Source organism: Mus musculus, chromosome 14, assembly GCF_000001635.26.
Source record: "Mus musculus strain C57BL/6J chromosome 14, GRCm38.p6 C57BL/6J".
NCBI classification, from domain to species: domain Eukaryota; kingdom Metazoa; phylum Chordata; class Mammalia; order Rodentia; family Muridae; genus Mus; species Mus musculus.
Genome location: NC_000080.6, coordinates 60,432,736 through 61,009,451, shown reverse-complemented (window position 1 = coordinate 61,009,451; position 576,716 = coordinate 60,432,736). Strand labels below are relative to the sequence as shown.

The 576,716-nt window shown below is 45.3% G+C and overlaps 4 protein-coding genes, 4 long non-coding RNA genes and 1 pseudogene across 25 annotated transcripts in view, besides 2 other annotated features; 5 read left to right on the top strand and 4 right to left on the bottom strand.

Moving 5' to 3' along the window:
- Tnfrsf19 (tumor necrosis factor receptor superfamily, member 19) overlaps nucleotides 1-45,618 on the top strand; it is an 83,022-nt gene extending 37,404 nt beyond the window's left edge. For both annotated transcript variants that reach the window (NM_013869.5, NM_001164155.1), the window contains exons 4-10: nucleotides 4,199-4,377; nucleotides 12,762-12,847; nucleotides 34,698-34,862; nucleotides 35,825-35,950; nucleotides 37,369-37,471; nucleotides 38,221-38,623; nucleotides 42,987-45,618. In NM_013869.5, the coding sequence (NP_038897.4) occupies nucleotides 4,199-4,377; nucleotides 12,762-12,847; nucleotides 34,698-34,862; nucleotides 35,825-35,950; nucleotides 37,369-37,471; nucleotides 38,221-38,623; nucleotides 42,987-42,995 (1,071 nt within the window). In that variant the 3' untranslated portion in view covers nucleotides 42,996-45,618. The remainder of the gene's footprint in view (nucleotides 1-4,198; nucleotides 4,378-12,761; nucleotides 12,848-34,697; nucleotides 34,863-35,824; nucleotides 35,951-37,368; nucleotides 37,472-38,220; nucleotides 38,624-42,986) is intronic.
- Nucleotides 3,711-4,713: an enhancer, noted in NCBI's record as "VISTA enhancer mm7". NCBI's record gives its function as "enhancer in: forebrain[6/6]" and the evidence as "EXISTENCE:transgenic organism evidence [ECO:0001131][PMID:17130149]".
- A 58,352-nt stretch (nucleotides 45,619-103,970) lies between the features above and the next one.
- On the bottom strand, nucleotides 103,971-224,890 carry Mipep (mitochondrial intermediate peptidase). Of its 3 annotated transcripts, NR_040642.1 has the most exons (20): nucleotides 224,582-224,886; nucleotides 221,984-222,157; nucleotides 221,210-221,298; nucleotides 218,479-218,565; nucleotides 213,217-213,280; nucleotides 207,149-207,331; nucleotides 206,483-206,639; nucleotides 200,436-200,484; nucleotides 198,293-198,353; nucleotides 194,447-194,499; nucleotides 182,000-182,153; nucleotides 179,988-180,065; nucleotides 178,135-178,339; nucleotides 175,358-175,467; nucleotides 166,170-166,244; nucleotides 162,949-163,068; nucleotides 137,313-137,434; nucleotides 134,145-134,218; nucleotides 104,974-106,084; nucleotides 103,971-104,281 (listed from the first exon to the last, which is right to left on the bottom strand). NR_040642.1 is itself a non-coding variant. In NM_027436.3 (19 exons), exons 1-19 carry the CDS (start codon nucleotides 224,762-224,764, stop codon nucleotides 105,987-105,989), a joined length of 2,136 nt encoding a protein of 711 aa, NP_081712.2. In that variant the 5' UTR covers nucleotides 224,765-224,886; the 3' UTR covers nucleotides 105,839-105,986. The 3 variants fall into 3 exon arrangements, 2 of the variants coding, with proteins under 2 accessions (NP_081712.2, XP_006519571.1); NM_027436.3 differs by lacking the exon at nucleotides 103,971-104,281 and having other exon boundaries at nucleotides 105,839-106,084; XM_006519508.3 differs by lacking the exons at nucleotides 103,971-104,281; nucleotides 104,974-106,084; nucleotides 134,145-134,218; ... (2 more) ...; nucleotides 166,170-166,244; nucleotides 175,358-175,467 and adding an exon at nucleotides 177,902-178,003 and having other exon boundaries at nucleotides 224,582-224,890.
- Nucleotides 224,891-224,902: 12 nt separating this feature from the next.
- Nucleotides 224,903-233,612, top strand: Mipepos. Its single transcript, XR_001781278.2, has 3 exons — nucleotides 224,903-224,979; nucleotides 225,091-225,438; nucleotides 233,082-233,612. It is a non-coding gene; the product is annotated as a mitochondrial intermediate peptidase, opposite strand (long non-coding RNA).
- C1qtnf9 (C1q and tumor necrosis factor related protein 9) lies at nucleotides 228,583-241,318 on the bottom strand. 3 transcript variants are annotated; one of them, NM_183175.4, is made up of 4 exons: nucleotides 241,284-241,318; nucleotides 236,990-237,176; nucleotides 232,365-232,427; nucleotides 228,583-230,200 (listed from the first exon to the last, which is right to left on the bottom strand). In NM_183175.4, the coding sequence occupies exons 2-4, from the start codon at nucleotides 237,153-237,155 to the stop codon at nucleotides 229,428-229,430; spliced, it is 1,002 nt and encodes a 333-aa protein (NP_898998.2). In that variant the 5' UTR covers nucleotides 237,156-237,176; nucleotides 241,284-241,318; the 3' UTR covers nucleotides 228,583-229,427. The 3 variants fall into 3 exon arrangements, with proteins under 3 accessions (NP_898998.2, XP_006519046.1, XP_006519047.1); XM_006518983.2 differs by lacking the exons at nucleotides 236,990-237,176; nucleotides 241,284-241,318 and adding an exon at nucleotides 232,530-232,658; XM_006518984.2 differs by lacking the exons at nucleotides 236,990-237,176; nucleotides 241,284-241,318 and adding an exon at nucleotides 232,542-232,658.
- A 90-nt stretch (nucleotides 241,319-241,408) lies between these two features.
- On the top strand, nucleotides 241,409-244,867 carry Gm34997. Its single transcript, XR_383477.4, has 3 exons — nucleotides 241,409-241,508; nucleotides 242,763-242,821; nucleotides 243,472-244,867. It is a non-coding gene; the product is annotated as a predicted gene, 34997 (long non-coding RNA).
- A 28-nt stretch (nucleotides 244,868-244,895) lies between these two features.
- On the bottom strand, nucleotides 244,896-524,284 carry Spata13 (spermatogenesis associated 13). Of its 12 annotated transcripts, none has more exons than XM_030247763.1 (14): nucleotides 523,966-524,284; nucleotides 502,702-502,923; nucleotides 316,904-318,598; nucleotides 302,373-302,738; nucleotides 299,883-300,027; nucleotides 263,671-263,807; nucleotides 262,559-262,738; nucleotides 261,826-262,011; nucleotides 259,310-259,489; nucleotides 257,585-257,817; nucleotides 255,542-255,671; nucleotides 252,868-253,240; nucleotides 249,795-249,869; nucleotides 244,896-248,576 (listed from the first exon to the last, which is right to left on the bottom strand). In XM_030247763.1, exons 3-14 carry the CDS (start codon nucleotides 318,455-318,457, stop codon nucleotides 248,401-248,403), a joined length of 3,735 nt encoding a protein of 1,244 aa, XP_030103623.1. In that variant the 5' UTR covers nucleotides 318,458-318,598; nucleotides 502,702-502,923; nucleotides 523,966-524,284; the 3' UTR covers nucleotides 244,896-248,400. The 12 variants fall into 12 exon arrangements, with proteins under 12 accessions (XP_030103623.1, XP_011243328.1, XP_030103622.1 ...); XM_011245026.2 differs by lacking the exons at nucleotides 502,702-502,923; nucleotides 523,966-524,284 and adding exons at nucleotides 372,806-373,084; nucleotides 374,588-374,756; XM_030247762.1 differs by lacking the exons at nucleotides 502,702-502,923; nucleotides 523,966-524,284 and adding exons at nucleotides 372,806-373,084; nucleotides 374,539-374,747.
- On the top strand, nucleotides 325,160-330,796 carry Gm41165. Of its 2 annotated transcripts, none has more exons than XR_003951186.1 (3): nucleotides 325,160-325,359; nucleotides 328,222-328,320; nucleotides 330,301-330,796. It is a non-coding gene; the product is annotated as a predicted gene, 41165 (long non-coding RNA). The 2 variants fall into 2 exon arrangements; XR_874673.2 differs by lacking the exon at nucleotides 325,160-325,359 and adding an exon at nucleotides 326,959-327,193.
- On the top strand, nucleotides 386,236-392,513 carry Gm41166. Its single transcript, XR_874674.2, has 3 exons — nucleotides 386,236-386,321; nucleotides 386,687-386,755; nucleotides 392,300-392,513. It is a non-coding gene; the product is annotated as a predicted gene, 41166 (long non-coding RNA).
- Nucleotides 453,421-456,726: an enhancer, noted in NCBI's record as "VISTA enhancer mm1122". NCBI's record gives its function as "enhancer in: forebrain[7/7]" and the evidence as "EXISTENCE:transgenic organism evidence [ECO:0001131][PMID:17130149]".
- On the bottom strand, nucleotides 566,785-567,517 carry Gm6066 (predicted gene 6066; annotated as a pseudogene).

Genomic DNA, 576,716 nt, shown 5'->3' with positions numbered 1-576,716 from the left:
TCTTAATACCTGTCCATAAGGACCACCAGAAGCAATTTGCTTTCAGTTAGTAAGGCCAGCAGTAAACCTTTACACACTTTTGCCTCAAGGATATATTAACACTCCAGTCCTGTGTCATAACTTAGTTCAAAGGAATCTTGATTGTCTATCTCTTCTGCAAAATATCACCTTGGTGCCTTCTATTGACATTATGGTGATTAGAGCAAGTGAGCAGGAGATAGCAACCACTTTGAACTCATTGGTAACACATATGTGTATCAGGATAAGAAATAAATCCAACCAAAATTCAAGGGCCTTCTAGCACAATGAAATTTTTTGGAGTCCAGTGGTATGGGCCATGAAGAGATATTTCTTCTAAGGATAAGAAACACAATGTTTAGCAGGCCTATTTGGATTCTGGAGACAGTACATTCCTCAGTTAAGTATGTTACTCTGGTCCATATACGTGACTTGGAAAGCTGATAACTTTGAGTGGGGCCTTGCCCAGGAAAAGGCTTTCAACAGGCCCAGGCGGCTATCCAGGCTGTTATACCACTTGAGATCATATTGTCCTTTAGACCCAATGATACCTGTGTCAATGGTAGACAAGGACGCTGGTTGGAGCTTTTACCAGGCCCCTATTGGCAAATTACATCAGAGACCTTTGAGATTTTAGAGCAGGCTCTACCGTATCTGCAGACAACTATTTTTGAGAGACAGATTTCAGGCTGCTATTGGGCCTTAGTGAAAACTAAATATTTGATAATGAGCCACTAAGTTACCATGCAACCTGAGCAGCCCATCATGAGCTGGGTGTTATTGAACACACCAAGCCATTGACTAGAACTTGCACAATAGCAATCTATTATCATATGGAAATGATAGATACCTGCTCAGGCCCAAGTGGGTCCTGAAGGCACAAGTAAGTTATACAAAGAAGTTATCCAAATGCCTATGCTCTCTACTCCCATTATATTGCTGTCTATACCCAGAAATGCCACTGTAACCTCACGGAATATTGCCTATGATTGGTTAGTTGAGGAAGAGACGACTAGGACCTGGTCTACTGATGGTTCTATACATTACTTATGCAGGCATTGCCCAGAAGAGAACAACTGCCCCATTACAACTCCTTTTTGAAACAACCCTGAAAGATACTGACAAAGGGAAATCTTCACAGCGAGCAGAACTTTGGGCAGTGCACGTGGTCATACATTTTGTTTGGAAGGGAAAATGGCCAGATGTGTGTTTGTTTACTCGTTAGTGATTTGTGATTAGGGATGTAGTCAATGGATTGGCTGCTTTGTCAGCGACTTGGAAAAAGCATGATTGGAAAATTGGTGAGAAAGACATCTGGCGAGGATGTGGGTAGATCTCTCCAAATGGGCAAAGGATCTGAAGATACTTTTGTCCCATTGTAAATATTCATTGGAAAGGTGACTTCAATAGGTTGAGCCTTTCTGATGGTCAGCCTCTTTCAGCCATTCCTGCCATTGCTCAATGGGCACATGAACAAAGTGGCTGTGGTGACAGAGATGGAGGTTATACATGGGCTCAACATAGACAGTCCACTAACCAAGGTTGACTTGGCTATAGCTGCTGCTGAGTGGCAGATATACCAACAGCAGTGAGTAACTCTGAGTCTCAGGTCTAACAACCATTCCACAGAGTGACCAGACAGCAGCCTGGTATCAGGTCAACTACACTGGACAACTTCCTCCATGGACAGAGGAATGCTTCGTCCTTACTGGAGTAGATACTCATTTGGATTATGGATTTGCCTTTCCTGCATGTAATGCTTCTGCCACCACCCATGAACTTACAGAATCCCTTATCCACTGTCATGGTATTGCTTGGTATTGTTTCTGACTAAGAAACTCATCTCACAGCAAGAGAAGTCTAGCAGTATGCCCACGATCATAGAAGCTGCAGGTCTTACAATGTTCCCCGCCATCCTAAAGCTGGATAGAAAGCTGGAATGACCTTTTGAAGACACGGTTACAGTACCAATTAGGTGGTAGCAGTTTGAAGAGCTGGGTGAGGGTCTTCCAGAAGGTGGTATATGCTTTGAATCATCATCCAATACATGGTAGTTTCACCCATAGCCAGGATCCTTGGTTCCAGGAATCAGAAGTGGAAAGGGAATAGTTCCACTCACTATCATTCCTAATGACTCACTAGGAACATTTTTGCTTCCTGTTCACACAACCTGCTGGCCTAGAAGTTTTGGTTCCAGAGGAGGGAACCCTCCTGCCAGGAAACACAACAAGCATTCCTTTGAACTGGAAGCTGAGACTGCCCCTGGCCACTTTGAGCTTCTGATGTCCTTAAGCCAAAAGGCCAAGAAAGAAAGAATAGTGTTCAGATGGGTAATTGATCCAAATTACCATGGGGAAATTGGATTGCTTCTCCACAATGGAGGTAGGAAAGGTTATGTCTGGAGTGCAGGAAATCCTTTAGTGTGCCTCTTGGTATTACTGTGTCCTGTGATTAAAGTCACTGTGAAACTACGCAGCCTAATCTAGGCAGGATGACAAAAGGGCGCAGACTCTTTAAGATTAAAGGTATGGGTCACTCCTCCAGGAAAAGAACCAAGACCTGCTGAGGTACTTAAAAAGGGCGGAGGAAATTCAGAATGGGTAGTAGAGGAAGGCAGTTGTAAATACCAGTTAAGCCCATAATACCAGTTGCAGAAGTGACAATTATAATTGACATGAGTGTTTCTGTCATATTTTGTTAAGAATGTATTTATACAGTTATTTGAGTTTCCTTTTCTTGATATCTTTATCATGCAGTATAATACCAATTAAGAGAACATCAGTAGTTTCCATATTTAAGTTTTGAGATACCAAAAGAATGTCCCTCAAGGGACATTGCCACCTATTTTAAAATTTATTATGTGTTTGTGGTTTATGAGGGATAGTTACATCATATTAGGTGTAATTATGACCTGGTTAAACATACAATGCATTTGTGATTGTGTGTGGAACTGTTATATTATGTAGGGTGTAATTATGACCTGGTTATTGTTTTCATTTGGAAATTATGCATGACATAAGGAGATAAGATTGTGTCAAGTTGACAAGGGGTGGACTTGTGCTAGCTATCCTTGGTTGTCGAATTGACTACAACATTTGGAATGAACTAAAAACCAAGAGGCTGGGTCCAGCTGTGAGAGACGTTTTCTTAATTGGATCATTTGGAGTGGGAAGACCCACTTTTCATTCAGATCTTCTGAGGTGGGAAGGTCCACCATTTATGTGGGTCACATCAGCTGCTGGCAGCCTAAATAAAACACACAGGGAAAGGGGGAAGCTTTTGTTCTCCACCTGCTTGCCCCACTCTCACTCTTGCTGGCCAGTCCATTCCTTCATTGGCAGTAGAGCCTACATCCTCAGGATTCTAATGTATACTGACGACCAGCTGAGATGTCCAGTCTTGTGGACTCACGAATACAGAACTAAAACCTGAGTTTTATGCTGTGTCTTAGTCATGTGATTGCTATAGGTCATTTTGCTCTTGAACTGTGGGAGTCTGGGTACCAAAGAGTCCTCGAGTCTTTAATGTCACTCGTCCCTGTAAAAAAATGGTGCAGCGTCCGATGTACATCACAGCCTGGGACTTGAAACCTTTAAGTGCCTTGTTTGGTTTGCAGTACTAAGAGTTGAACCCAGGGCATTCCCATTGGCTAGGCCGGCTCTCTACCTCTGAGCCACATCCCAGGCTCTAGTTTGTGACCCCAGCTCTCTTTGAACAAGTCACAACCTTTCTGATCACAGAAAATACTAATCTGGTCAGAGTTTTAAGGCGTCTGAAACCTCTCACACCTTTATCCTCTGAAGCTGCGCTGCTAATAGCGATGTGCTTATTTTCTCGCCTTGATGTGCGAACCGGTGTCCACTGGCTTCAGCTTCTGAGAGGTCATGTGGCTGGCTTAATTAGGGGAGAAGAAAGTGCCTTAAATCTGCCCCAATGCCCCAGTAGGAGATCTTTTCTTATGCACTTGCTCACCGCCTCTGGAAGAAAGTGGATTGCTAAGGACCCTTGCGCTGGTCGAAAGAGAGATTATTAGCCAGGGAAGACACATTTGAACTTGCTGAAAGGGCTGCCTTTGTGTCCAGGAAGGCAGGCCTTGGTGGGTCTTCTTTATTCCTGCAGCTTCTCCTTTTTCAAGCTTGCAGAGTCTGAATAGCTGTCTTTTACCCGCTAATCCCCACAGGAATGTGGCTTCGGCTATGGGGAGGATGCACAGTGTGTGCCCTGCAGGCCGCACCGGTTCAAGGAAGACTGGGGTTTCCAGAAGTGTAAGCCATGTGCGGACTGTGCGCTGGTGAACCGCTTTCAGAGGGCCAACTGCTCACACACCAGTGATGCTGTCTGCGGGGACTGCCTGCCAGGGTGAGTAGGGCCATGACTTCTCTTTATTTAATTAAATGTTTTCCAAGGCATTTCTCTGTTCCCTCTAAACTTGAAAGCACCGTGGTAAGAACTTGAAGATGTTTGGGCCACAGGTGAAACTTTTGTCTTCTGCCTTCTACAGCCCGTGAGCTTACTCTGTGACAGACACTGGAGGCAAGGCAGAACAGTCACACCAACAAGCGGGCATGTCCTGCAAGCCTAGTTCCTCCTCCAACCTACTAAACACAAACACTTGGACAAGAGGACAAAGGAATTGGCAGCCAGATTATAAAAGATGGTACTTTTCAAAATGACCATAAAAGTTGCCCAGTGGGCATTCCCTCCTGCCCAGGACTAGTCCGGAGGAGAAAGCAGCAGAGATTTCTGACCACAAGGAGTTTGTTTGGTTTTGTTTGTTTTTTAAAAGGCTTATCTGGGCCAAGTGAGGTTCAGCAGGTAAAAACACTTGGCACGTGTGTTCAAATCCCAGGACCCTCCTAGTAGAGGGAGAAAACTAACTCCCTCCAAGTTGTCCTCTGACCTCCACGTGCATGCCATGGCACGCCTCCTCCCCCAAATAAATATTTGAAATAAATGCTTAAAAAGACGCCACCTCGAACTTAACCACATCTAAACGTATTTGCTGCCCATTACCCAGTGTCCCACAGTTCCTCTCCCTTTCCAAAACCCTAGTAAGTAACATCCCTTCAGATTGAATTTTTAGCATGCACATATTAAAAACAATAAACACTATTTTAAAAATAAAAGAAAAATTCCGTCTCACAGCATTTTCAAAAAAGAGAGAGGGCTGAGAGTGCCACTCGGTGATTTTGTGCTTGCTTTGTGTATGCACAGCTCTGGGTTGAACCCAGGACCCCCTACACATACATACCTCTTTCAAGAGGCCCAGGGAGTCACAGAAAAAAATGAGTAGAAGCGGATAGAGCAGAAGAGACAGGCGTGGATGGGGACAGCCTTCCATGAGCTCACTGAAATGCACCCTGGGAGGTCCACATGTTTCTGCTACCTAAACCATCTCTTGTCAGATGCAGGATTCACCGACATTTCAACCTGTTCTGTGACTGGCTTTTCACTTTCTGGATGCTGTCTTTGAGGCACAAAAGTTTTTAGTTTTGAAGAAATACAACATTCCGTTTGGCCCCCTCCCACCGCCATATGTGTGTTTGGTGTTAAATTGCTGTTTTTGGCAGCTCCTTGGGTTCTGGATCTCTGCAGAGGGAGCTATCTAACTCACCATAACCTCAGCAACAGCACATGAAGAGTTCCTGGAACTCAATAATTCAAAGAGACAACCAACTTAAAATAAGCAAAAAGGCTCTGGGTAGGCTTCTCCAGTAATCCAAGCGAAGGGCAAATCTGCGGAAAAGGCGCTTTGGTCTGGGGAGCCGCAGATCCAAACCCCTTGCATCCCACCCGCTGTAGAAGCCCCGGATGGGCAGTTACATGTGTTTGTAGGATGCATCCCACCCGCTGTAGGAGCCCCGGATGGGCAGTTACATGTGTTTGTAGGATGCATCCCACCCGCTGTAGGAGCCCCGGATGGGCAGTTACATGTGTTTGTAGGATGCATCCCACCCGCTGTAGGAGCCCCGGATGGGCAGTTACATGTGTTTGTAGGATGCATCCCACCCGCTGTAGGAGCCCCGGATGGGCAGTTACATGTGTTTGTAGGATGCATCCCACCCGCTGTAGGAGCCCCGGATGGGCAGTTACATGTGTTTGTAGGATGCATCCCACCCGCTGTAGGAGCCCCGGATGGGCAGTTACATGTGTTTGTAGGATGCATCCCACCCGCTGTAGGAGCCCCGGATGGGCAGTTACATGTGTTTGTAGGATGTGGGGGATGGGAACCTTCCCGTATGGTTGGTGGGAATGTAAAGTGGGTGGCCACATTAGGAAACAAGCTGACATTCCCTCAAGTTCATTGCAAAGACAACACAGATGCAACAGTTCTGTGCTTGGACCTATAAGCAAGAGATCTGAAAACTGTCATGCGTGCAAAACTCTGCTACACTGCTGTCTGTGGCAGCATTATACACAATTGTGAGCAAGCTGGGACAACCCTGCTGTAGAGTGAGTTGGTCCTCTCCAGAATGTAGACGCTGTTGTGGGATGGCTTAAATGACCTCAAAGCCTGCTGGCCTGGCTTTCTCCTGGCCTGACTAAGGGCACTGGTGGGGGGGGGGGACCTTTGTCCGTTTCTAGCCCTTCCACCCTCTGCCATGTCAGGACACAGTGTTTCTTCCTTCATGAAGATACAGCAAGAAAGCTGACTCTCATGGCCTCTGTCTCTGCCACTCAGACCCTGGGCCTTCCAGCTTCCAGACCCATGAGAAATAATTTCTGTTTTTAATATGTGACCTACGTACGAAGTCTGTGGTATTTCTACATCACTCTAGAAAGATGTCAGACAAACCCAAATGTCTGTCAACTGTGAATGAACAACACAGGTTGGAGCTAAACAATGAAATAATACTCAGCAATGAAAAGAGAGGAAGTGCTGACATCTCACATATATCTGAGAAATACTGTATTTAATGAAAGGGACCGTCATAAAAGGCTGCATGGCCAATGGTCACCTTGGTGGCATGCCCAGAATGGCAAATCTACAGATATGGAAAACCCACTTGAGCAGCCTGGGCTGAGGACTGGGAAGCACTGAGAAGGATGGTGTGATGGTGGTGGTTAGACCTTTTGTTTCTGGGGATGATAAAATGTTACAACACCCATCATAAATAGCATCATCCAGCTCCATGACTGTGATAATGCCACTGGCGTGCAACCCTTTCAGTGGTTGACTTGTGTCGTATGTGAATTATGTCTTAACAAGTCTGTCATTTTAAAACGGAACTCTAAGCTATGAGTGTAGATGGATGTAGTTATGACTGTAGATGAATATAGTTATGAATGTAGTTATGACTGTAGATGAATGTAGTTATGACTCTTTGAGGGAGATTGTTCTTCTGTGTTGTTCTGAGACAAGATCTTGCGATGTAGCTTGGGATAACCTTGAACTCTCCATTCTCCTGCCTCTCTCTCCAGACTAGATGGCAGGCATGCACCACCATGCCCAGCTATTCATAGAGTTTTAATTTTATGCAAGCCGAAATTGAAGTACATGCCTGGACCCCCTGGCATGCCTCTATTGCCTGTGATCTACGGTTCTGTGGTGGAAGCATGTCTGTGCGTGTCTTGTCTCATCTGGGGAATGGGGCTAAACTGAGGCCCCCGGTCCAAATCTAGGGAGGCAGCAGCACCTGAGAGACTGGCTGGAAGGCATGACCTGGGGACTTGGTTTTTCAAAGCACCTTCCTGGGCCTTTACCAAGAACCCCACTGGGGTGTGCTGTGCACATGCACAAACATGCACACACACTCATGCACTCACACCCCACCCCATACATGCTACCCATGCACATACACACCATACACACACACACACACACACACACACACACACACATACACACACACACACACACACACACACACACACACACACTCAGCCATGGCAAGAGGAGGTTAGATGGCCACTGTAGGTGTGGCCTCCAGGAAGCAGTACACTAGCAACGCTCATGCAACATGTCCTGTGTGTGTGTGTGTGTGTGTGGGTGGGTGTGGGTGTGTGGGTGGGTGCATGTGTAGTGTAAGTGTGTATGTGCATGTGTGGTATCTGTATATGTGAGTACCTATGTGATGTGTGTAAATGTGTGTGTGCATGTGTGCGCACATGTGTGGTGTGTGTCTGTGTGTGCTCACTTGTGTGTGTCAATTGCTGTCTTTGATGCCCACCAGCTAAGTGACTTCCGGGTGTGCTCACTGACTTTCTTCCAGTAACTCACAAGCTGTCATTTGAGAGTCTTAACATCCTGCAGTTAAATGTTCCTAGAAGAGTGCCCAGTGCCAAGTAAACACTGAATAGATAGGAGACAGGATTACCCACTGGTGACCTTGTACCCCGCAAGGCTTCAGATGGCTGTGGCCTGGTTTGGGGGTTTGTTTGTTTTGTGTCAGTGTGACACAAGCTAGAGTGTTATTTGGGAAGAGGAATCTTAGTTGAGAAAATGCCTCTATTAGATTGGCCTGTAGGCAGGTCTGTCGGGCATTTTATTTACTAATGTCTGATGTTTGAGGGCCCAGCCTACTGTGGGGGATATGACCCCTGGGCAGGTGGTGTGTGTGTATGTGTGTTTTCAGGCACTTGTGCAAACCAGTAAGCAACACTCCTCCATTGCCTCTGCCTCCACTGCTGCCTCCAGGTTCCTGCCTTGAGTGTCTCCTGCCTTGGCTTCCCTCAGTGACGGACTGTATATGTAAGCTCAAATAAACTCTATCCTCCCCAAGAGACTTTTGGTCAAGGTGTTAATTACAGCAATAGAAACCAAACTAGAGGAGTCGGTATCAGAGTGCCAGTGGGCCTCACACGGTCCACCGTTTCTCTTCTGTGGGAAACTGGAATCCAGTTCTGCAAAGCGAAACCTGGCCTCTCTAGCTTTTCAATGCTTCTGGTGGCCAAGCCACTTAATGAGTACTTCCTCTAAGAAGGTATTTCTGTGGACTGTACTGTCACCAAAACCAGGCTGCTAAGTCAGAAGGAGCATTGTGCCTTCTTTACAAAGAAGGAAACTGGTCCTTAGAGTGGTGACTGACGCCTATAGTCACCCAGCTTGTGAGTAGAGGAGCAGGGATTCTCCCAGCGCTGAGCCTTCTGCTTGAGTGGGTGCCTGTTGAACCAGGAAGTTTCACAGAAAATAACTCTAGTCACCTGCCCATTCTTTGTCCCAGGCCATTCTACCCTCAAGCTTCCCAGTGGCCTCTAGCCCTGGAGAGAGCTGTCTGAACTAGCTCGCGGACTCCCTGTCCTCTCTCTTGTTACCCAGATCTTTATCTTGTCCATAGGTGACAGTGAGTGACACTGTTGATGAGGTTTGGGCTCTTCTGCTAATGCTTCATCCTGTCACTGGCATTGTGCAGTCATGGCCGTGGACTGTTGAGCCAGGTACACCCTGGGCCGGCTGACTGGCTTGAGCCTGGATTGCTGGCATGAACAAAGCTGTCACCAAGGTATTTTTGTGTCCACCCACCATCTTGTGCATGGCAGAGTTGAGACTTAGCTTGACTGTGGCTCACAGGCCACAAGCCAGCACACTGTAAAACCAGAGCCACTGTGCTGTAGCTCTGCGTAGCAGAAGAGCTCTCGATGGTGGGTTGTAGAGGTCTACCACAGGCTTTCTTAGAACGGCATTTTAAAACAGCGTTCATCAGGCTAGCCAGCCTAGCTTGGACTGAATTCACTAAAAACTGTCTCCTCACAACCACCGTCAGTGACTTTTGCGGCTGTAAGATGTATTTACATGCCAGTGTTCATCACACAGTGAGCAAGCAACGTCCAGTGTGGCTTTCTTTTGTCTTTTTATATTATGTGTGTGAAAGCCTGGGGCAGACTTGCTATGGAGCCCCTGCAGCCAGTTAAACCAGACACTCTGTACAATGATTGTCTGTGTTCCTTTTCATTTTGTTTCATTTGGAAAACCTGTTTCCTACCTCACTTGGACAGGAAATGCAGTTGTAATTGTTTCTATGTCCCAAGCTATGGTACTTTAAACTAGAGAGAGAGAGACAGAGAGAGAGAGAGGCAGAGAGAGTCACGGGGAATGAACAGACAGACAGACAGACATAGGGCTCAGTGATAGAAACTGTGCCTAATTATCTTGGGGTAATGGCTGGGCAGACAAGAATCCATAAAACCCATAGTCAAAAGGCCAACTCTGGGGTGTGTGTGTGTGTGTGTGTGTGCAGTCCTAGCCCAGTATATCCCCATGTGATGGACTCCAGGCTAGTGAGAGAAACTGTCTCAAAAAAAACCAAAAAAACAAAAAAACCACACACAAGGTGATAGGAGCAATACTTGGGGCTCACCTTTGACCTCAAATGGATAATGGGTAATGCAGTAGGAAGCTCTGCCACTTCTAATGGGAACAAATCTAAAACTCGATAAATTAGATCATATCCCAGCTACATTTAGTGCTTGGTCAATCTTCTACTTCAGTTTGACTATAGCTTGTTCATGTAATATCTGATACTGTGGTGCAAAGACAGATGAAGGGGCCAAAAGACTGCAAAGTGGAGCCTGGAGATGAGCCCTTGCATGTATGCTTGGTGATCTGTAATGCTTCCTTCCACTGGAGACAGAATTGCGGAAATGGGATATCTACACAGAAGCAATAGAAGAGCTCCTACCAAAGAGAGGCCCATTGGTACCTAATTTAAAAAAAAAAAAAAAAAAAAGCTCCTACCTTACCCTCTGTACAAACTCAACCTCAAATTGGTGTAAAGATCTAAGAGTAAGACCTAATGTTACAGAAATACAAGAAAAAACTTTGTGACACTGGACTTGGAGAAAGTTTCTGGATGTGACACCAAGGCACAGGCAGGGCTGTGTCTCCCAACTGCACACTTTCACCTCAGACCTTGTGGGACAGAAAGAGGAGGATAGCCTGAGGCCAGTCAGGATACCTACTGGCATCCTGTCCCTAAACTAAGACAAACAATAGTGAAGGGAGACTTCTTATTTAAATGTGTCCTGTTAAACGTTGTAATATGTTAATGTTGTAATAAATATTGGATATATTTATATATGAGTGTCATGGCTCACACCTTTAGTCCTGGGAAGCAGAGACAGGTGGATCTCTGAGTTCGAGGCCAGCCTGGTCTACAGAGCGAGTTCCGAGACAGCCAGGGCTACACAGAGAAAACCTGTCTACAAAAATAAATAAATAGTGTAATATATCGATATTTTTATGCTTCCACCCAGAAAATTACCAAATATAATTTAATTAAATATTGACAAAAATCTATAAGAGTTGTCTTAATACAGAAAAGTTTTTGTGTAAGAGAAAGAGCAAACGAAAAAGTAATATCCAATATTTTTAAAGCAAACACTAAAAGCACAAAAATTCATATTCTAAAACTACTTTAAAAACAGAAATATTAATTTCGAAATTAAATAACATTCTAAAAAATGAGAAATTCCCCTGTGGCAAGACAGTTTTGATGGCTCTGTTTTCCCTGGTAAGTAAACAAAAATCCAGCTACCAAAATAATTTATTAAAATAGATCATGTTTTCCAAGGCCAGTGCGCTTGTGAGGCTGGAGGTAAAGAAGTCCTGCCATGTTTGAATGACCACTAAATACTGAATAGAAACACCAGGTCTAGGGCGGCGTGGGCACAGTTCACAGAGGGACCGGGGGGCTGCCAGTGCTGCCCGCAGTCGGGCAGAAACATCTAGAGCTCGCTCAGTCTGCCACAGTTTTGCTGCTGTAGCTTGGGCAAAGGGTCTAAGCGTTTTGGGGCCTGTTTTGTTTTGAGGTTGTCTCCCCCTTATTGCTCTGGCTGGCCTCAAGCCTCCCCGGTTCACAGACCTGCCGGCACACAGCAAGCTCAGCTAAGACCTTTTCCAAACAGCTAGAAAGCTTCCAGAACTACCAACTTGCTCACAATACACAGTGAACTCAATTATTTAGGAGTTTAAGCACTTAAAGCCCATTTTAATTGCAGGGAAACTCTGGTTTAATTCTGAATAATGCTCTGTGGAGAATAAATGTACTTTTTTTCCTGTTTTTTTTTTTGGTTGGTTGGTTGGTTGGTTTTTCGAGACAGGGTTTCTCTGTATATCCCTGGCTATACTGGAACTTTGTAGACCAGGCTGGCCTCAAACTCAGAACTCCGCCTGCATCTGCCTCCCGAGTGCTGGGATCAAAGGTGTGCACCACCACACCCGGCTTTTTTCCTGGTTGTAACACCACTTTCACAGTAATGATTTTAACTTTGTCCCTGTAATTTAATTTACGTAGCAGTAGTGTGATCATCATAATTTTAAATTTGATGCTGTTCATTACCTATGTAGTTGATGCTTTATGTTTTCCTTTAAATAAATTTAAATATTAACTTTTTTATTTAAACAGAGTCTTGAATGACTTGAGTTCCCACTGTCTAGAAACAACCACAATTACTATTTCGTATGTAACATGAAAATATATATGCTGTGTTTGGGGCTCCTGAATTTCAAATGCTAAAGCTAGTACTGTATTTAAGAGGGTGTTTGTGGTTTAGATTACTACAGAATTACAGAGCCCACTGGCTTCATATTCCCTCTCCAGCATCCCACCTATCACAGAGAGGAACCTGGAAGTTTTATGTAGGGAATTGGATCTGTGTAGGGTTAACCACCTTCAGCCTTTGGCTGCTTCTTACTTCACCCAGAACTGGTTCTAGAGGCTGCCGGTGACCCTTGACCTGACGCTTGGCTGCCACAGTGAACTTAGGTGACGCTGCTAACCAGGACTCTCTCCTTGTTCCTCTAGATTTTACCGGAAGACCAAACTGGTTGGTTTTCAAGACATGGAGTGTGTGCCCTGCGGAGACCCACCTCCTCCCTACGAACCACACTGTGAGTGATGTGCCAAGTGGCAGCAGACCTTTAAAAAAAAAAGAAAAAAAAACAAACAAAAACAAAAAACCCTGTGTCTAGAAAGCCCTTTATTGTGTGCCTCTGTCAACAGTAACCTTTGATTTGCATGCCCAAGGGAAACAAGGGGTTGCATTACTGAGCCCTGTTCATCTTAGATGCTCAGTGCAGGAGACCAGGGTTCACTGGGCTGTTGGGGGACTAATGCTCACACACTCTGGGGAGTCCCTTTTTCTGCCCTTGATAGGACCACACAGGGGTAGACACTTTCCCCAGTTCTTCCGGGGACGTCCTCCTCCTCCATAACGTATCCATTGGATTCCCTGCTCACTAATTCTTCTGATCCTCTCACCTGTCAAGTCCGTGAGGAGAGAAGAGTCTTTGCACTCCTCGGGGCTGGGGCAGCCGCACGGGAGACACATGAGTCTTGGTGTTAACAGCAGTCTTTTTGACCATTACTTTTTCCCCTTGGGAACAAGGACATTGATTGTATTCTCGGCCTGCACGGTGACTGCTCAGTGTCTTAATGCTAAGAAAAGCTGGCTGACAACCACCCAGGCAAGGGATGGGGTCAGTCAGCGAAGGGTGAGGCAGGCTCTGCTGACCAACAGGGCTTGCAGGATAGACTCCGATCCACGGCATCTGCCCTCTTCCGTCTTTCTGTAACCAAAAAACCAAACCAACAAAACCAAAGCTGCACTGTTTAATCTGGCCTTTCTTACTTGTGTCATTGTTTAACAACACTCTACAAATCTATATAGGAGATACCTATGGGGTCTTCTGTATGCATTTACATCAGAAACATCCTCCCGCCAATTAAAACTCAAGGACCTGATCCTGCTTGCCCTTTATTTTTAGGAGGCAAGCTGATCTGTTATTAAATAAATGCCATTAGTACAGACCAGGTTAGAGCTGGAAAGTACTGTGGTCCTCCCCTCCCCCTCTCGCCTGATGTGCTGGGTTTGATTTAATGCAATCAAAAGTCTGAGGCGTTGGAATGTTTTGCAGTTAGGGTTTTAGCTAGCTAAGCTTAGATGGCATGAAAGGGCCTTCGGACCCAGGACTCGTGTGCAGCGCTCATGTCTTATGCAGCCTTTGGTCATACAACCTGGAGAAGACAATTAATTAGTTTAACTTACAGAACTATACATTCCTCCATGTGTCAAGCTTTCTAGGAAGTAAAGAAAGACAGGTGTGAAGTCAGAAGGGCAGTGGGCCAGCTGAGGGCTTTCCTGTCACAGATGGAGAGAGCCTGGGGTCTCCGTGAGCTGCATCTCTGTCAAAGAGGTTTCTGCTGTCTTTGGCACCTTCTTCAGGAAGCAGTCCAGAGTTTAATCCCCTCAAAGGAGATCTGGAAGTCTTTGGGGGAAGTGATCCTGGCGCCTCCTGTTTGTGTTTCTCCTCAGGGCTTTTCAATTTATCCACAAAGAGCCTCTTCTTCAGGCCCCTTGGGGGTTCCTGTGCCCTTGAGCCTCCCAAGGCTGCCTGCGGAAAGTAGGCTCCTTCAGGCTGCCTCAAGCAGTAAGGTTTGTCCCAGGGTGAATGGGGAACAGGCTCAGCTGGGGCTTCCTGGCTCAGAGAAGGAGCTGTGGTCCCAGGACCTGGGTACTAGACTAGAGGAGAGTCCCAGAGGCACTCTTTTCTTCTTCTTCTTCTTCTTCTTCTTCTTCTTCTTCTTCTTCTTCTTCTTCTTCTTCTTCTTCTTCTTCTTCTTCTTCTCCTTCTCCTTCTCCTTCTCCTTCTCCTTCTCCTTCTCCTTCTCCTTCTCCTTCTCCTTCTCCTTCTCCTTCTCCTTCTCCTTCTCCTTCTCCTTCTCCTTCTCCTCCTCCCCCTCCTCCCTCCCCCTTCTCTCCCTCTTCCCCCCTCCCCCTCCCCTCCCCCTCCTCCTTCTTCTTCATCATCTTCTTCAAAACAAAATGGGGACTCACACTGGTATTCCATTTTCAAAGATTGACAGTTCATTTGCTTTTAAATTTGGTTTTGTTTTCTTTCAAAGAATAGATTGCTGAACACTATTGAGAGAGGAAGTCTTAGTATTGCCCCAGGCATGGGGACTCAGCTATAGTTTCAGCTCTCAGGAGGCAGAGTCAGGATGATGGCCTTGACTTTGAGGCAAGCCTGGGTTATAGAGTTATTGTCTTGTCTCAAAACAACGACAACAAAACCCAAAACAAGTCCTGGTATTTTGGGCCACACAGGAACGTAGAAGGGTGTGGTGTATGAATCTCTCCATGACAGCAAGGCTTCCGGCTCACCTATGCATGGTAAGGGCAACATGGCTAGCAGAGACCCTCAGTCCAAGAGTTTCTGTGACAGGCTGCTCAGCAACACTGTGCTCAGCAAAGCTTGTGAATAATAAGTAGGAAAAGCCATATCTGAAGCGGGCAAAGGGACAGACAGGCAAAGGGACAGATAGGCAAAGGGACAGACAGGCACAGCACAATCACCTACCCTATTGGGAGCCCCCACAGCTCTCTTTTAAAAACCCATACAAATAGCAAATCAACTGGGAAGAACCTTGAATTGCTATGGTTAGCTAGATGGATTTTAGAAAGCCCAGGTACTAGAAATGTATCTTTTAGGGGACTACCATTGTTTCCCTCTATTTTTCCCTCTTAAGCAAACATAAATGTGCAATAAGTTCAAATGTCCTTTTAAAGTTAGTTTTGAAATGACTTTAATTCATGATATAAGGAGGCCTTTTAAGTTCTTCCAAGTGATTTGAAAAAAATCCCACTGTTTAACAGTGTGGCTCACAACGCATCAATATGAGCCCCGAGCCACGCACAACTGCCAACACTGCAGGCCAGCACACCTCCTGCTTTCCTTTCTCCCACACGCAGAGATTTATCTCATGGGTATGACTTTAGAGTCACGTGGCCTGTTGTACAGAGCCCTCGAGAACAAAGCAAACATCTAGGTTAAACACAGTCATACTGTGGTGAAAGCCTCTTTGAGTCACTTCTAAACCGCGTATTCCAGCCACAGCAGCGTTCCAAATCGAATAAGCAGTATTCAAGAAAAATCCCACAAAATTCCACATTTTTTCATCAGATCCAAGGCAGGGTTTAGCTCTAAATGTCTCGGGTGTTTTCTTCTCTCTCTCCTTACTGTCCCAAGTGGGTGCACATTTGAGACAGTCAGAACAAAGCCTGCAGTTGGGAATTTTACCTAAAGTGCCTTTCTTTTGTCTACTGTCACTGTCACTGTCAGCAGTATGTTCCAAGATCAGCCAATCACTACCACCCAATAACCGCTATTGGTGACTTGGCAGGGGGCCATGGGTAGATAGAAGCCTCACTTTCACTTTGTTATGGGTGACCTCAGCATGCATCTGGTGGGGACTGGTCATGGGAAAGGCAAAAGACTAGCTGAACTGAAGGCTCCTCAGCTATCAAAGAGTAGACTGCCCTTTTGTACTGTCCTTCGCTGGGCACCTGCGACAGAGATAGGTATATGCAAGCACTGTCCCAGGAGAAGCCAACTCTTGAATTACCGTATCCCTAATTGCATGGTCACGGCAGGAGAGGTAATGGGACAGAAAACAGGTGAAATTTTAGCCTGAGCAAGGCAGACCAGCACAGGGGTGGAGGTCCTGAGTTGTATCTGGGGCTTACAGTGACATATTGGGCACTCATTCGCTTAGTTATATCCCAAACCTATCACCACCTGGATATTATTATTATTATTCCTGTTGGCTGGGGAATAAAACAGAGTCAAAGAGAAGATGGAAGTTATGTCAGTGTTTTATATTTGGGAACCACCACTCATAATTTACTTCCATTGCACTTAATAACTAATTTTGCTATGGAGTCATGTCTCAGTCCTTAAGACCACTGGAAATATGTGTTTCCTGGTGCAACCCATGGGTTGGGAACTGTTGTTCTAGGCACACTTGTGAGCGATTATTTCCCTTAGGTTAGACTCTGGACGTGCCCGTGGGGAATGTTCTTGATGTAGTTAACTGAAGTGGGAATACAGAGTGAGCACCATCGTTCACCCGCCCATGTGCCTAGCGTGACCTCTGCTGTCTCAGGCTCCTGCCACCCTATGTCTGCCACCATCTTTAAGATGCTTTTTAGCAGGGAGGGTGTTTTATCACAGCAACAGAGAAGTAACTATGGCAACAGGGGACCAGAGGTTCTTTCTTGTGTTTAAATCACTTTGCGGCGGCAGGGCCATAAGCTTACCCTGTAAAGAAAGAAGTTTTCTATTTAGACAATGTCTATTTATGAATTTATGTCACAGTGCTGGCTCCAAGCCTCGTGATGCTAGGCAGTGCTGCCCACCAAGCTGTTCTTTCAGGCCACCTCTTATTCTGGCTGCAGTCTCACTATGATGTCCAAGCTAGTGATTCTCTGTCTCAGCCTCCTGAGTAGCTGGGCACATGTAAGCTGTGGAGAGATTTGTTCTCTGATGTCCCGAATCTCCTCCATCTCCCATTGGGCATTTCCTAACGTACAAAGCTATTCCCAGGCCACACTAATTTTACTAGCGTTCTTGGAACCCCTGCCTGCACTGACCACCACACTGGTTGGATCGTGCCTGATTCCCTATAAGGCAGCAGCTCTCCAAAGCACTTGGAAAGGGAGCTGGGGTGGCTCAGCAGGTAGAGCACCAGCTATGCAAGCATGAGGACCCGAGTTCAAATCCACAGCACCTACATAAATTCTGGGCATGGTGCTATAAGTGTAGCCACAACACAGCTCTGTGTTGGGGGCCAGGGTTTGGGGCACACACCACCTAGTATAGCAATCCATGGGCTCCAACTCCAATTTCAGTGAGAGACCTTGTCTCAAAGAATATGATAGAAAGTGACCGAGGAAAGGCACAGACCTCTGATCTTGAACACACACAGATATATGCAGGTGTGACTGAATATACATATCTGATTCAAAAAAGGAGGGGTGGGGCACAGTGCAGATGTAGGAGAGATGCCCACAGTGCAAGGCACTCCACACTATAGCAGTGTGTGGATGCAGGGAGGATGCCTGTCTATACTGCAAGTTCCTCCACACTTGCCCTGTGTACCTGGCATATGTATGGGGCTTTTGGTGTTGATTCTGATGTAGTCTTTTGATGAGTTTGCTAGAGGCCAGAGTTTCCAGGACACTTACTGGAACCCCTGTGTCATGATCCACAAAGCCAGTATGCACTAATGACAGGCTCAGCTTACTGGGAGTTGTGAAGTTGTCTCTGGTCTCCAGACCGAGACTCGCTGGTGTCTAGCCAGGTCCCTGCTAGAAAGGAGGCTGCTTATGAGCCTCGTGTGGAGGACGGTGGAGAATGGCTGTATGTGTAAACAAATACTTTCAGCATCCCACAGAGGAAGCTGCTCCCAGAGATGTCTGAAATTAGCTCTCTCCTGCTAACAAGAACCTGCACGATAGGAGGAGAACATCAAAAGAACAGAGCAGAGGCAGCCTAGCCCCTGAAAGTCAGCCTCCTGCCCTGATCTAAGCAGAGACTCCACTTCTGCCTCTTCACTGGGCAGTTTAAGGTGCCACAGTCTGTGAGCTTCTTCTTGCCTGACTTCCTGTCCCTATTAATGTGATTCCACTATTTTATTGAAAAATAAATCAAAATAGTTCTCATCTCAAAGGCTGCTTAACAAACATAACCTGCCCGGTCCCCACTAGTAGAACCTTTGTGCAGAGGACACTTTTCAAAGGCCTCCCTTGATATCTGCTTTTCTTTTCCATGCTAAAGATGGCACCCAGGACCTTGCCCATGGCAGGTAAGTGCCATACTGCTGAGCTATGTCCCCAACTTTGAGACATGGTCTCCCAATATAGCTCAAATTGGCCTTGAACTTGACAGTCTGCTGACTGAGGCTCTACACCACTGAGATTCCAGCCCCGTGGCTATCACCCCTGGCTGCAAACTTCTCCTCCTCCTTCTCTTTCTTCATTTTTTGGGACAGAGTTTCTCTGTGTAGTCCTGGCTGTCCTGGAACTCACTCTGTAGATCAGGCTGGCCTCGAACTCAAAAATTCAGCTGCCTCTGCCTCCCAAGTGCTGGCATGCGCCACCACTGCCTGGCTGTAAACTTATCTTTTGCTGGAAGAATCGCCAAACTGTGAGAGAGAAAGCTCCGGAGGCAAGAGAGCTGGAGAACCAGATGCAACCAGAAGGCAGGGCAGGCCATCACAGAGCGAGCCCTCATCAAGTGGGGATCTTGGCCCCAGAGCAGCCACAGGGACCCAGCGCTCAGTCTCACTTGGTGACCTTTAGTGCAATGCAAACAGGTCTGGTCATCCTGATGACTGGCTGACCCCACATTTTGTCTAATGTGGTTGAGTATGGTAATTAGAGTTCTTGTTTTTCCGGAAGCTCCAAAGGGTGGGGAGGCTATCAAATGACGTCTGAGGGAGCCTTCTTCTTCCTTCTGTTTTATTTTGTTCTTAGTGAGAATCTCACTCTGGCCTAGACCGTTCAGGACGGCATGCCAGTTCTTCTGCAGCCTCCCCAGGCCGGAACAATAAATGTCAGTCATTATGCCTTCCTTTTTCTGGTGGGTTTTTGGTTTTTTTGTTTTGTTTTGTTTTGTTTTGTTTTGTTTTGTTTTGTTTTTTATCTTGGTCATACTTGGGGACCTAGGTAATTGACACCCCTCACAATATAGCATTTCAAGGGAAGCCAGGGACTGTTGCATTCAGTCCACATGTCCTGGCCTCTCTAGAGAACTCCACGCAGTTTCTCTGTGTGCTTGTCCAGTTGTCTCAGACTCGTGCCCCCAAACGGTTCTTTGGCTGTGGTTTCATCAGCTGTAGGATTCAGAAACTCTTCTAAGGGTATTCTAAACGCATGTGTTCTGTAGCCATTCTTTTCTCCCAATAGAAATTTCTCAATACAAGCCATCAACGTCTTCTGTGGAAAGAAGAGCAGAAATGTAGGCGTTTTGACTAGATCGTACCATCCCCTGAGCCTGGAGCTGCTCTTGTGGGTTTTTGACTGTCTGCTTTTGGTGAAAAGGACCATCCTTCTGAAAAAACAGAGGATCAGTTCCTACCCAGTCCCCAGCACACCCTCCTTCCCACACCCTCCTTCTCAGCTTCATTCCCCGCTCTTTCCTAGACCTTTAAACCTATGAGCTGGCTTAAATATTTACTCATGGAAAAATGAGCTGTATCCGATCAAAGGATAGCACTACATTGAATGGATTTTAGATTAAGTACAGCTTATTTTAAAAATAATAAATGAGACCTATCAGGCCCCATCGATAAGCTGTGGAGTTTTTTTTTTTTTTTTTACAAGTGGATCTGTGATTGGTGAGTGCCCAGGAAACACTGGGAAGAAATGAGTGGCAGGGGAAGCCATTGCTGGAGAATTCAGTGCAGTCACAGATTCACCGGGCCATCTAGTTGGGACTTAAAGTCAGTCAACCTTTCATCCAGAGTGTTTATTCTCAGGGTGTGGTTGTTATATGCTGGAGACCATTCGCATCCTAGTTGGGACCAGGTTAGGTGGCCGTTAAACTTGGTGTCCAACTATTTATAAGTCGGCTCCCTGAGGAGGGGGCTTAGCCTAAGAAATTTTGTTTTCATTCTTGAATGAAGAAAATACCAGGACAGTGTAGCATAGCAAGTCCCTCTTGAATTCAAGGGGCCAGATCCTTACTGGTATTTCTCAGCCTGCTCTTCAGCTCCTACTCATGCGGAAGAAGAAAGGGCTTTCAGTGGGGATCTACCTGACAGCATAGAGCTGCCAAGCTCCAAACTGCGTCTCAAGTGAACTCCCAGATGCCAAGACTAAAATTATAAAGCACGGTGTGACTGCCTAGCGCGCGTGAGGACCAAGTTCTATTCCCAACAGTGTAAAAAATAAATGCACAGTCATGCCTTGGTGTCCTCTGGGGAACTGATTCTAGGGTGAGACTCGCAGCCTTAGAGGCCAGTGACCTTGGATGCCCAAGTCTCTTGTACCAAACAGTTCAGTATTCATATTAAGACATCTGCCATGGAATTTAATTCAACTCCAGGTTTGAATCAACCTGCATGGCTGAACTGTGCTATTTTGGGAATGATGACAAGGGAAGAGGCCTGTACATGTTCAGTACAGATGCAGGAGCACTTTAGATTCTGTAATTAACACAGCAAGAGAACAGTCAACAGTGGAATTGAGTCACTGCCGAAAAAAATAGTAGGCCAAAATACCCCACAGGCCAAAAAGTACCGGTATTAGAGCGCTAGAGCGGCTGGCCCCAGCCTGGCAGCATCTGCCTGAGAGTGCAGCACTCAGGAAACCCTGAGCACAGGCCCAGCCCCTCCCCCTCAAAAGCAGAAGCTGGAAGTTGAATTTCAAGTTGAAATTAATTCAGCTTATGTCTCCCGCTGAGTCTTTAAAAGGTTGTCCCAACGGCTCTGTTTACCTTGATCATCTCAGAGAAAGTAACTTAGGAGTTCCCAAGACAGGCTTTAACCATACTGTGATTCACTTAGCCACTCTCTTAAATAAATATTCAAAAAACATCTCTCCTTGGTACTCAATTGTAATTTTTAAAGGATGTAAATTTGTATCTGTTAGCTGTAGATTTTCAATTTTACTGAAACGTAATTTCTCATGAGAGGATTGCCAATCTAAGTAGCATTACTCAGTGGCTTTGGCAGCTATGCATACCAAGCTACAGCCACTTCCCAAGTCAGGTACAGAGCCCTTTCTGTCACATCATCCCAAAGGGGACTGAGCCTGCGGAGCTCCGTTTGTGAGCAGCCTCCACATCATTAACTTTCTTTGTTTGCTATTTAAAGTTTGCATGTGCATTTATCCCCCATGTCCCAGTCAGGTCTCATTTTCATCCAGACGTCTGAAAGATGTTGGCATGAATTTTTGTTCAGATGACTGTAATCTCCTGAGGTAGAAAGATAGCTCAGTTGCTAAGGCACTTGCCTGGCGGACTGGAGGGCCTAAGTTCAACCCTAGAACCTTCGTGTAAATGGCCCAGTATGGCTGAATGTTCTTGGAATCCTGGTGTTGGGAGGAAGACAGGCAGGCCTTGTCTCAAAATAAACAAAAAACCGGTGGGCAGCATCTGAGGATTGGCAGGTATCTCTAAACACCCCCACAAAATGAATAGTCCGGGATCAGCTTGCCAGTGACGCGAGACAGGACTCTGGCTCTCCTTAAGGTCAACTGCTCTTTAAAATGTGTAGGGGCTGCTGCTTAACCCAGGCTGCATATTAAGAAACCCCTTCAGAATGCCAGGATGGAAGTGGTTTATCAAGACAGTAAAGTGTGGAAGAAGGCCCAAATGAGGAGTCCTGAGAACAGAGACCCAGCTGCGACACATGGAACCCACTCAGGAGAGGCTGGGTCTCAGTTCGAGGGGTGAGAAGATTAGGAGCTTGGTCAGAGCAGTGAGGAGCCTCCTGTGAGCAGGCAATGTTAGCTACTGCAAAGGCGGCTGTTGAGATTTGACATTGGGAACAAGGGAGGAAGCAGGGACCTAGAATCCTAATTAAGCAGAAAATGCCCCAGCTGGTGCAGTAAACGCATTTGAGGAACAGGCTTTCTGCTCATTTCTCAAGAACTGGTGACTAATTTAATTAATGCAATTTAATTAATTTAACTTAAATAAGTGCCGTTTGGCTGATTTAATTACTAGTTTTACTCTAAGAACATAATAATCTTAGTTATATAGCCAGCCCTCCTTATCTGTGGATTTCACATTTGTAGATTCAACCAATCAGGGCGTCAAAAACCCTCTGAAGCTGTGTTTCTGTACAGACATCACCTTCTGCTCATATCACTGTACAGCTCTCCACCGGCCTTCACGCCGTATTGGGCATTACAAGTCATGTAGAAGATGCTTTACGGTCCAGGTGTGGGTCTATGGAATGTTACCTGTTTTGTTAGAAGAGACTTGACCATCATGGATTTTGGAATTCAGAAGACAATACATGTCCTGAAGCAGATCCCCAAGGACACTAAGGGCTAGCTACCCCCCAGCACCCCGCCCCCCCCCCATAATCAATGGGAGTGACAAACAACAACATTTGATTGATATACTTTTTTTCTAAATTAGGTGTTTTGTTTCCTGTGTGTGGGCTTGAATGAGAAATATCTCCCTAGTCTCAGGCATTTCAACAAAACATGGGTTGAATTTTCAAATTCATTTCATGTCCCAAGACTCTCAGGAAGTCAGGTGACAGGTCACTGAAACAGTCATATTACGTCCACAGTCAAGAGCAGAGAGCAATGGGTGACTGCCTGTCTATGCGCAGCACACTGGCTCCGTGTCCATCCAGGGGCCAACCCATGAAATAACACAGCCCACGTTCAAGCAGAGTCTTCCCACCTCTATTAATTAACCCAGTTAAGAAAAACCCTCCCAAGACTGCCACAGGGCAGCCGAACCTAGACAGTCCTCAATCTGACTCCCTTCTCGGGTGATTCTAGATGTCGTCAGGTTGACAATTAAAGTTGACCATCCTACTCAGGAGAAACCACACACTGGAAAGAGGCTACGGGGGTTCACATCATACTGTGTGATGACATCATCATGTTTGCTGTGGTTTAGGCTCTAGGGATAAAGGTATCCGATGCCTAACAATACACCCTGGGAAGTCCTTTGTCATCTCTCCTGCAGGCTGTCTTTCCACATCATTTGTTCATCCTAGGACGGATGCAGAGCAGTCCCTGCTGGATGTCTTTCTCAGATGACCACATTCCATGCTCATTGTGAAGAAGTCTTGATTTTGGGTCCTGGCCATAGCACCTAATAGACAATTATTTTATTTTATTAATTTTTTTTTTGTTCCTCTGTTTTTTCATGTACCAGATGGAGATGTTAGAAAACAGGTGATGACAAAACATGGGTTTAATTTTCAAGTTTCTTTCATGGTCTAAGACTCAAGAAAAGTGCCCTCTTTCCAACCTATAGCAAACCCCTCTGCTTTCACCTATGTCCTGCTGGTTTTAAAATGTAGATGAGTTAGGCGTAGCTCTGACAGAACGGGGAGGCGGTGGGAGACACTGGTTATATAAGTCTGGATTTTTCTTTTTCTTTAGGCCAAGTCAGGAGTTTTAAACTATGCACAAACACTTATTCTCAGGGTGGTAATAAAGAATTTAAGTGTCCAGTCGTGCAGTTTACTTCTTTCTTATTGCCCACCTCACTCATTTGAGAGCCCAGGAAGATTGTGCTGGCTTCCTTGTCTCTACGTCTGTTCCCATATGGCATTTTCCCTGGCTGGGTCCTGCTTTCCAAGGGTGCTGGTGGTGTGTGGCACTCCAGGGGTTAAGGAGAGCTCAAACACTTAGAGTTGGGAGGGCAGGGCCTAGCCCGGGGTTTCCCTTGTTTCAGTCCCCAGATGGCAGTCCAGCTTCTGTCCCTTTGAGGTCCTATTTGAGCTTCCTGTCCCTCGCCACAGATGTTCAAAGCCATCATAATGTGTTTCTCTTTTATGGTGTCTTTTCTGTTTCTTGGTGCAGAGTTTAAAGACCTCATTGTTTCTCCAGGCAAATAAACACGGGGGACTTTTAGGTGGGTGGGGTAATAAAAAGAACAAAACACCCTTGAAAGCAGGAAAAATTCTTTTAGCTTTATTGTGTTTGCAAAGAAATGCTGCAGATGATTAGCTGCTGTTTGGTGCCTTATGCTTTTTTTTCAGTGTTAATTATAGTATTTATGCTAATTAAAGTGCCAACCGGCTTCCAGCAAGTGCTAAAGAGGAATTTAAAAGAAAGAGCTATCCTTAGGAACAGACTTCCCCTGAAGGAACAGGACAGTCTCCTCAGACCTCCTCAGTGGCTGCAGTCTTCACTTAGAGCCTGAAAACCTCCCTGCCCTGCCAGCGACTCTCCTGCAGTAGTTAGCTCTCCCTGACTGCCTTTCATTCTTTCCTTTCTCCTCAAAGACATGTATGATAATATTTGATCTGTTTTAGCTTGATGGGAAATATATCCGGAGGCCAAATGATCTATAAGCAAATAGAAATGAGGAAAGAAAGTGGAGTCTGTAGTTTCCCAAGCTTCAGTCTTCTGGGAGCACCACCCCCTGCCTTGAGTCTCCTGTGGCTATGCGTCTTTGCCTCATGTATACACTTCAGGGTCTCATCTCGATCTCTTGCGACCTGCCAAGCGGTCTGAACACTGCCAGCTGAATACATTTCACATCACCTCAGTCCCTGTCAATAATACTAACCTTTGGCCATATGCCTGCTCTGCCCTTCCCTGGCAACTGGTTTCCTCTAGCTTTCTCTTGTTATCTGTGCATATGGACTGTAAGATGCACACACGCAGAAGAGTAGAGAACATGGCTCTATCTTGTCCATCTAAAACTTTCTTTTGTTCACTCGAGGAAAAGCAAGAGCCCTAAGCTCTTAGCAGTGCCCCTTAGCAGTGCGCTTAGAGTCTGTCTGTTTCCTAGGTAGAAACCTCCAACATTTTCTGCTAATAAATCCATAGTCAAGTTTGAAGGAAACTTGGAACTCTTTACTACTAACTTCTGACAGTAGAGCCAGTGGTGATTTGTAACCTGATAGCCTGGACCCGTGCTTTTGAGTGGCCCGTCACTGTTCTCATGGGGAAGGACACTCATGCCACAGTTCCTTCTCCTCTGCCCCCCTGAAGACCTACCTTGGCCACCATTGTGAGGAGCAGACCATAAGATTATGGACCTCAGAGGCCATAGTTTCTATTTCCCAGGTGGCTTCTGAGCCGGGTAAAGTTCAATATGAACCAAACGGGTTCATGTAGTTGCCTTAGCCTAGAAAGCAGTGGCCTGGACACTGGGTCAAGTCACGCAGGAGTTTGTGACCACGCACTTGAGGGAAGAGAGGGTTAAGCTGGGACCAAGGCAAGGAGCAGGAGAGAATGAAGGAGACTCCTTCAGATTTAGTCATTTGATTTAAGGAGTATGCTTTAAAAACAATCTTTTTTTTCCCCTAGCAATTGAAATGTAAACTACTTACTATTACAGTCGTAATAAACAATAAGACTGTCTTCATTTTTTATTATTTTTGGCTTAGAAAAAAGGATAAAGTGGCCTTGGCCTGCCAGCTGACTTTATGGTGTAGGTGGTGTTTACACTAGCAGAATCCACTCCTGTGCTGGTGAGGAGCCGTCAGGGTGCTGCTGTCTCAGAGAGGAGATTGGCTGCCCGGAGACTGTTAAAGCCTGCCATGAGGGGCCAGGGGAAAGGGTTGCATGGTAAACTATGTTCTTGGTTGGATAGAGAACCACACCCATGCCTGTACTCACCAAGTATAGACTGATCTTTGAAAATCAGGTGGTTTTTTTGTTTGGTTGGTTTTTGTTTGTTTGGTTTTTCAAAACAGGGTTTCTCTGTGTAGCCCTGGCTGTCCTGGAACTCACTCTGTAGATCAGGCTGGCCTCGAACTCAGAAATCCGCCTGCCTCTGCCTCCCAAGTGCTGGGGCTAAAGGCGTGCGCCACCACACCGGGCTTGAAAATCAGTTTTAATAACCCGAAAGATTAATAATATAAGTCAGAAAGCACAGCTGCCCATGCTGGAGATAACTAGAAACATCTGCATTTCTACTTAGCCACACACCCCTAGATTTCTGACAAATACATTGTTGCACACAGTTGGCTGTGGATCTGCTTGCCCTATTTAGGTGGAAACAGTGAGCCAGGATCAGTCCCTCAGTATTAGCAGTCTGGAGCACACCACATCAGAAGCTCATGGGCTGGGCTTGCAGGACCCCCCCAACAACACGAGGCCATGAGAACTGGAGCCTTATAGGTCCCAGCTTTAAAAGCCAGATAACTTAAATTCTGGGTGCTCAGGTGAGAGTGACTCTGGGCTGGAAATCCCAGAGGCTTACAGCTTTGTGCCCTGCGACCACAAGTTTACTGTTCCAAGCTTCCAAAACCAGGTCAGAGGCTTATTGCCCTGGGCTTGTAGTGTCAGTACCAAGTTAATGCTATAGGCCCCCAAGCTTCTCTCCAACTCTTCCTGTGAAGCCGGGGGCTCTCATCATCTGGTCTTCACAGCCGGTTGCCTCCCACAGCCTCAGCTCTCCAGTTTTCTTCTTCAGACTTCTCTCTGGAGCTACTTCAGTGCTGAGGGACACTCATTACCAGTGTTGTCTTTGCTGGGATTGAATCCCAGAGTTGGCTCTTCTTGAAATTAGCTCTTTCACTCAAACAGCTATAAACAAACATAAGCAAATGAAAGACTGCATTTCAATTAGAATTGTATTGAGGTCAAGGTCACAACACCAGGTGTGGTGTTTTAAATAAGAATGCCACCCTCATAGGCTCATATATTTGAATGCTTAGTCACCAGGGAGGGGAACTGTTTGATAGGATTAGAAGGGTTAGGAGGTGTGGCCTTGTTAGAGTGGGTGTGACATGATTGGAGGACAAATGTCACTGAGGGTGGGCTTTGAGGTTTCCCCAGCCAGGTTTGTCTCTCTGTCTCCCTCCCTGCTGCCTGCAGATCAGGATATAAACTTCTCAGCTACTTCTCCAGCACCATACCTGCCTGCTGCCACCCTCCCTCCCCACCAGGATGATCACGGACTAAGCTCCAAATCTGTAAGCAATATCCCCCATTTAAACACTTCCTTTTGTAAGAGTTGCCTTGGTCATGGTGCCTCTTCACAACAAAGAACAGTGACTAAGGCACCAGGGTATAGTTATTCACAGAAGAGAAGCTTCCAGACTGAGAATCAATGTACAGGCTGAAGGCACAACATACTGGTGCATACCTTTCTAATTCCACCAATCTTAGGCCTTGGATGTACCTCAAGTAAACTTTTGGCTGAGCCATTAGGGAAGTTCTCTGTCTTGGACCCAAGATTAGCTAAAAGATGAATGGGGTCTTTGAGTCTCTCTGGAGCCATCATGGCTTCCTGAGCAGCGACATGGCTTCAGTTGCTAGCAGCCACAACTGCAAGGGTTTCTGCAGCTAGTACGGTTTCCTCAAAACATCCAGGAAGTGTTCAAGCTATTGTCTCATCACCAAGGGTCAAACAAGTGGCTGCATGATTGACAACTCCCTAGTCAAGGCCACTGGGCACAAGGGAAGGGTCAGCTGTCTGTCAAATGACTGGGTGACTTGGCCATTAAAAGCTTTGGTCATTTGAAAGACGATGCATCAAAGGGCACTACCATAAAGACCATGTGGTGGACCCTCTCAGCAGGACCTCATAGTGCATAAGCCCTAGCCTAATGCCCTCAAGGAGACTTGAGCCTCTCTGACCTTACTCTCAACAACTTTTTTGATTACTAAAATATACCTAGCCTTGATTGACAGCTTGATTCTCTCCAGCTAAAAATGAAAGGTTAAGTCGAGGAGAAAGGGAAGATGAGGCAGGGAGGGGGTAGGTAAACTGTCCTCACTGTTGGATGTGATTCTCATACTATCTCTGCAGTTACACGTGCTTCTGTGGGCTGGGGAAATGTCCAGAACTTTCTTCTGTGTGTTTTCCCCTCTCCTTCCCAAGTGCAAGAGTTCCTCTCCGGACACTAACCCATCGGATCAGAGCTGCTTGGCTAGCTATCATCAGTCCCTATTTGTGACCTAATTAACTTGCCCACCAGGAGAATTGTCATACACTCCGTTTTACTGCCGCACCTTTGCACATTTGAACACTGAAGTAGACCTGGACAGACACTGGGTTGTGGGATACGGGTTTCTCCATTCGATGCCTTCTTCCAGGCTCACACCCATCAACTCTGAACCCGTCCGTGTCCTCTCATCCCAGTCTGCATGTGATTTAAAGACTCTTGTCTTTGCTTGATGTTTATATTTCTACTTATTTACAGTTAACCAATCTAAACCATTAAAAGACAAACCTCTGACAAATCTATATAAAGACAGCCTGCTGGATGCTAGCTTGTATCTCTTATTTGAGCACTGTTTGACCTGTAATCTGTTGTTTTTGGCTGTGACTCAGCACTTGATGAGAGAGTAGGTTGCAGTCTTTCTACACATCAGGTTAGGTTGTAGTTCACTATGACATAGACATTAGGCCAAGCTGTACGAGTCGCGGCCTCAGTGAAACCAGAGGAGGAAAATCTCTTCTACTTGGTCTGTTTACTAAGGACTGTCTACAGTTTGGGGAAGAGTCAGGAATCTCATACAGAAACTGTACAAGCAGAGTCTGTAGCTTGCCTTCCTTGAATGAAAATGTTCACCATCAGGGTTCCCTCAAAGATTTGGCAGGTGGCCCTCACTGAGCTTGTCTGAACTAGCTCTGTAACTGGCAGATAAGTTCAAATGTTCTTGTTTGCCTGTCAAAGAACTTTCTCTGGAAGCACTTTATTAGTCACGGCTTTATCATTTCCATTCAAATAATTCTTAAAGATTGGTTATTATACTAATTGTTCTAGAGGATTGCTTAATGTCACTGCGTAACTTTGGTAAAGTTCTCTGTAATGGTGCCTGTGTCTTTTATAGAAGAGGAGATTCAACCTTCAGATCAAGTTGCTTTGTTTCTACCATTAGTTTTGCGTCTTAAATGTCCAGGGCTTTGGGGATGTGAGGACCCAAGAGCAAATAATTCCCTGTAGCCCATTCCATCAGTTCCAGGATGTAGTAGGTGTTTCTACTTAATCAACTCATTCCCTGGGTCATCTGTGTTTCCTATGGAGGTGGTTTCAGTTGAGGTTAATAGAACTCCAGACCCCCAACAACGTAGTACTTGTCAGTTTCAAATGACGAGGAGAATGCATGGTGAACGTATGGAGTGATGTCATGTGTCAGGAAACATGCTGATCCTTCAAGAGCAGTGTTCCTCTAGAGCCTAGAGTCTAGGTGCTCACAAACATCCTACTAACCATCCATACCTCTTGATTTCATTGATAAGGACACAAGGTTACCATTGTGTGGTGTTGACACAGGTAGAAAATGGCAGTGTTAGGATTTGAACACAGACTTGGCCACAAAGCCCTCTACCACTCAAGTGTATAGCAAGCACACTCTGGGAAAATGTAGAGGCAGAGAAAGCGGGAAGGCTAAGAGAGTATATAAAGGTCGCCTGATGTCACATGTGGCCCCGTGGAGGGAGGCTTCCAGTAAACCACTTTACTCTTTGTCCAACTCATAATTACTATACGAGCTTGCGAGGTGCCATGAAATGATTTGGCTGTGTCTCTTGGGGCTGTCTAAATAGGATGGAGAATTTCCTCTGTGTTTTCTCAGAGCAAGGGCTCAGCCTTATTCAAAATAACCCTACAAGGGTTAAAAACAAAGATCATCAGGTGAATGGATAAACAATTATGGTGTATCTGTTCAGTGAGATATTATTCAATCATTAAAAGAAGTGAACTCAGGGGGCTGGAGAGATGGTTCAGAGGTTAAGAGCACTGGCTGCTCTTCCAGAGGTCCTGAGTTCGGTTCCCAAAAACCACATGGTGGCTTACAACCATCTGTAATGGGGTCTGATGCCCTCTTCTGGTGTGTGTTTGAAGACAGCTACAGGGTACTCATATAAATAAATCTAAAAAAAAAAATTGAACTCTGATGCATGTACACTGTAAATGAATCTTGAAAATATTGTTAAGTAACAGAAGCCAGCCATGAGGACCACATAATATTGTGCAATTCCATCTCTGCAGAAACACAGGGTGTAGTCAGTGTCATAGCAATAGAAAGCAGCTCAATGCTTGTCAAGGTCTGAGTGCGAGTGACTGCTTAGGACTTGGGATTGGAGGGTACGTTGGTAATGAACATGTTCTGGAATTAGCCACCCTCACCAGACAGCCTAGTGAATCTACTCGGTGTCCCTGCTGAAGAACTTTGTGCGTATATGTGTGGTAACTATGAGAGAACCAGGGCAAATGAGATGGCTCAGAGAGAAAAGGTGTTTGCCTCCAAGCCTGGGAGCAGAGTTCGGAGTTTCCTCTCTAGGACTCATCCAGTGGGAGAGAACTGACCCTAAGTTGTCCTCCGATCTCTGTGTGCACACCATCACACTCATGCTCAGACGCATGCACACAGAGACAAGAAGATAAGTAAAGGGAAAGTTTAAATCAAAGAAAATACATTTTTACCCAGCTTTAACTAAAATAGAGTCGTATCACTTCCCCCTCTTCCCTTTCCTCCTTCCAGAAACATCAACTTCTAAAATATAGACAGGGCTATAGACAGAAAAAGGAAAGCAGAGAGATCTTATTTTGAAATAATATTTCTATCATTTATTAAAAAGTAAAGATCAAAGTCTAAGATGCAGAAAGCGTGAATGACTAAAGCTTATGTTTCTCTGTTGTCGGAATGCTTGGTATGAAGTGGATGAGAAACCAGCTATTTTGCTCCTTGGCAAATCGGGGCACATCTGGATTTCATATTGCTGAATGTTACTGTGGGTTTTTTTTTTAAATCAGTTTAGATGAACAAGATAAAGCCTTTGCTCTGCGACTGCGCTTGTGCCTCCCTGAAACTGCAGGGGCTCGGGGCTAGTGGCTTTTATTGCTGCTAAAGAGTGTGGCTAGAAGCAGTTCATCAGTAATTGTGCTATGCCTTCAGTGGATTTGGATTTTGGTTGTTGGTGATGGTGGAAGGTCACGGAAAGCAACAGGATAAATTGCAGCTTACTCAAAACAAATCTAAAAGTAAAACAGATAAAATATTCCGATGAGAAAGATTGTAAGATGTCTGAATTGCAGGTACATTCCAGAACTATGAATCGAGTTGCCTATGCCAAAACAACACAGCCATCAGCAAGGAGTACTAATGCTCCCTACTGTGTTCAGATTCCAGAGGGAGAGTCTACGGGCAAACCCAATTAGTACCGTCATGTCCTAATGCCCTGGAGTGAGATCCTCAAAATGAGAGCCCAGACCCAAGACATCGTTAGCTCGCCCTTCCCTTTTTCCCCCCAACTGTAGAGGCAACAGTATTCTAATTATACAGTGTGTGCTTTAAGAGGAGTGTTTTAGGACCAATACTAGAAGCTCTGTTGTCTCTCCGTGCAGTAAAATTCAGTTGCCTCTTAAGTAAGTTGAACTTGAGAAGGCCTGTGTGTGTTTGATGTTAGGTCAAACTCTAATGTATGTTAGCTGGTTAACTAGAATGTATCTGCCTGTACAGAACTTGAGTCAATAGTTCCTTACACTATAGTTTACGTATATGCTTTATTCTAAGGAGCTACAAAGAAATTGACGTAATATTAAAAAACAAACAAAAAACAGCATGAGATGGGCCTGGAGAGATGGATCAGCAGTTAAAATGCTGCCTACAAAAGCAGTGAGCTTGCGGCTCAGAGTTCAGACCACCCCAAAACCATGTAAACACTGGGTGTCCATGGTAGCCCACCTGTAGTACTGTACTGGAAAGGGTGTGAGAGAGAATCCCTAGAACAAGCTGGCTAGATAGACTAGCTCTGTGGATGAGCTCTGGGTTCAACTGAAAGACCTTGCCTCAGTGAACAAGGTAGAGAGCAAACTAGGAAGACTCCCTCAAGACACACACACACAAGTGTATGTATGTATGTATGTATGTATGTATGTATATGTATATATACATATATATATATATACACATATATGTGTGTATACATATATATGTATATACATATACATGTGTACACATATACACATATATGTGTATACATACATATATATGTATACATATATGTATACACATAAGTTCATATATACATGTACATATATGTACATCACATACTCATGAGAAAGAAACACAAAAGCTTAAGCTTCAGAATCTGGCAAACCTCAGATTAAATACCTATAGATTCCATAACTATAAAACCCTTACTGTGAAGCGCTATGGTAACACTTGGAATTGAGAGGTTGGGTAATGGCCCCCGGGTGTTGAAGAGGTGCTGCCAGCCGTAATGGTCTTGATGATACTTTAGGTAATGTGTTGCAGAAGATGAATGTGGGTTCTTGCTAGCAGCTGTCTAGCTGACCCAATGTGCTAGGGTAGGGATAAGTAGATGTTACTATGCCTTCTTTGAATAAGATGCTGTGAATGTTTGTTGATTCCCTTAATAACTATCTTGGCACCAGCTTGGCTTTGGTTGGATAGAAGGAATGGCCACTGGGTGTTTGTTGTCTATCAGCTGTCATTGTCTGTGTATTAGTAGTGATGATCAAATTTGACATTCCCCTGGGATGGCTTCATGATTTGTCGTTACAAGGGAAGGTTGATCGATTGTTGGGTGTTCCTTCTGAGAATGAGGTCATGACCTTCAGGGTTTGCATACTGACCAAGCCAGGCAGTCCTTTGCTCTCTCTCTCCTTAGTCAGTTCCAGAAAGATTGCACGCAGCAATGGCTGTCAAGGAAGCTGCTCTTTTCTCAAGCTGTTTCCATCCACACTGCCATCCATGTAGACAAGAGCAGGACAGGAGGTCCTCAGTAAACACTCCCACTTCACTGATGGCAAGATCTTCTAGACTCAGTGCCCTGGAGTACTTAGGGGCTGAGTAGTTGTTGTTGTTTTCCTGCAAACATTCCCTTACTCCACCCTTCAACAAGCAACTGTATACCAGCATTTCTTGGAGGCATTACAAATAAAGAGTAAACAAGTTTATCAAGAGCCATTGCCCTGTGTCAGGGACAGAAATAGCTAGAGAAAAGGTCAACCTGCTGTAATGGAAGGTTCAGAACTCTTTCTGCCCAAGTAAAACAGAAGTTTTGTAACAGTCCAGACAGGTGGGCCTGGGGTGAGTTCAAAGGACAGCTTCCTACCTGGTGCTGGGCCAGCCTTGCTGATATGCCTCAGCCATTGGGCTTTCCCTACTTCCAGTTCATAGGTCACAGTGGAGGCGGGGTCTGGAGAAAGTGATTTGTCCATGAATTGAGATGATTTACACATCCCCAGGATCTCGACTGCAGACATTGCCATGCCTAGCTGCGTAAGAGGCTGGAAGCACAGCCTTGTGCCAAGCCAGCCTAACTGCAGTCAGGAGACTAACAATGATTCAGAATGAAGGGTGCAAAAGGTTAGGCGACATGGAGAAAAAGAGAGCGGGGGAAGGGAGAATAAAATCCTAGGGATTGCTATTGCAACTTTTGTTTGGGGAACAGCATCACCCACCAAGTGATAGCTGAGGGAGTGGTCTACATGGCAGGATGGGAAGAGCAGACAGACACAACACCAGGTGGGAAGACTTAGGAAATATAGTAGTCACTTTGCCCATTCCTATGCGCCAGTGCCTGGCAAAAAACAGCTTAAGGGAAGAAAAGCTTGCTTGGCTTTGTGGCAGGGATACAGCCCACCGAGGTACAGAAGGCCTGGGTACAGAAGGCCTGTCGGAGGAGCAGCTCCCCACAACACGAAGCTACTGTTGACAATCAGTGAGTCAGGAAGAGAAAGGGCTGCTGCTGCTGCTGCTGCTGCTGCTGCTGCTGCTGCTGCTGCTTAACCAGATGTCTCCTTTGAAAGCCCAGAACATGGAATGGTATTGCCCGCAATCAGGATGTATCTTCCTCGGTCCTTTCTGCAAACACTCTCCCAGGCCAACCCACAATTGTACCTCATTACTATCCTATGTGCTTCTTAATCTGGCCAAGTTGACAGTCCAAATTAGCCATCAGATGAGAGAAATGGATTTTCTTTTAAGAGGGGTAGATATGATTGCAATGAGGAGCCTGTCTGACTCTGTTAGGCTTCAATGTACCTCATACGCATGGAGACAGCTAGTGACCATGGGCCGTGTGAGCCTGGTATGTCTAGATTGCAACCCACAGGCTGGGCACAGCCAAGAACAGCTATGAATGTGGTCCGGCAACAACAACAACTCATAAACTTGCTCAGTATCTGAATTACATCGTTGGGGGGGGGGGGGCGGGATAAGGTGACGATAAGGTGTCACAATGCAATAGGGTTGGATGTGCCTGGAAGCATTTCAAGTCCAGGCTTGCAGAGGGTGTACTGACCTGTTGCTGTAACTCTCAGGTACCAGCAAGGTGAACCTTGTGAAGATCTCCTCCACCGTCTCCAGCCCTCGGGACACGGCGCTGGCTGCCGTCATCTGCAGTGCTCTGGCCACGGTGCTGCTCGCCCTGCTCATCCTGTGTGTCATCTACTGCAAGAGGCAGTTCATGGAGAAGAAACCCAGCTGTAAGCTCCCATCCCTCTGTCTCACTGTGAAGTGAGCTTGTTAGCATTGTCACCCAAGAGTTCTCAAGACACCTGGCTGAGACCTAAGACCTTTAGAGCATCAACAGCTACTTAGAATACAAGATGCAGGAAAACGAGCCTCTTCAGGAATCTCAGGGCCTCCTAGGGATGCTGGCAAGGCTGTGATGTCTCAAGGCTACCAGGAAAAAATAAAAGTTGTCTATACCCTACATTCTTAGCAAATTATTTTAAACTGTGTGCACCTCTGCATAAGAAGAAACAGGCAGTCCTCAGCTTGCCATCATTAGGTTCTGCCTTTCAGTATCATTATTATCTGAAATTGTATCTCTTAAGCCACTTTGCTTCTGGCTTCCAGCCCATATGCAGGAAATTACGTAGACACTGATATGAAACAGGCTGGGCTATAGTTGAGTGGTAGAGCAGTTGCCTATCATGTGCAAGGCCTTGGGGTTTAATTCCCAGCACACACAAAAAATGTGGGGGTTGGAAACTGGAGAGATGGCTCAGTGGTTAAGAGTACTGGCTGCTCTTTAGGATGAAGCTTCAATTCCCAGCATCTACACAGCAACTTACAAGTGTCTGTAAGTCCACTCCCAGGAGATCTCATGCCCTCTCTGACCTTCATGGGCATTGGGCATGCATGTGGTGCACAGATATACATGCAAGCAAAATACCCTTACATATAGAATAATAAAAAATGTTTAAGTCTGTGTATTTGTCGGGGAATGTAATGACACAGGCTTTGTATTGCTTGAGTTTGCCCACTGTAGGCTCACAGAAGCACTGATGTTTGGAAGGTTGGCATACGGAGTGTCTTCAGTTTACTGTCTTCAGAGTGTCTTGGGGTACACAGAAGGACTACATGGGATAATGGTGTTGACTCTTTAAAAATACAAATACAAATGGAGAAGTGTTGATTGCAGATCTCTCCCCTCCACTAGGGTCTCTGCGGTCACAGGACATTCAGTACAATGGCTCTGAGCTGTCATGCTTTGACCAGCCTCGGCTCCGCCACTGTGCCCATAGAGCATGCTGTCAGTATCACCGGGACTCAGCCCCAATGTATGGTGAGTTGGGACACGAAGGGCCCAGAGGAACCAGGAGTACAGAATGGGACTGGAAAGCCAGGCATTGCTGAGTCCAGCTCTTATTCTTCAGAGTGGGTGGCAGTGGGTCACAGGCTGATTTTCCAGTCATGGCTGACCTGTCTATGACTTTCCTCTGCCGCCTTTGGTTTGGGTGTTCCAGTCTCTCCATTTGGAGTCCGTATCACTTGCAGTCACTTCTTCCTGCTGTGTAGAGGTGGGGCTGCCATCCGTGTATGTTAGTCAGGGTTACTGTGGCAGCACTGAAACTCCATGGCCAAAAGGAGCTCGGGAGGAAAGGGTTTATTTGGCTTACATCAAGGGAATGTAATTTATTTGCCCATGTACATCAAGGGAAGCCAAGGCAGACACTCAAACAGTGCAAGAATTTGGAGGCAGGAGCTAATGCAGACAGACACCATGGAGGGGTGCTGCTTACTGGCTTGCTCTCCACGGTTTGTTCAGCCTGCTTTCTTATAGAACTCAGAACCACCAGCCCAGGATGGAACCACCTATATGGTCTGAGCTCTCCACCATCAATCATTCATTAAGAAAATGCCCTGTAGACTTGCCTGCAGACCCAACTTATGGAGACATCTTTTCAATTAAGGCTCTCTCCTGTCAGAGGACTCCACCTTGTGTCAAGTTGACATAAAACTCACCAGTATGCCTTGGTTACCTGGTCAAGTCAAACCAAACACTCGTGTGTCTGGTTTCAATGACTTCTGTAAGGAAGAGGGGGCGGAAAGAGGTCCACATCAGGGTCCAGCCTTGTCTGCCTTTGGTCTGTTGCTGGAAAAAACCATTAGGGAAAGTTAACACAGGTGGCAATGTACCTCTGATCTAGGCAGGCAAAGGTGACATGACTCTCAGTCCTTACTGTCCTATTCCAGGCCTCAGCCGATGACCTACAGCGTACAAACTCCACATGGCTAATGGTACTTAGCACTGGTGCCAGTCTGGCCTAGCATCCCTCTCTATTGTCTTGAGTTTCTGGTTCATCTGAGTGTAGTACCTATGACAGTATCAAGTCATCTCTTGGGCACTATTATCTACTTCATCACTCATATTCCAGGGTGGCTGTACTGGCCTCTTGGAATCACCCAGTGTCTCTTAGTGATGTTGCAGAACGGACCATCTTGGTCCATATGATACACATGGAATGAGAATGCTTTACCCTTGTCCCCCGTCCCCCCTTCCTGAATGGTCTCATTGTACAGCCCAGGTTGGGTTAAGTCATCTGTCCGTCCTCTTGCTTCAGTCTGGACACCAGTGTGCGGTTCCTCCTTCTGCACCCAGTCACCCAGACCTTTCCAAAGGGAGCAAGGTTTAGCTGGAATGAACAAGAAAGTTCAGGAAAAAAACAAAGCCCCCTGCCTCACGCTCTTCTGCCTTCTCAGGGCCTGTTCACCTGATTCCGTCCTTGTGCTGTGAAGAGGCCCGCAGCTCTGCCCGAGCTGTGCTTGGCTGTGGGCTGCGTTCTCCCACTACCCTCCAGGAGAGGTAACTGTCCTTTAGTCAACAATGTATATTCCTGTTTGCAAACATGAATCCTGATTTACCAGCTTTGTGTTAACTATTGAATTCTGCCTCCTAACCATTACCAATGACTTCTTTGAACCTAAAAGAGTCCCCTGCAGGGATCGCAGGGGTCACTGATAACCAGTACCACCTTCTGGCACTTTCTCCCCATTCACTCTATCTTTCTAAGATTTTAAAGTATATGTGTGTGTTTCTGTGTGAGGGCATGTGTACACAAGTACAGGTGCCCTCAGAGGCCAATAGGATCAGTTTCCCCTGGAGAGGGTGTTACAGGTGGCTCTAAGTCTCCTGGTGTAGATGCAGGGAACTGAGCTCAGATCCTAGGAGCAGTGTATGTATGGGCTTAACAGCTCAGCTCTCTCCCCAGCTTATATTCCTGAGATTTCTATTATTTCAAAGTAAAGGCTCACTCATCACAATCTGTTGGCATACTGTTCTAAAACAACAACCACGAAAACTCAATTAAGATTAAGAAGATGCAGGTGTTAGACATTGGATATGCTTATATTAATTAGAAATAGGTATAGAAATCAGTTTTAAGGTCAATGGAGAAACTTTAGTAGCCATACTGAGGCAAATTTAAAACAATAGTTAGCACTGGAATTCTTAGTATTACAGCCACAGACTTAAAATTATAGCTGAAATGCTCTTCTGTAGTAATGGTTTTCATCACTGTGTGATACTGACAAACCTTTTGGATGTGTGTTCAGAAACCCGGCTTCTGTGGGGGACACGATGCCAGCCTTCTTCGGGTCTGTTTCCCGTTCCATCTGCGCTGAATTTTCTGATGCCTGGCCTCTGATGCAGAATCCTCTGGGTGGTGACAGCTCTCTCTGTGACTCTTATCCTGAACTCACTGGAGAAGATACCAATTCCCTCAATCCCGAAAACGAAAGCGCAGCATCTCTGGATTCCAGTGGCGGCCAGGATCTGGCTGGGACAGCTGCTCTAGAGTCTTCTGGGAATGTTTCAGAATCTACTGACTCACCTAGACATGGTGACACTGGTACAGTCTGGGAGCAGACGCTAGCTCAGGATGCTCAAAGGACTCCAAGCCAAGGAGGCTGGGAAGACAGGGAAAACCTGAATCTAGCCATGCCCACAGCCTTCCAGGTAAGACAGCAATGGCTTTCAACATGAGCCAGGCAATGGCCTGTGCTAGACAGGAGGGGACCAAACTCCATTCCCATGTTGAAATCTGGGGCGGGAGAAATTTCTGGGGTAGCTATATTTTATTATTTCTTATACATTATTTTGTATACATAATGAGAAGAGGGTTTTTTTTTGTTTTTTTAAAGATTTATTTATATATTATATGTGAGTACCCTGTAGCTGTCTTCAGATGCACCAGAAGAGGGCGTCAGATCTCATTACAGATGGTTATGAGCCACCATGTGGTTGCTGGGATTTGAACTCTGGACCTTTGGAAGAACAGTTAGTGCTCTTAACCACTGAGCCATCTCTTCAGCCCCTGAAGAGGTTTTTTTTAAAGACTTATTTTATTCATTTTATGTATATGAGTACACTGTCACTGTCTTCAGACACATCAGAAGAGGGCATTGGATCCCATTACAGATGGTTGTGAGCCACCATGTGGTTGCTGGCAATTGAACTCAGGACCTCTGGAAGAGCAGCCAGTACTTTTAGCCACTGAGCCATCTCTCCAGCCAGAGAAGAGTCTTAAAATAAGTTTCAAGACTTTTTTTTTTTTTTTAAAGCAAACAGACCCATGTTATGGGAGCACAAAGGGCATGCGCATCCTTCCTTGTCTTCTTAAATCTGACTGCTTGGTGTGAGTGCTTCCTGACAAGGAGCCTACACAAGCTCCTGTCTCAAGAAAACATGTTTGCAAGCATATCTTATATTCTGATATAAATGGTGTCTTAGGGTCCCTATTGCTGTGACAAATGAAAACACCTACAAAACACTCCTGCACCTATAGCTCAGGGAACATTGCAGAAGAGGGGTCAGAGAGACCGTAAGAGCCAGAGAATCAGGGAGTTTTCTATGAAACTGTGTCTCCTAGTAACAGAAGAAGCCACACCCACAGTCTCAGCAATGTGACTGTCCAAGCAGGCAAAGGATGACACCTGCAGACATGCCAAACTGGAGGCCCATGAGGCCTCAATGCTACACAAAGAGCTCCAGGTGGCTGAGGAGACCTGGGAGGGGGAGAGGAGGTGGCCTTTCTTAGGACAGAGCACTCCAGTTGGTTGGCCAGTACCAAACAATCAGCCCTGAAAGCATACATACAAGTAACATTATATAGGCTAAAAAGGTTATATGTAGGAGTAAATATGTATATACAAATACATATGTGCATGTAATAACAATGAAAAAAGATCACAAATTTGAAGGTGATGCGGAGGGGTATATGGGTAGATTTGGAGAGAGGAAAGAGGAGAGAGAAATGTTGTAATTATTTTATGTATATATATGTATACATATATGTATGTGTATATATATATATGTATACATGCATATATGTATGTATATGTATACATATGTGTGTGTGTATACACATACATATGTATATATATGTATACATATATATGTGTATATATATACATACACACACGCATATATGTATATATATAGAGAGAGGGTGGGGGACGAAAGGTAGACCCATCATCATCAAAATCAGCTTGGGGAAGAGAGGGTTGGTTGACTTTGGCTTAACAACTCTCAGCTGACACTTCATTGCTGAAGGAAGTCAGGACAGGAACTCAAACAGGGCAGAAACCTGGTGACAGGGGCTGATGCAGGAACCTTGGAGGGGTGCTGCTTACTGGCTTGTTCCCCATTGCTTGTTCAGCCTACTTTCTTATAGAACCCAGAACTACCATCCCAGGGGAGTCACAGTACACAGAACTACCATCCCAGGGGAGTCACAGTACACAGTTATCCGGGCCTTTCCACATTATTAAGAAAATGTCCTACAGGCTTGCCCACAGGCCAATGGGGTGGGACATTTCCACAGTTTAGGGTCCATCTTCTCAAATGACTCTAGCTTGCGTAAAGTTGACATCAAACTAGCTCTCATAAATGGCAGTAAGGAAAGAAAGCTCAGATAATTATCATCGTCTACATAAAGATAACTTTCAACCCAAATAACTGTAGGAAGGACATAATTTTATATGACATGAATCCAGGAAGAAGATGTGACTTTCAGCTTGCACAGCAAAACTTAATAGTGACAAAGTTAATTTCTGAGATATGCTATCTTACAGTCCACAGGTAATTTAGGAACATCTAACTAGAACATTCTAAATTTAGGAAAAGAATTTCTAGAATGTAAACCATTTCCATATCCCCCTACAATAGAAACAAAACCAACATTTTGAGCCTGTTTAAAAGACTCCCTTCTGGGTTCTGAAAAGTCCTTCCTCGTCAGGTATTATACTTACTTAATCTGTGAGACTGAGGCCTCCACCCACACTGGCCCCCTCGTGGGCTTGTGGCAGCCAAGTGCTGAGCTTAACTAATTTTGCTGTTATCTCACTAGTGCATTCAAAGAAGCAGTCCACAGTTCCTTTTAACAGGCTCATTTTTTTCCAGGTAGACAATACACTTAGTTCTCATAAGTAATTTGATACTACCAAATGAGATAGCACACACTTAGGAAGATCACCATAAGTTCAAGGCCAGCCTAGGGTACATAGTGAGTTACACAATATCATGGGCTACATAGCAAAACTCTGTTTTTATTTGTTTGTTTGTTTTTTGTTTGTTTTTTTTTTAAGCCAACAAGATCAAACAAGAGACATTTTTTCTCCAGCAGCTTCCTATTAGCAAACATGGAGCATCTAGATCAGTGAGTCCATGTTTTAGGTTGACTTTTAGTTGACTTGGCTCCATTGCATAGATTCATTTGGAATTCAGAAAGGAACTTATTCCCACCAGAAGCAGCCCCAGCCCTGGTGTGAGGCTACGATTTCCAAAGCATGATGACTTTGTCTCCCGAGCCAGTATTTTTACACACTCGTGTTATTGTGGGTGCTTTAAGACCACCCAGGATATGATGGTGATGCTCCTGTTTCAGGATAAATATATAGGAGTGAGACCTAGCTGCCTTTAGCATCCATGCGTCCGTTTAAATTTCATTCTCCCTGTGCCCATCCAGTCAGAAGGGAGCAGAGCTGAGGGATATGTGGTATCTGCTGTCGAGATCTTTGAGAGAAGGAAGCTAGCTTGTTTCCTTCCAGGAAAAGTTTGCTTGTTGGTTTTACAACGTTACGTTTTGTTGTTATGGCACTGAGAAGCACATGTGGGTGTCAGGGGACAATTTGCAGGTGTCGGTTCCCTCCTTCTACCATGGGTTCTAGGGATCGAACTCCATGCACGGTAAGTGCTTTACCCATGAGCTATGGCGCAGGTCCTCTTGGTGTTACTTTTTAAACATCATTTAATGTCAATGGTGATATGGCTCAACTGGTAAAGGTGCTTGCAGCCAAGCCTGAGGGCCTGAGTTGCATCCTTGGAATGGACATGGTAGAAGCAGAGAACTGACTCTTGAGAGTTGCTCTCTGACTTCATAAGCACCAATGACGCAAGCATCCCCCCACTCAAAACAGTAAACAAACAAACAAACAAACAATCAAACGAATGAATGGATAACTCAGCAGAAAGCACAGAAGGTAGGAGAAGCTCTGAGAGAACCACCCAGTTTTCCAGTCCACCTATCTGCTTTTTGCATGTGATCAAAGGAGGGTGGCTGGATTCCTGCAATAGAGTCAACAGGTTTGTTACTGTCGCATCACTTGGCCAACGTATTTGGTGAAGACTGTCTCCCGGTGTTCAGAAAGACTTCAGAACCTCAGGTTTCTAGATAACCTCTTTACCTAGCAACATTTTCCTTAGGTTTACCTATGTTACCAATGCAAACTGGTGATAAACACATTGCTGAGGGGCAGCGTGTGAAAGCAAGGCTAGCTCCTTCCAGCAGAATTCAGTCGGCTGATGCCCACTCCCTTTTGGAAGGGAGGCCATACTTTCTGTGATCTGGCACTTTGTTGAGAATAATTGTCTCAAGAAGACTGTCTATTCCAGGGACACCATAAAGAACAGTCCTATTCCCTTACTCTTTGTAGACAACTGCCAGGAGTGGAAGACTGAGGCTCAATGACTGAGGAGAGGCAATGTTCACTGGCCACCTCTGTTTCAGGCGGCCGTGAATGACTTAGCTACGAATGCTTTAGGACGCCCCACACTGAAGCAGTGTCTTCAAATGGTCCTATAAGGCCAATAAACAAAAGAATCATTTTTTAAGTCATTGTGATAATTATGGGTTACATTCTCATTTCTCAAGTACTCAGTAAAATTTGTATTACTTTCCCAGAGGACATAGTATGGGATGCTGGGGTTTGTGACACTATTCTCAGTAGCTATTTATGAACAATCAGTTTGAGAATGACCCAGTGGCGGGTTTAACGTAGAAGACATCATTTTTTAAGCTTTTCCTCTGTTGCTGTTTTAGGATGCCTGAAGGCCATCTTCCTGACGTGGAGGTGTGGGTCTGGACAAGCCTGTGATGAGGCCTACAGACTGAGCAGTCTTGGTGTCTGGAAGCAAAAATAAATCTGAACCAAACTGACAACATTTCCATCCTTTCAGCCACTAGCTTCTGAGCCAGACCAGCTGTAAGCTGAAACCCCAGCAAGAAGCAAGGAGAGACTGACTGTAGGCGGCCTTGGGACATGTGCTTCTTCCCTAAGCGAGAACCTTAGCTGGGGCCAATTTGAAGGACCCATGGGTGGAATGTGCTGCCTGTGAGCTTGTGGGCACAGCAGGACCCAGCCTGGCTCCTTCTTATGTCCACGGTGAATGTGGTTTCACAAGACCCAGAGTATAAACTTTCATAGACATTCTCTTTTAGAAATAATCCATTACCCTGTGAAAAAGCCTTAGCAGATTCCTTTCTTAGATTTTAGGCAGAGCTCTGGCGGTTTCTGTTGAAGAAAGGCACTTTCTAATCAGCAGAATGCTATACTTCAGTGGTTTAAAGGGGCTTCGTAGCCCTGCCTGAGTCGTAGTTTGGTGAAGTCGACTGGCCTATCTGTTATGAGCAGTTCTGGCCTCTTCCCCACGAAGGTACAACAGCACTGGCAGGAGAGGAGGCCTGAGTTATTGAAAGTGGCGGTGAATGTGGTTAAGAATTTAGCAGGTTGGGGGGAGGGAAGATAGAAAAGGAGAGGGCAATGCTTTAAAGTTAAAACCACCTACTATGCATATCCTGAAGCCTGGCTGTGAATGTTAGGACTGGTGACTGTGGATGCGTGTGTTAGTATTGCTCTGTGCTGAACTTCCAAGGCCCAGATTTCTTATATAAAAAGGAGACATTTATGAGTCTAGTAATCTGTGATCGACACCCGAGCTTGTACAAAAGGCTTCAGCACACCAAGCTCACTTCTGGAGAATCCTTCAGTGAGAACACAATGCTCATTAGACCCGGACATGGAAGAGCATGGTTGACCCAGTTTGGGAGAATAGAATGCCTGTGCCAACTAGTCTAACCAAGGCTTTGTAATACGGCATTCTGATATAGGGGTGCTGTGTAAGGTATCCCCTCTTCTTCCGTGACAGCATTTACCTTCCAGAACAATCTCTAAGGCTAAAGAAAACCTGGGGCTCATTTTCTCTTCATCCTTCGCCCTATGGCTTCACTGAGCAGAATGTCTTTGTTTTCCAGTTTGAAGTGACTTGAGCAGATCCGACCTCAGTCTTTCAACCCTCTGCTAGTGCTCTGTTCCACTCGAACTTTAAAAGGAGCCCGATCTGTGAGCATCAGTGTGAGAGGATTCACCAGCATATTTGTTCTGAGGCTGCCCTGGTTAAATCAGGCTCTTACCGAACACTGAAACCAAACATCAAGATGCTACCTTCCTAGACTTTTTAAAATCTTCTGTTTACCCACAGTGTTTTCTCATTATAAGACATGAGTAGATTTAATGAGCCCTCTTCCTGTAGCTTCTCTCCATTCCTAATTATAGCTTTTTGATGTGTGTCTTCTGGCTTGGCCATATCTATTGCTTCTCATGCCGTCTGTTCCTTTACCAGATGTAGGAAGAACACTGCCATACAGCATCCCGTGGTAGCCCACATCTGCTTTTATGTCCCCATGGTGCCCAGTCATAACCTATTGGCATTTTTGTTTGTATGTCCCCAACCGTTATTATGAGAACTGACTTTAGGGAAGTCGTAAAGTATTTAGGATGTAAGCAACAGGCATCCATGAGGATGCAAGCTGAGCTCCCCTGAGTGGCCTCCTCCTCGTGCACATGTGTGTGTCATTGCTTGCAACCCAATCATCTCTGTTATGACAGGGATGATCAAAGCCAGCAGGGTTGTGTTCCTTTGTGTAACCTGAAGATATTTTCCACATGCCGAGCCCTGATGGACTTCAAAGACAGACACAGCTGGGGAAAGTCAATCTGATGGAAGGGAGACTCTAGCCCCCAAATCCTGAAACATCACTTTTAATCAGAAGAGAAATCCTGGGGGTTAAAAATTGATTTCATTTGATACTGCATTTGGACGATCCTGGATTATCATCAAAAAGGAGACATCCTCCCACCAGACACTCTAGAAACATGTAATGGTGTTTTACAGTTCACATTCTTTGGAAACAAGAGGGAAAATCTACAACCTGCACTTCACATTATTGGAACATCTTAAAAGGCTGTTTACATAGGAGCTGGCATTCTGATATCAGACACTGGTATAGAGAGGCATCTAGGCATAGGGGGCACCAGTGCCACCTTTCCTGTGGCAGAAGCCAGGACAAGATGGAGGAGACAAGGACTTTTGAATCAGTCAGGTCAAGTCATGTGTTTTCGATTTTGAATATATGGAATATATTTTGAATCGCAGGATTTTCTACTCTAAAGAGTGCTGCTGTCTGTGTTAGAAGAAAAAGAACAGAAAAGGAAAGAGACACAATCATGGCTCTTAAGAGAGTTTGTTTCAGCTTAGATTTTATCACAACTGTTTTACATACTGAATTTATTATTAATAGTATGTTATCGCTTTCCAATACAAACCTTTTTTTAGTGCTTTTTAAAAATTGTGAATAAAATTGATACTTGTTATTCTTAGTTATGTGTCAAGTCAAAATGATTTTGTAGTTGTGGTTATATTTTCCTTGCTTCAGAAATTCATGTGTGTGTCATGCAGTCATGGAGAGTGACACACGAGCCACAGTGAGGGGCACACAGAGCCATTGTGGAGGATCACACAGTTATCGTGAGGCACATGAATCACTGTGAAGGTCCCAGAAGTCATTGTGAAGGTCAAACTGAGCCATTATTAAGGTTACTCAGTCATTGTGAAGGCAAAAAGTCTTCTTGGAGCTCACACAGAATAATTGCACAGCCAGAGAAGTCTCTGTTAGGGCACACAAAGTCATTGTGACGGTCACAAAAGAGTTACAGAGTCACTTTACATGATGGCATGTAAAGTCATTTTGAAGGTCATGCAGTAACTATGTGGGCACACAGTCATCTGGAGAGGGAACACAAATGATTGTGAAGACACACAAAGTCATTGAGAGGCCACAAAACATCATTCTGAAAGTCACACAAAATCATTGCTAAGGTACACAAAGTCACTATGAAAGACACACAGCCATTATGAGGACACAAAAAGTTATTGTGAGGGTGACATAGAGTAACTGTGAGGGTAAGATAGTCATGCATACTCATAAGAAGACCAAATAGTAACTTTTAGTGTACACCAAGTTATTGCAACATATCATGGGGAGGGGTGGCTCAAGAGTCAGTGAGAGGATATACAATGTCATTGTGAAGGTCACACATCATTGTGAATGAATAAAAAATAATTTTGAGGGTCACATAGAGTCATTGTGATGGCATACAAAGTCATTTGTGAGGACATACAAGTGAATATGAGTTCTCCAAGCCATTGTTTGGGTCATACAGAGTCATTGTGAGGAAACAAAGTCATTGAGAAGATTACACAGTCATTGTAAGATTACACAAACTCATAATGAGGGCACACAAGTCATTGTGAAGGTCACAAAGAGTCATGTGAAGATTATACAGCCTCATTGTGAGGGCACACAGCGTCACTGACTAGATCATACAGAGGCATTGTAAAATTCACAAAGACTCATTGTAGAGGTCATGCAATCATTGTGAAGTCACACTATCATTACGAGAACACAAGAAGTCATTGTGAAGGAACACAAAGTCATTGTAAAAATGCACAAAGTCTCGGGGAGAATTGCACAGTCATTGTCTAGGTCATACAGGGATAATGTAATAGTTACACAGTCATTGTGAAAGTCAGACATAATTATTGTGAGGGCACAGGAACTCATGAGGGCACACAAGATCACTGTGAAGTCACACAGAGTCACTGTGAAGCCATAGTCATTGTTATGAGGGTATACACCATCATGGTGAAGGTCACAGAGAGTCATCGTGAGGGCGCACATCCATTATGAGGGCACACGGCCTCATAAGTCATTTTTTGAGAGCACGTACATTACTATGAGATCACAAAAATTCATTGTGAAGACACACATCGTCATTGTGAAATCACACTGTCATGGTGATGGGGAACAAATCATTGTAAAGATAACAGAATCTTTGTGAAAACGCAATGTCATTTTGCAGATCATACAGTGTCATTGTAAGGATGCAGATAGTCACTGTGAAGTCACATGCAGTCATTGTGAGGGTATATAAAATCTTTGTGAGCATCACAATGAGTCATGCATGTCACGCAAAATCATTGTTAAGGTTACATGGAATGAATGTACACAGTACAATGAGTTATGATCACATAGCTATATGAGGCAATAACAATGTCATTAAGATCAGGCGGTCGCTATGAGACCACACAAGAGTCCTTGTGTGGGTCCAGAGTCATTATGAGAGCACCTAAGTCATTGTGAGGGCACATGATGTTGTAAATGTCACACAGTGTTATTGAGAATATCACATAAGGTCATTCCGAAGGGCATACTAGTCATTGTGAAGGCCATGTGTCTTAGTCAGGGTTTCTATTCCTGCACAAACATCATGACCAAGAAGCAAGTTGGGGAGGAAAGGGTTTATTCGGCTTACATTTCCATACTGCTGTTGATCACCAAAGGATGCAGGACTGGAACTCAAGCAGGTCAGAAAGCAGGAGCTGATGCAGAGGCCATGGAGGGATGTTCTTTACTGGCTTGCTCAGCCTGCTCTCTTATAGAACCCAAGACAACCAGCCCAGAGATGGTCCCACCCACAAGGGGCCTTGCCCCCTTGATCACTAATTGAGAAAATGCCTTACAGTTGGATCTCATGGAGGCATTTCCTCAACTGAAGCTCCTTTCTCTGTGATAACTCCAGCTGTGTCAAGTTGACACAAAACTAGCCAATACAACTGACCCCTTGTCAACTTGACACACAAACACATCACTAGTAAGCCTCAACCCTTACATTCTTATTCATCCCCAAGGTCTAAATAACTTTAAATGTCCCACAGTCTTTACATATTCTTAAAATTTCAATCTCTTTAAAATATCCATCTCTTTTAAAAATCCAAAGTCTTTTTAAATTAAAAGTCTCTTAACTGTGGGCATCACTAAAACAGTTTCTTCCTTCAAGAGGGAAAATATCAGGGCACAGTCACAATCAAAAGCAAAAATCAATCTCCAACCGTCCAATGTCTGGGATCCAACTCACGATCTTCTGGGCTCCTCCAAGGGCTTGGGTCACTTCTCCAGCCATGCCCTTTGTAGCACACGCATCATCCTCTAGGCTCCAGATGCCTCTACTCCACTGCTGCTGCTGCTCTTGGTGGTCATCTCATGGTACTGGCATCTCCAAAACACTGCATGACCCCTTCAGTCCTGGGCCATCAATTGCAACTGAGGCTGCACTTTCACCAATGGCCTTCCATGGCCTCTCACAGTGCCAAGCCTCAACTGTTCTTCATGACCCCTTCATGCCTTCAAAACCAGTACCACCTGGGTGACCCTTACACGTTACCAAGTCCAGCCAGAGCACAAGGTACAACTTTGGCTATATCTGGAACGCAGCCACTGTGCTCTCAGAAAACACTTCCCAGAAGATGTCACCTCAATGATGCTGGTCTCTTCTTAATCACCGCTAATTTCTTAGCTCCAGCTAACCAGCATCAATAGTCCCAGTAATGCAAAGTTTTTGCTTTAGTAGTTCTGGTATCTTGTTAATCACAGCTGATTCTTCAGCCCCAGCTAACCAGAACTACAGAATCTTCACAATCAAAACAGCAATGGCCCTGAAAAGAGTCTTTAATTTTCCCTCTGAAATTTCACAAACCAGACCTCCATCTTCTGCAGTGTTCTCAACATTATCTTCCAAGCTCCTACACAACATCTGACAGAGCTCTTAACAATGGATGGATCTTCAAGCCCAAAGTTCCAAAGTCCTTCCACAGTCCTCCCCAGAACATGGTCAGGTTGTCACAGGAATACCCCACTCTGCTGGTACCAATTTGTCTTAGTCAGGGTTTCTATTCCTGCACAAACATCATGACCAAGAAGCAAGTTGGGGAGGAAAGGGTTTATTCGGCTTACATTTCCATACTGCTGTTGATCACCAAAGGATGCAGGACTGGAACTCAAGCAGGTCAGAAAGCAGGAGCTGATGCAGAGGCCATGGAGGGATGTTCTTTACTGGCTTGCTCAGCCTGCTCTCTTATAGAACCCAAGACAACCAGCCCAGAGATGGTCCCACCCACAAGGGGCCTTGCCCCCTTGATCACTAATTGAGAAAATGCCTTACAGTTGGATCTCATGGAGGCATTTCCTCAACTGAAGCTCCTTTCTCTGTGATAACTCCAGCTGTGTCAAGTTGACACAAAACTAGCCAATACACCATGTAATGTGAGTATCACAAAAAGTCACTGGTAATTTCACACAGTCCTTGGGTGTGCCCAGAGAGTCATTGTGAGAGTACGGAAGTCATTGAGAGGGTGCCTGCTGTCATTATGAAGGTCAAACAAGGTTTGTGATAGCACAGAGTCATTTGAGGGCACACAAATTATGGTGAAGACACATTCATTGTGAAGTTAGTACAAAGTCACAGTGAAGGCACTCTGAGTTGTTGTGTTAGGATTTAGCAGCAGAAGTACCTGGTCACAAAGAGATCATACCACACAACAGATCTCACATAAGAGATTTATTGGGAGGTGAGGGGAAGCCGTCTCAGAATGGGGACATAAGAGAGAATAGAAACCAAGAGACCAAAATGACAGACAGAGACTAAAAGACCAAACAAGACAGAAAGAGGGACCTTTTAAAAGGGTACACATGTCACATAAAAAAATACACAACAAGTGGTGACAATGGAAATGCACTGCACCTGGTGGCAACAGGTGACGATGTATCTGGTGTCTGCCGACTCTGATTCCATGAAGGGCAGACTGAGGGAGCACCTGGTTTCTAACAGTGAGGACATACAAATTTACTGGGATGGCTCACAAGTGATAATTGTGAAAGTCACAGAGTAAGTATGAGGGCACACAATCATTGTGAAGCACACATAGTAATTATAAGAGAACAGAATCATTATGAACACACACAGAATCATTGTGAGGGGACACAGTCATTGTGAAAGCACAATTATGGTTGTGAGTGCATATAAACTCACTGTGAGGTAAATGGAACTAAAGAAGGACACGGTATGAGAATATACAAAAGTTACTGTGATGATCACACACAGTCATAGCTGGGGCACACAAGTTATTGTGAGAATCACAGTCATTGAATGCTACACAGTGCCTTTATGATGACACATATAATCATTGTGAAGACACACAGTCATTATCAGAGCACACAAGTTATTGTGATGACACAAAAAGTCACTGTGAAGGTCCTAAAACATCATTGTGAGGCTCACAAAGAGTCATGGTGAGGAGACCATAAAGTCATTATGAGGGCACATACATCATTAAGGTCACAAGGTGTCATTGAACATCACAGTTATTGTGATGACACATAATCACTGTGAGGGCACATAAGTTAATTGTGTAGGTCACACAGAATCATCATGGGTGTGCACAAATTACTCTGAGTGTAAACAAAACCATTGAGAGGATAAGACTATAGAGAGAGCACATAAGGTCTTTATGAAAGTCATACAAGAGTCATTGGAATGGCACAGAGAGAAAGTCATTATTAGGACACAAAAGTCATTGTGAGGGCACTTGAAGTCATAGCAAAAGTGCACAAGGAAGCAATTATTAAAAGTCATGGAGATGCCGGGCAGTGGTGACGCACACCTTTAATCCCAGCACTTGGGAGGCAGAGGCAGGCAGATTTCTGAGTTCAAGGCCAGCCTGGTCTACAAAATGAGTTCCAGGACAACTGGGGCTACACAGAGAAACCCAGTCTCGAAACAAACAAACAAACAAACAAACAAAAAGTCATGGAGAGTTATTGGAAATGTATGGGGACATTTTGAGGCCTAGCAAAGTCATTTCTAGGGTCATATAGAGTTGTTGTGAAGGTCACACCGAGCCATTGTGACCATAAGACAATTATTGTGAGAACACACAAGCGCATTGTGAGGACACAGAGAGTCATTGTGAGGTTTCACAGTGTCATTGTGAAGGCAAAGTCGCCATCAGAGTCAATGTAAGGGTCCAGTTTTATTGTGAGGTTATACAAACTTATTGTGAAAGTCACACAGAGTCCTGGTGAGGTCACAGAGTCACCATGAGGGTATACAAAGTCACGGCTAAGAGTCATTGTAAGATGAATCACAGAGATTCAATGTGAGGGCACACAGACTCATTATAAGGGCATACAAGTCATTGTGGATGTCACAAAGAATCATTGTTATGAGGGCACACAAAGTCACTGTGAGGATCACAATGAATCATTGTTCATTTCACACATAGGCATTGTTCATTTCACAGCCATTGTGAAGGCATCCAAAGTTTTTATGATAATTACAAGGATCCATTGTGAGCAACAAATTGAGTACTTGAGGATGTCCCAAAGAGTCATTGTGAGAACACAAATAAACATTACAAAGCCTCACAAAGTCATTGTTAAGGCACACAAAAACCATTGTGAACACAATAAGTAAGTCATTATTAACATCACAATGTCATTGTGATCACACACAGACTTATTATGAAGGTCACACAGAGTCATTGTGAAGGCACATGGAGCCATTTGAAGGCATTAGTTTAAGGGCATTGAAAGTCATTGTGAATGGCAAACAGTGGCCTTGCTAGGTCCCCAGAGTCATAGAAGTGGACTCACAAAGTCATTTTGAACACACACAAGGCATTTTGAGGGCCACAGAGAGAATTGTGAGTATCACAGAGTCAGTATTTGTGAGAGTATACAAAGAAAGTTATTGTAAAGATCAGAGAATGTCAATGTGAAGGTCAAAGAAATTTGTTTTAAAGGTTAGTAGTCACTGTGAATGTTACACACAGTCATTGTGAAGGTTTTAAACCATCACTGTGATGGTCACATAGAGTCTTGTGAGGGCACAGAGAGTCATGGTGAGAGGACACAGAAACACTGTGCAGGTTATCCACAGTCATTCTTTAGGTCACGTAAAGTTATTGTGAGCATCCAAGAGACATTGTAAAGGCACATCACACCAATGTAATGGCACAAAAAAATCATTGTGACAGTCACAAATAATCGATGTTAATGTCACACAGTCATCGTGAGAACGTAGATTCACTGTTAGGACACAAAAACTCATTATGGTGGTCATTCATAGTCACTGTAAGGATCCAAGAATCACTATGAGAGCACACAGCACCATTGTGAGGGCACAGAAATCATTGTGAGTACACACAGTCATTATGAAGTGTGGGGCAATGGACAGTGCCAGGAAACTTGGTAAGGTTGAGTGGGTTCAGAATCCCAGCACCTCATTCATGAAGATAGTCAGTAGGCATTTCTTCTACTCCCGACCAGATTCCTGGCCTGGAACACATGACCACAGCTCCCCACAAAAAGAATGTTCTCCATGCTAATGAGGTATCTAGATGGACCCTGAGAGTTTAGCCAATAAGCTTCCCTTCCCAGACATTCCCTCCTGAGAAAGGTATTTAAATGCACTCATTTTCCACAATGAACAGTGATATACGGGTATGCCCAAGCAAGGACTGTCTCTCTCATCAAGAACCTCTGTGGGGAGAAGAATCCCAGCAGTCATTATAAGGGTGGATGAAGTCATTCTAAAGATCATACTTCATTGTGAAGGTAGTCAAAGTCATTGTGAGGGCACAGAAGTCACTGTGGTGACCCATATTATCATTGTGGTAGTCACTCAAAGTCATTGTTAAGGCTACACAGAGTCATTCTGATGGCATACTGGTCACTTCAAGGGATACAAAATCATTGTCAAGGTTGCATAGAGCCCTGGGGAGGGCATATGCAGTCATTGTGGGGGCACACACAGCAATGAGAAGACACAGATCATTGTGATGGCCCAAAATCATTATGAAAGACACTCAAACTCATTGTGAAGACAAGTAATTATGAAGTCATCACAAGTCATTGGTAAGATCACACAGAGACATTTTGGGGGCTCATAAAGTTATTGTTAGTGTCACGGAGAGTCTTTGTTAGGGTCACAGAAAGTCATGTGATAGTTACACAGACTCATTGTGAAGGTTAGACAAAATCATTATGATGGCAACCAAACTCATTATGAGGGTCACACATAGTCATAAAGGCTCATATTTCATTGTGAGGGTATAGAGAATCATTGTAAGAATATAGAGAGTCATTGTGAGGGCTTACAAAGTCATTGTGAGTTCATAGAGATACATTATGAGCACAAAAAAAAAAAAACCTATTGTGGAGGCCACCCAGAATCATTGCAAGTGTCACATAAAGTTATTGAGAGGGTACGCAATGTCTTCTTGAAGGTCACAGCAATTCATTGTGAGGCAACACAATGTCATTTGGAAAGTCATACATAGTCATCATGATGCCCTCATACTTTCTGTAAAGGTCATACAGTGTTATTGTGAGGCTACATCTACTCATGGTGAGGACACATAAGGTCACTGTGAAAATGTAGAAAATCTGGGTTAGAGAGATGGCTCACTGGTTAAGAGCACTGACTGCTCTTCCAGAGGTCCTGAGTTCAATTCCCAGTAACCACATGTTGGCTCACAACCATCTGTAATGGGGTTTGATGCCTTCTTCTGGTGTGTCTAAAAACAGCAACAGTGTACTCACATATATAAAATAAATAATTCTTTTTTTTTTAAAAAAAAAGAGCAAATACAGAAAATCATTCTGAGCATCCCAATGTATCACTGTGAATGTCACAGAGTCATCGTTACGGTCACACAGAATCAATGTAATTGTTACAAAGGCTCAGGAGGGTACACTAGTCATTGTGAGAGTTACAGGAGTCATTCAGAGGGCCACATAGTCTTCATGAAGGAACCCAAAGTCATTGTGGAGACAGACATACAAAGTCATTGTGAGTATCACAAAGAGCCATTGTGAAGGTCACAGAGAACACAAAACTATTGTGTGGACACATAGGATCATTATGATGGCACAGAAGTTATTATGAGGGCAGGAGATGTCATTGTGAAGACCATATTAAATCATTATGACAATCACAAAGAGTCATTGTGAAGGTCATACAGAATCACTGTGAAGAAACCCTAAATCATTATGAAGAGATAATGCCATTGTTGAGATCAAACTAAGCCTTTGTGGAGGCACACAGAGCCATTGTGGGGGCACAGAAGTTATGGTGAGGGTACAAATTCAGTATATTGGTCACAAAAAAAAATCACAGTAAGATCATACTGAGTCACTGTGAGATCCTACAGTAACCATTACACATTATACTGAGAGGACACACTAGTCACTGTGAAAGACAGAGTAATTGTGAAGGTCAAGTTGAGTCCTGGTGAAAGGACATAGTCATTGGGAAGGCTCAGAGAATAATTATAAGGACACACAAGTTATTCTGAGTGCATAACTAGTCAATATGAGGGCACACAGAGTCAGTGATGTAATAGAAAGCTATAGCGAAGGACACATGAGGGTGGTAAGGGCACGAAGAGTAAATGGGAAGCCACACAAGAAATTGTGAAGGTGACAAATTTATTGTGAGGATGTATAATAATCACCATGAAGGTTACACACATTTGCTGTTGTGCACAAGTCATTCTGAGGACCATATAGAGTCATTGTGAAAGTCACCATGCAGTCATTTTGAGGGAACACAGAGTCATTTGTGAGGTCACAAACATTATTGTAATGCCATGCAAGTGACTATGAAGGTCACAGTCATTCATTGTTAAGGCCATTTGGGGGCTCACAAATTAATTGTGATGGTCACACAGAGTCATTGTGAGACAACGCAGTCACTGGAATGGTTATAAAGATTCATTGTGAAAGTTAGGCAAAGTCATTGTGAGGGCACATAAATTCACTGTGAGAGTCATAGTCATTGTGAAGGGTCACATAGTCATTCTAAGGGCAGCAAGACATATTGAGGACATTAAAGTCATTGTGAATGGAAAAAAGTAATTATGAAGATCATAGCCAGTTATTGTTAAGGTCACAAAAGACATGTTGGGGGCTCACTAATTATGAAGGTAAGACAGAGGCATTAGAATGGTTACAAAGAGTCATAGCGATGGTCAGTCAAATTGTGAAGGCATATAAAGTCATAGTAAGCATCAAACTGAGTCTCTGTGAAAGTCACACAGAGTCACTTAAGGGCAACCAATTATACTGAAGGCACTCAAAGTCATGGTGAAAGCAGACAATGTTATCTTGAGTGTACACAATCATTATGAAGGACACAGGGTCATTCTGAAGGCTACACATAGCCAGTATGAGAACACATAGTCTCTGTGAGGGCAAACAAGTTTTCTGTGTAATCTCAGAAATCCTTTGTGAGGGCACAGAGAATCATAATAAGGGTATGGAAAAGCTTTATTAGCGTCTCACAGAGTCATTGTATGGGTTCTTAAAATCAATGCTAAGGTAACACAGTCATTTTGAGTACACACAAACTATTTTGATGGCACACAGTGCCATCTTTGTGAAAGAAATCTAGAGCCATTGTGAAGGTTGTACAAAGTCACCGTGAGAGCACACAACTCATTTTAAGTGTGTAAGAGTCATTGGAAAGGGCACAAAGAATTACTGTAAATGCCACACAGTCATTTTGATGGCACATAATCATTGTAAAGGCACAAAAGTTAGTGTGAAGGCACACAGTCATTATTGGCATACAGAGTCATTGTAAGAGAACACAAAAGCATTGTGAATCTCACACTGTGTGTTGTGAATACACATAGTAGTCATTTTGAGGGCATACAAAATCATTGTAAAGTCACACAAAGTTGTAGTAAAGGCAGACACAAATATTGTGAAGGTTACACACAGTCATTCTGATGACATACAGGTGTCATTGTGAGGGTCAAAAAGAATCATTGAGATGGACAAACAGCAAATTTGAGGGAATACAATGTCATTGTAAGGACATACGAAGTCATTGTAAGGATCACATAGCATGATTTTGAGGGACACATATTCATACTGAAATCACAGAGAATCATTATGAGAACACACAAGTCATCATGAGAATTACATTTCATTGTAAGAACAAAGTCATTATGAAGGTTGCACAAAGTCATTTTGAGGGCAAACACAATTATTATGAGGACAGAAAAGTCATTGTGAAGGGCATATAGGATAATCGTCAAAGTCAGACAAAATCATTTTATGGGTACACAAACACATGGTGAGGGCACAACAGAGCCTTGGTAAGAGTCACACAGAGTCATTGTGAGGACACACAAAGTCCTTGTGCGGGTAAAAAGAAATCACAGAAAATCATTGTGATGGCCACACACAGTCATTGTTGTGAAGGAACACAAAGCACTGTGAGGGCTCACCAAGCCACTGTGACTATCACAAACAGTCACTGTGAATGTCAGTGAGTCATTTTTGAGAGCACACTCATTGTGAAGTTCATACAATGTCACTATGAAGATCTTAGAGAGTCACTGTGAGTGTATACAATCTCATTATGAGGACACACAAAGTCATTCTGAGGACATGAAACATAATTACGAGGGTCACAGAGAATTATTGTGAGAGTCACACAGAGACATTGTAAAGGGCACACAAGTCTTTGTGAGGTAACAAGGAGTCATTGTGAAAGTCATACTGTGTCACTATGAGGACAGAGAAATCATTGTGAGGATACATAAAGTCATTGTGAAGGTCACATAAGTAATTTTGTGGGCGTACAATTTCATAGTAAAGGTTACTCAGGTTCAGTTGTGAAGGTCACAGAGAGTCATTGTGAAGTTCACCATCATTGTGAAAGTCACTTAGTCATTTTAAAGGTATTTATCATCATTGTGAAGTTCACATTAGGTCATTGTGAGGACACACACATCATGAGGACACACACAGTTATAGTGAGCACTAAATGAGTTATTGTGAAAGTCACAGAGTAACGTTGTGAGGCCATATATACTCATTGTTAGGTCACAAAATGTTGGGAGCACAGCTGGAAGGTCCTTGCACCCACAGATCTCCAGAGAACCCAGAGATGTTAAGCATTCATGACTGTCTTTCTCATGGGGAAGATGTAAAATCTGTTCATCCATTCAGAAAGCTGGTAATAGAAAGTGATTAATAGCCTGGTGGTCAGCATTATCTGATGAGCCAGGACACATCAAGCTTCTACAACCAGGACCAGAAGTGGTTAGCAATCAAAAATTACCCTTGCAGGCAGCCTCCTTCCCCTGGCAAGCTCCCACCACCAGGACTGGAGATATCTAATAGTCTAAATTACATTTACATTATCTGTATAGCTAGGAGCTCCCCCCAAACTCCCACAACCAGGAATAGAGGTGGTTAATAGCCTAAATGACGTCCCAGAAGAGAAAGAATTTGGGGATATGGACATGTGGCAAAATGTAGGTTCAAATAATCCAATTATCTAAGTTGTTATCTAGTCATAGAAGAGCCTAGCTATATGGCCAATGTATTTGTAAATATATTTTGGGTCTGAGTTTTATTTCTGAGATCATGGGGCCAGGAGAAAAAAAAGTCATTGTAAGGACACACAAAGTTATTATGAGTACCATAAATAGTCACTATGAAGGGTACAGAAATCCAATGTCAAGATACACATCTGGGAAAGCACACAATCTTGTTTCAAGGACACACAAATCATTTTGTGTGCACACAGAGACATTGTGAAGGCAAACAGTCATTGTGAGGGTCACACAACTCATTGTGAGGGTTATCTAAATCATTGTGCAGATCATAAAGAACAATTATAAAGATATACAGGGTCATTATTAGGGCAAATTGTGATGAAAGCAAAAGTCATTTTGATGTCATAAAGTCATTGTGAAGGTCACATAAAGTCATTTGTGAAAGACAACAGTCATTGCGGAGGCCACAAAGAGTCATAATGGGGGTCAGATTCTTCTTATAAAGTTCATACTGAGTCATTTCGAGGGCAAAAAAAAGGCACAGTGTAAATGTCAAATTTACTATCATTATGGATGTCACACAGAGTCACAAGGAGTCCACACAGAATCATTATGAAGACTCACAATTTATTTTGAGGTCACACAAAATCTTTGTGAAAGTGCATACATCATTGAGCATGTCACAAAAAGTCGTTGTGATGATCACACATAGTAATTGTTCAATAATATAAAATAGCTCCATTCTTTGAGGACTTCACCAACCTTTGGTGTGGACCCAGCCTTGACTCTGCCTGCAGGCTGTCTCATACACCCTTCTAACCCATGCCCAGTCATTTTTGTCAGCCATGAATATCTAGAAACACTTTCTCCCTGGGACTCCCAGTAGCTCCACACCAGGCTGGGATTCAGGTAGTATATTCTTGCTACTAATCCTAGCCTCCATTAAGGACCTTTCCATCCTTACCCTCAACCCTGTAGCAGCTCCTACCTCAACTCCACCTCTTGGTACAGGCTCAGGGTTCCTCTATCCCTTTCATCCTTGCCTTATCTTTATCCTACTGAAAGCTACTTGCAGTACCCCCTCCTACCACCACAACTCAACTCCCTTAAAACCCACCTTGTGGTGTGGAAAGATTCTCTTAGCTCTTTCCTGAAGCCCTCCTCAGCCTTTTCTCCTAGCTCACCTCTAGTCCTCTCTGCTACCCACAGACCTACAGGTGCACCCTCTACCAGGCAACCCACAGCTATCACACTTTCCTTGGATGTAGAGAGGGCAACAGAAATAAAGGAATGGAACACTATCCAACTTAGAAAAGACCAGATATCAACACCTAGAATCACCTCAATCATCATAACTCCAGATGCCTGGACACCAGCCCAAAACCACAAACACGAACAGACAACGCAATGCTTCCATCTGAACCCAGTAACCCTACCACAGTAAGCCTGAGAAACATAACACAGGTGAAGCACAAGACGAAGACTTCAAAATACCCTTTGTGAACATTCTCAAGGACCTTAAAGACGATATGAACAAATCCCTTAATGAAGCCTATGAAAACAAATAGTGGGATGAAATAATAAGAACAGTTAAGACATGAAAATAAAAGTAGAATTGTCAAGGAAAACCTAAAATGACATGAAACTGGAAATGAAAAATTTAAGAAGCTAAACAAAAACATCAAGGTAAGCCTCACTCACTAGCTTATTAAAAGAAGAGAATTTCAGGTCTTGAAGACAAGACAAAAGAAATACTGTAATTCAAAAAATGTTAAATATAAAAAAATAATTCACATCCAAACAACCAAGAAAATCTGAGATGCTGTGTAAAGGCTAAGTCTACAAAGAACAGAAATTGAAAAAAGGAAAAGAAATGAGGTCAAAGACACAGGAAATATTTTCAACAAAATCATAGAAAATTTTCCCAACAAAAGAAGGAGGTGCTTATTGAGGTACAAGAAACATACAGAATACCAAACAGATAGAGCCAGGAAAAAAAAACCCCTCATGTCACATAATAACCAAAACACTAAACATATAGAGCAACAAAGAATAACAAAAGGGAAAAAGACCAAGTAGTACAATAAAAGCAGACTCATTACAATAACACCTGACTTCTCAATGGAGACTAAAAACTCTAAGAGACCACAGCTGTCAGACCAGACTACTATATCTAGCATAACAATCAATCACAATAACCAGAGAAAGAAGAAAATTCAACAATAAGACCAAATTTAAACAGTGTATAGCTACCATTCCAGCTATCTAGACGGTACTAAAAGAAAAACTTCACTCTAAAGAGGTTAACATTCCTAAGAAAACACAAGGAGTAATAATTGCAGACAAGCAAATGAAGCAGCGGGTAGAGAGGTACACCATTAACAATAAAATAACAGGAACCAATAAATACTGCTCATTGATAAATCTCAATATTAATAGTCTCAATTCCACAATAAAATAGTTCATCTTTCTGTTGCATCTAACACACACACTTCTCTATCAGTACTTACTGACATCAGGTGACATCACTGTTAAAGGACAGAAAATATTCCACCAAATGGACTCCAGAAGAAAGTAGGTTTAGCTTTTTTAATATCTGACACAACAGACTCCAAAACAAAACTAATCAGAAAAGATAGAAAAACGGGGCTGGTGAGATGGCTCAGTGGGTAGGAGCACCCGACTGCTCTTCCGAAGGTCAGGAGTTCAAATCCCAGCAACCACATGGTGGCTCACAATCATCCGTAACAAGATCTGACTCCCTCTTCTGGAGTGTCTGAAGACAGCTACAGTGTACTTACATATAATCAATAAATAAATCTTAAAAAAAAAATTCAAAAAAAAAATAAAAAAAAAGAAAAGATAGAAAAGAATAACACTCACTTATGGAAAAAAATCACTAAGAGTATATTGCAATTCTAAACATTTATGCACAAAATACAAGGGTATCCAAATCCCTAAAAGAAACACCAATACAACTAAAATCACATATTGACTGTCACCCAGTGATATGTGCGTTGGTTTGAATACGAATGGCCCCACAGGCTCATATATTTGAGCTCATTCATTAGGGAGTGAAATTGTTTGAAAGGATTATAAGGATTAGGAGGTGTGGCCCTGTTGGAAGAAATGCATCACTGGGAGTAAACTTTGAGGTTTCAAAAGCCCATACTATAAGGTTCAATCTCTCTCTGTCTCTGTCTGTCTCTTCCCTCCCCCCACACCCCCTCCCCATTCAGATCAGGATGTAGTTCTCATCTACTGTGCCACTGCCATGCATACTGCCGTGCTTTCTGCCATGATGGTAATGGACTAAACCTCTAAAACTGTTACCAAGTCCCCAAGTAAATCTTTCTTTTTTAAGAATTGCCTTGCTCATGTTGTCTCTTCACAGCAATTAAATAGTGACTAAGACGGAAGTTGGTACCTGAGACTGCTTGTTGGTGGAGAATGACTGTGTGTTTAATGACTTTAGAAAAGTCGTTAAACACTTTAAGTGGGTTTTAGAGGACCGTTTTAATAGGAACATGGAAGACAGTGGATTAATGGCTTTAGCACACAGAGTCATTTGAGGGTTCATTAGCCATTTTGAGGCCACAAGAAATCATTGTGAAGTTACACAATGTCATTGGGAGGGACCCACAAGGTCATTGTGTAAACACACAGAATCATTGTGGGGCGGGCAAACTTAGGTATCATGATTGCAACATAGCCATGACAAGGCACATAACTCACTGAGAGCATATACAAAGTTATTTTGAAGGTCAAGAGTCACTGTAAGGTAACACAAAGTCATTGTGAGGGTGTACAATGTAGTTGGAAAGATCAGAAGGTCACACAGAGTATTTGGGAAGGAAGACAATCACTGTGAGCATCATAGTCACCATGAAATTCACATAGATTTATTCTGAGGACACATTGTCAACATCACTCAGCCATTTGAAGGTCACACAAGGTCAATAAGAATGTCATAAGAGCCATCATGAAAAATATACAAAGGCATTTTGAGGGCACGCAAACTCATTGAGATGTCATGCAATGTCATGGTGAGGGATACAGAGGGTCATTAGGAAAACACACAGTCATTTGGAGGAAAATATCTCACTGTGAGGGTTACACAGAGTCATTATGAGAGTGCACAATGTCACCGTGAAGGTCATACAATGTCAGAGTGAATGCCGCACATAGTTATTGTGACAGCACATAAAATTATTGTGAGCAATACAATAAGCCATTATGAGCATCACTCTGAATCATTGTGATGATCATGCAGTCACTGTAAGACATACAAAGTCATTGTAGAGGTCACACTGAGTCTTTTTGAGGGTCACAGAATTATTTAATGGCTCACAATCATGGTATTACAAAGTTATTACAAAGGTCAGATGGGGCCGTTGTGACAGCACACAGAATATGAGCATACATTGTGATTGTGTCATTGAGAGGGCACAAAAAGCTATTGTGAAACTCAACATTATGAAGGGCAGAAAGAATCATTGTGAAGCACCTACAAAGTCATTGTGAAAGAACACAAAATATTGTGAGGATTGAACAGTCACTGTGATGGTGACACTGAGTCATTGTGAAGGTCAGGCAAAGTCATTGTGAGGGCACACAGCCTCACTGTGAGAACATACAGTTCATTGTGAGGGCACAAAAAGCCATTGTGAGGAAAAAAAATCATTGTGAATGTCACACTGAGTCAATGTTAGGGCACGTAAGTCATTGCAAATATAAAAATGAGTCATTGTGCGAGCCACACAGTCATTAGGAAGACACACATACTCATATGAGTGGACACATAGTCATTCTGCAGGCAAATAGAAATAATTTGAGCATCACAATATGTCATTGTGAAGATTACACGATATCATAGAGTGAAGGTCACACAGAATCATTCTTAATGTCACAGAGCCACAATGAGGGCATACAAGATATTATGAAGGTATAGAAAGTAATTGTGGTGAAAACGTCACAGAGAATCATTGTGAATGTCAAACAGATTATTATGAAGGCATATGATTGTGATTGTTTCAGTGTAAGTGTAAAGATCACACAGAGTATGAAGGCAGACATGTCATTTTGAGGGCATATGAAGTAATTGTGAAAATCCCAAAGAGTTACCGTGAAGTTGCACAGAGTCACTGAGTGGGCACACAGGAACATGATGAGAGGACAAGTATCATGAGTACATACAGTGTCATGCTTAAGTCACTGAAAGTCATTGTTAGCACCACAAAAATTCACTGGGAATAACATAAAGCCATTGTGACAGCACGCAAAATCCCTGTGAGAGTCACTAAGATTCATTCAAAAGACACTCAAAGTCAGTGGGAAGGAGAATTAAGTCATCTCGGGAGCACACAGTTCCTTAGGAGAGTCATTGTGAAGTTCATTTTGAGGGCACACAACTTTTTAGTGAGTGTCACACAGAGTTGACATTTGACATTGAGGGCACACAATGTCAAAGTGAGAGTCATTATGAGTCACACTAAAGGATCCGAAGAGTATATGAGGGCCACCAGTCCATGTGAAACTCATACAGATTCATTGTATATACAACCATACTTATTGTTACATAAGAGTCATTTTGATTGAACAAAACTCATTGTATTGTCACAGAAATTCATTGTGAGAGGCCATAAAATCATTCTGGGGGTCAGGATAAATTATTGTCAGAATCACACAGCCATTTGAAGGTCATATAAATTCATTATGAATGCCACAGGGGTCACTGTGGAGAATACACAAAGTCATTGTGAGGTCACAGTGTCATTGTGAAGGTATGCAATGAGGATTACAGAGAGTCACTGTGAAAGCTACATAGAGTCTATTTGAGTACATAAGATCACATTCCGAGGGTCAGTCAGAGTCACTGTGATGGTCACACAAAGTCATTGAGAGTGCACAAAGAATCATTGTTTGCCTGACAATAAAGCATCCTGAAATTAAGCATAATCACTGCGAAGGTCACAGTGAATCATTGTACTATAGCACATAGTCACTATGGGGGCAAACAAGTCACTGTGTGGCAATAAAAAACTGATTGGGTAGGCCAGCCAGAGTCTCTGTGAGGTTTTGCAGAGTTGTGTGGGGACAGAGAGTCATAATGAGGGCTCAGATATCATTGTGAGTACACAAGTTGTGATTGTGAAGGTCATGAAGAGTCACTGTGAGTAACAAACACATCATTATGGGGACAAAGAAGTCATTGTTCTTGCATAACTTGTGATCATGAAGGTCACACAGAGTCTATGAGAAGTCACACAGAGTCATTGTGTGAACACAGCCATTATGAGGGCACTAGAAGACATTGTGAGCTGGGTGGTGGTAGCCCACGCCTTTAATCCCAGCACTTGGGAGGCAGAGGCAGGCAGATTTCTGAGTTCAAGGCCAGCCTGATCTACAAAGTGAGTTCCAGGACAGCCAGGGCTCTACAGAGAAACCCTGTCTGAAAACAAAAACAAAAACAAAAACCACAAAACCAAAAAGACATTGTGAGTGCCCCAAGATGTCATTGTGAAGGCACAAATAGTCACATGTGGGTCACTAATAATCATAATAGTCATTTTGTAGGGCATACAGGGACATTGTGAAAGAACAAAATCGTTGTGAAGACACACCAATCAATCTACAAGGCTACAAACTCATTGAAAGGATAACAAAGAACCATTGTGAAGGATGTACAATGTCACGGAGAGGGAACACAAAGGCATAGTAAAGGAACATAGTCAATGTTAGAGGCCCACAAAGTTGTTGCGAGTTCATACAGTGTCATTGTGAGAGTACCCAAGTCATTAGGATCCCAGAGAGTCATGGTGAAGTCCACACAAAGTCAACTTGAAGGTTACAATCTCATTGTGAGGGTCAATCAGAGTCACTGTGAATGTCACACAGTTATTTTACGTACACACATACTTAGAGGAGACCAGACATAGTCATTGTGAGTCTCTGAGAGTCATTGTGACATTTGTCTAGAGTCATTTATTTTTGTGCTTACAAATTATTTGTGCTTACAAATAACTATTGTATGTTTGACAATAAGTCATTATGAAGAGCACACAGAATCATTGTGAAGGTCACACAGTGTCATGGTGAGAGCACATGGTGAGGGTCATTCTGAGTCAGACTTGAGGTCACAGGGAATCATTGTGAAGGTCACCAGTTATAGTGAAGTCCACACAGATTCATCATGAGGGCGCCAATATTTATTGTGAAGGTCAATAATCATCGTGAGGCTGGAAATACTCAGTGCAATGTCACCCAGAGTTACTGTGAGGGGACATAAAATCACTCTGGGGTTCAGAATAAATCATTGTCGATGTCACATAGCCATTTGAAGGTCACAGAGAATCATTGTGTCACAAGAGTGATTGTGAAGAATACATGAAGTCATCGTGAGAGCACACAGACTCATTGACAGATCCTTCCATATCATCGTGAGGGCACACGAGTCATTATGAGGTCCCAGAGAGTCATTGTGAAGATTACACAAAGTCGTTTTGATGTCACACAATATTGATGTTAGGGTTACAGAGAGTCACTGTGAAGGTCCCACAGACACCGTAAGGACATACATACTTATATGAGGTAACACAGTCATTCTGAGGGCACATAAAACCATTCCATGCATTACAACATGTCATTTCAAACAATACACAGAATCATTGTGAAGGTTACACAGAGTCATTTTGAATGTCACACAAGTCATTATAATTGGGAGGGACCTCAAAGCATAATAAAGGTCATAGAGAGCCTTTATGAGGTCCCACAGATTTCATTGTGTGGGAACACAGAATCATTATGAGAACACAGAAGACAGTATAAGTGGACATTCTGATGGCACACAAAGTCATTATGTGGGTCTCAAAGAAGCATAGCTGCCAGGCAGTGGTGGTGCACGCCTTTAATCCCAGCACTTGGGAGGCAGAGGCAGGTGGATTTCTGAGTTCGAGGCCAGCCTGGTCTACAGAGTGAGTTCCAGGACAGCCAGAGCTACACAGAGAAACCTTGTCTCGAAAAACCAAAATAAAATAAAATCAATCAATCAATCAATCAATCCTACAAAATCATTGTAAGGGCACATAGAATTATTGTGAGTATCATAATAAGTTGTGAGCATTACTCCAAATTATTGCAAAGGTCACACAGAGTCATTGTGAGGACACCCCCAAGTCATTGTAAAGGTCACACTCTAGTTTTTCAGGGTTGAAAGAGTCATTGTCATGGTATACAATCATGGTGAGAATATACAAAGACAGTTATGAAGTATACATGGTGAGTGTATACAAAGACACTTGAAATCATTGTGACTACACACTATATCATTCTGTGAGCACACATTGTTATTGTGAGATCATACAACATTATTCAGAGGGCACACTAGTCATTGTGAAGACATAAAAAGACACTGTGAAGAACATACAATGTGATTCTGGGGTCAAAAAGAGCCCTTGTGACAGGCACACAAAGTCATAGTGTGGGTCACAAAGAATCTTTGTAAAGGATGTATGAAGTCATTGTGAAAGAACAAAAAGTTATTGAAATGGCACAGAAGTCACTGCTATGGACCTATAGATCTATTGTGAGGATAACAAAGAATCATTGTGAATAACCATCAGTGTCATGGTGATGGTGGACGAGGTCATTGTGAAAGCACAAAGTGAATGTTCCATAACATCATCATGTTGTCATACAATGTCATTCTCAGGTCTCACAAAGCATGATAAGGATAATAGAGAGTCAGTGTAAAGGTCACAGAGAGGCATTGTGAAGTCAGATACACTCATATGAGGCCACACATAGTCTTTGTGAGAGCTAAGAGCTCTATAGAATGAGGGCCAATAAATCATTGTAAATGCCACAGAGAGTCACTAGGGAAGTCACACAGAGCCATTGTAAGAGTAACACATAGTTAACAAAGAGTAGAGAAGTCATTGTGACAGCATAAAAAACCATTGTAAAGGTCACCAGAGTCTCTATGAGGCCACACACAGTCATGAATACAGAAACATAAATCATGTGTGTCTAAGTTGTGATTGCAAAGCTCATACAAAGTCATTGTATCACAGAGAGTCATCGGGAAGAGCATAGAAAGTCATTGGGAGAGCACACAAATCCTATGTCAAAACAGATCATTGTGAAGGGTGGACTAAGTCATTGTGAGGGCACACAATTTGTTATGAGGTCACTGAGAGTCACTGTGAAAGTCACTTAGAGTCATTTTGAAGGCATAAAACCTTGTAGTGAGTCACATATACAATCTTTATAAAGGTAATGCAGAGTCATTGTGAGGGCACAGGATGTCATGGTGCTGGACATGTGGGGTCAGAAAGAAGGTCCCAGAGTCCTTGGGAAGGTAACCAGTCATTTTAAAACTCAAACGGATTTGTTGTGAGTACATTCATACATATTGTTAAGGTCATGCAAAGTAATTGTGGGGACAGACATACTCATTGTAATGTCACAAAGAAATCACTGTAAGGCACTTAAAATCATTCTTAAAGTCATAATAAGCCATTATAAATGTGACACAACCATTTAAAGGTCTCAAAAACTTATTGTGTCACAATAACATTGTGTAGAAAACACACAGAAATTGTGTTGGCAATGACATAAAAAATTACATAAAAATACAGTATCATTGCGAAGGCACACAAGTCACTATGAGAGTGTCATTGTGAAAGTCACAGGGTCATTTTGAGTGGTCACAATCTCATTTTGAGTATCACTTAGAGTCACTGTGAAGGCAACACAGGCATGGAGGCATGGTAAGGGCACACATATATATGGTCATTTTAGGTCACATAGTGTTATTTTGTGGGTCACAGCAAGTCATTATGAACATCACACAGAATCATTGTGAAGTTCACACAGAGAATCCTCGTGAGTGTCACACACAATTATTATGATGGTCATAGTGTTAATGTTACACACAGTCATTATGAGGGAAACCAGTCATTGTAACAGAACACAAAGTCGTTGTTGAGGTCACAGAGTTACAGAGAGGTATTGTGTAGACACAGAGAGTTATTATGAGTACAGAAAGGGCATTGTAACTATATAAGATGTCATTGTGAGTTCACAGAAAGTCATAGAGAGGGTCTCAAGAGCCATTATGAAGGGCAAAGTCATTGTAAGAAAAAAGTCTTTGGTAGTGCATACAAGTTAATGTTAAAGACCCGCAAATTTATTATTAGAACACACCAATTCATTGTGAGGGCAAACATGTCAATATAATGCTCACAGTGATTCCTCGTGAAAGCATGCCATCAAATAGTGAGGGTCATACAAAGTCATATTGAATATTGCAAATAATTATTTAGAAGGCATATAATGTCATCGTGGGGGTCATACAGAGTCAAAGTGAAGGAAGGGTACATGCATTAATTATGAGGACACATAGGATTAGTATGAGCACCATGATAAGTGTTTGAACACCACACAGAAATATTTGAGATCACAAGGAATCGTGATGACATAAAGTCATTGTTAATGTCAAACTGGGGCTTTTTGAGGGCTCACAGGGACAATATAAGAGAATAAAATCATGGTGTGTACAAAGTACGAAAGTCACAAAATAGCACACAGAGTAATTCTATGAGCACACAGAATTTTTGTTAGGGCACACAGCATCATGATGAGGGTACATTTGTTATTGTGAGGACACAAAAAGCCATTGAGGATCACATAAAAGATCATTGTGAGGATCACAAAGAGTCTCTGTGATTGTTACACAAAGGTCAGACCATGTCTGGACACATGACTGAGGTCCTACAACATCATTAGAGGACACACAAATCATCATAAGGGTCCTAAGAGTCATTTAAAGGCAAGCATATTCATGGCAAATGTTATATTGATTAACTATAAGAGCACAAAAGTCACTGTGAGGGCAATTATACTTATATGAGGTCATACAGTCATTCTGAGAGAAATAGAAACATTCTGTGCTTCCCTGAGATCTCTGTGTGTGTCCCACAAATAATTGTGAAAGTCACACAAGGTTATGATCAAAATGCCATTATGAGGTCATAAAACATTTTTGTGAGAATATACAAAGTCATTGTGTAGGTAACACAGAGTCTTTGAGAGGACACTCAGAATCATTGTAATGGTACAAGACATTGTAAGGGCAACAAAAGCCACTGTGATGGGACACAGTCATTGTGAAGGTCACACAGAGAAATTGGGAAGTCATTGTGAGGGCATACAATAGCATTGTGAAGGTCAGTGATTGTCATTATACAGACTGACACATCACTGTGAAGTTAGTGTGAAAAAAATCAGTCACTGTGAAGTCATACAGAGTCATTATGTGGTCAATAGAGTCATTATGAGGGCCCAGAAATCATTTTGAGTGCATACAATGTCCTTGTACAGGTCACAGAAAGTCATTGTAAGGTCATACAAACTCCCTGGGAGGGTTACAAAGATTCATTGTGAATGGCATGCAAAGTCATTATGAAGGAAGACAAAGCCAAGTACAGAATATTATGTTAGGTGCTCATAAAGTCATTGTGAAGGCACACGGCCTCACTGTGTGTGCACACAAGTCTAAGAGAAACACAAGCAATATGAAAGGCAAACAAAACTATTTTGAGAGCACACAAATTCATTTTGAGAGCCAAACTGAGTTACTGAAAGGACACAAATTCAATGTGTGGGCAAAATTCATCTTGAGGGGACATAAGTTGTAAGTACATAGGATGTCATTGACGAAGTCAATCATTATGAATGTCACCATGTCGTGGTCAAATTTCATGTCACTGTAAAAGCACACAAACTCATTGTGAAGGTCACAATGTATTAATGTGAAAGGTTTATGAAGTCATAGTAAGGGAAGACAAAGTCATGTGAAGGGCACAAATGTCAATGGTAGGGGCCCAAAGAGCCATTGTGTGAACATACAATGTCATTGGACATGTGCAAGTCATACTGAGAGTTACTTAGGTTCATTGTGAAGGTCACACAGGATCATTGGAAGGGCACATCACAGAAGTCTTCATGAGAGCAATGACAAGGCATTGTAAGCATCACAGAGATTCACTGTGAAGGTGAAACAAAGCCACTGCTATTGCACACAGTCTCTATGAAGGCAGACAAGTCACTGTGATTGGAAACAAAGTCACGGTGACATCACACAGAGTCTCTGTAAGGTAGCACTGACTTACAGTGTAGGCACATAGAATCACTATGAGGGCACATAAAACATTGTGAGCACTCAAGTTGTTATTTTGAGGTCACACAAAGTCATAGCATGGGTCTCTAAGAATCACTGTGAGGGCTGTACAGCATCCTTGTGAAAGAAAAGAAACTATGGTAACACACAAGTCAATGTTAAGGGCCCACAAACTCACTCAGAAGATATGACAAGTCACTGTGACAGCATACAGGTGCTACCAGTGTCACAGGGCATCAATGTGAATGTCAACAGAGATCATTTTGTCACAGGGCATCAATGTGAATGTCAAAAGAGATCATTTTGAGGGTACACAATAGATTACTGACGGTCACACAGAGTCATTGTACAGAGACACATTGTGATGGCACACAATGTCATGATGAGAGTGTCAGAGAGTGTCAGAGAGAAGGACAAACATAGTCTATCTGAATACATAAAAATGTAGTGTCACCATCAAAATGAATAATTGTGAACACCACACTGAAACATTGTAAAATCCCACAGAATCATTGTGATAATACAAAAATCTTGTTAAGGTCACACTGGGGTGTTTTAAGGGCTCATGGAGTAAAAATAGGATTACACAATCGTGATGAGGGAATCCGAAGTTATAATAATAGATACATGGAGTCTTTGTGAAGGCACACAGAGCTATTGTGTGGGCACACTTAGTCATTGGACACAATGTGGCATCCTGGGGGCACACTAGTCATTGTGAAGACACAAAAATGTATTGTGAATCACATATAACATTTTTGTGAAGACCATAAAAAGTCATTGTGAGGAACACACAAAGTCATTATGAGGCTCACACACATATCATCAGGAGGGTCCAACACAGTCACTGTGATGGTTACACAAAGTAACTGTGAAGGGCACACAAAGTAAATGTGAGGGCACACAACCTCACTGAGAGAGAAAAACAAACAAACAAACAAAAAACCCAACCAACCAACCAAAAGCATTGTGAGAGCACATGGAGTCATTGTAAGGATAAATATATTAATTATGAATGTCACACAGAGTAATTGTTATGGCATGTGGTCATTGAGGACACCAAAGTGAGTTGTTGTGAGGGTCACAGTGAGACATTGTGAGGGTATACATTCTCATATAAGGCCACATATAGTCATTCTGAGAACAAACAAAAAATATTCTTGAGTGTCAGAATATGTCATTATGACCTTAACATGGAATCTCTGTGAAGATCATACAGAGTCATCATGAATGTCATATAACACTTATGAGAGCAGATGAGCCATTGTGAGGGTCCACAAACTCAATGTGTAGGTCAAACTGAATTTCTGTGAGGTCGCACGGAGTCATTGTAAAGGCATAGAGGTAATTATGAGGGCAAAGAAGACATTGTGAGTGAAGAAGATGTCATTTTTAAGAACACAAAATGTACATCGTGGGTTATAAGAATCCTTGTGAAGGGTTTCTAAAGTCATTAGGAAAAGACAGAAAGATTTGTGATGGCACACAAGTCAGTGATGTGAATGCTCAAAATCATTATAAGGGTAACAAAGAGTCATTGTTAAGGCCATAAAAAGTCAAAGCTATGGAACACAAGATCATTGTGATGGTACAAAAGTCAATGTTAGGAGCTTGGAGTCATTTTGAAGTCACAGAATATCATTGGAAGGATATAGAAGTCTTTATAAAGGTGACAGAGAGTCATAATGAAGGTCACAAAGAGTCATTGGGAAGGCACAAATGCTCATATGAAATCACACATGGTCTGTGAAGGCAAGCAGAATCATAGTGTGTGTGACAATAAGTCATTATGAACTTCACTCAGAATCATTGTGACAGTCACCTAGAATCATTGTGAGTATCACACAGATTCATTATGAGGGCAGCAGACAAGTCATTGTGACAGTATTCACAGTCATTTTGAAGGTAATATGGAGTCTCTGTGAGATCACACAAAATTATTGTGTGGGTAGAGAGAGTCATTAAATGAGTCAACATAAGACATTATGAGCCCACAAGGGGTCATTTTGAGGTCATACAAAGTCATAGTGTATATCTCAAAGAATCATTGTGGAGCCATTCAAGGTCATTATGAAAGAACCAAAAGTCATCGTGATGGACACACGTCAATGGTAAGAGCATACGACCTCATTATAGGACACACTGAGTCATTGTGAGAGCATACAAGTAAATCCAAGAGTCACAGAGTGTCATTTCGAACATCACTTAGAGTCATTTGAAGGGCAAATTATCAAATACTGAGGATCACATAGAATCACTGTGAAGATCACACAGGAATATGGTAAGGGCACACAGTGGAGTGGTAATGAAGGTCATACTTAATCATTATGAGAATACATACATTTATTGTCAGAATCAAGACAAGTTATATTAAACAGTTCATAGAATCGTTGTCAGGTCACAGAGAGTTACTGTGAGGATACACAAAGTCATGATGAAATTCACCCTGGGGCTTTTTGAGGCCTAACAGAATCAATAAGGGTGTACAATCAGAGTGAAGGTATATCAAATCATTGTGGATGTTACATGGAGTAATTGAGATGGCACACAGTCATTGTGTGGGTATCTTACAGACACACAGTGTCATTCTAAGGACATACTATCCAATGTGAAGACAAAGAAAGTCATCATGTAGCACAAAAACAATTATTTTAATGGTTACAAAGAGTCATAATGAAGGGGCCACCAAGCCAGTTAGATGTAATGCAAGGTTAATATGAGGGTTCCATAGAATCATTTTGATGGTTAAGCAAAGTCATGATGAAGGTCGCCCAAAGTCATTATTAGGGCATATATACTCAGAACATCATACATAGTCATTCTGAAGGCAAATAGAAATGTTCTGAGTATCACATTAAGAACATCTCATAGAGTCAATGTGACAGTCACATGGAATCATCATGAATATCACATAGTCGTTCATTATGAGGGCATACAAGTTATGGCAAGGAGTATTCAAAGTCATTGTAAAAGTCACACAGAGTCTTTGGAATGGCATACAGAGACATTATGTTGGCTAAGAAGACAATACGAAGGCACCAAAAGCTATTGTGATGGTTGCTCAATGATTGTGAGAGTCAGAAAGAATTCTTATGAATGCTCAACAAGTCATTGGGAGGGCATATAACATCATTTTAAGGTTCACACAAAGTCAGTGGAATTATCACACAGAGCCATTGTAGTATCAAACACAGTGTTTATGAAAGCAGACAAGGCATTGTGAGGGTATTTAAAGTCAGTGTAAAAAGAGTCACTATGAAGTAACACAGTCATGGTGAGGGAACAAGGATCACTATGAGGATACAGAAGTCACTTTGAGTACACCCAATGTCATCATGAAATTCACAAGTGTATTGACGAACATCATGAAGAGTCATTGCAAAGAACACAAAAATTCATTGGGAGGAACACAAACTCACTGTGAAAGTCACAAAGATTTATTACAAAGGAAGGAAATAAAACCATTGTAAGGACATACAGGTCAATGTAAGATGACAACAAACTTATTTTAAAGACACACAAACGCATTGTGACTGCATCCTAGTCATTCTTAGGAGCACAAGCAGTCAACGTGAAAGTCAAACAAAAGCATTTTGAGGGCATACAAAGTTATTTTGAGCATCACACTGTGTTACTGTGAGGTTGCACATTCAATGTGCTAGCAAAGTCATTTTCATTTACAGAAGTCACTGTAAATCATAAGATGTAGTCGTGAAAGTCATAAAATGCTATTGAGAGTATCACAATGTCATGGTAAAGATAACACAAAGTCATCAGGAGGGCACAAACATCAATGTTAAAACCCTACAAAGTCATTGTGAGGTCATACAGTCATTGTGAGGTCATACATTATGAGGGAATGGCATTATGAGAACCACAGAGAGTCAATGTGAAAACCACAGAGTCCATTTTAAGGCAGTCTGAGGCTCACTCAGAGTCATTGTGAAGGTCACACAGAGTCACTGAGTGAACATATACTCATATGAGGCGACTTACGTCACTGTGAGACACGTAAAATCATTGGCTGCCTCACAATAAGTCATTGTGAACATCACACTGAGTCATTGTGAGTGTCAGACACCGTTATTATGAGGGGAGACAAGTCATTGTGAAGGTCACTTACACTCTCTGTGAGGCCACACAGAGTCATTACAAGGGCACAGAAGATATTGTAAGTGCACAAGATCTCATTATGATGGCACAAAATTTCATAGTATTGGTTATAAAGAATCATTGTGAAGGATACATCATGGTTAGGGAACTCAGTCATTACTGGGGCACAAAAGTCAATGTTATGGGGTCAAAATTCACTGTGAGTCATATAACTTCATTCTGTGAGATGCATTTTATTATGAGGACATTGGGAGTCATTATGAAGGGCATACAGTCATTTTGAATTATTCAGGGCATTATCAGAGTCACTAAGAATCATTGTGAGGTCACTCAGACCTAATTATGTGTGCACACATGCCATGGTGAGTCACCAATCATTCTGATGGTTACACAGTCATTGTGAAGGTCACACAAAGTTATTGTGAACTTCACAAAGAGTCACTGGGAAGAACACATGAAGTCAATGTGTGAGCATACAAAGACATGAAGAAGGTATAAAGAATTATTGTAAAGAGCATATATACAGTGATATCTAAGGGGTACAGTCATTATGAGGACACAAAAGTTGATGTTAGGTGCCCACAAAGTCATTGTGATGTCTTATAATGTCATTGTCATTGTGAGGGCACACAAGTCCTTCTGAGAGTCACAGAGAGTTGTTGTAAAGGTCACAGAGTCATTTTTGAGGACACAGCATGCTTTGTAAGTGTATGCAAAGTCATAATGATGGTAACAGAAAGTCATTGTGAGGGTAGACATAGTCAGGATCTGAGCATTCAACACCGTTTTGTGGGCACACTAGTCACTGTGATGATCGCACAATTATCATGATGGCTATACAGAGTTACTGAGGGACACATAGAGTCATTATGAAGGTTTTACAAAGTCACTAAGAGTACCATACAGAATCACTGTCAAGATCACACCAAGTTATTGTGAAAGTATAAAAGGTCATTGTGAGGTCACTTCAAGAGCAAAAAACCCTCAGTGTAAGGACAAAAGTCATTCTAGAACACACGGGGCCATTGTGAAGGCACACATCATCATTCTGAGGGCACACAAGTCTTTGTGCAGTCTCAGTCATTGCAAAGGCTACACAGAATTGTGAAGGTACAAAGTCATTGTGAAGTCACACAAAATCACTATGAGGGCATAGAAGATATAGTAAAGGTATGAAAAATTCATTGTGATGTTCACATATCATTGTGAGAGCACGCAGTTATTTCAAGGGTACACAAACCATTGTAAGGGCACAAAAGAAATTGTGAGTCGAATACAGTATCCCTGGGGATGTCACAAAGAGTCATTGTGAGGGGCCTACAAAGACATTGTGTGTTGTGTCCGGCCAGCAGACCACAACCTGGGTTCTAGCCTGGAAAGGCATTTTGGAAACCTGGAAGAGAAGAGGGGCTAGGTGGCGAGAGAAAAGAATGTAGCCAAGACAGTTACTCTGATCAAGGCTCAAATTTTATTGTTGGGACACTAGTTATGAAGGAAGGGGGAGGGGACCCGATTCCCGCCGAATAATCTCTGGTCCAGTAGAAAGGTGCACGTGTGTGGCTCCGCAGGTTCCAGCAGTGGGCGTGGCAGAACGAATGAGCAGGAAGCTCCACCCCTGAGCAAGCAGGTTTCAGGCTGGGGGAGGGGAGACTACAATTGTGAAGGCAGACAAGATCATTGTGAACACACACACATCATTATGCTGGTCAGAAACTGTCATTTTGAGGGCACATGAAGTCATTTGTGCAGGTTACAGAGAATTGTTAAAAGGCACACAAATTAGTCTGGGGATATAACAAGTCACTGTCACTGTTAAATTTAATTTTGAATACACAACGTCATTATAAAGTTCATACAGGGTCATTGTGAGGGCACTCAGAGAAATTTTTAGGACACACTAGTCATCGTGAAGAGCACACAGCCATTGTGAAGGTCATAAATGCCACTGTGAATATTAAACACGGTACTGTGAAGTTTAGAAAAAGTCATTGTACAGGAACATAAACTCATTGTGAGGGCACATAGTGTCATTATGTCGGCCATACAGAGTCATTGTGAGAGGTCATAAAGTCACTGTGAATATCACACAGAGTCATTGTAAAGCTAGAGTCATTTTGAAGGTCATACAGAGTTCTATCAGGGTACACAATTTATTGTGAGAGTATATAAACTGATTGCGAAGGTCATTATGGAAGCACACATAGTCATTACGAGGGTACTCATTGTGTGGCACAAAAACACACTGTGAAAGTCACACAGTGTCATTGTGAAGGTCACACTGTCATTGAGTTGTCATTGAAATTACACCGCACAGAGTCACGGTTAGGGCACACAGTCACAGAGTCATTTGAGGGCACACAAATCATTATGAAGATCATAAAGTGACATTGTGAAAGTTATATAAAGTCATTTTTATGGCACACAAAGTCATTGTGAGACTATAAAAAGTGATTTAGACTGTCACATAGAGTCACTGTATAGGCACACAGAGTAATTATGATGGCATGTATGACATTGTGAGTACACAAGTTGTCACTGTGAAAGCTCCAAAAAGTCATAAAGTGTGAGTGACAAAAATGTATTGTGAACTGTGTACAAAGTCCTGTGAAAGGCTTTGTAATTGTGATGGCACACAAGTCAATGTTACAACCACATCGTGAGGGTAAAAAGAAATTATTATGAGGTGCATGCAAGGTCATTGAGAAGGCCCAAGAGCCAATGTTAGGGGCCCCAAAAGTAATTTAATGTCATCCAACATCATTTTGAGGGCATGCAAGTCATTATGAATGTCACATAGAGTCACTTTGTGGGCATATGATCACATTATGAGAGTCACTCAGAGTCATTGTGAAGTTCACACAGTTGCTGTGAGGGTATACAATTATAGTGTTAGAGTAATGGTCATACATAGTTATTATGATAGCACTTAAAATTATGTGAGCCTCACAATGAGTTCTTGTGAATGTCACACTGGGGGCCTGGAGAGATGGTTCAGTGGCTAAGAACACTAACTGCTCTTCCAGAAGTCCTGAGTTCAATTCCCACATGGTGACTCACAACAGTCTGTAATGGAATTCGATGCCCTCTTCTGCTGTGTCTGAAGACAGATACAATGTACTCATATAAATAAATAAATAAATAAACAAACAAACAAATAAATCTTTTTTAAAAGAGAGGTGGGAAATGAGTGTCACACTGAATCATTATGAATGTCATCCAGAATTTATGTGGAGGAAGATAAAACCATTGTGAGGGCATATAAGTCAATGTTAGGTGCCCACACGTTCTTGTGAAGAAACACAAACTCAATGTGAGTGCACATAAGTAATGGCAAAGTCGAACAAATAGATTGTGAAGGCACATAAAGTCATTGTGAGGATCATGTGCTGCTACTGTGATGGCGCATATTGATTTTGTTGATAAAAAGACTCCTTACGAGGGCACAGAGGCCATTGTAAGTGCACAAAATATCATCGTGGAGGTCACACAGTCACTGTGAGCATCAGAGTCATTGTGAAGACCACATCATGAATGACCCTCACACACAAAGAATCATTCTGAAGGATATACAAAATGATGGTAAGGGAGTAGAAAATTATTGTGAAGGCACAAAAGTTCTTGTTAGGGGCCACTAAGTCACTGTGAGGTCATACTGTGTCAATTTGAGGATGCACAGATGATTATGAGGATCACAAAGAGTCATGTTGAAGGTCATACAATTTCAAAACATACAAATTCATTGTGAGGGTCACTCAGAAACATGTGATAATCACACAGTCAGCGTGAATACACACATCCTCATATGAGGATGAGGTCACACGTGGTTCTTGCAAGAGTAGAAAGAATCCTTGTGTGCATGGCAATGAGTCTGTGTGAACATAATACAGACTGACTTTAAAAATCACAGACTTTGGGAGGGCACACAGACTCATTGTGATGGCACAAGAGCCATTGTGAGGCCACCAAAAATCATTGTGATAGTAATTAACACATACATTGCGGAAGACACACAAATCATTGTGAGGATGCACAATAAGTCATTGAGAAGGTCACACAAGTCTCTGTGAGGCTATAGAGAGTCACTTCATGAGTACACAACATCATAATGAGGGCACAGAAGTCATTTCAAGTGTACAATGTGATTGTGAAGGTCACACAAAGTCACTTCAAGTGTCACAAAGACTCATTGGGAAGAATACACAAACTTATTGTGAGATCATATAAGCTCTTTGTAGGTCACAAAAAAAAATCATTGTGAAAGGTGTCCAATCATTGTAAAGGCACAAACTCATTGAGAGGTCATACAGTGTCATTGTGAAATAACACTATTCTTTGTCAGGGTCACAGAAAGTCATTATGACCGTCAAACAGTGTCATTGTGAGGGAACAAAGATAATTGTGAAGGTCATACAGAATCCTTGTGAGGGCATGTGTGAAAAATGTATGCAGACCACCTAGAGTCATTGTGAGGGTACTCAGCCATTATTGTGGCACACAGTTCATTATGAAGGTTGTCACAGAGTCAGTAAAGATCACACAAAGTCATGGTGGAGGTCACACAGTCATTATGATGGCACGCACATAAGTTATTGTGAAGGGCACACATAGATTCATTGTAAAGGTCATGTAGAGTCATTATTTGAGGCCACATGGTCATTGTGAAGGCACACAAAGTCATTGTGGAGACTTGCATTCATTGTACAGTGTTCACAATCATTGTGAAGGCACACATAGTGACTGTAAAAGCATGTCGAGTAATTGTGTTGGCATCTGTGAGAGCACACAGATATACTCTGAAGGCCACACAGTGTCATTATGAAGGTAACTCTGAGGGTGTACAGAGTCGGGTCATTTTGATGGAACATGAAGTCATTGTTAGGGTCACATGGAGTTATTATGGTAGCACATGGTACTGTGAAGTATACAGTGTCATTGTAAAGACCACACGAAATCATTGGGAACATCGCAGTGTCATTATCAGGGCACGTAGTCACTGTGAAGGCACATAGACCCTTTGTGAAAGCCCTAGGTCATTATGAACGTCATACGTAGTCATTGTGAAGACACACTTAGTCATTGTAATGGGACATATAGCCAGTGTGAGAGCACACAGAGTAGTTGTTAGGGCATGCATAGTCATTAGGAGGGCACATAATTCATGTGAGGGCACACACGACATTTTGAAGGTCACAGTGTTATTGTGGAGGCATACAGGGCCATTATGAGAGCATACAAGTTATTATGAGGCTATACCAGCATTGTAAAAGGCACACAGGATCATTTTGAGTATCACACAAGCCATTGTGAGGGCATACTGAGTCGTTGTGAGGGCCAACAAATCATTGTGAGGGTGTCCAACCATTGTGATGGCCACAAAGTCATTTTGAAGGTCACAAAATCATGGGGTATCATGAGCAGCCATTCGAGGATACATGAATTATAAATGCACACAGTCATTTTGAGGACACACAGCCATTATCTCACACAAAATCATTGTAAAAACACAAAACATGTATCTTGAGGGCACATACAAAGTCATTGTGAGGCACACACAGTCATTGTGCCACAGAATGTGATTGTGAGGTTACGAAGTTATTGTGAGGGGACATTATCACTGTGAATGTCACATGAAGTTACTGTGAATGTCATACAAAGCCATACAGGGTGTCACCAAATCCCAGCTCCTTCAGTTAGAACCCTGTTTTCCCTCACCATTTATGACTGTTTGAAATCTTGACTGCTGGTCTGGTTGTGTTTCTCAGGGAGTCAAGCTTCTGGAATGTTCAAATTACCTTGCAACGCTTGACTATCAAGACTTTAATGTGTGCAGGTGTGAGTGCACACATACATTTTATGATACATGAATAAAATTACTTCAAAAAATCCTGTTGTCCTTTTCCTTCCTTCCTTCCTTCCTCCCTCCCTCCCTCCCTCCCTCCCTCCCTCCCTTCCTTCCTCCCTTCCTCCCTCCCTCCCTCCCTCCCTTCCTTCCTCCCTTCTCCCCCTCTTCCTCCTCCTATTATTCTTGTCCTTCTCCTCCTCCTCCTCTTCTTCTTGTTGTTGCTTCTTTATTTGTTTTTGAGACAGGGCTTCTCTGTGTAGCCCTGACTGTCCTGTAACTCACTTCATAGACCAGGATGGCCTCAAACTCACAGAGATCCACCTACCTTTGCCTCCAAGTGCTGGAATTAAAGGTGTGGGTCACCTTTGACTGGATCTTCTTTCTAAATTTCTTCTTTATTATCTTCAGTCAAGTTCTTAGGTCATTACTAGATTTTGTAATAGTAATGACCTGAATGTATTTTTTAATGGCAGCAAGCATTGTTAGGTGTCTCTAGTGAGAAGTGGCACTAAATTTTATGAGGAGAAGACAACAGGGTTCCTCCCTAACACTCAAGCCCGAAGTTCACCTAGGGTTTCTCATGGAGCCTTTCTCAGAATGGAAGAGACCGGCTTGGCTTCTGGGAAAATGAAAAATCCATCAGCTTTCTGAGAAAAAGAATTCAAAGATGGTGTTCTCACAGGAGGGCTGGTATGTTTTTGGTTTTGTTTTTTATTATATATTTTCTTCATTTACATTTCAAATGCTATCCCAAAAGTCCCCCATACCCCCCCTACCCACTCACTCCTACTTCTTGGCCCTGGCTTTCCCCTGTACTGGGGTATATAAAGTTTGCAAGACCAAGGGGCCTCTCTTCCCAATGATGGCCAACTAGGCCATCTTCTGCTACATATGCAGCTAGAGACACGAGCTCTGGGGGTACTGGTTAGTTCATAATGTTGTTCCGCCTATTGGGTTGCAGACCCCTTCAGCTCCTGGGTACTTTCTCTAGCTCCTCCATTTGGAGCCCTGTGTTCTATCCAATAGCTGACTGTGAGCATCCACTTCTGTGTTTTCCAGGCACTGGCAAAGCCTCACAGGAGATAGTTTCATCAGGGTCCTTTCAGCAAAATCTTGCTGGCATATGCAATAGTGTCTGCATTTGGTGGCTGATTATGGGATGGACCCCCGGATGGGGCAGTCTCTGGATGGTCCATTTCATCTTAGCTCCAAACTTTATCTCTGCAACTCCTTCCATGGATATTTTATTCCATATTCTAGGGAGGAATGAAGTATCCATGAGTTGGTCTTCCTTCTTGATTTTCTTGTGTTTTGGAAGTTGTATTTTGGGTATTCTAGGTTTCTGGGCTAATATCCACTTATCAGTGAGTGCATATCGAGTGACTTCTTTTGTGATTGGGTTACCTCACTCAGGATGATATCCTCCAGATACATCCATTTGCCCAAGAATTTCATAAATTCATTGTTTTTAATAGCTGAGTAGTACTCCATTGTGTAAATGTACCACATTTTCTGTATCCATTCCTCTGTTGAGGGACATCTGGGTTCTTTCCAGCTTCTGGCTATTATAAATAGGGCTGCTATGAACATAGTGGAGCATGTGTCCTTATTACCAGTTGGAACATCTTCTGGGTATATGCCCAGGAGATGTATTGCTGGATCTACCGGTAGTAGTATGTCCAGTTTTCTGAGGAACCATCAGACTGATTTCTAGAGTGGTTGTACAAGCTTGCAATCCCACCAACAATGGAAGAGTGTTCCTCTTTCTCCACATCCTTGCCAGCATCTGCTGTCACCTGAATTTTTGATCCTAGTCATTCTGACTGGTGTGAGGTGGAATCTCAGGGTTGTTTTGATTTGCATTTCCCTGATGATTAAGGATGTTGAACATTTTTTCAAGTGCTTCTTAGCCCTTTGGTATTCCTTGGTTGAGAATTCTTTGTTTAGCTTTGTACCCCATTTTTAATGGGGTTATTTGAATTTCTGGAGTTCAGCTTCTTGAGCTCTTTGTATATATTGGATATTAGTCCCCTATCCGATTTAGGATTGGTAAAAATTCTTTCCCAATCTGTTGGTGGCCTTTTTGTCTTATTGACAGTATCTTTTACCCTACAGAAGCTTTGCAATTTTATGAGGTCCCAGTGTCCATTCTTGATCTTATAGCACAGGCCATTGCTGTTCTGTTTAGGAATTTTTCCCCTGTGCCCATATCTTTGAGGGTTTTCCCCACTTTCTTCTCTATAAATTTCAGTGCATGTTGTAAGAGAATAACAACTACCTACTCTCATTGCCACTACCATGAAGGGTTCTGCAGTTCAGTTTGCCTGTCTCATTTTTACTTGGGGAGGTACTGTCTGATTTTTTTTTTTACATTAATTTATAACCAGTGAGCCTTGTGAGTAAAGTTCAAGTTGATCACATCCATCATCTTGAAACTCAACTCAGTTCTAGGAATTTCCAGAGTCTTCTGTTGTACCTGCCAGATTTCTGTATGTTCTGGCATGTGACCTTATAAATACAGCTCGCTTCATTAGGTCACATCTTAGCCACAGGAGAGTTCCAGGGATTCTCTTACAAGGCTTGAGCAGGCTGGGTATTATAACCCCCTGTTGGCATCACCTTCCTTGTGATTGATGGCTGCTTTCAAACTAGCCTTGCTAAAATACTTGAATTTTTAAAAATTTTCCAACAGCAACCCTTCCTCTGTACCTTGGGAGATCTTCTGAAGTCAATTTCAGTGACTAGTCATTGGAGGCAGGCTCTACACTGCCCTTCTCATTACCAGTGCTTGTGGCTTTGTTTTTCTGTTTGGTTGGCTTTTAAATTGGTTATTGTTGTTTGGAAATGGGATGTCTCATCATGGACTGAGGGATGGCCTTCCTCCTGTTGCTGTCCTCCTGCTCGGCCTCCCAGGTACAGTACAGACGTGTGCTGTGTATCCAGCTTGCTTTGCTTAGGGATAGTTTAGTTCATGCAGACCTACCAGAACTTTCCTTACCTGGGCTATTAATAAAGCCAACAGAAGATCTATAGAATACCCAATGGCATTTATTTATTTATTTATTTATTTATATCCTTAGTATTTATTATCATATGCACGTGTGTTCCTGGTGCATGTGTGTTGTGAGCATTTGTATATGTATGGAGGTGTATGTGTGGAAGTCAGAGAGCATCTTTGTGGAGTTGGTTTTCTTCTTCAACCTCCATGTGGGTTCTGGGGATTTAACTGGGGTTTTCAGGCTTGCACAACTAGCCCTATTACCCATCGAATTGCCTAGCATGGCTTCTGTCTTAGTTACTTTTTCTTGGCTGTGATAAAACACCATAACCATGGCAATTTATATTTAGCTTATGATTTCAGATGGTTAAATCTGATGGGGCAAAAGAAGAGCTAAGAGCTCATATCTGAGAGAGAGAGAGAGAGAGAGAGAGAGAGAGAGAGAGAGAGGGAGGGAGAGAGAGAGAATGGGGAATAGCATGACGTCTTTTGAAATATCAAAAATCCACCTTGGTAGTACAGGTCCTAACTCTTTCCAAACAGTTCTATCAACTGAGGACCAAGCATTCAAACAAATGAGCCTACAGGGTTATTCTCATTCAAATCACCACATTCCATCCCCTGGCCCCTGCAGGCTCATGGCCATACAACAATACAAAATGCATTTAATCAAACTTCAAAGTACCCATAGTCTTTTATGGTCTCAACAGCCTTTCAAAGTCCAAAGTCTCTTCTGAGACTAGTGACATCTCTTAACTGTAACCCCCTGGAAAAACAAAAGGCAGATTATATACTTCCAGAATACAAAGCACAGAAGGGGGCATAGTGAAAAATATTGAATGAAAGCAAGACTGAAACCCAGTAGGGAAAACTCAATCCTATAACCATGTCCGATGTCAAATAGCTCAGATGGTTCTGCCATTCCAGTTCTGCTGACTGTAACACATGTCTCTCTCTTGGGCTGGTCCTTGTATGCAGCCCTCCCTCTCATGGCTCTGGCACCTCTAATGTCTTGAGGTCTTAAATGCAATCCAAGCCACACTTTTACCGCAAGGCTTCTCAGGGCCTTCGTGCAGGGACTCCTCTGCCACATGCCCAACCTCACTGTTTTCCTTAACTGCAAAGGAAGATCCCACAACTCCTTTATTTGTGTATCCTATGTGACTCTGAAGTCAGAACCACATGGACGATACTGCCAAGTTTGACTACCAACTTGGTATCGCTGCATCACATTTGTCAAGAGCTAACAACAAGAAGCTATAAACCTTTCATAAGATCTTCCTCAGATGGGTCCACCTTGAAGTAAAATGTATGACAGATTTGCTCCAGTAGGCAAGACCCAGGAGAAATCCACTTTAAGAAAGAACTCCTGCTAGTAATATGCTTTTCCTGTTATTAATTAACATATATAACAATCTCTAGATTAACCCACCCTTTTGAGCAGATCTCTGCAGACCTACAAAGATGTACTATCTTGTAGTGATGCTATATAGACAAATAGATAATAATTCTATAAAATTCCTGATTTGATTTAAATAATTTTATGAAGAATTTAGACATGGTTTTAGTTGCTAGAAAGATGTAATAAAGTTAGACTCAAGAATAGAATGTGCCCACTCCTCAGAATAGTAAGTAAAGGTTGTATGATAAGAAATACAATGAGCTTTCATAATTACACTAAAAAGAGAAATAGACTTGGGACAAGTTTGTATTCTTCAAGCAAAAACATGCAGGACCAAGGAGAAAGTCACAGGTGTGCACTATGATAAGGCAAGGCCATGTAAAAAACTGTAGGTTTGAACTTTTAATGAGTATATTATAATGAAACACTGCTTTGAACTTAATATCAACATCCTTATGTAACTCCCACTTTATGTAACATTTTATTTCTGAGGTTATTTTTCCAAAAAGTTTTTTGCCTAAGAAGGTATAAAAAGGCCAGAGAAAAGAAATAAAGTGATTGGTTTAATGATTTGGCTTGGGGAGTTTTGCCCCATCCACCCATCCATTCAAATGTATATGTCTTTTTGTCTATACATTTGTGTGCGGTATATGTAATGTATGTGAGCCTGCATGAATCCTTGAGGAGTTGATTGTGACTGACAGGTGTGCCCGGCCAGAGTGTGGGTTTATGAATATTTCTATTGAATATGTGTCTGTGACTATTTCCCTGTATACAGCCTCTTAATTATCTTCCTTTCCCTCCTCTCTGGTTCACAAAGAGTTAACCAGCTTAGCCAGAGAGGCTTCTGGCTGATTTACCAGAGAAAGGAGCAGCAGCAGTAAATCTTTTCACTTAATCCTTTGTTGTTTTATGATGAGATACTAAACAATTTCTCACCTCAGAGGAACTCACAGCACATAGGTCAGCTATTGAATAGTGACTTAAGACAGGTAAATAGACTTAAGGCAGATAAATGATTTATTATTATACAGCAGTCCTAAATATTTCATAAGTCCTTACTCCTGCCAACACTCTTCACCCTCTGCTGCCCCAAAAAGAACTAAACAAGAATGAAGAACTGCCAGGGCTGGCCCCCGGCACACGTTCATATTCCGTTTTTGATCAGACCGCTCTTTAACCTTCTCATCTCTTCCAGCACAAGTCTTGCCTCAAATGTTACTCTTTTTCTCTTCAAACTGGGTACTTTATACATCAATTTTGCCCCACTTGGTCGTCTTCACTGTAGACCACGGAGGCTTACGTGGATCACATTTACGAAAAGACTGATTACTGATAACCCTTCAGCCTTCAGAGCTCTCAGCACTGCTGTCTTCCAAGCTCCCGATAGGATGGCTCATGAAGCTAACAGTGTTCAATCACTTTCCTAGTCCAATATCCTAAAGCCTTCTGCATTCCTCTAAAGAAAAAAATCACAAGGTCAGTTCAGTTATAGCAATAGTCTACTCCCTGGTACCAATTTCTGTCAGTTATGTTTCTATTGCCATGAAGAGCTATCATAACCAAGGTAACTTATAAAAGAAATTGTTTAACTTGGCTTACGGCTTCAGAGGGTTGGAGTCCATGGTAGAAAAACAAAGGAACAGCTGAGAACGTATATCTTGATCTAGAACCACAAGGCAGAGAGAGCACTCTGGGAAGGCGTGAGTCTTATAAACCCATAGACCCTACTACCCACGGTAGCAGACCCCACACCTCCTAACCAGTGTTGAGCCTATGAGGGCCATTCTCATTCAAATCATCACAGCCTTGCTAGGAATCCCTTAATAGTGGGTTGGGGAGGCAGGCTGTCCATGGCCAGGCCATGTCAACACCTCCCTATACCAAAACCATGGCCATTTCCATTGGAGCCCTGAATAAATGTAAGTCTATTTCCCTTCAGAACACTCATTTGGTAAAAAGGTAACTGTGACTTTTTTATTTAAACAGTTTTTCCAATGGGGATTTTTTCTCTGATCTCTGATCTCTCTCTCTCTCTCTCTCTCTCTCTCTCTCTCTCTCTCTCTCTCTCTTTCTCTCTCTTTCTCTACTTCAGAAATATTCTCTCCCCACTGATCACACTTTCCTTTCTGTGTATGGGGACTATTACATAGCCTTAAAATGAAGGATGTTCTGACGTGTGCCTTGGTACCTGAAGACACCATGCTAAATAAACTGGATAAAAACAAAAACAAAAACAAAAAAACAAAAACAGACTAAGCTATTCCACTTGCACTGGGCACCTACATAGTCAAATTCACATACACAGAAAGGAAAGTGTTTGTTCCCAGGGGCTGGGAGAAGGAATTGCTTGAATGTATGGAGTTTGTGTCGGGGGTGATAAAAACAATAACAACAACAACAACAACAACAACAACAACAACAGAATGATGTACTAGTCTATTTAATTTCTGTTGCTGTGATAAAATACCCTGACAAAAAGCTACCCAAGGAATAAAGGGTTCACAACCTTAAGCTCCAGCCCATTATTGTGAAAAAGCCTAGGGAGGAACTGAGAGCTTCAAGTCTACAGTCAAGAACAAGGGGAAATAAATGCATGCCTTTGCTTGCTTGCTTGATTGATTGCTTGCTTGCTTTCTCGTATGTTTTCTCTCAACTAACTTTCTCTTCTCTCATACTGTTCAGGGTCCCTTGCCTAGGGAATGGTAGCACTCACAACAGGCTTAGTCCTCCCACATCTATTAATAATCAACACAATCCCCCACAGATAAGACCAGATCAAGATAATTCTAAGACTCTCTTGCTACTGATTCTAGATACCCAAAGTTGACAGTTCAAACTAACCAGCACAGCTGCATCTGGTGACGATGTCACCTTTAGTGTGTGTGTATGAGGGCACCAAGTGGAGATGGCAACTTTAGTGTTAGGTCAATTTTTCCATGGTTTATTTTAAGTTTTAAGTATCATAAACCATGCATATGAATTATAACTAGTATGAATGTTTGAAGTGTACACAGTGAAAGGGCTGAATCCAGCCAGTCACCATGTATATCACCCCAGCTATCCTTTCTACCCTTTGCATCTAATTTCAGCATTTTTTGAAAGTATTCTGCATGAATGACTGTAGCCATCGTGATATACAATAGATTTCTTATTCTTATGTCCTTGGAATGTTGTGTCCTTTGACCGACATCTCCCCACGATCCCCATCACAAGTAAAATCACATGTCTCTCCATGCCCAGCTTATTTCACTTACTGCAGTAGCCTCCTGGATCATGTGTGTTTCATGGTGACATACTCCTTTCTATTTTGTCCATTGATGGACACCCAGGTCATGTCTACATCTTGTGTATCATGAATTGTGTTGCAATGCCCAGGGTAGTGCTGATGTCTCTTTAACATTCCCATTTTATTCCCTTGCCATAGAACAGTTGCTCTCCAAATGCTGAGAAAAAGTTCAGATACAGAATTCTGTATCCAACTGGTGCTCCATTCAAACATGAAGGCAAAGGAGTAAATTCGCGGTGCATACCATTCACAGAGCCACTGTGAGAAGCCTCTGTTTATTCAAGACAAAAAAAAAGAGAGAGAGAGCAACTTGGACAAAAGAGTAAGGTGGAAAATCAAAGGCAGGCAAAAGGATGGAGCACGTGGCACACTCACCTCAATCATGTGAGTGGCTGCTATAACTGTGATTGTTCTGGCTGTTAGGGCTTTGGAAGCAAAGTGGTCTTGATCTTGATTGTGGTGATGGGTGAGCATGCATGCAAATATATCATAACATGTTAGCCTTTAGATAGGTGAGTATCCTTTCCAATTACACAGCATCAGAGCTGCTTCACAAAGGAAGCAGCTGGAAGCTAAGTTTCTCCAAAGTACCTCCATGAAAGATGGAAATGAGACCAGCGTTGACATCTCCAGGCCTTTCCATCATCCAGAAGAAGGTTAAAGATGCCGCCAGTCACTGTGGAGTTGGGGACACTCCACTACAGTCTTACGTGTAAGCCAGTGAAGCAGAAACAGCAGAGCGTACATCTCTCAGGCCACTAGTGAAAGACAGGTGGAATAAAGGAAATCTAAAGGCTCCAAAATAGGAAAGGAGAAGAAAAAGTGGGGTGAATCAGAAGCGTAAAATCACGTTAGTCATCACAGTTATGGATCGGTGCTGACGCATAATATCAGGTTCACTTCAGGACAATACTAAACATGCCTGGAACAGAACAATGAAGGTTCAAAGTAAATCCGTACAAAAAAAATTTCAAGCAAAAACTGACCTAAAAGAAGCTGAGATTGTTGAATTAACATTAGACCAAGTCAATTTTAAGGCAAAACTCCTAACATTCCTAAGTGCTGTTAACGTGAATCATTGTGTAAACACACACACACACACACACACACACACACACACACACACACACACACGTGCATGTGCACACACACACATGCACTCATGCACACACATGTTCATTCATGCACACACCAGGAAAACAATGATCTATGAACCTAATGGCAAACGCACTAATGTTTAAATGGACAAATAAGATACACCGTGGCCAGGAAAGCTGTCAAAGGTGCTTAATTCATTGTCACCGTGAGTGGTTTAGCACAGTTCCCAGGTAAATTTTAAAAAGCTGCAATCGAAAACCCCTGCTAGTTTGTAACTGTACTTGTGCTGGTTTTAAAAGGGTTTTATTTGTTTGGTTGTTTGTCTTGTTTTTCTTTGCTCAGTGAACTAGAAATAGCGATGTTCCTGGAGGAGAGAGCTCCTCTAATGTGCAGGTGTGAAGAGAAGGCTTTGCAGCATGATTGTCATAGACCAGCAGAGCCTCAGGGCTCAGCCAGCAGCCGACAGATGAATGAGAACAAGGCCTATAGCGGGGGCAGGCGGGCATCAGTGCCAGGACAGTGTTCAGTGTGACCATTGTACACCAGAGGTCTCCTTTACCATTCCAGGTGCAAGCTCTGTGTGAATGGAAGATCTAGTCAAAGCAAAACTTGAAACTTTTAGAATAAAGGGAAGGGCCAGGAATATTGATCTGAGGTAGACCTCTACTTAGCTTGCATGAGGCTCTGAGTTCCCCTCCAAGAGCTAAAACGTTTTTGTTGAATAATAAAAAAGACTTCTTTTTGGCCTTTGATGGGGAAATATTTCTTCAGTGGGATATTTAAAATCAAATTGTAACCAGGCATAGTGGCACATGCCTTTAATCTCAGCACTCAGGAGGCAGACGCAGGCATGTCTCTGGGGTTGAAGCCAGCTTGGTCTATATAGCGAGTTTCAGGACAGTCAGAACTACACAAAGAAGTCCTGTCTTGAAAACACACCCAAACAAAAAACAGTAAAATAGAGGGACAAAATCAACTACGATCAAATTTAAATTATGTTGTCATAAGAGTCAATCATAAACTGATGCCAATAAACTACAGACAAGGGAAACATTTTCAAAAGAATATGATCAATACAAGATGAGCTTCTTTTTGTGTCTCAGGTAGCACAGGCTGGCCTAAAATTGACTACGTAGTCAAGTGTGATGGTTATCTTCATTTTCGGTCTGACTGGGTGTAGAATCACCGTGAGACACCTCTCTGCACAGGTCTGTGAGGGTTTCAGAGAGATTTAACAGGGAAGGGGAGACAAATTTGAATGCAAGCAGCCACCCTTCCACAGAATGGAGTCTTGCACTGAAGAAAAAAAAAAGCAAGAGATGGACTAGACACGGTATACCTTCCACCCCAACACTTGGAAGGTGGAGGTAGATGGATGTCTGTGTTGAAGGCCAGCCTGGTCTACAGGTCGAACTGCAGGACAGCCAGGGCTACACAGAGAAATCCTGCTTGAAAAAAGCAAATAAAGAAAGCAAATCAAACCAAACCAAAGAAAAACAGAAGGCAAACGAGCTGAATGTTGAACACCACCATTCATGGGTCTTGTTCCCTGCCTGTAAACACAGTGAGCCGAGCTCCCTCACACTCCTGCTGCCTGCTTCCACATCATGAAGGGCTGGACCCCGAGCCTGGAAACTGAAAGAAGCCTTTTCTTAGGTTACTTTCCTCGGGTGTTTTGTTACAGAGATAAGAAAGGTAACTATCATAGCAAAAATGATCTTGAACTTGCCTCTGTGTGTGTGTGCACAGGCATGTGTATGTTTGTGTGCGTGTGTTTATATATGTGTGTGCATATGTGTATGTATGTGTGCATGCACATGTGCACATATGTATTTGCATGTGTGTGTATTATGCATGTGTGTGCATATGTGAATCAGATGTCTCAGATGCCTTCTTCTATCTCTTTCTCTTTCTTTCCTTTCTCTTTCTTTCTCTTTCCTTTCTCTTTCCTTCTCTCCCTCTCTCTCTCTCTCTTCTATCTTTCTTTCTTTCTTTCTTTCTTTCTTTCTTTCTTTCTTTCTTTCTTTCTTTCTTTCTTTCTTTCTTTCTTTCTTTCTTCCTTTCTTTCTTTCTTTTCCAGACAGGGTTTCTGACTGAACCTGGGGCTTGCCGTTTGAGCTAGACTGGCTGTCTTCCTCTCTAGGGTTATAGGCACGGGTTGACATGCTCAGGTTTTTACATACGGCTGGGGATCTGAATTCCAGTCCTCATGCATGCACTTAATCCATCAAGCTCTCTTCACACAGACTTTGAGTTCTTGGTCCCCTTTGCTCCTGAGTGCTAGACGGTATTCACTATGGAGTCCAGGCTAGCCTCACACTGGAGGTGGAGGCAAGGCTAGCCTCACACTGGAAGTGGAGCCCAGGTTAGCCCCACACTGGAGGTGGGGCCCAGGCTAGCCCCACACTGGAGGTGGAACCTAAGTTAGCCTCACACTGCAGATGGAGGCAAGGGTAGCCCCACACTGGAGGTGAAGCCCAGGCTAGCCCCACTCTGGGATATTCTCCTACCTTTTCTTCCTAAAGATTGATGAGGAAAAGACAAACAATAGATGTTCAACAATGTAGATGCAGATCTGTCTGTAGAAAAGGACGACTGGGGCTGGTGAAATGGCTCTGCTGGTATAGGTGCTTGCTGCCAAGACTGGACTGAGTTTGACTGCTGTGATTCACAAGATAGAAGAAGAAAGCAGACACCCACCCAAGTTCTTTCAAATGTTGGTATGAAGGTGGGGGCAATGAGATGAACCTGTTGAAGGTGAAGGCCTCTGAGTTACTATGGATTTTAAGCCCCTGCTCTCTGTATGCTCGCCAAATGTTCACACTATACATTAAACATAGCCTGTTGAAGGTGAAGGCCTCTGAGTTACTATGGATTTTAAGCCCCTGCTCTCCGTATGCTTGCCAAATGTTCACACTATACATTAAACATAGCAAGTGGGAAAATGGCCAGGGAATGGGAACCAGGTACAATGTGACACCATACTACAGAGCTGCTGAGATGGGGTCTGGAGACCTCAGCCTGTGGCTAGGGGCATAGGAGGAGTCCAGGGGTGGCCTCTGCTGCCAGGCTGCTGGCTGAGCAGCACTACTGGCCTGGCTCTTGGAAAGTCTGTAATGCTCAGAGCTGGAGAACTGACGCCTGCTCCGGCCAGGGTGTGTTGTTCTCTGTAGCAGTGAATCCTGGGGCAACAGAGCAGCTGCGCCAGCTGATCTTCATTCCTTCTTGCCATTAGCAAGGGCTGGCCAGGTAGGAATATCTCATCTGCATCACTGTCAGTCTTCTGGAACTCAGGCCCTCCTACCACAAGAGGTTAGGCTGCAGGGGACTTCAAGCCAAGCATGGACTAAAGTAGCAACAGTCTGTGCCTTGGGAAGGGCAGAAACTGCAGTAGCCCGTTTCTTAGGACTTTTCCCAGCAGAGAGCCCCTGAGGAGCTGGATTCAGGCAGGTCCAGATGCCTTTAGGCCCTGTGCAGGCCACTGTTCTTTCTTTCCAGCAGGTCAGCTATGGAGTGGGGTGGTTAATCTGATGCAGGAGGGAGGAGGGAGAAGGGAGAAGGCAGGAGGGTTTGAGGTGCCTCTGCACTTTTTCCTGTGAAAGAACATCAAGCAGCAGGCTGCCCCTACCCCCACCCCAACCCCAACCCCCCACCCCCACCCCCGGCCCTGCCCCGGCACTGAAGTCTAGATTTCACCTGCAGCACATTCCATCCCAGATACAGTGCAAGCTGGGGCAACTTCACCACCAAGGAACACATGAACAAAACCTGGATGTTTTGTAAAAATTGCTGTTAAGCTTGCTTCTGTCTTTTCAGAACCGTAATGTGGTGCTTGGACCAGGACTGGCCCTGGCTTTCTATGTCTATGTAGGTGCATACAGACTGGGCGCAAAAAGCCCAGAGGGAAAGGGAAAAGGGGAGTAATGGGGGTCTAGGTGGCAAAGGAGATAGGAGGGTAGGGTAGAGGGAGATGGGGGAAGGGATTACTAACACTACAGATGCTTGGAAAGACCTACTATCTCTTAAAGATCCGAAACACACACACACACACACACACACACACACACACACACAGAGAGAGAGAGAGAGAGAGAGAGAGCTCAGACAGTATAATGTTACTTGTATATTTTCAGGGCTGACCACTTGGTATTGCATAACCAGTTCGTGTGCTCTTTGCTGGGGAATGCAATTTCTGCTGCTCTCAGCACTCCTTAGTTGCCTGTGGTTCTTTGTGCAGGGTTCAGGCCTGGAGTGCCTTTCCCCCTTCTGATTTAGCATGTCATATTGTTGTCGTCCTTGCTCAGCTCATGTCTAGGCAGCCATCTCAGGGAGACTTTGTGGGTGTAGCTTCTCACGTCCCTAGGAGACAGTCTCACAGCAAACTCCCTGTTCCTCTAGCTCTAATAGTGCTCTTTTACAATGATCCCTGAACACATGCAGTTTTTAAAAACTTAAGATTGGATAAGTGCCAAGCGTCTTAGAGTTCCTAATCCTGTGATAAAATACCATGACCACAAACAACTTGGGGAGGAAAGGATTTATTTAATCTCACACTTCCAGGTAACAGTCTATCAATGAAGTTAAGGGCAGGCACCTGGATGCAGGAACGGAATCAGAGGCCATGGAGGAGTGCTGCTTACTGGCTTGCTCCTCCTGGCTTGCTCAGCCTGCTTTCTGCAGGTTTGCCTACATACCAGTCTTCTGGAGGCAGCATCTCAATCGACAGTCGCTCTTCCCAAGGGACTCTAGCTGTGTCAACTTGACATAAAACTAGCCAGCATACCAGGATAAGGGAAAGTGAAGGAGATCATGGGTGGTGAGTACAGCATGTCCCCATGGTAACCTCTGATGTACATATAAATGGACACTCACTGATGGAGTACCCAAACAGCATCTCCCTTTTGCCCCTTGGTCTTTCCTGCACTCTCCCAGCCTCTTACTAGGAGTAGGGTATAGGACAGCCTGTCCCCATGAGCTCATGTGCTCTTCTGCCGGAGACAGGAAGGGATTCTACTCCCTCTGGTGTCACAGAATTTAAAGCATCTTAAATCTTTTGAGTATTACTCAAAAATAAGGAGGAACCTTGCCTTTTAGTTATAGATTCTGCTTAACCTGGGGAACTTGGTTCCTAGTTTATCGAAAGCAGCAGGAAGCAGCTTTAGGGATGCTGAAGAGTTCCTGGAGAGAGAAGAACTTCAGGGCACAACTGTAGCTAGGTCCCAGGACAGAACCTATCTCTAGTTACCCATGAATCCATGATCACCTTGGCTCTAAGTCCTTCCTTCCTCGGCCTTACAAACAAGATGTCCTGAGGACAGAAGAGACAAGGGCTGCTGGTGGAGCAACAGCAGGAGAAGACATTAGAGGAAATGTAGAAAACAGGGGACCTCCACAGACTGGACAAGGGACACTCAGAACCTTATCTTTGTTGCACCTTACGAGGCTTCAGAGCGTTCATTTTCAAAACCATCAGTGCTGAGAGAGTGGTACTTAGGGAAAGGAATGGCGGAGCACTGCTCATCTGAAGTGCTGCAGACCAGAAGGATTGGGATTTAGAGTTTGTTGTTGTTGTTTGTTTTGTTTAGATTTTGGAATGTTTGCATATGCATGTAATATCTGGGGAGCTCAAACTTAAATACGATGTTAATGTTTTAAATGTAACATGTGCACACAGACTGGGGGTGACTTTATGCAATGTTTGGGTATGAAGTGCAATTGAGGCGAGGCATGAAGTTTCCAGTGGGGTCTTGTGGCAGAAGTTTAAAAGTTTTGGATTTTGGAGCTTTTGAAGATTTTTTGAAGATTCTAGGGTTAGGAATGCTCAAAGTACATCCAATTTGATAAATGCTTGAAAATCCACTCAATTCCGAGGAAAGATGAAGAGGTATCACACGCCGCCATCTTAGATTTACAGGATACATCTAGGTGGGAAAGAACCTTATCATAATTAATTACTGAATGTAAATATGGAGGAAGACAGACCTAGAAAGGAACCGGCCATTTTCATAGGATCATCACCACAAGCTCCTGGGATTCATTGACCCTGTGACCCACTTTCTCAAGAACCATCAGAGCGGCAGAGCTTTTGGGTGTGGTTAGGAACTGCCAACCCTGTAGGGGTTCAGTCCCAACTGTGCGGTAGAGGTGATGTCTTCCTAGAGTGCCTGCACCAGGGATGAGCCATCGTGAATGAAGTCCGTTTGCTGGGAAATGAGATCTTGCGATAGAAACACTTGCAAACCACCTTCAAAGTCAGAGATGAGATGCTAGAGATCAAAAGGCAGCTCCTGAACCAGAAATGAAAGTTACAAGCCTGCTGAAGCCCATCTGCACCTGAATCCAAATAACTCAAGATCCTGAGATAAATGGCTAGCGTACATCAGCAGGGAATGCCTTCGGGGTGAGAATGCAAGCTGATTATCATTTTCTCAAGGGAGACTTTTGAGCTTCTGAATAAAGTCATCTCTGCTTTTTGTTTAAATTCTTTTAATGAGACCCTCCCTGCCCCCCCCCCCCCGCCCCCGTCTGAATGCCAAGAAACCTTGCCTTGTCTTGGTCCCATGCCTCTACTAACTTTTCGAGGGCTTTTTCTGAAATCTCAGTGCAACCTGTATCATGGATTCGCTGCTGTGCTTTTCTCTCCAAAGGTTCACATTCTGGAAACCTGTCTTCCAACGTGACAGGCAGTGCTGGGAAGTTGGGGAGCCTTTAAGAGGTGGGGCTAAGTGGGAGGTAATTAGTCCAGGAGATTAACAACATAGTTTCCTTGGGATCCTGATTAGGGAAAGAAAGAGTCCACGTGACTCATACATGTTTATTTAGACCTAGAGAATGAAGGGATGACCTTTGCAGAAGACTGGAACTGGGGCAAATCGTGGTAAGCAAAAAATAAGCCAGGCTCAAATAAACAAAACAAAACAAAAAACCAAACAGGACCAAACCAAACAAAAACCCACAAAAACAAATAAACAACCTCCCAAACACCTCCAAACCAATACTTCATGCTTTCTCTCTTAAGGGACATCTAGACTGGACACACATATGTGTCATGGAAGTAGGTCAGTGGAACGATATGGAGGGAAGAACGGGGCAAGCAGAAAGAGGGAGGCTGAGGAAGCGATTTTATAGATTGTTTTAAAATTAGTTGAAAAGTGGCCCCAGAGTATCACTGGTGAATTCTTACTATGTGGCCTTTCTGCACATGGCTGGTCGCTCTGCCAGTTCTCTGCCATCGTGTGATGCAGCCAAGAGAGGATCCTGGCCAGAATGCCAACAGCGCACTCTCCACACTCCAGAAAGCTGAGGTCAATGGACTCCTTTAGAAAGTGTCCAGCCTTGAGCATTTTGTTACAGCAAAAGAAAATTGGCCAAGATAATCACTTCTATGTATAATAACCGATTTACATCCTGTAGAGGAGATAAGGGTTTATTTTCCAGGCTTTGAAATATCTGCATATACATAATCTTAGAGATGAGCCCTAAGTTTCCATTTAATATCATGATGCCTTGTCAGGAAAAACACAGGAAGGCCATTACAGTCTCAGGGAGCAGCCCCGGGTCACATTTCTCAGCTCTTCCACCAGCCTCAGCCTGCAGAACCTGGACTTGAACAAGCTCTCACCGTTGGAAACCAGAGACAGCAGGAAGCCATCAGCCCCGAGAAAGTTAATTATCTTTGGTGTAGTCACCTCCCTCTTGAGAGAACAGGGCTGGGCAGCTGACCATTCACTGAAGCTAAATTGGCCTCCCACTCAAAGAATAGAATACAAGAAGCAGGCGGCAGGAATTAAAGGAAGATAATCAGAGGAGGTCCATCGTGGAAAAATGCAAAGTATTGCCCTGAGGAGGACAGGATCCCAGCACAGTTATTAATGTCAGGGAGATAAAGTACTGGAATTGTAAACACAGAGAGGCCCCAGGGGACTTAGAAAAGGCCAGCAAATAATACAGGAGCATGCAACGCGATCTGGCTGGAGCAGCCACACGAAACACGAAGCATTCTGAATTGTGTAGTTGAAATAGCAAGCCATGGCCTGAGACAGCTACAGTGCTCCCTGTCAACCCCCAGGGACCTCAGCCATGGCCCTCACAAAGAGCAGAACACAGGCGGATTAGTAAGAACTGGAGAGAGTGACCACAGAGGGACAGGCATGGGCACCTGGATCCTGACATCTAACAAAATCTGGTGAATGTGGCTGAGGAGGCCAAGCTCGAGGAAAGGAGACCATGACCAGGAGGCCTGCGGATCTGGACAAAAGAGTGGCTAAGCCACAGGAGACACCAGGGAGGCCTCAGATCTACGAGATGTCTCTTCTACAATAGGTCATAATGTCCTCTGAGAACCCAGAGTGTGCTCCATGGGAAAGGGACAAGTCTTCACTCTGTCACTGTTATGGCACTATATGGGAATGCAAAGGACCCAGTTCTCTTCCCAGCCTAATTCACCAAGATCCCACTTCTGGGAGACACTGCGATCAGGGGCCATAGGGATGGTCCAATGCTCTTGGTTCCCTGATCTTCCTACGGCATCAGGGTTCCACTGATGATGGACGGATGAACAGGATGCAACAGAAGGCAGAAGGGCAAGTCCCGGGGGTTACAGAGGAGAGTGGCACAGGGTCTGATGGCATAGGGAAAGGAGTAAATCCTGCCAGTCTCCAAGGTCACTCAAGGTCACTGCCAGGAGGCAGGCTGATGCCTGCTGTACCTACGACAGCCCCAGGCAGCAGCTACAAGTGACTTGCAGAGAGAGAGAGAGAGAGAGAGAGAGAGAGAGAGAGAGAGAGAGAGAGAGAGAGAGAGAGAGAGAAAAGAATACTTCTGGCCCCAGGTCACATATCTGAGTTCTTTCACCAGCCTCAATAAGCAGAACCTGGACCATGTGAACAAGCCCTCGCCATCTGAGACAGAAGGAACCAGGTAGCCGTTAGCAACAGGTTGGTCCTAATGGATTCTGTTCCCTCTTTATCTGTTTGTAAGCCCCTGCGCCAAGTACTGACCTTAGTAGGCCACAGGGACAGTGACGGCAATGAGAGATGACTTCCTGGTCTCTGATCCCAGAAGGAAACAAGAAGTGCAACCACTCTGGTATGGATGCAGAGTTCATAGAAGGCAGGAGCAGGTGGCCTAGGCCACTGAGACAAAGCAAAGAAGCTAGAAGAGTCCTAAGGTGAAGGCCAGAACATTTCTAGGCATGAAATTCAATGCGGGGCTGAAATCCACAGGTGCAGGACTCCCACTGATTTCAAAATGGTCCTCTCTTGAAAGATGCCCGACTTTTCTGGGCTTCAGCTTCCTCATCCACAAAACAGGGTTAGAAGTAGTAACTTAGGCTGGAGAGATAGCTCAGAGGTTAAGAGCACTGTCTGCTCTTCCAAAGGACCCAGGTTCTGTTCCCAGTACCCACATGGTGTCTTACAACTGTCCGTAACTTCAGTCCCAAGGGATCTCATAGCCTTTTCTGGTCTCTGGGCACTACATACATGTGATAACATGCATATAAATAAAACCAGAACACGTCCCTTAAACAGTGCCTGCCTCCCAGGGTGGTTATGGGGTTTGTGTTAACCTGGTATAGCATGAAAAGGTAGTCTCTCTAGGCAGTGTGAGTTTCACATTCCCAGGCCCAACCAGCTAAAGATAGGAAGTACTCATGAAGAACTGTTTCTGCGCTGCACGGGCACACAGGCACCACAGTAAACATCTGCATTACATTTGCATCGTGCTGGCTGTTATCTGCATAGATCAGACACTGCACTGTGTGTTAGCGGCTAGGTGGACCCTGCTCCTTTTTATGATAGGACCTCAAGCACTTTAGACCTGTGACAGTCTTTCTTGATGCCGAGAGCCAACTGTACTTCTTCAACCCCAGGGGTTGGTTGTCCCTTCTGTCCCGTGTGCAGCGCACCTGGAGGAATTCCCGTTGACTTAAGTGGGACCAGGAGGCCAGGAGGCCAGCCGAGGACACAAGGAGAGCGGAGTGAGGAATAGTTCTCGGCATCTATTCCCCCACTTAACATTCTATTACTTTTCTTCATTGAATGTGGAAGTATTTTGCAATTACATAGTCTGCAAAACTAAAATTAAAGCCCTCTGGTATTTTCAGATTGCATAATTCCATAGCAGAAGGAAGCTGTTGCTTAAGCATGTTTACTTGTGGCCAAAAGAACAAACAAAAAACAAATGTCAGTTTAATTATTTGGCTCACAAGATGCACAATACTATGGCAGCTGAGGGGGAAAAAAAAAGAGCTCTACAAAAATATGTCACCACAAGATGGTAAAAATAGCCATCAAAGCAAACTGGGTGGATGCTTTATTGTTTGTGGTGCTGGGGAGGGAGCCCAGCCCTGCACAGCTGTCCTTAAGTCAGACCCTGGTCACTTGCAGCTGACACCGGAAGACTCATGAAGTCCATCACAGAAGTCTCCAGCCATTTTTTAGGCTCTAGTTCTGGAGGTCATGGCACATGGGACAAACATGAATGCCACCCCTACACTATGGCCACAAGGTCTCAGCAGGTCTCTTCCTTCCATAAAGAAGAAACCACTGAGCCAGGCATGGTGGAGCACGCCTTTAATCCCAGCACTCGGGAGGCAGAGGCAGGTGGATTTCTGAGTTCGAGGCCAGCCTGGTCTACAAAGTGAGTTCCAGGACAGCCAGGGCTATACAGAGAAACCCTGTCTCGAAAAACCAACAAAAAAGAAAAAAGAAAAAAAAAAAGAAGAAGAAGAAGAAACCACTAACTTCCTTTATTGGGTGGAGAGAACCCAGAGCCCAGTGTGTCTAGCAAGCTCTCTACACTAAACTACACTCCAGTCCACAACTGATAGCCTAATTTTTTTCTTACACTAAAGTGCACATATTATAGCCTTACCCAATGTCATGTGGATTCCTCAGGGTGCAAAACACTTTCCTAATGTGTGGCTGTCAGTTACTGTCTGGTTCCAAGGCCCTTCTTCCTAAGCTGAAACTTGGGACCATTCAATAAGAAACCCGAAGCTCCTGGTTCTAGCTTAGTGCATATGTTCTAATGCTTCTTAATAGTATGCAGAACTCTGCTGGGTGTGGCCCAGCTGGTGCTTCACTAAAATTCGAGAAGCCCCGAGTGTGAGCCCCAGCACCACATCAGGACAGATGTGGTGGCTCATGCCTGAAATCCCAGCGGAGTCGGGAGCATTGGAAGTTCAAGGTTGTTGGTTCTTGGCTACATAGGGAGTTTGAAGTCAACTTGGGGTATGTGCGGCCACTTGTGCTGGTAAGTTTTGATTGACAACCTGACACAACTTATGGTGGTATGGCAAGAGGGAACTGAAGAACTGCCTGCATCAGATTGGCCTGTGGCCTTCTCTATGACCGTTGACTTGATTGATTGCTATAGGAGGCCCTGGCCCACTGAGTGGCACTATCCCATGGCAGGTGAACCTGGGCTACAGAAGAAAGCTAGCTGGGACAAGCCGGTGAGTAAGCAAACAAATGGCATTCGTCCACAGTTTCTGCCTCCGGGCTCCTGCCTTGGGTTCTTGCCATGACCTCCCTCAGTGGTGGATTGTGATTGGGAGTTTGTAAGATGAAACACTCTCACCCCATGTGTGTTTGGACATGGTGTTTATCACAGCAACTGAAAGCAGACTAGAATCCTGCCTCAAAAAAAAAAAAAATCACATATATGTACTTGAGTGTGTGCATGAGTGTGTGTATGTGTGTGTGTGTGTGCACACGTGCACACATGTACTCCCCATTCCTAAGCACTGCACATTGTGTAACTAAGGGTATAAGGATCAAGAATATCCCAGGTAGGTCCCAGAGGGGTAGGGACACAGTCAATCAGAGACTAGAGTTTGGTCAGGAGTCTTGGTGAACAGGGCTCCTGTGCTCATAGGCCTGTATTCTTGATATCTCAGCGGTGGCTCCCGGGGACCTGGAAGGCTTGCTCTCTGTCTCTCCACTCATCATAAAAGCTTTCTTCTCTCTTCCATCCAGCTGGCAGAAGATTAAGCGGAGAGCTTCAACACAAGGTCCTCTCCATCCTAGGCTCCAGCTGCAGGCTTCCACCTGTTCTCAGGGTGTGCGGTAGCCCAGCAAGTAACGTCATAGCATCTAGGGATGAGTGTGTCCTTTCTGGACCCTCTGCATGGAGACTTCTGGGTTTGGACAGGACCTAGGTGTGCTGTGTTCTTGGCCATAACAGCTTCTTGTACCATCAGAACCTGCAGGCCAGAGTCCCCTGGGCCTTTAATGACAGTTTATCCCTGCAGCCCTGGGCAGTACTCCTTTGTCACTGACAACAGAGGGACACACCAATGTCCACAGAACAGGACTCCACCACGGCCAGGTATTATCATACTCATTAGGCCTGTTGTACTCCTAGTCCGGGGCTGGCAGAACGAATCAACTACTTTCCAAAAAAACCTAGACACCTCTGTCCAGATCTCCCAAGGACATTTCCTGGGTGCTCTGCCACCTGGAAGCTTGGTCACAGCCACTCTGGATGAGCTGTGAGAAGGGTAGGCACATGCTCTGGGCTCAAGTGGATGCTGTCAAGGCCTGGGGAACTGCAGCCCCTGGCAGCCACAAGAGCTCTTGTCCCCATACCTGAGTTCTAGGTTCATGAGGAAGAAAAATCATCTTTGTGACTCCTGGCCTCTGTCAAGACACCTGTCATATGACTTCCCTCAGCTATCTCTTGTAACTGCCCCTCATTCCATGCAGGGTTCCCCAAAGAGAAGTCACTGTGTCAAGAGGCATTCAGGAATAAGGCACCCCAGCAGGGCAAGGGTTCTTGAAATGTCCAATTATCAGGATGGCAATCTCCCAGGAATAGTCTAGAGGCCTCAATCTTTACAGGAGAAGCGTAAGCAAGAAGGGCTCCACTTCCCCCTAAAAAGAGTTAATAAGTGATCTGGGGTCAGGAAATTCCACCCAAGATTTGAGCAGCAGCACTCTGCCCACACATTCCCACCAACCATTTGGGACTACTGGTCTCCCTCCCCCACAGTCGTTCCCCATCCCTGATGCTTGCTGTGGGCTTGGGGGAACTGAAGGCTAGCACATGGGAAGTCTTGGGTAAATTCCTCTCTAAGTCCCTCACCATGTTAACAAACACAACTGGACTTTACTGCAGATGAGACATGGTCAGCTCCTAAACTGACTTGAGTTCTGTAGAAAGACACTGGTTCTTAGGAGTGAGTGACAATGTGGGGACATCATTCTCCCACTTACCATCGTTTGACTCTACTTCAGCTCCTCATGGAGTGGAAGGGCACCCATCCGTTCTTCACTTCAGTGCTGCCGTCAATAAATTACACGAGACACTCAAGACCGTATTATAAAATAGCTTCTCTGTTAGATGATGATGAAGTATCCTGAGAGCATTTAAGGTGAGCCAGGCTAAGCGAGAATGCTGGGTAGGTGGTGTACATTAAATGCCATTTCTGCTGAAGCCATTTTAGCTTACATTGGGGATATTGGGGTCTATCCCCATAATAAGTCCAGGGGCATCTGTGTATTAATCATGGGGCTGAGAGCTCAGGAGGGCCTGGGCTTTCAGTGAACCTGTCTGGTGGATTGTCACAGGGAGAGCTCGGGGGGTGGGGGGGTGGGGGGGCAGAAGGAGCAGTAAGACCTTAAGAAGCTGTGCTGGAACCTCAACTCACAAGTTTAGACTGGGGTCTGGCTTCATTCTTTTCCGAGATTTGACAACAATTGAATGCTACCAGCCAGTGACCTATGGAGACTGTATTGTTTGGGGGAATCATCTATCTGACCTCAAATATCTCAGATGACTCAAGAGTTCCAGGAATGCCTGCCATGTAACTGGGAGGTCATTTCAGAGCCTCATATCAATCCTGCTTTCTCTTCTCCCTCTCCTCCTGGCTGCTCCAAGCCACTGTTATGCCCCCCTCCCCCTTCCAGGCATAAACTGGGCAAAGACAATTTGTGCTGCAGATCTGCAATCGTGAGAGCTGCCTCCTTTGCTGTGGGTAAGCAGTTTTCTTTTTATTTGTTGATTTATGAGTTACTTAAAAACCAAACATGTCAAAATTAGATGGGACGCAGAAATAACCTAGTAAGAGACACATTTAAGAAGTGATAAAACATGACAAACTGGATGGGACCCAGGAACAGTGACAGAAGAGCAGGATTTGGCACAGCTCACGCGATGATGCTATGCAGTGATACCCTGGTTTTACCACATTTGGAAAATTTCGAGTTCTGATCTCCACTTGAAAACATTTGGTCCACTTGGCCTGACTTCCAAGCTTAGTGATGGACTCAGACTCCACTCTGGCTTGGGTTTCAGAAGGACACAGTGAATATTCAGGAGTGGGACACTGAAGCGACAGTTTGCCTTCTTTGCTTTCTAGTCAGTAAGAGTGTGGCCCAGAGGCTCCTCCCTCCAGCTTCCTGTCCTGCCTGCCCTCTTCGGCATCCATCTATTTATCCCCTTGGAGAAAATCCAGTTGGCTTTGTCAACTGAAGCTTCTACTGGTGACCATGGAGGCTGCTGAAGGGAAGCCAAAGACTGCTGATTCGGAAGGCTCCCCTCCGATTCATTCTCAGAGGGCAGGAGAGACCTTGCAAAGGTCAGGCATGTCTCACAAGGTCTCCTGCACACCTTCTGCTCCATTTCCCAGACTTTGAAACAGCTGAGAAGAAATGAACACTCAAGAGAAGAGATTCTTCTTTAAAGTCAAGGTTTAAGTGTAGATGGCCCCAGTTTAAAAGTGGTTCATCTTAAGATGGTGCAATTTCATGGTGCCACATAATATGATTTTGAAACGGACTGTGGGATTAAACGTTTGAACCCTTTCTCAAACTAGACATGATCCATCCAACCTGCTTTTGACACTGGCAGAAACTGTGGGTCCAAGCCAGGTATAGAAAATGCTTCATCAATTAGACAAGCACACAGAAATATCATCTGTCACCAAACATTACCTTTTCAGACCTGTCACCTAAGGAGCAGGAGAAAATGAGTGTCTTACAGAGTCAGGAAGAAGACTCAGAGGAGAGCTCTGTCAGGCAGAGTGATCTTGATTATCAGTGAGGCCTAGGCAATGGTGGCATACTGGACAAGCTGCTAACAGGAAGCACATGATCTCGACCCCTCACTGGTTGGTTCTTTCTGGAGTCACTCTCCCACAGTTCATCTATCGACACAGAAATGGGCTGTCTGGTTACCACCCACTATCAGCTGACAGGGCCTGGGGTCACTGAGAGGCAAGTCTCTCACATATTTGTTGTTGTTCTTTTCTAATTTTAATTGAATCACTGCTAATCCATTTTTAAAACTCTTAAAACCATATTTTAATACCTAATTTGTGTGTGTGTATGTGTGTGTGTGTGTGTGTAGTGGGGCACTATCAGGGACTTCCCTCCAGAATAAGACAGTGACGGTCATTCCTCTACAGGTCCAAATTGAAACAGAAAGAAACCTAAACTAAAACACATCCCACACAGAGGAAAAAGGATAAAATCACATTCTTAGGGTGTTGGTGCTTTTCCTAGTCTTTGATGTGTGACTTTCAAAAAAATTAATACCCTAGGTCATTAAAATATACATTTCCCTTTGGCTTTATTTATTTTTTTAATAAAAATTAATTGTCCACACATATACACCTGAAGGACTCACCATCAGTTGCCTGACTCATTTGCTGGCATAGACAGGCTAATCCTAGTCCGGGATCATCTCACTCCATGGGGTTGCTGCATGCATCCATCTGGAGTCCTTCATCGTGATTTTTCAGTCACGGCGGTTATAGCATCCCGGTGTGGAGATGGTAGTCATCGATTCCCAGTTGAGCCCCTATAGCTATGGGGTGAGGGATGACTATCTGGAGGTACCAATATATGGTTTGTGGGATGGACAGTTCTGGAAACTGCAAAGACCAAAGCATCGAGAAAGTAAAGCGATGGGCCCCAAGAACCAAGTGGAGTAGGGGAAGGGGCATTTTATGGGACCCCAGGACCTTCCCTTTTCCTAAATCCCTTCCCTTCCCTCCCATTGGTCCTCCCAGCCTCCTCCCTCGGACAGGCTCTTTTGTCCTGTGGTTAGTTGCTAGCTGTAGCAGTTGCCAAGTGCTCCAGGAACCAGAAGCAGGCCCCTTAAAGGGGCTCTCCCCAATCTGCCTAAATTCCCCTGACTATCCCACACTTCTGTTAAAACCAAGACTGATAAAGACACAGAGACTTGGCACCCTGGGGACACTATAGAGCCTGTCACACACCTCTTCTGATGGCCCTGAGGCTGGCTGGCTGGCTGATGACTCCCAGGACATTTCCCAGAACAGAGCTGGCATGTGTGAGTACAAGCCTACAAGGATCTGATCTTATGTTATCCAATCAGATAAGGAGAATAAACAGGGTGGGATGTGGCTCCACGTCTGCCAGGGCGCTGGAACTGCAGCCCATTCAGTCACCAGCAGCGCCCAACCCTACTCCTCCTGCTTTGATTGCTCTTGGCAGACTCTAAACAGGCTCCCAGGAGCTTCCCGGGGTTAGTGTGGAGAGAGCCTTGGATTGGGAGGCTCAGAAAGACAACCCTACACCATCCTGGTTGTGGGAAGCTCACCTCAGTGGGCCAACCGCTCTTCTGCATGAATCCAGAGTCGGATGTGCACATGGCGGGTGAGATGGGTCAGTAGTTCACGAAGGGGCCCAGCACAGCAGGTCACTGAGGAGATCTCTGGGCCTCATGAGCTTATAGGACACTCCTAGAGTATGAGGACGCTGAGTGTGTCCCAGACTGGGAGACCCTCCCCTCTGTTGTGGCTGGTCACATAGCAGGAGGCAGGAAGAGGGCGCTACCAGATACCACTTTGGAGTGAGAAGTTGTAATTCTTGACTTTAATGGCAGGAAAACCACCTAAGTCCATGCAATGATTCCTTTCCTCATGCTAACAACATGTAGCAACTCCAGAGCTGCCAATGGAAAGCAGTGGCTTCTGGGAAATGACAAACAAGGCTTGAACCTGTTTCCTTATGTACTCATGTCTTGACCCTCGTATGTCTCACTAACATTATCTTCACAGTCAAGACAGCAAAGCCTGCGTTCAAATCCTCCCTGCTCTGCACCCGTCTGTGTAGAGTCTAAAACACCCTGGAAAGACTGTTTATATCAGTAGCAATACTTGGGATTGGATTCTCGGTTACTGTAGCTGACTATCCAAGAGACTAGGATAGAGGTCTTAAGAAATGTTAGTGTTCCTTTAAAAGATAGGTGTGATCTTTTAAAGAACTCTTCAGATTGTCCTAACTTGCAACAATTTAGCATTCCGTGGAGTTTCTAATGCATTCAATTAAGAGATCAACAGAATGGCTGCAGTCTGGACACAGCCCCTGGTGGCACAGGGAAGGGTGGTACTCTATAATTAGAAACTTCTGTGGTTCACAGATCCACTAAAAATCCTTAAAATTGCCAAGCAGGTGAGACACGGTGTAATTAAAACATTACTATTTATTCTGAGTCCTGTCAATTTAAGGCTTGTCAGAAAATGTCTCCTCAGTGATCGCTGAAGCTGGAGCGAGCTTTCCTAGCTGGAGGGTCTGGTGACAAGGTTCTTATCCACGGGAGCCATGCTGCTGCTATTTAGAATCCAGGAAGAACGTTTCAAAGTCCAGATTCATGTCAGACACGAGGGCATCCACAAAGTCATCGATGGAAGGACACTTCTGCAGCATGCCTGTAACCAGAGCATCAAGACACTCACGTTAGCACCCTGAGACACCAGGGGCAGGACAAAGGGTCACCTTCACACTGGGGGACACTGACTTCTAAACCAGAGGTTGCCTCTACAGTCCCACCATGAGAGGACAATTCATTAAAGTCACAGGGAGTCCATGACCTGAGCTGTTCGTGACTTTAAAGCATTACACTCTTTAAGCAGCACCTGGCTGAGTAACTTAGGCCCAAATGCATTTCCCAAGAATTCTGTTCCTGTAGATATTACTGTCCCTTGGAATTACCAGATTGAATTTTTGAGTTATTGTTGACCAGGATAATTTAATTTTGAGTAGGTTGAATTGTAAGCACATTCTATACACTTCAACCCCACTGAGGTGTTAATTCTTGTAGAAGTCTTGTATCTGGGTCCCTCCAGACATCTCTCATCATCAGAAGGGAAGACAACTCAGACCCATAGAAATTCTGACGGTCCCAAGAGGGTACCCAAAAGATGCCCCACAAATAAGACACACTGATGGATTCTCCGTCTGTGAAATTCAGAATGGGTCTGGAGAGAAAGGAAGTCGTACAGGTGCCGTAGCAGTAGCCTTGGCAACAGGGTCTGAGGAAACATTCTAGAGTGACGGTTCTCTTCTCTAACTGGATAGCAATTCAGATTATACTAGTGTTAAATCAATTCAATAGAACCTGACAGATGCCTAAAAATTTTTACCATTACCCAATACCAAATGGCCAGCCTTGTTAACATTATACAGATCGAACGGGTTATATTTAGAAATATATGCATATGCATATATGTATGTAACAACAGTGGAAAAAAAAGAGGCCATGGATTTGTAAGAGAGCAAGGAGAGTATATGGAAAGGTTTGGAGGGAGGAAAGGAAGGGGGTGTGATGTAATTATAATCTTTAAAAAAATAAAAAGAAACAATTAAACAAATTACTAAAAGAACACTTAGTTTGAAACTTGTGCCTTTTAGAGGAGAAGCGCAATACTGGAAACCTACAAAAGCGTCTGTTGTATACTAATTTGTCCAGGATACAGGGTGAGGCTGGAAGAGGTCTCAGGAGGACAATTTAAGGCTCTGAAGTAGAGCAGCAGGGGACCAGAAAGGGAACCCAACTGGGCACAGGAGGAACAAGACCGTATGGACAACCACGGGCCAATGTGAGCGGCAAAGAACAGTCACTGGGTAATGTCTGAGGTGGCTGCAGTCAGCAGTGAGAAGAGACCTGGGATTGCAGGGATGGTTCACGGTCTACAGACAGGAACGAAGTCATTCCACATGCGCTTAAAAACTGCTCCCAACATACAGAGTCTACTAACTAGGCTGGTGCGGCCGAGAGCAATAACAGTATTTTCATTTTGAGCTTCAGATTAAATAAAGTGTTTCTATTCTTTCCGGTTCAGATTTTAATAGCCCCATCTTGAGAAAACAGGGACAGAAAATTACACCATGATGCCTTTAGTTGTACAACTTGAAGCACCATTTTCTTCTCTACAGTAAAACAACTCTCACGGATGAAAGCAGCTACTGTGCTTGTCCAGCTGTGCGGTCAGTGCGAGCATCCTGGTCTCAGGCCACTGCAGTAGCATCTTCTGCACTGCCCCTCCAGATGCAGGCAGGTACCATAAGCATGTACATCTGATTGGACAGCAGGGCAGGGCCCTCCCTGGGTTCCAGGTTTCTTGAAGCAGAGCCCGTATGTTGGAAAATCTTTAAGCATCGTTTTCAATCAATTATTACACAATTTTCTTTTAATATCCGAAACATTTCTATAATTACATGGCTGCTTGTTTTAAATTAAATGGCTGTAACCATCAGAGGGTAAAACCATTTACTCAGAGCCAACCTACACAGGTAAGTGTGACCATCCTGTGTCTTTGAAGTGGTTCACTTCAACTCTATAACCTGCCAGCATAAGTGTGACCTGGCTGCATCCTCGGAATAGAGCTACTCAATATACACCCTGTGCCAACTGCCCGCCCCATACCATTCGTGCACCTCAAATGGTGACTGTGGCAATGAGAGAGAGAGAGAGAGAGACAGAGAGAGAGAGAGACAGAGATCTTGGTTTTTCCTCAAAAAAATCTTGTGGAGCTAAATGGTTTGGTGATTTTTGTCTGTCATGTGACTGTTGAAGATGAAAGTGCAGGAAGTAAGAGCCCGGGACTTGGAGGATCAGGCAGAGTAGCCTCTGGGTACACAGCAGTGCCAATCAAAGGACCAAAGAGAACTACCCAAGTGTGTTACAAGTATCAGCATGACCTGATCCCACATACAGAATTAAAGACCAGCCCAGTGTTTCAGACAGTTTCACAAATGAGAAAAACCAAAGTCGGCGCTTACATTTATCCGTCCTGGTTAGTATTTAGTCAACTCAACACAAGCTAGAGCCATCTGGGAAGAGAAAACCTTAACTGTTAAAAATGCTACCATCAGACAGGCCTGTAGGAGAGTCTGTGTGTGTGTGTGGGGGGGGGGGGGCTTTCTTAATTAATGATTGATGTGGGAAAGCCCAGACCACGGTAAGCACTGTCACTCCTGAGAAGTATAAGAAAGGTAGATGAAGCTGGGCGTGGTGGCACACACCTTTAATCCCAGCACTCGGGAGGCAGAGGCAGGTGGATTTCTGAGTTCGAGGCCAGCCTGGTCTACAGAGTGAGTTCCAGGACAGCCAGGGCTACATAGAGAAACCCTGTCTTGGAAAAAAAAAAAGGAAGAAAGAGAGAGAGAGAGAGAGAGAGAGAGAGAGAGAGAGAGAGAGAGAGAGAGAGAGAGAGAGAGAGAGAAAGAAAGAAAGAAAGAAAGGCAGATGAACACGAACCAGAGGAACAGCAGATCAGTAAGTACTTCTCCTCTACAGTCTCTGCTTCAGGCCCTGCTTCGCTTCTGGGTTCCTGCCTGAAGTTTCTGCCTTGACTTCCCGTCACGAAGGACTCTAGGCTGAGGGGGAAATCAGCTTTCTTCCTTGTGCTGTTTCTGTTAGGGTTTCACCAGCACAAGAGAAAGCAAATCAACAGTATCGATTTACCTATCTACCTGAAAACTCAAAGAACACTTGGGTTTGAAAAAAAACTTTTGTCAAAATGTTCCCCTTCAAGTCCTAATTTGGAATGGCTGGCAGCTCTGTGGTTTCCTGGGAGACCCGACACAGGTCTCTATGGAAATCAGCATGGGGATAGGGATGCAAACAAGTAAGGGCTGTTCTGTGCTCACAGGGGAGAAAAGGAAAAAGCCAACGGCAAGAAAACAAGGTCAAAGTGCATCCAGACACACATGGTGCCTATCAGTTCACACAAGGAAACTGGGGCTTTAAGTCTCATGAACCCGCCTAACTTCAAGGGTCAAGCAACAGCCAAGGAGCCATTAAGCAAGAACGTTTTAACTTATTTTTCTCATTTTACTGAGAGGCAAACTGGCTAACAAAAGACAGTATAAGGCAGAACTCCTGCAGCCTCGCTGGACTGCTTCTAGGACCTTGTTTAACAACTTTGAAACATGGGCCAATTATTCTGGGCCTAACTAAATGATTTATAATATTAAATGGATTCTAGAACTGACTGCTGAAGCAGGCAGGTTTCCAAAATGCATCATGTGCTCCTAAGTGGCTGCTGACACTGGGCTGGAAAGAGTGGTGATGACAGAGGTGACTCACAGGGGTACAGACCCGGCTGATGCAGACTAGGACAGATGGGCCGGCTAGGGAACGGCCATTCAGGATGGAGTGTGCACTGAGTGCTAAGCATGGTGGTAAGAGCATTAACCTCCTGGATCTTTTTTAAAAAATGTATTTTTTAAAAGGAATTATGTATTTTATTTATATGAGTACACTAAAGCTGTCTTCAGACACACCAGAAGAGGGTATCAGATCTCATTACAGATGGTTGTAAGCCACCATGTGGTTGCTGGGAATTGAACTCAGGACCACCCGCTGTATTTTAATGTTTTTAATGAAGTGGAATTGCAGTGCACCCCTCCCTCCTTCCCTCCCCCAACTCCTACCAGTTACCCTCCCTTAAGCTTCTCCCTTGTCCCCTCCCCAACTCTTCCATCATTAGCCTCTTTTGCTTTGATTATATTTGTTATTCACATACATGCATATCTTTATGCACATATATATCAACAGGACTTGCTGAGTCTGCTTTAATTGTGTTTGGTTTCAAGAATGAGTGAGTACCTACCACAGAGACAGATCTCTCAGCCAGAGGAGGAGCCGTCCAGTTCTCATGGTTGTTTTCTTGAACTCTGGGAGTCTGATTCTATAACACATGTTCTTTAGGCACTAGAATACAGTTTTCGTGTTCTCTGATTTGGGGATATAATATCCGTCCTAAGAGGGCCATGTTCAGATTTTCAGCATCCTTTATGTGATAAAGCCTAAATGTATGGAAAAATCCTGGATGCCTACACCTTGATGTTGCGCATACCAACAAACCCACTGTTCCCAGCCAGAGTGCCCAGTAGGTCTGGGCAACTCCAAGAAGCATACTAGGAGCAATCAACTGTGACTATTTCAAAGGAGACAGTGACAGAAGAAACCGGTTTGTGTTGGCTGAGGAGCAACCTGTAATGGCCAAAACGTTTCTACCCAGGCAGTGTGTGACTAGAACACTCAAGAGACTCGAACAGATAGATATTCAGTCCTCGACCCAAGACCTCTTCCCATCAGGGCACATGTTGAATGCTAGTTTGTGGCTGGGACTGTGTTCTACGTACTTAGGGAGGAAAAGTGCCCAACAGTCCTGAGCTTCTGGGTATTTTCTGGGTGGCCTCATGTATCTGTGGCAAGTCCTTGCGATAGAAGCTATTTATACATGCATCTCTACCTCACCAAGAAAAGTCCTTATTACTCAAGGACAAGGTAGAGAGTGTACGTCCAAGCTCAAGCACAAGCCCATGACTGTACTCAAGAGTAAGTATGTAGAGTAAGATCTAGCCAGATCTTTAAAACACCAACCCTGCTGTGCCTGGACTCTTTAGGCCCCTGAGTGCCCTTCTGGGTACACAGCTAATGCTGCTATTTGCAAACATGGCTGAAAGCAGCTGCCTGGCAGTTGGCATGTGTATGCTACTGAACCAGCCAGCCCTGCAGAGACAGAACCTTGCCTGGCTCCTTTACTAAGTGCCTGCGGTGAAACGGGTTATGAATGGGTTAGAGAATGCAGGGGATTACCAGCAATTAAAACCATCAGGATTTGTTTAAGCCTTGAAAGAGAAGCTAAAGAGTTGCATCTCCCCTTTGAATCTAGTTCATAGATTGTTCAACACCAAACAAAGATGGCCAATAAAATAAGTGTGTGGTTATGTTTGATAAAAGTTCAGTGAAAGACAAAGATCAACGAAGAAACTATAAAGAGAAACTCTGTAAGGGGTTTTCCATACACTTGTTCATTCATTTTTGATATCTATGCCAGAGAACCCAGTGTGAACTAAAGACTAACAAATAAATCACCTATAAGTTATTAGGAAGACAGTATATATAAAAATTCTGAGACTGCCTCATATAAATAGTGGGTTTAAAAAGTTGAGACGAACCTCACTGGTGTTGATCCGGGAAGGCAGGGAGATGGTGGCCAGAGTAGCGGGAGATGGCCAAGCTTAGTTAAGGAAAACATGGGGTGGGGTTGTCTCCACAGGCATGGGTCCTCCTAAAACTGGTTCTTTGCATATAAAGCCAGGACAGGGACATTTTCTGTTTGTGGGCTTTGCAGTGCTGGAGTGTTTGGGAGTTGGGGGGTGGGGGTTGCGTGTGAATTCCCAGGAGACAGAAGGCCCTGGAGCTCTGTATCTGGAGGACAGGCAGACGATGGCCTGGTAAACCAGGAGCGCCAGTGATCAGGACAAGCGCACCAGGACAAGTAGCCCACTCACTGCACCCTTACAACTCATGGCTGATTAACTTCCATCAGACCAGTGAGTATTTGAGTTGTTAGCAGCAATCTGAGAAACTGATAGGAGCCTCAAGCTCCAAAAGGAAAAGACCTATTCTGCTCCCAGGCCAGGAGGTCAGTTATAAAAACCAACCCAGGGGCTACCATGCAACCACAGAGGCGCCGTGCAGGGGCTGAAGAGGACTCCTCTGGCCTCTCGTGGCATTCTGCAACTCGAGATGTCAGTCTGACTCTCCACTTCTGACTTGTGTAGGTATTTTCTTTTGAAGCATATGGAAGAGGAGAGCAGAGGAAAAAAATATTCTTCCTTTCCTAAATGGACTTTGGAGGTCTCTAAGCAATGTTCTGACAGTAGAGTGAACAACAAGAAAGCATTGGATGGTCAACTGGATGAGGGTCTCTGGACCAGGCACCTGGTGTCCCTAAGCCTCCATCCTGCTGGGAGCGATCTGAGGAAAGGCAAAGGTGCTGGAGATTAACTGGCTTACGGTCACCTACTTTGCTAGACTGTTACACAGATTAAATAAGACCGTGTTTAGTGCAGCAAATGCTTAGTAACTGGTGACAGTAACCCTCAGCCTCAGGTGTCTGAAAACCTGCTTCCCAGTTCAGGAGTTGATGGACGAGGCTGCTTATTATTTTTGCACAAGCTGAATTCCAGGACACTGCTCTGTGATTAAGTATTTAGGTTATTACCACAAAACTTACGATCACAAGCTAATTACCCAGCTCATGATTCAATGCTTATTTTACTTTTTTCTGCTTCTTTCCATCTGCTTAAAAAAAAGTGTGATAGCTAATGCTTAATAAAGCAAGCAAGCAAACGAAGGTGTTACTAAAATCCCCAATGGCTGACCTGATAGAGCTATATTAAGGTTCCTTAAAAACATTACTGGGGTGATGAAAAATTCTGGAAACAGAGCCTGGGGATAATAAGACAATCTTGTAAATGCGAATCCTTTTGAATAGAACACTGAGCTGGCTAAAATGGTAGGTCACAGATAGCTCAGGTGGCACGCGTGTGAGGACACAAGCTCAGATCTTTGGCACACACATAAAAGCCTGGAGCAGAGACAGCGATTCCCTTTCTGAATTGTCGAGTTTCAGGTTTGGTGAGAGACCCAGTCTCAATGAGATGAATCGAGAATGAGGAAGACAGCTAACATTGGCCTCTGGCTCCTGCTCATGTGTGCACCCCACCCCACAAAATCACACACAGCGACTTTATGTTGTGTATACTTGACCACAGCTGAAACAGAAGAGATCAGAAGTACTACTGTGCAGCATGTGGGACATCCGATGTGGTGGTCTGGGTTAAAATGCTAATCGCCATCTACAAGGGAAGCAGAGCACCTTAAAGAGACCCAGGAGTCCAGGAGGAGGTCTGAAACCCATCCTCAGCACCATGACTAATTCTAAAAATCCTCTGTAATAGTTAATGGCTATTTTGTTATGCCAAAATAATTATATGTGCCAAACTCAGTTCAGACCAATTGAGAACGATAGCTACAAAGGCTGCCTGACGCCCGAAAGATGTTTAGCGACTTTTTACGAGATTGGAATTCCCATTCCAAGTCTGTCTCTCCCAAGCCCGAGGCAACTGTGTGGCTCACCTTCCCCACTTTGAAGTTCTTCCTTGCTACACGGCTGTGGCTACCCACACCTATGGATGAGGGTGGATCCCACTATCTCCCATCAGCTCCGGAGGAAACCGCCAGCAAGTCGAGTTCCTCCCTTCCTTCCTTGGAACTGAAGGCTGGCTGTTCCCTCAGCTGCATTAGCTAGTAGCATCTGTGGCTGTTCAAACTGGCTGCCTCTCTGAGCCGCGCTCCAGTGGAGCCTCTGAGAGAAGCAGGCCAGCAAGCACGGCCCTGACGAGAGCTGTGTGCACACTAGCTGGGTCTCATTTCATCATCAGACAGAATCATTCTACTCACAATTACATTTCTGGGTTACAAAACATCTTGCCTTTTGTAGCTCAATGTCTTCCCGAGGCCAACATGCCCACACATTAAATAAAGATGCACCACACCCTCTTAAAAAACTCAGCACCCGTGACAAAAAACCCCTCAGCCTCAGCCTTGAGAATGCAGGTGCTCCCTCTCAGTTTGGCCTCCCACACAGCCCTCGGCTATTTCTGAGGCTATGTTGGGTGAGTATCTGAATAAGGAAAAGTGAAGGAATCTATTTACTTGGCTATTATGCCATCTGCCTTTATTCCTGAAACTCTGTCATAATCCTGGTGCCCTCAGCTCTAGATCGGGGGTCCTGACGCATGTCTTCTCTTACTCCTTGTTAAAGCTGTTCAAGAGAAAGCGGTTCCTGCCCATGACCACGGTGAAGATCTGCACCTTGCACCCATACTTGGCCGATCTGATTTTACTGTAAGGTCATTTCCCTGCTGGTAAGGCCAGAGAGCTGTGTCTTTTGTAGCCGGGGTACCGCTTCGCACACTGGTCTCTCTGAGAGCCTCGGCAGCACCGGCTTCTTTAGCATCCGTGTGTTTCTGATGATGCAATTCAATCACCAAAAATTATAAAGGAATGAGGGGAAAAAGTACAGCAGAACATGCAGGCGATGACTTCCAAGGCCAGGACTGCCTGGTATAACCTGAGGAAGACGCTGAAGGGATTATCAGCCCACGAGAGATGAGTCAGTGTCCCAGTTGAAATTCAAGTTCTGTCTTTGCTACCAGGTGACCTCACGCAAGTGAATTACTAAGCACCTGGGCTGCTCAAAGGATTAACAATGAATGCAATGCACACAGCACACGGCAAATCAGAGACCCTGAACACAAGCTTTTAGCTATAGTTATTGCTACGGTTCTCATCACCCTTGCTGTGTTTGTAACTCTCTCCTATACATTAAACTCTAAAACATAAAGTCAGACCATTTGCTAAGAGCCAACAGAAAGCATTAATGCTTGGACAAATCGATATACAAGAGCATGTGTTATTTTTATGGAAGTTTCATGTTAGTGTGAAATGTGTGTGCATGATGCCAATTCCACAATCTAAATTCATTATCATTAATGTTAATCCAGAACTAAAATCCTTTTAGATTCCTGAGCGGCTCATATACAGGAGACTGTGCTGATTGCTAAAGGACATTTTCCCATTTTGATGCTCTCTGAGAACTTTTCCAACAGGAGATGGCTAGCTAGCAAATGGTAGCTTCAATTATTTTTTAAAGAATTATTTTACTTTTAAGTATGTGTATGGATGTGGGTCTGTGTGTATGTGTATGAGTTCAGGTGCGTGAGGAGGCCAGAGGCGTTAGAGTCCCTGCGCTGGAGTGGCAGGCAGTTGTGGGCTACTTGTCATGAGTGCTGGGAGCCACCTTTAGGTTCTCTGGGAGGAAAGGATTGGCTCTTAACTGCTGAGTCAGCTCTCGGCCACTCAGTTCCATGCCTTTGGCTAACATCTGCTCTAACTGAGGCACACTTGGTTGCAGGTGAGTGTTCCCAGTGTCCCGCTGGTGGGTCCCCAGCGCCAGTCCGGACATTCAGAAGCTCAAGGCCTCAAGAGTACTGGGCAAGGAACCCGGGCCTCCAATCAGAGCGCCATGCAAGCGATGCCTGCTTTTCTAATGTGTTTTATGGTTTACTGTCCACGTGCATGGCCCCAACCTCATGTTAAGAATGACAATGGGGTGGGGGTGGTGGTGGTGGTGGACAGGGAATGGGGGGAAGGAGCTAGAGAGATGGCTTAGCCGTTAAGAGCTCACAACCATCTGTAATGCGATCTGCTGCCCTCTTCTGGTGTGTCTACATACAGCGACAGTGTACTCACATACATAAAAAAATAATAATCTTTAAAAAGAATTTTTTTAAAAAAAAGAATGACAACTGGAGCTTGGCCCAGTGGTGAACAACTTTAATCCCCACACTGGGGAGGGAGAGGCAAGTGGATCTCTGTGTGAGAAAAAGAGACCTTATCCCCCCCCCCCCCAACAAAAACAACAATACCATCTGGAGGCTAGAGAGATGCCCTACTTGGTAAAATGTTTGCCAAAAAGCACAAAGACAGGACCTTGGATATGTAAAACCTGGGTGTATGGGGCATAGGCTTGTAACCCCAGCACTGGACAGATGGGCACAAGAGGGTCCCTGGGCCTGGCAGCCAGCCACTTAAGCTGGTTCAGAGCCCTGTCTCAAAAAGGTGGTGATGTGACACAGGAAGACACCTGACAGTGACCTCTGCAAGCCTCATATACTTTTACATAATCACAGACATGTATTATGTATACATACATTAACAAACTAATGTTAATGTTTTATGATATTCCCATTAAGTAATCAATTCATGGAAATATATTATCTATGTGCTACTTTGAAAATGTATACACACATCTAAACATGTTTTAAACAATGTGTTGACTTTTAGTGTGTGTGTGTGTGTGTGTGTGTGTGTGTGTGTGTGAGGGTACACCACGGCACATACTTTGAGGTCATAGTAAAACTGTGTGAAATCGGTTCTTTCCTTCTACCTTTATGTGGGCTCAAGGTTTTGAACTCAGGTCACCAGGTCTACACAGCAAGTGCCTTTACCCACTTGATACATCTAAGCAATCCTACCCATAAATTTCTGAGAGAGAATTTCAGTATGTAGTCCAGGCTGACCTTGACTCTTCAATACTTCTGTCTTAGCCTCTTGTGTGGTGGAATTTTAGATGTGTACCATAATGTCTGGCACTTACTTTTTTTTTTTTTTTACGGAGGACATAATAGAAAAAAAATAGAATATTGTTATTCTTTACTGGTGGAATTTGCTTGCCAGAAGCTATTTAACTTAACTGGGGATATCTCAGTTCTGAAGTGAAGCTAAACTCCAGACACTGTTCTGAAATGTTACACAAAGGGAAGGGCTTGAGCAAATTTATATATCAAATAGAATGCAAATACAACAGCTTACTATAATTCAGAAGAACCATCAAAGGAAGCAGCCACTACTAAAAATCAGAAGTGACAACTGAGCTGAAGAAGGCAGGAATGAGGGTGTCACTTCAAGAAGGCAGTAGAAAGGTTGCCTTCTTGAAGTCAGGGCAAACCAAGTGCCACCGACTGTGATATCTGACTGTGGATATCTGATCATGCTGTGAACCCTGAGATTGTGTTATTTACTGGAACATCCTGTCCCAGTTGTGGTGTGGCCCAGCCCTTAGCACATATGTTTAATCCCTCTGGCTGGAATACAGATACACCCTTAGTACACACCTTTAATCCCAAACAATGGCATTTATAGAAGGAAGCACCCATGTTTGAAAGTGATGTCTAATTGAGCAGCAGATAGTCATAAATCAGAGGAAGATTTGAGGAATAGGATCTTCCCAACTCTCTTGAGAACAGACAGGAAAGAGAGGCTAGTTAAGCGGGTGTGTGTGTGTGTGTGTGTGTGTGTGTGTCTGTGTGTGTCTGTGTGTGTGTCTGTGTGTGCAGTTTTACCAGGGGAGTTATAAAGAGACTGGCTGCAGAGACAGAACAAGTTAGATGCAGGTGAAGACAGAACAAGCCAGAGAATTAGAAGGAGCCAGAAAATTAGAGCACATTGCCAAAGTTAGTATGAGGCCAAGCAGAGCAATTCAGTCAGAGGCCTAGAGAGAAGCCAAACTGAATCAGTCAGCTTGGAGAGGAGTTTGAGCCAGAACAGCCACGTTGAACCAGCAGCCAGAGTCCAGAAGCCTTGAAAGCAGTAAGCCTCATGCTAGCTCATACTTGGGGGATATGAGGACAGGGGAATACTAAGTTGTTGCCCAGGAGCTCCCCCTCTATCCTAGGTGGAAACGGGTTATCTAGAATTCATCAGGGTCTTCGACAGCAACATAGATAGCTAGTACAAGCGTTTAAAACAGCCTGTCCTCAAAAGCTAGGGCACCTGGCTGTGATCTTCTGCAAAGTTTTCTCAAGGTGTCTGTGGACTGTTCGTGGCTGTTGTTCTGTCAGGGCAGACTGGCTGGCAGTTTGACTGACAGCTCTTTTGCTCCAGGCAGCAGGGCAGCTGAGGAGAACCCAACACTGACTACTCAGGAGAGTCAAACGGCCCAATCCCCCAACAGATTTTTCTTGTTTACAGAAAATACACATCAGAAGGGGCACTTACTAAACAAACAAAAACATTTGTTAACACTTACAGCACCATCAAACAATGTTAACACCTTAGTAGTGCCCAGCTCGCACCAGGGAGAGACGGCTCCCTCTCATTGGTGTCAGTTCCCAAGGTTCAGTTTGTGACTGCTTAGCCCCTGTACTGAGGCAGGACATCACAATGGCAGGAGAGAGTGGTGGACAGCTGTTTACTACATGGTACCAGAAAACAGGAAAAAACAAGCCAGGGTCTGTGCTATCCTCTCAAGGAACCCCCCTCTGTGACCTGCTTCCTGCAGCTCCTCAAACAGCACCACCAAACAGGGACAAAGCGTGCACACAGAAGCCTGGGGGAGAGGGGTGGCATTTCATATTTCAACCTTAAAGTCATATATTTAACAAATCTCTACTGGAGGCTATGATCTCACCGAGCCATAGGATAGGGCTGTAGGTAGGATCAGGAGCATGATGTCAGTTTAGAACTCAGACTTCACTGAGGGCAGAGACCATAATAAACCAATTTGGTGAACTGATATATATTAACATTAAGTCAGAGTAAACAGGGTAAGGTGGTTCAGAGACAGGAGAGACCTCTCTCACTACAGAAAGAAGTGCAAGAGAGCCTATGTAAACTTCTGATCAACTTACCACAAGTCATCAGAATGACTTATATTTGATGTCAGTTTTGTTTGACATGATGGAAATTTTTAAAAGCACCTTATCCTAGCCAGGCATGGCAACACACACCTGCATCCCCAGTACTCGGGAGGTAGAGGGATTAATCTCCAGGCTAACTTAGACTTCACACTAAGACCTAGCTAAGAAACAAAACCACTATCACTAAACATCTTACTCTTCATGTTTAATCTCTCTATGTGAGGGGGTTTCCTAAGTCACTTACACTCCAGGGCAGGTCCTCAGGAGCCCAGGCACTGGGCCTCTGAGCATGTTCTGGCATCCGCCTCCATCCCCGGGGGCACAGATGCTGGCTCAGACAGGCAGTACTTGTCATATGCTAATGCTTATCTCTTCTTGAAAATTCCACTTGATTAAAAAAAATTAAAAAGCAAACAGACACTAAAATAATAAACCTTGGAATAGTAACCATGCAAAGGCAGTATGTGCCCACTGAGCCTGCCAGCTTCCTGCCACAATGCCAGCATTTGGGGATTTACCAGGCTGCATGATTAAAAGTTAACTGCATGTTTTAAAAACTGGAAATAATAACTACGAATTTTCCATGTTAAAGAACATATAAAATGTGTTTCCTTAATAGCCACATCTATATTTTGACAACAGGGAAAATCAATCAAGCTGGTGTTGAGTGAAGACTGTTTACTAGGCTTCCCAACCTTAGACAGCCAGGCCCTACCGATCCTTGACTGTTGCCATGTTTGTCTTGTACAAACTACACCAGCAGCAAAGCCACACAATAAGCACGCCTGGTTGTTAGTTAGGTGAGTAACTGTCTTCTCAGACAAAATGTGAAAAACAATGCTCAAGACCTGGATGATACATTCCCAAGGCGTCAAACTTTTAAGGTAGACCAACCAAACTGCACCAATTTGAGTAAATGTGCCATCTCATCAACGGGCACTGTGTAACTAGGAGCTGACCCTGACTTCTGGAAAAGCAGGTTCCCACTGCCAGCACTGTCTGGGCAGAAGAGCTACTAAGAGCAGTGCCACCTGGGCTCCTTCCACAACACAGGGGTTGAATCCTCTTGCTTGACGCTTCTTGCTCTGAACTCTACACTGTGACCAAACCACAGGGCATCAGAGCTGACTTTGGACTCTTTGTTCCCATTGTAGCATCTACACATTACACTCTGCTGGCCACTGTATCCCATGATTCTCAGCTGCTGAGACAACATTATGATTTCTCCAGGGTTAAAGTCTGGAGCTTAAAAAAATCACCATGACATTTTACTCCCTCACTCCAATGCAAATCCCAGGACACACTGAGAACATTTCATGAACATTTTTCAGTTTGTTTCTTGCCTTCCAAATGTCTATTCTCCTGGCACCTGTAAGTGTGACAACAGCCAGAGGGTCGTTTAACTTAACCTTCTCCATGGTTAACCTTTACCATGGCCCTCTGCTTAGGCATCTGTCTTTGACAGCAAGGGACTATCAGAAGTAAGTCGGCCTTCAACACTGTCTGGTTTCTCAGTCCTCAAACAAAATGCCTGAAGTCTCTGCAGTCTGCAGAGCCCTGGACAATCTGGTGTCTCCTCTTCCTAGCTGCACTTGTATCACATTACTCTAATATAATCTATATGCCTTCACACACACACAAGTCTGTGGTGGTTTGAATATGCTTGGTCCAGGGAGTGGCACTATTAGGAGGTGTGGCCTTGTTGGAGACACTGTGTCACTGTGGGTGTGGGCTTTAATACCCTCATCCTAGCTGCCTGGAAGTTAGTCTTTTTCTAACTTCCTTCAGATCAAGATGTAGAACTCTCAGCTCTTCCTGTACCATGCCTGCCTGGTCACTGCCAGGCTCCCACTTTGATGATAATGGACTGAACCTCTGAACCTGTAAGCCAGATAGCTCCAATTAAATGTCATTCTTATAAGAGTTGCTTTGGTCATGGTGTCTGTTCACAGCAGTAAAACCCTAAGACACTGTCACAGCAGTAATAGCTACCAGGAAGCGAAGAATGTGGCCCTATATCACAGCCTCGGTGAAATTACGAGCAGGTCATCAATATTTACTCAAACCCAGTAACGTGCAGAGTCCCCATGTGGTCCAGAGCTAGCCAGTTCCCTTGTGGTCAGCATCCTGTGCTGTGCTGACATATTTGTTACAGCTAAAAGACCAAAACAGAGTGCAGCTGATGAAATGTGTGCCTTTTTCCCATCACCTCAGTTTATAGTTCAGTGCCCTTTTGCGGCTGATGAAATATGTGCCTTTTTCCCATCACCTCAGTTTATAATTCAGTGCCCTTTTCTGTCCCAAGTTCCACCCAGATACCCTGCACTGGTTTTGTCTGCAGCTCTGCTGAGTGCTGCTTAGACATGTGGTAAAATGATTTCAGTTTAAGTTATCTGTCTACTGATGGTTGGATTGAGGATGTGATCTGAGGACAGAAGACCATAGGGGCAGCACACCTCTCCTCACAAGGACATAGGACCATGGGAGCAGCACACCTCTCCTCACAGGGACATAGGAGCCTCATAACTTGTCACTGCCAGCCATTCCTCACCAGCTGGATGGATGCTATCTGCCAAGGTCGTAAGAAAGGTTCCACCTGTTTCTCTTCCACAGTATGGTGGTGGGGTGTGGCATGAGTGGGTTCACGCCACACAGACCAAGGCTAAGGGAGGGGTGGATGGCAATAACAGAGAGAATGATGAGAATTCCTCTCCATGGGAAATCTACCTGCTCTGTCCACTCTTTGCTTCCAACGTCTGTGTCAGTGTGTGGCACCAGCCATGTGAGTTTTCTGGAGATGTTTTGCATGGCTACCATGGGGGGGCATGCTCTGTGAGACAAGGGCCCCAGAAACTTCATGCCAGGATTGCTTCTTGCTGCTGCTATGCCTTTCCTACCACTATTACATAGCCTAGTGATTCCTGAGCATCAGCCCACACTATTGGGCAAATTTCCTGCAGATCAATATGAAGGTGTACTTTCATATAATAATGATGTTTAGATGAATTAATGACTTTATAGAATTCCTGATTTGATTCAAATAGTTTTAGGAAAAAAAGTTTAAGGAGATGTGTCTTAGTCAGGGTTTCTATTCCTGCACAAACATCATGACCAAGAAACAAGTTGGGGAGGAAAGGGTTTATTTGGCTTACACTTCCATACTGCTGTTTATCACCAAGGAAGTCAGGACTGGAACTCAAGCAGGTCAGGAAGCAGGAGCTGACGCAGAGCCATGGAGGGATGTTCTTTACTGGCTTGGTCAGCCTGCACTCTTATAGAACCAAGATTACCAGCCCAGAGATGGTCGCACCCACAAGGGGCCTTTCCCCCTTGATCACTAATTGAGAAAATGCCTTACAGTTGGATCTCATGGAGGTATTTCCTCAACTGAAGCTCCTTTCTCTGTGATAACCCCAGCTGTGTCAAGTTGACACAAAGCTAGCCAGTACAAGATGGTTTTAGTTGTTTTGCACAAAGATATAATAGAGTTAGAATCAAGACTAGCATGTGCCCTCTCCTCACAGAATAGTAAGTAAAGGCTGCATAATAAGGAACACAACGAGCCTTCATAAATTACACTAAGAAGAGAAATAGGCTTGGGGCAGATTTGTGATCAAGGAAAAACAGTCACTCTAGGTCAGGTCCAAGGATGAAACCACGGGTGTGCACGATGATAAAGCAAGGCCGTGTGAAACTGCTGCTGTGAACTTATAATGAGCTTACAGAATGAAACACTGCTGTGAACTTACTATTGACATCCTTCTGTAACTCCCTTGTGTGTAACATTTCATCTGTGAGGTAATTTTATAAAGAACTTTTGTCTAAGAAGCTATAAAAAGGCTGAAACTAAAAATAAGGTATGTACATCTTATATATACACGTATACCTACACACATATGTATGCAGGTATTTGTATATGTATACAAGTATGGATATGCACTTGTGAAAATGAATGAACTGGTGGTTGGGCTCACCGAGTGTGTGTGTGTGTGCTCATGCGGGGCTTTTTCTCTATCCTTTGCTTGCCAGGCACTGCAGATCCCAGATAATTGTTTTGCTCTCATCAGCACTATCAGTATTGGCCATCTGCTATCAACACTGACCCCAGCTGCCGATGCCATATCTTGCTGCCTTCCTCAGTTTACCTGGAAGCTGAGCTGGCTTTTGACTAGTGTGGACACACAGATCCACATTTGAGGCTCCAGATTTCATCTTAGCATGGTGCTACTGATCTAGGTGCTTAGATGTGGCCACTGGGAGCGCTGTCAGCATGCTCACTGCCAGTGACACACTCACTTTGTGGTACCAAAAGGTGCTCCTGGATGATTTCCCAAGTCCTTCCTGCTCTGGGCCTAGAATCAGCCAGCCATTTCCCTCAAGGGTCCTTCCTGGTTCCATTTCAAGGAGGATGGTGTGAACCCATGTCTGCACGGATGGTGTGAACTCATGTCTGAGTGGATGGTGTGAACCCATGTCTGGGTGGATGGTGTGAACCCATGTCTGGGTGGATGGTATGGACCCATGTCTGGGTGGATGGTGTGAACCCAAGTCTGGGTAAATGGTGTGACCTCATGTTTGGGCGGATGATGTGAATCTATGTTTAGGTGGATAGTGTGACCCAGTGTCTGGGTGCTAGGAGCCTTCCATGCCTGGTCCTAAAAAGGCTGGTCCTAAAAAAGAGCAAATATCTGAGTTGGTTGCTTTTATTAATCTCCTTGGGGTGACCTTTGGGAGTATAAGCCATAATCCCTTGGTTTGTTTTTGTGAATATAAATAATATCTAAAGAGCTAGAAGAGATGATTCAGAATAATTATGGCAAGGTAAATGCATTTTGCTCCTATAAAGATTTGCAGAAATGCTAAGTAGTAAGTGATTTTAATCAGCTTAAGGTCAGGCCTTGAGGGCTCTCTAGACCTTTCCTGTGAGTCACTTAGGAAGGGAGTTTCAGTTTCCTGAGAATTGACTCATTTATCTCCTATTTCCCTCTTATCTGATCTTTAGAACTGTCAGATATCACTTTGCAAACTGCTCCTAGCCATGGAGACATCAAAATACAGCTGAGCTTGTCTGTAGAAGGGGCCATGGTCAGAGCACAGGCTTGAAGGGACCAAGGGCTTTGGCCACAGTCCTTCTACTAGGATGGCTGTGGGAGGCTTTGCCAACAGAGCAGAAGGTGCTCAGATGAGGCCAGCACATGAGGGCCAGATAGCTCTCTGAATGGCGATGGGAATGCTCGGTTGCCACGTGAGAAAACCAGACAACACAGATGTGGGGAAACAGGAGCCCTCGAGGCTCAGGTCACACCCTGTGATCTGCACATCAATCTTGGGTCAGCGTTCCTGCCAGGCAGGCAGCAGTGGGAGGGCGCTGGCTTGGTTGGCTATGTTTCTTTATAGACACAGAGACCCTTGTTACAGGGAACTAAGGGAGGTGACACAGCAGCAAGCTCCTGGCATGATGACTTTTTAGTAATGAGTAACAACTATGGAGAATTAAGTAGTATCTAAATCCAAGAACTCAGCAAGGGTTCCAGGACAAACTCTTAGGGAGAAATGGCTTCTATGAGGGCTCCTCTGTCACCCACAAACTGCTGGGACACAGTCCCTACCTCCAACACTCACGGTCACCCCTCTTGCTGCTGGGAAATAGTTAGGTTTCCCAGGGAGGACAGAATATCCCTTGCCAGATACTCATCAGCCTGGGACGCTTTATCTTTTTAGAAAACTATACACATTCTAAAATAGTTAAAAAAAAAAAAAAGTGGACTCTGGTTCACGCTCCGACAGCATAACTTAAGTAAACATTCCAGTATGGATCTTAGAGAATATCACTGTGAAAAGACAATACCATATCTCAAGCAAAAGTACTTGGAAATTCAACACTTAATGTAAGCCCAGAAACTCAGCAGGGATAGGAGGCACAGCCAGAGTCCTCATTCACACCACATCATAGCCTCACCTAGGACAGCAACCAGAAAGTGGGCTTCAGTCAGGCTTTGCCACACCATGTTCAGTTGGGGACTTTGTCATTAAATAAGGGGCTTGTAACAAGTTTCTTTATATGATCTGTGAATGCATTTAAAAATCCACAAGGCAGATGGAGAGATGGCTCAGCGGTTATGAACACCGACTGCTCTTCCAGAAGTCATGAGTTCAAATCCCAGCAACCACATGGTGGCTCACAACCATCTGTAATGAAACCTGATGCCCTCTTCTGGTGTGTCTCAAGACACCTACAGTGTACTCATATATAATAAATAAATAAGTGTCTGGGAAGCTCCGATTCATCACCACATGTGCATGTACCATGTACACCCCTCCACAAGACAGCAGAAGTAAAGTTAATTTTATCTGAGTGAGGGAGTCTGACCTTGCAGAGAAACAGTGGCAGATCTAGAAACTAACCATCCAGTTCTCTCAGCATGGTGCATCATCAAGGGGGAAGGCCCAGTCACAGAGCAGCCTGTCTCCTGTGAGACCCACTGGGTGATGCGCAGCTAAATACATAATATGTCCATGAAAATGGAACTTTTCACAGGGGAGGAAAGCCAACTAGATCAAATATGCTTTGGGGGAAAGGTAGCTGCCAACTTTCTTATAGCTGGAAGGCTATAGACCCTTAGTGCAGCTGAGGCGGAGGCAACACACACACACACACACACACACACACCACCAATACCACCTAACCCCAGGGTTTGTCCCTGGGGTTGCGTCTATGGCCAGGAACTGCTGGAGTCTGAGACCAGCTGCTCCTGCTACTTCTGACAGTGACTCTGCAAGGGACTGCTCTCTGCTGGTCCCCAGAAACTCCACCCCCACCCCAGACCTGCCCCAAAAGCTTCTGAGTTTTAACACTTACTTATCAGAGTTTATCTTGGGTAGCATAACCCTGCTACTGAGAGTTCAAACCAGTTTCATTTAACCCCCATCTGTCCGTCTGATTCACATTGTCTTGTCCCATGCAAAGCTTGTCTGCCAATCCTGAATTGATGTTAAAGTACCTCCCACTTGGACTCTCGCCCTCTGACCACAGCATTCTTCAAGGACAGTGGGACAAGAGCTGGCTGGGAGAAAGAAGATGGCCTCCACCAAGTGCTTCCCTTGTATATCACAAAGCTTAGCAACTCTCCCAGTTACACCCAGGAGCGCCCCAAAGTTAATGACATCCTGGTTTCAGGTGTAGGTTGAGAGCATAAAAGAAAGAGAGAAGCCATTGTGGGCCTTGTCTCAAAAATTCAACTCTTGAGTGACAACAGATGTTGTGACCTCTCTTCAGACCACACATTCACCCAATAAATCTTATGAATCAATAGTAGTAGCTGAAGAAAAAACATGAAGAAAAATATTAAAATACTATACAAGCAGACAGTCTACTGGCAGTTCTAACTGGAATCTAAATGTTGTGTAGTTGTAGCCCATACAGTGGACTTTTCTCAAGAGAATAGGAACCGGGCAGTGGTGGCGCATGCCTTTAATCCCAGCACTTGGGAGGCAGAGGCAGGCAGATTTCTGAGTTCAAGGCCAGCCTGGTCTACAGAGTGAGTTCCAGGACTGCCAGGGCTACACAGAGAAACCCTGTCTTGAAAAACCAAAAAAAAAAAAAAAAAAAAAAAAAATTAATGATTTTTAGATTTCAGATAAAGCTCAGATTTTTACAAGGAGGATGTAGTATGGTCAGAGGCAGAGTGAAAATTCAGAGCAGTCAAGAGAACCATGAATAGAAGGAAGTTTGACTTCTGCTGAACAGCGTGAACTGAGGACGGCATTTACAGCCCAGGAAAGCAGAGCCATCACAAGCAACACCATCTATCACGTGAGCAAGCAGTGTCTCCATTTAACTAGGCTGTCTGCACAGGACCATATGCTACCAGTGAGTAGCCTAGTGTCTAATATCAGAGCCAATTCGTTTCTCTTCTGCCTGCAGCCTGTTTCTCAGGCTCCTCTTTGCTGAAGTTCCAGGTTTGAATTCTGGCCCTTCTCTTCACTGCTCCCAACAGGAACAGGGACTTGGCCTTCTTCATCTTCTATAAAATGCAGATAATGACAGCTCCGCTCAAAAGATTACTAAGGAGGTTAAATTAACTTCCACTGAGAACCCTTTAAAACAGCTCTAGCCAGGCACGTGGTGGTGCATGCCTACCGGTCCAGCTCTTCGGAAAGCTGAAGGAGGGGGCTGCTTTGATTTAAAAGTCATAGACCAGTCTGGGCAACATAGGCAGACGTTATTGAGAGAGAAAAGTCACACAGAAACAACTACAGATGTAGCAAAGATCAAGAAGGGCCAAGGGGAGCAAGGAGGACACTGAAGCTGGCAATCTGGAGTTGTTCACTGATGCACACCACTGTAATGCCATCAGGCGGCAGGCAAAGGGAGCCTCAATGAGCACCTCAACTCTCTAGCCAGCCCAGCCAGGCTGAGCAAATGAGCGCAAACTCACAGGAGCAGGGTCTGTCTTGTCACCTGTCACTGTCCTCCGCCCCTGGAGTTTCCAAGCAGGCCTGGCACTCATTACTACTCACATGACTGATGAACACAGGAAGAATCGAAAGCAAGGATTCAAGAGAGAGAGCAGAGAAGACACTTTAGAACTGACTAGCGGGACTCACTCATTTGCCACAATGAAACAGTATATCCCCAACACTGGGAATCATTTCCTAGGACAATTTCATGTAACAGTCAAAAGGCTTAGCTAGCTATAATTATAAATATCAACATCCTGAGAGTGTCTATTAAGAAGCACATCTTCCTATAAATGTTTGTGAGACCATTCCATGAAAACCCATGACAGTCACTTCCGTCTACAATTAGGATTTCCATAAATTAACATTTGTCAAGCGTACAGGAAAATAAAACATTTTGATAAAAAGATGCTTTAGTTAGGTTCTAATAATCAACAAACCAAATCTCTAACTTAAGCTTTGAATTTCTCAGAACAGCAACAACAAAGAGGGAATAAACATATGAATTCTTTAGGCTAAAACAGAAACAGAAAAAAACTCCAAATAAATACAAACCTTCCACTGTGACCTGTTTTAGTTCTTTTTTTTTTTTTTTTTTTTTTTCCATTTTTTATTAGGTATTTAGCTCATTTACATTTCCAATGCTATACCAAAAGTCCCCCTTACCCACCCACCCCCACTCCCCTACCCACCCACTCCCCCCCTTTGGCCCTGGCGTTCCCCTGTACCGGGGCACACAAAGTCTGCGTGTCCAATGGGCCTCTCTTTCCAGTGATGGCCGACTAGGCCATCTTTTGATACATATGCAGCTAGAGTCAAGAGCTCAGGGGTACTGGTTAGTTCATAATGTTGTTCCACCTATAGGGTTGAAGATCCCTTTAGCTCCTTGGGTACTTTCTCTAGCTCCTCCATTGGGAGCCCTGTGATCCATCCATTAGCTGACTGTGAGCATCCACTTCTGTGTTTGCTAGGCCCCGGCATAGTCTCACAAGAGACAGCTACATCTGGGTCCTTTCGATAAAATCTTGCTAGTATATGCAATGGTGTCAGCGTTTGGATGCTGATTATGGGGTGGATCCCTGGATATGGCAGTCTCTACATGGTCCATCCTTTCATCTCAGCTCCAAACTTTGTTTCTGTAACTCCTTCCATGGGTGTTTTGTTCCCACTTCTAAGGAGGGGCATAGTGTCCACACTTCAGTCTTCATTTTTCTTGAGTTTCATGTGTTTAGGAAATTGTATCTTATATCGTGGGTATCCTAGGTTTTGGGCTAATATCCACTTATCAGTGAGTACATATTGTGTGAGTTCCTTTGTGATTGTGTTACCTCACTCAGGATGATGCTCTCCAGGTCCATCCATTTGGCTAGGAATTTCATAAATTCATTCTTTTTAATAGCTGAGTAGTACTCCATTGTGTAGATGTACCACATTTTCTGTATCCATTCCTCTGTTGAGGGGCATCTGGGTTCTTTCCAGTTTCTGGCTATTATAAATAAGGTTGCTATGAACATAGTGGAGCATGTGTCCTTCTTACCAGTTGGGGCTTCTTCTGGATATATGCCCAGGAGAGGTATTGCTGGATCCTCCGGTAGTACTATGTCCAATTTTCTGAGGAACCGCCAGACTGATTTCCAGAGTGGTTGTACAAGCCTGCAATCCCACCAACAATGGAGGAGTGTTCCTCTTTCTCCACATCCTCGCCAGCATCTGCTGTCACCTGAATTTTTGATCTTAGCCATTCTCACTGGTGTGAGGTGGAATCTCAGGGTTGTTTTGATTTGCATTTCCCTGATGATTAAGGATGTTGAACATTTTTTCAGGTGCTTCTCTGCCATTCGGTATTCCTCAGGTGAGAATTCTTTGTTCAGTTCTGAGCCCCATTTTTTAAGGGGGTTATTTGATTTTCTGAGGTCCACCTTCTTGAGTTCTTTATATATGTTGGATATTAGTCCCCTATCTGATTTAGGATAGGTAAAGATCCTTTCCCAGTCTGTTGGTGGTCTTTTTGTCTTATAGACAGTGTCTTTTGCCTTGCAGAAACTTTGGAGTTTCATTAGGTCCCATTTGTCAATTCTCGATCTTACAGCACAAGCCATTGCTGTTCTGTTCAGGAATTTTTCCCCTGTGCCCATATCTTCAAGGCTTTTCCCCACTTTCTCCTCTATAAGTTTCAGTGTCTCTGGTTTTATGTGAAGTTCCTTGATCCACTTAGATTTGACCTTAGTACAAGGAGATAAGTATGGATCGATTCGCATTCTTCTACATGATAACAACCAGTTGTGCCAGCACCAATTGTTGAAAATGCTGTCTTTCTTCCACTGGATGGTTTTGGCTCCCTTGTCGAAGATCAAGTGACCATAGGTGTGTGGGTTCATTTCTGGGTCTTCAATTCTATTCCATTGGTCCACTTGTCTGTCTCTATACCAGTACCATGCAGTTTTTATCACAATTGCTCTGTAGTAAAGCTTTAGGTCAGGCATGGTGATTCCACCAGAGGTTCTTTTATCCTTGAGAAGAGTTTTTGCTATCCTAGGTTTTTTGTTATTCCAGATGAATTTGCAAATTGCTCCTTCTAATTCGTTGAAGAATTGAGTTGGAATTTTAATGGGGATTGCATTGAATCTGTAGATTGCTTTTGGCAAGATAGCCATTTTTACAATGTTGGTCCTGCCAATCCATGAGCATGGGAGATCTTTCCATCTTCTGAGATCTTCTTTAATTTCTTTCTTCAGGGACTTGAAGTTTTTATCATACAGATCTTTCACTTCCTTCGTTAGAGTCACGCCGAGATATTTTATATTATTTGTGGCTATTGAGAAGGGTGTTGTTTCCCTAATTTCTTTCTCAGCCTGTTTATTCTTTGTGTAGAGAAAGGCCATTGACTTGTTTGAGTTAATTTTATATCCAGCTACTTCACCGAAGCTGTTTATCAGGTTTAGGAGTTCTCTGTTGGAATTTTTAGGGTCACTTATATATACTATCATATCATCTGCAAAAAGTGATATTTTGACTTCCTCTTTTCCAATTTGTATCCCCTTGATCTCCTTTTGTTGTCGAATTGCTCTGGCTAATACTTCAAGTACTATGTTGAAAAGGTAGGGAGAAAGTGGGCAGCCTTGTCTAGTCCCTGATTTTAGTGGGATTGCTTCCAGCTTCTCTCCATTTACTTTGATGTTGGCTACTGGTTTGCTGTAGATTGCTTTTATCATGTTTAGGTATTGGCCTTGAATTCCTGATCTTTCCAGAACTTTTATCATGAATGGGTGTTGGATCTTGTCAAATGCTTTTTCTGCATCTAACGAGATGATCATGTGGTTTTTGTCTTTGAGTTTGTTTATATAATGGATTACATTGATGGATTTTCGTATATTAAACCATCCCTGCATCCCTGGAATAAAACCTACTTGGTCAGGATGGATGATTGCTTTAATGTGTTCTTGGATTCGGTTAGCGAGAATTTTATTAAGGATTTTTGCATCGATGTTCATAAGAGAAATTGGTCTGAAGTTCTCTATCTTTGTTGGATCTTTCTGTGGTTTAGGTATCAGAGTAATAGTGGCTTCATAAAATGAGTTGGGTAGAATACCTTCTACTTCTATCTTGTGAAAAAGTTTGTGCAGAACTGGAGTTAGATCTTCTTTGAAGGTCTGATAGAACTCTGCACTAAACCCGTCTGGTCCTGGGCTTTTTTTGGCTGGGAGACTATTAATAACTGCTTCTATTTCTTTAGGGGATATGGGACTGTTTAGAAGGTCAACTTGATCCTGATTCAACTTTGGTACCTGGTATCTGTCCAGAAATTTGTCCATTTCGTCCAGGTTTTCCAGTTTTGTTGAGTATAGCCTTTTGTAGAAGGATCTGATGGTGTTTTGGATTTCTTCAGGATCTGTTGTTATGTCTCCCTTTTCATTTCTGATTTTGTTAATTAGGATTTTGTCCCTGTGCCCTTTAGTGAGTGTAGCTAAGGGTTTATCTATCTTGTTGATTTTCTCAAAGAACCAACTCCTCGTTTGGTTAATTCTTTGAATAGTTCTTCTTGTTTCCACTTGGTTGATTTCACCCCTGAGTTTGATTATTTCCTGCCGTCTACTCCTCTTGGGTGAATTTGGTTCCTTTTTTTCTAGAGCTTTTAGATGTGTTGTCAAGCTGCTAGTATGTGCTCTCTCCCGTTTCTTCATGGAGGCACTCAGAGCTATGAGTTTCCCTCTTAGAAATGCTTTCATTGTGTCCCAAAGGTTTGGGTACGTTGTGGCTTCATTTTCATTAAACTCTAAAAAGTCTTTAATTTCTTTCTTTATTCCTTCCTTGACCAAGGTATCATTGAGAAGAGTGTTGTTCAGTTTCCATGTGAATGTTGGCTTTCTGTTATTTATTTTGTTATTGAAGATCAGCCTTAGTGCATGGTGATCTGATAGGATACATGGGACAATTTCAATATTTTTGAATCTGTTGAGGCCTGATTTGTGACCTATTATGTGGTCAATTTTGGAGAAGGTACCATGAGGTGCTGAGAAGAAGGTATATCCTTTTGTTTTAGGATAAAATGTTCTGTAGATATCTGTCAGATCCATTTGTTTCATCACTTCTGTTAGTTTCAGTGTGTCCCTGTTTAGTTTCTGTTTCCATGATCTGTCCATTGGTGAAAGTGGTGTGTTGAAGTCTCCCACTATTATTGTGTGAGGCGCAATGTGTGCTTTGAGCTTTACTAAAGTTTCTTTAGTGAATGTGGCTGCTCTTGTATTTGGAGCATAGATATTCAGAATTGAAAGTTCCTCTTGGAGGATTTTACCTTTGATGAGAATGAAGTGTCCCTCCTTGTCTTTTTTGATGACTTTGGGTTGGAAGTCAATCTTATCAGATATTAGGATGGCTACTCCTGCTTGTTTCTTCATACCATTTGCTTGGAAAATTGTTTTCCAGCCTTTCATTCTGAGGTAGTGTCTATCTTTTTCTCTGAGATGAGTTTCCTGTAAGCAGCAAAATGTTGGGTCTTGTTTGTGTAGCCAGTTTGTTAGTCTATGTCTTTTTATTGGCGAGTTGAGACCATTGATGTTAAGAGATATTAAGGAAAAGTAATTGTTGCTTCCTGTTATTTTAGTTGTTAAAGGTGGCATTCTGTTCTTGTGGCTGTCTTCTTTTAGGTTTGTTGAGGGATTACCTTCTTGTTTTTTCTAGGGCGTTGTTCCCGTTCTTGTATTGGTTTTTTTCTGTTATTATCCTTTGAAGGGCTGGATTCGTGGAGAGATAATGCGTGAATTTGGTTTTGTCGTGGAATACTTTGGTTTCTCCCTCTATGATAATTGAGAGTTTGGCTGGGTATAGTAGCCTGGGCTGCAGTTTGTGTTCTCTTAGTGTCTGTATAACATCTGTCCAGGCTCTTCTGGCTTTCATAGTCTCTGGTGAAAAATCTGGTGTAATTCTGATAGGCTTGCCTTTATATGTTACTTGACCTTTTTCCCTTACTGCTTTTAGTATTCTATCTTTATTTAGTGCATTTGATGTTCTGATTATTATGTGTCGGGAGGAATTTCTTTTCTGGTCCAGTCTATTTGGAGTTCTGTAGGCTTCTTGTATGTTCATATGCATCTCATTCTTTAGATTTGGGAAGTTTTCTTCAATAATTTTGTTGAAGATGTTTGCTGGACCTTTGAGTTGAAAATCTTCATTCTCATCCACTCCTATTATCCGTACGTTTGGTCTTCTTATTGTGTCCTGGATTTCCTGGATATTTTGAGTTAGGATCTTTTTGCATTTTCCATTTTCTTTGATTGTTGTGCCGATGTTCTCTATGGAATCTTCTGCACCTGAGATTCTCTCTTCCATCTCTTGTATTCTGTTGCTGATGCTCAAATCTATGGTTCCAGATTTCTTTCCTAGGGTTTCTATCTCTAGTGTTGCCTCGCTTTGAGTTTTCTTTATTGTGTCTACTTCCCTTTTTAGGTCTATTATGGTTTTGTTCATTTCCATCACCTGTTTGTATGTTTTTTCCTCTTTTTCTGTAAGGACTTCTACCTGTTTGATTGTGTTTTCCTGTTTTTCTTTAAGGACTTGTAACTCTTTAGCAGTGTTCTCCTGTATTTCTTTAAGTGATTTATTAAAGTCCTTCTTGATGTCCTCTACCATCATCATGAGATATGCTTTTAAATCTAGGTCTAGGTTCTCAGGTGTGTTGGGGTTCCCTGGACTGGGCGAAGTGGGTGTGCTGGGTTCTGGTGATGGTGAGTGGTCTTGGTTCCTGTTAGTAAGATTCCTCCGTTTACCTTTCGCCATCTGGTAATCTCTGGAGTTAGTAGTTATAGTTGACTCTGTTTAGAGATTGTTCTTCTGGTGATTCTGTTACCGTCTATCAGCAGACCTGGGAGACAGATTCTCTCCTCTGAGTTTCAGTGCTCAGAGCACTCTCTGCTGGCAAGCTCTCTTACAGGGAAGGTGCGCAGATATCTTGTATTTGGACCTCCTCCTGGCCGAAGAAGAAGGCCCAAAACAGGACCTTTCTCAGACACTGTGTTGCTTTGGCAGTTCCCAGGTGGTACAGACTCTCACCTAAGCAGACTAAATTCCTAAGTTCCTTGGAGTCCCGGGACCAAGATGGCGACCGCTGCTGCTGTGGCTTAGGCCGCCTCCCCAGCCGGGTGGGCACCTGTCCTCCGGTCCGGAAGGTGGCCGGCTGTCCCCGGCCCACACAGGGTGCTGCCTCAGCGCCTCTGTGCTTCTGCCTGTTCCAGAAGCTGTCAGGTTCTCTGGCGCACCCTCTCACCTGTTCAGACTAATTTCCTAAGTTCGGCGGGTCCCGGACCCCTGTTTTAGTTCTTAAGGGCACATTTCCGGGACTTCCCGTAAGCTATCTTCTGTCAGAGTGTTACCAACATTCTGAAAGCTAACACCACATCACGTAACCCATAAAGATTAAAACCCAACCCTTAGGTCCCAGAAGAGGTGGCAGCACGGGCTGTACTTTACCTTGAATCATAAGCATGGGCTCCTTGCCTCCACCATGGGCCAACATCTCTCTGCGGTAGCGTTCCCCAGCGGCCCTGGAGAAGAGAAGCTGTCATTCACCTGCTCACACACAGCCTGTGTGGCTCCATCTATGTCTTAAACTCTGGGGACATCGTATACTAAAAAACAAGGTATTCAGCGTTTTATGCAGAACATAGTACTTTTAACACAACCGGCCTCACACTTTAATGAGATTAGTACTGGTTTTTGGTGGGATGCTGACAATGAACCCAGGGCTTTGACCATGTGTTCACTGAACATCATACTCACCCCTGAATTGAATACATTTTGATATTATTTTCATTCCACTAACTCTTGACTATTTATTTTTACTGTGTATAACAGGTAATTCTGTCTCTAGCTAATGTGTGTGGGTGTTCATGGAATACATGTTCATGTAGGTGGATGTGCAATTATGTGTACTCGCACATGGAGGTCAGAGGTCAGCATCAGGCGACTTCCTCAACCACTCTTCAGCTTATTTTATGAGAGTTTCTCACTGACTCTAGTGCTCCCCGACTCAGCTCAGCTGCCTGGCTAGTGAGCGAGTCCTAGGGATGTGCCCACGCACACTTTCCTGGTGTTGGGACTTCAGGCCTATGACACTGCAGCTGGCTTTTCATCTGGGTGCTGGGGACCCAGACTCTGACAGCATTTTATCTATAATATATATATATATATATATATATATATATATATATTATATATAAAATAAATTATATTGGTATTTTTAAGACAAGGTTTCTCTGTGTAGCCATCTGTCTGTCCTGGAACTCACTCTGTAGACCAGGCTGAACTTGAACTCAAAAAAATCTGCTCCTCTCTGTCTCCTGAGTGTCTGAACAGTAAGGCAAAGCAGGAAACTCACACAGAGGCAGGGCCTTCTCAGAGGAAGATGTAAAAGGCTTTAGCCAACCTCTGGCCTGGGTGTGGAGAAGAGGAGATGTGTCCATGGCCATGGGAGATAGCAGCCTTCCCCCACATCAAAGCCCTCCGCTGGCATGCCTCTGTTCTGAAGTCCTGAGCGTCAGAGTCTGGCTCTCAGTTAGAACAACCCTTTAGCGAAGACCTGTAAGCCTAACTCTGGAGGCTGAGGAGGATGCGTCATGAGTTCTGAGGCAGCCTGTACCAAACCAAACACCACCAGAGAAAGAAACGAGGTCTCTTTGACCGAGCTTAGGAATTTCCTAGCCCAGAGAGTACTTTTACAAGCTAACTTTACATGATCATAAAAGGACACCGGCTACGTGTCTAGGCAAGAACTCACATATAACCAACAGAGAAATATTTGGAGATATGTTTTTATTAGCATGTGGTTTTCTAGTAAAGTACAGTTTTCTTTCAGACAACATGGTATTTTGTCCATTTTATAGAAATCTTCAGTAAAGAGCTGCCCTTCCTGAAGCTGATTTACTGTAGGCAAGTTTGGCTGTAGACCCTTTGGAAATTATTAGTCTGTAAAGCAGACCAAGTGTCTGCAGTGTGCAAAGGGCAGGAGACAAAATAAAATGTGGGTACCACGCTGTGAAAAACAGTAGAGTCTTATGACATCATATCCAAGCTGAAAAGCCCCTGAACTGAATGTGATTACTAACTCCTGAGGTTAGCTGGATCTGTGAAACAGCAGGAAAGGCAGAGGCACAGATGGAGGATGCGGGGAACAAGGGGGTGGGGGCCCACAGGATCCTCTTTCCCCTCTGCTGTCACCCACCATGCTCGCCCAGCTCTGCCCAGCTGCTGGAAGGCTACCTGTAGCCTGGAGGCTGTGTGTGTCAACAGGTAAAGCTGTAGAGGCGATAACCATCTCTGGGATGCCTGAGAGGTGTCAGGGATATCTCACTTGGGTGGTGAGGAGATAAAGTGCTCTAAGCAGCTATGACATCAGGCTGTAATTACTGGTTTGCTTTCAAAGGAAGCTCCTTCTAAGGAATGCTAAAGCCAGAGCCACAGCTCCTCTGCGCGGCTACTGTTACGAGGTCCTGCAAGGACACCAGGAGGAACTCAAGCTGAGACAAAGCAGAAGGGCCCCATTCTCATTCATTCATTCATTCATTCATTCATATTCTCTCTCTCTCTCTCTCTCTCTCTCTCTCTCTCTCTCTCTCTCCCTCCCTCTCTCTCTCTCTCTCTCTCTCAACCTATGGCTAGAAGACAGGCCACTAGCGCTCACCTGTGTGCTCCATGGTCAAGACTGGCCATGTTCTGGGCAGGAGTGGACTTGCTATTCCTACAAGGGCAGGTTTGTTGCTAATCTACTGATAGTGTAGCTCCTGAGAGTGGTCTAGAAAGACTTGTCTTGAACATTCTATTAACATGGTCAGTGCTGGTCTGAACCACTGGTCATCCTGATGAAGGACACATGGGGCAAGGCTTTATGGGGCCCAGCAGATGCCAGACAGCAGGGAGTGGTGTGGGGTGGCATACTGCAGCCACCTGTACTGCTCAAGGGGCAGTGGGCGGCTACCAGGGAAGGATCTCAGTCAAGGTGAACACAAGAGCAGCACCCCTCCTCAGGAGAGCAGCACCCCTCCTCAGGACTGCCCATTTTCTGTATGGACATTTCTCCAGACAAAGAAGGCCTTCAAGCAGGAATAAGGTCCATTTCCAGAAACAAACTGGGTGTTAATGGCAATAGACCAATCCTGTTCCAGGCAAGGGAAACAAACAAAGTCCTGTGGCAGGCAGGAGAGAGGAATAAGGGTGTCCTTAGGCCTGGAATTCCAGTTGCCTAGCCTTCAGCAAGAAAGCCTTAGGAAAGCACCAGGAACCCAGGGGGCTGCATGGAAGACAGTGCAGGATTGCTCTGTGCAGATGCTGGGAGCCCTCATACAGGGGTTCCCCTACACCTGAGGATACCAGGAAAGTCCCATAGAAGACTTCAGAGCTGCACAGTCACACCGGGAGGCAGAGGGGCTCATTGGAGGGTGAGGCCTCATAAAAGAATAATTATAGTGCCCAAACCCCCATGGCCAGGACCACAAAGTTGTAAGCAACTGCCATTGGATGCTGAGTGTGTGTGTGTGTATGTCTGAGTGAGTGTGCATATATGTGTGGGGGGGGGGACTGTGTTGTATCTTGTGGACTGAGAAAGGGATGTGTCATGAATTTGCCCCATCCCACCCTTGTTACCTGTTAAAAGGATCCTGTAGGAAGCACTCCTTCCAGATCATGGATGCCACAGCCCTGGACATCAGGTATGAGTAATACTTGGCACCATATCCCACGAGGTGGCTGAACCTCAGCTGCCAGGCCTGCCAAAACAGAAACCAGCACAGGAGCTGAGAACGGCGTCCAAGAGGACACAAAGCTCAAACGTCTCAACTTAGATCTCAACCCAAGGAGTCACGTCACAGTATCACCATTGTCATATGTGTAGACTACCGTGGGCTCACTAAATTGCGTCTGCATGAACTGACATTACAAGCCGATATCACAATGTGGCTCTATTTAGTTTTACGTGTGGCTGTTTTGCCTGCATGCACCTGCACCACATTCATGCCTGGCGCCCGCAGAGACTGGAAGAGGATGTTGAGTCCTCTGGAATTGGAGTTGCAGAAGGCTGCGAAGCACCATAGAGGGTGGGAATCAAACCTGGACTCTCTGCAAGAACACGTTTGTCACTGTAGGATGTGCAGGACAGAAGGGTGGAGGGGACAACCACACGGGAGCAACAGGAGCAGCAAAGAGGTGCAGGGCCAGCCCAATCACGGGCATCTGAAGGGGAGGGGTTCCTGTGAGCATCTGCTCTGAGGACAGATGAGAAGTGACCGTAAGAAAGAACAGCGAGCATAGGCAGCAGAGGATGGCCTAGTCGGTCATCATCATCATCTCATCAGTGCGAGGAGCGGCCCTTGGTCCTGTGAAGGCTCTATGCCCTAGTGTAGGGGAATGCCTGGGCCAGGAAGCAGGAGTAGGCGGGCTGGGGAGCAGGGGGAGGGAGGGGAGGATAGGGGATTTTCAGAGGGGAAACTAAGAAAGGGGATAACATTTGAAATGTAAATAAAGAAAATATCTAGTAAAAAATAATTAAAAAAAAAAAAGGACAGCGAACCCACTGGAGACTTCTTTTCCTACCAATGCCTTGGGAAGCCCAAGTGCCCACTGTGCCCACTGTGAGGGCAGCACAAGCTCCCTGGGCAGCATTTCTGACCTTGTCCCAGAGGATACTTAGGATTTCAGTTTTCTGACGAAATTTTTGTTTGTTTGTTTGTTTTGAGACAGGGTTTCTCTGTGTATCCCTGGCTGTCCTGGAACTAACTCTGTAGACCAGGCTAGCCTCAAACTCAAAAGATCAGCCTGCCTCTGCCTCCCAAGTGCTAGGTTTAAAGGTGTGCACCACTACCTGGCTTTCTGACACAATTTTACACTTTCTTCAAGCATATATTTTATCTGACCATCTTAGTTAGGGTTTTACTGCTGTGAACAAACACCATGACCAAGGCAAATCTTATAAGGATAACATTTAATTGGGGCTGGCTTACAGGCTCAGAGGTTCAGTCCATTATCATCAAGGCAAAACCATGGCAGCATCCAGGCAGACATGGTGCAGGAGAGGCTGAGAGGTCTACATCTTCATCTGAAGGCTGCTAGTGGAAGAACGACTTTCAGGAAGCTAGGGTGAAGGTCTTAAGCCCACACCTACAGTGTGATACACTTACTCCTAGAAGGCCACACCTCTAAATAGTGCCACTCCCTGGGCCAAGCATACAAAACCATCACATTGACCTAAAATACTTTTTAAAAAAATGCCTTTTTTCTTATAGAATGATTCTATAACAAGTCTTATATTCCCTGGGAAATAAAGTGTAAATACACTGTAATTCTTACAACTTTGTAGCATACTATGGACTAGATAAGCAAGTTCTAGCTAATGCATAAAGAAACCAAGCTGTTTGGAAGGCTGGTCCCTTCATCACAGAGGTATGGCAAGTCTGAGCACTCTGAACCCCATGCAGAGCTTACAATTTTAGAGCCAAGGTCATGTACTAGTTATGCTATTACATACATCTTTTGAGGTAATTACACTGCCTGGAGTAGACAAAGTGCTGTCACAGGAAGGTATGCAGAAATATACCAACCAGCTTGGGCCACTGAGCCAGTGTGGCAAAGATATGCAATAATCTTCAATGTCCACTCTCCTTTTTTACAAAAAGATAGGATTAGAAATCAGGTAGACACTATGTGTATTTACATAGAGTCTCCCTAGCAGAGTCTCCTGTGAATCCATCTGTGAGGGCAACACGCCGACCAGTAAGGCACAAAGCCAGTCAGAACAAGTCTCTGATGCCTCCAGACCAGCACTCAAACTACATGCGCGCTTTCTGCCATCCTGGGTCCTGTCAGTGACCTGGCCTGCTCTCTACCAAGCACAAGACACATGTGGAGGCAGATGGGGTAAACCTGACTACAGGCCTTATTTAGACAAAGTAGGATGTGTCTGTGTGTATGTGGGGGTGTCTGTGTGTATCTTTGTGTGTATGTACATGCTTGCACACATGCATGTAGAGTCCAGAAGTCAACATTGGGTGTCTTCTGCGGTTGCTTGCTACCTTCGTTTCTGAGACGGGGTTTCTCACTACCCTAGAGCTCACCAGGGAGGATAGACTACTGGATCCTCCTGTCTTTACCTCACCACCACTGGGTAACAGACAAGTACTGCCAAGCGAGCTTCTCAGGTCAGTGTGAGTCCACACACTCATGTAGCAAATACTTCACTGGCAAGTCATCTTCCCAGGCTCCCACGGTGGTGTTTAAAAGAAAGCCAAGTGGCCCAGGACCACCTGCGGTCAAAGTTCAGTACAGCTCTGACTAACTACAATTTTAGCCAAAAGAGTGGTCCTCTGGAACTCACTGAAAACCTACACATAGTTCTTCCTAGTCTGCCTTATTTGGTGGCAGGAGTGGGGATTTGCATTCTGTTATGGCGTGCTAGAATCTTCATCTACATCTGGGATTTTCTCGAGAGCAATTTGGCTGCGGTGTGATGAGACTTTTGGCAGACTATGGCTTGCTGCTTCAGTGCGGATACTTCATCAGGATATCCATTGCAGCATCTAACAGAGCCAGCAGCACAGGGGCCGAGGGGGCGGGGGCTTTGTCTTCTGTCTTCCTGGTGACCTGTAGAACTAGCTTCACCATCATGGCTGGGGTCAGGTGGGGGACAGGTGCACGTTGTGGATTCCGGCTGAGTGCGATTTGTTCTATCCAGAGAGCAGGCATACTTCAGCAGCAGCCTGACTGAGCTGAAAAAAATGTCTAGGTTCCTTAGTTTCAACTCACAGGTGAGTCCATATAAACAGCTCAATAAAAGCAAGAACTCTGAGAATGGGAAAGACATCAGGTGCAGTGTGGAGTACGGCCTCACTGCCTCTTGCTCTCTAATTACAGCCTTGGGTTTGGTTCTTAGCCCTTCACTTACCTCAAGGCACACTAAGAAATCCTGCCTGCCTGCCTGCCTGCCACCTTTCATCTGGGGCCCATAAGCTCATGGGGAGCCCTGCAATTACACTGCTGTTTGAACACAATTACCAGATCCCCGCTAATTCATCCTCACACCAGGCTCTTGTTCCCATTTCTCTTTCCACATTATTCTCTCTGGAGTGAGGCCGCAGGGCTACGGAATGTGGCGCCATTTCTCCTTTAAATCTTCCTAAGAGGTATTTATGGAAGAGCCTAGTTCTCACTTTTCCTCCGAGTCTTCACCACACACAGCATGACAAGCATTACAGAGCCAGTGACGCAGACCTGTGACTGCTCACACTGGCCCAGGCTGACTCTCACTGTTGCTGTGGGTGGGTCAGACACTCAAGGATCCCATCTCTGGTGAAGAAGTGCATTGAAGGCACGGACACTGCGACACTGTGCCCTGCCAGAGAATGCAGAGTGGAGGCTACAGGGCTCTCAGTGTCCTTTGTGGCTCCACGGCTTTCTAGGAACACGGACAGTGCTTTTTTACCATTGTCCCCTTTGAACTCTAATGAGGGACTTGTGAGCTCAGCACTCCCTTAAGCGCGTGACAGTGTTGAATAATGGAACTTGTCAGGTCTCTTGATTTTCCTATCAAATGTAGCACACATCATTTCATTTCCAGTGATATGTATGAATGTGCTTCCTAAAGTTCACTATAAGACGACCCGTCATGAGGCATCGCAGACTGCATGAGAGTATGGGGTTCTTTGCCTCCAGTGGGTGCCACTCAAGCGCTTGCTGGGTCTGGGTCTGGACTCACACAATCCTGCAGGAACATGACAGGAGTTTGATGGTGGTCGGCAAGGCACCATGGGCTTCTACAGCGGCAGTCTGACCAGGATGAGCAACCCTGGAATTATTTTTATTTATTTATTTTTTGGGTTTTTTTTTTTTTTTTTTTTTTTTTTCCGAGACAGGGTTTCTCTGTATACCCTGGCTGTCCTGGAACTCACTCTGTAGACCAGGCTGGCCTCGAACTCAGAAATCTGCCTGCCTCTGCCTCTGCCTCCCGAGTGCTGGGATTAAAGGCATGCATCACCACGCCCGGCAACCCTGGAATTATTAAATACCTATTGCAGACAACAGGATGTCATGGTGAAAAAAAAAAATCAATCTTAGGCTATTTTGGTCTCTTGAAAATACTTCTCTGACGATATTATTTGTTAGATGTGAGACTCTTTTTTTTCTTTTTTCCTGACTTTGTTTTATTGAGAGAGGGTCTTATAAATAGCACAGGGTAGTTTGGAACTCCTAACAAGAAAGGACTTGTTTCAGAAAAAAAATTAACAATAATAAGATTGGAGCTGGCAAGAAGGTTTAGTGAGTAAAGGTGTTTGGTACCAAGTCTGACAACCTGATTTTCAATCTATGGGACCTGTGGCACAAAGAACTGACTCTTGCAAGGGCCGATGTCATGGTGATGACTCTGTTACATGGGATGTCCTCTCTAAACCTTCCCTTGCAGATGTGACAGCATCACACTGCCTCACGGGGCTCTCTTGTTGCTTTCAGGGAAAAAGTAAGAGGTTCACATGGTGCTGTCACCTGCAAGCGGGCTGCAGGCAGACAGCACAGGCTGTGGTATCGTGTGCCTGGCAGTTTCTGTAATAAGTGCATCCAGAGGATGAGACACCACAAAGAATCGGACACAGCTACCTGCTCTTCATGCACATTTCACATGTATTAGTCTGATTCCTGTCTCTAACCTTCTAACTATCAAAGTCACAAGCATTTCAGGAAATAAAATTTCTGAAGTGACAAATCAGAATGAAGACAATTTCACCATCAGTATTATTGACCTTCTCATGCACCAGCCTGAGGTACACATGTGTTCTGATAGATGCGGGGCAGTCACACCGGCCTCATTCGAAGTCTGAGGCCTAAGGACTCCAGCCACGCCTTTACTTTCACACATTTACCTCTCAACCTTCTTCACCTCAGCTTTAAATGCTGCGCACAGTCCCTAGCTGGGGCGCTCACAGCTTCCCAGAATTCCTTTCTAGTTATCCTGGAGTAAGAGCCTCCAACTCATCTCCACATGAACATCCATTACATGCAATCAGAAACACGGCTCTCTGAGAACCACCCTCGGCCCTGGAATTGTACAGCTCTACCCTCCCTCCCACCCACCTGTCATCCTCAGAAGGCATTCCAGAAGTTTATTAACTTCACATTCTCAAGTATCGCCCAGGGCAGCGACAGCCTGCCATTTGCAGATCCTGTTACTACCTGTATCCTGCACGGCAGGGCTGCCAGAAATGAAGCACGCGACTGATTCGCTGAAATGACGAGGGTCGCCTGTTCTCTATCATCATGTCATCAACCCGCCCTGACTGTCTCCTCTGAAGAATGTCCAAAATTCCTTAAGTAATGGCTTGTACAATCCTTTTCCCACAGAAGTGAAAACTGTAATAACTGTGGCTGAAACATAAGGAGCGCCTGACTAATAACCAACAGCACGTCACTGGGATGTTAAAGAGATGTGGAGACCCAACACCATTACTTAGGAGTAATACACACATACAATTGTACCTTCTAAAATATTAATGAGTCCTGATTATCTGTGGTCTCTGGCTGCTTACTGATGTCAACAATTAAGCCACTAGTGGGTTCACAACAGGATGACATTACAGGAGGTGCTGGGATGTACGGGATGTGGGACCAGGCTGGAGAAGGCAGGTCACTGGCAGTGTACCCTGTAAAGATGGGCCTTGTTTCCAACCCTTGTCTGTCTGTCATGAGGTACACTGCTTTGCTCTGCAAACCTTCTATACTATAATGTTCAACCTCACCATAGTCTAGAAACAATGGAGCCTGCCAGAACAGCCTTTTCCAACACTGAGGTAAAATAAACCTTTCTTTTTAAATTGTTGTGTCACCCGACACAGTTGTTCTAGTGACAACTATTACAGACTAACTAACAGACAGAGAAAGGGCACCTCCCTTCTCTTGTTGGGTCTCTGATTTGAATTTTTATAACTAATGACGTTGAACGTTATGTATTTATTGGCCTTCTATTATCCTCTTTGGAGAAGCAGCTCTTGAAATCCTTTGCTCACTTTAAAAAGTGGGTCATTGGCCTGTTACTGTTGCCAGAGTTCTTTATACATTTTGGAGACTAAGCACACATCATACGCACATTCTAGCTGCTCTGTGTGGTGTCAGGTCACCTCCACAGGAATGCCTTTTGAGTACAATTTTCTAAAGGATTAATGAGTGCTAATTTATCTGTGGTCTCTGCTTGCTTACTTGTGTCAAATCTAGAAACTATTGTCTAATACAAGGTGAAGACTATGTGGACCTGTGTCTTCCTTCCTCAGCTTTAGCTCTGAAGCTGACTCCCTACTCTGTTTTAAGTAAGTCTTTCTATGCACAATTATGTGCAGGCATTCAATCTCACCCTCACTGTGGGTATCTGCAGAGCTATCTCCATTCTTTTAAAAGAGAATTATCTTCCCAGCGAGTTGTCATCTTGGTAGTCTTTAATCAACAAACTGAGTGTAAGTGAACAGGTTTACTTCTGGAGTCTCAGGTTCATTTCCTTAGGCCAACACACACACACACACACACACACACACACACACACGCACACTCTTAGTCCCCTCCATGTTGGAGCCATAGCTATATCCTCATAGCTCATCCCTGCTGCTATAGGGCTCTGCTCACCAACCTCAAACCTTGTAAGGGCCCCATGGTCTCCAGGACTGCACAAACCTCTCTGCAGATATAACCTGTGTACCATGGTTAACACAGGATAAAGTTCAAATTTGAAATAACTGTGCCCAGATGGAATGCCATTTCTGACCCTTCCCTGCCATGTCAGAGTGCCCACCAGCACACACACCCTATCACGGTGTTTCCAGTCATGTGTCCCGGGCAGTGTCTGTCAAAGGACATAAGACAGGTGAAGGAAACAGGAATTCGGAGACTAAGTATGACCCGTGGAGAGATTTTTCTAAATAATTTAGGTCTAAAACTGGTCTGTCTAAAAAACATTTTATGACTTACTGGAGGGAAAAAAACAATCATGGGCCAAGGCAGTCAATACTATTTTTTTTTTTTAAATTGTGGGTCATTAGTGGTTTGTGGAAACAATGCAGGAGGCCATGTCTAGCTCTGAAATAAACAGGGAAATTAAGCCGAGTCCACAGTATGGGCAACTTTGGGTCTGTGACACTTTGTTTCAACATTAGGTCAAAATGCTTAAATGGGAAAAGCAACGCTACAGAAGAAGAGAGAAAAAGGAGGCAAAACGATCATCAGGAAACAGAAAACTTAAAATGGGTGACCTCATAGCACATGCCACACCCTCCATCACAAGCAGCCCAGACAGCAAGGACCTCCATGGCTCTCTGCAGCCAGCGCTCCTAAGCACCCATGTTTCCCTAGCATCCGGCTGGTCCAGGGCACCCCAAATCCCTGCGGATATCACCACCCCCAACGTTCCTAACTGCATGTGATTTGACTCTCACCTAAAGAGAACATAATCACTTATAAAGTCAGTTTTCACTAACTCTCGGCTGTCCACCTTAGAAACAAGAGCAGTGCATTCATGACGAACTAATTGAGACTCCTGAGGTAGCAACATCACGGCAAGGCTGGTTGTCTTCCTCTGACAGCACATGGCTGTGAGGGGTACCACTGTGGGAGCAGCTGGGTGAGAGGAACACGGTGCTATTAAGTGATTGCAAGTGAGAGGTTGCGAGAAGATAGTCTAGATCAAGCATCAGCACTCTAGGACCATGAGAAAGGCCACTCTGAGATCACTGAGCTTCAGTGGCGCCAGCTGCTCGGCAGCCGGACGATGCTCTCGGCTGGATGTCCTTGCTACACTGGACCTGCCTCAACAGCGTCCAGCGCTGTGCACTTGTTTCCAATGTTGTGGTCCTCAGCTACAGCCGGAGCTGCACTTTGTTCTTCACAATCTTCTCTGTGCTTTTATCTTCGCTTTTAATTCAATACATGACTGGTTCAACTGTTTGAAGGATAAACTAGGTTTTAAGAGAGAAAATGATCTATAAGAAGTGGTTCTGAAAATGTAAACTATGCTTGTTTTATAGACACCCCTTGCTTCCATTTAAAGGACTCAGTGATGTGAAAGCATTTAGACTGTACTTTGGGTAAGTGGAAAAAGGTCTGTGCTGCAACTGTATAAATCATTTCCCATGCTATTTCTTTCTGGCTTTGAAGTGTCTGAGTTTCTCTGCATGATCTGAGAAAGTTCGGTTCACGTTTCACTCCCCATAAATCAGAGACTATTTCAAAGCTTTCTGGAGTCACAGAAAAACATACACATGAGAAAAGAGAGATTGCATCAGTGCGAAGTCAGGATCTGAAGACAGTGTGTTAAAGAGAGCAGCCATCCCAGCATCTTTCAAACCAGTCATCACACACATTACAAGTAAGGTGTGTCAGAGGTAAATTACTTTAACACTTGGGTATATAAGGTCATTAGGACACAGAACCTGCCATATGGCCACTTAAACAACTAGCTGAGTGTTGCAATGGGGACCTCTGGTAGCCTGGCAAGTGGCTCTTCTTAAAAAGCAGAGACAGCTATCAAATCTCTAAGGACAAGAGGCTGAATATCATGAAAGCCCCAGTGGAGTCAGTCTACTGTCATCTCCCGTCCTGACCCAGTCTATAAGTAACTGACTCGTCCCCCGCACTGTCTTTATTATTTAGATTCCCCTCTCAAGCCGTTCCTCAGTTACCCACAGGGACACTGCCTATCAGCTGCGCTGCTTAGACCACGTCAGCGCCACCATGATTTCATGTTGTATTATATGCAGCAACATACCAGACAAAAACAACTTAAGGAAGAAAAGGTTTCTTCTACCTCACAATCTGAGGGTGTAGTTGGGCATGGTGGGGAGGCCACAGCAAGAACATGAAGGGCTGGCCACCATCACAGTCAGGAAGTAGAGGGAGATGAACTCCAGTGTTCAGGTCTTTTCTTTGTATTCAGTCCAGGACCTCAGCCCTTAGGATGGTACTACCTATACTTAGGTGGCTTCTGTCCCCCTGAATTCACCCACTCTCCTCCTGACATGCCGAGAGGTTTATCTCCTAGGTCCTGCCACACTGGCAATACCAACCACCTGCAGACAGATGGTCTGTATGCACTTGACCCAGACCATGGGACGCCCGCTAGCTCGCTTTCTCCACTCTACATGACTCCTGCATTGCATCATTACTCAACTCCTGCTCAGAGCAGTCCTCTCTCTGTCTGTTGTGGGTGCTCTGGATGACCCTGTGCCCACGCACTAACTTCTTCAGTCTTGTTTTCGACATTAGAGCATGCCACCCTACACTTGGAATGTTCTCTTCCCCCAGATAGAGCCATTAGTCTCCTTCTAAATTGTGGGTTAGACAAGAAACATCCCATTAAAACCATAAACAATGATGACCATTGCTCTTTTTCATTGCTATTTAAGCCTTATTTTCAAAGTTCAAGCAATTTGCACCAATGCAGGACAAATAGAAACGTGCAAACCTTAGACAGCAAAAAATATTATTTAGCAAGATCTAGCTTGGGGGGTTGGGGGTAAGGGAGAGAGAGGGAGAGGGAATAAGTAGATAAAAATCAAACACATACATAGATAACAAGAGAGATGTCTAAGAAGAACATTACAGATCCATGGCAGTGTGGGAGGAGCAGGCAGCTGTACTGAAAATCAAGGACAAACACAAGTGACACACATGAGTCCCTGCCATGGCAAGTTCAGAAACAAAATAAACCAAGACCTTTGCATATGGGAGAGATGAGGTATTAACAACAGAGGAACTAGAGTTGGTTCCAGATCTCATATCTTCCAACAACAGCTATTCACATCAAGATTTGAGAGTAAACAAATAAAATCATAAAAGCATCAAAACAAAATATGGGCAAATGGTTTGTATTAGGAAGTCTTTGGGCTGAGATGTGGCTCAGCAGTCAAGAGCACTTCCTGTGCTTCCAGAGGACCAAGTGTGATTCTCAGCATCCACATCAGGCAGCTTACAACTGCCTGTGACTCTAGCCCAAGGGAATCACCCATTCATCCTCTTTCTGGCCTCTGTAATCACTGCACACACACTCACACACATGCACACACACACTAATACACACACACACAAATAATAACAGTAACTAAAGAAAAGTTTTGTTTTTTGTTTTTTCAGACAGGGTTGAGAAATGCTAAGCAGTATTGTTCAAGCATGATAGAGAACCATAAGAAAACTCTTATTAGCTCTTATTAGAACTAACAAGACAGAAAAAAAATTCAATCCAACAAGACAAAGCTTTTTGAATATTAAAGAGAATTATGAAAGAAGCTGAGTCAATAAATATGAAAAATATTTCAAAAGGATAAGATATTAATGTTGCTATAAAAATCAGTAGGAACAAGACGATCAGCACAAACCTGGGAAACTGAGGCAGACTCCTCTCACCGTTCCCTATATAAAGATAGAGCAAGGCCAGCAGGAAAGGTGTGAGCTTGACTAGGGGTCAAGAGTGGCAGGCAAAGTTGTAAGTTACAGCGCGGTCATAAACTAGAGTGATCAGGGCCATCCATCAAGGGGAACCCTTGCAGGAGAACCATGCAATGTGGACGAGCTATGAGCACCTTTACCTGGCTGCCTGTTCTTATGAGTGTTACCTAAAGTGGTTACATGCACAAAGAAATCTGTGCCACAGGGTCACCTGTAGGTCTTCCAGAAATTAAAAGTGAGTTAGGGCCAAGAGAATGGAGTTCTGGGGCAGGTTTCAGGCTGAAGTAAAGACCAACTCCACACAAAGGGAGGGCCTAGGAAGCCATGCCTTGGTGAGCAGGTTAAGTGTCAACCTGTCACTCCACTCCAAACAAAACAGTGACACAGTGGGCCTGGCACACAGTGTAAAGTGTCACAGAACTATCTGGAAGGCCAGTCTGAACCTCAAGTCTCAGCTGCCTGGCTGCTGCAGGAAAGGGACACAAACTGGGGAACCTAAGCTGGTAGGAGCTGGGGGACCAGGTTCAGGTACTGGCAGGTGCCCATGAGGATGATGGCATCTGCAGCCGATGACAGGAGGCTCAAACATTTCTGAGACACTCGGGCCTTCAAAAGCACTCCAGCTCGTTCCCTAAGGGAAAGGCCCCAAGGCTTCACCGCCAACACCATGCTACTGTGGCCAGGGCTCCAGGCATTCTCGTCTATTAACGTGGGTATGTTTTATCCAAACCAAGCATCTATTTTTAATGCTTCGTCCACCGCGGCTCGTCTGTGCAGTAGCTGGCCATATGTGCTGATTACTTCAGAAAAGACTATTGTGCAGGACAAGGCTTTTCCGCAGCAGAACTCCCAAGCTCCTTTAGGGTGGGGGTAGGGGGGTGGAGTCTTTACACTCAGCTCCAGGGTTGTGCATGCTACACCAAGAACTAAAACAAGCTGAATCATTGCGACAAATGTCACTTCAAAGAGTCGTTCCCCTCTAATGACAGAGGATATGGAGCAACTGGGGCAAGTGTTGTCTTTCGGAGTTTATGATGAAAATATGCTCATTACTGAAAAAAAAAGGGGGGAGATATTATAGTTGAAAAACAAAACTTAGCAAGGGGCCAAGGAGATGGCTCAGTCAATAACAGGCTTAGTATTCAGACCCTCAGTTCCCAGGAAAGGGCCAGGTGCAGTGGCTTTAAACCTAGTACAGAGCCAGGAGTGAGAGGAGGAAGGGTCCCTGGGGCTTGTCTGCCCGTCAAGTTTAGGTAAGTGGTGAATACAGAAGGGCTTAGTAAGACACCCTGTCTTAGAAATAAGGTGGGATGGACAGAGGAAGTGGCTCAGTAGCTAGGAGTGTGTGTTGTAAAAGCATAAATAAGGGTTTGAGGGTTTTAAGTTCAAACCCACAGCACCCACATTAAAAGCTGGGCATGGGAGGAAGGCTTGCTGGCTGCCAGTCTAGTTCAGTGAGAGACTCTGTCTCAAAGGAATAAGGTAGACAGTGATAGAGCAGCGCACCCAAAATTCATGCTGGTCTCCACTTATTTGGAGTGCACACCTGTACATGTATCCATCCACACACTGCACATATGTATAACATAGCACACAATAAGGTAGAGAGTGATGAAGGATGACACTGATGTCAACCTCTAGCCTCCACACACGTGAACGGACACCTGCATATACACACAAAAAGAACAAAACTGAATCTCAGTCCACAATGGGTGATAAACATGTATTAGTGTTCTCCTTAGCCTTTCTTTTCTTCCAAACTCAAAAATCACATCTATAAATTCCTATTTCCATTAGACTCAAGAACAGTCTGTGAACACTGAAAGTGGCACCTCATTTCACCATACGGGCTGCAAGTCAGGCTATGCCAAAGCAGGACTGAATAACTGTCTGTGTCACTTCTGTTCACACATCACTCCTACCACAGTCACATGGCCAGAGTTTCCAGGGACAAGGAGAAAACTGCACCCCACACAGCAGAGTGGCATTGTTACCAAGCAGGTCTAAGGGTGGCCATGGTGGCCCCAGTGCACATATGAGAGCCTACAGTTTAATTTGTATTTATATTTCTTTAGCTTGAATTTCCCCAAGTAACTACTGGGTTAGGTAGGTAGATAAGCTCTTCGGGTTATTGATCCTTCCTTCTAAACCTGCATATACATTTCAAACATCTAGCCCAGTATATCAAAGCTGACATTCAGCATTACTGCACAAAGTGGCTACTATCTGATACACAAACGTAGCATTCCATGTTGTTCCTTGTTCATTCTGAGTGCTAGAAAAACTGAACAATTTTCACACATTTGAGTGACAACTATATAGCTGTATATTATACACACACACACACACACACACACACACACACACACACCAGCAATAAATAAATGATTCAGATCTGTCTTTCATTATTTGCCTTCTTTGACCACTATCTTATGCGAGATGTTTTTGTTCTACTTATTGTTTTGGGGAAGTAAACTAGTACAAATAAGGGAACGCCAGTCCAGTGCTACTGCATATTTGTGGACCAACACTGTCTGTGACACCTCGGGCCAGCCTCACTTTGTGGGTTCCCGTAGCACAGCTTCAGTTTGGGACATTCAACACATACATGGCTTCTGAATTGCCCTTTGCAAACTATGAAAACCCATCACTTCTAATGCCCCCTTTCTGACTCCCAGTGTCTACAGAATGGGAGGCCCCAGACCAGGCTCACCCCAGTCCATTCCATCTCTCCTCCAGCCATTCCTCCAACATCAGGCAGGCACTCAACAGAGGCCACCCACCATCCTGTGCCATTTCTCTTAGTGTCACCAAGACAAGCCATCTACTTGGCTGGTCTCAGTGCTGAGTATCCCACTTTCCAACCTCTTCTCTAGTTCCCTGTTTTCTGCTAAGCTCTCTAGAATCCAGTCACTGGCAAAACCACATTTATTTTCACAGGTCATCTTTAACTATTCCTGCCACCCAGGTCCACTGAAAATATGACAACCTTTCTAATAATGGCTTCCTTCTCCCAAGCCCTACCTGTCGCAGGTCTGGGGGAATGGAGGAACAGCCTTTATGTTCCAGACCATCCTGCTTTGCTCCTTGGACCACTGCCCAGTTCTCACTTCCCCGCTAGAGGACCGCAATGTCCCGCACGATGTTACTCCTGTTAACAAGCATCTCAGCTCTTTATCAGTACCCTGACCCCTTGACCTCCCAAGAGCCTGTGTTCTCAATACTCCCTAGAGTCCTCTCTACCTCAACACAACCTTTCATCCCTCATTACCACTCTCAAGTGGTCCCTTTCTTTCATGTCCCCTTTCAGCCAGCAATCTTCTATCAGCGTCTGTCAAATGATAGGAAATCAAGTGGCCTGCAAACATTTGGAGAACTATCAAATGCAAACCACAGTGCGTTGATGCTCAGCCTCTGGAAAGGCTGGAATCAGAAGACCTGGCAACACTGAGTACCGTGGAGGATGCAGAACAAATGCACAGCTCAGCACTGCTGGAGGCAAGGAACTCAGCATAATCACCCTGCAACAATGGTGGCCAACAGCTAACAGAAACAAATGCTTATGCTCACCAGAACTTATGAAAGTATTCACAAGAACCTGATCATTGCTCTATCACACTCCACTTCTGGCATACCACATTTTAGAAGATTATTTTATTGCTGACAAACATCTGATATTTCATTAGTTACTGTGTCCTGCCATATGAAGCCTGGGTGAGCGGACCATACACAAACTCCAGCCCAGGAAGAGCATGCCCAGGAGGTCTGTAAGGGGAGGTGTCCCTGCTGCTGTGTGTGCACCTGCTCACAGGGGCAGCCAGTGCACTGTCACCTCCCTGGGAGGAAAGGAGGAAGGGCAGCAGGGAGGAGCCCCTAAGAGCTGCAGGGCTGAGGACTTCGTATTGGACACAGGTAACTGCCGCTCTCAGCCAGACTGCTCCTAGGTGGAGCACTAAGGATCTGAAGAAAAACTCTTCACGCTGTAGAGCTTTATACAGCTTATGAATGCTTAAGCAAGTCACATCTTACCTTCCCAAAATGCCATTAAAATCTCCACTCCGTGCACTCAGTAGCAGCCCTTCTTAAAATTCTAGGCGCGCAGCTTAGAGGCCCTGAGGAAGGCCTGGAGGTCCTTAGGTATTTCCAGGAGCCCTTCTGCAAGCCCATCTCTCCATGAGCACTAGAGGCCCGGTGTTCTGTGTATATCCTGTGACTGATACTATGATTGACCTCGGAGTCACTAGGATAAAGGATGCTAAAAATAGAAACTCATGAGCATCTCTCAAAGCATGAAGCTTCTAACATTCTGGGGGACAGTTCATTATATCCAAGCTGCAGCAAATTACAGGCCAAAGGGTGGGTAACACTATCACAGAAACCAAGAATAAAATGAACGCTGGCGACTTGGCTCAAAAGACTTTATAAAAACAACCCAGACAACTGTGTGTTTTAAATGGGCGAAGGCTAGAGTTCAGTTCTCACAGAAGCTGCAGCCATGGAGGTTTTTAGAAAATGAGTCAATCGTGAGATTAGTGTTCCAGTTTACAACACGTGTGTGTTTTAGTTACGAAGCCATAGTAAATCTAGCATGGCAGGCAAGGTAAACAAGTTCTCAGTTGTTTATGTAGCCAAAGAGGAAAGGAATTTAACACGCCATTAACCACTTAGGTGTTTCTAGATATACACCAGACGGCTCTACATTGAAGATAAACGAAAGCAAAGATAAGTGAACATGGCTTTCTTTAATCTGCCATTTGCTTAGCAACATTAAATATCCAAAGGTAGTTCTTCCAAAGCAAGACCTTCACCTCACTGAGATTTGCCATTTGGAGGGGAGCAGGAACAAAGGGATGGGAGGGGACTGAACTGTCCCAAGAAAATGTTTTACTGCAGAATGGGAATTGACTACTCCCCAGAGAAGAGTAAATATTTAACTTCTCTGGGCTACTTCTCTCATAGTTGTGTGTGTGTGTGCATCTGTATTTGTATATGCAGACATAATACATGCACATACATATATACAGAGACAGACAGAAGAGAAAGAGAGTCATTCTGAGCCCAAGTTGGCCTCACATTTCTAGCAATGCTCCTGCCTCAGCAGTCCAAATGCTAGGCTTACATGTGTGAGGTACCACACGCATGTAAAGAGTCCCAGTGTGTCTTCTTAACAATCTGAGCAAGTGTGGGATGAGAGCAGCAGACTGTTAAGTAGGCCTCAGACGTCTCCAGAAAGACCTGTGTGCTCATCTTTCATCCATAATTTAAAAAATTAAATCAACAACAAAAGAAGTTCATCATTGCCTGGTGCAATGAGCAGCGATGCTAGTCCGAATTAATACTGGGACTAAACAGTGACAGCGAGTCTCAGGCGGGGCTCAGGAAAGAGCGAGCGCTCACCTACCGTGTGGATGTCCTGGGTTCTATCCCCAGCACCATTAAATTCATTCATTTGTAGGTTTCCCTGTGAAAAGCTTTATATGTTTAGAACTAAAAATTGAAGACAATTTTAAGATGCTTTAATGCAAAAATACCCATTTGCATATAGTTCTCTCTATAATATATATCAAGGTATATTATTCCCATACACAAATAATTCAACAAAAAGCTCTCAAAAACTATCAAGTGGACAGGAAAAAAGATCTCATACTGGGTTATTGTGGTGCATGTCTCTTAAGCCCCACACTGGGAAGGTGAGGCAAGATTATGTGTCCTAGGCCAGCCTGGGCTACATAGCAAACCATCTCCCAAGCCCTTCACACTCTAGGCTCAGGAAGGCTGTGGGATGAACCTCTGGGGCATGCAGATCTAGACTCCACAGGGCGGCCTTGCAGCTCTCTTCAGCACTTTGGCACACCACCTCTCAGCTGGCAAGTGAGCAGCTACTTTCCCTTGTACACACAATCGTGGCCACAGAAATGTCAGCTTGGGAGTCTGCTTTCCAAATCAAGCGATTCCAACATGGGGAGCCTTCAGAGCACACAAAACCATACGGTGAGCCTTCGTTTATTATGCTCTCCTTGGGAATCAGAGACCACATTCACAGCAAGCTCTCTATAAACAATACTCAAGCCACCATCTAGCCAACGCAACCCTAACATAATAAAGAGCAGAACATGATACTGTTGGGATTGTAGAAGCCGAAGTGGAAAGGAAAATAGTATGTTTGAAATAGGGGGTTTTGCTGATATTGAGAAATGGCTGTCCCCATGAAAAGGTCGTGTCCAACCATGCAGGCTGGGCTAGTGTTCCTCTGATGACCACTCCTGCACACTAGAGGTGTCATCACTCCATCCTCTGCCCTCACCTTCCTAACACAATCACCCACAGATTCTCCGAGATCTCTAGGTAGTAACTCCCCATCCACAGAGCTCATGTCTTGACCTATGTTCTGGGATATACATATGGTGACCCAACACCTAGACAGGCTACAGTCATGTGACATCACACTTACCACATTTCTTTACTTTTTTTTTAATTCTTTTTTTTTAAGATTTATTTTTATATATGTAAGTACACCATCGCTGTCTTCAGACACACCAGAAGAGGGCATCAGATTTCCTTACTGATGGTTGTGAGCCACCATGTGGTTGCTGTAAATTGAACTTAGGACCTCTGGAAGAACAGTCAGTGCTCTTAAGCACTAGGCCATCTCTCTAGTCCCCATTTACCACATTTCTATTCTCTACTAAGTAGTTGTTCCTCATGGACGCCACGTCCCTGACACAGGGTGCTTGACACCGGGTGCCTGACACAGGGTGCTTGACACCGGGTGCCTGACACAGGGTGCTGGCGCAGGGTGCTTGACACAGGGTGCTGGCGCAGGGTGCTTGACACAGGGTGCTGGCGCAGGGTGCTTGACACAGAGTGCTGGCACAGGGTGCTTGACACAGGGTGCTTGACACAGGGTGCTGACACAGGGTGCTTGACACAGGGTGCTTGACACAGGGTGCTGGCACAGGGTGCTTGACACAGGGTGCTGGCACAGGGTGCTTGACACAGGGTGCTGGCACAGGGTGCTTGACACAGGGTGCTGGCGCAGGGTGCTTGACACAGGGTGCTGGCGCAGGGTGCTTGACACAGGGTGCTGGCGCAGGGTGCTTGACACAGGGTGCTGGCGCAGGGTGCTTGAGCGGTGTCAGTTCACTTTCCACAGCATCTCCCGGGCCAGGTCTACCAGTCCTCTAGGCCGGTGACAGCCGAGCCCGGCCCTGAAGCCATGCTCCTGTTCTGCCAGCCTTCCTTTTCCTGTTGTTTCATTTCAGTTCGACTCAGGGCCACTTGCTGGCACAGCAGGAGAGTCTGGGCCACTCTTGCTTGGACAAACTTTTGGATAAAGTTGTGGAAGCCTACAGCCACCTCTTGCAAATCAGAAAGGCACCTCTGGTTTTTTGGGGTTTTTTTTGGGAGGGGGGTTGTTTTGTTTTTATTTTTAAGAAACACTGCTGGCCCATGAAGAGCTGTGACAGAAACCATGCCTGACCACCTACAATTCAACAAAGTACTTTAAAGCACCAATAAGACCAACATACCTTCCCACGTGGGAGCCATCTGTTCCTGGTCTGTACTGGAACTCACTCACTAGGCCGACTGAGAGGGACAGAGGGTACAGGCGCTCTCCCAGTCTTTCCCAGACCTGATATCCCTCACCAACTTCAGAGCAAGTGAGAACGCAGAAACACAAACCCAGTCAGTGTGGTGGTCGGCACACGCCAGCAATCTTAGTGCTTCGGTGGCTGCGGCAGGAACAGGTGAGTCCCAGAAGAGCCTGGGGCATATAAGGACCCGGCCTCGAAACACAACAGCAATAACCATGCAAATCTAGACTACCAGAGCAGCAAAAGTATAACACTGCACACAGTCTGGGCTAAAATGGAAGAAATGTGCAATCACTTTGAAAGAAAAGATCCTTAGGAGAGGAGTAAGTCATTAAAAATAAGCAACAAGGACTGGAGAGATGGTTCTGGGTTAGGAGTGTGCACTGCTCTTGTAGAGGGCTGCTGGAGTTCAGTACCCACCATGCGCTGGGTCCACATTTACCCCTTTCTCCAGCTCCGGGGGATCTGAAACCCTCTTCCAGATCCCGAGGTCACCATTACTCACTTGTGTATCACCACACTACAATATACATACAATATTCAAATAAAAATGTATTTTAAAAAAGGCAATAGAACTCCATCCGTAAAGAGATAGAATACAACAGAAAACCAGCCCGTGGGACTGTGATGTAAAATCACCCTATAACCAGCTGAACAAGACTTTTGGATTCCCAGCATCAAACTACTGCTATGGAAAAACAAGTCAAGTGCAAAGTGATTTAGCATAAATATTAATAAAACGCTGGCACAATAAGGCCACTTACTCACAGAGTCAATACCCATATTTCACAGGGAACAAAGACAGTTACAACAGTGATATGAGTTCAGTTTCCCAAAGCATGTCACACCAAGGGGTAGCTCGCTAGACACGGATCTGTGAACTCCTCCCTGGCTAGTGGACCTGTGTTTCTGTGCGCTGTAGCTTCTCATGGGAGAGACTTGGGCTTTGAAGCTAGTGATCCCTCCAGCATCTCCCAAATATGGCTGAGACTTTACTCCCAAGAAGAGTAACTAACACACATAAGGAATGTTCCTAAGATACATCTGTAACCATTGCCTAACGGCTGAGACCATAATGAAAGCATCCAGGTACTTTGCATAGATTCTGTAAGCCCTGCAAATACTCTCTAGGTTATCAGTCAACGTTTTACTCTTCATGGAATGAAAGTATTTGAGACAAACAACTCCTGGCGGGGATACTATGAAGTCACGATGACACTGTCTTCTAGCCAACAGGGCTGCTACCACCCATGTACTCTGTCTCCTTTGCTTTTGCTCAGCATCCGACCTGTACATCTGGCCCAGCCCTAGAGCTCACCTCTGCTTCTGCACCATCCTGTACATGGCACATCCTGGTTTAGGCCACCATCAGTTTTGCTATGGCACAGGACACCCTAGTATGGGTCTCTCAAAACTTACTCTTGCCCTTTACCCCATATGGTGGAACCAAAATCACCTTTCAGTAATTTCAAAGATTTTCTGAACAGCATGAATACATTTTGATTAATAAAGAGGAATGATCAACTCACCAGCCACACAGCCACCCACTGACGTAAGCCATAAATACTTCTAATATTATACACAGTTCCATTCCTGAGCCAGAGTAGTATACTAGCTGCACTGTGTGACTCCCTTGCTTTTGGTGGTGGTTTGAGTAGGAATGACCCTCATAGACTCATGTGTTTGAATGTTTGGCCTGTAGGAAGTAGCACTAATAGGAGGCGTGGCCTTGTTGGAGTAGGTGTGGCCTTGTTGGACGAAGTATGCCACTGTGGGGGTGGGCTTGAGGTCTCATAGCTCAAGCTATCCCCAGTGTGGAACAAAGTCTCTCAGCTCCTTCTCCAGCACCATGTCTGCCGTAGGCTGCCATGCTTCTCAGCATGATGCTAATGGACTGACCCTCTGCAACCGTAAGCCAGCTCCAGTGAAATGTTTGCCTTTCTAAGAGTTGCCTTGGTCTTGGTGTCTCTTCACAGCAATGGAAACCCTCACTGAGGCCACTGGTCCTGGATCTCTGCACAGCAGTAGAACCCTAACTGAGACACTTTCCTTTGCAGTCTTCCCGAGTATGCTCTCTTCTGCAATACTCAGTTTTACATGGCTGTGAGTTTGCATGGAAGTCCTACTTAGTCTGACTTACGTGATGGCGGCTTATGCCTGCTGGATTCAGTAACTCTGCCCCTTAGCTGCTCCTGTACGGTGCTTTTCATTTTCCTGCTGACAACAACCTGGGCTTCTCATAGAATCTTCCCCACTCCACTCCTCTCCAGAAACATCCACAACCTGCTATAAAGGGTCCTCTGTGTCATTCCTGGAACTGAGAGTACCTCTCAGCATGCTCTATACACTAAATGCAGGAGATGAATGCTGCCCTCAGGAGTGCCCACACCCAGTGTTAGCGGAGAATGCCCAAACTCTCTCCAAAATGGGGAAACCACTCTGCACTCCTGCCCATAGTACTATAGTCCTGTGGTGCCACGGCCATCCCAACTTGGTATTCTCAACTGGCATACCGAAACTGACAGAAAAAAAAAAACAGTAATGGGATATGATTTAGTCAGCATTCCTTGGTCAATGTGGGGGTCATTTCATGTGGCTTACTACATGCCTGTGTCTCATGTTCTTTCAAAATGTTTTAAAAATATGTCTTCTCTAGCAGGTCTAATTTTATTCTTTTTACTACAATTAAAAAGAAAAAAAAGGAAGGAGGGAGGGAAGAAGGCAGGAAAAAGGAAACAGGTGCATGGAAGTATCTACTTCTACTTCTTAGTTTTCCATTTTTATGAGAGTAGACTGGCTTACGTTATATTAAACTTACTACCTTATCCTTCAATCTAAATGTACTTAAATTTGTCAGTTTTCTGTTTTACATTTAATGCCCGTGAGACAACATGTTTTTACATTCACTGCTGCTTCCCACATTTGGGCTCCAACTTGCTTTATGGACAGTGTGAGACAGAGATCTGATCATTGAGCCTTTCACGTGTGGTATGGGTGCTGTCTTATAAACCGTGGACTTAATGGTTTCTCTATATCCACTGACCAGAATCCAGGTATGCTGAGCCTCTTTTAGGGTTCCTATTGTGTGACATGGCCATACCTCCTCCTCCCAGGCAGGGCTACTGTGTGAATTTCCACAGTCGTTGCTCTGTGGTGCTGCAGATCACACACAATGCCTTGTGCAGAGCAAATAGGCCTCTATTCTCAACTGTTCAGGAGGTAGAGACAGTCAGACTATAAGATCGTGGCTCCATGGGATACAGGATGCATTCACCATCAGCCTGGACAGCTTGGCTCAAGAAACAAGGCAAAGAGAGGGCTGAGCATACACCATCATGTCCTGCCCGCAGCACGAAAGAGGGCCGTGAGGGCTGACACAACAGAGGACGTGAACTGGGCGAAGGGACGAACTTTCGGAAAACAGACACTTCCTCGGCATCCACGGAAGGAGACGGGGTGGAGACTGAACGCTGACTTCCTGTCTGCTTCCCTGCACACAAGCGAGCACACATGGGAGAAGCCTGACAGCAAGAAGTCTGAGGCCCCGTGAGAAGCCCAGGAATGTCAAGGCTGAATGGCATCCCCTAGATGGCACAGCCTTTTCATGTTTAAAAACAACAAGATGAGCTGTGCTGATCTGAACGAGAATGGCTCTCAGGGGCTCAATATTTTTGAATATTTGATCCCCTATTGGTGGATATCTTAGAAAGATCAGGAGGTGTGATCTGGTTAGGGGTGTGTCACTGGGAGGGGCAGGAATTTTGAGGTTTCCTGTACCCTCCCACCCCCAGCTCCTTCACTTGCTTGTTATTTCACTCCACCATTATAGACTTTAAACCCCTGAAACTGTAACCCCAATTAAACACTTTCACATATAATGTGCCTTGGTCACGGTGTTTCACCGTAGCATGTAGACAACCAAGACAGTGGAAGTACTAAGACAAGTTGGTACCAGGAGGGAGCCAGTGCTATGACAGGCCTGACCTTGCTATGGACATCTTTGGGACTTGGACATAAGAAAGCAGTTGAACACTATAAGCAGAGCCATCCTAGCGGGAGTGTGGAAGACCACTATGCAAAGAGCAGTGTGGACGACTGAGGCCTAACTCTTATATTTTTGGCAAAGAATATGGCTGACCTTTTCCCCTTGCCCTAATAATATGTCTGAACTGAAAAGTAATGGACTAATTAATTTATTTGGTGGAGGAGATTTCAAGAAAGCTTAATGTTGACTCTGCTGCATGGTTGTTATTAATTACTCCTATGTAGGTCTACCATGAAAAAAAGAACTGGGGCAATTACACACACACACACACACTATTTTATATATATATATTAAAATGAGAACTAGGAAATTTAATGTTGAAGCCAAGGCTTGTGCTAAAAGAGATGTGGAGATAAAGGAGAGCTTGCTCAGAGATGGAATGAAGGGAGTGGTGCCCTGAGGGAAAGACACACAGCTAAACTTCCAACTAGTGAACAAGCCTGAGGAATTTTCTGCTCCTAAAAAGTAACAACAAATCAAAGCTGGTATGCGAGTCAAGGATGCCAGAGCTCACCCCAAGTTGGTACTCAAACTTGGCAGTGTCATCCATGAGGTTCTGGCGCTAGGGTCATGAGGGATGCATGAGTAAAGTGGCTGTCGAATCCTCCTCCGTGAGTAAGGAGAGACAATGAGTCCAGTGTGCGGCAGGGGACTCTGCATGGAGCCCTAAGAGGTCATTGCATGGAGCTGGGAACTGAAGCCTAGATTACATTGGAGCTTCCAAGAAGTGTCAGAACCATCTGATAACTGCCAAGAAGAGCGGCACACAAATAGAGGGACCAGCCTGAGTGAGAGAGAATTCCCTACCGTGCCCTCTCCTCCCTTTGGTATGATGTATAGTCTGTGCCACTCTATGTTGGAAGTACAGAATTTGCTTTTACATTTTACAGGGGTTATGATTAAGAGATTTCCTTGAGTTCCAGAAAAGAATGTTGAGACTGTGAAAGACTATGGGGGCTTTTGAAGTTGGATTAAATGCATTTGGCATTTTGACATGGCCACAAGCCTATGCCTATGGTGGTTTGAATAAGAAGAGGCTCTATAGGCTCATATGTTTGAATACTTGGTCCTCAGTTGGACCAAGTATTAGGAGGTGTGTCAGGCAGTGTAGGGTTGGCTTTCGGGTTTTAAAAGCACTGTGCCATTGCAGTGTGCCCCTTCTCCCTGCCTTGTGCCTGTGGCTCAGATGGGAGCCCTCAGCTGTTTCTTTACTCTGCCATCGTGGACTTTAACCTTCTGAAACTGAAAGCTCAATTAAATGCTTTCTTTTGTAAGTTGCCTTAGTCATGCTGTTTTATCACAGCAATGGAAAACTAACTAAGACATGGGGTAAGGGACAGTCGCAGACATGTTCCCTGCCACACTTAGTTCTGTAGGTCTGGACAGCGTCCGGTCTTTTCCCTATCTATGTTTATTTATGAGGCTCACTCCTCAGTGGTTATTTTGTATGGAACTGAACTTGCATTAATTTTTCTTTAAGACTTATTTTCATTTTTTGTTTGGGTGTTTTGCCCCCCACCCAGTGTGTGTGTGTGTGTGTGTGTGCTTTGTTTGTGCTTACAGCCTATAGAATATGGAAGCCAGAAGAAGGTGTCAGAGTCCCTGAAACTGGAGTTACAGATGGCTATGAGCCTCCATGTAGGCACTGATAATTGAACCTGGGTCCTCTAAAAGAGCAGCAAGTGCTCTTAACCACTGAGACATCTCTTTAGTCCTAACTTGCATTATTATTATTATTTTTTAGAAAGCTAAGTAGACTATTTGGTGAGAACAACAACAACAAAAAAAACCCCACAAAACCCAAAACAAAACAAAAAACACCTCACTGAAGCCCCACAAAGTTTACAAATTAGGTAAGTTATTGAAACCTAGGAAACTGTTACTATTCTGTCTTCCATAGTTAAGAGGTTGTTTTCATCCCTATCAACGTTCCCTAGTATGTATACTGAAGAGTTCAACAGATCACAGGTTAGAATAGTAAATGATAGAAGATCAAAAAATAGGCAATTGGGGCCATGATTCTATATATTTAGAACATTAAGCTTCTAAGACAATAAGAATCTAATGACTTGGAGCACTGTCAAGGTCAAATAGTCCTTCAAATGGCATATAAATTATTTCTGAACATATTTACTAGTGAAGCGACAGTGACCTGGGGGCTAGTTACAATTTAATGATTAACTTAGTCTTTGAACATCATCTGATGCCCAGTCCTTTAACTTGGCACTGACTTTGTCTTCCCATAGTTTGGAATTCTCTTAGCATTAATTCCTTATTGGACTGACTAGGTTGGAAGGATACAATCTCAAGCCATCTGTAGCCAGTTCGCCTCCTGAACAGGGGAAATAAAACAAACCCAGAGAACAACAGAGCTGAGAACAGAGAAGACACACATGTGCAGTGAGGTCATAGAAGACCTAGATTCAGTTTAGCTAGAGCCAGACACATCTGCACCTTTCCGGTTATAAGACTCAACTAATACCCTCTCTGCTTAAGTCCTTAGAAAGCATTCTAGTGTAGTGTCAAGTTTCCCTGGGTTCTTAACACCTACAACTGGGAAGCCATGAGAAATGAGTCTACACTGCTGAGCCAATCAGTTGATCCTCTTTCCACAGGAACCTGGGACTAACCAGAGAAAGTCTAACGTGCCTTTCGATCCCAATCTGTCACTCTCTAATCCTGGGAAGGACCTCACTAGGAGGCCCGAGGAGAGGCGAGTACTCACAAGACTATGCTGGTTTAAGAGGGAAATTAGAGTTCTTTTTCCAAAGCAGTGATATGAAGTCAGGCAGGTAGGACTTAGAAATGGCAACCAGTCTCCTGCCCTCTAGCTCAGCAGGGCACTAAACAAGACAGGATATAAAGAATATAGCACAAGCCCTGGAATAATGTAAGGTACTCAATAAATGTTAGTTCTCTTTGCAATGAATACTAGGAGAGTCTCAACATATATATGTAATTAAAAACAAACTAAAAAGAATACTGACTAATCCCGGGTTCCTAGGCATATGGGACACACTAAGAGAAAAGAGAAAATGCACAGAGCAGGAGGCTCCTCACATCTGCCCATGGAAAACTTCAACACAAATGCAGGGATCTCAAGTCCTCCAGGAGGTACTGGTGGTGATCTGAGAAATGAGCAGAGCCATTCACAGCGTGATGGATTAAAATGCAGACTTACAGTGTCAGGAACATAGGGCAAGCCATAGAACTGCTCTTGTGTTTCCATGAGGATATCTGTGGTTGACTTCTTCAGGGGATGCTGGCCATGGTAGATTTGATCCAGGGCGGCATAAAAGACCTGGGCAGACAGAAACCTCTGTTTAGCTTTGGTAGTCCATCCTGTATTTAAGATGTGGTCAGTCAAAGATGCCGTAAGTGCACCAGAATGGCAATTATGAACCACAGCTGAAAAGACTCACAAACATAAATATGTGTTATTTGAGACATACGCTGAACCACATATATAACCAGTCAAGAGCTTCAAGGGGTACCCTCGAGCTCTCCATAATCAAGGCTGCTGTTCAATTTTGAACCTTATCCATCATTAAATTTGTGGCCACAAGTCTGGAATTATGCAGCAGTTATAAATATGTTAAAAAAAAAATCAGAATTACAGCTTGTGGTCCCTGTATCTAACAAATCCTGTTTGGTTTCTTCCTGGATCCTGTTCGTCATCAGTGAGAGGTGTGAGGTGGTCAGAGTCTTAGCGTTGCATCTAGAATGGAAGGAGCACTAAGTGACACAGCTGCATAGAAAAGGATGCAGAAAGCATCTAGTGCAGGAGAGCATGGAGGGGCAGGGGCAGACCCTGACGCAGCTGCTGTAGGGTTTGGAGCAAGGGCCACAGCAGATGCCAGATCTTTATCAGAAAGAACAAAGGAAGCAGCTGGGGGGGGGGGGGGGGCACAGTGTGTGTGGGGAGGGAAGACCCCTCCCTCACGAGTGGAGGAAAGCGGCCGTGGGACAGAGGAAAGCACCAAAGGAAATGTGGACATAAAAATCTGGACATGTGAGCTGAGTGCTGGGGTGGCAACACCATGTGGATTTACCTCCTAAGAGGTTTCACCAGGACATCTAACCTGAGTGCTGGAGTGGTAACACCATGTGGATTTACCTCCTAAGAAAGCGGCAGTGTTTTATTTAAAGAGACAGTTTGATGTGCAATTACACTGCTGTGGTGAGTCTTTCTGGCTTAGAAATGGAATCTGCAGAGAATGCGCAGCTGCTGACTTGAAAGAAGTGAGGATTAGTTTGGATAAAAGAAAACATGTAAATGACCTCTGGCCCCTGCCTTCGCCTACATATAGAATTATGCTTGTGAATTATAAAGCTAAGTTAAGCCTTCCCGGGGAAAAGTACAGACACTTTCTGAATATAAACATTGTGTTCTTCAGGCTGGTTATCCAAACATACAGCTAAATACAGCGCTCTCAGTTCCATCATGAGCAGTAACAATGGAAAGCGATAACCCAAGAGCCCAGAGCTGTCAGAGTAAATGGTGATGAACTGAACCTTAATTCTAACCTCAACCGAGGAGGCACACTGTTGCCCTACTCTACAAACAAGCTCGAATCCAAGAGCTTTGTCTCTTCCACTATGCCTTTTAAACGATGTAAATGTGGACTTTTAGGAACACTTGCGTCCTAGTTTAGAGAGATTTAGGTGTGGCCTTGTTGGAAGAGGTATGTCACTGGAAGGGGGCTTTGAGAATTAAAGACTCCATGTCACTTCTAGTTCATTCTTTGTGCTTTGTGCTTGAAGTTTAGGATTCGCACTCCTGGCTGCCTGCTCCTGCCTCCAGGCCTGCTCCTGCCTGCTGGGCCTCCACTGCGACTGCTCTGCAACTGTCAGGCCAACTACTCTGTTCCTTAAGCTAGCTCTGATCACGGTGTTGTATCACAGTAACAGAGCAGTGGCCAGTACCCTCTCATCCAGCAGCTGCACTCCTGGAACCAAGCCTTAGCACCACACAGAAGTACTCAGTCCGTTTGTTAGACAGTGCAGGACAAAAGGAGTGCCACAGTGTCTAACATACCGGCTAGACCACCTCGGAACTTTTCTACCCACTTGTCTGTACTGCAGCTCAGGAGCAGGGCATAACACTTGTATCATCGGGGATGGTTCCCCTCTCTCAGGCTTATTCTTTTGGATGGGCAGAAAAGAATAGTTGGTTTCTGGTTTAAAATAAAATCATTGGAACAGTGGTTCAGAGAGAAAGCTCCATGAGACCTTCAAAAGCAAATCAAAAGGTTTCATTGCCAGGGATGCACATACATGAGATCCCAGCACCGAAAGGCTGAGGCAGGAGAATCACATTCTAGGCCAGCCTGAGCCATTACTGAGATATCAAAATCAAAACGAAGTTATAAAATGCCTTTCTCCCGGTAATACTATTATTAAAAAATTAAAATTATTTTTAATTGAACTTATATGCATGGCCACTGAATAATGAAAAATTCATGGTTATGGCTATATAACCATTCTCCTCACTAAAGAAGTCGGGGACTAGCCAGGTGTGGTGGCACACGCCTTTAATCCCAGCACTAGGGAGGCAGAGGCAGGTGGATTTCTGAGTTCCAGGACAGCCGGGGCTATATAGAGAAACCCTGTCTTGAAAAAAAAAAAAAGAAAAAAAAAAAAAGTCAGGGACTGAAGCCAGCGCCTGTTGCATGCTCCAGGTATACACTATACCCCTAGGGAGCATACATACCAAGACACAACAAAATAGAGCTCATTTATTGCTTGCTAGGAATTGGATTTGGTTTTTGGGTTTGGGGTAGAGAATTTTTAAAAACCCAAAGCAACTGGAGACCAGTTTCGATGTGAAAGAGCTAACTGGATCGTGACAGAGTGCCGCTGAGGTCAAAGGCGAGTGCGCAGACTGTTCATTACTGTTAAGACATAAGGACAAGACACTCCCACAAACAATCTCAGTAAGTACAAATATCTCAACAGCTGGTCACCGACCTGGCATCCAGTGGCTCATCAAATCGCCCCTGTCTTCATCTCATAACCCAGGAAACTGTCTATATATACTATCCTAAAACTAAAAATAATTACTGTTTAAACTTCACAGGAAGTGCCACAATTTGTTTTAAAAAACAGAAAATGAGTAACAATACAGATGGTTGGGTCAGAGCCCTAACTTGGCTCTATACTCCTGCAAGGCTTTGATTTCCTTGGTAAAAATGGGAAATGACCATATTTCAGATTTCACGTGTACCTCATACAGATACTGTGAGAATTTCATGTGTCATTCTGGCCAAGTTCTTTGAACCGAGATGAAAGGTGTTCAGAAACATAATTATTGTAATAAATGTGTAGCACTGGTGAGAACTTCAAGTTGTGTGTATATATGGGATAATGTCTGGAAAACATTAACATGAGGTGCACACATACCTGAAGCTGCATTTCTGCTGCTGTGCAAACCTTCTTAGACTCACAGAGACGAGACACCATAGCTTTCGGGAGTGGCTTCATAAAACAAAACAATATACACATCAGTAAATTGCTTAATAAGCCACCTCAACAAGTGTACTTCAGGGTCAGGAAATTTAAAAGTAACATTGCGTGGGGAAAAGAATGAATGGCAGATCTCATTATACTGTAAAAACAACCTTTGAATATTTTAGTTGACAAGATAACATGACTGAAGGCATTCCATTTAATTTTAAGAAGGACTGTCAAATAAGGGTTTGCACAAGAAAAAACAGGATTAGAGGGAGTGACGGTATTGGCACTGATCTTTCAAATCTATTTAAACCCCAAAGGGAATACTTGTGTTCCTTTGTTTCCAGCAAGTATGTTCAAGTGCTCTCTTAACTTTCAAGTGCACATAATAACTGACAAAGAGCCTAAAAGATTAAAATGCCGAGATAAATGCTATTCCACAGTGCCAGACAGGGTTAAACTGGACTGATACTCTCAAACATCAGCTTGATAATAAACTTCACGTTCTTACTTTTCCACCCTGGAAGACTACAAGGCTTGAACTTGGTATGATGTCCATGTTATTTAAGGCTTTCTCCGTGAAACTAATTAGACCTAATCCTATAACACTTACACACCGGGGGAAAAAAAACTGAACAATGTAGTTGAAGTGAGTAAGTTCTTCTTTACTGAGGAAAGCTAAAATTCCTTCTACGGAGAAACACGTTATCTAAGAAACCAGAGGCAGGTGAGTGGGAGTTTAGCTACTGGAGTGTGGGCTCATTCACAGCTGCTGCTATCTCCATCCCCAGAGCAGCGTCTGCCACAGGACTCTGAAAGGCTTTGCGTATGGAACGATCCTTTCCTGTGACCCGGTTACGGAGAAGAGCCAGAGTAAGGAAGAACTGACTCGATTCCTAATGAAGAAAGAGACAGTTTTGGAAATTCACAAAGACAGAGATGAAGAAAGACAAGTGATGCAGAAGGTGAGACTCCCTCATGCCCTTCCATGCTTGAACATTTGGCCTCCATCCTGCAGCACTGTACAGGAAGGTTGGGACGCTTTTAGGTGGGTGGAGCCTCAGTGGATCCCTGGGGAGAGGCCTTTCTATCCCAGCCCCACTTGCTGTCCATCAATCTCTGCTTCCCGAGTGCAGATGTAATGCAACTAACCAGCGTCCTGCCCCTGCTGCCATGTCTTCCCCGCCCTGACATTTTCTGGCTTCTCTTGCCTGCTGAAAGGGTCAACACTGTCACCTGTGCTCTGTCATGGAGGACTGGTCTGCATCCTCCGACTCAGACATGACAAGTTTCTAGGGTTCAGGGAGAGCTCAATTGTTAGCTGCCTCGTCCTGCAGTAATGCTGCCAGTGACCTGCCAAGCTTTCTACATGGTTGGAGGGTGGGACACACCCAACGGGTCAGTGTTTCAAAAGTAAAGCGTTCCTGACGGGAAGGCAGCAATGCTTGAGAAAGGACGGGGAGTCCGAATTATTAAAGGTGTGCATGAAGATGCCTGCAATGCTTCAGCGCGTATGACAAGACAGTATGCATCAGTACCACAAGCCAGACTCCGTGGCTTTAGCTACGGGATAGGTCACTGGACAAGTATCTGCAGACAGCCTGCCCTTCCTCTGACTGGTATAGTCATTGGCCAAGAAAAAAACAGAAATCTCAGCTCTCTAGGAACTTACACCCTAGCCCATCTTGGTATTTAAAAAAAATACTATTGAAAAACCGGACAGACAGTTTTTATTCTATCAGTTCCCCCAGGCTCAAGGGTCAAGCACAGGACTTAACCCCAACTTCCTGTAAAATGTGAGCATCTGGCCTCTAAGTATTCAACTGTACTAACACCTCGATACTGACACACAAACAACATCCCTCTAAGCTCACTTATGAACTTCTGCACCACAGTCCTATTAATTGCCATCATGCTATAAGTGGGTGAGCATTAGATGTCAATCATTTTACTTTAAATACTTCAAAGAAAATTATAAAATGCAAATTAAAAAGGAAGTATGCTAACGATACCAGCCAACTCCCTCATTCATCCCATAAACTGCCAGTGTAAGTTTCTGTTGTGCCGAGTAGGGAGGACATGTTTCTCTTTTCTCAGTTCCAGCTCTCTGAATTTAGGTTTCCATGTTAATTTAGATATTGTCCACTTTTAGAAGAATCCTGCTTAATCAGCATACTTACTGTTTTCTTTTGCTTTAAAAAGGTCTCTGAGGCTGGGTGTTTATTTATAAAGAAAGCAAATTTATTAGGATCAAACTTTCAGAAACTAGCAGTCTAAGACTAGGTGGCTCTAATAACGAGAATCTCCTGGCAGATGGTGGGAACATGTACAGAAGAGCCCACATGGAGAGACAGGGCAAAGGCCTGCTCTCTTATAACAACCTACCCAACCAACCCCAGGAATTAACCAGGGTCCCTTAAAAACCACAGTTATTTCTTCTAGGGTGATACTATGAAGGTTCCATAACCCCAACACTGCTACACAGAGGACCAAATTTCCAGCAAACAAATATTTGGGACATGATCCATTTCCAAATCACAGCAGACAATTTACCCATAATCCACCATACTCAAGACTGAGTCCTCAAAACTCCCTTATCAGTACCCCAAGTGGTGCCTGGCCATCAAGGCCACCGAATATTCTGTAGGTCTGATAAGCTAGAATATTCCCTGACATTTCCTGTTTAGCAATATTTTATCCACCAAACTACCCAGCCTGGTGCTCTGCCACAGACAAGCCCATGTCCTCCTGTACTTGGAGACGGTGGGAGCAGACTCTCTCCCCTGCTGTAAAACTCCACTGCACTGCAGCTGGTCCCTCGGAAGAAATGCTGTCTTGTTGGGTCTTTTTTTTTTTTTTTTTTTTTTTAGGATTATACGGTTTTCTTTAAAGTATAAGATAAAACATCATCTTCTGCCCCCAAGAGTCATAATCCTGCTAACTGCATCAGATGGAGGTGGAGCTATGGAGTAGGTGACAGCTGTGCCATTTGAAAATACAACCCACCATCAAAGCATTCTGTTATCCAGCGACAAAGCCATCCCCACACAAGGTTTTGTTTTTGTTTTTCATTAATGTCCCAACAAGTTCTCCCTAACAGTGTTATAGTGGTAATATAGAACACAGTGATTATAATTATGTATTCAAGTACACAATTAGCATATAATTAATGGTTGGCAAGGTGAACATGTGGGAAAATGTCGGTAGGAGAATGAGATAGGTCCAGAATTGGAGGTAGGTAGGCACACAAAAACATGTTTCTCCCAGTCCTTACAGTTTTCACAGTAGATGTATCTCTAAGCAATCCAGCAGGTGAGGAGGAAGGAAACTCACAGGAGCCCCACGAGAAGGCCAGACCTCTTCCTGGAGCCCCAGCAAGGCCTGAAGCCTGGAGCTCCCCAGAAAGTCGGACAAGCAGCTCTGATAGCAAAACCTGACCTGGACAGCGCAGGAGCCGTGAAGCGGTTTATCTTCTTAAAACACTCACTGCACTTCGTGAACACAGAACAGGAACGGGTCTAAGGTGCATTTGGCCAGAACTCTTTAAGCTTGTTTTAAAACTAAAAATCTACAGTATTTAAAGCATTTTAATTTCTAACGACCCGGAAAATTCTGACCTTCAAAACACGCACGGAATTCCAACATTCCAGGTCAACAACTATAAATTTCTACTTGGCACATATTTTATCTGAGATAAAGAGTGAGAGAGCATTTACCACTTTTTTGGAAAACTAAAAGAAAAGACAAAAATAGTAAAAAGTTAAATCCTAGGGTCCAGGAAGATGGCTACAGAGACCTGCTGCCAAATCTGAAAACCTGACCTTGACCTCAAACTACAGGGGAAAGAGACCTGACTCCTGCAGGCTGCCCCTGACCTCTGTACAAGCTCGCACCGCGCGCGCGCGCGCGCGCTCTAAAACTATGTTAAAAGTTTCAAGTTTAAATGTTCCAGAAATAGTCTGTTGTGTTATATGTTGCCTGAAAAAGTAGGTTAGATGATAGATGATGATCCTGGGAGGAGTTGGGCGCATAGGGTGTGAGTATGTTTAAAATGTACTGCATGCAAGTAGAAAATTCTCAAAACCTGAATAAAAATATTTTTAAATGGGTTAGGTCACAGGTAGCAACCAACCTCTGAGCTTGTGAGCCAGCCCCAGTGAAATGTTTTCCTTTCTAAGAGCTGCCATGGTCACGGTGTCTGCTCACAGCAGTAGAACCTTAACTTAGACAGTTTTTGAGCTTCTTTCCTTCAATCCTATCCACATTTTAAAAATACAAGTGCTTCAAAGCACTGATTTGGAAATAATTATATGTACGTTCTACCAAGAAGACACTCTAATATGTAAAACTCCTTAAGGAAAAAATGGCATGTGCACAAGGTAGCACCCTGTTAACCTGCATACTACTGTATTCTGTGTGTAAACTTACTTTCTTCAGAGCCCCCTCCGTCTCTCTGAAACCAGCACTGACGCCCTTGTGGGAGACTCTAAGGTCCTCTCTGCTACAGCACTATGTTAGACATCGTTTCTGGCTGATGCGCCCTGAGGGAGTTCAGCAGTCCCTTATCCCTTGTCATATCACAGGTATCCAAGGCTCCGTCCACCTGCTTCTTCAAGGCCAGCCCCCAGGTTACTGTCTCATGCTGCAAACTACAGACTACCACCACCAGGCCCGCCCCGCCCTGCCCGGCCCTCCCTGCCCAGCCCTCCCTGCCCGGCCCTCCAGAGAACTTGTTTACATAGTAAAGAGCATGTTTCCATTTTGTGACTGTCAGGAAACATTTAGTATCAATAGTCTTCTGTAGGGGATGTTTCACTCAGACACAACAGTCCATCAAGCTGAGCCCTTCCTGAAGCAGCTTTCAGTTCCAGAAAGGATTTTTTTCCATGTCACTCCTGACATACTACCCCAAATGTAGTTTCAGAATATGTGTGTAAATTTATTGCAAAACAATATTTACTGGGTAAACTTTATCCTTCAGAGTTTCTATCGGGGAAAGCCTGCAAGCCCTCTTTCTAGAACTCCCCAGGCCTGATGCTGGCCTCGTCCCCTGTAGGTTGCCCTTGTGTTGGGAGACTGGAGATCATTCCTTAGGAGAAGAGAGGACAGATGGAGAGACGCCCAAGGTCTGCCCTCACTCGCATGTTATCAGACCGTCCGAGGCAGCTGACCGACTAAGCAGTGGAGACACAGCACTGAATGTCTGGGAGGAGGAGGAGGAGGAGGAGGAGGAGGAGGAGGAGGAGGAGGAGGAGGAGGAAGAGGAAGTCGTCGTCATCTTCTTCTGGGAAGTGGATGGAACAAGAAAGGAAGAAATGAAGAATAACAAAGCAAAAAACATCAGTGAACTGAAACCAAACAGAAGACTTGGTATTTGCTCTTTGAAAATTCTAATAAAACAGATCAGTAAAGGAAAAATTGAGAGAAACAATGCTGAGTAGGAAGGAATATAATTACAGATGAGGCGGAAAATGAAAGATAAAAGAATACTATAAATAACTATGCCAATAAACTTAAGAACTTGGGTAAAATTTCTAGAAAATTGCAACTTAGCAAAGCTTATTAAGAAGAAAGTCCAGTCAAGGAGTCCAACAACTACCAAAAAAAACAAAAACAAACAAACAAACAAAAAACCAAAAATTTGCTAAAAATCTTCCTCCAGAGAAAGTAAATCATAAATGGCTTTAGAGATGAACTTTGACAAAGCTCTATGAAACAGATGACTATAGTTTTACTTAAAAACAGAAAAGCACTGTAGAGAGCAGAAAAAGAAGGAACACACACCAACTCACTAGCTCACTTTATGAAATGGCCTCTACTCAACATCAGTGAAAACCAAGTCACTGGCCAATCTCTCTCACAAACCCAAGTTTCCTCTGTTCACAAAGTACCAAGAAGTCAGCTCTGTGTTAACAAAAACAAAACAATACAAATTCAAGATGAAAGTTGCTTAATTCTAGAATGTAAAGGTGTCTTACGGCTAGTTCTTAACACTTCTACTCATTATCCAATTTCTCAAGAGATGTGGTGAAAACAATCTGGTAGAACATGGCAATCGTTAATGATTAAAAAAAAAAATAAACAAAACTCTGTAAGCTAAAAATTGGAAGGAATTTGCATTCCCTGGCATCTCTACCAAACCCATAATAAGCATCTTCCTTCATGATAAAACAGTAGAAACATTGCTCTTAAAACCAGGCTGAACAAAAACAAGCAAACAAAAGCATCAATCAGGATCAAGGCGAGACACATTCATACGCAGCTTCTACTCAGAGGGGGGAATGAGACAAGAAAAAGAAAAGCTATGCGGACTGGAAAGAGAACAAAGCACTCACAACAGAAGGAATGATGCAGACGCGGGTCCAAGTCTACAGGCAGGTTCCTGGAACCAAGGGCTTGCCCAAGGTCACTGAGGGTATTTACAGCAGTATGAAGGGTGAAGCTTTTAGAAATGAGTCTGGCAAACGTGGATCAAGGTCTTAGAAAGAAGACATCAAAAGTTTGTTCCAAGACTTTTAAGAAACCCAATAAATGGTGAACTATGCCCTTGTCATGAATCTGAAGACTCAATCCTGACATTGGTATATGGCACAGATATGCTGCTGTACAGAGAAATACAGAATTCTTATACTTTTTAAAAAATAATTTGATTCTACAATGCCTAGGAAAGCACACAAGCACCCAAGAATAGACAAAATTTTTGAGAAGCATACAGAAGAGGACTGGCCACTGGTGTTAAGCTTATTATAAAGCTACAGTAATAGAGACCATGTAGAACAGTTACCACTAACATACAGGTAAGGTAGAGCACAATGCACTGACTGTCCCTTAGGTGACAGGACACTGGAGGAAGGGGAATCGACCCACTCCAAGTAAGAATGTTTGAGTACCAATGCTAATATAGGCTGCAAACTAAAAAATGAGATAAAGGGGGTTACTATAGGACATGAGCTGAGTATACAGAAGCTATGTGGTCTACCTAGGAGTTTGGCTACTTCAATTCAGTTAAGAGTTAAAACTCTATTAAAAATCTATTCTGAAAAGGTGGGGTAGAGACAGCACCTTAGAACAAAGGAAACCCTAGCTCTAACCACTATCCTACTCTTGGGCTCATTTTAAAATGTTTACCTAGAGCCTGATGTGAAAAGATCCCAATGCCAGAGCTGGGACACAGTCCCAGCCACTAACCAAGGGCAGTAAGACAAAAAAGGAAGACTCTGAGCATACCTCATTCCTAGGGAGGTAGTCTGGGCTTTCCAGGACTTTCCAGGCTCCTGAAGGCTTTTCCTTCTAGCCAAAATGGTCTATCCTGTCTTGGCCTCAGGAACTGAAGGCAAGAGCCTTGGGACAATGCCTGACTTTTACTATGACTGAGATGTGGAGACTGGCACGAAGCATAAACTCAGTAGGAACTTTCTCGCTGAGGGCTTCACCTCCTTCTGATGCCCTCAATAAGTATTAGTATGCTTTAAGGAAATAGATAGGGCTACTGAGAGCTGGCTAAGAGCTCCTTTTCTAAGACCTCATGTATTCACTACCCTCTTCAGACACTCCCTGCACCCTAAGGCAGCCTGGCTTGGACTTTCCCTGCTATCCTGGGTATGAGGCATCTGGCTCTACTCCATAGGCCTCATACTGGAAGCAATTGCCAAACTCCTGTCCCCGCTAGACAGCAACATGAAGCTATGTATGGTTGCAAGACTTTTTGTAGGGTTAAGTGTGGCCAGACCATTGACTATGCCTACAAAATCCCCCAAATGACTCTTCACAATAGTTAATTTCACTTTGCCATTTTAAAAACTGAAATACACTATAATGCAGACTCATTTCAATTCAAGACTACCTTGAAACACATCTACTATTATAGAGTTGAAGAAAATACAATCAAACCCCCAAAAGGCAACAAAATCACATTATACGTCTCGGAATAATCGGAGAGAGAAATAGAGATGAGGGTCAGCCCTAATTTGATTAATCTTCTCTCCTAATCTGATTAATCCTTTCACTTAACATCTTTAAGTTTCACTCTTCTGCACCAACCCTGTACTAGGCAAAAGTCGAGGGCTTAGAGAGGCAAACAGCAATGTAAGACAAAGTACGCTATGGTGGGGAACGTTCCTGCTACAAGACAAGGTACGCTATGATGGTGAATGTTCCCAGAAGGCAAGGGTGTATTTCCCAATGAACACGGGACAGCTCGGTGAGAATGTTGCTCAGTGGCAGAACACGTGGCTAGCATGTGCAAGACTGTGGGCTAGATCCCCAGCACCACAGGACAATGGAAAACAAAACAAAAAATACATTGGGGTGATTAAGTGCCAGCATGCCATTAGATACAGAGAACTCTGAACTATAATTTTCATATCAATTTGGCAGTGTTTAAAATTGTAATGTGTCACACACACACAATTGAGACAGAAAAAAAACAAGGGATTTTCAGACTTCATACATTTGGATAATAAAGTTGCTAAGAAAACAACTCAAGTGAAGAGAACAAATGTCTATGGGAGAAGCTCTTTGCAGTGAGACAACCTGGAGTGCCTGGCTTGATACACAGCAGGGCAAAGTCGAGACAGTTTCCTCGTGGGATAAAGATAGGTCGGAAGAGGAGATTATTTGGTATCAGATACAAGGCAGCTATTTTTCTGCATATGACCATGGATGGGAAATATGGTTTGACAGCTTGCTGGAGAGGTAGTGTCTAAGAAAACAAAAGAAATAAACACAAAAAGTTCAATGGGATTCAGTAGGCCATAGGTAGAGCCAATCATGGCAAACTAATGCACAATACAGTGCCATCGGTAAGAACCCCTTACCCAAAATGCCTGTGACCAGAACTGGTTCGGATTTTGAGTTTTTTCAGGTCTGGGATTATCTGCACATACCCAGATAACACAGCATAGAAACAAGACCCAACTCTTCATGGGAATTCACTCTTTCACAGACATGTTACATTATACATATACCTGTAGGCCACGCCATGTGCCATTTTGTTCTGTGTATTATGCTGTGACTATGACCTGTCGCATGAGGTCCAGTCTGTGATTTTTCTACTTGTGGCACCATGTCCGGTGTCTAAAGTTTTGAATTGTAAACTTCAGGACTGGGGATGATTAGCCTGCATTAGTTGTTCCTACCTGACCAGTCTGATAATGCTTGGCGAACTGGCTGACTACTCGGTAATCATTTGAAAAGTACTCCATCAGAATAGATGGAACTTCAGCAAAGTCAGTAGGGCACCTGGTCCCTAAAAAGAAGAGGGAAAGAAATAGTTATACTTAAATCAACATGTTTGTCTTTCATATTATGTGCGTTTTAAAACTTGTTTGTACTTCTGATGAACTATGATAAGCTTTAATTCATTGAACCAATATTTTGCTCCATAAAATTATTGTACATATTTGCAGAAAAGTTTATTATAATCCTATATTTTTTTTCTTTATATTAAAAGTAAAACAAAATATTTGCACAGCTGCTGAAATACCTTACAAAGCAATGGCTCACACCCTCTCCACATAGCTTGTCCTTTGCTATGCTTGCTTGACATGAAATATAAATTAAAACCCTCTTACAACCAATAAGGCATTTGTATTTAATTCACTGAATTCTATTTCCAAATGCTTTTAGCCTTCGTTTGTTTCCAAAGGACTTCATTTAAGCTACATACTGCTCTTTGTAACAAAGTCAATCTTTGGTAAGAAAAATCAATATTTTAAATTCAAAGTTCCTTAAGGCAACAAATCTCTAAGAACCTCCTGGTGATGCTCTTTTGTTCTAGTCAGCCCGCCCAGCTTTTCAAACATCATTTTCTTGCCTAAGTTTTGTGTATTCAGAGTTAGTTAATGAGCAATGGATGCTAACACCTTATTGGGAAGTGAGCAAATGCTAACCACTAATGGTAGTGAACTGAGGACTTCAGAAGAAGTACAGCCAGGAACCATGGTGCACACCTGTGATCCCAGTACCTGGGAGGTGGAGGCAGGATGGTCAGGTGTTCAAGACTACTTTGAGTTATACAGTGAGTTCAAGTCTAGCCTGAGTAATACTATAGAGGAATTTTAATCCAGGAACATGACTGCTCTGACAAGGTCTCGTGCATCTAAAGACATTCTAGGTCTGTGTAATGGAGCTGTAATGACACACCTTTAATCTCTCTTGCTGGAATATACTCACTCCCTTAGTACACACCTTTAATCCCAAACAATGAAGGTAAATTTAGTTTGTAGAGTTTGTAGAAGGAAGCAGCCATATTTGAAAGTGACATCAAATTGAGGGGCAGACAGATATAGCTGTCTCTTGTGAGACTATGCCGGGGCCTAGCAAACACAGAAGTGGATGCTCACAGTCAGCTATTGGATGGATCACAGGGCTCCCAATGGAGGAGCTAGAGAAAGTACCCAAGGAGCTAAAGGGGTCTGCAACCCTATAGGTGGAACAACATTATGAACTAACCAGTACCCCGGAGCTCTTGACTCTAGCTGCATATGTATCAAAAGATGGTCCCATCACTGGAAAGAGAGGCCCATTGGACACGCAAACTTTATATTCCCCAGTACAGGGGAACGCCAGGGCCAAAAAAATGGGAATGGGTGGGTAGGGAAGTGTGTGGGGGGGAGGGTATGGGGGACTTTTGGGATAGCATTGGAAATGTAATTGAGGAAAATACGTAATAAAAAAAAAGAAATGTAAATTAAGAAAATATCTAATAAAAAATCAATAAGTGAAAAAAAATTGAGGGGCAGACAAGGTAATGAGTCAAAGATAGGATACGCCCAACTCTCATAAGAACAGCACAGGGAAGAGCGGCAACTTAACAGAGCAGAGCACAGACACACAGATGTGCGCACACACACACAAACACATACATACAGAGGAGTTTTTTGTTTGTTTGTTTTTTGTTTTTCGAGACAGGGTTTCTCTATATAGCCCTGGCTGTCCTAGAACTCTTTCTGTAGACCAGGCTGGCCTCGAACTAAGAAATCTACCTGCCTCTGCCTCCTAAGTGCTGTAATTAAAGGCATGCACCACCACTGTCTAACAACAAAGAGTTTTATCAGCACAGTTTTCAGAGACAGGTTGTAAGTGAGAACAGAATGAGCCAGAGAATAAGGAGTCAGAAGATTAGAACACATTGCCAGAGTTAGTTTGAAGCCAAGCAGAGCAATTCAGTCAGAAGCCGAGAGAATCAAGATTGAATCAGTCAGCTTGAACAGGAGTTTGGGCCAGAACAGGTAAGTTGAACCAGCCAGCCAGTGTTCAGAAAGAGCTAGAAACGGTGTTTATTCATCAGTAAGCCTCTGAGACCACAATTACATCTGGCAAATAAAGGTTACTTTTACACTATACAGTGAGTTCAAGGCCAGCCTGAGTTATTGAGTTTAAAGCCAGTGTGGGCTACTAGAGATCCTGTCTCAAAGAAATTTAAAAAAACAAAACAAAGAAACAACAACAACAAAAAAAAAACCTTAGAGAAAAGAAAGGTAAGAATAAAATCCTGAATGTAATCAGGCATCATTAAAAATTCATAAAGCATAATAACAATATTGTACAGAAGTAGTACATATAAAAATACTTTATCATACTTTTAAGAATCAATTTTGTTTTGTAACAAAATACATGGAGTTTTATTTTAAATGAAAAAAAGAAACATTTAACTCAGTAATTGTGCCAGGGACTAAGGAGACACATACCTACTTCTCTTCACACACACAAGTGTAAGTTCTTTGTGTCATCATAAAGTATAAATGGGCACAAATTCAAGAATGACACCTGAGATTTCCTCCCTTTAAGAGAAAACAACATGAAAGGTCCTGGTGTGCAGCAGTGACAAGATGAGGTCATCTGAGATGAAAGATCTTAGACAGCAATGGCCATACACTTAAATGACCAGATTCCTAAAGCAAGCTTTCCTTACCAGTGACATGTTGGTACCGAGTTCGTCCAAGCATTGAATGCATGGCATGGCCCATTTCATGGAAGAGATTTTCCATCATTCCTGGAGTTAATAATGTAGGGAAATCCCTGGAAGCATGAGGAAGATTCAGCATGAGAACGACCACTGGAAGCTGATAGCTGCCATCTTCCTTTAATCTGCCTCCTCGGATGGTGAAGTGGCAATCCTTTGGGGAGGGAAATATACAGAGACAAAAGTGTTAGACACTATAAAGAGCAAGTCTAGATATAAAACTCTATAGAAATAGTGAGTTCAGCCATCTAACATACTCTATTTTTATCCTCTATATCTACTTCCTTTTTTTTTTTTTTTTTTTTCTAAAATTTTAGTTTTTAAGCCACTAAAATGTATTGATGAATTTTATTCAGCTACTCCAAAAACATGCTTTGACCTGATGTGTACAGGGCTGGGAACAAAGGTACTGAAGAGCTGAAACCCACACTAGCGTTAACAGTGAGTGGGAAAAGGTACTGATGGCCCTGGTGTCAGGCAACCAGCAAAAAGTCTTCCAGTCTGCCATCCTTGTTCCTGAGTAGCCAAGGCCTGAATTACATAAGCAGAGTCAGGAGCAGACAGACTGTCACTCCAAGTGAAGGAGACGTGAGACAGATGTCTCTCAGTTCAGAAAAGACAACTGAGACTAAGCCTTCAAGATGTCAAGTGCTGTACCCAAGTTGGATGTGTTGCCTCTCAGATCCGAACCCAGATGAGTGTCAGAGTCCAGGGCTGAGAATCCTTACACTGCCACCCATTAAGAAAAGAGGGAGAAGCCGGGACCCAGAGACGTTGATTCCTGTTAGCCACATCACCATTAAATGGCTCACTATTAAATGGCAGGCACCAGTTTTTTTTCCTGTTATAATTGTTAACCTGAAGTCATGGCACTTCCCCTTGGGTTGTGTGAAACTGCTAAAGGGGATCTGTGCAAATGCAGTGTGCAGCAAAAGGGAAGAAGGCAGTCTGTGTGTGTTTTCCATGCTGTGAGCTAACTGGTAGCAGAACAGCATCCACAGACCCAACAACTGTGGGAAAAAGGGTTTCTTTGGTACACCTCCAGGTCATAGTCTACCACTAAGAGAAATCAAAACAGTAATTAAATGAGGAACTGAAGCAAAAAAAAAACTATGGAGTAACAGTGCTTGCTAGCTTACTCTCTCATGCCGTATGATACACCCCAGGATCACCTGGCTAGGGACAGTACCAACCGCAGTGGGCTGAGACCACCTACATCAATTAGCGATCAAGGCAATCCCTCACAGATATGTCCACAGATGAACCAGGCAAAGAAGACAACTACTCAATTGAGATTCTTCTAGGCTGTGTCAAGTTGACAGCACTAAGTAGGACAACTGTCTATCAAGGAAAGGGGTTGAAAGCTGGGGCTCTAGACAGCATGTTTAAGGTCAAGGCCTAAGAACCTCTATCTGTGTCCTGAGCAAGTGCATGACCTCACTGGCTTCATTGTGTCAAAGGCTAATTCAAAAGGCTGGGGTAAACATTAAAAGGTGTGACTATATAAAGCACTTATGTACTGGTTTTAAAAAACAGGAGCTTGTAAAATGTTACCAGTCATTACTATTAGTTTAGTTTAATATCACATTCCAAAACCGAGTAGTAATTATTGATCCATGCAGTTCCTCTCAGGATCTTTATTATTTTCAAATTCTCTCCTATTTTCACATTTACATATTTGGAAACTCTTTGGTGGTGCCTTTAAATACTATGTAATTGTAAAAATGACATGTAAGGTTCACATTCATACTGATAAACTGCCGGCCACTTCTGGACAAGCCAGCTTGTAAAAGAAGGCTTACCTGCTGTGGCTTGTTTGCTCTCTGGAAAAAATCACAGTAAATGTACCCCAGCAGCCCTTCAGATTCATGAACAACAGCCTAGAACACAAGTTTAAATTTAATGGTCAGTGACCTGGGACCACATCAAAAACTCAAAACAAACAAACAAAGCAAAACAGAAACCCACAGGACCCTGTATGATAAATATCCACAGCCGTAGCTATGGCCTTTGTCTTAGTCAGGGTTTCTATTCCTGCACAAACATCATGACCAAGAAGCAAGTTGGGGAGGAAACGGTTTATTCAGCTTATACTTCCACATTGCTATTCATCACCAAAGGAAGTCAGGACTGGAACTCAAGCAGGTCAGGGAGCAGGAGCTGATGCAGAGGCCATGGAGGGATGTTCTTTACTGGCTTGCCTCCCCTGGCTTGCTCAGCCTGCTCTCTAGAACCAAGACTGCCAGCCCAGAGATGGTCCCATCCACAAGGGGCCTTTCCCCCTTGATCACTAATTGAGAAAATGCCCCACAGCTGGATCTCTTGTGGAGGCATTTTCCCCAACTGAAGCTCCTTTCTCTGTGATAACCCCGGCCTGTTGTCAAGTTGACACATAAAACCAGCCAGTACAGCCATTTTAATTTTTTTTTCTGTTTTTTTTTTTTTTTTTCTTTTTACTATATCCTAAATTTCTCAATATAGTCACTGATTTGCTCCACTTCTGGAGCCTAGGACTTGAGTCCTGTGTTCAGGAGGAGACATTCTCCTTGGGCCTGTATCATATTTTCCCTTCCTCTACATTAACTACACCAACCACAGCCCTTCACAGAAGGCTCCTCACAAAACAACCCAAAAGATTTGGGGAGAAAGGCTGGGTTGACAATTTTAGTGGCAAATTATTTTTCTTCCCTGTCTTATGCAACCCTTGAATCCAGAACTGACAAAACACAGCTCTGTCCCCTACACAGTCATTCGGCTCCATCTTGCCATGGTTTTCTGAACTTGGTGATTACGGTTTGCGGTTCTCAATTTTCAAGCAGTTGTATTTATTCCCTCCCTTCCTCCCTCCCTCAGCAAGCACCTACAGAGCACCTCCTGGGTGACAATTTTTTTTTCAAGGTACCAAAGAGATGGCAGTGGACACCATGGCCTGGTGCTGTCCCAGAAGGCCAAGGCTGCCACTCGCACCTGTCACTGGCTTTGGTTTTGTTTTAGTTTTTGTTTATACTACATCTTGATTTTTCCCTAACCCATATATATTTAGGAAGTTATAACATGACAGGATATTTCGTGAACAGCATCAGAGATAAGAATGTTCTCCTATCTTGGCCTGCTTCGTCCCTATCGCATGCTCAAAGCATGGCCAAAGGGCAGCATGATAGCTGGCAGGACCGGGCACACAGTGGAGCAAGCCCAGCAGGTATGCAAGGAAGAGATAAATAGCACTGCCCCATGAAACCTTGGGGTAAATTAATATAGGGCCAAGAAAGCCACAACCTTCTGAGGAAAAATCTAAAATAGTCAACCCCAAGGAAAAGTGGGTCTTAATAAAAGAAAGGCAGAACTCTGGGCTTGATGTTGTCAACAAAGCCAAATGAATCAGACACAGGATAAAGTGAATGTCTGATGCAAAGACCACTGCAGACACATGAAAATGCCTGAGAAATAAGGGAGCAATGCCTGTGGGACTACAAAGGGACAGGTCAGTTGCCATTATAGGAGCAACCATAGACTTTCCAACAACTAGAATTCATGACCATTGGAAGAATGTAAATGGGAACCAGCGTTTTATCAGGTTCCCTGACAACACCTGCTTTGGAGAGCGAACTCTGTTGTCCCACATTCAGGTCCTTTGTGCATGGTCCTTAATCACAAGCGGTGCTTAAGCTTTTCACGAAGGAGAAATGAGCTGGGGTGCCCTGTCAGAATGCAGTTAGCGCAAAGGAGAAACTGCTGGGGACCCACTGACACTGCCACATGGCCACATGGCCACGCCACGGGGCCCTAGGTGCTGCCACAGCAGGGAGAGGCTTACCAGCTTCCGGATGTCATTACACCACACCTCTCCTTTGAAGGTCTGCTCTGCATATAAGGTGATGCCCAGCAGTTTGTTAAATAAGACATTCAGGCCTTCCATGCAAGCTCCAAGGGATAAAAACGGGCAGTATAAACTGGGCTCAATATTATACCTAAGAGACAGAAGAAGAGGCCAACAGCGTTACTTCTATTTACTTTCATAAAGTAAATTCAGCTAACTGTTCATTTAGGATTCACAGAAAGGGGGTACAGTTAGCAGTCTGTAGACTCTGGTTCTACACCCAACAATTCAATCAACGGTAGCAGAAAACATGTGAGAGTAGAGATGTGTCTGCTGTATGGACTGATTTATTTTTGTTTGTTTGTTTGGTTGGTTTATTTTTTAAGATGGTGACTATGAATATCACATTAGTGAAGAGTTTCAATTAGATTCTTTTTTTTTTTTCTTTCTTTCTTTTTTTTGGCCTATTTTTTTAATTAGGTATTTTCTTCATTTACATTTCAAATGCTATCCCAAAAGTCTCCCATACCCCCCCACACTCCCCTACCCACCCACTCCCACTTCTTCGCCCTGGCGTTCCCCTGTACTGGGGCATATAAAGTTTGCATGACCAAGGGGCCTCTCTTCCCAATGATGGCTGACTAGGCCATCTTCTGATACATATGCAGCTAGAGTCAAGAGCTCCGGGGGTACTGGTTAGTTCATATTGTTGTTCCACCTTTAGGGTTGCAGACCCCTTGTAGTGGCTATTCCTGGTTGTCAACTTGACAATATTTGGAATGAACTACAATTCGGAATTGGAAGGCTCACCAGTGACCCTTATCTGGAGGCTTGGAGATCCTTATCTGGATCTTGGTTTGAAGATCTTGAGCCATAGTGGCTATGGATTCCAGAAGATTGAATCTCCGAGTTAAGGAACACACCTTTAATCTGGGCTATGCCTTTCATCTGGGATTAAAGGTGTGGTGGAACACACCTTTAATCTGGGCTACACCTTTTGCTGGAGACAATATAAGGACATTGGAAGAAGGGAGTCTAGCTCGAGCTCTTGCTCCTTCGCCTGCTTGCTGCGTGAGACTGAGTAACTGCTAGATCCTTGGACTTCCATTCACAGCTGCGACTGAACAATTGTTGGGAATTGGGCTGCCGACTGTAAGTCATCAATAAATTCCTTTACTATTTAGAGACTATTCATAAGTTCTGTGACTCTAGAGAACCCTGACTAATACAGAAGTTGGTACCAGGAGTGGTTCTAGAGTAACAGAAGTACAAGGATGAATCTTTTAAAATTCTGGAATTGGCTTGTTGATCCACCAGCACTTTCAACTATTGAAACCTCTCCAGATTCTCTCCCTCCTGGGAGCTCAGAGAATTTTGAAGACCCATGGTTGAAACTATATTCCGAACTTAAAGAAGCTAATGCCCTTGATTTTCTTAATGAATTAGGTGATTCAGTGCACAAAGCTTTCTACAAGATGGGGAAAAAATCGAAAAATGATTTTACTGGCTGGCTGCTCTTAGTATCTGTGGAAAAAATGATGAATGAAAGGAAGGAGTTGTGTGATAAAATCGAAAGGCTCCAGACACAAGTAAACGATCTAAAAGTTGCTAAGTGTGTCCTTGAGGAGAATCTTCTCTCTTGTAGCAATAGAGCTCAAGTTGCAGAAAATCAAACAGAAACTCTCATTGTAAGGTTGGCTGAACTACAGCGAAAATTCAAGTCTCAGCCTCAGAGTGTGTCGACAGTTAAAGTAAGGGCTCTAATTGGCAAAGAATGGGATCCTACAACATGGGATGGGGATGTGTGGGAAGACCATGTTGAAGCTGAGAATTTTGAATCCTCAGATTCTCAAGGGTTTGCCCCACCTGAGGAAGTAGTACCCTCAGCCCCACCTCTTGAAATAATGCCTTCCCCACATGAGGAAATTAATTTTGCAGAGTCTGCTCACGGCCCACCAATAGTTTCTTCTAGACCTGTAACCAGACTCAAAGCAAAACAGGCTCCTAGAGGGGAGGTAGAAAGTGTAGTCCATGAGGAAATTCGCTACACTACTAAGGAGCTTAATGAGTTTGCTAATTCATTCAAGCAGAAACCTGGTGAATATGTGTGGGAATGGATTTTAAGGGTGTGGGATAAGGGTGGAAGGAACATAAAACTAGAGCAGGCTGAGTTTATTGACATGGGTCCTCTGAGTAGAGATTCTAGGTTTAATACGGAAGCTCGCATAGTTAAAAAAGGTGTCAAAAGTTTGTTTGAATGGTTGGCTGAGGTGTTTATCAAAAGATGGCCTACTGGAAATGACTTGGAGATGCCTGATATTCCGTGGCTTAGTGTTGATGAAGGGATTTTAAGACTTAGGGAAATTGCAATGCTAGAGTGGATATATTGTGTAAAGCATAATTGTCCACAATGGGAAGGTCCAGAAGATATGCCTTTCACCAGCTCTATAAGACGCAAATTGGTGAGAGGGGCACCAGCACATTTGAAGGGTTTTGTTCTTTCCCTTTTCCTTGTGCCAGATCTTAGCATTGGAGATGCTTCTGCTCAATTAGATGAATTAAATTCACTGGGTTTAGTTGGATTCCGAGGTAACAAGGGCCAGGTGGCAGCACTGAATCGCCCGAGACAAGGTGATTCTAGTTATTATAATGGACAGCGTAGACAAAAGAATGTTTATAATAACATACCCAGTAATGGTCAGCACAGGAGAGGTGAAATTTATAATGGCATGACTCGGTTGGACCTTTGGTACTGGCTAACCAATCATGGTGTTTCCAGGAATGAAATACATAGGAAGCCTACTGCATATTTGTTTGATCTGTATAAGCAGAAAAATTCTCAAACAAATGAAAGAAAGGCTACATTAGATCGTGGTAAACAGCCAAATGAAAGAAAGGCTACATTAGATCGTGGTAAACAGCAATCTCGGCCAGTGAATCAATTTCCAGACTTGAGACAGTTTGCAGATCCAGAACCCCTTGAATGAAGGGGTGGCCAGGTTCCGCTGAGGAAGGATCTTGATAAGACACTCAAAGGTTTTGCTGTTACCCTTTCTCCAGTTCTTCCCCAGAGGGACCTACGGCCTTTTACAAGGGTAACTGTACACTGGGGAAAAGGAAATAATCAGACTTTTCGGGGTCTGCTGGATACTGGTTCTGAGTTGACACTGATCCCAGGGGATCCCAAGAAACATTGTGGCCCTCCAGTTAAAGTAGGGGCTTATGGAGGGCAGGTGATTAATGGAGTTTTGACTGATGTCCGACTCACAGTAGGTCCAGTAGGTCCCCGGACACATCCTGTGGTGATTTCCCCAGTTCCAGAATGTATAATTGGGATAGATATACTCAGAAATTGGCAGAATTCTCATATTGGTTCCCTGAACTGTAGAGTGAGGGCTATTATGGTTGGAAAGGCCAAATGGAAGCCTTTAGAGTTGCCTTTGCCAAAGAAAATAGTGAATCAAAAACAGTATCGTATTCCTGGAGGCATTGCAGAAATTACTGCCACTATCAAGGACTTGAAAGACGCAGGGGTGGTGGTTCCCACCACATCTCCGTTTAACTCTCCTATCTGGCCAGTGCAAAAAACAGATGGATCATGGAGAATGACAGTTGATTATCGAAAACTAAATCAGGTAGTAACTCCAATTGCAGCTGCTGTACCAGATGTAGTTTCGTTACTTGAGCAAATTAACACATCTCCTGGCACCTGGTATGCGGCTATTGATCTGGCAAATGCCTTCTTCTCAGTACCTGTCCATAAGGACCACCAGAAGCAATTTGCTTTCAGTTGGCAAGGCCAACAGTATACCTTCACAGTTTTGCCTCAAGGATATATTAACTCTCCTGCCCTGTGTCATAATTTAGTTAGAAGGGATCTTGATCGTTTGGATCTTCCACAAAATATCACATTGGTGCACTATATTGATGACATTATGCTGATTGGACCAAGTGAGCAGGAAGTAGCAACCACTTTGGACTCATTGGTAACACATATGCGTACCAGAGGATGGGAAATAAATCCAACCAAAATTCAAGGACCATCTACCTCAGTGAAATTCTTAGGAGTCCAGTGGTGTGGGGCATGCAGAGATATTCCTTCTAAGGTGAAAGATAAGTTATTGCACCTGGCCCCTCCTACAACCAAGAAAGAAGCACAACGTTTAGTGGGTCTATTTGGATTCTGGAGACAACACATCCCTCACTTGGGTGTGTTACTTAGGCCTATTTACCAAGTGACTCGGAAAGCTGCTAGCTTTGTGTGGGGCCTGGAACAGGAGAAGGCCCTTCAACAGGTCCAGGCTGCTGTGCAGGCTGCTCTACCACTTGGACCATATGACCCAGCAGACCCGATGGTACTTGAGGTGTCTGTGGCTGATAGAGATGCTGTTTGGAGCCTCTGGCAGGCCCCTGTAGGTGAATCACAGAAAAGGCCTTTGGGATTTTGGAGCAAAGCTCTACCATCATCTGCAGACAACTATTCTCCCTTTGAAAAACAGCTCTTGGCCTGCTATTGGGCCTTAGTGGAAACTGAACGTCTGACAATAGGACACCAAGTCACTATGCAACCTGAACTACCCATCATGAGCTGGGTACTATCAGACCCTGCAAGTCATAAAGTGGGACGTGCACAGCAGCAGTCTATTATCAAATGGAAGTGGTATATACGTGATCGGGCCAGAGCAGGTCCTGAAGGCACAAGCAAGTTACATGAAGAAGTTGCTCAAATGCCTATGGTTTCTACTCCTGTTACAATGCCATCTGCTGCCAAGCATGCACCTATAGCCTCATGGGGTGTTCCCTATGATCAACTGACCGAAGAGGAGAAGACTAGAGCCTGGTTTACTGATGGCTCTGCACGTTATGCAGGCACCACCCAGAAGTGGACAGCTGCAGCATTACAACCCCTTTCTGGGACAACCTTGAAAGACACAGGTGAAGGGAAATCTTCACAGTGGGCAGAACTTCGGGCAGTACACATGGTATTACAGTTTGTTTGCAAGAAGAAATGGCCAGATGTACGATTATACACTGACTCATGGGCTGTAGCCAATGGATTGGCTGGATGGTCAGGGACTTGGAAAGATCACAATTGGAAAATTGGTGAGAAAGACATCTGGGGAAGAAGTATGTGGATAGATCTCTCCAAATGGGCAAAGGATGTGAAGATATTTGTGTCCCATGTAAATGCTCACCAAAAGGTGACTTCAGCTGAGGAGGAGTTCAATAATCAAGTGGATAAGATGACCCGTTCTGTGGACAATCAGCCTCTCTCCCCAGCCATCCCTGTCATTGCTCAATGGGCACATGAACAAAGTGGCCATGGTGGTCGAGATGGAGGTTATGCTTGGGCTCAGCAACATGGGCTTCCACTCACCAAGGCTGACCTGGCTACAGCTGCTGCTGATTGCCAGATCTGCCAACAGCAGAAACCAACACTGAGCCCCAGATATGGCACCATTCCTCGAGGTGACCAGCCAGCAACCTGGTGGCAGGTTGACTACATTGGACCACTTCCTTCGTGGAAAGGACAGCGTTTTGTTCTTACTGGAGTAGATACTTATTCTGGTTATGGATTTGCCTTTCCTGCACGTAATGCCTCTGCTAAAACCACCATTCACGGACTGACAGAATGCCTCATCTATCGTCATGGTATTCCACACAGTATTGCTTCTGACCAAGGAACTCATTTCACAGCCAGAGAAGTACGACAGTGGGCTCACGATCATGGAATTCACTGGTCTTACCACATTCCCCATCATCCTGAAGCAGCTGGGCTGATAGAAAGATGGAATGGCCTTTTGAAGACGCAGTTACAGCGCCAATTAGGTGGTAACAGCTTGGAAGGCTGGGGCAGAGTTCTTCAGAAGGCAGTATATGCTTTGAATCAGCGCTCGATATATGGTACAGTTTCACCCATAGCCAGGATTCATGGGTCCAGGAATCAAGGGGTGGAAAACGGAATAGTTCCACTTACTATCACTCCTAGTGACCCTCTAGGAAAATTTTTGCTTCCTGTCCCCATAACTCTAGGTTCTGCTGGCTTAGAAGTTTTGGCTCCAGAGAGGGGAGTGCTCCTACCAGGAGCTACAACAAACATTTCATTGAACTGGAAGCTCAGACTTCCCCCTGGTCATTTTGGGCTTCTAATGCCCTTAAACCAACAGGCTAAAAAAGGAATAACAGTGTTAGGAGGGGTGATAGATCCAGATTACCATGGGGAAATTGGATTACCTCTTCACAATGGTGGTAAGCAAGATTATGTCTGGAGTGCAGGAGATCCCTTAGGGCGTCTCTTAGTACTACCATGTCCTGTGATTAAAGTCAATGGGAAACTACAACAGCCTAATCCAAGCAGGATGACAAAGGACGCAGACCCATCAGGAATGAAGGTATGGGTCAATCCTCCAGGAAAAGAGCCAAGACCTGCTGAGGTGCTGGCTGAAGGTGAAGGAAATACAGAATGGGTAGTAGAGGAAGGTAGTTATAAATACCAATTAAGGCCACGTAACCAGTTGCAGAAACGAGGATTATAAAGTAATATGAATGCCCATTGTAAATTTACTAATGCGTTTGCGATTGTACGAGGGATAGTTATATCATGTTAGGCGTATTTACAACCTTGTTATTGTTTCATGTGAACATGAGATATTATTTGTGTCAAGTTGACAAGGGGTGGATTGTAGTGGCTATTCCTGGTTGTCAACTTGACAATATTTGGAATGAACTACAATTCGGAATTGGAAGGCTCACCAGTGACCCTTATCTGGAGGCTTGGAGATCCTTATCTGGATCTTGGTTTGAAGATCTTGAGCCATAGTGGCTATGGATTCCAGAAGATTGAATCTCCGAGTTAAGGAACACACCTTTAATCTGGGCTATGCCTTTCATCTGGGATTAAAGGTGTGGTGGAACACACCTTTAATCTGGGCTACACCTTTTGCTGGAGACAATATAAGGACATTGGAAGAAGGGAGTCTAGCTCGAGCTCTTGCTCCTTCGCCTGCTTGCTGCGTGAGACTGAGTAACTGCTAGATCCTTGGACTTCCATTCACAGCTGCGACTGAACAATTGTTGGGAATTGGGCTGCCGACTGTAAGTCATCAATAAATTCCTTTACTATTTAGAGACTATTCATAAGTTCTGTGACTCTAGAGAACCCTGACTAATACACCCCTTTAGCTCCTTGAGTACTTTCTCTAGCTCCTCCACTGGGGGCCCTGTGATCTATCCAATAGCTGACTGTGAGCATCCACTTCTGTGTTTGCCAGGCCCCAGCATAGCCTCACAAGAGACAGCTTTATCAGGGTCCTTTCAGCAAAATCTTGCTGGTGTATGCAATGGTGTTGGACTGATTTTTTAAACTATGAGCCCCATCGTTGCATGGCTTGGATTCTGGAGCCATGACTGGGTCGGTGAGGGAATGAAGAAAGGACAGACACACAGACACAGAAAAAATGGGATTGGATGCTATGAGCTCCGTGGTGGTAAGGCCACAGCACTTTGAAACCCCAGTGTGTTTACTATATACAGGTGAACGGGGGGGGGGGGGTTGTTTCACACAGCTGAACAAGGAGTTGGGGTTATGACATCCAGACAAACAAGGAGGCAGGATTACTGTACACAGTTGAATGAGGAGACAGGTTTAGCTAATCTCAGTAGGAGCAGCATCTGTAGGGGAGCACTGTTCAGGCCATAAATACCTTAGGGGAGAAGGCTATGGTGGGATTTTCTGCACACACTGCTGCCATCCCTTTGACTAGCACCTGGGGAAGGCTTTGCCACTTTCACAGGGCTGAGGCACAAGTTCGTGACATGGCCTTGCTAAACTGTGCACAGTCACTCAGAATTCCACTTATTTCCTACATGTAAGGACTATTTTTTGTTATTATTGTCTTTCTTTTCTCCTTATCCCATAAGCAACGGAGGATAATGACCAGTGAAGTAGGTATTATAAGAGACAGGGGGATGGAGAGCTGGCTCAGTGGTTAAGAGCGCTAACTGCTCTTCCAGAGATCCTGAGTTCAAATCCCAGCAACCACATGGTGGCTCACAATCATCTATAATGGGATCTGATTCCCTCTTCTGGTTTGTCTGAAGACAGCTACAATGTACTCATATACATTAAATAAATAAATAAATAAATAAATAAATAAATAAATATTTTTTAAAAGATAGACAGGAAGTGGGAAAGAAATGAGAACCAGCCTGTCTAGGGTACAGACAGAACTATGCTAAGAGAAGGTGAGTTGCCCTGGATGCTGAAGAAGAGAGAAGGCTGTGACCATGGAGGGACAGAAACTCACTATTTAAAGACACAACTTGGGGCTGGAGAGATGGTTCAGCAGTTAAGAGCACCGACTGCTCTTCTTCAGGTCCTGAGTTCAAGACCCAGCAACCACATGGTGGCTCACAACCATCTGTAATGGGATCTGATGCCCTCTTCTCGTGTGTCTGAAGACAGCAACGATGTACTCACATACATGAAATAAATAAATAAATCTTTACAAAAATAAATAAATAAATAAATAAAGCCACAACTTCAGAGCAGCCTTGAGATCTCAGGCGTTCAGGACCAACAAGGGGGTGTTGCTGCAGCTGTGGGGGAAGGTCCCTGAAGAGGACACGGCCAGCTGTCACCATCTGACCAAGGGCAGATCCCAGGACTTTCAGAGGAAGGGGTGGAGGGAGACAGCACAGACACAGCTACCACCACCTAGACAGGGACGCCACGCGACTCGGAAGGATCCACGGCAAAAAGGAAGGGAAGCTCCAGGCTTCTGACAGACACTCAAAGGACCCAGAAGCCACCACTCCCTCAAACAGCAGCAGCAATGGGAACAAATGGACAGCAGCAGGACTCAGTAGCATCCAGGTCACACAGCAAACTGCTCCCTCAAAACTGGAATGACAGGCAGGAAGCCACAACTCCCTCATCGTGTACAGTACCCTACACGTGCATGAGTTTACATCCAGGATCCCTACAATCCCCAAATTTTAAGGTCGAGGAAAATCTCTCCTGCCAATCGTTAGTAGAAGAAAAGACACCATTCTGGAATATTGCCAGAACATTCTGTTCTTCCTACAGCCTGCCCTCAAAAGAAACTACTTAACCAAAACCTAACTGAAAGTCCAGGGAGTTGAGGGTTGGAACTGATGTAGAAATACCCAAACCAAGCATCATCGGCCTCCAGACCCACCCCAGCAAGGAGGGAGGGGCTGAGAACACTGTGGAGGTCACCCCAAGGGCACCAGCCATCAAGCTCAGCTGCTGTTACTCAATGCCCTCGCCAGGGCCCGAAGCAACGGAGTGCCCAGTCTAGGGCAGGAACTTGCTGAGATGTGGCTGAATATTCTTTTCCTCTCTACTGACTCAATGCTGCTTATGGTTTGTGTAGTACAGAGACAGAGTGCTATGACCTATTTGTAGCATGAGGCATGCTTGGGGTTCATCAGAGTTGCAGATAAGCAGGAGGCACCACTGCCGGGGAGGGGGGCGCTTGGTGACTGTTTGTCTCAGATCTGAGAGCAGAAGAGTTACAGACAGTTCACCATGTGACAGAGTCCCCATCAGAAAAGGGGCAGTCTGAAACCCCAAGTTATTCATCAGATGCGGCATTCTCTCTCTCTCTCTCCATCCCTCTCCCTCCCTCTCTGTCTCTCTTTCTCTATGCTCCCTGTCCCTGTCCCCAGATCAGATGCAAGCTCTCAGCTGCTGCCCCAGCACCATGCCCACCTGCCTGCAGCAATGCTCCCCACCATGATGATCACGGGCTAACCCCCTGAAACTATAAACAAGCCCACAATTAAATGCCAAGTCCCTGAGAATAGTCCAATCCCCCTTAGACCGCTGCTGGGTGATGGAATTGGCTCACAGTGGAGAACCTGCTCCCACTTCTGCCTTGAAAGGAGACATCAATTCCCCTACCACTGAGTCTCCCTGAGCAAGCTGCTGAGAGCCTGAGTTAAACATCACGGTATTAAAATGTCTCAGCACAGTTGGGCAATATGGTACCCTCCTAACAATGACTACAAAAACATAAAACTGTTTGAATCAACAGATTCCCTGAATTTATAAGAAAGGCAAAAAATACTTATAGGTCATGACATAGGAAGCTATTAAATCCTTATTTTGAAGATTGGCAATTGAAAAAAGAAGAAGAAAAAGAACTGCTTCCCACACAGACCATCAAAGAAGAAGCCATGTGCACTGCAGGGGAAGCAGCCGCTCCCAGGCGTCAAGTACCAGCAGGCCGCATGCTTTCCAGACAAGAGGCCCTGCCCCTCCCCAGGATGCAGGCACCAGTGGACAAACCCTGCTTAGATTCACTCTTAGGGAGACGAGTGGAAGGGGGGCGTCAGCCAACGCACGTCCTCGGCTGTGACATGACTCTCTGCAGCAGCAACTGTGAGATCCCTGCCCCAAGTGCCCTAGTATTTAACACTAGGTAAAACTAAGTTGTTGTTAAAATGATAGGATGCTGAACATGCACACACTCGGGAGACATTGCTATAGACAAGGTGTTAGACAGCAGATTAACATTAGGGAATGTACTGGCTAGTTTTGTGTCAACTTGACACAGCTGGAGTTAACATAGAGAAAGGAGCTTCAGTTGAGGAAATGCCTCTATGAGATCCAACTGTAAGGCATTTTCTCAATTAGTGATCCAGGGGGGGATGTCCCCTTGTGGGTGGGACCATCTCTGGGCTGGTAGTCTTGGTTCTATAAGAGAGCAGGCTGAGCAAGCCAGGGGAAGCAGGCCAGTAAAGAACATCCCTCCATGGCCTCTGCATCAGCTCCTGCTTCCTGACCTGCTTGAGTTCCAGTCCTGACTTCCTTGGTGATGAACAGCAGTATGGAAGTGTAAGCTGAATAAACCCTTTCTACCACAACTTGCTTCTTGGTCATGATGTTTGTGCAGGAATAGAAACCCTGACTGAGACAGGGAATGATGTTAAAGTTGCATAAGATGTCCATGTCTTCAGAGGTATAAGCATGTAGGATAGAAACAATCCAAGGCTGACTTGCAAGTATCTAGCTAATGCAGTGGGAAAGAATGGATGGATGGATGGATGGATGGAAGGAAGGACAAAACAGCAAACAGAAATTAAATGAGAACAGAGGAAACAAACCCAGATAACTTGACACTCACTGTTCCCAAGAGCAGAATGGTGGGCAGCTACTTACATTATTCTTTTGTATTTATTTTGAATTTTGAAATATAATTTCATAATAAAGTTTCATTTTAAAAAATTTTAAACTACCAAGGTTACTATGTCTCCACCAACAAACATAAGATTTCAGACACTAAATAGATGTCTTCCTGTGACAGTCCAATGTTTTCTGAGTAATTTTATAGTAATTTAACGCCAGGGCCAAAAAGGGGGAGTGGGTGGGTAGGGGAGTGGGGGGGGGTGGGTATGGGAGACTTTTGGTATAGCATTGGAAATGTAAATGAGCTAAATACCTAATTAAAAAAAAAAGAAAAAAAACTCAAAAAAAAAAGAAATAAGTGTAAAGCACAGTTGTTTTACTATGTGACTGCTTTTGAGATTTTTGAGGCTTAGTAGGAAGTAAATAATAGGAAACTGTCCTTCCTGAAGACATCCTGATGGCAGGCACCAACCAGCACACACCCAGGGCACCAAGGCTTGTTGCTGGCAGGAAAAGACACGTGTCTACCCAAGCATGAAGATCGGAACCCAACCTCTGGCTGGGCAAATTAAACAACTCTAGAAAATGGCCCCTGAGGGTCAGGGCAGGGATAGGGCCAATAGTTCTTAATGAACATCTTTGTTCTAATGTTTTAAACCATGCAAATGTACTGCCTATTCAACAATAAATTTTCATTTCAAACAAAACTATTTCAGGTATTTTTCTCATCTCTTCATGTAGTGCGTATATCTTTTGCATACTTGAAGGACTCAATTCTCTGAAGAACCTAACTGAAAAAGCAGATAGCAGCTGCTCCCTGAGATGAAGCCACGGTCCTTCATTCCACTGCGGTCTTCCCCACATCACTCCTGGGCAAGCCTAACACACGCTAAGTCTCCACTACTTCTGAAGAGGTTGTTTTTCTTCTTTAGGAGCATCTGAAGTACTTAACACAAAGCAAAACAGCCCCATGTGAAGTGGAAACTTAAGGGTCCTTTAGAGAGTCAGCTGTGTTGGATGGTGTTTTGCTGGGGCAAACACGTGAAGGAGTGTTTTCCTGAAGTGGATACAGGTGAACAAGCTAAGGCAGACAGGCTCATGAAGGAACACTTCACTGAAGCAGATGCAGATGAAAGGAAGGCCACAGCTCTGCCATCAGGGAGAGACACGTCTCAGGGAAGGCAGGTGTGTGATGGCGGTACCCAAGCAGCTGTACAGCTAACGTACAAAGTGCTCAGTTCACATAGCCCCCATCTTCCTCTCATAGGGGCCTTTCTGAAGAAGCTTACCTCTCTGCACGAATCACACCGCTGTAGTAGGGAGGGTCCCAAGGCATTAGTTTCTGAAAGGAAATGGTTCACTGTCAGCAAAGATATTGATTATCTTTTTTCATCAGAAACTTGGCCAGATAATAAAATATAAGCCAGTTTTTTTAAACATATATTTTAAAATATTTTTTTAACCATGGTAAGGCACAATTTGACTTTTCTGTAGCCAACGCATAGAGATACAAATAAGGCATAACCCTAGAATTTGGGGCCAAGGTAAATGACATTCTAAAGTGTAACCAACAAAAGTCAACATTAATGGGTTAAATCAGCCAGAATAAAAGTTTTCTTAAAGCACAACCCATATATAAGTTCACAAAATATACTGCAGGTAGTAAAATGAGATGAACAAGAAGGTTAGGGTATGGCCCCTAAACTAAAGCAACCATTTAAAATGTAACTGAGGCAGAGGCAACGCCAATCAAGAGCAGGACATGGCTGCTGAGACTTACAATCAATCCCAGCCCTTTGGAGGCTGGGGCAGGACCCCAAGTTCAAAGCCCTGTGCTAAAAGGCCAAATCATGTCTAATAATAATAAAAATAATAATAATTACTGTCTGACAGCCAGGGAAGGAAGCTGAAAGCAAGCCTGAGCACCTGCATGGATGGTTTTCCCAATCAGAGGTCAAATTACTTAGACTGTACATGATGGCCACTCACTGAGTACCTGCTGATAAGTCAACAGCACAGCCCACACAGGCACAACACCTGGCTCTGGGTTAGGGCTCAGCACGCCAGCTGTCCTGTGTCCCTCACCTTCCTGAGTTTCAGGTTAGCACCCCGAGGAAGCAGGTCCGCCTACCCACACGGCACCATGGCACTTTGGGCACAGCACATGTAGCCATGTAAGAGAGCAGACTCATGGTCTTTCTCAGCATGAGCACCTGAAAGGCAGGGATGGTTTCCCAGAACCTCCATCTGCCAGCTCAGTACCCAGTTTCCAGCTCCTCTAGCTGTCGATTATTCACCACCTGTGGATGGCAGAGTAGGGCTCCTACCACAAACATGAGCAGACGGCAGCCTTAGTACATGGTCTAGGAGGGCAAAGTGAATTCAGAAGGGAGCAGTTAAGTTAGCGCATGGTGGGGATGGGAGGATAGCTCAGTCAATAAAGTTCTTGCTGTGAAATAATGAGGATCTGAGTTTAATCCCCAAAACACAGGTAAAACACTGAGTGTGGCAGTTTATATTTGTAATCCAGCACCAGGAAAGAAAAGACAGGAAAATGCCCAAGGCTCAATGGCTGAACGGCCATTTTGGCTGAACCATTGAGCTCTGTTCCAATAAGAGATCCTAGCTCAAAAAATAAGATGAGCAGCTGATAAGAACAGACTTATGAAGCTGACCGCTGGCTTCCATACGTATGCACATGCACCCTTCCACACAACTCACCCTAAACCACAACCCATCTTTTATGCAACACCAAAAAGAACATACAAAATTTATTGTATGCCTAAGGCACAAACATCAACGTGACGAGAACAGAGACTACAGGAGAAGACGAGGACTTCACCAACGTTTGCGGGACTACCTGTATCCAGTCCAACGAACTCTTGGTAGGAAAGGCAGTGTACATCACCTTTGACTGAATTGCTTTCTACAACATATTGTTAATTGTTTGGTCCACTCGACTGGATTCTGATCTCTTCCCTGGTATCCTGTATGGATGTGCCCACCCCAGGTCAGGTATAGCGAGGCCCCTGATTGGCATGCTGCTTTAACCCTATGCAGTCCAGCAATGTATACTCTACTTCTTAGTGGGTAGGTCTGGGAAACTGGCATGGTTTCCAAACCTACAAGGCTCCTTTCTGTACATCCCCCCCATGCCTATAGCTCTGAAAAGTTTTATCAAATTAAGAATCATCAACAATAACACCTATGAAAGAATGGTGTAGACAACCCCAGAAAGCCTGTAGTACCTTAGAGCCACGTGGAGACAAAGAACCGAATGTCTGCAACCCCATCACTTCAGAACATCCCAAGTGCCTGGGCAACAGTCTAGCCCCAAAGACACTTGGTCTATACTATCAGATCATATGACCTTATGACTGAAAACAACACATATAAGTACTGGTATATTAACTCTCCAACCTGTGTCATAACTTAGTTCACACTGCTCTTGGTCAGCTGTCTCTTCCACAAAATATCACCCTGACCTATACTATACTGATAACATCTTGCTGACAGGACCAACTGAACAACAGGGAGCAGCCACTTTGACTTCTCTGCAATGCATCTGCACACCGGGGATGGGAGCTAAGTCCTACCAAAACTCAAGGGCCTCCCACCTAGTAAAATTTTTAGGAGCCCAGGGGTATGGGACATGCAGAGATATTCCTTTCAAGGTAAAAGATCAATTATTGCACCTGACCCCTCTTATCACCAAGAAAGAAGCCCAAAGCTTAGTGGGCCTATTTGGATTCTGGAGACAACACATTCTTCACTTGGGTGTGTTACTCTGGCCAATACACCAAGTGACTCAAAAATCCTGCTAGCTTTGAGTGGGACCTGGAGAAGGCTCTTAGACAGACCCAAGCCATCATACAGGCTGCTCTATGGACCGTATGATCCAGCAGGTACTGGGGGCATAAACACAAGGTTAACATTGAAGTTCAAACTGCTACCTGCTAGATCAAGCCTCCACTAAATGGGAAGTTGACTTTCCATAGAATAGAAGCAGTGTTTCATAAATACACTTTCTGTAAATATATATTTGTACATATGCACACACCAGCCAATTGATAAAAATGCTGGGTTTCCAGGCAGGCAGACCTATGTATCAAATACTTCAATACCAAGTTCACTAAGACCAAGCATTAAAAGGACTACACAGGCTTTCAGGAAATCGAAAGGAAGTCCAAGAATCAACAATATGAACCCAAGTATGTAACAGTGGCATGACTATTATGGAGTAATGAAATGCTTTCAGACTGGATTTGAGACCACACCACAGGAACTCATGTCTGTTATATTGTAAACCTAACTAGAAGCCATGGCTACAAAAGTCACGGGCCCTACGGCTAAACCTACTATGGTTACTTAGCTAAGTAGAAACAACATCAAACTGCCTTCCACACAGTATGTCTATACCCACAGACCAGTTCTGCTCAGCCTCTGTTGGAAGCTTCTGCTTCCAACGGCTGACTATTACTGCAGGAACTCATAACTGGTTGAAGTGCTGAGAGTGAGTGACTGATGAATGTTCGGCCCATACAGGTCATCTGCATCACCCCCTCTGAGGCGTGTGACCTTGGAAGAGGGCGACTTGGAAAGAATGTAAGAGCTGGAGTGGTGGGAAGGCATGTGGTAAAATGCTATCTTCTGGACATAGGGGTTGTTGCACCCATAAACTCAGCAAGAGTGGCTTCCTACACCAGACCTGCCTATCAATATTCCTTCATAGTGATAAGGGGAAACTGAGGCTAAAAAGGTCCTACCTCTTCCTAAAGAGCTACAGATAATTAATGGCTGCTGAGGCTGGGGAGATCATATTCCACTGGTAAGTTGTCCTTGCTCAAGTAAATAAACAACCCACCACCCAAGGTTATATAGGCATCCATGTCAAATGAAGTGACACACACACTCACAAAAGACATGAGGGGGACTGGATGGGAAAAGGAAGGGGTTTCCTGGGAAGGAATAAGAGGCCAATGGGAGGGAAATACGATCAAATTATTCTATTCACATGTATGAAACTGTAAAGAACAAATCTAAAGTTACACAAAGAAAGTTCTAGAATAAAGAGATAGGGCTTTCAGTTGAAATTGTGTTTATATTATTTGAAAATTTCCAACGTATTTACTTACAGAATTTTGAGGATTTAGTTTTGTTTTCATTCCTTGCATCATCTTGAAATCTTTTCTAGTTCTGCAAAACAAGTCTACCGTTACTTATTAAGAAAAAAATTAAAAAAAAAAAAAAAAAAAAAAGAAAAAAAAAGAAAAAAATTTAGTATCTGCAATAAGAATAAACTTTATAAGCTTTCCAACAGTCATGGTAAAATTGGGTATGTCTTTCACTATAGAAGTAAACTGTGACTAATCCAACTTTTCCTGAAGTGTTGTATGGAGCTACATAGGCCATCAGGTCTTGATGAGCTCTACTGCATGCACAATGTAGGTGAATGCCTTGAAGCACTAAGGGGTGGGGAAACAAGCACGTGGAGATTCACCAGCAGACTCTAAGTCAGCAAGCACCAGCTCCTCGCTAGAAAAATGTCATATGGAGCTCACTCACAGCTGGTACTCACTGCTTCCCCTATGGAAAAAGTGAGCAGTAGGAATTATCATTTGGAATTTACATACATGTATGTATACATGCATACATGCATACAACTAGAAGATACATTTGCTGAAAATGAGATCTATACATAAGCAGAGAACTCTTCAGGCAAAAGTGGGAAAACGAAGAAACTTCTTCATCACAGTCCCTCCCCACTGGAACAGAGACAGGGGTTCACTGACATTGTAAGACTTTTCAAAGTGCCAAATATGAACCAAATTAGAAAGGACTCCAAAGCACAAGTTTAAAATCCAAAACAGATATGACTGGAGAGATGGCCCAGTGGTTAAGAGTTCTTATGGCTTCCAGAGGACCTAGGTTCAGTTCCCAGTACCAAATAGTTGCTCACAACTTTCTGTAACTCCAGTCCCAGGAAATCTGATGCCCACTTCAAACCTTCACAGACACCAGGCATGCACACACTTCATATACACATATGCAGACAAACAAGTCAACACATACAATAAACCTTTAAAAAATTTCAAAACAGAAATCTGACCCAACATGCTCCTATGGCTAAAAAATAAGTCAGCTTTGTGAGGCAGACAAGAGACCACAGGCCTGAATGTCCAAACCACAGCACACCTTCTCCAAACCATAGCGCACCATAGCGCACCTCTTCTAAACCATAGCGCACCTCTTGCCGGAACCCAGGCTATAAAAGGGCAAGGTGGCCACGCCTCCTCTGAGTGCTGGGAGAGAGATCACTGAAGGCAAAAACCGGAGGGAAGGGCAGAGACAGCAGCAAGGTACCGAGGAGACCACCACCAGGTATGGGGGTAGGAAGCGGAATGCAGTGTGCTATTATAAACACCAAGGCAGAGAATCCTTACAAGAATTCCAAATCCAGAAATCCACTGCATCCAAGTTCTCTGTATTTACCCCCAAGAGACATGCTGTATTGTGAGTTTGGTATCATTAGTGACATGGTCTCAAAATAAATGGTCTCAACAACATGTTGGGCAGGGAAGGTGGTGGTGCACACCTTTAATCCCAGCACTCAGGAGGCAGAGGCAGGGGATCTCTGTGAGTTCAAGGTCAGCCTGGTCTATAGATCGAGCTGCAGATAGCCAGAACTGCAGAAAAAGCCTGTCTCAAAAACAAAAACAAAAACAAAAACAAACAAACAAAAGAGCATTTTGGAAAGGTGTTGCTGAAGAAAGTGGGTTGCTGAAGAGAACTGGCTAAGTTCCAAGATGAGCACCTCAGGGGGACTGCTGCCCTCAACATCTTCTTGGGGAAGCATCTCTTGCCAACAGCTCTGACTCACATTTAAACTGACATTCTCAGTAAATTAAGTCTTAATTGGTAAAACAAACCTCTTTTTAAAAAATTTTAACTGTAGAAATTGAGGAGACATCTTAGATGGTGCACACATGTAGAGAGGACCCTAGGTGCATGACATGCCAGACAGGCATTTAAGAAGAGGCGATAAGGGATCCCTGGAGCCAGCTGGCTAGCTGGACTACCTGAATTGACAAGCCCTGGGTTCAAGTGTCTCAATGTATAGGGTAGAGACTGATAGAGGGCGCTCCCCACTGACGCAAGCGTCCACCTGCACACATGGTCAGATGGGAATACATGCAAACATAGACACGAACATAAAAACATACACTGCACACATAAGCTGGTTGTACAACTGAAATATTAAATAGAATTCAGACTAACCTTTCAGAGAGCTTTTCAGATAGCTTCTCAAGGAACTGCATGACAGTCTCTAGAGATGAAATCCAAAAGAAAACGCCTTCAATTACGTGAAATAACATGGACATATATGTTAAAACTGCAATGTGAGGGTTTTCACACATGTACTCTCCCCTAAAGTGATCATTTTCAAGGTAGGCAGAGTTATCTCTATATGACTGGAAAATGACCATTTATTTCTAGACACTGATTATCTCCTGGGAAAAACAAATTAAATTTACAGAGTACTATACTAGTCTAAAGCCTTAGACTACAATCAATGTTAAGAGCATGGACGGAAGGCAAAAGGAAAACAACCTGAAAGGATATCACAAAGCCCATTTGCCCCCACTCAAGGACCCCATTTGTCTCCATTTTGAGGACCAGGCCTGATTTAAAAAGAGACCATAAGGCACTAGCTTCAGGAATAGACCGTAAGTCCCAGAAACTAGATCATAAGAACAGCTCTAGGAAGAGACCATAAAATCCAGAACAAGCAGAAAACCCCTTCCCGAAGAACAGCCTGGGGATAACCACAGAGATGGGGAAATAGCTTATCTCAGAATGGGCCATCTGTGCTGGGCAGCCCTATGTTATCACATGGTTGAACATTTGTGACATAGAAATACAGACCACCGACCACACATGATTTAACATCCATGACACAGGAATGTAGTCCACTCCACTGAGTACCTGTGACCCCCCCTGCCCCCCGAGCACTCACTAATGAAATCCTTCTAGAGAGTTTCCCCAGTTCCCTCTAAGAAGGCCTATGTGCCTTTATCTGGAGTCGCCATTTCAAAGAATGGTTGACCTCCGTATGCTGGTTGCTTCTACAGAATAAACACTCTTTTGCATACTATCTGAATGGGCAGGGAGGAGTCCTTACCACTGCTGGTGCTGTAAACTGGTGTGACTCTAGACATCAGCAGTGGAGGGACCTCAAAACCTAAGAGAACCACCAGTAGGCCCAGCACACCTGTCTTGTGTGCTATCCAGCATAGTCAGTGAGCGTTCCACAGCAATTATAGCCAAATTACAGGAACCGTCTAGATGCCAATCAATAGATGAAATAATAAAGAAATAAGAGAGAAAGAAATACAGACAGACAGACAGACAGACAGAGAAAACTCAGGCATAAAGAATTAACTTATGTCATCTTCAGGAAACTGGATGGAACTGGAGATAAGTCATTTAAAATTTTAACTTCTTCTTTGAGAATTTAACACATATAAACAATGTATTTTGATCAGAGCCAACTCCACTCCCCACTCTGACTTCTCCTAGGTACCCCCAGCCCCAAGAATGTCCTCAAATCGTGTTATTAAGCAAAGTAACTGTAGACATACATGAACACAGAAAGGAGGATTATCTGAAAAGAGTTAGGGAGCTCACAGTAAGGGGGAGGGGCACAGGAGAGGGTAACAGGAAATGAAGAGGGTCAAAGTTCATGACATTTAAACAAAACAAGCCTCTGAAACTATCACCTTAAATAATATACACCGATAAAGACATAAATGATATCAGCAAGGTTTAGAAAAATGGTTCTCCAAAAAGCCAAGTTTCCCTGGGTCACTGCTCTTCATTTACAGACAGCTGTAAATAACCTACCCAGGATCTACATCAAGCATAACTAAACAAGGTCTTCCGATCGGCCTCCAGTGCTCATTGCAGTTCTTCCACCACAGTCAGCAGCAGTGGGGACCCATGAGGTCAAACAGCAGAGCCCCTCGGTTCCCATGGAAGTAACCCATGCTGCCTTCTGCCCTCAGAGCCCGAGCAATGCTTTTATGTGTGTTCCAGTCAGCCACAAACACAGCCTTTATATTTTCCAGATGATCCTCTCTACGGGTTTAATTTCCTGCCCTCTCTTTAAGCTATCTCCTTTCTGACTCAAACGAGAGGCTACACAGAGAGTGGGGCTGACCTACACCGCAACCAGCTCCCTGCCCTGTCATCTTCACGGTCTCACACTCACTCTCCCGGGTGCCAAGTTAACCGCGTCAGACTCTGAAAAGGAGACAAGAGCCTGCATCCGAAGCTCAAAGCTCTCCCACATCTCAGCTACCACAGACAACAGTTCCAAATAAACTTCCCCATATGCGTTTGATTTCCACACCGTCATGTTTTACTCAGTCACCCATATTTTTTCCTGGTGATATGTGAAGAGTCTGGAAACAGTATATTAAAAAGACTGATGGAGGAGATGACATAGTTAGTAAAGTGCTTGCCATGTGGGTATGAGGACCTGAGTCCCAGCCTCCACATCACACAGGAAACACACACACACACACACACACACACACACACACACAGAGAGAGAGAGAGAGAGAAAGAGAGAGAGAGAGAGAGAGAGAGAGAGAGAGAGAGAGAGAGAGAGATGCAGCAGCACTCGCCTACAACCCCAGCACTGGGAATTGAAGGCATGAGGTTCCTTGGGGATTGCAGGCCCGACAGTCCAGCCCAACTGGGTCTAGGTTCAAGGAAAAGACCACGTCTCAAAAAATAAAGTGGAGAACAACTGAGGAAAACACCAAGCATCTACCTCAGGCCTCCACATACATGTGTGTGTGTGTGTATGTGTGTGTGTGTGTGTGTGTGTTCACAAATATACACCATTGAATGTGAGACTCCCTAAAAATAAACCCGATGCCCGCTCACTACGTGGCTGTCTCTGACTCACCACCAATTGGATGGCCACTGTAAGCGCAGTCCCTCTCCTGCCCTGCTCTGTGAAAGCCCACCATTTCTTCAATGTCATCACTGTCCTGAAACTCACAAGCCATCTAATCAGTTGACAAACAGCCACCTGCTAAATTAATACTGTTGTCTCTACTAATCATTTGGCTGTAAACTTTAATCCTCAAGGACACAGGTCACATCTCCTGTGACTGTGTACAGCAGTTTCTCCCAAAATGTCACCATACCAACCACTTGGCAGGCAGGCACCTGCTTGCCACAGATAGGTTCTGATTTTAGCTGCTGTGAGTCCCATGAACTCTAATAAGCCCAGCAGGGCCAACGGCCAGTCCCCAGTCCTCTCCTCACTGCCCTGCCACTGGATTCAAGTCAGGGTGTCCCTCTGCTCTCCTTAGAAGAACAAACTCCACTTCCTTTTCTTAGCCACTGTTCTACCACTCCTCAGAGCACTCCTGGTTCTTCCTTGCAGCCTGACCTCAAAGCTGCCCCGAGCCAGTTCCTTCTGTTCCTCCTGCACATACCCCTTAGTGACCTCATGCAGTCCCATGCCTTTGAGTAAATATTTCAACTTTACATTTGTATCTCAGAGCCCTCAGCCCACGGCCATGTGTCTACAGTGATCTCTTTCAAGACAACAGCATCTTTATTTTCTCTTGAAGCAAACCAGGCTCCTGGTACCCACTGCAGTGACTTGCTATCTTTCTAGCTACTCAGAGTGAAGCCCTCCCTTCAAAACACGTGCAAAACTTCCATGCATCTGGAAGCCAGTGCCCACAGACCAATTGTACTGGCATCCTGGTCAAGATGCCATGGTTTCTCCTCATGAGTGCCACACAATAGCTTCCCTCCTCACCTTGTGCTGTGGCAGTCTAGTGTTCCTGCCAGGACCACTGTCATCACAGTCCAAGTCAGATCAGGGTCCCTCTCTGCCCAGACCCTGCAAAGCCCTCATCTCCCCCTGGACAGGTCTTCCCTCCTGCAGCCCTTCAACATAGCTCTCTCTTCATTAAGCACCCACTCTGGCTTTTCCTCTGATGTGTCTGGCACATTTCTCCCTTGAGACCTGGGCACACGGTTGCACGTTTTCCCCCAAGAGACTGCAGATTCATTCTGACAAATTGCCAGGCCCGGCCTGAAGCATGCCACATCCTGCACGCACCATCGCGTTTCAACACGAGCCTCCCTGGCAAAGGCGGCATTACAGCACACTGAACACTACATCCCATCCCTACTCCATCTCTCTACAGCAACACCAAGTGCACGAAGGAGCCATTCTCTTCTCCCTGCCACACTGACTGGTTTCCAGAGCCCAGCTGAGTACCTGATCGAGTAGCAGCTCAGAAAGGCTTTCTGGCTCCAGCTATGAGAACCGAGGAGCTGCAGAGGTGTGTGTTGACTCCTGCTGTGTCATGTGTTAGCACCACGCCTAACCTTCATGACCAATCCCTACCTCACGGGGCCGGTAAGGGGTTAAATAACATAACCCAGCTGCACTCCGTAACCTTCTAATAATAATATTTTATGTAGTACAAAAGCAAAAATACTGTATCTTAACCTCACTGATATTAACAGTAATTTGAATGATAGTTGTAGCATACTCCTGCAATGTGGAACTAGGTCGGTGGAGGCAGGACGATCAAGAGTTCAAGGCCATCCTCAACAACTTGAAATACACAGGTCTCAAAAGCAGAAAACAAAAATTATATAGATATACATTCATATCTCTCTGTATATAAAATACATAATTCATGTAATATCAATTTAGGAATTAAGTTATACGAACCCAACTTTAAGAGCTGGCCTGAGACGGAGCTTGGTGACAGAGAAGATGCCTAGCATGTGGGAGGCCCTGGATTCCATACTGAGCATAAAAACAAATAAAAACAAAAAAAGTAGGTGCTTTAAAGATCCAAGGACAAAGCTGAAGGAGAGCAGAAAGCCTGCGGCAATTTTAGAAGTTTGTAATGGAAGAGCTTGGTTTGCAGCTCAGAGAATCTGAGCATGGGAATCCAGGCAGGAAGCAGGGTGGGTGGTTTGAATGGAAATGGCCCCATAGGCTCATAGAGAGTGGCACTATTAGGAGGTGTGGCTTTGTTGGACAAAGTGTGTCACTAGGGGGCAGGATTTGAAGTCTCAGAAGCTTGAGACAGGCCTAGTGGCCTAGTCTCTTCCTGCTGCCAGCAAATGAAGACATAGGACTCTCAGCTACCTCTCCAGCACTATGTCTGACTACAGGCTGCCATACTTCCCACTATGATGATAATGGACCAAACCTCTGACCTGTAAGCCAGCTCCAAGTAAATGTTTTCTTTTAAAAGAGCTGCCCAGGTCATGGTGACTCTTTGCAGCCCTAGGTAAGACACAGGTCATGGGAAGGCTGGGTAGGGAAGAGTGAGAAAGATGTACAGGAACTTTGAGAAACAAAGGAGCATACTGGGAAAAGAGGGAATACACAAGGAAGCAACAAAGACAGAAGGAATGCTGGGAACTCCACAAGGGAGTGCCATCCAGTGTGTCCTCCTTCCACAGTAGCACACACGAGTGCTCTGCAGAAACCGTGCTGTCTACTCCTCCCTCTCCATCAGCATCTCCACGGTACAGCTAGAATCTGAGCAACTCTACCATCCTGCTGATGATTCACTGCCTCAATGGTCGAACGCTAAAATACCTCTGAACAGCTCGCATGCATTCATTTCCATTACTAGCTGTGCATGGCAGCTCAGATATCCTGAGCTCAGCACGAGGCCAGTTTACCCAATCGCACCTCCCTCGCCCACCTAGCATGAACCTTCCCTGGCAGGGCTGTGCTTGGCAATGGCCTCACCACCGTGGGCTTAGCAAACACATCGTCCTTCACCCTCTCGCTCTATTTCCAACCTGATGACACTGGGCTGGGTTAGAATGAAATTCATTTAAAATTAATAACAAGTGGAAACCTAGAGTTGACTTACTCTCAGCACACGCACACAACATAGGTCAAATTATTTGCTCTAATCAAAGATGACTTCTATATCAATAGATATCAAAAAGTACCAATAAATGGTTCTCTGAATAGATTTTAAAACAAAAACAAAAACAAAATCAACCAGTGTCAGCCATGACAGCTCGGGAAGCTCAGGCAAGAAGACTGTGAGTTCAAGGACAGGCCGGGCTGGATGGCAAAGGTCTTTTGCTTTTAAATTCATTTACAGATATTTAAATCAGAAGCTCTGGGCTGGGAGCAGAGTTCCCTGGGGTGGCTCTCCAGTGCTGTCAATCTCTTGACCCTCCCACTAGAACGTCTGCTTCCTCAAAGTCCCATTGGTTCGCAGAGGTTGGGTAAATGGGCTCACCTGGAGTCTGAGCTATGGTTCCTTGGAGGGCCCTGTGGGAAAATGTAGAATAACCTACTAATTTTGCCAGAAGGTCTCTGCTGCTTAGCAATTCCTCTAAACATTTCAACTGATCGGCATTGGGATAAAGGAAAATTTTATAAGCAGCCTCCCGAACCTGTAGTTAAAAGGGGGAAAGAAGAGAAAGTCAAAGGTCTAAACGTCATGGTCTAAAAGCACACGCAGCAACCCCCAGGGCCAGTGCTCCTCACGCTGCCCACAGCTGGCCATGGCTTCCAAAGCGAAACAACAGGCCACATCAGGTCTACAGTGCTTCTATAGGACACAACGGCACATGCTGAGAAGACAATTTGCCAGTGCTCTGTCTCTGTGCCAGAAAGCACCTACTCCTGGCGACACAATGACTTAAGAATTAAAAGTGACTACACTTGCTACTGACTGTACTCCAAAAATTAATTCCACATGAATTTTAACTATTTTCCACATTCAAAGCATTTGTGGAATTAACTATGTCAGAAATTAAAAATTCAGATCTTAGTAACGCAACAAGGTCTTTAAGGCCACACTATCACGTGCCGTGATAGTGCATTATATCTATGATAGCATAGTAAGACATATCCGTCAGTATTCAGATGGGAGCAGAGCAAAGCAACGGAAGACTCCTACCAAGTCATCGGAGGCTTCTGCATGCAGGCCGTCAATGATTAAGTGGCTTCCGTCACGGGCAAAGTGGTGCTGAATGTGCTCTGGTAAGAGACTCTTCCGGATCTTGTTGGGAAAGTTGGTTCTCATGAGGAAAGCATTGCTCAAGTCCAAGATCTTAACATTGAGGTCCACTGCTCTTCTGCGCTGCACGTGGGAGAGAAGGTATTTAAAGCAATGTAAACTAGCAGTTCACAGACAGACAATCCACAGCCGTAGGAAAACAACACCTGAACCGTTGATACAGAACACTTGCGTGTAATCCTCTGTCCCCAAAAACCTTCATTAAGTTAAGTCAACACGTCGGCTGGTTACACCTGTTCCGTGGCACTTTAAAAAATTAAGTATTTGAAGGGGAGATTAGAAAGATGTTGAATTTAAAAGACTAGGCTAACAGACAGAGGGGGAAGGGAAATGAGAAACACAGATCTGCACAGAACAATGTGAGCATCCAACGGGTTCAGCTCAGAGGCTCTGGTTCACCTGCAACAAAGCCCTTAAAGGCAGAATCAAGCAGGACAGGGAGCACGGGGCACAGGGCATGCACTCACTATGACAGGAGAACCACTGGCTTAAAAATGGACAAGGAGGGGGTAGGCAGAGGCCTGAGGGGCAGAGCTGCACTGTCTACTCAGGTGTGTGGTACACAGAACCAGTTCCTCAGTCAAGTGTGATGAGGCTTGTACTGGCACAGTCATGTAAGTTTTTTAGCTTGCAGTCACACTCCAGAACACAATCTCTGGGGAGAAGTAGTTCCTGAAGTCCATGGTCAAAGGAGCTACCTCAAAAATAAAATAAAATAAAATAAAATAAAGACAGTCCATGCAACCCAGGCTGGCTACGTAGCTGAGGATGACTTTAGACTTCTGGTCTACCTGCCTCTACCTCTCCCTGACCACGGCGCCATTGAACCATCATCCCTATTTATGCAGTGCTGAGGCTTGAACCCAGGGCCCCATGCATGCCAGGCAAGCACTCTGCCCACTGGGCCTTAATCCCAGCATACACCACAAATATTTTAGGACAAAATATAAACTGTATCCATGTAATCTCTGAGGCCAATCAGAAAGTGCCCAGGTACGATCTTTCGGTTATCTATCAGGAAGAAACAAGCCAGGCTTCATACAGGGCTTATGATGGGCTTCAGGTGAGTCATGTGACCCGCCTTTAAAAAATTATTAAGCACTGAAGCCTAAGAAGAAGGAAGACCAAAATGTGATCAGTGCTTTTTAGAAGGGTGAACAAAGTACTCACAGGAAGAAATATGGAGACAAAGTGTGGAGCAGAGACTGAAGGAAAGGCCATCCAGAGACTGCCCAACTTGGGGATCCATCCCATATACAGTCACCAAACCCAGAAGCTATTGTGGATGCTGGGGAGGGCTTGCTGATAAAAACCTGATATAGCTGATTCCTGAGAGGCTCTGCCAGAGCCTGACAAATACAGAGGAGGAAGCTCACAGCCAACCACTGGACTGAGCTCTGGGGTACCTGATGGAGGAGACAGAGAAGGGACTGAAGGAGCTGAGGGGGGTTGCAACCCCATGGAGGAAGCAGCAGTGTCAACAGGCCAGACTGGACTGGACCACCAAACAAAGTGTATTACTTAGAGTGACCGATGGCACTGGCCACATATGTGGCAGAAGATGGCCTTGCTGGACATCAGTGGGAGAAGAGGCCCTCAGGCCTGAGGGTGTTCAATGCCCCAGTGTAGGGGACTGCCAGGGCAGGAGGATGGAAGTGGGAAGGTGGGGGAGCACCCTCACAGAGGCAGGGGGAGGGGGTATGGGATAGGGGAGTTCTGAAGGGGAGACCTAGAAAAGGGAAAACATTTGAAATGTAAATAAAGAAAATATCCAAGAAAAAAATTATTAAGCAACACTTTTTTTTTCAGACAAATATATAAGATGTAAATGTGTACTTAACGAGAAGCTGAGAAGGACTGGGGTGGTGTAGCTCAGCTGAGTACTTGGCTACCATGCACAAAACCCTGAACTTGGCCTTCGGCACTGTACAAACTGGATGTGTGCAATCCAGCACTTAGGCAATGGAAGCAGGCTTGACCTCAGCAATGTAAAGAGTCCATGCCATCCTGGGCTACATGAGACCCTGTCTCAAAAAGTAAAATGTGCTAAAATAAACCAGGTATGGTGATACACACATATAAGCCCAGCACTGGGGAATGCGGAGGGAGGTATTTCAACGTTCAAAGTCAGCCTGGAAGTTAAACGCCTGCCTGGGTATATAGCAAGACTTCAGTATCGAAAAAAGTCAATGTAGAGTAATGACCTAAAGCTTTCAGTATGGAAAAACTCCTTTCCCCGGGGCCTTCAGTGTCTTCTTAATCCAGACTTCTCTCGCAGTCATGTATTGCCACCTAGTGGTTATCAGTGGAATAACAAAAATGATGAATGGCATCTAAAAATTATAGTTCTAAAATTCTTCCTGAAGCTTTTTTTATAAAAAAAAAAAAAAAAAAGTAAAACACAGCATAATAAAATTAATCATTCCTAAAATTTTATCAAGTGTTAAAACCTCTGGAAAAATAAAATCTAGTTCATTTTCTGACTGTAGCTATCTTCTGGACATATCATTCCATTATTCCAGAACAATCCAATGTGCACGGCTTAGAACACTAAACACCCTGTGAAACTATTAGAAACACTTCTTAAAATAAACAGTTAATTTTAAACTCCTAAGTTATAATCACAAGACCTTAAACTGAAAACTAGCGAGCACAGAGCACAGAGGCCCATGCCTGCAGCTACAGTTACTCAGGGAAGAGGAAGGCAGACGGGCTTGAACGCAGGAGCTCAAAGGCAGCCTGAGGACACAGCAGCACCTCATCTCAAAATTAACCAAAGCAAACCTGAAAGAACGTAAGCCTTTGCGGTGTGCAAATGACGTTATGTTGGTGGGGTGCCTTAGAACCTCCCTTCTAAAGCAGGTGATGTCAGCCTGGGCCCGGGGGCACCCATAAGAGCAGACGCAGGGGCTGCAGAGAAAACGGCTGACTTATCTCCTGCATCTTTAATGCTGATGGCCTCTGAGAGTCACTTGGTGGGAAAGATAGGGTACGCTATGAGTACATGTGTGCTGGATGAGAACGGCGGTCGGTGCTGGTGAAAACTGAACATAAACATTGGCCAGCACAGTTTCAAACACGGCTTTAATTAACATTCTGTACAATGCGAGAGCTATGCACAGCAATGTCACCTCAAAGGTTAACAAAGCAGGATTGGGGTGGCAAGGACTGTGTTCAGTTGGTTGAGTGCTAGCCTGGCATGCAGGAAGCCCTGGGTCTGATCCCAGCACCTCTTAAAGCAGACGTAATGGAGAAGGTCTGCGTCACTAGCACTTGGGAGGTGGAAGCAGATATTCTTGGCTTCACAGAAAGCTCAATGCTACCCTGTGATACATGAGTCCCCATTGCTCACAAACAGAAGACATCAAACCCAGTTAATGGGGACTAGCATTACAATGTATCATCTTACAATCATGAGGTATTTTACTGAATCCAAAACTGGTATACATCAAAAAACATGATCTGCTGGTGATACTGCTCAGTGCAGAGGACTTTCTTAGCATGCATGGGTCCCTAAATTCAACCCCCGGCACTAAAGGCAACATGTGATCTCCATGTGCTGAAATCCCAAGCGTTTGAGAGGCTGAAGTAGAGCAAACCTGAGTCTGAGGCCAGCACAAGCTCCACACTGAGACCTTCTATCAAGAATAAAAAGCCAGGTGTGGTGGCTCAAGCATGCAACCCTAGCATCTGAGAGTTCTAGATCAGCTTGGGCTACAGAGCAAGATCATGTCCCAAAGAGCAAAACCAAAACCTAACAAGTCCGGAGCTTACAGATTGCTTCTCATTCTTCTGGGGTCACCAGTTTCTCATCACGAAACAGATTCTTAAAGGCACTGTGTGGGTGATGGGAGAAGCATTTCTTACTCTGACAAATGCTTGGAGGTGTTCCCTGTCATCACGGAGAATAGAGGCATCTCAGACAGCCAGGCCATCTAGTCCATGGGAGATGACCTTCAGTGAAAGAGCACTGCAGTTACTCCACACTTTCTGTGGTGACTCAAAGAGAAGCAGTATACGTCATCGAGGAAAGGGGCTGCAGAGGAAAAGGTGTAAGCCTCAGGCAACTGAGTAGGGAAAGACCCTGCCTAAGGCGCCCGACCGACTGAAAGACATCCCCAGACGTGGAGGCAAACCAAAAGTTAACCTGCTGCGTCCTGACTGATGGGCCCTCAGGTGAATGCATGAACTCACTGTGTTTCATTAGCCAGGAGCAGCGGCTCCCACAAGTGATCCCAGCACTCAGGCGGCAGAGGCAGGAGGATCACCACAAGTTCAAGGTCAGCCTGGGCTACAAAGTGAATACACTGTTGCAATAAACAAAACAACAATAAAAATTAAAAGAGAGACAGACAGAAAGATAGACCTCCTATTTATCAGACAAGGCGTACAAATGTTCTGTGGTATGGACTGGTGCCAAGACACCCCTCCCTACCTTGGACAGCAGAATAGTCCTTCTGCATTTGCACGAAACCTATCCACCTCCTCCTATCAACTCCAGAACATCTGTCAATCACTTGGGAAGTATAATACAATGTAAAGGCCAGGTGAGAGCACGAAAGCTATTAGCAAAGTCTGCTCTGAGCTCAGTGCAAACACATCGTTTTCTGAATGTTTTTCATCTGCCCTTGGTTGATCCAGATAGAGAAGTCTCAGGCACGGAGGTCCCAAGACATTCTGAGAAACTAACTTTTGTTCCTAGATAAATGTCTTTGGATTCCCTGGGATGGAAAGAGCTATAAAATCATAATAATAATCGGACCGTGGGCAAGCAGAGGAGGCCATGGGGAGCCACTCTGGGTGGCATCCAGCCACTCCTCTAGCCCAGCACTGAGCTGCTGCCCACACAAGGGACTGGTTGGCAGCGCATCATATTCTTAGGACACCTGCAGCCAGTGTGAGAACTCCCTGCGCTGAAGCTGAGAGCCTCTAGCAAGTTACTTTGTTTCTACCCTCCATCCAGAGAGAACACTGCACAGGTCACACCATAGCAAATGTGTGGAGCCATCAGGCACACCAAGTGTGAAGTCCACCTACTCTCCATCTCAGCCTCACTCCATGGCACCGTCACCACTCTAGCTGAGCTGTCACTTCATTTTGGAGTGATGGCCAGCTTCCAGAGAGCACTATGTTTAGACACCACCTACAGAAGAATTTTATGACAAGTGAAAAAAGGTCCTAAGAGTTTGCTAATACACCGTCAAGTGATACAAGAGGGCTCTAGCAAATAAATGTTAGTAAAAACACTAAAACAGCTGGAAGCCTGGTGTGGTGGCATGCCTGTAATACTAGAAGGGGGTGAAGGCAAGAAGGTCAGGAGTTCAAGGCCAGCCTCTGCTACAAACAAGTTCCAGGCCAATTTGGTTAACATGTAACCTTGTCTTTGCTCAGCTGGTGGAATGCTTCCCCTGATGGGTTCAATTCCCTGCACTGAGCCTGGTCCAAGATCAGAAAGACAAGTTCATCTTCAATCCACACCAAGATCAAAGCTAAGCTGGGCTACAGGAGGCCCTATCTATCTCTAAATAAATAGGTAGATAGATGAGTAGACAGACAGACAGACAGATAGATAAATGTGCCCCCTTTGCTGTCACACACCTTTAACCCCAGCACTCAGGAAGCAGCATGAGTTTGAGGCCAGCCTAGTCTACATAGCATGTTCCAGGCCTGCTGGGGCTATATAGACCCGATCTGAAGAACGAAAAGACTTGGGTGGAGAGATGGTTAAAAGGTCGAGAGCATGAGTTACTCTTGCAGAGGTGTAGGAATTGGTTCCCAGCACACATGTGCTGGTTAAAACCATCCGTAACTGCAGACCCAGGGGCTCTTACCCTCTTCCTACCCCCAAGGCCATGCATGAGGTATACATACATACATTCAGGCCATCTCATACACAAGAGAAATAAATTTAAGAGCATATTTTAAAAAGAAAAAAAAAGATTTATTACCTTTTCTTCATCTAGATGGATTCCACTGATTTCAAAATCAAACATAAATAGTTCGGCCACTCGCCTAAAATAAAGTAAGCACAAGTTACAGGAGTTCATTAAAATTACAACAAAAATCAGTCTCTATGTTCAATCAGGATTTCCAAAACTTACTGTTAAAGAGAACTACTTCAATACAGCCACAGTTTCTTTGTTTGAAACAAGAAGTTTAATATCTCAGAAGTAGGTATGGCGCCCGGCTGGGAGTCCCACTGGCCTGTCATGTCAGGTCAGCTCTTATACCCGGTGAAGCTAGGAACCTAACATCTAGTTATCTCAACTGCATCCAAAGCCAGTAACTACCGCCAGGATGGGTCCGCACTTGGACAGCCTCTCCAGGACCTGTGTGGAGCTTGCAGTGTTTCTTTCGGCTGGTGCAGCGGGCCAGCTTCTCCCTGATGCCAGGAGTAGCATCCTGACTGTAGAGAGCGTGCTCTTTCTTTTCATTCTGTCTTCAGGCTTGAAGTCAGTTAACAACCTTCCTGCCAGTGATATTTTTTAATTGCTTTTGTTTCTAGTGGTAGATTAATGAAGTATTTGATGTATTCTTCTGGATTTGACTTTTCAAAAATGGATATATTTGTCTTCCTGATTACTGTATCATATAATTTTACTTATTAATGCATTGCTGGTTTTGCTTTATGAGATAGGATCTTGCTATACAGCACAAGCTTGCTTCAAACTTGTGATCCTCCTGCCTCAGCCTTTGGAGTGCTGAGATTATAGAGGCGTATACCAGACCATACCTGGCTCAAATACATCTTTTTTTTTTTAAGATGTATTTATTATTATACATAAGTACACTGTAGCTGACTTCAGACGCACCAGAAGAGAACATCAGATATCATTATGGGTGTTTGTAAGCCACAATGTGGTGGCTTGGATTTGAACTCAGGATCTTTAGAGGAGCAGTCAGTGCTCTTAACCACTGAGCCATCTCACCAGCCCCCTCAAATACATCTTGAATGAACAGAATTAACATTATTCTAAACTTCTTCACATGTGGTCTCCCCATAGTACTAGGATCACACCCAGTGTCCTACATATACTAGGCAGGTTCTATGGCAGTGAGCTGTTCTCAGACCAAGGTCTTCTAAAATTCTAAAACTTCAAGGATCTTGCCAGGCATCTGAGATGTCTGTAGTTCCAGCCCTCTGAAAGGGGAGAGACAGGAGGATTGCAAGTTTGAGCAATGCTAGACAAATAGGGAGTTCTAGAACTTGTCTCAAAATAACTAATAGGTCCCATTAACAATGCAGTTGTTGCATGCTTTCTTAAACAATGCAGAACACTTCACAGGGCCCCTAACTTGCTAACTTGTCTCATTTCCCACCTCACACCATTTTTCTTTCCAAAGCACTGTAAAAACACAGTACTTTTTAAAAATATTTTTTCTTTTATGACTTGCTTTCAATTTTATGTGAACTGGTGTTTTGCCTGCATTATGTCTATGTGAAGGTGTAAGATTCTCTGGACCTGGACAGTTGAAAGCTGCTATATGGGTGCTGGGAACTGAACTTAGGACCTCTGGAAAAGCAGCCAGTGCTCTTAATAGCTGAGCCATCTTCCAGCCTCCAGTAATCTCTTCTTAAGCAAAAATATTTCATAGTATCACTTTGCTATAAAAATGTATGTGCCAGGTTGTGGTAGTACACACCTTTAATTCTAGCACTTGGGAGGCAGAGATAGGTGGATCTCTGTGAGTTCAAGGCCAACCTAGTCTACAGATTAAGTTCCAGGACAGTCAAGGCTACACAGAGAATCCTGTCTTGAAAAAAAACCCAACCATACAAAATTTTTTCTCAAAATATTATACCACAAATATTGAATATCTTCCTATATTTAAATATTCTTTTTTCCCCCCAGAGCTGAGGACCAAACCCAGGACCTTGTGCTTCTACCACTGAGCTAAATCCCCAACCCCATTTAAATATTCTTTTAAAAATAAAACTTTTAAATCAATATATACTCTGCTAATTCCATCCTGAAAATATAAAACTTTTCATGTTTGTGCTACGTTCTGTTTATATACACTAAATATTTTCTATTTTCTCCATTCCTATAACTGTTGTAATCCTAGAAGCCTATGTGTAGAGGCAGATGCCGGCAGTTCAAGACCAGCATGGGTATGTGAGACCCTGTTTTTTTTTGTTTTTTTTTTTAATAAAAACAACCAAACATCAAAAAACAAAAATGTTTATGCATTTCTGTACCATTGTTCATTTTAAGATAAATTCCAAGAAGTTAAACTGATCAGAAAGTATTCTTATACTAATATGCATTCTTCAATGGCCCTCCCTAAGGCTGTTCACAGTTAGAGGCTCCATTACGCCACATCACTAAGTCAGCTACTCTTACACTGCTTCATCTGTGTTGACTGTGGGGGGCTCTCTGCCTTATTCCACTTTTTAATGGTAACCCATCTAATCTGGGGTACAGTACCGAACAAAACACATTACATGAATTATCTCATGTAAACGTCATGTTGTAACCCTTTATCCTTATCCCTGTTTACAAAGGGAACTAGGATTCAGCAAATTGTGGTGCTGACAGCCAGCCCTAGAGTCTAATTCTAGAGCCACGCCTTACTACCGCGAGACCAAGACATCTATCTGTTCCTATTCCTGATCTTTCCAAATGAACTTTTATAAAAAAAATAAAAATAAGAAATCTCTCCTTATTTTTGTGTATACTCTTTATACTCCAAGCAATGCATAAGGTCTCTTAACATGATAAATACACTAACCCTTTGTCAGGTAACCAATGTGTGTCATTTGTATATTCTGACTTTTAACATTGAAGAGTTTGGCCATAAAAAGTCTGTAACTTTTATGTAACCAAGTCGATTTTTCCGGTTGGTACCAAGGAAGACCTTCCACATTCCAAGAGGTCTATGCTTTTATTACTCATTTCAAAGTATCGATCGATGACTGACTGATCAGACTAGAGACTGGATTTAGAGTTGCACACACTAAACAATGCCTCCGCTACTGAACTATATCCCCGGCCCCGGGATTGCTGCTGCTGCTGCCACTGCTGTTTTACTTTTTACTTTCTGGCAGGCTCTTATAAGTTGTCAAGGTTGACCTTGAACTTGCTCTGTATCTAAGCCAACTCTTGAACTTGGATCCTCCTGCCTTAGCCTCCTGAGTATGAGATTATAATACTAAAATACTGTGTGTAGCTCTGAAAAAATATTCAGTCCTTCATTATTTCATTGAATATCCCAACTTAAGTATAAAGTACTTCCAAATACTGGATTTTTATATAAATGTTTGAAAAATCTGGCTCAAGACCTTTTGTTACTTTACCAGATTTTTTCCCAATCTATTCTGGAGTCTTCTTTACAACTTCAAAATCTTTGCATACAAAAGAAAGCCCATCTTTAGACACAGACTGGATAGCCATAAACTTACAGGCTAGGAGAAAACACCTCTGGATTTTCTTGTCTCCTATCTAAGAGGACAACATATACCTCCACTTCGGTTACTCTCACACTTCCTAGAGGTCTTATGTGCACACTCAGGTTCCACACACTATGCCCTCCGGTTTATCCAAAGGGACGTTATCACTTGTTCATGTAACCGGATTCTTTTCTGTTTTATACTGTTTAGAAAATGTGTTTGTCAAGATGTGTACAAACATGCAACATAAAAAGGCTAAAATAAAAAGGACGTTGTTTTATAGAAGCCACTAAGTTTTCCAGAAGAGAAGAAATATTATAATAGACTCCCAAATGTACAGGCCCATCTGTGGGACCCCTCTGAGGAAATCTGAACAGCTCATTTCTTAGTTTCTTCCTGTTTAGCTCACAGACAAGGGATAGAGTTGTGATGGCTAGTTTTAATTGTCACAATGAGAGACTGTCTGAATTAGGTGGGTCTGTGGGCATGTCTGTGGAGGGTTTATCTTAGTTACATTAATGTGATGGAAGATCTGCTTACTGTGGGCAGCACCATTCCCTAGGCAGGAAATCCTGATCTGTGCAAGCAAGTGTGGAGAGAGCAAGCTGGGCGCAATCATACATGCACTCACTCTTTGCTCTCTGTTCCTTATAGTCACTTTGTTGCAATTGATGGAGCTTAACCTGGCACTGTGAGCTAAATAAACCTTCTGTCTACTCAGCTGTCTTGTCAGCTGCTTTTGTATTATCACAGCAACAGAAAAGAAACTAACACACTCAGAGAACTAGTATTTCTAGGAATGCATCTGTAACAGTAAATAGTGTGTGTGTGTGTGTGTGTGTGTGTGTGTGTGTATCTGTGTGGGGTGTGTGTGTGTATCTGTATCTGTGTGGGGTGTATGTGTGTGCGGGGTGTGTGTATCTGTATCTGTGTGTGTGTGTGTGTGTGTGTGTATCTGTGTGTGTGTGTGTATCTGTATCTGTGTGTGGGGTGTGTGTGTGTATGTGTGTGTGTATCTGTGTGGGGTATGTGTGTGTATCTGTGTGAGGTGTGTGTGGGTGTGTGGGTGTGTATCTATGTGTGGTGTGTGTGTGTGTGTATGTGTGTGTACACCTGCCATGACATGAGTAGGTCAGACAATGACTTGCAGGACTCAGTTTTTCCTTCCACCGTGTGGGTCGCAGAGACTGGACTCAGATCATCAGACTGACTGACCAGCAGATACTTTTATGTGCTGAACCATTTTAGTACACGTACCTTACAAAATCCTACATTTACATGGATCTTATAAAAAATGTAAGCAAAGAAATCAGGTTCCTTCTGAGGTTATGCATCAGGTCCTCCTGGGAACTGAGGCTTCTTACCTCGAGGGGTAATTGCAATCGAATGAACCAGAGCCACTCATTAAAGCTCTCGAGAACCACCCAGCAAACAAATCAATTGCTGGTGTCTCCCAGTGGTGCGATGGTGGGTCATTCAGCATAAAGACAGCGTGACTATCAGCAATTTAACAGGCGGTTATCTATCACTGGACGTTCATCTTGCAGCAGTGAACAAGAGACCAGCCTTGTAGAGGTCATCCATAAGGCAGAGAGATGGAAACAAATCACCAAGGCAACAAGTAAGAAGCTATCGGTGGTGACCATGGGTAAGAGGATGGACCCAGATGGACATGGTGTAGAGAGAAGATGTAGTGTGGTGGAGTCTCCAAGAAAGTGCAGGAGCCACGGAATCCTGAGCGAGGCACCCAAGAGGGCAAAGAGGGCTCTCCAGCCTGGCCGGCAGGCAGTCATAGGAACAGGAATGGATGGGTGGGTACCTGGTTTCCGCATCAAGGGACTCCATAAGCTTCTTATCACCCAGTAACCTTTGCAGACTCTGATACAGCTCCACGTTTGTATTCAACCTAGGAAAGCCGGGAATGGAAACGTGATTTCCTAATCCATTTTTAAATGTTCACTCTACATCAAGAGCACGGAATTAGATGGTTGCATACAAATCTCAGAGCCCAAAACTGGGAAGCAGTTTTCTGTATAGTCTTTTGAACCAGGAATAACAGCCATACTTAGAAACCGTTCAGGCAGGGTCATCCAGCATTAAACTGTGAGAGGTGTGCATACCTTCAGCAGGGACCGTGGTGCAGGTGTCTGTGAACTGCTGTCCTTCACGTGGCCAGAGCCAGCAGGACATAGGTGCCAGCTTTCTCACTGACACCCGGGAGCTGTGTTAGGGAGTAGGTGATACGGAGTGTTTCTGCTAAGCATCTTTTGATTGATGGTAACTGCCTTGGTCCCCTTAACATTTGGAGGACCCATGAGAGTGGTAGCAAAAGTAACCCTCCAGCTCACCAGCCACTTCAGATCTTTAATTGCAAATGGCCTGGGGAACTGGCCCATCCTTGAGTCCCTGGGTAAGGGTAGTAGACTGGGGGTGTTGGAATGATATTGTTCTACCATCAGGCTCCACTAGGTGGCAGTGGTTTCTAGTCTAGGACTGGCCCCAAGGCTGGCTGAGGATGCCAGCCAGGGCCTTGGGGCAGTGATGCTCCAGGTCGGGCTGATTTTGGTGCCTGGGTCAAGGCTCTTTGCTCCCACCCATACAGGCACAGCTAGCGTGAGTTCTAAGGTACAGGGCTGAAGTCTTAAGGAAACCTTCATGGTTTCCATTTTCTCGGTTAATGATTGATGCTGGAGGCCCCAGCTCACTGTGAGCGACTTTCAACAGACTGAAGCACTCTCCGTAGAGAGGTGGAGATTACAGCCAAGCACTATACCACTTCTCCCACCAAACTAAGAGAGCTTGGGCTTGGGACAGGCTGTACCTAAAATCATCAGGACACAACCTGCATAGCATCCCAGATAGATGACTCCCTCCCTGGGCTACTCCTAAGAGAAAGTGCTTGTTACCCCGTGGGATCCCGTGTTTCAGTCCTTGCTGCAGCACGGAGTCACGTGTCCAAATGTGGCAGGGACTGGCTTTACCCATGCAGTACCCATCAAAGAAGACAAAAATCACACTTGCTGTGCCAGAGTGGGACAACGTTGCTCAATGCGAGAGAGCGGACAGCCATGCTTCCTAAGATGAAGTCTGTCCGACTAGTGAGGCCACCTCCTCTCCAGCTTCTGGGTTCTGAAACAGTCTCATGGTGTTGCCTGGCTTCTCTTTTCCCCTCATTAGCCCAGCCTAGGTGCACCCTCACACTCTCCTCAGTCTCAGACATTATCTGGCTTAGTGTCACATACCTGTGCTTCAGCACATAGTGCTGTCCACAGTGACTTCAACTATCTCTTTGGAGCATTCATAAATGGCTTTAAAACCCCACTCCCAAACCACTTTAGAATACTTTGTTTCCTCATAGCCTCCACCTACAGCCTTCCTTGGCTTTCTCAGAGAACATTAAGAAATTCCTAATCACAACTCAACAAAGTCTAAAAGGGTACTTCGTATAGATACATATTTGGGCCTCCTATCCTATGGCCCACAGCCACGTATGCAATTGATTCCTGCCAAAATCTGGAAATTCCAAATATCCACAAAAATATTCAAAAGACTTTCCTTACTGCCCCAGTTCGCTTCCCACTGTCATGAAAAGACCATAATCAAGAGTGACTTGGGGAGGTATACTGGCTGGTTTTGTGCACACAGGCTGGAGTCATCACAGAGAAAGGAGCTTCAGTTGGGGAAGTGCCTCCATGAGATCCAGCTGTGGGGCATTTTCTCAGTTGGTGATCAAGGGGAGAGGGCCCATTATGGGTGGTGCCATCCCTGGGCTGGAGCTGGTAGTCTTGGGTTCTCTAAGAGAGCAAGCTGAGCAAGCCAGAGCAAGCAAACCAGTAAGTAACATCCCTCCATGGCCTCTGCATCAGCTCCTGCTTCCAGATCTGCTTGAGTACCAGTCCTGACTTCCTTTGGTGATGAACAGTAACATGGAAATGTAAGCTGAATAAACCCTTTCCTCTCCAACTTGCTTCTTGGTCATGAATAGAAACCCTGACTAGCCCATGTCATAATAGCCCTGTCTGCCATGTCATCCAGAGGGATGCCAAGGCAGAAACTGAAGGGCAGAAGCCAAGAAGGAAGGCTGCTCACACTCCATGACTCATCGAAGGACCACCTGCCTGGGGGTGGCATTGCTCACAGTGAGCTGAGACCTCTGACGTCCATCATTAATCAAGAAAATGCCTCCCAGACTTGTCTATAGGCCAATCTGATGGAGGCAATTCCTCAGTTGAGGGTCTCCACAAAAACCCACCAGCACATTTGCTGTCAACAGTACGGAGGACAAATATTGCCGTATGACCCCGTGTGCCTGACACCTTCTAAGCATCTCATATTTGCCTCGTTTGATTTTCACTCATGGCAACCTGGAAAGTCGACTTCATTATCCAACGATAAAGGAAGAGAGAAGCCAGCAGACCAGCTCCAGCTGCTAGGACTTGGCCCAGCCATCCCACCACCTTCCTGGGCTGCTGGGTCACAGCACCTCCTCCCACCCACCCTGGAAGTGACAAGCGCTCTACACAAAGCCACCTGGAGTGGAAAGGACGTACTTTTCCACCATGGTGCCAATACTTCTGCAGGCCTCTTGCGCAGCCTCTCTGAATGCAGGGTCTGGGTGTCCAATTTTCACAAAGTCCGCCTAATGAAGGGGAAAGACAAAAACCAAAGGACTTTGATGGAACAGTGGAGTCTAAGACCAATCACTATTTTAGATTCTATGTGCCATTAATCACCTTTATTGATACAAGCAATCAAATTTGGGCCCATTTCTGGCAAGACGGCTCAGCAGGTAGGAGGTCTGGCTTGCAGGCCTGGTGACCTAAATTTCACCATCGATCCTACAAGGAGAGGCTCCTGAGAGTTCTCCCACGACCCCATGCCTGCACTCATACACACACATCATGGCATGCACTCTCTTGCACACACATACATGCATACACACACACACACCCCTATGGTTTGCATGCATCTACACACACATCCATGGCATTGACACTCCTGCACTCACACACATGGGATGCACACTCCTGCTCGATCTCTCTCGATCTCTCTCAATCTCTCTCTCTCTCTCACACACACACACACACACACACACACACACCCATGGCATGCATGTTCCTGCACCCTCACACACAGACACACACACAGAGACACACACACACACACACACACACACACGGCATGCATGTTCCTGCACCCTCACACACAGACACACACACACATACAGACACCACACATATACACACACACACACACACACACACACACACGGCATGCACGCTCCTGCACCCTTACACACCCTTGTTTTCCATTCTAAATCTCACCAAGTCAGCCACTCTGCACAGGCAATCCGAGAGTTCGTCAAAAATGAGGACTGTCTGTGGCCCTGGGGGTGTGGAACATGCTCGCTCTACCAGCCACTCCGTCTTCTTCAAGGCTTCCTCTTGGGCAACTTGGAATCCTTCAGGGGTGCTGAGCTCAGGAACTCCAAAAAGACCCTAAAAGTACAAAACAGCATGTCTAACCGATAGCCAGAAGCACAGTTTTGTCTGTCTGTTTCACTCCCTAGAACTACTTTTGTGCAAAGCCCTGATTTTGGCGACCACCCACATCTATGCTCATGGGAACAGTGTCACTATTTCTCTGTCATGCTACACAAAATAACCCTAAAATGTTTTGAAACTATATGTCTCCTTCAAGCTTTCCCTACTTTTCAAAAGTAAATGAATGGTGTGGGTTCAGCTGTCATCACCATGTCTCCGTGAGAAAAAGGCTGGGAAGACTAAATGAAGATTCAAAAGTTCAACAAAATTTCTAACAGTGCCCGGCACACAGACAGCACTTAACAGATGTTAATGACAGCTATAATTAGTTCACAACCTTGGTCACTTGATCATTCCTCCCGGGCTTCAGTTTTCTCATCAAGTATCTGAGGCTGGCAGTATACCTGTCAGCACAGAAACATACTAAAGCAGACAGTATGTATGAGTGCCTCACATACAGCGAGGTCTCCACACATAATACCAACCCACAATACCAATAACCCACAAGGAGACGTAACATACCAAACCCAGTCACTGGCTGAAACTAAGGAACTCCAGTATTTTAATAAAGAAAAATAAAATCACTAATCTAATGCGAATGACCATCTTTGAACAGCAGCTGGAGCACCAATCCTGGCGCCCTGAGAAAGCTGATGCTTAATATAACGCAGGCCAAAGTGTGCCATGTACTTTACACAGATTCTCTCAGCTAAATCACACAGTTCTAGAACCGGGAGTACATTCCCCTTTTACGGATATGGAAATACGCTTTAAAATTCTTTTTGTTTCCTGTGACTGAGTCTGGAACTTCAGATCTTCTCATCTATGCATCCCAAGTCCTAAAAGCCAGGCATATGGACATACAGGCACCTATACACACAAACAAACAAAAACATAATTAAAAACAACTTGGGAAGAAGGGCTGGAGAGATGGCCCAGTGGTTACTGCTCTTGCAGAGGACCGGGGTTCTATTCCCAGCATCTTATATGGTAGTTTACCACCTGTTTACAACTTCAGTTGCAGGGGATAGAACACCCTCTTTTCGCCTGCACGGACACTGCGCATGTGGTGAATTTACATATATTTGGGCAAAACACATAAAATAAAAAAATAAAAAAAGCTTGAAAGTCAAATGTTTGTGGCATGCAACTATAATCCCAGCAGTCCTCCTACATCAAGATAGAAACAAGAAAACAGCCCAGAAGCTCAAGAACCAAATAGGAGCAGGAACGATAACCTGAGTATTCAGTCCAATAGCAAAACCAAGAGAGACTCCACCTCCAAAAGGTTGAAGGTTACAGATCCGGAAAGGCTGTCCTCTGGCCTGCGCCTTCCAGACCTGCATGCATTCACACACACACACACACACACACACACACACACTAAACAATGGTTTAAAATACAGGTGAAATCAGTTCTATTTCATCCACCCAAAACCAAGCTTATCTTTCTGCTAAAAGGCACTTCCAACACCAACTCCACTAATACCAGCATCATCGACCTTTATGGGTTTTGGAGGAAAATTTATATAATAAGAAAGAACTTTCAAATAGACAAAGTTAAACACAGAGATATGCCATGAAGTACAATGAAGCTATATCCCAGACTTGTCTTTAGAAAGCTGCCCAACAGTGAAAAGATAAAAAAATAAAAAAACACTTTTAGAACCCACCTGGGGGTTCATATATCAGATGTTTATAATTCATAACAGTAGCACAATTAGTTGTGAAATAGCAACAAAATAATCTTATGGTTTGAGGTCACCGCATCGGGAGGAACTGTATTAAAGAGTCACAGCATTAGAAGGGTTGAAAAATCATTGTTTTAGGACAAAAATCTTTCCTCAGTCTTCCTGCCTTTTCCTCATTCATTATCAAGTGTCCAACACCACCAAGGGCAGAGTAGAAATAGCCAAGCAATTCTGATGACTTCGTAGGCTATGCAATAAACTACAAAGCACGACAGGAAATCTGATTTTTCTCAGTAGGGTTCTGTAGGTGCTTTCTGTTTTACCGCCGGTTCTTAAGCAACTCAGGCTAGTCTCAAAGTCAGTTCGGAGCCCAAAGGACTGTCTTTTGTACCCTCTTGCCTCTACCTATCAAGACTGTCTTACAAGAGCCACTATGCCTAGTTTAACAGGTTGTTTCAGAGCAGCCTGAAGTGGACAATTAAGGTGTGATGGAGTTTTCAAAGCAAGAGTGTCGTTACAAAGCCAAGGGCAAATGTGAACTCTGAAGCCAGAAGGAAAAGAATGGAGCTTGAGTAGAGGAAAGGCTGAGTTGCCGCTGGGTCAGCCGCTCCGGGGTGCGCTTATCCCGGCACAGTCCCTTTTCAGCCAGACGCGGAGCCCGCGCTGCCCAGACCCACGGCACGCTCACCCGGCGCTCCCCCAACAGGTTCCATAGGTGGCTCTGGGGCTTGACGTTGAAGGCGGCGCCCACCGGGGACCAGCTAGTACTGACGTCCCGGGCGCAGCTCCGGCCTGTGCGTCCCTGCAGAGCCGCCGCGGCTCCCCGGCCGCACAGCCGGCGGGCGTACCGTGCCCCGGCCGCCAGCAGCATCCTCCGGACCCCGGCTCTGCCAGGCTCGGGAAGCGCGCGCCCCGCGTTTCCAAGGCAGCAGCCCACGCCGCGGAACTCGCAGGGCAGACCCGGACTTGAGCACGCTAACAATCGTTAGGAAGAGCGTCGCCCTCCACGCCTTCTGAGCAGCTCCAGTTTCGTAGCGCCCTCGTGTGTCTGGAGGAAGAAACGTCCTGGATTTGAGTTTGACAGTGGTACTAGGGCACAGGGAGAAGGAAGTCGGGTCAGGCATTGGAACTTTTTACAGGTGCCAGGAATGAATGTGAGAACTCAAGATGCTTTCTTGATGCTTTCTTGATTCTCAGAGGAGACTCAATGGCGGCGCGTGAAAGGATCCAGAAGAAACCACAAGCAGTCGAAATCCAAGGCACCTGTCTTCTCCAAAAGTTGTTGAAGTCACTTCCATGTCTGCATGCCCACCAGCTATGGTTGTGTATAGCCATGTGAATTAACTATTGGAGAATTATCATCTATTTTGACTTTGGAAACTATTGATACGGTCTAAGGGTTTTGGAATGATATAGTCTAGGAGTCTTGGTCAGGTTTGTTGTTTCTGCCAGCCGAAGAATTAAAAGGCAGGAAAAATCTGAAGACCAGCATGGAGCAGCAGAGAAATCTTAAGCATCGTGGACAGAATTAGGAGTAGAAGGAAGGTGAGTGAGGTGTGTGTTTCCTGCAACAGGCACACAGAAAAAGACTCTCTGCAAAGGGGACTCAGAAAGCTGGAGAGAGAGAAAAAGAGGGAGAGAGAGAGAGAGAGACTCCTCTCAGGGGCTGGGTTTATTATTATTATTATTATTATTATTATTATTATTATTATTTTAAGCCTCTGCAGAGCCTTCTGCTCCTAATTTAGGGCTGGAGAGTTTGAAGAAATCTAGGGTGGTTGGTTGGCCCAGAACTGTTGTGTGACATGTCCTGACCCAGTCTTGACTTCATTGAGCAGGTCCATCAGCAATGGGGTCTGGTGGTGGGAGAGGAAAACGGTAGGTTGAGGAAGAAGCTGGGCATCTTGGAGATTCACCACCATCATCACCTAGCCATGGTCCCCCCCCCCCTTTCTCTCTGCCTGCCCACCAGGGAGTCGATCTAACTCCCAGTGTCTCATCACGATAGTCTAAAATCTAAATCAGTACAGACAGGACTAATGTGAAATGTCCTACTGCGAAAATGAAAGGAAGGCAGAGGCTGGGAGGGAGGGCATTGGGAAATTGTGGTCGAGTGCCCGGGAAAGTAGAAATGACAGTGCAGACTTGGGAAAGCTTGGGGAAGTCTTTCTACACCCCTAGCCTTCTCCAGAGGAAGGACAGCCACACCACCGTGGTTCAGGGTGTAGGGTCCTGCCGGAAGCAGAGCTTTCTTTTGAAGGTGCAGTCATCTCTCCTGCAGAAGGTGACGTGAGGGGTGGCAGTCATATCTGCTTTATAGACCTTGGTAGGGGAGAAATGAACATTTTGAAGGTTTTGTGTGTGTTTGACTGGTTTGCAGACAGGCTCTCACTCCGTGTTCCAGGCTGTAACTCACCATGTATCCCAGTCTGAGCTCAAACTGGCAGTCTTGCCTCAGCATCCTCCTGGGTGCTGGGATTCCAGGCAGGAGCCACCATGCCTAGAAGGAAGGGTTTCATTATGAGAAATTCGATTTTTCCTTGAGAGATTGTTCTGGGTAGAAGGGGGGGGGCAGTAGACAGAAAAGGGACTGTGGTATCCCAGCCTTTGGGAGGTGGGGTTGAGAGGACACAGAGAGAGAGGCGGGGGGGGGGGGGGGGGGGGAGGGAGGGAAAAAAAAAAAAAGGCGGGGGAGGGAAAAAGGCGGGGGAGGGAGGGAAAAAGGTGGGGGAGGGAGGGAGAGAGGCGGGGGAGGGAGGGAGAGAGGCGGGGGAGGGAGGGAGAGAGGCGGGGGAGGGAGGGAGAGAGGCGGGGGAGGGAGGGAGAGAGGCGGGGGAGGGAGGGAGAGAGGACACAGGAGTAGCTTAGAGTGGTGATAGCATGAGTTCCCCTCACAGTGGGGTGGATGGAAGCAGAGAGAGTTCAGTGCTGGTACTTAGTTTAGCACTTCCTGTGTTCCTTTCTCTCCAGTCTGGACCCCAGCCCCTGGAACAGTACCACTCTCTTTCAGGACAGGTCCATCTCTCTTTAACTGAACCTTTCTGGAAAAGCTCTCACAGTAATGACCAGAGGGGTGTCTCAAAGGCGCTTCTAATATTGGCCATGTTGACAGTGAAGATTAGCTAGCCATCACAGCCAGGGTTTGGAAACCACCTGTAAAAGCATGTTCATTCCAGTGAGCATCTGAGTTTCGGATACGTGTGGACAATTCACCATCACTGCCAGGTACCCAGGTGGGCCGGAAGAAAATCTGCCTGAAACACTCCCTAAGAGTCCCGCAGTGAGATCGCATAAGGAAGTACAGCGTTGTGGCAAGACTGACCATTTCAAATACTGGGGTTTTCCCTGCTGGGTTTCAGACTGGCTTGAAACTCCTGGGCCCTTTTTGCCTCTCCTGTCTCCCTTTAATGGGCATCTTATGTCTAACCTAACACTGTACTTTGAAAGCAAATAACTTGCCGGACTAAAGATTTCCATCTCGCTAGATTCTTCCCAGATGTCCCACACAACAGGTCCCTCTTGTTGCTGATTTAAATGACTTCAAGGATGATTTTTTTAGGCATAAATGATAATGCTGGAATTTTGTATGTTAGGGCAGGTCTGTTGACTGATAGGACATAGGAAGGACATCAACCTGGAGGCAAGTCTAGAGGACAGACTATTGTGGGTAGAATTGTGTCTCCCTATAAGACATTTTTAAAGTACCAAGCTCTGCTGGGCGGTGATGGCACACACCTTTAATCCCAGCACTCGGGAGGCAGAGGCAGGCAGATTTCTGAGTTTGAGGCCAGCCTGGTCTACAGAGTGAGTTCCAGGACAGCCAGGGCTATACAGAGAAACCCTGTCTCGAAAAAAAAAAAAAAAAAGTTAAGTAAAAGTACCAAGCTCTGATACCTGCAAATCAGACCTTATTTGGGGTAGTGTCTTTACAGATACAATCATATTGGGATGGATCTGAATCCAAAATGACTGGTGTACTCCTCATTAGAAGAGGAAAATTTGGGCATGTGCTGTTACAGAAGGAAACCAATGCAGAGCTACAGGCAGAGACACTGAAGTGACGCACTTCAAACCAAGGGACTCCAGGGGCTACTAGAAGCTGTGTCAAGGAAGAACCTTCCTTCAGGGACTTAGTCTCAGTCTTGCTGACATGGGGACCTTGCACTTCTGCTTCCAGAGCCATGACAGGATGCATTCTGACGTTTTAAGCCATCCACCTTGATTATGGAAGTCCGAGAAAGTTATTATAGATTCAGCCCAACTATTCATTGAACTGTGTAGCATAGACACACATGTTAGAAAATAAAGTATCTGAAGCCTCCTGGGGTGTCTCACTGACATCAGCTTAAAGCTGCTCATCATGAAATGGAATAAATATTTGTTCCTGGTGTTGAAAATGGAACTCACGCGTGCTCTACAAACGCCATGCCTGCTCAGCTGTAACCCCAGCTCATTGACCATTGCATTCCCTAACAGCAGACATAATACAGCCCTTAGAGCAAGACCGTGGCATCAGCACTCTTCCCACCACCCACGCATGCAAAGGATGTCCTGGGTAAGGGAAAGGTGATATGTGAAATACATCGTAACAAGCAGGCTGAGGACAGCTCCATGGCAGAGCTTCTTGCCTAGCACGCACAAACCCTGGGTTCCGTTTCCAGCATGAAAAATTAATCACAACAGACAGGATCACTGCTTATTCTTTTACTCTTTAACAAGTGACACACATGCAACTGTGGCAGTGCATTGTGATGAAAGTACCCCTTGCATTACTGGGGTGGTTTGAATGCGGAGAGAGAGGATGGTGCCCCCTAGGCTCATATGTTTGAATGTTCCAGTTAGTGAAACTGTTTGGGAAGGACTAGGCGTGGCCTTGTTAGAGGAGACATGTCACTGAGAGAGGCCCTTGAGGCTTCAAAAGCCCATGACAGATCTAGTCTCTCCTCTCTTCCTCCCCACCCCGTCTCCTTTCCTTTCCCCTCCCCCACCCCATTTAATGGTGTTTGTTTGTTGTTATCTGGGTGAATTGGGAACACTTGGACTCAGTGTAAGACTCTGTTAAAGATGTCTATGAAGCATCCCTCATCCCTTTCTCCGTGTGTTGTTTTTTTGTACTGCTCAATAAAAGAGAGAGCAAAACCCTTTGTTGGGGACAAGGACAGATTCACAAGACAGTCTTCAAGCAGATTCGGATTCAGACTCATACAGCAAACAGATGGGGGTGGTGCGGGGTGTAGTGGGGAACACAGGATTCACGAACTAGAGAATTCAAATCTGGACTCAGTCTTTGTTCAGTGACATGGAGGGGAAGCCTTCAGGGGACACTGATACATTGCTGGTGGCTCTTAGTGTTCATTCATGTGTTCAAATGACGGCATCTGTAGGACTAACTTCCCAGGTATACATTGTAGGATGGATGCGATAATCTGAGGAATGGATGCAGTCACATCCCACCCTCCCCAAGCGAGTTCTGTAGGCACCACGTTCACCAGCAGAGAGAGCCCTCTGTGAGGCCCACGTGCAGAGTCCTTGTGTCAAGAGCTGCTGAACAGCAGGAAGCCCGTGAACGTGGTATCGTCATCCTCGTCTGCAAATAAGCCATTGAACCTCTCTCCTCCTGTCACCTGCATCCACACTTCGTCCCCGAGTTTCAGCTCCTGCACAATGCCACCAGACGCCTGGTCCTCAGAGCTCATGTAACTGTCCTTGGTGTGCAGGACTTTTACCCCGTTTTTGACCAAAGATACCTGCACATTCCTGGAGAACACAGTGATATGGTAGGTAAAGTAATAGACACCTGCCACGTGGCAGGTGAACTTCCCCGTCGCTACATTGTAGTGGTTCAGTTCATTGTATAGGATCTTATCGAATTTAATGGGTGCATCTGGGGGAGGGAACTTACTGATCACCGTGAGTCCCACAGTGAAAGCACTCTTGGGCACAAGGGGAGCCTCACCAACTTTCCCCTTCTCTCCTCGATCGCCTTTCCAGCCTCTCATTCCTCTGACTCCTGGCTCCCCCTGGGGGCCCATGGGTCCAGCTTCTCCCCTGGGACCTGGTTTGCCGATGGGGCCCATCGGGCCAGGTAAGCCCTTGGGACCCAAAGGACCAGTACTGCCCATTAGTCCTTCGGGTCCAGTGGGGCCCACTTCGCCTTTATCCCCCTTCTGCCCCTGAGGGCCAGTCTCTCCTGGCAGCCCTTGCTCTCCTGTAGGACCAATGGATCCCTTTGGGCCATGTTTCCCCGGAGATCCTCTGGAGCCTGGATCACCTTTGATGCCTTTTGCTTCAACTCTTCCATCTGCTCCTGAATAGAGGGAGACAATGAAGAAGTGGCTTAAAAAAACACTCCCTCATAAGCAATGCTGGAGTTTCTACCACTGAGCATTTCATTGAGACAAAGTAGGATATGGGTTCAAGATCTACTCAGAGTCTGAAATTTCAAAAATGCACAAATTGTATGTGAGGAAATGTATATATAAACACACAACAGGCGCGCGCACACACACACACACACACACACACACACAACTATGGGGGTTTTGGGGGGTGTTTGTTTTGGGGACAGAGTCTTATGTAGCCCAGGATAGCCTCAAACTCACAATAGCCAAGGATGACTATAGTCAAGGATGACTGGATGATCTTAAACTTCTGGTCCTCCCACCAGTGCTTCCTGGGTGCTGGGACTGTGCCTATTTCTGCCACTCCCAGTTTATGCAGTTCTGGGAACAGAACCCAGGGCTTCAAGTATGCTAAGTAAGGACACTACCGACTGAGCCACATCCCCAGGCTCCAAAAGCACTCCTTAGTGTCAAGGCTCCTATGAACAATGACAACTGTACCACCAGAGTGACCCATGTCGACCCCAAAACAAGGCCACCCTTGGGAGAAGCACACATCAGAGACAGAATATGACAAGGAGCAGGTCAATCAGACTGCCGAGTCATGGGACTTCAGTCCCCAAGGAAGTGACCACTCCTTAAGGAGTGGCCTTGAAGCCAGGTGTTCATTATGGCCCTCAGGTCATCATCTGTCCCTAGGGATTTTGGGGACAGAGTCTTATGTAGCCCAGGAGAGCCTCAAACTCACAATAGCCAAGGATGACTATAGTCAGTGCTTGATGTGTAGGGAGACCCATTTACTTGGGTAGTGAGCTATCAGTAAGGGTCACCTGCTCCTATAAGCACATGCTTACCCATGCACCAATAAACACTCTAATGAGCACACTGGGTCTCTCTCTCTCTCTCTCTCTCACACACACACACACACACACACACACACACACAAGAAAAGAGAAAAGGCATAAGAGGAGAAGCAGCAGAAGAAGAATGGGCTCGGTGGGACTGGCCAAGAGAGGGTCATGCAATGAATGTGCTTGAAGCATCTCATACATGTGTGGAATTGTCATAGTGAAGCCATTGTTATCTATGAATACATGCCAACAAGTGTCTTCTAAAAAGAACTCGGTGGGACAGCATCTGCTTAGCAGGCGCGCAGTTCTAGGTTTAATCCACAGTACTGGCAAAACCAAGTAAGACTCCACATTATGCAAAAAAAAAGTTCATAAAACGCAACTTTTGGACTTCTGGGTGCAGCTCCCAGAGAACACGGCAACACTTGTGTGTAGCATCTGCGGCTGCCTCAGTGCACGGCAGATCCCACAGCTCACAAAAAGGAGCTGAGACGAAGTCCCACGTGGACCTTCCCAGGAAGAGTGTGCGGATACCTGCGTGCATCTGTAGCAGAGAGAACCTGTGGGTGGCTGTGGTGGCTAATTTTATCAACTGAACTACATCTGGAATCAACTGAACCCAAGCAGCTGGGCATGCCTGTGAGGATTGACTTGATTGGCTCATTTGAGATGGGAAGACTGTGAGGATTGTCCTGATTGGCTCATTTGAGATGGGAAGACCCACCCTAAGGTTGGGCCACATCTTCTGTCTTCAGCCCACAGTGAAAGGACACAGAAGAAGAAAGCATTTGCTTCCTTTTTTGCCTGCTTGTCCTTGTCCCTGCTGGCAGACTCATCTATCCTGTTGCTGGTCCATTCTGGTGTTAGAATCTACTTCTTCATGATTCCAATCTAGCCTGAAGACCAGGAGCTCTTTAGGAATTACCCAGGACTGCAGCACCAGATTGGGACAGCTGGGACATCCAGGCTCATACACTGAACAACTAACAGATTATGGGCCTTTACATTGCAGGACAGCCATTGTTGAACTATTCAGACCCCAGCTTGTAATTCTCATCTCTCTCTCTCTCTCTCTCTCTCTCTCTCTCTCTCTCTCTCTCTCTGTGTGTGTGTGTGTGTGTTTATAATCTATATACATTCATTCTATCAGTTCTGTTCCTTTAGCAAGCCCTGACTACAGTGAGCCACTCTGGGAGCACCAGACAGGTCAGTCCACAGCAGCACTGAACAGCTGCCATCAGCTCAGCCTCATACTAAAGCACTGTGCAAAGCCACTGACCTGGTTCTCCTTTCTCCCCACGAATTCCATCCTTTCCTGGACCACCAGGATGTCCTGGTTCTCCTAGGGAGAAGGGAAGAAAGCAGACAGAAGTTGAGATTCCAATTTCCTGGTTGAGTCTCCAGGAGTGATTGATGCAGGGAGTCCTGGGGTGCCCCAGCCCACCTCTTTTCGCACCAGTGCAGGTGAAGGTGGCGACTACTAGTGTGTATCCAGGGTGTTCAGTCGTGTAGGATGAGCAGGATCTGAAATGGTTGGTGACGTTCTGAGCACCAGGAGCATGAGGCAAGGCAAACTAAGACATTGAGAGCCATGCTGTAATTGTGTCTCAGGATGAGGAGTTGGAAGAGGTCTGACTGTGGGAGGTGCCAGATGTACCTCTCATTCTGTTGCCTTCCCACAACTCATTCTAAGAGTGGAACGGAAGGCTCACCAGATTCCATGAGACATCAGGGAACTCCATGATCTGACGGTTGGGGAAGGGAGACGCCATAGACTAGGGGTGACTGCCACTGAACAAGCCGTGATGGGGTTCTGCTTGTCAATGCACTAGTCCCAAGGCTGGGAGCAGGCCACTGAGTCCCTTCTTCACCTGGCATAAGCAAGGTGAAATGGCCAGGCTATAGTGCCAACAGAGTTCACAAGGCCGTGCTTTACTCCAGGATTTATCTCACTCAAATCAGCCAAGACCCTAAGATATCAACCTTACTATTCTAGGTGTGGGGTGACAAGCAGCTGGGGACATCCTTCATCCCTCAGGACCAGAGAGTGACATAGGCTGATATGCATCTCTAATGCCTGGAGTTCTGAAGCTCCCAAGCAAGCCCTGGATCCCACTGAATCACAGAGGAGAGACTAGCCTCCACTCCACCATCCACTGAATCACAGAGACGAGCCTCCACCCCACTATCCCCAACCCTCTGCACCACCCCAAAGCCCGAGTCTTCCTACCCTAACTTCTCTTTTTCCCTGCCTACTTCCCAGTTCTTGTATTCTGTAGCATGGTCTCAAAGCTTTTATGATCATACAGGCCAGGGCATGGACATCTACCTGAACAACTGTGAATGTGTATGTCATGGCACTGAACAATGTGTTGATTCTATAAAACACACGGCACATCTTCAAAGGACCAGGTGAAGGAGCAGCAGATCCTCCTGCCAAGCACCGTGCGTTAACATCACTCTTAAGAAACAGCACATTAAGTATACATATATGTATACACACACACATATATATAATTATATACACACACACACACACACATATATATATACACATTACACATGTGTATGGATGTATGAACGGAATGGAAAAATACAGAAAAAAACATGATTGTTTTTGAGACAGCGTCTCTATATTATGTATCCCTAAATGTTCTGGAACTCCCTATATAGATCAGACTGCCCTTGAACTCACAGAGATCCACCTGCTTCTGCCTCCTACATGCTAGGATTAAAACGCATGCAACACCATACTTGGCCCAGAAAACATATGCTTTTAAGAAATCTGATTTGATAGGATTGGAGAGGTAGTTCAATGACAAAGAATGAGGGACTACTACACCACCTCCAGTAGGATCTGTGTGACAAGTTCCACAGACTGAGGCGATTGACCTCAAAAGGGGGAGGCCTCCTGAACCGGTTGTGGAACTCTTCGCCGGAGGAAAAAAAATTGAGCCATAGTTCTCATGGCAATCTATCTTTTGTTTTCTCTTATTCCTTTTCTTATTTACATGTTCCTGGTAGCCTAGGCCAAGATCTTAAGTGAGAATAATGGGTAAGAAACCATCCCTAGAGATGGGGCCACTAACATGACCTTATTCCCAGGGAAATCAATGCTTTACTTTCTAAATCATTTACAAAACTATTATGATTAAAAACTTCCCCAACAATAAAATTTCATATGGCTACACATGTGTCATTGGAGGTGAATTTTGGTTTATGGTAAAGAAAGCTTTAATTAGAAAGAATTAGTAGCCAGGCGTGGTGGTGCATGCCTTTAATCCCAGCACTTGGGAGGCAGAGGCAGGCGGATTTCTGAGTTCCAGGACAGCCTGGTCTACAGAGTGAGTTCCAGGACAGCTAGGACTACACAGAGAAATCCTGTCTCGAAAAACCAAAACAAAAACCAAAAACAAGCAAACAAACAAACAAAAGAATTACAATAGTTTAAATTTATACATTGAAGATTATAAAAAATCAGGCACTAGATGTTAAATAATAACTGACCATGGGGCTGGAGAGTTAGTTCAGCGGTTAAGAGCACTGACCGTTAAAGATTTATTAACCTGCTCCTGGAAATATGCCACTAGACTTGGACGACAGCCCCCACTGAATACATCCTTTTAGAATTGTTCTATTTTGATGATTTATAATGATCTTACCTGTTCTGATTGTGATTCACTGAATACATAGTTTCAGAGTTGTAATGGTTGGATGATTTTTGCGCTTTACTGTGCCAAATGATTTTTGTTGGTATCTGTGATTGTCTCACTGGATGCAGTTTCTAAGAGGTGTAATGTTTGGTTTTTTAATGTATTAAATCCCCTGCTTGAGAGCTGCAAAATACACTCAGATTCAAACTGCCTCTGTGTTTGTTTCTGTTTGTCACCACCGAATCCTTACCCACCTAGCTTCAAGGACCCTCATTCCAGGGACCCCCATACTCGACTGGGGTGGTCTGTGGCAAGGGACTGGAGTTCAAATCCCCACCACCCATGTAAAAACTCGAGCATAGCTATTCGAGGACTGGAACGCAGGGAGTGGGGGGGTGCGGGGGGAGGTAACGGGGGTCGTGAGGATTCGCTAGCCAGTCAGCCAGCTTGGTCCACATGAAAGCTTCAGGTACTGCAGAAGACCCTGCCCTCTGTAAAGCTGAGCAGAATAGAGGGAGATACCTAAAAATGATGTACACATACACACACACACACACACACACACACACACACGCACGCACGCACGCACGCACGCACGCACGCACGCACGCACACACCACCACCACCACCACCACCACCACCACCACCACCACCACCACCACCACCAGTGAGAGGAAAAGATGGAAGGAGAGAGAGAGAGAGACAGGGAAAGAGAGATGAATGGATAGATAGATGAGATAGATAGATAGATAGATAGATAGATAGATAGATAGATAGATAGATAGATAGATAGATAGATTTTGAGCCAAGTACAGTGAGTGGTACACGCCTATAATCCCAGGACTCATTAGACAAAGGCAAGAGGATAAAGAGTTCAAGTATGTCTTTGAGTACATATCAAGTTTGAAGCCAGCTTGTGCTACATGCAACTCTATGGAGAGACGGATGGAGGGAGGGAGAGAAGGGGAGAACGAGTTAGAATTGAACTCATCCTAACAGCACTGGCTGCTCTTCCAGAGTACCCAGATTCAATTCCCAACACCCACATTGGGGCTACAGCCAGATGGCTCAATGCCCCCTCTTCTGGCCTCTGAGGGCACTGCAAACATGTGGTGCCTAAATATGCATGCAGAAAAGAACATCCATACACATAAGAAATATTTAAATATCTAAAAAAAAAAAACCTTTTTTAAAGGGTGGAGGGATTAACAACCAAGAAAGATGGAGAAATGTTTGCAAAGGGAGAAGTAAACAAAGTTGGCATACCAGGTTGAGGTATATTCCTCTTGATTTATCTTGTAATCACCCCTCTGCTTCATGTGTACAAAATATCTGATAATAAACATTAAAACTTTATATATTCAGAGCTGGTGAGATGGCTCAGTGGTTAAAAGCACTGGCTGTTCTTCCAGAGGTCCTAAGTTCAATTCCCAGCACGTACATGGTACAAAAGGCCATCTATAAAGGGGTCTGATGCCCTCTTCTGACATGCAGGTCTACATGCAGACAGAGCAATCATACACTAAGAATTTATATAAATAAATAAATCATATTAAAATCCTTCATACATTCAAAACTAAACACTGACCCAGACATGGTGGTACATGCCATGGCCACAGCTCCTGGGAAGCCATATGCTACCTCCTTGTCAGTCACTTTGCAGCCATCTCAGATATTCAAATGTCCAAGGCAACCTCACAATGCTGATGGCAACATAACCTTAACTGTAACAATAAATTTCTCTAAGTGTAAGAAAAATTGATGCTGGGAACTTTAAAATGTAATCCTTAATCTTTTTTATTATTAATGGTTAATTATTCCTTACCTAGTGTAGAAATTAAACATTATCATAGATGATGCATATATAGGAGGAAGCAAGACATGGGTAGGGTTCTGTGCTTTCTATGGCTATAGGCGTCCACTGTGGGCCTTCTCCCTGTGCATGGGGGTTGCCTCTGTCCTTAGCCATCAGATTGCTCCACTGATCTCATGATACTAATGATGCATCACACCCGCAGTATCCCACTCTGTGTTTCTGCCTGTTTTGTAGGAACACTTGTTAACAGTCATCTGCTGTCGACGAGAAGCCTGTGGGGGTGGGGTGCAGTTGACCTTGCCCTGCACTTCATTCAGCACCTGCAGGGCACATTGGTGGGTGAGGGCTCAGTGGGCAGGTGGAACAGTATACCAGTGGCAGGTGGGTGACTGAAGGGATAGAAGAAGGCCATAAGAAGCAGCAAGTGTCAAGTACCTGCGTCTCCTTTGTCACCCTTGGCACCATCTCGTCCATCTCTTCCAGGTAGGCCATTGTGACCTGGATTCCCAGGGATGCCGGAGTGCCCTTGCCGGCAGGTGTCCTGGGAGAATACACTTCTCGTGCATGCACCCATAACCAGCAGAAGCCACCAAATCCTCATGGTCAGACCACAGGGTCTCAACTGAAAGAGGGAAAACAGAAACTGAAGGATGTATAGCCCCTGGGTGCAGGTACAGTTGCTGGGCATGAACACTGCCTCTCATTTCTTCAATGAGACAGGTTTTGGTCTCTCAGCAAGGACAGAGGTGCTGAGGAGTGACAGGGCCTCCTGTCTCTGCACTGACAAAGGCCTGAACCAGATCTTACTGCGTCAGATGAACAGGGCAGGAGAAAACCAGAGACCAGGTAGCTGACCAACCTGGACTAGAAGAAGCTTGTTGCAAAGCCTGGCATAATGGCACCCAACTGTTATCCCAGCACTCAGAAGGCTGAGAGAGAAATCACAAGTTCCGGGTCAAAACAGTATTCAGTTATGTGCTGAGACCCCATTGTTGCAAAAGAAAGAAAGAAAGAAAGAAAGAAAGAGAGAGAGAGAGAGAGAGAGAGAGAGAGAGAGAGAGAGAGAGGAAGGAAGGAAGGAAGGAAGGAAGGAAGGAAGGAAGAAAGGAAGGAAAGAAAGATGGGGGGAGGAAGGAAGGAAGGAAGGAAGGAAGGAAGGAAGGAAGGGACATTGTTCTTAGATGGCAACACATGGTTGGGACCATTTTTAATGGTCAATAAATGTGGAAGCCAAGTTTTGAGGTCAGGAGACTCTCCTATGTATTGTTTCAATTTGAGCAAGCTACTTTTTTAAGCCACAGAAAAATGCTTTCTTATCCCATGGGGCTAGTATAAAGACCACATTTGACCACAATATACATGAAAATTCACACTAAAAATAAAAAGCCACGTGAAATTACCATCTGACCTAGCAACTCTATTCCTGGGAATAAAAAACAAAACAAAGCAAAACAAAACAACAACAACAAAGGTTTGACTATGCTTGGGGTTCCTGGCAGCAATATTCTTGGCAGCCACTAGGGGGAGCAGGCCACATGCACATCCGTGGATGAGCAGTTAAAGAATACGTAGTATATAAATACAGTGGCATGTCATTCGGCCCCAGAAAAGCAGGAAATCCTGGTCCCCTCCAGGACATTAGGTGGTGACATTCTGGGACTGAAAGACAGATCTGGTATGTATGCGAAGTGATCCAAATCATGGAGCAAAGCAATATGGCAGGTGCCGGGAGCTGAAGGGAGGGGGCGCTGTTCAGTGGAAGATGAGACCTCTGCAGGTCAATGACGGCGATGGTTTCAGGATGGTGTGACTGTATCTACTGCTATTCAACCATACACTTAAATTAGTTAGACTAGTAAGTTTGAGCCTATTATATATCTTATTATGTATTTTATCACAATAAAAACAACAAAACATTAAATGTCTTCAGCCTCAGGTTGGAGCTGAGATCTGGGCAAGATCAGTAGGCAAACTGCTCCCCATAACAGGATCAGCATGCAAGCCCCTGCAGGGGCTTGAGTCTTTGAGATTTGAATGGGTGGGATTCCAGATCGAGCTGAGGATCCCTGTGAGTGTGCAAAGTGTCATACCATCTGTCCCCCAGGACCTGCCTGGCAGGGGCGTTGCGTTTGATACAAAGTCATGGGACTCAAAAGCTCACCTGGCTGTACTTTGAGAGTTACGTCCCCAGTCCCTGATATTTAGTACCGAGCAGGAGGCTGGGCAGTGACAGGTGGATACAAGGACTATGTGATGGCAGCTCTTTTAATATTTAAAGAGCAACGCATCCCTCCCCCACCAAACCAAAGAACACATGGGTTAATGCAACCCATCAGACCCCAGATCCTATGTACTGTGGCCAGCAATGTAGATGTCCACAATCCTCTGTAATGGCAAAAAGCAGGGTGTCTGTCTCTTTGATCCAGTAGTACCATCTCTGCAGTTATTCATAATACAGCAAAGATCTGTGTGCCAACGGTAACTGCAGTATTTTCTGCTAAGGTGGAAAAGGGCACAATATGTAATGCTTGAGAATAGCCTTGGGAAGTAGACCAGTGCGTAAGTGCTGAGAATATCATGAAGGTCAGTGAAATATGTAAAAGATGCATGAAGGCAGAAGGATGGTGAGTTCAAGACCAGCTTGGGTACAGATGAGACTCTGTCTCAAAAGACCCAGCCAAACAAAAAGAACTAAAATCGGGCTGGAGAGATGGCTCAGCAGCTAAGTTCACGCAGTGCTCTTGTGGAGGACTGGCCTTCAGCTCTCAGCACCCACAGGAGGTAGCTACCTATAGCTTCAGCTACAGGAGATTGGAGTCCCCTTTCTGGCCTCTGAGGACATTCATACAACTCGCAGGTGCGCGCGCGCGCACACACACACACACACACACAGGTTTAACATTTTTAAAATCAGGCACATTATGAGGATGTTAATGTATGTATATTATAAAAAACTAGAAATGTATGCAAATAGGCAAACATGTTAATGTATAGAATGATGTAGTAAGAGGCTTTCCTGTGAGGAAAGATGTCTTTGTAGTGCTGGTTACACATTTGTAGCTATTTATTTTTCTTAATTGTGTGTGTGCACATACACACACACACACACACACACACACACACACACACACACACACATAACACACAAACATAAAAACCCTTTGAGGCCGGAGCATCAGACATTGCTGGAGCTGGTGTTACAGGCCACCAGATGTGGGTGCTGAGAAATGAACTCTACTCCCCCTGGGGCTCCATCCCTGAGCCATCTCTCCAGCCCCTCTGTAGCTAGACACTGACATCCAAAAGATGATGTCGCCCTCTGGTGAAAGCTGCAGAGAATGATGGGATACTGAAAGTGTTTCCCAAGGTTTCCCTCAGTCACAAGGCCACTCCACTTCAGGCAGCTGAGTTTTCTTAGCGCCAACCCAGTGAGTTCTCTGCAGTCGTCACTCCTGCTGCTGGGTGCAGAAGCCACTGGTAGACCCTAGATTGACTTTTCCGGGCTTTACCGGTGTTCTGCCTCACTTCCCACCTTCTCCATGAAAAGCCACTTAGTGGGTGGAGAAATGGCTGATCTTCCAGTACCAGGAGGCTCTCGAAGCCCTTGTAGACGATGAGACGCCCTTTCCTGGCTCCCAGTGTGGTACACACAGTGCAGGCATAACACCCACACACATTGTTTTTTTTTTTTAAAAAGCCATTTTTGGTACCTCTTCTGATTTTCTCTAATTTACAGCCATGTGTTCTCAAACATTCCAGGTTCCTTATGCCCCCCCCCCCCCCGCAAACACTTCATAATCCTTATGCAGACCCCACACACGAACATTTAACAGAAATCAAGGGAACACTTTTCCCAGTCAGGGTCTCTCTATGCAGCTCAGACCGGCTTAGAACTCATGGTCCTGCCCCAGCACTCCAAGTGCTGGGGACAGGTCTGCTTCACCAGGCCAGCTTGCGAGCCATCTTTGCTAAGGCTCAGCTTGCTTGAGTGTAAGACTGCCCGGTGACATTCCTTACACTAAGTTGGCTTCATTTATTTCTCCCATGTATTTGATACAATGTTACAGTAGGCATCTTTTCTTCAACATATATTGTTTTTATAGACCATATAAATCAGCATATACACAACTATTAAAACACTCATTAAATGTGTAGCTGATGATCTATAAGCTTTTCTAGAAAGGTCTGTTATTTTTGTGATTTATCCTGTTTTTTTTTTTTTAAAATGCCTCTTCCTAGGCCAGTAGTGCAAAATTCTGGCAGATGAAATTCTCTGCTTTTCTATCTTCTCTTCTCCTTCTCCTTCTTCTCCTCCTCCTCCTCCTTCTTCTCTTCTCCTCTCTCTCTCTCTCTCTCTCTCTCTCTCTTTCTCTCTCTCTCTCTTCCCCCTTTCTCTCTCCCTCCCTCACTCCTTCCCTCCCTTCCTCATTTCCCTTCCTATGTGTATGTGTGTCTCTGTGCATGTCTGTGTGTGTCTGTGTGTCTGTCTGACAGTCTCATACTATAGCCCAGGCTGTCTGTCCTGGAACTTACTCTGTAGCCCAAACCTTTTGTGTCATTACATTACACAGTGTGACATTACAGGCATGAACCACCGCACCTGGTTTGTCCTTTAGAAAAAAAGTTTAAGAAGCAGATTATCTCTGTTCTTACCCAGGGCTTTATACCACACGTGGCTACCTCAGAACCCGGGTGCTGAATGTGAAAAAATATCCTTTAGTGCACTTACCTGAGCCCAGGAGTTGCAGGCTGGATCCTGGCACTGTGCAAACAGGGAACCCTCTCACTGTTAATAAAATCAAGCCTTCCTGCCATAGAACTCCCCAGTGAACCTAAGTGCAAAATAGCAGGAAGGGGAGGGGACGGAGGGAGGCACAAGATGTCTTGGATTAGCTTCAGGAAAAAAAATCACAGCGACACTAGGGTCCAGTAGCCTCCCTTCACAGCAGCCCAGGTATGGACAACTTTGTCCTTTTCTTCTCTGTCCTTTGTGCCAGCAGGTGGAATGTGGGAGAAGAGGTCCCCACTACAGGCTTCTTTCCTTATTGTGAACAGCCCTCTCCTCGGCCTTGAGTCCATCAGGGGTGAGGAAACGGGCGTAAATGTAACAACGAGGAGGACCGTGACTGTAACCTGCGGTCTTTGCAGCACAGAGCAGCAGAATTCCCTTTGTTTACTTAGAACTTTTAATGATTACAGTCACTGTTGCCTGGGACTCTCATTAAGGATAAAACTACATTTAAGAGCAACCTTGGATTCAGTTAACCCTCCCATTGGCATTCACGTCTGTGCAGAATACTGCAGGGCACTTCCAGTCGGGAGGAAAAGGCCTTCTGCTATGCTATGGGGGGTAGGATGGTTCATGAAGCAGCTCTGAGCACCCTTGTGACTCCTAAAGCTCTCGATAAGGCCTGACGCTCCCAGTGACCCTGCTCTGTCCTTTAAATATACCAAACAGTAAAATAAAGTTATCTTCTCCAGTTTGGGTATTTAGGTCGGTGGTAGAGCACCTGTCTAGTAAGCACAAGACCCTGGGTTCAGTCCAGCTATAAGTAAGTAAGTAAGTAAATAAATAAATAAATTCCAGCACTCTGGAAGCAGAGGTAGGTAGACCTCTGTGACTTTGAGGCTAGCCTGGTCTGCAGAGCAAATTCCTGGACAAGCTACACAGAGAGAAGAAACCCAGGAAGTCTGTTTGAGTCTCTGCTCATGGTCACTGCTGTAAGTGGGGGTGCAGTGAATAATCCACTGAAATGGCTCCCTAGCTAGAAAGGTTTCTACTACAGGTGTGAAAGGAGAATAGCCAGAGGCATCTTAAGAGCCTAGAGCAGCGAGAAAAAGAAGCCCATGGCCCAGCACTAGAGAAGTAGGGCTCTACGAGGACAAGCAGCTGAGGGAGGGAACTAGATCAGCCTGAGAACTTAGAGGAGGTGAGGACAGGATGCTAGCGAGTGTGGGTCTTGAAATGTGTCAGGTACATGCGGAGTGGAACTGAAGGATACACAACCACAAATACATGCTGAGGGACGGGGCCCTTTCCACCAGATAGAAGCCCCTTTCATGGGTTCCTGAGGAACACTGCTCTGTCTATAGTTCAGCCTGAGCTGAGCAAATGTAGCTGAGCAAACGCTGCCATCTCGGGGTTACCCACAGCTTTTTTGGGAAACCGAGGTTCCTTTCGGACCTGACAATTACTCTTCTCTTCCAGGAACCCCGGACTTCAGCTTTTGGTGCAGAGGATGCGGCAAGTTACCAGCTTCGTTATCTGTGAGTTTAGACCAGGCATGGAGCAGATGAGGACTCTGTCTATCCTTTCCCTGACCTTCAGCCCACCGAGGAGCACTCGGAGGCTCTGTAGCTTCTCCTGACAAGTGTCTTAACGGTCAGGCAAACGTGCAGCGGTTTCAAGAGCATAAGGATACTGTTCTGTTCTGAAGGGCAGGAGCTCACCCTCAGTGGCCATCTGGGGATGGGGTATGCAGGTACCGGGAAGTCTCACCTTGGCAGAGCTAACCACACCCCACATTCATTCCTCAGCCCACAGACAGCCCCAACAATGTACCCAAGAGGAGGTGGGACTGGGTTTGGCAGCATCCATTATACTGGGTTGCATCCACTGAGCACGGTTTAGCTTCTTTAGGTCTGACTGCTACAGCCAAGTCCCTTCATGTGTAGGTAGTGCAGTTGGTTGCTAGAGGGACCTCTGTGGTCACTCAGCTTCAGGCTGCCACAGGCCCTTCTGCTCCCCTGGCCGTGGGGAATCCTCTCTAGCTGTATTCCTAGTCCTGCCCTCTCTCCCGAGTTAGCAGGAACCAAGCCTGTTGGTGCATTGTTTACACTACTCTTCTGCCTCAGTTTATGATACTCCTATTCATAAGAGGAGGACTTGGTCACCAGTGTCCCCTTCCTTCCCCAAGGTCTGCTGGGATCACTGTGCAGCCTGCTTGACATCCTGGGCAACCCTCTGCCTCGGATTTGAAACTTCTCTTCACAACCTACGTAGGCAATACTGGCTACAGCTGGCCTTGAGCTCTTCAGCCACATTGGGGAATGCCAAATGCCATCAGTGTCACAAGGTCCTGGTCATTTGCTTAAAGTCCAGCTGCACAGGCACTGTATGGTCTCAGCTCTGACCCAGCAGAGGCACTGCACCTCTCTAGGTAAGCCCTATGTGCTTCTCCACAGAACCCTTAGGAGTTGAGTCTGGGCCTGGATATTTAAGTTGAAGACTCCATTCTAGGAGCTGTCCTATGCCTACCTCCTCACATCTCTGGTGCTACTGATACAAGAACATCATTGGGTTTGTCTGGCCACATTCCTCCAAAGGGACATGGTCTCTCCTGTGCATGCAGTAGACAACTATACATGCTTGTTTCACTTCCCAACTCTTCTAGAATAACGTTCTTCCCCCTATGTTCCCTTCTGTGCATGGTGCCACCCTGGGCCACCCCTTCAGTCCCCAGGGCTGTCATTGTCACTCTTTGTCAGTGGACCCCATGGAGGAGGGAGCAAGTGGACAGATTATGCTGGGATTAAACACCAGAAAGCAAGAGGCAGCTTTGGCCACCCAGAGGAACCATGCTCTGATTAGTCACCACAAACAATGGCTTGTTTACTGGGTTTTTCTGAGCTTGCTAATGAGAGGAGGAAATTCCTATTCACCCCACCCCCTGGGTGAGGGAGGCCATGGCTGCAGGCTGACCTCCCAGGGAAGAGCCTCGCCAGCAGCTCTGACCACTCAGAGGCATAGAGACCTGGTCACCCATGCTCTATCACTCATGGAAAACTGCAAGGGATTTAGCCTTCCAGGGCTGGGCTGTCACTCAGCCCCGGTCAAGAGGGCCTGCTTGGCCTTGAGGGTAAGAGGTGGGGCAGTTCCTGGTTACATCTGCAAACGCAGAAGAGGCTAACAAAACCCATCCAAACTGTCCCTTGTCCTCTCTGACTCATAGACTACTCTAATGGCCCCTCTCCACCTCCCCTCAAGAGCCTTTCTCCAACAACTCCCAGTGATTCCCTCCCACCCATCAGGAATGAGTCTTTAGGAAGAAGCACCAAGCTCAAGGCAAGAAAGGATCTGTAAATTCCAGCATCTGCTGCCTTTTAAAAGTGTTTTCTTGAGACAGAGTCTCATATGGCTTAGGTTGACCTTGAACCCCTTATCGAAGCCAGAGAAAACCTCCTCCTTCCACCTCCCAAGCGCTGGAATTAGAGGTATGTGCTATCACACCCAGTTTTATGCAGTGCTGACAATCAAACCCAGGGCTTTGTGCCTGCCCCAGCCGGCCGCTTTCTGTATAATGTGTCTATCTTCTTTTACTATGGAGATGCATCACTAGAACCAGCTTGGCAAATTAATTTTAATATACAAATACAAAATGACAAATAGAGATTCACAGCATTTACAAGAAATCAAATAACAGTATTTTTTTAAGAACAAAAAGACACTAAAAACCAATAAACCCTTCATTCAGCCAAGATGCACGTCTAGCACGCGGGTCCTATTTCAGGGTCAAAGGCAGCCCACCAGCTCAGCAGCTTGACTCTTACAGACCACAGCACCGCAGCCTGGATTTGTTATCATCAAAAGCATAGCCAAGATCGGCAAGTCATGCACAGTGGGCACCAATATGTACCCCAAAAGAGGACCAATTAAATTATAGAATTGGCTCAAAGTACTTTCTAAATACAATTGGCAATGCCCAGGAGAACAGTAAAGGCAATAATGTGGTAGGTACATGGGGTGGCTTAGCAAATTTACATACATTATATAAGCTGATGTTTCTTTCCCCTCTCTAAGACTGGCTAGAGGTTTCCACTTACTTTGTCCTAAATCTTTCAAGCGCCCCTTTCCCCGGGTCCTGAGAAGGAACAATCTGTGGGCACAATGTGCCCAGCATCCTGCCTGTCAGCTGAAAGGCACTGACTTATATTTCTTGGCACTGGCCTGAGGACACTTCTGCTTTTCCTATCTGTGATGAAGCCGTAATGCAGAAACCATGCCCTGGCTCCAGGAAACTCTGGCTGGAAAAAAGGACTAATTTGTCCTGAGAAACATCAGCAATCCAGTTACAGATCCCCACAAGCACACAATGCTGGAGCGCTGGTGCTTAAAAAAAAAAAAAAAAAGACTTGCGCTTTGAACCAGGTTTCAAATTAAATACACTTTATGCTTTGCATGTAATAACAGCGACGCAGGATGAGGAATCAGTCTTCAATAGATTGGACAGTAAAAGGCACAGTAGTTAGAAACAGTGGCGGTGGTGGCTCTCACCTGCAGGGGTGGATCTACCACGCGCGAGAGGCAAGGAAGACCAGAGCAGGTGACAGGAGCTAGGGGCCGGCATCAAACGCTCACACAAGCCCAATCAGCTGCTGGAATGTTCTTTCTTTCTCTACACCTTCAAGTGTTGTGATCACTTTTTACCTACCACACGACGCCTACACGTTATAGGTACAATCTAAGCCAGGGAGGCCTTCTCTATCACGTGAACAGAGCTGGCAAATTCTGGAATGCTAAAAATACGCTAAAAATAGAACAAATGAATTCATCAACATTTTAAATCACCAATATTATTTGGCCCATTGAGGGAGAGGGAGGGGATGTTCGTGAGCCGTCTGGGCAGGAGGTTCTTTGTTGTTTCTATTTCCTTCCAAAGTAGAGCACATGCCTTACATCAAAAAGGAAGTTTGGCGAACTGAAAATAAAAACTACTAAAGGTCCTCCACATTCTGTATTTGGTAATAAAATGCATACTGACATACAGAGTTTTACAAAGTCAAAGGCTATTACATCTTTTAAAAACACATTAGTTTTCAAAATCACCCAGAAATCCCAAGTAAGTCACCTGGGTCAGACTTTATTTGATCAAGCACTTCTCAGGCTGTATAAAATCACCCGGGGCCAGCCCAGGTCTTGAATGTGACTCAATATAAACACGTCCTGATATCCGGGATTGTTAGGGGGCTCTGTGGAGGTGGTGGGAACTGGAAGTTAGGGCAGCTGGGAATTCTATTAGGACCGGTCACAAACATAGCCTTCTTCACTGTCGTCAGCTGTAACAGCAAATGGAGCCTGCAGCGGGTCTGACTCAAGAGGAATCCGCAGTGAAAATGAACAGGACCAAAGACTATTCACTTCTTTAAAGCAATTTTCATATTAACAATACAACTGTGAGAATTGCTGCACACACACACTGGAGCACAGAAAAGTACCCAAAGTATGGTTTCTAAAAATATATCCTGACATTCTATTAGAAAACAAACAAGAAACCAACCAACCAACCAAACCTGTCAGTTATATAAATGCAGTGAAGTTGAGGCCTCCGTCTCCCTCCCTGCCACCCTCTTACACACACACACACACACACACACACACACACACACACACACACACGGCGCATGCTCTGTACACCTGAACCACTTCATAGCACACAGACACACCTGCGGGGGATGGGGGGCACTGACTACAGTCCTCAGCAGTGCTGCCTATAAGTGACCATGCCAAGGTGCACAGCAGGGTTGAGGTTGATCCCAGGCCCAGGGTCAAGGTTATTAGCTGTGATGTGACTTGTTTCAGGCATAGATGTGGAGACACGGTGAACTGTGCTGACGGACCAATACCTTCATCTCTGACACTGCGGACTTGCTTATCCTCAAGCGAGAGCTGATGAGAGGCGAGAACCTTGCACAAAACCCGCATACAAGATCACGTCCAAAGGAACACACTAGCCACACGGCAGGACCCCTCCTGGCCAGCCCGCTGTGCAGATTCAAATGCAGAACCAGTCTCCCTTAGGTCGAGTTAAAAGGCATTTTCATCAACTAACAAACACAGTGTCAACAGAGAAAGGTTGCTCTCTGTGGGTGTCAGCTCCTGTGGCCCTCATTAAGAGTCAGCTCTCTCAGAGCTAAGGAGCCATCAAGACCATTCTCGATTTACTACTGTTTCAGGGTCACGTGACAGAGGCGTGTCCATTTCCCCAGGAAGCAGGATGGTTTTGCCCTGGTTTTCTCTGTGGATGTGCCTTCTTCATCCCACCAGTGATACAAAGGGCCGCTGAAGATGCAGTGTCACATTATCAAAGTTACACGTTTCACATCACCCGTACTTCTGCGGATGGCAGGTTCTTAGGTTGTGAGGGGTGAGCAAGGCGTGACCGCTGTTTGAAGGGACAAGTCAGGTGGCAGCAGCCTTCCCACCTGTCTGGAAAGTGGCACTGCCCTGAGGATGCTATCATCCCCGGCACTGCCAGGGCAGCAGGTGCCTCCCGATTCTCTTGAGAGTAAGGAACCTTGCAGGATGAGACCTACACTCTAGCTTGGCATCTGTGACACCTTGGAGAACTATGGGCACCTGCTCCATTGGCTCTAGTTCCTTCATGGTCTCTTCAGGGCCTGACCAGACCCAGGTCATCCCATGGCTGCCAACATCCTACCAACTCCTGTCAATGAGTCTCCTTTAAGATCAAACACAGAAGCTGTCCTCAATGTAGTTGCTCCTGAGGAACTGAAAGGCTCCTGATACTGTTCGGAACTGGAGGAGTGTGACCGTCAGTGGGAAACTGAGTCAGCAGTCTCCATACAGAGAAGCCCTGGTCCTTATATCATGGCCACCGGAGAGTGTGGCTTCCAGTGTGGGACAGAACAGTGCTTCATGGTTCCTTCCTTCGACAAGGGTGCTGGGGCCTTTCAAGGTCAAAGCTGAGTCCAACTTCTTCTCCCCTTCATCGATCCCCAAATGAAGTGTTCAGCACTGAGCAAGAAGCCATCCCCGGACATCACGCTGAAGTGACAAAGCTGGTCTTCCTCCCCACAGTACCTCAGAGGCACGCCCTGGGTAAGGCTCATTTCCGGAAGGGGGTGAGTTTGTGGAAAGTGTGCCAGAATATCGATGGCTTCCTCTTGGGCTCAGCCAAGGCAAAGACCTGCTGCTGCGGGATGCTGGTGGGCACAGTGATGTGGCGCTGGTGAAGGGGCGGCAGGCTCTGGTGGGGTGGGGCCACGGGACAGCTGTTGTAGCCTAACTCAGGAAGGACAGAAGAACAGACCAGTCACTAGGAAGCCACATTGGGACTAAAGTACTTATTAGCTAATTCCAAGGAATCAAGAGGACATCTAATAACTGCCCTACAAAATGAGAATTCAGATACCCTGTGCAGGACCAGCAAGGGTTACCTCATGAAGCCTACCCAAAACCTCTGAAGAAGGAAGCCGAGGGGATGGAGCAGGTCAACTTCCACCACAAGAGAGATCAGTAAAGACTCAGAACTGGGCTTTCTGGTGTGGACTGGAAGCAGTAACACATTTTGAACCAAGGCCCGGAGCCAACACTCCCTTGGTGCGAATGCCACTCCACACTTACTGACCATGAGTATTTGAGGGGAATTCTTTGATTTCTCTGTGCCCCAGCTCACTAATCTCTACTATGGGAGTAGCAAGAATGAATGAGGTAGCATTCACTGGCATTACCTACCCTGGGGAGAGCACTGAGTGTGAGCACTAGGACCGTGGTGTGGCCCAGTCATGAAGTCTTCTATGTCACTGCTAAGTGATTCTAGTATGTACAAGAGTGGGGGAGTGCTCTAGGAGAAGCCCAGGGTCTTCTTATCTACCGGTGCTCTGAATGTTAGGACCTCACCTCACTGAAATGCAGTCCAGTCTCCTTATCTAAGGGACCTCACCTCACCTCACTGAGACCTCACCTCACTGGAATGCAGTGCAGTCCCCTCTAGCTGAGACCTCACCTCACTGGAATGCAGTGCAGTCCCCTCTAGCTGAGACCTCACCTCACTGGAATGCAGTGCAGTCCCCTCTAGCTGAGACCTCACCTCACTGGAATGCAGTGCAGTCCCCTCTAGCTGAGACCTCACCTCACTGGAATGCACTGCACTCATTTGTAGCTGGCAAACAGTTTGGTGTTAAGAGATTCTTCCTCAAATCAAAGTTGCAGGGGTTTACTTGACTGGTGGCTCAGTGGATACCCAGTGAGACTCATCCTCTAGGGCCATGAGGAGCAGAAGGCACTGGCAAGACTGGGAGCCCTGAAGGCCTTTACTGCTACTGAGATAGTTCAGGCACCTGAATCCAAACCTGAAGAAGACTCTCCACCTGCCTGTGCATTTGTTCCTTAAGCAGTCTGGCTTTTCCTCTCCACGCAGAGCTGCAAAAAGGCTCTGTGAGACAGACTCCAGGTCATCACGGGATGCATAGAGGCAGGCGAAGCTTCCGCCAACCTTACCTTTAGATTTCCCATGTCCTGCCTTCTGAGCGTTCAACATGGCGAGTTTCTTCTGATTTTCTGGGATTTCCATACCTGGATTTGGAAACAGATGCGGTCTACGTTCAGAACCCGGGAAAACATTTTCAGAACAAACTGTGTACACCACGCACCAGTGCGGAGGCATTCTCTACAGACTGACAGACTGAAGTAAAGAGCCCTGCGAGGCGAGGAAAAGGAAGGGTGCCAGAAGTCACCGGGTGCCTCACGATGACCTCTGAGCTCAGGTATTTTAGAGAGTGATATGAGGTACAATTGTCGTGACACACAGACCCTTAGTGTCTCAAGACCAGACACTGCCAGGTCAATGTCCACATGGGAGTCACCCTAACTGCAGGTCTAAAGCATGACGCTCTGGGAAGACGGCCCAAGGCAAAGAGGCTTGGGGCTGCTGCTCACACGTGCCAAGAGCTCTGTGGGCTGAGATTCTACTTGCCTGAAGCCTCAGACTGGGACTCTGCACCCTGGCTGTGCAGTGGACAGCAATGCTGTCAACATATGGTAGGCCAACTAGGTATTGGCCTGGTGAGGTAAGCTGTACCGGGGGAGAGGACAGACTGGCTTTGGAGGGAGGCAAGACGGCAGAGGAGCAACCACAGTGGCTGAGGTGGCTGCTTCTCCTGAGGTAAGAGGTGGGACACAAGTGGGAGGTGAGGAGCCAGGCTCCAATGTGGCAAAGCTGAGTCATATCTACCTCTGCAGCTTCTATTGACCCTCGTCTTTGTCTTGGATCTACTCTACTTTGGTTAATTCTGATGTCCTGCCTTTATGCAGTGACATATTTAATGACTGCCTGACTGGCAAGGGTCTCCTTCCCACCCCATACCCAGACACAGAGACTGGTGTGTGGCTCCAGAGAAAGCATGAAGACCTGACCTCACTGGTACTCTGCAACAGGAGCCCATGAGGCAAAGGACAGGCACAAGAGGAAGAACAGAGCTGAGTGTTCAGGACTCTTCTGTGATTGTCATGAACCCTCAGGGGAAGAAGTGCAAACATTCTGACTCGGGTGCTTATAGCCACACCAGACAGTGCAGAGTGACTCAGTTAACTGGGAACTGGTGACCCCATCACTTCACGTTTCAGTAATTACCTGCACACTTCTAGAAGGATTTCGTGGCATGCCTTATTGCAACAGGGTCTGATGGTCAGCAGCCAATGCATGGCGACTGCAGGGGGGTGTGTGTGTCCAGATTTCCTTGGGTCTAAAGGGCAGCTACCCAGAGTGGCAGATCCCGTCTGTGAGGCTGGCCGTTGTGTGCTGTCACACTAGTCTCTGCTCTGGTAGTTTCTGAAGAAATTCTTACTTTTAATGGCAAGATAGGCCAATGGAGTTCAACACAGGACCCCAGGACACTTTCTACAGCCAACTGCAGAATCTAAGGCCATATCTTAAGCTGGTGGCTTGGAACAGGAGACATAGAAACCACCCTTAAAGCCCCTTGGGCTCTGTAGTAGTGGGTGATACTTGACCAGACACATGGTCCTTGAGATCTGGGCAACTCAGGCGTTTCTCACCCATGAGACCCCTGTGCACCCCTGGTCTCTGGGCACCGAAGCTCACATCTGGAAGTGCATGTTCACGTTCCCAATCTGTGTGGGTGGCTACGGAGCGTGGGCACAGAAACTGTGAGTGCTGCACTGGTGAATGCCACACGGCACCTTCCTTCTCACAAGATCATGCAATTAAAAAAAGGCCAGCGGAAGTTGGGATGACAAACCAAAATACAGGCTAAGTTCCCCTTATCTGAAATGTGTGGGGCCAGCACATGCCACTCTTTAGATTTCCTAATATTTTCACATACACAGCACATAAGGTATCTTGGGGATGAGACCAAAGTCTAAACACAGGATTCAGTTATGTTTCATAGATACTTTATCTTATTTATACACAGCCTGAAAGTGATTCCAAACTATACACTTTTAGGGCATCTGCATTTTGACTGGGTCCCTCCCATGATGCCAGGTGTGAAGTTTTCCTCATTGATGTTCAGAGATTTTGATCTTGGGACTCTAGATGGTCTACCTGTCCAAGGACGCTACTGAACCCGAGAAGCGCGAGCTCACTCTGGCACATGGTACAGGCTCTGTGGTTGCCACGATCGGGAAAGCACAGGAGGAACTGGGTCTGAACTGACCAGACAGTGAGGGGAAGGTAGAGTGTTTTGCAACAGTGCTGATGAAAGGGAAACCAACACAACTGTCTGACAACTCTGGGCTAGGAAGATGGCCTCTCAGGAGTGGGAAGGTGTGCATGCGCTACAAGTGTGAAGTCCTGAGTTAAAATTCCCAGTGCTCACGTAACAGGCTGGTGTGCTCATGTGTGTACCTGTAACCCCAATGCTGTGTGGGATTGAGACAGGAGGATGGCTAGGGCTTGCTGGCTCCCAGCCTAGCTCTGGGTTCAGTGAGACCCTTTACAAGTGGAAAAGGCAGAGGGTGAGAGAACAGGTAGGCCACTAGATGCCTTTCTCTGACCTCCACACCTATCACCCTACCAAGAACATGCATACTCATATGCAGCATAAATAAATACATAAGTGGGGCTAGAGAGATGGCCCAGTGGTTAAGAGCACTGACTGTTCTGCCAAAGGTCCTGAGTTCAAATCCCAGCAACCACATGATGGCTCACAACCATTTGTAATGGGATCTGATGCCCTCTTCTGGTGTGTCTGATACGTAAAATAAATGCATCTTATATATTTAAAATAAATAAATAGATAAGTGAAGAAATAAAGAGAATCATCGGATATTTCTACTGGTTGGGTGAGGGCGTGTGTGTGTGTGTGTGTGTGTGTGTGTGTGTGTGTGTGTGTGCTACCATTATGTAGTCAGTCCCTAGGACCACATCAAGCTGAAGGAGTGCCTCATCTGTAAAGTGTGAATAAGGGCAAAAAACACATTCTTGGGCTGTATGGGCCATCTCTGCTAATATTACACAGAGCACATGCCTGCAGTGCCATCTACAGATTCAGCCCTTGAGGGAGTATCTGGGAAGAGAAGGCCAGTGGAGGAGGGGGCTGAGGGGACTCACCCATCTGCTGGTCCTCCTGCACCCGCCGCCTCTCGTCCGCATAGGCCTGCAGCCACCTGGCCTTGTCTTCTTGCTTTCTGGCGCAGAACAGATGGACCTCGTCCGTGGCTTTGCTGACCAGCTTGAAGGCATTCCGCAGGCTGAGGCTCCAGTCTTTGTCCCGCCCATCCTCCACGTCCACAAGCTCTACCTCGTCCATGTCCATGCGGCCCTTGTAGTATAGCATGTCCCTGCGCAGCAGGTCCTTCTTGCAGGACACCAGCTGGTGGTCGAAAAGGAAGAAGATGCGTTGCTGGCTCTTGCCCTGCCTGGTGATTTTGGTCAGCTCTCCGGAATGAATCAACTCAGAGCTTCGGTCTAGAATGTCCAGGCCCTAAGGGAATGCAAGTAACCGGTGAGTCTTCCAAACCAGATTGTTTCCAACAACAGAGATACAGAAGGGGACTTTGATGCAGCCTTTTAGAATATTCCATCCAGTTTCCTAAGACCAGGCATTGCTGCCCTCCACACATCTAGGTAGGGCCTCCGAGGCTGCTCAGACCTCGACTTCACAGGTTCCTTGCCATGTCTTTTCTACTCTTCATTTCCTAGCTCTATGGATTTATGTATGGTGCATATGTGCATGGGTACATTTCTTTCTGGCAGGGTGATGTGTGTGGAGGTCGGAGAAGGACATCTAGTGACCTTCTCAAAGTGTCTCCCTGATCTAAAAACTCATGTTAAAATAATAGAATGCTGGGGACTAGAGAGATGGCTCAGTGGTTAAGAGCACTGGTTATTCTTCCAGAGGTCCTGAGTTCAATTCCCAGCAACCACATGGCAGCTCACAACTATCTTCAACTCCAGTTCCAGGGAATCTGACATCCTGCACATAAAATATAAATAAACAAACAATGGGGTCGGAGAGATGGCTCAGTGGTTAAGAGTGCTGACTGCTCTTCCACAGATCCTGAGGTCAATTCCCAGCAACCACATGGTGGCTCACAACCATCTGTAATGGGATCTGATGCCCTCTTCTGGTGTGTCTGAAGACAGCTACAGTGTACTCATATACATAAAATAAATAAATCTTTAAAAAACAAACAAACAATGGAATGCAGACATTTTCTGGAGTGGGAGCTGATAAAGACTTGACTTCATGACAATAAGGGAGACTCAGAGGTTTTGCCACACAGGGACAGAGCATTACTATTATGGGTATGTCAGGCGTTTACCTACCTGCTGGTATAGGTAGCTTAGGGTCCTGCAAACAAAACGCCAGGCTGCCAGCAAGAACTTAGTAAATTCTGATGAGATGGTCCCTAAATGTCAGACTCTAAGGTGGGAAAGCAATCACCCCTTTATAATACCTAGGGTGGATGGACACTGACATCACCCTAACCAAGCTGGTATGAAGCTGGCCTCCATTTATAAAATTTTCATTTTCCTTTAATCCCAATAATACACAGAATGCTTTGCAGGCCGAAGTGCTTGGCTCCAAAATATTTCTTCTATTTCCTTTCCTACAGCAATTTTGTGCCCCAGATTCTTCACTTAAAAAAACAACAACAAGGGATCAGACAGCGATGTCGGAGGGATGCTCAGGGCTCCTGGGAAAAAGCATTTCTCTTTAGCTCACCCTGTTCTCAGTGACTTCAGCCCTATTCCTGCCTTCTCACCCAGTGCCTTCTGTCTGTGAAAGCCAGTTCTGACCAGTTGGTAGATGCAGTGACCCTTATCTGGTTCAGCAACAACCTGAAAGGTACCAGCTTGTTCTGAGCTGCTAGTGCAGTGCAGGTGACCGCAGTGCAGGTGACCGCAGTGCAGAGGTGACCGTCTAGACTCCTGGGCCTGGAGGAGGTACTTACACCTTTTAAAGAGCATTGAAAGAATTCACTGAGTTCATAAATGTAACTAGCAGTGAGTAAGTTAGAGCACTACATATTCTGTGTGTGTGTGTGTGTGTGTGTGTGTGTGTGTGTGTGTGTGTATGTGTGTACACGCGTGTGTGCGTGAGCGCTCGATGGATACGCAAATAAGGGTAAGTATATCCATTGGCCCATCACTATCAGATAGGATTACCTGTACTATTACATAATGATCAAATAGCCTAAGAAGTAATATTTTCCTCCTCAACTTACAGACAAAAGATAATTTGCTTGGATCATTTGGGATCCTAATATGTCACCATGACTCGAGTCCCCCATGCTCCTATGACTGTGTTCTATGACTGTGTGGGAGCTGGCTCTCCGTGTCAGAGGACCAGACACTAAGCACTGTATTAGTGACCTTGTTTCTTTTAAAAGTTACTTTTAGTTATTTAATGTGTGTGCGTACATGTATGTGTACAGGCATGCGTGGGTCATACTGCTCGTGTGGAGGCTGGAGGACAGCTCTCAGAGTCGAATTCTCTCTTTTTACCATTGGGACCTGGGGAATAAACTCACATCTCTAGGTTTGGCACCTTTACCCTCTGAGCTACCTCACCTCCTACTCTGACTTAATTTTTTTGTAGACATTGTATATCATTAAGGTAGTTGTCTTTCAGGCTCATCAAAATCCCTCCAAGTGCACAAGGCAATACTCCATGAAAGCCAGAACATACAGTGCCAATCACAGGAGGCTAACGTATCCTGTCACTGGGTGCAAATGCAGGAGCGGCAAGCCTCACTGCGCATGTGTGAGTGCCTCTCACCTCCCAGCCTACGATGGACACCTGCCAGCGGGCGATCTTGTCGATGCTCTCCAGCTTGCGCTTGCGTTCATTGATCAAGCAGGCCACGTTCTTCATGGCTTCATAGGCTGCCTTTATATTGTTGTAATCGCTGCAAAAAAATGGAAAGTTCATTTTAATTGAAAGACATGAAGTTCACACATGAGGGCTGACAAAATAATGAGCTCAGTCCCTGGTTTGTATGCTAATGGTCTAGACGAGGCACTGAGTAAGAACCATTGTTCCCGTGAATAGACTACAGTCTACACAGGTTAAGTGAGCCGAGGGGGAACGCGATTCACAATTCTTTTGGAATAAGAATGTTGCCATTCATTTCCCAGAAATCACCATGAATGAAAGTAAATGTCACAGAAACCAAGTGTTAGTCATAGCAACTGTGAATTATTCTCATTAGTACCGAGATCTGTTCTTGATCTCTGCTTTGATTTCAACACAACCACTTCTGCTATATAAAGCTGCTTAAGAACCACTAGCCCTTTCGAAAGTAATTATCCACATCAAGTCTCATCTTTTACTTGTTTAGGGAGGGACATAAAAGACCATGAGCAATACAGTCTGAAGGTCTTCCAGCAGAGCCCAGCTCATGCCTCTAAAACTGTCAAATATGGAAAACCCTGAAATCAAAATCGAGATTTACACAGAGGCTAAGACCACGCGTGGCCTGTGTAAGAAAATGTTACGCTCAGGTTTTGTTCAGTGGAAGTAATCTGGGGATGTGTAGACCAGCCATTCAGTCAACAGGCTGGAGCACTTAGCTCACGTGATGACACAGCAGGGACCCTGGTGGACTGAGTTAGAGCCTCAACAGCCTTGAGAGCAGAGGCAGTGAGCCAAACACAGGGGCGCTCCAGTCCTGGGAAGTCTGCAGCTTTGTCCACAAAGCAAGTCTTCCCAGAACTATTCTCTGAGGCAGAAGAACAGGAGGCAAAATAAACAAGACCTGCAACTGCCCCAGAAGTGGATGCCCCAAGCAAAGGAAAGGGACAATGCTTTTTTTTTTTTGCTAAAAGTCCCCAAAGAAGGGCAGAATCAAAGGGGTTTTGTTGTTGTCTTTTTTTTTCTAGAATTTTTTTTCTGTTTTATAAAAGAAAGAAAGGAAGGAAAACAGGAAGGAAAGAAGGAAAGGAAAGGAAAGGAGAGGAAAGGAAAGGAAAGGAAAGGAAAGGAAAGGAAAGGAAAGGAAAGGAAAGAGAAAAAGAAAAGGAAAAAGAAAAAGAGAAAGAAAAGGGGGGCTGGAGAGATGGCTCAGCGGTTAAGAGCACCGACTGCTCTTCCAAAGGTCCTGAGTTCAAATCCTAGCAACCACATGGTGGCTCACTACCATCCTTAACAAGATCTGACGCCATCTTCTGGGGTGTCTGAAGATAGCTACAGTGTAACTTACATATAAAAAATAAATATGAAAGAGAAAAAGAAAAAGAAAAAGGAGAAGGAAAGGAGAAAAGAAAGAAGCCAGCTGTAATAGCTCACGCCTTTAATCCCAGCACTTGGGAGGCAGAGGCAGACAGATCTCTGAGTTCAAGGCCAGCCTGGTCTACAGAGTGAGTTCCAGGACAGCCAGGGCTACACAGAGAAATCCTGTCTCGAAAAACCAAAACAAACAAAAAAAGAACTCTTTTGTTTTTCTATGTCTGGAAGTCATGGAGTAACTTCCCATACTCTGTTAAACTGATAAACACTTGAAACTTCCCTGAAGCTCAGAGGCAGTGTAGCAATGCTGCCACATTACCATCACCACCAGCACCACCATCACCAACACCACCGGCACCACCAGCACCACTATCACCACCACCACCAGCACCACCACCACCAGCACCACCACCACCAGCACCACCATCAACACCAGCACCACCACCAGCACCACCATCACCACCCTCACCAGCATCAGCACCACCACCACCACCAGCACCACCAGCACCACCACCACCTGTCCCTGCCGTTCCAGGAGCACCAGGCTGTCTGGGGCTTGGCTACACGGTCCTGGGCGGCCCCTAGCTTACTTACCCGTGCTCCTGTGTGGTGTACTTGAGCAGCTCAGCCAGCTGCAGCGGGTATTTGCAGATCTTCTGCACAGGCGTGAGGAGGAAGCCGTCCAGGGCGATGTCGATCATCTGCTGGAGCAGGCGGCAGGCCTCGAAGAAGTGCCGGTACTTGCTGTGTTTCATGAGGTTGGACAGCTCCACACAGGCGCCTGGGTGGTTGTTGCAGTACTCAGAGTAGATGGCGAAGCCCTCTTGCTGGAAGGGGGAAGGCAACCTCATCAGTCAATGGCTCTGAGCCGTCTGTCCGTAGGGACACCCCTGGAGAAGAGGGGGACAGGCCAAGACCCCAAGGGCAATCCAAGCTTGACAGCGGCTTTCGTGGCTGGTGGGAAGGGTGATCATTTGTGGTCTGGGGGTAGTGGATAACGGGGCTCTCTTTATGGGTGGGTAGAGGGTATTCTACCACTGTGCTCAGTCAGTCCCGAGCCTGCAGCTGGTACAGCAGAAGGGCAAAGCAATGCTCTGAGGCTCGGCTCAATGGCCTCAGCCCCGTCCTCCACTGATAAACTCTGCCTTGGAGGTACACACTGCCTAACTCACAACCCTTGGGGCTAGTTTCCACGTGTTACACCTTCTCCAACTTCTCCACGTCCCTTCTCTCAGAGTCTTATCCTGAGGGGCAGCCACACTGCTGCTCTGCCCTTCTCATGCTGTCTGCTCTCCTGGGCTTGGAGCTACACTCTTTCCTCTGCCCACCCATCCTTCCCTCAGGACTGGGCAGACATCACTTTGAAAGCCCTGTCACTGGGTACTAGGCTACATCCAAGGCTACCGTCTTTCCTCCAGCTTCAGTTGTTGGGCAACATGCTCACAACGGCCCTTCCTTCCCGTTTCCCCCATCCCACTTTGCATGCTTGACTGAGCGTAAATGCAGCGGGCATCCCAACAAGTCCCCCTTTCCCTAGCATGCGATTTCCCAGCCTACCTGCTAACTCTATGCACAAGTACTACATACAGATCACTGCTCTCCTCTTTGTTGGTACAACTAGCCTTGCCAGACTTCCTTTGAAAATACCCTTTTTAACAGGTCTCCTCCTTGTCCTTGTCCACGGGCCATCACCCGACAGGGCTGACCACGGTGATGACCAGCAGTTAAGACTCTTCTGTGTCTGAGGACATCCACCTGTCTGCTCTTGTCCCACTTTTGCTCATTTTGAAAGCCTCACCCTAACTGCTCCCCAACAGGACCAGGCTACTCCAGTCGCACAGGTCTTCAGTGTCTCGAAGATGCCGGGACAGCTAGGGACCCATTCTGCCTGCATTTCTAAGGAACCACCATGCTCAGCACTTTAAGGTCCATCCACTCCTCCAGCTCCAGTCTCCTGCCTCAAGAAAACCACCAGGCCCAGCACCCAGGAAGTGAGGGGATACTGCTGCCATTGTTAGCACTACTAGAACTATCCTCTAAGCACAGCAATAAGATCTCCAAAATCTTCTCTTGTCCATTATAGTCAATCTTGTAATAAGTCCCAGTAACTCACGTCACCAGCAGAGAAACTCTGAGATCGTGCTGCCATCTACCCACGAGCATGCGACCTCGGATCCTTCACTCTCATGGGAAGAAAACTCCTATCTAGCTAATGGCAGTGCATGAGGCAAGGCAGCACCCTCTGGAATGTCTTTGGCGGAGACATCTTTCTACGCTATTGTCTGACAGGATATGATTAACGGAAGAACGGTGACATACGTGCTCAAGAAAGCAGGATCCTATTTCACTCAAGTGAGGTTCCTCTTTGTTGTACTGTTTCTCAAGGTCTTTCAGAAACTTTCTTTGGAATTTGTAAATGTCTTCAATGTTTCCAAAAATAGTGGCTAGCTGCGCAACGGTGAACATTCCCGTGTGCTTACGACACTGTCGGATATAGCCCTGCAAAGGACAAGAGCAAACGGTTTTATTTGCTTAGAGACAGTTGAACAGTTTGTTGTTTCTGTTTGTGTTTTGGCCCACGCCACAGCCTTGGGCTGAATTTTAGTTTAATTTTAGGATAGGGTTTCACACTATGTAGCTCAGGCTGGTCTCAAACTTGCAAACCTCCTGATGTAGACTCCCGTGTGCTGAGATGACAGGTGTGTGGCACCATTCCCAAGGTGGGGTGAATTTTAATTAGAGAGAATTATTTTCATCTCTGTGAGGCTGATGAGACAGTTACACATCTACAACTGTAATTCACCAAAAAGTATTTTTTCAAAACAAGATGGAAGTGAAGAGTTTCATGTGGCCAGCCTCCAAGTTTCCAGAAGTAAGTTTCAAACAGAAGAGTTTACAAACGCCACCACGTGTAGTGTGTGTGCATGTGTTTGTGTTGGGGTGTGGTGCATGTGTGTTCGTAGTTGTATGAGAGTCAGAAGCCAACCTTGGGTGTCCTCCCTCAGGTAGTGTCCTTTTTGTTTGAAACAGAGTCTTTAATGGTCTGGAACTCTCCAAGCAGACGAGGCTGGCTGGTCAAAGAGCCCAGCCCCAGGGATCCACCAATCTCTACCTACCCACTGCCAGGCTTAGAGATATGTGTATGCCTGGCTCCGTATTGCCACACTTTCTAGATTCTGACTTTCTTGGCTAGGGAGATGAAAGAGGTTAGTGTGTGAAGGCTTGCTATCAAATCTGATAACCTGAGTTAGTGTGGCTTTGGTTTGTTAAATCACGGTAAAGACCCAAGATCATCCACGCCACGGGCTCCGTCATACCTGCTTTCGTTATATACCAGGGGTCTGTACATCCTTGATCTGAGACCTGTGCCTACTAAGAGGCCTACGTAACGACTACTTCCCTAGGCATACTACCAGAGCTGTGCTCTGGCTTGGGAGAGTTAGTGATAGGAAGGAAAGGCCACACATGCACGTACATTTACCTCTTAGCATTGTATGCTGAAACAGAACTGACCACTGAATAAAAGATAAACCACTGCCTTCTTATGTGCAGTGGAACATGTGAACATGTATGTGTAGTACAAGAGTGTCCATTCAGGTACACATGATTTTAATCTTTTTTTTTTTTTTTTTTTTGGTTTTTCAAGATAGGGTTTCTCTGTGTAGCCCTGGCTGTCCTCAAACCCAGAAATCCGCCTGCCTCTGCCTCCCAAGAACTGGGATTAAAGGCGTGTGCCACCAATGCCTGGCGTGATTTTAATCTTAATCACCTTTACACCTTTGTGTGTGTGTGTGTGTGTGTGTGAGAGACAGAGAGAGAGAGAGAGAGAGAGAGAGAGAGAGAGAGAGAGAGAGAGAGAGAGAGAGAGAATGTCTCACCAACTGAGACTGAGAGAGAGAGAGAGAGAGAGAGAGAGAGAATGTCTCACCAACTGGGACTCACAGTTTTGGATAGATTGGTTGACCAGAGAGGCCATGGGATCTGCCCATCTCTGCCTCCCAGTGCTGGAGTTAGAGACATATGCTGCCACATCCAGCTTTTATGTGGATGCTAGGAATCCGAACTCACATCCTCATGCATGTGCAGCAAGCCCCTAAACCACTCTACTCCTGTATGAATTTTTAGAGAACACACACTTTGACAACACAGATTCTAAGCTTAGGGGACACACTGTCTTCCAACCCATCCTCTAAATGTCAAGGTCTCAGTTCCCTCACCTGCAACAAGAAACTAAGAGGATGTGTTCCCCGGTGATAATGCTGAGAAGAGCTGAGCTGAGCCGGGTAACCAACGGGGCAGTCCACAGTCCGTGCTCCTCAATGCTCAGCCAGAAACTGACTCTAAAGACCACACACTTGTGGAGCAGAGAGATGAGCAGCAGCAGGCCATGCTCACCCATGCAAGAACAGGCTGCCCTGACACAAGCCTGTCGCTAGCACTGGGTGCTCACAGCTGAATGAGCAGTGCTGCCATCACCACCCAGAGCTACGCAGCTCACATGATCTACAAAATGATAACCAGCTTGGGAGGAAGCAGCCTTTCAGCCCCCTTCTGCTAATGTTTGGTTCTCCAAAAGCAGATGAGACTACTGAATAACAAGCTGGGCGTGGTAGCCAGCATCCATAATCCCGGCAATTGTTACACCGTCACACACTGTCTTTCCCCCGACTCCCCACTGTAAAGAGACTACCGACTATCACTGAAAGGACCATGGCAACATCGCCAGGTAGGACCATATTTTCCCCTGTGCGGCAATCACCCAGCATCTTGCCGGAGAATCCGATGAGACAGACACACTGGGTCAGAGGCGGTGGCAGCCCTTGACTGGCACTGACCTCGCAGATGTCCTTCAGGTGCTTGATATACACTCGCTCGGTGTTCATTATCTCCTGGATGACGTTGGTCCGCATCTGCTGCTGGCTCTCTGGGTGCTTGTGGCGGGCTTTGCTGGTGTCCTCATCCTGCTCTTCCCCATGGGAGCTGCTGCAGTTCTCGGGCAGCTCCTCCTGATTGACTCGAAGCTGCAGGCCACACACAGGAGGCAGGGAGCTTAGGGGAGAGGAAGTGGTAGCAGGACCAAGGCAGAGACTTCCCTGGCCTCTCTCTCTGTGCCGAGTTATAAAACCACAGCGCCCTCAATATGTGTTCATGGGCAGAAGCAATGCCAAGTAGCTTATTGGCTTCTATTTATGATTATTAAGATTTTGGGGGCTGGAGGGCTGGCTCAGTGGTTAAGAGCACTGTCTGCTTTTCTAGACGTCCTGAGTTCAAATCCCAGCAACCATATGGTGGTTCACAACCATCTGTAATGAGATCTGATGCCTTTTTCTGCTGTGTTTTAAGACAACTAGCTACAGTATACTCATATACAAAAAATAAATAAATCTTTAAGAAAAAAACCAAAAAGATATCTACTCCAACTAGCCTTATTTCCTACAGGTCTGGCTTATGTGTATTAAACACAATGACAGAAGAACTGGACCTGGGTGAAGACTGAGATCTGCTGAAACTCTGTTGCAATACCCTGCCCATGAACATCCCCTGGACAGCTCAGAGGACCACACTTACCCTAACAAAGCTTGCAGGGAACCAGGCCTCTTTGTCTTCATTCCGGCCCCACCACCAGTCCTTGTTAGAAGCTTCCAGAACTTGGATGACATCCCCAGCCTTGAAGCCCAGCTCCTGGTCGTCCATGGTCACATGGTCCCACAGTGCTTCTGCACAGACCACGCTGCCATCGCTGATGAGCTGGGATGGAGACAGAAGAGCATGCTTAGCATCCAGCAAAGTGGGCAGACGGAAAGGAGCCACGGGCTCAGTGCACTGTCTGCAAAAATCTGTGCTACCGAGGTAAACTGGTTGTCTGAAATCAACGGTGGGAAACAGTCTTAGGTAGGTGACTGTAACCTGCTCTTAAAGGGCCACTCGAGTCATCTTTTAAAAGGTGTGCATACATGCTGGATGTGGTAACACACACCTGTCATCCTGCCATGTGGGAGGAGTTTGAGGCAGGGGCTCACAAGTTCAAGGCTAGTCTGGGTTGTGCAGGCGCCTCTTGGCTCACAATGGAGTCATAGCATGCTAAGTCATCATAAACCATCCCAGCATGCATTCCTACACCTAGTCACTGTGCACTGCGCTGACTCAGCCTTTTCTAGTGGCACCCAGGATGGGCCGAAGAGCGCATCTGAAGTGCATCACATGATGGGATGCCTTGTGTCACCTAAGTCACTGAGCGAAGGAGAACAGAACGGTCACTCCACACCACAATCCGAAAATGATCCAAACCTACACCGGCATCTAGCTTTCATGCCGTGGAGAAGTCAGGAGTCTGAAGCAGGGACAGTCACCTAACAAACTCAGTGTTTGGAATCGTCACTTTTCAAATGTCTTCTGAGCCACCACACTAGATGTGGTTAAGTGACACCCTGGTGAGGTCACGTTCCACTCCAGAGTGTCAAGATGTGGAGAAGACCAGTACCTGCTTAGCTAAGTGCTTATGGGGACAACTGTCAGAAACCTGCAAAGCTCAGTTACAGTCATGGTCCTGGACGATGACGGAAACTCAGTGTTGAAAAGCAGCCAGCAGAGTCGCAGGCTTCAGGAAATGCCAGGTAGGGACTAACTAGACAGCCACAGCCCTGAGAACCAAGGATCTGGCACATGTGGGATCCGAGTACCTCATTGATGGCCAGCTGTTCCCCTCCTGGCTGCAGGTACCGAGGGTTGGCCTGGCAGAGCTCCTCATAGCTGAAGTCTTCCTCACTACCATTATCATCCACTAAGGCCGAAGACTCCGCACCTCCATCTGAAGAGACTGCAAGGGAAAAAGCCAGAGAGAGCATGTTTTTAAAAGACGAGGGCACGGTAGTTCACACCTGTAATCTCGGCACTCAAGAGGCAGAGCACACAAATCTGAGGCAGACATGGGTTAGTTACACAGTGAGTTCCAGACCATCCAGGGTTACAGAATAGGACACAGCTAAGCTAACAACCACTGCCACCAATCTATATGGCAAAACAAGAGGCAACACTCCTCAAGGAAATGGTTATTTTATCTCACCCAGAGTAGGGAAGTGTTTCGCAATCTCCACTCTAATCTAACACTCTAACTCTGAGGTGGCAGCCGGTGCCAGCAGCAGCAGGCGTCCAATGTCCCTGTGCCTCTGATGTAGAGCATTTCAGATATTGCTGACGGTGTTACTTTGTGAGTCAAGGGAGAGGGGATTATTTATGATTTAGTAGGAAATCCACCCCAGAGTGGATGTAAAAAATGCAAACAAATATAGGGGTTCACAGCTATGATTCCTGAACCTGGGCTGAGGCAGGAGCATCGCCACAGCTTAGAGGCCAACCTAAGTTACTAAATAAGACTTTGTTTAAAAGGCAAAGGGACAGGAACAGAGTAATGTTTTCGAGCAATGTGTTGATATCCTCGAGGAAGTGAAGAGTCGGAGAACTGCAACTTGAAACACTCTTCTGCAGTCTGTGTGGGAATAGCTGTGCAGCTGAGGTCAGGAGGTCTCCATGTGGTCAGATGGGCCACTCCTCCTCTCAGTCCACCCATCCACAAGGAACGGTGGCTCAGCATCACAACAGGAAACTGTGGGCATCTTTACCAAACAGAAAGGAGTTTCAAAGATGAGGGCTTAACCAGGGTTAGTGAGGGCATGGATCTTTAAGACCCTAAAACCTCCACTCTACTAAACCAGCATAATCCCTAACTACATCGTAAATACTGGCCCTATACCCACACATAAATGTAGTCCTCACCCTTCATCAAGGAAACTTCTCGTCACACAGGCCCATGACAGAAACCACAACCAATAGAAACACAGAGTCTTAGAGTTCCAGTCTATAAATTACTCCCACACCTAAGACTCAGAGAACATTCTGGAAGAGGGGTCAGAAGGATCATAAGAGACAGAGGATTGGGAGGCTGCTGTGAGACTGAGACTCCTAACAATAACCAAAGCTACACATAAAGTCCCAAACAACAAGCCGAAAAGGACAAAAGAACGGATAAGTGAACGTGGATGGGAAGGGAAACCCATGAGCTGTACACTACACAGAAGAACTAAAGGCAACCGAGGGATGCTAAGAGGGGGATTATCCAATACCAAATGGTCAGACCTTAAAACACACACACCAGTACCATGTACAGACTGAACAGACTGCAGTTATGTATTTAGGGACACAGACACAGGACACAGACACAGACACAGACACACACACGTATGTATGTATGTATGTATGTATGTATGTATGTATGTATGTAACGATTAATGAAAAAGTCATACATCTGAAGGAGTGGAAAGGGTATATGGGAGGGCAAAGGGAAGGGAACTGAAACACTCTCAAAAAATAATTAATTAAAAATGTGGGGACTGGCAGTTTGTTTAGAACATCACAGTACACAGATGTTCTTTTAGAATGATGGCTCCTCTCAGCATTGCTGAGTGCTGGAGACATACTGATTTAGCCTCCCTCTGCTACAGGAGCAGGGACGACATTTCCAGCACCATTTTCTCCAGCAGGAGGTCTGCTGAGTGCTGGGTGGGGGCACATGGGGAACTGGGGCGGGGGGGATGCTCATCTGCCTCACGGAGCCAAGACCAGCGGCTGGTGAGCTGGAGCTTTGAGGGGAGCAAAGGGGCTCAGTGTCTAACACACGCTGCCTCTAGAGAGGAAAGAATACCGCTCTTGGGGGCGGGGGTGGGGTGGGGTGGGAGGGAGGTCCACCTCGGCCATGACACCGAGCTAGCCCTGGACCAAGAGCCAAGGGTAGCAAAATCTGAAGCATTCATCACATGTGACTCCATGACCCCTTTATAACACAAAGCTTCACCTCCAAAGGTTTCCATGAACTTACAACAGTGGTTGAAAAAAATTTAAATTGAACTTCCCAGAAACAAACAGTTCCTATGTCTGCCTGCTGGTTTATATTTACGGTGCTACAGATAGACCCAGGGCTTTATGCCTACTAGGCAAGTAGCCTTGAGCCCTACGGAATATGTTTTTATTACTGTTATATTTTATTATTATTATTGTTCATCTGAACCTTGTGTGTAGTCTACAAATTCAACATTACCAGAGGTATGCACAAATAGGAAGATAATAGTACATGTCAGGTTTGACCTGAGGTTTCACATATCCATAAATGAATCTCCTGTGGCTAGGGCGCTTCTGGGCATGGGGTGAGGATGGGAAGGGAGGCAGGAGACTCCCATGGCCATAGAAAGCCATGACTGCTCTTTCTGTGTGTGTGTGTGTGTGTTTTTTTTTTTTTTATGACCAGTCTCACTACATAGTCCAGGCTGATCTAGAATTCACATCCCTGTGCCACGGCCAAGGGCTAGGTCACAGGAATGTGATACCAATTGGCTTCTGAGTTTGAAATCAGGGTGTAATGAGTTTGTAATCCAGGGTCCCCTTACACTGTAGGTTCCAGAAAATAACATTTGCAGAATGTGACAGGGCAGGACTGAAGGACTCTGTTACAACAAGAAGGGAAGTGGTGGGCTGTGTGGAGACGGGGTTGCTGCAGTGAACGGGCAACAAGGTCCCACCCTTGAAAGCTGAGCAGAACGATAGTCCACGGGTGACTGATGACGTACGTCATCCTCAGGCTGGGAACTGGATGAGCTCAGCAAGGTTCTGGAGGGACTGGTAAAAGGGACAGCACAGGAGGAAGCAGTGGGGTGACCTGGAGGCTCCTCTGCCATAGATACCCACCCTGGGCTGCCCCATCCCATGGGCCTAAGCTCCACTCAGTTTCTTCCAGTGGCATGTGAGAGCTGGCTGGGTACACTCATAAGCCCATGTCTTCTTGTCTTGTCCTCTGGGGCTGGGGTTCCCTGACCCCTGCAAGCCTCACAGGATTGTTGTAGCAACACTGCTTTCAGAGCTCTCCTGTCGCTCTTGAGAACACACTCCCGTGCCCGGCTGTATACCAGTGTTGTCAAGGCTCTGGATACCGACGTGCCCATGAATCTTGGACAAATGCACGAGATGCAGCTGGGCTGGAACTCCACAGAGGCTGCTGGGTGCCTGCAGTGTTCAGTCCCTTCTCCCACCCCAAGCCTCAGCTCCCATCCCTAACTGCAATCAGGCAAGCTCTGGCTACAATGTAGTGAGCTGCTTTGGAAGTGCCTCAGGGAGTGAGCCAAGCCACTCCTGAACTTGAACCCAAAGCCCAGATGCACAGGAACACTCTCAGGAGCTCCTCTGATGTCCTGAATCTGGTATCTTTCTGAGTCTCTCAGGAAAGGGCAGCCAGGTGGGCAGGGGCAGCCATACATGTGTACGCGTGTGCTAGCAGTCATCAGCACCTACAAGCTTCCCCTCCCCCACTTTTCAGGGATGCAGGGCTGGAGGATGTGAGGTCTTGAGGAAGCTAGGCCTCAGCAGTCTGAGAATTACGGTACCGTCTCTTCCTTTAAATCGTAGCTTCCATGCCCCTTCTGTGGTCACAGGCCTTGCAGGTGCAGAACTGAAGGCTACTTATTACGTACATGGTCTATGACACATTCCCAGGGTATGTGTACGGGATGTTGACGGAGGAAGTCTTCAGGAAATAAGAGATATTCTGTATGCATAAGTTGGCTGTCTCAGGCACCAGGAAAAGCACTAAAGATAAAAGCCTTTGTGAACTGGGGGAGGCTTGTAGGGGAAACAGCAGCCTGAGTGAGGCCTGGTGGCCTGCCTGGGTTTACAGCTAAAAGGTTCTAATGATCGTGGGGGAGTAGAGACTAGACAGACCCTGGGTCTGGCTGGGACCCAGAGCTGCAGGAATCTTTGGATGTCGGCCAGCAGCGACCTGGCACTGCCCAGTACCACTGGCATTTCTCCTTATCACATTTCAGCTATGGCTGAGCCAGATTGAAAGAAAAGAAAAGCATTGGGGCCTCTGAGAGCAAAACCCTGAAAATGACACTTTTCCCTCAAAGAACCACTGAACAATGTTGGCCTAGTGAGGACCCTGCCACCTGATCTGCCCATTGCTGGGAAAAGCAGCCTTTTTTTTTAAAAAGACAGTAGTTATCTACAATCCATAATTTACATTAGTGAAATATAAAGAATTCACTGGGAAAGTGCCAGACCTCACGGGATGGGGTTGCAAAGTGACAAGGACAAATGACAAGTGACCTGAGCTGGTGCTGTAAATGCTTACAAGAACGAGGTGGGACATGGGACAGATTCAATACCACAGTGAGCTCTTGCTGAGTGGCTTCCATTAGCCCAGGTACACTGACTCAGCGCCCCACCGGCTAACTGGGGTGGGCGTGGCTAGGGGCAGAAGACTTGCAGCCTGAAGAAATGGCTGGCATAAAGACAGCTAGCATAAAGATGACATGAGGACCACACCAACCTTCCTGCATCGATCACGACACAGGTGCCAAGTGCAAGCTGCAAGACAGGCGTGAGTGTATGTCATTAATTCCCAGGTTGCTGTACTGGCTTCACTTTCTGGCTAAAGAAGCCTGGGCAAAGGCACCTGACCCCTTTCAAGTTCGCCCTGCCAACTGTAATAGGAACAGGTTTTCATGTTTCCTATACTCAAGGTTATTCTTCCTCCCTGGCGTTTCAAGGCCGACCTGAACTATACTTTCTCTTCCAAAGAGGATAAGAACCCAGCCAGTTCCCACCTATCTCTCAACACTTAAGCCTGGGCCCCCCTAACAGGTCCACTCAGCTACTCCTTGTTGTCCTTCCTGCCTCACCCCACCCAATACCTATGGTTTGTATGTACCTAGGCAGCTATTACATCACTCCTAATTCAAACTGCATCACTGCTCATCAGCCTCAGGGGAGAGCCAAAGCCCCGAGATCCTCTACACGCCACCTCACCCTGGTTCTGATGGTGTCCTGCTGCTCCTACATGACACCCTTCCTCAGACAAGACTCATGCTTCTCGACCATTCCATTTAAAAGCCACATCTTCAGAAAGAGGCAAGAGAATTGCAGTAAGTTCAAGGGCAATCACACATGGGCTATGTGTAGAGACCCTGTCTCAATCAATCAATCTAAATAACTAAATGCATTCTAAAAGGAAAGTGGGGGCTAGCAAGACGGCTCAGTGGTAAAGACGTCCACAGTCAGGCCTGAGGACTTGCATTCTATCCCCAGGTCTCACATGGCAGAAACAGAGAACCGATTCCCACTAGCTGTCCCCTGACCTCCAGATGAACATGCTTAAATAACAAATAAAATGATTTTTTTAAAAAAAACGTATATAAGTGCAGACTATTCTTTTACTGGGTGCTGTGAAGTGGGGACCTCAATAGAATATTCGTCTCCCTCCATTTCAGGGCAGCACTGGCCATCTCTGTAATGCCAATTACAGGTAACAAGACAGAAAATCTGTGTGCAATACAGGAAACACGGGCTGGTAACAGGCTGTTCTGGGAGTGGCAGTAACTGCTAGGCCCCTGTTCCTTGCAGGCTTTGCCTCTCCCAGCGAGGTCTAACGGCCTCCCAAGCCTGTCTCCATTCTTTGCCTTCTGTGACCTTAAAGCTATCTACGATTTTAAGTTCCCCCCAAACCTAAGGACTCCCAGTTCCCCGTCCCAGGGGTGAGAGATGGATGCTTTGTTCCTGCATGCTCAGCACCCCACGTAAACACCTGCTGCAGAGAACACACTCAGTGCTTTGCAAAGAGGACAGGAACTGCCAGCAGGGAAGCAAGATTCGAAGGAGTTACATAACCACGTAACACCATGCCAGGCCAGGCCAGGCCAGGATGGACACCAGGTCTCCTTAGCGCAAATCCCGGCACCCACCTCAGATTATGGCTAGAAAATCCCGCATCTCACTCCCCAGCCGTGCCCTATGCTGCGCTGCTTCCACAGAAATTCAGAATCCTGGTCTTGGGGTTTTACAAAAGCTCCACTCTGTCTCCCCTCCACTCTGTCTCCCCCCCCACTCTGTCTCCCCCCCTCCACTCTGTCTCCCCCCCCTCCACTCTGTCTCCCCCCCTCCACTCTGTCCCCCCCCTCCACTCTGTCTCCCCCCCCCCCCCCCCCCCGCAGTATCTAAGGCCTCCTTGGCTGACTTCATTCTGCTTCGGTGGTGCCAGACACTTGCAGTAAACGATTTTCATCTGAGCTGAACGCTGCTAATGGGGAAAGAGCAACTGAAAGCTCTGGTTTGTGCCTGATGGATACCAAAGCCTACTCCCGTCTCTGGGGTGGCGCGGGGATGGGGTGGGGTGGGGGTGGCGCGGGGGTGGGGTGGGGGTGGGGGGTGGGGGGGTGGTACCTCTTCCATGAGGCCCAGTCCTCTGCAGCCACTTCCTACCAGCTGCAAAAGACTCCAATTTCCTCTGCTATCCATGGGAGTTTAATAAAAGCAACTTGTTAACCTACAGTGATTTTGAGTAATAAAGAACTAATATAACTTCTCAAAATGTACTTCCACAAACCCAAGAGAAATAAGTATATATGTAAAAAGCGAATTGGTTGTTTTGAGACAGTCTCACTATGTAGCCCAGGCTCCCTCCTTCTATCTCACCCTTTCTCTCCAAAGCTGGGATTATGTGTATATATCTCCATAAACAGCCAAACGTGTAATTTTTTCTTTTTATTCTAATTTTTTAAAACCCCAGCGGAAGTCCTTTTTAAAGCACAGTTGAGTAGTATTAGGTTTGCTCCACAGCTGGGCTTGGACCTTCAGAACTCTTTTATCTTGCAAAACCGAAACCCTGAACAAACACTAACTTCCTTTCCTTCTTCTCTCCCCTGCCTACTCCTTGCCAACCACGTCTCTATTTCCTGTTTCTGTAAGCATTTCAGACGGTTGGTGTCCAGACCATGTAGTCTCAGCCTTGCTGTGACAAGTGTTTCACTGGGCACAGTATGCTCATGGTCCTTCCATGCTGCCCAAGTCAGAGTTCCCTCTGCCTTGAGGCTGCGTGTGCCGCCCTCTCTGTTCCCCCTTCCATGTGCTGAGCACACCAGGTGCTCCCACCTCTCAGCCATCTGCACGAGTGTGCTCACCACATCTTAGAAGCCCCGCTTTCGGTTCTTTGGGTTCTGAACTCGATCAGGATAGTGGTGATGTTGCTCGTTCTGTTGTAAGATTTTGGGAGTTTCCATATTGTTTTCAAGGTGGACACAGCATTTTATTACCCCACCGCCAACGCACAAGGGCCCAGCTACCTATAGGGTTTCTTTGGTTGACAATTCCAAGTATGGAAAAGACACCTTTTCTCTTTGTGACATTCTTTTTTGTTAATTAAAAACATAGTTACATCACTTCCCACGCCCTTTAATCCTTCCCAGGCCCCAACTTCCTCTCAAACGCATGGCCTTCTTTAATTATTATTACACACACACACACACACACACACACACACACACACACAAACACACGAATAAATATATAAATACAACCTGCTGAGTCTGTTTAGTGTTGTTCCTGTGCACTGACCACAGGGCTGTCAGCCTGGTATTGTATAATCATTTCAGAGCTCATCCCTGGGGAAGACTAATTCTCCCTCTCTCAGCAAAATAATCCTGTACACATGGAGAGGGGGCTGCTCAAAACCAAAGTCACTTTAAGATCCCAGACTCTAAGATCCCATCCACTACAAGAGCAGACGAATTATATTCCTAAGTACTTGCTAACTAAAAGCTTTAGCCAAAATCAGGAAGGACTCCCCTTATTTTCTCTTTTCAGTATTTTGAACAGGTGGGGATTGAACTCAGGGCCTTGAGTAAGCTAAGAGAGTCCCTACCCTTACCCTCTGTCAGATCTGTGTGCTGAGGTCAGCTAGAGACAATGCTGGAAGAACACTTTTCAAGAGCCCACCAGTTTCAGATACACAACACAGTGGGTTCAGCACGCTCCGGGTTGGACCACCATGGTAAGCCACCACCCTTTGGGCAACAGCTGCATGTTCAATTCCCCTGTTCCTTTCACAATGGCCTCTAGAAGTGAAACTCCAGCCAGCCAGCCAGGACCAGGACCGACCCCAGGAATGGGTGCAGAGGGCCGTGTGCTACCTATGGAGAATGGGCCAATGCCTAGGCTAGCAGGACGGTTAGGAACACTGAAATCAGCAGACCATCTTCTCTGAACTCAGACGTCACAGTTCTGAGGGAGCATCTGATTCTAAAGGTGAGTTTGACAACAAGAAATGACCTCACACTGCATCAGTACCGGAGCCATGCTTTGTACCCCCTTCCTGGCTATTCTCTGAAAAACAAGTGTCCTGTCCCCTCCCCCACCCTGCCCCACCCCCACCCCCCACGTCCGCTGCGGCTTTCTTCTCCAAACAAACCAGTCTCTTTCTGGCTGGCTTATTGTGGCAAAGTGACAGGGCTTAAAAGCACTGAACTGCAGAGTCCCAGAGAGGCCACCTTGGGAAAGCCATGATCTCTGAGCCTTTGCTTTCTCTTGTGTAACTGAGAAAAACACCCCTGACCCCCCACTGTCTGAGGCGGATGTGGAGCAAGGTGAGAAGAACCCAGCCTTTCAGCTAGTGTTCAGGGCTGGGCCAGGAGGTGGCACAGCTGGGAAGGGCTAGGCTGTCACCCACAGACTTGCTAATGCACAGTGCCCTTTCCCTGCCTGGCAGCTCCCTCCCTCCGGGTGGGGATTTCCCCAAGGCTTTGTTTGGGGGAAATTCCCTTGCTTAGAGCAGTCTGTTAAAAACATACATTTCAGAAACCTTCCTGCCGCTCACTATACTTCCTCCAGGCTGAGAAAAACTATTCCAGCTTCCCCTCCTCAAAAGCGGAAATGGCCTCACAGTCTGGCAGCTGTGGTTACAGATGATGGTGGGCCCAGCCCCTCAGCCCAGAGAGCCACCCTCAGGCCACCTCCTTCCCCACAGAGGGAACCAGCAATGCCCACACAGCTGCAGGCATGCCTTATCCACTCTTCTCCAGTGGTCCCCCAACACTCAAGGGCATGGCTCCCTGCCACATTGGAGAAGGCTTAGAAAAGTGAAAATCTCACCTTATTACCGGCCACTGAGCCAGGACTGAGCTGAGAGGTGTTTCCAAACGTCTCTCAGATGGCTTTGGAGTCAGACAGAATTGAGGCAGTGGGCCTTCAGGTTAACCTCACACAGCAGCACACCCACGGACCTGCTCTACAATGTGTGTCTATGGCCTGACGCTGCACACCACACACACACATACCACACCACACACACCACACCACAGGTTATACAGCAATGGAAGGCTCTGCTGCTGAGGACTGCTCCTGGTTCCTGTTCTGAAGGGAGACATTTTGCTCCCTCCCTCCTTCCCCAAGAGCTCAGCGTTCTGCATCATTCTTAAAGGCCAACTGTCTCTTGTTAGTAGATGGTTCCCTGATTTCCTAACTGTCTCTTATCTATGCTTCGATCCCCTACGATAACCACGTGCTAGAAGCACAGGCTTATCCTCTCTTTTTTTTTAATTTATTACGCATTTTCCTCAATTACATTGGCTTATCCTCTTTTAAAATACTGTCCACATGTACACAACTGGTTTATTTATCATTCTAAACCGTATTACTGCTATTCTATTTCGGTTAGTTATGTCCACGACTATGTCCCACAGACGTTAAGACAGGAACTCATTTGTGAGCCACTGTGTGCTGCAGACTGAACTAAATGAAGCACGAGACACCGTTCACAGTGGAATATAAACTGTAAAGTATCATGTCCTGCTGCCTTGAAATCCATTCTTCAAAAATAGTTCTCTTTGCATCTACAGACCAACAACAAGACTCAAACAGACCCTAGAAATAGTCACCCTTGTTGATTATCCTCTATAATGTCTAAGGTTCTTTAAAAAGAACAATTCTCCACCTGCAGCTCTCACGAGCACTCGACATGTGTCTGGCTGGAGGGAGAGGCATCACAATCGAGCCTAATCATTACAAACTTCTAGAAGTGGCTTCATTTTTCTACAGACGGCTCAGTAAGCCTTCAGTGTCATCAAAGCTACCAATGAGTATTCTCCCCTCAGTGTAGTCAGCTTGCCTGGAGTTCTGCCATGCTCACTAAGGATCACTGCGCTCATCTGTAAACTGACCAGACAGGAGGAGTTGGGATGGGAAGCCTAGGCAGCTGGCACCCCGGGGTGCCCATCCCTGGGCCAGCAGCCAGGAGGAATCTGGCTGCTCTCTGCCCTGTAGCAAGCAAGCTCCTAGCTTTACCTATGGCATGTCCTGGTCTCCTCAGTCAGCTGTTCCACCACTGTACTTTCCTGGTTTTGGTGGCGGCTGGCCACATCCATCCTTGCTGACTGACACTTGAGGGGTTACATCCCTCCTGCATTCCCTCTACTTCCTGACCAGGTCCTCCTGCCACCTTGCTGGCTGGAGGAATCTCTCAGGGACGCTGGGTTGCTCAGCTGTATCCTGCATGGTATTCAACACTAATAAGTGTCCTGAATTATCATCAGCTCCACTCTTTTATCCAGGAGAAGAAAGCAGCAACTACAGCCAGCCTTGCTGCAGGCTGGTGTCAACTAGCTGTGGTGGTGTCCCACGCCTCTAAGTCCAGCAGGCCTCAGGAGGGTTAGACAGGAGGATCCCGAGTTCAGGACCAGACTGACTGGACTAAGAGATCTCACCTTAAAGAAGGGGGGGGGGCTGGAGAGATGGCTCAGCGGGTAAGAGCACTGACTGCTTTTCCAAAGGTCCTGAGTTCAAATCCCAGCAAACACATGGTGGCTCACAACCACCCACAACATCCTATTCTGGTACATCTGAAGACAGCTACAGTGTACTTAATTATAATAATAAATCTTTGGGCCGGAGCGAGTTGGGCTGACCTGAGCAAGCAAAGGTCCTAAATTCAAATCCCAACAACCAGATGAAGGCTCACAACTATCTGTACAGATACAGTGTATGATCATATACATAAAATAAATAAATAAATAAAATCTTAAAAAAAGACAAAAAAACCCCTGAAAATTAAAACATGGGGGTCACATCTACTGCTCCTGAATGGCATAAGCATCCAGCAGCTGACCCTGGGGTTCATACCCCTCTCCTGCCCTCTCAGAATGCCCTGTGCAGGAACCTGCCAACAGGGGCTTCCGTTATTTTGGACAGTTATTATGACAAGGCATCATACCACTTGCCACGATTTTGCTTGTGCTTATACACAGTATGCCAAGACTCTGAAACAGTTCTTGGGAGCTCATGGCTCGAGTGGAGTCACAGGAGAAGGAAGTGAAGCAGGCTGGCTGGCGATCCGTCCCTCCACAGTGGCACGGCAGAGGCTAGGTGCCCATCCATTCATTCCCCCAAAGGGCAAACCTTCATGAAAAACTCTGGAGTACTACGCATGGGGTAGTATGGGGAGAGCACTCTTCTTAACAGGCAAGGCAAGGTGAAGGAGGCTGCGGGAAGATAGGACCACCATCCCTTAGTCTCCCCGTGCCTCCCTCCTGGATTTACTCTGCTGTGTCACGTCTGATAGCGCTGTGACTGAGCCCTTCACTCACACTAGTCTTGCTGGATAGTTTGCCAGAGACAGAAGCCATATCTATATCCCTGTCCTGTCTCAGCTAGCAAAGCTATCCAAACAAGGAAGAAAGCAGCAGCCGGCTGGGCCTTCCTTCAAGCTGTCAACTACAATTCCCATTCATCCCAGCACAAGGTTCTGGCATCTATTTAAGGCAAGACCAAAGATCTGTTTTTAGAGCATCTGCAGGAGGGGGGTAATTCTTCCTGTGAAGTTCCCCTCCCCCTCTTATTTCCTTAGGAGTGCATGGATTATAGTTTGTAACTTCCTAGAAGATCAGTTCTTGCACATTTAGAGTCTGGTCCAATTACCAATGAAAGAAATATCAGTAAAGTGAGATGAACGCAATGCACAAACTGAACTAGGCCAGATTACTTTCCAAACAGTAAGAATTTAAAACCAATTCTTCAGCTTTAGCCCTTCCCCCTCCCCCTAGAGCAGAAGGGAGCGCTTGTATACCCCTACTCACAGGCTCACAAGTTATCTCCTTTTTAGAGAAAGGGATTTCACCAAACATAAACAGCCCCTGTAACAATCACAGTAGCAAACACCCGATCCCAACACTCACAAGAGACGGTCCTCACCTGCTCCTTACACCATTTATTCTGACTGCCCTGTCATACCCAAGATCAATTTCTCTGATGGACCCTCTCATGGGAGAAGTGAAATTCCCCCTTTTCCTCCACACCACTCACACCAGATTTGGGGGGGGGGCAGAAGAGGAAGAAGAATGTAGAAAGAGAGTAGTCAGCAAGGCTGCCCACAGGAGAATCGCACACATACCCATGTGAAGGCTTTCCAGACTCCAAAATCTTGCTATTTCTCCTCTAGCTACCATCCTTCTGTTTAAACACACACAGCAGGTTGAGGGTGTGACCAAGGAAGCCGGGCTTCAGCTCATCCTGGAGGGTGGCCCGCGGTTCAGGCTAGCAGCTGTGGGAACTCTTGACTGCTGTGTGCTCTCCTGGCCAGAGCTGCCCAGAAACTAACAGCCTGCTGCCCGCCCGCCCGTGACTCAGGCTTCGTCTAGTCACTCCAGCGACATCACCACGCGCTGACTTTTGGGAGGAAATTCTAAACGAACACAAATCCACTGAGCGCGCCGGCAGCTCAGCCCTGGTGATGGAAAAGTGCCACTCCTCACTCCAGCCCCCGGGGCTGCTCTCGCCCTGCAGAGCACTTTCCCAAAGCTGTTGGTTTCAGAGAAGAAAGCACAGAGTTGCTGGGTTTGGAGATGGGGTTAGGATTTCACAGCATAGAATGCCAAAAATCTGAGTTATGATGCTACTATAGTGTTAACTAACTATAATTTATGGAGTCACTAAAGAAGGGACTTTTGTTTAAAAAAAATATATGTGTAAAAACTGCAAGCCGATGAAGACACACACATAACAAGTATGTGTATGCTTTGTGAAAGTAATACTTGTATCCACTACTAGGTAAAATATGGGCTTTGTTGTAAAAACAGTTCCCTTAAATATTGGTGTGAGTTACTTTTAATTCCGCCATGCTTTTCTGTATTTCCCAAATAAGCAATCAGCAGGCTACTCTTTTACATTTCCACACAGCTGTCAACAGTGTGCTTCCTTCATCTCTTCTAGACAGGAAGTCACTGTCTTTTAAACTTTATGAATAACGAGTTAATATGCACAAAACCACCGGTCCCGTGACCATCCTCAACATATGGGTTAAAAAGGGTTTTATAAAGGCAGCTGGTAAAATACAACGGCAATTGTGAGCTTGTGCTTCAAAACCGGAGGGAACCACTACACTGCTGCTGTCTTCACTAGACTAGAGCAAGTTTCCACCTGGCTTCTGCTTCCTCACATGCTAAGGAGGGGCGACTGGGCACTCAGGACCCTCCCCTGGTTGTCTGAAAGATTTGACCCAGTGTTGGCAGTACCTGGGCCATCTCCCTGGTCACTGATAAAGGTTAGCTGTCCTGGGCCACAGCAGCTTGTGAATACTGGGGACCCTAGAATCATCAAGTTCCCTGCAGAATCACAGCATCAAGCTAGATCAGGTGGTGCATGTCTATAAACCCTGCACTCCGGAGAACAGTGAGTCCAAAGCTAGCCTGCATCTGTGGTAGTGAGAGCTTACCTCAAAATAAATCAGTCCAACGGAACCAAAGCTTAGGGTACAGCTCAGTGCAAAGTGGGGTTAATCACCAGTAAAATACACACACACACACACACACACACACACACACACAAGGGAGGTGGACTGGAGGGGGGCAGAGTCATGGCTCACTTTAGTAGGCTGAGGCAGGAAGACCAGGGTCATCTTCAGACACATAGTGATTTAGACACCAGCCTGGACTGATAGAATCCCTGCCTCAAAAATAAGTAAATAGGGCTGGAGAGATGGCTCAGCAGTTAAGAGCACTGGCTGTTCTCCCAAAAGGACCTGAGTTCAATTTCCAGCACCACATGGCAACTCACAACTGTGTGCAATTCCAGTTCCAGGGGATCTTACACCCTCACACGGACATACATGCAGGCAAAACACCAATGTACACAAATAAATAAGAAATTGTTAAACTCAAACAAATATCAACCAAAAAAAAAAATCCCATATCACACAGGCCATTGCTCTGGTCACATGATACATTTCATCATACAATCAGGAGAGCAGGAGAGCCCTCACTTGGTGCTGGCAGCTTGGCACTGAAACTCCTGGCCTCCAGAACAACTGGAAATAAATTTCATTTAGTTAAAAACCAGACAAGGAAAAAAATAACCAGACAAGGGGCTTGAGACCTGGCTCAGTGGTCCAGAGAACTGGTTGCTTTCCCTGATAACCAGGTATAATTCCCAGCATCCACACGGTGTCTCACAACCATCTATAACTCCAGGATCAGGGATCTGATGTCCTCTTGGATATCATGGGCACATGTGGTTAACATACATGTATGCAGGCAAAATAGCCATACACATTAAAACAAAACAAAACAAAATAAACAACCTAAAATAAAGGCAAAGCAAGACCAAGTCAGTTTCAAATCTTTCCTTTAAAAGACGCCGTATGACTGGAAGGAGTGTGGCTCAGGGATGGTGAACTTGCTTTGCATGTGTGAGGCCTAGACCAAGCAATGAGAGATGCCGTCTCAAAAATAAAGTGAAGAGAATGAGGAAGAAATCCAGTGTTGGTTTCTGGCCTCCCCACATGCACACACACTTGCGCAGGTGTGTGCACACCTACACAGGCTGAGGGGAAGAAGCGATCACAGAACAAAGTGGTTTGACTTTAGGGCTTTTTAAAAACATGAGGATTACAGCCTACATTTGCCGGTGGATGACGGGGGTGGGGAACCCTCAAGCAGGGTGAAAATTAAAGTCTTGTCCTTCTGCGTTTCCAGAGGTCCTGAGTTCAGTTCTCAGAACCCATATGGTGGCTCACAACCATCTGTAATGGGACCGATGCCCTCTTCTGGTGTGTCTGAATGCAGCTACAATGTATTCACATACTATATCTATATCTATATCTATATCTATATCTATATCTATACCCATACCCATACCCATACCCATACCCATCTATCTATCTATCTATCTATCTATCTATCTATCTATCTATCTATCTATCTATCTATCTCTCACATACTGATAGCAAACACTAAAAGAAAGTCAGCCAGGCATGGTGGCACAGGTCTTGTTTGAAGGTTTGAAGGAGAAACATTCCCCAGAGATTCAGGCATTTCAAGGCTCGGGTCACTAGTTGGAGGTGCTTTTCAGGAAGGTTTAGTAGGTGCCATCCTTCTGATGGAATGTGTCACTGCGGGTGGGCTCTCAGAGTACAGAGTCTCACCTGTTTGTTTCCAGTTGGCTCTCTCTGCTTCGTGTTTGTGTTTGGAGACGTGGTACTTCAGCCTCCTACTCCTACTGACCTGCCCCGTGCTTGAGGCGATGTCTCTCCACAGTGACTGGACTCACCCCTCTGGCACCATAAGCCAAATAAATTCTTCCCACTAAGTTGCCTTGTGTTATTGAGTAACAGAAAATGAACTAATATAGAAAGTGGGACCAGAAAGAGGGCTGCTGATGTGAGGAAGAAGCTAGCCACGTTATTTTCTGGAAGATGTTGAACTAAAAAAGTGGTTGAATGCCGTGAGCCATGCTCAGCAGAAAGACAGCAGTGCTGAGAGCTACATGGATGATGGAGCCCAGTGCAAGATGCTTCAGAGGGGAAAGATACCATCAACTGGGCTAGAAGCTACTCATAGGACATTTGGCAAAGAATCTGGCTGACTTTTGCCTGTGACCTGAGAACTTCCCTGGGTTAAGTTAAAAAAGTAATGGACTATTTCTCTGGTGAAGGACATGTCAAGACTGTTTAATATCGAGTTTGTAGTAGAGTTACTTTTTAAAGAATGCTTATGAAGATCCACAATAAAAAAAAAATTACACAATCTACAGTTTGGAGAGACATTTCCAAAGCATAAGGCTGCAATCTTAGGTTAACAGCATGAACAAGAAGCCTAAGGCGCCTCAATGGGAAGAGGAAAAGGTGTCCTCAGGCAAGACCCCATCCAACTAAATTTCCAAACTGAAAGAGAGCCTAAGAGAGCCAAACTGAAAGATAGAAAATAGCTCTCTTCGAGACTAAAAGTGTAAAAAGTCGCTGCTAATGAGATTCAAGTGGGGCAGGGTCCATTCCAAGTGGCAGCCAAACTTGGCAGTGTTGTCCACATGGTGGTGGCTTTAGAGGCATGAAGGGTTTAAGAGTGAAGGCCATTCATTCTTCCTCCTCAGTTTCAGAGAGCCATGTAAGACAGGCCTCTGCGTGAAGGCTGAGAGGGTGGGAAGCTGTGAGAGGCTATTGTATGAAGCTGAGGAAATGAAGCCTGGTGTGCAGCGGAGACTCCAGATGTTGAAGATGCCAGAGTTGTGAGACATCTGCGGGGGAGAGCTACACACAGGGGGTGAAACCAGCCAGAATGAGAGAAAAAGGAAGAGAGAGGAAGAGGGAAGTATGAGGAGACGAGGAGACAGAGACTGTAGGTAGCTAGAGGGGTACAGACATCTAAAGCCTTTGACACCAGACATGGAGCTACAGAGTTTGGTATTTGTTTTGCTGGATTTCAGTCTTGCTATGGTCTATTCTTTGCCCTCGATGTCCCCATTCCTCCCTTTTGGAATGGTAATATATATTTTGTGGCATTCATTATATGTTGAAGTATGTAATTTCCTTTTTGATCTTAGTAGAGGGTGTATTTATGAGATGGCTTCAGTCTCAGAGGAGACTTTGGACTTTTAAAAAGCTCTGAGATTGTGAAAGACAGTGAGAGACCTTGAAGTTGGATTGAAAGCACATTGCATTATATGATTATAGGGGTGAGGGAGTGGAACATAGTGGTTAAAATAAGAAATGTCTCCCAGGGGCTCAGGCATTTAAATACCAGCCCAAATTCATTCAAAATAAATAAATGAAAGTAAAATTGTAAGCCAGCATCTGCCGGCTTAAAGTAGCTCTCACCTATCATTCCAGCACAAGAGAAATCTGAGGCAGGGGGACTGCCTCCAGTTACAGATGAAGGATACACTTGACTTCTTTATCTTCTTTTCAGTGTCTCTCCAGTTACTTAAAACCCTATGCCTATGTGATCTGGATTAAGTGCCAGCAAGCTCTACTCCAGACTTCTTCAGTGGAACAGCTGAGCTAGGCAGAAGTCCCTAAGCACACACACTCAGGCCTCCCGTTCCTTCTCTGTAAGATCAATCCAGTCATGGGGACCATGACTGTGTGTGTGTGTGTGTCCTTCCTAGGGTGTTTAATCTTCTCTGTTCTTTAAAAGTCACTTTCCGAAACTTGGAAATCAAACACACGGTCTTCTGAGATGGTTCTCCTTTTCGATTCGACTTTACAGTGACTGGAACAAACACTAGACATAAAACAGAGACTGTTTGAAGTGCTAGAAGATGGGAAGCTATGGATGAGTTTGCTGCAAAGGGTTAAATTCCGGGCTGGACACAGCAGCGCATGTTTATAACCCCAGCACTGGGGAGGCTGATGCAGGAGTGAGGGTTCAGGCCGGCCTGGGTTACATAAAAAAGCAAGACCCTGTACCTTATAAAAATAATAAAAAGTTAAAATCTTTATCATGTTTTTCTGAGACAGAGAGAGAACACTCTGTTCCTTTTTAAAACCCTTGATTATGGGCAACGATAAGCCACGAAATACCAGCTAGGAGTGGCTACTAGAGCCCACAGAATCTCAGCCTAGAGGCAGCAGGCTTCAGGCAGTTATGGCCTGTTCCTAATCCTCTCTTTGAAAGGAAGCAGCACAATTTCTGGATTCCTAGGACTCTGTGGAATCCACACTATCTCCCAACTGGGGACAGCATTCTACTATCCAGTCTTAGCAGCCAGCAAAGCACTAACAGCAAGGATGTGCCTGCAGATAAGCAATCGGATTCATCCTCTTTTACAAGTTAAGTACAGCCAATACCACACATAATCCCTTGGTATGCAGTATAAGGCCGGCAGGGAAAGGGATGATGGGCTAGGACACGTGACCTCTACACCTGACAAAGCTGGGGTCACCCGCAGCCTTAACCAACTGTCCTTACAGCCTAGTTACTGCCACCCTCTTCAGATGCTTAAGCAACTCAGATCAGATTTCCTATTTCCTCCCCCTCCCACACCCGACACACCCACCTGACTCTGTAGTCTGGGCTAGCTTTGAATTTGTGGCAGTTCTGTCATGGTGTTCTAATGTCTGGGATTATAGGTGTAAACCACCCTGTCTGGCTAGGACTGTCCAGGAAAATTTTTGAAAAAGCAGCATAAAGGGAGTGCAGGAGCAGGCTGTGCCAAGAGAGGCAGGCTGTAACTCCAGCAGGGTGGGTATGGAGGGGCACGCTGTAACCCTAGGGCTTAGGAGTTGGAGACAGGAGGGCAACTTCAGGGCCATCCTGGGGTCATACATAGTGAGACTGCCTCAAGACAGCAAATGAGGCTGGCAAGACGGCTGGCTCACTGGGTAAAGTCACCTACCACAGGGCCTGGCCTCCTGATTTGATCTCTGGAAGCCATATGAGACCCAGGATCCCACACATTCTGCCCTTACCTCCAGGTGTATGCTCACAACATACAAATACTTTAAAAAACAACAAAGAAAGAAATAAAAGCACGCACGCCTTGAATAATAATGATATTACAGATCAAGCCAAAAGGATTTCCCGGAGCCATGCTAGGCAACCATTTTTCAGCCCAGGCTGGTCTCAAACTCATAATCTCTGGCATACTAAGACAGTCAGTCATGCATCCCAATGCCTTGCCAACAGCTATGACTTGGAGGAGTCACAAAGGTGTTTCATACTTACCTGAATCTGCCCACACATGTGAGACCCACACCACAAGCACTGGACACAGCCTTTCTCTTTTGCCCTTCGTTCTAATAAAATGCCAAATGGAGTCTCGGGATAATAAAATTTTAGGTGATTCATGGCCAATTATGTGGTTACTCAGGTTTTGGGTCACAAGAATCAAAGGAAAAGATTCAGTGAAGATTTCCCCTAATAACCTGAGTATACGTATTTTAAATTAGCTCCAGCTATATCTGAGTGTCGTACCCAGAGCTCTAAGCCACTCTGTAGAGAGGGCAGCTTGTCCAGAATGGGCCACTGGCAGGTGTGGTCGAATAAGCTGCTGAAAGGCTCACTGCTCACGCCCCTGTGGGATGTTCCTAGGTCATCACCATAGTTACTCACACTGTGCCAGGCCAGGTTTCTGGCTCTGAGTCAGAGATTAAGTCAGTTCTCTTTACGGATGGTTTAAGACTCTGAGATAAGTAACTTGGCCCTGGCCAGGAGGACTCAGTGGAAGAGGGGGATCCTATGTTGGCTTTTTGAGACAACAGTCTGTTCACCAGAAAATCGTTCCAACAGAGGTTAGGTCAGAATGATGCTAGATCAGCCGTGCAAGTCTCCTCTCCTCCCCAACTGCATTGCTTCATTCTGCTAACTGTACCAAAGAAAAACAGAAACACGTGGCCTGTTTTCTAAAACAAAAAACAAAAACGAAAACTAATATATAAATCCATTACTTTCAAAATACTAGAAGCAGATTTTTGAACATACACACACCGCTAAGGCAACGGCGGGCAAATGATCATTGTGTTGCCCAACAACTTCAAGGGCTCACAAGACTCAAGGTGCTTGGGTTCCGAGACCTACGAGGTAGGCTCCTGCACCTCTGTCCTCCACCTGCATGCCGTGACACATGCACACAAAATAGAGAAAGAAATGTAATAAAAATATTTCCAAAGACTTGTACTAAATTTAACTTTGGGTTTTAGAAGGTCTTGCTAGGTAGCCCCAGCTGCCCTTCAACTCCTGATCCTCCTGCCTCAGCCTCCTGAGTGCCTGGATGCGGACCACCAGTGCTACAGAACTTTGCAGGAAGTGGGGGGGGGGGGGTGTAACACAGCAGGAAGAGTGCTTTGCCAAGCATGGCCAGGACGCAGTGTTTGGTCCCCAGTAACACACACGCAAACACACACACACACCCCTTTGCAAAGAAATATGCTTCTATACCCGCTCACATATCAATTTATTGAACTGAAAAATTAAATAAGGGCTGGAGAGATGGCTCAGCGGTTAAGAGCACTGACTGCTCTTCCAAAGGTCCTGAGTTCAAATCCCAGCGACCACATGGTGACTCACAACCATCTGTAATGAGATCTGATGCCCTTTTCTGGTGCATCTGAAGATAGCTACAGTGTACTTAGATATAATAATAAATAAATCTTTTTAAAAAAGATTAAAAAAATCAAATAAAAACATGACACAAGGAACAAGTTCCTCTGAGTAAATCCCATCATTTTAGGGGAAGACGGGGAGCTGCATTAATACCCAGAGTATATTATTTTCTAAATTCACACAATTCAGCAACAAAAAATATCACACGGACAAAATGAAAACTAGGCAAAAATCTCAAGTGGACATGTCTGCCAAATGGCCAATCAATATATAAACATCTTATGGAAATACAGACCAGGGAGATGATGTCTCAGGGTATCAGGAGATTACATCATAACTCTAAATCAAGGCATGCCTCTATTTGGTGGTGCTGAGGAGGGAAGCTAGGACCGTGGGCATCCCGGGTCAGCTCTCCTCGGGGACTCATACGTGCGCATGCTGTTACTTGCACCAAAACCATTTAGCAAGGGTGAACATCAGCACGTTCACATTAATGAGCTCTCAGATGCAGTCCCACGGGTTAGAAGTTTCTTTAATCATTGCAAATGGATTCTTGGCACTTATAGGGTATTTTCAGCTATAAGATGAGGAGACCATCACATGGGTTCAGCAAATCATATCAACTAGTGCGATGGCGACATCCTGACCCCTCCCTGGCTGCAGTGTCCTGCTCTCCTGCAGAACCCAAAGGTTCTTTTTACTCAGGTCACCAAGCTGCTCCAGACCCTGAGCCACATAAGTGCAGGTTTTTATTCTGGCCAGTTTGTCAGCATTTGACCTTTCCTTTTTCTTTTTTCTTTCTTCTTTCTTTTTTCTTTCTCCCTTCTTTTTTTTTTTTTCGGTTTTTTCAAGACAGGGTTTCTCTGTATAGCCCTGGCTGTCCTGGAACTCACTTTGTAGACGACCTTTTTCTTGAAATGCAGTTTCCCTGTGGTGTGTCAATGCCTGGGTTCCAGCCATCTTCCCGCCTCAGCCTTTTGAGTACCTGGAAACTACAGGCACTGGGAACGGGGGCTCAATCTCCTTTGCACCAAGGAGCTCCTCCAAGCTCCTAGAGATCTACTTATCCCAACTATTTGCTATCTTTGTGACTGTCTTTTCCTGCCCCCCTCCTTCACCCCCAAACCCAGTCCAGAAAATCCTTACCTTTAGCCCGGGTCCCTCTCTCCCTCCACAGCCTTGTGATCTGGGGCTTAATAAAGTCGGAGCTGAGGGCCCCAGTTCCGCCCACAGGGCTGGGAACCTGCTCCCTGTCACCCTGGCATCACTGTCATCATGGACTCCTCCCTTGCCAACAGCATCCAGGCAATTTGCTAGACTTCCCGCTCTTCACTCCCGGCAGTCCTACTTCCATCTTTCCTACTTTTGAGCTATAAGGCAACCTAGTAAGGGAACACTTTTCACTCCACAACCTTGCCCCAGGACAGCAGAGACGCAAATCTGACTGCCTCACTCCAGCTCCAACCCCAGAGCAGTTCCAGGCTGCCCAGTCCCTCCCTCCTCTGGTACCTGAATCTCAGGTTTACCCCGGCCTCTAAGCGCCTCCCCCTGACAAAGCCTCAGGGCTATTTAAACTCAGCTCTTCCCACCAGGAACAATTTGGGATACCTAACCTCCCACCTTCCAGGAGGAAGTCACAGACACTGACCCACACAGACTTGCATCATAAGTGGCTCAGCTGCGAACAGTCAAGGTGCAGCTGTTCACCTTCATCCACACCGGTGACAAAGGACAGAGCTCTTCCTGTGCACAAGCCTTCTTGCCCAATCCACACCATGATGGGTCAGTTATGACTTGAAGTTCTGGCGCCTTAGCACAGCAGTGAATCCAGAGACACTGGTGCGGCCACTCAAGTACAGACACCCGATTTTCTCCCTCTTCTTCTCATTTTTATAGTAGCTCTTGGAGACTCTTACACGCGGGTTTGATCACACTCCCTCTCCAACTCCTCCCAGATCCACCCCCTTTTCCTGACCCACCCATCTTCTTAAAACACTTAACCAAAACACTCTAATTTCTGCTCAGGACCATGGCATCCAATTACTCGTCACCCCCCCCCCCCCCACACACACACACACACTTTTGGTTTTGTTTTTTATCACATAGACACAAAACGAACTACCTATGACAAGGGATCTCATTTAGAGTAGGGACAGAGTTTAAAAATCTCTCTCTCTCTCTCTCTCTCTCTCTCTCTCTGCCTCTCTTTCACACACACACACACACACACACACACACACACACACACACACACTGTACATGACAAAGTACCAATGTGGACAAAGGTCAGAGGAAACTCTGGGTGTCACTTCCACCCTTACACCTGGTTTAGTGACAGGTTCTCTTGTTTTCCCTCCATGGAGGCCAGGACAACTGACCCATAAGCTTTCGGGGTCTCTCCTGTTCCATTTCCTATCTTCCCGTAGGAGCACTGGGGTCAGAGGTGTGTGTGTGTGTGTGTGTGTGTGACACCACTCCCCAAATGTTACAGTGATTCTAGGAATTTGAAATTCAGATCCTCGTATTTCCTCAGCAAGCACTTTACCCACTTAGCCATCTCCCCAGGCTCCCCCACCTCCAGAGTCTTATACTGTCCCTGGAATTAGCCTGAAACTCACTTTGTAGCCCAGGTCCATTTGAACCCATTACAATCTCCCTGCCTCAAGTGGTGATTACAGATATAATCTCCCAAGTGCTGAGATTACAGATATAAGCAATCATGCCTGCTTTTATTCATTCTGTTAATATTTGATTATTCTTTGATAATGTCATAGATGTATATGATGTATCTTCCCTATATGTACTTGGGGCAGGCCATACATTGCCTGATGTAGTCTCAGGCTCTGTAGCCAAGGATACCCTAGAATCCCTCATCTTCCTGGTTCTAGTTCCCAATTGCTAGGCTACAGGTGTGTATCACCATGCCTCATTATTTTTTTTTTAAAGAAGTTTCTTTAAAGCCACGGCACATTTAAAGTCTAACTTATGAACAAACAAAACAAAAGAGAAAGGAAGAAAATGGCATCCAAGTAAGACAGATGGAGAAACAAACAAAACTAAAGGCCTATCCCTGATCTCTATCCCAGGCCCCTTGAGTATGGCTTGGTGTTCCTCCCCAGCTACAGGAAGCAGAAGACCGTTACACCACAAAATAGAATAAACCAGTTCAACCCAGACAGTCTTAGAACAGCCAGGGCACTTGCAGAGACGACAACAGAAAGGCCTTCACAGACAGTCAGACAGCAGCTCCTAAAAGTTCCAAACCTACCAATTAATCATAGCAAACCAAAAACCAGTGCCAGGCACCAAGCTGTGCCAGGGCAGCATAGTGAGACCCCACCTCAAAAAACACAACAAACAACCCAAACACTGAGCTAATACAAAGGTGTTCTTACAACTGATACCAGCTCCTTGTTAGGGAGAAGAAAGTAAATATGTTCGTAAATCTTTGTGCTTCTGAGTTAGGTGTACATTTCACTATCAAATGAGGAAGTCTGGGAGTGTCCCTGTGTTTATTCGATTGAATTTTGAAACTATTGGCCCTTAAACTCTGGGAAGGACTCGGTACATTTTCTTACTTAGATACACCAGGCTTTAATCTGCGAAGTAAATGTTTAGCAGATGATGCAAACAAGGGAGGCGCTGGGCAGATGCTTGGCAGCTGTGTGGGGGTAGGGCCAGGTGGGCGGGGGGGCGGGGCCCAGGGAGAGGCAGGACAGGGAGGGAACAGGAGAACCCCCAAAGGGAAGCTAGTGTTTTCAGAGTGCCCACTAGTTGGGTGGCTCTAAGCCTACGCAGCCCTGCAGAGCACCCCACCCCAAGATTTCGGCTCCCGGCAGTTTGGGAGGAGCTCCAAGCCAGACTCTAGCTGCTGGCCAGAAGCCACGCCCAGGACCACTTTGACCCATCCACAGGGCCCACATAGAAAGATGGCACAGGACCTCCCAGCTACCTCTTCTGACCATCCTCTTGGCCCTGACAAATGCTCCTGGCAAGTTTTCCCACATAGGTTATTATAGTGGGGAAACCGCTGCGTCAACTGTACGAAAAGCAGCATGTTTTTTTAAAACGCTCCCCAAAGGCTGGAAAGTTGACTAGGTAGTTAGCCAGTGGAACCCCTGAGGGAATGCTAGTGTTTTCAGACCCCCCTAAGTGCCCCCATCGGGTGACTTTCATCCCTTGAGCTCCTACAGTGTACTGCTCTTGCCAAGGACCTGATATGATACTCAGCAACTATGTCCCAAGGCTCAGAACTGCTTGCCCACAACTCCAGTTCTAAGAGGCCACAATGCCTTTGGCCTCCTCGGGTACCTGCAATCACACGCACATGCCCATATGCATATGTGCACATACATACATATATGCACACATGTGCATACACACAGGTGCATACAGACATATACACATAAAATGAAAAGAAAATAAAGAAAAAAATAAATTTAAAAACAGTTCTTACACACTCTTCTTTTTTACTTTCTCTTTTTAAATCACTGAGCAATGTGAGTTACACAGTCATAATTCCCGCACTCAGAAGGGAGAAGCTGAAAGGTTGCCTTAAATCCCAGGCTGGCCTGAGTTCTAGGCTAGTTGGGCTCCAGAGATGCTGCCTCAAAAAAATCTAAACCAACCAACCAACCAACCAAAACAATAGAATAAAGAACTTTATGTTGAGAATGTAAATCTTTTTTTTTAAAGATTTATTTATTTCATGTATGTGGGTACACTGTCGCTGTCTTCATACACAGCAGAAGAGTCAGGTCTCATTACAGATAGTTATGAGCTACCATGTGGCTGGGATTGTGTGTGTGTGTGTGTGTGTGTGTGTGTGTGTGTGTGTGTGTGAAAACTTCAGAGCAGGTTTCCAAAGCTCCATCCTTCGCACCAGTCATTGGCTGTGCTGGTGTGCCTCACTGACAGTTGGCCAGCTCCCTCCACATCTGCCTTGGGCTGATTTCCAGCCCCCTGGGATGCCCAAATCCCTAAGACAGAAGTTATACAAATACACTTTCTCTCCCAGATTTTAATCATTCTTAGTACACTTGCAAGACCCAAAACCATGTAAACACGGTGTGAAATGACGTCACGCTGGGCTATGTGCAGGGTAACGAGGGCAAAGTTTATATTCAATCTACTGAGTTTCTGCAATTTTTCTTCCAAATATTTTTACCTGAGATTTGTTCTGCAAGTGTGGATCACACAGGTAAGGAAGGACAGCTGTGATCTTACCCACGTATCCTTTGTAGATAAAGTTGTTCTTTATCTGTATCAGGCCTTGGAAGCACTGGAGTTGAAAGGCTGGACATGGCTCAGTGGTACAGCCATGGGATAGGCAAGGCCCTGGTTTGGAACCTGGGCAGGGGTTGTGGCAGGGGACGAATGAAATTGCAGTTGCTTCTATTTGGATGGTGATGACAACATTGTTAGAAATTCGTGGTCTTCTGAAGAAGACTGACGGGTCCAGAGTGGTACACTAGGAATCTAGACAAAGTTGATTTGATGTTCTTTCTTAACTTGGAGTGATGGTAGACACACACACACACACACACACACACACACACACACACACACACACACAAATGTAATTAAGTAATGAGCAATTATTCAAGTATGTTAGAAGGATTTTATAAAACCATAAAAAGTCAATTCACAGTGGGTGTGTGGCTCACACCTGTAATTCCATCATTTGGGATGGGACGTTAAAGCAGGAGGATTGTTGTCAATCTGAGGCCAATCTGAGCTATATAGTTTGAGAAGGCCTGGGCTACACAGAGAGAGAGAGAGAGAGGCCTATCTCAACAGGTAAACACACTTGCCGTCAAGCCTGACAACCGAGTTCAATCCCTGGTAACCACACAGACAAGTGAGAAAATGGACAAAAGTTGTACTCGCCTCCAGGAGAGATGTTTTTCTCTAGTTGTTGTTATTGTAGCTAACCAAGCTCATCCCTGTCTTCTTGTTACTTCTTGTTATTACTAAGGAGTAGTGCCTTAACACACTGTACTGACTAACTGAAGCTTTACTGACTTACTTAATTAGAGTGATCTGAGGACAGAACCCACGTTTTAAGCAAGTGTCCCACTGAATTACACTAAGGCACTTTTTAAAACCATAACATGGCTGAGCTGATGGTCCAGCGGTTAAAAGCTCGGAATGCTCTTTCAGAAGATGGGAGTCAGATTCTCAGCACTCACACCAGTAGCTCACAAATGCCTGTAACTCAGGAAAATTCCCTGACCTCCTCAGGCACAGCACTCACATGTAACCCTCTCCCACATATACACATAATTAAGAAGAAGAGATTTTTTTAAATAAGGGGAGGGATATGTAGCACAGTCTGGCTTTAAATTCTCAACCCTCAGTCTTCAACCTCAGTCTTCGAAGTGCTGAGATCACAAGGGTGGCCTGCCATGCTCAACCTAGATTGATTTCATGTGTGTGAGATGTATATTATATACATGTTTATATGTGTATGAATGTGTGTATGTAAAGTAGGAGGAATGTGAAGGCTAGGCATTGTAGCATATGGCTATATCTTAGCAATTAGAACTCTGAAGCAAGATGATGTTAAATTTAAAGCCTGTCCAGGATACACAGTGAGTTCAAGGCTAGCCTAGGATAGAGAGAGAATATCTTGTGTATTGTATGGATCACCTGTCAATTTAAAATGCCTACGGCCCATGGCTTAGGCAGGAAATGGAGGTGGGACATCCAGGAGAGAGAAAGGATTCTGGGATAGAGCCAGGGTGGTAAGATTCACCAGGAAGATGTGATGAGATGGACGCATGGTACTGTCCACATGGCAGAATGTAGGTTAAAGTAAATGGGTTATCTCTAGTTATATCTAGTCAGAGTAGAGCCTAGCTATATGGCCACGGTATTGGTAAATCTATGTTGAGTCTGAGTCTTAATTCTGGGAGCATGGGGCTGGGAGGCAGAACCAGGAATAATTTCTACACTAGAAAACTTAGGGAGACACTCAAAGTGAAAATTAGTTAATTAAAGGGTTGGGAATGTCGGTCCGTGACAGAGCACTGCCTAAGAAGCACGCTCAAGGCCTGGAACTTAGCGTAACTCTTTGGCTCACACCAGCCTTAAATTCCTTAAACTCATACCTTAGCCTCCTAAATGCTCAATTGCAGGCTTGCACTACCACACCCAGCTGCCCACAACGTTTTGCCAATGGACTTTTATAAAGACACTGGTAAGTGCCACAGTGATTATCAGCCTTCCTCAGTTATCACCAACACCACACCCAAGTTACTAAAGGCGGTTCTCAGGACTGCCCACATGGCTTTCCTTCACACGCAGAGCACACTATGGCAAACTTGAGAAAAGAGACCATTTCACTAAGAAAGCACAGATGCGTCTTTCTTTCTTCTAAGACTTATTTATGTACACAGTGTTATGCCTGCATGCCAGAAAAGGGCACCAGATCTCATTACAGATGGTTGTGGGAATTGAACTCAGGACCTCTGGAAGAGCAACCAGTGCTCTAAACCCCTAAGCCATCTCTCCCGCTCTGCACAGATGTCTCTTGAAAGAAAAAGAAAGGAAGAATGAAAGTGAGTTCGTTAGCTGGGTGTAGTCATGCACAGTTATAATCCCAGCCCTTGAGAGGCACAAAGAGAAGGATCGCGAGGTTGAGAACAGCTTAGGTTCAAACAAAACCACGTCCAACAACAGCAACAACAGGAAAGAGAAAAGTGGAATAATAGCATTCACATCTCTAGATCTTGAGAAAACTGCAGCCATAGGCAGATACTCTTTTCTCTTTTCCTTGGTGACTGGGATGAAGCCTCGCATACCCTAAGTATATGCTCTACCACTGAGCATGGCTACCTCTTCTTCTGCAGATTCTGACACACTCAACCAGGGAGGAGGAAATTTAAGCATTCACAGAGGAGAATATTTCTTAAATTTTATCTCAACTGTTTCTCATCAACTTTTCTGGAGCATATAAAAACAAATCTTTTATTTAACTTTATGGAAAAAATATGTATTTATATATACATATATACACACACACATACATACATACACATACACACACATATACACAATGACTTAAACTAGGAGCTTCTGGGGGACATCTCAGTCAGTAAAGTTCTTAACTGAGAAGCCTTGGGACCTGAGTCAGACTCGCAGAACCCAAGTAAAGAATTGCCAGGGGCTGGAGAGATGGCTCAGTGGTTAAGAGCACTGACTGCTCTTTCGAAGGTCCTGAGTTCAAATCCCAGCAACCACATGGTGGCTCACAGCCATCCGTAATGACATCTGACGCCCTCTTCTGGTGCATCTGAAGACAGCTACAGTGTACTTAGATATAATAATTTAAAAAAAAATTCCCAGAGCTGCATGGCTGTAAGCTCGGGACCGAGAGAGGTGGACACAGGTGAGTCCCTGGGGCTGGCCGGTCAGCAAGCTTACACTATTTAATAAACGGTCTCAGAAACCAACAAATGAAAACAAGGTAGAAGATTGCTGAATAAAGAATGATTCTTGAGCTCTTGTACACATGCATACACACACACACACACACACACACACTCAGAGGGAGGGAGGGGGGGAGGGAGGGAGGGAGGGAGGGAGGGAGGGAGGGAGGGAGAGACATTCACACATTTCACACAGGACTGTAAACAAGCTTTCTCATCATCCGTTGCCCATCACACTCTGTTGCCTTCTCTCTCCAACTCTTCCACTAAGAGAAGCCATACCTAGACGTTAACCTCTAACTGTTTCTTAGAAGGCATTTAGATGGCCCAGCCCTCCCCCAAGATCTGACACAAGTCCATGTGTCTCTGCATCTTGTATAGCTTTCTTCTGTAAGTTGCTGTTGGTCATGGTATTTTATCCCAGAAACAGAACTTGATACCAAGAATGGGGGGATTCTAGAGAACCTGAGCATGTGGACTTGGGGTGTAGGGTAAGACATGAGAAGACTCTGGACTAGAAAAGCATTGGATGCAGCAGGCAGAGCTTGGTGGTCTGTCCTCATAGGAGTGCTGACATCAAAGAGGACATAGAAGCTCAGCTCACGTGGTCTCAGAGAGCAGCAAGAACTTTAACAGCAACTGAACTAGAGGCTTTTCATCGATATGAACAACAAACATGGCTGCCTTCTACTCTGGTCCTAAGAATTTGCCTGAGGGTAAATTTAAACGTAATGGACTCTTTTATTTGCTGGAGAAAATTTCAAGACGACGTAACATAGAGTCTGTGGTGTGGTTAGTACTACTAATGCACGTGCAGCCTACAATGAAGAAGGAGCAAGCGTAACAGAAATACATCAAATGAAGTCTGAAGAGGGAAACACTGGTTAGGTTTAAGGTTGTGAGCTAGGCTCAAGCTAAGAGAGACTGGAACTCTTACGGAGATTAGCTCCACCCAGGAGAGCCCTCAGGCTCCTCACTGGAATGCAGAGAGCTGTGCCCTCAAGGCAAGACATCACTGTCTGAAAGCTACCAACAAGGGAAAGAGAAAGACCTAAACCGTTTTCCCTGTTCCTAAAAAGGAACAATAAAGCAAAGCCATCTGCAAAAGTGGCTTGAGGGGGCCAGGCTCCAGCCCAAGCTGACAGGAACCTGAAGGTGCTGCCCACACAATGCTGGATTTTGAGGAGTGGGGAATGCAAGTGTGAAGAGGGTCACAGAGTCTTCCTCCCCAGCTTCAGAGGACCACTGAAGCCAGGCTGTGTGTGGCAGGGAGTCCCTGCGTGAAGTAACTGAGAAGGAGGGAGGCTGTGAGAGGCCACTGTGTGACGCTGGGATGGTGAAGCCTAGGTTGCTGTGGAGACCTCCAGATGTTGGCGATGCCAGAGTATGAGGCATCCGTCACCCAAGGAGAGCTGCACGCAAGGGAGAGGATTCTGCCCAACAGTATGCCACAGGCAGCAAAGTGAAGGCTCTAAGTCATCCTAAGCAGTCCAGGAGTTCCCTCTATCCCCAAATCCTTCCTCCTGGAATGACATTTGCCTTCATTAGGGTTTCTATTGCCGTGATAAAACATCATGACCAAAAGCAACTTGAGGAGGAAAGGGTTTATTTCGTCTTATAGTTTCTAGCCCATCAGCCAGAGAAGTCAAGGAAGGAACTTGGAAGAAGGAACTGGCAGAGGCCATGGAGGGTGCTGCTTACTGGTTTGCTCCTTAGAGTTTGCTCAGCCTGCTTCCTTATACCATCTAGGACCTGCACAGGGACAGCATTGCCTACAGTGAATACCTTACAGACTTGCCTGCAGGTGAATCTTACGGAGGCATTTTCTCAATTCCTCTTCCCAGCTATGTCTAGGTTTGTGTCAAGCTGGCAAAACTAACCAGCACAGAATGGACCTTCTGTGCCACTATCTGTTGAAACTGTCTACTTTGCTTATGTGTGTGTGTGTGTGTGTGTGTGTGTGTGTGTGTGTGTGTAAGGTCACAGTTAAGAGATTACCTTGAGGGCTGGAGAGATGGCTCAGGGGTTAAGAGCACTGACTGCTCTTCCGAAGGTCCTGAGTTCAAATCCCAGCAACCACATGGTGGCTCACAACCACCCGTAATGAGATCTGACGCCCTCTTCTGGGTGTCTGAAGACAGCTACAATGTACTTAGATATAATAATAAAGAAATCTTAAAAAAAATCACATAAAGAGATTACCTTGAAGCCAAGTGGTGATGGAACATACCTTTAACCCCAACACTTGGAGGCAGGGGCAGCTGGATCTCTGTATGGTCTACAGAGTAAGTTCCAGGACTACCCAGAGAATCCCTGTCTTGAAAAAAACAAAAAACAAAACAACAACAACAAAAAACCCAAAACCCTTGACTCCCCAAAGAGACTTTGAACTTGGACTTTTAAACAGTGCTTAGACTAAAGGACTTTGGGGCCATACGCATTTTGCATTTGATATGATTGTGAGTCTACAGGGGCCAGGTAGTGGAATGTAGTGGTTAGAATGGACAGTGTTCACTCATAGGCTCATGTTCTTGAAGAACTTGGTGCCCAGTTGGTCGTACTATTTGAGAAGATGGTGTAGCCTTGTTCGAGGAAGTACAGCATGGGCAAAGCCTGAGTTAACTGCCTTGCCCCAGTTCCAATTCACTCTACTTTGTGTTTGAAGATCTGAGCTGTCAGCTTCCTGCTCCTGCTGCCATGGATGCTGCTTGCTGCCAAGCTTGCCCCCAACCCCCAATCTCCCACATCTCTCAGGCTGGACTCTTATCCCTCTAGAACAGTAAGCCATAACAAACTTCCATAAATTGCTTATTTTATCATTGCATCATAAAAGTAACTAATATAACATCTTAGCATCTAGAAAGAAAGGTTCTCTAACTAGGCAGTGAGGTAGGAAATGGTCTATCAGGAGCCACAAGTCAGCAAGTGAGCATGTTGGCAGCTTCTAGAAGCTATGGACCATTAGGCATTTAAACCAGAGATGCTTTAGTTGCCATGGAGACCCAAAAGGCTATGCAAGTGAAGCAAGCACCTGTTAGGTAGTTGCTGTGTTGGGCAGGAAGGTCATAACCTGACCCATGAAGTCTCTGGTTATGCCTCCCTGATCTTGGGGTCCCTAACATTAAGAGATCATTTGACTAATGAAGCAGAAAATCTGTGCATCAGCCATTGTGACAGGGAAACCCAGACTCCTGCATCGAGAAGGAGCAGGTCATCTTTGCACAGAAACTCTAGTCCTTTTGCTGCTGACAGGCTTCTCTCATTTACCTCCACCCAGGACAGAGTCACTCTCTGTGGAAGAATTGCTTTTTAACTCTTTAGAGAGAGTGAGCTTGCAAGCATGCATGCTGGAGAGCCGATGGCTTGACTGGATAGCTAGAGGAAGGAGGGGAGAGCAGAAGGTGACTATGCCTTGGTATGGGGCCAAGGGTATGAAAGACATATCAGAAGACCCTGAAAAGCTTACAAAGTGAAATGCAAAAGATGCTGCTTAATAGCCACATGGGCATGATGCTCACGGTGCACACATTGGCTCATCTTCTGTACTTTTTAAAAAAAGACTTATTTATTTATTATATGTAAGTACACTGTAGCTGTCTCCATGCACTCCAGAAGAGGGCATCAGATCCCATTACAGATGGTTGTGAGTCACCATGTGGTTGCTGGGAATTGAACTCAGGACCTTTGGAAGAGTAGTCAGTGCTCTTAACCGCTGAGCCATCTCTGCAGCCCCTTCTCTACTTATCTTGATGCAGTGGACTCAGGATGAAACAAAACACCCACCAGGCCATGGCTGCAGAAAGGATGTCCAGTCTGAGCTAGACCACAGGGCCTGCCCTCATCAGGGTTAATGATACGGTTCTCTGTAGGAACCAGATAGCTACTTGTGGTAAGCTTATTACAATGGACATTTTTATAAAAGAAGTGGGCAATGATTTGTCCTCCCTGAAAAAGCCACTTGTGCTGGACACAGATTATTCATGCCCCTCTCTGGCCTCACCAGAGGCTCCCAGACAGCCATGGCATCTCCTAGATGCCACCTAGAACTTCCCAGTGACTGGGTCACATCTAACACCACCTCAATGTAACTCAATTGCCTAGGAAACCCGGGGACACACCCTGGTGCTGCCATGATACCCTGCAGGGGCACATGCTGTGAACCTGTGACTCATGTCACCGAGGGATGCTAAGCCACAGCTGGAAACCATGGGTAAACACAGAAGCAGCTACTCTCTTACTCCACAGCGCACTTGCAAAACATTTTCCTCCCAGAAGCACTGCTCTGGCAAAACGGAATTTCATCTCCAAAAGAAGTCCTTCCATGGCACATCCCAGTTCTAGCCACAGAGTCAGACAAAGCCGGAGCTAGTCATTTCGAGTTCCTCTTGCGTCAGGGAAATGAACACCCGTGGGAACTGTGGGTGGCCTTTGTGGTCACTAACACTGAGGATACTCGGTAGGACTCATAGAGCAGCCTCATATCCATCTTCTCTTTGTTTGCCTTACTCCAAGCTACTATACGTGCTTTGTTCCTTCGTTCTCTCTGATTTTAATCTTTTTTATTCATCTTTAGGATTTTCAGGCGAACCTGGAAATCACAGTGAGGCCCAAGCTAATTTGGCTAACTTGGCCTCCTGAGATTACAGACATTGCACCACCACATACATAGGCCATTCTCCCTTCCAAAGCACAAATCAGGAGCCACCGCCCTAGACATCCTATGACATATCTGTGCCCTCAGACGCTCAACACACACACACACACACACACACACACACACACACACACAAAGAGGTTTTGCTTTTCTTTTGTTTTTCAAGACAGGATTTCTCTGTGTTGTCCTGGCTGTCCTGGAACTTGCTCTGTACACCAGGGTGTCCCCAAGCTCCGATCCACCTGCCTCTGCCTTCCTAGGGCTGGGATTAAAGGGGTGTTCTACCACATCCAGCTCTGTCTTGTTTTTAATTGGAGCACAAACTTGAACCCACCATTTTCCAATTGGCAATGGGTCCACATCGTACTCAGAAGCCCTGGTCCTCAGGAATGAGTTGCCTTCCATTTAGCTACTACCCCTGACCACAGTGCCCTCTTCTGTCCATGTCTCCTGAGCACAGTCACTCTGATCTCCTTGCTAACCTTGGTGGAACATCTGCTGCTGCTCCAGGGGACCTCACTCACTCTTCCTCATCACCCAGGTTCTGGTGACTACTCAGGGTCACTCCTGCCCCTTCCTGTCCTCCCCCACCCCTCCTCATTTTCTTGCGAGCACTAGTGACTTAGGGAATCCTACCAGGAAGCCATTCAAATGCTGGAGTGTACAGTACCCCTCTGTATCCGAGGGTCCTTTGGATGACAAGCTCCTCTGTGGATACTCAAGCCCCTTTACTTAAAATAGTTGCCTTAGCATATAACATATACATTCTCCTGAATACTCGCAATCATCTCTAGATGACTCACAAAACTTGTACAATGTAAACAGCATGTGCACACTTGCTCAAGTCTAGTGCGTAGGTCATGAAAAGGGTGGAGCTGGAACACGGAGCATGTGAGACCCTGGGTTCATGCTCAACGGAGAGGAGTCTGGGCATATTCATTGAAGATATAACTCTTCTCACTATTTCCAGTGGATTAACTGTGTAAATGGTATAGGTATAGCAGTGTAGGTTTGGCCATGGGCATACCCCACCTTGCTGTCTTCTCCTTCACGATGCCCCTGTCCTAGCCAACAGTTCCCTGCCAATCATTCCCCTCTCACAGAGCTTTAAGGGATGGAGGAGCTCTGTCACCTCTGGGTGTCACCTCTGGGAGCGAGGCCTACCCTTCTCCTGTACTAACACTGACGGCAGGGGGCTAAACCCCTGTCCAAATGCGGAGCCCACAAACGGACTCCCAGACCTTGACCTTGCCCCACCACCTACACCATGAACAGGCCACTGGGCTCAAGTGGCTGGAGATTCCCTCCTGGGATCCTGACTCTTGCAAGTACAACTGGAGAGTAGAGTAGGGCAGGCTAGCCTTTCCCCTTCTCCTGGTGGAACCATGCCCAACCTTCTGTGACTACCAGGAGCTATCGTATTATCCTCAATGTTTTATATGGGAGCACCCAACACCTTCCTAATTCATTCCCCCCTTTTTTTCTCCCTCTCCCTCTCTCCCTCTATGGTTTTTCTAGATGAGGCTTTTCTGTATAGCCCCGGCTGTTCTAGAACTAGCTCTATAGATCAGACCGGCCATAAACTCAAAGATCTGTCTAAGTGTTGGGGTTAAAGGCGTGTACCACCACGCCATCTTTTCTTTTTCCTTTCAATTCAGAGTCTCACGTAGCCCAAGTTAGCCCCACACTTGTAACTGAGGAGGACCCTGAACTTCTGGTTTTCCTGCTTCCATCTCCCAAGTACTGAGACTCCCGGCATGTTCCACTCTGCGCCGTTTTACATTAGGGTTTAAGCTCAGGGCTTTGTGAGTGCTGGGCCAGCACCCCACCAAATGAATGCACCCCAACACCCTTTTTTCTTAAACTAGTCAGTTAGTTTTACTGTTTTCAAACAAAGAACCCTAAGAGGTTTGTCTCTGTTTTTCTTTATAAATTAAAAAAAAAAAGTCACATAGACCATGAAACAGGCTTCTTGGCTGTATGTGAAGGCTGAGGAGAGACCCCCTCTGTTCCTCATAACCTAGTGTTTTCCATGCCTTTCTGATCCTTGTTGGTATCTGAGCACATGCAGGCATGATAGACATCGGGACAATTCGCTAAAGCACTTTTGATTGACCTGAACCCCCAAATGATGGTGGCATCCCTGCTCCAGACCCCTAATTGTGACCTAGATGGAAACACGGTCTTTGCAGGTGGCGAGTTAGGATGAGGGCCTTGGGGTGGGGAAGGGGCCCACTTGAGACGGATGTCCTTACAAAAGAAGGCACATTTGCAACAGGGCGAATGTCACAGAGTGTGCAGGTGGAGACAGGCTGCATGGGCCAGCCAGGGAGCCCTGAGGCTGGCAGAAGCCAGGCGAGGTTCAGCTCCCCATTCCTGCATCCTCAAAAAACCAAAAAACTACCCTCCACACCAGAACCTTAGGTCTCTAGCCTGGTCATCGGTTTACCCTGGCATGGCTCTGCAGCAACTCAAGAGACATGCAGACTTGACAGGAGTTTGAAATCCTGAGTAACCCAGATAATAACTTCCACACTGCCCTGGCCACAAGATGGGAAAAGTGCAGAATCCCTTGGTGCCTCAGGCTCCCTGGTCCCAGACAAAAGATTCCAGGAAGCCCCAAGACTCACCATTGGATGTTTTCATCTGCCGTCGCCGCCCCACGCGGTCCAGCCCGATGGGAGTGCTCTGAGAGAAGGTGAAGGGCCGGAGGCGGGCAGACACAGCCTTGTAGGGTGGAACTTGGTGTGCAGGCACAGGAGGCCTGGCTGCTGGCTGTGAAAGGAAGTGAGAAGCTGTGAGAAGGTGCCAGGAAGTCTCAGCTCCTGCGAGCCACAAAACAGTTCTGTGTTCTCGCCTTGAAGCCACTGGCAGATGTGGAGTGTCTTCTTCAAACCCCCGCCAGCAGCTGTATGCTGCACCAAGCTCTGTAGCAATAGGCTGTTCTAAAGTTCCAACAGGCAGCTTCAAAGCTGGCTCTGTCACACTTCTTCCTACTTGTGAGAGACATGCCGGTGGGGAACAGGGAGAGAAAGAGAGGCCTCTGAGGGAGAGGAAGGCTGAGGCAGCAGCAGAGCTGTGAGCGACAGTTAGGAAAGCACGGTGACCATAGCAGCATCCGAGGATGCAAGGGCAGGACCACAGCACACAGGCATGGTCACAGATCTCCAGTGACAGCTTTTATTTAAAAAGAACTTATTTAGGAGGCTGGAGAGGAGGCTCAGGATTAAGAGTGCTAGCTGTTCTACCAGAGGACCTGGATTTAATTCCTAGCACCTACATGGCAGCTCACAACTATTTGTAACTCCAGTCCCAGGGGATCTGACACCCTCACACTGGCATACATGCAAGCAAAACACCAATGCTCATAAAGTTAAAATAAATAATTCACTAAAATTGTTTTTTATCTTACATAGTTTGGGTGTATGAGAGAGAGGGGGAGAGAGAGACAGAGAGACAGAGACAGACAGACATATGAGTGGGTACCTGCAGAGGCCCAAAGAGGGTGTCTGATCCCTTTGTACTGCAGTTAAAGGTGTAAGTGAGCTGCTTCATATGGGTGTTCTATAAGAGGAATAAGAACTGTCTCCCCTACTAATGAGCTGTCTCCCCTCCTGGGCTTTTTAGGGTGTATACTAGGGTCTCACTTTGTAGACCAGGCTGGCCTCAATCCCCCAAGTTCTCTGCCTCAGCATCCTGAATTCTAGAATTATAGGCACAAGCACCATGTCTGGGGCACAATACTATTTTGACGATCCGAAACAAAGTGTGTTCTAAGTATCTCTGACTATCCTTGCCTCAACTGTGCCTTGCATTTAGATACATTACAGTTTGCTTTAGTTTAGTTAGAAATATTTCCCAACAAGTGGAGCACCTGAAAACAAAAGGATCTTAAAGACCTTGTCATATCTTTAACTTCACTTTTGCTTGTGTCTTTTGCTTGTCTCTGAGGCATGGTCTCATAACCCACAATAGTCTCCCTTGGCTGAACGGACTTGAATTCCTCACCCCCCCCCCCACTTCCTTCTCACAAGAGCTGGGGTCACAGCTGTGTGCCACCACACTGGCCTTATAACTTTACTTGAAGAATTCAACTCAACTGACTTAAGCAAGGGTTTTAGAGTGTTTGCTACAAGCAGGACATTGTGCTGAGCTTGGCAGGAAAAACTTTAACACACAGCCCAAGCCCAATATAGAATTTCTCCCCCCACCCCCGCCCCAGAGAATTTTACAGGTAATTTAAGAAAGCACCTCGCAGGTTTTCAATATGAAACTGAGCATATAAGTTATTATATAAACTATTCCATGACCGTATGAGTATGCTCATGAGTTAGTTGGCACAGCTAAGCAAAGAAGTTTGACTTTCACCAAGATAGAGCCTTTACATGAATATTCCATAACCTTAAAGTGCTCACTAGGCACTTAAGAAATCCTTGCCAGATGTGCTGGGGGCCAATGGTGTTGATGGTCTAACCTGCAACCCAAAAGCAGAACAAGGCAAGGTGGTGTTGCTTTATGGTAGAGAGCTCGCCCAGGATGTTCCGAGCCTGGGTCCGTTCTAGGAATGGTTGGTGATTAATCACTGGGGACAGACGTGATTTTAGAAGACAGAGAAGTTAGTTCTCCTCTCATGGTCCTCTGCTTTGTTTTGGGGGATGGATGGGAGGAACACAGGTCTTCCTGCATGAAGACAAATGCTATCACTGAGCTACATCCACCCCGCCAACCCCCCACCCCAGTCCCTTCTCTTTCATCTTTACTTTGTTCCTATGTTTGCATTCTAATAACGGACCACTTAAGTCTTTCGAAAATCACTCCCCTCAGGAAGTAAACCAGATAAAGCCAGGCTATGGCCCCCCCGGCTCAGGTCTCAGGGCTTTTCAGACTAATGGCAAGTCTGTGCTGTGAGCTGAGGCTCCAGGAAAGGAGAATAGAAAGCAGATGATGAGAGAGCGGACTGTTAGTGTGGATCCAAGTAGGTTTCAAAGTCAGGAAGAAAAGGAGTGAGGAGGTATGTCCCCCTCCAGAAGGAAAAGCAGTGTCCAGTTTAGTCTGCAGGGAGGACAGAGGCAGGGAGCTGAGCGTCTCTGCTGGCCATGGTTGAAGAAACCAGCTCTTACTTGGACCAAGAGGTTCTCCACATCCTCTACCTGGGTGTTGCCATAGAAGCTGACCCCTCCAATCACAGATATAGGTCGCCTTCTCCGGCCTCCCCTGCAAGAGCCTGAGGGGGCGCATGGATCCTGGCTGGTGGTAGTCACACTTGCTGGGTGCATCCTGTCCACGTGGTCCTCATCTGGAGGGTCTGCAGCAATGGCATCTTCAGGAATGGACAAGCTTCTGCCGGCCAGCTGGCCATAGTCAGACAGTGGTCGTGGCCGGGTGCGGCGTCCCGAGCCCCACCTCCTCCTGGAGATTCGAGGCGCCTCATTCTGCTCCTCCTCCAGGGCTGAGCCCTGCGGCCAGTCATCCTCAGTCACCAGGACCTTTGCAAATGAACAGGCTGAGTGAGCTCAGAGATCCAGGCAGGTGTGACAACGGAGCAGATGCCTGCTGTCCCCTCCCACTCTGCAGAGCTATAGACAGCGAGGACACAATCAACCGTGGATTAAATGAGCCGAACTTTACTCCAGACTGAATTAACTCTGCAGTTTCAGAGATCTTTGGGGGACCAAGACAAGTTACAGTGAGACATTAAGAATGCCAGCAGGTCTACAATAATAAAAATGAATATACGACTAAGGTAGACGTTCCCCAAATATGCTTCGGAGCAGGAGGTTAGCCACAGCAGCCAGAAGTGACCATATAATAAGTTAAATGTGTAACAAGATCTACATCTTCTTTCAGTGTGGATGCTAGTGACACTTAGAAGGTACAATGAGATTATATCCAGGGCTGAGAGGCTCAACATTTGAGGACACCCTGACCACCACCATCACCACAGCCAGTCTGATGGGAGTACCCTGAGCTAGGTAGAGTTCCTGAACTATCAGACTACAAACACTGTGTAGGCTTGGACAAGTCAAGGCTAACCTTGGCTCTCAGACTGGATAAATTACACAATCCCATATTCTATGACCCTCAGCTGAGCACGGTGGTCCATGCAGCAATCTCGGTGCTTGGGAGACAGAGACAAGAGGACAGTGGATTCTGTGACTCTAAAAGAGGCAACACTTTTTTGATAGAGATCCCGGAATCAAAGCTAACGCCTTCTGTGTGCTGAGCAAGCACTCCACCAAGTGTTACCACCAAGCTAGACTCCCACCACCTCTAACTCTTCAAATAAGTTTTCCATCTTTAGTGGGAGGAAGGAGGCCAGAATTTTGCTATGGATCCCAGACTGGCTCTGAACTCTAACCTATTCCCTGTCATCCCTGTGTAAGCAGTTGTGGGCCACAAGGCCCACCCAGGCTCATATACCGTCTCAAAAGCAATCAGGAAAACATGCAGTTTGGAATTAGGCAGACTTCCATATCCATCCCTGTGAGGGCCAGGGGCTGGATGAGTAACCTCAGGCAAGTGACCGAAATTCCTGTTAGGAAGATAGGCAGGATAGGCCTTAGCAGGTAAACTCAGTCATCACTCTACAAAGATAGCCAGCCACAGAGCATCCTCAGGGCTTGCCCTGCCTGGAAAATAGGTACCCGTCTACTTGACAGACCCCAAAATCTGGACGCAGGAAGGACTGGGCTGGTCCAGAGACTGGCCATAGTTGTCAGCATCAGGCACAACAGCTACTCTGCGCCAAGCCTGAACTTCAAGTTCCCAGCCCAATAATGTGTGTATGTGTGTGTCTGTCTGTGTGTGTGTGTGTCTGTTTGTCTGTCTTGAGGCAATCTTCCTGCCCCAGACCTCCAAGTGCTGAGATTACAGGCAAGTGCTACCATCTGGCTTGTCTCTATTCATGTTTTTAAAAACACAAGTCAAACAGGGTATGAAGCCACAGGTTGGGGGAGGGTGCTGGGATACGCTGAGTAGGCAGAAAAAGCCTACACAGGAAGCCAGAGATGGCAGCAGAGCAGGCAGTGTGGGTGGCTGTCAAAGGCAGGTGGCCAAAGGATGACACAGTAATCCGAGGCAGTCTGGCCCTACTCTGTCCAGGAGAGATTCTGGGCCAGAAGGAAGTTAAATGGTGGAGGCCCGGGAAGAGAAACTTCATGCCAGTAAAAACAGAGTCCTAAAAAGAAGGCTTGTTTAATTTCCAGTCTGGCATGTTTGAGTGTTCACTAAGATTATAGCAGAGTTTAAGGCCGGTCTGAGTCACACAGTGAGACTCACAACTCAAAAGAAAAAAAGATATAGCATACGTGTATTAAATTAAAATTCTAAACCCCATAAATAAGTACAGCTCATCAGCCAACTAGACCTGTGCTAACACAGCGGCTAGAATGCTAGGAGTGACCTTTTCTTGCTCTGCGTGAAGGCGCTCCAGTGTATGTTCAAAAGTGCTGGCAGGATTCTGATATTGCCATTCCTGTGGCCTGTCACCAGGTTTTCTATATGCAAGTGCTTGGCCTTCCTTATCTGCCTAGAACAGGTGATGTAATGTATCTATAACATATCAGAGGTTGTCTCGCTACTGACTGGATATAATAAAGAGCTGACAGCCAAAAGCTTGGGCAGGAAGTAGGGGGCAGAACTTCCAGAGAGAGAAGGACGCAGGGCAAAGAAAGAGAAGTGGGAGACTCAACAGCTAACATGGAAAAGAACAGACGTGTATTGGAGCAGAGCAGAGAACGGGATAGAGCTAGCCACATGGCAGGCTGTAGGCTAGACAGTCAGGGTAAGTTAGCTGAGGTAGCTGGGAGACTGTCCAAGCAAAAGACCTAAGCTTTAAACTATAACAGAAGTCTCGTGTTATTAATTATGCCACTGGCTTGTTTGAGAAAATTTCACTATACTGGAATGGAGAGACACTCTAATCAGCTTCTTCATTCTGACCTGGCTGCAACGGTCTCCCCGATAAATCCCATGGTCCTCAGGCCCCCTCCCAGTCCTATTTTCTTACACTGACTGCTGGGGAGGGGGAAAGAGCCCTGGTTTTCCTGGGTTACTCTCCTACCGGCCTATTCCTTATAAAAGACTCATTCCCACTCAACTTCCTTCCCTCCTACTTTAGATCCTCACCACCCACCAGAGGAATTCTTCTGTGAACTGCACACACTCAGGAGGCAATATATATGTTTCTATCCTACCTAACATCACCATGGGATAAAGAGAAAGATCATAAAGTTATTATAATTTATGAAAATCGGATTATTATGGGGGACTGAAACAAATTACTAACTTGAATGACATAGGCAACTCAAATACACAGTAAGCATAAATCTATTTATATAAAGTCACTTAAAAGTGACAGAGACAACTTGCTAGAAAAAACAGAAGTGTGCAGAACAAAACCAGAGGCATAGGGTGGTCTAACTACTCACAAACATTAAAAAAAAGAAAAACAACAACAAAACAACCCACCCACAGTTTTTTTTTTATTAGCTAGAAGCTGCTTTGTGCTTATGCAACATGCTGCTTGTATTTTCTTACTGATGCCAAAAATAAGAAATATACCAGGAAGTGACAGGGGCTGGGCAAGGTAGGCACAGGCAAAGCAGCCCTGCATGTGTTCCTGCTGGGCCTCTGTGCCAGCCACTTACTGTCTGAATACAGGCAGCAAGAGTGAAATCCACCCTAACCGGACTTCAGTGTTTGCAGTTCCCCTGAAGATGCCAGAGGCGGTACCCTAAAGGGCACCAAAATGGCTTAGGGATCTCAAAATCTAATCATAAAACATCAAGTGAAGTTGATCATTTTAGGGGTTGGAGCTCACATTCAAATGCTGCTCCTCAGTCAAAAAGACAGGTCCCTTCCAAAGCCAATGGGGACCTGGCTATGGACGGACCCAGGCAAGCCAGGCAAGGACTCTCTCTGCTCATAGGTGCACCATTCTAAACTACATCTTTTTTAAAATTATTTTCAGCAAAGTTTTTGTACTTCTAAAATACTGTCCAGGTTCACTGCAAAGACTATAGATTAAGAGGCCCGTTCTTAGAACTTTAAACATATACTCCAGCCAGAGAACCTACCTGAGATTTAGCCATGGGCAGGGGCGGCCCACAAACACACTGGAAGAACAGGCAGTTGACCACATCCATGAGTTCCAGAGTTGTTCAGGTCTCTTAAAAGCTGTGGTCAGGGCCCTACGCAGCAGCAGCGATGCAGAGCTCTGCCTGGTCCAGTCCAGCAGGCTCAACTCACGTGTCTCCAGGTCCCTGAAGCTTGAACCACTAAGTCACACCCAAGTCATAAACCTTTGTAAACAGACCTTGCACTCTGGGGACTGCCCTTTTAACTCTTGCTTTTCTGAACTCTTGTAAAGTGGCTTTCCTGGTCAGTGAGCCGTATTTTCTTCCTATACAGGATCTCTTTTTTTTCAAAAGCTCCAAAAATGAAAGACTTATACAAACTAATAGAAACTGCTTCCTTGAAAGGTTTCTGTGAAAGGCATTTCTACGAATTATTAACTGGAGATTAAAAATAAATGCTTACAAGAACCTGGTATGATAGCATCTCTTCAGAAGCAGTAAGTGCACACAGGGCTAGCTGGCAACTGCCCCCAGACAGATGGACTCCTAACCACTGTGAGCGTCTGCCAGTGTGCTTTGCAGAGTGGTCACCTTCTAATGTGCTCACCCTGGATTACGGGGTTCTAAACCAGTGGCTGACTTTATATGCTAAGGAAAATGTGGATACAAACACAAAGAAAGCAAGCTACTCGTGGATGGAATAGAGACTGGTGTTGATTTATCTACCTGGACGCAGGGTTTTATGTAGGCCAAGTTAGCTTCAGTCTTGACCTTAGCTGAGGGTGATCTTGAACTTTGATATTTCCGCTTCCACTTCCCAATCTGGGGGACTACACAGGCAGTGTAATCAGTGTTCTAACAACTGAGTTCTATTCCCAGACAAGGAGTGACACACGAACAAGGCTTGAGAGATGTCACTTCTACCAGAAGCTGGAGAAAGGACAGCCTTGCAGAGCCTGGATTCTGACACACTGACTTTGAACTTGAGGCTTCCAGACTCATGGGATGGTAACTGCTGTCACGATCAACAAGGTGTTTGAAGCCAGCCGGAGCAACATGCGTTGGTGTGCATTTGTGGGAGTTTTACATATATGTCCTAGGATATTAAATAAGAACTCTAAACATCCCAGAGGAATGACAGTTTTTCAGAGTTCAAAGCAAGGGCAGACACATAAGTAGGACTTATGACCCACCAGGTAGAGACAGGAAAGTGGAGAGGACAAGGCCGACCTGGGCTACTCAGAATGACTCTCTCTCTCTCTCAAAAACAAACAAACAAAAAACTTAATAAACTGCCTGATATTGTCTGATAACCACAGCCGACATAGGCAGATGGACATCTGTCACCCTGCCAGCCAGAAAAGAATCCCCACTCTGATGTTATCACAGGAAAAGCTTAGAAAGAAAAAAATGGCCACAAAAATATACATGCTAGAACATTTCTTAGCCAGCAGCTAGAATTTCCCTTAGAAAAGAATACAGAAATTGACTTTTCTCATTTTAGGATTTCAGTAAAGGCTTATTATGACTTTCTAGCCCCATATTAAACAAGCTGTTAATACTACGACGATGTATCTTTTGATACATACATACATACATACATATATATATACACATACATATATATGTATATATATATATATATATATACACACACACATACACACACACACACACACACACACACACACACACGATGGTTCACATTAACGTGATTATCTTATATATTCAGTGCTGAGGATCTTGCATGTGTTAGACAAAGCACTCAAATATCAGTCTCTCATAAATGTAGGATGTTTAACAGTAAGGGGATAATATTTGAAATGTAAATAAATAAAATACCCAATAAAAGAAAAAAAGAATGGTTAACAGTTTATTAATAATAGGTACCAGAAAGTTTATTAGTGCTACTCTTAACATTAATAGGATACACTGGGGAAGAATCATGGCTTTTGATTGGCCTTTAATTCTATCCCCCAGATTGGCAAGAAAATATAGTAACTCCATTCAATGATAAAAATACCTTTTAATGCCGTCCATTTGCCTGCAAAGTAAAGAAGTATCTTAATTAAAAAAAAATCCAAGGATGAATAATTAACTGCTTCTTAGGCTGGGTCTAGTGCTCTGGGCCTGGAGTAGTCAAAAGTGTCCCTGTTAGTCCAGAGGCGAATCAAGAGCTTGCGGCCAGCCTCAGCAGCATAGCGAACATTCTCCCCTTCTCCCTCCAAGAAGGAGTGTGTGGTGTCAGGAGGATCAGGACTTCAAGGACCCTGCCCCACAAAATGAAACAGATAATGAGAGACTATGGACACAGCTTGTCATCTCGCTATGATTATTACACTGCTTCCACGCACCAAATTAAAACATTTACTCAGTAAGCAAGTGTCCAGAAAAGGCTAAGAGGTGGGAATGAGGCTCTGCTCCGGAAAGCAGCTGTGATTTTGGTTCTTCTCCCCTACTGTTTGTTTGTTTGTTTGTTTGTTTGTTTGTTTTAAGAACTAAGGTCTTCCCTGTGCTTTGCACTTGGCCTAGGACACATGGACTCAAATGATCCTCCTGCCTTGTCTTCCCAAGTTCGGAAACTACAGGTGCTCACCACAGGCCTTGCCCCTGGACTTTTCAAGAGGCAAATCCTCTCTGATGACATTTCAGCAGCCGCAAATTGGCCTAGATATAAGCCAGAGGAGCCCTGACAAACACGTGCACTTTTCTTCAGATTTCAGCTTTTAGAGAGAATCTTAAAAGGCTTTTTATTTTTTTTCTCCCCTGAGACAAGGTCTCATGTGTAGCTCAGGCTGGCCTGGCACTATATAGCCCAGGCTGGCTTCCCACGAACCTCTTGCCCGTGTCATCACGCCCAGAAGTGTTGCTAAGTTCATGGAGGTCCATCCTGTCAGACCCTAGGAGTCCATGAGAACGCTAGGAAAACTATCACCATAAAAAAATAGCCTTTGTGTGGAATAACGGGGAACGAGCTGCTCAGAGCGGATGGAAACAACTTTTGAAAAGACTGAGTTGGAAAATGACTCCACTATACAAATAAGGGGCCACTTCACAAGGACTCAAGGTCTGAATGTCTAATCATGTTTCTGCAAACAACCCTTTTCTTGTTTTCTTCCCTTTTCCTTCTTTGGGGGTGGGGTGGGTTTGGGATAGAAACCAAACAGCAGAGTCTTCATGTACACACCAGGCTGTCCTCAAATGTATGGCCGTCTTCATGCCTCAGCCTGGGGCGCTGGGGTTGCAGGCATGCACGGCCAGGTTCAGTTCCCCACAGGCTGTTCTCTGAGCACCACAAGCACGCTGTGGTACACATCCAACACCCTTTTAAAAAAAGAAACCGCATCCAAGGTAGATGTGATAGTGTATAGCAGTCATCCTGGCTCTCAGCAAGCTGGGGCAGGAGGACTGAGTTTGTGGCCGGCCTGAGTTACGCAGAGGGGCTTTCTCCTAAGCCAGAACACAACAACCTGAGGGAGCTTGCCTGTGGGTGGAGCGCAGTGAAAGGGCTCGCTTAGCATTCTCAGAGGCCTGGGCTCAATGTTCAGAACGGGGAGGAGAGAAGCATGAGATTTTAATACTTTGGAAGGCACGATGAGCAATGAGACAGGGCAGAGCAGGAACAACTCTCTGCAATCATCTACGATGCCTAACAGTCTATGTCCTTTTGATTGGGCTGGGGGTGCCCAGTAGTCAATAAAGCATTGTTTCTGGGTGTTTCTGTGAGGATGTTTCCAGTCAGCATGGGTAAAAAGATCCACTCTCACCGTGACTCGACATAGGCCAACTCCATCTATTCCACAGAGAGCTCAGGGATGCCGGACTCCTCACTGAGTAGGGCTATTAATCTCATATCTGATGCGGCCTTGGCTCATCAACCCAGGACTGACAGCAGCTTTCGCATCTCTGTTCTGTTCTCAGGCCTTCAAACTTACACTGAGATGCCATCAGTAGCCTGCTGGGTCGCCATCCTGCCACGGCAGATGGCGAGACTCCGCCCACCTCCATCCCTGAAGCAGCCATTCCAGAGTACATCTCTTCCAAGTCCCTGCTGGTTCTGCACCTTTCTAAAAGTCCAATACTTTTGCTTGTTTTAATTGCAAATTTGAATACATTACCGACATCCTCTTACTTCTGCCTCACTAGCGTGTGACCACAAATGCATCAACAAGATTTGATCTATCTACTATTTAGATAAAAAGGAATAAAGAATTAAAACATGAAAGCTGCTATGACACATGTCAACACTGAGGACAATCTGCCATCGAAAAACGTTGGTTTCAGAAGATAACATATCACATGATTGCTCCCTTAGCCCACAGATTTACAAGAATCGCCAAACGTTCACTAAAAAGCACAGCCTGGCATGGTGGCACATGCCTTTAATCCCTGCACTAGGAAGGCAAAACCTGGTGGCTATCTGTAAGTTCAAGGCTAACCTGATATACATATCAAGTTCTAGCTCAGGCTACCTGGTGAAGCCTTGGATGAAAAACAAAACAAAAAAAGAAAAGAAAACCTAACAGCAAACCTACAGTAGCTGTTTTGATCAGTGGCTAAGGCAATGAACTACAGCCGCACAGAGATCCAAAGGCAACCAGCAGGTGCCCCTTCTGGGCTGCAAGCATACACTGACTCTAAGGAGGCCTGGGGGAAGGTGTGGGGAAGCCCTTAATCTTGAACTAATTTTCTGAAATGACTACATCCCTCCCTTTCTTGAAACATGGATTTTATTTATTTGTTTGTTTGTTTATTGTTCATACATGTGTTATGTACATGAGTGCTATGGCCAGAGTAGAGGTCAGAGGAATAGTGGAAATTGGTTCTCTCTTTCTACCATGAGGGTTCTGGGGGTTAGAACCCAGGATGTCAGGCTTCATGACATATGCCTACACCTATTGAGCATTCTCACCAGCCAGCCAGCCTACCTGCCTGCCTTCCTTCCTTTTTATGGAGTCTTATATAGTCCAGGCAGGTCTTGAACGCACTACGCAGCAACAGATCACCTCCCATGTGATGGAATTACAGGCATGTACCTCCAGGCTTGGTTTATGGGTGCTGGGGATTGAACCCAGAGCTTCAACACACCCAGCTACACTTCTGTAGATGTAACATCAACTTCCTGGTTATAGGAATGGCTGCGTCTAAGCCATTAAAACCTAATACCTAATGTCTAAGCCATCAAAACCTCCCAGAAGCAACACCTCAGGACTTGCCAGGTACCTAAACCATGCCAGGGTCTCCTGCACCTCCACTGAACGGCACAGAAGCAGCAGCAGCAGAAGCCCATGGAGTCATTCACTCAAGCTGAAAACTGGCCCGAACTTACTGTCTCCCTGCAGGACGTCTCTATTGCTCTGAGTGTGTGTGTGTGTGGGGGGGGGGGGGGGGGGGGGGGAGGGGGGCGCGACTCTGTTGTATCAGCAGGGTCCTTGTAGTGTCAAAGAAGCCCTTCCTTTCTCTTCCCATGCCATGAAGTTTGTGGCTTGTTTAATGGGTGGCATCCAAAGGCCAAGTGCTGCCCACGTGGCCTTGAGCACCACTGATCCTCTGCCCCGAAACACTCACAATGACTCACGGCACACAGACACGCTCAGGGACTCTGCAGTCCACACCCTTCTCCCCTAAATGCCTGCGTGACCGACCTTGTGACCTGTGGAATAGACTCAGGAAGGCTACAGCTCCTCTCCAAGACTGGACCAGTCAACCCTGACTTCAAGGGGGCCCCCCTGCTACACCTGCTCATACTCTCCCTAGCCCCTCAATGCCTACAGGGTGAGGTCCAAGTCCACAGCTCCAAGGCAGGCCCTTCCTAACCATATCCAGACCTATTGGCCAACCGTTTCTCCCGTCTCGCTAGCCCATCTGCAGCTCCCCAAGCACAGCAGTTTAGTCACCTGGCATCGTCCTAGGCAAGCAAGCCTCGGAGAGACACGGGAAGTCGGGTGTGCTAAACACCTGTGATACCTTGCTTACCTTCACAGCAGCCTGTGTGGAGGAACCAGACAGCCTGGGCCAACCTCACAGCAGCCTATGGAAGGGACCGGTCAGCCCCAGGTTAGAGCTTCACCCTGTAGCCCAGGCTGACCTCAAATTCAGTGCTTCCCTCTAGCCTAGCTTTACAAGGGCCGCCATGATAACAGCTGGCTCCTCACCCTCATTGGAGGATAGTGATGGCTTTGTAGTAAACAAACAACCAGCACACAGCAGGCGTTCACAGCCAGGGTGTGTGGCCAGCTCTTCGATGTTCTTCTCCCTCAGGCTCGGTCTTTAGCTCCTGTCCACTGGCAGCCTCCCTTCTGCACCCTTTCCTTCTAAATGTCTGCTCCAGAGTGCTGAGCCTGGCTTGTCTCTCTGTTCACACACATTCCTGGCTCCTTGGTGTTCACCAGGTAACACATATTCTCTGCACAGAGACCTGGACTGTGGTTGACCTGACCGTAACTATTGTATCTTAACCCGAGTTGTTGTACATCAAACCAAACGAGGCTACTCCTTGTTCTTCGCAATATTATAGATCTACGTATCCTGTCTGGGCTACAACACCTCCCAGAACCTGCCTCCTTTCAGTCAAGTGTGGCCTAAGTTGAAGGTAAACTCAGAATTACCTGAAACCTCTCTCTGGTTCTCTCATCTCTACCCCTGGCGGAGAGGTGAGAGCGCAGAACAGGCAACACTACACTGAGTTTATACAGTCCTGGAGATCACACTCAGCATGGGTGGGGCGCACTCTTTCTTCCTTAGGACCTGTGAGCACAATTGGTTGAGAACCACACCTCTTCTTTATCCGTTCTCTGTGTCTTTTGTGGGACTTACTCCATGCCAGACAATTCTCACATGCATCTCAGTGTCGCGTGTATGTCTTACTAGGCTTCACCCGACTTCAGTCTCTTGTACCTGGGAGATGCAAAACATCCTGGGCTTGGTTCCACCCCTGAACAGAACACACCACTGTAAGGATACCCTGGGACTCAACTCTTAAAAGGACTGGGGCAGTAGCAGCGGAGTGCTTGCTTTGTATAAACGGTTTGATCACTGGTACGACATAAACAGGCTCAGTGGTCCACATCTGTTGTCTCATCACTTGGGAGGTGGATTTGGGGCAGGGGTGGGGGCGGGGATCACAAGTTCAAGGTTTTATGGTGAGTTCAAGGGCAGCCGGTGATGAATAAGACTCTGTCTTATAATAAAATGAATGTGAGATCGATCTAATTATTTGAAGAATTTCTCCACTTCTTGTAAAACTGTAATGCAGTGTTACATACAAAAAGTTTTGAGGGCTAGAGGCTGGAGAGATGGCTCAGTGCGTAAGAGCACTTGTTTCTCTGACAGAGGACCAGAGGACCCCAGTGAGACGCCTAGCCCCATATGGCAACTCACAACCATCTCTAACTCTAGCTCATGGAGAACAAACATTCTCTTCCTCTTCCTCTCATACCAGGTACATACATGGTACACAAACAAGCATGCATAGATAAAACACATCCTTAAAGTAGTAATTTTGAAAATGTTAAGATGCTAGATAAACACAGTGTTTAACATTAGAGACAACTGAGACCCTAGAGGTTCAAGACTTCCTAGTTTGCCCAGATCCCTAACTGGTGTCTTCTGAGGAGCACAGCCAGAGTACCACCAAACTAGAAGCATTTACAAAAGATTCACCACTGTGCCTGGGACAGGCTCACAGCTGGTGCTCACTACTTACAGCCAATGACTCTATACTACAGACAGGTAGAAAGACAATATCCCTTTTGGAAACTCCGTATTCACACTCTAAACTATGGCTCCCGCACCTTTCTAGAAAATGAGGAACACTATTAACAGAAAAATTCCAAATAGCCTTTATCTTCCAAATGCAAGGATGGAACTCAAGGCCAGGCAAGTGCTAGATAAGATCTCTACCATAGAGTGGCAGCCCTGGGCCTTGAACTCTGCTTGTGTGCGGCTTTCTGAGATAGAACTTATTATGTAGCTCAGGCTGGCCTTGAACTTGAAAACCTCTGGCCTCTGCATCTCAAGCGCTGGGGTTACAGATCTATGTGTATGAGCACACTCAGCTTCTGAATAGCATTTTCGTTTTATTTAATTTATTTGTTTGTTTGTTTGTTTGTTTGTTTTTTCGTGACAGGGTTTCTCTGTGTAGCCCTGGCTGTCCTGGAACTCATTCTGTAGACCAGGCTGGCCTCAAACTCAGAAATCCACCTGCCTCTGCCTTCCAAGTGCTGGGATTAAAGGCGTGTGCCACCACTGCCCCGCCTGAATAGCATTTTTAAAAGGAAAACATTTTAGGGTCCTGCCCAACCCAGTACTGTGCTTTACCAAGAATCACCACCAGGTGTCAGGAAAAGGCCATGTTTTGCAAATGACAACAGCATTTCCTCCTTTTCCTAGTTATCCAGGTAATATGTTAAAATTTTTCCCAAAATTACTTCGTGTTTTGTTTTGCTTTGATACAGGGTTCCACATAGCCAAGCACGTATCTGATGATTACCTTAAAACTCTCACCCTCCTGTTTCTCCCCGTCGAGACAGGGTTTATACAGCCCCAGAGACCACACTCGGCGTGGGAGGGAAGCACTCTTCAGGCTCAGGGTCCTGCCTTTAACACGCAGAACCTGGGAGACTCATAAGGATCCTTTACTAGAGTCATGGAGCATCAGACATGGGGGCAGGGCCGAGTGTTTGCACAGTGAATGTCTCACCAAAGCTCGTGTGGATGGTCCACGTCCTTTAAAGTTCAAGATTAAAGTTTAGTCTCTGGGGTGAAAGTATTAGGCGGTGCTGTGGAACTCTTTGGGGGACTCCAGTGAAAGGTCCTTAGCTCACTTGGGGAATGTCCTGGAGGGGGACCATGTGACCTTACCGACTCTGTCCCCAGTCTTGAGATCTGATCTGTCACTCTGACAAGGATAGGCTACCCTTGTCAGAGGGCCAAGCCAGCAGGACTGCCCAGTCTTTGAAATGAAACTCTGTGCTGAGATGGCCATGCTATGTAACAGAACAGTGTTGAGTTCAGTTCTCCTGCCTCCATCTCATCTCCCAGTCTTTGAGCTCACACGTGTGTGTATAGCCACACCCAGCCGGTGGCCTGGGCATTTTATGCTACAGATGCAAAACTGCTGGGGCATACTCAGAACTGAGTAAAACCTTTTGGCCAATCAAAGTCAGCATCGTTTAACTGTTTCTCAGGGCTGCCTGTCTCCTGCAAGGGATCCACGCCTCTTTTTTTTTTTTTAAGAATGCAAATGAGTAAATCATCTTCAATACTAGAAAGCTCTGACACACTGGGCCTCCAGCCCAGAGTCTGTAGCTGCATGTCTGCTGACTGGATATCCTGGGATGTCCCGAAAGTTGGTTTGGATCTCCCTAAAGCACTCTGTAGCAATTCTACTCTCTCGGTCCTTTCCAGAAGGCTCTGTGACCTAGATGTCTCTGGATAGCAAAGGTCAAAAATAGATATTTGCCAGCCATGGAAGTGTGGCACACACCAATCACCCCAGCACTCTGGAGTGTGACTTTGAGGGTAGCCTGGGCTACAGAGCATCATCTCAGTAAATTTATAACAGCAAATCCACAGGCTACTCTGGCTTCTCTTTGCATACCCAACTGTGCAATCGTTCCTCTGCCGGCCCTCTCCAGGGCTGAGTGGGAGGGAACATTTGCTAAGGAGTAATTTCCTGCTGCAAGCACCAATTCACAGCTGTAACACCGTCTAGAAATTTATGCAAAGAACATTTACAACCCGCACACGCGGCTACGCTTCTGTCTTTTAGCTATGTAAGGTGATAGTACTGAATGTTCTTATAAAGTGAGACTTGCACAGAGGAGTAAAACTGTCTGGCTGCCTGACAGGACGTGAAAGGATCTCAGCTCTTGCAGCTCAGACAGCTATTTGCTGACTTGATCCGAGAGCTGCTCGGAGCTCTGCCCTAAAAATAAGCACAATGGCCATCATTAAACTCTCTTGGAAGAAGCATTATCCTGGGCGTGACAGGTACTGAGCAGCACAGTTCTAATTCACTCCTAGGAAATAAAAGGACTCAAGACACGTAATGTTCTCTAACACAAAGAACTGCATTTACAAGGGCTCTGTCGGGAAGGAGAACAGCAACAATGTCAAATACACGGATGGTATGGGGGTGATAAAATGCTTTCCAAATGTGAAAACGCTGAGAAACCCTAGTGGTCACATTAATCCCCAGGACCTAGCAGCACATAGGAGATACTCAATAAACATCTTTTCCAGGAATGGTGTGGCAAACACTACATCAAGGGAACGTATTTATTAGCAAATTCAATTTTAAGTGGGATAAAGGTGTGTGGGATGGTGTGGTTTGGTGCTGGAGGGCTAACCTGGAACCTTGCACGTGCCACGTAAACACCTGGCAGGGAGGCACATCCAGAACCAGGCAAGCTAAGCCAATAACTTCCATCTCCGCTAAAACTGAATATGACCAGTTTAGCACAGACAGAACCAGGAGTCTTTGGAAATCGCTGGATGAATGGCAAAGCAAATACTAGAAATCACCCCTCCCACACTGTCACCCACCAGAGGCACTCCACCCAGACCCTTACCTCTTCCTTCTTCTCTTCTGGATGGGTGGCTCCATCGAGATTCTCGGGAAAATAGCTGTCACCGCTTTCTCCCCCCACATCACCAGCAGCGTTAAGGACAGTATCCTGGAGGGACACGGGTCCCGGTTGCCTGTGCGAAGCATCCTCAGTCCGCTCTTCACTGTCCGCTGAACTGAGGGACAGCACACTCAGACTACTGGGGCACTTAGTACTCCCTGGGCTCTGAGGGCTTTGGGGCTTGGGTGTGGTAGGTCTCAGAGGAGTGGGAAGCTGCACGGGATTAAAAGGATGTTGGCTGCCAGTATGTGCCTCACTGGAGCCTTGGCTCAACCCTTCTGGGTCCGTGGGGATTGGTGAGGGACTGCTGGCACGAGGTCCATCATTTCCCAGTGGCTGAGCACTTTTAGTTTCCAGGGGGAATACTGCAGTATCCACATCTAAGTGGGGCTCTGGAGCTGCGTAGGGCGCAGTGGTGCATGGTGCAGGGATACAGGGTGAGCCGCCACGCCTGGCATCTGGCTCCACGCTGCTGCTAGTACGACGCGAGTAGTCATCGTGTAGCTTGCTTCGTGGCGCAAGTAGTGGGTTCTCATCCCCGAGACCGGGACCAGGGCCAGGGGCTGCACTCCTGGGGGCCTCCCTCTTCCAAGCCGCATCCTTGACATTGCTCACCAGTCTCAGGACTCTGTCGAAGTCCTTGGCCCGGATGGGGCTCCTCCAGCGTCTGGTTCTTCTCTCTGAGCCACCCGGCTTCTCCGGGTCTGTGAAGAAGCTGCTCAAGGTTCTGGAGGGAACCTGCCTGTCACCCTGCAGTTCCGTGAGGTTGGATGCAGACTTGCGCTTGAAGGAGCTCTTCAGGACGCTCAAGCTGTCGATGCTCTTGCTTCTGCGTGGCAGAGGCACAGCCCTGCTGGGTTCAGGGTCTCGAACTTGGATCTCACACACGGCGGGCTCCGGCACTGGCTGCCGCCCCAGGTCCAGCAGGCTGATGCGGCCCAGGCCATAGGCCCTGCGGATGCTGCGAGAACGGTGTGTGCTCCTCTGGAAGGCGTCCTCCGTGTCCTCGGGGTCTGAGCAGTCAGACCCGGCGCCATCTCCTACAGGGCCCAAGGATGTACACCTGCCCAGGCCCTTTCCCAGGATGGCAACGGTGCCATTGGGAGCAGCCCTTCCTGGGTCTCCTGTAGGCTCCTCCTTGGAAACTTCTGCCCCCTCCCGGTTCTGAATTCCTTGAAGGACAGAAGATTTTAGTCTTTTAAAGGAGCCCATTTTACGGAAGGAGGCCAGGGCATTCCACGTGGAGGAATTCCCCACAAGGACGACTGAGCGAGGTCTCTCAGAGTTCGAATTCATCCTCTTCCGACTACCAGAGAAGAGACGTACCAGCTTCGATGGGCTGAGCCTGGTTTCCCCGGCTTCGGGATCACTGCTGGGGCTGCTTTTGCAGCCTCCATTCTGACATGCTGAGGATGTCACCATTTTCGGGGCCTTTGGGTTGGAGGCTGAACAAGTGGCTGTGGCACCTTGCCCATGGCCATCCTGGGCTGTTGTCATGTTCTTGGGGTGGGCAGCCTGGCTCAAACCCCCATTCACGCCGGTAACTGGGGGTCCCTGCTCCAGACCTTCATCTCCAAGGACAGCAGCCTGGCTTTCACATCTGCTGTGTGCATCTGGATCCGTAGTCACAGCTACTGCCTGCAGCACAAAACAAAGCAGGCGTTTAACCATTGTCCCCAAGGAGGCGCCTCTATAGAGGCTGATCGTTCAAGCTAACAACTGCTAACAGAAGAAAAACCCCACAAGCTCCAGGACAAGGCTGGGTCATTAAGAATTACTCTAAAATCTACTTCTCATCAAAGCAAGAGTGGAAGGCATGCAAATGATGTATTCCTCAAAGGAGAAACGAAAAAGACAGCTATGGATGTACATCTGACACAACGGAGAAATCCCGAAACCCCGAGAAGACCCTGGAACGCAAATGGTAAGACCTTGTTCTTTATGTGAACGGAAGGGATCTTTTATTATGAAACATCAACCCCACCGTGACTTCCAAACACGCCTACTGAAACACCAGCCTGTATGAGCAGGGGCTCGGTTGGTGGACTCCTGGGAGTTCTGACAGAGGCCAAGTGACTAAGGAAAACTGTAAGAGAAACTTACGGCATTATAGGGACTCAGGGCACAACATACCAAGCCAGAGAAGCTGGAGGAAAGGCTGTGTGCAGAAGACACCCAGAAAGTTCTACTTGTCCATAGAGTGATGTGAGGAAACACATGGGGCTGTTAGAAACTCAAGACATGGACATATGACTAAAATACCCTCTTCCCTCTGGTCCTACATCCAAGCCTCTATACATTCCTGTGCCCATTCCTCCCAAGGTTGCCCAAGCCTCCTCCACAGCACTACCTAACCCCCAAAAGTGTGTGAGAACACCACATCTTTAACCTTTCCCATCAATCAAGTCCATCTCAGCCTTTCTCGGCCTTCATAGGATGGCTCAAATGTCATGGCCCTTCTATTTCCAATAAATAAATTAATAATTGAGCTTCAGATTATGAGACCACAAAAGGCCATCGGTCAGACAATGCTTACATCATTTCTAGGCGGTTGACTAAGGTCAAGGGTAGATAGAGGCTCTGGGCTGAGGCCTTTACAGCATCACTGAGCCTTCCCAGAAGTCTGGGGCTATCAGAATGCACTCAGAAAACTGCATGGCCACGCAGGCAGGTGAGGGCATTTGTCTGGAGGTCCCGCTGCTAGTCCCCTCTGAATGATGCATTAAACCAATGCCTAGAGAGACAGAGGCACTGCTGGGATCTGTACCCTGGGCACCTGACTCCAATTCCAGCACCTTCCGACCTGTAGAAATCAAATCCCAACTTGGTTTCAGATACTAGTCAAGGCCTTTACCTCCTAGAAACAGCCAAGGCAGGAAGAGGAAACTGTAGAGAGAACCTGAGGTTCTATTTTATTTAGCTCACCATTTTTCAAGCTGGACTTGATCTATGTGAAGCGGCAGTCTGCATTACCTGCTCCTGCGCACTGCTTTCTTTCCCCTTTGGCCCCTGTATCATGCCCAGTGAGGAAGGACTGTCAGGGAGAGCCAGGGGGAACAGATAAAGGATTGATGCCACCCAGGATGTGGGAGTCTCTACTGACTTAGGCTGTCAGCACTTTACTAATAGGAAGACTGATGGCCTAACTGGGCCCTTTGCGGTGCACAAATCTAATGGAGAAGATGGTGTGTGAGAGGCGTGGGGGCGGGGAGGGGCCGTGGGTGCATTTGAATGAGCCACATGAGCTGAGTCTTAATTCTGCCTGAGAGGCGAAAGGGACCAACAGTTAGACTGCCTGCCTGTCCTCAGCATGGTGGTAGTGTGCTTACTTCCATACGCCTCAGAGTCTTAAAATGAACCACAGAGAGAAGTGTCCAAATCCAGTTTGCAGGCAAGAACTGACCACAAGGCCGAGTAGTAATAATGGTCTTTCGAGGACTTGTGTCAGTCACACAGGGGACAGCAGGATTCCCGCCTTAGAGCGGGGCTGAAGTTGGTGACACCAGTAGAGGGCACCATGAGACCTTTTTAGTCCAGGACAAAGCCTGTGTTAAGAGGACCCTGGAGGCTCAAGGGCTACAGAGAAGCATGTTGGGACATTTGAAAATGCTCCTTGAAAGACATGGGGCTATGCCTAGATGCTAAACCTACTACTGTCACACAATCTCCAGTAAGCCATCTCAGCAACCTGTGCTTCATGCTGTCTATGAAATAAGAGGGAACTATCCATCAACTCAGGATGCCATGATCCTCCAGAGGGTGCAAGCAGCAGGCCAGGCCCCTCGAGGGGTTCAGGATGGTGAGTGGAAGTTGGCATGAGGAAAGGACAGCTGGGAACACGGTGTGCCTGGCAGGAGGTGAATGAAGGTGACCAGTCTCAACTCTCAGGCAACAGCTGGGGGGTGGGGGTGGGGGGCAGTCCTTAACAAACTGGGTACAGCAAGCAGAGCAGTGCCTGCCATTGGAGGGGTGGCCCAATGCAATGAGCGCTGAGAATCATGGGAAATGGGGCAGGATGTTTACATACCCTGAGTATAAAATCTAATCATTCTTCAAGACCAATTCAGGGGTCACTTCTGTACCTCTGAAGTGAGTAAGAAAATCCGTATGTGCTTCCAGGGCGGTGGAACCTCACCCCATGTATTACCAATGCATAATGATATTGTGGGAATATGAGCAAATCTATGGGCTGTTAAGGTTTGAGAACCATGAGACTGAACACTTCAGCTTACTCAAGACTATTATCTTGATACAAGACTGCATCAGTTTTCCTGACTGTATCTACTTAGGTGACAGATCATGACATACTTGTGTGTGTTTCTTCAACTGGTGATTACATTTTTAAATTTTTTTTTATTTTTATTTTTTTTTGGTTTTTCGAGACAGGGTTTCTCTGTATAGCCCTGGCTGTCCTGGAACTCACTTTGTAGACCAGGCTGGCCTCGAACTCAGAGATCCACCTGCCTCTGCCTCCCGAGTGCTGGGATTAAAGGCGTGCACCACCACGCCCGGCTGGTGATTACATTTTAAGAGGTTTCACATATGCTAGACAAACATCTCCCGCCACTGAACTGTATCACAGCCCTTTTTTCCAATGATACTGGGTCGTTGTTATTTGTCTCGTTACTTTTTTACTTTGAGACAGGGTCTCACTAAGTTTGTATTTGAACAGCAATCCTCCTGCCTCAGCCACCCAAGTAGCACTCTAGGCACTGCTTGCCCCTATTTCTCTAGGTTGAAGATGCTTACATTTTTATTACACCAGTAAGCATTTACTATTAAAAAAAAAACACGTAAATTTAGATCCAGACTCCATCTGAATGGGTTTAGAAAGCTAACGATGTACTTACTGTCTGTCCATGAGCCAAGCAAGGCTGTTTACTGCTTTAGAGTGGAAAGTGAAAGTCACAGGAAGGAACAAAAGCTTTCCCAGAATCTCCGAGGAACACACCAAGTTGCGTTATTGAGAACCGATGCTTTGACCCCCATTAACTAACAAGGGTCGCAATTCAATTACTGGCTCCATGGCAAGCCTGATAAATCATGGGACCCCTGCCAGAGATGCTTCTGAAGGGAACTCCAAGAAAGAATTCGAGATGGGAATATTGTGACATCCAGTTGCCCACAAGCTGGCCTCCGGGGTGAATGAACTCCACAGTGGAATGTTTCTCCCCACTCGTAATGAGAAATCTCTACAAAACCAGCTGTGACCAACTCATTTCAATTAGAACCAGAAATGTCAGAGGGGTAAAATTATGCATCAGCTTGGGCTACGGACACCACCTCGGAGCACATCCGATGCTCGTCCGAAAACCAGCGAGGCTGGGGACTACCGTGCAACAGCCGCACATCCCCGTTCATCTCCATGGTTCCACTTACATTCAGACAAAAGACCCAAAAATCATTAAAACGAGTGTCCCGAAAGCAGGCAATTCATAGGTTTTTCTTTGCATCTTGCACCATCCTTCCCTGTCCTGGCTAGGATATAAACTGTCATTCTGCCTGGCTTACCCACGCCTCGTACACTACATTCTCTCCTACTGGGCATTCAGTAGCCATCTGTCTCAGAATGCTTGTCGGTGGCACTGCAGTGCTGAGTTCAAGTAATCCTGGTTTCACTTAGCAACAGCCCGGAAGCACAAAGGGAGAGGTGTCGGCAACTCAAACGATGGACACATTTTAGGTTCAGCACGATCTGAGGTCTCAGTCTGACTGATGCGGACCATTACTAGGTGATGGGTGGGGATGAGCGACCAGCAGTTAGAGTACAGTGACTGGGCATGGAGTTAGTTCAGGATTGTCACCTATCGGCCAGAACCTAGAGACCTTCTCAGCCCTCTGCCCCAGTCTCTGTGGCCACCAAGTCTCAGAGACCATCACTGCCTGGCTCACGAGACCTCCAGGGATGTGGAGTGGCACACTACCTTATCCCTAGCCTGAGGCGCCTTCCTTCTGGACAAGTCTGCCCTGGCTCCCTCCCATCTTGTAATCCCAATCACCCCCCATCCTCCAGCCTTCATTCTGTCACCGGAGTACTTCCTGGTCTGCAAATGGAACTGTCACTGGAATGCCATGTCATTGGCTGCAGGTCTCCAGACCTCTCCCCAGCCAGGCTCCATTCTGTTTGGCTCTGTGGTGCTTACTAAAACAAACAACCACAACGACAACAACGACGACGATGAAAACTGAGGGTCTTGCGCAAGTGAGGCAAGCTCTCCGCCCCTGGGTTACTCCTTTAGGCCACAGGCTGACCCCACTGCAGATCCTCTTCTGCTCTCGGATTCTCTCTCCTGCAGGGGATCACAATTCCAAGCTATCATGACTAAAGGCATCTGATAGGTCTGGTCAGTGGGAGCCAAGTGTGGGCGGGGATCTGGGAGTGGGAGGAAGGAGGCCCCAGCACCTCTGTGGGTGACATCTGTCTCTGCTTTGGCTCTGTCCCCTTACGTCTCAGATTCTTTCAGGTTGTGGGTTCAAGTGACCATTCCTCCCCTCCAGTGTAGGGGTCAGCTGCACATCTGCCAACTTGCCCAACTGAATACACAAAATCCTGTCTTGGAGTCTCTTTGCAATAGCTAGAGGCAGTTCTCTTTGCCTGTTCCATAGGCATGTACTTTGCCATGACATCATTAACTCAAGTGAGGAGGCTCTTGAGAAACTCTCCCTCCCTCTCTAACACAGGAGCCCTTTCTCTGGTTCTCAGCACCTTCTATGTAGCTCAATTGGTCCTACTGCTTACCACCCTGGCCCAGCATTTTGCTCCTCCTCTGCTTTCTCCAAGTATCTCTGAAGACTTTGAAAAGTGTGTTAAAGTAAACAAAATCAAGTCTGATTTCGCCGTCCTCATCATCCACCAGGTGAATGACGGGCAGACTGAGGATGGGGATAACACTATGTGTTCTGCACACATCAGCTAGATCAGTCTGAGGCCACATAGCTTTTCTATGGGAGCCGTCCTATGTCCCCTAGGGTGTTTCATACAGTAGTGGCTACCAATGCTACTGGGACCAAGAAAGACTACATCAGGTGTAGAGGCTCAAGGTGATCCCACCACTTAAGAAGCTGATCCAGGAGTTTGGCGCCAGTCTGAGTAATATGACAAGTTCTAGGTCAGCCTAGGCTATATACTAGACGCTGTCTCAGAAATACCAAGATAGATAAGACAGATGATAGCTATAGATGATTAACAGATATCTAGATGGGTGATACAGATACACACACGCACAAAAGAGGGGAGGGGAGGGGAGGGGAGGGGAGGGGAGGGGAGGGGAGGGGAGGGGAGGGGAGGGGAGGGGAGGGGAGGAGAGGAGAGGAGAGGAGAGGAGAGGAGAGGAGAGGAGAGGAGAGGAGAGGAGAGGAGAGGAGAGGAGAGGAGAGGAGAGGAGAGGAGAGGAGAGGAGAATACTATGAAAACTGTTTCAGAGAGGTAAGTATTGAAATTACTGAAATTTATTTTCAACCATGAAACTGAAGGTTATAGTGTTTGGTGGTACTGTTTTTTTAAAAAAGATTTTTTATTATTATTATTTTTATTATTATAATAAATAAGTACACTATAGCTGTCTTCAGACAGCAGCAGAAGAGAGTGTCAGATCTCATTATGGGTGGTTGTGAGCCACCATGTGGTTGCTGGGATTTGAACTCAGGATCTTCGGAAGAGCAGTCAGTGCTCTTACCTGCTGAGTTATATCGCCAGCCCGCCTAACTACATTTTAATTATGCTATAAACAGGTCTGTTTATGTTGTGACAGCAATAGCATGTTGTTCTACAAACGACTTTTAAAATGCTGATAATTACTAAGCTAGTAACAATATTCAGTCACTTTTTATTTTAAAGACAAGGCTTAACTGTGTATCACACACTGCCTGTGAAGCTCAGTGTATAGTTTAAGCTGGCTTCAAACTCACAAGAATCCTTAGGCCTCAGCCCTCCCAAGTGCTGGAATTACAGATATGAGCTACCACACCCAGGCCTTTCATTTTAACTAGTAATCAATTTATTGATCGAAGTTAATGATTTGTATGCTGATTTTGTAAATGTGCAATTAATTTCTTTGCAAGTCAAAGCACACCTGAGTGACGCAGGAACAGGCTTAATACCTTCTGAACCTCTTCCTGCAGGAAGCAAATGCATGCATCGTATTTCCTGCAGGAAGCTGGGTGCAAATGCATGCGTCGTATTTCCTGCAGGAAGCTGGGTGCAAATGCATGCATCGTATTTCCTGCAGGAAGCTAGGTGCAAATGCATGCATCATATTTCGGCTTTTCAAGGCTTTCCATTTCTTGGCAAACAGTACAGATGCCTATTCTGTGCCACCTGAATATCCAATTACTCGGCTTTTGTCCGCAAGCTGTGACGGCTGTGGGAACAAGGAGTCGTGCAGCTCAAACGCATGCAAGTAAGTGCTAAAATTCTAAGTACCACACAGCACCAAGTACACACCTTCACCTCAAACACACATAATCCATTCCAGTGTGGCATCCACAGAATGACATGTGTGCTCCTGACGGCCAAGCCGACGTGCCTCCCGAGAGGAGCCCTCACCTTCCTGTCACTTCAGTATTACTGCAGGGCACCGGTAAAGACAGGGGCCAGAAGCCAGCATTTTAGCACCCTGCATTCTGAGAACTGGTTGTATTCCAAATAAATAATCTATTTCCATATAAGAGAGAGCGTACTTATGGGAGGGTGTTGTCGTTTTTTAAATTTCTGTTCATTCCTTATTAGAGTTTAGGCCATCCCATCTGATTATATCATAGCTATATAATACAGTTTTCACTTTATCCCAACTTACAATGTTGCTGCAGTCATATGCATTTGAGTTTGGAATTCCAGGGGGCAAAGTGGTTTACTCCCCAGACTCACAGGACTCCCTCCTTGCCAGCCTCACTATGCACATGCAGCTCAGCGAGGAGGGGGGGGCAGGGGGCTCACCTGAGTATCTGGGACTCAGCAATATCCCATGCAAGGAGACAGGTGGTTTCTGAAGCCATGTGCTGTGGCTTCATTTAAATATCCAATGACAGAAGCTAAATGTTTATGCATTAGACGTGAATCTGGGTAACTGCTTAAGATACAATAATTGTGCACTTGAAAAATATGTCAATTTCATACAAGCATGCTATGGTCCCACGCTTTCCTTATCTAGGTTATGGGGCTAAACTATATTCCTTGGAGAAATTGGGATGAAAATGGAGATTTCAAAGGTAGGCTTTAAACCTAGAGAAAATCTTCTTGCTGTCTCTGAAGTAGGGGTTCGTGCAGGTGTGGTATGAGATACAGAAGCAGGCAGGTAATGCCCACTCAGGGACGACAGGTACAGGCTCTGCCCCTTCCTTCCTTTACCTCATATGAACTCAGGGGCTCAAAGAGTCTTGAAAAAGTGCCATCTAACGTTGTCAGGTGGCTTGTCTAGATTACCCGTAGTTCACTTGCCTCTGTGACAGCAGTAAAATCCTGAAGCGGCCACCAGCCAAGGCCACCTAAGGCTTGCACCAATGCCAAGACAGAAGTCACCATGGAGCCTATGTCTCTGCCTCCTGCACTCGCCATTCAGAGCAATGAAAGCTTTTTCCAGATGGGTGGCCTTAATCTTGGAGGCACTTGGAAGGTCACTGGACCAAAAGCAATTGCCTCTGCTTGCTGGAAGCAGACCGGTCAGATTCGGGCTGTGTGCCAGTGGGCTCCCAGGCTCAGGCTGATGGTGCCACTGACACAGAAATGCCCAAGAGGGACAGGAGAGCATAGGCGCCACAGTTCAACTGTTTACAGGGGCGTGTGCTGTGCTTCCCCCGCACTTCCACATTTCAGAGAGTCTTTGCTTTTTGTACTAACTTTATCTCTGGTTTGAGAGATCAGCTTTCTGCTTGGTTTCCATCCAAGAGTCAAGGAAGTCCACGGTTCAGGGAAGGCAACAGCAGCGTGTCCTTCTACCGGAAAAGACAAGGGTCCAGAAGGGGCCCCACCCCGCCCTGCCCTGGGCAGCCAGGCAGCTCAGATCACCACATCAACACTACACTGTAGCCAAAACACTCTCTGTTGTCACACTAAGCTGCCTTCCTCCGCTAGAGCTAACACATGGACACGTCTTCTTGCAGAGCCCTTCACAACTCTTGGCACAGACCTTACTATTAGGCATTTGACAATAGCGTGCAATGGCACCACCAGTGACTGCAGCCAGTGGTAACCAGCTATCCGTAAGGCCTAGGCAGCTCACCCTTCCCCCGCCACAGGTATGTCTTGGTCTGGCAGAAGTGGATCTAGAGTCACTTCGTTAGAAGGGGAGGCTCTGGTCTCCCCTTATAAAGTTTCTGGTAGCCAACCAGTATGCACATTCTCATTCTTTTGAGTCAAGGAGTGAATGGGGCCTAACCACAGGGAAACTGGGAAGGAGGAAATTGGAACAAAACTCCATTAAGAGAAAGTTATAGGGAAGAAAACTACCATAGGGCTTGCTCTAGCACCCATTTCTTTCAGCAGCTCTGTGTTGAAAAAAGGGTCTCGCAGGCGACACAATTCTTTGTCCCCATAAAGATGCATGGCCAGTAGCTTTCATGGTGGCCCCTGAGCAGCCAGCACATTCTGTTGATGAGTTTGGTTGCAATATTGTAAGTTTACAGACAGCATTCAGGTGCCGGCCATGCAGAAACCTCTCTGCAAAGGACCAAGACATCAGTTATGTGGGTCACTGTGGTTTCAAGGTCCCTGTTAAGAGTTTGACTATGAACTGTCCCTCAAAGTCTCATGTATTTGGTGGCACTGTGTTGGGACAATGTGGAGCTTTGGGGACTGAGGTCACACAAGCAGAAGTGGGTTATGGGGGCAGACCCTGAAGGTGATAACTGCTTCTAATTCTGGTCCAAGTCTTTTGCTTCTTGTCTACCTCTGTGATGTGACTAGCTGCCTCGTGCTTCTCCCAGAGACAGCAGCCATCCTACCATCATGGCTTCCTTACCATGAGGGATTTCTATCCCTTGAAACTGTGAACCAAAATAAGTCTTTCCTCCCTCTCAGTGCTTCTGCCAGGTATCTGTCACAGTGACAGAAGACGTAGCTAATAGAGAGCCCCTTCAAATCTCACACTGCAACTTAACCGACATAGCAAGCATCTATCTATGCCTTTGAGAACTGATCACTATACCCAGTGCTCCACCCTCATAAACAGACTAATGCACTATTGTAGAAGTAAGGTCATTACTGAGAATGTAAGCTTGGCTTCCTCTTGCTTTCTTCCATCTTTCCCTGTTTCTCACTACGTTAGGATGCAGCACAAAAGCCCTTGACTTAGACCTCCATTCTCTGGAATCTAGAGTCTAGATGCTGCTCCTCCATCTTGGACTGCCAAGCCTCTGGGACTGAGGTAAATATATATATTTTTTATTACGTATTTTCCTCAACTACATTTCCAATGCTATCCCAAAAGTCCCCCACACCCTCCCCCCGCCACTCCCCTACCCACCCATTCCCATTTTTTGGCCCTGGCGTTCCCCTGTACTGGGGCATATAAAGTTTGCCTGTCCAATGGGCCTCTCTTTCCAGTGATGGCCGACTAGGCCATCTTTTGATACATATGCAGCTAGAGTCAAGAGCTCCGGGGTATTGGTTAGTTCATAATGTTGCACCTACAAGGTTGCAGATCTCTTTAGCTCCTTGGATACTTTCTCTAGCTCCTCCATTGGGGGCCCTGTGATCCATCCAATAGCTGACTGTGAGCATCCACTTCTGTGTTTGCTAGGCCCCAGCCTAGTCTCACAAGAGACAGCTATATCTGGGTCCTTTCAGCAAAATCTTGCTAGTGTATGCAATGGTGTCATCGTTTGGAGGCTAATTATGGGATGGATCCCTGGATATGGCAGTCTCTAGATGGTCCATCCTTTTGTCTCAGCTCCAAACTTTGTCTCTGTAACTCCTGGTAAATATATTTTTATCATTTATCATTTCCCAGCCTGTGCTGTTACAATGGCAGGTAGTGGGCCAAGGCGTGGACATGTCTTTAGTGGGTACCTACTCTTTCCTCTATGACCCAGGAAGAAGCCGTGAATAGGAAGGGCCACAGAATGTCCTTACTCCCAGCACCTTCTAATAAACAAAGCGTGGGCATGTTTCCATGCCTACTTGTCTGCTTCTGATTCCCTCTCCATCATTCTGTCACTGTTAACCTGAGACACTCCACCTGCATTTCTTTACCTGTGCCTCCCATCTTTGCCCCGTGACTGACACCCAAACAGCACAGGGACCACACCTCTGTTCCCCAAGTGTTTTATTAGGTGAGACATCCCTGGCTCCCAGCAGCTGGAAACATTCTGATGGCCACCTAAGGAGACAGGAAATGCTTGTTCCTCAGTGGTCATGGAGCTCACTGGAAGCTGTGGTTGCTGCCACAACCCAGCGAGAGGAAATCTCAAAGGACATGTCCAAAGGCGGGGTATTGTATGTGTCACTTCTGCACCGAGGCACAGAAAACAAACATCAGGGCGGAAACTGTTGGTACTATTAAGTTTGGAGGTGAGCAGTTCCAATCTACATGAGGCAGTCAGAGAATCCGAAAGAGTATCATGAGTTTGAAAATATATTATGCCAGATGCTCTTCCTGGAGGAGCCTGTATGTTTCTTGCTTACTTCCCCCCCCCCCCCAAAAAAGAAATGCGTAATTCTTGTTTGTTTGTTTGTTTGTTTGTTTGTTTTTCAAGACAGGGTTTCTCTGTATAGCCCTGGCTGTCCTGGAACTCACTTTGTAGACCAGGCTGTCCTGGAACTCAGAAATCCACCTGCCTCTGCCTCCCGAGTGCTGGGATTAAAGGCGTGCACCACCACGCCCGGCTTGACCCTTATACTTAAGCCTATACTAAAATATCTTTATTAACTACTGTTAATTAAACCCAGCCTTGCTCCACTAAACTAACAGAAAGGACACAGATCTGTACCTGATTGTGAGATACGATGGGGGTGTCCTGGGTTAGACTAAACTCAAGAGCTTGCATATGCTCAACAAGAGCTGAGATATAGATATCAAAACATCTATTTATAAGACAATTGCTCAGACTTTAAAATACCTCTTACCACAAGATGCTCATATTATCACCCCAATTGGACTTAAATTCACAATGTAAATAAACAACTTCCGCCGGTCGTGGTGGTGCATGCCTTTAATCCCAGCTCTTGGGAGGCAGAGGCAGGCGGATTTCTGAGTTCAAGGCCAGCCTGGTCTACGGAGTGAGTTCCAGGACAACCAGAGCTATACTGTCTCAAAAAACCAAAACCAAACCAAAACAAGCAAACAAACAAACAAAAAATCTAACTTCCTAATTATGATAGTTAATATTGATTCTAAACTTGACAGGCTATAGAATCATCTATGAAACAAGCCCTGGGGCACACTTGTGAGGGTTATGTTAATCAGGTGAGAAGGCGCCCCTCCTGAAGAGGGGTTGCAGCATTCCCTGGGCTGCTGACCTGGACTGCATACAAAGGAGAGCGGCTGAGCATCAGTTCCCATCATTTTGTTGGATTCCTGGCTGCCTGCACTGCGACCAGCTAGCTGCCTCTGCTCCTGCCATCAGGACGCCCCTGCCACAGCAGACTGTGAGCCAGAACAGCCTTTCTCCATCATGGAGTTGCTTTGGTCGGGGTATTTTATCAGACCCACAGGGAAGAAACTAAGACACTAATGGTAACAGGGCTAATCTACTGCTAACTGCTCAGTAGTAAGATACCAAAATAACTGAATAGTCACGGGTCAGTAAAAAGAGGAACCTGAAGTGACCAGCTTAAAGGAGACATTTTCAGTTGTTTGAAAAGACATAATAAGAGTCCCCCCACCCACCCCACCTCCCGGGCTGGAGTGATGGCTCAGAGGTTAAAAGCACTGACTGCTCTTCCAGAGGTCCTGAGTTCAATTCCCACAACCACATGGTGGCTCACAACCATCTGCAATGGAGTCTGATGCCCTCTTCTGGTGTGTCTAGTGAGAGCAATGGTGAAGAAAGAAAGAAAGAGAGGGAGGGAGGGAGGGAGGGAGGGAGGGAGGGAGGGAAGGAGGGAAGGAGGGAGGGAAAGAAAGCAAGCCCCCCATAGGTACTTGTTTGAATGTTTACAGAATGGCATTAATAGGTGTGGCCATATTGGCGTGGGTGGGGCCATATTGGTATGGGTGTAGCCTTGGAGAACTGTCACTGGGGATGAGTTTTGAGCTTTCAAATGCTCAAGCCAGGCCCAGAGTCAGTCACTACCCCCTTCTCTCATTCTCTCGTTCCCCCCACCTCACCCCCACCTGCTGATCTGGATATAGTACTCCTTTCTCCACTATGTCTGCCCGCCATGACTTCCCACCATGACGATAAAACGGACTAAACCTTTGTGCCTGTAAGACAGCTTCAATTAAATGATTTTCTTTGTAACAGAGTTGCCATGGTCATGATGTCCCTTCACAGCAACAGAAACCTTAAGACAGCATCTTTGTCCCTGACATTCTCTGGCTTCCCCTCTGATGGCTCTCGGCCCTTACAAGGTTTCCTAACACATGTGGAAACCTCCCCCAATTTCCCAGCCCAGGAGACCTGTCCTCAATGCTGCAGCAGATGCAAAACCACGAAGGCCCACACAAAGAGGTGAACCTGTAGCTATTTGCCTGTGCTGTAGCGGGCTCCTGCACACGAAAAGGCTAGACTGCTGTGGTGTTAGCTCCACTAACCTGCTGCCCCAGACCTGTGCATGCTCGCTCCAACTGGCTGTTCGTTAGTTCTCGTAATGGCAGCAATCTTAGCACTACAGGACAGAAGTCATACTCCAAGGACAATGATCCTAATAACAACTTGAGCCCCTACCTGCCCATCTGTCACTGGTTCAATATCTGGCAAACTAGACAGGCACGCATGTCATATAGTGTGACCTATAGAATCATGTTAAATTTCATATAAAAAGCAAAGACAGAGCCTGACATCATTTCTTCACCCCCAATCTGTCAAAGTTGGCAGGATCACTTCTTTTCCAAAAACTCTTCAGGACTACAGTGCTGTGGCAGTCTCTCTGCAAGTGCCCATGGTCCCTCTTAGACCAAGTATCCTGATGCAAGAGAACCTAGACCTAGGCAATAATCACCACCTCGGTTGCCCCCGGCAGTAAGTAGACAATAAGCAGCTCAGAGCCACAGGCAGTAAGGACGCCTGCAAAGACGGCCAAGACTGCTGTCATTCTAGCAAACAGCTTGGGGGTGGGAGTGGGGGGAGGAATGCCTTCTCTGTTGAAGCAGGGTTCCTCTGATTTGCTTGTTTAGCAACAACAAACATCAAATGAGGAGTGAGTTGTTCATTTCCTTGTTCAGTCACACACCAAATGCTTGCTAGGTTCCTCATGCCTGAGTGTAGGCCAAACACAGTGGTACAAAGACAGTGGCCAGCATACCCATTCTAGCCACTTACAGGGTGTCTGGGGGAGGGTATGAGACTAAAACAGTGTGGGTAGTGTCAGGTCCTGAACAGCCTCCCTTAGAAGAGGCACCAGGACAGCTGTCACAACAAACAACTAGAAATTTCAACAGTGTGAAGCAGTGACCCCAGCTAAAGAAATGTAGGTAAGACAAGGTGGACTTAGAGCCCACTCTTAGACACTGAAGCACCCAGCAGGGGCTGGGCAGCACAGAAAATCTGCAGATCAAAAGCTGTCAGGCATCAGTGGAGGCTGCCAAAGCTGCAGGGAGAGACAATGGTGGCATGGGCTTGTGACCAAAGCATGGCTAGAGGTAAGGGATGTTATCAACATGGCCTGATGGCGGATTGTGTGTATGTGTGTGAAGGAGCTTGGCAGGAGACAGGAATGAATCTAGCAGTGGGCAAGGTCCAAAGGGGTAGCCTGAAGACTCGCAGAGGCCATTGGGAAGCAAGTAAAGAAGGGTGGGGTTTTAAATATCCCAACTTGGAAGAAAACCTCAAGTCTTGATGAGTATGGATCCCTGGCAAAGTGAAGGATAATGTCATTCGTCCATTCATTACAAGAGATGCAGAGAAGGCCTCGGGTGAGATTCAACATCCAGGAGAAAACTTCAGTAAGTATGACATCCAAGAACATCGATCGCCAACATTGTAAAGGCCATGCATAACAAGCCATGAAGTCAATAGTTAATAGGGCGACCCCGCTGAGACCAGGAACAAGGCGAGGGTGTCTATGTTCCACAATGTCATTGTAATAATCGAAGTCCAACATAAAACACTTAGGGAAGCAACAAGAATTGAGGAATCAGCCAGGTGTGGCAGTTCATGCTTACACGCTCAACACTTGGGGGTGGGGGAGGGGAGAGCAAGATGATCAGGAGTTCAGGGTTATCCTTGGCTACATAGTGAGTTCACAGTCAACCTGGGTCATTGGAGAACCTGTCTCAAGGAAGGAAGAAAGAAAGGGAGGGAGGGAGGGAGGGAGGGAGGGAGGGAGGGAGGGAGGGAGGGAGGGGAAAGAAAGGAAGACTGGTTCAGAAAAGAACTGATACTGCCCCAGCTTGCAGAACGGCATGGAGAGAGAACTCTGCAGAGACTATAGCCAAAACTGTTAGACTGAATCAACGCTGCTGCGAGGCTGCAGTGGACAAAATCACCACATGAAAATCAACAGCCTTTCCATCTGCTCACAGTGAATCATCTGCAAAGAAATCAAGAAAAACAATCCTATGGCAAGAGCAGCTTTAAAAATTAAACACATTTAAACCAAGGAATTGAATAGAGATGAAACAAAAGATTATTAGTATAAAAACTAATATAGTTAAAATGTTTGTATTACTCAACGTGACCTATAAAATTCCACACAATCTCTACAACAGAAATGGGGGAAGCTCTGAAAATTCACATGCGACCATAAAAGGCTCCCAAACAGGCAAAACTATTTTTGACATCAGACTACCTGACTTCAAATTATATTCAATTATCACAATTAAAACATCATGCTACGGACATAAAAATGGATAGAGAGAGCAACACAACAGGACAGGGAGCTGTCTTAGTGTCTTTTCCTGTTGCTATAATAAAATATTCTAGTCACTAGAAACCTATGGTAGAGAAGGTTTAGTTTAGCTCCTAGTTTAAGGTACAGTCTATCATAAAGGGGAAGCCAAGGCTGGAGCTTATGGCAGCTGGTCATATCACATCCACAATCAGAAACACAAATAATCTGGGGTACCAGCCAGGGAACAATCTCACCCATAAGTAAGATAGGCTATCCCACATCAAGGAATGTAATCAAGACAATCTCCCACAAGTATGCTTATAAGCCCAGCTTCCAGGCAAGTTTAGATTCTACCAAGTTTACAATGAATGCTAGCCATCACTGGATCAACTCATACTTGACAAGGTACCAAAAATGAGGAAGAGATGGTGTCGTTTATTAAAATGGTGCTGCAGAACTGCACACTGCACACGCACACCATACAATGAAGCTGGGCCGAACAGAGTACACTAACTCATCTCAAGATCCATTACAGACTTCAACATAAGGGTTGAGCATGGTGGTAGATGCCCTGGATCCCTGCACTTGGAAAGCAAAGGCAGGTAGATATCTGGGAGTTCAGGACTAGCCCTTTCTACATAGCGAATTGCAGGACAACCAGAGCTTAAACTCACCATCCTACTTCAGTTTCCCCAGCCCTGAGATACAAATGTGCATCACCACATCAGGTTAATAGCTCCTTAAAGCTCAGATAGACACAGGGTCAATGAGGTGGCTCAGTCTATAAATGCACCTTCAGTCAAGACTGCTAACCTGGGTTCAGTTTCCAGGACCCACATGGTGGAGGGGGGTAGGAGTGGGTGGCTTAGCTCTGAGCGAGTGTCAGGAATGCAGAGGGGCTGGAAGAGAGGTTCTCTGCAGGAGACTTAGGCGTGGCTCTGTATGATGAAACACATAACCTCTTTACCCCACAACACACAAACACGCACACGCACACACACACATGCACACACACACACACACATGCACACACACGGTCCTTGATGAAGGAGACAGTCCTTGCTTGTCCCAACTGTTTATTCATAGCTGATGAAGATGCATACAACTTATCAGGGTGGACCAGAGATTAAATACCTTCTGCAGGAAGGGATGCCTTGGAAGGGATGCTCATTGGCTAAACACTCAGGACCCCCAGATACCTCATTAGCATGGAGAACTTTAGGCTCTATGCTACATGACAGCTTGTCATGGTACTCTTAGTGGGGTGTGTTGTAGTCATGTGCTCCTGGACAGGAACCTGGTTGGGAGCTGGTCTGAACTCCTGTCATTTCAACTATGAGTTTTATCCGGGTTCTGAACTTTGCTAAAACCGTATCGGTTCTTCTGGCTGGTGGCATGGTTCACTGCCCCTCACTCTGCACTTAGAAATATCCTTTTCCAGGCAGCTGATTAAAGCTACATAGGTAGCCGGGCGGTGGTGGCGCACGGCTTTAATCCCAGCACTTGGGAGGCAGAGACAGGTGTATTTCTGAGTTCAAGGCCAGCCTGGTCTACAGAGTGAGTTCCAGGACAGCCAGGGCAATGCAGAGAAACCCTGTCTCAAAAAAACCAAAAAAAAAAAAAAAAAAAAAAAAGCTACATAGGCAGTGGGACCATCAAGTATGTCATTTTAATCATCAAGATTCACTGAGACATCAGGGTGCCACGAAGGAGAAAGCCAGGCTAAAGCTACCGGCAGCTGAAGCTTATGTGGGAATCAGCAGCCCCTCTCACTACTCCCCCCATGCTTAACTTATTGGCTAGCATGAGGCAGCATCCACAGGAAGGGAAGGCAGCTCTTTGAGTTTTGTGTTTGTGTTTGCTGGCTCTGCTTGGGTTTGCTCACTGGCTAATTAGTGATCACTGAGAGGTGATGAGATTAACTCCAACCTCAATTCTACAATCATCCACTGATACCAGAAACACTGTACAGAACCAACAGGAACCTGGAGTATCCATCAGCCTTCTCTGGGTGGTTGCCCTGCCCCAAGCTGCCCACTATTTACAGAGAGAAAGTATCAGGTCTTTGATCTTGAAAACTCTCAGTGACTATGGACTTAACAGGACAACACTCACCTCCCTCCAGTCTGAGGACAAAGATTTTAGACTCAAACTTTTGTGGCAGCTTTGACAAAGAGAAGGGGCCCACTTCCCCACTGAACACCTTTCTATAGTGTCTCCCTCTGTAAAGCCAATGAACTCTGTTCCCTTCTAAGACTACCAGTAGCGACAGACTTTATCCATTAAAGGACAGATTGATTGTCAGAGAGAGGAGGAGGAAGGGAGAGACAGATGGACAGGTGGATGGATAGAGATAGACATGATGCTGGTTATACACCATGCAAGAACTATGCAGTTACAGGCATCCCCTAGCTTTGGAACTTATTGTGCTGTAAAGTGAGGCAACTACATCCTGCATTATCACATTTATTTTACAGAGGTAAAAATCTAAGTCCTATGAAATCATATCACGGGCAACGATGAGAGCAGCCATTTGCACCAAGAAGTATGACCGCAGTGTGTTCCCTCTTAATCCACTGAAACTGCCTTCTGAATGACAGGTTCCCCAGCCAAGCCACACTGCTACAGGCTATGAGGAGAAAATCCTGACAGAGCCAGAGATTCCCTTTCAAAGTCACATAAATGAATTCTTTTCATATGACCTGTATGTATGTATGTATGCATATACATACATGTATGCACAGACCACACTAATGCTCACATCCATTTATCATGACTATTCTTAAGTGTTGAACACGTGGAAAAGTTGGAATTCTTGTGCACTGTTGATGAGAATGTAAAATGTTATAGCCACTATGGAAACCACTTTGAAGGGTCCTCAAAAAAAAAAAAATTAAACACAGAATTCTTATTTGTCTTAGCAGTCCACTTCTGGGTAAACTCCCAAATGAACTGAAGAAGGCAGGAGCTAAACCAGGTATCTACAGACATGAGTTTACAGCAGCATAACTTATAATAACCAAACAAGAGACTTGACACAAGTGTGTGTATATGGATGGATGGATATGGGGATGGATGGGTGGATGGACAGAAAGACAGACAGATGGACATACAAACTATGGTGTTTACACAAAATAAAATATTCATCCCTAGAAAGTAAGGACATTTTGACACTTGGATGAACACTTGGCTGGGTGAAAACAAAACAAAACACAAAACCAAGACATAAAGCGGCAAGCATTGCACAGTTGCACGCAGTACCCAATGAGTCAAATGTGTACAGACATGAAATAAAATGGTGTTGTCAGAACCTGTGTGGGCAGGGAGCGCTGGAGTGGCATTGCTTCAAAGATGCAGAGAAGAAAGTCTGGATGGAGATGTGATTGCTGTGAACAGACCCAAGCACCTGTGCATCTGAGAATGCTCAAAACAGTACTTTTATGTTAAACACTGAGATATGGTCTGGCTGAGATGCAACTCATGAAACAATGTTTTTAATAATTCACCAAATTATTAAAAAAATTCCAAACTGTAGTGAATTCATGGAGATTCATAATTCGTTTTGGATACTCCTGAAGGCTGTTTCTTTAGATTTTCCATCACTTAAACACAGTTAGCAACAGAGACCCCAGAAAACTGCTGTGAGAATTTAACAGAATTATTTACTGACAATATCCACCCTTAACTGCTGCTGGCTGTTATCACAGTCAAGACCTATGGTCTGTCTCCACCTTGACCCCTGCTGGGATCCCTGGGTTATCCTAACTCACCTTTGAGCTTCAGTTTGGGGAAATGCAGTTTCCCCACAACTTTCCTGGTACTAAGACCCTCCATTAAACCATGATATGTGCCAAGATCCTGGGACCCATTCCCATAGCAACCAAAGGCTCTGCCTCTGCATGCCTGGCATATTTCCATCCAGATAAACTCCAGAAAGACAGGCCCTTTCTTTGTCATCCCCAGCCACAGCATGCGTATACAGCAGTCCTCACTAAATCGAAGCTCAATAAATACTTTATGGAACTTTCAGGGCCTCTCTGTAAACACCAGCCTTAGATGCCAACAAGGTAAAGTCATTTTTCTGTGGGGAGATGTCAAAATTGTCAGGCTGCAGTAGGTACAGCTCAAGGACAGAGTGCTAAGGTGACATATGGAAGGTCTGTGGCTCCACCCATAGCACTGAAACACAAACCTGTGAATTATCTGTACTTTGTAATATAGAGAATCATTTCCCAGTCTCTTCTCCCACACGCTATCTAGGAGATAAAAGTCCAGTCCTAGAATTAATAGACCCAGTGAATTTAAGCCTCAAATATGACCCTACACCATATATGGGTTTCAGGGAATTGAACTTGGGTCTTCAGACTTGGCAGCAAGCACCTTTTGCCTGCTAAGCGATCTGACCATCTCTCTACCCCACTTCCTGCTTTCGAGATCCGGCCCTGAGGTGATAATAGTAAGGCCTGTGTTACTCGAGTCTTCACCCTTCGTCCACACACAACTGATCACCAGACTCCACACAACAAAGCATGCACACCACGTCAAGTCCTCAAAAGCAGGGTCCAGAAAACTCCTGCCCTTTGTCTTCAGTTGACCCTTGACTGATAACGAGTTAGTCATGAAACAGATTTTATGTAGCTCAGCTAGAGCATCTGAGACTTCTGCATGCAGAATCCTGAGATGTGGGGAAAGCGAAAGGGATGTCAGCTTGACTAATGGTCCTGGCACTGATTTATGCCACACCCACTATAGGCCGGTCCTGATGCTTTGGAGCAGAGGATATGGAGAAGATACGTGGCAACTCCAAGCTCACCTCTGAACTCTTGATGATGGGGATTCCTCCACAAATCTGAGGGAAGTGTCTTGCCTGCGTCCCCTGTTCCTACTTCCTTCTCAGTCCCCATCACTAACAAGGCAATCAGGCATGGCGCTCCATCTTCATCAGTTTCTGTTTCCTACAACAACTGGTGCACATCGCACCATTCACGTCTCCTGGGAGCACCTCACTCCTCAGACTTCATGAAACTTTCTCCCCTTGGATAAGAAGCACACAAAGACACGAGGAACAAATGACGAGCCACTGTGACAGTCAGTCTCTTCAGAATTCTGGAGCTATTCTTTTCCCAAGTCTCCCACGCCCGTCAGCTCATTTCTCTCCCTGACAGCAGCTGAGCTCTTTCCCATTTCCATGGACAGAAACCTTCTGGATTACACAGCACGTGGTCTTTGTTCTCTCAGTCTTTGGTACAGCTGTCTTGAAGCTCACCCATGTTGTAGCAATATGGTTTAGAATGTCAAAATAAGTAACCCTACCATCTTTGGCTCTTGTATCCTTTGATATGTCCAAGTTTATCCTTGCCTTTTAAAAAAGATAACAGGCAAGAATATAAATTGTCCTATTTATTTATTTTCTACTATAATTGTAATTATTATTATTATTATTCCTGGCTTGGAATTTACTAGGTAACCTAGACTGGTCCTAAACTCAGAATCCTCCTGCCCCGGCCTCCCAGATGCAGGTATTACAGATATGCAAACAGGGACCAACCCAACGCTGGTTTGAACAACAGTTTTGTCATCCACATTCTTTCAGAAACAGCCAAAGGATTTTGCAGCTTCAAAATACAACTGCTAGGTCAGACAAACAATGGATTCTTCTGGAAGAGAGATTAGAGCTTCCCTGACACACACGCTGGCAAGAATCAATGGCAGGGCAAGACTGTTTCAGTCTGTGGCTGAAAGCTAAAGTCAGTGATGCTCACAAACTGAACATCTGTCCAGCAAGGTCCAACTTCCCACCTTAAGGAGGGCCCAGTGGGTGGGGTCACAGAGAGGGATATTTTTGAGTTTGAGGACAAATCTTGCACTACAAACCATGGGGATTTTCTCTAATTGTATGTTTCTAAGGATGTAAAACATATCCTCTAAACATATAAACATTGTATCAACAACAGGTGGGCGGCAGGTCTCTCTTTGAGGAGGAGACTGGCATCTCAGATGCCCTCTGGTAATTACTGGAGACCTGTTGTGGCTGGCATTCACCTCTGATGAACCTTAAAACCTTTATTAGTCCCTGTGTCCTAATGGCAACATGTGCGGCAGGCCCGCAACCACTGTCCAGGTTTTACACACAAAAAAAACACTGGTCTTCTTGCCCGACATTGGTCCAGGTTTTGGTTCTAACCCCTGGACTGCCAGGGGAATAAAAAAGAGTAATACCAGCTTTACAGTAACCTCAAGGCAACTGGAAAAGACATCTGTGAAAGTCTCTTGTGGATTGTGTTGCCTGGGTCTGAAATCTATAAATCTGAGACATCTTGCCTGCTCAGGCTTTCTGCTTTTCTAGAATGCAACTTTCAAAGCAGGGTATAAAGATATGATGCTCAGGAGGCAGAGGCTAGAGCACTCTGAGTTGGAGGATAACCTGTGCTACCCAGTGAGACCTTGTCTTAAAAGGTCAAAATATAGGACTGAGAAGAGAATGTAAAGCACTGGCCTTCTTACAGCTTTTGGGTACAGTCCCTGCCCATCATGTGCAAAACCGGGTTTGATGCAGAACCACAAAAACATCAATAAATAGCCACTTCTGATTTTGGAACAAGACACTGTAGGGACCTGACATTTAGTTCAGTGAATAGAAGCAAATGAGGTGAGAAGAGAGGGAAGAGGGAAGGGAGCCTGGAGGACTAGAAGACAAAGCCAGGTTCTGTTCTGCAGTGCTCGGGACTCAACACTGGCCTTGTGCATAGCAGGCAGACATGGAGTCTCCCAGGCATCTGTGAAGAACTGGTTCTGAGCGTCTCCCTCACCTGGAACTGAAATCCACGGATGCACAAAGCCTTTATGGAAACCAGCCCAGCGTTTGCATAGCCCAGATCCACTGTCCTGTATCCTTTAAATTGCTCCAGATCACTGCTCACACAACATCACTGACGAGTGTAAATGCTCGTCACACTTCTTTCAAAAATGTTTCCAATCTGCAGCTGGCTGGATCTGAGACTATAGAATCCAAGAGATATGAAAGCTAACTTTGTGCTTTTCAGAGGATGCAGCCCAAGAGAAAACTCTGCTTCCCCGGAGACCTTATGCCCTTGGGAAAAGAATCAATGTCAAGTCCTAAACTTCTTAGTAATTCTGTTGGTATCAATGGCTACTCTTTACTCCTAATTAAATTAGCCAAAGCACACGGGAGAGGTAATGGATGGATGGATGGATGGATGGATGGATGGATGGATGGGTGGATGGATGGGTGGGTGGGTGGATGGATGGGTGGATGGATGAATGGGTGGATGGATGGGTGGGTGGATGGATGGATGGATGGATGGATGGATGCATGGATGGATGGATGGATGGATGGATGGATGGATGGATGGATGGATGGATGGATGGATGGATGGATGGATGGATGGATGGATGGATGGATGGATGGATGGATGGATGGATGGATGGATGGATGGATGGATGGATGGATGGGTGGATGGATGGGTGGATGGATGGATGGATGGATGGATGGATGGGTGGGTGGATGGGTGGGTGGGTGGATGGATGGATGGATGGGTGGGTGGATGGATGGCTAACCAACACTAAACCAGAACAGTAGAACTGGTTTATCAAAGGGGATGTCATTCTCCAGCAGAGCATACATTATTATTCTGACTGGCTACTTAACTACGATTTAGGAAGATCATAAGTTAATTTGTGGATTTTTCTTTTTGTCCCCTAAAGGTGCAAACAGTTTCTACCCTTCAGAGAAGATTGTTGCAAAAACTACGGTTTTACCTACGGGACATTTCTCAGTTTGGTTTCCAACTTGTCAATATTTTCAAGTCTTTCCGAACAGAATAAATAAATCTCTTGAATGATTCAGGAGCCAACCTCAAACATCCTGTGGAATCCACATTAAGAAGTTACGTAAATCTCTGACACATGTTCATGAAATGCTTGCTGGGAAGCCACGTAGTAACCTTCTGGAATCTGTACTTTGACTGGTGGAGTCTCCACTCAATCACTACTGGAAGCTTGCACGTTCTGTCTTTACAGTATTTCAATTGAGACCATACGGTGGCAAAAATGTTTGTCACTATCCTCTTTATTTTTCCATGAATCACACAATTGTTAAAAACCAGTTGTGGATGCTTTTTAGAGACTAGAAAGGTTAAGCCTTAAGTCTTAAAGCGGGCAATAAATAAAATCGTGATTTTCCAGCACGCCAGGGTCGCTCCTCCTGCCCCTTCCCCCTCTGCCCCCCTGCTCCCTCCGCCCCCCACCCTCACCCCCACCCCCTTGGCAGGAAGCTTGCCCTTCACGTCAATCATCTCTTCCTTTTCATTCACATTGGCTCTTTACCCAATCCAATTCCCTACCTGAGAAATCAAATCTATCTGACATTTTCTTCAGAAAACCGACCACACATATTGAGAACACTGAACGAGACCATTCTGCACATAAATAGGCAAGGAGACAACAACCAAAACCAAATGAATTTCAATCTTCACAGGACTCTTAAAAATATCACCACCAATATAAATGGTTCCCATGTCTCTCAGTGCTGGGAATCAAGTCCAGGGCCTTGCCGATGCCAGGCAAGCCTGCTACCCCAGCTACATCCCCAGCATAGGGGTAATTCTCAAAAGCCTCTTTTCTTCTTGTTTCCATTTCTGAACTGCCTTTGTATCTTTTTGCCTCTTTGGTTTTCCTATTTATTAACCTACTATAATATATTACATGGGCCTGTTTAGCTCTGTAGCTTTAGATACATTCTTTTTACTTGTTCATCCCCCAGAGCCCCAATGCTCATAGATGTAAAAGACCAGGAACAGCCTAACAGTTCTCTGGTCCATTGTGACTACAGTTACCTTTTACTACATATGAGGTCACCAAGTCCTAGAGACCTACAGAGGGGCCCAAGGCCACACACGGTGGGGTAACAAAGCCTGACTTCTTCTCCACCATACAACAGTGTCTCTCAAAACTCCTCTCGTTCTGCACTGTGATCTGATCATGCACAATCCCTTAATGATGCTTAGAGAGAGGAAGTGGGCATCTTGGCCAGAGGCATCCAGGAAGTGTCAGAACCGCTGGCAGTAAAACTGTCGCCCTCGGTGATTTACTTGCAGTTTCACACTCTGCCTTCAGAACTCTCAAAGCATCCCTGTGTGCATCCACTGTTTCCTGTGCACCTGACTTCTTAGACCACATCTGAGCGATGCCGCTTTGTGCATCATGCATAATCCAAGAGGCCAGACAGCATCTTTCTATCTTAAGACATCTAGTGCCTGGATCAATAAATACTTAAAAAGTATTAAGTGAATAGATAATGTGAAAAGAATACTAAACATCTTGTTCTGCATAAAGAGCATTCGCGATGTGTTAGAGAAATAGCTATTTTTATTTGATGCGATGAAAGTTGTGGTCTTACCATTAAAATAAATAGTACTCATTATATGCATATTAAATTTATGAGACAATATAAATGTCAGTGAATTCTAAAAGACTGGAGAATGATACATAGAAGAATATTTACTTACAACAGGTCACTTTATGTTATGTCTGGGGCCCTGTGGGAGGGTGCCTGCGTCTAACCACCCTTATGGAGGGACTTCACAGAAACACCACCAAAGTACTATCTAGCAACCCCTACCAATACCTGATATGAGAGGCTGCTAGGAAACACACCACCCCAGAGATGTTTTTACATGTTGTAACCTGGACAGAGTTTCTTCACTCCTCAGTATTAGCATTTACATTTACGGTTTCCCCAAACAGTGGTCATGCTAATAATATGTCCTTAGCCACTGTTGTGTTTTACATTTTCAACAGATCCACAAATGAACACAAAATTTGCAAAGTATCATACTCTCCAAGGATATACCTACAGTCCTACAGGTTTGTTAGTCATAAAATCTAAAGGATTTCTGAAGCTCATGAATGCAGCCTTCCCCGTCTTGGGCTTTTCTAGCAATCTGTAAACAGGTGTTAATGTGTATCTACATTAACCAAGGCTGAGCTCCCCTTGTTCTTTCCAACCTCGGTTTCCAGGAGAGTAAAGGGGAGTGGAGCCAACAAATCGGTAACTTGAGAGCCAGATAATGAGAAATGAAAACCCACCTTACAGACAACCGGCACCAGAGCAGGAGCCTGTCACCATTCTCTACAACCTCAAGTGTTGCCCAGGCTGGGGAGGAGTCAGAACTCTCTCGCCCTCCTGATGCAGATGTCAAAGGGTGCCACCACTTCAGGGGAAAGGAGAGAAGCCGGTAGGTAGGTCCTCAAATACACAGCCACCAACAACACCCCTTCTAAGGATTGACTCCAGAGAACTAAAAACCTATGAACACACAAAAGTGCGTGTGTGTCGAGGTTTATAGTCGTGTTATCCACGATAATAAAAAAGTAGAAACAAACCAAATTATCTACTGATGGATGTTCGAATAATTACGGAATTTGTCCACAAAACAGTATTTTCGACTATAAGTCGGAAGTGCTCACATATGCTATACCACAAAGGAACCTGGAAAATACTGTTCCAAGGAGAAGATGCTAATTGCAAAATGCCGCACACGGTATGATTCTGTTCGCATGGTGTGCCTAGAACAGGCACATTCAACGCAGTGGAAAGTAGATTAGGAGTTGCCAGGGCAACAGCTCAGCTGCAGAGTATAGGACACATTAGAGGAAATCCTTGTCCTACCAGCTGAATTCCAGGACCAAGTCAACTCTGGGGGAGGGGGAAGTGCTCTCTGAGATCCTGCAGGGAGCCCACTGTGCTGTTACTAGTTAACTTCCAGGTTTGTATAAACCAACTTTTAAATTCTGTCTGAGGAGCAGGGTGGGCAGGGAATCATTAATCTGCAGAGTGGCCTAAGCCTGGGGTGACCACATCTGGGAACACAACACACCATCCTAGCTCCCCAGCTACTTTGTCTTGTCTCTCTTCACACTGTGAGCTGCGCTTTCCCACCGGCGGTTCTCCACAAACCCAACAGCCTACTGAAATGAGTCTGGGAGCTTTCCCAGAGAGCTTCTATCTCACTTCTTAAAGACCCAAGAAAGAAGAGTTTCCATTAAATTTAGCTGCACGAACAAGACCTCCTGGTGCTCACTCAATCAAATAATTTAAATGGTGTAAAGTTTGGGATGTTTCTAGTAAGAAATTTAAAAATCTATATATTGATGAGTTATCTTTCATACTTTGTCATGTAATCATGCTGTTGTAGCGCCGCAGTCCTGAGTCTGGGATCCCTGGTCCAAGAGGCCTTTCAAGGTCTCTGGGTGCAGCTGCTGGCCTCATACACAGAAGAGAAGCAAGAACCAGTGAGACATAGTGACACTATTGACCCTGGGACTCAAAAATGGGAAAGCGGACCTGGGACTTGAGGACAAGAGTTAAGTATTTTGTATCAACTCTTCAAATCCCTGCCTGTCTTGGGTGTTTTCAGAGTTCTTATAACTAATTCCCTTCTTGACTTATCACACTGTATTAGCATCCCTGTGTGGATTGGGGAGTGCTGGTCTACACTGTCAGCGTGGCTGAGTTGAGTGATGTTTACTGAAGTTCGCTTCTGATGTGCCTGTGAAGGTATTTTCAGAAAAGACTAAACATAGGCTACGCCATCCAATGGTCTGGGGGCCAAGACGGAAAAAAAGCCTGTGAGAGAAGACACCCAGTCCATTAAGTGACCTCCAACTCCTACACCATGCACCTGCCAATGCTGCTGTGCCTTGCTGACCTCAGACCCTGGCTTCTCTGGCCTTTCACGGTGAGTTCAACAGCAGCAACTGTCCGGGAAGCATCCAGGCCTTCAGTGCCAAACTAGTCTGGCTTCTCAGACTGAACGGCCACCAGGTTCTCAACCTCTCCAGTGTGAGGACAGCCACTGCTCAGTAAATCCCTGTATAATATGTAACTGCACAGTAAACGTAGAGGCCATGGGTTCTGTTCCTCCGAGGAACATTGATTCCCACACTGCTGGTCACATCTACTGTGCTTTACCTGGCAACTCCCCATACCTGGACTGTTTGAAAGTACGGCTTCATCTCTTAGCACAGTGCCTGGCACACAGTGTAGCTCCATGGATCGTTATTGAGCAGCTGAGTACACAAGTGCTCAAACTCTCTGTGTTACTTCCTTATTCTCCTGGAAGGCCTGGTGCACTCTGTCAAGTCAAATGGACTCTTCGGGGAGAATCCAGCTGCCTTGCCTGAAACCTCTGATGCCGTGGCTACTGATCCTCCCCTAGCCATGCACGGCATCACCCTCTGTGAAGCCTTTCCACCGGATGCTAATCCTCCACCCCTTATCTTACTGTTTTCTTTGCCCATTTGAGAGTCAAAAAAGCAACCTGTTTCTGCAGGGACTGATGTGCCTTGGTGGCCACTATCACGTATCCAGCTCCAGGTGCAATGAGGCCCGTGAGCCAGGAAAGTCTCCAGCAGGGCTCACTCTTATACTATTTACACCATATAAAGTCTAGATGGTCTAACCATATAGACTCCCCCCCAACCTCCAGTTTTTGTTGTTTTTTGCTTGTTTATGATTGTGTGTTTTTCTCAAGATAGGATTTCTCTGTGTAACCCTGTCTGTCCTGGAACTCACTCTGTAGACCAGGCTGGCCTCCTACTTAGAGATCCACCAACCTTTGTCTCCCAAGTGCTGAAATTAAAGGGGCACCAACATGCCCAATAAAAACCTTCTCTTACACACACAAACAGCACCTTTCACCGTACCTACTGCCCTGAGAACACAAATACTCCTCCACTAACCATGGGGTTATATCCTGAAAAAGCCCACATTGTAAGTTGGAAAGGCCAAGCTGAAAATCACCTAACCTGCTGGGCATCCCGCACTGGAGAGCAGAAAGAAGGCTGTAGGGATCAAGGTTTCTTCCTCATGATTTAGGGACCGACTGAAAGAAGTGAGCACTTCTGCAGCCCAGCAAGGAGAGAGAAAGCTGGCCACATGACACCCAGGTTAGGGAACAGCCAAACTGAAAATCTGAAGTTACTACCACTGAGTGTGCATTGCTTCTAGACCACAATAATGAACACAAGGCCAACCCAGCAACAACAGCCCTGTCTTAACAAACTATCACAAATCAAGAAACGATCATCTTCTCCTGGAGTCACCTATCTCCAATCTACAGTCCTTCCGTCACGCCCTCCTGTCCACTCCTTGTCACTCTCTATTCAGAGCTAGGTCACTTCTCAAGTCCGATTCCAGGCTTCAACTCTCTAGTCCACCCATCCAATGTCCTTAGTTAAGACTTCCTGCAGGGCCCTTTTCACAGATCTGTGACCAATGTCCCTCCCTGGAGAAAGCTCAACCCTCGAGGTCTTCATCAATGCAAAACGGCCCTTGCCTGTAGGAATCCTCAAAAACCACGAGAACGCTCATCACAAGGGAGGCCAGTACTGTAGGTCAGGTAAAACAAACACAAATGGGTCTGGGAGAGCAATGTCTGTCCCCTTGACTCCTTCCACTACTGTTTCATGGAAAACCATGCTTTTCCCCATGTAGTTTCCTATAAGATTCAAGGTCTGCCAGCATGATACTTCATCATGCAAGTATGATCAGGAAATGGATGAGACTATCTCTGTGCTCTGGAGCTTGGGCAGGGAGTGTCCTTTGTAGGGACCTCAGCCCTAGTGAGCGGAGGGAACAGCAGACATTAACATCAAGAGCCTTCATGTGAAACACATACTAATGACCAGGATTTCAAGTCTTGACTCAAAAAAGACAGAGCAAAGTGGAGGACCAGTGCTGGGAGTCATCTATGGTTAAGAGGAGCTGCCCAGAGATGGAATGGTTGGAGGAGGGTTAGAATAGCCAGTGTCGCCTCCACCGAGTAGAATGGGAAGAAGGGTAGAGAGCCTCACAATGTCAAGGGCTGCAGAGAATCAGTATGTCCTAAGTAAAGGTAGCTACTATACAAATGGAGAGACCACTGTGTAGTCAGAATTGCTTTCCTACTCTGCAGAGGCAAAGACCTCTAGGATACACGCCTGGAGAGGCAGCTGCATCCCATGCTCCTGTTAGGCTCCCAGAAAGAAAAGAGTAGAAAGACACACAGGACAATGACCGTGGGTGAAAGGAGCTTAGAACTGCAGTGCAAAGAGCACTCGCAAAAGACAGTACCTGACAACCAGTGGCTCTGCCTACTTCTCTAAACTTCAGCAATGACCCAGGCAGATAATGTGTAAGCCAAGGAGAGCTGGCCGTGTGAGTGACATATAGGGTCTAATAACTGATGAACGGGGGGGGGGGGGGGTGAGGGGATACTGCCTTGGAAGATGCCCCTCCTGTCAGAGTGGTTATATGCAACCTGGTGTTTTCTGGAACAGCCTCCTCCAGTAGGACGAACAGAGGTCTCCTCACTGGTGCTGCTCGGGTTGTATAAACCTACACTATACACTACAAAGCTGTGCCACACTCACCCCCACTAACCAAGCGGCATGTTAAGTGTCACTGTACAGAAAAGACACCAGGCTCATGATGAACACACCAAGTAGCATTTCCCAAGCACAGCCAAAGCCAAATGCACTCAGCTTCCTTGGTCTTCCTTCTTCTTCCCAATGGGTGGATGGCTTCAGTAGCTTCAGCTCTCCTTCCTAACGGGTGCAGTGCAGCACGTCTAAAGCTTGTGTTCTCCTGCAGACAACTGGCAGGCCTGCAGCATCGCCATCTTTCTTTAGCTCCCAGAGACCGAAGGTTGAGAAATTCTCAAAGGTTAAAGCACCAGGCCTGACAATGGTGACATGATTCAGACCCCAAGGACACTGTGGAGTCGCTTTGGCTGGAAACTTGGCTCGGACAACATCACGGGAAGGTTTTGCTTGTGGTTTTGGTTTGTTTGGTTCTAGCACCGGGGATCCAATTGGGGCCTCAAGTGTGCCAGGTAACCTCAACCACTGGGCCACACTCCCTGCTCAGCAGTCTGTATTTGGGAGTAGGTGTGTGTGTGTGTGTGTATACATATGTGTACATATGTTTGTTTGTATGTATTTATGTGATTGCAAGCACATACATGTGTTTGGTGACATGTGCCTCCAAGAGCCAGAAGACAACCTCAGTTATCATTCCTCAGGAAATGCCATCTACCTTTCTGAATGTGTGTATATGTGGGTGGGGTGTATTATGTATATGTGACTGGGCTGTGTGGACATGTGCCTGAGGGCGTGTGTCTGTGTGGAGGCCAGAAGTTGATCTCAGGTGTCTTCTTCCATCAATCTCCACCTTAGTTTTTAAGACAATCTCTCACTGACCCTGGAACACACCAAGTCCACTAGGCTAGATGGCCAAGGAGATCTGGGGTTTCACCCTGCCAGCTTGGGGGTTACAGACATACACCGGTGTGCCCAGCTTTTATATGGGTGCTAGAGATCCAAACTCAAGTCTCCGTGCTTACACAGCAGGCACTGTCCTGACTAAGCCATCTCCCTCACCCACCCACCCCCACCCTTTTTTTTGAAACAGGATCTTCACTGGCCTAAAGATCTACCTCCCTCACTTCCCCACTGTTGGAGTTGCAAGCATGCGCCACTACCTTCTTGCATAGGCTCTGGGGACAGAACTCAGGTCTTGGAATCATCTTCCTACTTGAGCCACCTCTCCAGCCGCTTCTGTTTCCATTCGGTTTTGGAATCTCCTGGAGTTGGTTTCTCCAGGTCCTGGAGAGCATTCCCTCTTCTCAATGCTTTTCTCTGTGACAACTTACCAGCCCTAGCAGGTGTGTGGCATAGATCACTGCACTTCTCTGACAGGCCGAGGTACTTCTGTAGACATGGCTAACTTTAATTTGCTGGCACAGCGCCCACTTCTCCCGATGCTACTCCCACACCTGCCAGCTGCTCTCCGCTTCTTCTTTGCCCAACTCCACCACACAGCAGATGGAGGAAAATCCCCTCCATACGGTGTCCTTAAACAGGGTGCAACGTCTACATTTTCTCATCTCGTAGCAAAGGGTAACATTTATGTGTCAGCTTGGCTAGGCCAGGGTGCCAATTCGTTTGGTCCAATGCCAGCCTAGATGTCCCTGTGAGAACACATTAAGATGTGAGTATCAGTAAGTAGACTCTGAGAATTGGTTATCTATCCTTCATGGTGTGGTGGGCCTCATCCAATCAGAGAGAGGACTGAAGAGGAACCACGGGCGTCTTCAGCACAGGGAATCCAGCCTGGGACTACTTGTCCTGGCTAGTTTTATGTCAACTTGATATAAGCTAAAGCCATGTCAGAAGAGAGACCCTTATTTATGAAAATGTCTGTAAGATCCAGCTGTAGGAGGCCTTTTCTTTATTGATGGAGGAGGGCCCAAGCCACTGTGGGTGGAGCTATCCCTCGGCTGGTGGCCCTGCTTCCAAAAGAAAGCAGGCTGAGCAAGCCTTGGGGAGCAAGCCCATCCCTCCATAATCTCTGCATCAGCTCCTGCCTCCCGGTTCCTGCCTTGTTTGAGTTCCTGTCCTGACTTCCTTCATTGATGAACAGAGATATGGAAGTGTAAGCCAAAGAAACCCCTTCCTCACCAACTCGTTTTTAGTTACGGTGGTCTACTGCAGCCATAGAAACCCTAAGATATTATCACTGGTGTCCAGACTCAGACATCAGTTCCAGCCAGGAACCCCAGTCTACTGATCCACCCTGCTGGCTCTAGGCTTGTGGGGGTCCTAATCACAAGGTTACTTTTCAAAGCTGAGCAGCATTTCTTTCTCTCTCTGTCTCTGCCTTCCCCCACCCCCGTCTCTGTCTCTTGACATCCCCCCCCCCCACTACCACACACCTTGCTGAATTTTGTTTTTAGTATAGAATAGAGTTTTTATTCAGGACATGGGGAGGGGAGTCAAGAGGGTAGTAGAGGCAGAGAAAGAGGGGGGAGGAAGAGAAGAGAGAGCGAGCGAGCACATGGCAGGGGAAGGGGATGGGGAGAGAGTGGGAGCAGGAAGGCAAGAGCAAGAACAAGAGAGAGGGGAGGGGGCAAGCAGTCCCTAAAAGAAACTTTTTGAGCACAGATCTGCATCACACTATAGTTTAGATAGTTGCTTCCTCATACAGTTTGTATAAGTGCTCCCCATTTGTTGGAAACTTGATCCCAGAGTAAGGGGACTGGAAGTGTTGGGGTGTGGAGGAGGCTAATGCAAGTTCTAAGGCCATTAGGAAGTGCGCCCTTAGGAGGGCTTAAGGCAGCGATTCTCAACCTTCCTTGCGCCGAGACCCTCATGTTGGCGTGACCCCCGACCAGAAAAATATTTTTGTTGCTACTTCATAACTATAACTTTGCTATTATTATGAAATGTAATGTAATTATCTGATATGCAGGATAGCTGATATTCCAGCCCTGTGAGTGGGTCATTTGACCCCAGAGGAGATTCCACCAACTGGGTGAGAACTACTGGCTTAAGCTACCCTTTACCAGAGCCTGACCAGTTCTCTTGACAGAGATGTTACAAAAGTCTGGGCCTGGCCCCACCCAGTCTCCCTGGCTTCCCTCACTGCAATCCACTGATGAGGTGAATCAGCCCATGACTCCTCACCAGAGGCCCTATGCTGTCTGGACCTCCAGCCTCCCAAACTGTCAGCTAACTAAATTCCTTTTTCTTTGCAAGTAGTCTGCCTCAGTCGTTTTTATTGGGATAATGGAGAAGCTAATACACAGCTCGGGTAAGGATTCTGCATCACAGACTTGCATCATAGGCCAAATTATTAAAATGCTTATATGGCATTTCCTTGGGGCCAAATGTTGTATCTTTCAAATATAACTGAACTGTGTTCTGACTTGAGTTCCCTCTCCACAGCCTATCTCATGTTTATGAAAATATTCCAACACTTTAAAAATCCCAGATAAGGATACACACTATCTGCCCACACGCATACAACCTACAGACTAGTTTTGGTGGGGAACTCTGACTAATACATGGGTCATGAAAGAGAACTCTTACTTATGCATATATATTCTAAGTTAAATCAAAGCAGTTGGATACCTTCAATAAATGTATCCTTTGATTTCTAAAATACCATGCCTGTTATATTAAAATCAGTGATTTGCTTAAGGTTACTGAAATGAGACCTTGTTAAAAGACATTAATAATCATGATGTCAAAAAACTTATACCAGGCTACTAATGGATTTTGAGTTAAAGGAGCAATTACTTCCAGGGGTAATACAAAAGTCATAACTTCATTCAGCTCTTTCAAGCCTCAATCCCTAATTTTCAGCAAAAGCTTATTTCTTAGTGAATGGATCTCCAGATAGCTTTAGAAAAAAAAAATTACAGCCTTGAGCCAGCAGAATCTAAATTACCGGCCCTTAAGAATCATGCTCACAGCAGTATTTTGCTAATAAATAAAATCCTTCGTGAAGAAAACCTTCCATACAGCCAGCAATAAACGTCCCTGGGTGTCTTTCCTGCGCAGGAACAAAGCATTTACTGCAAGGCCTTTGGTGGCAAAAGTGTCATCTGCTCAGCTCCACAAGGGTTTCAGGGTTGCGCGTCAGAGTTATTAGGAAAAGGCTTCTCCGAAAACCCACGAGGTGGAGGGATCCCAAACTGGCAATAAACACACTTCTGAAGCAGGTCCCCCGGAGAAGCACAACAGAAACCGCAGGCTTATCTGGGTCCTGCTCTGGATGACTTCAGCGACCTTCACAGATGACCATGGCATCTGCTCGGGCACCGAAATAGCCAAGCAGGGGTGGTCTTCTAGGTCGGCCAGTGGACTCTAGACTCAGAACAATACTCACTCCAGATCCATTCTCCTATCTGACTTCCCTGAACATAACTAATGAACAATATTATTTAAAAGCAACAAACTGGGACTAAAGGCGGGCAATGGTGGCACACACCTTTAACTCCAGGACTCTGGAGGCAGAAGAAAAGGAAGACGGATCGCTGAATTTGAAGCCAGCCTGATCTACAGAGTGAGATCCAGGACAGCCAGGGCTACACAGAGAAAATTCCTGTCTTGAACATTTCAACAAAACAAAACAAGCCAGCAACAAGCTGGGACCATTCTACACTTTAGGTTCTTCATGATGCCGACTACAGTAGGTATGGCTTCATTTGTGGGCCAATCGCTAGGCTGGGGAGTCCAGACCATGAAATTAACAGGGATTTGAACTTTGTCCTGCTCTGAACACAAAATCCACCAGTATGTTTTGGAAGTCTGTGCTGCTGCCTGGCATTAAGTTAATATATAACAACATCCACACATCAGAGAGAGAGAGGGGAAACCAACAGTTTAAACATACACTCTAGGGAAACCAAAACTGGCATTAACTGCCAAAAAAACAAATCAACAAAACCCATCGACAATCCTGGTGTTCAGGAGACTCCATCTGTGCCGTCCACGCTTCCCACGCATGTGCAGTTGTTTGCTGGCAATGAGATGGTCCTGTGCCAACAGTTTGGTCCAAACTCCACCCACTCAGCGAAGCTTAGGCCCAGAGTTGCAGGGACACAGCAAAGGGATCTGGCTGTGTTGGAAGAGTATCTCGAGTGGTTCCCAGAGAACACTCCACATGGCTTTAACGAGGAGTTCACAAAATAACTCACTCTCGGTCAGCACTGAGGCCGCCACACCCCTCCGCCACACCACTCTGACTACACGCTTACTCCCCCATTAGCCCTCACAACAGCCAAAGGCTTTTCTGGGTGCCCTTGAACCCTCTGCTTGCTTCCATTTCCCTGGGAATAACAATGTCAGATCGGATTACTGCATGTGTTTAAGAGCTAAAACAACGCCGCCGCCGCCACCACCACCACCATGTCTCAGGACACTTCTGGGCGTTATTCTTGAAAATAGTAAATCAGCATTAGAATGAATACCTTCCGTATTTCTGGCACCAGCGTAAATGAGTCCACCTCTGGGTCTTCCTCTCATAGCCCGGATGCACCAACGAGGCAGGCTGCTACTTCAGCACAGAAGATTATGAGGTAGTTAAAAAAAAAAAAGCCTTAGTTGTGCCTCCTTGAAAACTGTTTAGCAAGAGTTCCAACATTAGGACACTGCTCTTTTGTGTGTCAACTTTAAGGAGCCATGAGGCTCTCGACTGCAGCTACTAGCTCTGCTACCTGATCCTGGTGGACTGAGAGGGCAGTTTCCACGGGGAAATCACGGAAAGTGCCAACTGTCCAGAACAATCTTGTTCTCAGAACATTTGATGTGTCTGTGACTGAAAAAGAATCCATGTTCAACTGATAAGATTCTGTACTCCAAAAAACAGGGCCCTCCTACAGAGCATCTAAATATGCAAATGGAGCAAAAACAGGTGAAAAGATTACACTTAGGAAGGTGTAGAGCCCTGGCAATCTTAACAATCACAGCACCAGAAACAGCGTGCCTGTGTTAGCTCCACAGCAGAATCTCTCCAGCTTTCCCAGCGGGCTACCCAAGCTCCCTGTGACTAGATAGATGTCTACTACAGATGACGAGATGTGACGAGCATGTACCTGTGACTAGATGTCTGCTACAGATGCTTCATACACTCTGAACCCAAATGCAGCAAAAATAAATAAATAAAATAAATAAATAAATAAATAAATAAATAAATAAAAAGTACTAGAGACCTGTGTGCCGCTCATCTAGTGTGGGCACCACTGCCCCTGTGTCCCTGCAAGAGTGACCCTGGCTCACGGGTCTGGTTTAATGGAGCGGCTCTGTTTACCCGTCCTGAGTAATGAAGTGGAGCAACACGGCGAGTTTTCCCAAAACCGATACCATCTGCACAGCTCCAAGTTTTAACCCTAGCAGAGCCACTGGGAATGGCACAGGAACGAGCAGGCGTACATCCAGATCTCAGCCTGGAGACCCACTCTTCCTGAGTATCAATGGAGGCTCCTGGGAAAGCGCTCTTCCCGTGTTCATAGTCTCGGGCTAGTTCTACACTGATCTCACATAGGTGGGCTGCCTTCCAAGCGAAGGAAAAACAGGAATTTTCTTACAAACAATTTGCCAACAGAACATTTCACTCTGGGCTGGGAAAGTTCGGTGCCAGAGCCCATCCTGGTATCCCGAAGCCCTAAGTTCAATTCTAAGCCCTATAAAAGCTAAACAGAACACCACCCCCCAGGAAGACCTTTTATTCTTTTTTTTTTAATTATTACTGTATTTTTTTTTAACTTATTCCTGTATGCACACTTGTATGTCTGTGCCACAGGGGCACATGTGGCCGTCAGATGTCAACCTGCAGGAGTATATGGGTTCTGAGGATCAAACTCCGGTTGTCACACTGGATGGCAAGTGCCATTACCTACTGAGCCACCTTACTGGCTCTTGTTCCAACATTTCTTACATATCAAATACTGTTTGCCGCCCTGGGGATGGGAAAGATGAAGGACACACCCACTGCTCCTCCTTATCAGCCCTGCCAGGCCGTGTGCTGTGTTGAAGGCCTGTCACCTGAGTCTCTCTGGGTTCTCAGAAGGATGCTAAGAGGCTTGGACTTATCTCCAGGAGACAGATGAGGAGGGGGGCAGATAGTGTCCCGCAGCTGAGCGTGAGAACCTGTGTACACTGCAGTTCCAGAGGACTGTTTCAGACTCTTAATTCCTATTGGCCAAGGGAAAACCATGGTTTTAACAACAGCTTCCAAAGATATCCACAGAATTTAAAAGGAGGAAGGATGTTCCTTTGCAAAAAAAACAAAAAAACAAAAAACAAAAACAAAAACCAAAAAAACAAAAAACCCGAATAAGGGGAGCTTTCGGCTACTCATCCATAAGCAAAACCTAAAAATTCACTGAAATAGTCACTTATTGGTTCAAATTAACACCAGAACATGGTAGATAATAAACAGATTAACAGGGTGTGGCTAATATTAGATTCACTGAGGAGTTGAAGATATCCCTATAAGTCATCATTTACAAAGTGTCTGCTAGTACAAGGTATTGTACCAAATAATCTATACTTTTATTCCTTGGCTTAAACTAACCCTATATTATATGGGGGGGGGACGACAAAAAGGCCTCAGAACAGAGCACTCAGCTCATTTCCAAACAGCCAGAGTTGGATCCCAGGACGCTGCCTCCTGTCCCACTCTCCACTATACTTAGGCACATGTTTAAAATAACAGTCATGGTATGCATATCCATATGCACAAGTCATGGACATCTGCTCTTCAGATCTGTATTCATATGCATACCCTGACAACAAAAGCAGGGAAAGACACTACCCAAGCTGAAAACGCAGCAGCTGGGGCAAGGTGAGCCACACCTGGATCCCACTGTTCAGGAAGCTAAAGCATGAACGTCACAAGTTCAAGTTCAGCCTGCTGACACCCTCAGTGTCTCGAACAGCCAACCCCAACAACCAGAGGCCAATCATCCTTATGACTTTAGAAACCAAAGTCATAAAAACACTAGCCAGCCAAATCCATGAACCAGAAAGATGATTATAGACCGTGACAGACGGGATTTGTGAAATAAGAGCGTCTTGAATATACTTTAAAATCCCTTACATTGGAAGAAGGTAGTGAATGTGATCAAAATACATTGTACGAATTAACAAAGATATTTTAAGAACATATGTGTATATAAAGGAAAAAATCCTTAATGGAATATATTATCACTATTAATGAAAGCAGTGATATGGTTATTTCACTTTAAAAATTAAACTCCTATCCATGACAGAAACACCCAATAAACAAAGGAGCAGACGGGAAAGGTACTCCAGCTGATGGAATCCGTCTCTAAACATGCACACTCCCCTAGGACAAAGGTAGGTAGGGTGCCGCCGCCACCATTTCTAGTCGACGTTGTTCTGCCCGGCTCAGCTCAGAAAGTGGGGATAAAGGCGTTCGGAGAGGAAAAGCAGTAAAACCATCTCTCCTTCTGTGTGTCATAATCTCACACAGAAAATATATTAAGGATAACGCTAAAAAAAAAAAAACAAAAAACATTGAGCTAGGAGTTCATGAGCTTAGCAAGAGGGAGCCCCATTTCTACACTGCTGCAATAAACCATTCCCACGAGAGCTGTAGGAAAGAAATCCATTTACAATAGCACCAGAAAGAATAAACACGCAGGGATACTTTAAACAAAGGAAATGCACAACTTACGCTCAAACCCTATAAAACAATGTGGAGATTCAAGACCTCAGCAAATAGATTCACCACAGTCAGAATGGAAATGTGCCTCAAATTAATCCAAGGTTCAATGTAAGACCACCAAGATCCCAGCTAGTTACACTTCATAAACCTGAAGGCTCATCCCATAATTCATATGCAAATTTAAGGGACCTGGAAGAGCCTAAATGTTTTTGAAAAAGATGTCTTACACTTCACAATTTCAATGCTTACCACAAAGCCACAGAAACCAAGATGGTGATACTGGCATAATAACAGATATATAAGACAATAAAAGCCTCAGTTGGAGTCACTGAAATTAGAAACTTTGAAGCAGGCCACACCAAGCACTAAGTGAAAAGAAAATCTGTGGAATGGGAGAGATGGCTGCACACTATTGGTCTAGAGAGAGTCTAAAATCAAGAATAAGGAACACAGCTCAACAACCAAATGATGTCACCTAGTTAAGCTGGCAAAGCAGTTGATCAGACATGTATGGAAAGACACAAATCACCAATAAGCACATATAAAGATACCGACCGACATCACTACACAGCAAGGGAATGCATCTCAAAACCAAGGAGGCGGTGCTTTCTGAACACTGAGACAGCAGGGTTTATGATGGTTGCTGGGAGTGGGAGAAGGGGCGTATGTGGAATTGTTACTTAATGGGTCGGCTTCTGCAAAATGGAGTTTTAGAGGGATGGGGGAGATGGTTCAGAGGGTAAGGTGCTTGCTGTGAAAGTGTGAGGAACCGGGTTCAGATCCCACACAAAAGCCAGGGGTGGCCATTCACACCTGGAACCCCACTGCTTGGGATGGGGGACAGAGACAGAAGGAGCTCAAAGGCAAGCCAGCAGAGCCAAAACATGTTAAATTCCAGGTTCAGTAAGAAACCCTGTCTCAGAGTTAGAGAGAGATGGGTCAGTGATTAGAAGTGTCTGCTCTTCCTGAGTCCTGACTCCTGTTTCCAACACACATGGTAACTCACAGCATCTATTACTGAAGCTCTAGGACGTCCATGCCTTCTTCTGACCTCTACCTGCACCAGACACACAATTAAACAGTGCACATACATATGTAGGCAGAAGCACTCAGGCTAAAATTTAAAAATATGGGGGGCGGGGGGAGAACGTGCCTCTTTTAAGTGAATAAGGCAAAGAGAACTCATATATCCAAGAAGTCCCTTGGTCCCTCTGTCATGTGAGAATTTCTGTGAATCATGAAGCATTATTTACCAGACATCACATCTGCCATGTCTAGATTTTGACCTTCTAGCCTCCTGTGACAAATACACTTCTACCCAGGCCACTCACTATATGGTATACTGATTACAGCGTTCCAGGTGACAGACTGAGATGTCTGGTCCACTGAGGGAATTTGAAAACCCAGAATTTATTTCCTATATCTAACAGAAATTTCACTTAAAAATCTGAAAGTAAAGTCCTTGCCCTCTAAGCATGATGGCCCGAATTTGAGCTCCAGACATTCTTCCCACCATACACACACCTCAGCCGTGGTGGCACATGCTTGTGAACTCACCACTGATGAGGCGGGGACAGGGAGTCCTTCAGCCAGCCAGCCAGCCTAGCCTATTTGGAGGGTTTCAGGCCAGTAAGAGACCCTACCTTATATCTAGAATGGTAGATGGTGGAGCCAATGAAGTGGCTCAGAAGATAAAGGCATCACTACTAAGCCTAGCAACCCGAGTCTGGTCTCCAGGACCCACATGGTGGAAGGAGAAAATCAACTACTGTAAGCCGACCTCTAACCTCAATTTGAGCACCGTGACATATGCGTGCCCATGCACACATCATGCATGCATATGCATAATAATAAATAAAATAAGCTCCTAAAAGAAATGTGGATGGCTCCTGATGAATGACAGCTTAGGTTGATCTCTGACCTCCTCATGCACAAGCACACACATGTACCACACATACATGTGTCTCAGCACACACAAACACATATTCTCTCTCCCTCCCGCCCTCTAAAAAAAGAAATCGGTATTCTCTTGTAACACTAGACCATACTGCCTCGTGAACATGATACTAGAGTTTCTGGCTGTCTACATTGCTTCCTTTGAAACTCTCATAATGTCCCCAATGTCATCTTGCATGGCACTCAGGGAGAGAAGCAGGATGTGGCTACCATACAGCACCCCACTGTGTCCACATGTCTCCCAAGAGCTTTAGCGGAGGCCTGACTCTGCAAACAGTGTCAATGCAAGCTAGTAATTCCTCTGCCCAGCATGGCCCCAAGAGGCATGTCCATCTAAAGCAGAGATGCAAAGATGGAGACGTCATGACTGTCAGTCTGAAGCACTCACTGCTTCACAAGGGATGCGGCAGCAACACAAGAGGAGGCCACACCCCCAGCAAGACACATTTTATTGAGAGAGCAATAAAGGATGGAAGGAATTCTTTCTCTGATTTACCTAAGGCATATCGTGTTGGCTCACTAACAGCTGCCTGCACTCTCATGAAAGAGTATTATTTTCATTCACATATTAAGGGGAGGGGGACTCTTATTTTGACAAGCCCTCACTAAGTAGCTCAGGCTGTCCTTGAAAGGACAATCTTCCTGCCTCAGCCTCATAGTGCTGAGAAGAGGGGAGTGACCCATCATATCTAGATCTTATTAACTATTAATAATTAAAAGCAGTGATGAATCCACAGTGGTGTTCACATCCACTCTGCTTCAAGGAATAATGGAGCTAAACACTATGATCTTGAACTTGAGCTAGAAAGCAACAAATGTTAACTTATGACTTCTTACGTGGATAAGTCAGGCATCCGCTCATAAGCAGGGAAGAGAGGAAGAACTTAGCCAACAACAGCACAGCGTGGACCTGCCAGCTAGTAATCACTAACAGCCAATCAGCCCATAATTATGTTATTATTTGAAAAAGCAGACCTTCTTTCAAAAATATCAGGCTTCATTTTTACAGAAAACAAAGCAGATTCAGTCAATTACTACCCCAAGGCTAGGGTCATTTTAAGGCCTCATGCCAGAATGCAGTGTGCCTAACCTGTTCTTGGACTTGCTTGGTCCGGTTAGCAAGAGACCTGGTTTCCCAAGAAAATAACAGTTTTGTTTGCTTGGTGTATGTGTATATGCATGAACACATGAGTATGTGCGTGTGTGTGCGTATGTGATATGAAATGCAGACACTAAAAGGAAACTATGATATCATTAGGAGAAGAGGGATACTTAATTTACCATACTTTCCAACTTTCTGCCTGTGTTATGTTATGTTATGTCTAGTCTAAGTGGCCCTGCTAAAGTTGTACCTGGTGAAAGAGGTTAAGTAAATGACATGAAGTGACCTGGGTATGGACTCTAGACCCACTGTATTGAAGTTCAGCATAACTTAGGCAGGTAATTCTTAGAATACAGTGTCACAACAAAGACAGATCAAAGGAGTGTAAGCCACACACAATAGCCCACGCCTTCAATTGCAGAACTCAGGAGGCACAGATAGATGGATCTCTGTCAATTCAAGGCCAGCCTGGCCTACATAATGAATTCTAGGGCAGCCAGAGATACACAGTGAGACTCTAAATAAATAATGAAGGAAGGAAGGAAGGAAGGAATGAATGCACTCCCAGTGTGTCTGTCTTTCCTTCTCTCCTCCACTCCGCCCCTCCCCCACCCTTCCACCTTCCTTTCTTCCCTTTTCCCTTTCTTTGTTCTTAGTAGAGGTCTCACTATAATAGCTTAGACCAGCCTGGAATTTGGGGTCTCCTGGTTCAGCCTCTTAAGAGCTGGGATAACAGGTGTTCCATCACACCCAAAGCCAGAGACCTTTTTGGTATTGCTTTTGTTATTTTTAATATTCTGATCTCGGAACAGGTATATCCAGATTCAGTAGGCAAACCGGGCATAAGTGTGAGCATGCATTCCAACAGAGATCACCCAGATGCCCACCAATAAACCCAAGCCAACAAACCCCAAGTCACTGGCCCTCTACACCTCTTCCTTTGAAATGACTCCCCACATCTAGGTCACTTACATGGCTGCATAGGAGAGAAGCAAGGTGTGGCTACTACAGAGTCCCCCTCATTATCCACAGGAGCTATGTTCCATGAGTCCCAAAGGAGTCATGATGCTGCAGACACTGCAAATAGAGGACTATATGCACTATATTTTCATATGTATACACACTATGATAAAGTTTACTTTATGCACTGGGCACACAGTAAGACTCACAACAACCATTAAGGAATAGAATACACTTAAGGAAAAGTTACATAAAATGTCCGTTATTTACGTAGAACTTTCTCCCATTTATTTTCAGGCTGCAGTTGATTCTGGGTACTTGAAACCATGGGAAGAGGAAGCTCAGTGAGTAAGCCTGAAAGCCATTCCTGAGGCAGATCCACGGGCATCCTGCCATCCTGACAGACGTGTCTCTCCAGCTGCGCCCTCCACACAGAAGCAGCAGGATCAATCAGAGCTGCCCAGTGGGCTCTAGGCTGAGGGTCACTACCTCACCGCTCCTGCAGAACTGTGGTGCTGAGGCCAGAACATAGCCATGGGCAATGCTTTCCATGTGGCTTCAGGCACGGAGGGCACAGGAGGCCCTTGGGAGGACCATGCAGATCTGGCTAATGGGACCTTCTGAATTTCTTCCTGCTGAGGCAAAGGCTGGCCCCAGTCCCAATGGGGAAGTATCTTCTCGGCCCCAACTCCATGAGAAAGGTGTGTCTCGGAGGAGGACAGGGTGCACGTGTAACCTGTGTTCCCTAGACCCAGTCTACCGCACACAGCGCAGCCCAGGGCAGAAAACCAACACACATTCTAGACATTTGTTTCCTTCTGAATTCTCTATCAAGACTAACTAGACGGAAGCAGAACGCAGTGGTGCACATCTTTAATCCCGGCACTTGGGAGGCAGAGACAACTGGATCCTGAGTTAGAGGCCAACTTGGTCTACAGAGTTCCAGGATAGCCAGGGCTACGCAGAGAAAACCTGTTTTGAGGAAAAAGTTACGTGTGTCCAGGGAGTTTGCCAGAGGGATGTCCAGAAAGGGAAGCTGTCCCAGTTCAGAGTAGTAGGGCCCAAGCGCTCTCCAGCTGACTCTGTCTCAGTTCACAATGATCTTCTATCCCAGGCTGATCTGCACAGATTTCCACTATCTTCATCTCAGAGGAGCGTCCCATTGACAAAGCTCAAAAGGCCCAACCTGTGTGTAGATGTGGCTTCTACATACTTTCCAAGAAAGCCTAAAAAACAGAGCCATCCCGATGGCTAGTGGCTTCTCCTTCCTGGAGCAACCCCCTCCAGCAGAACAGAAGAGAAACTGAGGCCAGCACCAGTGCCTACCGGAAACAACAACAAAAAACTCTAATAATCTTAGAGTCAGGCAATTCAGTGGCTCAGCATTTAATAATCCAGAAATTTAATAAGCCCCTCTGCTTCAGAATAGCTATTACATGGGGTTTCGCTTAATTAATCTCAGCAGGCTAAAAAAGAAACCCTAGGAAGACATGAAAAAGTCCTAAGTCAGAACTGGAAACAGAAGAAACATGGCTTCCAAGACAGACGTGCAGATTATAAGCTGTCGTGGTTTGACTCTCGGATGTTTCTCAAGGGCCCACCCTACTCTGTCCTTTGCCCATGGAACTATTAGATGGTATAAGAAGTAGGACCTAGTGAGAGGCAGTAGGTCACTGGAGGCACGCCCTTGAACGGGAGATGGAAACCCAGCCCTGACCCCTACTTGGCCACCATGAACTGAGTATCTCTGCAGAGTCACATTGAACTGAGTATCTCTGCAGAGCCACACTGAAGGGTTCTCTCAGGGGCCCAAGCACTGCAAACACGGTGCCAGCAGGCCTTGCCCTTTCCCCTTCCCTCTCCCATTAGATGACATTCCTAAAGCTCGCCCCCAAGGTCTGCTCCCTTATTTGGCTACTGACTCATTCCTGAGAGTTAACATCAAGGCCCAGCCATCAACATTCATTTATTTAGCTACACTGGCTAATCTGTCCAATGAGGACTTATCAACTCATCCAAGCACAGACTTCCTTCTCCCTTTTCCCCTTAAAAACCAGTTCTGCAGAGACACCTGCTGCGGCAGCTGACACCCCCCCCCACCCCACCCGAACCCCTCCCGTTTGTCCCTTCAGGGTAATAAAGTCTCCTTTGTGCAGAGAATCTGGTCTGGCTATGTTCTGTGCCAACACTGAGGCACCCCTTACACATATGCCCACCACCGTGATGCCACACAGTCCCCACCGTGATGCTACAGGCCCCTACGACAAACCAACCTCTGAAGTGAAGACCTCAAATAAACTTTTCCTCCTCGCAACTTGTTTATCTCAGGTTTTTGTTACGGTCACAAAGAGCCATGGACATAAAAGGTTTGACCCATCCACCTGCCGGCATTTGAGCGTTGCCATGTGGTAAATTAAAGACATGACCTTGTAATGTTAGCCGACTCTGCCTCTGTGTTTTATCAGACGGCTTCTAGGTCAGAGCCCATGGAGGGTAAGCACTTTGTATGAAGAGGTCAGATTACAAACAAGGATTAGAAAGAGTTCTTCCTCCTCCAGGATCACTTCTGTGAGAAGATGCCTAGCGGGCTAGAAGCCCTGCACATTCTTTTGCATGCTGAGCCAACAAAAAGCCGCACAGACCATCTGCAGGCAAAGCGGCCAGGCAGGAAAGTCACCTGTATTGCCTGGGTCACCCACACTCTCACTTCCTAACCCAGTTTTCCTGAGAAGGAAAAGTCTAATATGGCTTCCTCCTTTTCTCACTCAGCAACCAGTGATGAGCTATTTAACATTCAAGTTCAGCTAAGATTAGATCGTGGGAACATGTCCTCTGATATGCTAATAGTCGGGTCATCACACCTGCATGGTGCTCTGGGACTGAAGGGACCTGGGGTGGGTGCCTGGGATACCCTGCAGGGTCCCTGGAGAAAGAGTTGCTTTTAGATGGACAGCATTGCTGCTGTGGCTGGCGCTGGTCAGGAAGAGCAGTGTGAGACCGGTGTCCTTAAGAAGACTGCTGGGTTATCAGCTTCCTTCCAAGTTGAAAGCTTCCATCTTAAGAGGGAAACTTCTTTAGAAGTGTTTAGTGGTTTAAATGAAAATGGCTCCCATAGACTCATAGGAAAGGGTGCTATGTAGATAAGTGGCTTAATTGGAGTAGGTGTGTCTTGTTGGAGGAAGTATTTCTCTAGGGGTGAAGCTTTGATGTTTCAAATGATCAAGCTAAGACCAGTGTCCGTTTGCCTTCCCCTCTCCCCCCCCCCTTCTCTCGCTTCCTGCCAATCCAGATGTAGAATTCTCCGCTCCTTCTCCAGCACCATGTCTGCCTGCTCACTGCCATGCTTCCCACCAAGATGACAATGGACCAAACTCTGAACTATAAGCTAGCACCAATGAAATGTTTTCCTTTAAAAGAGTTGCCTTACAATAAAACTCTAACTAAGACAGAGTGTAAAGGGAAAGTAAAATGACAGGATTTTTAGGACAGGATGTTTACAAGGGAGTGAAACAATAGGATGTTCCAGGGGGAGAGAAAATACCCTATTCTAAAAGAAAGTACATTAAGACAGGAACTAAACAACACAAAAACAGGTTCAGGAAGTCCCTGAAACTGACCAGCTTCACTAGACTCCTCCCTCATCAAGAATATACAAGCAGTAAGGGCTCTTGACTCTGTCTCTCAGATAAGCTCAACTGACGGAGGAAATAGACCAGCTAAGCACCCTTGCAAAGACCACCTGAGCTGCTTGGAAGAGACTCAGATCAACTGAGCAACCTAGAAAGGACAGTCTCCATCCCATTGATCTGCTTCCAGGCTGTGCAGTATGTTCCAGGTGCCCAGCTTTTTGAGCTGTCACCCATGCTGGGGTGGGCTTTAGTGACACAGCTAACTTTGAGTCATTTCTGCTCCTGTAAGTAGCCCCAATAAAACTTGTGGTGTCCATACTTTGGTTCCCTATTTGGAGAGGGTGAATAGGCATTTGTTCAAGTCTCCCTAGGAAGCTGACACACAACACTTGTCAATGGGCAGTTCTGTTGCTATGAGATGACAGTACCATGGCAAAAAAAAAAAAACTAGGTTACAAAGTATATACTATATTATATGTATTATATGGCCTGCCATCTCCCAGATCCATGATGAATAACATCACAAAGTCAGATCAAGCTCAAGAGAAATGATGCAATCCAGAGAGCAGTCACAGGATATAAAACCATTGGCTAGTACATCATCTGTCATGTACTGACATGGCAACCAACAATGGGTCACATGCATGATGGGGATTTCCTAAAGTTCTATCCCCTGTGACTCCAACCACCTAGCTTTGTGTAAGTACACTCTGACAATTGCAAAACAATGATATCTGAGGACAGATATTCCTCAGATATCTTTTTTCATATTCTTATCACACCTACCCACTGACTGAATGTTCTAAAGAAGCTTCCACTGTGCTTATTCAGAATTCTACTGCTAAGATGACAGCATGTCCGGGAACCTGAGACCATGTGCAGGGAAGCTGACATGGCTGGTAGCTCACTCCTGAGCACTCTGGAACAGCATAGCCTATCTTTCTGGATGGATGTACCATCATAGTCCCCCATCTGTACCTCCCTGGAACAGAGACCATGACCAAGCCTGGGACCAAGGCATCACAAGGGAAAGAAGTCTGTCCCATAGTCCTGACAGTACGAGGACACATAGAGTGGCTCTAACACCAAGGTTCAGCTCACCCTGGTAAAACAAGAAGGCCCTTCAACAAGAAGGGCAGGGCACCGGCCCTGGGGATTCAGGTTTGTTTCAGGAAAGTAAAAGCAGGAAAAGGCATAGAAAGCTGCTGAGTGGCTCTCAACACAGCCTTTGAGAGAGCCGTGTGCTTATTTCGGGGGGGGGGGGGGGTAATTGTTTCATTACTTGTGGTTCTTTAGCATTAACATTTAATTTTCCTCACTGCAATATATAAAGTCACTTTGAATACAACTAAACCTTCACTAAATATTAATACATTCTCTACTGTCCAAATGAGCACCGTGAGGATGTTATTTCAGACGGATCCACGAACATTTAAGCAACTGCCATTCCTTTGAAGGCCTGCTTTCTAAGCCCTATTCAAGCTGTGGGCAAGGTCTCCGATAGGGCTAAATCCACACAATGGCAGCTAGTCTTTACCGTCAGACTGAGTGGCCTGTGTGCTGGCTATACAAAAGTTTCCCTCTCGCTTAGTAATTGGGCAGCCGAACAAATACAGTGAATCAATTCTTCCCAGTTGCCATCCGCATTTAAATATGTGAGGTCGGTCTAACAGTGAACGCCCAGCATCTGCAGCCCTGCACTGCCCAGCAAAACAAAACTAACACCATCCTCTAACTTTTCCACAGAAAGAACAAATCATGAACAGGATATGAGTTCACAAACTTCTCCCTTATAAAATTAGTCTCACCACATAGCCAGGCATTCAGCACCAAAATAAACCGGGAGCCGGCAGTGCAGCCCAGGCTTCCTCCTGAGGGCACTATGCTTGCTGAGGGCCATTTGTTCAAACCTTACTGTCTTAGGTCAACTTCGTTTTAATAACTTATCAGGATATTTCTTCTACTTGCCAAGATATTTTAGGATAATTGTTGCATGGGATTTGATTTAATTAATCTCAGCAGGGTTCAAAGAAAGCCCACAAGGGCAACATGAAAAATGTCCTTCAGATGTTCTATTATGAAAAGTTGAATAATCTCGTTACCATATAAGACAAGTATAGAGAATGCCGCCATTTCAACCTTAAACCTAAATAAAAAGGAAATGGCTCATCTAGTAAAGAGGAATAAGCCAGATGACCCAAGTTTGGTCCCTGGAACCCACACGGTGGAAGGAGAGAACCAACTCCCGAAAGTTGTCCTCTAGCCTTCACATGTTTGAGGTGAACACACACACAAAAACACACACCTAAAGAAATCCCTGGTCTGCAGCAAGACAGTGGCGGTGCATGCCTTTAATCCCAGTACTGGAGAGGCAGAGATGGGAGGATCTCTGACTTCCAGGTCAGCCTGGTCTGCAGAATGAGTTCCAGTACTGCAGGACTACACAGAGAAACCCTGTCTCAAAAACTAAGAGAACATCAGACTGGGTGAGGGCTGGGGGGTGCTGATGTGGAGCTCAGAGGGTGAGCACCTGCATAGCATGCATGACTGAATCCTGGCTTCCACATTCACTACCTAAAACCAAAACCAAACAAGCAAAAGATCCTGCGCTGGAGAAGTGGCTCAGTTGTTAAAAGTACTTATTTATTGCTCTTGCAGAGGACCCAGGTTTGGTTCCCAACACACATGGTGGCTCACAACCATTTATAACTCCAGTTCCAGGAGTCCCAACACCCATTGAGTATGCACCATTCATACACACAGAGCACAGGTACACCTGCAGGCAAAACACCCAAACACATAAAATAATCTTAAAAAAAAAACAAACAAACTGCTAGTTCGGCAACAGCTGTCCATTGAGTAAGAGTGAAGCTAGAATAAATGTGCACAGCTGGACAGACAATGTAAAGTTTATACATTCTTCCAAAAACACTAGAAACAGGTAGTTTCTAACATAATGCCCTTCTCATTCTAGACAACAGATCTGATGCCAAAGAGAGACCAAGTCAGATGGGGGTGGGAGAAGTGTCACTGGTTTAGAACGATGCAGGCCTAGAGGCACTGGAACACTCCCATCAGGTTAAAGCACCAATGTTCCCAGTGCACAACAGCATCTTCTAAATTGTGCCCTGGGAGAAGCTCGCAGTAGTAGACATGGTGAGCCACAGTGTCTGTCATACTTCCCAGTTCTCAGACCACAGCAGAGAGTCCCAGATCTGCAAACTGTGTGTACTCCACATGAAGCACAGGACCATTCAGAACGGCAGCGGTAACGCAGCTCCTGCAGCCTCTTGTCACACACAGCCCAGGCATTCCCAGATACATCCTCAAAACTCCCAGAATGCCTAGCAACACTCCTAAGCTGTCTACCAATCCATCTACTTAACACTCAGCCTACGACATCAGCACTCCCCACACATGACCGAGTGTGGAATGCTTTGCCTCAGTCCAATGCCTAGGTGTCATCTGAAACTGATCACAATTTCAGCTGCGGGCGAGGCCAGTAATCAATTTGTTAATGATAGGTAGCGCCAACATACAGGAGAGCTTCTGAACTCTTCAGTTGAGACAGTTATCAGTGTGTATCCAGGAAACTTTTATCCCATATTGCAACATCAGGCCCTAATAAAAGTTTTTCCTGAATGGTAAAAAAAAAAAAAAAAAAAAAAAATGTAAAGCCCAGAGCGATGGCAGTTAGAAGTAAGGGATTTGGTGACTGAGTGGTTAAGTCATGAATTGGATTGAGATCCCTATAAAAGGAGCTTCACGGGAGCTGAGAGGTGGCTCAGCCAGTGTCTGCCATGCAGATCTGAGGACCTGAGTTCATACCCACAGCAATCATGTAAAAAACAGTGTGGTATTGCACATTTGTAGCCCCAGAGCTCAGGAGGGTAAAAAAGGATGATCCTGGGGTCTCGTGGCTTCCAGTCTAGGCAAGTGAGTGAACAAGAGGCTAAGTGAAATCCAAAAAAAACTATATATATAAATTTTATATGTAACAACACATATTAATATATAATGTTAATATATTATATATTATGTAATAGCTATATTTCAACACATATTAATATATAATGTACTATGTATTAACATGTGTTATATATTATATATCTATGTATTGTTTATATTTATATTTACATTTATATTTATATTTGAAAGTGCTTGAGCAAAAGACTGACCATACACCTCTGGCCTCTACATACATGTGTACACACACACACACACACCCACACACACACACACACACACGAAAGGGTGGGGGCTTCAGAGAGCTATCTAGCCCTTCCATTTGCCATTACAGCCATGGGAAGATATAATGCCTGTACCTTTAGCTCCTTCCACCAGTTCCGCCCTGTAAGTCTACCACAAGAAAGCCTCTCCAGACACCAAACTTCGGTGCCCTGATCCCAGCTTCCTAGGCTCCAGAAAAGAGAGATGTTTCCCTCCTTTGTAAACTACACACGCCAGTCATAGCAGCAGAGACTAAGGCAGCTGCTGTCTCCAGCTTTTAGAATGTGACAACTGAGGGACAGAGAGATTAACACCTTCACACAGCCTACAGGCTACAGAGACAGACCATGAGGCCAAGGGCTGAAATGCTAAGAAAGTTTCCATTCCTCCGACATCACACACCACATGTCCCACTCGGCTTCTTGCATTGTCTTCTCCGAAGACTTTCAGCCTCAAGCGACTCCTGGCCAAGGAACAGAAGCAAAATCATCCTACTTCCCCAACAGACTTGGATTAAAAACTGTAACAAACTCAGGTCTAATTCCAGGAGAAGGCACTGGAGGAGGAGTCGGAGTGTTCAAGAATTCACACCCAGCGGTTTATGCCGCGTCATGGTCATCCATCAGACCTACCAGTTGGAGCTGAAGGTTTTTAACCTCTGGGGACGTGGTCGTGTTTAAATTAGGGGTCTGATTTGCTTCTCTCTCTTCCACATGAGCTCATTGGTTTGTTCCATTATAAATGTATAGGAAAGAAGGGAGCATGATGAAATACGGACAGCTGCTAAGTTGAGGGAAACCACAGCACCAAACACGCATCTTCACACTACAACAGAAAAGGAAGCTAACTACCTGGGAAGTTCTGAACTCACACATCCTAGAGCCATGGCTACCAGACACCTGCGGCACACAGGAGGCTCGTTATCATAGAGATAGGCAAGCCCATGCCCAGAATGCACCAGGCCCTGGGTTGCACCCCCCAGTATCACAAAAAAAAAAAAAAAAAAGACAAAGATGAACAAGAAACCTCCTTTACAGGTTACTGGCCTGCACTCACAAATGTCTACTTAAAAGGTGTGGGGACAGCCCGAGGACTGTCTAACATGTCCCCACACCTGGATTATGAGTCACAACAGTGGCATGCAGCCATAAAGAAACAGCCTGTGGGGTCCTGGTTGTGTCCTCGCTGGTCTCTGCTTATGCTGCCCAGAAGATCCCATCAGCCTTTGCCCTTGCCAACTTGTGCTTCCTCATCTCCTGGAGGGCTTTCCCAGTCTCAGAACTTCACATGCTCTCCCACGCCCACCACGCCCACGTTCTCTACACTGTTTGACTTTTCACACGTCCACCTCCCCTGCTACACAAGATGGTGAGGCTCTTCATGAAAACCATCGGATTGGTTAGCATCTAGCACGTAAACAACAGTCAGTACATGATAGATAAATATGTCCCTGCGAAGCAATATGAACATACAACCACACATGCCTATGACAGACAGCAGGAGCTTTGCAAGTCTAAATGGCTCAGACCATCGCTGTACCGTTCATGGATGAGAAAAAGCTCTTACATAACAGGGGACACTCCATCCCCTTGAAGGATAGCAACCAAGCACATTTCTAAAGCAGAGGTTAGTTTTCTTCTGCCACAGAAAAGTCCCAACCCACTTGGATGTGTTCAAACATACACAAGTAAACTAGGATACAAGATCCCTTTAACTTTAGCACACACCAGGGCCTGATCCCTGAACTTAGTACAACACCTTCCCCCAGATCCTCAAGACAGTTGTACTGGAACTCACTCTGTAGACCAGGCTGGCTTTGAACTCACAGTAATCCACTTGCCTCTGCCTCCCGAATGCAGGGTTTAAAGGAGTGTACCACCACCAACAGGCTTACTGTAGCACTTTTTAAGAAGGTTTGGGCTGCTTAACCCAGGCTTCCCATCAAGTGCCATCACACAGTAGGTCTGGTCTCACCCTCCCCTTGCATCTGCTTCCAATGTAGACAAGGGCTCTCTTTCCTAGTTCAATCCCATGTGCTTGGGGGCACAGATGTGTGAAATGCTAAGCAGGAAGGACCAAGAAAGAAGAGAGCAGGTGGTTTGGTGGCCCAAGGAAGCTGCTCACAGCTAAGGATCTCTCGAGACTCTCCCCACTCCAAACCCCAGTCCAGCCTTGCCCAAGCCAGTCTCTGATTCTTTGCCAGGGACACCAGGAAACATGCTCTGTCACTCCATTAACAGGGGTTAAGGGGCAAGGCTGGCGAGCCCTTCTCTATCCAAGGAGATATACAAGCTCATCAATCTTGTAGCTAACTGCCAAGAGGCAAACACGTGACCTCCAGACTCAGCAGTGTCTGAGCTCCTTGTGTCCCATAGAGGCACCAACGGATGCTGCTCCTGAACCACGTCTGACTGTGCTGTCGACATGACAAGGAAACCAGGTTCTTTAAGCTGTTCATCAACAGAGGTGACAGTATTGCGTCTGACGCACTTACTCTAAGTATTATCACCTGTGTCCACCCACGTGTTCAGATGCCACCTTAAAGAGCCAGAACTAAATTGAAACGGCATGTGCCAATGTCCGAATTTACCAGGAGCCACAGCTCCTTGGGGGCCTATCAAGCATCACACCCTGCCAGAGCCAGAAAAGGATGCAGATTCCTCTGGATCCTCACGGTCACGGCCCGGCTCTCCTGTCCTGGTCATTCTCAGTTCAGTAAGCAGAACCCATCTCTCTACCTTTGTCGAAGGCGCTGAGGCGGCACACTTGCCTCAGCAAACTGTAGGCTCCACTCACAGAAACACAAGAGAATTCACATGCCTCTAATACGACAGACAGTCATGGATGCAAATCTCACTGCTGACAGCGGGGCTCTGGGCATGGTGGCTTCCCTGAACCTCCAGACTCCACTGTGGAACCCAGCTGCCACCATCAGAGCCACAGAGAACAGACGACACGCACAGATGTTTTCTCCCTCCTCCCAAGAAGCTCACGGCCACTCCTGCATGAAACGTACATTTCAGTGTACCTTCTGTACTTTGTAATGATGCAATTCTCCCAGGAAAGGGAAGGAGAGGCAGAGCACTCCAGCTGCTGACGTTGAAATCCCTACGTGCCATGTGGTCTGCCTAGAGAAAGCTGTTCATTCTTGTTGCTCTGGGAAGAACCACTCTTCTAAAAACACCTGAACGTATACATATTTCTGTGATGTTTTACCCCACTTATGCCATCACATGTCTCAAAGGCAAATATTTTCTTCTTATGTCTTTAAGGCTTCCTCCAAAAAAAGGAAACCTACAGATGATTCTACACGAAACATGCAGTTCTACTGCTGTGTAGCTCAGAAAAAGGACGGGAAATGAAGTTGCTTTCCACACTGAGCTGTAGGGTCAGGCGTCAGTCCTGGGATGCTGCGGCTGCTGGACAAATTTGTCTCTTTATGTCTGGGCCAAGTTCCCCGCTGGGTGGATTCTAACGTCCCTTCCAGCTAATAAAGTCTGTAACTCCAGCAGTCTCCTTCAGTAAACTTGCAAGTGAAGACTAGCCAGGAAACAACTGATCAAGGTTTAAGACTATAAAATGAAATAGAAATTAAAGGACTCGTGAAGCCGCATGGTTCTCGGAGACCCAAAGGCCCATTCATTCATTGTACTAAAGTGAAACTGAACTCCTGACACAGGAGCCAGTTAGCCATATACTTTTTATGATGTTGTCTTCCCAACGTCCTAGGGTAAAGATGGGAAGCAGGCTGAAGGCAGAGATGGTGACAGCCAGGCTTTCTGAAGGACATCAGCCATTTGACTTTTCCCCAGGCACTGTCCTACAAGAAGAGTAGACTCTATGCCCTAAACTGGCACACACTGCAAAATAAACAAAACATGTCAAATAACAACCTCACTTCCAAAGCTGAATGCCCGACCTGTCTGAGGTCAAGAAGTCACATGGCCCCATGAGACTAAGTCAAACAACACAGTCATGACAAACATGACTGTGGCAGGCTTACCTTCTCTGAACACACCCTTTCCTCATCTGCAAAAGGGGGAGAGTGGTGGGTCTTCCTTGACAGAGACCGAAGGAAGATTTTAAATGAATATTACTGCTTTAGCACACTGTTTGGTAAATTCTGTGTGATCATCACATTAATGTTGGTAATGACATCATTCTAGGGCTGCATGTCCAATTCCACTTCAACAGACAGGCACAGTGGCAGATGGAGAGGCCTGAGAGCCAGGCAGTGTGCCGCTGTGGAAAGGCAGAAGCTCTAGTGACACTTCCAGACTTTCTAGAAAAAACAAAACAAAACAAAAAACTAAGTCTGTGAGGTAACTCGGGGCTAACTGGAAAGGAGGAAACTGAGCCTAGTGGTGTTCTAGGCCTGTGGGGGGAAGGGAGGACCACAAGGGATCTGAGACCAAGAGAGCTGGGAAAGTCACCAAAGCGTTGGCAGGCTGTGGCTAGGGAGGAAGCAGGTAAAAAGGCCGGAAAAAGAGTGCCCGGTAACACACAGGTCACAAAGAAAGGAAAGGCTCACGAAACGGGTGGGGGTGGGGCGGCAAGTTGGGGGCCAAGGAGGTGAGTGAAAAATAATTAAAACGCTGGATAGAAAGCAACCTCCCCAAAGGCTCTAGAGGGTGGGGGAGGGGCAGAGAACAAGGTTCAGCCCCACTCGGTGGGGGTGCATAATTAACCCGTACCAAGAGAACAATGCGGTGAGGAAGTTTGAAAGGGGGCGATGAATAGCAGGGAAAGGGAGCATTTGCTAGGAAAGGTAAAAAAAAAAAAAAGAAAACAAGAGTGAGGGGAAAAAAAGCAAACAGGGTGAAATTTCTGTGCTTTAAAAGTGGGATCAAAAAAGATGGGCAAAAACCTAGAAGGTCTGGAGAATTTAGAAAACACTAGACAACAGAAATGGGGTGGAAGGGGCCTGAAAAAAATAGTGGGGGAGGGAGAGATACGGCTCTAAGAAGCCTTGGTAACCAGCAGTGAATAAATTCAAATAACTATTCTACTTATCAATGCCATGATCCCATGCTGGGCAGCAACTATAGTAGCTTGGCTCGCTTGTGTTTGCTGTTGGGATTTTTTTGTCTTCTTTCACTCGGGGAAGAAATTTGCTCCGACTCTGCAACTTTGCTGTTAAGAAGTGGGGTCCGCCAGCACAAGCCACCTGAATTCCTCTCCTGCGGCAGTCGTCCCATCCCAGAGTCTAGCCAGTATAGCAATTCCCCATATCCCGAACAGATATGGAGCCAACCCAATTCTGCCAACTCACTCTCTATACAAGTAACGATAAAGTCCCCAAGTCTTTTAGGCTGCGTCCCAGAAGGAGAAACTTGCTTTCTAATCTGAGTGCTCCAATTTAAAACGCAACCCCAATCCCCTCCATGCACAGGTCACGCCCTCCGAGGAAGGAAGCATTCAAGGGGCCAGTGGCGGCCAACCTTTGTCCGTCGTCCTGGCGCAACCCCGCAGCCCGCCCAGCAAGCAGGGAGCGCGGGTAGATAGAGTTTCAGGGTAATCCCTGACGTCCCGGGGGGAAAGGCACCGGCAAGAACAGCACACCGCGCCCTCCCCGGGGGGCGCTGCCGGGCTAGCCCAGAGCAGCCGCTAGCAGGCGGAGCGCTCACGGTGGCGCAACAGGTGAGCAGTCCCAGTCCGTCCCACGAGCCACAAGCAGGAGCTGGCAGCGGGGCACCCTTGGGTCACAGAGGCGCTCAGTTCCTCCGCGATACCCACCCGAGAGCCCGCGCCCCGCAGAGCCTTGCGCCTCTCTGGGTAGCCTCACCTCGACGGTCCCCACTCCACCGAAGCTCCAAAGCCAGCGTGTCCAAGAGGTCCTGCTGCCCAGCCGGCTCCAGCAGGGATGCAGCCGCGAGCTCGCCAGGCTCTGCGCGCCGTGGCCTCCAAGAAAGAGCAGCGCTGATTCCGCCCTCCCGCGCTCAGCCGCCTCCTCCCACGGGCCACGCCCCCAGCCCGCTCCCGAAGCCACGCCTCCACACCGCTCCCCTGAAGCCACGCCCCCGAACCCGCTCCTGGGGTCCTCGCAGCCCTCCTTGCTGGTCCAGCCTCCTCTTCAAGGAGCCACGCCCCCAGCTCATCTTCCTTGCCTCTACCCGCTAGAGAATTTTTTTTCCTTCGACCAACCCCAAACCGTTCGGTTCAAGTCCCCAGGCCAGACCACGCCCTTGGTCTCAGAGGACTCTCTCAACCTACCTCACTTCATTCCCCGCCTCTCACTACCTCCACCCGCTCCACCTCCAGGTTATGCCTTCGTGCCACTCACTCACTCCAAGTCATGCCTCCGCCCTACTAACCTTCTCTAGCAACTCCTCTTTCTCGTTTCATCTTCTCAAAGGATTACTCCCTAGTAAGACCCGGACTCTGTCCCACACCTCCGAGTCCCACTGCGGATCACCGCAGCCACTCACACACTGGCACCATACACGGACTCTTTCTTGCTCCCTACCGGCCAACATGCTGCCTCCGCCCCGGTGAGCTGCTGCGTTGCCTGGGTGACCGCCTGACGCCCACTGTCCCACCTCCTCCTATTGGACTCTTCTCCGTTCAGGCTCAGGGCTATTCTCTGTGCGGGTTCTCCTTTTAAGTCCATGGAAACTCAGCTTTAAGATGCTTTGACCTTCTGTTTTCCCAGAGCCTGGACTATGAACTCTCAAAGAACTCCTACTTTCCTAACTTGGCTCAACTGAGACCACAGAGGGGAAGCAGCTCTTCAATGCCAGGATCTGTGACACACACACACAACCCTTCCAAAATGTGCTGTGGTTATTTCTGAGGAATTCATAAGGCAAGTGCATTCTTTTAAAACTTGTGGTTTGCTGAGACGATTCCTTTGAATGGCAACAATATGCCAGCATGATTATTCTAAATATTAGAAGCTTCTTAACCAAAGAACAATCACTGTCTTAGACAAAAGAACGTGTAATGCACCAATAAAAAAGTTTAAATTAACTTTTAGATTATTTTAATAGAGTAATGCATTTGTTTGAGAATTTCACACAACCTATTTTGATCACATTCACCCTCAATTCTACTCCAACTCTTATTTTGTTTCTATGTGCATGCGTGTCTGTGTGAGTGAGTGTACTCCATTTGTGTGTTCCTGCCTGTGAAGGCAAAGAAAGGAATCACACCTCCTGGAGCTGGAGTTATAAGCGATTGGGGGCCTCTCAATGTGGGTCCTGGGAACCAAGCTGTGGTCTTCAGGAAGGGTAAGAATTGGGCTTAACTGCCGAACCATCTCTCCTCCCTAAATTAATTGTGTGTATGTCTTTAACTACTGAAAAACCCAAGCTGTAATGGAGAGTCCATGCCATTGTGCATCTGTAGAGAACCATGACACACGTGCCAAAGTGAACCCTGTAAACAGGCTGCGTGTGTTGCTTCCTTATGGTCCACCACTTCTGGTTCATGAGCAGGAATGTAAGTACTACAATGCTAATGACAAGATATGGGGGAGGGGGGTCAAAACTCTGTGATTGCCACTCCATATTCTGTAACCCTAAAATACCATGAGAAATTCTGTCTTAATTAAAAACAGGCACCAAATGTATTAGGTAGTATCTCTGGGTTGTGAAAATATGGGAAGATTTTATTGTATTCTTTTGATGTTTATTGAAATGCCCCCTGCAGGTTTTGACAACAAACATATTTATAGTAGAAAATATTATAAAGTATAAACTACAGGGCTTGAGAGATAGCTCAGAAGTCAAGACCACTGGCTACACTTCCAGGAGACCTGACTTTCAGGTCCAGCATGCATGTATGTATTTGTGGAGGCTTACAGATATATGTACCTCCAGTTCCAGGGGCTCTGATGCCTTCTTATGGCTTTTGAAGGACCCAGGGCCACGTGTTGTACACAGACATACATGCAAGCCAACACCTGTTCACCAAATAATTACTATTAGTTTTGTTTTTCAAGACAAGGCTTCTCTCTGAATAGCTCTAGCTGTCTTGGAATTCTTTCTGTAGACCAGGCTGGCCTTGAAATCAGAGATCCACCTGCTTCTGCCTAGAACTAAAGGCGTGCACCACCACATTTCAGAGACATAGCATGAGAGGCTAATGCTATTAGATATTCCATACTTGATTTGTCTTGCACCAGCTTAACAAAATCCACATAAAGCCCTCATGTATGAAATCCATTTTAGCACTGTCAGAATATTTTTTAATTATTCCTTTAGAATTAGCACAAATGTGGGGAGCAGATATTAAAAAAAAAGAAGAATCTGCTTCAAACCTTTGACTGCTTAGAAACCACTATTAATATTTATATGCAATGTTCTTTGCCTAGCTCTCAGGTAAACGGATTTATGCACTTGACTGAGAGCCGTTCTGCCTCCCTGACACTCTGGATGACCCAGGCAAGCCCTTTACGTTGCCAACTCAAGCTTCCTTTTCATTGTGCATTTGACAGCGAGACTTTGCTAGTTGCGTTAGTCAGAAAATTAAAACTGTAGCCTGCAGCTCACTCTTGCTGTCACGCACAGGACCTTGACAGTGTGAGTTCCTGGTCCTTAAAGCAAGACACACGTGTTCAGAGTTTCCATGGGAGGTTGCATGAACTCCTTGGATAAAGCCCCTAATTCAGATTTTAAACGTGTTAGAGAAAGGCTGGGCACCTCCTCCATCATGTCTGTAATCAGCACACACCTCCAGTTCTTGCCCATCCATTACATAACAGACCAGGTCCAGAGATCTCAAAACTTCCTTCTGTTTCCATCATTCCATAGATATGTTCCACAAAACATGGGTTCTAAGTCAAAGAACAAAACCCTACCCCATGTCTCTATGGGCTGCTATTGCTGCTGCTGTGGCTGCCTGCCTGTCACTGACAGCCCAGCAAACAGCCCTGATACCTGCACTCCCACTGGTGGGAACCACCCAGAAGTGTCTCCCAGCTTTCCCTCTGCACTGATCTTGGAGTACCTCAGTCCCCCTCAACCACAATTCATCATTTCCATGTTGACTCTTACGTGTGTATGTGTGTGTGTGTGTGTGTGTATCACACACTGATGTGTGATCACATCACTGTGTATCACACACTAATGGGAAACCACTGATTCCCATTAATGCTGCCTGTATGTACATGGGTATTAGGCCAACCCCAGAACCAGGGACAACTGCCAGTGGCCACATCTCAGAAGAGAAATTACTCCCCCTCCCTGAACATGGGTATTTGGGGCTGGAGAATGTCCAAGGATAGAAGCTTCCACCTTATACCAAGTCTAAAATGCCCCCAATTATATTTTCTCTGAAATCAGGATCTCTTTGCATTAGTATATATTGAGTGCTTAATACATACGTGGTTCACATTGGTTGTCTACTAAAAGCCACAACACGGTCTTCAAGGCACTGTCATCTTGTCACTCATAATTGAGGGGAAGAGGAGAGTTCAGCGGGGTTGGATGAGTGGCCCAAGGTCATCCAGTAAGTGAGGCCGCCAGGATCTGATCACATGCTCCAGCTTTTAAGCAGGAGATGGAGGCCATGTGTGACTCCTCCAGGGTTCAGGGGGTGCTGCTGTGTTCAGTTTACTGAAAGCTCCCTCCCATCCCCAAATTCACAGTGGTTTCTAGGAGGAAACAAGAGAGGCTGAGAAACATCTTTCTGGAGATTTTAGGACTTTTTCTTTGAGAATCTTCCTTGGTGAGCTAATTCTTCCAAAGAGACCACAACCAATAAATTTCTCCACCTCCTAATAGCGATTCTATCAAGGGACTAATCCATCTATTATGTCAGAACCCATATGACTTAATCATCTCTAGAAATGCTATCACAGATGCGCCCAGAGGGTCACAGTATTAGTTAACCTCCCTCAAAGCAATCAGGTGGACAATTACAGTCAGCCAGTCCCAAGTGTGCAGTGCAAACAGCTTCAAGAGCTCACACACAGACCCACCTCTGTCATCACAACCCATGGCGCTTCTAAAGCCTTGCTTCAAGCTCACTAACCCCTTCCCCGACTTCCCTGAGTATCATCAAGAAGACATGGCTTCATATTTGCCACCATCACAAAGCATGAAGTGCACCCACTGTTTTAGCACCAGGAAGATTGTATATTAATGAGTGCGGGCAGTGTTTTTTTTTTTAACTTTATTTATTTTGAGACCTCCCATAGAACTATCGATTAGATACTAGCTAAATGATAAAAATAATCAGAATAACAATGCTAATCCATTATTTGTTACTGGTTATATGCTTTAAAGCATATTAATTGAGGAATGTTATTAACAAAATATACAAAGTTGAGCCAGTTTCTTAAGTTGAGGCTCTGACAGTCAGGGCAGGTTGCCAGTTCTTTCTGGTTGTTGTTATGTTTTATGTTCAACAATGATTTCTCACCACTCCAAAATTCTGAGCAAACACTCAAAAAGCACCCTAGCCCATGACCATGGGTTTGAAGCAGATCACGTGACCTGCTTTGAGCTTCACCCCTGACCGAAATCTTCCATTTTAAACCCCAAGCAAATTTTTCCTTTTTCCCCACTCACGTCCAAAGCCCAGAAGAACAGATGGGAGAGCACAGGGTGACTCATTGCTTGCTTGTAAGTAGCCTTGAACAACGAGGAACAAAACAAGGAGAATTGTATTCTGGGGGATCTTAAAACAGAGAGAGCACAGATGGAAGACTCGTCGTGAGAACATCAGGGGTCTCCAGGGCGGATGGACAAATGAGGCTCGAGGGCAGTGGACTGGCATCAGTCAGACTCTTGGAAGTGTGTCATGCCGTGGTAAAGGTGGGCGAGCACCTGAACAAGGGTTCTGGCACCTGCACGATGAGCTACACAAAGATGTTCGAACCACTCCCTGAGCATGTTTCCAAGTGAACCCGGCAATGTTTACAAGTAATGAAACTGGTGCCTAGCCCTGTGCCACAGTAGTCTTCTAAGTTTTACCTACTGTTAAGTTACTTTTCTCCTTGCTGTGACCAAACGCCTGACAAAATGTATCGTAAACGCAGTTGGGCATGGCTGAGGAGACGGTGGCGCAGTCTATAAGGTGCCTGCTGCACAAACACAAGGATTTGACGTTGGATCTCCAGAATTCACACAGGAAGTGAAACAGCAACTGACTGTAATCCCAGGCTGGGGAGGGTGGGGTTGAGGAAGCAGAGACGGGTGGATCTGTGAAGCCCCCTGGCAGCCGGCGTGGCTGAGCCAAAGAGCTTCAGGTTCAGTGAGATCTCAATTCCAAAGCAGTTTCTTAAGGTGGAGATTGATCCAGGAAAGACACCTGAGGGTGTCACATGGGAGTCACACACAGACACACAAACACACACACACACACACACAGGGTTGGGGAGGGGACAGAGAAATAGACAACGTCAGAGACAGAGAGATAGAAAGACAGAGAGACAGTGTGTGAGCAACTGAAGGGAGGAAGGATTCATTTCCATTCACTGCCTGACAGGACATAGTCCATCTTAGTGCGAGCGGCATAACGGCAGAAGCTGAGGAGGCAAGTCGGTTAATCACCTCCAGAAATGCCTTCACAGCTGAGTCTGCCTGTCTTCCAGGTGATTCTAAATCCAATCGACATGACAGTGGCTGCGAGTCTGAACACCTACATGCTCCGCCAGCCTGGGAAGGAGAGCACAGGCTTTGACTTTAGAACTGAGTTATAATCCTGCTGAGTAGCAGTATGACTTAGAAAAAGCGACTTTATCTCCCGCAGTCTTGGGGCTTGGGGGATTCTGTTGCTGTTGCTGTTGAGGTATAACGTAAGTATTATGAAGCACCTAAATCTCTTTTTTGCTTGCTTGTTTCTTCTGTTATTAAAACTAGACTTTTTTCACTATTACAATATATTTTTTGTTACAGTTGTCGTCTCCTCTTCATTCCAGTTTCTCTTCCCCTCACCTCCTCTCTGGAACCACACACTCTTTCTGTTTCTCCTTAGAAAATAAGCAGGCATCTAAGAAATAATAATAACAAATTAAAATAAACAAATATGAGCCGGGCAGTGGTGGTGCATGCCTTTAATCCCAGCACTCGGGAGGCAGAGGTAGGTGGATTTCTGAGTTTGAGGCCAGCCTGGTCTACAAAGTGAGTTCCAGGACAGCCAGAGCTATACAGAGAAACCCTGTCTTGAAAAAGCAACAAAACAAAACAAACAAAAAATAGAAAACAAATAGGACAAAACAGCCAAACAAGAAAAAAAAAGGCAAAGAAAAGGCAGAAGAAGTGAATATATAGGTGCAGAGACACACACCTGAGCACTCAGGAGTCCCATGAAAACACAAAAACAGAAGCCATAGTACATATACAGAGGCCCTGGGTGACAGAAAATACAACAAAATAAAAACTCCCTGGATCAACATTTTGAGACAAACATCTTCCAAAGATGTCCCTGAGTTCCTTTTGTGGTGGTCAGCTACTGCTGGGAGTCTGGTCTACCCTGAAGAGTAGTTTGTTTCCTTAGTGAGATACCCTTGGAGAAAATTAATTTTTCATTTATGAGTGGCAATCAACTGTACATAGCTTCAGGGTCCAGGATGAGGTTGTGTCCACTTCTCCTCTTAGCTCTAGGGCCCTGTCTGGTGCTGTCCTGTGTGGGCCCTGTGCAGGCTGCCACAGTCTCTGTGAATTCATATGTGCACCAGCCCTGTTGTGCCTAGAAGGCCTTGACTCTGTGGTGTCCTGCATCCCCATTGGCTCTTAGACTCTTTCCATCTCCTCTTGGAAGCCCTGAGCCCTGTGGGGAGGGATTTGAAGACACCCTTTATAGGGTTGAGTATTCCAAGGTTTATCACTCTCTACAATGTGTCTGGCTGTATTTATTCCCATCTGCTACAGGAGGAAGCATCTCTGATGATGACTGAGCAAGACACCGATCTGTGAGTATAGCAGAATGTCCATCCTTAGGAATCATTTTATTGCTATGTTCCTTTTTCAGAACAGTATTATTTAGTTTCCCCCTAGGTCCTTGGCCTATCCAGACTCAGGTTCTTAGCAGCACTGGCTATGGGTTCCTTCTCATGGTCTGGGTCTTAAGTCAAATCAGATATTGCTTGGTTACTTTCACAAGTGTCACTTTTGGACAATGTATCTTGCAGGCAGGTCGCTCCTGTGGATCTGGCTTGCCATTTACCTTTTTCCTTCGGTAGCAATGAAGTGTCTAATCTTTCCTGTGAAGCCGAGTGTGTATGTTAGGGTGTAGGATGAGCTTTAATGATGCCTGTCCCTTGGTCTCTGTGGGTTCCCACGATCCCCTATCCTCGAGTGCACACAGAATCTGTGACTTGAGCCTAACCACAGGACATGGTATGGAGTAAGATGTCATGAAATGATCATGTTATGTTATTATAAAACCCCAGTACGGTGGCACAGGCTATAACCAAGACTCTTGGATGGTGGAGGCAGGAGGATCTGAAGCTCAAGGTCATGTTCAGATTCACATTTGAGGGCAGTCTAGGCTACATTTGATCCTGCCTCCTAATAATTAAATTTAAATAAATAAATAAAACCAATAGCAACAAGACCCAAGTTAGCATATTACCAGTTTGATGAAGTGGTTTGTGTTGAAGAAAGCTCACTTGAAAGGAACTGTGAGCAGCCTTTGGGTCTTGGGGGCAGTCTCCAGTCACCAGCTATCAGGAAACTGCAATGCTTATTAAATCACAGCCCCAAAAGGAACAAAAACACAGGCTAGCCTATTTATCATCATCATCATCACCATCACCACCACGGCTGCCACCACACCACCACCGCCGCCATCATATCATCATCATTCTTATAAATTGTGTGGGTGTGTGCATGTCACGGCAACTTTTGGAGCAATTGGTTCTTTCCTCCCTGGGCTAGAACCCAGGTTGTCAGGCTTGAGAATGGGCACTGTCATGGGTTGTCTCACCTTCCTGTCCCACTCCCCCGTGTCCCCTCTCCATAGCCCATGACTTGATTATAGCCTTGTGGGGCCTGAGCAAACATGCAGTTAGCTACACGCAGGCTTTTGACCCATGTAAACTGAGAGTAGAGTGTGTGTTTGTGTGTGTGTGTGTCTGTCAGTCTGTCTGTGTCTGCGTTGGTTTAACCTACAATGTTTTTTTGTAATTTGTTCCAGAGCATAGAAAGACTAATAGAACACCAATGTGACCACCACTCAGATCAAAATACAGAACACGGGCTGGAGAGTAGTTAAGATCCTTTGCTGTTCTTCCAGGGGACCTGAGTTCAATTCCTACCATGCACATCAGGAGGCTTTCAAACGCCTGTGTCTCCAGCTAGAGAAAAACCCATCTCTCTCTTCTGACCTACATGAGCAGCCCTATACACGTCTGGCAAACACACACACACACACACACACACACCACATAAATAAATTTAAATATATCTTTAAGAAATACAGAATACTTTTAGGTTCTCAGGAAAACCCCTCATTCCCAGTATCCTAAGAGCAAGCTTTTACCCGACATCTGTCACCATAAGTTGCTTTTTGTTTGTCTTGTTTCTGAACTTGGAGCCGGAGGAATCGTGCAGGATAAACTCTTTTACTTCTGACTTCCTGACTTCCTTTCTTAGCAAGATGTGTGAGAGATTTGTTCTTGTGGGGGAGCTATGCAGCACTAATTCTCTTTTTATGCTATGAAATCTTCTTAATGCTGTGCCCTTTTCCAGTGCTTATAGACACTGGGTCTTTGCTACATTCACTTATCATGAACATTCTCACAGACAGTGTGGAGGGCATTGGTAATTTGTATTCATTTAATCTTCACTTGGCTGCGACTCCTTCCTCCAGCTGCCCTTAGTGACTTCCAGGGGACAGGAAGAGGTCATGCCGTGTGATGCCATTTCTGACTTCTAGAGAACAAGAGGAGTGTGATGGGGCATTGAGAGTACCAATCTATTACCCGGTAAGTTGGAGTTGCCCAGCTCCCTGCCTGGTCAGGCTTATGCCGTGGACTGCAGTACAAATGGATCATGAGGTCACGAGTAGAATCTATGTCCTTGTGAAAGGACTTGTGGAAGGCTGCCTGCCCTTTCTGTAGGCCAAGGCTACAAATATCAATTCTGTAAGGAATCTCCTAGACAGCAAGATGGATGGAGCCCTAATCTGAAGCCTTTCAGCCTCCAGAACCAAGAAAGAATGGCTTCCTGTTATCTCCGAATTGCCCACGCTTGGGTATTTTATTACAGCAGCCAAATGAGCCAAAAGAGAGTGGAAGAGGCCGATTGCTTACGCTGTCCCTAAATTCAAAGGTGGAACTTTGACGGGGAGTAGAGCATGAGGTGGGATTCCCTTGCATGTGGGGTTACTGCCTTCCTAAAAGAGACCCCAGAAAGCAATCTTGCTCCTTACACCACGAGAGGACACAGGACCAAGACTGACTCCAAGTTTCCCAACGCCTTGATGCTGGATTTCTCAGTCTCCCAAACTGTGTGGTACACCCAAACTAGCTGACGAAAGCAGCCTGGGCTGACCCAGCGATGCCATACGTCACCTGTGGTCACTGCTCCAGGAGGTGCCCACCAGCTTTACAAGCTGTGTCCCTTGAGAACGAAAGCATGCCTCACCAAGCCTCACATCTGCCTCCCTCGTCGATTCCCCTAGTGATGGGGGGCAAGGTCGGTTAGATACCTAATGTGTGCTAGATTCTTGTTTCATTTGTTTCTCTTTTGAGACGGTGACTTGCGTGGCCTTTGGTGGCCTTAAACTCTCGACTTGTAGCCGGGGATGTCCTTGAGCTCCTGCGTCCACCTCTCAAACTCTAGGCTTAGACAAACAAGTCACCATACTGAGCTTACACTTGTTTGCTTTGAAACTGCCTCACAATGTAGCCAACTCTGGCCAGGAAACTGTGGTGAAGGCAACTCATTCGGGTGATCCCCCTGTCTCAGCCTTCTGAGAGTTACGCTTCTTCACCTATATGTACAGCCATGCCAGGCTCTTCCGGAAGCATTTTACCTGTTTGAACTCACTCAGTCCTCACACTGACCCTGTTTGGTAGGAACTGATAAATTCTCTTTTTCATAGATGCAGAAGCTGAGGCCTCTGTGAGAAAGCTAGCATCTCCAATCAATCAATCAATCAGTCAATCAATCAATCAATCAAAGCCCTCCAAACCAGGTTCTCACTAGGTAGGCCTGCCTGGCCTGAAACTCACTATGTAGACCAGATTGATCTCAAACTCACAGAGCTCTATCTACTTCTTTCTGTCTCCCCAACACTGGGCTGAAACATATGTGCTCCCATGGCAGGCAGAGCCAACGTCTTAGCCCCAGCTGACATTTGAACCCAGGTGTCTGAGCTCAGATTCTATTCACCTACAACACCAAGCCCACAAGCAGGCATCGCCTTCTGGGAATGTAAGCAGAGCCAAAATCAGAACAAAAGACTAATTGTGAAAGAAAAAAGATTAAAGGGCCGGCAGGTAGGTCAGAGGTCAGGAGCATGTAGAAGACATCAGGAATAAATCAGTATAAAGGTACCTAAGCATAGGGGCTGGTGTCGATTGAGCTTTAAGCTATAAAATGGCTATTTTCATTTTCTCCCCAATGGACTTTGCATTCTGTTCCTGCTAGCTTAGAGCTGTTGTCTGGGGCATGCTTTACCAACCTGGAATTTCATCTCCTTATTCAAACTGTCCTACAGGGGAAGGTCATTGTGGCTTTCATTTTTACAGTAGGAAAATGGGGGCAGAGAATACTTAAGCTGCATGTAGACTGAGAACTAATTGAGGCTTGGAATCTAGCTCATTGGTCAGGCTTGCCCAGCACGTGCAAACCCCTGGTGTGGCGGTTTGAATGAGACGGTCCTCCCCAGGCTCATAGGGTTAAATATTTGGTCCCTAGTTGTTGGAAGTGTTTGGGAGTTTTGGCCTTTTGGAGAAGGTGTGTCACTCGGGCAGGCTTTGAGGTTTCAAAACACCCCTCCCCCAACCCCCTCCCCAGGATTCTTCCCCTCTCTGCCTCACAGGTGTAAGTCAAGCTATGAGCTTCCAGCTACTCCGGCTGCCATGCCTTTGTCACCACAGATTCTAACGCCCTGAAGCTGTAAACTGCAATTAGACCCTTTCTTTCCTAAGTTGCCTTGGTCAGGGTATTTTATCCCAGCAGTAGAAACTAAGTAGCAACTAAGTATCCAACTAAGAACCTAAGTAGTAAGAATAGTAACTAAGATAGCAGGATTCTATCCTCAACACAGTGAAAATAAGCCAGCACAGAGCTGCCTGGCTCTCAAAGGTCAGGTGCACCAGTCCGAACATCTAGCTGTCAAAGGAGTTCTGTCCACTCACAGGTTAGGTCTCCCAGGGCTGCTTCCGGAAGCAACTGGCGTCTGTCTATAGATCACAAACTAGACTTTGTTTCTGAAGGGGAATGAATTGCAACAGGTCTCCTAACCCAGGTCTCCTAACCCATGTGGGTGTTTACATTTTCATCTGAAATGAGGATTCTCTCTCTTCCCAGACTCACCATAGGAATGGATTCAAATAAGGCTTGGAAGGGGACTTGCCAATGTCCAAGCAGGAATCTTGCAATGGCTATGTGACAACTTGGGTAAGCCACCATGCCAAGTGGTTTAGTTAAATATCAGTCTTAAGATGTTGCCAGCAGTTCATTTTAAAGATTTAATTAACACTTAAGCCTGTGGACTTTAAGTAAAGTAGATGGCTCTTGATAATGTGAGTAGATATCCAGTCAGTGGAAGGCCTTAAGAGCCAGGATTGTCAAATATGATTGGAAGCCATCAGAGAGTCTTCCTCTAGCAGCAGATGGGAAAGGGTGAAGAGACCCACAGCCAGAGCCAGACACGATGCAGAGAGAGAGAGAGAGAGAGAGAGAGAGAGAGAGAGAGAGAGAGAGAGAGAGAGAGAGAGAGACTAAATTGGGAGTCTCCATCCTGTATCTCACATGACTCACAGAGACTGAAACGGCAAGCATGGAACCTCCATGGACCTGCATCGGATCCTCTGCATATCTGTTAAGGCTTGGTGAGTTTGTAGTACTCCTAACAATGGAAATGGGTGTGTCTCTGACTCCTTTGTCTGCCCTTGAGACTCTTTTCCTCCTGTTGGGTTGCCTTGTCCAGACTCGAAATGAGGGCTTTCACTTTGCTCTATTGTATCATATTTTGTCCTGTTTGGCTGTCATCTCTTGGAGGCTTGCTATTTTCTGAAGATGAAATGAAGGGTAAGTAGACATGGGGAAGAGATGAGGTGGAGAGCAACTGGGAGGTGCGGAGGGAGTAGAAACTGCGGTTGCGATGTATTATATGAGAGAAAAACCTATTTTCAATTAAAAAAAAATCCAAGATTGTCATTGCCCAAAGAAGAGGATTTGGCTGTCAAGAGATGCCAACCATTAAGCAGACAGAAGAGCGCTAACTGGGAATGGTGTGGTCTTTTAGAATCTCAAAGCCCACCCCCAGTGACACCAAGAAAGCCACACCTGCTAATCCTTCCCAAATAGTTCCACCAATTGAGGACTAAGCATTCAAACATATGAACCTTGTTCATTCTAAGCACCACAAACACACAAAAAAATATGGATATTCATATCTGTTATCCCTTCTGAGAGCAGTATCCCCAGTAACCCATGAATCTCCCACCAGATTACTCTTCCTCATATCCTTTTTTCAAAGGACATGCTTAAAATTGAACCTGGGATGTTGGACGGTATCAGATCACTGAGCTCTGTCCCCAGGCCCATTTTCACTTTTATTGGTGACAGGGCCTCACTGAATTGCTCAAGCTTAGCTCACACTCTGTAGTCCAGGAAAGCGTTGAACCCGTCTATGATCTTCCTGCCTCAGCCTCCGGAATGGTTGGGATGACACCACCACTGGGCCCAGCTTAAACCTAGTTCTTAAAGGTCTTACTACCTCAGCACCACCACAGTGAACACCATGCCTTCTACACACTACCACAATTAAGCCACAGCACTGGGGTATATCTCTGGGTTGCCCTCGCTTAACCACCCTGCCTACCTTTGAACAGTTAGTCAAGCTCAGATCTCTTCCTTGTAATTCTACCCCAGGAAGGATCCAGGCCTAAAGCAGAAACACAAATACTTGGTGTACACACATAGGTGACCAATGTCACAAGTGTGATCCCTGATATGATTGAACAGAGGCTAAAGCAAAGGGAAGTTGGTTGGAGAGTTGAGAACCTCAGCGAGCTGCTGATTCAGTCCTGCTGTTGACATTTTTGATGAGAGAGGCTTCACGGACCAAACAGCTTGGAGAAGGAAGAATGTGACAACAAGAGAATGCTGGTCTACCAGTGCTGTGTAGAGAGATTTGTGAGGCCTGGGGAGGGTGGGATGGCAAGGAAGGGCACGGACTTTGATGTTTATTTCCCCGAGAGTCCTTGTTTATCGTTCACGGTCTCCATGAGTCTCTACCAGGAAGGGCTCTGCCATGTGCCGCGTGAGAGAACTCTGATTTGGTGGTGACTCGTTCTCGAGGAATGTAAACTCCATCCACAAACAAAGAGGCAGCATGTGGGTTTCAGTTCTGTGTGGGACCAAAGGAAAGAATGATGGTGACTGAAGTAGTTGGAGAGCAGGCTGCTGAGAGATCCACTGGGCCAGCAAGGATTTAAATTAACCCTTGGTAGTGAGGGCTGGAGTTTGGTCCTTGCTGAACCAGAAGAGGGTTAGGCATTGCTTTGGTTCTTCAGTTACATGAGAACATGTAATATCAGTATTGTTATATAAATAAGATTCCCAGGAGATCAACGCTAGAGATAGGGTTTACCAAAGAAAGGAAAACAACATCCATTTAAGATGGGCGTAGGATAGAAGCTGAGTCAGCTTTGGGAGAAGAAGCAGAGGTGCAGAGAGAAGGGGCTAGTTGCAGTACACTATTTTCTGTTGCTGTAACAAAATACTCAAGACTAGGCAGGAAGGTTGTTCTTTCCCACTGTGATGCCATTCACCACTATGAGATGCAGCCAGGGCCTTCACCAAAGCTGAGCATATGAGAGCCACCAGATCTTGGACTAATAAGATTATAGATCTACTATCAAAATTAATGTTTTTTCTTTATAAAGTACCCAGTCTCAGGTATTTCGTTATAGTAATAGAAACGAGCTAAGATAGCCAGTTGATTTCTGTTTAACTTTGGTTTCCAATTTGTACTCTGATATAAAAGATTCATTTCTGGGGAAAGAAACAAAGCTTAGTCTGTAAAACTCAACACAAAAGTACCTGGGTTCAAAACAAGGCGAGGTTGATGTAGATCCCACAGACCCTTATAAGTTTATTATCTGAGCTGTAGTGATGATTCTAAGTATGTGTGCTGCTCGCGTGCGCCACACACACACACACACACACACACACACACACACACACACACTAATGTAATAAAAAAGGAAAGACTTGAGAATCAGGTCTTGACCTAGTGTTTGTTTCCCAGTGCACTCTAACAATAGCTAACAGATGAAAGAAACTCAAATAGCCACAGACAGATGCAGCAATAGAATACTTGGATGCTAAAGACTGGGTCTAAAGTGTTCCTCCTTAGACCTGTATGTTAAAGGGTCAGTTTCTAGAGTGCTGCTATTAGCATCCCCTTGCTGGCTGAGCCTGTCTGTGATGGCCCAGTGTACAGTCCAGAGTCCAGCCCTCAGCCATGCATCTCCGTTGACTCCCTCCTCAGTGTCCTCAGTCTCCCTTAGCAGTGAGGATTGCTCTGGAAGCCATTAGGGAAAGAAGTCATTGATACACATCGAGAATCCCAAAATGTGTCCTTTCTACCACCATGGGAATGAGTTCCTATTCTAGGACAAAAACAGTGTCTTGGCACGGTCATTTAGAGAGGCAGAGGCAGGCTGATTTCTGAGTTCGAGGCCAGCCTGGTCTACAGAGTGAGTTCCAGGACAGCCAGGGCTATTCAGAGAAACCCTGTCTCGAAAAACCAAAAAAAAAAAAAAAAAAAGACTGGTAACTGTTTAGATGATCAAAATGAGGGGAGATGGTTAAGCCTGTCTGAAGTTGTGTGTGTGTGAAGTTGTGTGTGTGTGAAGTTGTGTGTGTGTGAAGTTGTGTGTGTGTGAAGTTATGTGTGAGAGAGAGAGACAGACAGACAGACAGACAGATTGCCTGACAGACACAGAGAGAAATGTAAGTGCTACAGCAGGTAGAGAGCTTCAGGACATACAGAACACAGCCAAGCACAGTGGGAAACCTCCAGGGACAAAAACATGTACTAGTTAAATGCACAACAGAATGTTTTTTCAAATACCTGTTACAAGTGAGAAAGTTGTGTGCAATTATTAGAAATTTCCCCAGCTTTCCAAAATGATGTCATGAATAAGAACATTCCAGAAGCTATTTGCAAACTGTGTTTATATCTATGTGGATTATCACAGAGGCACGGCACTTTATCACCTTAATAAGCATAAGCAGGTCCTGTCTCTAGATGGAAGCCAATAATTTCTTGGTAGACTTGCCTCCAGGAAAGCCAGGAGCAACCACAGTTTTATTCAGTGTACCACTTGCCTGGTGACTGGAATCAAAGCCCAGCACAGCAAAGGAGGAGAAAAGAAAAAAGCTGAGGAGATGGCTCAGTGTGTAAAGTGCTTGCACATATGCATAAAGACTCCAGTTCAAATCCACACCACCCCCATAAAAGCCGGCATGTGGGGAATCCCAGTGCTGAGGGCAGAGGCAAAGACTTGCTTAACCCAGAGCTCACAGCAAGGCAGTATAGCCCAATTGGTGTGCTCCAGGCTCAGTAAGAGACCCTGACTCAAAAAATAAGGTGGAGGGTTGGAGAGTTAGCTCAGCGATTGAGTGCTTGCCCAGGTTTTTTTCTTAGCTGGGAGTGGGGAATTTAGAAATAGACATCCAACTTTGATCTCCAGCCTCCATATGTGCAAAAGCACATGTGTGTGAACACACATGCACCACCACCACCACCACCACCACCATGCAAACATGCATATATCACATATACACAGTAAGAAGTTAGAGAAGGAAGAGGCAGTGAAGGAAGGAGGGAAGGGAGGGGGGAGCAAGGGAGATGGGAGGAGGGGGGAGAGAGGTAAAGTGGGGGGAGGGGAGAAGCTGAAAGGAGGAAAAAGGAAGCTGTTAGCTCATTCCAGGAAGGAATAGACTCCCACAGCTGCTCTCCACACACTCTCCTCTACCCTGCCTTCTTACCTGGGCCTGCTAAAGAGGTTACTATGTCCTCTGGGCCCACATATGCATAAGCCCGGGTAGAGGGACACACAGGAAGGACACTTCCTCTGGATATATTTCCTTTCACCTAAAGTAGTGTTTCTCAACCTTCCTAATACTGTGACCCTTTAATAGAGCTCCTCATGTTGTGGTGACCCCAACCATAAAATCTTTTTTTGCTCCTTCATAACTGTAATTTTGCTACTGTTAATGAATTGTAATGTAAATGTTTTTGGAGACAGAGGTTTACCAAAGGAGTAACAACCCTCAGGTTGAAAGCTGCTGCACTAAAGGATTAGGCTTTATACTTCATTCAGACTGCAAAGTCTGTTTGAAATCTTCTTACCTAATCACAATGCCGCCACTCTAGATGAAAACACTAGTTAATAACTTTTGGTGGAAAAGCAGGAGTTGTGTCTCCTCCCGTTATCCAGCTGTTTGGGTTCTGTAGTGCACAAGGCAGTAGGATTTATGCCTTTTTATGAAGTCAGCATTGCTGTGATGAAACACCATGGCCGAGAGCAAGTTGGGGAGGAAAGTGTTTATTTGGCCTACACTTCCACATCATAGACCATCACTGAGGGAAGTCAGGACAGGAACTCAAACAGGGCCAAGTGCTGGAGACAGGAGCTGCTACAGAGGCCATGGAGGGGAGCTGCTCACTGGCTTGCTTCTGGCTTTGCTCAGCCTGCTCTCATATAGAACCCAGGACCACCAGCTCAGGGATGGCACCACCCACAATGGACTAAGCCCTCCCCCCATCAATCACTGATTAAGACAATGCCTTAGAGCTGGATAGTCTGGAGTCAAGAAGGCTGGGCTACAGGGATGGAGACTCAGACCCTCTCCTCAAGTAGGACCATCAGCCCTCAGAATTCTCAGGTTCAGAAGCCACAAATTCAACCAGCCTTGGTTTGAAAATATTAAAAAGAAAATTCCAAAGTTCCAAAACAAGCAAAGTTTAAACTGATGGCACACACAGCACAGCACTGAATTCGTCACTCTTTCACTGCCACGAGGCGCCACACCCGTGTGGCCATTTGGGTGCTTGCTTCCCATGTTCTGTGTCACGAGGCTCATGACGGCTGCATCAATACTAAAACTGTGCAGACGTGTTTTCTTGTTACTGGGATAATTACTTATGCACTATTCACTTTTTATTAGGTATTGCAAGTCCTCCAGAGATTACTTAAGGTCCACAGACATGTGTGTATATAGGTTCTATGCAAATGTTTTTTCTATGTACAAAAGGAACTTGAGCACCCACAGATTTTGTTTTCCTGGGATGTGGGGTCCTCCAGCTGACCCTCCAGCAAATGTGTGGGAACTGTATTCAAGTTCTATTGCCCTAGGTGACATGTTACAGCCAAAACATCCAGAACACAGGGAAGGGACATGCAAAGCCGTGCTGGAACACAGAAGACAGAAGGATTTCTTCCACGGGGAAAGTCAAGAAAGATTCTGAGATAGGACAGCATCAAGTATAAAGGTTTGTGAATATTCACAATATACTTCATGAGTCAAGTGTGGCTAGGACGTCTGACAAGGGTGTAGAGAAGACCAAAAGAGTTGGCATGGCCAACAAGCTACCTTCATAGATTTTCTCAGCACTTCTAATATATTAACTTCCAAACATTTCCAATTCTTACCACTCTCCCTCAAGATACTATGGCACAGGCAAACTCTGCTGGGTTTAATGTCAAAACTGGGGCAAAATTCCATCAACCAAATGTGTCCTGGTATTTGACACTTAGCAGGCTAGAAAATTAGCCCAGAATTCATGGCCCTACTTCACTGTTTTATACTCTTTGTTTCCCTTGTTTGTCTGTTTGTTTTAGCTTTAATGAACCCCAGAGCTTCATTTTAGCTCTATATATTTGGAAAAAACAAAACAAAACAAAAACAAAGAACATCATTAGTTGTTTTCTGGAGAAAGGGCCAGGATTGACAGTGGGGACACCCAGTACTCACCCATTAGAGCTTGTGACTGTCCTGATACAAGGCTGTCTTCAAGGACAGCAGCAGCTCCAACACAAATTTATGTTAACTTGCACCTCTAGGCACAGGTTTCCTAAACACAAAATGGAAGAGCGACCGGCCCACCTGACTCATGAGGAGACTGGAGCCAGTGGGTTTACTGCCTATGTGGTCCTTGGCGGATTGAGAGGAACCTAAGATGTGGCTGCTCCCAGAACATCACAGATTTTGAGACATGAATGGGTACAGCCGTTAGGAGAATTGCTCTACAAACGCAGACACATTTCCTCAGTTCCCTGGGGGATGTGCTTTCTGCCTTCATACGGCCAAACCAGATCACTTCAAAGGAAGAGCGTGACTCTTAGCAGTGACAGTCTATGACACACAGTAATATACCTGCCTGGATTCTCAGTGCCTTAGCATCCACAGGCAGATGGTTGCTCTTCTCCGCCTGAGTCTCTCCTCCTCACATTTTCATTTTAAATGTCCTCGCAGACTGAACAGGCGCTCCCTCAGAAGGGCAAGTCGCACTCTTTCTGAGGGGACAGGGGGTAGGTTTAAGATCTGGTGGCCTCTGCATCCTGAGTGCTGGGATTGAAAGCATGCTCCAAGTTGCAGACTTAATCCCTGTGAAGGGGCCCTTTGTGGGAGCAGGATCTCTGTAGCAGTTGTTAAAATGAGGTTATACACAGATAGGGTGGCCTTTAATCTAACTGGTGTTTTTATGAGAAGAGGGGAGAAGGCGGCTCAGTTGAGGTGCTTGCTACATAAGCACAAGGACCCAAATTCAGGTCCTCAGTGCCCAAGTAAAAGCTAGGCTTGGAGGCACACACCTGTAATCCTAGCACTTGGAGGAGGAGGAGAGAGAGAGAGAGAGAGAGAGAGAGAGAGAGAGAGAGAGAGAGACGCCCAGGCTCGCTGGCTAACCAGCCTTGCCAAATCAGCAAGCTCGAGATTCACTGAGACCCTACCTCAAAAAACAAGGTGGAGTGTGATTGCGGGGGGGGGGGGGGGGAACACCAATATGGACTCAACCCTGGGAGCAGGTCTGAGAAATAAAACTCTCACACTGCAGAGCCAGTCCCTGTCTTGTTGAGGACCTGAGGGGGCAACAGGTGAGGTAGGTACCTCTCAAGTTCAGAACCTGCAAGAATTATTTAAACTAACCAGTCCCAAGGTATCCACGTGGTGGTGGCAGTACCTTGCATTTCCTGTGAAAACCTCAGGAAAGGCTCTGGCCTAACCCTTCCCCTCACCCTGGATTATGCCAGTATCTTCTCTTGTGTGTGCCCATGTGGCTTGCCAAGCCTCCTGTGTTTAGGCCTTTCCAGTACAGTGAGCTCTCTCTCTCTCTGATTTCCTGTGTACCTCTTCTATGTATGTCAGTCAAACCTGACTGACCATACCATGAAAGAACACAAGACAAGGTTTCCCCCGCCCCAAATGCCATCCCACTGATTGCTACATCCTACATCTCTGTATGCAAAGATCCTTCTCTATTTTATAATATGATTTCCAGGCCCAATAGAAATCATCAGGGCAAGGGCTATGTTTTGGATTTCCAAATGTCAGTGAAGGGATGGTCACCAGCCTAGCAGACCTTTAGGATGCAGAACCTAGAGGGAAGAGCTAGGTCACTGGACCATGTCACTGGAAGGGATATTGACATGCAGACCATGTGCCTCCTGCCATAATGTCCTGCCTCACCTCAAACTCAGGCATCATTGCCAACTGACTGTGAACTTAAACATCAGAAACCAGGAGCCAAAAGACAAGATTCTACAGGGCAAGCAATGGCTCACTGGCTAAGAGCACTGGCTGCTCTTACACAGGGCCTGGGTTCGGTTCTCACTCACCACCGATGTGGTAGCTAACAACCATTCAGAATTCTAGCTCCAGAGATCTGATGTTCTGTTCTGGCCTCGGCAGCTGATGATCACATGGTCCACATACATACAGGGAAGCAAAAACCACTCATAAATATAGAATAAAATAAATGAATTTAAATCAAATTTAAAATAAACTATTCCAGAAGATGATGCTGAGGCTCAGAAATGCCAATGTGACCTTGGCTCCAAAGCCAAAGAAGTCCGGCGCTAGGATCACGTGGTCTCATCTGAGGCCAGCCACCATCCATACTCCCTTGACAAGAAGAAAGTCTGCATCGACCTTCTCAAAGGTGTTGAAGACTTAGAAACCAACTGACAGATGAGGGAACTGAGGTCTGAGAACAGTTTTGCCAAGTCCACATGGTGACTGCCAGATGCCGATACCTGTCTCCGAGCTCTGTGACCACATTGTTCATAAAAATAATGAAACCTAGTGAGCCGATGAGATTGCTCAGTGGGTAAAAGACCCTGCTACTGAGACTCACACCCTGAATTTGATTCCTCAGGATGTTCCCTGATCTCCACATACGTGTTGTGGCACGTGTGCACACACACAGGCATTCACGCAGGCATGCACGCACACACAGAATCACACGTCATCAATAGATAAGTAAATACAATATAAACAATGAACACATCGATTCAAACTTTCACCACTATACAGATTTGCTGTTCTCTGTGCTGGTTAGTTTTGTTAACTTGACACAAGTTAGAGCCATTTGGGAAGAAGGAACTGCAATTGAGATGGAAAATGGCTGCATAAGATCAGGCTAGGGAAGGCCTGTTGGGCATTTTCTTAATTAGTCATGGGGGAGAGCCCAGTTCACTGGATGGTAGCCCCTCTGGTCGGGTAGCCCTGGGTTGTATAAGAAAGCAAGCTGATCAAGCAATAAGCAACACTCCTCCATGGGCTCTGCATCGGCTCCTGCCTCCAGGTTCTTGCCATGGTTTCCCTGAATAATGGATTGCATTCCATGCCATATAAGCCAAATAAGCCCTTTTCTCTCCAAGTTGGTCATGGCGTTTATCACAGCAATGAGAAGTCAAATGGGACACACCCCAAATCCATTCGGTCATTTGGCATTCCTTAAATATTTCTTGTGGTCCCCAATCTCGAGCCCATCAACTCAGCTCTGGGAAGTGTAGGACCAGCACTCACACAACACTTGTGGAAATGTCCCAGTTCCTTCCGTCCATTTTCTCCTAGCTACAAATAAGTGACAAAAGGCCTGGTCTGGCAATGAAACCCTTCAAAACGTCAGATAAATAACTTCCCTTTAACAATCCCAGTATTCAGAAGGGCTGAGGCAGGAGGACTACCATAAACTCAATATCAGTCCAACCTAGTTAGTTCTTGTCTCATACAAATAAACAAATGAAAACACTAACACCAAACTAAACAACAACAAAAACAATCCACTTAACACTGGGGTGTAACTAGGTGGTAGAGTATTTGCCAAGCTGGTTTCCATCTCTGCACACCCTCCCCCCACCAAAAATAACAACAAAAACCCAAATAAACCAAACAACAAGAAATTCTACTTAGAAAAATTTATCTGCTGCAGCTGCCCACCAAGCTCAGTGTTCCGAGTCAGTTCTGTGGTTGATCCCTTTGTAAATTCAACCAAGAAACCTTTGAATCCCATTCAGGAAAGGGAACACTTTGTTTCCCAGAGATCAAAAGCTCCATCTAACAAGAAAGGTCCTAAGACCCGTCCCTTTCTTCTTCATCATGGTAGATTTGCGAGCTTTTGTGGGACTCATAAACTGGCCTGGGGTCAGGCAAATCCATCACTGCAGAGGATGCTAAACTACAAGTGGTCCCTCTCAGCATCATTAGCGTTTCATTGTGGAAGTCAGCCGGCACTAATTCTCAGGATTAGCTGGAGCACATTGCTGGGAACGATTCAATCTAAAAATAGCGTTGGATATGAAACAAAAAATGAAGCACATTGTGGAATTTTATCTTTAAAATATTTTTCTTTTTTTTTGAGGTAGAATTTTGCTATGTAGCCCAGAACTACCTTAAACCTGCCTTTTATTGCACGCTGTTCTCAAACTCACACTCTTCCTGCCTCTGCCTCCCTAGTCCTGGGATTACAGATGTTTGCCACCACACATGGTGTGGCTTCCATCTCTGAGAGATGACTTTTTTTTTCCCCTAAGAGGAACTAAAGTCCTCGTAAGATTATTTTAGTTCTGAGCAGATATGATTTTAAAACTTCCTTTAAACTACAGATATTTAAAATTGTTATATTACCTTGAACCTAGTTATTGCAAATCAGGAGTTGGGCATGGTGGTTGCACACCTAAAAAATAAATTTCAGCACTGAAAGCTGAGGCAGGAGGATTGCCTAGAGTTCAAAGTGGAGAGGAATTTTTGTTGTTGTTGTTGTTGCTGTTGTTTTGCCTTATCCTGTTTTGTTTGATTTTTAGTACGTTTGTTGGGATTGCCTCAAGAATGTATCACAAACCTGGGACTTTAAACAACAGAAACTCATTTGCTATGGGTGGGTATTGAGAGGCTACAGTCTGGGGTCAAGAGGTTGGGGGCTTCGTGAAAGGCCAGCTTCCCTCCCTGTCATTTTGTATCGTTATTCTTCTTCTGGACACCCAACTCCATGTCCACATGGGGAAGGGACATGCTCTCTTTCAAGAACATCAATCATATAGGAACAGGGCCTACCCTAAGGACTTCATTTTAACTAATTATATCTACAATTACCCTTTTTTTTTTCAAATAAGGTCATAGATTCTTAGGCTCTGAGGATTTGTTCAGGGAACTGTACCAGCCAAAGCAATGGCTAGACCAGTGGATTACAACTAAGCAATGCAAGATTTTCACCCTTAGCTTGGCAGAGACTGGACAAGGGCCTAGTGAGAGGAAAGGCTGAGGGCTCAGAACATCTGGGGTTTTTGTTTGTTTGTTTTTGTTTGTTTGTGTTTTGTTTTAGTTTTCCCCTGGTTTGAGGGCTTGAATCTGGGGCCTTAGCTAGGCAACCCTTTGCCCACTGAAACTCTGTCCTGACCAACTTTATCTTGAGGGCTAGAAGGCTAGGAGGACAAGATACACATGGAACATCACATTTTTTCCCAACTGTCCTCTGTGTCCTCTCAGGGAACCCTAGTTAATGAGAGTAGTTCCCCCATCTTTTTGAAGGAGGGTTGAAAATAATCGCTAGTCATATTCTGTGGGTGGAGCTTCAGGCCTGAGACTGTGGGTTATGGCTGCCAATGGCTGAGTGTGACTGGGGTTTTCTGTTCCAATCACAGGCCTCTGTTTCCTCGAGGTGGTAAAAGCTTTCTGCTAAGATGTTCCATCAGCATAGTTTCCACAACCATGGATGGAGCCTTGATTATCCTTCTGTCCTCCCCTTGTTGTATTGGCCATGTGAACATGAGGCTGGGAAGTCCAGACTCCCTGGGTTGCTGAGCGAGAGTCTATCCCCCAGCTTAACAAAGAGGCTCCACTCAATCTCTGCCCTTCTGAAGCCATGCACAGTGCAGGTTTAGGTAGGTGTCTGGCATCCAGCGAGGTAGGCTTCCTTTATAGGCTAAGGATCTTAATGAGTAAGAGCATCTAGTCTAACAGGATGGTATGTCTGAGGTCTCTAGGGGATGCTCTATTGTCCCTCATACTGTCTATGCTCCTTTCTCCTGAAATCATTTCTGGGGAGGAGAGGGGCTTACTCATCCCGGTAGAGATCAACAAGAGGCATCGTGGCTCCAGAAATTAGTAGCCCTCTGTTGACCAAGTATTCCTTCCTGCTTCCTCCAGACAAATAACAGCAAGGGACAGAGCTACATGAGTCCAACCCTGCGTGCAAGAGCCCCTGACTCATCCTAGGACAAAGCCCTCACTGGGCAGGGGAAGAGGATTTGGACCTCTCATGATCAGCTTTCCACTAGGTTGGAGAACAGTATGAAATGTCGGGGCATGGTGGCACACACCTTTAATCGCAGCACTTGGAAGGCAGAAGTAAATGGATCTCTGTGAGTTCAAGGGCAGTCTGGTCTACATAGTGAGTTCCAAGACATCCAGAGCTACCTGGTGAGACCCTGGCTGGGGGTTGAGAAAGAAGAAATGGAAATGTCTCCATAGATTCATGTTTTGAAATCTCATTCTGCAAATGGTGCTGCTAATGAGAAAGGCTGGGGAACTTTGGGGGGCTGGGGCCAGGGTCAGGAGGGGTAGGCCTTTGAAGGTCATACTTGGTAGCTGGTTCCTGTCCTAGTTATGGTTATATAAACAGCTTCTGCCATATTCTTTTACCACCAAGAATTATGTTTCCCTTGCTGTAGTGGGCTCAAACCGTCTGTGAGCTGAGATAAATCTTCCCTGTTGTAAGTTGATCCTGTTAGGTACTGTGACCCCAGAGAGCAGTGCCTTGGCTCACGGCACACTGCCAGGCCTTGTGGTAGTTCCCCCTTCTCTGTGCTTTCATCTTCTGTAGTACATATAGTTCCTGGAGACTAAGTGTGGTCCAAACATGTGAGATAGAGATTATAGAAATAAACAGTCCACAAGTGTTGGGTAACTTTTACTACAGTAATTGTTAGTAGTGCATATTCAAAAATAGTTATTTTTTTTAATGTCTTGTGGTACTTACTTGATACATTAAGCTTGATCGTTGGCATCCCATAGAGTGAAAAGCACATGGTTGTTGAAACTATCTATTTTAGGCATCCCTGAGAGATAACCACCCTTTCTGCTGAGGTGAAAAGCAGGAAAGACCAGGGATTAATTACATGGGGGACATTCATTGCCAGCTGCAGTCTATGATGTAGCTTTTCAATCAGTCTCTGGACTGATGTCCCTCTTCTGGTCCTCCCAGGCACTATTGTACTTGCTCCTTTGTCCTTCCTCTCCAGCTGCACATATACCTGTCCTGGGCACACTCAGCCTTTTAGCCAGTGCTGGGGTCATTCCTGTCCAGGGCCGGGGTCTAGAGTAGGGTCTGGTGAAATACGGTTCCATGTGCTATTGGTTAAAAACATCTTCTAGAGGCTCTTTTCTGGAGATATGGGTCATACCAATACCTTTGCCTTAACCATCTGTCCCGTTCCCTTCCTTGCTCCTGGGACCCTAATTCCACATTCTCTTGCATCTTTCTGTGTGACACTGACTCTGCTCTCTGCCCCACATATGTGCCCTGGGGGTGCAGTTGTCAGCACCACCCCAGCCACCTGTTGACATCTCTGGATCTGGAGAGCTGGGCTGCTCCACCCAGCCACCTGTGACTGAAGCAACCCTCACCTGCACCCTTTGGCCTACTTACCACCTGTCGAGTCTCTGCCTATTGCACTTTACTTGCATGGCCAGATTTCCCTCCCCCATCCCCTCACCTTCAGGTATCTCTAGCACCTGCCCCAGCTCAGCAGGAGTATCTAGTTCCATGCTGGGTTCTCTATGCTCACTGACATTAACCCTTCTGTGGCTATGGGCAAAGCATGTTCATCTGCATACCATGTTAAAGACACACAGATACAGTGCCTTTGGTATTTGAGATAGATTAGTTCCAAGAACTCATTGACACTCAAACCTGTGGATGCTCAATTTCCCTTTATAAAGTGACTTAGTGCCTGTATGAAATCTACACATAGCCTTCTTGCTCCAGGACATCTCTTGAATACTTAATTCAGCGTGACTGCAGTGCAGGGAGTGGTCATACCGTATTGTTAAGGGAATGATGGCAAGGGAGATCATCTGTTACACTCCGCACCGATATACTTATGTTCAAATACTCTCAACCCAATATTGGTTGAATCCATAGATGCAGGACCCATAGATGTTGAAGGATGATAGCTTTAATTCCTTAAGCTGATTCAGATAGCCTAAGATTGCTGCTGTTGCTGCCTCTTGGAGGCACAAGAAGGCTTGGCATGGTTATTGAGGCGTATGCAGTCTCCATGGGCTTCATCTCACTGAGACAAACACTCAGACATTCCTGATTGGCTCAGCCAAGGGGATGTATCGCAGAAGCAGCTGACCTGTGCTATCTCTCTGATCTATACAGGCCTCCCCGTCTCATCCCACTGGGTCTTTGGGTCCTGGCATCCTTCTTTACACCTGACCCTGAGCCTGTCCTCTGCCAAGGGCAGCAGAAACACATTTCTGACATTGGCTCCTTTCCATCATCAACTGTGACATCCGTGTATGACATTTCTTGGGCCAGCCCTAAGTGACTTTAGATCCCCTAGCTCTCTTGTCTTGTAACATAACTCCGTACAACAGGAGGAATTCTCAATCTTTTTCTGTTTATAGGGTTCCTGGGAGACCTGCACACAGCACAGCGGAAGCCACTGTCTTGAAATTCTGCCCCCAAGAGCAATACAGATGAACACTGAAACCAGAGCCGTTCTCTACCTTTGGCGTTTGTTGTATGAGATAGGGTCATTATACTTAGCTCAATCTGGCCTGAGAGATAGGGTCATTATATGTAGCTCAGGTTGGCCTGAAACTTGAGATCCTCTTGCCTTGTCCCAGGTGAAGGAATTGCAGGTGTGTGCCACCATATCCGGCTAAATTTATTTATTTATTGGGACAGATCGAACACCAACCTTTAGGCATGCTAGACAAGTTCTCTGACACAGAGTTACAGCCCCAGCCCATCAGCCTCCACTTTCACAGATAAGTAAATGAGGCTCAGAGGTTCTGGACATTTGCCTAAGGTCACATACTAATTAAGCAGGTCTAGAGCCAGGACTTGGGCTCAGCTCTTTGGCTGTCTGACAGGGCAGCTCGAGTCAGGTTGTACTCTGCCAGCCGTGGTGTGTGTGTGTGTGACTGGGAGGGGGTTAGGGGGTGGAGGGTGGCTTAACTAAACAGATTTATGCTGTTCTGTCAAAACAGCAAACTCAAGACATATTCTACTGCTATAAAAGAATGCATGAGGCTGGATAACTTATTAAACAACAAAACAAAACAAAACAAAAAACAAAAAAAAAAAACAAAAAAACGTTTACTCAGATCATGATCCTTATTTTTGTCTTGTTGTTTTTTGACTTGTTTGTTTGTTTTTCAGACAGAGTTTCTCTGTGTAGCCCTAGCTGTCCTGGAACTCATGCTCTGTAGACGTGGCTGGCCTCAAACTCAGAGATTTGCCTGCCTCAGCCTCCCAAGTGCTGGGATTAAAGGTGTGCGCCACCATGCTCAGCCAGATCATGATTCTTAATGTTAGATACCAAAGACCAGGGGGCTACATCTGGTTTGGGCCTTACAAGATGTCCTAACATAATGTAAAAGTAGATAGGAATGTACACGCATGCAGATAAGATAAAACATGGGGGTAGCCTCTACTTGTAACAATGGTTCTCGTGGTAATTAATGCAGAGCCTTGAGAAAGGGATTAATCCTAACAACCACCCACCCCACACTCCAGCACACAGAGGACCACATGCTAACATGAACTTCACAAGGCAGTCAGGTTCCAGGCCTGTAGCTAACATTTGACTTTAAATCTATAGTAAAAGGCAAGGCAAGCCAGGCTTGGCGGCACTCAGGAGACTAAGGCAGGAGGATTGCTGCAAGTTTGAGGCCAGCCTGTGATGTACTGAGTGTGTGATCTCAACCACCTTTCTCCACATAAAAGAGATGGCAGGATGATTCTCTGGTCTATGTGGCAGGAAGAAGGGAGGAAAACTAGGGTAACCTCCAGCTGGTACCTGCTGGGACTTCTCCTTTAAGGAGTTGTCCCAGAATCCCCACTTTTGACTCCACCTCAGCTTACTGGCTGAACATTGCCATATGGTCAACCTCAGCAGCAAGGGAGTCTGGGAAGGCGGTGGATTTCCCTTTGACCTTTTGGGAGGTACTGGGATGGATGTCGGCTTGGCGTATTTGCCACAGGGGCCTATCACTCTTGCTTCTCTTCCCTTGTTTTCTACTACCAACAACATTCGTTACCTTGTGGGCCTCACCTGGCTCTACCAGTCCTCCCCCTAAAAGCGTTAGAATTTATCCTTTTATTCATTTATGGGTAGGCACCCACAGTGACCCACAGTAGAAACCAAATGGGTTTCTGCCTTAGCTGCCCAGGTCACGGCTCTGCTCTTTAGTCATGGCTACCACGAGGCTATGTGGATGAAGATGTTAGCCATTGCATTGCCCAGTGGTCTCCAGGGTGGACTCCTGGGCACAGAGACTCACGACTTCCTTAGCTCCATGCCTTTACATGTGGTACCTGGCACACACAGGGCACAGAGCAAACATACCTCCAGCAAATACTGGCCTTAAGATCAGATGACGTCAGCCTGCAGGCTCACTGCCAGCTCCCGACAGGAGACTTCCTTAAGGAAAGGGTTGGGCAGGGAGCCTCCAGATGGCCCCTGTTCCCCTCTGCACTTACCTAAAACCTGAGATCTTAAAGAAAGGTGACTCTGTGGCACAAGATCCATCTAGGTTCCTGGCTCAGGGTCACAAGACAATTTTAACCTTTACCCTCACCCCAGAGCCACTGGGATACAATACAGAATCCCTGCAGGCCGTATTTAAACTCCAGAATATTCCAGGCTCTTCTGTATACATCCAACACAAAACAAAACAAAACAAAACAAAACAAAACAAAACAAAACAAAACAAAACAAACAAAACCCTGCTCTTAGCAAAGGTACCCCATGAGCTAGTTGGGCCAGAGCACCCTCTTTCTGAGCACCTTCTAAGTCTGTTCAGATGGCTCATGCTCTGAGCCTCCAGGCAACAGCTGGGGACCCAGGCCTGTCTCCAGCAAGAATCCTGTTGGGTGGGTTTAGTTAGTCCCTGAGGTTCTTCTTAGCCAATTTTCCTCCTCTGATCTCAATCTGCTCCTTAACTCTGGACTCTCATGTGCTCCTGCTTCACACAGAGGTCTGAGCCCAGCTCCTTATCCACAGTCCTGAGACAGTGCTTCCGCTTTCTCCTTATCACTGCCGTCCTGCCAAAGCTGCCCTTAGCTTTCTCTCTATAGTCTGCTCTCCCTCCTCCCTCCATCCCTCCCTTCTTCCTTCCCTTTCTTCCTTCCCTCCCTCCCTCCCTCCCTCCCTTCTTCCTTCCTTCCTTCCTTCCTTCCTTCCTTCCTTCCTTCCTTCCTCCCTTCCTCCCTCCCTCCCTTCCTTCCCTCTCTCTTTCCTTCTCTCTTTCCCTTAGAGCTAAGGATGGAACCCAGGATAACAGTCATCTAGAGAAGCACTCCACCACTGGACCAAAATCCCCAGCCTTATAGTTTTACAATAACAAAAATTTTAAACAATTGTTATTGACTCATTTTTTTTCTTCTTCTTCTTTAAAGCTGAGAGACAGGCCTGGTTCCTCTTGGTTCTTGGCTTGATTCCTGTGGGAAGTTTGGGACTGAGGACTTTTGACCAAGAAAAGGACAAAAGTGTATTTGACTTCAGTCATGAATGATAAATATGTGTCCATCACACAGCCTTTGGGCATCGTGCCCAAAGATACAGCCGGATGACAAGAATCAAAGCCACCACTCTCCCTTTGATATGGAGGGTCCCTCCCATTCATTTTCCTGCAGGTATGCATCAGATAAAGCTTTCCTCGGGCCCCCAGCAAAGGTCAAGTTTCTCCTTGGCCCCAAGCCCTGTCTGCCCAGTGAAGGGCATGAGAACTTGATCCAAGCTTTCTCTCCTGCCCTTTACAAGTCTCCAGGCCAGCCTTGTCTGCATCTGGGACAGTCTTTTAATCCAAAACTCAAGGGTTAAAAGGATGGACCATGGGAATGGAAGAATTAGTCAGAGCTGGGGTCTTGTCCCCTCACCCCTTCCCCTGCTGCCCACACAGGACAGAATTCCCACTAATTCTTTGATCTCTGGGTGTTTCTTCTGACCCCCTGGCATTTTAGTATGGGCCGTGGGAGGCAGACCTGCACGCTGGCACTGGACTTCAGACGATTCCTCTTTCAGCCCAAATCACTGGACTGGAGACCTAGAGTCTAAAGCTGCAGGAGTCCTCTCTTTAAAACGCACGCTCATTAGAAGCCAGTCCATCAAAGGCACTGATGACCATGAGTCTAAAACCAGTGTCTCCTGGGTGCTGCGCTCGTCCCATGGCTACAGCAGCCAGATGAGGTTGATTGTTTTCCTGAGGCTCTGGCAACAAATGTTATTTGCTTTTGGAGGGTGGAAAAAAATTACTTTCCTTAAAGTTACCCCTCTGCAGGTTTTAAAGACTAAGAGTGGGGCTGGAGAGGTGGCTGATTGGTTAGGAGCACTGGCTGTTTTCCCAGAAGACTTGGGTTCAATTCCCAGCACCCACATGGCAGCTCACACCTGTCTGTAACTCAGTTCTGGGGCTTCAGAAACCCTCACACATGCAAAACACCAATGAACATAAAATAAAACTAAATTACACACACACACACACACACACACACACATACACACATACACACACACACACACATACACACACACACACACACACACACATACACACACATACACACACACATACACACACACACACACACATACACACACACACACACACACAAACACACACACACACACACACACACATACACACCAAATCCCATTTCATAAGAGATGTATCCCAACTTCTTAGTTTCTAAACATCATAATAGCAAATACTAAGCTGCATTTGGTAGTTTTTATAAACAATGATCATACTATAAGTTTGAATATTTATTTATATCTTAGGTCCTTCTTAGGATGGGAGGTCAACCTGTCCTGTGCACCTTCCCAGCTTGGGAGAGGTGACATGGTGGCTGGCACCTCTAGGAATGCTCTGAGTCCACCTGAGGTGGCTCATTAAGCGCCTCTCACTTCCTCAGCCTCCTGTGTAGGACATCTTCTGTCTTCTGGCCTTGCCTGCAGATCGCCCTTTCCTATCCAGCTGTGTCCCCAGAGACCACTCTATCTGGCTAAATCCTGGAACTCCAGCATCCCATGGCACAAGCAGGGACTGGAAGGATCTAGAAGAGGAGATGAGATCTTACTTCTGACCCCTCCCTGCAACCTTCTAGTAACTGTTGCAGGCCCTGGCAAGACTGTCTATCTCCAGGCTTCTGGCAATATCCTGTTTCACCTTTGGATGTAGAGAAGGTGACTTTGCTGTCACTGAGCTGGGCTAGGCACTATTCATGTGGTTTTCCTAAGCCAGGGCCACACCTCTGTGAACACTGCCACTGAGACAGGGCTGCTAGCTCTAAACTGAGGGATGCTGGATATGAAGTCTCCCAAAGCCACAGTGCCAAAGAACATCGCTCCAGTCCCATTCTCCAACTCCCAACCCCCACAACAGACCCTGTTGGAGTCTGCTAAGAAGATAATGTCCACCAGCCTTGTCTGAGAATGGATTATCAGATTCAATTTTAGAGTGTAAAAGGTCCTGCTTCAAACCTGAGTGGAAGGACTGTCACCCAGAGCCAAGAGTATACGGGCCTGGCTGGAGCCCTTAGCCTGTTACCAACACACCTCGCACCCTTTTGTTGAATTACATCCCCACAATCTGCCCAGTCTTCACTTAGTTAAGCAGAAAAATGAACAGTGTCCCCAGGGCCTTTGTGTCTTCATTTCTGAAGTTTCCCACATCATGGGAGACTGAATGAACAAGGTATACATTTTTCTCTTGCTGACCTGAATTTCATTATAACACTCGCAGAACCCTCGGGTTGGAGAGAGATGCCAACCTTTTCAGCTCTGCACTGGTCTTCTTCTGGCTCCTTCCCTCCTTTCTTAAGGTAAACTTCCCTTACGGTTTTTGCCCTCCCTGTTGCTTACATTCCAGATGAACTCCTGCCTCCTTTTTGTTCCCGCCCCCTTTCCAACGCCCCCCCCCCCCATCTCTCAATTTTGAGATATTAGCCAAGTATGAGGAAGAAATTCCATGGCTATTAATCTGCACCAGGTAGACTGTCCACTCTGCCTAAGTCTCTTTACTCCTTAGCACACCCGGTCTCTCATGGGTGAGTTTTGGAGCATGTGGGAAGAAGCTAAGGGTCTGTGTGTCTCCCATCTGGAGGGGAGTTGCATCCTCTGTCTAGGCAGAGGCTATGCAGAAGAGAACCTTCGGAACTTGGTCCCTAACTCCACCACTTACCTGTGTCTGCCAGGAAGCAGGCAGGTGTCTCCTCTCACTCCTGCCTATCAGGGACTTCCTGGACCCAGAGGCTCCCAATGGTCCCTGTGTTCTCCTAATGCCGCATGGAACCCTCGTTTGGAATGGATAGACTTTTCCTTTCTTACTGTTAAAGGTTTCTTTCTTTACTTTTGCTAGAGGAAATGACTGCCACCAACCTCCCCATAGGCTCCAGAGCTGAAGAATACAGAAGAAGCAGCTCCAGCTGGCCTGTGCCAGTTCTAACGATTACCTGGGTTTCTGCACATGTTTAACTTAGAGTTAACCTTAGAGGACACATTCAAGAGGGAGGAGAAAGGAGACACTAGCAAAGGAAAGAGGGACAATGAACAAAAGAGCCCTGCCAACCATCACGTTCTCAGAGGTTCCTCTCCTCCACCCCTGTCACCCAGGAAGAAACTTCAGTTCCTGCCAATCACAAACCTGTCAATACCCTATAGACGTCTGATAGCACTGCAGATGTTTGGGGGAGTCTGTGAGGAACAAAGAGAAGCAAGCATGACTATATACATCCTCTACCTCCAAAAAAAAGGAGTAGTTAGTTATACTCCTCTGGTTCATTACAACCATTAAAAGTGACACCACAGGGCTGGAGAGATGGCTCAGCAGTTAAGAGCACTGACTGCCCTCCTGAAGGTCCTGAGTTCAAATCCCAGCAACCACATGGTGGCTCACAACCATCCGTAATGAGATCAGACACCCTCTTCTGGAGTGTCTGAAGACAGCTCCGGTGAACTTATATATATAATAAATAAATCTTTTTTTAAAAAGTGAGACCACATAACAGGAGTCACTTGAAAAGAGAGACCACATGGTTCTTTAGTCAAGCATGTGTGCTCGTGCGTGTGAGCGCATGTGAGCACACGTGTGTGTATGTGTCTGTGTGCACATGTACATGTGTATACTCAGGTACACTCACATGTCTGTGCACATGTGAAGGCCAGGAGTGCACATCAGGTGTCTCTCTCTATCACTATGTAAGTTGTTAGTCAGGGTCTCTCTAAGCAGGAGTTTGTTACTTTTGCTAGAATGGCTGGCCAGTGAGGTCCTGGATCCATTCCTAGCACTGGGCTCCCAGAGGCCTGCAGCCACATCCTGCTTTATTACTGTGGGTGCTGACTGTCTGGACCCGGGTTTTCATGCCTTTTGTAGCGGGCGTTTTACCCACTGAGCTATCTCCGCAGCCCCTCATGCTTCTGATTTTGAAGGGGTTGAATGCTTCTGTTTACTTAAACATGTCTGATAGCTAGTGACATACCCACCTTCGAGCTGCCCTTCTCACTAAAATCTAGAAGCTAGCACAGCATTCTGACGTCTGACGTCCGCACAGGAGGTGTGGCCAGTGTTTCCTCTCTACCTTGTCTTAAGTTGTTTCCGATCATATTGGGGGTGGTTCTTACAGCCTGCTCTTGGGAGTCAGTGACTTCAGAGAGATGTGAAAACCACCAAACATGGCACTTAGCCTATAATCTCAGCACTCTGGAGACTGAGGTGGGAGACTTGGGTTTGCAGCCAGCCTGGGCCACACAGGGAAGCCATCTCTCAAGCAAACAGCATGGCCACTCTTCCTGCACCTTATCTCATAGCGGGGAAAGAAGAAAGATTCTAACGTGGTCTTTTTTTTTTTTTTTTGTCTGTTTCTAGAGCAAAACATCTGAGGTTGGACACTTTACAAGGAAAGATGTTCTATTTAAATTGACAATCTTAGAGCCTGAAAATCTAAGACTGGGTGGCTCTATGTATCCCCCTCTCTGCTAAGGCTCAGAAAACATGGACGGTGCCACATGTTACAGATGGCACCATGATGACAGTGTACCTGACAGGACACCTGAGAGATCTGGGGAGACTGGATCTCTACACCACCTCTCCCCCACCCCAACCCTCCCCCAAGGGAACTGATGGCAGTCCCCTGGGAACCATATTAATCCCTCTGAGAGAGGCACCCCTGATGACATAATCACTTCTCTTCAAGCTCTACCTCTTAAAGGTCCCACCACCTCCACCCTGGAGACCAAGCTGCAAGCTCCCAGCCATGAACTTCTCAAGCATACTCAGACCATATCTAAACCATTGCAGGCTGTAGAGATCAAACAGACAAACCAAACCAACATCTCACAACTATAAGGAAGTCTTAGGATGCACCAACTTAGTCCAGCAGAGAGGAAGCTCTGGGTTCAGTCTCCAACATTTGAAAATAAAATAGAACCTTCAGCCATAGCGCCATCATCGGCTGCTTTCTCTGCACAGGGTCAGACAGCTGCCTTCCGTGTTGAAGTCGTATCTTCTTTGGGGCTCAGCAGACTAACCCCAAACATTCTGGGCTAGGCCAGAGGGCAAAGGCTGTTGGACATACGTCTCATGAATCCTGTTGCTTCTTTGTGTGGAGACAGTTTGGATGCACAGGCTCTAGAAACACACCCCATTGCCAACCCTAGTCTTGTGGAGTTGTACCTGGAATACCTGGAGTTCTGAAACCTTCACTTCCCATAGGCAACTTTTGCCCAGGGTATCTCAAAAGCCTGAAACAGCAAATACATTAGGGAATTAATAATAGTAGTACCTCTGGGTGGAGGAACATTTTTTTATTAGATATTTTCTTTATTTACATTTCAAATGCTATCCCAAAAGTTCCCTCTACCCTCCCCCTGCCCTGCTCCCCTACCCACCCACTCCCACTTCTTGGCCCTGGCATTCCCCTGTACTGGGGCATATAAAGTTTGCATGACCAAGGGGCCTCTCTTCCCAATGATGGCTGACTAGGCCATCTTCTGCTACATATGCAGTTAGAGACAAGAGCTCCAGGGGTACTGGTTAGTTCATATTGTTGTTCCACCTATAGGGTTGCAGACCCCTTCAGCTCTTTGGGTACTTTCTCTAGCTCCTCCATTGGGGCCCTGTGTTCCATCCTATAGATGACTGTGAGCATCCACTTCTGTATTTGCCAGGCACTGGCATAGCCTCACACGAAACAGCTATATCAGGGTCCTTTCAGCAAACTTTTGCTGGCATATACAATAGTATCTGGGTTTGGTGGCTGATTATGGGATGGATTCCTGGGTGGGGTAGTCTCTGGATGGTCCATCCTTTTGTCTTAGTGGTGGAGGAACATTTAAGGACTTATTTTCTACTTTAAACATTCCTGTGTATCCCAATGGACCTATGTTGCTTTGGTGACTTCTATTTTTTTTTAATTAAAAAAAGAGAAAAAAATAAAAAGCCAGCAAGGCCAAGGCGGCCCCACTTCCTCTTCTTCATTGTTATCCTGCCTCCTCCTGCCCCAGAAATTCTAGCCCAGGAAACTTCCCACAATCAGTGCTCCTGATGTTGGCTCCAGTCACCTTCCTGAAGCCAAGGCTGCAAACCTGTTTGGTCTCTTCTAGTAACTCCCAAGGACTCTGAGGCAGCATGCCCTCAGCTTCAGCAGTTTGCAAGCTTTTCGAAGGCTACTTTGGTTTCCATGTGGAGCATTTGCAGCAACAATGGCAGTTACAGAGTTGAACCTTCCTTCCAGCAGATTCCTCCCAGTCCGGGGTGCTCGAGCCTTTGTGCCATGTGGTGCAGTTTTTGCACAGGGCTTACACATTTCCTTTTCAATACCTTAGATCACCTGTAGCTAACCTGCAAATAGCACAGAGTAAATAGACTGTTCTCTTTAAGGAATGACAACAGAGACTGCATATGTTTAAAGCACACACTCACGAGAGCAAGCACCCATGCACTTGCGGGAGCGCAAACACACACACACACACACACACACACACACACACACACACACACACACACGGGCACACAAACAATGCATGTGTATGCGCAGGTGTCCTGCACATGTCCTCTCAAGTCTTTGGACGTCAGAGGTCAGCCATGACTCAATCTCAGAAGCCCTTGTCTTCTGAGGCATGGTCTCTCCCTGGGACCCAGGGCTTGCCAATTAGGCTAGGCTGGGTGACCTGTGAGCCCCAGGAACCTACCATCTTTGATTCCCTATGGGATTACAAGCATGTGCCACCTTGCCTGTTGTTTTAAGTGTGCACATGGAATTTAATTCAGGTTCTCACGCTTACGCAGAAAACACTTAACTAAAGGAACTATTTACCCAACACCAAGCAAATACACAGTTTAAAAAGATATACATCTCCTCCTGTCGTCGGTTGTAGTCTCTGGACGTGGAAGACTGACTACACTTACTGTGTGCCCAGTCTCTGTTAGCATTTGCAAGTGTTAATGTTTAATCTTGTTTCTGTTTTGAAATTTCATAATTATTATTATTGTGCATGTGTGCACAAAGAGGGAGGGGCACAGGAGCCCTGGTGTGTGTTACCTCCTTCCACCTTTATGGGGGTCAAACGTTGGTTGTCTGGCCAGAGTGGCAGATGCTGAGCCACCTCACTGGTCCCTGAACATTTAATCTCATTTAATCTCCATGGGACTCCAGGGACTGGGTATTATCATCATAGACGTTTTACAGGTGAGCAAGCTGGTGTGATAGAGAAACTTGCCGGAAGTCACACAGCTAGTGACTGGCCGAGCTAGAATCTGAATCTCAGCAGTCCGCCCACAAAGCCTCTTCCATGGAAAATGTGGGGAAAGCTGTTTTCCCTGTGGTTGCTGTTGGTACATTAGGGACAGAGGTGAAGAAAAGACAATGAGAGACATAAATCTTCCTCCAAGAAAAACAATGACAGAGAGAGCCAGTAGCCAGTCGTAGTCTAGACAACTCTCCGTAAAACTGCTCATTCACAGAGGCAAGGAGCTTTTGAAGTTCTCCCAGTCTCACTCCAATTCCTCAGCAATCATTAATGGGAAACTAAGCGCTGGAGGAAAGTGAACTCCCAGAGCCCAGGGGAAGCAGGAAGCCCAGCCGACTCAAATGCCAGGCACCCATCACAGCAGGGTGTGAGCCCATCCATTTGCCTCCAGATAGCTGAAATAAACAAATCAACCCCCCCACCCCACCCAATTTGGCAACAGTTTCTTGTTACACTGTCTGTGGGAGACAACTGATACCCATAGCTATGTGAAGAAAGCCAGGGCTTTTGGGTTCTGATTAAGAGGCAGATGGAATCACTACTAAGAAGGTCTGTGGGTGCAGCTCCCCAGCTGACTGCAGGCTGCTGTCCCTTGAGGGGACTGCAGGCAGTTTGGGTGAAGTCCCCTTCTTGGCCTCCCACTCAGCCTTAGGCATCTCTGTAGCTTTCAGAACAACTGTTGAAAGTGAAGATTGCAGAGAGGATGTGTCCCACCAGTAGTTTAGGGACGTGTCCAAAAGCCTTAGCTAAATTAGAAAAGCCAGTTAGGGGAACCTGGAGAGCCCCTGGGTTTTCTGAGGGAGCCATTGGCCACTTGTGAGGATTCTTTTGGAGTGACAGTGGCTGACACTATGCAGAGGCTACCTCGGACTGGGGACAAAGGCTTCTTTAAAGCCCTAGATAAACATCGCTTGAAAGGGATTGCTAGATGTTAGGCTCTGCAGACCTAATGTCCTGCAGCTACTTAGGAAACAAACAAAATATCCAGCATTTTATTTACAGAGACACCTTAGGATATATATATTTGAAGACATCTTTTAGATTTTTATAAACATTTCCTTTTTCAAAAATATTCCCAGCCGGCCTGATGGCAGAGGTGACGCGCAGTTACCCTCCGGACCCTCTGATCATGTTGCTGCGAGGAGCTTGCGGGTTGTGTGGCCTACAGCCTGTGCACCACCCTGCTGGCCTTCTGCTCGCTGTGACCCTGGGCGCTGAGTGCCACTCACTGCACACCGGATCTGTTTTGCTGTCGGTGCGTAAAATGACAGAGAAACATGAATGGATAACAACAGAGGAAGGTGCTGGAATGGTGGGAATCGGTGATTTTGCACAGGAAGCTTTGGGAGATGTTGTTTACTGTCGTCTGCCTGGAGTTGGGACAAAATTGAAAAAACAAAACAAAACAAAAACAAAAAACCGGGGCTGGTGAGATGGCTCAGTGGGTAAGAGCACCCGACTGCTCTTCTGAAGGTCAGGAGTTCGAGTCCCAGCAACCACATGGTGGCTCACAACCATCCGTAACGAGATCTGACTCCCTCTTCTGGAGTGTCTGAGGACAGCTACAGTGTACTTACATATAATAAATAAATAAATCTTTAAAAAAAAAGTATTTTAAAAAAAACCCAAAAAACCAAGAGGAGTTTGGCGCTTTGGAGAGCATGAAGGCTGCCAGTGAGCTCTCCTCTCCTCTCCGTCAGGAGAGGTAACCGAAGTCAATGAAGCACTTGCCGAAAACCCAGGGCTCGTCAACAAATCCTGTTATGAAGACGGTTGGCTGACCAGCATGAAACTGAGCAACCCTTCAGAGCCGGATGAATTCATGAGTGAAGAAACATATGAGAAGTACATGAAGTCCACTGAGGGGTGACCATGACACCCCTCCACTTCCAGAGAAAACTGGATGCGACCTATTCCAGCATGCTTGTCTTAAACTGGTGGAGAGTAGAGGACTTGAAATAACTTTTAGCAATACTGATGGAAAGAAACTGTTCTTGACAGTGCTACTTAAGACCCACCCCCAACTTCCTAAAGGATGCAGATAAACACAGTGTACAGATTTTTGATAATTGCCATACTAAGTATTTAGACAACGGGTTAAGCCCTGGTGTTTAGAATTCATAAGAACATCTGCAGTGAAAAGTGGTTATGAGGCTGGGTTTAGTGACAGATCACCTTCTAATCCCAGCACGCAACAGGCAGATGTTAGTTCAAGGTCAGGCTACACAACGAGTTCTAGACCAGCCACAGCTTCATGGTCTCAACCCTACCTACCGGTTATAAGACTTTCATAAGTCAAGATAACAGTAGCGTATCTTACATAATTTTGTAACTTGCCCATATCCACCACTGGATTTGGCTCAGAGACTTAGTGTCTTCTCATCGGAAATGCCTAGGAATGTAGGGAAGTGTTGTACAGTGTCAGAGGCAGGAGAGTACTGTCTTTGTTTCACCATGTGCTGTGTTGGCTGTTGTTTTCCCACCGTGAAGCACCGGCTTTGCAACACTGAGAAACAAATAAAGCATTCATCCTCTTTGTTAAAAAAAAAAAAAATATTCCCAAGTATAGCCTTGGCAAGAATTTGGTAAGAACTTTAATAAGTAAAAGAAAACATTGTCTAAGAGTCAGTCTGCCTGCTTGCCTGCCTGCCTAGTTATCTGTCTGTCTATCTATCTATCTATCTATCTATTCATCTATCTAATATTCAATTTAATCCTCAAAGTCTATGTCATTGCTTACTGCACACTTGCTAAGCTCCTTCTTTCTTACTGTAGAATGGAAACAAGCATCTGTTTGGTAAGTGCTGAGTGACTTAGAGGAGGTGGTCCTTGTAAAGTTGTTGTTGTCATCGTCCTTCTTCTTCTTCTTCTTCTTCTTCTTCTTCTTCTTCTTCTTCTTCTTCTTCTTCTTCTTCTTCTTCTTCTTCTTCTTCTCCTCCTCCTCCTCCTCCTCCTCCTCCTCCTCCTCTTCCTCCTCTTCCTCCTCCTCATTATTCTAAATCCTAATTTTATAATCATATGTATTTGTGATTCCACCCCCCTTGCCTCCCAGTCCCAATTTGCCCTTTGTCTTTGCAGGGACAAAGGTGGAGCAAAGACTGAGAAAATGGCCAACCCATAACCAGCCCGATGAAACCCATCCCATGGGCAGGCACCAGTTCCTGACATTATTAATAATACTCTGTTATGCTTATGGGCGGGAGCCTAACATAACTGTCTTCTGAGAGGCTCCGCCCTGCATCTGACTGACCGATGCAGAGACCCACAGCCAAACACTGAATGGAGCTCTTGGAGACTTTTATGGAAGAGTTGGGGGAAGGATTGAGGACCTGAAGGGGATAGGAACATCATAGGAAGACCAACAGAGTCAACTAACCTGGATACCCTTGAGGGCTCTCAGAGACCGAGCCACTAATCGAAGAGCATGCACTGGCTGGACTGAGGTCCCATGGCACACATGTAGCAGATGTGAAACTCAGCCTTTATGCAGGTCCCCCAACAACTGGAGCACGGGCTGTCCTTAAAGCTGGTGCCTGTCTATGGAACCGGTTCCTCTGTGCACAGGAGGAGGAGTAAGCTGAGGAGTAGTTATAGTTAAGTGCCTAATACAAGTTGCTCTTTGTGTGCTAGGTGCTGGCATCGTGCTAGGTGTTCAAGCCCTCTTGTGCTCCCAGCCCCTTCACAGAAGTCCTCAGTGGTCCTAGAACCTGACACGCCACCATCAACAAGGAAACACCAATTCTCAGGACTCACTCCACATACCCAGGAGTAGAGGCCCCACAAGCTTCGATGTGACTTCAGGAGACTGAAGGCTGCGACAAGCTGAGGAACCACCAGTGAAAACCCATGTCACATCTGTCTTGTGTTCTTGATGAGGCAAAGCTTTAGTGAATTGAGTACCTGTGTTCAGACACTTGTTGCTGTTGTTCCAGAGGTATGGAGGCATGTGCTTGTACCTAGTACTCAGGAGGCGGAAGCAGGAGGGTTTTGAGTTTCTGCTAGCCTGGGCTATATCGTGAGACCCAGTCTCAAACAAAACAAAACAAAACAAAACAAAACAAAACAAAACAAAACAAAACAAAACAAAACAAAACCAAAAACTATACACACAAGAAAAACAAGTCAACCACCCCACGTTCTTTAATTCCTGAACACATCAAAAAGTAATTCATGTCTTCCAAGAGCTGTCCCTCTTCTGTGTATTTTTTAAAAAATATTTATCTATTTTTTTATGTATGTGAGTACACTGTAGCTGTACAGATGGTTGTGAGCCTTCATGTGGTTGTTGGGAATTGAATTTTAGGACCTCTGCTTGCTCCAGTCGGCCCCGCTCGCTTCGGTTAACTCCACTCACTCAGTCCCTGTTCGCTCCAGCCTAAAGATTTATTTATTATTATACATAAGTACACTGTAGCTGACTTCAGACACCAGAAGAGAGAATCAGATCTCATTACAGGTGGTTGTGAGCTACCATGTAGTTGCTGGGATTTGAACTCAGGACCTTTGGAAGAGCAGTCAGTACTCTTACCTGATGAGCCATCTCGCCAGCCCTTCTGCCGATTTTTTTTTTAACAACTATAAATGCTGTAAATTAGAAACAAGTTATTTAATAATTAGGAAGTATTTGCCAGAGCCTGGGTGGGCAGAAGAGGAGTTGCCCGGGCTGGGACAGCTACTGAGTTCAGCATCTGGACTCATGCTTAGAGCTGCTCAGTGTTGGGCCAGCCTCCCTGTACAGTCAGAGATCTTCTCTGAATGTCAGGATCTTTAGGTTTTCTGTTTTACAAGGTTTTGTTGCTTGTTCGAACAGGGTCTCCCCTGGTAGCCTGGGCTCGGATCCTGCTTTCTCTGCCACCCAGGTGCTAGGATTTCAGGCGTGTGTCCACACCCACCCGCCTTTCACAGACTTTCAAGGAGCTGCTTGGCAGTGTTTCCACAGGCTGCTGCTAGAGAGCCAAAGCATTGCCTGGCAGCATGCCCAAATGATAAAATCTGACCGCACTCTTCATCACTCATCAGCAACAGCAGCACACAGGAACTTGCCGAACTGCTCCACAGATGAAAAATTAAGTTAGTGTTCTGCCCTCAGACTCGTAGAACACATTTCCAGCAGGAAGCAATCCACACAGAAGACCAAGCCCACAACCACAGGGAACACTTTACAAACTTACATAATACATTCTCTGGGCTTTCTATTTGTGTTTTGGTTGAAAAGATAACATAGTCACTAGTCAAGAAGTCATTTTCATCAACAGCCAATTCAAAAGCGATTTGATGTTTAAAAAGGAAGATATGGGCCAAAATGTTTTCCCTACGATATTAAATAACTGATGCAAAACTTGCTACTTACTTTGCATACGCCATGCAAAGTGGACAGCTAAACTCAGTCTTCAAGCGAACACGGTCTAGCTAGCCTTCTAAACCCTGTTTTAGGAACACTGCGGTAGGAGAGAGTCAGGACTTGCCTAGGGCTAGCTAGGCTCTACTTCCTTGAGTATGCTATTTCTGTGAACTCAGCTTCCTGGAAACCAGGCTTTCCTGCCTGTGACCCTTCACAGTAAGTAGCCTCTCCTGTTAAGTGAAGACTGTGGGTATGAACTGTAAGACAGGTTTTTAAGTGATGTGTGTCCCAATATTCACAGGCTGGAAGTTTAGTGTTCAGTGTGGTAGTATTGAGGAGGTGGTACCTTTAAGAGCTGAGGCCTAAGGGAAGGTGGCTAGGTCACTCGGGCCACTGCCCTTCGTTAGGATAAATGTGCTCAGGAGACTGGTTAGTATCTGGAATGCTCTGCTTCAAAGAGGCCTGGCATCTCCCTGAAACCTCCAGCTCCCTGTCTCTCCATGTGATCTTTCCCACACACGCTATCCTGGGATTCATCATTCTGTGATGTAGCTGAAAGACCCTCACCAGGGCCAGGCAGCTATCACTGCATGTTCGGAGCTAGACAAGTCCATCTCCGTCCAAGCTTTTTCTCAAACCACAACAAAAAGCTCAAACTGAGCCCACGGATTTCTGCATAGAGAGCACAGGTCTTGGTGGCCAAGCAGTGGAAATATCACACGAGAATCTGGACAAAAGCAGTGAAGACACCAGGGACAGCTGGAAGTCAGTCCTCGGCTTCTAAGGGGACAGCATGGCAGACCAGACCTGAGAAGGCAGTGGGGCTGAGATGGCGGGCCCTGCTCAGACACTGACCGGTACGAGCAGCTTATTAGACATGAAAGAACTGCTCGTGGCCAGTAGATCAGAACACTTAGTTCATTTATTTTAAAAAATGGTGATTACCTCTTTTTTGGTGTTTGGCACAAGAACCGGGAGGCAATCATGGAGTCACAGGGTTTACAAGGATGTGGGAGCGCAGCGTGAAGCACACTTACCGTTGTTCTGACTGGAAAGAGGACACCAATGTCTCATAGCTCAGTGTAACCAGGGTCACTGCCTGGCGAATTCGGAAATAGGCTTTGGTCTTGTTAGAGGTAGAAAGTGGCTAAGCCGAACAGCACAGTTTTGCTGTGCTACTAGAAGACAGAACACTCTGTCCTTGCAGCATCGTTTCACTAACAAGGATGCTCAGAAATAGCAAGAGTCAAGGACCACTAAGGAAGAGGATATTCTGGACTCCAGAGAAAGTGTAGTCAAGTGTGCAAACACCATCTCTAAAGAACAAAACATGAGAGTGAAGTCCCCTTCATCTTCATCCCTCCCCCCCCCCCCCCACCTCCCAAGGACAGTGACTTCTGAATGCTGATGGTTCCCAACTTGGGATGCTCAAGTTACCGTTGCTTATCTATGATATGGCAAAGCGACGGGCTTCAGTAGTAAACTGCGCTTTGATTTTGAATTTGCATCCCTGGCCCTGGCCAGCAGGGCTTGGCTTGATCTTTCTAGTTCAGTGCTGGAGAGTGACAGTGGTTACAGAGCTCTGTGTTGCTGAAGCTGATACTTGGCAGGCTTTGTGTTTAAAGGCGCCTTAAGATGGGTTTATCAGGACATGAATCAAGGGGAATCTACAATTCAAACTTTCTAGAGGATGGAAAGAGTGAGACAGAGCCTCGCCAGGTGACACAGACTTGGTCTAACCTGAATACCAGAACCCATGTAAACGAGGAATCTCTGAGTCAGTTTGGACTATAAACAGGGAGAAAAAGTACCTCAAGCCAGATGCTAGCAAATGCCTCCAAAAATGCACCTTATACAGCTGCCATGTCCGGGGAGGAAAGGCAAAGATGGAGTCAGAGAAGAAAATAAAGGGGGGAGCAGAAGATTCAGTTGCATAAAACAATACAGAAGTAATAAAAGTCCCCGCAGGAAGGCGGATTCAGCAAGCAAGACCTACGTTCAAAAGCAATGTCCTAGTTAAGATAAAACATAAAAACAAAACGGAAAACATTATAGTTTATTTGGTTAGAATTAGAAACATTTTCCCTGTTCCCTTTTTATTAATAAGGAGGAAATCAACGAGATGTCACATCCACAGACAAAGCAAACATGTACCAGTAACTTAGACGGTTACTGTCATTGTGGTGCCAAAAGCAACTGTGGAAGAGAAAGTTTGCTTTGATTCTGGTTGCAGAGGGATAAGAGTTACGAAGGCAGCAAGGCATGGTAGCAAGCGTAGGAGAAGGAAGCTGAGAGACTATAATTCCACACACAGAGAGCAGAGAGAGCCAACCAGACAAGAACCACCAGGGCCGGCCCCCAGTGACATACTTCCTCCAGCAAGGCTGCACCTCCCACACCTCTCCAAACAGTGCCACCAACTACTCCAACACTTCACAAATACCCGGGAGAACATCACAACAGTCCTAGCAAGCGCTCCAAGGCCCAAAAGGTGACTGTTCCTTACCCAAGGTTATCCCCTGAGCAGACGCGCTCTCTTCCTGTGTGTGATCTCCTTTAAGATCATAAAATCATTTCTCTATCATCATTGCTCTTTTCCAAGTACCTTTCAAACGTCCTGCAACAGGGGCATATGTCTTATATTTCAGTGTTCCCATGAACCTGCATAAGGCCTACCGCATGGTGACATTCCATAACATTTTGATGAATACATAACAACACTCATTTACCTGCAAGCCATGATCCTCCACCGCCTTGCCTTATGGAGTAAAAGTTCAGGGCGAGCCAGGCTGTGCGGGAGCCCAGGCTACACCCATTCTTCAGGCTTTGGTTTTCCAACTCCTTTTCTCTACCTGGATCCAGCAAAGGTAAAGGAAGTGCCCTTAGGTGCCCCCTACCTACCCACTCACCATACAAGCAGGGCTTTCATAGCTCACAAGAAGTGCAGCCTCAAGTTGAAGCAAGATGGCCTGTTCCCTGTCAGACTCGCAAGTTTAAAAGCACAGCATCTGAGGCTGGAAGAAAAATCAGGCCTAGCCCTGAATGGGAGTGAGCACAAACTCTCTACAAGGACATAGGCAATGTGTGCTAAAAGCCTTAATGACAGTCGGCGCATTTGGATCGGACCCTGTGTACACTCTGTGAAGCACCACCTCATTAGAATTAGAAACATTTTGTATGTTTTCATGTATCACAGAAAATAAAATAAAAACTGTGCTGGCCATTTCACTGCTGGGAGTGTAAGGCAAAGGGCAGAGAGGAGTGTGGGTTATACTGAGACTCCACTGCGTATTTTTATTTCTGATAGTTAAGTATATCAGCAAGCTCAACAGAAATGGGGGCCTACAGTCCACCCAGACATGAGAACATTGCCTTATTTGGAGAACAATAAGGGATAAAACTTCAAAGCCTATTGTGGGGGGAAACTTTAAAATACATCCTATTGTTTTTCATGAATTCCTGATAGTTCAATTTTGCTGACTCAGGACAGGGAAGTAGATGACATAGACTGACTGGCGTTACTTCTGTTTCCACTGTTGCCTCTACCACTGTTTCCCCTCCCTCCTAAGACTCTAACATTGTAACAGTAGCAGCAAAAGAAATCAAGCCTCAATGGCCTAGAGAAGCAAGTGGGTGCTACATCAGTGGTAGACTTTAAAACTTCCTTGAAGACAGAATGAATAGAGCACCCCACCCCCGCCCCCCCAGAACAGGGTGGAATGTTGCCGCCCAGAATATCCACAAAGAGCCCTGGGAAGAATAGTAGAGGCACCTTTCTGAGCAAGCCTCTCAAAAGCTCTGTGTTTGGGGCCCATAAAGTTAAGGGTGAGAAGAAGGCAAAGAGCTGACCTGTGAGTGTGTGATACAAACTGAGGACTACCTGGTGAGCCACAGCCTGAGTCTCCTGGATCCTTACTGTGTGTGGTGAAAGCAGTGAGTGTCCTTAGCAATTCAGAGGGCTCTTCTGAAGAGAACCAAGGAGCGGGCCTGGGAGTCGGCACCCTTTAGCACTTCCCACCCACGCGTGCAGAGGGCATTCCAGGAAGAATTCAAGGGAAACAATCTTAGACTCAATGCTTCCAGAATGCTTAGCCAGGGCGTTATTCTGAAATATAAACAGGCCACATCCACACTGGAAACGAAAAGCTCTCCGGCAACAGGCAGGTCAGAACTGTGATGGCTAAATTCCCAAACCCAGGAGCTGAGACCTAACCGCCTCTGATGGGATTCACAGGGGCAGGGCCTTAAGATATCAGGGCAGAGCCCTCAGGGTGAATTAAGAGCTTTTCAGCACCGAGTTGAAAGTGGTCCCTGGCATTCTTCAGGCACCAGGCCTGGTGGGGTTTTGATATTGAACTTTTAGGAGCAAACTATGAAAAAGGAATGTGACTCAGTCTATGGTGTTTTGTTACACCAGGACACACAGAATAAGAGTGTAAATACATAAATATTGGGAGAGTGATCCAGTGCAGCGAAGGGAACATCCTGATGTCTTGCTAAACTCAGAAATGATATAATTTGTATCTACTGCTCTCTGAAGAAACAATTTATTTAAACAAAAAGCTAATGTGTTTGATTGCATTCTTTCCTAGGATTTAGGATTATCTTATTTTATTGATTACTTGACAACCTTTTGTTGTTGCTGCTGCTGTTTTTGTTGTGGTTGTTGTTCCTTAACAGTACATGGTAGAGATTTTGATCATCCAGGCCTCTCTCTCTCTCTGGGTACCACACTGACTGTGTCCACAGTGTTCCTGGTGAGTGCGAGCACCTAGTGGGTCTGTAGTTATCTTGAGTTGTTCCCCTCCTCCCTTTAACACAGCTACTTTAATTTCTAGAATTTCCTTTCCCTGATAGAGTTATAAAAAGCTTCATTTATTCCTCCATGACTCTGGCAAGCATAAATTTTGTTCTCTCTCTCTCTCTTTTTTCTGCACTTATCACCCCTTCATTTTGGCCTTAATCAGAAAGTTCCCAGGAATACAGTTTCCAGACAGGAAGCAGAAGCCTACCAGTCCCCGCAGTGTTTGCAGGAGTCCCAGTCTCAGAGACATGGAGTCTTTGAGGGTATGAACCCAGGCTTGTTCAGGGCCGTGGCTCTCTGCTTTATCTGGAATCTCCAGCGAATTTAAAGATAAAGAGGTTTTTTCTTTTCTTGTCTCTTTTCTCTACAAGACGAGCTATTATTGTGTTTCTTTTAGCTGGTTCTGTTTTTAGAGCTACAAAGTCGACTCTCCATGAAGGGCCCATGGTCCTCACCTTGAACTTACTTGTCTGTTAAGTTTTCCCTGGTCTGCGAGTCAACTCTCGTGGCCTCAGCTCCAGGAGGTTCCACATGGGAAACAATCACCGGATTGTTGGAACTCAGAGCCGGAACACAATGTGAGAGTTGTTCTGGTGTGGCTCCTGCTGACCTGCTGCTAAACTAAGAGGCTTAGTCTGCGCAGCACAATCCCTGGGCTGCCTTGAGAGGACGAGCAGGAGGCTGAGAATTGGCCGTGACTCTTCCCGGGATGCAACTGAGTACAATTTCACATACAGGGACAAGTCTAGTGTAGAGGAAAATGACTCTTGGTTTGAACAGATGAGAAATGCAAGACGGGGGCTACATTTGGCAGCGGGGGCTTGGGTGGTGGTGCTGGTGACGGTGGTGGTGGGTATTTTATCTTACAGTTTTCAGTTCATTATAGCTTGTCAGAGGATGAACGGGGAGGCAGGGACTGAAACAGAGGCTCTGGAGCATGGAGTAGCACTGCTCACTGCCTTACTCCCACTTCCTGCTCAGTTTGCTTCCTTACATCACTCAGAACTACCCGCCCAAGAGAGGCACCACCCACAGTGAGCTGAGCAGTCCTACAGCGATCATTAATGAAGACATCACCCCCCCAAGCTTGCCAACAGGCAAGTCTTATGCAGTTAGTTCCTCAACTGAGTGTCCCTCTCTACAGAGGAATGGTTATCACGTTAGAGCACAGAACCTGGACTAACCCAAACCTGTATTCCCAGGCCATACCCACTCATGGTGGTCTAGAAAACACCATCCCATTCCCTTGGAGAGCAGAGCTGTGTTTCTTTCCTTTTTTTTATCACACACACACACACACACACACACACACACACACACACACACTCACACCTGTTTTAGTCACACTCTTTAAAGCAATCTGAACATTATCACAGTATAAACTCTGGTAGTAGTCACCCTTCCCTCCCGTCCTCCCAGATCCTCCTCAGTCCTCCCTTCCTACCCATTTGACCCCACATTTTCTCTTTCTCTTTAGAAAACAAACAGGCAAATAAAAATAAACAAACCAAAATTTTACAAAAAAGAAAAAATAAATAAAATATACACACACAGCAAAGCCCGTAAAAATACAAACTTGGAAACCATAATAAAAGAATGAATATATATATGTATATGTATATGTATATGTATATGTATATGTATATGTATATGTATATGTATATGTATATGTATATGTATATGTATATGTATCAAACAAAGCATTATGAGATGAAGATGGCATTGAGTTCTTTTGTGATGGCTGTCTTCTCCTGGACACGAGGCCCACCCTACATTGTAGTCTATATACCCAGTGAGACTGCATTGGAGGAAACAAGTTTTTTCTTTGAGAGTGGCTGCCAGTTAGAGATGACTTCTTGGTTAGAGATGGGAGTTCAGCTTTCTCAGTGCTGGGATGCATCTGCCTTGAACCTGTCATGCTGCCAGCCTCTGTGAGTTCATGTGCACATCAGTCCTGCTGTGTCTAAAGACACTGTTTCTTTGGTGTCGTCCACCCCCTCTGGATCTTCCAATCTTTCCGCCTTCTTTTCTGCATAGCTCCCTGAGCTTCGGAGGGAGGAGGAAATGACAGAGAGTTGTCCCATTTATGACAGAGAGTTCCAAAGGCTTTTACCCTCTGCACATTGTCCAGTTGTGGGTCTGTCTGTATTAGTTCCCGTTTACCAAGGCTGGGAGCTTTCTCTGACGATGACTGAATGAGACACTGATCTGTGGCTATAGCAGAATGTCCTTAGGAGTCACTGCTGTGTTCCTTTAGCAGAACAATAGTATTTGGCTTTCTCCTAGGCCCATGGCTTCACCAGCATCAGATTCTTGGCCACCCTAGCAGTGTTGGGTTCATCCCATTGAGTGGACCTTAAAGCCACTAAGATTGTGGCTGGTTGTTCCCACATTATCTGCGCCACTGTTGTACCAGGGTGCCATGCAGGCAGGTTAGCACTGTAGATCTCAGAGTTTGTAACTGAGTTGGTGGGGTGGTTGCCTTTATCCTCTGGTAGAGTGCAGAATATCTCCTGGTACCATGAACACGAGTCAGCAGGGGTGAGGGTTTAGTTAGGCTCAAGCTCGACTTCTCCATACTCAGTGAGGTTTGTATGATGTGGTGTCTTCAGCAATAGGGACTTACCACCAGGTTGTGGACAGGAACCAATAACCTTGGCAATAGCTTGAGATGTTTGGGGTTTCCATGGGGCCCCTTTAGCCACCAATTCAATTACATGTCACCCATTCCTGGCACTGAGGTTTCTCTTGGTGGTAAAAGATGTGTAGTTGGGGCGTTATCTCCCCTGTTATTTGGTAATTCCATTTAGATTTCTTGTGTGTGTGTGTGTGTGTGTGTGTGTGTGTGTGTCTGTGTGTGTGTGTGTGTGTGTGTGTGTGTGTAATATATAAATTTTTACTACTGTCGGTTTCCATGTGGTTCCCGAAATATACCTTAAATATGCCTTAGTTAGTTGTTCCTACTTCTTCCTCCTCTTCCCCCTTTCCATTCTAGTCCCTCTCCTGTCTCTCCCTAACTATTCTATTTCCCCTGGCTTGAGAGATCCTCATCTTCCCTTAGTTCCTTACTCTATTCCTAACCTCTGTGGTTATACAGATTGTAGTATGCATAGCAAAGGCTTAAAAGCTAACATCCATACACAAGAGAATGCATGCCATATTTGTATTTTTGGGTCAGGGTTATCTCATTCAGGATGATTCTTTTATAGCTACATCCATTTACCTGAAAGCTTGATGATTCCATTTTTTTTCTCTTTTTTTAAATTAGGTATTTTCCTTGTTTACATTTCCAATGCTATCCCAAAGTCCCCCATACCAACCCCCCCAACCCCCTACCCACCCACTCCCCCTTTTTGGCCCTGGCATTCCCCTGTACTGGGGCATATAAAGTTTGCAAGTCCAAAGGGCCTTTCTTTCCAGTGATGGCTGACTAAGCCATTTTTTGATACATATGCAGCTAGAGACAAGAGCTCCGGGGTACTGGTTAGTTCATATTGTTGTTCCACCTATAGGGTTGCAGTTCCCTTTAGCTCCTTGGGTACTTTCTCTAGCTCCTCCATTGGGGGCCGTGTGACCCATCCAATAGCTGACTGTGAGCATCCACTTCTGTGTTTGCTAGGCCCCGGCATAGTCTCACAAGAGACAGCTATATCTGGGTCCTTTCAACAAAATTTTGCTAGTGTATGCAATGGTGTCAGCGTTTGGAAGCTGATTATGGGGTGGATCCCTGGATATGGCAATCACTAGATGGTCCATCCTTTTGTCACAGCTCCAAATTTTGTCTCTGTAACTCCTTTCCATGGGTGTTTTGTTCCCATTTCTAAGAAGGGGCAAAGTGTCCACACTTTGGTCTTCGTTCTTCTTGAGTTTCATGCGTTTAGCAAATTGTATCTTTTATCTTGGGTATCCTAAGTTTCTGGGCTAATATCCACTTATCAGCCTCGAAGATATGGGTACAGGGGAAAATTCCTGAATAGAACAGCAATGGCTTGTGCTGTAAGATTGAGATTTGATAAATGGGACCTCATAAAATTGCAAAGCTTCTGCAAGGCAAAAGACACTGTCAATAAGAAAAAAAGACCACCAACAGATTGGGAAAGGATCTTTACCTATCCCAAATCGAATAGGGGACTAATATTCAAAATATATAAAGAACTCAAGAAGGTGGACTCCAGAATATCAAATAACCCCATTAAAAAATGGGGCTCAGAGCTAAACAAAGAATTCTCACCTGAGGAATACTGAATGGCAGAGAAGCACCTGAAAAAATGTTCAGCATCCTTAATCATCAGGGAAATGCAAATCAAAACAACCCTGAGATTCCACCTCACACCAGTCAGAATGGCTAAGATCAAAAATTCAGGTGACAGCAGATGCTGGCGAGGATGTGGAGAAAGAGAAACACTCCTCCATTGTTGGTGGGATTGCAAGCTTGTACAACCACTCTGGAAATCAGTCTGGCGGTTCCTCAGAAAATTGGACATAGTACTACTTGAGGATCCCGCAATACCGCTCCTGGGCATATATCCAGAAGATGTCCCAACCGGTAAGAAGGGCACATGCTCCACTATGTTCATAGCAACCTTATTTATAATAGCCAGAAGCTGGAAAGAACCCAGATGCCCCTCAACAGAGGAATGGGTACAGAAAATGTGATACATTTACACAATGGAGTACTACTCAGCTATTAAAAAGAATGAATTTATGAAATTCCTAAGCAAATGGATGGACCTGGAGGGCATCATCCTGAGTGAGGTAACCCAATCACAAAGGAACTCGCACAATATGTACTTGATGATTCCATTTTTTAATAGCTGAACAATTTCATTGTGTAACTATACCAAGTTTTCATTATCCCTTCATCTATTGATGGACAACCGTTCCAGTTCTGCTGTTATGACTATGGCACAATTAACACAGATGAGCAAATGTTTCTGTAGTAGGATGTGGAGTCCTCAGGGACACTCAACAGTGGTGTGGCAAAACCTGCCACTTTGGTTTCCATGGTGGCTGCACTCCCACCACAATGGAGGAGTGTCCCTCATCCCACGGCCTCACCAGCATAAGATGTCATTTGGTTTACTGATCTTAGCTATTCTGTCTGATGTGAGATGGAACTTTAGAGTAGCTTTGATTACTATTCCCCTGTTGAATAAGGATATGGACTATTTCTTGGCCATTTGTGTTCTGTCTTTTGAGAACTCTCTGTTTAGCCTGCACCCCATTCTTAAATTGGGTCATTTGTTTTCTTGGTGTTCAATTTTTTGAGTTCTTTACATATTTTAGATATGAATCTTCTGTCCAATATGTAAAGGTCTTTTACTATTCTGCAGGTGGCTGCTTTGTCCGGCTGATGATGTTCTTTGCTCTGCAGAAGCTTCTCATTTGCATGAAGTCCTACTCATTAATTGTTGGTCTTAGTGCCTGTGCTATTGCTGTCCTGTTCAGAAAGTCTTTTCCTGTGCCAATGAGTTCAAGACGATTCCCAACTTTCTCTTCTATCAGGTTTAGAGTATCTGGCTATATGTTAAGGCCTTAGATCCATTTGGAGTTGAGTTTTGTGCAGGGTGATAAGTATGGATCTATTTGCATTCTTCTACATGTAGCCATTCAGGTTGCCCAGAACCATTTGTTGAAAATGCTTTTTTTTTTCTAGTGTGTATTTCTGGCTTCTTTATAAAAAAAAAAATTAGGTATCCATAGGTGTGTGTGTGTGTGTGTGTGTGTGTGTGTGTACTTCTGTATGGCTCTTCAATTAAATTCCATTGACCAACGTGTGTGTTTTATGCCAATGCCACACTGTTTTAGTTACTATAGCTCTGTAGTACAATTGGAGGTCAAGGATTGTGATACATCCAGCAATTCTTGTATTATCCAGGGTTGTTTAAGCTATCCTGTTTTTGTTTGTTTGTTTGTTTTTGTTTTTGTTTTTGTTTTTTTTTGGTGTGTATGTGTGTGTTTCCACATGAAGGTAAAAATTATCCATTCAATTTTTGTAAACCATTGTGTTGGAATCTTGATGGGGAGTGTACTGAATCTGTAGATTGCTTTTTATAGGATAGCTATTTTCAATATATTAAATCATACTTAACCATGAGCGTGAAATGGGAGATCTTTCCATCTTCTGATAGAATAATATTGTGATATCAAATATAAAAGCCTAAACAGCAAAACTCTGTATCTCACAGTCCCGAAGGCTCCAACTCCATCACCAAACCTTCAGCAGGGCTGGGTCTTTCCAGGCTGTGCTCCTTGGCTTGTAGGCAGCCATCTTCTCCTGTGTCTGTAATATTGTCTCTCTGAGTACATTAGGACTGTATTCCAATCTCATTTCATAGTCAGTATTCAGAGGGGACTAGGATCCACCCAGGGTGCATTTTAACCTAAGTGTCTTTTTAAAAGACCCCTCTTCAAACACAGCCGAGTTCCCAGGGACTCTGCTTCAGGCATTTCAGTCTTGAGGAAATATAATTTTGCCCATGGCTGTGAGCACCATGTTCTTTAGACGTCTCTCCTTTTCCTGGCCACTTTCTGCTCTAATTTTATACGCCACTCTTTTCTCTCAGTGCACATTGAGCACGTGTTTATTGAGCTCCACATTGCCTCTTAACACTGAGCACACTTCGAAGTAGAAGCAATCCCGAGATTCCCCAGCATAGGCACTACTAGTAAGAGCCCAGCAATGCTGGTGATGGGAGTGAGGTATGTGGGAGTCCCCCAGACCCACTTTTCCTTCTGTCTGCAGCAAGTTAGTCTGAGAAGAGAGGTCAGGAAGAGGCCAAGTTAAGACACACAGGTTTGAAATGGGACTGGAGTTCATCTGGTAGGAGAATTGTGACAAGGTTTCAAAAAAGAAACAAAGAATATATAATTCAGAAGCAGGAGAGGGCATGGCTGGGAGCTGAAATCTCTAGGAGGAGGTGGGGTGATTTTGAGGTTGAAGGACAACTACATAGAAGAGCCTGACCCCCCACAAGCTGACTGATAATTCTTTGAAACATCAACAAGTTAAAGTACCGTATCTAGATCATTGACACTATGTGCAAATAAGTCATCTACATATTATTTAACTATATCAGCAGCATATGAATCTTGCTGTTATTTAGTTTGTAAGAGTTTGCCTGATTCTCAGCTTATCCAAGACGGGTTTCATCTGGTGTTTTAATTGCATTCATCTGCCCCTGCTGTCATTACTGTGTGAGATTTATAAGCTAATGTAGAGGAATCCTGTGCTTCCTAGGGAAGCAAGGTCTCTGCCTGCTCTACCCTGAGGGTGCAGGTGCCCGCACATGTGTACATACAAGAAATACATATGTAAGGAGAACAGTGGTTGAGTGGCGTTAAGTCTGCTGTGAGGATTTTCACATCAGTATCTACTTATTAATCTGGTGGCTGGTTCACTTTACTGCACAGACAGGGGGGAACAGGGTTCCTTTAAATTAGTTAACTTGCAGTAACATTGGGTTGATCCTTTTTGTTAAGTCCTTCACATTCTTTCCTTGGAAGGGGTGGTGCTAATTTGAATAAGAATAGCCCCTCTAGCCTCATGTGTTTGAATGCTTAGTCATCAGGGAGTGGCATTACTTGGGAAGGATTAGTAGGTGTGGCCTTGTTGGAGGAAGTGTGTCACTTGGGTGGGCTTTGAGGTTTTTTTTTTTTTCCATTTTTTATTAGGTATTTAGCTCATTTACATTTCCAATGCTATACCAAAAGTCCCCCATACCCAGCCACCCCCACTCCCCTACCCACCCACTCCCCCTTTTTGGCCCTGGCGTTCCCCTGTACTGGGGCATATAAAGTTTGCAAGTCCAATGGGCCTCTCTTTGCAGTGATGGCCGACTAGGCCATCTTTTGATACATATGCAGCTAGAGACAAGAGCTCCGGGGTACTGTTTAGTTCATATTGTTGTTCCACCTATAGGGTTGCAGTTCCCTTTAGTTCCTTGGGTGCTTTCTCTAGTTCCTCCATTGGGGGCCCTGTGGTCCATTCAATAGCTGACTGTGAGCATCCACTTCTGTGTTTGCTAGGCCCTGGCATAGTCTCACAAGAGACAGCTATATCTGGGTCCTTTCAGCAAAATCTTGCTAGTGTATGCAATGGTGTCAGCGTTTGGAAGCTGATCATGGGATGGATCCCTGGATATGGCAATCACTAGATGGTCCATCCTTTCGTCACACGGGCTTTGAGGTTTTAAGAGCATAAGCCAGGCCCATTGTCTCTATCTTCCTGTTGCCTGCAGATTCCAATGTAGAACTCTCAGCTACTTCTCCAGCACCATGTCTTCCTGCATGATGAAAAATGGACAAAAGCTCTGGAACTGTAAGCAAGCCCCATTTAAATGCTCTCCTTTCAAAGAGTGGCCTTTGCCATGCTTCTTCACAGCAATAGAATACTTACATTTATACGGTCTCATTCCATCTGTACACTATTCAACAAAGCCAACCCTCTCTCCCAGTGTGGCCTTTTCTACTGGATGTTTCTTACCCACAGGTATAATAGACAGCTTGTCAGGAATACTCTCATACTTGTCTGCTGCTCTCTGGCAGGCTCCTATTCTTTTGTTCATGAAGTCTTTACAGTCACCACCTTCAGCAATGGCACCCAGTGAACCAGAAGTAAATATGACAAACAGTGTATGCTACAAACACTCTATGTATAAGGAACACATTTGGTTCTTATAATAACATGGGAACATTATTTTCTTCATTTTGATCATATAAATTGAAGAACAAAGAGATCAATCTAGCTCCCTAAAGATCCCTAGTGGGATCTGAGCCTAGACAAAGCTCAGGGGAGGCTGAGGCTTCGGTCTCCATCCTAAGAGCTAAGAAGGCTTCCTAGACCTAGCATCAGCTTAGTGTTCAGCTCTAAAGCCTGAGCAGGTGGTGGGCAGCATCTTTCCCTCAACCTACCCAGTTGTACCAGGTGCTGGCAGGAAAATGCCTGACACCCAGGACAGTGCCTGGAGGTATGGCCCCTGTCCCAGCTCAGCCTCCAGTGCCAGGGCACAGGCGTCTAGCTCAACATCCCTGTGTGTGGGGCAGGAGGGAGGAAGTGAGTAGACAGTCCTACCTTCTCACAGCAGGTGAATCCCCAGACGGCTTTGGTTACTAGGAATGAGGCTCAATGGTGGTCACAAATTAGTTTGAATTTTCAGTTGAAACAACAGAGGATCCATTACACACTGCCTCTTCCAGGTTGTTCTGCACCAGCACATGGGACCAAGCCACCATGCACTACACCCTCTGAAACAGTGAGCCTCTTATGTGCACCTTATACACAGCAGGCACTGGGCCCAGCAAGTTATTTTCTGGTCTCCTGGTGTCTCAAACAGCCTCAAGTAAGAGCCAGTCTCTTGTCAGAAGGGGAGATGAGCCTCAGAGAACGTGAGCCTTTTGAGGACTCAGCAGACAGGAGGAGGGGAAGCTGGATCTTCTCCAACTTCAGAATCCACCCTCCCATTTCCTGCCTGTGCACCTCTCTGCTCCCCAACTCTCCAGCTTGGCTCTGCCTGGTTTCTCTCTGTTCCTTTATAAATTGAAGTTTAGCTGGCACACAGTAAAACAGAGCAGCAATTAGACAACAAACCCAACCACAAAACCAAACCCAAACATTTTTCCAGTGTGTGTGTGTGTGAGTGTGTGTGTGTGTGTGTGTGTGTGTGTGTGTGTGTGTGAGAGAGAGAGAGAGAGAGAGAGAGAGGATGAGAGAGAGAGGATGAGAGAGAGAGGATGAGAGTGTGAGAGAAAGAAGAGAGACAGAGAGAGAGAAAGACTTGCGGTTCGGGAAACCTCCTGCTTCAGCCTCCCTAGTGCCATTATAATCATTTATTACCAAGTCTGGCTTCTCCATTGCCAGTCCTGTTTAGGTGAGGCATGAAATGAAGTTAAGTGATTAAAAGCTCTCAGGCTGTGACTATAGTTCTGGGAGAGCCAATGCCGTCTTCTGGCCTCTGCAAAACATCCACGCATGCAGCCAAATACACAGACAAACACATGTTACATATAAGTTTTTGTTTAGAATAAGATAACATTGGAATTATATAGTTTTCAACAAATAGAAGATTTTTAAGATGTACTCTAAGCACTTAGGGTGAAATGGTAAAACTGTTTTAAAATCCTCTATTAAAACAGTAAGCATCTAGGCATGGTGGCCTTTTATCCCAGCAATTGGGAGGCAGAAGCAGGTGGATTTCTTGGAGTTTAGTCTACATAGTGAGTTCCAGGACAGCCAGAGCTACATAATAAGACTCTGTCTTGAAAACAAAAATCACAAACAAATAACGAACAAGTAAAACTAATGAAAATCAACAAGTACAGAAGATAATAAGTTTTAGGACATGGGTGTAGCTTAGCAGTAGAGGGCTTGTTTAATGTATGTGCTCTAGCCGGGCGTGGTGGTGCACGCCTTTAACCCCAGCACTTGGGAGGCAGAGGCAGGCAGATATCTGAGTTTGAGGCCAGCCAGGTCTACAGAGTGAGTTCCAGGACTGCCAGGACTATACAGAGAAACTCTGTCTTAAAAAACAAAACAAAACAAAACAAAACAAAACAAAACAAAACAAAACAAAACAAAACAAAACAAAATGTATGTGCTCTGGCTTCCATCTCCAGCACCACAAAATGAATAACTAAATAATAAATTAACTTAAAAAGCAGAAAATAAGAGGGTGGAGAGATGGCTGACTGTTCTTCCAGAGATCCTGAGTTCAATTCCCAGCATGCACATGGTGGCTCACAACCACCTGTAATGGGATGAGATGCCTTCTTCTGGCGTGTCTGAAGACAGCTACGGTGTACTCAATATACATAAAATAAATAAGCAAATATTTAAAAGGGGAGGAGGGAATGAATCAAACTCAAACCAGACACATTTTTACAGTGTAGTTCTGTTCTTAGATTGGGGACATTTCCAACATCCTAAGGGACCCATCTCTCTGGCACATTTACTAGTTCCTGGGAGGGTCATTAGTCTTGATGAAAATCACAGAAGCTGGGGACTTCTGGGGGCAGACACAGGAGAAGCATCCGATTATGGGCCATAAATCAGTCGGTAACTGGGGTGTAAGCAAAGTCAGATAAGTTGTGGGCCAACCAGTTTTACCTAGTTCAGTTATTTTCAGTTTTGATTCCATGACACAGAGAGACTAGATCTGTGTGACATAACTGGTAGGTAATCATAAATACAAAATAAACTGCACTTGCAGCTCACTGGTCTACACTCTGACATGGCCCAGTCACACGGGGGACCCATTCACTGCCTCCTGCTTCCCATGTCCCAAAGCCATAGCCAGGCTGAATCTCAGGACTGCAGAACATCACAGGGCTACTGCTACTAGTGTTCTACCTGTTTGTGCCACAAACGTCTCAGTAAAACTTGCTCCCCAAGGCTGCACTGTGAGTCAGCTATAATGACGCATGTTTGAAATTCCTGAATTCAGAGACAGAGGCTAGACCGGTTCAAGTTCAAGGCCAGCCTGGCCTGCATAGTGAGATCCGGGCCCCATAGAGCTATATAGTGGATCTCTGACTCAAAAGCCAAACAAACCAAAAGACTTCCATGTGTTTTTCTTTTTTAACACCTTAAAGCTCTCTGCAGATGTTAAGTAGAATAATGGGTTGTTGTAGGGTATGCATACGTGGAGGGAGTTTTATATTAATTTGACACAAGCTAAAGTCACCCGAGAGGAGGAAATATCAATTATGAAATTTTCCCTTGCCCTAGGGTTTCTATTGCTGTGACAAAACACTCTCATCAAAAGCAAGCTGGGGAGGAAAGGGTTTATTTGGCTTACACTTCTACTTTGTAATTCATCAGTGAAGGAAGCTGGACAGGAACTCAAGCATGGCTGTAGGCAGGAGCTGATGTCGTGGCCATGGAAGGATGCTGCTTAGTCTCACTTCTCCATGACTTGTTCAGCCTGCTTTCTTATAGAATACAGCCTAGGAATAGCACTACCCACAATGGGCTGGACCCTCTTCCACTAATTGATCCTTTGTTAAATTGGTTTGACATTCAACAAATGCGGTTGGAAAAATTAGGCAGGACATTGAACCCTTCTTCACCTTACACTACATGCAAATGTCAACTCCTTAGCTAAAGACCTAGGTGGAAGATGCGGAATTTTTTGGTTCTAGAGTTGAAATGTCAGTGATAGGAGAGGTCACCGTGATGAAGAATTGAGCCGAGGGGGAGGCCCACTTCTGGGTTGATTTTTAATATAGGAGGATGATTTCAGGGCATCGAAATGAGAACGGCTAAAAGAAATAATGAAAGTAATTACTGCAAACTGCCTCGGTCAGCCTTACTCACTGGTTCTTGCTTTCTTAATAACCCAGGGAAAGGGGTGTGCAGCCTACAGTAGCATGGCTGGAAAAACATTGCCTCAGATACTGTCTGTAAAGAGATGGTGGCCAGCGAGATGGCTCAGCGGGGAAAGGTCCTTGCCACCAAGCCTGATGACCTGAGTTTGATCCCTGGGACTCACAGAATGCAGAGAGAGAGAGAGAGAGAGAGAGAGAGAGAGAGAGCGAGAGAGAGAGAGAGAGAGAGAGGGCTTTATCTTTGTCTTGCACCCTTGGGCTATGGCGTGCATTCACATCACAACTGGATGTAGTCACACATCTAAAGAATATATATATATATATATATATTCCTCAAGCCAACACAGGCACAGGCTCAAGCATTGTCTTTTCTAGGGATTAATTCCATTTCAAACCTTCCTGTGCACACAGTACAAAGACCCATGAGTGAAAACCGGTTTGTTTGCTTACTGAAAAATAATAAAGTCAATCAAACCTTCCAAGTAGGGCACAGTTACCTGTAGCACAAGTGTACAACTTTTTCTACAGAGCCACGCGGGTATGACTGCTTTGTACTACCTACGCTAAATAGAAACGTGTTATTTTCAAATAACACATGTGCAAAGACTAGACACAGGAAACAAAAATGCACAAACTGCTGGTCACACTGTAACACATCTGCAACATCTGTTGGGGACTTAGTACACACCCTGTGTGTGCTGAATTCTCGAGTTGACATACAATATCTTCTATGTTTCCATGCCAAGGATCATACCCGAGATCCTCTGGGTGCCAGGCAAGCTTTCTGCCACAGAGCCATAAGTTCAGTTCTATCAGATTTGTTTTTTTAAAGTGACATTTACAAAGTTCTTCAGCTTGGAGTCTGCCTCACAATAGCATCTGAAATTATTTAATGTATGATCTGGCATTTTTTACTTTGCCTTGAGGTAAACAATCTCTTCACCATGAGGTGGTGGGAACACTGGATCTCCTCATGTAGAAGAATGACTTGGGACCCCGAACTTTACCCTGGTGAAAGACAGCTCAGGATGGTTAAAGACCAAATGCAGGGCTGCCTAGACATCTGGAAGGAAACAGGATAATTTTCTGGAAATGGTGTTTCCACCATTACAAATTCACCGAATACACAGGCAACAAAACAAAACTCGATGGATGGGCGACGTCAAGCTACAGAACTTCTCCACAGCAACAGAGACAACCAGCTACAGGGAGCAACAACCTAACAAAGAGGAGAGAGTGCCTGTCACTCACAGACATGACACAGCCTGGCATATATAAAAAGATCCATTCCCCTCTACAAAATGACGTAATTAGTAGGCTAATCAATTGGTAGGCATTTCTTATAAGAAAGAAAGAAAGAAAGAAAGAAAGAAAGAAAGAAAGAAAGAAAGAAAGAAAAGGAGGGAGGGAGGGAGGGAGGAAAGAAGGAAGGAAGGAAGGAAAGAAAGAAAGAAGAAAGGAAGAGAGACAGACAAGTGTCAACAAAAATATTTTTTAAAAAATCCTCATCATTAATCATCAGAGAAATGCGAATCAGAACCACAGCAGGGTATCCACATGATTCCTGCCTTTAGCATGGCCACCCTCAAAGCTCATAAAAGCAGTGCCACTGGAGATGCAGGGAAATTGGAGTCCTTGTGCAGCCAACATGGAAGACAGAATGGACAGTCTTTATGGAATAGAATCACCATGAGGCATAGGAAGCCCTTGTTTTGATCTAGATCCAGGAGGATTGAAAGCACCACTCTCAGGAGTCACCAGTGTTCCCTCAGCATTATTTATGCTGACTAAGTGGGAGAAACAATCTTCATTCATCAATGGGCAAACAGATAAACAAACTGTGGTCTGTGCATACAGTGGGATATTACTCAGCTCTGAGGAAGAAAATTCTGTCATATACTGTACCATGGATAGAGGTCGAAGACACTGAGCTAACTGAAATAAATCTATTACAAAAGACAAAGCCTGCACAATTTCACCTATAGGCAATATCAAATTCACAGACCCAGAAAGTGGGATGGTTGTTATGTCAGGGCCAAAGGGACTAGAAAGGCAGCGCTGTTCAATGGACTGACAAAATGAGAATGTTCTAGAACTCTGTAAAGCAATAATGCACATACCCTTAATATAGTCCTTTACTGCACACTTAAAAATGATTAAGATTGTAAAAATTACATTGCCAGGAATTGGTGGTAAACACCTTTAATCACAGCACTGGAGAGTCAGAGGCAGGCAGATCTCTGAGTTCAAGGCCAGCATGGTCTACAGAATAAATTCCAAGATAGCCAGGGCTATACAGAGAAACTCTGTCTTGAAAAACAAAAGCAAAAACAAATAAATAAAACCATTATGGTAGACAGTTTTTAGCACCATAACATAGTTTTACCTAAAACATACTAGCATCCAATAGGAGGATATGAAGAACAAATTTGAGTGTGATAGAAAATGATAAAGCTGTCACAACCTAGCACTAAAAATACTAAGGAACAAGGGAAAAGAGTCTAGCAATACTCATATCACCTACAAGGTGAGAGGAAACGACCCACCCAAACCTGAAGAACACTTCTGGCACAGCTGCAAGTGAGGTCATAGGTAAACGGCTTCAGGATGCAATACAGTGGCCAGTAAGCAACAGCAGCCAGCGGCAACCACCATTCGGATTCTTGTCTTTCTAAAGTTTATCATTCTGAGTACCAAATATGAGTGGAGTCATAGAGCACCCCAGTTTTTACACTTGATCTTAGCCAAAAGGCCGAGAAGCGATGAGCACCCCAGTTTTTGTGACAGACTTTCCCCATGTATTATGCTGTCTTTGAAGTCCATCCATGTAGCAAACAATAAGATTGGCATCTGTGGCGTGTGTGTCACATTTCACTCATCCGGTTGTGTTAGTCACTTTTCTCTGACAACATGACAAGATGCACTATGGAAACAGAGGAAAGGAGGAAAGGCTCGTCGCTCTCTTCCCTAACCCTCGGCTCCCTAGCAACAGCTTCTAAACCCTTAGGAGTCTCCAGGGCTCTTAGAGGATCTTCTCTCTGCACATAACATGACTAGGGCATCTTGAAGGAGTTAGGATGGAGACTGGTAACGGAATAGACCAAAGCATCAGAGGAGAGGACAGGGCTAAAGGGTGAGTTGATTTGTAACAGCTCTAGATTAGAATTGTGCTGCAATATAGGACACTCATTATACTTGAGATAAGAGAATCTCGTGTGTGTCTGTCTGTCTGTCTGTCTGTGTATGTGTGTCACATGTGTGTGTGTGTGATAATCCTCCTCCAACATTATAGTGACCAGTGCTATAACATTTTATAGAGAAGTATAAATATGAGGAGAAACATTTGAGTCCTCCTCCACGCCCCTAACATAGTGTTGAGTTAAAAAACAAATTCTTGGCTGTGTATGGTGGCACACACCTGAAATATCAGCTCCTGAAAGGCAAAGACAGGTAGATCCCAGGTTGAGACCTTCACCCAAAATATAAAACAAAATATAATAACACACACACACACACACACACAGCAGATTCTTGGGGGTCAGGTCCTGACTTCCTGACCAGAAGCTCTGTGGCTGGAGCCTAAGAATATCCCTTTTTGGGAGGTGAATATTTCTGAACTAAGGCTATGCTGCATACTCAGACTGTCCTAGAGCTAGGTGCTAGCTAGTCTTATGTTGGCTTGATACACAATCTGGAGGTATCTGGAAGAAGGGAACCTCAATGGAAAAATTCCCTCCGTTATATCCAGCTGTAGTGCATTTTCTTAATTAATGATTGATGGGTGAGGGCCCAGCCCTTTGTGGGTGGTGCCGTCCCTGGAGCTGGTGGTCTGGGTCCTATATATATAGAAGAAAGCAGTCTGGGCAAGCAGTCTAGCAAGCAGCATCCCTCCAAGGCCATCAGCTTCTGCCTCCAGGACCCTGCCCTGTCTGAGTTGCTGCCTTGACTTCCTTTAGTGATAAACAGTGCTATGGAAATGTAAGCCAAATAAACCCTTTCCTCTCCAACTTGCTTCTTGGTCATTGTGTTTTGTTAGAGCAACAGAAACCCTAAGGCAGCTCAGGATGGCCTCAAATTCATGATCCTCTTGCCTGGGCCTCCTGAGTTCTTCGATTACAGTCATGATGGCACAGCAGTGTGCATTTTTAATAGGTCCCCAGGTGATTCCTATAACTAATGATGTTTCTGAACAAGATTGGGAAAAATTACTTCAAGATTTAAAATACAAAAATAGGAAGTTGGCCAAGAAAGACTAGAAGCCTTTCTCCACCTGGATGTCACTTTCCCTATAAAAGTCACCCTTGGTTATTTCACTGGCTGATTCCCCAACAGCTCCCTGGTCTTGGTTCACTAAGCCTGAGAAGATGAAGTGTCCCAGGGCAGGCCTTCCTTTCCCACCTGCATCCCTGTTTCAGTCAACCCTTTTGGTTCAGAGAGTTTGGGTTTAAAAACAGACAGAAAGGGCTGGTGAGATGGCTCAGCAGGTAAGGGCACTGACTGCTCTTCCGAGGGTCCTGAGTTCAAATCCCAGCAACCACATGGTGGCTCACAACCACCCATAATGAGATCTGACGCCCTCTTCTGGTGTGTCTGAATTCAGCTACAGTGAACTTATGTATAATAATTATATATATAAAGAACAGACAGAAATATCTACAGCTCTGGATCCAGGGGGATCTGGAATCATCTTTAACTCTGTCATAAAGAACAACAGGAAGTCACACTTTACATTAAAATGCACCGAAGCTAGAGAGAAACTAAAGGTTGCTCCCATTTCATTGTTGAAAGAGAATTAGACCGTTGCAAAGTGAATGCTTCAGACACGTGGGGCCTGTAGCAACTATTTACTACTTAGTCTGGGCTAGAGGTTAATTTTGTTTTCAGAAGTTGTGATAAGAAGTTGCTTCTGAAGAGGACAGGAGTTCCATGAAACCCTTGGTTGGTGACTCTCAGGCTGTAGAGAGCCTAAAGTTCTGGGAGAGAAAAGATTAAAAGTTGTATCCCAAATCCAACATTTCAGGTTAGGAGGACAGAGAAAGATCCAGGCAAATGCATTTTCCAGATATATTCTAGAAGGTTCTAGTCTCAAGTTCTAGGCTTGAACATCAATGTCTTTTTGACTACAGCCTGGCTCCTTCCTCAAATCTATATTGTATTTTACAGTTAGAACCTTGCCTTGATTCATAAAGCACTTAGGCCTTCCTTAAAGCTGTAACATGAAACCAACCAAACACATTGACAATATATTAAAAGTTTAAAATTTGCATTTTGTAAAATGTGGGGAAAGTAGATATTTAAAATAAGCCGATGTAGTTTTTGCTCAGGTCACTGACTGGAAGGCTATTTTCCCACCTGGTGAGCTCCTCCCACAAGTGCTGCCTTTAGTGGAGAAGTAAAACCGAGCATATTTCAATGAGGATTTTCAGGCAAATGCCCCTGGCCTTTGTTAGACTGCATTCAAACTGTGTGGAACACTGTGTCTGTGGACCCACTGGAACCATTGAACTGAATGCTCCTGCCTATGGCTTAACTCAGTTTCAGGAAGTTGCTTTAACTTTAAGAAAACCTGGATCAGGTGCCACTTGAGGTCTCTTGAGGTTATGTGTGGTGGCTGCTGGCAAGGGAGTGATGGTATTTCCTGACTCATCAACACAGGAGAATGGTGAGCCTAAGGTAGCCCAAAGAAAGGCATTGGCTCTCACCTGTGAGGAGCCGCCCTCACATTTGCCATTATAAGATGGCACTGACAGCTGTGTTCTAAGTGGTAAACATAGTCTGCACACATGCAGGGGCAGTTTTCCCACCATGTGTTCTGCCTTTCCCGTGATGACAACTGGGCCGATGGGCTGCAGCCAATCAGGGAGTAATACATCCTAGGTGGAGGATAATTCTCCTTAAAAAGGGATGGGGTTTCGCCATTTGCTGGCTTGCTCTCTTGCTTCTTGCGGGCTTGCTCTCTTGCACTCTGGCTCCTGAAGATGTAAGCAATAAAGCTTTGCCGCAGAAGATTCTGGTTTGTTGCGTCTTTCCTGGCCGGTCGTGAGAACGCGTCTAATAACAATTGGTGCCGAATTCCGGGACGAGAAAAAACTCGGGACTGGCGCAAGGAAGATCCCTCATTCCAGAACCAGAACTGCGGGTCGCGGTAATAAAGGTTCCCGTAAAGCAGACTGTTAAGAAGGATTCAACTGTATGAATTCAGAACTTTTCAGCTGGGGAACGAGAGTACCAGTGAGTATAGCTTTACGAGGTAAGCCTGGCCTTGAACTTTCTAAGGAAATTCAAGACAGTCTATCAGAAGTAAAGTGGAAAATAGCTTTATAAGGTATGTTTGGCCTTGAACTTTTTCTAGTGTTAAAAGCCCTTTTGTTCCTTTTCACATGTTATCAAGTGGTTAAGGCAGGGCGGATTCTAGATGAAATTCAGGACAAGCTATCAGAAGTAAAGCGGGGAGAGAGAGTAGGAGCAAAGAGAAAATATGGTACACAAAATAAGTATACAGGCCTTTCCAAGGGTCTTGAACCCGAGGAAAAGTTAAGGTTAGGTAGGAATACCTGGAGAGAGATTAGAAGAAAAAGAGGAAAAAGGGAAAAGAAGAAAGATCAATTAGCGGAGGTCTCTAGGAAAAGGAGCCTGTGCTCATCGCTGGATGGGCTCGGGGAGCCAGCTCTTAGTAGCTCTGAAGCAGGTGAAGAATCCTCCTCTGAGGAAACAGACTGGGAGGAAGAAGCAGCCCATTACCAGCCAGCTAATTGGTCAAGAAAAAAGCCAAAAGCGGCTGGCGAAGGCCAGTTTGCTGATTGGCCTCAGGGCAGTCGGTTTCAAGGTCCGCCCTATGCGGAGTCCCCGCCCTGCGTAGTGCGTCAGCAATGCGCAGAGAGGCAGTGCGCAGAGAGGCAGTGCGCAGACTCATTCATTCCCAGAGAGGAACAAAGGAAAATACAACAGGCATTTCCGGTCTTTGAAGGAGCCGAGGGTGGGCGTGTCCACGCTCCGGTAGCGTATATACAGATTAAAGAGCTTGCCGAGTCGGTCCGTAACTATGGAGTCAGTGCTAATTTCACTATAGCACAAGTGGAAAGGCTTGCGAATCACGCTATGACTCCTGGTGATTGGCAAACGGTTGTAAAAGCCGCTCTCCCTAGTATGGGCAAATATATGGAATGGAGAGCTCTTTGGCATGAAACTGCACAAGCGCAGGCCCGAGCAAACGCAGCTGCTTTGACTCCAGAGCAGAGAGATTGGACTTTTGACTTGTTAACGGGTCAGGGAGCTTATTCTGCTGATCAGACAAACTACCATTGGGGAGCTTATGCCCAGATTTCTTCCACGGCTATTAGGGCCTGGAAGGCGCTCTCTCGAGCAGGTGAAACCACTGGTCAGTTAACAAAGATAATCCAGGGACCTCAGGAATCCTTCTCAGATTTTGTGGCCAGAATGACAGAGGCAGCAGAGCGTATTTTTGGAGAGTCAGAGCAAGCTGCGCCTCTGATAGAACAGCTAATCTATGAGCAAGCCACAAAGGAGTGCCGAGCGGCCATAGCCCCAAGAAAGAACAAAGGCTTACAAGACTGGCTCAGGGTCTGTCGAGAGCTTGGGGGACCTCTCACCAATGCAGGCTTAGCGGCCGCCATCCTCCAATCTCAGAACCGCTCCATGGGCAGAAATAATCAGAGGACATGTTTTAATTGCGGAAAGCCTGGGCATCTTAAGAAAGATTGCAGAGCTCCAGGTAAACAGGGAGGGACCCTCACTCTTTGCTCTAAGTGTGGCAAGGGTTATCATAGAGCTGACCAGTGTCGCTCTGTGAGGGATATAAAGGGCAGAGTCCTTCCCCCACCTGATAGTCAATCAACTGATGTGCCAAAAAACGGGTCATCGGGCCCTCGGTCCCAGGGCCCTCAAAGATATGGGAACCGGTTTGTCAGGACCCAGGAAGCAGTCAGAGAGGCGACCCAGGAAGACCCACAAGGGTGGACCTGCGTGCCGCCTCCGACTTCCTATTAATGCCTCAAATGAGTATTCAGCCGGTGCCAGTGGAGCCTATACCATCCTTGCCCCCGGGAACCATGGGCCTTATTCTCGGCCGGGGTTCACTCACCTTGCAGGGCTTAGTAGTCCACCCTGGAGTTATGGATTGTCAACATTCCCCTGAAATACAGGTCCTGTGCTCAAGCCCTAAAGGCGTTTTTTCTATTAGTAAAGGAGATAGGATAGCTCAGCTGCTGCTCCTCCCTGATAATACCAGGGAGAAATCTGCAGGACCTGAGATAAAGAAAATGGGCTCCTCAGGAAATGATTCTGCCTATTTGGTTGTATCTTTAAATGATAGACCTAAGCTCCGCCTTAAGATTAATGGAAAAGAGTTTGAAGGCATCCTTGATACCGGAGCAGATAAAAGTATAATCTCTACACATTGGTGGCCCAAAGCATGGCCCACCACAGAGTCATCTCATTCATTACAGGGCCTAGGATATCAATCATGTCCCACTATAAGCTCCATTGCCTTGACGTGGGAATCCTCTGAAGGACAGCAAGGGAAATTCATACCTTATGTGCTCCCACTCCCGGTTAACCTCTGGGGAAGGGATATTATGCAGCATTTGGGCCTTATTTTGTCCAATGAAAACGCCCCATCGGGAGGGTATTCAGCTAAAGCAAAAAATATCATGGCAAAGATGGGTTATAAAGAAGGAAAAGGGTTAGGACATCAAGAACAGGGAAGGATAGAGCCCATCTCACCTAATGGAAACCAAGACAGACAGGGTCTGGGTTTTCCTTAGCGGCCATTGGGGCAGCACGACCCATACCATGGAAAACAGGGGACCCAGTGTGGGTTCCTCAATGGCACCTATCCTCTGAAAAACTAGAAGCTGTGATTCAACTGGTAGAGGAACAATTAAAATTAGGCCATATTGAACCCTCTACCTCACCTTGGAATACTCCAATTTTTGTAATTAAGAAAAAGTCAGGAAAGTGGAGACTGCTCCATGACCTCAGAGCCATTAATGAGCAAATGAACTTATTTGGCCCAGTACAGAGGGGTCTCCCTGTACTTTCCGCCTTACCACGTGGCTGGAATTTAATTATTATAGATATTAAAGATTGTTTCTTTTCTATACCTTTGTGTCCAAGGGATAGGCCCAGATTTGCCTTTACCATCCCCTCTATTAATCACATGGAACCTGATAAGAGGTATCAATGGAAGGTCTTACCACAGGGAATGTCCAATAGTCCTACTATGTGTCAACTTTATGTACAAGAAGCTCTTTTGCCAGTGAGGGAACAATTCCCCTCTTTAATTTTGCTCCTTTACATGGATGACATCCTCCTGTGCCATAAAGACCTTACCATGCTACAAAAGGCATATCCTTTTCTACTTAAAACTTTAAGTCGGTGGGGTTTACAGATAGCCACAGAAAAGGTCCAAATTTCTGATACAGGACAATTCTTGGGCTCTGTGGTGTCCCCAGATAAGATTGTGCCCCAAAAGGTAGAGATAAGAAGAGATCACCTCCATACCTTAAATGATTTTCAGAAGCTGTTGGGAGATATTAATTGGCTTAGACCTTTTTTAAAGATTCCTTCCGCTGAGTTAAGGCCTTTGTTTAGTATTTTAGAAGGAGATCCTCATATCTCCTCCCCTAGGACTCTTACTCTAGCTGCTAACCAGGCCTTACAAAAAGTGGAAAAGGCCTTACAGAATGCACAATTACAACGTATTGAGGATTCGCAGCCTTTCAGTTTGTGTGTCTTTAAGACAGCACAATTGCCAACTGCAGTTTTGTGGCAGAATGGGCCATTGTTGTGGATCCATCCAAACGTATCCCCAGCTAAAATAATAGATTGGTATCCTGATGCAATTGCACAGCTTGCCCTTAAAGGCCTAAAAGCAGCAATCACCCACTTTGGGCAAAGTCCATATCTTTTAATTGTACCTTATACCGCTGCACAGGTTCAAACCTTGGCAGCCGCATCTAATGATTGGGCAGTTTTAGTTACCTCCTTTTCAGGAAAAATAGATAACCATTATCCAAAACATCCAATTTTACAGTTTGTCCAAAATCAATCTGTTGTGTTTCCACAAATAACAGTAAGAAACCCACTTAAAAATGGGATTGTGGTATATACTGATGGATCAAAAACTGGCATAGGTGCCTATGTGGCTAATGGTAAAGTGGTATCCAAACAATATAATGAAAATTCACCTCAAGTGGTAGAATGTTTAGTGGTTTTAGAAGTTTTAAAAACCTTTTTAGAACCCCTTAATATTGTGTCAGATTCCTGTTATGTGGTCAATGCAGTAAATCTTTTAGAAGTGGCTGGGATGTGAATAAAAGTTTCCGGGATTGTGTGTTATTTCCATTCAGTATGTTAAATTTACTAGGGCAGCTAATTTGTCAAAAAGTCTTTTTCAGTATATGTTACAGAATTGGATGGCTGAATTTGAACAGACCCTTCGGGAATTGAGACTTGCCATCATTCAGGTCAACTCCAAGCGCTTGGACCTGTCCCTGATCAAAGGATTACCCAATTGGATCTCCTCAGCATTTTCTTTCTTTAAAAAATGGGTGGGATTAATATTATTTGGAGATACACTTTGCTGTGGATTAGTGTTGCTTCTTTGATTGGTCTGTAAGCTTAAGGCCTAAACTAGGAGAGACAAGGTGGTTATTGCCCAGGCGCTTGCAGGACTAGAACATGGAGCTCCCCCTGATATATGGTTATCTATGCTTAGGCAATAGGTCGCTGGCCACTCAGCTCTTATATTCCCATGAGGCTAGTCTCATTGCACGGGATAGAGTGAGTGTGCTTCAGCAGCCCGAGAGAGTTGCAAGGCTAAGCACTGCAGTAGAAGGGCTCTGCGGCACATATGAGCCTATTCTAGGGAGACATGTCATCTTTCAAGAAGGTTGAGTGTTCAAGTGTCCTTCCCCCAGGAAAAACAACACGGGACCAGACCAGGACCCCTCTGGGTGATGAGCCTGGGAGGAGGTTATGTGTACGGCTCCTTTACCTGCACACTGGGGATTTGACCTCTATCTCCACTCTCATTAATATGGGTGGCCTATTGCTCTTATTAAAAGAAAAGGGGGATCTGTGAGGAGCCGCCCTCACATTTGCCATTATAAGATGGCACTGACAGCTGTGTTCTAAGTGGTAAACATAGTCTGCACACATGCAGGGGCAGTTTTCCCACCATGTGTTCTGCCTTTCCCGTGATGACAACTGGGCCGATGGGCTGCAGCCAATCAGGGAGTAATACATCCTAGGTGGAGGATAATTCTCCTTAAAAAGGGATGGGGTTTCGCCATTTGCTGGCTTGCTCTCTTGCTTCTTGCGGGCTTGCTCTCTTGCACTCTGGCTCCTGAAGATGTAAGCAATAAAGCTTTGCCGCAGAAGATTCTGGTTTGTTGCGTCTTTCCTGGCCGGTCGTGAGAACGCGTCTAATAACACTCACCCTTTAGAAAACATACTTGAGACCAGACTGTGAAACACAGGGCTTCTGTACTGGCTGGTTTTGTGTGTCAACTTGACACAAACTGGAGTTATCACAGAGAAAGGAGCCTCCCTTGAGGAAATGCCGCCACGAGATCCAGCTGTAAGGCATTCTCTCAATTAGTGATGGGGGGCAGGGCACACAGCCCATTGTGGGTGGTTCTGTGCCTGGGCTGGTAGTCCTGGGTTCTATAAGAAAGCAAGCAGAGCAAGCCAGGGGAAGCAAGTCAGTAAGCAGCATCCCTCCACGGCCTCTGCATCTGCTCCTGCCTCCAAGTTCCTGCTCTGTGTGAGTTCCTGTCCTGACTTTCTTTGGTAATGAACAGCAACGTGGAAGTGTAGGCCAAACAAACCCTTTCCTCCCCAACTTGCTTCTTGGTCATGATGTTTTGTTCAGAAATACAAACCCTGACTAAGACAGCCTCTTTATTAGTGACATATGAGAGAATGGAATGCTTATTGACTTAGATAATAGTTTATTTTAAATTGTGCTGTCATTAACACAATGCAGCCACTTTTACTGTAATCTGTACCAGGGTTCTTTGTCAAGTAGACATCATCATCTCACGTCATCTATTAGTAAAAGCATCTGTACATGAAGAAGTGGATGCTAAGCATTACACACTCAGTGTAGTGTTAAGAATCCAGGCTTACTCAAGCAATCTCTCATTTTTTAAATAGTGTCTTTCAGGGAATTGACACAATATTGTCTATGGAATGCAAATCTCTAAATAAAAGCGTTGACCCCCCGCAACTACTCAGGAAGCCAGTTGAGGTTATAAGAGAGTTCAAGGGTTGACTGGGCTACATAATGAATTCAAGGCCAGCCTGGGCAACTGAATGAGACACTGCCTCAAAAAATAGAGAACAGGCTGAGGCTGTAACTCAGTGGAAGAACCTTTATGTAGCATGTGTGAAGTCCTGGGTCCAATCCAAGGTGCTGTATTTTTATAAGCCAAAAGTTAAAATATGTTAAAAACACACTAAGCTGCCAAATATGGCAATTTAAAAGGAAACTAATTGTAGTTCAATAGGAAAATATGTTTAAAGAATCAGAGGCCAGCAGAAAGACTCTAAGCTGTACATCAGTGTCCTATTGCAAGGACGAGACACCACGGCCAGAACAACTCATGTAAAGGAAGTCTTTAACTGGGCTGGCTTACAGTTTTAGAGGTTTAGTCCACTATCAGCATGGTAAGGAACATGACAATGTGCAAGTAAACCTGGTACTGGAGAAAGAACTGAGAGTTCTACATGAAGACCTGCAGGCAGCGAGAGAAGAGAGAGACTTGTCCTGGCTTGGGATTTTGAAAACTTCAAAACCCACGCCAGTGACACACTTCCTCCAATAAGACCAACCCCTCTAATCCTTTTAAATAGAGTCACTCTCTGTTGACTAAGCAATCAAATATATGAGCCTCTGGTGGCCACTCATATTCAAAGCACCGCAATCAGTGCACACATTCATTTCTAACTGATCCCAGAAAGGGGTTGCTATTGAATTATCTTAGTTTCTACTACTCTCCTCATGAACTCTCTTATTTCTATTTGCTTCCTGTATTATCTTATTATCATCCCTTTGATGATTTGAATAACTCTGCCTCTTTCTGATTGCTCTTCTTCTAAGAAGAATATCATTCTCCTTTATTATCCAGCACTGTGGCCAGCCAATAACTATATGCAAGAGAGGGAAGCAGAGACCAGGGCTGTGTGGCAGGTGCACACTAAGTATTTAAAACGATTGTGTGATCCCAGAGGCAGGAAGCACCCTCTTTGTAAAGCTGCATCTCAGAGAGCAGCAGGATGCCCAGAAAGCATCATTGGTGATGGATTCCTGCCTGAATCAAGGAAGAGATTCTTAAAAGGTTCTTTGAAGATGGTAGATTAAAGATGAACTTTCCAGAGAGCAGGCTAGACATACTCCCCACAGGTCTATGATAGCAATAAGAAGGCTGTCAACCGCCCTGCTCCCATCCTACCCCAATTCTGTAAATTAACAAAGACTTGCAGCAATCCAAGCGGTGTTTACAAAGGAATAAGTCTGAGTTACTGTAGGAACAGTGAGTTTTATGGTGGTCACCCCTGCCTTCCACCCTTCCCCCTCATACCCAGCTCCAAGTTAGCCTGGAAATCTAAAAGCCTATAGAAAGTATGAAAACCAGCAAATAGCCCTGTGAGGCAACAGCATCCACGGGAGGCCCCCAAAAAGCCACCCCCAGAAAAGACCATTGTCTGGGTTTGATCATTCTCTGGGAACCTGTGTGGAAATAGCTGTGCGTATGTCAGATATGATCAGCCATCATCAGCCATGGACATGTGAGGTAGCAATACCAGTTAGGACTAAGAAAAGGCTGACCAGAAAGGAGACCACAGTGAAGGAGACGCTCCTCTGGAGCTCTGAGAAGCTACAAGGGGCAGCCTCAAGGCTTAGAGAAAGGAGGGGATGCAATCTGAGGCAGAGAGATGGAGCATTGAAGTATGCTGCAGTGACCCGCAGGAAGGCTGGAAGACTTCATACAGCACATTAAAGGAAATCTCTCTTTTGCTGTCAGGAGATCGAATAAGAGAAGAGGCTCAAGAACAGGATTGTAGATCTCATAGAATTACCCAGGAAAAGCCCAAAGCAAGCAAAGGACAGCAGCCACAGTAGGTCCCAGAGATACAGAAGAGAAATTATTTTGTATTTATTATTTTATTAAACTTATTAGATAGTTATTATTTAGTTATCATTCAATTAATATTTATTTTTATATTAAAGTAATATAAATATATTGATTAATATATTTTAATAATAACATTCAGAATGTAAACAATATTACAGTGTATAATAAATAACATAATATAAACAATATAATAAAATAATATATTAATATATATTAATAAATTAAATATAACTTATTTAGTATTTAAAAGATCTACGTTTTTTGTTTTTTGTTTTTTTGGGTTTTTTTTTTTTTTGACTAGATAGAGAATTAGGGTCAGCACAATGGCTCTTCTGTAAGATATTTGCCTGACAAGATTGGTGACTTGGATTCTTTTCCTAGAATCCATGTAAAGACGGAAGGGGATAGCTAATCCCACAAAGTTGTCCTGGCACATGTAAACACACACACACACACACACACACACACACACACACCCCACTCACTAACAATAATAACTGAAAATTTAAATTTAAAAAACAAATACAGGAAATACAGATAAACATGGGAAATAACGCACCCAACGTGTATGTGGACTTAACTTCCATTCCAAGCAGTGTAAAAACAAACAAATAAACAAATGAGAAACAAACAGATCTCTCCTGTCTGATTGCAGATACAGCGATACAGATAAAGAAGTCAGGGACATCAGTGGGGACGTTGTTGGAGAAATACAGACAAGAGATTTTGGAGGTACGACCTTGGGGTGTGACAGTGCACCAAAAGAAAGAGAAGGGATTGGGGGCTCAGTACTCAGTAGGAAGGAGTGGCCAGCCAGCCAGGGAAGGAGCCAGTAAGGTCAGAGGTCAAAGTGCTGAGGCCACATAAGTGGTGAGCACAGAGGCCTCATGGGCAGAGATGTTAATTGATGACACGACCGTGGCAGTTCTGTCAACATCAAATAGTATTCATAAAGCTGTGCACGGATGGGCGAGGCCGGCAAGGGTGAGTGCCACAACCCCCCCCCCCCCCCCGGGGGAGGGGATGCTCTAGTTATGTGTATACACTTGTGACTATGTATGGGTACATGCATGTTGGGTGCCATTCTCGAGGAGACCAGAAGGGGGCATTCGATTCTCTTGAGCTGGAGTCACAGGCAGTTTGGGACACTGGAAAAATGAACTTAGGTTCTCTGCAAGAGCAGTGTGTGCTCTTAATTACTGAGCTGTCCCTCCAGCCCCGTGTATCAGTTTTAACTGATAGCAGCTGCAAATCTACCTTCCAAACGCCTGGGACAGACAACCTAAGCACTGGGGTTGCTAGATTTAGAGAGAAAAACAATTCACAGGCTGTCTGTCGAATGCTGAGTATCTCCCAAACTTCATGTCCTGCAACTTGATGCAACTGGATGGAGGGAATAGCCCAGAGGAGGTGATTACATCAGTAGGTTGGAGACTCATGTCTGAGTAACCCTGGAAAAGGCCTTGGGGAAATGAATGCTTTCTTTCTGTCCCTTTCTCGGAGTTTGTCCCTCCTGGAAGACACAGCTACAGGCACCATCTTGGAAGGGGGGTGCCGAGGTCCTCACCAGACACTGATCCTGATAGTTTGTTGATTTTAGATTTTTATCCTCCAGGACTGCAAAATATGAATTTCTGTTATTTGTAAGTTACCCAGGTCTGTGGCGTTTTGTTATAGTAGCCAAAATAGACTAATTGAGCTCATCTGAATTCTAGAACCACAGCAATCCTTAGGTATGCCTTACATACCGCACATCCAGACCAGATGTTAGGGATTATTTTCCTGTGACTGTGCGCATTCCATCACAGCCCGACTACAGTGGCTGCTGAGGCCCCAGGGGTCTTAGTACCTATTGTGTAGAAACTTACCAGATTTAGAATGAGACCAATTTTTGAACCCGGATGCTTCCACTTGCTAAATATAGGACAACAGGAAAATCCTTTGCTTCTCTGGCCCTTAGAGTCCACAGTGGTGCAAACCCAATGCAGTGAGCTCCCATGTCTTGTTCCACAGCCCCTAGCCCAGTGGTTCTCACTCTTCCTAATGCTGAGACTCCTTACTGCAGTTCCTCAGGCTCTGCTGACTACCAACCATAGAATTATTTTCATTGCTATTTTTATAACTGGGTATAAATAAATGTGATAAATCATAATGTAAATATCTGTTTTCTGATGGTCTTAGGTGACCAGTGTGACAGGGTCATTCAACCCCAAAGGGGTCACGACCCACATTTTAAGAGCCACTGTACTAATCCAACCAATCCTGGGCTATAAATATTCAGAAGAGAAAGCTCCCATGTCTACGCTGGATAGGAACTAAATTTTTCTCATCACCGTTCTCTACATACATAATGAGTCTTCACGTAGATTTACATTGCACGAGGTTTAGTAAGTCATCCCAGAAAAGGTTTAAAGTTGGTGGTGAGGTGTCAGCAGGTCTTGCAGGTAGGACCCATTTTATCAGTACTGAGTATCAGTTGACTTTTGGTACCCAGTGAGATCTAAGTAGTTCCTCCTTCAGGACTTCCTAGGATTGACAGTATTGACACGGGCTTCTCCTGGTGCACTGAACTACTGTGAGAATAACAGTGGGCGTTGTGTGCCTAAATAATGTGTGGGAGTCTTATTCCCATGTGAGTGTGTTACTCCCCGCTTAATAAACTGTTGCTATAAAAGCAGCATGCTGGTTCAGAGAGCCGAGTGCCATTAGATGCAAATCTGTCCAGAGTGTCTGAAAGGCAGATGGAGCAGAAACAGAGGGAGAGGACCACAGCTGCCTGAGACACTCAGTTCCTGTGCTCCACTGCCTTCCTCCTGGGAAATGTCTTTAGGCAGGCCAAGAGGATGTGTCCCTGACCCACAGAGGACTGGAGGGCTGACATACCCGTAAAAGAGACCCACGGGAGGTGTCATGTAACACTATCTAAAGTTAGGCAGAAATATTTCCTACCCTTACCAGCATTTGTGGCGTTTGTGTTTGTCAACAAAACCAGACAGCAGCCCCTGACCACATCTCAGAGAGAACCGTGGCAGATAGTACAGATAGGACCAAGAGCCCAGGGAAGATAAAGGAACCCCAGGGGCACGTGGCTTTTCTGGTTGGTCACTTGAAGTAAGACTCAAGAGCTTTGGGATTCCACATATGAAGGAAGAACTGGAAAGCAAGACAGAGAGGTGTACCTCTTGCATTGAAACACCACGTTGTACCCCACAATCACATACAATTATTATTACACATCAACTCTCGAGAAGTAGGCTTATTTTGTTATCTGCAAAATCAGTACCATGGCTACCTGCTGGGCAGGATTCAGGCTTCAGTGCTCTGAGTTTCTCTCAGAGAGAATCAGGGACTGCCCAGATAGATGCTCATCTCATAGGATTAATAATCTCAGGAGGAAGCAAAAGAAAACCGGAGCTTCACTTTGGAGCCTGGAGTAGAGTTCAAGAGTTGAAGTCAGTTGAGTTTAACCCTAATCCCAGTCCTGATTCTGAGTAATTTCTAGGACTTTCGGAGCCTTCATCTGCTGATCTGATCTGTAAGGTTGTTTTGGAGATTGTGTTGGTCTGTTAACTTGACAGGTTGCCTGGGAGACACACCTCTGGGTGTGAGGATGTTTCTAGAAAGTTTTACCTGAGGCAAGAGAAATCTACAGTGGATGTGGATCATCCCAGCCCATGGGATGAGGTGCTGGACTGTATAAAGAGGAGGAAGTGAGCTGGACAATTGTTCACCTCTCTACTTCCTGACTGGATTCAGTGGGACCAGCCACCTCATGCTCCTGCTGCTGTGATTTCTCTACCATGACGAACGGGCATCCCCAAACTGAGTCACAACAAACCTGTCCTTCTCTATGTTGCCTTTGTCATGTCTTGTGTGAGAAATAAGAACAGCAAGTGACACAGAGGCCCAGCATTTGACACGATAGTTTATTGTCCCCTGAGACCTCGTCTCAGCCTCAGCTTACAGAACACTGCCATCATTCCTTAAATTAAAATAAAAGGCTCAGTGATGTGAGATCCCTGGGGTCAGGACCCTGCTAGGCATTTGGTACATTTCAAATCAGAGTATCCAATCTGGCTGCAGAATGTTATAAAGTAGTTGCTAAGTGGGGTGGAACAAAGGTAGCTTGAGCCGGAGGAGGGTCAGAGCTCGGAGGCAACAGATTATATGATCCATGTCAGAAACAGGGTGACCTCAGGCCAGAGGCCCTTAGCCAGACCCTGGTCCTCATCGGGATCCTTCCCAGCTATGTCACCTCCAGCAGTTGGCCCCAGAAAGCCAGGCTCAAGGGAAATGGACCAAGTTGTGGACAGAGGAGTCTGGGGCTTGGCGCTCTATCCCCATCTGTCTGTTGTATAGATGAGTGTTGGGGATATAAAATGTGAATGCCTTTGTTTGGTCTGTCAATCACAGAATGAAAGGGAGCCATTCCCAGACATCAGGCAGAGTGGTTAAGACTCACAAGAAAGATAGTCACCTGGTCAGGACCCACAGACATTCAGTGAAGTTGCAGTTGTCTTAGTTGTTGCTAAGGTGCTGGACGTTAGCCATGGTTAAGAGTCCCAGAAAGAAAGCATTGCTCATTCACTCTGTGTGTGTGTGTGTGTGTGTGTGTGTGTGTGTGTGTGTCTGTCCTTTGAGGGAGGGAGAACATGAGCTATCAACAGTTGTCTGTGATTTATGCGCTCTGGAAATAGCTTTTAGATGCTCAGGCCACGGCTGGGAGAACGCCTCTCTTCCTTCCACATCTTGGCAAGCATGTCCATGTTGCAGGAAATATTAAAAAGACAGGCAAGTTTCCTTACTAAACAGGGCACCAGCGGGCTACATGGCTCCAGCCAGGTGATCTCAGCTCAGCTCCCGAGTTCCCTTGGTGGATTGTTGCCACGCCAGACCCACGCAACGACCATCCACCCTGTGGTCAGCGGCCACAACACTCAACAACCTGGTCTCTAGCTAGCCCCTGCAGCGACTGGTCACAGTATTCCCAGCTCATGTTTGCTTGTCTCTGGAACCGCTAGTTCCTTCTCAGCCATGAACTCCTTGTGGATGGCTGTCCCCATTCCAGTAACCCAGTAAAACAAAACTCTAGAAGCTTATAATTAAACAGTCAGATTTATATATCAATAAATTCTCAATTCACAAGATGCCTATACAATAATTTCAGAGCCAATTGATGATAGAAGTTGCCCACCTAGATTAGACAAGTAACCCCATTATTTTATCCCTATATTATATCTACCTGTGGCTACTTAAAGCCACGCTGAATCTGGATCATCTTGTCCATCCACCTCCAAGCTCCGCTTCCCTTTCCAATCACAGGCCTCCTGCTGCACTAATATTTAAATAGATTGGACAGGGAAAACCTTGCCACATGTCCTCTATCATGTATGTGGGGCTGGCTGAACTACTGGGCTTTCCCTGTGACGTTCAGGTAGAGCAGAAACCTATGCCCACATCACCCCACTGTGACCAGGGCAAGGAGCCTATAAAAGCTGCTTCAGATAATTCTCTATCTCTACTTTAAAAACAAACAAACAAAAAACTAAAAAACAAAACAAAGCAAATAAACAAACAAAACCAATTACTTTGGGCTACAGGGCAATCAGCTTTGTGGCCTCTCAGGCCAGAGTAAGGACCAGCCCCTGTTATTCTGTTAAGGACCTGGCTTTATCCCATTCCCAGTTGCTCTTTCTCCATCTATCCTCACCTCATTCTTGAGAACTTACCCTCTGCTTGATTCAGTGACTGCCACTGCCTTGGGACCACCAAGCCCACAGCCCAAACCCATTTTATTCTGGAATACAAGTTTAGTATTGCTGAATCTTCCCCTGAGGATCTACCATAAAGAAATCTTCAATAGATTCAAAACTCTGTCATTTTTTCTCTTGGCCATGTAGTTGTGGTACCCAGCTAGAAGGTAGTACAGAGACAGGAACAGAGGTGATTGGAAGGAGAAAGGACCCACCCAGGATTAGAACCAGCTCCTGGAAACAGTCGTTGAGAAATAATTAAGCTGAAGGTGCACATAAGAGAGGTGCACATAAGAGGCTCACTGTTTCAGAGGGCTTAGTGCATGGTGGCTTGGTCCCGTGTGCTGATGCAGAACAACCTGGAAGAGGCAGTGTGTAATGGAAGTGATATGGAGGGAGAAGTGTGTGATGGAGGAGGCACTGGAGAAGGAGTGTGTGATGGAGGAGGCATGGAGAATGGGAAGCAGAGAAAGGGTGGAGGAAATGGGGACCGGGTAAGACCTTTAAAACCCATTACTTCCTGTAGGTAGGCCACACCTCCAGAGGTCCAGAGCCTCCCAAAAAGCAGCCACCACCAGCTGGTGACCAAGTATCCCACACAAGCTGTTTGAGATTCCAAAGGTAACCCGCTGCTACTTGTTAGGAAAGACGTGCTTCCTTGCCCTGTCACCTTGTCAACTTCAGGTCAGCGTGCAGCAGCATGTGAGACCTGTCCCTGATGACCTTGGACCACTTGAAAATCTGACAGGTGCTCTCCAGAGCCCTGTGGTGCTTCACTAGGGAGCTTGCCAATGGCACCCAGCAGTTGCCACAGACTCATCCCTAGCTAAAGAACGGCAGGGTAGGTTTCCGCCTTTAAGGAAAACCTGAAACCTCCACTTGCTTCAGCTCCTGAAAGGAGAGACAGAAAGTGCTTTCTTGAGCACATTGTGCCTGGTAAGCCTCAGTCTGCAGGCTTGGAAGTGGCCAGTGGGTGGTCTAAGTCCCTTCCTGGGCACCTATCCATCTCAAAACAGCCATATCCCTCACTCCTGGCACAGCTCCTCCTCCTGGGTGCTCAAAAGAATTTACCCCGCAGGGAAACCGCCTCCTTGTGCTGCACCTGGGGCACCGCTCCTGCCCTTCCCTCATTCCACCCACATCTTACCAGTGAATTTGAATTGCTCCCCCTCCCGCCCCACTCCTTCAGTGTGTTGCTAAGTTACAGAAGACAATTAGGACCAGCTTTGGGAGCTCTTTACCATTCCAGTCACGAACAGCTCTTTCTAGCTCCCCTTTCTTTCCCTGGGAGCAGGAGGGAATGCTGGTTAAACTATAATGGAGAAGCCCCTCCCCTGTTCAGAATAGGAGGCAGAGGTACTTTTCATCACACGGCTCTTGCAAACTGCACAAGTGGGCAGACACTGCTCAACTGGATCCAGTCCTCTTAAGAAGAGCCCCCAACCATTGTATACTGCACACAGGGGCTGTCTACGGGACAACTAGGGAAACAGTTACTCCCCTTTGGAAATGGCAGAAAGCACTCTACCTGCTGGGGTTGGTTCTGGCTCCGCTGCCAGCACAAGGTGGTCGGCTCAAAAGGTGGCTCACTTTGGTTTCCAAAGAAAACTATTGCAGAACAGATCTAAGGAAAGCAGTTTTAATCTGCTCTGATTAATATCACAAAACGGCTCTCCCCCATACCTGTAATACAGTTCTCTGAACAAACGGAGGCCCAAAAGTATGAGGAACTTGTACGAGTTGCTTCAGGGAGGGCGGTCCAGTGCAGCTGCCCTCCTCTCTTACTCCAGCAGACTGCTAGTAACTTCCAGGACCCAACTTTGCCTGTGGAGTCAGGCTCAGGCCATTTCTGACTGAGCCCAGCAGGCCATTGCCACTAACCCTTCTGTGCCCAAAGCAGGTATTACACTCTTACCTGTAAGAGGGGTTGTACTTGCCCTGGGGTGTCTCTATTGCCACCAAAAGGCATGACGGCCAGCATGCTCAGAGCCTGGTTTATCTTCATGTTTTATTGTGCTGTTTATAAACATCCCTGGCCTAGGGAGAAGCCAGGGCAGTTTAGACAGCAACAAAAAGGTTCTTTAGAGGGCTGGAGAGATGGCTCAGCGGTTAAGAGCACTGACTGCTCTTCCAGAGGTCTTGAGTTCAATTCCCAGCAACCACATGGTGGCTCACAACCATCTGCAATGGGATCTGATGGCCTCTTCTGGTGTGTCTGAAGATAGCTACAGTATACTCATATACATAAAATAAACAAATCTTTTAAAAATTGTTCTTTAACCAAGAAAATAAAAGTTCAGCTTTAAGTGGAAGCTCTGATGTCTGGTCTGCCTTGGGGGGAGTGTTGGTTAGGGCCAATATTATCCTAGGTGGTTGGTCCTGGGTTGTATAAGAAAGGTAACAGTGGCCCATGAGAGCAAGCCAGAAAATAGCATTTCCCCCATGTGCTGTCTTCAGTTCCTGCCTCTTGAATTCCTGTCCTAACTTCCATCAGTAATGGATCTTTGTATCCTGGGAGTGTAAGCCAAATAAACTCTTCAGTAACAGAAAACAGTCTAAGACAGAAGATTTGGGTGAGTCTAACCTCTGCATATTTAGTATGAATGTCCAGCATTATAAAAACCAGAAAAAAAATAAGGTTTTCCAGAGAAAGCGACTCTTCTGTGTAGAGACTCCTTACAAGTTTTTGTGTATTTACATGGAAACAACACATCTATCTATAGCTGAATACAAGAGTTTCCATGGCTTCTAAGCATCCACATAGGATCCAAAGGTCCAGGCTAGGAGAGTTCTCTGCCAGGACCACCTTCCCTATCCACATCGCAGATATATTTGTAGGATTTAAAATGCCAGCTGGCATGCTGGCTAATGTCTACTTTTCAAATCACCCTTTGGTCTACTGATCGCTGTCGGGAGGTAGGGCAAACCACATCTCTGCCTTAGCATAGCTGTGTGCCTCTGTGTAAGGAGCCCACCCTTTCTGATCTCAGAATCCTTACTTGATGAGAGGACAGTGAGCTGGGCCTTGCAAAGATGGAAGTACTGAAGATGCTGTGTATGAACGAGAAACAGAGCCAGGAGACGGCGATTGCTCAGCCAGTGGCCATGGACTTGACCTGCGTTACTCTAGATTCCAATTTGATGATTATGAAGAAAAGGTAGACTGCTGGACTGAAGGAGATGGTTCGGCCATTTGAGAGCAACACGGCAGCTGTCAGTGACCTAGGAAAGCATGTGACCTATGACCCACATGGGAGAGTATCTGAGAGCACATCAGTACCAGGGAAACAGACCCCAGAAGGCTTGAGGTATCTTGTGTATCTGCATGCAAAGTAAAAAGCAATGTGAGGCCCAACCCATGGAAATAGACAAGGAAAGCAGAGGTTTCTGGAGACCTGAGCAGATAGGAGACTAGGTAGAGCACTGGTTCTCAACCGCAAGGGTCACATATCAGGTATTTGCATTACAATAACAATCATAGCAAAATTACAGTGAAGTGGCAATAAGGGACTGTACTGAAGAGTCGCAGCATCAGAAAGGTTGAGAACCACTGAAGTAGATGTACAACAGGAGACACCTGTACCCTTAAAATGTGCATGCGAGTTTTACAGAGTAAGACACACAAGACAACCCCCAGCATAGAACAACTGACGTGTGCTTAAATATCCGCTCACATGTATAATAGCTGTCTTTCCCACAGATGTTCAGATATCCACGTCCAGCCGTGTGCCAAATGCGCTGTGGTGTCATGGGGTAGGGAGAAGGTCAATAGGTATGAAGATGAAGTGAGAAAGAGGTAAATTAAAACAAGATAAAGACCTTTTACGGGCTCCTAGTGAATGTGGTATAATCAACCTTCAAAAGAACAAGGTGGTTTCTTTTATGTGGCTTGGCTGTGGTTGTTGTGGTTGTTGTTGTTGTTGTTTTAACAAGTCTAATTTTGTTTACCAGTTCAATGGCAAAAGTGAGCTGGGATTCTTCTCTTCCAGTCCTGGATGATGTTTTAACGCATTTTATGGCCATGATCCTTAGCACAGGGCTAGGCATGCAACAGGCAGGGAGTAGATGTCAGTGGGTGAATAAAACAGAACATATTGCTTTCTATGCTGGACGTTCGTCCCTGTGCTGGGCAGAACTTGGGACTGAGCCAAGGAAGCATGGGGGGATTTGAGGAGGCGCAGGTATTTGAGGCTGTGATGGAGAGAGAAGGAGCTGGCTTCCAACTTGCAAGGTTGGCCTTTTCTTAGCAAGGAGCAACGGCTGGAATGACGCAATCTTCCTCGCGGACCCCTGCAGTGCACAGTAAGGACTGAGCTCCTCAAGCATCAGAGCACCAAGTCAAAGAAGACTTTGTGGTCTGTTCCCCTCGCTGACTTCTAGGGGGAGGTCCATGGCATATCACACAGTACAGTTGATACTGTGTGACAGCAAGGTCACAGGCCACATCCCAGACCTAATTGCACCTTTAGAGGGAAATAGCCTTCTAAGTGACATATGGCACACCAAGGTTGATGGACTCCAGAGTCCAGCTCCGGTCCCAACATCACATGTGTGCACAGGATCCCTGACTTTCCCATCCTGCCCAGGTTGGTATCTCTGAACTGTGAACATGCCATTTGAGCATTTCCCTCTCTCTGAAGCAACATGGCACGTGTCAGAGACAAATCGCTAGGCTCAGTCCTCAGTCACTTATTCTAAGCTCTTGACATCCATGTAATCTCCCCAAAGTCCTTTCTTCCACAGCGGGGTACTTTCTAGCTTGCTGCTGTTATGTCCCCTTCGTTTGTCTCTAGCAACAAAACTCATTGGAACATCCTTTAAGGGTCTTATCCCTCTCGTATGTTTGACATTCAGTCAGTGGAAGGAGATAGATGGTGAGGGTGAGCTTTGGAGCTAAAAGGGTTCAGGATTTAACTTTGCCAGCTTTTGATAAGGGCCCAGGAATTTCAGATTATTCACTCCTTTCGTTTTCCTTTGGTTTGCAGGAACTGAAGTTTTCATTGGGAAATCGCTCATTTCTGTTCTGAAATAACGGAATTTTGGAAACCACAAATCAGGCCTTACACAGGAAAAGCTGAGGTCATCACTTGAGAGTCGAGGAGTGAGATTAGCCCCGTGATTGATTGTAAACAGCAGATAGATGTCCCGAAGCAGTGTTGTCCTCGAGGGAGACTGAAATCAGGTACATGGGATGACTTGTCTAGGGATGTGGTGGCCAGCAGCGGTCTAAAGACCAGAGATAGTAACTGCCATTGGAACCCTGGTAATTTGCCAAGAGATCAGATTTTCAGGTTCTTATGATGAAGGAGAGAGAAAAGGAAGAGAGGCAAAAAACAAACTCACTATACTTGTCCTTTGGTATCTAATGGGAATCAGCTTCAGAATGGTCCCTGTCACACCACATGAGCACCAAAGTCAGGAAATGCTGAAGGCCCTTATATAGAATGGCATTGTATTTGCTCAGAGCCTGTGCACAGCCTCTCGTGTTCTTAATCTCTATACAGTTTACAGTGCCTACCACACGTAAGCCCTGAATAAGTCAATGCTGGGCTGTAATGCTTGGGGAATGATCACAAGAATGAGGTCTATTCATGCTCAATGCAGACACGGCTTTTGACTCTGAGTATTTTTGGTCTGAGGTTGATTGAATTCAGGTATGGAACACTGACTGAATGTGGGGGGGGGTATATTAATTAGTGTGATTGTTGTAGCCACAGCTGATGTGTCTACCAAAGCAAGGTTGTCAGAAATTCATGTTGTGCATCTTCGTTTGCTTGTTGTCTGCATAGCCCTAGCCTTGCTAGAACTGTCTAGATCAGGTGGGCTTCAAACTCAGAGAGCTGCCTGCCTCTGCATGCTGAGATTGAAAGCGTGCACTACCACGGTCCTGCAATGTTGAACACCTTAAAATATACACAATTAAGAAGACCAGTAATAGACATGCTCAGCTAGATCCACCAACACAGCTTAGCAAAGTCTCTCGGATGGAAAAGACCAGATCAGCAGCCTGCCTTCTCCCCAGCTCTAGCCTCTCTGTAAAGCAGGAGGTCAGAGTGGTCTTTTCAAAGAGGAACTTGACTCATATCCTCCCTTCTCAAAGTTACAAATGCAGATAAAACTCTGAAGTGCAGGTCCCTGGGCAACCTGGACCTTGTTTGTTTGGACAGTGTCATTTCACACACCAGTTTCTGTGGCTGACTACACTCTGGTCTCCATACCCCAGGGCCTTTGCACTACCTGCAATGCTCTCCCTCTCACCTTGCCCTTTCTGGTTCTCACTTTCTAGTCCTCAGGCCTGTGACCCTTCCCCTGGGACCTCCTCTCTTATTCTCTGATTAGATCATATTCATCAGCTATCACTGAGAACCACCAGCCATCCCTAGAAGACTTACCCATGGAGGAATGATTTAATGCACGGCTTACCAAGCAAATGGTAAACTCTGGTGGAGCTGAATCTAACTTGCAGATAAGTCCACAGTACCTAGAGCAGTAAGGAAAGATGCTCGGTGGGCCAAGATGATGGAGTAAGCAAGCTAGAGGGGACTTGTCATCACACCACAGGATGACTGATGGGAAAGCTGCCTGTTGTCAACTGACCTCAGATTACACATTGAAGAGAATGATGTCGCTGACTAAGGTGACAACTGGCTCTGCACAATTACAGCAAAGGGTATCACCTGCCTTCCAAGGGTCTCAGCTGCCAGACACTGTGTAGGAGCTATACGCATATTATATAGAGAGTTTAAATATATAGACTTGAGGTCCCACTGACTGCTGTATCCAATATCCCAGAGGCCTCCATAAAGGTGTGTGGCTTTGTACAGAACACATCTGCTCTACTATCTGCTTCTGCACTGCACTGTCATGGGTCCAGTGCAAGTGAGCCCCACAGCTGGGAGCTGTACATCTGAAATCATGACCCCAACCAGCCTTGCCTTCTTTTACTTTTTCCTAATTTTTAAAAAAGCTGTATTTATCTTATATGTACAGATACTTTGCCTGTAAGTGTGTCTGTGCACCATGTGTACATCTGGTGCCTTTAGAGGACTAAAAAGAAGGTTGGATTCCCCAAGTCCTTGACTAACAGATGTTATGAGACAACATGTGGATGCTAGGAATGGAGCCTAGGTCCTCTCAAGAGTAGCAAGTGCTCTTCACTACTGAGTCATCGCTCCAGAGGGCACCCTACTCCTTTTTGATTGGTTGTCTCTGGCATCTTTATCACAGTCTTGGAAAACACAGCATTAGAAAACTGGCAAGAAAAGAAGCATTGTGGTTTGTATATGCTTGGGCCAGGGAGTGGCACTATTAGGAGATGTGGCCTTGATGGAGTAGGTGTGGCCTTGTTGGAGGAAGTGTGTCACTGTGGGAGTGGGCAATGAGACCCTCCTCCTAGCCATGTAGGAACCAGGCTTCTCCTAGCTGCCTTCAGATAAAGATGTAGAATTCTCTGCTCCTCCTGCATGCATGCTGCCATGCTCCTGCCCTGATGATAATGGACTGAACCTCTGAACCTGTAAACCAGACCCAACTAAATGTTGTCCTTATAAGAGCTGCCTTGGTCACAGTATCTGTTCACAATTGTAAAACCCTAACTAAGACACATGGTATTTGATGCAAGTCTTGAACAAAGAAAACATCATTTCTGGTTTCCTTCTCAAGAGTATATATTGATGCCAGTTTTCTTCAGATATGGCCAGTGGCCCTTGGACTGCATGCATCTTAGAACAGCTATGAGCACAGCCCAACACATTTGTAGATGGTAACATTGTATTTGAATGCTAGAGGTTGCGCACCCCTGGGACACCAAAGTCAGGCTTTTCTCTGTTTCCTAAATAGGAAAATGGGTTTCCAGGGATGAGAAAGGCAACAGTTCACTTTGAGTGCTCGCCAGCTTTTCACGATGCTGGCAATTTCCACACACCATTTCCTCATTGTATGTCTGGTTTTCCTGTTCTAGATCATTTTCAGTCATGTCTTCTACTTAAATTCTTTCTATAGCCATGTCTATTCTACATGATAGGACTATCAGAAAAGACGAGCTGTCAGTCATTCTGTAAGCATGGCTCTCTTCTGTTGTTCCTGTGGGACACAGCTATCCCCAGCCCGGTGCAGGGTGAATGGGTGCTTCATGGCCAGGTTCTTTCTTGGACTTTAACTGAGGTCAAGGTGGAACTGCATCATCTTTAATCCAGCTAAAGTGATGGATGGACTTAGCGTCTCCTTGAACCAAGTGCTTAACTTTCACAAAGCTAAACATGCAGTGTGGTCCCTATATTTCCAGTTGCGTAGCTGGAAACAACATCAATGCCACTTGTATCATCAGCAGCTCTGCTACAAGGTGCCAGACTGCAGTGTGAGCCTTAGAAATAGGAGTACGTAAGTTTAAAGTAAGGCTCCTGCTTAACCCCGACCAAGTCCATTTAAACTCCTGCCCCATGGAAAGATTCCTTTCCTTTTACTAACATTTTCTTTTCTTTCTTCCATTCTTCCTTCCTTCCTTTTTCTCTCTCTCTCTCTCTTTCCTCTTTCTTTCTCTCTCTTTCTCCTCTTTCTTCCTTTTCTTTCTTTCTTTTTTCTTTCTTTCTTTCTTTCTTTCTTTCTTTCTTTCTTTCTTTCTTCCTTCCTTCCGTCCTTCCTTCCTTTTTTCTTTCTTTCTTTCTTCCTTCCTTCCTTCCTTCCTTCCTTCCTTCCTTCCTTCCTTTTTTCTTTCTTTCTTTCCTTTCCTCCCTCCCTCCCTCCCTCCCTCCCTCCCTCCCTCCCTCCCTTCCTTCCTTCCTTCCTTCCTTCCTTCTTTTGCAAACAAATACCAGGTGAGCCCTTGCTATTTGCTCCATGACAATCTGCTTTTGGGGGTATATGAGTGTAAAGTAAGTGTGAAGTCCATGCTGTGTCGGGGCTCATGTTTTAGGGGTGTGATGGAAGCAAAGGGAGATAAACATTTAAGGAGGTTTTGGTGCTAAATCGGATTCTAGGCTAATTGTGTGGTCGGGACTGGCCCTCATAAGCAAATGCTGGTTCAGGGAGGTATGAACACAGGAATAATACCCACTCCTACCCTCATGGACCGTGTGTCACACCACACCACAGACAGGCTACTGGAAGCTCACAGGACAGCATTATGCAGTTATAAGCTACCCAGGAAGCTTGAGAGCCAGACTGGGGCTTTGAAACCTGTTCTACCCCAAGGACCAGTTCCCTGAGACCAGTGTTTTGTGTCTCTTCATTCCCATATTGGTGATGTATGAATGGTGATGCTTCCTAACTCGCAGGGATGGTATGACATTTGAAAGAGTTAATGTATATTTCATTGGTGCCTGTCATGTGCTCAGTACTACACAGAGCAGTCATCATTGCTAGAGTTAAAAGGGTTAAATAGGAGTATCCATTTTCACAGTTCATTGTTCACATCAGCCCCCAAGTGGAAACAATGTAAAAGACAATCAGGGTAAAAGTTGTTGAAAAGATACAACAGAATATGACCTTGACCTTGAAAAGGTAGGAGACCCAGCACATGCCTCGCATGGATGAACTTTAGGCCTGTTCCGATGAATGATGCTGGGTGATTCTATTTGTGTGCTGCACTCAGAGTTATCAAATTTAGAAAGAGAAAGGAGAATCAAGATTGCCAAGGCCTGGGCCTAGGAGAGGGAAAGCTGCTTAAGTGGCCAGCATTTCAGTTTCATAAGACCGAAGAGTCCTGGAGATAGCAGCATGAATGCATGGGACCTCATTGAACTGCATACTTAAAATGGCTAAGGAATAGCAGTGCATTTTAGGCTGTATTTGACAGTGACATGCCTCAAAAGTATTAAGTGCAAGTTAAGGTTGGAATAAGCATGGAGTGGGTGCAGCATCTGTGCTGCAGGGGGAGGATGATGGGGGATGGGGTCTGGCTCACCAAGACTTCCCATGTAGATCTGGCTCTGCAGAATCTGTGTACTATGAGGGCTCAGCCCACAGCTTACCTTGATAGTCACTGAAACCTTGAACACCATTTAAGAACCCTCTCTAGCTCACCCTTTCCTTTGTTCCTTAGGGTCCTCAGACAGATGGAACTCGCGCCACAGAGGGGCCACCTGTAAGAACCATGTCATAGATGTCACATATGTTCCAGTGTAAGGGCAGACCAAGAGATGCCTATATTAGATGTCGCTTGCAACAGCTAGGATGAGTCCTACTGCCAGTTACTGCATGGAATATCTGAAGCTTCAATGGAAATGTCATATAGGCAACTTGCAGGCAAAGTGTTACAGCAGCTAGCTGAGCTGGGTGATAAGGTCATGGCTAGAATGAATTTTCTGGGTCCCTGCCGTGGAGTCGTCAGATTAATAAATCTGGGACATTTTTAAATAGCAAGGAAAAAAAGTACAGAGCATTCCTACCCACAAGGAGTAGATATTGGAAATCACAGAGAACACCAAAATCTGTATTTGTCCTTGAACACACGCATATCCATGGCCAAGCTTAGTTCAGGAAGTACAGTAAGAGACAAGCTAATTATAAATTAGATGGCTAATAATAAAATACAATTACAACAACTTTATATTAAGAGGTATATAAACACAGCTTGTCTTTCAAAATAGCTCCTATATACACATCTCTGAGGGACAGTATGAGAGGACACAGTGGCTGTGTGATGACATGTGTTGTCACATGACACAGGCAGTGTGAGAGTGTCCAGTTACAGTGTACCACTTGAAAATGAGTGCCACAGTGCCTGAGCAGTCACTCTCATAATCTGGACTGAGTAACAAGCATAGTATATAGATGCCAGGCAGAGAAGGACTCATGTTCAAGATGTGTTGGAGTGGGACACACAGAACAGGATTTCATCACAGTATTCAAGATGGAGTGCCATTTAAACTTACTAGCTCTGGAAATTTCTATTTAATATTCTCGCAGTGTAGAAGACCCTGGTAACTAAAACCTTGGATAAGCACACAGTCTCTACTTCATGGCCATGATCTTATCTTGAAAAAATGATGCTTCCAACACTGTCTAAGTTAGAAAAAAATGGTGTCATAAAATAAATATGCCCAGGGGTTCAGCTTGAGAGACTTGGATCAAGAGCTCAGGAGCTGCTGTACATCAGTTTTAGGGTGACTTGCACCTGCTGAGGAGTTGACTCCAGAAACACTCAAAGAGCATAAAGGAGAAGGAGCCAGCCACGGACTTCAGATGAGCCATGGAAAACACAGGTGGGCTGGGCATGTCATCCAGCAGATGGGATGGCAAGGATGGATGATCCCTGAGTTCCGGGCTAGCCTGGGCTACAGGGCCAGAACCTGCCACAAACAAGCAAGCAAACAGAAAAGCTCTCAGGCAGGCTAGTGGGAGAGTGACCCAGGCGAGCAGGTTCTTGGAAAATTGTACATGCAGATGCTGAAGGAAGCTGAGGAGGAAAGGCATCTCACACTTGACAGGAGGCCACTGGTGAGACTGGGGAGCACAGTCGAGATGGAATCACGGGGATGGATGCAGAATGTAGGGAACGGAGCTGGGCGGCATGGGACAGGCACACAGGGAGGAACAAGTCTAAGCAAGCATCTCAGGACGCTTATCCCACAAGGAAACAGGGAAGGGCAGCTCTGTTCGTTTCTAGAGATAAAACACAACACCACAAACTGGATAACTTATAAAGAAAGGCTTGTTTTGCTTCATTGTTCTGACCCATGGTCAAGGAATTGATATAGTGATGGCTCTTGTGTTAGTGGGTCCCAGGAAATGCACAGCCACACATGGCCGGGAATATGTGAATATCTACCTACTACTATTCTACAGATCCACTCGGAAGACAACCCTTGAACCCCCTACCCACCAACTGAATGAAAGAGTAAGGGAAGAACTCTAACTATCTCTTTAAATTTTTGTTGATTCCTTTTTATTCTTTATGCGCATCGGTGTTTTGCTTGCATGCATGTCTGTGCGAGGATGTAGGATCCCCTGGAGCAGGAGTTACACAGTTGTGAGCCGCCATGTGGGTGCTGGGAATTGAACCAGGGTCCTTTTGGGAGACCCTGGCTCTTAACCCCTGAGCCAACTCTCAAGCTCCTCTAATTGCCTTTTAAAGAACTACCTCTTGTGGTGGAGATCAAATTTCAACAGGAGTTTCAGAGAAGACAAAAAGCCACAGTGGAGATGGAGGGGTGGTCTGCAGCAGAAGAAACAGGACGGCCATCATCTACCTGGACATTAGCACACACCACCAGGGGATCGAGAAGCCCCGATCCAATTTAACTTCACCACTCACGTGCCCGGCTCTCACACACACTCTTGGTTTTCCATTTGCCTTTCTGCAAGAGCCTGCTGGATTTACTCAGACATGAGAATTGTAAAGTGGTTCAGCAAATAGTAGTTTTGAAAAGTGAGCGTGTAAAAAGAAACACAAGTTTAAACAGCGATTTGGGGGAGTTTTTCAAAATAAAGTTGGGGCTGGCGATACGGTTAGCAGTAGATTTGCCCAGAATGTGAGGCCATAGTCTCAAACCTCAGCACCAGAGGATGAAAGTGGGTTTGCATTGGCCATTCCCTTATTCATAAATACTTCAAAGCCTTGCGGTGCCAATGCTTTTATTGACATGAACACAGAGCATCAGAGCACAGAGCATCAGGGTACGTAGGCAGAAAACCACGTGAGCGGCAATGCCACGAGCTTCCTCTTCCCTAAGCACCATCGCAGGCAAAGGGATGGACATCCATCAGCAACCATGTCAACAAACGATATCAATCCTGACCAGACACAGGGCAGAGAGGCTGTGTGGATATGCAGCTAGACATGCCATGGTCACCTCCAGGTGGCAGAGGATGCTGCCCTTAGTTTCTTAGTTCCACCTAAGAACGGATGTTTGCATGGACAGGTGGATGGGTAGGTGGTTACGTGGGCAGGTAGATGGATGGATTGTCCTGGCCGTCCTGACCTCTCAAAGTCTCTGAGTAGAGTATGGTTCCCTTTCTGCTTGCAGGTTTTGTCTGTGGCTCAGTATGCTGTTTGGGGTGAGAAGTGTGCAGCTGGGTTACCAAGGATGCTCCTGCTGGTTGCTTTCCTTGACTGACATGACACAGAGAGATGCTGAGCACAAGCAGTAGAGAGTTTGGGGGTAACCATGGGCTTCGTGTTTCTACATAAAGGTTTTTGTGTCGAGGGGTTGTAGAGCTGATCTTAGCAGAGAGAGCTCTGCTTTGCCTTTTGCACGTTCCCCATGGTTAACATCTTCCTTCCCGTGGCGCCATTGTCACAGCTATGGAACTGGGATTATCACACAACTATTAATTGACCCTCCAAACTGGTTAGATGAAGTTGATGGACTCCTGATGCTTTTCAAGACAGTTTAGGAAAGTGCTGGCTATGCATTTCACAGAATTTCAGACGCTGGGCTGGGCTGGTCTTCTCATAAGTAGCTCGGGAAAGGATATCCCAAAGGTGAAGTGGTCCTATCATGATGGGGTTCGTTGGAGCCTCTGGTACAGCCATTTCTCATCGCTGGTTATTGGGTCCCCACTTGTCTGGACTACTACAAGAACATCTCACAGAGTGGCTTATAGACCACAGAGAGTGACTTCTCACAGTTCCGGAGGCCTGAGTTCTAAAAGTGAGGTGCTTGCTGATGTGGTATCTGATGGGGACTCACTTTCTCCACTCTCTGCCCTGTTATTTTGCTTTATTTAAAAGCATGAAACAATAAACAGGAGAGGGCTGACCTCTCTTCCTGCCGAGGACATGGGAGGAGTTCTGGGCACTGAGGCAGGCTTTGTACCAGCAATGCACTCAAGTGATAGCCAGGGTTCAGTTCAGGAGAGGAAGGTGGTTGGCTGGAAGGCTTTGCATCTGGTCATAGATGAGTCATTATATGACTCAAACTGAGAGTTGTGATGGCGACCTGTAACCCCAGTAACTCAGAAAGCAGTGACAAAGAACCCTTTTCCCCCAGACTAAGCCTTTTTCCCAGACAGTTCCTCCAGTTGGATCAAGGATTCAAATAGATGAGCCTATGGGGCCGTTCTCATCCGAACCATTGTACCCACACACGCAAGCACACATGCCACACAGACACACTACACTCACACACACATACATGGGGAAAAAGAGTTAACAGTGACTCGATAGGAATGTAAAGAAATGTGTGTGTTAATTAGCCTTGGTTGGTCACTCCAAAACAATATACTGTATGCACGTGATATTTATGTGCAGGCTTATGTGTTAATGAAAAGGAGAACTGCGGTCGATTCGCTCATCCCTCCCATGGGCACTCAGAGTGAGTTCCCTGTGCTACTGGGGGTCAGGGGAGGAGGATGCAGTGTGAAGAAGGCCCAGGGGATGACCTACTGCAGAGTAAGTACAGAGAGAAGCAGGCAGGTAAGGGAGCAGAGTGGGCCTGGCTGGTCTGCTCCCTTGAGGAGAATGCTTCAAGACGTATGATGTTTAAACAAAAAAGTGAGCAGACTGGTGGGGAGTGGGGTGCAGGGGGCATCCCTCTTGTCAATCAGGATTCAGATGCTGGAGCACTATGCTTAAGACATGTGGGAGGAAGGAGGCAGGGAGGATCAGAAGCTCTGGTCAGGCCTTCATCCTGAATACAGTACAAGGCCAAAGTTTTGCCAGGGGTAGCCTTAAGGCCTGACTTTCCATGGCAGACTTAGTCTGGCGTGCTGGGGCAGCCTGAGGTGATCTGCAGCATTCAGTCTTCCTGTACCTAGGGAGACACAAGTTCCTAGGCCTCTCAGAGGCAGTAGTGTAGCCAGACCAGTAGTCATCTCAGTGGAAGCTGGCAAATCTCTGACTGTGGGATTGGCGTCCAAAATTCATCAATATCTCAGAAGCGGAAGTGTTCCTGGATTGGATGTAGTGTCAGCAAGAGACAACCTTTGTCTTGATAGGCCTCCAGGCCAGGGTGTCCACCCTGCCTGTCCTATCTGCAGGGTGTCCTATCTGCAGGCAAGGAGGCCTCGGGCCCTCTGGGAAGGGCACCCGAGTGAGTACAGACTCTCAGGTTATTACCCCAGCTGCAGAGAAAAGCCTTCCTGTTCAAGACTGCTGCCTCACAGACCCCAAGGAAGGGATGGAAAGTGTGTCTCTCATCCTCTGCTTGGTCCTGAGGTCCGTCTATGAGTGCAAGGTCAAGTGGTGAGAAGGAATCAGGAAGGCCAGACACTGCTGATGGCTGGACTGCGGCTTTAGCCAGAACAGAACCCACTAGAAGCTCACAGTCAATAGCAGCTTCCAGACTGACTTTCTGGCCAAGCCAATCAAAGCTTAGACATCCTGATTGCTCTGTTAGTTAATCCTGAAAAGAACCATAAGGAATGGATGATGACAGATGCAGGCATGAAGCCAGGGCAGGGCACTCCCACGCAGGCATGCCCACACAAACCTGGACCCTCTGTGGACTGCAAGTATGTTAGCGTTTGAATGTGAACCATCCCCAGAAATCTCACACATGTGAACACTTGGCCCCCAGCTGGAAAGCAGTTTGGGAAAACTGTGGAATGGATTGAACAGAGAGCCTAGCTAGCAAAGATAGGCTATCGTGGCTGGATTTATTGATTTCAATTTGGCCAGCATTCTGCCCGAACTTTTTCTGCTTCTTGTTGAGCTGCTGAGCTGTAAACACGCTAACTTACAGTTAATGGAGAGCCAATCCCACCACCACCAGTGGACCACACTTCCCCACTGTAAAACTGCCAACTCAAGTAAGTTCTTCCTAGGGCTGGGGAAATGACAAGGCAAGGCTGAGGAGCAAAGTTCTGATCTTTGAACTCACCTAAAAAGCCTGAGTGGGCACGTCAGCCTGTCTGTGACTCCAACCTGGGAAGGGGGAGGTGAGATCCCCAGAGCAAGTGAGACTAGCCATCTCTGGGAGCTCTGAGACTGATTAAAAAAACATACATTGGGCTGGGGAGATGGCTCAGAGGTTAAGAGAATGTGTGGGCTGCTCTTCCAGAGGTCCTGAGTTCAATTCCCAGCACCCACATGGTGGCTCACAACCATCTGCAGTGGAATCTGATGCCCTTTTCTGGCCTGCAGGCATACATGCAGGCCGAACCCTGTACATAATAAATAAATAAATCGAAGAAGAACGAGGAGGGGGGAAGGAGGAGGAGGAGAAGGAAACCTATATCAATGAATAGATGGAAGAGCAATTACGGATGATCCCGACCTCAGGCTCAGGGCTTACATGTGTGTTCATGCACATGCACCCTCAATCAGATGTTTCTTATACATGCACACACATATGCACATGTGTACACACACATACGCACACACTAGTGAAAATGGAAACAGGAAAAAAGTTCTTCCTCTCTTAAGGTACCCCTGTTGGGTAAGTAATTAGCACATATGGTCCTAAAACCATTAAGTCAGTCCCTTGCTCCCTCTTGTGGGCCACCCAGGAGGCCTGGCATTTCTGAGGATGCAGACAGCTGGAGCTGACTAGAGGCTCTTTTTTTTTTTTTTCACAGCTCAACATTCTCTGCTTAGCAAACAGGAAAAAAATGAGCCTCCAAAAGGAAAGGTGACAAGGCTCACAGACCTCCAGGAGGAGCAGGGCTCTGGCTGCCTGGCTGGCTGGCTGGTAGCAACCTGTGAGTGCCCAGACTACGGGCACCAGACTCATCAGAAGAACTCAGTCCTGATTCTGAGACCTTCACTTTTCACTACCTGACATGAACCCCAACTTCTCTCATTTCCTCGAAAGAACCCAGGCTCTCCCAGGCCTTTTGAGTCTCTGTTCAGTGAACAGGGCATTCTTATCTTGGGGCTAAGAACCAGAAAACTTTTCACAGAACAACATTCACATTAAGAAGCAGTAACTGCTGGCCTGGAAAAATGGCTCAGGTGATAAGGACTCACAACCAAAAATACAAGAAGCAGTAACTGTGCTGTTTTGACACAACACTGCATGCCTATAATCCCAGCCCTTAAATAGCACAGGTGGGGAGGATCTTAAGTTTGAGGCTAGCCTGGGCTATCTATTGAGATCCTATCTCAGGAAAATCAAACAAATAAACCATCGAATAAATAAACAAACAAGAAACTATACCAATCAAAAGATGACCATAAACCAAAGTAACTGAGCAAATGAACATGTTCCCTGTCGACATTCCCCCCTCAGTGGGTGGCTTTTGTCTCCCTCCATCCAGTGACATCTCTGGAACTCTCCTACATAGCAATTTATTTTTAATTTTCTAGTGCTGACAACTCAATCCAGGGCCTATTGCATACTGGATATGTGTTTTACACCGAGTATGCCTTGAGTCAAAGATTCCCACGTTCAATCTTGGTTCTGGCTGAGACTGGCAAGCTGCATGATTGCAAGAGAGTGAATTGCCAGCTACAACTGCAAAGGTAAATTGCTATTCAATGTTCAAAACTGATAGGAGAGGCAAGATGATCAAAGTGCTCCTCCCCACCCAGAGCAGCTTTAAAGATGCTCTCTGTCACCATCTTTTGAGCATCAGCCTCAGACACTGCCGTTCAAATAAATGTAGGGCTGTCCAAGCAACACTTTAAAGATCTGTGTGGGGGTTTAATGAGAATTTCCTCCATGGGCTCATATATTTGGATAGTTGGTGCTCAGTTGGTGGAACTGTTTGAGAAGGATTGGGAGGTGTGGCCTTGTTAGAAGAAGTGTGTCACTGGTGGTGGGCTTTGAGGTTACAAAAGTCCACAGCAGGTATGCTCTCAACCTTTCTCTGCCTTTTGCTTGTAGATCAGGATGTAAGTAAGCTCCTGGCTCCTGCTCTAGCACTGTGCTGCCCACCGTAATGGCTGTGGACTAAGCCTCTGAAAGTGTAAGCAAGTCCCCAATTAAATGCTTTTAAAAAAAAAAATTAGCAGGGCAGTGGTAATGCACGGCTTTAATTCCAGCACTCTGGAGGCAGAGGCAGGTGGATCTCTGTGAGTTTGAGGCCAGCCTGATCTATAAAGCAAGTTCCAGGACAGCCAGGGTTACAGAGAAACCCCATCTCAACAAATAAACACAAAAGTAGCCTTTGTATTGTTTCTTCAAAGCAATAGAACAGTAACTAAAACAATGAGTGAGATTAAGGAAAGGACCGTCTGGAAAGGTTTGAAAATAAATGTGCAATACTGTAAGTTAGCCGGTGATCACATACAAGATGTATTATCATCATCATCTTTACCGTTGTCATCGTCATATCATCATCATCACCATCATCATGTTTTTGATACAAGGTTTCACTCTGTAGCTCAGGCTGGCCTATAGGTAATCATGTGCCCAGGCTGACTTCAAATTCACAGTGGTCTCCTGCCTCAGTCTCCCAAGGGCTGGGATTATGAGTGTGAGCCACTCACTTTGGTGTGCAACAGACATCATGTAACAAAGAACCAGATTTTGAAATTGTGTAGGCATTTTGCAAGCCAGGAGTTTTGAACCAAAAGAGATTTAAAATTGACAGTTTCTTCTGCTATAATCTCAGAGTCAACAATTCCGTGTTAAGTAACATGTAATCCTTAAGAAGAAAAGGTAAGTCTAAAATTTGTGGGATTTCTTTCATCCTCTGTACAATAGTGGCCCATGGTAAGGGGCTTAGATGTCTTCTATTTAATCTCCATTCCCTCAATTACCCTGCCAGAGGGATGGATGAAGACCGAGTTGATGTTTGCTCCTTCTCTTGTGATGGGGTCATGTCCCGACAAACCCGATATGTAGGTTGGTGAAAATATTACAGGTTAGTACAGCTAACCTGCCGCATCCCAGCTTGGCCACTTAGGTGTACTCAGCACACTTTCATTAGCCCACAGTTGGTCAAGTTATCTACCACAAAGTCTACTTTGTACTAAAATGTTGACTATTTCATGCGATTTAATAAATCCTCTATATCCTCTAAAAATTTGAGGAAGGAGAACCACGTTAGGCTGGACACCACCTGCCATTAAGTTGGCACAGTCCCGGAGTTCAGAGCAGTTTCTGTGCCCACTGTTGTTTTGGTCTGATGCCCACAAGGGCAGCAGGTGATGCCAAGGTTTTCTATCCTGACACCCTCACCCTACGTTCCCATGGCTGACAGCCTCACCCTAAGTAAGCTTTCAGAAAACCCGAGTAAACCAGACCATCATACAAAAAAGAAAGAAGCAGAAAGAGAGCTGTCCAAGAAATACCCACTGTGGAACCAGGGCAGTGGGGAAGCACAGCGGGAGCCACAGCAGGAAGGAGAGACAGGAGTCACAGCGGGGGAGCCAGGAGCGACCAGGTGGGGTGGGGTGGGATGTGCCTCGTCCTGCTGGATGAACATTACTATGCTGGAAGCAGCTTGCCAAGTTTGGATTTGACTTTGAACCTCTCTCTCTCTCTCTCTCTCTCTCTCTCTCTCTCTCTCTCTCTCTCTCTTTCTCAGTGCTGGGGTATTTGAGTGCAGTAGAAAAACACATCACTAGAAGCAAAGACAGAAAGAGAAAACTCAAGAATTCTACCAATAGCTGCAAAGATATAACAAGCTGCCAAAGGCCAAGGAAAGGGCTACATGAAGATGCACCCTCACCCCTATATGACCAAGCATCCTAAGGATGCTGGGAGCCTCAGTAGTAGGTAAGGAAAGCCACTCCCTTTTTATCTGAAGGACTTGCAGGACAATCAGACTCTTGTCCAGCTCAGCTGCGGAATCTTACCAGCCACATATGGCAGCTTTCTCATTCCCCTGTCACTGTTCCCTCTAGGCAAGGCCACCAGAACACAGAAACCATGAACGGCCAGTTTAAGTATGATCCTGGTTGGCTTTTGTCAACGTGATACAAACCTAGACACATTTGGGAAGAGGGACTTGTCCAATGTGAGACATTCTTTCCAATTTGAGAAAATGCCTCCATGGGATTGGCCTATAGCAAGCCTGTGGGGTTTTACTTGATTAATGATTGATGTGGAAGGGCCCTGTCTACTGTGGCTGGTTGTGTCCTCGGCTGTACAGGAAAGCAGACTGAGCAAGCCATGAGGAGCAAGCCAGTAAGCAGCATCGCTCCATGGCCTCTGCATCAGCTCCTGCCTCCAGGTTCCTGCCCTGACTTCCTTCCATAACAGATTTTGATGTGGAAGTACAATCTGAAATAAACCCTTTCTCCCCCAAGTTTATTTGGGTCATGATGTTTTATCACAGCAATAGAAACCCCAACTAAGACAAATGCCAAGTGTCCTTAGATCAGAAGGTGAGCCTTCTAAAAGAAGCCACCCTGTCCACTTGTACAAGATTGTCGTGCGTCTGTGCACTCTTTCCTATGTGCCAGCATGGTGCAGGCTCCAGGGTTCAATAGCTCAGGGAATCCAGAGCTCAAACACAGTAGAGGAAACCAAAGAGCAGGACAGTCATCATGTGACACCAAGGACAGAGCTGGAGAGCTATGGGGCATCTGCAAGGAAGCTGGAGAGGAAGTCTGTAGCTGTGGTTGAGGTTGAAATTACATGGGACACCTCCAAATGTGCCCTAAAGCTCATGCCACCTCAAAGCCATCCTCCTCAAAGTCTCCTTCTCATTCGCATTCTCCCCTCCCCTTCTCCATCCGACCAAAAGGCGAGCGATTCCCTCTAATTGGCTGTTCCAATATCCATGACACGCTGAAGATGTCCCCTCCTCCTACTGCAAAGAAGCTATGGCGTCTTCGGGGGCTTTCCACAGAGAAATGTGCTGTAATGGCTTCTTCTTCCATCAGCAAAATCTCTTCTTAGGATACTTCCCAAACCGTTCAACCTGATCATGTTACTATGGGCAATCTTTACAGCCCCTCACACATCAAACATCTAAAAATAGCTTACCACAGTAAAGGCCAAGCTAGGAAAGATCATTTGTCTGATGTACCAGTTTATGCTACTTGGTGCACTGGGTATCAGAACTCTGCCAGCTGGGCTGGGACTCGACAGAAAACATTTGATTTAAAATTAGAACATTCCAGGACATTGTCAAGTTGGAAATCATTCAGAGATGGTGCATTCCTCTCGCCCTCGAGGAGAGTTGGAGGAGGCTGAGCGAATTAGCCAAAGGCATCAGGCCGGCAATACTTAGCAGTGCATGAGGACGGACAGGAAACTCTAGCGCTTCCCTGTGAGCATCACAGAAAGCCTAGCGCCGTGTCTGGCACACGGCGGCCCACCACAACACACATAATGCTGAAGAGAATGAACGGTTGTGGGCTAGTCCATTTGCTCCCCTAATAGTCTCGGGAGGTAGGTACTATTAGCCTCCAACCACTACGGTAAGAACGGGACCAGGTCTGAGATAACAGAGACAGAAAAGGGAGGGGCAGGATTTGAACCCAGGTGCCTCCCTAACGGCATCTGTGATGTGTATGATGTTGTTCTGATGGGGAAGAAATAAATACACAACATGTTTAGCACTGAGGGGGCTGGGGAAACCACTTGGGACCCCCAACAGTGAGAAGATAAGAAATGAGCATGTCTGTGGAATCACAAGCTGGCTCTTTGTAGCACATGTGCAGTGCAGCGCGAGAACCCCTGGCCCTGCAGGCAACAGGCAGCCTTGGGGGCTAATGGAGACTGTAGTTTACACAACCTAATCCTCCAAGGCTGTGTGAAGTAAGACAGGGTACAGCGTTTCTGTTCTTAAGCAGCCTTGTTTTCTTCACAAACACTTTGAATGATGAGTGTGAGCGCACAGTCACAATAAGTCCCCTCCGAAAGGGTTAGCTAAATTTGCTTATTTTTTAAGCGCTGGAGGGCGGATCATCAGAGGGATTAGCAGGAGCACTGCGTGTTCCCTCAGCGTTCCGATCCTCACACGACTGCACGTCTCCTGTGCCTGACCCGAGAAGGCCTCTGCTGGCAGGCTGGGATTTTAGTGTCTCACATTGCTACCTCTGAGAGCAGCTTAGCAATTAATTATTCCCGGGAAACCTCCTATTTAAAAGCTCTTTTGGACAGAGCTCGTTTTGTTAAACTTGACATGCGTCTATCCGAGGTGACTGCAAAGTGCATTTGCGGATCTCTGCAGTCCCATCGTGAGTAGCTTTTCTTCCTGGCTAATGGGCTGGACCCGGACCTGTGGGATTACACACGTGGTCCCTAGAGTGTGCTCTCCAGTGTGGGGGGAATGGAGGCTCCCCGACACGGGGGGAGGGGGGGCATGAGGATCCTTCATGGCATTTTTTATTTTTTTTATATACACTTTGTTCCTTTGTGTGTCAGGATTTTTTTTTAAGTATTAGCATCTGTGTACATGCATTCATTTCCACGGGGGCATGTGGGGGTCAAGGACAAGCGTCAGGAGTCTTCTCTTCTCACTGTGGGTTCCAGGGATCAAACTGAGGCCAGGTTTTTGCTGTGAACGACTTTACCCGTTGAACTATCATGCTGGTCCCTTCACAGTGTCTCAGAGTGACCCCTGGCTATTGTTTGCATCTGAAATGTCCCCCAGAAGCCCACATGTTAGAGCTTGGTAGCTTGGCATTACTGAAGGTGATGGAACCTGGTTAAGAGTTGGGTATACTGGGAAGGTTGCATTAAAGGCGTGTCCACAAAAATTGCATGACCCCAGTCTCTCTTCCTCCTCGCTTTCCCCTTTTGCTTCTGGCCATGGGGGTGAGCATTTGCTCTGCCACACACTGCTACCACCATATGCTGCCTGACAGAGACCCAAAGCAACTGGGCCACAACTGGGCCACCTGCATTGAAATTGTGATCTCACTCGACCTTCTCCTCTTTATAAGTTGAGTTGATTGTTTTGTGCATTTTGTTACAGCAATGGAACTCTAACGCGTTTTTCTTTGTGGACAGCTAGGACAGCGTTTCTTCCATTTTCCTGCGTGGGCAAAGCTATGCAGGGTCTCCATCAGGCTAGAGACACAGACCAGCTTGTTACAGTTTTAGGACCTGTACCACAAGCACATAACCTAGAACAGCTCTTCCTCTGTGCTCTATGAGCCTGATGATGTTGGAAAGACCTCTAACAATTTTTTTGGGACAATGGCATTTTTTCTATTTATTTATTTATTTTACATCCAGATCTCAGCTTCCCCTCCTTATCTCCCCTTTCTCCATTCTCCCCTCCCTTTCTCCTCAGTGAAGGCCAGGTTTTCTGTGGATATCAACCCACCAACATATCAAGTTGCAGTAGGACTAAGCGCATCTTCTCCTATTGAGAAGGCAGCCCAGTTAGGGGAAAGAGCTCCAAAGGCAGGCAACAGAGTCAGAGACAGGCCCTGCTCCTGTTGTTAGGGGACCCAGATGAAGACCAAGCTGCACGTCTGTCACATGTACATAGGAAGACTGGGTCTGACTCTCTGTGAGCCCCTATGTTGTATAAATTTCTACCCATAGCACACAAGAATCAGTTCCTGAGATTGGAAATGGTGTCTGGTCAGGGTTCAAATGGAGACCATACATTTAAGGAACTCCTTTTCCCCCATGTATCTCTTAAAGTTTGAGTCTGAATCATAATCCAAGCCACCAGCCTCTATACAAACTGCTAACCAAAATACTCTTTCCCTCTTAGCAGAAAGACAGCACCTCCCCCCACCCCCAACACAGCCCTGCAGACATGTAGATGTGCAGATGTGCAGGCAAGCAGATGAGCAGATGTGCAGGTGAGCAGATGTACAGATGAGCAGATGTGCAGGTGAGCAGATGTACAGATGAGCAGATGTGCAGGTAAGCAGATATACAGATGTACAGGTAAGCAGATGTACAGATGAGCAGATGTGCCCTTCTCCACCATCTAGTGGCTAGAGAGAAAAATGCTTTCCAGAGCAACACCAGCCCTGGCTTCCACATCCTGCCTGTAACAAGGTGAGCTTACAAGACTGTTAGGTACCCAGCAGGCTCATCACTTTCTTTTCTTGGTGCAATCTAGGGTAAGAATGACTTGACAGATTTCACACCCCTGCTAGGTGATGCTGGGTCTTAAATCCCAAAGTCCTCTTCTGTCTGAATACTGACATTCAGGGAGTCGAGGCTAAGGACCCAAGTTTTAAATGGTAGAGAGACAGCCTCCATGGACCATATTCACAAGGTGTTCGTATCTGAAGCAATGGTGTTTCTCAACACTATCGCTTAGCTTCTGTCAATTGTGATTCTGAGTTAGGACTGGCTTTGAAACTCCAGGCAAGTAAATTTCTTCTAAGACCTTTGTCTAAATTTTGTGATTAAAAAATGGAAGAAATCAGAAACATTGTTGCTAGCTAAGCGCTTGGTGCTTTATATCTAAAGTAACGATGTCACAGAGGCAGTAACTGAGCTGGAGATACACACAGGTCTTACAGACCCACAATAAAATGCTAAAGGACTAGAGAGACCCTAAGAGCATCAGGAGAGGGTGAGATTTAATGAGAATTGCCAACTATAGCCTCATGCAAGGTGGAGGGGAAATAACCAAAGCTGAGCTTCTTAGTCCCAAAACAGCCCTACAGGAAATTCCGTGGAGCAGTCTTCTATGGAAAACAGGAGATGTATCTTATAAATAATGAGGTGAGCAGAGCCATGAGGAGACAAGGCGCCATAGCGGAAGAGGGGAGACTGGACAAAGGATGGACCTTCCTGGCCAGAAGAAGACAGCATCCGGTGCAATGATAAGGAATGCAGTGTTCAGGTGCTGCCTGTAAAATGTCCTTTACACGGAAGGTTAGTGCATTGTATTGTGCCTAGACAGCTCTTAAAGCAGCCCCACTTTGCATTTTCCTTTTTTTTTTTTCCAGGTTGGTGTTCAGTGAGAGGTGGGGAAGCAGGAAGAGATGATCTGGAGGAATTCCTAATCAATAACTATAACATGATATCTCCTATGATGGATTAAAGGGGTGGAGAGTACGCATAAATACACAGACAACAATACATATTTGCATACAGATTGCTGTTTCATTAGCAGTGACCTTGAATGTAAGTGTTGGCCATTCGGAATTTAAATATTAGGAAGTAACTATTATAATATCAGTGTGAACCCCTTGGAGTCGGAGCGGGGGAGCCTGCAGACCCAGGCTTTGTCTCCGGTTCCTCCATTTGGTGCTGCATTAATAGCAGAAGTCTGAGCGACCGACCCCAGAGGCCCACGGTGGATGGGTGAGTAGAGAAAGCTGATCTCAGCCTGAGGCCAACCGACTCCTCCCTGCCATGAAGAACAGGAAGGCTGAGAAAGAGCACAGTGGGAAAGATAGGTGGGCGGAGCTGCCAGTGGGCCAGAGTGGAGGACAGAAAAACAAACCTCATACAGAGGGCCTATGAGTCCCCAAGCCTGCATACCTCTGTCTCAACTGTCCCCCCAGGACCCCCACTGTGTCCTCCAGGTCCCAGGAGAATCTTCCACCCCAGCTCTTGATGTCTTTAATGTCAGCTCAGATATCTTTAATTTCTGCCAGTCTTTCCTCCCCTTCCCCCAAACCGCCCACCCCCATCAAGTCTCTCATATGACCTCATCTGGGGAGTTTTCTGGGCTCCACTCTCATTGGGCTGTCAATGAGGAACATTCTCTAGACAACCGCACTGTCCTGGGCCAGTGAGGAGTCTAGCAGAATTGTAACAAAGCCATTTTCTTCTCCCAACCCTCACACTGGGAATTCCCTCACACTGGGAATATGACCTCATCCCTGAATCCAGATTATGCATGTGTGCACTCAAGTGCCTTGCCCCTCTCCCCCCGCCCCCGCCCCCATGCCATCGTGGCTGTCACTCCAGAACCCCTAAACATGAGGTAAGAGGGAAGCATCCTTAGGCAGAGACCCTAGAGGTGCAGGTAGTGAGGCTGAGGTGGCGTGGCTGGAACAGCTGCCCTCTGCTGGCTGCCTGCCCCCCCTCACAACACTCCCCCCCCCCCCATGGGAAACTTCTTTGTTAGTTTCACATCTTCTTGGCAGGTCAAGCAGACTCTGCACACACACACACCCCACTTCCCCCCCCCCCCCCCCCGTGAAGAAAAATAGATACAGGTGTCTGAAGTCTCAGGAGGGCTCCCCCAGCAGCTTTCTTGAGAATCCATAGCTTTGTCCACACAGTAGGGAAAGGCTGGAGATGAGACTGATGGGGGTCTACAACCTGGCTTAGCTCACAACACATACTCAGGTAAGGATGTCCTAGAGATAAAAAAACAACACACACACATACACACACACAACGGTAACACAGTCTTTGTGCTTTAGCACAAAAGACAGAAAACAGCACATTTTGGAGAATAAGGTAGGCGTTTTGTGATAGGGAAATAGTTCAAACTTGCCCCCGTCTTAGTACCTGAGTGTTGTGTAATGACTGCAGCTGTCTATAAGGCAGTGTCCCATGACACACTGGCTGCCATTGCCCATACTGTGCCAGAGCTCTGCCTCTGAGCTGAAAGCAAGCCTCAGAAGACATTCAGAAAGTTCACCGATAACCCTTTTTGCATTCAAACTCCTGGCTGGGACACAGGTCAGAAAATGACTTCATCTTTTCTGGATTCTTGCCCAAGGCTGAGCCCTGGCAGCTGCCACCTTGTGCCCTGGTGCTGTTCTGGCTGGACACCAGCTGGGCTCTTTTCTTCTGTCTTGGCTGCTGGCTTCACTCAGGGACAGCGGCCCCTGAATGATCATTGCTGGGTCTGAGCCATCCTCTGAGCCTACACGGCAGAAGGCACCAATGATGCACCTCTTTTGGTTTGTTTTATTTTGGCATTGGCTCTTTTAGAATGAGGTTTTTTTGTTGTTGTTTAATTTTTTGTTTGTTTTACTTTTTCTTTTCTTTTCTTTCTTTTTTTTTTTTTGAGACAGGGTTTCTCTGTGTAGCCCTGGCTGTCCTGGAACTCACTTTGTAGACCAGGCTGGCCTCGAACTCAGAAATCTGCCTGCCTCTGCCTCCCGAGTGCTGGTATTAAAGGCATGCGCCACCATACCCGGCTCTTTTTCTTTTCTTTTTTTCTTTTCTTTCCTTTTTCTTTTTCTTTTTCTTTGTGGAGATCTGGCCAAGCAGCGCTTCTGAGGAAGTGACTTATCAGCATTATCAGATTTCAAGGACCCAGAGTCATGTGAGCTGGAGGACTTCTGTTTTCTGTGACAACCATGGACCACCTATTGCTTAGTCCCATTTTACTCCCTTAATTCAGACAGTTCCTGGGACGCACATGGGCAATGTCAATCCTTGAATTTCTTCTGGTGGTCTGGGAATGTCTGCAAACGAGGTCACATGATTTGTCCCTGCCTGGCTTTGTAGAACCTCCTGAAGGTACCATATGCTGGCTACACAGTAAAGGGACTCCAAAGTATTTACACATGTGGGGGGAGCCCTCCATAACAAACAGGTTCTCTACCCTCCCTGTAACGGTGTGTAATATTCCAAACTTGGCAAATATACAGTACAGTTGGCTCCCCGTGGATTCTGCGTCTTTGAATTCAACCAATCACACACTGCAGATATATATATATATATATATATATATATATATATATATATATATTTTTAATTCTCTTTGTACTGTGTGGCGGTTTGAATATGTGTGGCCCAGGGAGTTGCTCTCTTAGGGGGCGTGGCTTTATTGGAGGAGTTGTGGCCTTGTTGGAGGAAGTGTGTCACTGTGGGGGTGGACTTTGAAACTCTGCCCAGTGTGGAAGAGCCAGTCTTCTCTTGTTTGCCTTTGGAACAAGATATAGAACTCTCAGCTCCTTTAGTGCCGTGTCTTCCTGCATGCATGCTGCCATGCTTCCTGCTATGATGATAATGGACGGAACCTCTGAGCCTGTAAGCCAGACCCAGTTAAATGTTGTCCTTTATAAGAGCTGCCTTGGTCATGGTGTCTCTTCACAGCAATGAAACCCTAACTAAGACATACTGAAACATTTCCACCAACTCCTGTCATTATTCTTGACCAAAAGAGTCCAATGACCATTTATGCAGCATTTACATTGCACTGCAAATTCCAGGTTGTTTAGAGAAGATGTCAGGTGTAAGATGATGCCTGCTGGGTCTCAGCACATGTGACACCAAGGACCATTTCACAGTCTCTGGGTTGTGGTGTGTTTGGGAACCCTGGAACCAACTGTATACATGTATATACAGTAGACTTTCCAAAGAGACTTTATACTGTAAAGCATTGCCTAATTTGAACTATAGGATGTGCATTTTTAGTGTTCTCATGACTGTTGTCATTGTTAATGCTGCTGCTACTGATATTTTACGGCAAAGGAAATCAACAACTGTAGAATCAAGAGTTTTAGGCTCCTCATCATGTTCAGGGTTAGAACTCAGACATTCCTTAGCCTGAATCCTAAATTTAAGTAGCTGAGGACTTAGCCCCTATGCGTAGCCCCTATGCCTGTTTCACTGTTTGTTAAATTAATTGTATAACTGCTTCCCTTGTCTTAAGTCTCTTTTCTCCTTTCTTCTTGTTATTTTTTGTCTTCTGGTTTCTTAAGATGAATTCTAACTCTTATTTTAAATTTTTCATTATACTAAAGACAGCGTTTAAAGCCATTTTCTCCAAAGACAACTTTTTGTGCATGCTGTAGGTCTGCTATGAGGACTCTTGGTGTGCACGCGCGCGCGCTTGTGTGTGTGTGTGTGTGTGTGTGTGTGTGTGTGTGTGTGTGTGTGTGTGCCCAGAAGAGGGTATTGGACACCCTGGAGTCACTGTGTGGGTGCTGGGAACCAGACCCTGGTCTTTTGCATAAGAAGCCAGTGCTCTTGACTGCTGAGCTGTCGTTCTCTTGCCTTCTTGCTGAATGACTCACTGCAGCCTCGGCTTCCTGCTTGCTCGGGAACATTTAATGAATGCACTTTGTTTTCTAAATAGAGAACTTTTATATGATTCATCTGTTCGGGGCTGGGGGGGTGGGGGGTGGTAAGAGACTGATGACTCTAAACTCTACTTTCTTAAACTCTCTGAAATGTCCTTCGTCATCAAGGTTCTGACAAATGCTATAAAATTTATCTTTTAAAAGATGAGAAATAAGGAAAAGTTACATATTTTCAACTTTGTGATGCAAATTTTACATATATTTTTTGCATGAGGAAAGACTTCTTTCAGATTCTATTTGTCTTTGATTATTTGAGGTCAATTCACTTGAATTCTTCAGTGAGAATATTGAAAGCCTTCATTATATCTGTGCCCCATCAAGTTCTGTTTACATTTTTGTTGCTCCATGTGTTTGGGCCTGCGTTGTTGGTATAGACAGGTGCTTTAATTTATCTAAATGACATAATGTAATATTGAACGTGCAGTAGGTCTACCTGTCAGTCACCTGGGGATTGCAAATAAAATGCACAATGAGGCACATGAAGTGTGAGAGAGAATTTACATATCAACTTTCTGTGCTAAGGGATGCCCGGGTAGCAGGTAACTCACTGCTATTTCTGGGTATGTCTGAGAGGCTGTTTCCAGGAGGAAAGGAGGTCGTTTCTCCCCAGTGTGAGCACCATCCACTTAATCAAGGGCCAAGTCAGGACAAAAGCCACAAGGTAGAGTGACTTTGGTGAAGACAAGACAGCAGTAACAAAACTCACAGTGACCAAAAGGGTAGAAGGAAGCCAGGTTGCTGGGCCGATCTGGGCCTGCCCTTGGGCTTGGGACATCTAGTTCTTGGCCCTGTGGACTAAGGGACAGTACGTGGAGAGGTGCTGGCTTCCCTGTTCTCAGACCTTAGGGTGTGGGCTGAGCACATCACCAGTTTTCCTGATTCTCTGGCTTACAGAAAGGAGATCCTGGAACCTATAGCTTTCACAATAGTACCAGCCAGTCTCTCCAGATGACTCTCCTTCTCTATGTCTATGCAGAAATGCACAAACTGTTTATATTCTGTCGGTCCCGTTCCTCTGGAGACTCGGAACCCAAAGAAAAGAGATTTCCATACTGCTTGTTGAAGATGAGGCCACTACACTCCCCTGAGTATAGATGGGATGGACTGAAGCTGATCGACACCCATGCCTTCCGGTCAGCAGTGCAGGTTCAGATATAGAAGGCACACACAAGCACGTCACAGTGGCACAGCTACAGAGTCCACACTCTGCAAATGCGAATCCCATCAGTGTTGGGATGAATAACGGAAGTATCAGGTGTTCGGCACCTATAGAGCCACACCTATAGAGCCAAAGGGACAGACAAGCTATTGCTCTACAGGTGTCATGGTATGCCTTGCAAACGAGAGGGAAAGAAACCAAGCACAAAATGGTACAAACTGCATGCCTCCATTTGTGTAAATTACTGACCAGGATGTCAGATAGTGGATATAGGATCAAGGGTGCCCTCTAGTGGTGAGTTGTGAGCAGACAGAAGGATGTAGCCCTGGCTGTCCTGGAACTCACTTTGTAGCTGGCTTTGAACTTAGAAACCCACCTGCCTCTGCCTCCCGAGTGCTGGAATTAAAGGCGTGCACCACCACCGCCCAGCTGGAATCCATTTCTTAATCTAAGTTGTAGCACATGTTTTTGCAGGCTGGGGAAATCAAGGGAGCTGAACACTAGCAAGGTATGAATGTCTCTGCATATGCAATGACCTACAGATGCTTTGTTTTTTGTTTTTATCATCATTTAAAATCTAATATAGAGCTGTGCACAGGATCCACAATGAGATGGAAACTGCTACAATTTGCCTTTTTACAAGGTACATTCAAATCTCAGAGGAAACCAGAGGCACTGCGCTCATTTCTCTGATAAGTCATACAGTTTCCTTTTCTGGGCTGCTCAGTGGGCGTGAGAACTGTGACCCCATTTTATAGAGTACGAAAATGAAACTCAAGGGCTAGAGACGGTTCAGTGGTTCAAAGCACTGGCTGCTCTCTCAGAGGACCAGGCTTTGAGTCCCAGTATCCTCATGGTGGTTCACAACCATCTGTAACTCCAGTGTCAGGGACCTGACAGGCTCTTCTGGCCTCTGGGCACCAGGCATGCATATGCTGCAGGACATACAGGCAGACCAAACACCCACACACATACACTCAATTAAAAAAATACTTTTTAAGAAACAAATGAAAATGAGCCCAGCCTGGAAGCCATCTGCCTGTGCATCTCCCGGTTATAATCTCTCCGACTAAAGGCAGTAGTCCTCAGCACCACCTTGGTCCATGTTTGCCTGCTGGAGTCCCAAGTCACAGGAACCCTGTGACTCTGCCTTTTAATTTCTCTCCATGAAGTACAAAGAAGATCTTCTCCCAGGACATTTTACATGAGTTGTTTAGAGAGACTCAGAAACTCTCATGAAGCCACAGTGTCCCTCCATCCAACTGTGAGCTTCCCTTGTCTCTTGGTTTAGTTTCACTGCTCTGTGTCATGAGCCTGGCACTGCCACAGTGTCATCTCACCACCAAGTTTCCTCTGTAAGAACATTCCCTCTGACACATTAGCACTGGCGGTGCTTAAAACAACGAAAATGACTTGTATTGTGTGGTCTATCCAATTCAATTATATGCGCATGTGCATGTGTGCATGTGTGTGTGTGTGTGTGTGTGCATGTGTGCATGTGTGTGTTGTGTGTGTGCATGTGTGCATGTGTGTGTGTGCATGTGTGCATGTGTGGATGTGCCTCCTGAGTGCTAGGATTATAGGTGTGTACCACCATACTCAACTTTCAGTTTAGTGATCTTATGGCTTTGTTTGGGACTTGGAGACCTGGGAAAGGGATAGGAGGAGCAAGAGAGAATGGGGGAGGGGAGGCTTAGACGAGCAAAGGACAATGCTATGTATGCATAAAACGTCAAAACAAAACCTAGAACGTTGGATGCTAACTTTAAAAATTAATTCATAAAACACTTATTCAAAGGACCATGTCTGCAAGAAGCGTTGGCACGGAACAGAATAAGGCTGAAGTGCTCACTTTAGAAGCTCATCATGGGGAGGGAAAACATCTTTAGGGTGGTCCAAAGGCTGTGGCTGGGGGTTAAATTCAGCTCTGGGCTTTCTGGAAGAGAGTTATAAATCTCCTTTGATAACAGGAAATAGGTCAGTTATTAAAAGAGACAATTTTTCAGCTGCAGATTCCTAGAGAATATGCCAAGGAGGCCCTCTGAAGGTTCCACAGGGAGGGCACCTGGCAGGTGCCATGAAGCCGGAAATACCACAGACAGGAGAAGCTCACAGACTCAACAGCCTCGAGTTTTATCTTTAGAAAATACGTTCAAAGACGGAAAAAAAATCGAAAAGAATAATGGAGGAAAGAGAGATTTGGGATTACGAGAGGCCCAGGCAATGCAGGCAGGGGGCAGGCAGATCAGCCCCTGAACCTGCCCTGGTTCAAGGTGCCTGGATTCACCAGCACAGGCAAGCTTAGTATTCCTACCATGGTGAGTGAGTGGACAGGCCAGGGCTCTCCGGCTTTAAGCAAAATGCACAATAACATTCTATCAACCTCTATGTACACTGCCACCCAAACAGGAAAGACAAACAAGTGTGCTCCTGTGTCCCTAGGGCAGAGGTGGAGTTAAATGCCCCCACTGTCTTCCCTGCTGCCCTGGCCTGGAGGGGTATCTCACTGCTCTGTGTGTGGTCCTCCAGTCTGTCAGGAAGGGTATTTCTTGGAAGATCCCAGTGTGTTGTGAGTTAGCACAGAATTATGAAACTGGATTGCAAAAAATGTGACCTTTCACTATGAGCTGCAAGTCACACAGTATTTTGTCCTTTCTCTCTTTTGAAAGGACACATGCTTAGCCATTAAAGTCATAAGAGGCACAAAACTTGAGGGTGAATTCACAGAGGACCCTATTTTTCAAATACCCGTGCTCATGGGGCTATGGAGGTGGTTTAGAGGTTAAAAGCACCGGCTGCTCTTACAGTGGACAGGGTTTGACTCCCAGGACCAACACAGTGACTGCAACCATCTCTAACTCCGGTTCCATGGGAACCAATGTCTTCTCAAGGTCTCCATGGGCACCAGGCACACACGTGAAGCATGGACATATATACAGACAAAACACCCATGTACATAAAATAAATAGCAAAAATGAAAACAATATTCTCTTCTTCTCCACTGATAATGAGAGTCATAAAGAACCTATGAATCTGAGGGTTTGAACATAGAGGAATGTAAACACGGGTTCACATGGGGCATTTGTGCCTGCAAGTCCAGAGCCCGGGAGATGGAGGGTCCGTCTTTTCAATGTCTTGCTTTGAGGCTGGTTCCTCCAAATTGAAAAATCCCCTCCTCCATGGAGGAAGAAGACCCATACAGCACTGGATGCTCATGGAACTTCACAGCTCAGGCAGCTAAGGAAGCCGCAAGAATCCCACGAGCCCTATGCAAGGTTACAAACTCAGGGTGACCCTACTGGAAGGAGACTCTCTAAGGACCCAGTTGCCTGCGAGTTGTGCAGGGGTGCCCCACATGGACAGAGCCACCCATTGTATTGAGAATAGAAGGAAAAGAGCCCAGCTACCCACAATCCCTTTTGAGAACATGCTTCCAATGCCCCAAAACCTCTCATGAGGCGCCACGTCTGCAAGGTTCCACCACTCCCCAATGGTCCTCTGCTGAACACCAAGCTTTTAATACAGGGCTTGTGGGACTCCAACAAGCACCCACCATATAAGGACACACCCTCCCTCCTGTCTCCCACCTGACCCTTGGCGTATAGCTTCTCATATCTGACACCACCAAAGCTCATGCCCGTGTAAGGTGGTTTTGCCAGGGGAGTGCTGTAGTCCTGAGTAAGGAAATGCAGAGCTGAAGGAGAGGCAGGACTACCCTCACATCCAAAGGCACCCTGGCCATGAGCCTGCAAGGGGCGCTCCACCCGGCTGAATGCCGTTGATGTTGCTGATGAGATACTTCGTCGATGGCTCCCTGATCTACTCGGTGCAACTGATCTTTTCCCAGGCACAGAGTCACATAAGACCTGCTCCGTTCTATCAGCCATCAAATCAGTGCCAATGCCTTGAACTTATAGCCTAAACCAGTAGGACACTCCTGGAGAACCACATTTTGGGGGCTTGTTTTGCTTTGGGCTCCTTTGGGTGCACGGCCACTGAGCTGCGTAAACTCTCCAACCTTGTAAGCTTGGACCAGTGAAGAGGGCTTACTCTCAGCCACCCTGCTGGCTAGCTGGGCCAGGCTCTCCGGGGGATATTCATTTGGATCAAGCTCCTCAGATTATATGACATATAATTACATGCATAGTGCATCTAAAGGATTTCTGTCCCTGCAGTCGACTCATTCAGAAAGATGGAAAGTTAGGGGCGTGTGGTTGTTAGGGGCGTGTGTAGAACCACACATGCATCTCTGGTCAAAGTGATCTGGGGACCTGCAGCTTCATCCAGCTGCTTTGCTGTGGGACAGGAAATCCCAGCATGCACCTAGAAAGCAGCTGGAGGGTCCTCCTCCTCCACCACAGCCCTCCCAGCTGATGCAGTTTAAGTTTCTTTTCTCTTCACCTCTCATTCATCATTTAGAACATACAGAAATCAACAGCGCTTACCCATAAGCCTTTAGGACAAAACCAGCATCCCTGAGATGTAGGAGTAACAGGAGGAGTCACACAGCTGGTATCTTCTGAACACTGCATTGTCTTAAGATCCGTATAGATACGGATGCTCTATAGCTGACACTCACCCTTACATACACAGGCTAATCCATGAACTGTCAGCACCTGTGCCTCTGGCCCTAGAGACAGTCAACCTACCTCCTATGTGTTATAGAGTCTGTCTCTGTGTGCCAGGTGTGACCCAGGAGCAAGGGGTCTCTATTCTCAGAGAAGGCTTTATAAAGCAGCTTTTCCTGACAGGACTGTGAAAGGCTCTGGCTGTGGGTGGAAGACCCCAAGCCTGGCCTTTAGCTCCTGATGCTGACGAGCCTTAGGAAGCAGCCCCTGGTCACAGATTCTCTCTGACCTCTTCTCAGCCCAGAAGAAGCCCGGGACTTCTCCCTTTGAGGCACAGTGTGACGTGACCTTCTCTTTGATGGACTGGGAATGAACCTCACACCCTAACCTGCCATGTGCCCTTCCCAGACCCCAACTTTCTTCTCTATGCTTCAATGAACATTCTTCTACACAAATTGGAGGCAAGAAAGTAGGAGTTATGAGACAAGGAGAGCAAAGAGGGCAAGAACAGAGTGTTTCTCATCACCACCATGATTCTTAGTCCAAGTCAGTGTCTTAGATAGGGTTTTATTGCTGTGAACAGACACCATGACCACTCTTATAATGGCAACTGTTATAAAGGACATTTAATTGGGGGCTGGCTTACAGGTTCAGAGGTTCAGTCCATTATCATCAAGGTTGGAGCATGGCAGCATCCAGGCAGGCGTGGTGCAGGAGGAGCTGAGAGTTCTACATCTTCATCTGAAGGCTGCTATAAGACTACTGACTTTCAGGAAGCTAGGATGAGGATCTTAAAGCATATGCCCACAGTGACACATCTACTTCAACAAGGCCACACCTCCCAATATAGGGCCACTCCCTGGGCCTAGTATATACAAACCAACAGTCAGCATCTTCAACAACTTTATCTGTTGAAGCTGCCACCAATTTGTTGGCTTAGTTTCATGTGACACTTCTGATACCACGGCTATGTGCGTGTGAGAGGCTGGAGCTGAGGCATTGGCCTCAGATGTAGGCACAGTATGTAGCATGTTCCCAGATATTACATTAGTCAACTAATGTGACACCACAGCTACACATATAAGCGCGCATACTTGCATGCACACACACACACACATACAGAAAGACAGAGATAGAGAGACAGAAGAGAAAGGAGAGAGACTATCTCCAAAGTCCAGGTAAAATATCCTATTAAAGACCAATAGTAGTAACACATATAATCTTGATTTGCCAGGGAAGCGTAGAAAGGGAATGTGCTGCCGTTATTACAAAAACCACCTTTTCCGAACCTTTAGCATGGCCTGAGGAATTCTGTGACATGGTTTGAGGCTTGAATCAAGCTAAGTGGACAGACTTGAGCCATTTTAACCCCACTCTTTAGAGCATGCCACAGGCCGAGGGCAGGGTATATTTTGTATCTTTGCTTATGTCCACAGTGACTTCCCACGATTCTCCAGGATCCAGCCACCATCTCTGCTTGCAGCACTGTCTCAAGGCTTCCTGGTGGACCACACTACAGCATCTCCATTTATGCTATAGTCTTTTCTGAAGAATTGCTTGTGATTGGCCAACCATAGCCTAACCTCAAAAATAGGGAATGTAAAAGGAGTTGCTCTTGTGTGCTCTCCTCCCCGTTGTGATTAAACACTGACCAAGAGAACTTGAAGAAGAAAGGCTTGATTTAGTTTACACTTGCAGGTCTGTCCTTGAGGGAGGCCAGGGCAGGGACTTTTGGAGGAACTAAAGCAGAAACACAAGAAAACACTGCGTACTAGCTAACTCTCAGCTTTCTCATACACCCTAGACTGCCTGCCTGCTAGGTACAGTGCTACACACGGCGGGCTGGGCCCTCCATGTTAAGCATCTGTTGGTACAGTCTCTCAGAGCCATGGCTACGAGCAGTCTGCTCTGGGCAGCTCCTCAGCTAGGTTCCTTCTTCCCCAGGTGACTCTGGGTTGTGCCAAATTAAAAATAAAAGCTTAGCCAGGACAGGAATTATAACAAAGAGAGAAACAATGTAACAAATCCAGAGAGTAACAATATAACCTACTGCAGGGTTTCAAGTTCAAAGCCCAGAGGCTCCTTTCTCTCCCTTGCTACAATTTGTATCCACAGCGGAGCAGACCTGGCTGGCGTTCCCCCAGGCACTTCCTCCTCACAGAGAAGGGACAGTGGGTGCTTGCCTGGCTTTGTGTCTTTGTGTCTTCTCTCACTGGGCCAGATGGCGGCATCTGCCTGTCTTCCAGAGGCTGAAGGCTCTCAATGTCATCTGCCTTTCCTACTCTCACTGGGCCTTAGAACCCAGAGGTGGTGTTACACCTGACTTCTGGGTAGTCGGATCCGTCTCTCTGTCCAACACTCTCAGAACTCTCCAATACCACTCAGTGTGCTGTGGTTAAGGCATGGACTCCTCTTGGCTCAGCCACCTGCCACTTTCAGGACTTAACCTCCCATAGTCTCAGACGTTCTACTCTTCTGACTTGAAAAATAAAAGTTTGTGATATGTGCAATTCCTTATTTATAAGCCATTTTGTTGTTGTTGCTTAAAAAAAAAATACCAGGAACTGAATACTTCATAAAAAAAGACTTTTTTTTTCCTTGCTTGTTTGCTTGTTTGCCTGCCTGACTGCAGGCTTTCTTCCCTCCTCTTCCTCCTCCTCCTCCATTTATTTATTTATTTTAAGATAAGGTTTCGATAGGTAGACCTAGCCATCCTGGAGCTTACTGTATAGACCAGGCACAGAGATCCTCCTGCCTCTTCCTTCTGCATGGATGAAAGCCATGCCCACCCTGTCAAGCCCAGCAAGGAAAGTGGTTTATTTTGTTTGTCGTCATGAGGGCCCAAAGCCAAGACTGTTCAGTCTGTGGGAATGGCATGGTGCTGGGTGGCACCATGGAAGAGCTTGTTCTCTTACAGCTCACTCCTGTGGGAACCAGCTAGCACTCTCCCGTGAGAACTCCGCTAATCTCTCTGAGAATGGAATCACCAGTGAATTTCCAGTGGCTCCATCTCACAGAACTCCACGGTTCACACCAGGATCAAGCTTTCGGCAATGAACGCAACGCTGTGTTCTTTCTAAGGCTGCTTCTCCAGGATCAGAGCCCTGCTGCGCGGTTCAGCTGTGTGAGCCACAGGCCCCTGCACCGGCCATCTGGTCTAGCCACTCAGCATCTCAAGTCTGTCTGGGAGATTTCCTGTTGAGTGGGTCTTAGCAAAGGGTTAGAGAAAACTGTAGCTGAGATGTTCATTGGAAATGCTCCTGTAACACAAAGATTCATGGGCCCCACACGGTCGCCCTAAGTCTCCTTCAATCTTCCTTCTGTCCTCTCTTGGTGGGGACCATGATGGTGACCAGAAGGCTGCGTTTCTCGGAAAGCTGACTGCTGGGAACATTCGTGGCTGCCCTACAGCTAAGTTCTGGGGCACAGAGTTCAGGACCCAGGATTCTCTAGGATTTCCTCTCAATCACAGGCAAGATCAAGACAACAAATGACAAATCAGGAAAGGCAAGAAGAGGAGATAGCTCCCTACAGTTAATGAAATACAGAGAGAGGAAGGGAAGAGGCACAAAGCAAAGACGTATGGGACTTTTGGAGCCCAGGACCTCCTACTGTGAGACTGTGTGAAGAGCCTTTGTGGAAAGTGGATGATAAAGGAGAATTGAGCAAGCCAAGGCTGGACCACATTTCAGATGTGATGTGCCGGTTGGCCCGTCTCAGGCTCTTCTGTCTCTGGATGACTCTGGTTGTGTGTTGAGTCAGTGCCCACTCGCAGGAATCACACCAGGCTTTCCCCTACCTGGAAAGGGCTGGGGCAGCGCTCAACAGTGTTTGGTACCGGTGGCTGGTCCTGGGATAACAGCTACCAGCCCTGACTCCTGCCTGTGCAGAATCAGAGTTGAAGGTGATCAAGAGACTATCTTAAGACCCCTGTTGACATCACACATTAGCCGGCCTTTTACTCATTGTTTGAAAGGGATGGAGGAAGAAATGGTGCCAAACTACAGTGAGACAGAGCAGAGCAGAGTTTCTATGTCTTCTCCTTGCTCATGTGCTGAAGAAAATAACATTTGTTATTGTCTCTCATAAAGGGTGTATGGAAACTGAGGCAGGACCAGAAACATCTCCCCATTTTTCTTCTAGTATTAGGGGGCCACTTTTTTTTCTTTTTTCTTTTTTTACATACGTGAGCTACTGCCTCTAAATTTGAGGGCTTACTCCTTAGCCAAGGGTCACATTACATGTTGTGGATAAAAAGCAGAGGCCCAGATTTTACCCAACTTGTCAGTACTGTATTCCTTGATTCTAAAGTGGGAATTCATGCATCCTTATTAACTATGAGTGAAGTGAGAAGCCGGCACGCTCTGACAGGGGCTCCTGTACACTCCAAAGGCTGAGACTTTATAGAATACTCTAATGTATAGCAGATTTTAGAGCACAGCACACTGGAGATGATCAACCACATCCCCTCAGGATCCTGGCACTGCCTGGGGCTGCTGCTGCCACAGTGGCCTGGCATAATGAGGGGGGATTAGACTGCATATGTCCAACCCAGGAGAAGATGCAGATTCAAAATTCCACCAATCTCTCCTGTGCCAGTAATTCTATGTGTCACTTCTACATATGAGAAACATGTCTCATCTTACATTGGGTGCCGTCTGTAAGACATTTGTCCAGCTTCCCTTATTTAGAAAACTAGCCAGATATTTTCATGGGGCAGACTAGATGAAGGGCTGTCTCCCAAGCAGACCACCTTTGCTGAAATGACCTGGTAGTCGGAGTTCCACGGTGACCACAAAGCAGAGGAGAGGAGAGCCCATTGGCACAACTGAGGGAAGTGAGACAGGCTCTTAGGTCAGAGGCCGGAGCGCCCATCCACTGGCTTTTCTGGTCATGTCTAGCTAATCTGTGCTTTACCTCCCTCCAAAGGTCAATATGAGTATAGCTGCCAGGCTTGGTTGTTTTCATCTCTGAGAGAGGAATGAGAGGATTAATAACACATAAGAAAAATACTTCAGGCACAGAGAGCCACAATTTTATTTACAGTTTTTGGGTGTGCACACACCCTGACAAGTTTATCCATGAACCCTAGATTGGGAAACATAATTTTTGCTTTTGCTTCTTGTGGGAAAAACAAAATTTATTCAAGAAACTCTTCAAGGACCTAAGCTAATCCCTAGACATTTTTATTTTTAGTATTAACCTAAAACTGACAGCAGCTACGGTTTAGTGCTAACTAAACTATTGACATCCGCATTGCTAGATATGAGAAAGCAAAGCTACTCCTGAGGCTTAAGGAGGTGAGAGAAACATTCCTGGAGGAGGTGGGATTTGCCTCTGACCGGAGCACCAAGGTTGTTGATGCCTGGGGAGGAGTGGGCATGGCTAAGCTGTGAAGGTCCTGGGGCCTCAGTCATCACTGAAACCTCCCCACATGTGAGCCTCAAGCATGGCAGGCCCAAAACTCGCCTAAAAGTGCCACCACCTCGGACATCCCGATGTTTTCAGATTCCACATGGCAATCAACCTTTAAAAATGTAAGTGCATGTTTGTCTATGTGTGTGCACGTGCCTCCGGGTGTCTGAGGAAACTAGAAGAGGACATCGGGTCACTCGGGGACAGTAACTAGCAGTTGTGAGCCACCACTTGAGTTCTGGGAACTCAACTCAGTTCCTCTACAAGAGCAGCCAGTGTTCTACGTTGCTGAACCATCTCCCAGACCCCTTCAAAGATCTTAAACTCCACTTATGACGGGGCTCAAACAAAGCCGTCATTATCTAAAACACTGCCCAAGTGTGCCTCCTTTTCCACTTACATATCTGGGTGAGGCCAGATTTTCTTCATCAGCTACAACCAAGACAGCATATTTTGGCAGATTCTAATTAAGCCTAAAGCAGATAGGAGACTCAGCTGTCTTCCATTACGGCCTACACTGAAAGATCTGTGGAGTTCCAAAACAGCGCCCTTCTTATGCAATACCCTTGGCTCTGGAAAATACAGTTTGTTTGTTTTTTAATAAAAGTATGTACTTGTATAATGGGAATACTATTTTTTAGGAATTAAAAAGAATGTATAAAGCCTTCTAGCTATAATGTCTAATGCTAGAAACAGATCTAGTTCTTGTCAGCCTGAAACTCCTCAGAGCCTCAGTTTCCAAAACAGTCAGCGGGTATAGGGCAATGGCTTAAGTCCAATTCCCTGTCCTCTTGCTCCAGGGTGATGCCCAGTCCACTGCTTGTGTCACATTGAGTCTAGAGCCTCAAAGACGAGGCTGCCTCGTGGCTTTTAGGAGCGCCTGTCATTCTGCCCACTGTTCCCTGATCACAGTTTGAGCTGGTGGCTGGCGGTTTACCCAGGAAGTGAATAGCCAGTGAAGAAAGCACAGGAACGTGTGTCTCACACTTGGGTTACGGCTGTGTGTTTGCCACACGACCGTGGGCATTTATATCCCCCAAGCACGACTCCTTAACGGAAAGCAAGTGTCTGTGGGGCGAAGGCTGTGGTCACCTCTGACATCCTCAAAACATCAACCTGGAGGAGCTGGCTGCTGTACACCTCTCTGCTTGGCTGCCTTTGGCTGCCTGTCCATCTGTCTGTCTATCTGTCTTGTCCTCCCCCCCCCCCCCCGCACCTGGCTTTCATTTTTATTATATTTTAGGAAGTCTATATTCTGAGCAGGTTCATTCCGTTTGGTGGTGTCGAACAGTGTGGTGATTATTTTGATGTTCTTCTGCTCATGGATTTCTCAGGCTCAAAAAATTCTAATGCCGAAGTTTTTACGGTTTTATGGTGCTGGGCATGGGAGCCGGGGCCTTGCTAAACACGGGCTCCATGTCCACCAAGAAGCTTCGTGTTCAGTGCTGCTATAAGAAGGCAAGGGGAAAACCTTTTCTCCCACTCACCCACCCTGTGAATGAGTGAATAAGAGGGCAACTCCCACCGCAACTGAACAGGATCCCCCCTGGCTCCTTAGCAGACAGGTGCAGAGCTGGACCAACTCCCAAAGGACCCGTTTCCGGAACAGCAACACATATACTCTTAGCACAACTGTGTGGACAAAGTCCTAACGCTTGGGTGGAGGCAACAGTGTCTACGAAGAAACAGCTCACCTGCAGGAATACAGCCTGTAAAACGTGGGAAGAAAAGCCCTCGGACCTGAAGGCCAACTCAAAGATGTGGGATCAGCTGAAGACATTGCTCGCACTTACAGAAAAGAGCTTTCTAAAGCAACAAGCCTGGAGGTCCAAGATTACAGACTCCCCAGGGATGGGGCGCGGCCATGCTCACTTTAAATGCCGTCCACTCCTCTCTTCTATCACCTGCTTCTCTCTTTGGACACACCACACATTTATTTTAATGGTTCTTCAAATTTCTAGGCAGTATTATTCAAATGATTTACTCCAAGATTTTAGTACCCAAGAGCGTATACATTTCGTTTGAGGTTAAACAGCTCCTTCTTGTGGCCGCTGAAGGAAATACGGTTTGTGGGTCTGGAGAGCTGTGAAGTCAAAACTTTCAATTTATTTTCAGAACTTAAAATTTGAAGTGGTTCTCAAGCAACGTCAGTTTTGAGATCTTAGATCAATTACAACTGGTGGGAGGCTTTATTTAATTGAAAGTCTTATTTCTATGCCTAGAACAAATATCAGTTGTTCCAATATATAGACCAACACTTTCCATCTCATACTTTTAAAAGTGCTTATAAATACTTATTACTTAAGCATTGTAAATGTTTTATTAGGTTAAAGTGAAAAGCTTTCAGGAAGTGGCATATACCTCCCCAGCACACGAGACGGAATGGATCCTGGAACTCTGTGGCAATGCACAGCACTGGTACATTTTTAAATGGACAGCGGCCATGATGAACGAGTTAAAGGTCCATCGGAGCATTAGGAACAGAGAGCCAAGCACTCCAAAGTGGGCGGGGTTCATGTTGAGAGGGAGGGAGAAGCTGTCTGAGGGAGACAGGTCAGACTTGGGTGTTGGTGGGCCTCAGGGCTCTTAGGTGGGTTTCCCACAGAGCAAGCTGAAATCCACACATCACACAGTGCAGGGAATGTGTCTGAACATTGACTCTGCCTGTCCGGAAAACCTCAGAGAAGGACTGAAGAGCAAAGCGGTCATGCCTGCTTCCACACCCCGCTCACAAACACCAACATGGATACCGATTGACACCCGGTGTTGCTAATATGCCACAAGCTTTGCCCACACACACAGAGCTTCCTTCTAGCTTCTTTTGCTGCAAGGAACCTCGAATCTGCTGGGGTTTCTAGAAACTCTCTCCAAACAACAGAACATTTTAGTCCCATTCTACAAGGCTTTTCCATTACAATTTCATTTTTTGAAATAAACTCTGATCTCAGAGAAGCGCCTTTATTAATGATATTTATTCTAATTATAAAGTGATATTCGCCCTACTTATAGGAGAAAACAAGAGAGACTGTATCTTGTGATGCTCTCTTACAGAAAAGTTAATAACCGTGTTGCTTATGACATTGAAAACTATTTTATAACAGAGCCAGGTGTGGCGGCTTATGCCTTCAATCCCAGCACTCAAGAAAAGGCAGGTAGATCGCTATGATTTAGAGCCCAACCTAGTCTACCTAGGGAGATCCAGGCCAGCCAAAGAGCGAGACCTTGACTAAAAACCAAAACCAACAACAAATTACACATAAACTTACAGCTAGGTCTCTTAGAAATGAACTACAAAACAAAACAAAACAACAAAACAAGCACAAACCCTCAGACAGCATGAATAAGATGTAACTGGTCTGTCCCATTTGCAGTTATTATAGTTTGCATGGAGACATGGGTGCTCCCTGTTACAAACAGTATTCAGGGGCCATCAAGATGGCTCAGCAAGGAAGCTGACGACTAGAGTCACAGACAATTGTTAGTTGCCATGTGGGTGCCAGGACTCGAACCTGGCTCTTCTGGAAGAGCAGCCAGTGTTCTTAACCTCTGAGCCATCTTTTCAGGCACCATGGTTTGGATCACCAAAGCCCATGAGATGAAACACAGACATCTTACCAGCTTGTGGCATTGTTGCCAAATGGTGGACACTTTAGGAGGCAGGACAGGGAGAAGTTAGGTATTCCCTTAAAGGTGACTGTAGTGAGAATTTTGGTTTCTTTGAAAATACAGAGATATGATGGGGCTATGTTTCATTTTAATCCTGGGTGTGAGATATGGGGCTACTTCAGATTGTCCACAGCAGCTGACTATGATTTGCCTCGTGCTCTAGCAGGGTCGTGATTTTGCCAGCTGTAGTTTCTGCGATCGTGTGACATTTGGAATTCTGAGGACTCTTCAGAGGGTGCATCAATGCTAGGAGGCAGAGAGGGGGTGGGCTGTTGGTTGGTTGTGGTTTGTTAAGTAGTCTTTGTTAAGTACAAAGAAGAAACAACAAGAAAAAAAAAAGGAGATAACCTGAAAGATCAAACTTGCTCCTAGGAACTCCATGCCCCTAACCAGCAGGAAGTAGTCTAAGGGTAACATTGCCCCCTTCCCCCTCTCTTTTGTTCTCCTATGTAGTGTTAGGGGGTTTAAAGGGCAGACATGGGGTGGCAAAGGGTGGAAGAAAAAAGAATCCACAAAGTAAATAAAGCCCAGCTACAATGGATGTTAGAAATGCTAGTCTGTCTGTCACCCCACCTGTGTGTGTGTTTCTCAGTCTGTGTCTCTGTCCGTCTGTCTGTCTCTCTGATTGTCTCTGTTTCTGTCCCTGCCCCCTCCCCCCCCCCACCATGTATGTCTCCTCTCTTTCTCACATACACCCCTCACCTTTCTGGCTTCGATTAACGCAAAAGGTCTTGCTGTACCATCTGCTCACACCACGATGTCTGCTTTAACCACAGGCCCAAAGCAACAGAACCGAGTGTACAGGGATCAAGACTGACACACCCCAGAGAGCTCTCCCCTCCTTCCAACCCACTGATGATTCCCCACTGCAATAGAAGGGTAGTAGACAACTTTGGCTGCTAAAGCAAAGATTCCTGCTTCTTCTCTAGGGCAGAGAGCCTTCCAGGGGAAGTCTGTGAGGCCTGCTTAGGTGCTGAGGGCTGAGCTGTGTTATCTGCTACACAACACATGTTGAAGCCCTAAGCCCCGGTAACTTAAGGGCTGTCTTCATTTGGAAACAGGGATGCTGCAGAGGTAATTAAGATTTGGTTAGGAGACACCTAAAAGGTCTAGAAGAAAAGGAAGCAAATTCACCCAAGAGGAGTAGAAGGCAGGAAATAATCAAACTCAGGGGTGAAATCAACCAAGTGGAAACAAGAAGAACTATTCAAAGAATTAACCAAACGAGGAGTTGGTTCTTTGAGAAAATCAACAAGATAGATAAACCCTTAGCTAGACTCACTAGAGGGCACAGGGACAAAATCCTAATTAACAAAATCAGAAATGAAAAGGGAGACATAACAACAGATCCTGAAGAAATCCAAAACACCATCAGATCCTTCTATAAAAGGCTATACTCAACAAAATTGGAAAACCTGGACGAAATGGACAAATTTCTGGACAAATTTCTGGACAGATACCAGGTACCAAAGTTGAATCAGGATCAAGTTGACCATCTAAACAGTCCCATATCCCCTAAAGAAATAGAAGCAGTTATTAATAGTCTCCCAGCCAAAAAAAGCCCAGGACCACATGGGTTTAATGCAGAGTTCTATCAGACCTTCAAAGAAGACCTAATTCCAGTTCTTCACAAACTATTCCACAAAATAGAAACGGAAGGTACTCTACCCAACTCATTCTATGAAGCCACAATTATTCTGATACCTAAACCACAAAAAGACCCAACAAAGATAGAGAACTTCAGACCAATTTCCCTTATGAATATCAATGCAAAAATCCTCAATAAAGTTCTTGCTAACCGAATCCAAGAACACATCAAAATAATCATCCATCCTGACCAAGTAGGTTTCATCCCAGGGATGCAGGGATGGTTTAATATACGGAAATCCATCAATGTAATCCAGTATATAAACAAACTCAAAGACAAAAGCCACATGATCATCTCGTTAGATGCTGAGAAAGCATTTGACAAAATCCAACACCCATTCATGATAAAAGTCTTGGAAAGATCAGGAATTCAAGGCCCATACCTAAACATGATAAAAGCAATCTACAGCAAACCAATAGCCAACATCAAAGTAAATGGTGAGAAGCTGGAAGCAATCCCACTAAAATCAGGGACTAGACAAGGCTGTCCACTCTCGCCCTACCTATTCAACATTGTACTTGAAGTCCTAGCCAGAGCAATTAGACAACAAAAGGAGATCAAGGGGATACAAATTGGAAAGGAAGAAGTCAAAATATCACTTTTTGCAGATGATATGATAGTATATATAAGTGACCCTAAAAATTCCACCAGAGAATTCCTAAGCCTGATCAACAGCTTCAATGAAGTAGCTGGATATAAAATTAACTCACACAAGTCAATGGCCTTTCTGTATACAAAGGATAAACAGGCTGAGAAAGAAATTAGGGAAACAACACCCTTCTCAATAGTCACAAATAATATAAAATACCTTGGCGTGACTCTAACTAAGGAAGTGAAAGATCTGTATGATAAGAACTTCAAGTCTCTAAAGAAAGAAATTAAAGAAGATCTCAGAAGATGGAAAGATCTCCCATGCTCATGGATTGGCAGGATCAACATTGTAAAAATGGCTATCTTGCCAAAAGCAATCTACAGATTCAATGCAATCCCCATCAAAATTCCAACTCAATTCTTCAACGAATTAGAAAGGGCAATCGGCAGATTCATCTGGAATAACAAAAAACCGAGGATAGCAAAAACTCTTCTCAAGGATAAAAGAACCTCTGGTGGAATCACCATGCCGGACCTAAAACTGTACTACAGAGCAATTGTGATCAAAACTGCATGGTACTGGTATAGTGACAGACAAGTAGACCAATGGAACAGAATTGAAGACCCAGAGATGAACCCACACACCTATGGTCACTTGATCTTTGACAAGGGAGCTAAAACCATCCAGTGGAAAAAAGACAGCATTTTCAACAAATGGTGCTGGCACAACTGGCGGTTATCATGTAGAAGAATGCGAATTGATCCATTTCTATCTCCTTGTACTAAGGTCAAATCTAAGTGGATTAAGGAACTCCACATAAAACCAGAGACACTGAAACTTATAGAGGAGAAAGTAGGGAAAAGCCTCGAAGATATGGGTACAGGGAAAAATTCCTGAATAGAACAGCAATGGCTTGTGCTGTAAGATCAAGAATCGATAAATGGGACCTCATAAAATTGCAAAGCTTCTGCAAAGCAAAAGACACCGTCAATAAGACAAAAAGGCCACCAACAGATTGGGAAAGGATCTTTACCTATCCCAAATCGGATAGGGGACTAATATCCAATATATATAAAGAACTCAAGAAGGTGGACTCCAGAAAATCAAATAACCCCATTAAAAAATGGGGCTCAGAGCTGAACAAAGAATTCTCACCTGAGGAATACCGAATGGCAGAGAAGCACCTGAAAAAATGTTCAACATCCTTAATCATCAGGGAAATGCAAATCAAAACAACCCTGAGATTCCACTTCACTCCAGTCAGAATGTCTAAGATCAAAAACTCAGGTGACAGCAGATGCTGGCGAGGATGTGGAGAAAGGGGAACACTCCTCCATTGTTGGTGGGATTGCAAACTTGTACAACCACTCTGGAAATCAGTCTGGCGGTTCCTCAGAAAATTGGACATAGTACTACCGGAGTATCCCGCAATACCTCTCCTGGGCATATATCCAGAAGATGTCCCAACCGGTAAGAAGAACACATGCTCCACTATGTTCATAGCAGCCTTGTTTATAATAGCCAGAAGCTGGAAAGAACCCAGATGCCCCTCAACAGAGGAATGGATACAGAAAATGTGGTACATTTACACAATGGAATACTACTCAGCTATTAAAAAAATGAATTTATGAAATTCCTAGGCAAATGGATGGACCTGGAGGGTATCATCCTGAGTGAAGTAACCCAATCACAAAGGAACTCGCACAATATGTACTCATTGATAAGTGGATAATAGCCCAGAAACTTAGGATACCCAAGATATAAGATACAACTTGCCAAACGCATGAAATTCAAGAAGAACGAAGACCAAAGTGTGGACACTTTACCCTTTCTTAGAAATAGGAACAAAACACCCATAGAAGGAGTTACAGAGACAAAATTTGGAGCTGTGACGAAAGGATGGACCATCTAGTGACTGCCATATGCAGAGATCCATCCCATAATCAGCTTCCAAATGCTGACACCATTGCATATACTAGCAAGATTTCGCTGAAAGGACCCAGTTATAGCTCTCTCTTGTGAGACTATGCCGGGGCCTAGCAAACACAGAAGTGGATGATCACAGTCAGCTATTGGATGGGTCACACGGCCCCTAATGGAGGAGCTAGAGAAATTACACAAGGAGCTAAAGGGAACTGCAACCCTATAGGTGGAACAACAATATGAACTAACCAGTACCTGGGAGCTCTTGTCTTTAGCTGCATATGTATCAAAAGATGGCCTAGTCGGCCATCACTGCAAAGAGAGGCCCATTGGACTTGCAAACTTTATATGCCCTAGTACAGGGGAATGCCAGGGCCAAAAAGGGGGAGTGGGTGGGTAGGGGATTGGGGGGGTTTGTATGGGGGACCTTTGGGATAGCATTAAAAATGTAAATGAGGAAAATACCTAATTAAAAAAAAACTGAAAAAAAAATAAATAGAGAGATAAAAAAAAAAAAAGATTTGGTTAGGAGGTCGAGCTCTAAGCCAGTGACTGGTTTCCTTGTACGAATCTGGACAGAGGGCAGCCCACAGTGTCAAGCCACAGGATCTCATGATCAGCGAGGAAAGGACTGCTTGTTTCTGCTGCTACAAAATTATTCCCCTGGCTCTACAGCCTCGTCCTATGGGGTGCCCTCTTTGCTACCACATGAGAAGTTCCTGCACATCCCTCAGTGTTTGAATCACAAGTCATTCTTGCTCTTTCTGGGGTCACAAGTGTGCAGAAATTTGTACACAAATTCAAGTGTAACAGCTTCCATGTGTCCTAGGACTAGGAAAAAAGTCCTTTCTTTGTGGGAACAAGGAATCTGAGTTTGCTCTGCTGTCACGGCTGGTCTTAAACTCCAAGGCTCAAGTGACTTCCCTCATTCAGACTTTACAACAGTTGGGACTACAAGCATACACCACTATGCCCAGCTTAAGGAAAAAAATTTAAGTCAAGAAAATAGTTCTAATGAGCACTAATTGTACAACCCCTGCCCCACTTCTACCCTCCACCCCACTGCTTGCTCCCTCTCCTGTCCCCTGCCTTTGCCCGCCCCCCCACCAACCCAACCCCGTGCACTTCAATATGCCCATTGTTACACTGATGGGAGCCAATACTACTCTATATCTCAGTAAAGGCCAGGACGTGACAAGAACACACACATCACTGACCTGTCATCTGACAATAGAATCGCGGCTACTCACGAAACTGCTGCTGTTTTCTGTAATTCACACTGGAAACCGAAGAAATGTCACTGGCACCTTTGGTCGGTCGCTTCCCGTCCAACTGCCCCCTTCCTGGGGTTCTCAGGGAAGTAAGTTCAAGCAGGTTGTCCCGGAGGCAAACAGGTGATAAGTGTGTAAGAAACAGCGCAGTGTCTGTCCAAAGGTCGGCTGAAAAGGTCAAGAGGGTGGATGTCTTAAGGAAGGAAAAATGTCAGCTATGCTGTTATGAGCGCGAGCAGGAATCCACTCCTCCATTGTCAAAAATGTCCAGACTGCCGCTTGCACTGCCCCAGATCCAATTTTTAAGGCTGGCTTGCAAACTGTAAGGAATGTGCATTGCTTGGGAAATGACCGTCTATGTTCTGAGTGGCCTCGGAGCCACTAAAAGATGCTTTAATCATTTTGATGTCCTGAAGAGTTTTGCGAGCAAAATATCTTTTTTAGGCTTCTCCCACACCTCAGTCCCAATCCTAAGTGGTAGTGATTGAAACACACGGACTCATTCCCTGATTAGACAGTCATGGGGTTGCAACTGTCAGAAGCTAATCTCTAGTCCCCCAAACATTCTTAGAATTATCGCTTTCTTTTTATTTTAATAGAGGACCTCATGTAGACCAGGCTGGCCTCAACTCATGATGTAGCAGTGGATGACCCGGAGTTCTTGATGCTTTCTGCTTCTACCTCCCAGATACTGGAATAGCTGGTATGTACCAGCACACCCAGCCTTTGTTTTTGTTTGATATCTGCATACACATTCCATGTTTCATACTTAAATATGAGCTCATGCCTTGTAGCCATCCAGGTAGGCACCAACGGAATCCTAAGTGTATGGTATGTCAGTCTATTGTAAAGATGCAAGACAATACTCCAGAGCATGAGAGATCCCTTATTCTTGCCTCTAAGACCATGTGTGGTGTATCTTTTATACATATGGTTCCATCCATCTGTCAATCAATTCATACATCAAACATTATGAGGATTAAAATTATTTTTTGAAATGTGAGTATTATGTATCAGGTTCCCAAGGAAAACTACTAGTTTGCAATTAAACCCTGATGCTGTTTCCTGCAGCCTGACCTCTCCCCACGCCCCACCCAAGTCAGAGAAGTTCAGATTACAGATTCTCAGGGAACTATCCACACGGAGAAACTCTTCAAGCTTTTCAGATCAGAAACGAGGTGAGAAACATTCAGATCTGCTTTGAGAAGACAGGTGAGGGGACAGAAATGCCTTTCAGGTGTATCATTTGAGTCACCCCGCACCTGGGATGTTGTAGAATATTGGAAACCCCAAAGTCCAGGGCCTGGCTTTTCACGGTTTTTCTGCAAACCTGATGGTAGGGAGGAGCTCTCAGTCTAACTCGGGGTCAGTGGGCAGTTGGTCTTTTGGGGTGCCATGACTCTGATTCAGAACCTTTTGGATTTGGGACCATCCCAGGTTTCAGGGGTTCCGATTAGGAATGCTTGTCCAAGTTTGCCCTCTGCTGCCGTGAACAGCATGAGCAAAGCAACCTGGGGAGGAAAGGGGATATTTCACCCTACAGCTTCGTCACCACTGAGAGAAGTCAGGGCAGGAACTCAAGACAGGAACCTGGAGGCAGGAACAGGAGCAGAGGCTGTGGAGAATACTTCTTGTTAGCCTCTGTCCATGGGCCTCTGAGCTTGCATATATATATATATATATATACACATATATATATACATATACATATACATATACATATACACATACACATACACACACACACACACACACACACACACACACACACACACACACATATATATATACATATATAAAACCAGGACTACCTGCCCAGAGAACAAGAACAAATACAGACCTCGTGATCTACTTAAGCTGGATTCCAGAGCTGCTCACTGTGCCTTCCCTGTGTGCATCCCACTTACTATTTGAACAGCTGATCTTTTAAAAGTCTTATTTGTCCAAACTTCTTCCCTTATAAACCTGGTTATCTTGAGGCCCAGAAATGAAGCTGTTTCTGGTTCCAAAGAAGAAGCTACCTTCAGGGTTTCCATCATTGAGACATCAAGTTAATATATGATATGGTACACACACACACACACACACACACACACACACACACACACACCCCACAGTCACACAGATGTATTTCTACACTACTGTGGGAGAAAGTGCTCCAAACAGAACAATCTGACAGTTATCTTATGGTGACAGCACAGTTGATGAACACACACTCACTCCCAGTGTGGGTGGCCAGGGCACCATTGTCTGTAGCTCAGGCATTTACTGAGGATGTAGGCAGGATATTAGTGCATACGGCATACAGGTCAGCTGAACAGCACTTGAAACAGGTCCCCCGACCTTAGCACCACTGAGGCCATGATGGAAGTAGCACTCAGGCCTTGGAATCCACCATGTGGGTAGCAACACCTGCCAAGACCAGAACAAAGACCTAATCCACCAAAGTCCACAGTCCCGGGAAAGTCCCTAGATGAACTTTCTGCTGTAGTTCTGTAGTTCTGCTTCTGGGTAACTGTTCTTGCTAACTGAGGCACATCAACTAAGGATGAGGTTTTTTGGCTTAAAAGTTCACCTGGAGAAAGGCTCAGGACTGCACTCCAATCCCAAACACCCAGAGCAGTTGCAGGTCAGCTAATAAAGACCTTCTGTTGGCTTGAACTCATGTCCAAGTGGTCTTCTCTAGTGGGTACATCACAACACACCAAAGGGGCAGCCTATTCCCATTAGTGCCCAACCAAGCTCTGAGGGACGGCCAGTGGATCTCATACCCTGAAGCTCATTTTCATCAGCACCTAGCCAGGCCCTGAAGGACGACCCAATGTTCTTCATATCCTCTATCCCAAGGGAAGGCAAGGATGAGAGCAGTCTTCTTTCAGGCAGCCTCTAGAGACTACGGCGGAAACTTCTTGCTACTTCCCATCCTTGTAGTCGTGTTAGATACATGGAGGGATGAGGATATTCCAAAGAGCAATACAGGGGCCTCATCTGTCTACAACTCAAGCTGTGTAGGCATTTTGCATTTTCCCAAGCTACAGATTTCCCTGAAAAACCCATCAGAAGCTCCCCACAGGCCTCCTCCCAGCTGAGCTCTTTCCGCTCCATGGAGAGCAGCTCTATGGTGAAATTTATGCATTTTAGGGAGTGTGAAATGTCATCTTTTTGTGTTTCTAATGAAAAAAATTAAGTCAAGTTAATAGAGAGCTAGGTTAGCATTTAGTCCTAGCACTCATGAGGCAGAGGCAGGCAGATCTCAGTGAGTTCAAAGCCAGCCTGATCTAAATAATGAGACCCAGTCTTAAAACAAACTAACGAACAAAGGCTGAACAAAGAAAACAAGCAAACCTAAAACCATAGTTTCAAATGTATGAGACTACGGTTTCCAAATAGCAGATCACAGGCAACTCATGGCAGTGGCCCCCTGAGAAATGACACAAAAGAGGGAAACAAGAATCACTGACCAGAGGGGATCCAGCAGCAGCTCCAGAGGAAAGGGAGGGAAGAATTGGTTGTCTGGGAGGACAGGGGCTAGCCTACTGAGGACTAGGGTTCAGTACTGTCTACAGCATGCCTCAGGTCACCCAGCTCCAGCTACACACAGAACATAATAGAAGCCAGTACCCCGACACACATTTTCTTTCTTGGATGAAAATAAGAATCTATTCCAACAACACATGGAATGTAAAGTCCCTAAAATAGCCCAAATGTGGGGCATCTGATCTGGGGACTTCTAAAGCTACCATTATTAAAATAAGCTAGCATTGTCAGAAAGATGGGAAGCTGGTCACTGCACAGAATAGGATCTAACAATAGATCAGATACGTGGTTGATCGATTTTTTCAGCGAAAGCACATGGACAATTCAGTGGAAAAACAGATTATTTTGACAGAAAATGGCGGTGGACCAGATGGACATTCTTATGCAGAAAGATGAAGCCCAATCATGTCTGTACCATATGTGAATATCGGCTCAGAGGCATCACAGGCTCACAGGCAAAAATCTAGCTGTGTAATTGGTACCAAGGAGACTGGGGTCCCCTCTTGGAGTCTTAGTCTTAATGAGAGAATTGAAGAATGATCTCAAATAGGATCTTGAGGAAAACGTTATTAGACTTGGTCTTAAAAGACCAGGGCAGGCAAGCCTCTGCCTGGAGGAGGAGAGAGAAGAGGGGAAAGGGCATGTCATTTGAGTTAATCTGGGGTGGAGGTCAGCCATGGGATGCCAGGCAGCCACATGGCAGGAATTGGGAGGGGAAGGGGAAGGGGAAGGAAGGAGGAGAAAAATCCATACTTATTAGTTTTACTCTTATTCTTTGTTACTGCTCACTGAAGAACTGCAAATGCCACCATTTCCAGAAGCAATGCCTGAAGTCAGGCTCCCAGTTACAGAGAAGGACTCCAGCTCAAGGCATCATGGATGTCAGAGCCAAAAGACGCTTGGAATCTCTGCTTCCAGTTTCGTTGTTATAATGTAACTGCAGCTTTGCTTTAGGAAGGTGATGCCATCCCCAGCTTCCACTCTCAGTCTGTTCTTAAGATTCAGACAGGATCGACACAATTCTTCCTTTATAGTGGAGCTCTTTAAGACTTGCCTTCTATTTGGACCATTTCAAGATTCATTTCAAACTCTTAGCAGCCAACACTATGACACCCCCACCCCATATCGCCTTTATAACTATTGGCTGTCATAGGAAGTGTTTCCATCTGAATCCTTTTCCAAGTTAGAATTCGGAGTCCCAGAAAGACATCTCTTTTACCCTAGTCTGCAAGAGTACTTAGAACATGCCCAGTCTGCCAGAGTGAGCTGTCTCCAGGGCGTAGCAGTCTCCTCGTGACTGCGGAGAAGTACTGTTGCACACCAACTCCTTGTTTCTTACAGATAACAAAAGATCAAGGGCATGAAGCATACCTGCCACTTCCCAAATACCAACAGGCTGCACCTCACAAGGTGTCTGGAGCCTAAGAAGTGAATTGAACTTCTAATCACATGGTAACTCATATACCCAGTGATATCATTCATAGGCTGTAAAGCCCCTGGTAAGTGAGTCCTTTGCCATCGCTAGAACACTGCTCTTGGGGTCAACTCAGTTGGTAGCCAAGTGAGATATTCTATAGCAAAGCCCATTTCAAGACCCTTGGGAATCAAGCCTCCTGTTCTGCCCTCAAAGGAAGGGCTTTTCAGAGCAGATACTGAGTTAGTGCTACCTCATGGACTTGAAAGGACTAACTACACTGCAGGTGGTCTGGGAAAGGTTGGAGCTGTACAGGTCGAAATCACGTGAAATCAGTGTCCTGGCTGAGAATGCCATTGCAGAACCTGGCATGAAGGGCTTGATGCCAATTAAACCAACCCAGCACCCAGGACTAAGGAAGGCAGCAAGGGTGGTACTGGTGATCTGGGGCTAAAAGCTGATAACTTTTGGCAATTATCTCTCTCTTAAATTCTTTGCTATTCTGTGCCCCAAAGCCCTGGGTTCTGGCAATTAACTCCTGTTGATAGCAGCAGGGGATTAAGCAAAGAAATTCAGTTACTTAGATTTTTTTTCCCTTTCAATGAAAGGGCCCTTTTGCTGATCAGGCAAGAGGCTTAGAGTTCATTAACTCCTCATGAGCTAGAGAGAAAAGGAAAGGAAAGGAAAGGAAAGGAAAGGAAAGGAAAGGAAAGGAAAGGAAAGGAAAGGAAAGGAAAGGAAAGGAAAGGAAAGGAAAGGAAAGGAAAAAAGAGAAGGAAGAAAAAAAAAAGAAAGTTTAGCCACACACAGAGATGCACATACTGCATAAAGATGAAGAAGGCTGCATCGTAGCTTGATTGTAATTCTTAGTTTTTATACTTTCTCAGGATAATTGATCACATGGTTTTCTAAGCATTTTTTTTTACATTCCATAAATTCATAGTAAGTTTAAGGCAATAGTTCATGTCATAGATCGATATGACTTAAGGAATTACAGCACAATTATTTACATGTCTTTGTGTCTTATTATTTTGAAGTTGTGAATAGATAGAGCAGTCAGTCCATCATTTATTTTTTGTCCTTGCAGCTACAACAAATTGTCCATTCCTAATTTATGACCTTTACCAGATAGTGGCCTCATTCCTAACCTAGAAGGAATATTTTCCTTGATTGTAAATTTGTTCCACACCTGTTTTCTTTTCCTAATGCAACTAGCCCATGACACATGAAGGTTTACAGGGCTCTATTTGCAACTTTTATTCAATAGGGGGCTTGAGAGTACTTGTATCAATTTAGGAATTCTATAAAATTATTATCAGGAATTATCAATTCTTCTACACAGTATTATTACATGAAAGTACATCTTCATATTGATTCTGTAAAATCTGCCCAATAGGATGGGCTGATGCCCAGGAACCATTAGGTTATGTAAAAGTGACAGGAAAGGCATATCAACATTGAGAAGCAATCCTGGATGAAGTCATCTCAGAGTGCACCCATGCAAAATGGTGGGCCATCTCCAGAAAACTCACTTTTTTGCCATAGCCTTTCCTAGATGGTTTCTGACAGTTTGACATCTGGGAACTAACACCAGAGCCTTCTCAACGTGGCAGCTTTTCTCGTGTCTCCAAGGTACCTTGTTCACTGACACATGTCAATGAGGATGTTAGATCACACCATAACATTATATTTTCACAATGGTGTTTTAATAGCACACGTGTCTATTTCAGACTGGTTAGTAGTGGAGTCCCACCCTCTTAAAGATAACTAGTGAAAATCCAGTCTTTATATGAGACAACAAAAACCTGCTGCCTTGGACTACAGAAGGCTTGCCCTCACCATGCCTTGCTCATCTGTGTTAAAATCACTGCCCTCACTGTGCCTTGCACATCCATGTGAGAGTCATTGACCTCACTATGCCTAGCCTCTATGTAATAGCCATTGACTTCACCATGCCTTGCATCTATGTGAGGGACTGGCTCACTAAACTGCTGAGACTAAGAAGTGGAATAAGGATCCCAAGCTTCCGTGGAGGGTCAAGCTTATGGCCCTTTGCTATCTGGGGAACAGCTCAGAGTATTAGCTCTCCTATACCCATCTCTTCTGTTGGCTCATTCTTTACTGTAGACCTGGGACCCTAGCAGATACTACAGGGTACAATGTGTCCAGGAGTATGTTAATGACAGGTAGCTCCCAGGGCACAGAGTCTTGGTAGAAATGCTCAGGCAGCCTTCTACACTGGGTGATAGCACCTATGAGCTACTTGCTGGGTCCTATTGGAAAGCTCGATGCCCTAGTGTAGGGGAATCCCAAGAGAGAGAAGTGGGAGTGGGTGGGTTGGTGAGCAGGGGGAGAGGGGATGGGATAGGGGGGTTTTGGAGGGGAAACCAGGAAAGGGGAATATTTGAAATGTAAATAAAAATACCTATTAAAAATAAATTTAAAAATGTTATACCCCTGAGCCTTGACACCAAGAAACTTTCTGAGGCATTAGCTTACTCTTGGTTGCCAGCCAATAACTAAAGGACTCTTATAATCTTAATTGATCTAATTAGCGTGGTAGTCTGTATCCTTTGTGGATTATTTCAATAGCAATACAGTCACAGGCCACCTTGAAAGTTGGTCTTTTTGCTGTTGTTCTCTGGGTTCTAGACTACCAAGAAAAGATCTCAACAGAGAAGTTGAGCCTGAGCATAAAGGGAAGGAGAAGCTGTAAGAGGTTATAGTACATACCCTGGAGCTGGTGTGGGCTTCTTAGAAGGGGCCACCACGTTCTTTTTGACATGTTCTTTTCCACTAGTTGAGAACATCAGAAGACAAAAACACGTTGAGTACATCTAACTTACTAAATACCCAGGCTTAGCTTGGCATAACTACATGTTGAGTACATTTTCCTCAGGCTATAATTGGACCAAAACATCACAAGACCCATTGCATAAAACAACTTTGAATATCTCACAAGATTTATTATATACCTGTGACCCAAATCATTGCTCAAGACCACAACAGAGGCTCTGACCATGTAGTTAGTGTAAGGCCAAGCAATGTTCCAGACTCAAAACTCAAGCAGGCTAACTACTAAATTTACATTTTCCATAGCTTTACCCTTGTAAAGTCAAATGACCACAAGTTGAACTAGTGGCAAGTCAGGGACTACTAGTGTTTCTAAAATGTGACCCCTGAATTGCGTTCTCCCTGGGCCTCCCCATACCTGAACCACATGTGGAGGTAATCTTCCCTGGCCCACAGATGGGAAGCTAAGCCCTGTAAGATCCTGGAACTCACATGTAGAAGATAAGATGTAAGGCCTTCATCAATCTGAATCCCTTTGGACTTTGTGGAGCAGGGTCATCTGTATCACTAGCAGCTGATACCAACCAAGTAACCTCTGCTACACTGTGACCTAACAGAAGTTCACTTTCTGGTCAATCTGTAGGGCTGACTAAATCCTTTCATTCTGGATTCTACTCTTAAGCACACAGACTTAAGTGCAAAATACCACTGCCAAGAGCAGGGCAAAGACCCCCTCCCACACCTCCCACAGACACAGGTGACAGATGACCTGAGTTAAATGGAACCCCAGATCTGAGGACCCAGGTCTGAGCAGTGTGGGTATGTTCTGGGCTTTAGGTACCTCACTGAAAGTGAGTCCAATGATTCTTTTGTTAAAAGAGTTAAGTTCAATAGTATATGCAAAATTCTTAGCAAAGCTGTGGCTTATAGTACATGATCAATGACTTTAGCATCGATAGTTACCATGACTGTAAGGCTGTCCTCACCTTGTCCTCTGCTGCTCAGGTAGATGTGGGTACATGTACACATGTATTTCACTTTACTAAAGAACAGTGAGTCTCATTCACTGCTGCTATTCATGAGAGACATTTTACTTAAAAAAGAAAGAAAAGAAAGAAAAGAAGAAAGAGGAGGAGGAAAGGGAGGAGGAGGAGGGGGAGGAAGAAGGAGGAGGAAGAGGAGGAGGAGAAGGAGAAGGAGACGGAGGAGGAGGAGGAGGAGGAGGAGGAGGAGGAGGAGGAGGAGGAGAAGGAGAAGGAGAAGGAGAAGGAGAAGGAGAAGGAGAAGGAGAAGGAGAAGGAGAAGGAGAAGAAGAAGAAGAAGAAGAAGAAGAAGAAGAAGAAGAAGAAGAAGAAGAAGAAGAAGAAGAAGAAGAAGAAGGAAGAAGAAGAAGAAGAAGAAGAAGAAGAAGAAGAAGAAGAAGAAGAAGAAGAAGAAGAAGAAGAAGAAGAAGAAGAAGAAGAAGAAGCCCTCACACTTTCTATTCACAAAGTTCTACTCTGAGTCACTGAGGAGTGACCCTGTTTTAGACTGAGAAGTCTCTTCTCCTCTTTAACATTTTTTCCCTCAAGGAACACCACCTTTGGTCTCACAGACAACACACGTGACTCTGGTCCCCCCAGGCCCCACACAACACTCTTGTTTCTTGTTGCCTTGCTGTGAAACTCAAGCACATCAACTTCAGGAAGGAGGCCAGGAAGGAATGCTGCAATGATGGTGGACTGTAGGAGGCTGAGTCTCATTAAATAGGAAGTCCAGAGCAGATAAAGTTTCGTGGAGCTGTTTGCCAGCAAGTTTCCAAAGGTAAAAGATCCAGGAGTAAGCTGTCCTCAGGGGCTTAAGCCTACCACCTGTCAGCGTGCTGCAACCAAATGTGGTGTTGTTTGCAATATCAATGTCCCTTCCAAAACTCTGGCATTAAGGGCTGTGCCCATGAGTAGATGAGCCCCTTCATGGGTTAATGGATTAATGGGACACCACAGGAGGCTTTGTTACCAGGTAAGCTCTCTCCTTTCCTCTCCAAGGTAGGTGTGGTCCTACCATTTGGCCTTTGAGGACCTGTCTGTACAAGAAAGCTGGCAGTTATAATACAGGGGACCCACAAATGCTAAGGGTTATGAAGGGTAATAGGAGATGCCACTAACAGAACTTGGTGGAAAATTACTAGAAAGAGACAGAGTGGGCATTGCCCAGTGACAGAGTTGAGAGAAGGGAATAGACAAGAGCATTCTAGAAAGAAGAACAGATTCTAGAGTCCAGAAGCAAGAACATGCAGCCCCAAGCTCCAGGAATTGAAAGACCGTTGTGAGAACAGGAAGGAGAAGCCATCGAGGAAACTGAGGCAGTAGGTGGGTGGAGGGATGCGGGCCTCAGAGCCCTGCTTATCGGGGGCAACTGAGGGAGGCATCAGAGGGTTTTAATGAGAGATACAGAGAATGGGTTTGCATTTTACAGATTAAATTTGGTGAGAGTTTAGAGAACTACTGGATGTGGATGAGTTGGGATAGAGTAAGGGGTCATTTGAGGGGGTAAGTCAGAAGAGCACAGAGAGGCTGGGTATAATAGGGCATGGGGCCGTGACACCCAAGAATGTTGATTAGTAAGTAAAGCCTGGTTGGTGGAGAGTTGAGTCTATACTGCCACAGAAAAATACAAATATGGTGGCTTATAGACAACAGTAATCCCTCACTAAATCCAAAATAAAGGCACCAGCAGATTTGGTGTCTGGTGGTTTGCAGATGACCTCATAACAGGGTTGGGAGAGTCAGTTCTCTGGTGCATTTTTTAATAAGAGGATTGGTGTCCCTCATCAGTGTTCCACTTTCAGGATCTAGCCTCTCCTAGAGGCCCCCACATCTCAACACCATCATCTTGGGATTAGGTACCAACAGAAGAATTTTGGGGAGACACATTCAAAGCACTTGCAGTGATGTGCTGGCCATGGAAGAGCCTGGGTGTGTGCCTTGGAAAATCTACACAACAAAATCAGGAATTGAGGCATTACTTTGCCTGTCAGAGAAATGAGCTCAGAGGAGCATGTCGAGCTTAGCTGTACAGGACGTAGTTATATGTATTTAGAAAAAGGAAACTTCATGGCAAGCTGTTTTCCCCATTTACACTGTTAATTATTATCTTAGGTTCAGGCTGGACTTGTAAAAGGTAAGTTGAATAGATCTGAAGTGATGTTATAATACCCAGCAAGCAATGCTCTTACAGAGAAGAAACCTATTTCTGAGAAGCCTCCCTCCTGGAGCAGAGCCTCCTACAGCACCAGGTACACCTCTGACTAATAAGTTCTGTCACGGAGCCAGCATTTGCTCAATGGTCATGAAAAGCAGGTTTCACCATTCTCAGACAAAGTCCAGTTTCACTGCCCAGCTCCGAAAGACTCCCACACGTGATGTGAAAGATGCCAGAAGAAGTCGCAGTTTTCAATGACAAACAACATAAAGAAGAGAGAAGAGGAAAACCTCAACAGTCCAAGAGACGAACAAAGAAAGTGAGCCCAGCAAGTAAAGTGCAACTGAGTGGAAATATGAAGCATCACGCAGAAGAACCGTGGATTCAGACTACTCCAAGACATCGTCTCCCACCAGCATGCGAGCCCCGGTGGTAAGGACAAGGAGACAGACTCTTTCCTCAAGGGTGCAAAGCAGGGCAAACAGAGGGCAGTTTAGCAACATCCCCGAGTTTAGTACCCACAAATGTGTTCTGCCCAGTAAATTCATATCGAGAAATTCTGTCTACAAATATCCTTGCACACATTAAGTTCCCAATGATGTATTGAAACAGAAAAAACTGAAATCTTGTCAGCAAGGACTAAATTATATAATGTGTTATAGCCACAGAAGAGAATTCAACTCTGCCATTAGGAAGAAAGGGGCTGTGGAGATATCTGATTGTAATCTGCACATCTGTAATCCCAGTGTGCCCATCTAGATGAGAGTGAGAGACAGGAAGATGCCCAGAAGCTCACAGGTTAGCTAGCCAGATGTACATGGTGCTGAACAAGGGACGCTTTCTCAAAGAAGGTGGAAGAGCCCTGCCCAGGGCTGTCCTCTGACTCTCTGTCTCTCTGTCTGTCTGTCTCTCTCTCTCTCTCTCTTTCTCTCTCTCTCTCACACACACACACACACACAAATGAAAATGATGTGAACCACCCGCATGTCCATCAACAACTCACGAATCCATGGATAAATGAACTGTTGATATACACATAATGGCGTGTCATTTGGCCATAGGAAGGAAATGAAATTTAGACAAATGCTGCAACATGGATGAAGTTTAATGACATCAAGCAAGTGAAATAATCCAGATAGAATGAGACAGCCATGAGTGTACATCTCCTGAGGCTCCTCGTGTCGCCAAATCTGTCTGGACCAACAGAAGGCAACAATTGTTGCCGAGGAGTTAGTGCTGGATGGCTATAGAGGCGGGGCTTTGGATGACTATGTAGCTGGGCTTTGGAGGACTATGGAGTCAGGGCTTTGGATGGCTATGGAGGTGGGGCTTTGGATGGCTATGGAGGCGGGGCTTTGGATGGCTATGAAGGCGGGGCTTTGGATGGCTATGGAGGTGGGGCTTTGGATGGCTATGGAGGCGGGGCTTTGGATGGCTATGGAGGTGGGGCTTTGGATGGCTATGGAGGCGGGGCTTTGGATGGCTATGGAGGCGGGGCTTTGGATGGCTATGGAGGCGGGGCTTTGGATGGCTATGGAGGCGGGGCTTTGGATGCCTATAGAGGTTCCGGTGGTGGGTGTTGTTGGTGACTGAATAATAAATACGAATGTGATCAGTTTCACTAAACTGCTACTTAAAAATGATAAATGAGATACCAAACTTTCCAAATGCAGGGCTTTTACCTCTTTCTAGTCAATATATAATTGTACAGGCAAATTATTTCTGGATAATTATGTTTTTTAGATAGGGAAAATGAGAACTGGAAGTCAACTGCCTGAGATGGCTGCATAAGAATCTTGTTAAAGAATGAGTCCTTGTGTCAGGTTCCCAGAACTAACAGACATGGATATAGTATTTAACTTCAAAAGTCCTTGAACTCTCTCCAAAGAACACAGTTCTTGAGTCATGTGAGCCGTTGGTTTCTTCATGGTTTTAGCTATCTTCCACCCCACTGAAAATGTGGTCATCTTCCAGGTAGCAGGGCTTTTTTATGAGACAGACATATCCTAAGATCTAGACATGACAATACTTTCTCAAACAGCATACTATCTAAATAGAGAATCAACCACATAAAGGAACTCTCCCAAATACAATCCCAATAGACAGTCTCTAAGACAAAAGGCCCACTTTTATTACATGTGAATGTTTGATTCATTAGCAAAGTCAACGCTTCATTTACTTTGAATCCATCATTCATTTACAATAGAAACATAAATCTGCATCTGCAGTGCTTTGGGATTTTATTAGAAGGGAAAGTGACAGATGACCATGGAACCCATATGTCTTGCTGTTTACTGTGTAGCAGATGCCTCTTCATTTCCGATCAAAAGAGCCCAAGGTATCTGGTGGTAAAGAGATATATTGAGAATCTACTTGAGATGGAATATGACACTGTCAACAGCCTAAGGGAACTGTGTGGCATTCCTGTGGCCATGTGTTTACTGTATGGTCCCGAAGCTCTCTCAAAGCTGAGAAGATCTCTCACCCCTGTCATTGAAGCCAGGAGACCATTTAACAACGGTACAGGCCAAAAAGACAAAGAAAACAGAGTAGAGAATGTCCAACTCTCAAAGTTTTCTAATTAGGGAAAATAACTCTCGTATTAGGGTAGTTTTTAGAGAGAAATTTTAGAACCTGAAGGGACCCTAGAAGCTAGCCAAATCTGCCCTCTTACAGACAACACCTTCTCGTTGGTCAGGAGTTGCCTCACTATGTATTTGGTCATCAATGGAAGCAGGACTTGCACTGCCTACTAATACCCTCCAACAAACTCTGCTTCATCATCTAAATAAAGCCCCCAGTTTTCCTAATTTCTACACTTCAAAGGGATTGTTCAAAAAAAGTATCTCACTTGTTGGGAATTTACCATATATTTTCCCTAGGCATAGAAGGAGTTGGGGAAGGGCTGTAGTTTGTCAGTAGAGTGCTTGCCCAGTATGCACAAAGCCCAGCGTTTGATCCCCGGCACCACAGAAATATCAGCCTAGCATGCCTGGAATCTCAGCACTCAGGAGGAAGAGGCAGAAGCTCATGATAATCCTTGGCTATACTGAGAGTTTGAAGCAGGTCTTCTGGCCTATTCCATACCCTGTCAAAGACAGGAAAATCATATTGTGTGATGAACATATCCTAGGCTAGGCCCAACCAGACTCTTAGTACATGTGCATGAAAATGTAACATGCTAAAACAGCAGTCCTCAACATGGGGCTGTGATCCCTTTGGGGGTCAAAAGACCACGTCTCAGGGGTCGCTAAGACCATAGAAAAACACAGATGTTTCCATTATGCATCATAACAGAAGCAAAGTTACAGTTATGAAGTAGCAATGAAAATATTTGGGAGGGGGTCTAGAGAGATGGCTTGGCAGTTAAGAGCACTGACTGCTCTTCTGGAGGTCCTGAGTTCAAATCCCAGCAACCACATGGTGCTCACAACCATCTGTAATGGGATCTGATGCCCTCTTCTGGTGTGTCTGAAGACAGCTACAGTGTACTTACATATAATAATAAAATAAATTAAAAAATATTTTTTATGGTTGGGGTCAGCACAACATGAGGAACTGTATTAAAGGGTTGAAGCATTAGGAAGGTTGAGAACAACTGGAGTAAAATAAAAGAAACCAAATTAAGCAAATACACAGAACCCTGCAGAACTCACAGCCTGGGCAGAATTTTACCATTTTTTGTGTGCCATGAACAATAGGGTGCCAGTTCTCTTGGTGACCACAGCCATGACTCCAAGTGAGACCAGGATACTAAGTGAAGCAGAGCTGATGAGATGCTTGCACATCGATTACAGTTCAGAAGGTTCTGATACTTTGGGGAGACAGAGGCCTGAAGATCTGAGGCAGGATTTCTTAAGCTGTCTTCTCTGGTTTGGAGTAGAATCCAGGCTGAAGAGCAAGAAAGAGTGCTGAGGCTGTAGCTCAGCAACAGAGGGTTTGTCTAGCGCTCAGGAGACCTTGGGTTTGATACTCAGCATTTGCTCTATGTGTATATAATGTATATGAATATGTATTTTTATATACAACTGAGATACTACATATAGATATATATTTAAGTCTGAGCCCAATTTGGTGATTGAGTAAAGGGGAAATTGCAAAAAAACAGACGTTCTGGGAAGGAACTCCAGATCTAGAGATGACAGTGCACACCTATGAACCCAGTGTTCAAGAGGCTGAGGAAGGAGGTGTGATGGTTTGTACATGCTCAGCCAAGGGAGTGGCACTATTAGAAAGTGTGGCCCTGTTGGTGTAGGTGTGTCACTGGGTGTGGGCTATAAGACCCTTGTCCTAGGTGCCTGGATGCGAGTATTCTGCTAGCAGCCTTCAGATGAAGATATAGAACTCTCAGCTCTGCCTGCACCATGCCTGCCTGGTTGCTGCCATGCTCCCTCTATGATGATAATGGACTGAACCACTGAACCTGTAAGCCAGCCCCAATTAAATGGTGTCCTTTATAAGACTTGCATTGGTTATGGTGTCTGCTCACAGCAGTAAAACCCTGACTAAGACAGGAGGATTGTGAGTTTGGAGCCATCACAGAAAACCTTATTTTAAAAATGAGCGGGAGAAGAGAAAGGAGCTCACAAGCCATTGAATATGGAGACACATAGCCTGCCATTGTTCTTTTGTGTACTCACATCCCTTTTCCATGAACCACACTGCAAACCACTGGAGGAGGAAGTCAGTGGTCTTGTGTGTCATTCCCCTGTCAGTCAGCACAGAGTGTATAGTGGAGCCTCCAAGGCACTGCAATATCAACACTTTCTTCAGAGCCATAGGACAGTGAAGGGTAGCTCATTCCGCCCAACTCTGAGGACACCACCAATATCAGGAACAGCCAGGTCTCCTCACCCTTTATTTCCCCCATGCTTGACTCTTCTGTGCCATCACCTGATGTGAGCATTTATCTAGTGACAAGATGTAGCAACTGAGTCCCCTATCAACATCCTGAAATTGTCTCTTGTGTATAATGACCAACTGAGCAAACTTCTGGCTCAGAGAAAGAGAACCACCTTGTACTGTCCTTCAGGACTTATTTCACCTGTCAAACCTGACTTCTCAAACTCCAGTTGTGGTGGTTTGAGTACGCTTGGCCCAGGGAGTGGCATAATTAGAAGGTGTGGCCTTCTTAGAGGAGGTGTGCCACTTTGGAGGTGGGCTTTGAGACCCTTCTTCTAGCTGCGTGGAAGCCAGTCTTCTCCTGTTTGCCTTCTGAACAAGATGTAGAACTCTCCGCTCCTTTTCTAGCACCATGTCTGCCTGGATGCTGCTATGCTTCCTGCCATGATGTTAATGGACTGACCTCTAACAATGTAAGCCAGCCCCAATTAAATGTTGTCTCTTACACAAGTTACCTTGGACATGGTGTCTCTTGACAGCAATGGAAACCCTAAGACACAAGTTCATGGTACTAATCCCCACACTGATCAAATATGTGCTGTACTGAGATCTACGCATTCCTCTTGGCTGCATAGCAATAGCTGTCTACATAAACACCTGCTTCTAAAACCACCCATCCAGGCTGCTGGACTGCAACCAAAGAGCACATTTGGAAAGTGCTCTTCGACAAGGTTTCACCAAGTACACAGACTGGAATTTTTCTCTAGGGACATTTCTGAATAGTTTAAGGCAGTCGTCCTCAACCTGTGGGTCACGATCCCTTTGGGATCATGCCTACGATCATCAGGAAACACAGATATTAATATTATGATTCATAAAAGCAACAAAATCACAGTTATGAAGTAACAATTGAAATAATTTTGTGATTGGGGTCACCATGACATGAGGAACCGTATTGAAGGGTCATAGCATTAGGGAGGTTGAGAACCTCTGCTTTAGGGGTTCACATGCAAATGGAACTAACATGGTGCTCAAAGGAGAATGACTGGGGAAAGGCAAGAGAGACAGTAAGATCACAACTCCACCAAAAAAAAAAAAAAAAAAAAAAAAAAAAGAAGCGGTGTATGGCTAATTCTGTCATAGGAACATTCCCAAAACTGGATAGGGTTTCCATGCAACGTGTAAAGAAGGGCCAATGAGCTACCTACTAAAAGTTCTTTTCAAAAATGCAGGATAGACAACATCTTATTTTCCCCGAAGGTGGAGCATGAAGAACTAAAGGATGCTGAGGAGACAAACACAAGTCCTTTGAGACTTCGGTGATTGACGAATAGTATTGATGAATAATGAAGCTCTTATTGTGGAAATTTCTGGAATGGAACCCTCTTTGGCTATCGTGATGTCTAGTATCAATTACTCCTTTTACAAAGCAGGTTCTGTGTGACCCAGCCAAGAGCAAAAATCTGGCCTGAGACTTGCAGGCTTCTCCTAGCTCCTGTTATTTTATGACCATATTTCAACAATTTGAAGTCTTTAGAACACATCTCAGTTACAGCCTTGTTTAGTTATTCAAACCCCTCAAGGTTCCCTGGCCACCTTCCCAGAACTCTAAAGCAGGATGCCAATAGATTTCATTAGAAAGAAGGGTGGAATCAGGTAGGTAGAGGTGACCTTGACTTAAGGCTCCGCCTCTTGTCTCTTTTTTCCAGTCCCCATGGCATTGCCATCGAATTAATTTCATTATTATCAGACATGCCGAACAGCCAATGACTGTTACTCCACTGCTCAAAAAAGGAAGACAGACGGGTCATGTCTAACAGGATAGTACGTCATTGTTCAACCTCTGCTCTTGTCAAAACTTCCCAAGGCTTGGAGCCATCCTGCAGAGCTGAGCATGAAAGCAAAATACCAAACCAAGAGTGCAGAATCCATGTCTGCATGTCTTCTCTTCAAAACAGACAGTCAGAGGAACATACTAGTAGATAGAAAGGACCACAAGTAGCTAAACCATTCATGTGCACCAGGAGAGAACACGAATGGGAATGTATAAAAAGCAAGGTAGCTGGGTTAATCTTCCTGGCGATGGCCAATGTCACCTTCCTGGTCCTAAAAGTCCTTGGGGGGTGGAGCTTTAATCCTTAGTGCCTCAGAATGTGGCTGTGTTTGGAGCAGGACCTATGAAGAGGCTGTGGAGGTAAAAGGAGGTCTTTAGGGTCAGCTCTAATCCAATAGAACCCATGCCCTTCTAGGAAACAGTTAAGGTACTGACAGCACAAGCTGAAGGATCATCATGTGAGGACATGGGGGTTCGGGGGAAGGCAGCCAAAAAGAGAAGTCTCAGAAGAGACATCCCGAGGGGTAGACCTCTCAGCTTCTAGCCCCCCAGAACCACGAGCCCAGCCAGCACATGCAGATGTGGTTGTTTGCTGTAGTGGCTCTGGCTGATGGATATGCCTAAATTCCACTTACTCTCTGCCTGCTCCCTTTCTCCTTGTCCCATTTTGTGACCCAGGGGTCCTTTATCTTTCCCTTCCTTCATCCTTGTTCGCTCTGCTCTTTTCATTCTTGGAGCCCCTCCCCACCTCTTCCCCTCTGCTCTACCCTTTTCTCTCTTTCCTCTTTCTAAAGAGCTTCTCTCTCCATCTTCCCAGCCAGAGATGGAGCCTCGGAAAGGTGAGGACACTTGCATCCTACACCCCCAGGTGTGACAAGAGGCAGGTCTGTCCCCTGAAGCTCACGAGTACATCTGGTTCATGGGGGCCACCTGGTCTGCTCACTCAGCATTTCTGAACTTGTTTCGTTAGCCATATATTTAGATGGCAATATAAATTCTCGTATGGTTCCTGTGAGATTCAATTAAGTGTTTGCCTAGGCCACATGGACTCGAGTATGCTTATTATCAATCCCGTCACTCAAGAGACAGAGGCAGGAGGATCACAAGTTTAAGGTTATCCCCTGCTATAGAGGAGATTTGAGACTAACCCGAGCTGCATAAGATCCTGTCTCAAAGACCAAACAATTCCAATATAATGTATTGTTAAACATTTTACCTTATAATCACTGTAACGAGTTTTTAACCTAGCATTTGGTGATATGAAATAGTGAAAAAAAAAACACTAACTAATCAATAAATAAGAGACTTTATAACTTTGGATTGCATACATAAAAGGGTCGTCCATTCATTTTCCTTCCCCTGTCCCCAAACAGGTTTTCCATACTTGGATTTTTTACCCCACCCTCATCACTAAGGCCACTTCTCACAAATCTAGCACTGTGCATTTAAGATAACTTCAAAGGGCATATTTTTAAAAGAATAACTGAGTGAATTACACATTATTTAAAGAAAACAGGCAGAGAAAGCAGTCAGAAAGAGTAAGGGAATATACTTTAATGGCTGAGAGCATAGCAGTTCCTTTGGCAAGCACAATTAAACTCTGAAAAAGCAAATTAACAACAACAGTGTCTTTACTTATGAGAATAAGAAAGGAAAAGAAACGAAAAGGGGCTCCGGAGAAGGTAGCTTAAACTCCTGTTATCTTTGCTTTGTTCAGTATGGCTAAATAGTGAATAGGATAATAGGCCAAATTGATCTGGCACCTTCCATGTGAAAGCATTCTCAGCGAACTAAACTGGAGTCCTCTCCTGTGCTCTACTGAAACATTGTAATGCAACAGCAGAATTCTGATTTTTCCCAAGGCAGCAAGCTAGCTACCTGCCACCTGTGGCTCTTCTTTTGCAAAGATTTTGGGAAACTTGGGAAGACAAAAATACTGTCATGGATAGAAACAGTGTTATTTATTCTTTTAAAATAATACTTAAGGAATGGACAACCTTGAAAATAATAAAACAAAATATCTTTTATTATTTTTTAATTGTGTGCGCGCATGTGCGCATGTGTGTTGGTTAATTTTTTGCCACCTTGACATAGCTGGGGTCATTGGGAAAACAAAACAAAACAAAACAAAACAAAACAAAAACAAACAAAGCAGCACCTCAACTGTGAAAAAAAAAAACGCTGCAATAAGATTGGCTTTAGGCAAGTCTTGACTGATGTGGGAGGGGCTAGCCCACGGCAGGCAGTGGCATTCCTGAGACCTTGGCTCTGCTTGTATAAAATAAGCCACCGAAGCAGCACTCCTCCACAGCCTCTGCTTCAGCCCCGGCCTTGAGCCCCTGCTCTCTCCCTGATGGCTGTAGCTGTAAGATGGAACACCGCCCCTAGCCCCGCCCCCAGCCCCACCCCACCCCAGGTTGCTTTGCTCATGCTGTTCACAGCAGCAGAGGACAAACTTGGACAAGCATTCCTAATAGGAACCCCTGAAACCTGGGATGGTCCCAAATCCAAAAGGTTCTGAATCAGAGTCATGGCACCCCAAAAGGCCAACTGCCCACTGACCCCGAGTTAGACTGAGAGCTCCTCCCTACCATCCTACCATCAGGTTTGCATTTCTGCAAACCGTGTAAAGCCAGGCCCTGGACTTTGGGGTTTCCAATATTCTACAACATCCTAGGTGTGGGGTGACTCAAATGAAGCACCTGAAAGGCATTTCTGTCCCCTCACCTCACTGTCTTCTCACGGCTGATCTGAAATGTTTGTCAACTTGCTTCTGATTTTAAAAGCTTCAATAAGAATAATTTCTGAGTCCAGCTGAAAGAACCCTTCCTCTCTGATTTCATTGGGGAAGAATCAGAGACTGCAGGAAACTTCAGCGTTTAATTGCAAACAAACCTTGTTCTTTTGAAGCCTAAAGTAAACAAACTGTGGGGTGGGTGGGTGTGTGCGCGCTTGCTTGCTTGCTTGCTTGTTAGTACATATGGGAGAGCCCAGAGGAAGGCACTAGGGGAGCTAGAGTTACAGGTAAGATTGTGAGTCACTTGACTGGGTACAATGAATGCAACTCCAGAGCAGTCCTTAACCTCTGAGCCATCTGCCCCGCCCCGAGACCCCTTTGTTTTAAACTTTAGAAAGGACCACCTAACTTTTTCATGCTATCACAATCCAAGCTGATTTAAAAAGCAGAGCTAATGTTATGACTTAATGGTATGGACTAGAAGCCAAATGTCCTAACCACAGGACAAGGCGCTACTTGCCTACAGCGCGAGTGAGCGCAGACACACGTGCTAAATGAAACCTTACTCGAAAACTCATCCCGAGGCTCAAAAAGGCCAGAGGGGCCAAGTCCCCTGAGCCCCAAGGTCTCCCAGCAACGCAGGCACGCGGTGGCTTGACGCCGCTTCCGCTGCCATGGCAACCTGCTTAGCTGCAGGCTTTGTGCTGTGTTGTTCAGTCCTGGCGCCTCACACCTGCTGTGCCCGCCGAAACTTTTCAAATCTCTAAGGCAGAGACTGTAGAGCCGCCAGGTCTTTTCAGGAAATAAAACGTGACCCAGGATTTCGGCTACACACTGTTGGAGCGGTGGCAGCCGCCAGGCAACTCCTCTTACCTTTCTCAGCATTTCTCCGTCAGCAGGGCGTCCACGGAACCATCGCGCGCAGAGCGGGGAGTTGGGAAAGTCACCAGCGGAAGATGGGCACGAACTTCTCCAGGCGTGCGTTTTCCTCCTCTGTTTCACAAAGGCGAGACCTGCCTGACCACTCGGTCCCCAAGTGTTTCATCCGAGTGGCTGTTGCAACGGTGGCAGGAGTTCAGATGGGCTACAAAGGGTGCAGCTGCCTAAGGCTCACCCAGACTTAGGTCCACTGTCTGGTCGTCTAGGAACCAGCCCAGGATGAGGTAGCCGTCCTCTGCCTGAACTAGGGAGACTTCCAAAGGGTTTTTATTTCACCCTCCCTTCTAGCCTTGCTGCTGAATATTCATAAGAAGGTGTGGTCTCTGTCCATCTTCTTGGGATCCTCCAGGGTCTCATGTATTGCAGGAAAGAAATGGGGAAGATTTATGACTGAAGGAATCAGTAAGATGGGAGTAAGGTGGGGAGACACTATTGTTGATACTTAAATTCGGGTTCAGTTTTTTCTCCTACCTAAGGCGGCACCGGGGTGCTCGCACACTCTCCGTCACCCCTACACAATATCCAGATTGAGCAAATGAAGTTTCAAGTAAGTCTTGATTAAATCTCTTGGTATCAGACTTAAACTGAAGGACTTTCCTTTCTTGTCCATGATCTCACGATGAGCCTCTCATGCATAAAACAGAGATACATGAACAGAACTTAGTAATTGCTTGAACTCGGTTGACTCATCATAATGGATTACTCTCTGATTTAAAATAGATGCAGCCTGCCTGGATTTCTGATGCACAGTCAAGTTGCTGTTTCAAATGGACTTTGGGGTGGGGTCGGGGGTTAAGAAAAATGGCAGGGCCTGAGGACCTTCATTGTTTTAGCTGTGTTTCTACTGTGATAAAAAGATGTAACAAGCCAACCTATAGAAGGGTGTATTTCCAGATGGCAGAGGGAATGCATAGCCGCAGGAGCAGGAAGCTGAGAGCTGAGGAGAGAGAATAAACTAGGACTCAGAGCCCACTACTTCCTTCAACAAGACCACCCCCCTAAGCCTCCCAAACAGCACTTTCAACCAGCAACCAAGTGCTCCAATGCTCTAAACCGGAAATCCTCAACCTCCCTAACCCTTTAATACAGTTCCTAATGTTGTGGTGACCCCCAAACATAAAATCAATAAAATCATTTTTGCTGCTACCTCATAACTATAATCTTGCTACTCTTATGGATCATAATGTAAATACCTGCTGTGCAAAATATCTGATATGTGACTTCCAAAGGGGTCACGGCACCGGGTCGAGAACCGTTGCCCTAGACTATGAGGACAGCACTTTCAAACCACCACATGGACCTGGTGATCTTCCAGGTGTTTCTCTCTCATCCTGAAACATTCACCATGGGAACTGTCACTAGCTTACATCATGGAATTCAATCCAGCTGGCCACTTCAGATTCATAAGGCAATGACCACAGAAAGGCAGGCTGAGGCACCTTACTGTCATGAATTCTGAATATTTTATTCATTGTCTTAGCTCCTGCTAGAGGTGCATATGGGTCCAAAAGGAGCCTTGGAAGTAGACTGCCTTTTCAGCACACTACCCAGTTTAGAATTTTTCAGTGCAAGGGTTGAGCTTAAATAAATCTGTGCAGACCTAAGAACAAACCTGTTTAAGGCTCTCCAATTGCAGGAATGAAATATGCTGCCTTCTCTGAACTGGATGTCACCCTGTGGTTCAGAAGAGAGGCAAAAGTGTATAGGCCACTTTAAAAAAAGTTTAAATTACCTCTCTCTGTGTGTATATGTGTATGTATGTGTGTGGTGTTTGTATGTGTGTGTATGTATGTATGTATGTATGTATGTATATGTAGTGTGTGTACATGGTGTGTATGTATGTATGTATGTATGTATGCATGTATGTGTGTGTGTGTGTGTGTGTAGTGTGTGTATGTGGTGTGTATGTATGTGTGTGTTATTTGTATGTGTGTGTGTGTATGTGTGTCTGTATGTGTGTGTGTGGGTAGGCCCTAGTACCAGAGGCTTTCCATGGAGATCTCTGGCCAGGCCTGGTGCGAGGGTTCTGGCAAATGGAAGCAAGTGTGTGCAGGGATCCTCCATCTCTGCGGTGCCTTCCAGGTCACTCGGTAACTCCAAGCTGCTCTGCACTGAGTCAGGTCAGGCTGTGCCCATGAGAGGCTGAGAGGCTAACTAGCCAGTGAGGAGTGCTGTGGAGCCTCAGGTAGCACTTTGCTTTGGGAGAGCAGATCTCTTCCCAAGTGTTACAGCTCTTAGAACAAAAGGCTCAGACGAGGGAGTAGTTCTCAAGCACCTTTAATTCCCCGGATGGATTTATATACAGTTCTGGGGGGTAATTCAAGGTTTGACAGCAGGTACCTCTCATTGGCTTGGACTGAGAGCTTAGCTCATTTGCATGTGGGAAGGCTTGGTGCTGTTCCTACATGACTGATAGCCACACACCTCTCCTTTGAGGGGCTGTGGGTGGGGGCAGTAACTTTGACAGGAGCCAGGGGTCCAGGAGACATGATCAAACACCTTCTGTCCCATGTAGGTAGAAATCACCACCCATCGAGTCACCAGGGTTCCAGACCTTTGCTTGACTGGAGACCAGGCTGTCTGTATGCAGCCCACTGACCCACATACATACACACACATGAACAGACACACACACACACAGGCAGATACATGCATACACATACACACATACTCACATATATGCATACATACACACACTGACTTGGCTTATGAGAATGAGGGGTAGGTTTCTCAGTAGAAGGCGCTCAGTGTACTGGAGATCTGTACCATAAAATTAAACACATTGAAGATGTGGTTGGAAGTAGACCATTGACCTAAAGGTGTTAGATAAGACAGCAAAGGTCTACAAAAAATACAAAAGACCATTTTCAAGACATTAGGTGACAGCTTTTTAAACAGATTCCAAAAGCATAGTCAGAAAGACTGATAGGCTGGTCTTCATTGAAATGAAGACCTTTCAGGCTGGGGTATAGCTCTGCATCACATCTGTGCACCCTAAGTTTGACTCTTAGCACCATGATGAAGCAAAACAGAATGAAGAGTTTGTTCTGCATTGAAAGTCACAAGAGGTATTTGCAATCATATGCCTAGCAAGTGATTCCCTCTGAGCATTTGAGGAAATCCTATAACAACAAAACAAGATGCAAGTGATTGTCATTTATCTTTAATATTATTTTGCTAAGTTGGAAAAACAATTAGTGAAAGAACAAAGTTTTAAAAATTAGAATATCCAAACAGCCAATAAGTATTATATGCTGACACCCACTAGCTAGCAGTCAATACAGGTTAAACACACAGTGAGAGGTCCCACCAGAATAGCTGGGGTCAAAGGACCAACACTTACTGATTGAGACAGTGTGGGACTTTCCTGGATTGCTAGAAGATACAGCTTGTTCTTTTGAAAAATTGTCATTCTATAAAAATTGTATATATACATACCCTGCAATTTCTACTCATTTGTATGTGCCCACAGAAATGTGTCTCTAATCCTACAGAAAGGCATATACAAAAGTGTTCATGACAGTCTTCTTCACGAAGACAAGTGAAACTGGAAAATCCAAAGGTCTGCCCACTTCAGAACTAATGAGCACATCAATCAAGGGATGTTATATGATAAGAAGTCAGACCTGGCAAGCACAAGCTCCCACAGGATAGCTCACCCAGCTTTGAACATGAAATGGCTCTTCTCTCTCAAAGTTCCGACAGTTCTTCCCCAAAACAATGCAGCCCGGTCTGTGACAACAATACCCCACTCCTGGTACAAAGTTCTGTCTTCATTAGGTTTACTGTTATGGTGATGAAACACCATGGCCAATGGAAGTTGCAGGGGGAAAAGATTTATTTGACCTATGTAACTTTAATTTTTCCTATGCCTACTTTTAATGATGGTTCTTAAATGCTTTAACCTCCCTTCTAGCCCACCACCCACAAGAGGTAGTAAAAAAAAGAAAGGATATTGGGGATGTGGACTTGTTTAGAAATGTTTTTTTGGAGAAAATTCCATCTAACAAATCCTCCCCTGCCACCAAGAGCCATAGATTATCTAACAAATTATTAATAGGAGACATGAGAAGCTTCTTTTCAAGTTGTTGATCAGGGGAGTCCAAGAGACACCCCCCATATACACCCAGCCAATGTAGACTATGGATGTTGTCCTTGCTTGTCTCCTAGAGGTTGAAGATGATTCCCTATTGCTAAAGACACCTTACACATTGGACACAGACCTGGAATACTCAAGCTGGATCTGATTTAAAAGCCTCTTTCCTCCTTGAGGACTAACTTCCATACAAGTTTCCAGGGAGGCTGTAATGCCTGTGAACCACAAAGATAACCAGCACGGCAGGATAGCCCTAAGGGTGCAATAGTAGCATTCATAAAACACATGGCAGTAACTAATGACTCTTTAACTGGATTTAAGATCCACCCAACAGAGGGAAAGTATGATTGATACTGGAAAATTAACCAATTATCAAGAATTAGTATGGTCATGGATTTTAGCAAAGAACCTACTACTACCATTTATCAATCCAGCATAACTCCTAACTGCATTATAAGTATTTATCCTTATGCCCACAGGTAAGTGTAGCTCTTATTCCTCATCAAGAGAAGCTTCTCTTGCCAAATGATGGAGACCATTAAAGAAGATTACAAAACACAGAGAATAAGTGACCGTGGGGTATCCAGTCCCAACGGATACATCTACAGCACAACTCCTGCACTTAAGGCTCATGGAACATGGTGGATGAGGACTAGAAAAATCCAAGAACCAGAGTAACAAAATCTGATGTGAGAATGTCTCCTAGAAATAACAAGGAAGCTTCCCCCATGGTGCTTCAACAATATGTCTGCCAAAACAAGACTGAAGAAACAAACAACAGACATGCTAACATAGAAGGTGGGAGCTTCAGGGGTCCCATACACAGACAAAGTTACCTGTAGAGGTAACTAGGGACTGTTGAAAGTGGGAGAAATAGTCTTCCTCAAGGGTGAGCCTGCTAATTGGTTATCCAATACCAAGTGGTCAGTCTGAAATCGTATATAGGCAGATAACACGAAATGGACTGAGCAGGTTGTATTTATATATTTATATGTATATGAGTATTGTAGTGGCTATTCCTGGTTGTCAACTTGACAATATTTGGAATGAACTACAATCCGGAATTGGAAGGCTCACCAGTGACCCTTATCTGGAGGCTTGGAGATCCTTATCTGGATCTTGGTTTGAAGATCTTGAGCCATAGTGGTATGGATTCCAGAAGATTGAATCTCCAAGTTTAAGGAACACACCTTTAATCTGGGCTACACCTTCTGCTGGAGACAATATAAGGACATTGGAAGAAGGGAGTCTAGCTCTTGCTCTTGCTCCTTCGCCTGCTTGCTGCGTGAGACTGAGTAACTGCTAGATCCTTGGACTTCCATTCACAGCTGCGACTGAACCATTGTTGGGAATTGGGCTGCCGACTGTAAGTCATCAATAAATTCTTTTACTATCTAGAGACTGTCCATAAGTTCTGTGACTCTAGAGAACCCTGACTAATACAGAAGTTGGTACCAGGAGTGGTTCTAGAGTAACAGAAATACAAGGATGAATCTTTTAAAATACTGGAATTGGCTTGTTGATCCACCAGCACTTTCAACTATTGAAACCTCTCCAGATTCTCTCCCTCCTGGGAGCTCAGAGAATTTTGAAGACCCATGGTTGAAACTATATTCCAAACTTAAAGAAGCTAATGCCCTTGATTTTCTTAATGAATTAGGTGATTCAGTGCACAAAGCTTTCTACAAAATGGGAAAAAATCGGAAAATGATTTTACTGGCTGGCTGCTCTTAGTATCTGTGGAAAAAATGATGAATGAAAGGAAGGAGTTGTGTGATAAAATCGAAAGGCTCCAGACACAAGTAAACAATCTAAAAGTTGCTAAGTGTGTCCTTGAGGAGAATCTTCTCTCTTGTAGCAATAGAGCTCAAGTTGCAGAAAATCAAACAGAAACTCTCATTGTAAGGTTGGCTGAACTACAGCGAAAATTCAAGTCTCAGCCTCAGAGTGTGTCAACAGTTAAAGTAAGGGCTCTAATTGGCAAAGAATGGGATCCTACAACATGGGACGGGGATGTGTGGGAAGACCATGTTGAAGCTGAGAATTTTGAATCTTCAGATTCTCAAGGGTTTGCCCCACCTGAGGAAGTAGTACCCTCAGCCCCGCCCCTTGAAATAATGCCTTCCCCACATGAGGAAATTAATTTTGCAGAGTCTGATAAACCAGCAATGACTTTCACTACTGATGTTTCTCAAGGCCCACCAATAGTTTCTTCTAGACCTGTAACCAGACTCAAAGCAAAACAGGCTCCTAGAGGGGAGGTAGAAAGTGTAGTCCATGAGGAAATTCGCTACACTACTAAGGAGCTTAATGAGTTTGCTAATTCATTCAAGCAGAAACCTGGTGAATATGTGTGGGAATGGATTTTAAGGGTGTGGAATAAGGGTGGAAGGAACATAAAACTAGAGCAGGCTGAGTTTATTGACATGGGTCCTCTGAGTAGAGATTCTAGGTTTAATACGGAAGCTTGCATAGTTAAAAAAGGTGTCAAAAGTTTGTTTGAATGGTTGGCTGAGGTGTTTATCAAAAGATGGCCTACTGGAAATGACTTGGAGATGCCTGATATTCCGTGGCTTAGTGTTGATGAAGGGATTTTAAGACTTAGGGAAATTGCAATGCTAGAGTGGATATATTGTGTAAAGCATAATTGTCCACAATGGGACGGTCCAGAAGATTTGCCTTTCACCAGCTCTATAAGACGCAAATTGGTGAGAGGGGCACCAGCACATTTGAAGGGTTTTGTTCTTTCCCTTTTCCTTGTGCCAGATCTTAGCATTGGAGATGCTTCTGCTCAATTAGATGAATTAAATTCACTGGGTTTAGTTGGATTCCGAGGTAACAAGGGCCAGGTGGCAGCATTGAATCGCCGGAGACAAGGTGATCCTAGTTATTATAATGGACAGCGTAGACAAAAGAATGTTTATAATAACATACCCAGTAATGGTCAGCACAGGAGAGGTGAAATTTATAATGGCATGACTCGGTTGGACCTTTGGTACTGGCTAATCAATCATGGTGTTTCCAGGAATGAAATACATAGGAAGCCTACTGCATATTTGTTTGATCTGTATAAGCAGAAAAATTCTCAAACAAATGAAAGAAAGGCTACATTAGATCGTGGTAAACAGCAATCTCGGCCAGTGAATCAATTTCCAGACTTGAGACAGTTTGCAGATCCAGAACCCCTTGAATGAAGGGGTGGCCAGGTTCCGCTGAGGAAGGATCTTGATAAGACACCCAAAGGTTTTGCTGTTACCCTTTCTCCAGTTCTTCCCCAGAGGGACCTACGGCCTTTTACAAGGGTAACTGTACACTAGGGAAAAGGAAATAATCAGACTTTTCGGGGTCTGCTGGATACTGGTTCTGAGTTGACACTGATCCCAGGGGATCCCAAGAAACATTGTGGCCCTCCAGTTAAAGTAGGGGCTTATGGAGGGCAGGTGATTAATGGAGTTTTGACTGATGTCCAACTCACAGTAGGTCCAGTAGGTCCCCGGACACATCCTGTGGTGATTTCCCCAGTTCCAGAATGTATAATTGGGATAGATATACTCAGAAATTGGCAGAATTCTCATATTGGTTCCCTGAACTGTAGAGTGAGGGCTATTATGGTTGGAAAGGCCAAATGGAAGCCTTTAGAGTTGCCTCTGCCAAAGAAAATAGTGAATCAAAAACAGTATCGTATTCCTGGAGGCATTGCAGAAATTACTGCCACTATCAAGGACTTGAAAGATGCAGGGGTGGTGGTTCCCACCACATCTCCATTTAACTCTCCTATCTGGCCAGTGCAGAAAACAGATGGATCATGGAGAATGACAGTTGATTATCGAAAACTAAATCAGGTAGTAACTCCAATTGCAGCTGCTGTACCAGATGTAGTTTCGTTACTTGAGCAAATTAACACATCTCCTGGCACCTGGTATGTGGCTATTGATCTGGCAAATGCCTTCTTCTCAGTACCTGTCCATAAGGACCACCAGAAGCAATTTGCTTTCAGTTGGCAAGGCCAACAGTATACCTTCACAGTTTTGCCTCAAGGATATATTAACTCTCCTGCCCTGTGTCATAATTTAGTTAGAAGGGATCTTGATCGTTTGGATCTTCCACAAAATATCACATTGGTGCACTATATTGATGACATTATGCTGATTGGACCAAGTGAGCAGGAAGTAGCAACCACTTTGGACTCATTGGTAACACATATGCGTATCAGAGGTGCTGGCTGAAGGTGAAGGAAATACAGAATGGGTAGTAGAGGAAGGTAGTTATAAATACCAATTAAGGCCACGTAACCAGTTGCAGAAACGAGGATTATAAAGTAATATGAATGCCCCATTGTAAATTTACAAATGCGTTTGCGATTGTACGAGTGATAGTTATATCATGTTAGGCGTATTTACAACCTTGTTATTGTTTCACGTGAACATGAAATATTATTTGTGTCAAGTTGACAAGGGGTGGATTGTAGTGGCTATTCCTGGTTGTCAACTTGACAATATTTGGAATAACCTACAATCCGGAATTGGAAGGCTCACCAGTGACCCTTATCTGGAGGCTTGGAGATCCTTATCTGGATCTTGGTTTGAAGATCTTGAGCCATAGTGGCTATGGATTCCAGAAGATTGAATCTCCGAGTTTAAGGAGCACACCTTTAATCTGGGCTACACCTTCTGCTGGAGACAATATAAGGACATTGGAAGAAGGGAGTCTAGCTCTTGCTCTTGCTCCTTCGCCTGCTTGCTGCGTGAGACTGAGTAACTGCTAGATCCTTGGACTTCCATTCACAGCTGCGACTGAACCATTGTTGGGAATTGGGCTGCCGACTGTAAGTCATCAATAAATTCCTTTACTATCTAGAGACTGTCCATAAGTTCTGTGACTCTAGAGAACCCTGACTAATACAAGTATATATATATATATATATATATATATATATATATATATATGTATTTATATATTTATATGTATATATATGCACACACATGTATATCACATACATGTATAAATATATATGTATGTCATATATACATACTATATATGTATATATGTATATTTATGCCATGTATACATTATATCTATATCTATATCTATATCTATCTATCTATCTATCTATCTCTTTCTATCTATCTATATATAGAGAGAAGTGAGAGAGGAGGGGAATGAATTCTAGAGAGATCTAGGGAAGGATTAGAGGAAGGAAAGGGTAAAATAATATAATTATAATTTAATTAAAATGAATTATATGTATCTGCGTGTCTGAGTACATGCTGAGTATATGGCCACAAATTCAGCTGCCCTCAAAGCCCAGAATAAGGCATCAGATTCCCTGGAGTTAGAGTTACTGGTGTTTGTGAGCTGCCTGACATGAGTGTTGGGAACTGAACTCAAAGACCCAGCAAGAAGAGAATACACTTTCATCTTCCCAGCCCCTCCAGTGACTTTTTAATAAGAGCAAAATGATCCTCCTTCACCAAATAGCAGGACAGAACAGAAGCATCTTTAGGGGATTTTAGAGTGAAGATGGAAACTGCCAACAGTGGTCTTGCTGTTTCAAGTCACTTTGGGCTCTATTTCTATTTTCCCCCATTTTCCATATTTTTTCTAATTTTTTTTTTACTGTATTCTTTGAGGCTATCCCTCACCCCTTAGCTCCAACCCACATACACATTTGCTCCCTCCAATCCCTGGTCATCCCTCCTACATATCCCGCTTACAATTTCATGTCCTGCTTTTTGGTGTTATTTTCGTCTTGGCTATGACCCAGATAGGGACAAGTTAGGAGGGCAAGGCTGACAGGGAAATGCCTGCCCTGGGTAATGGGGAAGGCATGGCTGTTTCACACGGTCCCTCAAGGCTACTCAAGTCTGACAGCTATACTTGCTCCTTCCTATTTTAATCCATGTCCTTGAATTCCCTGGGACACGGGTATGGCTCTGATGTGGATTACATCGGGAAATATATGTTTGCAAAACCAGCTGACTTGACTCTCTTTGCAGCTTTACCTCTGTCCCTTCTCCCAATTCCTGAGAGACAGGAAACTTTAGAGCTTACAGGTCTTGGCAAGAAAACATCGGTGACCACTGGGGTGGTGACAGGAAAGACCATGACAATATTGTTGCCTCTTTCTGAAGGCGAGATCAAAGCTGGAGGAAATCCAAACTGTTTACCTAAATCTCTGCATTGAAAGGTGTTGAACACAAGGTTAACCCATTGGATACCTACCCTGTCTTTCTCTCTGAGACACACTGCTGCTCTGAGCCATACAGCTTCTGGGTTCACAAGTGCACTCTCCAGACAAATTAGTTGAGCAGGCTCCACACTGGCTTCAGCTCTGACAGGAATCATGCTGATATTCAAGGCAGGTCTAACACATGGGGTCTCCTCAACATGTCCTGTGCGCTGAGAACATCCTGTCATGTTGTAGATGTGTTTGCACATGTCTGGCACCTGCTCAACCTCTTACTTTCTGAACATCCTCGGAGTCTTCTCCTTACAGGTTAGTGAGCTTTCAAGAAGACGACATTTTGAAATTCAGGACATGGTGGTACTTAGAGTCATTCCAGTGAGAGGGAGCAGATATGTAACATACAATAGACCAAGTGGAGGTGTTGGGTGCAGTCTAAGTTGTGCCCTACTCCATCCTGAGGGCCATCATGTTGAAATTTAACTCCTACTGTATAGTATCCGGAGAGAAGAAATTTACTGTGCTGTGGTAGCTGGAGACTTGAGAGCTGAGGTGTATTGAATAAGGTTTTACAAGTAAAAAGCTGTCTCCGTGACTGACTCCTGGTGTCTTCATAAGAAGAGAAAAGTCTCTATGCATGTATCTTCAAGGAGGCCTTTGACTTTCTAGAACCATGAGATAAGTAAACCTCTTTTCTTTATAAAGTAATCTAGCCTCAAGTATTTGATTAGAACAACACAAAAGGGAATAATTCAATAGTAAGAAGAATGGAAATCTGTGTGTGCATACATATATGTATATGTGTATGTATATATAGTACATATGTCATATGCATGTGTTTGCTGTGACTTAAATCTACATAAGTTCATCAGAGTCTTCCCTGAAAGAGTAATAGTAGAGAAAGAAGTGAGAGATAAGCCAGGCAGAAGTAAGGAGAAATGAGCAACTGCACAGGCCACAAGGTTGGAGGTGAACAGCATCAAGATTAAAAGATCTTAATGACCTCTTAATTATATTAAAAGCATGGAGATTACTTCCTAGGTGGGTATATCATTTTGTTTTCTATGGCCTGAGTGTTTGTGTCTCCCAAGTTTGTATTGAAATCCCCTCTCCATTGGACATTTGGAGGGGGATTGTGTTATGAGGGTTGAACCACAGAGAACAGTGCTCTTTTCTCAGGAGAGGGCACAGCAAGAAGCTCCTATCTGTGACCCAAGAGCAGTCCTTAGCAGATTCCGGCTCTGCCGATCTTAAACGTTCATCTTCCAGAACTGTAAGAAATAAACTTCTGCTGTTTGCAAGACATCTCGTCTAAGGTATTTTAAGGTTTTTTTTAGCAACTCAAACAGACTAATACTGCATTAATAGTACATTTCCATGATTTTATTCTTCTCTGGGCCATACACACTTCTTAGTTGGATAGCTGTCCTTCTATGTACATGAGCTATGAAGACAATTCTGCCTTGAGATGTGAGAACAGGTTTCCATCTCAAAGTGCGGCTGGAAACTCATCCCCCAACAGGGCCAGAAAAGCTCTTCAGCTCCCAGCCTTCTGAGCAGGGCCCTTGAGCAAGTATGAAAACTTAAAAGAGGTTTTTGGTGGAGTAGACAAAGACTAGACTTGCAAATGATGGAGCACAGGCTGCTCCTTGCTCGCGAGTACTTAAAACAGTGGCTTTGGGACCACGTCTGACTTTAGGTGACTGCACATGTACGGGTAGTTTAACTCCTGTGCATGAGAGCACAGCTTCTGTTCAGCACCACTCATGTGGCACAGACTGATAAATGGGTTGTTCCTACAAGTAAAAAGGAACTACCTGTGACCTACTAAAGCGGACTGGGAGCACATGGGCATATGGTCTTGTTAAAGCCATATCAGAAACAAGAAAAGAAGAAAGAAGAGGAGAAGGGAAAGGAGAAGGAGGAGAAGAAAAGAAGGAAGGAAGGACAGGAGGACAGAAGGAAGAAAAAGAAAATAAGATAAGAAAAAAGTCCCAAGCACTTTTCTAATACTAACAGACTAACAAAGCAAACAGTACTTTGTCCTGGACTCAGTAAAAGAAGGGACAACGCTGCAGTGGCAAACGCCCATGGACTTATCCTACCAATCCTGTGTGTCAGTCAAGGGACAGATGGGCAAGAGGACCTGCTCTGGGGCTTCTGCTAAGCAGTGACTACTATTCGACACAGTTTAATAGCTGTCAGTCTGTTCCTGCTCTCATCCATTTGACAAGACTGACCCGGAATTCACCTCATTTTAGGTGCTAGCCTACCTCATGTTGAGGCTCTGTGCCTCCAGCAGATCACTAAGGTTCCTTGGACATCTTATCTACCCACCTACAGTGACTCTCTACATCTGAGTTCATGGCCATCTTGTCTATCTCCTACAGTGACTGTGATCAGATTGGCCTGTGGGCATATCTGTGGGGGATTTTCCTGATTGCTCTTACTAAAGCACATAATAGTAAGATTAGAAGGCCAGGGATCTTCAGTCTTTGACCTTCGTCTGACGCTGTGTCCCACCGAATATGGTTCCCCTAGAGGCCAGGGCAGTCCCCTGGCACCACCCCCAGCCCTTCCCCATCTCTCCTACTGTCATCTCAACTTCATGTACTTTGTTTTTATATAACTCACTAAGTCCAGTTTGTGTGGGGGCCATCCACTGGGGCATGGGCAGCCTACCAAAGACCTCTCTCCCAAAGAAAAGTCTCTCTCTCTCTCTCTCTCTCTCTCTCTCTCTCTCTCTCTCTCTCTCCTCTTTCTCTCAACAGCTATCAACTGCACAGGCCACAAGGTTGGAGGTGAACAGCATCAAGATTAAAAGATCTTAATGACCCTTTAATTAGATTAAAAGCATGAAGATTGCTTTTTAGGTGGGTATATCCTTGGCCAGGTGTGGGCACTGGGAGCCCCTCCCCCTTTCATGCTGGAATATTTAACCCTCTTGATCATGTGGAGGTTTTTTCTGGGTAACCACTGCTGCTGTATGTTCATGTATGAGTGGGTTCACCTTTCACAGCACTCCAGCCCTCTTCCTCTGGTCTGAACAGAACGTGGGAGTGGAAGAAGGGATGGAGAGCTGATATAGGTGTTCCATCTACAGATGAGTGATCATAGTCATTTGTTCTGAGCACTTTGGACAGTTGAGTCTCTGCATTAACCACTACCCTCTGCAGTAAGAGGCTTCTCCGGTTAAGGCTGAGAGAAGCTCAGATCTGTGGATATAAATGTCTTAGTCATTAAATCTTCTTTACTGTAAGCTTTGTACTGTGGCCATTTCCCATCTTCCCAAGTTCCCTGCTCTCTACTCTGGAGTCACCTTTGTGAGCCTTGTCTGAGCCCCACACATCTTCAACATCTACCACTTCCAGCACCCGTGCCTTCCTCACTGATAGTTTCCTGCTAAGATTAAGTTCCCAGCTTCCCTTGCAGACAGACAAGGCCAAGAAGAGTCTGCTGGATGGGAACATGGGCTATATGCTATGTGGGCTACACGCTGAAATAATTTCTGGTCCTCACTCTGCCCATGTGAAGGGTTGCAGCCATCCCTCCACTGATGGCTATCATTTCCCTTTGGTGGATGTACGCCCTCTCACCGTGAGCATCATTAAACATGGCCCCATCTAGCAGATGTAAGATGCCTCTATTTTTCTTCCATTTATTTAAGCTGCCTCAGACATCTAACATATGATGTCAAAACCCAGCAAAGCATCTGGAGCTACTGCTCCAGCAGGCAGCTCCAAGTCCTCCTTCTGGAACCTTTTGACTTCTGTATTGTCCTTGTGAACTCTTGGGACCCATTGTCTCAGGAGCACAGACACCTGCCAAACAATATATAAGTTAAACAGCCACCAGCCACCAGTAGGAGATCTCTGGCTTTTATGGCTTCTCTGAGCCTCTGGTCCTAGGGCCTTTATTGGCATTCTGTAAAACCCAGTCTGGTCCAAGTGAGCCTGGCATGGTCACCTATTTCTCTCAAGCAGCCATTTCTTTTTATTCTCTGCCTATGCCCTTCTCCCCTCTCACTCTCCTATGTTTCATTCTGATACAGTCTGACCTCTTGGTGAGGCCACACTCTATTCAACAAAACCAGGCATGCAACACAGCCAGGATATAGAAACAAGGTAATCCATGGGATCTAACTTGGAGTTACCTGCTTAGGTCTTTGGGGCTCCTGGGAGCCCTCCGTAGTGTCTTGAGACTCTCAGTTGAAGGCACTGGGGACTTTCCTCTGGCTATGAGAATGTTTGGTCAAGAATTCCAGGAAGTCTCTACTGTCCAGTGTGATTCACCAGTCCCCAAAACCTTTCCAACAGCCCTGCAGCCTCTTGACCCTGGAATCATAGGATTTGGGACGATTCTTACCCTACTTTCCAGGCATGGTTAGTCAGTGTGAAACTCGGAGGATATGCCTGGTGGCTGGATTTTGATCCCTGGCTTTACATTGGTCCTGAGCCTAACATGTGTTCCAAAGGATATATCCTTACCATGGCTGCAAACTAATCTAAAACAGCTCCATTTGGGAGACCTCGGATTAAATTCACTCGCTGGGCTCTCAGTTCAAATATGGCTTCAATATACATTGTACAAAAGACCAGTTGCTGGCTCCAATTTAGAACTTTTGATTTTAATACCTAAATTGATTTATAAAATGGGATGGTAGCATGGTCTGAGGCCCCTCCCCCATACACTTTCCAGCTCATCTCAGCCTTTCTCTTCCCTGCCACCCAACTCCTGTGTGCAACTGCACCAAGACCTTTTCAGATTGTCAACCATCACACACACACACACACACACACACACACACACACACACACACGGGGTTATGGATATGTAAATCACTGGGTTTAGTCTTATAGGGATCCAAATGTCTTTTGAGTTTGAATAATATTGGAAAGTGGTCATACACTGTTTTACTAAACTAGAAAACCAGCTCTGGAGATGAGATTTGGCCTGCCCACTTTAGATCCAAGCAAGTTTGTCTAAAAGCTTCATCCAAAGCCTCTATCCTTATTCTGATAGGGAGAACAAGAATGGAAGAACAGCCTGGGAAAAGGTAGTGTGTGATTGAGAATAGCTAAGCAGTAAGCCATTTTCAACAGACGCTAAGAGAAATTTATATAAAAAACAATAAAATGACTAAATGTAATCACAGATCTTTAGGTCTCTGAATACTATCCCCTCTTGTTGGTTTTGTTTTAATGTTTCCCAATTCGAGGTCATGTATATCTTGGAAGTTTTTGCTGAATGTAACTTCTTATTTTCGGGGTCTGTAAGACCATTCGGGAAATATGGTTTTAAAAGGTTGTGAAAGTCCAAGCATGAAAAAGTTAGTTTAAAGCTTGTAATAAGAAAGGGTTAACAGTTATACTGCAGTATATCAAATATGTAACTTAAAGAAAATTTGTTTAGAAAAATGACTTTTTTTTGTTTTGGTGGGTGGGAGGGATGCTTGATGGGGTCACCTTATCAGGGAACCCATCTTACCTAGAGTAAATAGCTACCGTGTGGCTTGCTGCATCTTGGTTGATGACTTCATCAAGATTGAAATAGTCATGTGACTTGGCTGCTAGCTTTATTAATGTTTTGTGAAAGTACACTCTGAAAGGATCAGGAAAATGAGGTGTCTAATCTCTCTAAGAACGTATTTATGGTTTAAAGTTTATTTTAATACTGAAGAATCTTCAAACATTGCGATTTTAAGGCTCAAACTTAGCAGGTATAAAATTATGAAATCATAATCTTATACAGCATACTAACTTATGGTAAACTGTTAAAGATAACCGAGACTTACAAGTTAATGGTCACTCACCTTACAAATGATCCAATTCTCTAATGTACTCAGAATGATGTTTGTAGACATGTTACATTTAAATGTAATTCATTTACAGAGACAAGCTTGGAGATCTGAGACCAATTTGTACCCTCCATTATACAGTCTTCTGGACATGTTTTCAAAATAAGCCTGAAGCAAGTAACTTAAAACAAGTTTAAGGTAAACATAAAGTTTGCTTAATGTAAAAATAGCACTCAAAATCATGCCCATTTAAAAATGGTTATGAAAAATTGAGTGCTTGAGTAAAACAGGTTAAAATTAAAATAACTTTCATGGCAGGATGTCCCCAGGTCCAAATATTTCTCTTGAATGGAGCATAATCCCATTAAAGTACGCTGCATGCTAGCCACATTATAAGGATGTGTAGAAGATAAGAACACCCAGAAGTCTGCTTCTGTCTCTAGCTATGTAGGACTGACCAGAAAGACCAGCCCCTCCTTATCTATAGGGAAGATGAGTCCCCTCCTTATCTATAGGGAAGATGAGTCCCCTCCTTTTCTATAGGGAAGATGAGTCCCCTCCTTTTCTATAGGGAAGATGAATACTCTTCACCTCTCACATGGCAGGGGAAGGGATTCTCTTGCCTAGTGAATCTTCGCCACATCCTCAATGTCTTACACAACAGGGAGGCATACAGCCATTACTCCACCCTCAGTGTCTCCCATTCTCATACTGACATAGGTGGATGCTGTGAACGGGGGAACCTTGTGCCTAAGCTACTGCTGACTGATTAGGGCCTGAATCCTTTCAATTGGCCATGTCCTTTCCCCTGGCTTTTCCTCTTAGCACAAGCTGATTCCAGGGTCTACTCTCTACCCACTCATATTCCCTGGTTAAAGGAGACTGACAGATACTCTATCATTAGATTTATAGTTTTGGAAAGTTACTCAGAATATCCAAGTGGTGTCTTTTGAACTTTGCTTGACAATCATATAAAACGGACTCAATAGAAATCTGTTTCTCTTTTAAATTGTAAGTTAGGTGCTAGCTTTAACTGATTTTCTCTTACAAAGTTCTGAGTCTTGTTCCTTATGCAGAAGTCTGATGTCACAAACAGCTAACTACAGTTACCTCACCCTTCTACAGAACTCTGGCACATGGTCCAGCCAGTCATACAATTAATTGCCTTTACCCTTGTGTTAATTTTACATCTAATCTTCTATATTAACTTACCTTGATGTAAAATTTTTTTCCTCATTAACTTTCTCTCTTAACGTTCCCCCACAAAGTTGTACAGTCATTACCTCCTGACTTACAATCTGGATTTTTGCCAGCTGTTAAGTTTTACCATGGCCCCTTAGATACGCCCCTCTTGGAGACACCCTGACGGTTGAACCCTCATTGACCTTTTCTCAGCTTAGAGTTAAAGAGAGATCAGCACCGCCCCTGAGCAGACAGGGTTTCCTTGGAAGGAGGAGCTAATAAGCCATGGACTGTCCAACTCATGCCCCTCTTTGCCACTCTAGGCATTGTCCAATGGCTTATGTCTCAGTTAGGGTTTCCATTGCCTTGAAGAGATACCATGACTAAGATAACTCTTATAAAGGACAACATTTCATTGTGGCTGGCTTACAGGTTCAGAGGTTCAGTCCATTATCATCAAGGTGGGAGCATGGTAGCATCCAGGCAGACATGAAGCTGGAGAAGCTGAAAGTTCTCTATCTTGATCCAAAGGCAGACAGAAGACTGACTTCCATGTAGTTAGAAGGAACATCTCAAAGCCCACCCCTACAGTGACACACTTCCTCCAACAAGGCCACACCTACTCCAACAAGGCCACACCTCCAAATAAGGCCACACCCTGGGCCAAGCATATTCTACCTTCTCGTTCCCTGGCCCATGCTTCCTCTCCAGAACCTGTCGACGAGGTATGGCCTGCTGGCCCAGGTCAGATGGTGATGCCTGTGGTTTGACATCCCAGACTCTTTCCCATGAGGCTATGTCACAGAGCTCATCACCACAGGTTTATCTGACCCGCCCCCCACATCACCACCACTTCTCTCCCTAAGTCTTTGGGTGAAGATTTTATCTTCAAACCCAAAAGTCCTGTCTAAGTACATTGCCGGCTAAATGTATACCCAGCATCAAAGATGTCTCCTCCTTCAGCACTCTGAAGATGGGCTTAAATGAAGACAGGGAAAAAAGCACCTGAGAACACCTAGCGCAAAAGTCAGGGCCCCAGAGGAAACAGTCCTGAGAGATCAGAGTTATGAATGTGGAAATCTATCATCTATATAGCGCACGCACACACACACACACACACACACACACACACACACCCCAGATTATGTCTTTAGGGATTTATAGTGGGCAATGCAATGATTGAGTAAATGTCTTTTTATATTGACATAAAAGTAAACCCTTAGGGCCTGGAGAAATAGCTCAGCCGTTAAGAGCACTGACTGCTCTTCCAGAGGATCTGAGTTCAATTCCCAGCAACCACGTGGCACCTAACAACCCCCTGTAACTCCAGTTTCAGGGGCTCTGTCACCCTCTTCTGGCCTCTGCAGGCACCACACACATGTGATACAGACCCACGTGCCAGCAAAAACTCATACACATAAAATAAAAACAAAAATAAAAAAAATAAACTCTTAATGATAGATTCTGTAAGTACCTATATGTACACAGATGAAAATATATTAGAAAAAGACTTTTTTAAAAAAAAACTTATTTTACTTATATGAGCACACTATAGCTATCTTCAGACACACCAGAAGAGGGAATGGATCTCATGTGGGCACTGATTCCCAGCAACCACGTGGTGACTCATATTTGTGATCCACCATGTGGTTGCTGGGAATTGAACTCAGGACCTCTGGAAGGGCAGTCAGTGCTCTTAATCACTGAGCCATCTCTCCAGCCCCAGAAAAAGGCTTTTTATTTGCAAGTTTTTAATAATAAAGTTTATAACAATTTTTAAAGCTTAAGAAAATGTGATATATAGTAAGTTCTTTTTTATTTTTTCAGCAGGCTAAGATGAATAGTAAGTTCTAAGAACACATTGCTACATTGTTACCATGTGGTTCTGAGGTGGTCCTCACACACTACATTTATGGTAGAACTTTCTGGGCCTTACCTCTTCCTTTTCCATCTGGACCACATGAAGGGCAGACAGAATATTCTGTTCTATATTTAACTTTGTTCCTAACAACAATACTTAGTCTCCTAACAAGTCCCATAAAAGATTGTATCCACAAACACAACTCCTATTTTGAACATCTGCAGTGTGCCATGCTGTTTATTCATCAGCGGTATTCTCTATCACAAACACATGATGCTGTGTGTCTCCCGTTTGCATCCTTTCAGCTCTGGAGATGTAAACTGTACAGTAACCGTTAGAAAGTTTCAATTCATCATAATCCCTTTCTCTCGCAAAGTTGACCACACCAAAGTACATTATCTGTGTTGCTTGTACGCAGGTTTTGTACATGTTCATTAAGAGGTGGGGGACCCCCTTGCAATACAGAGCTACGTTTTTGAACGATAAAACATCCTAAGATCTCAGCTCCTCAGGTGACTGTGTGCACAGCGGTGTCCCATAAAAGCAGTTTGGAGGTATGTTATGATTTTTCGAGATGGACCAGTTGCAAAACTGGTACACACCAGTTCCCATCCATTGTGATGTGTGTTTATACACTGTGCCTTGGAATACATTTCCTTAGGAACACATGGTCTTTTCACAGCTGCTCCACTAGTGTGACTGTCAGAGTATCTGAGCATATGCTCCTGTTGCCTGTTTTATTATGGAAAGGAGCCTATGAAGTGGTCTGTTATGTCTTTGTTTCCTAAATATAACCCACTCTTTTTTAAAATGTAACTGAATATCTTAAAGGCATCCATAAAATCACTTTCAGCAGTGATTTTTAAAATGTTGGTGAACTTTTCTTGTTGCTATGCCAATATCTGTCAGGAAGCAACTTAAGGCAGGAAATATTTATTCTGACTCACAGTTTGAAGGAACAAAGTCCATGATGGTGAAGAAGGCCCAGTGGCAGATGGCTTCATGGTGGCAGGAATGTGCAGTTAGGACCTTACATCTAGGCAGAGCAAGACACCGAGAAGAGGCAGTAAGAGGGTTCAGGCTATAAAGCATCAAGGCCCACCCTCTTCTTGTAATGAAGTTTCTTCTATGAAGGGTCCACAATCTTCCAAAGTAGATCCTCTGGCAGGAGATCACATGTTCAAATGCAGGCACCTATTGGGGACACTTCACATTCAAACCACAAGACAGTCTTGTGTAAAAAGCTTTCCTTACTCTTCCATTGCTGTGAAGAGATAACACGACCAAGGCAACTTGTAGACCAGTAATCACTGTTTAGTGTGGGCTTGCTTAGAGTTCAGAGAGTTAGGCCATGATCATCATAACTGGGAGCATGACAGCGGGCAGGCAGGCATGGTGGTGGAGCAGTAGCTGAGAGCTCACATGTGGAAACAACTACGAGGCAGTGAATGGCTTGGGTTTCTGAAACCTCACACTCCACCCCAAAGCACACACCTTCTCCAGAAAGGCCACACCTCCTAACCCTTCTCAAACAGTTCTACCAACTGGGGCCAAGCATTCAAATATACAGTCTTATGGGGTCATTGTCACTTCAGCTACCACAGCAGGCGTGAGTAGCTCCATCTCCTGGTGAGTATGTGACCATGAGCTGAGTGCTCGCTCACCTGCTCCAAGCTCATCCCAGTGGCTTGTCCCCCTCACCTGCCTGCTTTTCTGCTTCAGCTGTTGGGTTTCACTGTTTATGTTTGCCACTTGACTTTTTTTGTGGGGTCACATTGTGATTTTAAACAAATAATCATATTTATAAAGGTATGCTGGCAACTAACATTTCCAAACAGCATATGCCGTGGCCCAGCAAGATGGCTCTGTGGGCAAAGATGCTCGCCTCCAAGCCTGACGATCTGGGTTTGATCCCTGGGATTCTCATGGTGGAGGAAGAGAACCAACTCCTGCAGATTGTCCTCTGACCTCCACATTTGCACTGTGAGACACATGTGCTATACACATCACATATACATACCACATATACACACCACAAACATACATATACAAACATATACATACTCACACATATGCATATACACACTCATCACATACACATCTATACACATCTACATACCACATACACATACATATACACATTCATACACATACATACATCACATACACATATACACACTTACCACATACACATATACCTATACACACACATACAAACACACACACACACACACACACACACACACACACACACACACACACACGATATACACATCACATATACCACACATGTGGGGCAGCGGGCATCGGGGAATAAAGGTGGTGGGAAAGAATCTGCATCCTGCCAGAGTTCTGGTGCTCTGGGAGGGCGGACATGGGGGACTGCCGCGAACTCTCCATGCAGCCCTGGGAGGGCATCTGACTGTGGGAACCCCACAGTCCGCAGGGGTTGCAGGGTGGGGGGAGTAGAGAGGGAGCAGTCTGAGGTCTCTGGGCCTCACAGAGGCCAGAGATGACAGGTTCTCAGTCTTGGACATCCCAGACTGATGGATGCTGCAGAAGAGCTGAGAATGAAGTGGGGGCCCCGGGGGCAGCTCGATCAGCTCTGGGGATGAAGGGAGGAGAGGGCAGGGGAAGAGGGGGCTCTGGGTGGTTCCCATATGGGCGAGAGCCCTTGGTCCAGTCCTGGCCTGGTCTGTGGCTGGAGCGCAGGAAGGCCTTCCAATGGGAGGTTAGACGCTGCTCTTTAGAAGAAAGCCTATTTCATCGTTCAAGCACAGCAGGTCTCGGTGAGCAAAGACAGTCTACGGTTTTAGAGCTTTATTGTAGAAAGGAAGAGAGAAAGAGAGAAGGTAGAAGGAGAGAGGCCGGCCATGGTCACATGGGGTGGGGGGGGGAAGGAGTGGGGGAAGGAGAGCTAGAGATAAGAATGAGAAGAAAAGCTCTCTGTTTGGTGGCTCACACCTTTAATCCCAGCACTCGGGAGGCAGAGGCAGGCGGATTTCTGAGTTCGAGGCCAGCCTGGTCTACAGAGTGAGTTGCAAGATAGCCAAGGCTACACAGAGAAACCCTGTCTCAAAGAACAAACAAACAAACAAACAAAAGAGAGGTAAGAGCTTAAGAGAGTGAGGAAGGGCCAAGCAGCTCCTTTTATAGTGGGCTGGGCTACCTTGTTCCCAGGTAACTGTGGGGAGGAGCATACCTGACTATTGTCAGGTAACTGTGAAGGTGGAATCTAGTCAGAATGCCAGGAGCTTGGGACATTGTGTGACTTATACTCACAGGTCTATGGAGTTGGGGGCTCCATGGTATCGGATGCCTATGTCTGGGAATGTGGCTCACTGTTCTGTAGAGTTTTCTACTGATTCTCCGAAGTAAGCCTCATTCAACCAAAATGGGCTGCCTTTCATGGCCCCACATATGTATGTCTCTGTGTTTTGAATAATACCTTAATTTGTCGTTTTATCAATCTGTCCTTGCACACACAGCACAATGAGAATTACTGTAGTAGTTTTTCTGTAGGCCTCAATATCTACCAACACCAATCCTGTCCTTATTCAAGATTGCTTCTGTGAATTTTCAGATAATTTTCCCATCCCATTCGTCAACTTAAAAGAAAGGCTTGGGGCTTTATTTGGGTCTTCATGTGGTCTGTAGCAATAACGGCTTGCTTGTACATCTTGTGAGATTCATTACTAGCTACTTCATGGGTTTACCTACACTTTGGTATTGGGGAATGAATTCAGGGCCTAGTGAGGTAAGTGTTCTATTACTGAGCTACCCCCATCCAGTTCATGACTTTTTAAAACTCTAGTATTTTATTTACTATATAGCTTTGTTGTAACTATTGGTGAGTAACAGTTTTACATGTTAGTGCAGTAGCTCTCAACCTTCCTAAGGCTGTGACCCATTAATACAGTTCCTCAAGTTGTGGTGACCCCCAACCCTAAAATTATTTTCATCGCTACTTCATAACTATAATTTTGTCATTTTATATATCATTATGCAAATATCTGTGTTTTCCAATGGTCTTATGTGACCCCTGTGAAAGAGTTGTTGACCCCCCCTAGTAGGGGGCCACCCACAGATTGAGAACCACTGTGTTAGTGGCTTTCACTATGACATTTCTATACAGATTGTCAATGTATTCACCAAGTTGACTATTCTAATCACCCTCTTACTTTCTCTCCTCTTCAGTTTCCTTCCATGAACATGATTCCAGACTTCGTTTTAGATGAATAATATTCTACTATCTATGTATCCCACATGCTCATCTCTGGCAAGTTAACTAAGCTGGTGTGGTAGTTTGAAGACGCATGGCACACAGGACATGGCACTATTTATTGGAGGAGGTGTGGCTTTGTTAGAGGAAGTGTGTCACTGTTGGGGCGGGGGGTTGAGGTCTCTATGCTCGAGCTCCACCCAAAGTGTGGAAGAGATCCTCCTCCTGGCTGCCTTCAGATCAAGATGTAGAGTTCTGGGCGGCTGCAGCATCAAATCTCCCTGCAAGCTGCCATGCTTTCCACCATGCTGATAATGGACTGAACCTCTGAAACTATATGCCAGCCACAACGAAATGTTTGCCTTTATAAGAGTTGCCATGGTCATGGTGTCTGTTCACAGCAATAAAACCTTAGCTAAGACAGCGTGATACAGGGAATGTTAAAATGTGACTGAAGAAATAAGACAGGGTTTATTTCACCTTATGGCTTATGCTCCATCACTGAGTGAAGTCAGGGCAGGAACTCAAGCAGGAACCTGGAGGCAGGAACTGAAGCAGAGACCATGAAGGAGTGCTGCTTACTGGCTTGCACCCCATGGCTTTCTTAGCTTGATGTTTTTTTTTTATACAACACAAGGCCAGGAGTGGAACCACCACAGATCCTCCCACATCAATCATTAATCAAACAAATGCCCCCACAGATTTTCCTACAGGCTAATCTGATAGACGCATTTTCTTGGTTGAGGTTTCTCTTTGTGGTTATGTGTAGGTTTATGTAGAACTGACAAAAAAAAACCAAATGCAACACATGCTATGAACACAAGACAGCCCCACAGCAACAGGGGGACCCAGCCTCAGCTGTCATAGTCAGATCTGAGCACACTGTAGATGAAGGCTATACAGACAGATAGTCCAGGGCTAAGTATACTGCATCCAGAAAACTAACAAAGAGCTATTTTTAGTGACATCTTCACCTCTATAGCAACATGAAAGCATGTTTTTTATCTTGAAAGTTTATAAACATAAAAGTAGAAAAAATATCATAATAAACCCCACGAACCATGTTTGTGTCTGGTCCATTACATTTCATATATGCTTGCCCTCAAACTTATTTTCTTATTGAAATAATTTTTTCATACAATATATTCTGATCATGGTTTACTCTCCCTCACCTCCTCTCAGATCCTCCCCACCTCTCTACCCATCCAACTCTGAGCCCCTCCCCTCTCCCCCCCCCCTCTGTCTAAAACACAGTTTTAAAAAAACTCATCCAAATGGTCAAGAGCACGCTGATTCAAAATTTTAGAGCCTGACACCGGGCAGTTTACTGTGGGAATATTTAAATATAGTGCAACTCAGAAAAAAGTCTCCCTGTGTAACACAATCACTTGTGCACAAAAAGTCATAATTACATCAAAACTCTTCTTAAAGTACATGCCACTTCTTCCATGAAGATGTGTTCTAGAGATAAGCTACACATGTTATCTTAAAGGCCTAGGGGAGGACCTGGAGTGGTCTTGGTCATGCAGATAGTGTAGAGGTCATCTGGGCTATTAACTACCTCTGGTTATGGTTGTGGGATCTTGGCAGAGCCCCTGACCATACAGATAGCACAAAGGTCACCTAGACCATCAGCCATCTTTGGTCCTGCTATGGGAGCTTGGTATGGCCTGGCCCTACAGACAACACAGATCACTAGGCTATTGAACACATCCATTTCCAGCCTTCTGGGTGGAGAAACTGGATGTACATCTCTCACACTGAAGAGACAAGCCTCCCTACGTGTTCAACATTCTTGTTTTCCTTTGTGTCTGTTTGTGAACGCAAGGACCTTTGTTCTCCTAGCACGTGAACACTCTGTGTTGAAATGTGTTGTAAATATAACTTTCACACTTGATTACCAAGACATAATTTAAAAAAATAACTTAAATGATTAATTAATTTTATATTAATTACACGATAAAATAATTTTCCTTTGAATGAATTCATTAAGAATGTTATAACTATTAATGTTGGTTGTTATAAATGATTAAATTTTTTTTACTTGTTTATTTATTTGTGTGTGTGTGTGTGTGTGTGTTTTGTCAACTTGACACAAGTTAGGGTCATCTGGGAAGAGGAAACCTCAGTTGAGAAAATGCCTCCATTGATTGGCCTGTGAGCAACTCTGTGGAGCCTTTTCTTGATTAGTGGTTGGTGTGAGATGGCCCATCTGATTATGGGTGGTAACACCCCTGGGCAGGTGATTCTGAGCTGTATAAGTAAGCACGCTGAGAGAGCCATGGCGAGCAATCCAGTAAGCAGCACTCCTCCATGGCCTCTGCTTCAGTTCCAGCCTCTGGGTTCCTACCTTGAGCTCCTGCTCTGACTTCCTTGATGGTGAACTGTGACATGGAAGTGTAAGAAGAAATAAACCCTTCCCTCCCCAAGTAGCTCTTGATTATGGTATTTATCACACAGTAGAAAGCAATGAAGACATCAATATATATATATATATGTATATATGTATATATATACATATACATATGTATATGTATATGTATGTATATATATATATATGTGTGTGTGTGTGTGTGTGTTTTGAGATAGGATTTCTCTGTGTAGCCCTGGCTGTCCTGGAACTCACTCTGTAGACCAGGCTGGCCTTGAACTCAGAAATCCACCTGCCTCTGCCTCTCAAGTGCTGGGATTAAAGGCATGCGCCACCATTGCCCAGCACCATCTATATATTTTTAAAGGTATTATTCATAATACATAAAGAAATTTCATCTGATAAGAAACAGTTTAGACAAAAACACTGTCAGTGTCCTGGCCAGTGACATCCTGAGTCTGTTCCCCTGTGGACCTCTTGCCACCAGGATGAGTATTGGGTGGTATTGGTTATCATTTTCTTTCAGTAGGAGGTCCTTTTCTTTTTCTTTTTCTTTTTCTTTTTCTTTTTCTTTTTCTTTTTCTTTTTCTTTCTTTTTCTTTTCTTTTTTAAAGGGTACCACACATTACTTTTAAAGGTATTTATTATTTTATGTTTTAAAAAACATTTATTTAATTGCTTTTACTTATGTGAATGTGTGTGAGAGTTTTTGCCATGTGTGCAGGTCCATGGAGGCCAGAAATGGTTGTCAGATCCCCTGAAGCTGGAGTTACAGGCAGTTGTGAGCTGCCTAGCATGGTTGTGGGGAACCAAATTCTGGCCCTCTGGAAGAACAACACATGCTCTTAATTTCTGAGCCATGTCTCCAGGTTCCCCACCACCACCACACACACAGAGTATTTACTTTTTAAAACTGTATCAGTATGCACACAACTGAAGTTACTACCATTGTTCACTGTTTATAAGTGTGGAGTTTGAGGAAATAAGTTCAACTGCCTTGTGTGCTGTCCTTGCCACCATCCTGAGCTAGAACTGCACATTCCCCAGCCCCAGTAGCCACTCTGTCCCTCTGAACTTATACTAGGAGGCCAATCCTACTTGAAAAAAATAATATATTGCATTTACCAATGTGGCTTCCCACAAGTCTTCACAGTGATGATTGCTCCCTATAACAGCTGTTGAGTCAAGTGGTAGGTTCTAGATTTTTCACACCATCCATAGTGCTTTTTTTAACGTGCTTTTTATTTGTTTGTTTGTTTTTAATACTGTATTGTACTATATAGCTCAGGCTAGCCTCACACTTGTGACCCTTCTGTCTCTGCCTTTGAAGAGTGGTAACTATAGAGATTTGCATATGGCCTTGTGTACACGTCTTGGTGAGCATTAGATGTGGACAATATTTACTTGGGGTGGCTTCTTTTAACATGTTTTAGCATTGACGGAACTGGACAGCTGACAGAGAAATGTTAACTGGTTGGTGTCATCTTCAGCAGTCCTGTGATATGATTGCATGTGACACTCACTCTCTGACAGAGCCTCAGGCTCTCGCTTTCAGAGGCTGCCCTGTCATTTCATGGACTGGCCTCTTCATAGATATCACTTCCCATCACCCACCAACTGGCACAGGGTACCACTGGCTAGGACAGCTCTAGAAAGGGGCCATGGCAGTGCACACTAACAATGCTGATAAGCCTCTCTGGGTGCCAGGAGAGGTGGCGAGGGAGGGACATAAGGAAATCTCATCTATCAAAGCAGGAGGTCAATGGTGGCTGACGACTGGATAAAACAAGAATTAACATGCCCAGTTGTCATTAGAGAAAAACAAAGACCAGGCATACTGACAGCCACTAAGTGATAGCCTCTGTGGGTGGGGCCAAGCACAGCTTCTGGCCAATCAGAGTTTTAAAGCTGTGTGCTTGTTTATTTTGGTCTCACCTAACTAACTAGTAACTATCATATAATCGTTAAATATTGCTGGATTCATAATAGCTATCTTGCTTATATTTCTTATAAATATGATTCTGTATAGGCCTGACATTCTCAATGAAAAAAAATAATAATTTCTACATTAGCAGACATATACTGGGAAATACCTCAGAAAAGGTAGAGAAATGTTTAGGAAAAAAATAAAATGAAAATTATCTTTCTCCTTTCTACTTTATTAACATACACTTTATGTGTGTTTTAATATGTTCCATGTACTGTTTAATATGTATTTCTATATATTTTCTGTATTTATATTATTTCATACTATATTATTACTTACAACACAATAAGTAATTATGCTATAATGTAGTTATATAAAATGCACAATAAATATATGCTTATAAGCATAATTAACATGTTAATAATAGATTATTGTATACAATACATTTTAATAAGATCAGACAGAATCCCTATGTCTACTGTGGGTTTTATATGCATAAGTATTTAACCTTAATATTGGAACCTAATGTAGCTAACATATTTAAATAATTGACAAAATAATTCTGTTCACGGAAACCCTTTTACAAAAGTCCAGTCCTGCAAATAATTTAAAAATTAAATGTATGCCTAGCTTTTCAGGAATGCAGCTGTCATTTCAAGGATGTGGGCTTGTACACAGCACCCCTAAGAAAGGTGCGATTACTTAAAAATGGGTGAGAGCTTTCTGCCTCATTAATGGTTGCAAACTGTTCTTTCTCAGACAGGCAGCAGAACCAGCCTGTTTCCATGTATAAACTCACGGGAGAGCAGATCCGGAGAGGGAGCCGAGTCTCCTCCCCTGCAGATGCCGAGGTTTGAGTGCACGCTCGGCAGGAACAGAATGCAGAGAGACTCGTCAAGGCCAGACTTCTTAAAGACCTGGATAGGAAATTGGTAACTTCATCTTCCAGTTGCAATCCTGTGTCCTGGGTCAGTCATGCTCTCGAATGAAGACTAAACAGTAAATTAATTGTGGTGATTCAGGCTTTTAATCCCAGCGCTCGCAAGGTAGCAGGTGGACCTGTGAGTTCCAGGCCAGCCTGTTCTACACAGCAAGCACCAGACCAGCCAAATCTACAAAGAGAGACCCACTCTTAAAAAAAACAAAAACAAAAACAAGGGGTTAAGAGATGACTCAGAGGTTAAGGCCACTGACTGCTCTTCCAAAGGTCAATTTCCAGCAACCTTTATAAGAGTTGTGGTGGTGGGTGTTGTGCCACTATTGTACCAGGGTATCATACAGGCAGTCACCACTCTAAACCTTGGGATTCATAGCTGGGTTGGTAGGTTTTGTCTAGCACTGTGCAACTTACCTTCAAGTGCCATAAACACTACTAGTCAGTAGGAGTGAAGGCTCTAGTTAGGCACCAGCTCAAAATTCTTCAACTATGTGTGTGTGTGTCTCTCTGTGTGTGTGTGTGTGTGTGTGTTGTTGTTGTTTCAGCAATAGGACCTTACCATCAGCTTGTAGAAAACAACCAATACACTTGGCAATGATCTAAGGTATTTAAGGATTTTTTCATTGGGGCCCTTTGGTCAACTACACAATGAGATGTAACCTACTCCTGGAGGTTTCCCTTTGTGTCATAAGATGTCTAGTTGTCATTGATTTCTTGCCTATGCTTTGAACAGCCCTCTTTACTCACATGTACTGTAACTATATAGTCCTCCCTTTTCTCTCTTTATCTACACCATCTCCAGAGCCTTGCTATCTCCACTTAACATTGTGGAGCATCAGTGCACACAACAGAGCCTTGGTATTTGCTTAGGTTATAAAATACTGCACTGTGCCACACTCCTAGTAGGATTCACCCCACCAGCCCTCATTGGGTACTTGAAGAGTTGTTCCCAGTTTTCCGTCTGGAGGGTTTGCTTTTCCTTACAATGCTGCAGTAGAAATTCTGCACAGAAACAATTTTGAATGTGCAGAAACATTCATCGACTACATATCCAGGAATAGAAGAACTCAATCAAAAAATAAAGTGTTTGAGTTTGGACAGATGATGCCACTATTTTCCTTGGAGCTGGCTCAGGTTACAGTCTGACCAGCTGTGCTTGGCACAATCAGAAGGTCGCTGGAAGTCCGTATTACACCCCCTCCTTCTCCAGACAGAACACACTCTCTGATTAGGAGGCATCCATTTTTATGTCCAGAATTCCTTTGTGTTTCTTCTCTGTTATCTGTCTGTTCTTCTGGCCACTTTTCTATAGGACAGGCTGTCCCCTGTCTTGTGTGATTTCTAAGCACACATTATTTTATCCCCAGTTCATCCCTAGCATGTATCTAAGCTTCGGTTGGGTTATATGAATCTTTCCTTTTATTCACACTTACAGCAAACAAAGCAATTAAGAATATCTGTTGGCATTACATCTCTAAGTGTGAAGAACCGCCATCTTCAAGTTACCAAAACTTCTCAGCCAAGTGCACAGCTTTCTTCACTTTGTCCAGGGTTCTGTTGATTTCCTTGTATTATTCCTGTGCCTCTGTGATTTCTTGTTCAGTAATTCTAACAGATTTCTCGTTATCGCTATTAGCAGTGGACTATACTCAGTCAAATTTCCAGACAGAAACACATGACCCCACTTGATTGGGTAAGGTAGAGTCTACAAACATGTAACTAAGCAAGAAAATTCAGGGGCAGCTTGGCAGCTTTACACCAATCATCAGTGCCGGCCTCTCATCCTACACTGTGGCAGGAATGATTGAGGAAGAGGAGTTACAGTGACAGAGTCCACCAGAAAGGAGCTGTACCCATGGTTCAGGAACATGCTAGACTGCTGTGATCCCACCAGGGACCTCTGCATGGAAAAGGAGAGGAATACTGCGTCCGGTTGCTCACTAAGGAATGTGCTCCCTGCTTCTGGTTGCTCACTGAGGAATTTGCTCCCTGCTTCCAGTTGCTCATTCTGAGACCCTCTATTGCACTTCCCACTGCTCAAACTCCATACAAGGCAAGAACGTGAGCGAGTCCACTGACAGTACAACTATGTCTTCCTGGGCATGCAGCAGATGGAGTTAGTAGGAATAACGCTAGAGGCTAAACTGTGTCCAACTTGATATTCTTTTTTCCACAGAAACTACTGGCTGATATTTTATATTTGAAAGACATTTATTTTTACGTATTTTAAGGTGCAATTTTCATCCAGTAAACCTCAAAGATTTTAAGAGAATAATTCAATAATATTTATAATATATGCAGCTATGAACTCTCCACAAAAATGGAAATTTATGTGTGCTCCTTCGGGCCATCTGTCTTCCCCAACCTGGGCATAAGAAAACATTTTACCAGATTTGTTTCACTATAATTTAGTCTTTTATAAATTTTCATATAAATTTTTTGGGGGTCTGGCTTCTTTCATTTTACCTGAAAGTTTTGAGTTAATCAAAAAGTTTGTCATATGGCCATGCTTGGTGGCACACACCTTTAATCTCAGCACTCCAGAGGCAGAGGCGGGCATATCTCTATGAGTTCAAGGCCAGCCAGGTCTATATAGAGAATTCCAAGCCAGACAAAGCTGCATAGTAGGAACTTGTTTCAAACAAACAAACAAACAAACAACAAATTGACAAAGATGGCTGCACACACCAGAAATTTATTATGACATTTTGATAGTATCCTCCATGATCTGATGTGTGACCCTTTATTCTCAGTGAATAAGGTTGTGAATCGGGGGCTATCTTGATTGTTTCCAGTCTGGAACCACTAAAAATAATGTCACAGAGTCCTGCCTTCAGTGTTTGTATGTGAATCCATACATATTTGCTCTTTGCTACAGAACTAGCCAAATGGTGTGCATTTTCCATTACTTACTGGCTTTTTTCATGTGCTCTTTTGGAAAATGTCTGTTCAGTTTTTTGAAATAGTCGTTTGCCCTTTTATAAGTAAGTTCCCGTAGTTCTTTATATGTAGGACAAGGACCTTTGTTAGATATGTGCTTTACTTTTTTCTTCTTATTTATTTATTTTTTAAAGAGAGCTGTCAATAAAATTTTAGAGGCAACGGCCCCAGTCAGAGCCGTTGAGGAGAGAGCGAAGCGTAGGATCGTCACCCATGTTGCACACAGGCCTTGGCTTCTGCTTCAGCACGAGGTCATGGATTTTATCTGCAGCACGGTCATTTTTGCTATTTTCTTTTAAAAAAATATTCAATTATGGTTTCTATTTTCCTCTTCTAATGAATTATTCAAGAGAATTTAAAGCACTTCCAGAGACTAGAGGCACGGCTCCGTGACAGAAGGCTTGCCTGGGCTTTGTTCATCACCACCTCTGAAAAAAAATCTAATTGAAAGATTATTTTACAATTTCTCCTTTTGTCAGAAATTATTATTTTATTGTATTGTAACCAAAAAAAATCTTGTTTTTGTTTGTTTGTTTGTTTGTTTATTTGTTTCTTTTGGGGATGGGATTTATTGAGACTTTCTTTGGGTCGATTAAGTGAGCATATTATTAGTATTTCATGTCCATTTGGAGGAAGACTAGCTTATGCTTTCTAGCTACAGATTTTGTTTTGTTAACTTTCTATTGATTCCTTGTGAGTCTCACATCATGCACCCCAGCCCCATTTATTTCCCAATCCTTTCATATCCACCCTGTGCCCTTGCAATCTCTTCCAAAAGAAAATTAAAAAACAAAGATAAACAAAAGAAAACACACACACACACACACACACACACACACACACACACACACACACATCTCATCGTGGAAGCTGCAGTGTGTCACAGTGTGACACAGAGTACACCCTTTCGTCCACACGTCTTCACTTGGAAATGTTCGAGGCCTCTGGATCCTCACTGGGACTCCTTTTGGATATCTGGTTGTTGCCCTGTGTCATGGAGATCCTGCGGCTTGAGTCTGCAGGACCAGCCCTTTCATATGCTCCAGCAGTTTATAGATGAGGTAGATGCTGGAGTGGGCCAACTCGAAGCCCTGAATCTGGGCCTGGGTGGTAGCTGAGTTGCTCGGTCTGAGAACTCTCGCCAACCCCACCACCATGGTGAGCCCTCCAGAGCACTGTCCTGCTAGTTCGTCCAACGCTGCAGCCCTCAAGGGCAAAGCCAGGTCTCCCGGATCTCATTCCCTCTGCGCTGCCTCGCCCACACCTATATCACTAGAGCCATCTCTACTATTCTGCCCAGGCGAAGTCAAACTACAGATTTTTAAAAATGTTATTATGTTTAGGAGGGCTGACCCAACCTCCTGTCAATGTTAAAAAAAAAAAAAAAAAAAAGAGGAACGGGGAGCACCCTAGCCATTGCGGTGCGGAGAGCTCTCCCAGGTGGTGTGGAGAAGGGAGAGCCAGCGGGCCAGCGGGTGAAGTAGCTCTGTTACCATCCAGGCCCAGATCCAGGGCTCTGAGATGGCCCACCTCAAAATCATCTGTGAACCATTGGGACACAAAAAAGGGCCAGTCCTGATCCAAAGCTGCAATATTTCTATGACACCGGGCAACAACAGGATAACTGGGAGGAGTCCTCATGAGGATCCAACATTGATGGAGTCACAGAAGGCAGAGATCTCGAACCAGACCAATGACTCATTGCAATGAATATTTGAAACTGAAGATGGGTGGGCAGAGGTGTATACTGTGGGGCACACTGTGACATACTACAGCTTCCAGGAAGAGATATCCTCAATGCTTTATTGTTGGTTGGTTGGGTTGGGTTGTTTTTTGGGGGGCGGGGAAGGTTGCAAGGGCAAAGGGTGGATATGAGGATATGGGAGGTGGATGGAACTGGGCATGACATGAAACTCACAAAGAATCAATAAGAAGGCTTTAAAAATGTTCCGTGTATGGGTGTTTCACAGGCTTTTATGTCTGTGCACCATGAGTGCAGTTCCTGCATAAGCCAAGAGAGGGCGTAAGGTCCCCGGAGCTGGAGTTGCAGGCATCGCTGTAGATTCTGTAACCTCTGAGAGAGCCGCCTGTATTCACCATTGCTGAGCCATCGCTCCAGTTCCTGTAATTTATTTGTTCAAGTTCCTTATTGGGTTGTTTTGTTTGTTTGTTTGCTTGTTTTGTTTTTTTCTTTTTGTCTCTACCCTGGGCTGGAAGTGTGTTAATAGCTGGTACTTTTACTATGTGTCTTCTTTATTTCTTGCAGTTGCAGGAATTTCTGCTTAACGTTATTAGTGCTCAAGGTGTTTACTTTGTTTCGTTTTTGTTTTGTTTGTTGGTTTTGCCTGAATTGCACCCTTTAATATCGCACAGTTTTCTTTTGCCTTTACATCGTATCTTTTCCCTCGATTCCATCATGTCTGCTATTAAATTTGTAGCTGATTGGCCCCGGACAATTCTTTTCTTTTCAGCCTTTTGACGTCACGTTTTTGGGCAGGTTTCCTGACATAGCCACAACATGAAGTGAGCTTTGTGAGTGCATTTACAAAACGCACCCCTGTGTCAAACATGTCACATCTTAGACTGATTGTATCATTTTCAATTTTATACAAATTTTACAAGTCTCTCATTGAGTCATTTGCTCTGTTTATACTTCAGATGAAGTTCACATAAAATGAGACCCGAAAGTGTCTGTGTTCTAGAAAATACCTGTTACTCTAGGTCACGCCCACTTCCTTTTAGCAGGTACCAGCCTCACTGCCAATGTCTGGCTTTTGTATTTATTGCTCACTAATGAATTCCCATTGGCAACATCATTCTTAGTACAAATACATTGTTAATTATCTATAGAAACAAATCTTCTAATTGACTTTTCCAACCTGTGGCTATCCTTCCAGAATTTTCTCAAATTCATCATGATGTCTAGTCACATATTTTTGTATTGTTTCCATGTGCTTTAATAGCACTTAAATTCACATTTTTTTACAACTTCGTTGGCTACATTTTAATACTTAATAGCACTTAAGTGAGTCAGAGCACTGCTTTTCACTGGTTTAAATTGCTTTTTCACTGAAATAGGGTCAGTCTCCCCCCTTCCCTCCCCCTGAAGCCCCACTGCTACCTTATACCCGTGGGGAGGCACAGTGTCAGGAGGCTCCTAGGATGCTGTAGGAGCAGGGCCTGCAAACCTTTCAGGTTGTGGAAGTCCCGCCTGTCTCTGTTGCCATGGAGACAGACTCCTCCCTACACTACAGCTCATCCATGGAATTCTTGGACAATCTTGCCTACTCTGCTTCTCCAAGTCAAACTATCTCCAGGACAGACCTCTGTAGCCAGGCCATGCAAGCGAAGGTTCTGAAAAAGAGGTGACTATATTTCAAGAGAAGTTTTTTGTTGGGGTTCCCTCAGCCCCATGGTTAGGGCCAGTCACATTTCTGACTCTTTGTCTTCCAGGTTGCTCAGTCAGATGGCAGCTAGTTTGGGCGGCCCTTATATTCACAGAGAATGCTGGATGGTTTAACCGTTCATTATTTTCATCTTTGGTTTTCAGGGGAGGGAAGCGATATTAAAGAACTCAGTAAAGCTTACCTCGGGCAGATGTTGAGACAGGGCTCCGCACTGCAGCCCTCCGCACTCAACATCCCACTTCCTAAACATTGTCAAGAAGCTTTGCATATTTCCTCAGAAGTTTCCTGGGAGCCCATTCTCCATCGAGAAATCAGTGCTGCACAGGAGGGGTTGGGGGCTCATTTCGACCTCCATTCAAAACGGTCCTCAGTTCAGTCCAGATCCCATCTTTGATGACCTGGTGAGGTTCTGCAGCTTTAAAGCCCTCGGTCTTCATAGACTTTCCTTTTTACGAAGCTCTTCATGTTGAACAGGGTTTGGGTATCATCTCAGGGACATTAATGCCCCATTTAAATCTATCTTAACAAGCTTTGTATACTATACATTTATATTCAGAAACCTCTCTCTCTTGTCTTGGAAGATGTTTCAGCTTTCCTCAGTGTATAGCTGTCTTCATTTTACAATCCACTCCCCCAAACACACCTCCACTTCCACAATCTGCTGTGATAGGCCAGGCTTACAGACACTTTGCCATGTCACTGGGATTTCATTTCCCTCTCAGTTTGAAGCAGATGGCCTTAACTACCAACAATAGGTAACTGAGCCCCAGCAATTCTGGCTTTGGATATTGCCAGTAAAATAGTGGCCTGGTCAAAGACCTTTTCTAACTTATTTCCATGACCTCCATTGTGTAGAAGGAATAAGATCACTGCCAACATGACAGGGTAACATTTAAATATTTTACCCTCAGATGAGGAGAATCTGGATCATGGTAGAGCAAAGCCTGCCATCTATAGGTGCTCCACAGCCTGTGTGTGGCGGCAGCTGTGTGAGGCAGAGGCTCATGTGCACTTTGGGGTCCCCCAGGATGTTTTCTGCAGTGGATAAGGATGCTGCATCTTCCTCTTTGTGTGTGGGTGAGTTCCGGAAGGGTTCAGCCAAGGTGAGGGTGGAGCATTCCTATTTCAAAATTAACTGCCCCCATTCCACCCCCATCTCAGCTGGCCAGTGGTCTAGCACAAAAACCTGACCCTTCCCCACAGGGTGCCGAGCTTTTCTCTTGAAAGCACAAGTTAACCCTGTGGCTCCCACAGCTCTCCTTGGAGTCCCGCAGCCACGAAGGCAACTGCATGTGCTGAGAATCGCCTTGTTTGCTCCACTTCTGACTATATTAGACATATTTTATGGTGTACCGTTCTGCGGCGTTTAAAGGATCGTAACACTTACAACTTATTAAAAAGTATCGCTAGTGTTACATTCCCTTGCAAAGGTTTTATAAATTCTCAAATCCTAGGAAAAGATGGGCTGCGGATGTGGCTCTAGGAGTTTCTGCCCATCTCCAGGTGGGTCACAACACTCCTGAGGTTATTCACTGACACTGAGATGCCCTGGTAACAATCCTCTGAGTCTAGTGTAACTGGAGCAATGACAACTTCTCAATCTTCCCGACAATGATGATGACGATTAGTGGATGCCGGAAACAGTGGATGGTCCCAAAACTGTTTTTCCATATATATGGCTTGGCACTGGAACAGTAGCTGAGAGTTTTATATCCTGATCTACGAGAGAGAGAGAGAGAGAGAGAGAGAGAGAGAGAGAGAGAGAGAGTCTGGGCCTAGTATACAGTTTTGAAATCTAAAAGCCCACCCCCAACAATACACCTCCTTCAATAAGGGGGCGCAATTTACAAGAGCAAAGATGGTTAGCACTGATCCTGATGGCCAGGTGACATCAGGAGCTCAGCTTTACAGGTACATGGGGGAATCTTCTAGAGATGTTAACCATGTCTTCATGGAATAATGGTAGAATCCACATGTAAAAAAATCTCTCTACATGTAACTTTAGATACATGCACTATTGTTCATAAATTATGTCGAATACTAGAATTAGGACAGTCTGGACATCTTTTGCTTTTGTTTTGTCTGTTTTGTAACAGAGTCTTCTTAGGTAGCCCAGGTAGGCCTCCAAGTTGATGTCCTTTGGCCTCTTGTCTCCAACAAGCTGCAATTACAGTCATGAATTAGCCCAACTAGCTATTTTAACAATTTTGGACTTTGTATTTGCATGAAAATGTAATACCTTTCTATTAAATTAGACAGAATATATGATGGGCTGAGATGAGCAGATTGGTTGTATAGGTAGAGAAAGTCTTGAAGAGGGGAGGGAAAAAAAGACTAAATTTAAGTGGCCACTTAAAAACTGTTAGTATGCATTGATGGTGGAGGTACACTAAGACATCTCCATAGGTGTGTGAAATATATTTTATCATATTTACCCATTTGGGTTAGTCATTGTATTACTTTTCTAAGGTGGGGCAGAGACAGGACAGTAAGCAAGTAACTTATTGGTAATGGCTGGTCACCTCATGACACCTTTTTTGTATTATCACATCAGTGACACACTCCTTGTTCATCTGAGAGATTAGATCTATCATCTATCCATCTGTCTGTCTATCTATCTGTCTATCATCTGTACTTATCTATCATCTATATCTATCTACTTATCTGTTTATCTATCTCTCCCTTCTCCCTCCCTCCTCATCTCTCAAGTAAATAGTCTTGCTTCAGCTTATGACATGGTTTAGCATGAGCGACTCTATTTTGATTTTTCATGTGGCCCATTGAGGCACCATCCAGGGGCTCAGTCCACAAACAATGCCCTCATAATAAATTTCACTTATCACCAAGATACATGAAAAAAAAATTTCCAGTTATAAGAAAAGGAAAAGAAGGAGGAGTTGTAGCTGTCCTAAAACCCCACTGAGGCAGTCGCTAAACATTTACTGGTTATATCGCAGGAGAGTGACCAGGAGCTTTGCAGAAGACTCCCAGTGTATGGTCCCACCCCCTATTGAGAACACACTGCTAGTCAGGCTCAACCCACCAGAGAAAAGAAAACACACGCACACGCACACACACACACACACGTGAGTGGATTCCCTCATTCTGCAATGAGTAGTTTTGTTTTTAACATCTGTGTTTTGCTTCTGACTCGGTTTGCTTTTGATTGGTCATATCAGGAAATCCAACAGATGCTGGCTTAAATAGGCAAGAGACTGAAAGCCTCATAGAGTGGATTTAAGATTTCCATTCTTAGTGGGCTAACCCGGTTGTACTATTGCTGTGCTAGGACCTGTGCCTGCAGCCCTGCTCTGCAGACCACAGAGTGGGGTTTGGTTTAAACATGATGCTCTTGTAGGGCATTGTAAGACAATTGTGGTGGGTCCTACATCTGTCCCCATTTCTTCAGGCCCTATGTAGAGCAGAACAGTGAGAGAGAGAGTGTGTCCCCAGAATCTCCAGCAAGCCACTGTGCATCTTGTTTGTCCCAGTTCCAGCAGGACACATCACATCAAGTTTGTTGCTTGTATGTTTGGTTTTATAGCTGGAAAACTATTGTCTAATTCAAAGTAGACAATACTCTTTTTTTTAATTAGGTATTTTCCTCGTTTACATTTTCAATGCTATCCCAAAGGTCCCCCATACCCACCCCCCCAATAATTTTCTTCAGAGTTTCATATCTTACATGTGAGTTTATGGTTGATTTTGAGGTAATTTTTGTCTTGGTATGAGACAGAAGCCAAACTTGATTTGTGTGTGTGTGTGTGTGTGTGTGTGTGTGTGGAGGGGGTGCGTGTGTGTGTGTGTGTGTGTGTGGTGCATATGTGTGTGTATGCGTGTGTGGTGTATTTGTGTGTGTGTGTGTGTGTGTGTGTGTGTGTATGTGGCTGGTTGTCCATTGATCATTTGTTGGGAAATATTTGTTGTGTTACTTTTTCTGGGCTGATGTGAATGTCTGCTCAACCCAAATAGGATCTGAATGGCAGCCCAAAGAGATGATTCCGTCTCAAATCCAACTTGATGAACCAATGAGTTTATTAGGCTTATTTATAGGAGCATGAATGATGCTCCCAAAATAGCCCACAGGTAAGTCTATGGGGCCCTTTCTGGACTAATGATCGATGTGTGAGGGATCGGCCTATTGTGGAGCATCACAGCAAAATCTCAGCTCTGCAGGAGGGACAACCCCCACAGCCATCCAGTTAACCTTCCACCATCTGTGGCTACAAGCTTTTCTGGAGCAGGGGCAGCTGTGGTCGGGTTATATAAGCTGGTGACAGGTGCATGCACTAGCGAGGGGCTGTGGACTTGGCTGATGAGCCTCCCCCACTCCTTCTGTAAAGGAACATTAAAGATCCTAATCCTCCAAGGGTCCAACAGCTGCTCTGATTTCAGGATAGCACCTTTGTCAAAAATCAACTAACCGCAAACGCAGAGCTGTTTGTTAGAAGCTCTGTGGGTCTCTGTGTGTGCCTTTATGAAACTCTTACACTGCTGGGATTATAGGAGCTTTAAAGTAAAGGTTTGAAATTAGGAGTTGTGGGTCTTCCAACTTGATTTCTTTGAAAACTTCTATCTCTATTCTGAGCCCTAGGAATGTCTAGGTGGGTTCCAAGATGCACGTTCCAATTTCTGTCCAACAGGCCCCTGGGATTTTGACAGGCGTCGTGATCAAGTCAGCACCTTAGCAGTGTTAAGTCATCCAATCCACAAAATAGATATCTTTCTTTTTTTTTTTACTTTTATTTATTTATTTATTTTAAACTCAACAAAGTTTTATAGTTTTTAGTATTCAAGATGTGCTGGCTAGTTTTTGGCAACTCGATACACTTAGGGTAAGTACCCAAACTGAGGCCTTTCTACTATCAGATTAACCCATAGGCAAGTCTATGGGGCAGTCCTCCTCCTCCCTCCATGGTTTTGGGTTGTGTAGACAGCAAGCTGAGCAAGCCAGTAAGCAGCCTGTGCTGCAGTAAGTGTGGCCTCTGCTTCAGTTCCTGCCTCCAGGTCCCTGTCCTGGCTTCCCTCAATCTAATGAGTTAGAGGTGTTAACTCCTTCTCGCCCACATTAGCTTCGATTAGCTTTGATTAGTGTCTGATCACAGCAGCAGAAAACAGCTAGCAGCTAAAATTTGCACATTAAAAAAAAGTATGTTTGTAAGTATTTTATTATTTTAATGCTATTATGAATCAAACTGCATCGTTAATTCCATTTGCACATTTTCAGATGCCAGTATATAAAAATGCAGTTGATACTATTTGTGCATGCGTGTATGTGTGTTCAGACTTGGAAACCAGTGGTTGACATAAAATGTCGACCTTGATTGATCTCTGTGTTTTGTTGAGACAGGGTCTGTCGCTGAACTTAGAGTCCATTTACTGAGCAGCTAGATCTACTGAGCAGCAGGCTCCAGGGAGGCTCCTGTCCCTCAGTGCTAGGACTGTAGGCAGGTACTGACACACTTGCAGTTTTACATGGATTTGGGGAACCCAAGCCCAGGTCCTCTATCTGGGGGACCAGAGAACAACACCAGCACATTTATCATGTCTTTTCTGCTTTAAATAATCTGATCATTGCCATGAAAATATCCCTAATATTGTAAGGGACCAGAAAGAAGTTTTTGCTGGACCTCAAGGCCAAGGTTGGTAATGCACGTTACCCTGCCTTCAAGAGACACAATAATGACCAACCTCACTTGCCTTGGGTTTCCTGAGCAATCAGCTTTTACAACCGCAGAGAGTGGAAGCTGTAATCTCCTTATGTCCTCTTCCATGACCCTGACCTGCTTGTATGTTTGCAGGTTTGCTGTGATAATCATACCCACCATCAACACTGAAAGCAGCTTTCTTCTATCGATTTATAGCTGTATTTATTTGCTTATCTGGGTGAGTTGGGGGCAGGTGGAGTGAATGACTTAACCCCTTGTAAACTCTGCTAAAGATTTCTGTAAAATCCCTCGTTCATGTGTTGCTTTCTGTGCTGTTCAATAAATACAGAACAAAGCCCTGTTAGGAACAGACACACAGACACAGGGACAGACAGACTCACAGGGCAGCATTCAGACAGGTACAAATTCAGACAGAAAACCACAGAAAGGGGGAAGTAAAGAAACAGAATTACTCAAAGGGGAAGTGTTTGTTAATTTCCTTTTCCTAACGCAATGGCAGCACATGACTGGTGTCTGAGGTTTTCACTAATGCACTCAAACTGATGCACCAGCCCTCTTTAGATATCCTACAGACTCTGTAGCTGGTCTCTGCTACTTGGTAGGTTCTTTTTTTCCACCCTTTATCCATTGCCCACCCCCTTTAACCCTTTAATACTAGGTAGGAAAGAAACAAGGATAGAAGGGAGAGAGGAATTAGGAAAATCCCTGAATCTAATTTCTTTCTTTTTGTTTCTTCTTTGACTCCAAGTACCAAATGGTAAATAACTTCCCTAAATAAACACCAACCACCAACCCTCCCCTCTCAGGGCCTCCGAATTTATATGCACTATGAAAAGTTTCCAGAATTCCGAATGTCACACAATCATAGAAATTATCTGCAGCTGGCAAAACCACACTTTTGCTAGCGCAAGAGGCAAATCATGGTCAGCTGCTTCGGACAGTCGGAACCAGTCCCACACCCTACACCTGGGATTAAAACAGAAGCACACTCTTACAATATTTCTGTGTGTTTTTCTTTTCTTTTCTTTTTTTCTTTTTTCTTTTTTTTTTTTTTAAGAAACCAAAATTCCAGAATTCTCATTACAGAAGTTCACTCTCTTGTTAAAATTCATTGGCTATTATACTTAAGACAATGTAACTGCATATAAAGTATACCTCAGCTAAAACAATTAATGTACGTTTAAAACCCTGAAAGGGGTAGTTATTTTTAGAGTGAGAATGTCATAATAACAGAAAATACTCTGTGTTTATGTAATCACACCAATTTGCCATTAAGGAAGGTCCTGCCCAGGGAGAAAGGAGAGGTGGTGTTCAACAGAACACAGCTAACAGCTATGAATGGAGAAAGAAAGCCATTCAAAGCTAATACCCCCCTCCCTGAGAGTTAAGTTGCCCCACTAAGTCGGTAACTATGGAGATGGAGGACAGTATTGGCTATAACTCATATTACACTGACATTTAGTTTGTCAGAGCAATCTTGCAGACACAGGTTTGTTTCTCTCTCTCTCTCTCTTTTTAAATAACACATCTTTGCAAATGCTTATTGAATTTATATACATTACAATCAAAGAAGGGGCAAGTGCAGGGTCCCCAGGTTCAGCAATGCTGTTCACAACTAGATGCCCCTAAGAATGAAAACCATGGTATCTCGGCTACATGCCAACGGCAGAGACTGCGGCTTGACACTTATTCATGAAAAGTGGCTTTGTCTGTGCAGAACTTCTCATCCTGCAGGTTTTTCTGACTCCAGAGATAGGCAGGCCCTTCAAACTCAAACACACTGTGCTTCTCCCAGAGAGCTCCTGACTGGAGGAAATGTAGGGTACACTTATTACTGTGTGGGCTAGTTTTTGTCAAGTTGACACATGCCAGGCGATATGAACAGAGGCAATCTCACTTAAGAAAGTTGAAATTCATCAGATTGGCCTGAAGCAAGTTTGTGGGGGAATTTTTTTTTTTGATTACTAATTGATGTGGGCTCACTGTGGATGATGTCATCCCTGAGCAAGTGGTCCTGAGTGTAAGAAAGCAAGCAGAGCAAGCAGTGGAGACACATCCAGTAAGCATCACTCCTCCATGGCCTCTGCTTCAGTTACTACCTTTCACGATAGACTATAATCTTCAAGGTGACTTATTCCCTGTCTAGATTACTTCTTTTTTTTCTTATTTAGTATTTATTCATAACCATAAGCTTACCTCTGTAATCCAGCTAGATTGGAGGGGAATGAGGAAAATATGGAACTCAAAAACTTCAGTGAGAGCAAAGATTACAGGGTATTATGAGCAAGTGGGGGGGGGGTGGGGAAGGTGGTGGGCTTTCCTGAGCTACAAAAGGAATGGTCTGGTGGGTAAGAAAACAGTAAGTCAAAATCATTAGAGTTGTCCACCATCAGAAATGGTGATCTTCTTGTTGGTCTTGCCATTCCTGGACCCAAAATGCTCCATGGCTTCCACAGTGCTCATGTTTGCATTCACCTTCCCAGAGACCACGTGTGGCCATCCAGCCACTCTTGGCAGTGCAGATAAAAAACTGGGAACCATTTGTGTCTGGTCCAGCATTTGCCACAGACAAGATACCAAGACTCATATGCTTCAGGATGAAGTTCTCATCCTCAAATTTCCCCCTGTAGATGGACCAGTGCCATTATGGCATGTGAAGACACCACCCTGGTACACAACTCCTGGAATAAATCTGTGAAAGGAGCAGCCCATATATCCACATCCATTCTCTCCAGAGCTCAGAGCACAAAAGTTTTCTGCTGTCTTTGGAACTTTGTCTGCAAACGACTCAAAGGAGATGCAGGGTTTGCCATTGGTTACCATGTCAAAGTGCATGATGGGGTTCATCATGGCTGCAGCAAGCTGCAACAGGGGACAGTGGTGTCTGCAAAGCCTTGGTTACTTTTTCATTGGTATGATAAGACACTATGACCAAGGCAACTTATGAAGAAGGAGTTTATTGGGGGGCTAACAGTTCTAGAGGGTTAGAAACATGGCAGCCAACAGGCAGGGTAGAGCAGTAGCCAAGAGTGCACATCTTGATCCACCACAAGACAGAGAGCTAACTGGGAACGATATGGTCTTTTAAACCCCGCCCCCAATAACATACCTCCTCCAAAGCCACACCCCCTAATCCTTCCCAAACCATTCCACAAACTGGGGACCAAGTATTCAGACATATGAGTCTTTGGGGATCATTATCATTCAAACCACCACACTTTCCCAAGAGGCTCTTGGTCCTGGTGGTTATCACAGCAGTAGGAAGCTAACTAGAGCTGCTTACTTCCAAACACAAAGGCCTTTGAGAATTTTTATATACGAAGTGAAAGAAAAAGTAAGCCACGTCTGCTTTTTCACAAGCAGAATAGTTCCTCTCCAGAACTAGCAAGCTTATCAGACCTCAGATAAAACAACCCTGAGTGCAGCCAGCAGGCACTCACTGAAGGCAGCCTGCTTGTTACATGAGCTGCTATTGGGGAAATAACATGGGTGGTTTTTATATTTATTGAGAATAATCACCCTTTAAGAGCATGCTATCAAAATGCTATTAACAGCCGAGTACAGTACCAGGCAAGGCCCTGATGCCTTCACACATGGTCTTTAGTTTAGTGATGCAATAAATCTCTTTAGTTATTTTTTTAATAAAATGTGTTAAAATATCAGTGTTATAGACTGATCTTGAGAATAGTTTGATTAAAATTAAATAAAATAAAATTTTTGGCTACCTTGGAACTCTCTGTGTAGACCAGGCTGGCCTCAAATTCACAGACTGGCCTCTGCATCCTAAGTGCTGTAATTAAATGCATGTGCCACAATGCCTGGCCAAATAATCTTTTAAAATAACTTTGTGGAGCTGGCTGTGGTGGTTCATGCTTTTAATCCCAGCACTCGGGAAGCAGAGAGAGGTTATCTCTCTGAGTTTGAGGCTAACTATATAATGCGTTCCAGGGAAACCAAGGATACTCAAGGAGACCCTGTCTTTAAAATACATATATTTTTATGGACCAGAACGATGGCTCAGCAGGTAAAGGTGCTTGCCACCAAGCCTGAAGTGAGGGCCTGAGTCCAATCTCCAGAACCTACATGATGGAGAGAGATGGAAGTCCTGAAAGCTGTCCTCTGACCTCCACACATGGGCCACAGCATGTGTACATACACTAAATAAATAAGCAAAACAAACGTAAAAAGTTTTAAAAATCACTTTACATCCAATACAAGTGCAATAAATATACATTCACTTAATAGACAAGTAAAATATCAAGCATGTGTGTGGGTGGGTTTGTGGGTCAATCTTTTCTTTCATAAAATAGTTATGAACTTTCTCCTTCCAAAATAATTATAAGGCTATCTAAATTCACCTCAGTGCTGTGCCTTGGATTCTCTCATTGAAGGATGAGCCTATCTGTCATCTAGAATCTATTAGGAACGACTTTGGTTGAGCCTTGAAACTGAGCTGTCATGTATCAGTTACCCAGCATGGAGATGACATTTGCTTCCTGCCAGCAACCATGCACACAGTTCCTGAGAATTACCTTGCTGAATGCCATTGCAGAAAACGTATTAATGACCTTTGTAGGAAGCTGGGTCTAAAGGATGGGTACAAAAACAGAACTTAAGATTGGGGTGCCCTGGCAGCCTTAGGCTCCCTCTGTGTGGTATCTTCTGATGGCCGTCAGAATCACTGAAAAAGCTTTCTCTTCCTGCTAGAGTTGAGCAGAAGGAGGTGGTAATAAGTCCCCAGTTCCCTCCTTGTACCTCCATGAAAACAAAGGCTGAAATGTTAAAACCAGGAGACCCCTTCCAGCAATGTCTTCCAACAACTGCTTTAGAGACCAGAAAACCGGGGCAAAGGTTGATGGACCCTGGTCTAAGCTTCTCTACTCCTTGGCATCTCGCCTCTCCTGGGTGCATTTATGGATGGCGTTCACCTGGGGAGCTTTTGCTGGTGTAGGGAAGGACTTTGGTCCTTTGCCACTGAGTGACAGTCAGGATTAAAATGATTTTCTGATGCCAGGTGCATGCTAGTGCAGGGTATTCAAAGGGTTACAAGGGTCCTGGCCCTCTTAAAAAAGAAAAAGAAAAAACAAACAAACACCATTGGTCACATACAGAGGAACCAGAACTTATTCCAGACCTTTCCTTCAGGACAAGTGGCTAACACAGGGGCTCTGGGCTCCAGTGTTTGCTTCATCATGACAGCTATGTACAGGTAGTGATAGCCTGCCTTGCTTCAAAACGTGCTTCCTGCAGTCTTTTTTTTTTTTTAATTAATTTTAAAATTTCATGTGCATTGGTGTTTCGCCTGCAAGTATGTCTGTGTAAGGATGTTGGCTCCCCTGCATCTGGAGTTACAGACAGGGGCTGCCATTGGTGCTTGCAATTGAATCCAGGTCCTCTGGAAGAGAAGCCAGTGTTCTTAACCACTGAAGCATCTCTCCAGCGCTCAAATATGTAGCCCAGGCTGGCCTCCAACTTGTGAATCTCCTTTAGCAAATCCTACAGGCATGAGCCACCACAACCAGCGCCACCTACAGTCATAATAGAAGTGAAATTAAGGTCAAAGAATTCTTGTGCTGTCCCAAGCCTGTCTGGCCAGAGGGAACTGGTGCTGAAGTGGTCAGTGTTGGACGGACACGGATGCAGAAAGACTGACGATCTCCGCCTTTTAACTCTCTATGCTGGATGCTGAAGCTGATGGCTTCTGAAAAATTAACTTTCTTGCTTGTTCTGTGGCTGCACACCGCTGACTGCTTTTCTCTTCAACTCTCTGTGCTTTATTAAATGTGGTATCTTTATTTTTATCACTCTGTTACTGTTCTGTGCTTCAGTAAGCGCTGAAAACTGAAGTCTTTATTACTGATTTATCTTACTGTTCTCTGCTAAAAACTTAACTCTTATTGGTCTGTGCTTCATTAAGCACTGAAGAAACTTAACACTTTACTGCTCTTATTATTTACTTTATAATTCTCTGTGCTGATTAAGCACTGGAAACCTTAACTCTTACTTTGTAAACTTGATTTAGAAATCTCTGGTAATTATGCTGTGCAGCAGCTGGGAACTCAGTCGAGGATTTACTGCTAAGACTCCTTTCTCTGTCGCCCAGAAGCCTCTCCTCTCACTCGCCGGGAGAAAGGGAGGCTTTGGAGCAATTTACGTTTTTAAAAAAAGCATTATTTATTTTATGTATATGAGTACATTGTAGCTGTCTTCAGACACACTAGAAGAGGGCTTCAGATCCCATTACAGATGGTTGTGAGCCACCATGTGGTTGCTGGGAATTGAACTCAGGACCTCTGGAAGAGCAGTCAGTACTCTTAACCGCGGAGCCATGTCTCCAGCCCAGCAATGAACTTTTATTGAATGAGAAAAACAAAGTCATGCTCTCAGAAGTATTTAAGTAAGAAATACTTTTACACAAGCAAATATGCATAGATACATACACAGTCATACAAATATTTCATACATGCACACACGCACAGACATGCTGGGCCCAACCATCTGTCTCATGAACTCCGCAAGTATTTATGTATACACACACACACACACACACACACACCTCTATACTTACAATGCATGTGTATATTTGGTGAATGGAGCAAAAGTCCAAGCACCAGCAGAGAAAGAACTCAATCCTGGATGAATAATAAGCTTCAGTCTTCATTGTATAGAGAAAGGAAAAGCTTCTATCTGCCTTGCTGTTAAGCAAACTCCTGTCCCATGGTATGGAGAAGCCTGCCCGCGGCTTTCTGCTCTCTCTGCAGCTCCTTCTACTCCACTCTTTGTGCTCTGTCCTGCCTCGCCTCTCTCCTCAGCCCAGTTATACTTCTGTATTCCACTGTCTCTTCTGCTGCTATTTTGCTTCAACCCTGCTTCTTTTCGAGTCTCCTTTGCTTACTTGATGTCTTCGTTCCTAGTTTTCTGTACTTACTTAGGAGAATGACCACATGGTATTCCGAACATTTTTTTTCAAAGGTTCACTACCAGTTCAAACATAAATTCAAATCATAATTGGAATAAGAAGTTACAACAGAGATGTTTATGTGTGTTTTCATTAAGTCTAGTTATCTAACTAAAGATTCATTATCTGCCACTAGCCCAACAGATAAATTACAGTTTAAGACTATAATTCTTAGGTCTAAGTTAGCCAATCGTCTGCCTAGTGTCTCATTAGTATTGAATATATATATATATATATATATATATATATATATATATATATATCCAGTCAATATTTTATCTTCTGCCCTTGTACCTACAATAAACTGTTTATTCACAGTTTAGGACCTTCATTATCAGATAATAGTTTTACAACCAGAGAGGAATGTCTGATTATAAATTTGTTACATGCCTGATTTCTATTTTAGTACAATTAATGCATGGCACATGAAGACTTTGCAGCCCTTTCTATAGTATAAACTTAGGAATTCTATAGAATCATTATTAGGAATTTAAAAACCACCCATTTGTCTACATAGCATCATTAAAAGACAGTACATCATAGATCTGCAGGAAATCTGTTCAGTAGGGTGGGCTAATGCCTAGGGATTATATTAGTTTAATAATGACAGGAAAGGCATATTGATAGCGAGAATCAATCGTGAAATGAAATCTCTCAGGCCTTGCCTCCAAGAGCTTGCCTATCACAGTCCATTAAAAAAAATGGTAGGCCATCTCCAGGAAAGTTATAAAGTCATCTTTAACCTATCCTTTAATCTATTCTAGATGGCTCCTGCCATTATACTATGCAGGATCTATGACTTACATGAATACAGCAGGCATCTGTGTAACACAGTCACCAACAGGCTCCAAGACTTCTAGCCTAGAAGGTGCCCAAGCCCCTCCTAGAACCCCGTTTACCTGGAACCTCCATGAACCCTTCAGCACATTTTCTGTCACCGCTAGGTAATGTGAAGCACATGTTAGGTGCCTACAGGGCACTGCACTTGTGTACATTCAGCACAGAGCTCAGGGTGTGTCAATTTCAAATGTTGCTTTGAGGAACTGTACTGATTTGTTTTCTGTTGCAGCAATAAACACCACAACCAAGAGCAATTTGGGGAGGAAAGGGTTTGGTTCTCTTTGGGATTATAATTTATCATCAAGGACAGTGGGAGAAGGATTGCCAGGCAGGAACCTGGAGGCAGGACTGAGCCCAAAGCCATGGAGAAACACTGCTCCCCACTCCCTGTGGCTTTCTCAGCCTGCTTTCTTACACCACCAGGGACCTCCTGCCCAGGGATGGCACTGTCCACAGTGGGCTGGACCCTCCTATGTCAATCATTAATCAAGAGAATGACACACATGTTTGCCTATCTGCTAGTCTAATGGGGACACTTTCTCAGTTAAGATGACATCTTTTCAGATAGCATGTGTCAGGCTGGCAAAATCAAAATCCCCAAACCTAACTGATACAGGAACATTTTGGATATTTACCCCAAAATATTTTTCATCTGTGGTTGGTTTGCTATAAAAACCATGACTTACACATATTATCCTATTTCAAACACTACATATTTAAATATACATATCTTAAATCTTTTAAATAGAAAAAATATGCCAGACTATAAATGCCTGCACTTACACATATATGCATTTTTGTATAATAATTAGGTTGTTCGGCAATCTATTTATATTAACAAGAGAGTGTGTGATTCTATTGAATGGCACAGTTCTAGAAATAAGATGAACTCTTGAACTGCCTGTGGAATATAAAGTAATTCTTCCTTGTCTAAGAAAAGGACTGGTCTCATTTCTGAAACACCCAAAATATTCATATACTCCTTAATCATCAATCTGTACTAGTAGACACCCCAGACTTCAGCTCCACAGTCCCTTATACTCCTCCCAGAAGTCGAGGGATTAAACAGTATAGGCAATCTTTGTGCCTGAGAACTGAGTGTAAATGTAAACGCATAGCCCTTGAATTTCTTTTTTCAAGGCTCAGCAAAGTGTGGCTTTTCTATTCCCCACATTCTGACTCAATAATATTTACCAAATACTCCCCTGATATGACTGTTCTCCACAAGATGAGCAATTTTACTGATTGTAGGAAGTAGCATCACTCCCTTGAAGATGTTTCTGCCAGGTGACCACTGGGTGGCCCAGTCTGCTGCTGCCTCTTCTGGAGAGTCCCGACTCAGCAACACTGGTAAGATGGTTTGAGAATCCCAACTATCAAGTAACCCCAAGTTCTGACCATGCCGTAGGCTGGAAGGCTTGGCTTCCTAAAGAGCGACTCTTGGGAGCTCTTGGTGTCCTGGAATGACCATGAGAACAATGTCTGAGATCTCAAGACGTTGTCCCCTTGGCCACCTAAACTTCTCTTAGACATTATTTAGTTGTGTGGGATGAGGGCTACGTGGATGCTTTTGAGGACAACTTGCGAGAGTCATTTCTTTCCTTCTACCATGTAGGTCCTGGAGATTTGTGGCAAGCACCTTTACTGGTGAAGTTCCCTCTGGCTTTACTATAGCCTTTTATACAAAGAAGTGGTCTGAGCACTCACACCTTCGTTTCCTGAGGTCCGGATCTGTTTCTCCTGTCTCAAGGGCAGTAGCTAAAATAAGCAGCACCTTCTGCTTGGGGTCAAGTGGACACTCTCACCACCTGCTTGGGCATCTTTCTTGGCATGCCCCACATTCTGCTCCTCTGATAGAGCTCTTTGGTCAAATAAATAATAATTATTTCTATTGGTACCCAATTTCTTTTTTCCTAGTTGCTGTGTTCAGAGATCCCTCTGAAGCACTCCCTGGCAAGGATTCAGTGGTGGTCTGCAGGGGGTGACCTTAACTGACTTTTTTCTTGCTCATCTTCTCTAACAGTGACAACGCTCTAGATGGTATCCTCAGAACCCCATGACAGGGTCCCAAACCCACCTTGCAGATCCCAAACAGAGTGGCGAGAAGCCAGACTTTCTGCAAGGTAGTGGGTACAAGCAGGGTTTGCCTGAGAGGAACAGAAGTGAGTCTGTATCCATCATAATAACATCACGTCCAAGGCTCAGGACAACTGACCTGAGCAAACTCTAAGGGGAAATATGGCATGGGCAACTGTGGTACTCTGCATCTGTCTGTGTGTCTGTGTGTATGCACATGTGTGCGCATGTGCGTGAGTATGTGTGTTTGTGTGCATCTCTGTGCATGTGTACATATGTGTGTGTGTGCATGTGTGTATGTGTGCATGTGTGTATCTCTGTGCATATGTTTATCTCTGTGCATTTATGTGTGAATGTATGTACACATGTGAATGTGCATGTGTATGTGTGTGTATTTGTGAGTTTGTGAGTGCATGTGTGCACATGTGTGTGCATGAGTGTGTGTGTATGTGTGTGTGAGTGCTTGTTATCTGCCTTGAAATTGAGTGCTTGCCTCCTTGAATGACACCCAATTATTTAATAGAAAACTCAACATTTAGAACAAAGGAATATTCTGAACGTTGAAATGGGTGTGAGGGTCAAACATGCTGAATCAGCAGGGACAGACTGGAAGAGGCCAAGTAGCTGATTATTCCAACCTTTCTTGATAACTTGGAAAGTCATTTCAGTACCAGGGCTCTTGCTGGACCCTAACCCTGGCTTTAGTCACAGTTAGCTATAGGAGGATTGCAAACAGTGGCTTTTCCCCCACGGCTTCTCTCAGCATTCACAGGTAAGTAGTGTGACTTGTCGATGTGAAGTTTATATAAGGATCTGGATTCTCCAGGGGATTTTGTTTTGAGATAGAAAAATATGGTTTTAAAAAGATTAGCAAGGAGGATTTATGGACCTAACTAGGGCTGTGATCTGAGTCTATCATAGCTCGTGCTGCAGTGGTCCGCAACATAACAGCATTGTCAGGTGGCAGACTCTTTAGAAAGCTTTGGGATCAAAAGCAATCAACCCCTATATTAATCAGGGGGCCCTAAAAGAGCAGAACTGACAGGTACAGATTATATACAGCACATATCTAATATCTATATATATACATATATAGATATTAAATTCTCTATATTAAATTGATTGTGTTAAAATAATAACAACAGTTGTCCCACTCCTGACAACTAGTAGTCATCCAGTCCACATGGCTGGGCACCTCAGCAGTCCTAATCTGGTCCTTAGGACCTGAGAATGCTCAGAGATCCTTCCTCAGTAATGGAAGCCTGGACGTGCTGGTTCTGATGTCATCAAAGGGGGTAGCAGCAGCAGCCCCAACAACAGGGTAAGTCAATCAAGGGTCAGGAGGGAAGCCTTTGAGCAAAACCCTGCTAGATGCTCTTCCTTCTGGTATGCCTGTTTTTATCTGTGCTGCGATCGTAAAGTGTCACCTACATTTGGGGTGAGCCCCCGCCCCACATCAGTAAGGCAACCAGGACAGTTCTTCAGGTGAAGCTTCCTATTCGGGGGATCCTGATTTGTAGCAAATTGACATTGAAACCAACATCTAAGCCCCAGGCCCTTCCCTGGAGAGAGGATTTTTGTCCTCTCTAGAAACCGGATTAACCACCAGATCTTCAATGTATTAATATCGTGTATACTCCTGTGGGGGTAAGCGGGGGCAAGCATTCCACGTGCACATGGGGAGGTTGGTTCTCTCCCTCTATCTTATGTTGGTTCCAGAGATAGAACCCACAGCATCAGTCTTCCAAAGCAAACATTTTTTCTACCCACTGAATCATCCTTCAGGCCTCTGTAAGAGTGGATTATGTCAGTGGACAGATTTGAAAGCACTAATTTTTATTCTAGAATCAGGCAACATTTCATTTCAGAAAACGGAGAGACTGTCCCAACAGACTGAGGCAAATGGGTGGATATACAGACAGAGAGAGGCTGAAGAAAAGAGAAGCAAATGCCTTACACTTGCAGGGATGTGGGTAGCTTTCCCCACCACCACCCCCGAGACCTGTGTTCACTATTCTTTATAGCAGAGGACTGGCCTGGTTTCTGAGAGAGGGAGGCAGCTAGAGGACACATGACCTAACTACTAAGACACTGACAGAGGTGTGAAACTTGCAAGAACAACACAGAATGAAGACTGGTCGTTGACAGAAGCTCATGGGACTGGGCAAGTGGTGGTGAAGCAAAAGAGATACCGCTACCTTGTATTATGTGAGACCAT

What these genes read in the sequence shown, in the direction of transcription:
- Mipep (NM_027436.3), bottom strand. Translation starts at nt 224,764, where the DNA reads ATGCTGCTGGCGGCCGGGGCACGGTACGCCCGCCGGCTGTGCGGCCGG. An exon ending in TCCATCTAGATGAAGAAAAG is followed by an intron (nt 207,332 to 213,216) that starts GTAATAAATCTT and finishes TCCCACGTGCAG; the next exon opens with CGCAGAAGAGCAGTGGACCT. An exon ending in GCCCATGCTTATGATTCAAG is followed by an intron (nt 106,085 to 134,144) that starts GTAAAGTACAGC and finishes CTCTGGTTACAG; the next exon opens with GCATGCTGCAGAAGTGTCCT.
- C1qtnf9 (NM_183175.4), bottom strand. Translation starts at nt 237,155, where the DNA reads ATGAGGATTTGGTGGCTTCTGCTGGTTATGGGTGCATGCACGAGAAGT. An exon ending in GGGTGACAAAGGAGACGCAG is followed by an intron (nt 232,428 to 236,989) that starts GTACTTGACACT and finishes CCTTCTCCCTAG; the next exon opens with GAGAACCAGGACATCCTGGT. An exon ending in TGGGGAGAAAGGAGAACCAG is followed by an intron (nt 230,201 to 232,364) that starts GTCAGTGGCTTT and finishes CCCTCTATTCAG; the next exon opens with GAGCAGATGGAAGAGTTGAA.
- Spata13 (XM_030247763.1), bottom strand. Translation starts at nt 318,457, where the DNA reads ATGACAACAGCCCAGGATGGCCATGGGCAAGGTGCCACAGCCACTTGT. An exon ending in CAGAAGAGAAGAAGGAAGAG is followed by an intron (nt 302,739 to 316,903) that starts GTAAGGGTCTGG and finishes TCATTTGCAAAG; the next exon opens with GTCCTGGTGACTGAGGATGA. An exon ending in AGGACATGGGAAATCTAAAG is followed by an intron (nt 248,577 to 249,794) that starts GTAAGGTTGGCG and finishes TTCCTGAGTTAG; the next exon opens with GCTACAACAGCTGTCCCGTG.